Source organism: Myiozetetes cayanensis, unplaced genomic scaffold (assembly GCF_022539395.1).
Source record: "Myiozetetes cayanensis isolate MyiCay16 unplaced genomic scaffold, myiCay2020 scf21, whole genome shotgun sequence".
Classification (NCBI taxonomy): domain Eukaryota; kingdom Metazoa; phylum Chordata; class Aves; order Passeriformes; family Tyrannidae; genus Myiozetetes; species Myiozetetes cayanensis.
In genome coordinates, this window is record NW_026087423.1 from 9,721,449 (window position 1) to 10,298,164 (window position 576,716).

General features: G+C 43.4%; 6 protein-coding genes and 3 non-coding genes across 10 annotated transcripts; 3 read left to right on the forward strand and 6 right to left on the reverse strand.

Moving 5' to 3' along the window:
• Positions 1–44,658: 44,658 nt before the first annotated feature.
• Positions 44,659–64,323, reverse strand: SCARB1 (scavenger receptor class B member 1). Of its 2 annotated transcripts, none has more exons than XM_050318222.1 (12): positions 64,121–64,320; positions 59,916–60,073; positions 58,093–58,234; positions 57,426–57,629; positions 57,134–57,229; positions 56,400–56,512; positions 54,348–54,514; positions 53,638–53,756; positions 52,559–52,632; positions 52,027–52,078; positions 51,441–51,587; positions 44,659–45,782 (listed from the first exon to the last, which is right to left on the reverse strand). In XM_050318222.1, the coding sequence occupies exons 1-12, from the start codon at positions 64,238–64,240 to the stop codon at positions 45,660–45,662; spliced, it is 1,515 nt and encodes a 504-aa protein (XP_050174179.1). In that variant the 5' UTR covers positions 64,241–64,320; the 3' UTR covers positions 44,659–45,659. The 2 variants fall into 2 exon arrangements, with proteins under 2 accessions (XP_050174179.1, XP_050174180.1); XM_050318223.1 differs by lacking the exon at positions 44,659–45,782 and adding an exon at positions 45,801–49,114 and having other exon boundaries at positions 64,121–64,323.
• A 3,081-nt stretch (positions 64,324–67,404) lies between these two features.
• LOC126641477 (polyubiquitin-B-like) lies at positions 67,405–69,183 on the reverse strand. Its single transcript, XM_050318228.1, is given in 4 exon segments — positions 67,405–67,605; positions 67,608–68,174; positions 68,404–68,632; positions 69,059–69,183. Coding segments are annotated over 3 exon segments (915 nt in total). The 5' UTR covers positions 68,627–68,632; positions 69,059–69,183; the 3' UTR covers positions 67,405–67,480.
• A 2,951-nt stretch (positions 69,184–72,134) lies between these two features.
• On the reverse strand, positions 72,135–72,206 carry TRNAA-UGC (transfer RNA alanine (anticodon UGC)). Its single transcript has one exon. It is a non-coding gene; the product is annotated as a tRNA-Ala (tRNA).
• Positions 72,207–72,820: 614 nt separating this feature from the next.
• TRNAF-GAA (transfer RNA phenylalanine (anticodon GAA)) lies at positions 72,821–72,893 on the reverse strand. Its single transcript has one exon. It is a non-coding gene; the product is annotated as a tRNA-Phe (tRNA).
• A 619-nt stretch (positions 72,894–73,512) lies between these two features.
• On the forward strand, positions 73,513–73,584 carry TRNAA-UGC (transfer RNA alanine (anticodon UGC)). The gene has a single exon. It is a non-coding gene; the product is annotated as a tRNA-Ala (tRNA).
• A 1,043-nt stretch (positions 73,585–74,627) lies between these two features.
• DHX37 (DEAH-box helicase 37) lies at positions 74,628–90,486 on the reverse strand. Its single transcript, XM_050318217.1, has 27 exons — positions 90,352–90,486; positions 89,330–89,499; positions 88,326–88,438; positions 87,376–87,703; positions 86,896–87,044; positions 86,043–86,135; positions 85,823–85,919; positions 85,330–85,443; positions 84,855–84,956; positions 84,248–84,362; positions 83,778–83,873; positions 83,131–83,207; positions 82,307–82,445; positions 81,980–82,056; positions 81,179–81,411; positions 80,640–80,751; positions 79,942–80,048; positions 79,370–79,558; positions 79,121–79,245; positions 78,719–78,835; positions 78,427–78,599; positions 77,928–78,042; positions 77,370–77,507; positions 76,938–77,032; positions 76,414–76,487; positions 75,463–75,560; positions 74,628–75,016 (listed from the first exon to the last, which is right to left on the reverse strand). Exons 1-27 carry the CDS (start codon positions 90,452–90,454, stop codon positions 74,940–74,942), a joined length of 3,426 nt encoding a protein of 1,141 aa, XP_050174174.1. The 5' UTR covers positions 90,455–90,486; the 3' UTR covers positions 74,628–74,939.
• A 272-nt stretch (positions 90,487–90,758) lies between these two features.
• BRI3BP (BRI3 binding protein) lies at positions 90,759–97,065 on the reverse strand. Its single transcript, XM_050318230.1, has 3 exons — positions 96,856–97,065; positions 95,880–95,982; positions 90,759–95,240 (listed from the first exon to the last, which is right to left on the reverse strand). Exons 1-3 carry the CDS (start codon positions 97,048–97,050, stop codon positions 94,822–94,824), a joined length of 717 nt encoding a protein of 238 aa, XP_050174187.1. The 5' UTR covers positions 97,051–97,065; the 3' UTR covers positions 90,759–94,821.
• A 6,262-nt stretch (positions 97,066–103,327) lies between these two features.
• Positions 103,328–142,366, forward strand: AACS (acetoacetyl-CoA synthetase). Its single transcript, XM_050318221.1, has 18 exons — positions 103,328–103,534; positions 106,673–106,776; positions 110,192–110,312; positions 113,234–113,347; positions 119,441–119,538; positions 123,221–123,335; positions 123,843–123,924; positions 124,584–124,731; positions 128,786–128,866; positions 129,976–130,100; positions 132,824–132,888; positions 133,067–133,189; positions 134,493–134,606; positions 135,116–135,241; positions 136,814–136,883; positions 137,581–137,639; positions 138,487–138,689; positions 141,053–142,366. The coding sequence occupies exons 1-18, from the start codon at positions 103,417–103,419 to the stop codon at positions 141,188–141,190; spliced, it is 2,004 nt and encodes a 667-aa protein (XP_050174178.1). The 5' UTR covers positions 103,328–103,416; the 3' UTR covers positions 141,191–142,366.
• Positions 142,367–159,412: 17,046 nt separating this feature from the next.
• Positions 159,413–385,343, forward strand: TMEM132B (transmembrane protein 132B). The gene is made up of 9 exons (XM_050318218.1): positions 159,413–159,557; positions 221,638–222,517; positions 259,416–259,556; positions 317,998–318,184; positions 349,004–349,147; positions 370,345–370,550; positions 376,620–376,893; positions 378,171–378,362; positions 379,584–385,343. The coding sequence occupies exons 1-9, from the start codon at positions 159,473–159,475 to the stop codon at positions 380,736–380,738; spliced, it is 3,264 nt and encodes a 1,087-aa protein (XP_050174175.1). The 5' UTR covers positions 159,413–159,472; the 3' UTR covers positions 380,739–385,343.
• Positions 385,344–576,716: the final 191,373 nt, after the last annotated feature.

The window sequence follows — 576,716 nt, forward strand, 5'->3', positions numbered from 1 at the left end:
CTTGGCCTGTGTGCTTCCTTTCCACATTGTTTTATCATGAACAGAAAATAACAGCAGAGACAGAAAGGCAGAGCCTGCCAACAGTGTGATTTATGTTGGCTTTGGAGCCAAAACCCTTGATAAAGCGTCTTGGATGACTATGAGCAGGGGCTGCAGCAGAGTGGGTACCAGTCTGCCCTCTCACTGCCCGTGGAGCTTGCAGGGGAGGAGGAACTGAAGACAGAAACATCACAGATGAACTAGTTTTATACAGAAACCGATCAGAAATGCAGCAACTGTGACAGTGGGTTGGGGTCTCCCAACCTCACAGTCCCATTTTGTATCCACACCCTGCTCTGCTCAAGCCCCTGTGCCAACCCACCTGTCCCTGCCCTTGGGAAGGACATGATGAACTGCCTGACCCAAAAAACAGAAAAACAGATGAAGCACCACCCGCTCAGGCCATGAAGACGCAGCCTGATGTTGATAACAAATATCTCTCAATGTGAGATATGAACCCCCCAAAAACGGAGATGGAGATCACGTATCTGCCTCCCTAGAAGGATGTGTCCCTGCAAGGATATGTCCACAGAAGGATGGAGGCTTTGCAACTTCTCAGCCCAGTTTGCTGCAGAGATGCACAAATACCACGTTGGCAAATTTTTTTCACAGGACTGGGATAGAAATAAATGGGTTACCAGAGCCCAGTGTGTATTTGTTCATTCTCATCCCAGCAGCGAGATTTCTCCCTTATTTAAATAGCGTCTCCAAGGGCCTTACCCTTACTCATCTAATAAAGCAGCGTGTCAACACCAGTTCTGCATCACAAAATGAAGGGCACTCAGCGATTCCCCCATGGGACGATTAAATAAAGAGAGAGGAAAACAAAAGATCATTTCTGCACGAGGAAAGACCTCTCATTGCACAAGGCACCCGTGGGGCTGGGGGGGAGGGATTCACCCCATCTGCACAGGGCACAGCGGGCGAGTACTGCCCTGCCCAGCTTCGAGGAGAGCAGGGCCAGACAGGGGAATTAAGGGCTATAAACCCACTAAATAAAAGCTCAGGGCTAATCCTCCAGGTGGGGTGGGCAGGGAGCTCTGACAGCAGCACGGGGCTGCCCAGCACTGCTGTGAATCAGTGGTGCTTCAAGGCTGAAACGGGAATTTGCTGATTTGGAGCCAAAAGAAATAAAGCCAACCAAACCACTTCAGTTTAGGGTCTGGCTTAGAGACTCTCATCCTCACACACCCTGCCCTCAGCCCCACCACCTTTCCCCTTCCCTCCCCCAGACATCTGCAGACATTATCATCCTGAGGCATCCCTGGGATTACCATCGAATTTTTTAATTCTGCTTTTTTATGAAAACACTTAAGTGCTTTTTTAGCACATCTGCATCGAGTTGGTTGCCCCAAATAAAAGGACACTTGGAGGGCAGAGCTGTCCTGAAACATCTTTGCTGTTGGGAAATACGGTGCTCATATCCCCTTTGCAAAAAGGAAGGGAGGGAATGTCTCCTCTAAAGTGCCTCAAAATGAATTTAATTTAGAATGGATTTCACATTCGCATTTGATGAATTAAAACCAATGTGGTTTAACAACTATGTAATGGGGTATATATATGATCTGTTAAACAGGTGTTTGAGGTTTAGCAATTATCTAATAAGAGACTTATACATATTACAGTAGATAAACTTCAATAAATATGTTCTTAATCAGCCAGAGAGCACTCAACATACAATTACCATCCCTGCCACATCTTGTTGAAATGAGCAGCTGATTCAGTGCACGACGGGATTTTATGTGCTGCTTAAAAAAACCTCCCATGTCTCCTGTTTGTGCTGCTGGAGAGGGGTCTCCATGCTTTCCACCCAGGAAATGGGGCAGCTTCAAGAGCTGGGGAGGGACCTCAGTGGTCAAGTACCCCCATGGATATCTGTGATGGGGACCCACGTGAGCAGCACTAGCTCCTGCCCTCCTCTCCCCCTCTTGCTACACGTGCACATTCATTCACCGAGAGAAATGGAAAGGGATTCAGGATGGAGAGTTTCACCCTGACAGAGGGATTTGCATTAGGAGGTGTCAAAAGTGGAGCTACAGGCTTAATGTGCACGACACCACCTTGAGATTTTCCTGGTGGCAAGCTGTGCCAGTGATCCGTGCTGTGCTCCTGGCCTACTCTGGGGGGATGCAGAAACCCAGCCCCATTGTGGCATTAACACTGTGATGTTTTGGCTAATTTGCCACGTTCCTAGCTAGGGTGTTAAATCTAATTAACACGTTAGTGCTGGCTTTCCCAGTTGTAAAACAGTGGGAAAATCCCTACAAACACGAGAGACAAAGGAGTGAGTCGATTCTGTGGCTTCCCCCATCCTTGCACCCTGGAAAGCCGGGTTTCACCCCAGGCTGGAGGACAAAGATGACAGTGCCTCATCCCCTCACTGCTGGGGAAATAAACACTGGCTGTTGTGTTGGGTGGGAAAGTACCCAGAAAGCACCCTTGGGTTCACAGACCTTGTTTTATTTTACACAGACCTCAAGCAAAAGTTCACGGTGGGTTTGAATCGGTGCTGGGACAGGCAAAATTCAACCCAAGGGGATTTTTACTTCTAATCACGAGATCTTTGCATGAAGAGGCTTTTGAGCAATTTAATGGAGGAACAGCACATATCCCTGTGTCACTGGCCCAGGCCCTCTCTTTCCCAGCACCTAATCCCCACAAGAAGCCACAAAACCATCAAGAAATTGGGCAGCCCAAAGTGGCTCCTCTGGGTGTTGGAAACAACAATACAACTGCAACAACAAGCTGACCTCTGAAATCACATCCAGCACTCTGTATTCCACTGAGTCCTCCATCAGGCCCTCCTCACCCCACATTATAACCAGGTAAGCATCCCCTGTGCTGAATTAACACCCTCCCCTCTGTGGAACTGGAATACTTACTCTCTGTAGCCCCTGCTGCTGAAATCAGGGAGGTTTGGACCATGCACAGCCTGTGAGACCCCCCCATCCCCCTCCATCAGGACCCTGGGGACATGGTGCTGCCAGCAACAGGCACACCAAGGCAGGGAATATAGTGATCCCCCTTCCCAGAGAATTTTCCTCCCTCTCCCCTTGACTGCACCAGATGAGCACATTTTTAAATATAGCATTAGTGCTGTCTAATAGCTGGCTCGCTCCGGCTGGGAAATCTGAGTCGCTCTCATTGATTTCACAGCAGTAAATGCATGGACACCAGGCATGCCCGGGGGACACGCAGCTCCTTGGGCACAGCCTGCCCCGGCTTAATGATTTCTGCCAACACACAGCAGCTGTGGAGCCCTCCCTCGCTGTGCACAGCCCAACACAGCTTTGTCTTCTCCTGGTGCTACTTTTTTCCATCATTACCAGGGCAATTTTATCGATGACTGTGTTGCTGGCTATTTAATTATTCCCTTTTAATCCCTTCAAGCAGATGAGACATAAAAGCAAAGGCCATTAGTGACTCTGGATGTGATGTGCAGGGGCATTAGCCTGGCAGGCAGAGCAAATCTCAGCCTGGATCATGCCACCCACCTACCATCTCCGTGCTGGACAACCATGTGGGAAGAGGCATGCCAGAGGGAGCAGTGCTTTAAATAGAGGCAACAAAGTGGGAAAAGCAAGGAGGAATGTGCCAAGGGTGTCCCGGTGTCTGTTTGTACATCCCCCCAGAACACCCCAGCCCGCAGCCACAGGCACCCCTTGCAAGAAGCAGCTGAGGACTGAGCGTCCTTGGTGGGTTTTTCTGCTCAGCCCGTATTCACAGCACCCAAACCCCTGCTGTCATGAGGCTGTCACCGCCAGCACCCCTCAGGGATGCCTGCCATGTTCCCACTGAGTCTCAGCTGATGGGCTCAGGTGGAGGGAAAGCAAAAGACATTTGCTTCTTTTTTTAGACCTGAACGGAGAAGTTGTACAATTTCAGCGTATAAATAATTGAAGGGCTAATGCGATCTCAAACTGAGCACTTATTAAATGGAAACGTCCCTGTTGACAGATGAATTCCTGTAAATTTTCTTTGGTTGAGCTCAGACGCCCATTTTCTGCTTCGAAGCAGATGAGGTCACCCCGGCTGGACAGCACACGCTGTGCCTGGCAGGGACCTGGGCCTTTGGAAAGGAAGAAAGGATAATAACAATAATAGTTGTAATAAAGGACTGAGATTTTTAAGGCTGCAGGGTGGCGCATACAGCTCAGTGCACACATTTGCTTTCCCTCTTCTTCAAAGACCCAAAGAGGGTCTCCTGCGTTGTCCCCAGGCAGATGAAGATGTCCCTGGCCAAGCCCCTGTGCATCACTCCCAGGACCATGGTACCAGTGGTGTGGGAGGGATGGAGGGGAAGGTCAGGACCCCTTGCAGACGGGCAGCACGGAGCTGCCCCCAGCGTGCCACCACCTCCCCCCGCGCTGCCGCTGTGTTTACGTTCTGCCTTCCTTCAATTATAATTAATAGCGGCTCATTATCAGGAGGGGACCGTTTATAAGATTCAATTAGAAGCCATTTATTTTAATGCTTTTGAACACAAAATGAGTTTGATCTCAGGAAACATTTCATTAGCATAATCTTCCCATAACAAGATCATCTCCTGAGCTTGACATATTTACAAGCCGGTACCAAGGGGAGGGACCGTGTCCGAGGGGCTGTGGCCCTCGGATGCCAGTACTGGAGGTGGTGAACAGGGCACAGCCTGCACCCTTCAGCATCTCCCACTCTCCTTGGAAAAACATCCTCAGCCAAGGGCTTGGCTGTTTTGAGAGAGTTCGGCCCTCACCTCACACCCTCTCCCCAGCACAGGCACCAACGTGTGGCTCTCGGGGCTGGAGCCACAAACCCAGCACTGAGTCACCAACAACCCTTTGCCCTTGAACAAACACAACCTGGGGGCTGTTGGCAACGCTTCCCCTCTCCCCCCCCAGCTGGAACCCAGCCTGCTCCAGCTCTAGCAAACAGCTCCCAGCAAAGCTGTGCCATGGCACAGAGAGGGAGTGAGATCATTTTATTTGACTGTTCAGCTTAGGAAATTTAGTCATGAAGCAGGAATGAAAACTTGTGTCTATTCCAAGTCAAAATACTCAATACAGCATGGCCATTTTTTTTCCCTGGGGATAATCATCTCTGATTTGTTGCCCATATGGAAGATGTATTGGTTTTCCATACACCGGATGAGTTATACATTTCATAAGCTAAGCCGTCCATATATTAAAAGTAATATGATATCATTCACTTACAATTAAGCTGCACAGTGCACTGCCATGTATTTGGGTATAAAACTATGCCATGAACATATTTTTAAATGCTTTGTCTTTATCAGAGTCCTGTCTGGAGCTATTGCCTTCCAGAGAATGATGCTCATAGTGTTCTGCCACATCCACTGCAAAACAGACAAAAAAACCACCCCAATGCTCCTGCAGGCACCGAGCCCCGGCAGCGCCTGTCCCTGGCAGGGGCTGTTTTGGCTCCAGAACACATGGATACAGGACCACAGAATGGAGCAAAACTGTGCTTTCTTTGTTGAATGGAGAAGGAGCCCCCTTAGCCCAGGGTCCCCCCAAACCCCTTCTCCAGGCTAGGCTGACCCTGGGCTCAGTCGCACTTTCCCAGGCCTGGTGCTACCTCCCTGTTTAACCCAGGGACAGGCGAGTTGCAAACGGGCAGGGATTCAGGTCCCAGATCATTGCAAATGGACAAAGGATAAAAAAAGACTATAATTATTATTAGAACACTGGCATTAGGGAGTGGGCGTAGGCAGTGCCCACACTGCTGGCCCCTCTGCTGCCCAGCTCAGGCACAGGGCACGAAGCCAAACACTCCCTTCCCTGCTCTGCATTTCACAGGATCGTGTTTTAAAGCCACCTAAAACACAGGGAAATAAATTCTCCTCCAAGGAAATCTCCGGTGTCACAGCTCCAGATTATCTGCTAGTGCAGGAGGCAGTGCTCAAATATTTTAAATGTATGGGCCATACGTTCTGGGAAATATAACATACACAGCGAAAAGAAACATTGCTTCCCATATGGGCTTGGAGAAGCTGCGGATTACAACGCGTGGAGCCAGATGGCCGGTAACTCAATGCAGCTGAACAAAAATCTCTGGGCCAAATTCATCCCCACCACAACCACCCTGGGCCCAAAAGGCTTACGACATCGTTTCGCTTGGCTCCTCGCGTTTGACTCCTGCAATGTGTGAGTTATCTGCTCATGGAAGTCAGTTTGTGACAGATAGCTGGAGCCTTGTATCTGCAGTTGTTCTTCCCACTCCTGTGGGGGTCTGTCCCTCCTCCCTGAGGTGTGGGAACAGATGGAGCCCTCCCAGTTCTCTCACTCCAGGGTTGGGAATGGGGAACTTTGGGGGAAATTATACAACGGGTTCAGAAACACCTCGTTTCACAAAAGTGTTTCAAATCCACTCTATAAGTCTCTGCCTTCTTGGAGTGTTGGGTGTCCTTAATTTGGGGCTGATCATGCCATGCACCCACCTCCTCAGCACTGCACCTCTAGATCCATGTTGCTGGACACCCTCACCTGCACTCTGTCACTTTTCTCTGATGTTTTGGTCAGGATAAATGAACAGAAAGATCTATTTTTGTGCTTAATTTGCCGCAGAGCTCGGGTGGTGGACAATCCTTGAGTAGCCCTTGCAAATGCTCTCAACACCCACATCAAGCCAAACAGCCCCTGCCCACTGATGGCACAGAGCTGCACCAGGATCTGGGCAGCGCTGGCATGTCCAGGTTACCAAAATTGCTCCCAGAAAGTCACAGGAGTGCCCAAACCCTGGAGGGGCAGAGAGGTTCCTACAGCCATGGGAGCAACAGGCATCTCACACTGACAACACCCCCAATGGAATTAAGCAGCTGATTACACATAGGGATTGGAAATCAAGATGTTTCCTAAAAGGTGATTAAAATGCCCATCGCTACCACACAAGACGCGTTTCCAGCTGTTGCACTGTTAAATAACTGGCTCAGGAAGGAGAGGAGGCTGGAGCTGGAGCTCCCCAGCCTCCAAGAGATGCCAACACTCCCGGGACAGGCTAAACCTCCTGCTGCCTTCACGTCACCGGATTTTCCCTGGGAAGCCGGAGCGCCCAGCATGCCGTATCCTGCCTAGCGGTTTGCCGTGACTCACCCACGAGCCTCCCCGTGGAGGCACCAATCCTGCTCCTCTCCCTCTGCTCTCCCTGCCTTGCTGTCCTCATGAATCATTAGTCTGCAGTAAGGACACCATATGCGTGCAAAGATGAGTCATTTGAAGGAGGTGAAAGGAAAACCAGACCAGCCACATATTGAAACTCCCCGTAACAATAAAAGGACTGTGTACGTAAATCAGCTTATTTTGACTACGGCGATAACGCTTTGCTGAGAACATGTTGACTCTCAGAGAAAACACCAAGACTGAACATGATCCTGTTCCCCAGCCAAGGGCAGTCCCCCAAAGGCCATCAAACCTGGTGCCTTTGCTTAGCGTGGGGCTGAGGTGGGGTGCTGGGGGACACGGACCCCACACGGCCTCAGAGCAGACACCCCAGCACTGGGATGGTTCTGCTGTTTTGAGATGGATACAGAGCAGCTCTGTGTGCATTAGGCACAGCTTAGTGCAACCCAGTCACTCAGGCAATCATTCAATCAGAGAATCCCATAATGGTTTGGGTTGAAAAGGTCCTTAAAGATCATCCAGTTCCTACTCCCTTGCCAGAGGCAGGGACACCTTGAACTAGACCAGGCTGATTCAAGCCCCACCCAACCTAGCCTTCAACACTTCCAGGGATGGGTCAGCCACAACTTCTCTGGGAAACCTGTTTCTTCATTAACGCCTTTGGTTAATGAAGTTGAATTTAAACACAGCTCAGGGATGGAACAGGTTCCTTGATGCAGCACTGGGGCACTCAGGTCTCATCCCTGAGGTGCACAGGAGCCCAGGTGCTGCTGCAGAACCAGGTCCCTGGGTTTGGGGACCCCAACAAAAACCCAGCCGAAGTGAAACAGCCCATCAGCCCTGCAGGGAGCTGCTGCTCCAGCCACGCTTGCCCACCGAAGGGAAAGCAGGAGCTGCAGTCATGGGATTAAAGTCAATTTACTTTGTGACGTGGATTTAGATTATTGCCCTGGTACAGTGTGATTAGAGGGGCTCAGTGTCACCCCAGTGGGGAGGAGGGGAGGGAAAGGAGGTTCTGCAAAAGAGTCTGGCCACACATTTAGTGAAGAAAAAGCACAGCTCCCCTCATTATCTCAGCTCTCTGATGGAGCCAAGGGATTTTATGGGATTTTTTTTTTTTTTTTGAGTCTCATGCACATCTGCACCCCGGGACAGCCCTGCAGTCCTGGGGAAGGGAGGAGTGGCTGAGCACCTCAGCACCCTGTGCCCGGCTTTGTGCTGTGCCTGAGCAGGGCCCTGAGGATCCCAGCTGGAGAAGGGAGTCCTGGCCGTGCCAGGCAGCACCGTGGTTCTGCCGGCTCATCCCGAATTGTTCACATTCCTCCTGTAATCTCCAGGCTGCCCACACTGCTCCTCTCGGCGCCTCTGAGGAACCGAGAGATCTTTCTACCCTGCCCTCCCCAGCGCTGCCAAAGGAGCTTTTGCAGCAGTCCCAAGGGAAGCAGAGGATGGGATGGGGATGGATTTGGGGCTCCAAAGTGATGTGGACAAACATATCCTTGCTAAAAAGTAATATTCTTCCTCCAGCTAATGAAATCATTAAATGGGAGCGATCTGCCCTTCCCAGACCCTATGGCCGAGCAGGTGTGAGGGGCACGGCTGTTTGCACACTCAGCAAGGCAGTAAATACCCAAGTGCAGCCCTCCAACCCTTTGCCTGCCTCCTGCAAGGAAAACGCTGGGAACAGAGCCATTACCAGCCAGCAGGATGCCAGGATTTGTGTGTACCGAGTCTCTTACATGGTAAGACAGAAAGGAAGATGACTTTGAGCCGCAGAGAGAGGTACAGAGAGCTCTGCAATCCCTCTGGCTCAACTTAACCAAGGTCTATGTTTAACCAAGCCAGCTCCCTCCCTGCCAAATGCAAACATGATCCTTAGGGGAATAACAGAGTGAAGAATTTGGATGAAGAAGCTTTTTTTAAAAAAAAAAAAAAAAAAAAAAAAGGAAGACATACAACAATTATTTAAGGATACAACTGAAGAAGAGATTTTCAAAGATTCAGAAGCATAAGGGGTTTCTCTTAAGGGAAAACTAGTTCAAACATTCCCAGAAGCTGCCATTCCAGCACTGTGCTGATCCTCCTTGGGATGCCCCTGCCTGCCCTGGCAACCTCCCATGCCCTGCAAGGTTGGTTTTATTTCTGAGTATGCCCAGTGGTTACCTACTGAAAGAAACCACAGAAACCACCTCAGGACATATGCAGAAGCTTTAAAAAAAAAAAAAAACAAAAAATAACCCCAATTCATCTTGGAGAAACCCCGAGGTCCTTCACTGCACCGTCCTGCCCTGCAGGCTGAGCAAACCTCCATGGAACTCCACGCACTGCCTGCAGGGCAGATCGCAGTGCGGCCTCATGAGGAGCACAAGCCCCTGAGGATTGCGGATAAACCAGACTTAATTACCTCTCTATCTTCCTTTTTTAATTTTCTTTCCCTCTGGTCCTGTGTTTCTAGACCACAGCCACTGCTCATCCCCGTGGCAGCGGGATGTGGCCGTGCCCTCCCCTCTGGCTCCCATGGGTAGGATGCTCTGTCCACTGAGCTCACGAGGGGCTTTGAAACATCAACACCCACAGCCAAGGCTCATGCCCTGTCCACCCTGCTCCCACTGCTGACAGAGACAGATGGCCATGGGCCTGCAAGGTCTGAGCAAACAGGAGAGGGTGAGGGGAAAGGAGTCTACCCTTGCTTTGTTCCACCTGGCAGCAGGGTCACACCAGGGATTTGGTGCATTAACTCTGCACCCATCCTGACTCTGCTGACCCAGTGCCACCCTGGGTCCCCCAACCCCACAGCATCCTCCTGCTGCACATGCACCCACTGAATAGACATTAAAGACTGTTGAACACGTCCATTTAAGTAAATTATGTTGTTGTAAGATTGATTTAGCTGTGCGGTCCTCTGAGTGCTACATTAACATCCTATTAGAGGAAAGAGAAATCCTCTCCCCCAGCTGGGATGGAGGAGCTGTGGAGTATCCCAGTAGTATCATTCCTGTTCCCCATGGCAGGGCCAACAACAGCACTCAGGAAGATGGGAAGGGAAGTTCTTTTTCAAGACAGCTCTGTCCAGGTTTCTGGGTTTTCCAGATGGTTTGGCTGTCTGGGGATGTCTCTTGATGCCTTTCACAGAACTAGCCCTCCCTGAAATATGGGAAATGGGAACCAACACTAGAGTCCAAAAAACAGATTGCAGGAGACTGAAAATACAGATGTGTCAAGAAATCGAAGGGTGACTTTTCCCCTTCACCACTATGGCTGTGGGATTCCTTTTATAGCCAGAATATTGATGTAAAACAAGCCCTTCCTAAAATGTCTAAAGCTCAGAGCCTCTTTCTGCAGCGGAAATCACTATGTCAATATGGGGTAGACCTGCATCTGCAGGAAACAGGAGGCTGGAGGAAAACCAGGGAATTCCTGGGGAGAGCATCCCTGGATGAGGCACGGCCTCCAAAGGGATGTGTAATACTGCATATGGACTAGATGAGTGTTGTAGGTCCCTTCCAACTGAACTGTCCTGTCCTATCCTATCCAGTCCCTGTTGGTGACCATCTCTGAAGTAACAGGAGCCTCTCCAGATGCCTGTTCTGTGGATGGGACAGCACAGTATAGTCTCACTCCAATCACAACACCTCCAGCAGCTCCCTCCAAATGACTGAGGAACCACCCAAGCCACTGCCCTGTTTTATCTGTCACGCCTGGAGCCACGAGTCCTCACAGGGACCTTATTTTGCACCTACAGCTCTTGGAAAACCTCCATTTCCACTAGCTGTTTCCAGGGAGAGTCTCTGCTGCTCCAGCACAAGCCCAGCACAGAGGAGAAAGCACTCGCTGCCTGCTTTAAGCAAAAAAATCCATACATGGTAGGAAAGTTTGTAAAAGGCAGAATCATTTCGATCTCAGATAGAGCCAGCATGTGATGGAAAGAATTTCCCAATTGGCAGGGCAGGAGAATCAATTTAAGGTGTTTACACAATGCAAAGCTCCCAGTGTATAATTATCATTTTATAGTCAATCAATTGTAATTCTGATCCAGGAGCGCAGCACAGGAAAATTAGCATTCAGGAGCACCTTTGATAAATTAGCGAGGATTACTGAGTCTATGTTTGCAGAGATTCTGATCTGGCACTCCCAGATGGGGAGGATTTAAAAATGGCAGAGTTTTTGCCTCTGTGGCTCAATACACATGGGACTGAGGAATTTAAAGCTGTTTAGTTCTGGAAGAGAAGTAGGATTAAAGCTATGGAGAGGGCAGGGATCTAGTCTGTATTTGATTAGGAGTTTTATGATGCAAAGAAGCTTTAGGGAACGCTTCAACTCTCTGTGCATGGGATTATACACATCACTGTATTAATTATTAGTATTAGAATAACACCTAGAAACCCCAGCAGCGTGCAGAGCCCTCCTGTTCCAGGCACTGAATATTTTGGGTATGATCCAGACCCTGCTGAAGTGACCCAGGGATCCGAGCCCACCGCTCACTGAGGTTTGGATACTGTCCCTAGAAGGGATGGCTGCATCCAGTGAAGGTGCTCAGGAGCTTCCAGGCATCCCTCACTGCTGCTGCTCTGAATCAAGGAGACCCCAAACCAGGCACAACAAGAAGCAGTTTTCTGAGGAACAGCTGGATAACAACAAAATTACCCCAAATCATCCCAGTGAAGCCACAGTTGTTTCCCAAAGGAAATCCCAGGCAGAGGTTGAAGAGTGTTTCAAAAAAAAAAAAAAAAACCATCTTGCCTACAGACCTGATGTCTTCCTTTGCCCAGATTCCTGCAATAGGTCAATGTCCAGTGCAGCATTTCTCCCTGCCAAGGTGCCACTTTACAGGGCACTCCTGTGACTGTGGGGAGCAGTGCCGAGCCCAGGAGTGATGGGGTGTGTTCCCCACACAGGGTTTGTTTTATCTCAGGTACCCAGATCCCCCAAAAGGTGAAACTCAGCTCCTTGCAGCAATTCCCACAACCTGCCCCAAGTCCTTTTGGCAAACCTCAGTCACAGCTGGGCTTATTTTGAACATGGTGCTGAGCAGAAATGCAGCCTTTCCTTTGCAAAAAGCCAAAACACCCTCAGCAGGGGGGGGAAGCCAAACCCTCAAAAGCTTTGGTGGGCCAGGAATCAGTCAGTTCCTTGGTGTCAGGCAAGGCAAGATGGACCCAGTACAGACAGACAGAAGCTCTTGGGATGCCAGCATTGCCTGCCTGCCTCACCAGCTCTCGGGGCTGAAAGCACTCCCAGAAAACAGCAGAAAATCAATCCAGTAAAAAGAGATGTTTTTTTCTGCCAGGGGAGCGACTTTCCCAGCTCACAGACTGCATGTGAGAAAACAGCTTCCAAAAGCTGATGAACTGACAAGCTGAGGGCTGAGGTGGCTCCTGGTGGGAGTGGAGCTGGAAGGAGATGCCCAGGGATGGGCAACACCTTGCACACCCACTTGTCATCCACCTTCTCCTCCGAGCCTTTTCTTTGGGAAAAAGAGGAATTTGGAAAGCCCTGGTCCCAGAGGAGCCAGGCAGCCATGCCAGGCTTTCCTTCCCTGGCCTGTCCCATCACACTCCTTTCCTAAAAGGCCTGTTAGCAGCACAATTAATAGACAGAAGGGGATGGGGGGAGGAGGGGAAGAAGCAGCAAAAGGGCCCCAAGCAGCAGCTGGGTGCAAGGAGTGTGTGACCAACAGTCCCTCATCAGCTCCACCCTTGGGGAAGCCACCGGGCTCTGGATGCAGGGAAGGGAAGCTGCTCTGTATGCACAGCCCACCCCTCATCTGCGCCGGCTTTATCATGGTAATGCCGGGAGCCCAGTCTGGTGGCAATAATCTCCTCATTCTCTGCCATTTCCTCACGGGGGTAAAGATCATGGAGCATTAACACAACGGATGTGCACTTTGAACCAGAAGCTGTTCCCTGGGCTATAAATCAGCGCCTGCCACCGCAGCACAATGGCCCTGAAATTAATTACCCTGTCGCTTTGCCAAAGGGAAAGCGCCTTGTGCCGCGGCGGATGCAGGCACCGGCAGGCACACAGACCCCGGGGACAGCCCTGGGGATGTGCTGTGGGGTGGCTGGAGCCGTCACTGGTGCCTTTCTGCCAGCCAAGGGCAAACCCTCACTGCCAACCCAAGGGGTTTTTTGGATACACGTATCCCTTGAAACCTCTTTGGCCCTTTGACTGTGCCTGGGACGGTCTGCCCTGCTCCCTCCTCATCCCCACGATGCTGCTGGAGCTCGAGGAGAGCAGTAAAAATACCAAATGGGGCCAGGGAGCCCAGTCATTCATCTTGGGGTATATCCCCACGATTTTGGTCCCTGTGCAGACCCAACCAGCTCTCCCACAGACCAGAGAAATCTGCTTCCCACAGGCTTCAAGATGGGCTGCAGTATACATGCTGGGTTTATGGGGAGAGCAGACATAAAGAACAAGCTGAGAGCCAAAGAGGGCAGGGAAGGAATGTGGTTTTTTCATTAAATCCTGCAAAACACAAGACATTTCTAACCATTCTCGGATTAAGGAGTCATCCACTCTTTTTATGCCTTTTCCATTGTTTCTCAGAGGCAGAAAGGAAGGGAACAGGGAAACACACCAGGTCTGGAATCTGGATGATCTTTTCTGGGTGACTCACAGTTCCCAACAACAGGTCCCTGCTGGAGACTGCTGCCCAGTGGGGTCTGTTGCCTCAGTTTGTCCCTCCACATTCACCTGAAAGTCTCCCACCACCAAGGGATGCTGTTGCATCCCCACAAGTACATACTTTTTCCTCTAGCCTTTCTGGCTGAAGCTCTCTGACTGCAGACAGCCCTCAGGTGACACACTGACCCCCCTGAACAGCCGTCACTTGCCAAATTTCACACTCAGGAAGACAGTGGGTGTGCTGGCACTGCCAGGCAGGAGCGTTGCCCAGTGGGAATCCATGGCAGGACTGTGCAGAGCGGGGTTAGCCTTAGGCTGCTCTGGGGGATGCTCTCCCTCCACACCTCCTGCTGTCCTACGAGATGCTATTTCTGAGAAACACAAACCCGCCTTCCCTTCCCTTGCAGCCAAAAAGGTCACATCAAGCAAGTGGTGAGATTTCCAGCTCGAACAGACTGTTCGGGGGCTGTTTGCAGTAAATTTTTTGTATTTTTTTTTTTTTTTAACAGCTCGAGAACTGGCACAGCAGAGCCCTCACACAACACTTAGTCCTCGTCTCACATGAAACACAAGAAAGAAAAATGCGGTTGGTGCCCAGTCCATTCAGAGCATCCCCTGCCTGACTTCCAGATCCTCCTCCTACCCTCTTGACAGCTCACACCTCGGCCCTTCCTGCCTCACCCCCAGTGCCAGGGCTGGCAGTGCCATCCCTCCATCTGCACATCCCAGCAGGATGACTGCTCGTCCGAGACACGCCGACAGCAGCCGTGATGAGAAGCCGAGAGCGTCGCTGCCTTTGGGAGCCGGCTCAGCAGAATTTATGGAGAAATGAGACCTGAAAACACTGGTGCTAATGGAAGGGAGAGGTTGGACAGCGCAAATAAAAATACGATCTGAGGGACAGAGTAAAATGGCAGCATCCATCAGTTCTGAGATGTTTGCTTGCAAAGCAGAGGCTCTGGCTATTAGTTTCATGATGATTACAAAAAGGAAAGGGGAAATTACTGCGCTTTTTCAGCCTGGCTTCCCTCCTGCCTGGGCAACCCATCCCTCTCTGTACTAAAAGGTGCAAAAGGACAAAGATGAACCAAGCAAGCAAAACACAGACCACAAAGCAAGTCCATTTATTTAAGAGACATTTAAATTTTAGGCAAGAAAACTAAATGCATCCCAAATGAACAGCAGTTTTTGGCTGTTGGTCCTCTCTCCATCAGCGGTGCAGCCCAGCACCAACAGCTCAGCAAATAATACCCTGCACCCCTTTGCACCTGGGTGAAACCTAGTTAGGAAAGGCCTCTTGGGAACCTCCAGCTAGGCTCTGTTGCTCCATGGCACAGTGCTTGACAAAAGTTTGAACCAAAAAAAGTTTTCCTTGGAAAATTAAGATAGAAAAGATGGAAAAGCCTGCAAATTCACCGTGGCAAAACCTGCTGGGACGTGCCAGCACTAGCTGTTCTATGAAGGTGCTGTATCAAGAGGGCATTGTACTGGGATGTTAAGGAGCAGTGGTCAAAGTGTGGCCTTGGACTCCTCTCCCTGTGCCCTGGACCAGGGCAGCAACAAGAGGAAACCTTGCCCATCACCAACTGGGTACTCTCCTGGACCTGTTTGCTCTTGGCCAGAGTCCTATTCAATATCCAGGAGAAACCCTTTTTTAATTGCTTACTGTTCTTCAATTAAGAGCCACAATGCCCAGCTCAGAGAGGACCCAGCACTGCAACTGCACCCACCCTGCCACGTGCACACCAGGGGCATAAAACATGGCCATAGCTGTCTGTAACAGGAAAATGTTCCTCATCCCACAGGGGCTGAGGGCTCTGCACCCAGAAATACAAGGCGACCATCAAAGTACATTTTCAGGGCGATTCCCCCAGAAAAACCTCTTTCCCCAGCATTTGCAGCATGAATTCTTTCTATTCTGCTGCTCTATAACTGGGACAGAACCCAAAGTGTTTCATATGAGGACTCTTGCAGGAGAATCTCTGATAGCTGTTTATAGCTGATATGATGGAGCAAAATTAAGTCCGTGTGCTCAGCAAGGCGAGGAACACCTCGCCTCTATGTTGCCATTTTTAGCTACCTGAAGGTACTTGAGTACTCATCATCCATGGAGTATCTGTTATTGATGGAGAAGAGAGACACAAAGCCCTGCCTACCTGTGGGGATGCCATGAGTAATGGCAGAGAACCTCATAGGAAGAAAAATTAAAATTAAACCCTGTGTTCTGCTCACTCGTGGTCACACATCCACTGGCGACCTGAACTGGTGTGACCGCTTTAAGAATCACTTCCTCTGAGTGTAAAGTAGAACCAAAAGGAAAAATCCTTGCTCACTGCTGAGATGATGGTGATGATGGACACGATGATCCTCATAGGTCCCTTCCAACTCGAGATATCCCACAGTTCTATGACAGTTCATGCTTCTGGAGCCAATTTGGGGGTCCAGAGGAGCTATTTCTGCCCAGAGTTCCATCTCCCTACCAGCTGGCACACCCAGGCTTTGCCACCCTGTGGACACCCCCATTCTGCACCTCGGCACTGATGCGCCCCGAAACGACTCCCTGACGAGCAGAGCGGGAAAAGTACATTTTTAATTAAGTGATTTTGGCTGAAGTTTTTATAACCTAAAGGCCCCAGAACAAGAACAAAAGCTTCCTTTCAGGCAAAATAAACGTTTGATGAGGTATTTAATCAAAACCAGCACAACCTCTGAGGGAAGGGAAAAGGAATTGAGCCAAGATGGTGTGTTGCTGCATTTTGAAGGACACTACCGTCCCCCAGCTCAGTCCACCCAGGACAAGGCTTGGCTGTCCATCAGGACAGCATCCCTCAGCTGTCCTGTGACTCCCACCCCGCTCTTCTGATTTTACAAGGGACAAATGGCCACACCCTGGGCTCTACTCAGACATCCACAGGGGACCAGGGCTGATCCCTTCCAGGGGACCCAGTGCTGGTCCCAGGGAGGGCCCTGCTCTGCAGAGCTGCTGAGCCCCACCAAGCCCCTTGCCTCCCAAACCAAGGCTGCTGCTTCCAAGCCCCACTTCAGCAGATGAAAGTGGGGAGCTGATTCTGTGCTTGCAGGGACCTCACAGCTTTTCATCCACTGGAGAGGATGCTCCATGCCCCCTTACCCTCTACAGCAAGTGACCCATGCAGGCATCACCTCATCCTGCTCTAGAGAGCTGCCTTCCCAAAACCTTCTATCAAAGACCTGCCTTGAATATATATATTACTTTTTTTTTTTTCTTCTAATAATAAAACATTTAGTTCTAGGTCACTAAGCAGAGGAGATGGAAGAGGAGAGGGAGAGCTGCTCTGATCTCTTTTGCAGCTTTTTATAGAGAAATGTTCTGCTTAACTGCCTTTCTGGAAAAAAAAAAAAAAAACCAAACCTGTCCACAGTATAAATGGGGACTGGCCCTCAGCCAAGGCTGCCTGGCTTCAACCTGCTGGTATTATCAGCTCTGGGGGCTTGCTGGTAACCAAAGGTAAGTATTAATTTAAAGGAGTGGTGTAAAAACCCATTTTCTCTGGCTGGAAGAGCCAGATATTCACAGGAGAGCTGAACAGCAATAACCAGCCCCAAAAACATCCATCTGCAGCAGACCTTGTGCAAGGAGATGGTGAGGAAGGGACAAAAACCATCTCCAGCTGGGGGGAGCAGGGTATCACATGGGCCAGGATCATCTGCATCCAAGGCACCATGGAGGCACAAGACTCAGCTCTGCCCCTGTCCTTCCCCAGTGCCCCAGCTCCATCCCCATCCAGCAACACATCACAGCTTTACAGTGACACAACCTTCCCCCTTCCCACACGAGTTCTCAATCATTTATTAATCATTCCCCATCAGTCATGCTCTCCATCCCTTTCACTGGTTTTTATTCCCCTTGCCTAAATTTCCTCTAATTTGTTGCTGTGAAGGAATAGCTCATGGGTGGTTTCCCCATCACTGTGAGCTGCAGAACCTCGTGGGAGACTGGGCAGGGGGTAAGACATCAATAAAGCAGATTCAGAAGATAATGGGGCAGGGGTTTGGGTGATGTGAAGTGCTGGGCATACAGAGTCAGACCTGAAAACCCACCAGGGACCACCAGGACCATAACCATATGGCCATGGTTATCTGCAACACCCTACTGAATGACCTGCCTCCTCCTTAAGCACTAGATTGTGAAGGGTCTGGATTCAGCCTTTCACTAATGCTGGTGTGCAGGCAAATGCTGCAAGAAATCACAGGATAATTAAGATTGGAAAAGACCTCTGAGATCATCAAATCCACCACTAAACCCTGTCCCTAAGCACCCATCCACATATTTTTTGAATGATTCCAGCTATGGTCAGCTTGCTTTGCCCTAAATCACGGTGCTCATTGTTGGGAATAACGCTGGAGAAATAAAGGGAAGGGGAGTACAAAGATAGCATTGGTGTTTGGGTGGATTAAGCAGAGTGTGAATTTAAACTATTGGAAGTTCATACGCTCCTACAGCAATATGCTATAAAGCTTTTTGCACTTTGATTTAGATAAAAAGCAGTTTGCTTATTTTTTATTCTGCACTGTGAACCAATAAGAGAGCAAACCCCAAGTCATTACTGAAAAGCCGGCGCTCACGTAAGCCTTACAGAAAATGTCTGTCTCGTGGCTTGATAGCCATAACAAAAATGATTAATAATCTGCTGCAGACACTTATAATTGCGATAGCTTCCTCTTGTGAATTTAAATAGCTTTCTTGAATTACTGCCTTTGACATAATCAATAAAGCTGAGTTATTGCTTTATCAGGCGGTTCTGTATGGCAGGGGAGAAACAGAAACCAGGGGAGACAAAATCCCTCCAAAAATTCAAAGCCGGGGGCTTGTCCCCAGCAGGGCTGGGCCACTGCGGCCCCAGAGCCCCTCCAGGCTTATTTATATCCTTTTAAACAGACTTGACAGCGAGCTAGAGACAGAGTGGGAACCCATCGCAGCCCAGCAGCAAATATTTAATGACTACTTGTAAACCCAACAATATGTTTAACTTTTCTCATTCCCTATAAAAGGGCTCTTATTTAGCCTAAGCGGACTCTGAAGTTAAATATAGGGTCTTATGACGTGCCAGGGCTTCAGGGGGACACAAGGAGAGTTTCTAGACCAGGGTTTCCATCCTCTCCATGTGGAAAATGGTGTGAGTCTGTCCCAGGGTAATCCACGCCAGCAGTGCAGGGATGTGACTCTTCCCTGCCCCCAAATGAGACTTTTCACCACAACCAGAAGTTAGGAGAAGTAGTGTATCTTCAAGTTTCAGATTAAAACCAGAAATTTATAGATATTTTTTCCCCTCCTCTGAAGAAAATAATAATATTTCTTTCTAATAGGCAGAAAAAAGCAAGAACTCATTTTGAGCTTTCAGAAAAGTGCGCTGATTTGGCAAAACCCTGCTTTAATTTAATACCCTTCCACACAAACTTCAAAGACTAAAGAAAAACACTCCGGAGCCATCAATTAAATAACTTTACGACCAAAGCAGAAAAAGTCCCAAAGGGATGCTGTCCCATGCACCGTCCCTCTCAACTGACCAATGTGACCAACACAGCATCCCTTTCTCTGCTGTCTGTAACGATGGGTCTGGATGGGTTTGAGCAGCACCAAAGCTCCTCAGCAGTCCAGAAATGCTCTGGGGACAGATCCTGCTTTCTGGCCTCATCCCACTCTGGTGGGAAGAAGCCTAAAAATGAGATTGGCTAAAAATAACCTCCCTGAGGTCAGCAGCGTCTCGGGGAACAAGTGGTCTCACAGAAGAGAGATTTCCGTTTTTGAGGCCAAACTAAATGTTGACTTTTTATTAGATTGGGTGTTTTTTTAAAGCTACTTATCTCATTCCCTGACTGGGGATGGAAACAACCATCCTGGTGAGAGCCCAGTTTTACATTTGGCTCCCCATCACAGACAGATAATGCATTGACAAGATTTTCTGGTCAGATAAAGGGATTTTTCTTGTTTCCAAATTCATGCCTTTGATAGATTCTTTGAAGTGCAAAATATTTCCTTTTAATAAATGCTGCACCATATTAGCATTAAACTGTTTCTCTTCCATGAGAATCCTCTGCTAGATCTGCCCAGTGAGCAAAAACACCCCCAAAATTAGGAAAAAAAATCCCCCTGAGGTTAACAAGGACTTCCCATAACTCACTCTGAGTCTCTGCCCTAATGGAGATGGATGAGTCACAGGTGGGGCCACTCTGAGAAAATCACATTTTTCATTTTGATAGCACCTTTTAACAGGAGCTCTCAAAGTGCTTGAAAAACCTTTAGTGCTGCTTCCCAGGAGTGGGGCATGGATGGAAATTCCCCTTGAGCGGGAGGATCAAGACAGGTTTTTCGGTTTTTTTTCCCCCCCGCTCAATGTAGTCCAAACCCAGCCTGATGCAAGGACATCCTCATGGGTGCAGGACAGGAGCTCATTCCATGCTCTAACATCAGCATCCTGGACCAGTGCTGCCCTGCACATGGATACAGACATCCCCAAGCTTTCCTGGAAACAAACAAACAAAAAACTTCCAGCAAATCCACAACTAAACCTCACTACCATTTTCCTCCATCTGCACTCTCAGCACCGTGGGGGAGCCAGCACAACAAATATTTCCCACAGGATCTTTTTATTTTTTTTAAAAAAGATAAATGAGCAAAATCTTGTTAAACTGAAGACTAGAGACAAGTATAAAGTGGGATTTTCCTGTCTGGGAAGAAAGCGTTCCTTTTTCTCGACTAACCAAACCGTGCAGCATCTTTTCTTGTCACCTTAATTCCCCAGCTGATTCCACCTCATGTTGGGAAAAGCCTTGCACAGCAGGAGAGCACCCACCATGCTCCCTGTCACATCTCCTGTGGGGGGGGAAAAAGGGGATTAACACACGTAATCAAATCCCAGTTTTAGTGGAAGCCTTTCTTTAATTTAATCAGCATCACGGATATTACACCAGCGACGCGTTAAGCTAATGTACAGGAACGCCTTTGTAAAGAATTAAGATGATTGAAAGCCAGAGGTGATGCTGGGGCAGTGGGTTGGCTTGTGGAGAGGCTCAAAAGCTGCCTGTGTGTTTGCCCAGCCCCAAGTAGGCAGTGAGTCCCACAGTGCCCATGGAGCAGCACATAGATGGAAGATAAAGCTGAATTTAGGAGCATCATTTGGGGGAGAAGCTGGTTAATTCTCTTAGATGGGGGTTAAAGCAGTAACACAAAGCTGGGGCATGAAAAGAGTCATCAAATAGCAATTCACATGAGGTTTGGGTTCCCATCCAGAGGTGAATATCATGGAGTAGTAGAATAGTTTGGGTTGGAAGGCACCCTTAGGTTCACCTCGTTCCACCCCCCTGCCACAGTCAGGGATAACTTCCACTATCCCAGGTTGCTCCAAGCCCCGTCCAACCTGCCCCTGAACACTTCCAGAGATGGGAAACTGCTGCCAGTGCGTCACCACCCTGTGAATAAGGAATTTCTTCCTAACATCTGACATAAATCTTCCCTCTTGTAGTTTAAAACCCTTCCCCATTATCCACCCACGTAAAAAGTCATTCTCCACTTTTTATAAGCCCCTTTCAAGTACTGAGAGGAGATGACCAGACCTCAGAGCTGCCAAATGAACCATGCCAAACACAACCTTGGTTTGGTGAACACGATTTCCAGTGCCTCAGAGCAGCACCTGCATTCCCCAATGCAGCCTCAGAAAATCCCAGGACATTAAAAAAAAAAAAATAAAGAGCCTCTTGCAGCAGCGCCGGCTGCTGAGGAGGCTCTGCGGGAACGGCAAGTGCTGGCAAGCAGAAGGCGATGTTCCTGTGCTAATGCTGCAGCAATGACACCTTCTTCAAGGGCACAAACGAAGATAAAGTTCCCAGCCCCAGCCAAAGTGATTGATGGTGGCAAAGGAAGGCACAGATTCTGGGGAGAGGGAGAAAAGCAACCAGAAAATGCCTGGGAGTGGGAGGTGCTCACTCAGAACAGATCCTGCCCCATGTAGGGTCACCCTGGCTGGGAGCCTGTGCTGCTCCTTATCCCCCTTCATCCTGGCTCTCATCCTCCTGAGGGAGGCCTGCCCCTCTCGGTGGCCTCTTGGCACCGGCGCCAGCAGCCTCCCTCTCTTCCTCTCCCCACAGCGTACCTTGTGGGATTGTGAATTTTTAGGTCATTTCCACAGTAAAATGATTTAAAAAGCAGAGGGGCCAGCTCCTGATCTCGGCTGCACAGAGGAAATTCCTGTCTGTCTCTCAGGGGCTTTGCCTTATCCGTGCATCCGTGCTGGAGCTGCTCCCACCACCACCTTTTAATCGTTTTTGACTCCTACTTCCTCCGGCTCCTCATCCAGCTGCTCCAGTCACCAAATTTCACGATTTCCTGAGAGCAACAACAACAAACAATCCAAAAATCTATTAATGCTGAAAATAAACCTATTTAGAGGCTGCAAGTACGGGACTGGTGATGCAAAGCAAGGGCGGAACAGCCAGCAGAGCTCCTGCCTCAGGGAAAGCCCTCTGCGTCCTGGGCATGCTGGCCAAAAATTTTAACCACAGAACTCAGCAAGTGCCGAGGATTTCCATGACATGGCTGTGGAAGGCAGTGGGCAGGATTGGAGCAGGGATGATGTGCATCAGTCCTCATAGCCTGGATCTGGCTGTTGCTGCCCGGGGACAGAGACTGTAGCCATGCCAAATGCCCATGGAGCATGTTAAAATGACCAGGGCTGGTTGAAGTGCTCTCAGCCTGGCTTTGAGCAGTGTAGGGTAAATAAGGGCTCACTGGCTCTTTAGGGGAGTTTTTGCTCTGAGTTCCTAAGAAAAATCGCTGCCTTGGCATCCTGCACCAGGCAGGGGTGTAAATAACCCTCAACAGACACTGGAGCATCCCAGGGACCGCGAGGTACAGCCCCAGGGTTAAAAGCTTGCTTTGAATAAGAGAAAAGCTTTTTAGGCCTTTTTTTAGGCACAGGTCCAGCAAAGGTGCAGCAAGAGAAACTGAATCAGGAGCCTTCCAGCCTCCTCCTCTGCGTTTTCCAAATGCAGGGAAAAAAACAGTGGTAAAAAGAGCCAGCATGCTGGATTTAAGAGGATACCTCTGACCTTGTGCTTTCCCCTAATGAAGACATCAGCTGAGGATGAAGGAGGAAGGCAGGGGCTGAATCTAGGCCTTAGGGATGGTTAAGGAAACATCAGAGAGAGCTGGAAAAGCCCCAAGTATGGCTCCGGATGGAAAGTCTGGAGGTTGACACATTAGGTTTCCTCCCGCTGCTTCACGTGCCTTCTGCTGCATAGCCATCATCTCTGGAACATTCCCATCTCTCAGGCTGTAACACACATGTCTGCCAAGCAGGAATATTTTAAACAACCTTGGCACCCAGGTGCAATTGTATGTGGAATTATGGGTGGAGGAAACGTGCAGAAATGACGGTATGCAGAGCGCTCGGCAAACCCCGGTGCCAAAACATTGAAAGGATTTACAAGCTGTAGGGACTGGCTTTCTGTAGTGTAACAGTTATCCTCTAAGGGATCCTCAGGGATCTGGCAGGTCAGCACACGTGGATGGCCAGGCAGTGCTCCCTGGTCAGGCTGTCCCCAGGGCACAAGCCGTGCTTGGAAGAGCCGCCACGTAACGAGCCTGTCTCCATTTATTAACACATATAAACATTTTTGTGGTGAGGTTTTTATGATCACTTTAGTAGCAAAAATGTAAACAGGACCTGAAGATATGCAGGGCTTAACATTCTGCCTCATGAGGCGGCTGCAAGGCCCCGCTGTGGCCCCGTACTCCCAACGATGCTTCACGTCCCCCATACCCACACCAAGAGCTGGCACAGCTCCAGCAAGAGCAGCCAGTGGGCTCTCCACTCTCACAAACACATCTGAAACTTGCTGAAAAACCTGTCAATACCCAAACTTCAAGGACATTCGACTTTGGCTCACTGGGACCCAACAAGTTAGTGCACCTCTGGCTCAAGCCCAGGAGAGTTAAGGGGATACAAGGGGATACCTAAGGAAGCAGGGTTTGGAGGGTGTGGTTTATTTTTTTAAACCTCCAATGATCAAAATACCTTTTCCAAGCCTTGACCCTGTGACCAGACCCTGGGGACAAGGGAACAGCAAGATGGCATTTGCAGCCCATGGAGGAGCCACTGAAGAGCACATGAGGTGTCCCAGATCTCCTCTCACCTGGCCAGGTGTGTGAGAAAGGAGAAGCAGCATCTGCCTGGGGACTACCATTTCTCATGGACACATCTCCTGCAATGGAAGCAATTCCCCCAGCAAACACCCACAGAGCTCAGGCCACATATTTAAAGGAATCCATTTTAAGGCAGCATCTAGTAAAATTAAGTCTTTCTTGACAAGAAACAGTTTCTCTTTTCTTGGCTCTTGCCCTGAATTTGTGGGGAGGCTGAAGATATCACCTGCTATATTAAGCATGATATGCAGCCTAATGGCCAAAAAACACAGATCTGGCCTTCTGCCACCTCACCCACCCATGCTCCCAGCTCTTAAATAATTTGCTCCCTTTAATGTGTTTAAGTGAACAGGCTTTCAGGCATGGTAGAAATCTACTCTGAGTAGTCATGGAAAGAAAAGGAAAAGGAGACGCAGGCATGTTCTCTTACACCCAGAAAAAAACTTGTTTGCAATTCAAGATAAACAAGCACCATACAAGTACAGAGCCGGATGATGAATCCCTGGCTTCTCGCAGCTTTGGGACCTGCCCTGCTGCAAGGGCATGCTTGGGGCCAGCCCCTGACACCACAAACCCACGCCAGCGTTGAGGAGCACGTTAACCCTCAGATCTCTGCAGAAACACAGCCCCACTCGTGATGCATCAGAAATCAGGCACCCCAAAATAAAGGCACAAAAAGCTCTCTGATTCCCATGGAAAAAGGAGGATTCAGCAGAAGGACGAGCCTCCATGGCGCTCTCCCGCAGGCCACCCTGCCCCAGGAGGACAGGAAGCAGCCCTTGCCAGGGCTTACACCAATTAATGGGTAGTTGGAATACAAATTGTTTAACCAGCAGCTGAGGTGCCGAGGGACTGCCGGGAATGCCGTCCATCTCCCCCCCAACACCCCGGCGGCTTCAGGCTGACAAGAGCTTAATTGCAGCTGGGGGGGAGAGAGGAGCCCTTCCTGCTCGCAGCCAAGCTGTGCATCCCTGGGGGCATCCTCCCCAGTGAACAAGCTGGTTATTTAATAATCTGCCAGAATCAGGCATGTTCCCAGGCCTGTGAAACACCTCTCCATTAAGGGAAGGGGCAGCAAGAGCTTTCCCAGCTCCGGGCCAGCAGTGGGGCTCCCACCAGAGCCCATGCCCACGCCACGAAGAATGTTTTTCTCATCCAGGGCACCACAGCAACTCCTTCCATCCCTTCACCATGGTGTTTTTGTCAGGCAATGAGCCAAAAGCATCAGTGCCACATCCCATCAGGCATTTGGCTACGTTGGGTCATCGTCCAAGGTCCCTGGAAGTGTTCACGGAGAAGTTGGATGGGCCTTTGAGCACCCTGATCTAGTGGGTGGCATTCCTGTCCACAGCAGGGGGTTGGAACGAGGTGATCTTTAAGGTCCAACCCAAACCATTTGATGATTCCGTCATCCCAGCACAGCCCAGTCCCACTCCCACCAGCCATGGGCATCCCCCCCTCGCAGCTGCCATCACCTTCATAGACTGGGAAGGGAAGCTGAGGGAATTAAGCTGAGCAAGATGCATTAGCAATTTAACAGGGGGAAGGAAAGGACTGAAGATAAACCTTAATGATACAAACGTACCCTATAATTAACAGTTAACATGCAGGGAAGATAGCCCTCGGATGGAGTCATCGCTACCAAGGAGAAACGTGGTCATTTATATTCTGTGTGGGTCCAGGAGCAGGCAAGGAAGCTCCCACACACACTGCCAGCACTTGCATGTGTAAATAACGGCTCCTTCCAATGAGGGAAAGAATTTACAGCAAACAACATTCTGTGTGCTTGCTCAAGTATCTTATGTTTAAATAATAGGAGCTAAGTGATGCATTTCTGCTCAGGCACTAATCACTGCCAGGGGCCCACAGCTCCGTTAGGGAAATTGCCTTCTTCAATCATTTAGGACCATCTACGGCTTCTCTGGACCCAGAGCTGCTCATTATTAGCCTCAGTACTCCTACTCATGCACGGGTTTTTGGGGAAAAAATCAGAAATGGGGATTTAATAGCCCGTATGTGAGTTGCAACCAGCCTGACAGCTCCAGGCAGCTCTCAGCATCCCCTGCCACAATGCCAGGAGGGAGGAGATCTGGAGGAGATGCTGTCCCACACATTCTGTCCATCTGACATGTCTCATCCAAGTCTGCAACACAGCCCTGAGCCTCAACCACGGGGGGAAGCGCTGTGGTGACCTGTCAGTGTGGGCAGTGAGGGTTGCCCAGAGGAGAAATGAAGACCAGAGCGGCTGAAAGCAGTTTCTAGCAAGTGCAGCAAGTGTCTTTCCTCTGCAAGCACACTCAGGGCTCCCCTTGCCAACCTAAACATTATTCTAACTGCGAAGCCGAGACCGTAATCCCTGTCACGGCTGGAGACTAGCAGGTTTTCAAAACCAAAGCTGGAAAACAAAAGTCCCACACTTAATTTTAATACATCACAGCTTTTCCCAGGTAAGAGGAGGAAATCCTTCCCCCAGGGACCCGTGAACTTCTTGGAGATGGCAGATCCAGGATCTAGCAGCTGAGGGGTGGAGAGGACGTGCAACCCACACATGCTGTTAAGGCTGTTGTACTTTTCCAACCGCTAAAATTGCAAGTAGGCATTAAATATCTTATTGAGACTATCAGCACATACAATTTGTGGTCATTAAATGCATTTCCTTTATGTTTCCCCGAGGCTAGAACAAACCTTATTTTCAGCTCATTTGCAAGAAAACTCTCCGAAGACTATAATTTACCTGCTACCAACACCATAAATCTTTAAAATTAGTTACTTAACTGTTTGCTAATGACCATGGATGTGTTCGCTAATACAGCTACTTTTTAATTAGCTCACAAGCAGAAATTTGAGCAGCGAGGAATGCTTGGATTTTTTTTAATGCAAGTCAATGCTATCCCAAGATAACTGAGACAGCACTAGTTAAAGGGCCCATCCTCCTTGCCACTCCAAGCCCAGCACTTTGGGGGTAATAACCCCATCCAGGATCAGATAGCTGGATCCAGCCTCATTTCAGTATCCAGGGCTGGCAGCACACACAAATACGCTGCAGCAGCAAATAGCACAATGAATTATGGAAAAAGTGGGTTATTTTTACTGTCAGGAGAGAGCTGGGAATGCAAACAGCAGATTGGTCCAGTGCAGTGCCCAGGCACCAGCAGGACACAGCGAGAGGCAATGGGACCAACAGAATTCCCCAGAGCCATACAATCCTCTGCACCCCTGCAGCATCCCCACCTGAAGCATCCCCTTCCCACTTCCAGAGCTGGCTCCATCCAGTCATGCTCACCTTCCACACAGGGCAACAGTTCTGCCTGAATTCCCACATTTATTCTTAATTACCTCGTGAAGAAGTCAGATATATTGACTGCCACCTGTTCGATACATAATTCATGTGCCAGGAGAAGCAATTTCCAAAAGTTCACCTTGTTGGATCTTTCCAGGGGAAGGGGAAGCAGGCTTTTTTCTGGGCGTCAGCAATCACATGCCGTCAGCAGAGACGGATCCCTGCACGCGTTACAAGGGGCAGCGGATTTCCAATCGCCACTGCAAAACACGGCGGCTACAAATATTAACACTCGGAGGCATTTTGCAAGGCAGACATTTTAATTTAAATCGATGAGTTATTGATTCATCTTTCACGCAGGGAGGAGAGCGCAGTGTGTATTTCTGCCACTCTGTCTGTACTTCTGATGACCTCAGGCATACAGTATAAACCTGATGTAAAATATTTCCCTTCCTAATAGGGGAGCTTTTATGGCCTTGGACCTGAGTGAGCAGAAAGTCATCTGGGAAAGGATGCCTGACTGGGAAACCATGGCAAGGAAGGTAATTAATGTTCAGCGCATACTCTCAAATTAGCCTATCCCTGCATAGGAAGGAAATGAATCACGATCTGAACTTTTATATAGCCTCAGGGTCTTCTCAGACACTTACAAAATTTCCTGGTGTACAGGAGCTGATAAAGGGCTCAGATCCCCACGCCTACAGACCTGGGAAGGAGCAGCGGAATGAAGCCAGAAGGGAGAGACCTGATGGCTTTTAGGAAGCTGCCCTGTGCCCACAGTTTGCTTTTGGGGATTTTTTAGGGAGTATCTTCATTAGGAAGCTCAGGGACCACAGGGAAAGCTGGAATCTGAGCTGTGACTCTCACTGAGGTGTCTGACCACTTCTGGGATGCTTGGTTAGGAGGTACCTGCCCTGCATCTGCCCCTTCCCTGAGCTGGAACTGGGGCCTGTGTGCAATGTCCCAGAGGAACAGCCCCTATTCCCAGGGCCCTCATCAGAAGGCCCAAAGCCAGATGAAGAGAAAACATGGAGCAGAATAGAGAGCTAAGCCACAACTAACCACAGGTAAAACATCACTTATACAGTCATTTTGCACTTTGGTGAGGTGATTCTCCAGCAATGGTTCTTTTGCCTCCCATAAGTTCATACTCTCTGACCCTGAAGCCATCATCCAACATCGGCAACACCACAGTGACTTTCATGGCTGCTCCTGCCATGTCACGAGGACATCCAGGCCAAGGAACAATGACCACAGACACCAAAGACCTTGTCTGACTGCAATCTTTCTCAGAAATCAGCAATTTCAATGAAAATAGCAGGAGTAAAGCCTAGCTGCGGAACGGGCTCTGAAGGGAAGTGGTTTTCCACAGATTTCCATGAGATACCAGCAGGTCTTCGCCCAGTCTGCATAATCGCGTCCTTTGAAGTCTGGCTCATAAAGCAGCAACAACAAAAAATCACTTTCATGTCTCTCATAAAGCAGAACTATAAAACCACGAGCCAGCTTCCAAGGAAAGCTGCCCTGTGCTCGTCAGGACACCAGCTAGGGTTCGGATTGACTGCCTGGCTGCAGCTGAGGACACCCGGAGGAGACGGAGAGAGCAGTGGCCAAGACAAGCGTGAGTGGAGGGGCTGTGCCAGGACAACATGAACTGCTCCCCCAAGGGACATGGTATTACACACGTGCAGAGCATAATTTTTGCGATGCCCCTTTGATAAATACTGTGTTTTAGCCCCAAAAGCAGCTGCCACGTCCCACCTTTGGCTGTGAGTTGGAAAAAGCTGCGTGCAAGTCAGCCGCCTCCTCCTGTCTCGTACCGCAGCCCACATGGTGCTCCTGCGGCATCCTCATCCTGCTGAACACCAACAGGAGCTGGGGACCATCAGGATAAACCCTTTCCCCTGCACCACAGGGCTCTGAACCAGGACAGCAGCCCAGGTGCCTTCTTCCCCTTCTCTGGGGACAGGTTTTCTTCCCACAAGTGCCACACAACATCTCAGCATTCATCTGCAAGAGCAAGCTGTCACTGCTGTAATAAGAATGCAGAAGGTCTCTATTCCTGGGCTCACAGCACCCCAGAACCAGCCCCCTTGCATAATCCAGAGGTGTCCAGGCACCTCAGTGGCCTTTATTGACCCCTTTTTTCCATAGAGATGGATAGAGTCTGGGGAAGCATTTCCCCAGCTGCCTGACAAGAGATGCCAATGGTGCAATCCTGAAAATGTCCCTATTGCAAAACCTTGTGCAAAGGCAGGACTGTGGGAAGGTGCCGCATTTTGGGCAGCCTCAGCTGGGTGTTAATCAAGACTTTTCAGTGCAGGAGAAGCTGCATCAAGGGCGGTTTTTCTCCCCAGCACTACAGCAGAGCAGCAAACAGACACCCAGAGAGATCTTTGCAGGTGAAGGGAAGAGCTACCAAACGTTACCTGGATAATCATTTCAGGGGTGTTTGTAGAAGAAACCCTTCTGGTAATATTAAATGATGAATTATGTGCCAATAACTTCCCCGGCACCGATCAGAAGGCATTTCAGAGACGAGCAGGAGATGGGGCCAGTCCTGACAGTGACAAATTGGAAGTGCCGGCAGACACGCCGCCCTTCCCAACGAGACGGTGAGGAAATGCCATGTGTCAGCATTTACAAATTAAACCTGCGAGGCTGCCGCAGCCCCGCCAGACACCGCCGGGGCGCAGAATAAATTCCTCTGAGTCACTCGGGTTCAGAGGCGGCTCTCTCCGAAATTAGGCTGACTATGGGCTCATTTGCAGAGGGAAATGCAAAAGCCACATTTGTCATGCACCAGTGTCCCCAGCTGGCAGCAGGGCTCTGCTTTTAACCCACTGCTTTCCTCTCCACGGTGCTTCCCCAGGGAACAAGCTTTAGGCAATGCATTTTGACTGAGACCATGACTTTGAGGATTTTGTGCTAAAGGACATTAAGAGATTTAACGATAGAAAAGACATTAAGACTTCAAGCCTAAAGCTCAGAAAACTGCTCCCACGGAAAGATAGCCAAGGATCACCCCCAGGTCTGCTCCCTGCCAAAGAATAGGGGCACTTCCCAGTGCAGGCTCACTGTGGGAAACTTCAGGACTGTGATTAGACAAGGAAAAAAAAGAAAAGAAAATCCGAGCCGTGCCTCTCTCAGGGACAAAGGCTGCTCCAAAGACACCTGCACTTGCCAGCAGAGCAGAAGGACCCTTGGCAAAGCCGCAGAGTGCTCCAGAAGCAGAGCTACCTCGCCAGAATCCAGAGCAAACAATAGCTCTTTGTATGGCTAAAACGCACCAGATGGCCGGTGTTGTGAGGATCCAAGTTTAAGGATGCACTAAGGCACTGTAGAAGAGGAGCAGGGGAGAGGAACAGAGCAGAGCAACCCGGGCTCAGCCACCACTCCAGGTGTGGAGCCATCAGGAGAAAGGGCTGCAGAGATAACGAGGTGTAACTTCCATCCCTGCCTCACTGAGCAGCCTGGTAGGGCTCTGCCAAGACCTACAAATGTGTTCAAAGCCCTGAGCGTGGTCTACAAAGAGACCCAGGTAAGAAGCAGAGCCTCGAGGAGAGATGATTTACCAGGCTCTGCAGGGAAACACTCCTCTCATGTAGCACAAAAGCAGGATGTAGATGTAGGAGAAGTAAATAGGAGAAAAACTAGCAAAGTCTGATTCCTGGTGTGCTGCAAAGAAAGCCTTCTCCCAGAGAAGCGTCCTGTGTGTGCTACCCCCTACAGCACTCACAGCAAGAGGGCATTGTGCCAAAATCAGCAGACTGAAGGGAGGAAAGCACCCAGCAGTGAGTCAGAGGAAGAGATTTTGTCTATAGATGGTAGAAGTGCAGCAGAGAGAAGTGAAGGGGACATATGGGGAGTGGAAAAGGCCACCACCACCAGATGAGGCAGTGCAACAAGGCACAAAACACGAGCTGTGACCAGGACAAGCCTGGGAGCTGGGCTGGAGTCTCCGCATTATGCAAGGCAAGGCTGCAAAACTACAACAACCCAGCCAAACCCTGCATTCTGCAGCACTGCTGTCATCGTCCCAGCGGGCACTACGAGCTGCAGAACAGCAGGGGGGAAGGCACAGGAGGATACTTTGAGTAGTGGAAAACCAAGAATAATACAAGTTCTAACCAACTGAATTCATGGGTCAAATGAGCCCGAAGCAGAAACAAGTGGTTCCTACAAGGGAAAAAACCAAAATTTGTGTCCAGAGCTGGTAAAACGCAGGGAGATCTGCCCTCAGATTACCTGGGCATCACTGGAAGGCATGGAGTGTCTTCTGAATGCAAGAAAAGTTTGTGCTGGAAAGTGGGAAACTGCAGCATCAGCTATGAAGATGTGAGGGTTGTACCCTCTGGCATCAGGGATTGAAAGGGACGGAGGATGTACAGGAGGAGAGGACCATCCTCTCTGAGCACAGCCTCACAAGTCCAAACACAGCAACAGAACAGAAACACACCATTTCCAACCTAAAAATACTATGCAGAGCTGCACACAGGCAGGCACCCAGGTCAGGGAAAGGTACTGCTTGGGGTGGTGGGTAGAGGAGCTCTGTGTCCACTGCAAAGCATGGGAGCAACCCTGGCAGCAGGATTTGGAGGACAGCCAGTGTGAGGCTGTGTTTCCACTCTCTCATACCTGGCACTCAGCTGAGCTCACCCAAAGCAGCCTCCAAAGAGTTTAACGCTTCCCTTTGCAGCTGAAAACCACACACAGGTTTGCACAGTGTTCCAGTCCACCATCAGCCACCCAGCCCCCAGCACAGCTGTACCCCTATTCCTTATTAATAAATCCCAGGTTGTTCTAAGCACAAAAAATGTTGGATTCCCATGAATTTGTGCAATTTGTCCTGGCAGCCTGTCCCTGTTCTCTGCCCACGACACAGGCAGCAGAAGCACCAAGGGTGCCACACTGCTGGATGTTGCTGAGGTCATCACAGGGCAACTCAATAAATCTCCTGCAAACCTCTGATTCCCTCCTGTGCCTCACTTTCCACTCCCAAATCAGACATGTTGCAGCTTTTGCTAAGCTGAACTCTTAGGACAGAGGGGAAAAAACTTCTGGTGATTTATTTCTCAACCCAAAGCTATCCCTTTCAGAGAAGGCCTCTCATGCCAAGTCCTAACTGAAAAAAAAAATAAAATCACATTCATTAGTCAGCTCACTTGGCTGGATCTGTAATAAGAATGTAATAAACTTTCCATATGTCTCTGATAAACTAGACAGCTTAAGTTACGAGCAGAGAAAGGCATCAATTTTTAAAATGTCAAAATTTGCCATGTAACTTGGGCCAAGCACTTGTTCCTAACAAGACAGTGGAAAGAGTCAGATCCAAGTTTAGAGACAAAAGAGCTGGAGGAGGACACGCCAGCTCACCACTTGTGGCTCCTTTTAAAGCCCTTGTTTTCGCCAGCAACATCCACAGCAAGCACGTTCCCCCTGGTGCTGTCAGGTGGTTCTCCCTGCTTGCAGACCAGGACTCACCCTCATGGCACCCCAGACCAGAGGTACTGGTGACCCTTACAGGGCATCCCTCAGCAGCCCCAGGCACAGACACCCCTTTGCTGCAAGCACAGGGGTTTGATGAAGAGGCTTTGTATGTCCAGTGTGGGACTCCACCCTTTGCCCTCCAGCCCCAGGGGTTCGATGTATTCACATTCACAATCACCTCATTGCAAGAAGAAGCAAAACAACGACCTTTCAGGCTGACACATGCCCAGGGTCATTACCCTGAGCCCAGCTTTGATGAAACCCTGTATTTTAGCACACACAGAGTCAGCCACCTTCCTCTGGAAAAGGGTCTGAGAAGTTCTGATGCCCTTGGGCATGGCCCAGACTTACTCTAGTGGTCAGTCACACACAGCCATGGTGGGAGACTGTCACCTGCCACATTCCTGATGCTGAGCCCCGTGGATGAGCTGTTCGAGGGATGGGAGCAAACCCCTCAGCTTGTCCCCCTGAGCATCACAGTGGTGCCCATGGATGGTGGCACAAGGGATGCAGCAGAGCAGATTTGGACTGTGGGGTCTACCAAACAGTCAGACTGGGGTACAGGGATTGGTCCCCACTCCCTATTCAAGCCGTGGGACAGCAGGAGCACGATGAGAGCAGACTGAGACTGTGTCTATAGATATTTTACCACCTGTCCTCCCTGCAGCCAGGCAGGGAGCCGGCCCTCACCCGGGGGCGAATCTGAGCACCATCAACCTCAGAGAGTGATGGTCTTTCAGCACTTTAATTACAAAGCAGTAGGCGAGAACAGCCCGCCTGATGTTCAGCAGGAAATTGAACTGCACAAGCACAGCAGACATATTCTTGCACGGCTCCCCTAGCAACTCTGGGAAAGTTTCCAAATTCCTGCACCATTAACATTTAAGGAATCGTCTCTGAACTCTGGTAGTTAAACAGTGAGGAGAAACAAGACACTGTAAATGGATTTGTTCCGTGTAGGTCAGTTACTGAAGGGGCTGCTTAAATCAGGGCTCGCTGCTTCACACTGACAGCAAAGGTCTGCCTCAAAACACTTCATCATTTTAAGTTTTCCACCTATTTTTTTCCTCTTTGACCACTACCAGGCCACAGCAATATCTTATAGTCCTGCCCTGCCGCTGCACACAGCAAAGGTGAGGGGACACAGAGTCCCTTGGGGTGAGAACTCCTGTTCATATCCACCCTGAGACCTCGGTGATGGGCAGCCCACCAGGGTGAGCAGCCCCTCAGCAGTGAGCTGGTGGTCACATCCCAAACACCCAGGCAGATCAGGTCAGTGGCTTTAAGGAGCTGTGCCTGGCGTGGGTGGCACATCAGAACCCTCTCTCCCAGCACAGATCTCAAATCATCGCCTGCCTCTCCTCTACTCCCCCTTACGCTGCACCAGGAGACACCTTGATGCTCTGGGCAGGAAAATAATGCTGTGATTTATCTCCCCACACGCATCCACTTGACATCTTTATTGGTGTTTGCAGCAGGCAGAGCCCTCGGCGCGGGATCGGGACTGCACGTACCGACCCTGACAGGCGATTGCATTTCTCCAACGCCCAGCACAAGGTGCTCTGGGGTCTCAAGGCTGCCCTTGAGCATCCCTCACTTGGCATGAATCATTTCCTGGCTAAATCACCATATGGCTGTGCTGCCAGAGCGTGCAGGAGCTCATTATGCCCCAGGCTGGGTGGGCAGCTACAGGGCAAGGCTTTCCTCTGGGTTTGTTCTCCAGTGCCCACCCTCTGAGGCTGAGTAGATGGCAGTGATAATTGCTCCTTTTCAAACAAGTTTGATCTCTCTGGCCTCAGAGTTTAACACCAGCCCAGAAGACACACAGTTTCTTCCCTCCCCTCTTTTAGTTAACCTGCCTGATGCAACACAGAAGTGTAATTATAGTTATAAGCTCCTGATTCTGTGTCCTCAGTCTCAGCTGGAGAACCAATTCTGTCTCCACTATCCTCTTGTAAAGGCATCAATCCCATGGATTTGGGTTGCTAAATCTAGGATTCTATTTTTTTATTTTATTTTATTTTTTCCTAAGCCTGGGGCTGTCCTGATGCAGGCTGCTGGGCAGCACAACCCTGCCAAGCTCTGAGCCATTCCACAGCAGAAAGCCAAGGCCTCCTCTGAAATCTTTCCAGGGTGTTTTCTACAGCCCCTGCCCCTTCCTACAGACAGCAAGCAAGAGAAAAGAGAAAAACACTGTCCCAGACGTGCCCCTGCCCTGGCTGAGCTGCCCCCACCATGCACCCAGCTGGATGCACTCACCCTGCCCAACTCAGCTGGGGTGGTCAGACACACATCTGGGAGTTATATTGGGAAGAGAGCAGCTCCCCCACTCTGCAGGGAGACCAGGACCACCCAGAGCTTCAAAAGGCAGAGTGTGCACCCAAAAGTACACGTGCATCCCAGTACTTGTCCTGTGCCTAAGCTGCTGATGGCACCTCGATGCAATGTGCTGCAACAGAGGAGTAACAGCACAAGTTAATCGAGCAGATCCCTCCCTGGACACTGCCAGCCACCACGGGGCTTCAAGCCATTCAGGTTTCCTTGGATCAGTCAATGAGTCCATGATTTAAGAGTGTGTAATGAGTCAAGGGTATATAACTTTTAAGTTTAGAGTAAGTTTAAGAATACATAATAAGTCAAAGTCAGCCCCAGCTAGTTTTTCCAGGACCACCCTGTGTATGAAACACAGTTAGTTTTGCTCCTGCCTGACGACTCTGCCTCTCCTGTGAAAAGGCATGGAATTGTGGAGAGCACACTGGCAGAGGGGACTGTCCACCCTCAGGGTTTGGGGATCACAGGATAGAATGTGCTTCTGTCAACAGGCATCTCCTGTGCAGAAGGTACCAGCACTGCCTCAGAAAAAACAGGTTTGGCATTTGGAGACATACAAAGCACTTGTGTTCCTCTGCAGCCCAAATGCTTGCTGGATGTGTAATCCTCTCCACTAACAAATCCATGAGGAAAAAAATAAATAAATTCTGGAAGAGCTTGGGTACACCCTCCTGGGACTTTTTTTTCAAGTCTAATTGCCTCTTACACATCTTTAATTTCAAGTGTTGACCTCACAACTGCTCCCAGTGCAAACTGAGAATGGACATCAGAGGCTGCTCCTCTCCCCAGCCTGGAGGCAGCAGCGATTGTAGTGGGTGTTGTGGTAAACAGCAGCAGTTTTCCCAGCCTTTTGTGGTGCCAGGGATGGAGCTGAGGTTGCCCTGACCTCTGCTGAAGGACCTGGGATCTATGGATATTCACCATGGCTGTGCTGAGGGTATTTACACTGAGCAGTATTTTAAAGAATGCATGAAGCCAGTGAGCTGCTCAGCCCTGCACAAGCCTGGCCAGAGGGGCACAGCCAGCCGCAGTGTTCAGAGGGGACCTTAAAAAACCTCTAAAGCAGTGTGAAATTGGGCTGGGAGCTGGCTCTGAGACTAGCCCTGGATAGTTAGTGAACAAGCAACCCTCCCACACTGCAGCAGCAAGGCAAACACAGCCCCAAAAGGCACCCTGGCCAGACAGAGCCAGCCCACACACAGCACTGCTCACCTTTAGAAGTAAAAAAGCACAGTCACACGAACCAGCACCCCTTGATTCACTGTTGTGTATTTCCACAAGTCAAAATCCACCTGGTCAATACAGCTGGAAGGAGAGTCCATCGCTCAGCCGCCCCGCGGCTCTCAGGCACGATGATGCATTGGCATCAATCACCGGGCGCAGGAGAAATAAAAGCACTGGAATATTGTTGTTGCAGGATTAATGCCTCTTGCTGTGAAAACAAACGTCCCAGACTTGCCTCAACGTTCATTTTTGACAAATGATTTGACTTTGCCTTGACACTCCTGTAGCGGCGGGAGACCATTATCCTGAGACAATGTTTTATTCTATTGACATTATCTCTTAATTATAATGTGAGGGATATCAAAGAGAGCAAGAGCCCACCAATTCCTCAGGCAGAGTTTTTACAGTTTCTCCTGTCAGGGTATCTGGGAGAGGTTTATTGCAGCGGTTCAAAAAGGAACCTTCCCTGACCCACCTCTGTTGCAGCCAGGGGAGCTGTGCCCCTTCACACAACCTCAGGACTATATGTTTTTATCCAGCAGCAAGAGGTTTGCTTGGTATTTTTTCTTTTTTTTTTTTTTTTTTTTTTAGATTTCCAGAAGCAGGGAGCTTTTTAGAAAGACAGAAAGGTCGTTTGCATATTTTAAACTGAGATTTTTAGCAAGATTCAGAAGAGATTTGGCATTTACTGTATGTCAGTTAACATTCAGATTAAGTTTTTGGAAAGGATCGTAAACCTTATGCTTCAGGAATTATGCCAGTTGCCAACTTCTGGCAGGAGACTGAGGAGGCGAGTTACAGGCTCACCTGTGCTATTTTGGGGTTAATTAGCCCCCCAGAAGCTCCCTGGAGCAGGGAGAGCCCAGACACTGCCACGCACAGCTCAGCCCACACTCCAAGCAGCCGGGGTTGTCAGCAAGTCTGATTGGCATTGGACTGTTTGGAAGATTTTGTTTTGCCAAACTGCTTTGCGACACGCTGAATAAACAATAAGACAGGGAACCAAAACACTCCCTCGTCCTTGAATCCCTGAACCAGAGCAGGCATCCCCGCTCCTGTCCAAGAGCCCTGCAGAGCAGCACATCGCTGCTCTGGAAGGAGGAAAACACCAGCTAACGCCATTTTTAATATTTAAGCTGAGCCAACTTAATTAACTTGCAAGAAAAAAAGCGTTTTGCGGTGGGACGAGCTTTCTCCACACCAGAAGACACAAGGGCAGGTTTGGGTGCCAGCTCAGGCTCCCGTCAACGCCTCCAGCCCTGCGGGGCTGGCACACAGGGCGGAGGTGCCCGCACAGCGTGGCGGGAGGGCTGGGCCGGGAAAATCAGCTGTGACATGTTCAGCCGAGCAGGATCACAGGGAGATGATGGGGCTCATCATAACATCTTCATTCCTACCCTGCAGTCATAAGCCACGGCATCTTTGCCTCTGACAGACAGTACTGCAAGTCCCCACCGTGTGCTTGGGGGCAGAGCAATTAGCAGTGCCCTAACCACGCAGGCAGGGTCTGGCCTCCCACAGCCACACAGGCTGGCAGGTAAGGACATCCTTCAAATAACCAGGGGCTCCCTCAGTGACAGAGTGGTGGGGACCAAGTCCTGTCTCAGCTCCACAGCAGCACTCACTGCTCTCATACTCCAGCCGTGACCAGCTCTCCATCAGCGGTTTGAAACTGGAGCGTGAAGCTCTCCACAGGGAGCATGTGTTGATTTGTTTCACGATTTCCATTAATTACCAGGTAAATTAGATCCCTGCACACTCCTTGGGCACCTTGCCTCATCTGTTTGGGCTCTGACAGCTGCTGGAGCAGTAAGTATGTTTTCATCACATGATGCCTGGCAGTGCATCCTCTCCTCACTCTGACCTCCAGAATCATCCCATCTGTTTTATTTCAGCATCCTCCCCTGGAATTTGTTCTCAGCAGCTAAAATTCATCCCACTGCAGGCAGAGGAGCGCTGAGCCCTCGAGGCTTCAATTAGCAAGGGAAAAATATCTAGGAGCCTCGAGGCTGGCTGCAGTTTTGGGGCAAATGATACCCAGTGCCCTGAATTTGGGACCTGGCACAGGGCTCACATCAGACTGGGCTACCACACACAAGGAATCAAGCCGATTGATTGCTGATGTGTTCAACTTTCCCCATGAAACCTTTCCTGGAAAGCCAATTAATGGCACCTACTGACTGCTCTGGCTGCTCTTAATTTGTAATTAAAGTCAGGCCACAGCTGAGCAATAGTGACCTTTGCAGGGAGGCAGTGGGGAAGAGGGGAATAATCTTTGATTTATTTCGAGGGAGAGAGCCATACTCTGACTGCACTTGGGACCTGTGGAATCACACAGGCTCCCCGACTTGAAACCCTATGGCCCAGCAGGGGCCAGAAGGGAGGCAGGTCTCTTTCTCTGTCCCAGGAAGTTACAGGGATGGAAAGCAAACTGAGTAGGGCAGGAGGTGCAGAAGATGCCTCAGGGCAGCCCTGGTTGATGGGTAACTGAGGGAGGTACTGGGGGACTCAGGCAGGGGTGAGCTGGGGGCACCCAGACCAAAGCAGGCACCTGGAGGACACTGAACCCATCCCCAAACTGCATCCCTAGGGAACTGCCCCTCGAGGTGGGCTCTCTGTTCCAATCCCACATGGAAACACAGCTGGAGGGCTGGCCACACTCCCACCCCACCTCCTGTGGTGATCCCAGCTCTCTAAGCTGCAGTTCTGATGTAACAAGGACGGTTTTTCTGGGACAGAGGGACGTTTTGGATCAGATGAAGGGGTGGGACACGCTCATTTACAGCCTGTGACATGCCCCAGTGATTTACAGGCACGCAGAGGGCCTGCAGCCCACTGGGCTTTCAAGGATTACTTAACACAGGATGAAGTAGATCAAATGCAAATGGGTGGATGGTATGTGAACCACTCCAGCCAGCCAGGGCTGCTAAACCTTCTGGTTTCTTTCACAAGGCTTTGAAATGGGGAAATGTAGCTTCAGATAATTTATTTGCTAGGGGCACTAAGGAGGGCAGGGGAATATTTATGAGCCAAAGAAAATCCACAAGGTATGTCTCTGGAGATGCACCCGCCAGGACACTGAGTGCTATTCAGACACAGAAGGGGTGATGTGATCCCTGCCTTCAGCCCTGTGGCTGCTCGGGAAAGGGGTCACCTTCTCCAGAACCTGGCCAGAGCGCTCAAACTATCCCCATCAGGGCATGGAAATTAGTGCTGTGCACAGAGCATCTTCTGGAGTGGGGGTAAGTGCAAACGTGGGTTGCCTGGCAGCTCTCTGCAGGCAGGCAGGGACTGCCCCTTGGTCTCTGCCTCCCCATGGGGTCAGACAAGCTGTTTGGTTACCAGGGGTACAGGTGAGACCGATCTCACAGAGCATCTCCCCCATGCCCCTCCAGGATGCCCAACACATCTGGACCCAGAGCAGCCCTGCCACAGTCCTGTGGGGGAGGGGACTGAGCCACCAACACCAGGAACTGCTGTTTGCTGCAATAATGCTCAGAAAAATCCCAATCACCATTTGTTTTTATTGGCACTGAAGGTGCTTTCACTGCTCCTCCTGGCATCCAGAGCTCTGGAAACACAGTGCTCACAAGGGAGATAACTGAGAGAGGCTCAGTGTCAGAACTGGGAACACTCGGTGCAGAAAAGAGCCATGGGCTGTGAACCTGGACAACACCGACCTCCAGCCCCGGATGTTCCCATGGATCTGCTCTGCTCTAGTTACTGTGTGCATGGCCCCAAGCCAGAGACTTACTTGGAAAAGCAGAGGAAGTCTGCAGCGAGGGGGAAAGGGTAATTCCTTGAAATGCTGTCTTTGGGGACGGGATCTGCAGTCACTGGAAATTCCTTCCCTGGAAGCTCAGTTGCAAAGCTCAGCTCCCTCCCCTCAGTGTCTTCCAGGCCCTTGCAATGCCTCGTGCTCAGCCCTGTGAGCAGTGGGACACTAACCCACGGTCCCACGATTTGCAGGCACAAGGTGAAGCCTCCTGTCCCACGGCACGAGTTGCTCAGCAGGCAATTTCCTACAGGAACCGGGCCAGAAACCAGTTCAGATGGAAAAGACAGAAAGCAGCTGGGTCATGTAGGGAGGTGGGGTTATTAACAGAGTAGCACAGCTACAAACAGGGCTATTAAGCCCAGAAATGCAGCTGGATACACCCAGGAACAGTGCTGAGCAGGAACGTCCACAGTCACAGGGCAGACAGTCAGGATGGGAAGGATCATCTGGGATGGCTGCTGCCTGATGAGGATTGTCTCTACCTGAGGACAGCAACCATGTAGAGTTGGCAAACCCCCTGATCCAGTATCCAGGACCCATGAAGCAGCCAGAGAAGGGCTCATCTCAGACTCTCCTCATCCTGCACACACCACATGCATCCAAAGCAGCATCTTAAGCCATCAGCATCAAATTTGAAGCCAGTTTGTGTCTGAGAAAATCATGAACTTACAAAAGGGGGAAAATAATAAACTTTTTTTAAAAAGAAATTCCCTTAAAATAGCATTATGTGCCTATGTCCTAATCCCCAGGAGCCATGGGTTGAGAGATCAAACCTTGTTCCTCAAGGGACTGATAGCACCATTTGGTATCAATTTTCCATCTGACTGCTCCTTTTTAGGAATTGTTCCTCCTGCTCCAGAAAACCAGCACTCCCAGGGAGCCACCAAGCACAGGGAACACTGGCTCCAGGCCGGCTTCATGTCACCACTCTGAGCCCCAAGGACTCAGATTGCAGCAGGAACTCCCCAGTGGGCATCACCCCACGTGGATGCACATGGCAATGGGAAAGGGAAACAGGGACTCAATATAGGGCCCCTAGTCTGGTTTACCCCAACAGAGCCAAGATTTGGCATGTGAAGTGCCATGAGAAAATGATAGGGTGACTTGAGAAGTCACCCCATAACCACAGCAGCAAGGATGGAGCATCCCAAAGGGATGCTCTGTGCCATGGGCTCTCACTACCAGGGCACAGCAGCACCTCAGTAAAAGGAACAACTCAGAGCAAGGGCTACATTTCTTTTTCCTTCCCTTTTTGAAGGGCAGGAGAATTTCTGACAGCCCTGGGCAGAGGAGCTCATGCACACAGGCTTATTCCCAGAAATGGTCTGGCCCTGACTCTGGTGACTAGTGAGGCGATAAAATTAAACTCCTGTGTCCTCATGAGCAGGAGGTGGAAGGACATTTAGCCACCCTCTTCCAACGAGGCATTAAACACCATAAAGTTTAACACCACCATCCAGCACACGCTTGGGAGCAGAGGCTTCGCTGCCAAAGCCCAAGCAGCCCATATTTGCTTTCTGCCACAGTAACACGCCCGTCATGGGTCTCAGCTGCACGTGTGGAGGGTGCACCCACGGCACGGCTCACACTGGGGATGCCAGGGCCGCCCAGTGCTGCCCCTCGGGCTGTGCTGCAAGGGAAGGGATGTGGGCAGCGATCCCTGCGGCGTGGGGCACCCCTCTGGCAGGCTGGGCAGCAGCCAGGGTGGCAGATGGCTGTGCAGAACAGGGCTGGCCAAGCACACAGGGCAGCTCAGGGCCAGGCCCGCTGGGCACTGCTTGTGCCAGCACTGCGGTGCCGAGCACAAAAACACCGTCAGCTCAGTGTCAGACTGAGAGAGGGACTAAACCAGTGCAGGTCCCCACACACAGCACAGAGAGTGGGGTACAGGCTGAACTCCCAGCTCACACACAGGAGGGTTGGTGATTTAAGCTACGTGCACCCAATCCAGGACCTGAGTCCTGCACCGCAACAGCAGAAATCCCTGCACAAGAGAGGATTAAACCCAACCCACACAGGCAAACCCTGCAGTGCCCAGGCACAGACAGGCCGTCCAGGCTCTCCTCCAAAACCACATGAGCTGCTTGTCCTCCCTCCAGATATTTCCTCCCAGACAGAGAGGTTCATTGTAGCCAAGTGCAAGAGAAACCAGGTGCTGCAAGGCACTTTGTCTCCTCCAGGCACATCTTGCCTGGATATTGGGTCCTGCAGTCCCACACTGCAGACATCTGCATGCACATAAAGCTCAGTACCCTATAGCTGCCACAGAGAAACGCATTTCCCATCAAACACCACAAAACCACCTCTATAACTGCAACAGCATCAGCTACACACTGCTCTGCTTGTCTGCTTCTTGTGGGTTTTGTTGGGTTTTTTTTCAAGCAATGAAAGCTGCACCTCTGCCCCAGGAGACCCACCTGCCCATGACCACCACAGCAGCAACCTCACATACCTCCCAGCGTCACCGAAGGGTTTGGTCACCGCTGTCAGAGTCCTGTACACAGGGAGACCAGAGCCACAGCTCAGGAGCAGACCTGGATGTGATCAGGAAGGAGCAGAGCAGCTACACAGCAGAGCAAAGACTTGCTGAGTCTCAAACCAGAGCTTCTTCTGCCTGCTGGGATTTTAACCCAGCCTAACTAATGATGGGCACCTGGGAGCAATGGGACACAGGTGAAGAGGATAACACAGAGGCTGCTTCTGCTGTAGGAGGGTCTGAACCCTCTCCTGCAGCCCTGCAGCCCCAGAGGGTAGCTAAGCTGAGGATGCTTCAGGGAAGGTGGGATAGAAATAAGAAATGGGAAAAGCTCCTGTTCTATGTTTATAAAAGCACTCTACGCCCAGTGTAAATGAGGAGGGTTGTGTTATTCCTGGTCTGTCTTACAGAGGAGCTGGTGAAGGCTCCGTCACACAGCAGGGGGAAAGAAGACACCAAGTCCTGACAGTTCCCCCTTGATGATGAAGCACCTCGTGGATGGAGGTGACCCATTCAACTCCCATGGCTGTTCCAGGGTGGGTGAATTGAGGCTCCCAAGACTCTGCACAGTAAAACAAGATTGTTGTGATGATTACTGAGCCAATTAAAATTCTCGGGAGAAGGTAAATGACTTCAACCTGTCTTAGCACAGGGGAGGGGGGTTGTTGCACCAGGGGTGTTTGGCCTGTGACAGCCCCGAAACACGGCGTACAAAGGGAATTGGCAAGGGAGAGTGACTCAGGGCCAGGAAGGGACTCGGCGTTGCGAGAAGCATTTCAAAACGAATCGGACACCGCACGAGCAGCCAGCAAGGTGAACGAAGCGCAGGGAGGGGGGAAACAGCGGGGAGCGCTGCGAGCCGATGGAGAGACACATCGCAGCAACGACCCCGCGGGGCACTCGGGGCAGGGGGACCAGCGCCGGGCATCCCTGCCCGTGTCCCCCACCCAGGTTCGGCCCCGCCACCCCCACCCGGGACCACCCCGCGCCCGCGGAGCCACCGCGGCCCCACAGCGCCCTCGGGCGGCCGCGCCGCAGCGCTGCAGCGCCCGGCCCCGCCGAGCCCCCCGGGCACGCCCCCCGGGCCGGGGGAGAAAGTACGAGCCCCTGCGAAGGGCTCGCATGGCTCAAAACCACGGGGACCCACCAGCCAAACAGACCACCGAAGCTTGTGGTAGGAGCGGTATTCCCGTCTTTTTTATTCGTGTTCGCTCGTCCAACAGCAATTAGCACCGGTATGTCATTAAAGCCTCAAGGGAGCCCGAGGGGTGGTTATCGCTGCTCTGCCCTCAGCTTTGGGTCTCAGAGGCGTGAGCTGATGGGTCTGGTGTCCCAGAGAGCCTCTGCCCCACTCCTGTCTCCATCACCGCTGGCCAAGGCTGTAGCTGTGAGCTGCTGTTTGCAGCTGGGTACGTTTGGATTTAAGGCCAGAGAGAGTTTACAGCTGTAGTTTAAGCATCACCCTCAGTGAGGACTCATGCTACAGAGATAACCCGGCAGCAGTGGCCACAAGAAGGGACTTGGCTGTCCTGTCATACCTCTGACACACACTTCAAGCATCGAGGTGAGTTCAGCCCACAAGACCAAGTTCTGGGGAGCTGCCACCCTTCCCTGTCATGACCTAGGCTGTATCACAGCTGTTTCCATAGTAAGGCAGCCCACTGCAGGACTGGGAACATGGACAGTAAGGAATGCACTGGCACAGGAATGGTGATGTTGGTTTTAGCTCCTGTGCTCTTCCTGCCCAAAAAGATGGATGGATGGAGGTCTTAGGGAGAATTATTGCTTACCCTACTAGAAGGTCACAGGGTTGTCCTGGACAACACTTTCCAGACCCCAGCAGTATTCATGCCCTATACACAGTGCAACAATTCGTCTGGTCCAAGGAAGACCCAGCTCTGTTTTGTCCTCGCCAGACATTTCAACACTGGCCCCTTTAGTTTTCCCAAGGGCTACCGTGGCTCCTGGTTAGAAGTGAAGAAAGCAAGTGTGATAGACAACTACTGATTGCTAGTTAGATAAAAATATCTCTGTGCTTTGGGATTCTCTTCCACTGAAGTGTGATCCCAGCCCACCCACCCCCAGGTAACATGCAGGCCCAGGTCCCCCAAGACACCATTTCAGAAATCTGCAATAGTTTAATCAAACTGTACTAAGGCCATTGTTACTTTCATGATTGCACATATTCCTTGCTCTCAGAAGCACAAATATCTTCATTAACATTCAAAGACAGGGTTAAGCTTCCCCCTTCCCATGATCAGGCCAGAGTGACCAACAGCTTCCCAGCACTGACAGCCGCAGCCAGAGAAGCTGACCCTGCATGGCTGAGCAGGCAGCAGGGACAACTGCCAGGAGCTGACTGACAGCTCAGATGTACCACAGAGTTGTTGCCAAGGCTCATCTCACACAGTCACTTACAGCAAGGAGAGGCAAAGTACCAGGGCTGTGAGCTGGAATGACTGGAGCGCAAGGTCATGGCACAGAACTGGGGCTTTAAAAGTCACCACTGTACTTTCCAAAACATGCAAAGGCTGGAGTAACCCTGGGCAGGCTCCAAGGACCCTGGGAAGAGACATCACTGAGGTGACAGCACCCAGAATTGATTTGCAGTGCAGTCCAGTTACATCAAGTGGCAATAAAACCATAAGTGGCTCCAGCACAACTGCCCCATTCAGTGAGATAAACGGTGGCTTTTAAAAAGATCACTAAATCCCATCCCTGCTACCTACGCAAACCTCATTTGTTTTAAAGGCTCCCATTAAAGTGCCTTTTATCTCTAGCAATTGGCAGTTTTAAATTGCAAATAACTTCTCAGATCAGTCAGCAACCACCTTCGCTCCTGCTGGCCCAGCCCACTGGAGAGAGGGGCTGTGGCAAAGGCTCACCCTCGGGGTCAAGGGTTCTTGGACACTGTGTTGAGAGTCTGGATGAGGTCTCCCGTTCCTGGCGTGGGAGTGCTGTGCAGCAATACTGTCCTGTGGCTTTGCTGTGGTTGTGCAGGGTTCTCCACTGAGCTGTCCAGGACGACTTCAGCTTCCAGAGACCTCTGGAGACTCGAAGCAGGCCTTGCCTCCGGCATGGGCGCATCCCCGTGGGAAGCGTGCCGGGAGGGTGGTGGCTCAGGATTCGGCGTCATCCTGGCTCAGCGTGTCAGCGTCGTGTAGGAGCGGCGTGGTCTCGGAGGAGGGGGGTGGTTTGCTCTGCGTGGCGGGGGGGCGTGGGCTCTTCTCGGCGGCGGGTCCCTGCAGGGGAGGCACAGAGGTCACGGCGCGCACGCGGTGGTGGCACCGCAGTCACACCTGGCAGCGCGTGCCACCGCACCCCCACGTGGGCCACGCCCACCCCAAACCTCTGGAATCTTCCCCGGGGGCCAACGCCCCTTTCCTGAAGGCTTCTTAAACTGAAGGGGTTTGTACCTCCCCCCCCCAACAAAATGAAGTCATTTCCATTCCTGCCCACCAACATCTCTAACAACCCCCACCAAGCGCCCAGCCTGAAGAGCTGTGTGGAGCAGCTACGGGACAAAGTCAGTGTGCTGTGGGAGGAGGATGGAGAGATCTTCTCAGGGACAGAATGGCTTGAAGACCCCCAGACACCACCTGCAGTACACACAGACAGCGCTCGTTCCCAGTATCGTGGTAGGTGCAGCCTCTGCTGAGGGCGAAGGGTGGAAGCTGGAGCTTCCTGACACCAAGAGGAAGGCTCCTCCTCACCTAAAGGCTTACACCTACAAAGCAGGGTCACCACCCTGATAGCTGAAGAGGAGTCAGAAACACCTTCAAGCAGATCTCGTGGGCCCCTGACCATAAATCGTACAAGAACCCCAGTGGGAAGCAGGAATTGACAGAACTGGGTCACTCCCTGCTGGTGGGGACAGAGACACCAACCTGCCCACCCGACTCATCATCTAGAGACATTTGCTGCTCACTGGGGATTGGTGTGTTGTGGAGGGACTGTGAGGCTTATCTAACCCTTTGACTATTGCCCACTGCTGCTGCAGGGTGGGCACCACTGATACCACCAGTACCACCTGGAAACCATTTGGGTATGGTGGTATTTGACTGAAGATGGGACTTGATGATCTTGGAGGTCTTTTCAACCTTAACGAGTCTATGATTCTGTGATTCTAAAAGTGACTACAGACCTCGGGGTGGGGGATACAGGCAGGGTAAAAAAAGATGCTTAATATTCAAGGATCATCTCCTCCCAAGTCCAAGAATCCAACAAGCATCCAAAGCCAGGAAAAAATACCAGCAGGCCTACATGGATGAACCAAGAGCTCCTGGCCAAACACAAATGCAGAACAGAAGCATACAGAAGGTGGAAGCAGGGATAGGTAACCTGGTAGGAATATAGGGACACTCTCCCAGCATGCAGGGATGAAGATAGGAAATCCAAATCCCAAGTGGAATTGAATATGGCCGAGGATGTCAGAAACAAGAAAGGTTTTTATAAGTGCCCAGGTGACAAAAGAAAGAGCAGGGAACATGCAGGCCTTTTCCTGAATGAGGCAGGGGACCCCAGAAACCAAAGGAAAGTCTGGAGCAAGGAAGACGCACCCTTGATGGAAGAGGATGAGGTCAGAGAATACTTCAGTAACCTAGACATACACAAATCCATGGAGCCTGATGGGATTAGCAGGCTAATATCACAACAAGGCCATTCCCCATTATCCTGGCAATGGGGAGAGGGGCCCTAAGACTGAAGGAAAGCAAATGTCTCTTCTATCTTGAAGAAAATCAAGAAGGAAAACCTCAGGAGCTACAGGCCAGTCAGCCTCCCTTCAATCCTTGTGAAGGTGATGGAGCAGCTAATCCTGGGAACCATATCCAGGTATATGAAGGACAAAGAAAGTCACCAAGGGGAAATTGTGCTTGACCAACTTGATAAATGTCTGGGATGAAATGACTGGCTCGGTAGATGAGGAGAGAGCAGTGGTATCATCTACCTGACCTTCAGGCTTTTGACACTGTCTCACATAAAAGCCTTACAGGGAAGCTGACGAAGTATGGGCTGGATGAGCAGCGAGGTAGACTGAAAATTGGCTGACAGACAGGCCCAGAGGGTCATGAGGTCTAGCTGGAGGCCAGTAACCATCAGTGTACACCAGGGGTCAATACTGGGTCCAGTCCTGTGTAACATCTTTATTAATGATCTACAAAAACTGGGAGAGTGGCTGATACACCCAAAGGGATCTCAGTAGGCTCAGAAATGGACTGGAAGGACCCTCATGAGGTTTAACACTTGGGCAAGGACAACCCCACGCACCAGTACAAGAAAAGGGTACAGCTCTGAAGGGATTTGGCAGAAAAGGACCTGAGAGTCTCAGGGGACACCAAGCATGAACATGAACGAACAGTGTGCCTGTGTAGCAGAGGCAGCCAACTGTATCCTGGGCTGCAGTGGGAGTGGTGCCAGCAGGTCATGGAGGTGATCCTTCCCCTCTAGTCATCACTGGTGAGGACATACACGGACTACTGTGTTCAGTTCTGGGATTCCCAGGCTAAGAAAGAGGGAGCTACTGGAAGGAGTTCAGCAAAAGACCACTAAAGTGATTATAAGACTGGACTGTCTCTTATGTGAGCAAAGGTCAAGAGAACTGGGACTGTTCAGCCTCAAGAATAGAAGGCTCAGGGGGATTTTACCACTGTATACAAGGATCTGAAGTGAGTGTGCAAATACAGAGCCAGGCTCTTCTTGGTCATGTCCAGGAACAGGACAAGAGCCAAGTAGCATGTAAACACAGAGTATTCCATGTGAACAGTAAGAAATACTTTTTTCCTTTTTTTTTTTTTCTGTGAAACTGTAACAATGGGAATCTCCATCCCTGAAGATATTAAGAGACATCTGGACACGGTCCTGAGAAACCAGCTTTAGGTGACCCTGCTTGGTCGAGATGCTGAACTAGATGACCTCCAGAGGTCCCTTCCAACCTCAACGATTCAGTGATTTTGTGATCCTGTAATACAAACCCAGATATTTACACATGACAAATTCCCTCTTGAAAGCCTCACTGTTGAGGCTCCCTGCATGCAGGGGAAGGGTGACACCCACCAGTTGACTATCTCTGTTAGCCCCATGAGTTTTTACCGCATTCAAAAACTTACCTCTGGATCTCAGACACTTGGAAGTGGAGGGAAACAGGTAAAAAAAGATTGGTGGGAACACCAATCTTACTTTTCTCCCTGATCCCTGCCAGTGTTAGGGCCTCAGATCAGGTACACCAGGAGAAACAATAAAAGCATGTGCTTGCAATGTGGTTAAGTGTGAGTATTAACACATCTAAATTGCCCTGAATAAAGGCATGAGACAACATTGTTCCATCAAAGCTTGCCAGGAGGGCATGTGTGGTAGATGTGGACAGTAAACGTTTAATTTGATTGGCTTTAAGCAAAGTTTAATCAAATCAGGACGAGAGAAAAGCGTGTTACCTTGACTGGGTACCCACCTACAGTCTGGCTTCCCGCAACACCGTCCCCTTAACCGGAGGCAGCTTTTTGGCAGAGGTGGCCTGGTTGGCCTTATTACTGTCTGAGTTCTTTTTATTGCTACTCCAAAATAAAGAGCATTTTTCCTAGAAGACAATCAGTCTAGTTTATGGTGCACTTGGACACAAATTTCATGAGGGTTCCAATTTTCGGAGGAGATTTGAAAATCACTGTTGAACTAGAATCTAGTTATTAACGAAGATTTCAAAATTTAGATTAAGCCAAGTCAAACTATTTAAGATTTTGGTCAGTGTCAAGCCAGTTTTAAAATGGTCTGTTTGCCTTTTAAATGTGTCACCACACAGGCTTTAGGCCACGATGGCAAAGGAGAGACAGAACATCCGGGTGCGTTTTACACCTGTACGGATTTATGCACTTTTAGAGCTGTGCGTCCAACAGATGCATTTCAAACTGGCTCTGCTATGAACTAGACTAAGATTTAAGTGTTTCACAGTACCTCATCTGCACTGGGTTCAGAGCACACTGCTCCCTCCAGAAGCCAGAGGCACTCAGGACACTCCAGGGAGGAGCTGGGTTCAGGGAGACCTTCACGCTGGCAGACACGTGAAGGTGTGGACAATGTCCCTGCTCAGTGTCCCCTCTGGCATTGCCTGTGACTTCAGAGGCAGAACTGTGCACGATTAAGCAATCAGCGCCAGATCAGCAACACTTCAATCAAATGAGGAACACACCTTGGCTGCAAATCGCTGTCTTCCAGTTTACAAGCTCTTATCTACTCAATTAGGTGGAGACGTTCATGTGTTGTTGTACAGCTTTCTCAGGGATTTAAAAGGTCATTGGAGCTTTCTAAATCACTTTACAGGTAGTCAGGCACTTTCTGCAGCTGGTGTTCAGTTCTAACACTTCAGGACACTTTTGGCTGAGCAGAGGGAACACAGCTGGCTAACTCCTGGATTTGTGACACTGCACGAGCAGACATTCAGTTGGCTTGAACGAGTTTAAAGTCCAGCTTCTCTGCCTGATCCTTTCTGGCATAGTTAAATCTCTTTGATACCAGGAATTAAGACTTGCACAAAGCAGGGTGAGGAAATGCCAGCTCAGGGCTACATAAGATGTTAGAAACAGCTGCCCAGCCCTTTTTCAGACCCGCTGAAATGCAGCAGAGTTTCTGCCTGCCGGCGACCACTCGCATGTGCTGAAGTGGAGCCGTTCATCCCAGGACCATCCTGGGAGCACAATAAGGGCTTGGTGACGAGCACTGGGCTCCATGCTGGGCCCTAGTAACGCTCCCACCCTGCAGGGAAGTACGTGGAGGAACAAGGGGATTTGGGATCATGTGTTTAAGTCACTTAAGCAATTGTAGGCTTGGTTAAAATCCAATTACGTGATACTCCGAGAACTCTAGGGCTATTTAAGGTGGGTTTGCCTTAGAGTTTCAGTCAGGGCAGTAACAGGAGGCTGAGCAAAGGAAGCCCCTCACACATGCCTCCTCTTAGTCCGCTCTTATCCCAAGCATTGCCTTTTATCCCCACAAGTAGCCTCTTCACCTCTGTAGCTTTAGAGCCAGCCTAAGCCGTCTGACTGTAGCGCAAAACTAAACCAGCTTGCTTTGATACAGGTTAGGGTAGGGAGCTGGATCTCTACTTCAAGAGCTAAAGCTTGTAGAGAGCTTAGTGTTATCAGATCACTGCCATGGAGCCGGAGCCACAGATCTCCACTGAGTGTTTTAGCTCTTTTATATTCTGTCCTGACAGCTCCTCAGCCTCACCCCCACTGCCTGCCCCCATCACAGGCCAACTGCTGCCCAGCTGCCAGATCCTGGCAGGCTTCAAAGGTCTGCACTTCTCTGTAAGCCCAGATCCACAAAGGCTCTGAGGGTTTCACTTCCAGAGCTATTTGGAGGACTTTGTACAGAAACCAAGTGCATTGCAGTGGAAGACAGAATCTGAGCTGAGCTGACAAGCAGCCACAGTGGCTGCATCCCCTCTGCATGAACACAGCAACGGCATTTCATCTGTGAACAAGCTGTGCTCAAGTAGCTCCATCCTCTGGAGAAGCCTCTGCTCTAAATGGAAAGCTGTTGGGACCCTGCAGAGATGCAGATTTGTGCAGTGGCACAGACCTGCTGCTGCCTTCTACAGAGGCTGGGGTGATAAACTAGGCTTGTTTCTTCATTAGCTGGCTGAGCTGAGAAATACCTCCTCCTTCAGGAAGCCACTTTCATCACTACTGTGCATCAACAAAACCAGAAATGCTTTACGTTATCTATTTGCAGCCCAATTTCTGGATGGCTGAGGAAGTCCTGCTGCTATCTGCTGGCACCATTAGGAGATTGTTGTGGCATCAGCCAATGTTTCCTCAGGAACATTAGATTGTCAGCCCAATCTACATCATCTGATTAAGTCTGATTTGACTAACAGCATTTCCTACCAGACATCTGCAGATTCTTACCTTATTCATTACCATGAGCACAACTGCTGAGAAAATGAGTGGGACACTCAGTCCAAGGAAGATATACTGCAGGTATTCCAGCAGCAACGGGAGCAGCACCAGGTTGGTGTAAAACTGGTTTAGGACTGAGCCTTCGATGGATCCGCTCTGCTCAAGAAAGCAGAGTTGTCAGTGGCATCTCCCTCCCGTCCAGGGCTGACACAGACCAGCTGAACAATTCCTCTCCCACCCCCTCCTGGCATAAATTAGGGAATTTATGCAAGATTCAGTCAGGCTAGAAGCTTTCACTAAATAGCTGGAGTCAGCTGGACATGCACACAGCTGGGGGCTGCACTCCCTGGCCCACATTAATACAGGGATGCTGGCAGCTCTGTCCAAGGCCCTATTTAACCCCACATCTAGGGCAGAGCCAGAGATTTACCAAGTATAGTGCAGGTTTTGTTCAGCTCAGAGGGATTAATGACATAGCCAAGTATTGAAAAGCCTTCTGTTGGTGCTTAATTAGTCTGGCTGGCTTTAAGCTTTATCCAAAGTGGAGTTTCCCCAGGAAAGGCTCTCCAGAATCAGGTCGAGGAAGGTAGCTCACCTCTGCAAACCACAGCAGCGGCAGGACCACCGGCTTAATCTTCCCTGTTTGACTGGGGGCGGGGGGAGAGAATTAAAAACAGAAACACACGCTTAGGTTTATGGTTGATCAAGCCACAGTTAGCGCCGTAATTCTTCCTAGGGGGGTGGATCTGACAGACTGACAGGGGCCAGGAAACCATTGTAAGGAGGTGGCCTCTCCATGTTGGAGGTAACACCTGAGAGGCAGCACAGCACAGGTGAACAGCTCCTGCTTCACCAGGAGAAGCAGTCCATTCATGAGCTGCCTGGTCAGGAGCAGAAATACGGTCAGAGCTGAGCAAACAGGCAGCCACACCTGCACTGCTAAAGGATGGCAACTTGTGGTCACTGGAATGGCTGACATTTCAGCAGGAGCCAGCTGGCTCTGGCAGTCAGGACAACTGGTCTTGGTAAAGCTGCTTCATCTTTGGAGAGACTAAATTCTGCAGTGGCTCAGCAGCGCTCCCTGCTCAGGGAAGGGAGATGGACACTTCTGGAAGGTGACTACTTACAGTATATCAGACACCTGCTTTATGTACAAGTTCAGCTGGAGCTTGATGGAGCAATTCATGGGGATGCCCGTCACCTGCACAGGAAGACACCAACCAGTTCATCAATAACCTCTAAATGGCTTTCTAGGAACCAAGAGACCCTGTCCAGCAACACCCTGAGACTGTGAAAACATCACACTTCAAAGCTGGGTCTTGTTGGCACCCATTAAGGCATTGGTTTCTCATGACTCTGCAGTTTTGCAACATATTTTTACAAGCAAAGAATTTTTGTTGGACTGTCCCTGTTTTACTCAGCAGCCTGCAGCTAGATAAGAATATATTTAACTTTACCATTATCAGTAGATGTTTGATACTGTAATAAACTTAATTAGATTTTCATAACTGCGATAAGAAAAGCAGTTAGAACCCAGCATCCAGATAAGACACAAAGTTTACCTTGCCTCAGGAGGGAAATCGGTTTTCAGCTTGAGCAAACACACACAACAGAGGCCGTGGGTGGAAAATCCCGGAGTCCCCTCCCCTACAGCAGCCGGGCCACCACCACCTCAGGACAGCCCAACTCATCCCCTCTGGAGTGGTGACTTCACCCTGACGCTGCAGATGTGTGGGGAGTGTAACACAGGAGCAGACCAGGGCAAAAGCAGCCACTTCAATGGGCAGGTTGAGAGATTGGAAGAAGCCAGACCAAAAATTGGTGGTGCCAGGTTGAGCCACAGCCTTTGGCAGCCAGTTCTCATGGTAATACGTGTTTGCAGATTTGGGGCATAGCTGGGCTGCTGCCAGATACACCTCCTGGTGTCATGGACCTGAGTCAGTGGAAAGAACTTGACTGCACTTATCGAAACAATTACACTTATAATTAGTTCTGCAATTCCCCAGAATCCAGGCTGATTACTCAATTAGTTTATGGCTTTGACATTTTTATCTGCGCACGTCCTCGACAGTCTTTGCACTATGGAACCTGCTCAAATCAATGCCATGGGAGCAGAGTTGGGGCCACCACTCAGCTGATGGCAGGCTCCCTCCCCAGCCTGGGCTGACCCTTGGGGAGATGGGAGGACCCCAGCGGGTTCACTTACAGGGTGCACATCCAGGAAAAGCGCGTGCTGGTCCTTGTTGGGGTGCAGGCCCACGACGGCGCTCACCAGGGACGGGTCGGCGTTGTAGAAGTGAGGGTGGGAAATGAACATTGGTGCATCTAGGTGAGATCAAAGGCACCTTAAGATCCTCCACACCCACCTGGAACACCCTTTTGAGGTTTTTAAGCCTCTGCATTACCTGTTCTGAACAGGCTTTTATCCTTTCCTCCTACCGACCAGAAGGCTCCTTCCCTTCCCTCCCCACAGGTTATCCTGTTGCTCTGGGAGGATTAAAACCAGCCACCCTCTCCTGCCGCACACAGCTCAGTGCTGTGGTAACTCGCTGCTCCCAGACACAGGTCAGGACACCAGGTTTGGATTCTCCATCCTGCGTGACCCACACTTAGTGCCCAAAGTCAACATTTAATCTGGCTCTGCCTCACTCCCCTGCCTGCTCCCTCCCCAGCTCCCACCGTATCCTTGGGCATTCCCACAAATGCCAAGCTGTCGTAGGGCCAGGGACCCAAGGAACTCTGGGCACAAGGGTTTTCCTTCTTTCCCTCCTTGCTGAGGTGCCTGTGGAGTGCATGCAGAGCCCAACAGCACCTTTCAGCACTCCAGCAGACACCAGAGCTGGCGTTCCAGACAGCCCACCTTGCATTGTGTCTCAAATTTAATATTGGTACGACAGACGGGAGAAAAGGACTTACTGAGCCTACAGGTGCTGACGTTCTGGATGCCAGACTGCATGCAGGGGCAGAAGCCCTCGTTGGGAGGATAGTCTGTGCCATTGGCAAAGAGGGTTTTCGGCGCCACGAAGCGATAGGTGGGAACACCCTTGAACTTCCCGGACTGCTCGTACACCAGTGTCATGGATCTGGGTTTCAGTGGAGAAGGATCAGAATTAGCCAACACGTCCCCAGCCCAGAACTGGGTTCTTATCTTGGCTGGATAAGATGCAGTTGCAATGTAACTTAGACTTTGAGATCAAGATAAACCCTCAGAGCAGTGCTTGGGATGGGGAATGAGTATTTAAGGTTTTTGCTTTCCATGTTTCAAGCACAGATAAAGGGCTGGTCAGGACTAGCTAGGGAGAGAAACCACAGGCTTATAAATCTGTTTGCTGGATCCAGGTGAGATTTGTTTAAAAGGCATGTAGTAATCCCCAGGGCAGCTCTCCAAGAGATAATACCCACTTTGTGCAAGCCTTGGCTCCGAGGTGCTGTGTTACAGGGGATGGACACTGCATAAATCTCTTCTGAAGCCCAACTCCAGCAATTGTCAGGGGAGTGGAAAATTTTACCACATGACACAGTAAGATTTTTTTCTTGCTACAATGGGCTATTGATGTTACACTGAAATATTGCTAACAGCTGGCCAGGATCGATGCAAGTTTCCAGGATAAAAGTTTGCTCCCTTCACACTTGAGTGAGGCTTGCAGGGACCACAGAATGGGTAAGGGGTCACAGAAGGGACCCATGACAGCCTGGGCCTGCCAAGGGGATGCTCATTCCTACAGGTACCTTCTGACACCAGGACCAAGGATTCAGGGCATGTTGAGCAGTTACACTCGTGCCTCTTGGCTCTGCTCACCTTCCAGCAGGGAGGCAGAGGCTGCTGTGGCACATCACCAGGGTAAAACCTTGCCTACCTTGCAGGGATAACCAGGTGGTTGCACCTCAGCATCAGCTGCACTTAACGTGATACACTTTCAGTGTATAAACCAACATTTGCATCTCTGGGTGAGCACAGAGGCTGAGGCAGAAGTTTGGGGAGAAGACACAGCACTGCCTGGTGAAGAGGCTGAGCCATTTTCCCCACAGTTCTGCCTGGCAGGAGCCTTCTGTGCTAGCAGGAAACCAAGTTTGGTGTCCTGCACTTCACTGGAAGCATGCTCTGTTCTAGAGATTTCTATAGTTTTACAGAAACAGGTATGTGTGTTTAAACTTTGGTTACCGGTAAACTTCCCTCTATGTTCCTGGCTCCGGGTCATTTTGGTGTTTGCTGATGTCCCTTGCCTTGTGCGGAGGAATTCCTTTGCTATTGCTTGGCTGGGCTGCCTTTGTTTGTTCACTGAAGAGGTCATTGTTCCCTCTTCAACATGAGCACTTGCTTGTTTTGCAGCTCTATCTACAGAGCCTGAGTTCACATTAGCTTCCCCAAGCTGAGCACAGGGTTTTTGTGCCTGTTTGCCCTCCCTTCGTCCCTCAGGTATATGCACACAGTGTGGCTCTGCAGGGTACTTTAGTCCCTGTGTGATCAGCTAAGGTCAGGGTGTCTCATATAGGACAGACAAGCACAGCAGTGCATCACCCAGGCAGGAGAAAAAAAAACAAACACCAAACTTAGAAAGACTGGAAACAGTGGCACAAGCTCCCCTCTGACATAATTTCTACAAGGGTTTAGTCAGCTAAAAAAGTTCCGCAAACAGTTACAGCTACATTTCCTCCTGACAACCCCTACTTCTCCCTCTCGCTGCCCAAATCTTATCTAGGCTGGTTATTTTCTACTGATTCAACGTGGGCAAGTTGAACTCCTCTGGTGATCTGGAAGGTATTTATAGACACCACAAGATGCTGATAGTCAGACAACTGCGCTGTTTGCTAAGCTCAGATACCGCAACCTCCAAACCGCAGCTGAACTTTAACTACAGAGACGAGTCCCGAGGCCTCTGCGTCACTGCACAGGTACTCTGTGTGCACAGGATGAGTGCAGCGTGTCCTGACACCTGCACAGGGACAGGCTGGCAGCTGTGGCCTCACCTGCAGGCATCAGGGCTGTAGAACTCCAGCGAGGTCGGGGACATGAACGGTGGCCACATCTCCCCCGACGTCCCGTTGATCATGTTGCACCCAGTGCTCCGCCAGTAGTTCACCTGTGGGACAGGTGGAGAGAGAAGAGCTCAGAAGGATGAGCTTGCTGGAGTTGGCTTCCACCCCTGCATGGGACATCCACCACCCTGTGCCACTTCCACACCAGCTTCAGAGTGCAACACCAAAGAACGTCAAAGATCCTTCCCATCTTAAAGGTCTTTTCCAACCTCAGTGATTCAGTGAGTCAAACATCTGCCCAATTAACGGAGAAAAGATCCACCACCCGCAGTGGTTGATGTGTAGATTCAGCTGATTTTAGTTAGGACTGATATTCCACAAGGGAAGAATAAAGCATCCCTTTAACAAGGGTATTTAAAGTAACACCTTTAACACAGGCCACAGGAGCCCCAGACTTCAACCATTAGAGGCAACCAGCTCCAACAGCATTTCAAGGGAGCCCAAATGACACACATGAGAAACTGAATTTAATACTTCCTGACAAGCCCCTTGCCACATGGCTGCCTCCTGGCAACTTCTGTTCTAGGCAACTGCAGGAGTTTAAGTCCTGTAGAAACTTGTCTTCAAACCTATGACCCAGAGACAAGAGCACCCAGAATTTTCAGTTTATCTTGGTTTAGCTCAGGCACTGCCTCTGAATTAAAGGTTTGCTGCCTGGTACTTACCTCCTTTAGGCCATTCCATGAATCCACCATGTGAACTTGACTGATGTTCTTCATGCCCGTGTTCACTGTGAACAATCCTGAATTGGAGTTGTTAAACTGCAGAAAGAAGAAGACCCTTTAATCCACTACACACAGCAAGACCGCAACATGTTACTGACTCTGTGTGCTTCACCAGCTATAGGGGTGCTTCACAAATTGTCAACTAATTAACTTCTACTTAGTTAAGTTCCTGAGCTATCCTCAAGACCACCACTGCGGTGATTTTAGCATTCCCAACCAACACTTTACTCACCTGCATAAATAAGCCAAACTTCCCCTCGAAAGGAATCAGACCAGGAACAAGCATGTTTATTGTGTCTATGAGAGGGTCTTCGTACCCCCACATGATCTCCCCCACTGTCCGGTTCATGAACGCCTCCTGCTTCATGCCAGCCAGGGCTCCACTCAGTATAAGCTTCAAAACCCTCGGCAGTTTTTCCATCATTACAGCTGCTCCCTGGAAAAAGAAAACAAACCTCTGCAATGAGAGCCCTGTCTTTACCAGACAAGCATAATCTTCGGTGCTCAGCAAGATCCTTCTGCTGCTCCCACCTATAGCCCCAGAGAAATGCTCTGGACAGACTGAGGTTCTTCGTTTATTCCCAGTTTGGGAAGAAAGCAGTTGAGGGTTCACAGGCTTCATTTCCCCACAGGATGCTCAGGGGAGGTTGCACACTCAAGCCCAGCTGCTTTGCCAGCCCCTCTGGTTTTGGAACATGCACACACTGGTTCTGGAAGAGCAACAGCCCAACACAACAACTAACACCCAGAAAGAATAAAATTGCATTTTATAAGCTTAACACCTCATTGCCTGATTAGCCTTAAGCCCTACAAGAAAGTAAGCTTTGATTTAGCATTAGGTTTCACCACCCTTCCCACAAACTCAGGAGTTGGAACCCATCCAGGGAGCAAGCACTTACCAACATCAAAATGTTTGGCACAACGACATAGTCCTCTTCAGTGCCGTTGGACATGTCTGGCTGGAAGAAAAGGTTACGGTACTCCAGGAAGGAAACGGTATCATTGTCATGGAACGTGATGTTGGTTTTATACCTGTACTCCCTGCAAAGAGATGGAAGAAGTCATGGGAACCTTCCCCCAGGCAGAGCCCCCGCGAAGCAAGGATGGGCTGCACCAGCCTGGGCTTGTGGAGGAGATCAAACCTCAGGGAGAAGCCACAGGGCAGCTGGGGAGGCAGAGTGCCAGGGAAGAGGTATCAGCCTCACACCCCAATCAGGGTTAGGGTCTAGCAGGAGGGATGGAAGCCCAGGGGCAAGGCAACCCTGATAGGCTGGATTCACGCAGGCACAAAATGTTCTTTCCCAACTCAACACCCAGCCCACGAGAAGTTTGAGACAAAAGCGTAAATCTCCCCTGTCACTTTGCTGACAGCCATGGAAAAGCCCAGCCCCCTCAAAGAGGTGCCTAGATACGCAGAGCCACACCAAGCTACCCACTAAAAACAACCTGCAAACAGGAGACTACCAGCCAAGGTGCCACAGGACCCACCAGTAAGCCCACACTGATTTGCTCCCAAGCTCCCTGACGGCTCCCAGGTTCAGGGCAGCACAGCATCGTGGTCCTCCTGCTCCTCAGGGATTCAGGCCATCCAACTCCTGCACGCTGCCCCAGTGCTCTTGGACTTCACCCCACGCCACGGTGCAGTCCAGTCTCATGAAGGCTGCCATGCTTCGCCATAGCGTGAGGTTGTCCCCAACACCATGAGCCTGTTACAGTTCCTCAAGGAACTGAAGCTCAACCCACCAGCAAAAGCAAAGTCCTTTACTGGGGAGCCTCTATTTTACAGCCCACATTAGGGAAGGGCACTAATCTTGCTCAGCGGGAATACAAGGACACTAATAAGCTTCGCCCCTTTGTTTATTCTTACTTACAATAAGTGAAACCTTTTCCCCAAGCCAAGTGACTGATGGGATCACAACATACAGAACCCACATGGTGTGACCTGGCAAGCCCAGAGGAAACAAGGGCACACACGTACTGCCAGGTTTCCCCCCAACACTGCTCAAACAGCTTTGGATTAACCAGTAATCTCTCCACATGAGCTTGCTTAGTCTGCTGACTTAACCTTGCCACATTAGAGTAGGCACTAACGTGTTAAATGTGACTACAGACGGGTAAATTCACACTCTCAACTCAGCACCAACCATCATTTCACGTTTCAGGTGCAGAGAAGCATCTGGGGGCTTCAGCCACCATCCTCAGCCGTGGCAAACAGATCCAGTCCTGCAGTAGGTGGGTCTGACCAAGTTTTAGTGGTCCACACTGGTTCTCATGACCAGAACGCTCATGTTAAGCAGATTCTGGGTCTCATGTTAGATAAGGACCCATGCAGTTTGATAGCGAGGGGACTCCAGCTCCAGAGCTGGACTCTTAAATGCACAGTGAAGATGAAAACAAGTACACTCTGAAGATGAGGGTCACCCATCATCACACCAACATCCCTCACGCCTACGTTTGGACCTTATCAGCCCAGGTCTGGCTGAGCTCCACAATATAGTGAAGAAGAGATCAGTTTTACCACCCCAGTGCCCAGAGGTCCTACTGGCAGCTTCAGCAAGATCAGAGCAATTGGAGCACATTTGAGTCACTTTAAAACCCTGTGCCACTGGACTCACACCAAGTATGCAGTGCCGTGCCCTCCTGCCACAGGAATCAGCCAGCAGCCTGGCAGGCAGCACAGGGACTGGGCTGAAGCTGAGCTGGACCACAAGTGGTCCCTGACCTGTACACGTAGGGTCCACGCTGGGCCAGCACCGGCTTCGCTCCCTGGAGGACCTGCCTGGGGTTCAGCACTTCGAAGAAGTGCACAGACAAGTAGAAAGGAACGGGAATGACTTTCCACATGTTGAAAGAGATGCTGCTGGGGTCGATCCTGACATTCTGTAAGGGGAGAAAAAAAAAAAGAGAAATAAAGAAGTGAAAAAAGGAGTAAGGAGAGACAACTTGTGGGGTCTGTGGCTACAGATGAGCATATCCACTCTCAGTTCCATGTAAGGCCCAGTTGAAAGCCTCAGTTCCAACAGAGGCTCTCCAGAGGATCCAGGTGTGTTACACAGACTGAAACTGAGCTTGATCTAAACCAAGAACTTTTACATATGCAGAAACATCAAGTTTATGCCACAGGATGCCTGTTGGCTTATTTATTCAGGCTCCATTTTACAGATCCTACCCACAGGACTTTAGAGTTCTTTTGATGTGCTGGAGACTCGCTCTGCACTAGACAAACCAGCACTGAATTATTCACAGCTCTGCATGTTTCATTTGCTTGGCAAAACAATCCTGTCCCAAAGGCCTTCTCTTGTGGGTTTGGCAGCTCCAGACAGCCACAAGCAGGCAAGGGCTGGGAGAAGTGACACAACTATCCTCACAACTGCTTGGGTACCAGCAGGGAGAGCCCATTAGATTCCCAGCAGATGGAGAATTGGCATGGCAACCCAGCTGTGTCCCAACAGCATGGGACACCTGATTCCTCTCAGCTGCCATCCTGCATTGACTCAGAGTTGATCATGAAGCAGGTCAAAGACAACACACAGTTGTGTTTCCATACCATTGTCCTGTCTGCTGAGAAATGCCTGCAGCAGCTCAGACAACTTAAGCCCTCCTCAGTTCAGGAGCTGGCAACTTCCTACACCTGCCTCCACTCCCTCCTTGCCTCCGGGGGGCTGCATTAGGGGCAACAGCCTGTTCCTTCTTGAACATGTACTTTGGGTGTGTTCCACCATAATCTCTTCTTCTGCAGGCACAAATCCTTGCCCTGGTTAGGTAAGTCAATCATCTTATGGAAGCGGGGTTGATCCACCAACTGCTGAAGGCATGTGGGCCTTATCACGACACAGCTCAGCAGCCCCACAACAGCTCTCCTGCTCTGGAGCAAGTTGATCTGACTGGGCACATATCTGCTGACACAGAGGATTGAAACAGAAGGCTGCCAGAGGCCTCCCCACAACACCCCATCTTTCTTTAGTCATTTCATGGCAAGGCTGGGCTACCCACAAAGCAGCAGGGCTCTGCGAGCCCCTCATCTAAGCCCTACCCCCAAGCAGACACCTCCATGGCACAGTGTAATCCACCTTAACCCAGCAAACCCTTCCCACCTCCACTTCCATGCCCCATGCTGCTGGATGAGGGCCTCCACGCTGCTAGCCTGAAGGATTTCATGGCAAAGAAGCAGTGATAGGACAAATCTTTATTTACCCTACTTTACAATTCCGATTCCTAAGTGTCCAGCCAAGCATGATCAGGAACATCTGGTTTCCTTTACTTGTTTGTTCTGTCTTTCACTCCCTGAATCACCTGTTGCATATGCATTTATTTATGTAATATGCACCCAGTCAGCATCCAGTAGCCCTTGAGCATCGCAGCTCAAGGCTGCCTTTCCCAGCCCCCTCCCATGTGGGCACAGCACCCCAAGGTGCTCCATAGGTGCTGCTAAGTAATATCCACTGACAGGGTAGCCTTGGAATTAAGCTACTTGTAGGTCAAAACAAACATGGTCATATGCCTGAAACAAAAAATAGAGTATTTGTCAACTTAGGTGGGTTGTAAAGTGTCACTGAGATGTCTGACCCCTCCATGATCTTTGTTCCTGAGGAATTGAAAGAACTGGTTACTGCCGATTGGCTCCAGATGGGACCAGAAGAGCAGCAGCTCCACCCCAGTGCCCAAATCCTGCTTCTCCAGGAGGGAGGCTCCAGCCACCCTGATCAATAAAACCGAGAGTCGAGGTTTCCCCTGAAGACTGAGAGGAGCAATCACACTGGGCGTAGGTCAGACCTCACCCTCCACCTCCTCTCACCACCCTCGTCCTCACCCTGCTAGAACAGCGAGGACAGGGCTGTCAGCCCACTCCCAGCCTTCAACCAGCACAGCACCAGAGCTCCCAGGCACAGCAGCAACAGGTGGCAGAGGGATGAGCTGCTGCAGCCTCACTGTGTTCAAGCTCATACCTTATAGGCAAGACTGTGGCATTCCAGCTGCTTCCACAGAAGAAATATCCGCAGGGTTTGCACAGCCAACACTGCAGGCAGCCCAGTGCAGATCCAGTTTCTGCACCTGGGGCAGGAGATAGGCTCCAAGTTCCCTGTTTCTACTGTTTCTTCTCCTACAGGTTTTACTCAAAGATATCCTTGAAACTACCACCTCTTTGTAACCAAGTGCTTTTCCATCAGGAATCACCAACCCAACAGAGCTCAGGGAGCCAGGATGGGCAAACCAGCCTTCACCTGCCCAAGTCCAGCCGTTTAAGCTCCCCTCACCCAGACTACTCTGAAGACCAACCCAAGAGTTTCAGTAAGCCCCTGGATATTTCTCACCACTCATCACTCAGTTATAAGGCTTAATGTGTAATGGAAAAAGTAAGAGCTCAGGGCCATTTTGGGTCATGTTGAAGATGTGGAGACCAGTGCTTGAAGGGAGGAGAAACAAGGGTTGGTCTTTTCCTCATCTTCTGTTCTCATTGTAAGTTACTAGGATTTAGCTAGTTAGGTTGAAAGAATCAGGATTAGCTAAAAAGAGGGTAGAAAGGTCTGGAGGGGAAAAAAAAAAAAAAAAAAAAGAAGGTAATTTCTGTTCTGCAGGGGCCATCCAGCCTTTTATTTGCAGGAACCAGCTCCTGATGTCCACAAAACTGTACCAAGATTTTTCTGCTGTTTAATCCACAGGACTGTCTGTCTCTGCCCGGAGAGCAGCACTTCCAGGGGATATGTTTAAGTAGGTCATTTTCGGCAGAGACTTTGTGTCACATGCAATGACAGCCATTGGCTACGAAGTGTTTGTTCACCTCTTTCGTCAGAAGCCCATTTTCAGGAGCTGACCTGGGTGGGTGGAAGCTTGGAGAAAGGCCCAGGCAAGGATCACATCTGCTCTGGACAGGAAGAAAATGGTTTGGCTAAATGAGCTCCACATTGCAGCAGGATAACTGGGATCCTGGCAGCAGGGACAGGAGTGTTGATTCACAAGAAGTGCAGCAGTTACCGAACGGACCAACAACTCCATCCACAGACCCACACTGTGGGGGACAAACCCTCTTCAGCCCCAGGACCTCTCTCAGGGGATAAGACAGGTCTTCTGAAAAGCAACTCTTTAAGGTTTTAGTCTATGGGAGAGGACTCAGAGGCTGCTAAGATGCTGCCCGAGGCTCCTTCCGAGTGCCACTGCACATCATTTATCCTGTTTCCACTTGTGAAACCATCGCACCAGAGTACACTGAGTCTGATAGTCTGCTCATCTACTTATGAAAGGAACAACTGGTGCTGCAGGTAGAGACAGGAGGGATGGGAGGAAGGGCTGGTGCCCAGGGCGATGCTCAGCCCAGCACTGGGTGCCCAGCCAATTCCAGGGATGCAAAGAGCCCTCGTTAATCAGGGGTGGGAACGTGCTCATTCCGGGCACGTTTGCTGCCTCCACGGGTGAAATACCCCAGGGGTGGAATATCCCAAGCACGGATTTGCTTAGAGTAAGATCCTGAGGCTGCTCGGATCTGCAGCAGCGACACTCTCACCTCCAGTGCTCGGCTGCCTCACGCTCTCGGGACCGCACCGGCTCCAACACTCCCCGCTCCGCACCGCCACCGTCCCTGCCTCCCGCACCGCCACCGGAGCTGCTCGAGGCTCTTTCTGAGTGCTACTGCACATCATTTATCCCGTTTGCACTTGCGAAAGCATCACACCTGCATCCCGCACCGGCTCCAACACACCCTGCTCCGCACCGCCACCGCATCACCCCGCACCGCCACCGAGCCCCCGCACCGCGCACCGGTTCCAGCACACCCCGCTCGGCACCGCCACCGACCATGCATCCCGCACCGCTCACCGGATGCGGGCCAGCCCCACGCCGATGCCCTGCCCACGCAGCGGCCCCGACACACACAGCCCGCTCCGCACCCCCCCGCATCCCACCCCGCCTCCCCGCGCCCCCGGCCCTGCTAACCTTGATGACCTGCTGCCTGATGATGAGGGGCCCCACGAGCAGCAGGCAGCCCCCCGCGAGGGCGCAGGACACCCCGGCCAGCCCCAGCCCCAGCGACAGCCTGCGCCGGGCCACAGCCATGGTGCGGGGGAGGCGGGAGCGGAGCCAGGAGCGGGTCCCGCTCGCCACGGCCCCTTTATGGCCCCGCGGCCCGGCCCGGCCCGGCCCGGCGGACGGGGCGGGGCCATCCGGGAGGGGGCGTGGCATAGCGGGGAAGGGGCGGTGTCAGCCGCGCCAGGCCACGCCCCCTCGCTCCAGCGGCGGGACTGGGACAGAACCCGGGGATAGTGGGATGGTGGAACACGCGGAAAAACAGGAAAATGGGTAAAATAAAGGGGATGTACAGTATACACATGGATAAAATAGCGTTCAATCATAGGATCGTACAATGGTTTGGGTTGGAAGGGGCCTTGAAGATCATCTCCTTCCCAACCCCAAGCTCTCCCTGAAAACATCCATCACCTCTTAACCCACTCTATTTTCCCAAGGAATTGGGGTTTTTCCTCTATCTTTTACATATAAAGTGTTTCTGAATAAAAGGCTCGTTGAAACTCATCCCTAGAAGTGTCTAGAAGCCAGCAGAGACTAAAAAACTAAGAGTCCAGTTTGTGACAGCCTGTTTTAAAACAAGCCCATTGTCCCAGCTGTTCCTGGGCTGAAGGGACTGGAAACTGGAGTGCACCCACCTGCCACACACTGTCCTTCATACATCCCACAGCTCCCACCAGGCAGAGGCCAGCACAGCACAGCACCCGACTTTGCCATGGCCTTTGCCTCATTGCCTGCATTTATATCTTTACCTTAATTGTGTCTTTTTTGTTTTTACCTTCTGGACCTTTCACCCTGGTAGTTAGTTGCCTCTGATTAATTGCCAGATCAATTAACCGATGCCTCTGATCCTGGTTGGTATCTGCAGGTAGGGCAGCAACAGGCTGTGCCCCTTCTCCCCAGCGGCAACGCCTTCAGACCAGCTGTGTTTTCTTTTACTTTAAAACATTTTGCTACAAAGAAATTCCGCGAAAGGAATTTTTCTCCAAATCCCAATAAACCCCAGTAAAATCCAGGAGATGCCCAGAGGCGCTGCGGAACAATGTGAACGTGAGAAGGTCTCTCGGAACAGCATGTTCCCAGAGACTCTTTTTGGGAGCACCACGGTTAGAACAAAAGACATCCTGAATGCTTATTAAGTGCTTTGCTGTTCTCATCAAATTTAGCTGTTCTGTGGTTAATCCCACCCCAGCTGTGCTTTCTGAGCAGGGGTGCTGCCTCTGAAGTGTTGGTACTGCCACTGCGAACCTTGAAGTTCCTCAAACCAAGCAAGGCGACCTGCAGAGGTCACAGAATCGTGGAATGTCCTGAGCTGGAAGGGACCCACAAGGATCATTGAGTCCAGCTCCTGGGCCCGCACAGGACAGCCCCAAAATCCCACCATGTGCCTCAGAGCATTGTCCAAATGCTTCTTGAATTGTGGCAGCCTTGGGACCCTCACCACTGCCCTGGGGAGCCTGTTAAGTGCCCAACCACCCCCTGGGGGAAGAAATTTTCCCTAATATCCAACCTAACCCCCCCTGACACAGCTCCATGGCATCCCCTTTGCAAGAGGCAGCGGCTGACTCAGCTCAGAATAGTGCACGGGTTTCCTCTCCAAGCTTCCTGCTCTGCCTGGCTGCAGCACACTCCAGCCTGTCAGGGGTTTGTACAGCATTGGCGGTTTTAAACGTGGCATTGTAGAGGTTTTCTCACTGAGACTTTTAAAATAAAAGTTTCTTAAAACATAGCTCTGCAGTCATTTGTGCAGGCTTTTGATGTGTCCTCCTGCAGCTGTCCCCCACAGCAGCCAGGCTGCCTTCACATCAGAACCGCTTGCAGTTATTTTTTCCAGCCTTTGTTTTTTTCAATCACCAGACTTCCATGGCTAATCCTACCAAGCATGTAGAGAAAGGCGTTATGAACACACACCAAGCTGCACTTCTTCCCTGTTCTGTAAGAGCAGCTCCCTGCATTCCAGCAACACCCACCCTTTAGCTGACCAGACCCCTGTGTTTCAGGAGCCAGAGCCCCGCTGAAGGGCCGCTCAGTTTGTAACTGCTGCGTGAATTTGGGATGCCTCAAGAGGCCAGAAATCCCACAGGATGGTAAACTGTTGGTTGCAGTTGTTGTGTGTTCAGTTACTGGAACCAGGACAGGCGTGGGCAGAGCCCAGTGCCACCCTCACAGGAACAGGACAGGCACTCAGCGATGGCACAGCACCAGCCCTCACCCACATGGGATTAGCTCAGCAGTGCTCAGACGCTTCCGCCAGATCAGCACAGATCTCGCTGATCCAAACCCACTCCTTACAGGCCACGCAGCCCTAAAAGCATCTTCCACTTCTTCCTTAAGTAACAATGGGTGTTACTTGAGTTCAATCCCACTGTTAAGATCCCTTTGGGTCGCCCTGAAGTCAGTGACCAGCTCAGATCACTACTCAACTCCCACCACCATCCCCTTCCAAAGGCAATCACTCTTTTGAAGGGCACTTTTCTCCCTCAGCCTCTCCCTTTCCCACATCCCATGGCCAGCATAGCTGCAGTTAACTACTTGGCAGCTCCTAATTGCAACCTCCACCACAAACTCTTCAGTGGAAACTTCCCTTCGGCCAGGGCTTTACAGCACATGGGAACTGCTGTGGTAGTTTAGCACAATACTGCAGTATTTCCAGTTGGGGCACTGCTGGAATTAAGTTCATTCCAGATTTCCAATTAAGTATATATGAAATTAGTTTAATTGGTTTGCTTAACGTACTTACGCTGCCACACCACTTCCCAAGCCCAAGGGCTGCAGGACCAGCACTGACATCCCACTGTCCCACCCTTTGTCGGAGCTGCAGGAGCACCCTTCTGCTTGCTCCATTAATCCCGAAACAAAAGCAGAACCTGGCAGTTGCTAAGAAACAAAAGAGCTGGTATCAAATCCTCCCAGCTCAGCAACAACTGCAGTTTCCTATTACATGTCCAGGCTTACACAACATCCACAGCTGCGCAACATCCGCAGGTGGGCACCGAGCTGCAGCCGGGCAGGGAACACTTATACAACCCAGGAAAATCATGGCTGAGGGATTAGCTACGCCTGCCAGACACGTGGGAGCCCTGCTTAAGGCGGTTTTACAGTTCCTCTGTCTGCAGAAACTACATAATTATTGTTTATTAGAGAGCCGGAGTTGGGAAATGGCACAAACAGTTGTTCACGTAACTTGAGACACAAACTTTTGTGGATGCAACAGCTTTATTGGAATGAACAAGTGCAGAGAAACTTTTTATTTGGATGCAACAACCTGCTGGTTCAGTTACCACCCCTGAGGCGCAGGACAAGGTGCAGGGTGGATTCCTTCTGGATGTTGTAGTCGGACAGGGTACGACCATCCTCCAGCTGCTTGCCAGCAAAGATCAGCCTCTGCTGGTCAGGGGAATGCCCTCCTTGTCCTGGATCTTGGCCTTGACGTTCTCAATGGTGTCACTGGGCTCAACTTCCAGGGTGATGGTCTTGCCGGTCAGGGTCTTGACGAAGATCTGCATCCCACCTCTCAGGCGCAGCACGAGATGCAGGGTGGATTCCTTCTGGATGTTGTAGTCGGACAATGTGCGACCATCTTCCAGCTGCTTCCCGGCAAAGATCAGCCTCTGCTGGTCAGGGGGAATGCCTTCCTTGTCCTGGATCTTTGCCTTGACATTTTCAATGGTGTCGCTGGGCTCCACCTCAAGGGTGATGGTCTTGCCGGTCAGGGTCTTGACGAAGATCTGCATCCCTCCCCTGAGGCGCAGGACAAGGTGCAGGGTGGATTCTTTCTGGATGTTGTAGTCGGACAGGGTACGACCATCCTCCAGCTGCTTGCCAGCAAAGATCAGCCTCTGCTGGTCAGGAGGAATGCCTTCCTTGTCTTGGATCTTGGCCTTGACGTTCTCAATGGTGTCACTGGGCTCAACTTCCAGGGTGATGGTCTTGCCAGTCAGGGTCTTGACGAAGATCTGCATCCCACCTCTCGAGGCGCAGCACTAAGGTGCAGGTGGACTCTTTCTGGATGTTGTAGTCGGACAGGGTACGACCATCCTCCAGCTGCTTGCCAGCAAAGATCAGCCTCTGCTGGTCAGGAGGAATGCCTTCCTTGTCTTGGATCTTGGCCTTGACATTCTCAATGGTGTCACTGGGCTCAACTTCCAGGGTGATGGTCTTGCCGGTCAGGGTCTTGACGAAGATCTGCATCCCACCTCTCAGGCGCAGCACTAAGTGCAGAGTGGACTCCTTCTGGATGTTGTAGTCAGACAGAGTGCGACCATCCTCCAGCTGCTTCCCAGCAAAGATCAGCCTCTGCTGGTCAGGGGGAATGCCTTCCTTGTCCTGGATCTTTGCCTTGACATTTTCAATGGTGTCGCTGGGCTCCACCTCAAGGGTGATGGTCTTGCCGGTCAGGGTCTTGACGAAGATCTGCATTTTAACCTGGAAGAGGCAAACCCGCTGTGCTTTAGTGACGCTCCCGCTCCCCGGGGCCGCGCTCCCCGGCCGTGACGTCACAGCGACGGCCCCACCCCTTCCGGGATGTCAGGGTGGTCTCCGCCCCTTCCCTTTCCCGCCCGCGGCGCGCGCCCGCCACCATCTTGAGGGGGGCTGCGCCTGCGCCGCCGCCATTTCGCCGGCGGCCGCTCGCCCTCGCCCCTCCCGCCCTTCCCCTCCCCGCCCCCGGCTCGCAGTGCTGCCGTTAAGGGGAGGGCAACGCCCCGGCCCTCACCCCGCCATTGCCCCCAGCCATCGCCTATTCTCTCTCAGCGCACACACACACACTCTTGTGTGTCCCACCCGGACACCACGCACGCATCTAAGCCCTGTCGCCGCCAAGCCAAGCGGCTCCCTCGTCCAAGCACTCACCGCAGGCCTGGCAGGCTAAGTCGACAGAACAAGCCCCTCACGGCCTCACCTGGCTCCAACTGCGCCACACATCCCCCTCCCGCCCCTTATATGGTCTCGCGCGCCCCGCCCCCGGCCTGCGGATCACTCCGCCGCGCACTATTTTCTCGGTCCCGCGCGCCGCTGCTCTCCTGCGTGAGCTGAGGCGGGGCGCGGCAGCGCGGAGGGATCTGCGGCCCGCGCGCGGGTGCACTGCAGCCAGCGCGCGCAGGGGCGTGAGGGGCGCCGGCAAAACCCGGAGTGGAGCCCTAGCTGGAGCGGGGCCGCGGCTGTGGTGCGTCAGCGAGCCCAGCCCGCAGACATGCTCGTGTTTAAAGATTTATCTCACAGGCTTACGTTTTATTCAGGGCTTCAGGCCCTGCAGTTGTGTCACTGTTTGAAAAACACCTCTTTGACTTCCAGCCCTGGGGCAGGGTGAGGGGAGGCTCTGCCTGTGGCTGCACCCTGAGCGGGTTCCTGAAGGAGAGGGGCCCTTGCTTTATGCCAAGGGAAAGCCTCAAGCATTTATTTCTGTGTGAGAAGCCTCCTATGTGTTCCAGCGTGTTGAGGCTCAGCAGTGGCAGAGCAGTGAGGTGTCTGTGCCCCACCTGGGGATACAACCCTGCTCGGATGGACACGTCGTGCCAGACCCTCAGTGCCACCATGGCCATGGGACAGGGGCTGGGAGGAGACGGTGCTGGGACACCCACCGAGGCTGGACCACCCTAGGAAAGGGGGGCTACGGGAGTCTCCTGCTGGGGTGGAGAGGTGACACGAGGGACAAAAAAGGCCTGGTGGATGAAGAGTTCCAAGTCCTGCCAATGGTCTGCCTGAGATACGAGTGTTTATATACACACACAGAAAGTGGGCTGTGCATCTGAGCTATCATGGAGTGTATAATTCAGCACTAAGGCCTTGCCACTGGGGTAAAATCAGCCATAAACAGAAATCATAATAATGCCTATTTCTTACTCTGTTCTCGCAGAGCTCATTCTGGTAGATCTCTGCTGCACTCCGTCAGCTCCTGTGCCATGCCAGTCCAAGTGCACAGCAATTCCAGGGCATGGCTGAGAACAGAATGGGGCTTTGTCTGTAAGATTCAGGCGATGCCATTCGGTCCAATCCGCCTACAAAATCCTTCGTTTGCCAGCACCCAAGGAAAATGGAAGGGACACAGGGCTGCTCGTGAGCAGGAACAGAGCAGAGGCCCAGCAACAGCTTTGTGATTGGTTTGAGGGAAACCGCCTGTGTTTGGCTGACACATGGAGCTGTTACAGGAGGGGAACGCTCTGGGGAGCTCCTCGGCCTCTGCTGCCTCGTGTTTGTATCAACACTCACCACAGCAGTAGTGATAATAATCTCAAACACTCGGGTCATTTAGATGGGGGGAAAAAAAAAAATCCACAGAAGTCTTTTAGTTTCTCCTCAGTGCTCAGTGGCTGACGCTGTGTGCATTGGGAGTTGTATAAACATCAAAGATTGGAAAAGCCTTCCAGGTTTAGATCTTTCCTCAGCTGAATATTAATGTTAAGCTTGTTCTTTTAGTTACAGAGGGAGCACTCAGGACTGGTCTGAAAATAGTAAAAAATGTACATGGAAAGGTATTTCCTGACAAGATGGAGTTTTGTAACAGGAAGAAATAAGATGACACAGTGCTATTCTTCACCTAATTAGGGTAATCAGCCAAGCACTGAGCATCCTGAGTGAGTTTATACCTGATGTCTGAATCAAACACTGGAGGAGCACACAGTTAAAGGTTGAGATTGGCAAGGCAGATGTTCAGCCCTGATCCAATAGTCCTAAAACACATCTGTGTGGTTTGCAGGAGGACAGCGTTTCCTGAGCTGGGAGAGGATTTCTGTGAACAAAGCCCCTTCCGTGTTTATGCTACCCTGCCTCTCTGAGTACCCATCATTAGGATTTCAGTGCAGGCTTAGATGAATAGTGGGACGTTGGTCCTAACAGACCATGACCTGCTTTACTGACAAATACCAATTTCCTGTGCCAAAAAGTTACTTTGTGACTCTTGGAACAAACTATCTCTTATATTTACATGCAGGGCATATTCCAGAAGTACAGCTGCCCAGGGAGATCCAGGGAGTGATTTACAACAGGGATATTCACACTTTGCAGTGCTGTAGCCAAATACTGGCTCAAAATAACAACTGGAAGTAAGATGAGTAAATAAATAGCACAGGGAGCTTTTCAGCCGCTGTGGCAGGAAATGTCACTTTGCATTTGTCACCGATCAGCTCCCACTGCTTTTGGATTCACTGCTGGTAACTGAACACTGAGATGAAACAGCTGCCACTGAACTGTGTAGATAAAACCTGTTTCAGGCTCTACGTGGGCTTTGGTCTCTCTGGGCCCAAACTCTCAACTTTGCCATAACTCAGCCCTCCAGGCTCCAAAGGGTTTCCTGATGAGTCCAGCCAGCCTGAGGAGATCAAAGCAGGGAGATTGTTTTCCCAAGAGCTCTTCCCAAGCTGCCCTGGGTGAAGCTGCCCACACTGCTGAGGGGCTGAGCAGGACAGTGGAGGTGAGAGGGCACTGAAGAGCCAGCTTGGAGAAGGGGAGATGCTCCTGCATTGTCGCAGCCAGTGACTTCAGTCACTTGGGGTGTCCTGGCTATTTGTCGCTCCCCTTTGGCTTTGGGAATGTGGAGCAGAGACCCTGAGCCCTGTGTGGCTGCAGGTCTGAACGTCCCCAGCCCTGCCGGGCTGTGGGATGAGGAGGTGTCAGGTGGGGCTGGCCAGTGTCCCCTGTGTTTTGGGGTTTGATGCTTTGTCCCTCCTTTTGGGCTGCTCTTTATCTGCATGGCCTTGGCGCCGGGATGGAACTCCAGTGAAACACAAGAGCTGTGTGTGTTTGCACAGGCCTGAGGAGAAACAAGTAACAAAAAAAGAAAGCTGCCTTGTGCCACCAAGGGCCCACTTGAGGAGCAGGGTCACGGCGCGATTTGCTGCTTGTTTAACGCGATGTGGTGACTTTCCTGGATAAAAAGCATCACCTGGGGGGAGAGGAGGAAAAAGCCAAAACGAAAAGAGCAGTACTCTCATGGAGATGCCGGGGATTGAACCCGGGACCTCATACATGCAAAGCATGCGCTCTACCGCTGAGCTACATCCCCCTGCCCGGCCTGCCGCCTTTTCCCGCCGCCCAATTCCAGCCTGTCCCGCTCCGCAATCCCCGGTGCGGGGAAGGGCGGGCAGAGCGATGCGGGCACCGGGTCCCCGCCGGGCCCGGGCCGGGCCGAGAGCGCTGGCGGTGTACAGTGAAGACCCTCTGTGGTCTTCACGCAACGCTTAGAAACGCGGGAACGCGCCGGTTCAAACACACAAAACTGATTTATTTCTTTCTTCGTCCTCCCGGAAATTAGAAAAATCCGTGCGGGAAGGAAAAAAACGAATGTTGAAGGAAAAAAGCACATACAACCTCCCCGTCGGGGAATCGAACCCCGGTCTCCCGCGTGACAGGCGGGGATACTCACCACTATACTAACGAGGACGGTTTGGTGTTTGATTCCTGCGGGCCAGGTCATGCCCGAGAGGCCGACGCGGGACCTGCTCCACTGCTGAGGTCCTCCGGGAAGTGGCTCCTGCCACAAAATCTTCACCCACCTCGGCGCCTGCGGTGACACCGGGAGAGCCGCCCCTCGCCAGACGCAGGGACCGCAGCCCCGACCCCGCTCCGCCCGGCGGCAAAAGCAGGGGCCGTCACCCGCACGGGGAGCGAAAAAGCTTCTGCCGAAACCCGGGATCGAACCAGGGACCTTTAGATCTTCAGTCTAACGCTCTCCCAACTGAGCTATTTCGGCGGGCGAGAGCGCCCTCGCTGGCCGCGGATACGACCCCGCCCAGTTCCACCCCCACCCCCGGCGCGGGTCCCGTCCCCGCGGCACCAGCGCCCCGTTCCTGCCGTGTCCGGGGGGTCACACCCGCCCGGTACTGCTGTCCGCTCCACGGCCCTCAGGCACCCCTCCTGGCATAAAAGACGGCTGTCCCGCTTCCGCCCCGCCCCTCTGGCGGGGGGTGACCCGGCCCCGCGGTTCCATGGCCGCCTCACAGACAAAACCCCGCGCGGGGCCGCCCGCAAAAAACGGCGGCCGGGAACAAAATATATCGGCACCTCCCCGTCGGGGAATCGAACCCCGGTCTCCCGCGTGACAGGCGGGGATACTCACCACTATACTAACGAGGACGGACACATATGTACCGTTTTTCGCCTTGCGCTATAACCGTGCGGTCCCGCCCCAGAAGGAGCCGCCGCCGCTCCCGGGGGTGCTGCGGCTCCCGGGGCCCCACGCGGGGCTGTGCGGGGCAAGGGGGGCGGGACGGGCGCGGGAGGAGTGCGGGACGGGAGCAGTGTGACCGGCGGACCCGGCGGGCGGGCGGCAGTGTCTATTTACTGCCTATACAACAACCCAAAATCAGCGAGGGGATGTAGCTCAGTGGTAGAGCGCATGCTTTGCATGTATGAGGCCCCGGGTTCAATCCCCGGCATCTCCACTTTTTCCTTTTGCCCCCTCCTCAACATCCCCCCAAGCCCGTGGATTTTTGCTTTCTCTAGCCCCCTTTTCTAAATTAGGAGCCACGATTTCCAAGTAAGTTCCATAATCGCGGTTTTTTTTTACCTTCCCTCCCCTAAGCACCGAGCAGTTTGCAGACTTCTGCTGCAATTCTTGTTAGAGAAAGGTGCCCTGCCAAGAACCCCCCACACCCTCCTGCCAGGGGTTATCACAAAACACTGCACAGCTGCAGTGTTTGACTTACAAACAGTGTAAGGGGATGGACTCCTTCTTGCTCGAGAACAAAAGTTGCTGTTTCATCAGCTTTAGATATTTTTAATGCTTACCTGTGTCCCAGTCTCACCTCTGAAGTGCGTGGGAGAGGTGGGAACAATAGACACGCATCCAACCTCTTCTGCAGTTGGCCAGCACCAGTTTCCTGCAGGATGTGGGCAGCCGGAGGGTCCTTGCCCACACCTTCTACCACAATGTCATAAGCAATCAGATTTTCCTCTGCCACTAGCAAGACTTCTTGCTGCAAAATTAGCAAGTGGCTGAAATCTGCCCTCCTTCCCAAAACCTGCTGCATTCCCCAAAGTGCTCCAGCCTGTGAAAAGCAGGTGGCTCTCGAGTACCAGGACAAAACAACCCTGGCAAACCATGTGGCAAAGGGCCCAGGAGATCTGAGTGCCTGCATCACCATGCTGGGAATGAGGAGAGATTTGAACCAAAATTTTTGGAAGCAAGGTTAATGGATATTCTGGAGAAATGGCAAACTCCTCAAGAAGCAGGAAAAGAACGATTAGGACTGCAGTGGTTTGGCCGGGCTGGAGTGGATTTCTCCATTGCAGCCCCCTTGCTGCGGTTCCGGATTGGTGACTCAGTGCTGACACACACCAGTGTTTGTGTTTGGGTCAGGACCAACCCACCACCAGGCCCAAGGGTTCTGTCTGTGTTTGGATCTGCTGATCTGTGTGAGGAAGCACCTACACAGGGCTGAAATTCTGCTCATTGCAGCATCCCACAAAGAAACAATTCCTCCCGTCCAAACCAGGAACTTTACATATTTATTATAGTTCGTACGACTAATATAGTCCAAGGAGAAACTTCTGATTAAAAAAAAATTCTATAAAATACAATGGATAAAATTATCCACACATTAATATTACAAAATACCAGCCAAGCAGCTGGTAGGACTTCTGGGAACATGAAGGACTTCCCAGAAAAAGAGAGCAACACCTGGCTCTCTTACAAAAAGGTATCGCGACAGTTGGTGAGTCCATCTGTGTCAGATTTCCAGGGAAATCCTTGGAAGCTCTCGAAACACCTTGGAAAAAAGAAGTCCATCAAGAACAGTCACACTGGTGGCCACTTCTGGGCGAGGTCATCGTGCATGGCTTCAGGGATCCACTGACGGTAGGCTGAGAGCAAATCTGGAATGGAAGCAGAGCAGTCAGACGGCTCTGGGAGTCAGGGACTGGGGTGGTTTGGCTGGAAAAACAAGGTCCTGTGGGATCACCCCACTGGGAGCAAGAACCAGCCTTTCACCACTGGGATGGTGCTGGAGCTTGGACGCTTGCACGCAGATGTAACAGCAGCCAGTGGGGGAGAATTACTGTGAAAGTCATCACTGCATCGTTTTGCTGCTGCTTCTTTAAAGAACTCTTATAATCTGGTACCCAATATTGAACAAAAGCCATTTTACCTGGAAAAAATTTTTCTTCACAAGAACCAAAAGCAGGGCATTACTGTTTCTTGTATGAAAACAGGAAATATTTGGAGCTTATCAAGTGAAACAGTCCACTTTTTAAATTATAATTCAACAGTGCTCGGGGTACTCCACTGATATGACTGATAATTAAGAGAGCAGAACACTTACATTTAGGATTTTTCTTCCATGCAGCCAGTAAAGCATTAAGATTATCACAATTTTCTGCAACTAGAGCCTGCAGGAGGGATTCTGTCCTGGGCTGAAGTCTGAAACAACAAAATGGTGCAATGAAACAATGTTCATTAGCACAGTTTAGGTCAACTTTCTGAATCCACACTCGATATTTTTAAAAGGCTAAATATAGATGTATAAACACACAACCTCTGCATAGAGATGTGCCACTGGCTCAAGAAAGTTCACTGTAAGTAGATTTTTCTCCAACCACAACTTTTTGTGGTTAGAAGTAGCAGCAGGTTGCTCTTATGTCTGCTATGCAGCTGCAGAGCACAAGGCAGAGCAAAAAGGACCCGTGCTGAGCTCTGGATTGACTAAAACAGGGAAACAAGTGGTCACTGTAGGACCCTCAGATAACATCAGTTACTTTTAATGAAGTCTTCCAAAATCCTTCCACCCATCAACTCCATGAGAAGTCATAGAAGACTCAGAGAAAGTTTATTTTGGTAAGTGAGAGGAGGATGAGGGGAGAGAAAGGGAGTGACAGCCTTTTGGAGAGTCACAGGTCTCTAAATGTAATCAAACCCACGGTCTGTTGAAAACATGTTTTTGAAATGCAGAATAACTGGCCAAACTGCAAAGAAAAGCAAGGAAAGCAGCAGTGCACATGTGGCCATTCCTTACAGATGTGAGCTGTACCTGTGAGCAGCAGAGCAGAGCTCAGTGCCCAGCAGGCTGCGTGTCCTCCCACACTGCCCTCACAGTCACCCAACTCTCCTGAGACACAATTTTTCTTGGTAAGAAAACTAATTTTCCTCGCCCTGCAGCTACAGCCAAGATCACTACCTACAACACCCTTCCCAGCATTGAATTTTTTTAATTTAAAAAGGAAGTGAAAAGTGTTTGGTGGAGACAACAACCTGAAGTTTGTTTTTAACAACTTACTTGGACCATGTCTTCAGCATTATGAGGGGACTGGACAGCAGGCACTGGCTGTAAGAACCCAGCTTTTTAACGACCTGGAACATTTTTAAGAACAAGGTAAATTAATTGTTCTGTGGAGACAGCCATCCATCACCTTGCACTACGACAAATTTCCATCTCAAATTCTCTATTACCATCTCTTTCCTATCCATGTCTCCATACCAGTCTTGTCCTGACTGCCTTGTTAAAACAACTCTTGTGTCTCAAAGTGGACAAAGACATGAGATAAAACTTCTTTCCCTTTGCCTACCCCCTTTGCATTTGGGGTTTCTTTCATTCAAATACTGATTTTCATGCTTTTTAAAAAAAATTTTAAAGGTATCTTCCCCAACACACTAACCACAGCAAACTCCTCCATCCCCCAGCAAGTTATAAGCAATAGCACACACAAAGAGATTAACCACCAAAAAAATATCTCCCTCCAGAAGTGGGGCTAAAAGCTCATTGATAACATCAAGGAAGTGATGCAGCTGGAACACACTCACCTTTCCTTCCAGCAGGAACCTGGCAAAGTATTTGTAGCGATCAATACCTTCTGGATAATCAACTTCCACAGCAGGGAGCTGCCAGCTAACACGATCTGCAAACAAAGATCACACCAGGTCTCCTAAATGCTTGGAGAGAAGGGCACGTTTCCGTGGGGGTGTGACAACACAGGTGCTAAGAGAAGCGGGAAGGACACTGCCACCACCCAGCCCTCACAGGGGGAGCAGCAGGCTCCATAAAATGCCCATTTCAAGGGGAAGATGCCAATATTTAAATGCTATGAACCCCATGAAGCTGTTGAAACCACTGTTTGAACAGCCCAAGCTGAGCTTGGCCTTTCTGCTGTGCTGACAGCCCTGTTAAACCCCCATCACAGTGACAACAGGGCAGCTCTGGGACAAAACTGCTGAGAGACACTCTAAGACACTCACAAAAGACACTCGGTCTGTGACACCGAACTCGGCCTCTTTCGGGGCAGTAGAAGGGAGGAGGGTTTTCCAGAGGCTTCCCAAAGTGGCAGTATGGTGGCAACAGGGCAGGAATCCACTCGGGTTCGACTGCAGACACACCTTAGGAGGGAAAATACACACTGAATGCAGGTTTGCTGCCAAGGGCCACCACTCACTAGCGGCCCCACAGGTACATGATCTCATGTCATGATCTCATCTCCACAGATTTACTTGTCTCCTTTTTCAAGTCAACTTTTTTATGTTGTAAAAAAGCTGTTCAGAGACCAGCCCTGTCAGCTGGTGCACAGCAGCTATTTCAGAAGTTGAGCTTTGCTCCAGCCAATTCTACTACACAAAGAAAAAAAACCAGGCAAATTTATCCCCTGATCCAGATCTAGAAAGCATAAGGATCCAAATCCTAGGAGTGACAACTACTCTGTAAGGAGAGCATTTAGTCACCACAGCAGGGAAACACTCTGCCAAGGCATTTCTGAGTTTCTCCCCAGACCTTCAGCACAAGGTGGCCCACAGCAGTCTCACCTTTCATGTATAGCTTTGTAGTCTCGACAATTTCTTGATATACCACAAACTCTGGGAGTTCTTTGAAGAGGACTGAGCTGGGGTGGATGAACACTGGATCCTCCAGGAGAGCAGTCTGTAAGGAAGCACATGAGATTGAAGCAGAGTAAGATGAGTTACTGGCAATCTAATTTCTTGGTTGCATCTAATTTCTGTCTCAGATGTACATTTATTTGTTAAGTGATGGAGGTTTTTAATAGCCCCATCACTTTCTGCTTCACTTTCTCTGGAGACATCAAGAACTTCGCAAGATGGACTAATGCACCTTTTCTTAGCTCTTTTAAAACAGTTAATATGTGAGGACTGGGAAATTGCAACACTGCAAATTTGAATTCCAAGGAGAGAACTTGCAGAAAGTCAGCACAGGCAGTCCCAGCACTGCACCCAGCCAGAAGTTTTGCACAGGAGTGCCTTTCTGCTGTGCAGGGGAGGAGGAATTCTGCCCAATCCAGTTGCTTACCTTGTAGGCATTTTTCCACTTGTCATCCAGAAGCTCTTCTGCCTGAATTTTTCGGGCAACATGATCTCCCAGTCCTGCCAGCACAATCTGCCTCAAGTATGTTGCTTGAGCTTCTGTTGGGGGCTTCATCTTTGGATCTACATAGAGCCCAGCATCCGTGCAGACAGAGTTCACTGTGGGGAGAAAGAGGTGAGGTAAGAGTCAACAGGCAAAAAAAGAAAAAATCAGCTCAGTTGATGTGTCACCCCCAAAAAGAGAATAAACACAGCAACTGCTCTCCAAACCCACTTACCTGCTGTTGTCAGCTGCCCTCTCAAGCGCCTGATTTCCAGCATGGCTTTGTATCGGAGCCCGTTCTCTTCGCAGAACTTGCGGGTGCACCCAGCGAACTCACAGGCCCCCACTGCCCCTGGGAGCGAACAGACAGGGGGAGAAAACGGCTTAGCTGACCAGTTCTCCTAATGAAACCAACGGTGGGACAGCTCTGACACAGTTAACAAATGCACTTTGCTGTTCCCACCCGGGAGCAGCCCAGGACACTGGCAGGGTGCCCAGAGGAACAGTCTAGAAATTGCACTGCTCAACTCGGCCCTACAGCACGAGGACGCCTTTGGTTGTACAAAGCTGAGGGCTTAGGGTGATGGAGGAGAACAGAATGAAGTTAATGGTGAAGGGAAATCAGGATTTGCAGTACCTAACATCACCATGAGGTCCCCCAGCTTCTGCATTGGCCCCTGCCCAGCCCAGATCTTTTGCATCTGTAAAAACCTCGCTCTCTTCCCCTTCAGCTGGGCTGTCTCTTCCTCACTTACTGCTGGCCTGAAGGAAACACAGAACAGCAGCAGTGAGTGTTGTGTGTAAGTGCAGAGGGGCCCCAATATGAGAGGCATCAGCTGTGAGGGTGATGCCTCCTGCAAGGAGGGTGTCAGGCTCACCCACTGACCTGTCAAACTCTTCGAACAGCTCCCGGACGGTCATGGCAGACACGATGGTGATGGTGTAGGGCAGGCAGTCGTGCTGCCTGCTCAATGCCAGCATCTTGGCATAGCGGGGGGCTACAGGAAAAGTGGCCATTATTCTGCCCAGCGGACTAATGGGGCAGCTCAGCTTTGCTGCCAGCTGCTGCTTCAGCCTGGGGAAGGAAGAGGGAACTCATGTAATGAAGTAACATCTGATTAGAACAAGTCTGTGTTCCTGGGTTTGGCAGCCAAATTAAACCGATGTGTTTTCCTCGGGTTTTGTTACGTGCTGGTTGCAAAGGCTGCTGGAAAGACTCCTTTTCCTCATGCAGCTCCCACCTGCCCTGCATGGCACACTCCCAGCACAGTCCTTCACTGCCCAAACAGAACTGGGGCCAGTAAAACAAATTAAGGTGATTCAGAGACTGAAATTATGGCAGTTTCTGTACCAAAGCCCACCCCTGGATGTGAGGGCTGAGATGGAAAGGAAGTGGGAGGACAGCAGGGCCCACAGGCTTGACAGAGGAGGAAATATATGGGGGACCACAGACATTACCTTCCTGTCACAGGGGGTTCCTTCAAGGCACCCAGGGCTATCAGCAACTCCTCAGCTGCTGCAAGCGTTTCCGTGGGAGGTGGTGTTGGGAATGGGAAGTTGATTACCTACAGACATCATGACAAAAAGCCCATCAGTACATCACTGACACAACAGCCACTGAAAATAAGTCTGAATGCGTTAAGAAGCTTTGGAAGGGAGGGAAGTTCTCCCCTCTGGTTACATGTGCCAAAGTAAAACATTTAGGATGTTTGCCAGGAGTGAGAGGAAAGGACACATAATGGGAGGAAATGCTTAGAACAAGAACATTAGGAAACAGGAATACCAGAGTCACCCTTTGCTGCCACTGATTGCAGGCACCGCCTAGGTCAGGCTGCTCTAAGGTCTAAATTTAAGTATTGTGCTTTCTGCAAGTGCTCCAGTATCTCCAAAACACAAACCCCTTTTTGGACAGGGGTTTTCAAACCTCTAAGAACATAAGAAGTCACTTACTACCTGAATAAACAGGTCTGTTAAGGCCTATTGGAATTCAGAGCAGCTTCTGCAATTTGCAGAACCAAAATCAATTCCCAGGATCCTAATTTCTAATACAAGGCACAGACTCAAGCAATGGTGATAAAAGACATTTCTCTTTGTTTCTGACTCCTAGGGGTTACCACTTTAATGAGTGCTGTAGTACAAAGCCACTTCCACCTCACCTTTTCTATATTTAATGCCTTCATTTGCAGAATCAAGTCTTCTACCGGTCGCATTATTATTTCTGGAGCAGAAAATTTCTCAAAGTCCATGAAGACTGCAGAAGAGTATAACCTAGTGGACCAGAAGTGCTGTTTAGAGTCTTAAAAGACATCTTAACTCAGAAGATACACATGAAAAACTGGCAAGGGATTTAAAAAAAGGCCGCTTGTGGGTATTATTTACATAACTATGTCATTATTTATGACGCATATGTCTTATTCACAAGTTAGCTCAGCTTGGAGTTAAATCCATCCAGCCATGCTTAAATCTAACCTGGTCATGGAAATAAAGGTTTCTCAGCAAGAGAAAGGCCCTTGAGAAGCCAAACTGCCAAACCAACATCACCAGTAACAGTTCACGCTTGGCTTTACCTCTCCTTTTGAACCAAGGGCAGACAAACCCTAAGATCCCTGCGAAAGGGGCAGCAGGGCGGGGGAAGCTGGCAAATTTCCACTGACACTCCAGAGGGCTTGTTGTTTCTCCCCAGCAGGCAGCTGACCTGTAGCAGTGCCCCGGCTCGGTGCGGCCGGCCCGGCCCGCCCGCTGGTTTGCCGAGGCCTGGGATATCCAAGTGACTCTGAACGACGACACCCCCGTGATTTTGTCGTAGAAACGCTTCTTGACCTTCCCACAGTCCACCACGTACTTGATGCCCGGGATGGTAAGCGATGTTTCAGCCACGTTGGTGGCCACAACACACAGTCTGGTGCCAGGAGGAGGAGCCCTGAATACCTGCAAGAGACAGATGGGCCTGTGAGGTGCAGCGCCAACAGCGGAAAAGGGACAGGCAGTCGGCTTGGATGGGCTGCAAAGGGATGACGGTGCATATGGCACTGCAGGGGAAATCCAGGAGTCAGAGCTGAGACTTAACTCTTTGCCTCCAGCTCTGGAGCTCTCTGTCCAGCTCTGTGAATCCTCAGGAACACCCTCAGAGGCTCCAGGCAGGGCACACACCATCTTGTGCTCAGACACACTGTTGTCACCGCCAAAGCCAAGAAGGAACACAAAATTCTGTACAAACTGCCTCTTGGCAGCAGGACCCCAACGTGCCTGGGGCCAGGGCTGACTCTGACATGCTGCAGGACTGTCACTTATCATCACTCCCAACTTACTGAACTGGCACATTAGGGAGACACCAGCAAGGCCTGCCCCAATCCCATCCCAACCTGCCCACTGGGCCATTCAAGTCTGCTCATTGACAGATAGTCCAAGTTAGGAATTTTAACTCACTTGTGACTTTAGAGAATGATCACATATACCTATAAGGATCATTTACTCACTGTGGCAATAAATCCTTTACCTTTGCCTGTTTCTCTGGTGCCAGCAAGGAATAGAGTGGGAGCACATACAGTGGGAGGGATGAATCGGATTTCTCATCTGTGAAGAAACAAACCCACATTTCAGTACATGGTACATCAACTTCCAGGCTTAGTCCCAACATCATCTCCACAAACACCACTTCATCAAACCAGTAAAGTAATTGGTATAAAGCTGAAACTGGAAAACCTTAACAGCTTTTCCACAGGTCTGCTGTGGTATCACATCAGTTTAGCAAAGGACAACCAACTAATGTCACCCATTTCACAGGTACAGGAGATAAGAGTTTTTGATTTCATATGGGCCAAACCTTCTTCTGAGTCTCCATCTCCTAAATCCAGGTCAATATCAGACCCTGCAGCGTCATCATCAGTGTCAGCATCTCTGTCTTCATCTCCTTCATCCACTGGTACCACAGAGTAATTGTTCAGATCAATTTTGGGGAGCGTCTGAGAAAGACAGGAAAGACACCACGGAGCGTGAGGGAGGGGGGGACACAAACAGCACTTTGCATTGCTTTGAAAGCAAAGCTGAGCACTTACTCCAAACATCTGCTGACCTGAAGGTGACAGAGGGATTGTGAGATTTCATTGGTATTTTAAAATTCAGCATTTGGTAACCGTGACAGTCAGAGGGGAGAAACTCAAGCATTTTAAACAGTATTTTGTGCCAAGCCAAGCTTCTTGACTTGGAGGACAGCAGGAAAGGGTAAGATTTCTTTACTTCAGGCCCCTCCAGCTACCAGGATACAATGTCAGTGGACAGTATATCTATAGCACCAAGATCTCCCACTAATAAAGTGCATTCAGGATGTGGGCAGAAGCAAAACACTATCCTTGGTAAGAGACGCATCAGTCCCAATTCTGGGTAACAAACAGTGAGATGAGGAGCAGCCCTGGAGCCAGCAAGTCTGGAACTCCCTCCATTAAAGTTTTAGTGGTCAGTTCTCAACCTGAATCCATCTCCTACCCATAATATCCACAGTGTTAGTTTTCTGCTGCTCCTGACGCAGCATCAGCAGTGTGTGTGGGTACTACTGTTGGAACTCCTGAGGGGACACAGGTAGGCTACTGTTTGCAGGGAGAGACCTGCTCCTTCCTGTCTCTTGGAGGAATTCCACCCATCACACATTACCATAACTTTCCTCCGCTTCCTCGATTTCTTAAATTTTCTCATTTCTTCTACCGAGTCTTCTTTGTCATCCTCTCCCCCTGCAAAAAGAGACAGTGGAACAACTGTTAGCTGAGCATGCTTTCCTCTTGGAAAAGGTAGTAGGAGGAGTCTGGTCCCACTCCCACCTTTCTGGGATTGCGAAGTGTCACAGTGTGAAAGAAGCAAATAGTCACACTGAAGGCAGAGGGGACAGGGATGACACACAAGTTTAAGGTTATAATTCCATTTAGGCACTATACAGAGGATCATCATCAGCACACACAGCAACTCTGTGTCTGGAGGTTTAGGAGGCAACTAGCTGGGCTGTATGAGAATTTTTTTGGAAATTCCAGTATGTGAAAATAACAGTCATCAACAAGCAGCAGCATTTCCACTTTAATTCCCAACAGAGTAAGTGAAGAAATGCAATGGATCCTGGGGAACTGGAAGAGATAATACACAGGAACCTTTTCCCAAATTCAAACCAGCACAAATTTAACAATCAGTCATGAAAATCATCCAGAATCCCTCATTCCTTGTGTGTTTTTAAAATAGAAGCTTTTTAGGTGCAAAGAAAACTCACTTCTCAGCAGGATAAATTCAAATTTTAACAGTTTCTATAGCCTTACCTGCAGTGTTGTTTTTTTGGTATGGGAAGGCTTTCCTTAGCCTTCTACAGAGAGAGTGAACTTCTGCCTGGCCTGTTAAAAACACCAAAATCCCACCTGCAAGAGAAGCACACCTTAAACCTCAGCACAGGCATTTCACCTTGGAAAGCTTCAGATCTCACTTTTGATAAAAGACAGGTCAAATATACTGTGAAGTAACGAGAAGGGACAGGGTGTTTGACCACATCTGTCTCCCACCACTCTCTCAAGAAGTTAATATAACTGTGATTTAGTTGAAGGGTTGCTTTCACAAGAAAAGTAAAGTAAATAAATACTTCATTGAAGTCCCATGTTCAGCTTACAAATAACCTCACCCCAAAACAAAACAAAATATCCCAAATACCTCTCCCTTTCCCCCCAAAAAAACAACCCAAAAAATTATAGACATGGTAAGTCCAAAGAATTTAAGAGGTTCTCAGCAGTGACCTTACCTGAGGGCAACATTCGATGGATTTTACAGACCTTTCTGAAGCACTCCCCACTGTAATCATCCAGGGGGGTTTTCTTGTTAAAATGAACAGTTACAGGGAATTGCCTTGCATCTACCTGGAGAGGAAACACAAAGAAAGGGTTTGTTTGCTGTCCTAGCTCCAGCACAATCACTGCAGTGCTCATGGGACAACTTGGAAAGCTCATCCTCTATTTCTGTTCAGCTCTTGGGTTTGGTAGCTACAGAACACCAGACCCACAGAAATTATCGGTGTTGTCTACCCTGAAGACCATAAAGCCAAAAAAGAAACCAAAGCTTTTCTCCCTTTTAGATCATCAGCTCAGATTGAGGTTTTCTAGTTCTCCTGAACTTACAGGTTTTCAAGATAATAAGAGTCTGCCAGGGCGGTTTTCTGATAAAAGTGGAAAGAAATACACCCAGTCCCAAAAGAAACAATAGCCTAAACAAACTAACTATTTTTAAAGTGGTATCTGCAAGATTTCAGCACCAACTGGAAAGATAAGAGTGCCCCTATTTTGTTACTGGTTTTATAAAGGCTGTACTTGAGCCGGTACATCTGAGGCAGATCCCAGGGAGGAGAACAATACCTGAATGACGGGAGGTTTAACAGAAAACAGCCTGTTGTTGTCAGTGAAATCCTCCACACGAAGGGTGGCCGACATGATGATCAGCTTCAGGGGCAGCCCTTTCTGCAGGGACACAAATCTGTCACTCTGTGCCCCACACATCTCCTCCCAAGCTCAGCTGTTGGCAGCTCATGCCAGTGCAACAATAAGCATCTTGCTGTCTACCAGGCTGCTGGTATTCAATTATCTAAGCCTTGAGCTGGCTGTTGCCTCAAAAGTCATCTGTTGGTACTGATATGTACTATTTTCCCCCTTTTTGTAGGCTCTCTGCTTCTTTGATCATACAGAAAGACAAGCACATTATGTGAGTGTTATTTCATCGTTTCTGTCAGACTTCCATGAACTTCCACACCACAGAGTCCCTCCTCACACAGAGCCTCCTCATGTCTAACATCCCCCCAGCCTGGGTCTAATAAGAGAACACTGCTCCTCTCACCTTCTGACGAAGGGGCACGATGCGAGACAAGAGGCCTATCAAGATATCTGTGTACATACTCCTCTCGTGGGCTTCGTCAATGATAATGACTCTGTACTTGGAAAGCAGAAAGTCCTGGGAAGAGAGATCAGTTTCACCACAGGAAGCCTCAATCAAGGACGTCTTTCAGCTGGAACACCCTACAGCTGCACAAACACTGACTCCCCATCCTCACAGCTGAATCTCACACACCTGAGCACAGTTTCACGTGTTCACTGTACATGGAACAGCCTAGTTCCCAAGAGCCTCTTCCTCACTCTCATTTTACACAGCAAGATAAACTTAATGTTTAGGGACTCGGGCAGGAATATCAAGAGTTGAGATGAAATACACCTCCGGTGCTGAAAGAGATTTCGCTTTGAAAGTCTGGTGGCACATCCGTGCAAATCAACTGGCCTCTCTTCCAGCTTCACAAAACAACTCCCTTTTTATAACACTGAGGACAGCAACTTACCTTCTGGATCTCTTTCAGCAGCACACCATCCGTCATGAACTTGATCTGTGTTTCATCCGTAACATTCCCCTCGTAGCGGATCTGATACGAAACCACCCTGCGAGGGAAACACCAGGGCACCCACGGGAGAAAGCACAGGGAGAAACAGAGAAGTTCATGACATCCACAGAACACCTCAGTGCCATCTTCCAGCGAGGCCTCAGCTGTTTTTTCTGCTCACCTGTGTGACAGGTTCATTTCCTTAGCGACCCGCTGGGACATGGACACCGCAGCCACGCGCCGAGGCTCCGTGATCCCAATGGTCCCGCTGGAACTAACGGGGCAAAGGAAAGAAAAGGGCGGGTTGTCTTTATTAAAGAGGAAAGAACCTAGAAAGATGACAATGTGATTTCTGCACAGTGGCTCTAGATTTAGTAGCATCACTCACACAGTATCATTTACATAGTTAGAAGGAAAAGGACAGAAAGGAAGCTTTGGGTTTCCCAAATACATTACATGTGTATTGATCTGAAGATCCATTAGCATGGGCGTTTTTTTCCCACGTTATTCCTGCAATTCCAGCTTACTGAACTTCAGTCCCTTTGGGCATCCCTCTGGCACTGGGGTCCATTTCAGAAGAACTCAGGCTGAGGCAGCAGCACAGAAGCTGATGCAGCTCACAAGAAATATTTTATGAGGTGCCTGAGCTCATATATTTTACCAAGTGCCAGATGAATCCCAGCTATTTTCAAAGCAACTCTTTAGAAATACACACACTTCCTTGCAGAGGTAAAAACCAAACCTCTGTAAGAAGAGGTTAAACTCTGTGAGATGGGCAGATAGTAAGGCCCTTCTGCAGGAAACAGGCCAGGGGCTTTTAAGAGAATTTTTACCTTAGAGGTTTCAAAAGATTACTTGTGCTGAGAGACTTTTGCAGGTCAGTCTTATTCCCCTCAGATTTCCTAAAAGCCCACTCAGTATGGCCATGACCACTGCACAGCAAAGACCAGATTCAGTTCAGCCATACCAGAAGTGACTGAGCTGTGCTTGAATTTTCTTAATTCCATTTACTGGATATAAAAGCAGATTCCTACCTGGCATAACCAGCTTCATAGAGAAACTGAGGCACTTGTGTGGTTTTACCGCTTCCTGTCTCTCCGCATATGATGACAATGGGATTCTCATTAATGGCTTCCATGATGACTTGCTCTTCAGCAAGGATTGGAAGTTTTAGTCTTGCTTCCTATACAACAGTAAATCATATATTTTAGTTGCATTGTTTCTCACTGCCTTTTTGCTTTCCTCAGGATTGAAAACTGTTACCTTCCTCAGACCATAAGCCCACAAAAGAGAATTCTGCCAGCTCTGTGGCTCGAAAAGCTCTAAAGCAGCTAATAATAACACCAGCATGTCTGAGAACCAGAGTCATCAAAACAGCTTCCCAGAAAGCAGCTGGCAAGCCCTGCACAAGAGACCCAGGACAATGCTACAGTGTCTGCAGGGCCCCGATCTGATGGAAAATACCACCTTTCCCAACACCTCTGAGGAGCACTGCACTGCTCACAGAGCCTCACCTGAATCTCAGGAGACCTGTCCACTGGGATGAACACGGCAGGCTTGCAGGATGGTTTGTTGGAGGCTGTCTGGGAAGCTGGAGCACTGGGACCAGCTAGAGGCTGTTCAACTACTGCCTTCCTCACTCCTTGCTCTGGCTTTTCAGCAGCGCTCACATCACTGGCTGAGCACTTCTCAGTTTCTTGTTTCTGCTCTTCCTGCTCCTCCTCAGAGCTGCTGGGCTCTTCCTCAGGCTCCGATTCTGAACCTGAGCTGTGCCTTCTCTTGTTGGCACCACTGATGCTCCTGATCTTTTCAGGCACATCAGTCCTTGGCTCCTGTATCGCCCTAGAACGAAACATCAACACATGAACTAGGTTTTGGTCAGTATTCTCCAGCACCTCAAGCCAGACATGACTTCCACCCAAACCAGGATCTCCATTCCTGGAGGCTTCCACAACTCTGCCAGGTAAAGCCTCAGCTGACCTGATTGCTGGATTTTTATCTAAGCAGGTTCTATCCTGGTATTTATTAATTTCTTCAGAAGGCACCTTTGAAGTTTAATTATTTCAACTTCTGCCAAAATACAGCTCTTAATAAATCTAGTAACCATGGACCACATCAGTAAATGTTTTCCAATACAAGAAAAAAATGCTTAAGTAAATGTTTAAGTTAAATGTTTATCCACCATTTTTGTAGTTTAGCATCATTTGTAGGAGTCTGCAGATGTAACTGCCACCCACCTCATCCCCTATGAAAGACCAAGTTCTTTTAACTAACATCTTCTCAAACAAGAAAATATTACCCCCATAAAATATTACCAGATAAAAATAGAAAATGATTTCACTCCATCCATTCCAAAGAACATGTTTGCAGCAAGAAGAAAAAAAACAAATCAAGGAAAAGAAGCTCAAAATGTTGTTCAACTACAGCAATCAACCACAATGGTCCTTCCCCAAAAAAACCCTACCTTTTAGCCTGATACATGCGCTCCCCAGTGCCCAGTTTGGAAGTCGTGTACAGGAGCTTCATTTCTGCCTCAGAAGCCTGGACCTCGTTCAGCTTGCTCAGCCACTCAGCTCGCTTTTTGGGGAAAAAACAAACCAAAATCAGTGCTTATTGTCACCAGGAAATAATTTCATGTCGAGATTTGCACTTGAGCATTACAGGGCGTGCTCCGTGCTCTGGCAAATCCTGCTGAGAAGCTGTAAAGACCTTCCTGCTGCTACACGGTCAGCCCTCCCTGAGGAAGATTTCAGCTCTACACCAGAACAGAAACAGAAATGGGGACTTGACATCACTGCAATGAGCAGCTCAGCTGCACCCTTCAAGCACAGGGAAGAAAATGGATTTGAACTAATGCGCTGGAATGAGGGCTGGAGCAATGGGAGCCTCCCTTCAGCTCCCTCACGTGGGACATGGCACTAGCAGGGGGTCAGGCAGCCACAGTTGTAAAGTACCTCCAAAACCAGAGTTCCTTTGTCAAAGCATTATTCAGACACTAAGAAGTACAGGAATTTTGCCTGGAAAGGTTTTGTAAAGACAAGAATGCTCTATTTCCACACAGGAAAAATACAAAAGCTGGACATAAGTACTTCAGGGGCACCAGCAGAAGCAGAACTAGGGGTGCATCAAGCTTTGCGTTCTGCAGCAGGACAAAGCTGCTCATACAACCCACTCCATGGAAAACGCTTTTAAAACGCAATCATGTCATTGACTCTGCCAGCCACGCGCTTCCCAACACTTGTCTGCTCGGTCAGGAATGGGAACCTGGGCCCAGAAATGGTGTGTTCCTGCAGCGTCTTCAACACAATGCCCAGCAAAAGGGTGGCTGGTGCTGCTGTAACATAAACTTCAGCATCTGCAAGTCTGTGAGTTCTGCTTGTCACGGTCCACATTTTCCACACACCCATATTAAATTATCATTTTAAGAGAAGTGACGAGCCTGGAGTTGCCAGCAAAGCAACAACATACCTCTTTTTTCTTCTCCTTCTGCTCCAGGACTTTCTGAAGGTTTTTCTTCTGTTTCTTGCTCAGGGGTTTCTTCTGCTGTTGCACAACACAGGCAGCTTTTTTCTTCTTTGCTTTCTTTGCTGGCAGGACCAGGGCATTGCTTTCATCAATTCCCTTCAGCGTTGCTCCATCTGAAATCAAGTGTTTTGATTATTCACCGGTGCCAGGTGGACTATTTTCAGCACACTGCTTAACAGGCTTATCACACACCAGGACACATTTAGCTGTTCCAAACAAACACAACCCTCACGTCCAGCCAAAAAAACTCCTGCAACATCAGCAGGGGCAAAAGATCACAAAACTGTGGATTAAATAACCCTGAGCTTACTATAGCCCTGAGGGAAATTTTCCATGACTTATGTAACAACACTGTGCAATTTCTGTCTTTTTACTCAATTCCCCAGAGTCAGGGGCAGAGGGGCAGGACAAGGCACAGTGTGCCTTGGGGTGACCCTGCAGCCTTCTGCCTTGCCCAGGCACCAGTGAATTTTAGTGCTAAAAATCTGCATTATTAAATTCTAGAAAATTAAAAAGTATAATAAACGTGGTGTGTTTTTTTAGAGTAACATTGGAGAATGCAAACGTTAAGCATAAAAACACTTTAAATAATTGCTTTAATAAATAATGGAACCACTGAATGTCCTGAGTTGGAACGGACCCCACAAGGATCATCAAGTCCAATTCCTGAACTCCCTGAACGCAATAACGCACCCGCAGAGCTGTTAATGCAAAGCCTGCAAGTCACAGAACCACTGAGGCTGGAAAAGACGTCTGGGATCATCGAGTCCGACCTGTGGCCGAACACCATCCTGCCAACTGGACCGTGGCACCGAGCGCCACACCCAGCCTTTCCTGAACCACCTCCGGGGACAGCGACTCCGACACCTCCCTGGGCAACCTCTTAGCAACTCCGGGCCCCTTCAGCCCGGGATCTCAGCAGCGAACACAACGCGCGGGGGGAGCCGGGCCGGGTCGCGCCGCACCTCCCAGCTCCAGCGGCAGCTCCAGCGGCTCGGCGGGCGGCGGCGGCGCGGCGCCCTGCGGCAGCCGGGCCTTCCAGTTGTGCCGGCGGCGGGCACGGCCCATGGCGGCGGGCACAGGACCGCGACAGGTCACGACACACGACACGACCCGGCACGGCCCCACGTGCAGCTCCTGCGACCACTTCCGGGGGTCTCGCGAGAAGGGGGCGGGGCCGGGCGCGCGCAGGCGCGGGGCACACCCGAGACGCTCCGCCCCCCGGAGACGTTCCGCCCCCCGCCCCGCCCCCAAGCGCTAGGGGGTCCCAAAATCACCCCGGGACCCCCCAAACCCATCGCACCCCATCCCGGCACCTCCCACCCCATCCCGGCACCTCCCGCCCCGCGCAGCCTCGCCACGGACTCGCTGCTCGGTGCAAAGTCTCAGTAAACAGTTTATTCGAAGCTTTGCCACACAATACCATTAAGTTGATTTGTGAGATTTTTGTTCTAACAAATACTGAACTACGGAGTACACGGGTTTGGCTGGTCCGATAATGAATAAATAAAGGCGTGTTAAAGCTCGGTAAAAAAAAAAAAATGAGTCTGGTACATTTGTAGCTACTTAACAGTATTATCAGCAGAATCTCGTATGTCTCTAGGATTGTATGCCAGAAGTGAACACACAGCATCTCTTCAGACCAAATCGTTTTCACATGAACAACTGTACAAACTTAAACACTGTGAAAGCTGATGTACAAAACGGTGTGAAATCACTACCATCAGTGCCAACAATGAGTGCTACCACAGCAAATAGAACTTCTCATCAAAAGGAAAAGGTCGGCTTTTACACGTGCCGTCATCACAGGCCGATGGAATTATCCAAAAAGTTTAAAATACATGCGGATACAATAAAACCTTTTTATTTTCCAACCCAGACGAAGAGAACTCATGGTCACTTATGCCATTAGCTGCCAAATACGGATCAGTACATGAGGCAAACCACACTTAGAACACTTCTACACCACCGAAGAGCTAAGGTTGATACTGGTCTATTTACCACACTGACGATGCAACGAGCCTTGAAAAAGCAAACCACAATGTGGAGGACGGGCTATAAGTACAGCACTGAACTACACCAGGTTTGTACACAGCACTCTGACACCCAAAACCACGGTGAAAGCGCCACATTCCGTACGACACATCGGTTATCTACAGCCGGAGGAGCCGCTGCGGATGTCAGCTCTGCAAAGATGGGAGTGCATGGAGAAACGCTACAGGAGTTTCAAATATCAGGTCCTAAAGTACACAGGTTTAAACACTCCAGACCCTGTGGGATCTCCCATCCTGGACAGCCTGGAGCCCCTCCTCAGCCGGTTACATGGGGTGCTGTTCTTTGCGGGGGAAGGTCCATGAGCAGGATCTATTCCAGAGGAGCAGCCAGATGGGATACCCCCACAGCCAGCTGGTCCCAAGTCACCTGTGCCCCCTCAGCAGCAGGTCAGGGGGGCCAGGCTGTGGCAGCAGTGCCCAAACACCGCTCCCCCCTCTCTGTTTTGCTGGATCCCAGTGAAAAGCGGGAGCTGCGAGGTTTGGTCCAGTCCCATCTCTGCCCCCGGCCCAAGCGAGTCCATCAACTCCCAGTCTTGGTTTGTCCGTGGGTGACAAGGCAAGACCTGCCTGTCTCGGGGACGCTCCTACCAATGGCAATACAAAAGCAGTGCAACCACTGGCACGGGTTCTAAAAAACAGCAAAAACCTCCATGGATAAACTAGATGGCCCGGTATGGAAAATACTTGTAAAAGGTTATTTACAAAAGTCGAAAGAGATTAAATACAATACCACATTCATGTCCCAAAAGCGCTTTCACTACAGTGCATGTTTAAAAATACAGAGCATTTTTAAAGTATATATATATATATTTATATTGAAGATTAGATTGTGCTTTAAAAAATCATTACTTCTGAATTTGACTAATGTGAAAACTGAGTGCTGGGAAAAATACTGATTAAAAATACCCAATTTTATATATACCACTTTTGACATAACATTTTGCTATACATGGGATGCAAGTAAATATAAAAATACTTTTTTCAAGCAGCAGAGTGATCAAAATCAAGAGTATTAATATAGGAGGGCTGCTTTTACAAAACTAAGATAAATGATTAGAGCAAGACAGGGAGAAACTATAATCCAAATTAACTTTTATATAGTATTTTTAAAGAAATCTTTATCATAGACAACTCTTAATATATAAATGATTCAGTATTTTTAACTTCAACGTTAAATATGGATTACATAAAATACAATCTATGCAAACTGACTCATGCACATAGTCCTAAGAAGGCGATGGAGCCGGTGACACGAGCGAGGTTTGCAGACTTTGGTCCTCAGGCCTCAAATTTAACAAAACACATCAAGACCTGACAAGCTGTGCTAGTCAATTCCTAATTTCCAGGTTGGTGTTTTAGCCCAGTCTTCTGTGCACAATAGTAGGCAAAACTGAGTTTACAGGGAAGACTCTTAATACTATGGAGAATGAGCTGGAAAAAGGAATACATTGTATTTTATATTTTCAGCTTTACAAAGAGGACTATTTGTTGCCATAGTCCTTATCTTTAGTTGCGAAAACCAGTTATTTTACAACTCTAAATGTTGTATTTCTCAATAAATGGTGTGCAGGGGGATTTACAGGTGACATAAAAAATAAAATGGATTCCAACCGTGCCAAGTGCATATGAACTTCAACTGTGTTGAACTCAAGTGATCACCGTTCGGAGTAAAGGCCATTAACATGGATTTTAAAAAATAACCCCTCATGTAAATGTCACATATAGACCCAAAGACGTTAGGCAAGTAACACACATTCTAAGAAAAACATTAAACTTCGGCATAAAGAGAAAAATAAATCTGCCCAACAGTTACATTCAGTTAAGCATCACATCCAGCAAAAGCTCTGCCCGACGGAACAAGAGGACAAAGGCCAAGCTGTGCTCAGCTGCCCTGGCCTGTCCTACTGGCACTCACAGGCATGGAGAGGAGAACTCCCCCTACTTGTTCCCCTGCTTTGTAGCCAGGCCCTATCACAGACCAAGTTTTGTTGCGTTTTTTTTTAATGTAATTGTAAGTTTAGACCCTATGGAACACGAAGTGCTTCAGCTGTGGTCCATCCACCTCTCATGGTATCAGTACTGTGCTCATCACTGCGGGTCAATGCTTCCCCTCCCTCCCCACATCTCTATCCTTGAATGCTGTTGTTCCCAGGTCAAACCACATTCCTTCCCTGAGGTTACCTTTGTTTCACTGCATTTCAGCAAACCGTTCACACAGCCAGTGATACTCTACCAAGTCAGTCAGTTCTAAGTCACACAAATATAGAAATCCTGCAAAATAAAATTGCTTCAAAGCTCCACTGCTTTGAAATAGAACCGTTTCCTATGCCCTCCTCATAAGGTGACTCACTTTCCCCGAAACCTAATGAGGACACAGACTTCAAGCAAAAAGTTCCTATAAAACTATTACAATTTTAGAAAAAAATCCAGATCTTCCTGAAGATAATTTATTGCCGCTTATTGGTCCTGAGAAAGCTTTAAGCAACAATACATTTGCACGTGTTTTAACTGCTGCCTTTTCTGAGAAAGTACGTGGGTCCTGAGATTAAAAAACATGTTTTAGTCTATGCATTTATGCTTGGAAAATGCTTCACTGTGCAGATCAAATATGAATTACAATTTGTCACGCTATGTTTCTTCCCTCTGTGCCAATTCATTAAAGCAGATTTCCTTTCAGACACCAAATTAAAGGTCTCGAGATGAAATGCAATGAAAAAATGCCACACGTGTGTTTCTCAATTCCTCCCATTGGACTGGCATTTAAAGACTTCAGATTTTCCTTCTCCCTCCTTCCCCACCTCCTCTTAAAAGCTATGGTGTGAATTTTTTGGCCTGGATACCAGAAAATTCCTCATCTGATACTCTATGAAAGGCAACTTCAAGGCAATGAAATAAGCCAACAAAAACACAAAAACATTCACAACTTTGAAAAAAATAAAAATGTGGACCCACAGCAGATACTTCTCAATGGAAGTGCTTGGTAGCTTGAGTTTTTTTTTTTTTTTCTTTTTAACTTTTAAAGTGTCAAATTTGCATATGTTTAGCTCAATTTCAATATTTGAAAGACTACTCAATTTGCTTTTATAAAAACTTTACAAAAGATGTTTTTAAATGCTTGTAAAAGTAAGCGTTTATCTACTGAGAAAATTCTAGTACTGGATAAAACTCTGAATATACAGCTGAATTTTGTAAATGTTTTTCTTTCTCCTACAAGTTTAATGGCTGAGTGTATAATCTAGATAAATTAGTCTCACACATGATGAAAAGTTATAACTTTGCACACTTTTTACCATGTGACGTTTTTGTTGCTTTATAACTTCGAATGAGACAGTGCTTAGGGATTTTTCTGGAGCTGGTGTACAGTGGTCTGCAGGGGCTGGCTCATTGCTCGCTGCCCCTGTCCAGGTTCTCAATCACCCTGGAAAGGCGGATGTTCAGCAGTCTGATCTGACTATCCAGGTGGTCCATCTTCTCCTCCAGGCTGCTGTTGCTGTTTCTTCGCCAGTAAAATCCAACCGGCCCCGTCATGAAGTAAACGGCGACGACGAAGCAGAGCGGCAGGACGGCGTGTTCCGGGTCGCCCTCGTACTTCTGGAGGATGTACACGCACGACAGGGTGAACAGGGCAACCCTCGCAATCCAGAAAAACCGACCAAACAGCATGTGCAGGAGATAGAAGAAGAATCCAAGGAAGAGAGAGAGAAACCAATAGGCAAGTAAAATGGCACCGATCAGCAGGAGGGCACGGGTCGGGTTGTTGGCAATTGCTGCTGGGCTGAAATAATGAGTCAGGTTGGAGGCTGAAAAACAAAGGAAAATGTACAGAATGTTAATGAGGGCAGGCTGCAGTGGTACGGGCAGAAACACGAGCACAGCTCCAAAATGTCAGTCCCCCACAGCAGTGGGGTAATGGCTGTGTTTTCTAAAGTCACGGGTAAGGCTGGTCCATCTGTTTCTAGACGGACCTTCTTCAAATCACTGGCTCGGTTTCAGTGATGCAACTGAATTAATTCCTTTAAAGCAGAGGTGCTAAAGGTTCTTTAAAGACAAACCACTGCAGAGCCTAAGGTCCAAGTTCACACAGGGGCTACAGATCCTGCTTTGCAAAAGTTATATTCTAATGGCCCTCAACTGTGTCTTTCCTTCCTCTAGTCCTTGATTTCTCTGCACCATTCCTGGCTGTGTGAATCCATCTAATTATGATACCAAGAAATCAACCATGACTTGTAATTCACTTTAGAGACATCCTACAGATACACAGAGAAAAATGGAATGGTTGAGTTCAGTCTTCTTGTCTGAAGGTAAAATCAAAGCCACGTAAGCAGATAGAGACACTGCTGATGGATGTTTAATGCAGCATGATAAAATGATTTTCCTATTTGCTTGTAAACACTGACACAAGCTGAGACAGTTCAAGGGTGAACAGGCATTACACTTACCATCAATTCCAAGAACATCTAACAAATCAGTCCATATTCTCCAGAATGTGTCCATTAATACATCCACCCCATTCACAAACCTCTCTGTCAACCTTGAGAAAAACTGAGAAATAAAATTGAAAATTAAAAAAAATCCTCAATTCCTAAAAACATACTTTGAGACTTACTAGTCATGAATAGAATTATAATGCATTAAGCAAGAATTGCAGGTTATTTTGTAGTCCCCAAGGAAAAAAAGTAATTTTGTAATTTTTTTAAATCTGCAAATCTTAAATTTGCATATTACAATTACACTTAGTGTAGATATTTGGGCATGTAAATGTATTTGTTGGCAGCACTTAAAACTGCACTTTAAGGGCTTTACCACTCTGAAGTTTAGAGATAACACAATCACTAGCAATTGGTAAATCAAACCAGGGAATTAGTTTTATCGAGGAACTGAGAGATGTCCCCAGCACCACACACAAACGTCTCAAGTGTACTCATAGGTCAATCTAACAGTATTTATTATTTCTTCCTACTGCCTGAGGGAAGGAGAAACAGAGAATCAGGTCCTGCACGCCTGATTTCCTGCAAGTTCCTACGGCCCCACCAGCACAGGATGCTCTGCTGATGCAGAGAGACCGGATTTCAGCTGGAGGGCTCCCGACCGACAGCGGGCTGCCCTGGGCCGCCTCCCCCACCTAAAACAACCTTGATTTAGACATCTCCCCGATAATTTTCGCCGGACCGCCGCAAGCCTCGGCCGCGGTTTCTGTGCCCGAAGCGCCGTTCCAGCCGTTCCGCCGCCTCACCCGCACAACGACGAGGCCGCGGCGGCTCCCACCGCGCCGAGGGGCGACGGCGGAGCGCGGCCGTGCCCCGAGAGCCGCCGGCTCAGCCCGGGCAGCGCAGCGAGGAGGCGAAGGAAGCGCGGGAGGTGTGCGGGGTTGTGTGTGTGTGGAGGAGAGGGGGAGAGCAGCACCCGGCGCCTCACCTTCTGCAGGGCCCGCACGTTGTCCTCGCCGAAGAGGCCGCTGACGCCCTGGTAGAGGCCGCTGGCGGCGCGGCGGAGGCTGTTCTGGCGGTCGCCGCCGCGGCCCCGAGCGGCCTCGGCGCCGGGTCCCGCCGAGCCCCAGAGCAGCAGCAGCAGCAGCAGCAGCGAGAGCAGCGCCCGCCGCGCCGCCGCCATGGCCGCCCCGCTGAGGAGCCGCCGCCGCCGCAGCGCCGCCCGCGGGACCCGCCGGGCAACGGCAACCTGAGGGACGGCGGGCGAGGCGGGGCGGGAGGGGCCGGGCTCCCCTCGCGGAGAGCGGTGGCGAGCGAGGAACGGTCGCTCGCGTTGGGAGAGATCGCTGAGGGAACGGCGGAGAGCGGGGCCGGCGCGTAGAGGTGATCCCGCCCCTCTGCTCGGCCCTGCTGAGGCACTTCTGGAGGGCTTGTGCCCAGCGCTGGGCTCCTCTGGAGGAGGAGATAATGAGCTGCTGGAGAGAGGGGTCCATCAGGGGCCACAAAGGTGGTGAGGGAGCATCTCTCCCATGAGGAGAGACTGCGGGAGCTGGGTATGTTTAGTCTAGAAAAGAGAGAGGTGCCTGCCCCAGAAGGTCTGTTCAGGTCTCTTGCTGTGTCCAGCCTCCCACCAGCCTGCCCCGGGGTTTAACTTCTCCTCCATTATCAGTTCCCAGATTTAACCTCTTCCACCATCCCGTCTGTCACAATATTTATCCAGTTCCAGCCGAAATTTCACATGTAATAATCCACATGGCAATTTTTTCCCCCCTACTGTAAATCAAGGCTTACAGTGTCTCAATTTAGGGTCATTGCTACTTACTGACAGAGCCCTGGATGCTGTCAGGCTTCTTTGCCACAGGGCCCATTGCTGACTTGTGATCAACATTCTTGGCTCCCCGATCCTCTCCTGTGGAGCTTTTAAATTACTCAGCTGTTGGGGCTCTGGAGACTCGTCACAGTCTTTACAGAATACAGAGAGATGCCTTTCCTGCATGGGTAGGAGATCTCCTCTGAGGCAATTCTAAGACTCAGTCCTCAAATGACAAGGGGAATATAAGACTCTCATGTCAAAAAAAATGACATCTCTCTTTCCAGTATTCTTATCAACTTCACTTTCAGGGATTCTGAAGGATGCTCATGTCCTTCACCCTTGAGAAACTCTGACTCAGATGAAATGCCAAAATTCAGCACGTTTCGTGGTCTGACTCCCCCTTCTGACAGGTTTTGTGTTGATTTTTCCTGACTAACCAGGCTAATAAAAAAACAGCTGGGAAGTGTAAATTAGACAATGTTATCAGGTCCTTCTGGGTAGTAAAGCCTAAGCAGGATGTTGGCAGAGCGAAGTAAGAATCCCCAGGAGATAAAAGAGCACTTCATTGCCTTCAGAGCACATTCTGATGCATTGCTAATTGACAGGAACACAATGATTGCGATATAAAAATAGATCCACAGGTCTGTAGTGTAGATTCTGCACCGACTGGTGACGTGAGCTGGAGCAGCAAATGTTTGCTAAATTGCCCAACAGTAACTTCGAGGCATGAGGTATCCTGATGTCCTCCCCAGAGCTTCTCGGTGAGCTTGGGAAGGTGTTGGCGGTCCATGCTCCTGTCTCTTCTCTGAAAATTACAGGGCAGATCTCTGCTTTTACTGGCCCCTTCCTGGGGAGTTCTCACAGAGTCAGGGGTGCAGCTAATAGCTCTTCCAGTCTCTGGAATAATTTGAAGTATCTCTTTCCAAATTTATACCTCATGTTCTCAGTGTTTAAACCTCATGGCTTGGCCTAAGCCTGGTTGGTAGCTGAGTAGCTGAGTAGACATCTAGAATAGAGACATCTCTGCTATGGCCTTTTTCCCAGTTTTAGTCTGGCCAAAACACTTATTTTCACATTTAGCAGAATGGCCTAGACCTTTCAGCATTTATTTCTATTTGGCCCTGGAAGGGTTGGGCCCAGATCCAGGAAGGTACTTAGTATCTTACTTGATTTCAGCAGCATATAGATTCTTTATAGATTTATAAATGGTGCTTTCATTCTTTTTTAAGATGGCCCTGAATTTGCTGATTTGTTAATCCCTGTGTATATTCTGAAGTCTATCTCATGCTCTCCCAAAATGGGTTGGTAACTGATGACAGGCATTTCTGAAGTTTCTTACGAGGTTTCTGATTATCTGTCCCCAGTGTCACGCTGTGCTTATACTCTGAACACACAGTAAATGTCAGCTTCTGGGGCATTTCTTCCATGTAAAGAGCTCCACAGCACAAAAAACCTGAGGTAATTAACTGTCTGGGTCCCCTTGTGCTGTTTCTGGTCAATTGGGTCTTATATCAGGGAATTTGGGAATGTTCCTATTTCTCTACCTGAGTTTCCATCGTGAGATCCCTTCAAAATCACTTCTGCAGGTGCCTGTTTTTTCTTTCCATCTGCTCTTTACAGCGTTTCTGAGGCCTGTGGTAGGGTTGCCTTTGGAAGCCTGTGCTCAGGGTTGTCCTTCACACGAGGTCAGGATATTTTGGGAATCTTCCTGGTATTTAATTGCTTTCCTGATCTGTCTCAATGAGCCTATTTCAGGTACGTTCAACTCTCTAAATTCACAGCTCTTATGAAATTACGTGGTATTTCACTCTTCTTGTTTAAATAAATGAAATAGCGTCTGCTCAAAGAATACATTGCGTCATGGTATGAAATATTGATCTCAATCATTGTAATGCTGAAAAAAAAATGGTGTAGCCTTAAAGGAAGCCAACTGGTGTTACTGTGGATCAGTTCTTAACCTCTTTTTTTTTTTCTGTCTTTACTTCTCAGTCTCAACCTGCTATAGCTGATTGCTTTATGACCTCTTGTCATTTTAGGCCTTTTCATGTCCTCCCTGTGAGGCTTTTCTTGCAATGTGTCACTGTTTCTTTTGTTATTGTTTTTCCTTTCCCTTTTCCTTTTCTTTTCCCCTTTCCCCTTCCTTTTTCTTTTCCTTTTTATTTTCCCTTTTTATTTCTTTTTCCTTTTCTGCAAATGCCTTAGATTTTGATTCTAGTTACAGAGGTTGCAGAGATCATGGACACTGAATGAGCCAGAAGTTTCTTATTCTTATCCAGACTTATTAACCAGCTGGTGCATGCTCTGAATATAGGATCTTTTACAAAAACTTTCCAAAATCTTTATATTTCCTAATCCAGATGTTGGATCAATGGATCATGGTCAGGCCTCAGCATACTGCAGGTATTGCCACAAGTTATTATTACAAAACTTCTGCTTCACAGATCCCGGAATTTCAACACTCAATTTAAACTCCCAAGTGACTTCAGGTTACCTCAGAGACAATGTGGTAGTGCCATCACCAGTGTTATTGCTGTTCATCAGCTCTGAAGAATCTTTTGAAAGGCCCCTAATCTAATCTAAGGCAGAAAATGTGATCTCATTTTTAACCTTATTGCTATTAGCAGGCATAAAGCAAGGCTTAAAAAGATTTGAAAATGGTCAATTCCAGTTAATCTTATTCAGGCTATTTTCCTCCAGCTATCCTAATCTAGTCTCCAAACTAATTGCAGCAGTCAGTGCAGTCCTCCTAATGTCCATTGTCTCCTTAAAGATTTGTTTAATTTTCTTTCTTCACATTTTTCCAAAGTCGCTTTTGAAAGAGGGGAAAAACTTAAAAAACACCTTTTTCAGCTCAGCGTGATGATTTTTGGGTCCCTTCTCAGGTAATTTGTCTGCTCATTTTCTTTTTAGAAACCCGGGTTGCTCGAAGGGGGGGGGGGGAGTGTAGGGGCATAAAAGCGGCTGTTTTGCTGGTGCTTTTAGGAATAATTTCTTCCCGGAAAGGGTGATCAGACATTGGAATGTCTGATTGGAATGCCCAGGGAGGTGGTGGAGTCACCGTCCCTAGAGGTTTTCTAGGGAAGCCTGCACATGGCACTCAGTGCCGTGGTCTGGTTGACAGGGTGGTGTCGGGTCACAGGTTGGGCTCGATGATCTCAGAGGCCTTTCCCAATACAATCGATTCTGCGATTTTGTGCATTTTATCTCAAATCGGGCAATTTCGGCATCGCCTCAGCGCTGAGGGGACCCGCGGCGGGACCCCCGCCCCTCCCGCATGAGAGCCCTGCTCCCATTGGGCACACCTCCCCCGATCCGGCCGCTCATTGGCCGGCAGAGATAGGGGCTTGAGAGAGCCGTGCTCCGATTGGCTCCCCGTGGGGTCGGCTCTTCCCCCGTCAGCCCAGCCGCGAGGAGAGCGCGCTCTGGGCTGATGTGGGGCCAGGCGCGCCGCAGCCAATCAGAGGCGCCGACGTCGCGGCCGCCGCGCGCCGCGCGGGATCCGTCCGCGGGGCGGGGCCGCCCGGCCCTGAGGGGCGGTGGCGGGTCAGGGAGGCACCGGATCGGTGCGGCGATTAGGGCGGAAAAGACCCCGACAACGCCAAGTGCAACTTGCGACCCCACACCACCATGTCAACCAGACCGTGGCACTGAGTGCCACGTGCAGTCTTTCTTCCAAGAGCTCCAGGGATGGTGACTCCACCACCTCCTTGGTGGTTCCAATGACTACTCACTCATTCTGTGGAGAAATTATTCCTGATGTCCGAGCTAAACCTCCCCTGGCGCAGCTTGAGGCTATGTGCTCTCATTCTGGTCCCTTATTCTCTGGGAGAAGAGACCAACTGCGACCTGGCTACAAGCTCTTTCAGTTGCAGAGAGTGAGAAGGTTCCCCTGAAGCTTCCTCTTCTCCAGGCTGAGCCCCGCCAGCTGCTCCTCACAGGACTTGAGCTCCAGACCCTTCACTAGCTCTGTTCCCTTCTCTGGACCTGCTCCAGCACCTCAATGGCCTTCCTGAACTGAGGGGCCCAGAACTGGACACGTCCCTCGAGGAGTGGCCTCACCAGTGCCGAGCACAGGGGTCAGGGGGTGGCCTCGTGTCTGCCCTCCTGGGTTGTGACCCCCTCGGGGAAAGAGTGGTGAGGGCGCCTTGGTAAAAATGGGGAAACACAGCTTTGCTTCCAGTGCTGTCCAAAACCTGTCCCAAAGCTCAGCTGTACCCCAGAGCAGGGCAGGCTCTTTGTCAACTGGGGGTAAATGGTGCGGAGGGGCTGCATGAGGTCTGTGGCGGGGCAGGAGGCCCTGGCTGCTGCCCCCCATATCCTGTACCAGTGATGTACCCACACAGCTTAACACTCTGTCAGTGTCATAAACACCTTCACAACCCAAAGGGTTAAAAAATAAAAGTCATCTCTTCCGCAAGGCACAGAGAGATGGGTTCTCCAGGCAGTTTCCCTACCGCAGGCTGTGGATCCCAAGCCCACTCCCATCCTGCCTTCTCACTTATCTCTTGGCAGGTGTCTGGCCGTGGATTTCACACTTCCATTGACCTCTGAGTGCTGCCAAGGCGAGGTAGACAGACAGGCAGATAACATGTCCCCGTTCCACCCTAGCTTCCCCAAGGCCTGTAGCACTGGGGAGAGTTATTTAAAAATATGCCAGATGTAATGTCTGTCTCGAGGCAAACAAGCTGTGGATTGTTTAAATCATGTTTCTATGGTCTCCAGATTTAATAAAGTAGTTGTACTCTGGTAGCACAAAAATGTAAATTAAATTTAGAGGAAGTATGTGATCTACTACATGTATCTTACTTTCATATATAATATGCCTGTATATAACTTATCATCAAACTCCCATCTTTTAAAGCTTCTATGCATATCAGAAGAGAAATCATGACCTTGAAAATAAGTTACATAAGCAGCACAGATACCCCGTGGAATCGTTTAGGTTGGAAAAAGATCTTTAAGATCACTGAGTCCAGTAGTGAATTTCACATAGTTTAGTGCTTCACTAATGGCAATTCCTAGCTGAAATCACTGCGACAGTCACTAGCAGAGATCACACTCGGAAAGCAGAACAGCAACAATAGCTTTTAATCCAAGGTGCAAGCTGTGTAGGCAGGGAGCGTTACACAAGCGCAGCTGGGATGGCGAGGCCATGGAGAGACGCGTTCCTTGCCTCATTTTTGGGTCAAAGACACTTGTTGGGACTTCTTCAGGCGTCCCGGGGTGGGGGGATAAATTAATAGAGCGGCGGTGATTTTTCAGAGATCCGGTGAGAAGCGCGAAGCGACGGTTCCTCCCGGTGCCCACACGGCGTCTGGTGACCTTTAGAGGTGACAGGGACCGAGCGGCGGCTCCCGGGGGTCCGGCGCGGCCGTTCCCCCATTCATTCCGTGCCCGCGCTGGCGGGGCCGGCGGAGCGGGTGACCCCGCACTGCCCGGGCAGGCACCGACCCAGCACCGGCCCGGCCCCGCCGCCCCTCCCGGCCCCGGCTCCCCCCCGGTCCCCGCGGTCCCCGCCGCCCCTGGGCGGGCGGGGCGGAGCCCGCCGCCCCGCACTTTTTCCCTGCGGCGGAAGGTTACGGAGTGATGCGAGCCGAGGCTCCTTAAAGGGTGCGCGCGGAGGAGGGGCCGCAGTCGGCGCCGGGACGCGGCGGGCGTGCGGGTGTCTCGGGCTGCAGCGCCGTTACCGGAGCCCCCCGGGGCGGGCGGTGCTCGCCTCGCTCCTCTGCCGCCACCATGTCGCGTGAGCCCGAGATCATGGAGTCGCAGGTGATGTGGGAGCCGGACACCAAGCGCAACACCCACATGGACCGGTTCCGCGCCGCCGTGGCCAGCAGCTGCGGGATCCGCCTGGGTGAGCGCGGGGCGGGGGCGGGCGCTGCTCGGGCTGGGGGGGCCGCCGCGGCTCTGCCTCCCCCGGCCTGGCCTCACCGGGGAGCCGTGGTGGGGCTGGGGGTCATCCTCCTGCCCTTCAGGTCTCGCATCCCTCGGGTGCCTGGGCACCCCCCGGCGCAGGAGGGGCCCGGTGGTCCAGGCGGGATGCTCTGCTGGAGCCTCATCCAGAGGCCTCCGGGGCAGCGTCCGCTGAGTGTGAAGGTACGTGCTGATGCGAAAGGCAAACAGCCTTATCTGCGCCTGGTGCTGTGGCTGGATGTCAGCCCAGGCAGCGCCGGCATCGCTACCTGCGGTGGCTCCCGGTGTGCAGGGAGCTCCTGGGGCCGGGAGCAGCACTGGGGTGACTTGGTGTTTTAAAGGGACGTGGGAAGGCGGGGTCTCTGCTGCCATGGCTGGGAGGTTAGTGTAAGCCTTGGTATGATGCTTTAACGGCATAGGTGTGTGAGATTTAAGTTAAGCCCATGTGCATCTTTGATTAGGGAGAGTGTGTTTTTGTAATATTCAGGTATACTGGGAGGTGAAAGGTGACCACTAAGCTTGTTCAGTGGTGGAAGATAAGGGTTTTTTGCTGTGTATCTGCCAGAGCTTGTGAACTGCGAGCTCTGCTTTGTGCTCGTTCAGGAATACCTGCATGGCTGTGAATAGGTGTGCATGGTTCTTTGACTTGGAAACAATCTGTCATCTCTGAAATGAGCTGTACTTTGAGCAGGACTTCCAGGGGTGTTTCCAACCCAAAATGTTGGTTTTTCAATGCTTTCTGACTGTAGGTCACGTCTCCAGGGTATCAGCGGTTCTGGCTGTGTGGGCTCAGCCACATCATGGACCAGGTGAACTTCAGTGCATGTGTAGGTCAAACCCTCCAGTTCTGACTCGCTTGTTTTATACTGTCTGCTTTTCCTAAGTGTTTGAGGGCCAGGTTGCTTGTGTAGCTTTCCTGTGATCACTTGTCTGATGGGAGATGAAGGCAATAGTTTTGGTAAGTAGCCTGAAAGTTTCAGTCCAGTATAGATATCAGGGATATGAGCAGAGACGTTCTGGAGTGGTAACAGTGTATCTAGTGTTTTCTATAATTCATGTCCAGAAAACAGTTCCTCACCTGGATTGCTATGTAGGCAAGCCAGGCCATTATTTTGACTGCTGCTGACTTCCCTTGGGAAGGCAAATGTGTAGTGTCTAACTCTTTTGCTGGATAGGAAGAAACGGGTTTTAGCCAACTCCTCAGTGAAATGTGATGTAACTGGTACTCGTATGATCAAGAGTGAATGCAGTTTCAGATGGGCTGCCTGTGTTTATGGCTGAAACAACTAGAACTCTTTTCATCCCACTTTGAAGTGGCTTTCTCTGTTGGAAAGTGGATTCCTCTGCATATATAGAAACCTTTGTCAGCCTCCATTAGGTTTGCACTGGTGTTCACTGGCCTGAGTGCTATTCAACAGCAAAGAGTGGATGCTTTATATAACCTTAAGATGTGGACTCTCTGAGGAGAGCTAAGGGCAATATAGCCCTTTAAGCAGCATGGCTCTGCCTGGCCCTGAAAATGAAGTAACAAGATGCAATGTTGAACTGCTGAGTAACAGGCCTGTGCCCTGAAGGACTTGTGTGCTGATGCTTATTTGGAACAAACTGTATAGACAAAACAGAACAAACTATTTATACTGTGAGAAACCAAATTAGTAGTGGCTTGAACCTTTTTGCATTTATTAAGTTATTTGGAGCATGTGGTGCAGTTTGGTTTTGAAGGGGGAAAGGGCAACTTTAAGCTCTTCTTGGGTAAAGTCTTATCTCCACACAGCTGATGTGTGATATGCAGGATAGTAACTTGGGGGGAGTGTAAAAAGGGTATGTAGGAGTCTGGGATTGAGGCAATATGTAGGCAAAATCTGACTTATGGAGAAGTCTTTGCTTTTGTGTCTATGTCAGTAACACCTATGGAATAATCTCACTCTGATGGGAAGGGTTGGGGTGGAATAAAATGTTCAGGGGACAGACTGGGTGAGGATACTGCTGTAGTGGCCACATGTAACAGTGCAGAGGTAGTTTTCAGTGTTTTTCTCGTATCAAGCTGGAAGATGTCCTCTTTGTAGGAAGAGGATGCAAGCTGGCTTCTGAAGCAATTGGCTGGATAACAGGATGACAAACCAAAGCTAATTGGTGAAAATGCTTCTGAGTGGTTTAGCTGAAAGCATCAAATAGGGAACACAGTTGGCAGAGCAGGAAACTCACTGTCACTGATGGCAGATATTCATATTTAATTGGTTGTTGGCACAACTTCAGACAGCATGGACATGATGAGGGAATGTCACTTTCAAGCTGGTGATGAGGAATCAGCTTCAGTTATTCATACTTAGAACTGTTTTCCACGCTGAATTTTGGTATTTAGTTTGAGTTGTGGTTTTTTTTTATGCATTCCTCAGGTTACTTCATCTGTTTCACAATCATGTAAGACTTAAGCATGGAAATGAGGAGGTTATGCTTGAATATCTAGCTAGTAAACATCTTGTTTCACTTCATTCATGCTATTTCAGCATGAAAAGGTACTCTGCAGTCTGTCAGACCCCATATTTACTGAAAGTTAGGTGTGGTTCCTCTAACAGTCCTGTTGATACCAGAGTTGGATAACGAGTGTCACGTAACCTCCACATCGCTGAGCTCTCAGAGGTCTTTGGCCCCAGACTAGAACCATACAGCAAGTGTCCCTTCTCAGGAAGCCTTGTTTATCTTCTGCTGTGTGAACATAATCACGTTGATGTGATGGGGAGTGAAAGTGTCAGCAGACAGGACTCTGGCTGGCTGTTTGATCTGCAGCTGCACTGATGTAGGGGGAGACGCTGCACAGAGTTATTAGGAAAGGTTTCTGTGTCTATGGTGGCAGATACCTTGTAACAGTCAGGTGAAGGGATAGATACCCTGTGTTCATGTTCAAGTAGACTCTGCTATAGTCACTTGCCTTGAGCAGAAGTCATCTACTCTGCATGGTCAGATTTATCTTCCTGCTTGTTTAACCACAAATTTTCTTTATCCGGGACATCCCTAATTGTAGTTTGTCTAAATTCCTGTAATTATCTGCACAGTGCTAACACGTATCTATTACTTCCAGCCAACTATGATGACTTATACCAGTGGTCAGTGGAATCCTACTCAGACTTCTGGGCGGAATTCTGGAAGTACAGTAACATCGTATGCTCTCGCCTGTACGATGAGGTAAGTGGAGTGTTTATCTTACAGTAAGTGCAAGACAAAGAGGAAATAATCTGATTTTACAATCAATCTTTTGACCTCTTCTTTGAACTCTCACAAGTGATATGAGGAATCTCCCAAGTGTATACTCCTGAATTTCCTTGTGTGGCAGGTGGTGGCGTTCTGTTGCTGGTACGCTTTAGGACAGTGACATCCTCAAGTCTTATTGTCCAAAGCAGTTGTGCTGTAGTGTCCCTGTGTTCATGTGCTCTTGCATGCATTGTCATTCCTGGCTTCTTGTGAGGAGTCTGCCAATACCTGCCTTCTGCTTCAGGATCATGCTGGTAGAATATCCTCTTGGTTCTGTAAATGCTGGCGTGCTGTCAAGTTCATGTTTAACTTCCCTGAGTCAGCTTACCAGATAAGCACACCTGTTACTCCCTGGCTTTGTAGAACTGGTTTTGGAAGCTCTGCAATCGGGCTTGAAATATGTCTGAGGGAATGGTAGTGGTTGAACATGATCACAGGTGCAATACTACAGTGTGCCACGGAGTTGCTGTGGAATAAAAAGTGACTCTGAAGCTCTTGCAAATGGAGGGCAAAGCTGGAGCCCTTTTTCAGTCCTAATGTAGGATATCATCATCACTCTGTAGCTTTCCATCTGAGGAAGATGATGGATTGATTACTTCAAAAGATTGATGCAGTGGAACCTTCTTGGAACTTAGTGGGGAGGACTGGACTTGTTTCTTAATCCCTGGAGGCCATCTGTTCCAAGAACCCTCAGAGTACTGGCAGTCCTGCAGAGGGAACTGTTAAGTTCCTTTTGGATTCTCCTTCTGTTTTATGAATTTCTGTACTGATATGGTAGATCAAGTGGTTCTTCCTGCCATGAAACTGCTTTTTCAGGTGTCTTAATGTGACTCACACTATAGAAGAGTGAATTCATCAAGAATGTAAGATCTAACCTGCTTTGAAGTTTGTAGTCTGAAGATTGTAAACACCTAATCTTTACATTTTCTATAGCTGGTAACTCAAAATCTTACCAGGTTGGATTTGGGTACTATCTATTTTCTCTACGTATTCTGTGCTGCTAGCAAGTCTATTCTAAATTTCCACATGAATTCAAATTGTCTTGAGCAAGCTGGACAGTAACACTTGTTCTCTTGCCTTAGAGGACTGATACTCCTGGAGGTCAGTCCCTCCAGATGGCAACAATGGCTGAAGAACTGGAGGGAACCTGGAGCAGGAGAGGGTGCCCTAAAGACGGATGTTTCCTGGGGATGAGTAGCAAGAAGATAGGGGTGTCTAGAAAGGCTTTAATTAGATTTCTTGTGAGCTGCAGGCTGTGTGTTGTAGTGGTCTTGCTGTGATGTCAGATCTTGAGGCAGGAGGGGGATGTCAGCTGATAGACAAGGAGTGCAGAACATACTGAGTCACTTGGTAGGGATGCTGCTGTTTGACTTTCCCTCAGTGTCGGCTTCAAGGCTTAACTCCAGCTTTGCTGACTTGCTGTTAGTCCTTGCCATTGGTCCACTTCTGCTGTGTGTCAGGAGGCAAGGCAGGTCACAGTAACTGAGCTGGTCTGTGGGAGCTAAAGAGCTGAGAAGCTTGGTTTGAGGTACCTTACAGCTTGATCCTGGCTGTCTATTGGAAGTAAGCATTATCCTTTGAGGTAAATAGGGTTTTTCACGAACCGGATTTAACTCCTTTACTCCCAGCCAGTGGAACAGTTTATACTTTCACAGGTAATTCAAAGGAAAAAAACAACTGGTTTACATTTTACATTGTGTACATATAATATAAGCAGCCTGTGTTTTACTTAAGACCTTTACTGAGTTTAAATATTAGATGTAGACATGCTGATGTCACTCTGTAGCAGTTGATATCCGTGTCACTTGTGAAAAGAACATGGCAACTGGCAGTGTGCAAAGTCATAGGTGTTACATGGGGAGAAAATACTGGAGCATCAAGAATTATGTGCTTTCAGAACCTTGTGCTAGTGGACCTCGTTGAAGGATTTTTTTTTTTCCACTTCAGGAAAAAATAGTTATGTTGGATCTTGTCCTGGAAAATGTTGAATATGTTCTGCTCCCTTTTCTTGAAGCTAAGGAAGTCATAAATGAGTCAGATCTAAGAGCAGCTTCTAATTGCTGCAGTAATATATGTTGGTATGTAAAAAATATTTCTGCAGCCTGAGTTGTTAAGGTGTAAATGTTATAACTCAATTCTTATTTGTTAGGAGCAAAGAAATCTATGTGAGTTCTCATTTTTAGAAAATACATTTGAAATAAAGTAATGCAGTAGAGCACTTCCACATGAACTTTACCTTGGCTTATAAATTCATTTTAGGATTGCCTCCAGCAATACATATGCTGCCCATCTAAAAGCACAGAACCATTAGGTTTTCTGGAGTGGGAGGTATTTTGAGCTCTGCCTGGCTTTCAGAAGAGTCTTTCACTTGGTTTGAAGGAATGCTGTTTTTATAATGCATGTGCAGTCTGTGAGAGAACCTGAGGGTATAAACTGAAGCTTTCAAAAACACAGCTATAAAATAAAGTTTCTATTTAAAGATTTCAAAATATATGTGCTGCTGAGCAGTTGAATTGCTGAGCAGTGGTGCATTTTGGAAGGAGTTTAGACCTTTGGGGCTAATGCTTAGGGGCTCTTTACCTATCACTGTTTTTAAGGGTATAGTCTTAACTGTGACTGATCAAGGGCTAAATTAATACTTTGAGGCCTAATTAGTTCAAGATGAGGAAGTTATTTCAGCTGAATGTATTTTTGATGGCTTTTCATTGCATTTGCATGTCCTAGTCCTACAATGGGGAGTTACTTAATATGGATTTATGATGTTGTTGGACCCTCTTAATTCTAAAGCCTGGATAATTGGAATAAAAAGCTGGAACTGTTTGGGTACATTTGACTATACAGTTCATTATTTTGAATTACCATTGTCTGAGTTCCTGATGTTGATCTCTCTACCGTGTGACTCATGCTGGGGAAGAGTGGGTGCTCACACCTTCTTAAGAGGGAGGCTGTGAAAGTTTCCATATACTGCAGCTCAGCCCCTGCTCGGGGTGTTCCCAGAGGCTAAACCTCAGTGGTCACTGCGGTTTGCCTGTGCCTTGTGATCTGGATGTTGTCACAGTGGTTTGTTTTGCTTGTGTATTAAAGGCTGGTCCAAAGGTAGAACTGTCAGCAAGGAACTTCTTCAAGTTTTGTTGTAATGACGTATTTGCTTGTGACAGTTGACAAATAATTAATCTTTCCAGGCCAGTAATTACAGGATTCAGCGTCTGTCTGCCATCTGTAAGCTGGGAGAAATGCTTCTTGCCTAATACAGTCTAAAAAGATCTTGGAATTAATTAGCCGATTTCTCTGAAAAAGAAATTTATATATTACAGTTTTCCAGGAATGTATTATGTATTTTTTTTTCCAGGTGGTTGATACATCCAAAAGTATTGCAGATGTCCCGGAATGGTTTAAGGGCAGCCGTCTGAACTATGCAGAGAATCTCCTGAAGCACAAGGACAATGACAAGATTGCACTGTATGCAGCAAGTAAGAAAAAATTAATGGCTTATATTTATTTACAATTCACAGGACTAGGCCTTGTGAAACAGCTCTGATGAAAGCTTGAAATAAACTGGTTTGGGTGAGGAGAAAAGAGGGTAGGAAAGTCAGTAACTCTGCACAATCTGTGACACAGCTCTGCAAAAAAAAACCCCAGCAGAACATGCTTTTAACACCTACACAGTAGTTGTGCATGGTGTCCTCTGCTAAAGCTACAAGACTCCATTGTTCATTGTTAAGCTACTAAGAAGCATCACTGCTTGGTCAGTCTCATGATAAGGATTAGGTTCAGCAAAGGGGAAGCTCAGAATACAGCTCCCCAAGGAAGCACTCACACACCTGCACAGGACATAATCCCATCTAACAGATTAGAATTGGTTTTTAAAGTTAGCAGACAAAAGAAGTCCCTTCTCTGTATCTCAGCATTGCCATCCTCATGGCTATACATGCATTTTACTACAATTAAATCTTCAGCGTAACCAAAAAATTAGGACTGAGCTTTAGTTTTCCAGACAAGTGAAATTGCAAGTCCCCCTTGCACATAACTGTCCTTTCTGTATTGTCAAAAGCAGAGTTAATTCATACCTGCACCCCATGTAGTCCTTTGTATTCCTAAAATAAAAAGCACAGGAAGAGGGTGGGAGGGACAATATCAAGCAACAGTGCCAAAATACTTCCTGAAGGCAAGTGTTTGACAAATGTGAAATAATACCTCAAATACTGAGTGCTGCTAAACACAGCAGGACCTCGACTACCTTAATGGAGTTGAACACATTCTAAGGAAACTTTGTTTCATCTGCCAAGGACTTCCTTTAACTATCTGTATTCCCAGAGCATGTTTGATTGTGTAGGTGTTAAAAGTCTAAGTTTATGACTTCAGATACACAGGACTCAGTTTTACACACATGTTACTCTTCTGATAGCTGTTTAAAAACATTGCATCACATAAGAATTTAAGTAGGTTTACTGCTGAAGAAATACTTATCAGTTGCATTTTACTGCTTAGAGGTATTGAAAGAAACCTTTCTGGTCATATATGTATACATATCAGTTACCAGTTCAGAGGGAATGGCGAAGTCTGTGACCCAGTTTTGGTGTAATAAGAATTGATTTGGTGAAGTCTGATAGAAATGAGGCTTGTAACTGGAAGGTGGCTTCAAAGTGATGGACTTACTGCTTTCAGAGTTTGAGATCATTATAAAAGCTTCTTATGTATTTAATGGAGAAAAAAATCGATGTAGTTAAGTACATCTTATGGAGCACCTGAAAGCCAAACATTGATTAGTAAACTGACTCTAAATTGATGTAGAATTGATGTGATTGATTTGTTAATGTTAAAAGCTAAATGTTCAACTTGAGAAAAAGAGGAGTTGAATACTGTCACTTCAAATTATTGAAGGAATTATTATCAATTTAGTGAATTACTGCATTTGACATTTGGTTACATTGTCCATGTAGAACTTGCTTCTTGTCAGGAAGTCATAAGTTATACTGGAGACTCTGCTTTCTGTCACATCATCACAGGTGATAAAACCAAAAAGAGCAAAACTATTTTCTAATTGATTATTGAATCAGTTCTGGAGTGAACACACCAGCTCATCTGTGGTGAGCAGACTTGCACCTTTCTTTTGTGACCTTCTGCTTTGTTTAATCTTCTTAAGACCTCTTAAGTCAGAGTATTTTTTGTTATCCTCACACTGCTAGGTCAGAGTGGTGGTTTGGGAACCTGGTTTGTGTTCACTAGGGATGAGTCTGTGGGAGCAGTGTGGATATTCTAGAGCACAGGAATGCAACTGTATCTTTCCTAAATAATTTCACTTGTCACTGGCTCCCACAGTGAGTCCTTTTTGTGATTTTTCTTCTCCTGGGTCTTTAATCATGAAGCAAGATCAGAGTTCCATTTCCTGTTGTTCTGTGGGAACACAGGTTCTGTTGGCAGTCCCTGCTCAGTTTATGAACTACATGTTGTGTGGACTTCTGTTGTTTTGCATCATGACCTGCTCCCTTGCTCTGCAAGTCCAAATTTATTGGTATGAAATTCTAAGAAGGCAAAAGATGAAAAAAATGCTGTTCCCTGCTTAAGGCAGCTGTTCTGCAAGCACCAAGTAGCAGGGTATGCAGCTCACCTTTCTTGTGACATCCTTGGCATATGTGTTTCCATAAGAGGTCCTGAGTACTGGAAACAGGACAGGCCAAGTGGTTTGCAGGAGTCACATGGAGGAAGTACAGGAAGGGACCTTTAAGATGACAGATTTTCCCTTTCATAACATTTAGATTTGTTCATTTTGTTTCACGAGTGATTTATTAGCAGCTTATGTAACATCTGACATTCAGTACAACATTGAAAACACCCTGCAGATCCTTTCAGAGATGGGTAGAGTCCAGGTTAGTTTGTTTGCTCTTTGCTGTGTTGGCCAAGGCAGGTGTTTAAAAAGCATATTGAAAGTCAGGACTGCGTGTGCATGAGTTTCTAGTGACTTGCTGTAATATAACCTGAACTTGGCAGCTGGGTTCTGCTTCCTAGAGCTAATGACAGAACTGAGCAAGAAGGGAAAAATGATGTTATTTCTGTGTTAGAAATTAGCCTTGGTGAGTGCAATCTATTTAGCATGAATGCCCTTTGAGAACACACCTTTCTCCAGTGAATATTTTGTTTTTCACAGATGTATCTCTTTTTAGAAATGTCCTTGTGCCTTTTGAATGAATACCACTGATTAATACTTGATTCCCATTAAAAAGAAAAGGTTGGTTCAGCACAAGGAACTTAACAAGCAAAAAGCAGAAATATTAGTGGAAACTCTTATCTTAAAATTGCTTTGTTTTCTTCCAGAACTGGCTGTTTGCACTAGACTCTACTTACGTTGCAATGCCTAATTTCTGACTGGTTGTTTTTAATTTTCTTTCCTCAGGGGAAGGCAAAGAAGAAGTCTTGAAAGTTACTTTTGAAGAACTGAGACAAGCTGTAGCTTTGTATGCTGCAGCCATGAGGAAGATGGGAATAAAAGTAGGAGACAGAGTTGTTGGTGAGTAGTTTTTTGTTTGAGTGTGAAGATCAGTGGTTAGAACCTTGTGACTCTTTCAGTATCCCACCAGATACTCTGCAGTCATAAGACTGTGATGTAGATTTTTCTATATAAACAGTTTTTTGTCTTGTGAATGGCTTGTACAGTCCAGGCATAGAAAGGAGTTACTCAAGCTGGTCTCGGTTCATTTATTTCCAAGCTGCTGGTTTTGATCTTCCAGCTGAGCTGCTTCATCTCTGCTTCGTGTGCTCTGGAACTGTTTAGTTTTCTCAGCATAGTGCAAGTCAGAACTGCAATATCCTTGAGGCTCCTTGACTCCTACCTGGAAGTTCTGGTGTGCATATCCATTGTACTACTGGAATCACATGTTTTTGAGCAATACTTGGCCATTATCCTAAGTTTGTGTAAATTCTTATGTGATGCAAATCCCAAGTGATGAAACAGCTTGTTTTCTGCGTGTTACAAACTTGAACCCGTGTCTTGAAAACCAGAAGGGTGTGTTTTTAAAGCCACAAAGATGACCTGAAAATGTAAAGTAAACTCAGTAGAGCTCATTTCACGCATATGGCATAAGTCTTCTCTGGAACTGGTAACTGAACACTTGATTATCACAGCTAGTGACTTGGTTTTTAACACAGAATTAAAGCCAAATCCTTAATTGGGTATGAACCACCCAGTGAAGTTGAGAAGGCTTGTCTGGGTGAAAACTAAGTTAAGATGCACTAATTTTGTCTCCATTTTCAATCTCGACACTGTCATGTTCTTATCTGACCACTTGCTGAGAAGCAACAGAGAATGTACTCTGTAGCTGGAGAAAACATGCTCTTGGAAATGTAGCTGTAGTCTGTGCTGCTAATAATGCTATTATTATGACTTTAGTAACAGTTTGTTTCAGTTAATGACTGTCTTGTTTAGTACCACTGCCTGGCTGCTGCAGGGACCAGGGACATGTGTGGTGTGGGGCCCCTTGATCATTTCAACAGCTTAAGCACATCTTTATGAACAGCTGCACCTGGTTTGTGGAAGAAGTCTGGCATTGTACACTTGGAGTCCTTAACAAAGCCCTGTCCTTCTGATATCAAAAGGGATTAATGAATCTGGGCTGCCTCCTTGCCTTAAAATCACAGTGTGCTTTTGGGCTCAGGTAGAGCTTTTTACATTTGGAGTCTTCATGTGTGTGTTTTCTTCTGGGCAATTTTTTGCATTCAGCATTTTTCCACTCTGCCCTCTTACCCTGGCTGGGGAGACTCTTTTTCCTTCAGTCAGGGGAATCTGTATCAGTTGAGCTGTTGCGCAGTTCCTGTTCCTTCCCTTCCCCTGGTGCCCCTAGTCCCGTGCTCCTGACTGACAGATTGCTTTGCCTTGGGCAGGAGCCCACATCTAGGGAGGGCTTCCCTGGGAAAGAAATCCAATGGGATTTTTGACATATGTATTTCTTTATGTTGGGCCTCAACTTCTTTCCCATGTTTCTCTCCCATGCCAGAGGATACTGGCAATCCTGGGAAGAGCTCAACTGTAGCACTGCAGTGAGAGGCTGAGGCTTCCCAAAATGAGTTGGAGAAGACACGTGAAGTATTGAGTGGGAAAGTTTGAGTCCTATGCCCAGTTATGATATCAAAGGTCAGGCTCTCTGAAGCTTGCCAAAATCCACCAGGACTTAATTTGTTCCAAAATTTATAGCAGATGGCAGAGGGAAGGGTGATTCTTCATGTGGCTTGTAGGAGTAACACAGGGCATGCCTCTATTGCTTCTGAAAAATCAGCTTTTGAATAGAAGGGAGATGTTCTGTTAATTTTATTCCAGCTGCCTAACACCTAGCAAGCCTGTCAGGTTCTGATGCCTGTTTTTGACACTTTCTCTTAACATCTTGAGCTGTTAGAATCACACATGAGGCTTTTTTAATGTTGTTTTCCTGTGGACTTGATCCCCATGCTGTACTGCCTCTAAGACAAGACTACTTTAACTTTTCATTGCACTTAACATATCCCCTAGTTTGTTCAATACAGTTTGTGGTTGCATCATGACAGTAATAGTATGTTAAAGTTGGAGGTGGGTGAATGTGGGTGGACAGGCAGTGGTGTCAGCACTTTTTCAGCTTGATTTCATCCTAGTCTTCCCTTTCCATCACTAAGGAGATAGCACTTAATAGTAAACATAATTGAAGCAGGTGTGTGGTGAAACACTTCTTCCTCTGAAGATGTCTTGCAGTACTGTCAGTGATGCTTGAACAGCTGGAAGAGACATAAATGCAAGCTGCACAGATCCACATGTGAGGTACTCCTGGTCTCCCCCTGGCCATCTGTTTGGCGAGTAACAATGACTGAAATGGGAATAAAATAAAACTGGGAGTATGTTTCTCACCTCTGGATATGTTGCTTCTTTTATATCGCTGTAGCCAGCTTTGCTCTGTTACAGCTCAGCAGTTAAAAGCAATCTAATCTTCCCCATGTGTTCACACAAAAATATCCTCAACAAAATATGAACGAATTATATTGTTTAAAGCTGGTATTTTATCTATAGTAACTGTATTAGCCCTAGTTGCTTACGTGGGTTTTAAAGCTAGCTCTGTAAGGAGATTAGCATGTTACTAATAGTCTCAGGCCACAGTAATGTTAGGTAGGATGTCCAGCTTTAAAGTCCTAGAGGAGTATGAAATGCTGTGTTAACATTGAAAAGGGAAACTGGAAGTCTGGTCTTGGAATTCTCTTCTCTTTGAGAGCTGGTGTAGTTCAATAGTATAAGCCACTGAGATGTTCTAGCTGCAGCTCTGTTTCCTTCCTCCTGATGCATTATTTCAATGCTCAATCAAAGTCTCAGCAGGGTCTCAGTTCAATTGTTTTTGTTTGGTTTTTTTTTTTTGTGCAGGTGACTGCAAATGTGTAAGCAGAAGTATCCAAATATTTATTCTAAATTATAAAGGCATTAAATACTTGCACAGAATGTGTTCTCAGCACTCTGAGAAATAAGAAGACTTGTGACATAGTTTTCAGCATGATTATATAAAATTCTAAACTTCAGTTTCTACCTGTTCTGTTGGTGAAGTACTGCAGTGTAAGTGAACACATGTAAGTGTAATCTCAGTGTGTGCTAGATTAAGCAAATAGCAACTGACAGAAAATGCTGTCTTGAGCAGATCAGGCTGTAAGTGCCTCTTAACAAAAAAAATCCAGACAGTGTTTTTAAGTTACCACTTGTCCTGCCTAAAGGTTTTATGTCAAGTAAAGCTTTCATTTCTTTGTCCTTATGGAGATTGTATACATCCTTATAAGCCAGGAGGAGTGCTGCTAGGGCCCTTGGTATGTCATACTCTGATGTTCCCAGCTCCTGTGTTTTGAGACTTCTATTCAGTTGCTTTCTAGTTCACCCAAAGTATGAAGATCCTTCTCTTTCTAGTAACAGAAAGTAACTTCTACCTTCTGTGAGGGGTAATTTAAGCTACAGAGATAAATACCTTCTGCAGCCTTTAACTGTGTTTATAATTTCTAATTTTCTCAGCTGAAATATTGTATCAAGGAACATGGAGCCTCTAGTTAAATATATGAACAAACATATGATGAACATCTAAACTAGCAGTACCATTATTCTTCTGTAGTAGAGATCCTCTATACATAGGTCACTGCTCTGTGACTCCTGCCTGATGTTAATCCAGCTAAAGAAGTTGCCTTTTTCATCCTCTTTGTCAGCAACATTCCTGTTTCTCCCATTTTAGACACTTGGGACCTGTCAGCCCACTGAGTGCTCTGAGGAGCAAGTTGGTATCTCAAGAGGTGCAGTCAAATGCAGGGAGCTTTACACGTGGCAGTTACTGTGATTTGTTTGCAGAATCTCAGATGTGAGAGAGAGAAATAAATTTTTGTAATAACTTTCCTTATTTCTCAGAATCCTGTTTTAATCTGAAAGACTGGCAGGAGAAGTAGTTTGTGTCATTGAGGGTTGGGAGCTGCTGAGAGAAAAGTAATAGGAGCTCTTACATTGCTGTTTTTGGAGGATCTCTAGCCAGAATAGAAACATCTTTGTCCATAATACCTGGTGTTGGGACAGATGTGAAGTCTCAGTGATCAGGCAGGCTGGCTGCCTGCAGAAATTGGGTAAAGATACAGAAATGCAGAGTAAGTTGCTGTGCATGTTCTGTACCTTCGGGCAGTTTTGGCTGATATCCTCCAAAACTCAACCACCACCTCAAAGCCAACTGACAAATGAAAGTAATGATTTAATTGTCTGGCTCACTGTAATCAGCAGAGACTTGTGTTCTTGCCTTGAGGGCTTTTGTGTGGGAGTGGTGAAAAGGAGGATTGCTTAGTATAGAACTGAAGCTTGTAAGCTATGGTAAGGTATCAACTGCTCCAAAGCGTGGAGAGAGATCTTTCAGTTTTCATTGCACTCTGGCCCCCTGGTCATCCCATCCAAGAAATGCTCAGTGGAAACATTTGGCATCAATTAAAGAACTGCTTTTGTCACACAGAAAGGCACTTTAATCTGTTTGGGTTCATGTATTTCAAATTGTCACTTAGGGAGGAGGATTTGTCTTAAAAGAAAAATCACTAAGGTTTTGGGATGCTGTACCCTGTTCATAAACCATGACCCCAAGGGAAAAATAACATAAATAATGCCTTTATGGGAGTGAGGTTTTGCTGCACTTCATGTGCTTAAGAGCTTCACTGAACAAAACACCTCAAGCTACAGGCAATTCTAGGGAGTAATTTATATCTTAACATGGTAGGAGGTTTTTATTCACAGTTCTGTGTTTTCCAGAAGTTGTTGGGCATAAGTCATAATGCTGTTTTCAAAGTTCCTACCTCCAAAAGCAAAGCTGCTTACAGTAACTGAAATGGCCATGCTGTTTTAAGAAAGTGATTTCACTGATTTTTGACTTGAAGTTTACTTTTTACAAAGTTGGAAGAGGATGGATTTTTTTTCAACTCTTGTGGACAAACTGGGAAAAATCAAGCTCAGCATCCTCCTACTTCATAAAGTTAATGTAACAGAAATTTCTGTTCAGATCTTGATCATAGTTTCTGTCCTGAAAAGTACATCCATATGTTTCTTTGAGAGGTGCCTTGCACTAGTAAATGTTTGCTGTCTGATAGTATTTGTGGTGCACCTGCAGTCCAAGATCTGTCAGTGTTCACCACTGATGTTAAGCAGGTGGAAAGCATTTTTATTGCCACTTATTTAAGCTTGCTTTCAAATGCTGAATTCTAGTTAGTTGTTGGAGTACTGCATTCAGGCCCATTTTGTGCCTTTTTTTGTTTGCTTAAGAAGGATGATCTGAAACTACAGATCTTTGATCTACCTCTGTAGTTTGTGAATTGCAGTTGCATGTTTTCCTTTGGGTTGGATTCTGATCAGTGCAGAGTCAGTCTCAGCCACCCAGCACCTTCTGGAGCGTTGTTCAAGTTGAGCTTACCGAAAATTTAACTCTTTTGACATTAATTTATTCTGTATGTCTTAATAAATTGAATTTAAAACTTGAAGTCTTGCTGCAAGCTAATGAGATAAACCTGAAGAACCACATTTATGTGGGAACGTTCCAGGGCTTGTCCCACTGTATTATTCCCTTATCAGCTGAGACACTGGTTTTGCTTGTTTTGTGTTTAAGATTCTGGCAGTGTCTTCCAAACAACATTTAGCTTTGTAAAGCTGAATCTGCTTTTGAACTACTTATAACCTTTCCTTCCAGATACTCATTTCTTCTCTAATGGCTCTTCCTGCAGACCTGTTCTATTCCTTTGCTGTATTCTTAGACTCTATATACCCTAATCAATCCACAAACTTTCTCTCCCAGTTATTTTCAGTGTGCTGCCCTGTTATCCTGAAAGCCTCATTAATTAAGCAGAAACACTTGCAAATTGGGGGGCAACTTTGTAGATAAAAAACCTGATACAAATATTTTTATGAACAGGTTTATTTCCAGTGCCGTGTGTAACTGATCTGACTTCAAAGTAGGACATTATGGTTGTGTGGGGAACTTTAAATGATGATTCACTCTAGGATTTTGAATTTTTAATATCTGTCTACTGTATATTTTGTATTTACTGTAAGATTTGATGTTTTTGTGTTCCTCCATCTCTAACCATCCCATCTCTGCCCTAGGTTACTTACCAAACAGCATCCATGCTGTGGAAGCAATGCTGGCTGCTGCGAGCATCGGTGCAATCTGGAGCTCCACATCACCAGACTTTGGCATTAACGTGAGTGGCCTCAATGCACGTGCAGAAAAACTCTCACTGTGTTTCAGACAAATGTGAGGGTGATAAACATAAGTGGCAGATCGATTCTGTTTGCTTTAGTCTTGCTGCCACCTTCTGGCACAGCCAAGTACTCTGGATTTTTTTTTTCTAGCTACCACAAACTCAAACAAGTCCTTTCAGTTGTCAGTAATGATTTTCAGCTTAGTGATTCGAGTAACTTTATCTACTCACCGTTGGGATATTTTTCAGGTGGACTCCATAGTCTTGGTGAGTTTTTATGATATTAAATATGCAAATAAGCAGCAGTTCAACTGAGTTGTCTGAAGCTTGGTCCTTCATCCCAGGCTGCTTAGCCACATTCCAGGTTCTTTGCCTAAGCAGTCCCATCCTTTGCTTCTTGTGTGGGTAAACTCAGCAGCACCCCAGTTGGTCTTTTCCAGAAGGCTTTGTTTGCCAACAAGGTGGGGAATTTCAGGCTAATATCACTAACCTTATTTAATTCAGTGTAGAAATAAATGCTGTGTGTGAAATACAGTAAAAATTATCATGACATCCAAACAGATGTGCCCTGGAAGCTTTGGGAATATATTCTGCTTGCTTTGGGAAATTTTTACCATACATCAACAGATACAAATTACTTCTATAGTAGAGTGTTGAACCTTTCTTCTATCTAGAAGTTGGCACTATTTGGAGAATGGGCTGTTTGTGCTTTGCAGAGCACAGAACACCAAAGCTTTTAGGTAGTACCCTCAATTTCAGTGTTTACCCCACTGTCTGGTTAAATGTATGGAATGTGCTCCCTGGATTAGCACTAGAGGGCGGCAGCATTCCATGTTTTGGAAAAAAACACTATTAAAAAATCATTACAGCACGTAGCGATCAATCTGCTCTACAAATATTTTCTGCTTGCTCAGAAAATGACAATATGGAGTATCTTCTTTGCAATGTGATTTGATCTCTCATCTGGGGGAAGACTGTTCATTTTGCTTGCATTACAGAGGGCTGGTATGTTTTCTGTCTGTGTTGATGTGCTGTTATTTTCAGTGCCCAGCTTTAAGTTTTTGTGATAGTTTTTTTAATGAAATTTAGCCTTGGAGCAGCAGTGCCATCAGTATCATTTATTCTCCTTTGGCAGCATGTGTTGGCATGAATTCAAACCCTAAAATCTTGAGGGAGATCAGCAGAGATCCTCAGACATCAGCTTCCACCCTAAGGAAAACCTATTTCTCTTTCTGTGCAGTTGCATTAGGCTTGTTAATGTAAATGAAGATTTTTTTTTTTTGGTTGTGTTTAGGAAAATAGTGTAGCATTTTTAACATTTCAACTCCAATTGTGTATATATGTTTGAAGCTTAAAAATGTCACTTTTCAGAGCTGCCTACACACTGCAGTCTCCGAATGCCATACATCCAAAGGTTTCAAGCATTCAGGAAGTCTGCTGTCAGAGTACCAGTGAGCTCCCACCCACGCAGAATGCCACTCTTGGCAGCTTTTGCTTCATTTCTCTAGTCCCTGTTAATCCATTTCCATATATTAATAGGAAAGTGGCACTCTGCAGCCTATGCATGAGAAATTTTTGGATATATAAGTTTATAAAGGAGCTCTGCTCTTAGAACTAGGTGAGAAACCTTTGGTGAGCCCTGGCACAGCCAGTGCAGCTCCATTCCTGGGATCCTGCACAATTTTTAGTACTGGATTTGAGGCTCATAGGAGTTGAATGAGCCATATCTGCTGTACCTGAGCTTTTTGTGAAAGTGATTCCTTGCTGAGCCATCTGGTTGGATTAAAGTTCCAGTGTAGCAATTACACATTCCATCTGTTTGTGTTGCCTTTGTATCACGCCAGGCTGCCCTGTGGGATTTGATCCTGCCAGTGCTAATGAATCCAACGGGGTGTGTTAGCAGACTTGGTAGGACCCTGAGTACTGGAGTCATCTCTGTTTCTGATTCACTCCTCTTCAGATTTGATTCTTCTGTTCGAGTACCCTTAGTTCTTACTGGTCTTCACTTTTAAGCACCAGGCAGTGTGGAAATGGGGTATGTGGGCTCTGTGCTCAGCATGAGTACACACAGATATATAAATACAGCCAGCACATGTGTGTGGCTGCTTGGCCTGTTCTTGGGAAAAGGTACAAAGCAGGAGGCATGATAATATACCTAAGAAAGCAGGAAAGTGGCTGTAATGCATTAATTAAATCTGCATTTCTGAGTTTGTTAGCTAACACGTTAGGGGCCTCTTGAAAACCGCTTCTGTCACTGAAACAGATTCTGGTGAGTTTTATTTTAAACTAATTGATCTGAGTGTTGGTGCATTGTCACTGTATTTTTTTTTTTAATGATGCATCTTTGATATGAGAGAAAGCTGTTAAGTGACATACTCAGCAGGAACAGTTGAATATTTATATTTAGTTATAACCCTCTACCTTACCTGTGGTGTTCAGTGAGCTTTCCTGAAGAGAAAGAAAGTCCATGGGGAAGTTGTTAGGACAGGACTGCTGTGCTTTTGCAGGAGGCTTTCTTGCAACCCTGAGGAGCCCAGCTTGAAAAGAAGTTTACAGAGATTATTTGATTGTGATGTTTTTGCATTCATCTTCTAGTTTGGTAATTTGTTTCTCATTTTGGCTGTGAAGTAGAGAACAAAATAGAAAACAGAAGAATAAAGAATGCTGGGAGGAATAAGCTCATGACTCAAGTCTGACTTTTGCAGCATGATTTTGGAGATTGTTCTTGAACAGTTAGCTGACAATTTTACAATATTGAGTAATCTTGTAGTTCTTAATGCTTCAAGTAACGTAGCTAGAGAGGTTTGAACATCACTGTGTGCTGAGTGCTTTTAATAAAAGGATTTGCTTCTTGCTGTTGAATACAAAAAGATCTATTTCTGGCAGGCTGTGTACATGCAGTGTACATGGAAAAAGTGCCAGAAAGGTTTTAATCTCAAATAGGATGATAGCTGTGATAAATCCTGAAAACAGTGTAAGCTGGAGGAGACACCTGAAAAATTAGCATTTGAATGTGCTCTGCCCTAGAGGTTCTAAAGGAGCTGGGGTAGCTTTTGCTGGTAGTATGAGTGTTTATTCAACATGTAGGTATTTTGATAAAAACCAGTGGTATAGTTTCCTTTGTTAATCGTGGTAGAACAAAGCTACCAGTTCAGGTGAAGTGCCACCTCACCATTTGATTAATGCATCTCCCACAAGACTGGGGTGTTTGTTTCCCCCCATTCAGACCCCCAGAACTGGTGCTCTGTCAAACCAAGGGCACGTAGAGCACCTGCCTGCAAGTGCAGCCAGGAGTCCTGTGGACCTTTGTGTAAATTGAGGGCCCAGCTCCTGCTCACATGGGTATCCTCTTTGGATGAGTTTACATCTGACTCTCAAGGTGACTTTTTTAGCTGCTTAGAGAGCTTTGTGAGCTTGACCCTTCAGTGAATAATATTCTGTGGTCTGTGGGGATTTTATCTGTACTACTGGTTGATATATTTGAGGGTCATGAAATAGATTGCTACAAACCTGCTGTATTTTGGAGATCTTGTGTGAGTGAAGGCAGGCAGTCTTTTAACAACTCTCCTGTTAATTCCTGCCCTTACTCCTTGCTTGAATTGAAATTTGCATTTAGCATCCATTGAGATTTCCTAGCAGTTAATTTTGGTTTTTTTTAACTTATTTTTCTCTTTGTCCCTAGGGCGTGCTGGACAGATTTTCCCAAATTCAACCTAAGCTTATATTCTCTGTCGAAGCTGTAATATACAATGGCAAAGAGCACAACCACTTGGAAAAGCTGCTGAGGGTGGTAAAAGGTATTTCACTGCATTCTACCTGGTCTTAGTTATGCTGTAGTTCTGTGAGCACTCAAAGCCTGCACTGCTACTGTTTGTTGCTGTCCTTCCTTCTTTTACAGTATCACTATGGTCACTTAGATTTTTTCAGAACAGATTTGAGTAAAAACTGACTTGTCTCTTCTGTAATTTTAACAGTTTTCTACTCATTTAACTTAAATAGATCAGCAGATATTAGTCAGCAGTAGAAGTAGAGGAGCAGGAGCTGATGACAGTGTTTTTAAGCTCAAGCAAAGTGCTGCTGAAGACAAATAAAAGAGGTATTACAGCACTAGAGCTTGCAGATTTACACATAAAAGGCTGAAAATATTGAGGAAATTATATCTTAGCTAACAGTTTTTTGGGGTTTCAGTGCATCAGAATAATTTCTGTTGGTTTATGCATTACACCGTATGATTCAATCAGGCAAAAAAGACCATTGGGTATGTAAGTGAATGTAGGAAATAATTGCTTTCTTTTTTCTTCCAGGGCTTCCAGATTTAAAAAAAGTGGTAGTGATTCCATATGTCTCCTCAAGAGAAACCATAGATATTTCCAAGATTCCAAACAGGTAATGGGAACTTGTGAGCTGTGAGTGTCCAAACTAGGGATGAGATGGATATTGATAGCTATGGCAAGCTGCCTGACTGACCTCTTGAACTTGGAAAAAATGGGATTTAGTCAGATTTAATGTGGTCCATCTTCGTGCTGAAAACAGGAGTGCAGTGTAGGTTGCTGCAGGTGTTTTGCTTGTATAAAACTGCTGGTATTACTGGCTCTCAAATGAAGGCAAAATTTAGTAGGACATAGAAGGGAGAACAAAGCATCCAGAGCTGAATAATTAATAAGTGATACTTTTGGAGAGTTTCTTTTGCTTACTTACTGGTTTGGATTATGTATGTTAAACACTTTTTGGGAACAATTGAGTCCCAGAGTTACTGTTCCTGTCTGCTTTGAACTGTTAAGACTGGTAGCTGGTCACAGGGGCACATTTATAGGCTTGGTTTTGTTGTGTTCAGTCTAAATATTATACTAATGGTTTATTTAAAAACAGAAAAGGAAACAAAATAATTAGTAATTGAAAGAGTAGACTAGAAATAGAAAATATATACATAGTTTGGGTAGACAGCTTATTGTAAACGTACTGAATACAGAGGTAGTCTTATGTATGGGCTAGGGTAATGCTTGCAGAAGTTTCTGAAATGTTCCTTTGTTTCCCTTCATGTGCAGTGTCTTCTTGGAAGACTTCCTGGCTACTGGGAAAGGAGACCAAGCTCCCCAGCTGGAGTTTGAGCAGCTGCCTTTCAGTCATCCTCTCTTCATCATGTATTCATCGGGCACAACAGGGGCACCAAAATGCATGGTGCATTCAGCAGGGGTATGTGTTCCCTCCTGGAGCTGCACTGCCTGTTTTTAACTGCATGGGTTACATCTTCCCTTAAACAGCATCATACCATGGTGTGCTTTAAGGAAGAATTGATTGCTGACAGCGTTGCAGTAACTTGCAGTGAACCTTTTTGTTTACAAGTGGCTGTTTGAAAGCAAATATGGATTGATACAAAATGGTTTAGAGGTCAGTGTGGAGATCTTCCGGATTTCAGGTGTTTCCTGGCAGCAAGTGTCAGTCACAAAAGCATCACTAGAACTGCCCTGACTGATACTCGTAGAGGAAAGGCCAAAGAACTTGAACTGGGTGTTTGGAACTGATTTTTGGACACTGCCAAGCTAAGACGCATAGGGAGCTTGCAGTTCTTACTTTTAACTGTGTTCTGTGTTTATTAGTTCAGAGTATGTCATCCTCATCAATCCTTTTTTTAAGGAAGCCTGAAGGTTACCATCTCCTTTAGTGTAGGTTTTGCTTTGTATGGGAACTTTGCTTTAAGGCCATATCTTGTTGTGGCTAAACATATATATGATATTAGTGCCAACATGACCTGTGCTCACATTATTTCTATTTACTAGTGATGTTCTCAGGCTCTTAAAGTAGAGGAAGTGACTCCAGCAGTCAGGCATAGTGTAATCTTTAAAAGGCAGAGCTTTCTCCCCCTCAAGGCAGGGGTGTTGAGCAGTGCAATTGTACCAACACGTGTAAATGGAACTGCACAACTTTTAGCCAGAGCCCATCATTTTCTGCTGTTTGCTCTGAAAATCAGGATGAGCATCCTGCAAAGCAGGGTGGCCTGGGGGCAGGATCCTTTGATGCTGTGCCCATAGTGTGTGTGCTCTTGCCTCTCTTTGATGGCAAGGACCAGAGGTTTTGCCCACAGACAAATCCCCTGCTGCCTGTAAACACTCTGCTTTATATATTATCAATAGGAGTTCATGCCAGGCAGCATGTGATACACAAAATGGTCCCACTGGGACACATCCACTGTTTGTGAAGAAGGCATATTTTGCAGTTTGACAGCTGTTTTGAAGCTGTGCTGGCTTTAGACTGGTTAAGTACTTGCAGGGGTGGATTAGTAAAAACAGGACGGGTGTTTTGTTCAGTGATGGGTAATAAACAGTAGAGATGAAAACACAGATGTAGATCAGATAACAGAACTTTGCAACAAAGTTCTTTCTCTTCCCATGTTACCTGTGTTGCTGCTTAGCTTAATCATTACTCTGCTCTCCATCTTTTCAGTTCATATAGAGAGCTACCTTAGAGTTTAGGTCAAGATTACTCATCCTTGCTGGGGAGGAGAGCAGGTGATGGATGGATGATTAGGTTTGTAATGATTCTGTTCCCATTCAGCAGCTCTAGTTCTGTGTTGCAGGGTGATTTTTTTATTTTACCTCCCCCCTAAGTTCTGGAAATTGCCTAAAAGCAAATTGTTTCATCAGAGGCCTCAGGAGTTGTATGCTTTCTTTCAGTGTGAATAGGGCCTACAAAAAGTCCATGCAAATAAATTCTTAGATGTTTTCCACGCACTTGGTTGGATTACTCTGTTTGTTCTTGGCTTAATCTTGTTTCCACTGGAATTAATAGTAGGATTCTCCTTGATTTCAATGAAAGCAAAATTACTCCACCATCTTTTGTCTCATTTTCCAGCCTTACATTAACTCAAGTTTGGTTTTGCTAATTAAAACAGCAAGAAGAAATGACATTTCAATGAAGACATTTCAAGTATTGCTTATTTATAGCATGCTTTGATACTGTGTTGTTACTGTAGTGATTTTTAGATGCCAATAGGCAGCTTACTTTAAATTCACAACTCAGCTTATCTAATTCTGCAGTATGTTTCTGGTCTGTTTTCCCTGCACATATTCTGTTTTTTTGATACACAGTGAAATGACACATATAAATAAAGAAAATGCAGCCAGGTCATGGGAGATGTTTTAAAAACTGTTGCCTCAGAGGGAGTAGGCTTTTTCTGGTGTGTATGGTATTGAACAGTTGGGTGTGCTACAGAAAGACATTTGGAGGGTTCTTTTTAATACATGAAATACATTAGTGAGTCACTGTTATTCTTTAGTCCTAAAAACATTGGTTCTACTTCTTGCCTTGTTCATGCAGGCCCTTTTTTCAGTTATTCCACATTCCCAGCTATCTGAAGAGACAACTTTTTGATAAAATCCACATCAGTTCATTTCTTTCCATCTTCAAGACTTACAAGACTTGGGCTTAAGCATCTGCCCCTTGTGCAGCTGCAGGCAAGTCACTCAGAGGATTTTTCATGCTCGGGCTTGTCCTGAACAGCACGCAGAGAACACTGCTAGTTTGAGACCAGCCATAAGGAGCTGCTCATGGCAGGCTCTCAGCTGTGTAGCTGCTTAGCACGAGTCCCTCCTGAGCCACAGTGTGGCCCAGGAGCAGCAGTGCCTGCTGGTTTTTGACGCTGCAGATGCTCAGCACTTCACCAGACGTATGTTGAGCCCGGTGAAGACAAGCAGACTAGTTAAGTTTTATCAACTGCCAGATATCTGTCATGAAATGCTACATGCTTGGGATTTATTTTGAGGGTTGTAGAAGTCCTATAAATAAACAAGCCCTATAAATAAACTTGAGAGAGCATCTTGGGCCGTAGACTTGTTGCAATAGCACTGCCTTCTCCCACGGTACCTTTTGTTTCCAGGCTAAGTCTTAACAGGTTTTTGCAGGGGAATAGTTCATAGGCTCTACCTGAAGTCATTGTTTTAAAATCCCCTTTTGATCCCAAAACTGTGAAGCAGCAAAAACTGAATGAAGAAAAAAAGAAAACCAATACTTATTTTAATTGAATTTGACTCTTAATTTTGCTATTTCTTGTGGCTCTTTCAGAATCTCCTGCAGGGGCAATGTGCTTTCTTTTTGTAAACGCAGTAATTATGTTAACACCTGCAATTCTTTTGGCAACCCTAACAATTCAGTTAGACATGGTGTTTCTAAATCCTGAAGGTTTTGGTCATTTTGTGCTGTAGAAGGTGGTAGCTGTAGCTAGGTGGCAGCGTTGTGACAGCCGAGGGTGTTCAAACGGCAGCAGGTGAATTCAGACCTGATTCCTTTGAGCTGTGAAGCGAAAATAAGATTTACTCCTTTATTTAATGTTTTCTGCCTTTTCTCCCAAAGCGTGTGCCAGTTTTATGACTCTCCTTTTTCATTTCAAATGTTTATCTGTAATCTGTTTTCTTTCAGTGTAAATCTTGTTTCATGCTTATGAGGCTGTTAATAGTTTCACTGTAACTCCTTGCATAAATGCAAGAACCATTTTTTATTTTAACATCAGCCATGTTAATTTGTCACTGCAGTGAAGTGACTTAATGAAGTAGCCTGTAAATTTATTTATCCTAACAAGTTATGCTTTAATGATGATCAGGAAGGTACTTGAGCAGCATTTCCAACAAAAGAAAAGTAATATATTTAAGTACATTATTAATATTGATGCTCTGAGCAGTGAGACACGTCACATTGCTAGTCACTTCAGTGCTTACAAGAGATCTCCAGTGTTAGGTCTTCTGTCTCCTAGATGTTAATAGATAATTTGGATACATAGTGCTAATGCATAGCAGCTACTGCAGTTTATAGCAGCTCTCAGTCCTTCATTCCTCCCAGTTGCCCAAACACTGAAAATGAAACTCTGTCAAAGGGCTTATCTTGGAAAATCTGACTGGTAAAAGCCTGCTGTTTAAAGTTATGGTCTGCATGGAGTACTCTGCAACTCTGATGGCTGTGTAGAGTTGGAAGTGAGGGAAGTTATTTATTCCATGGATTAAAAGTGATGTGCAATGGGAATTGCTGAGGTCTAATGAGAGAGGCTGAAAAGTTATGTGAGAATGAGGAATGCAATTGCTGCTGCTGTAGATAGGCTCTGGGATTTACTCCAGTTGTAGTTAAAGGAAATACTTGCTTTAATCCTGCAGTACATCCTGCAAAGTATTGACTACATTAGTAATTTTTAAGTCTTAATGTGCTGTCTGAGTTCTGCTTTTCATTTATGTGATCTTATATTTTTCTTTCTCTGTCTTTCCAGGGCACACTAATACAGCACCTGAAGGAACACATTCTTCATGGCAACATGACCAGCAGTGATGTGATTATGTACTACACAACGGCAAGTGGGGCTTAAGGCATTTTTAAAACACTATAGTATGTGTTTCCTGTAAAGATGAGACAACTCTTCATGCAAATCTACAAGTACATTTTAAAGTATTTTAAGTCTTTGTTCTGCAAGGGATTGTCCTACCTGAGTTGAAAAAAAATTCAGGTAAAATAATAAAATGCAACAGAGACCTTTCTGATGAAAGGTCAAACCCATGTTAAATGTTCCTGACCTAACTGGTGAGGAAAGTGAATTGATTTTTACAGCCTCTTAGGTTTATTGATCAAACTGCCTCATCAGTATCACCTACAAATCAGATTCCAGTTTCCTCCATCATGCAGGGCTAGATCATACAGAAGATGAGAATTTCTATTATGTCTCTATTTTGATGGGGAGGAAAGAAGCTGCCCAGCTCTAAATGTTGTAAAGGAAAGGGAGTAAACCTATGATCTAGGTAGGAGTTCAGGTATGTGGTGGGGGTGCTTTTTCTAATGCTGTGATAAAAATGATTCCAAAGACTCCCACTGCTGCAGCTGTTTGAGAAGGCTCATGTCTTTCCTCATGAGTTCCTTTCTGAACTTTAACACAGCTAGTCAGTTTGCAGTATCTCTGTGGAGGGATCATTGTAATTGCCTTGTCTTGTCTGTTGACTCATGCCTTTAAAGCTCTGTGTGTAGGGAGGCATGGAATCCCCATCTCATTAGGTATTTGTAAGGATGAGTTAGATGAGCATCCATCAGGAACGTGTAGCTGATCAGTCTTGGGACAGGTGAGAGGATCAGCAGTGCTTCAGCCTTATTTGCTGATTCTTAAATAATATGGTTAGACATAATAATAAGTGGAGATGGGCATGAACTCAGGTATTTAAGAGTTTCTTACAGCAGGAAAACTTCAGGCAAAGGAAGTGGAAGGGGGGGTGGTACCTCTGGCATGAAGGCGGGGACCATGCCTTGGTCCAGCTTCTGCCAAGATCCAAACCTGTCCACCCTCTTATAGTTGCCTGTGGCTCCTCTACCAGCATGTGACAGCAGACAGCCCTCCTGATCCTGTGCTGGAGCTGCCAGAACAGCAGACAGGGAGCTGAGGAAGATAAACTGATGCAGGTATCTTCTCTTTTCCAGACTGGCTGGATGATGTGGAATTGGCTAGTGTCTGCACTTGCTACAGGAGCTTCAGTGGTCCTGTATGATGGATCTCCTCTAATTCCTTCACCAAATGTGCTCTGGGACTTGACTGACAGACTAGGGTATGTAAACAAGAATAAATAGAAGGATAATGGTATTTGCTTCTGTCACAATGACCACATCCAAGCAACCTCAATAAAGGTGTTGTTCCCTTGGTCAGGAACTCAAACACAGCATGACATGGTTTGTCTTTTGACTTAGCCTTTATTGGAACTACTTTTAAAATTTTGTGCTAAAACACTCTGAGAGAGCAGGAGAGACAAAGAGCTAACTGTTTCAGATTTGAGTCAAGTATTAGAATTCCAGGCAAACAAAGAGTTCTGGTTCAATAGTCAGTTTTCAAGAGCAGCCTTTTCAAAAGGCAGTAATTGGGAGCAATCTGACGAGTAATTTCTCAGAGCACTCAGAACTTAGTAAATAAGAATCCTTTTTTTTCAAGCAGCTCAACATAAGACTCAATAGAGAACTTTGGCTTAAAGACATAAATTGACTGGAAAGACTCAGCAGGGTTGCTTGTATTTTCATATTTTGCTTTTTAGTCTATAATACCTAATTCTTGCTGACAAGCTATTCTGTAATTGTTTTATACTGGTTTTTTTTCTGCCTGCAAATGCTCAGAATGCCCTTTCTTGAAGCCTAGAGAAATAGTAGGTATCACATAAAGAGCTGTAAAACACTGTGGTGGCATTTAACTTTGTACACTGTTTGAACTTTATTTTATTTATTTATTTTGTAACTTTCCTATTTTGCCAACTGGATGTAAACAGTAGATTTGAATGTTATTACTGGTAAAATGAGTGTAATTTTTAATTGATAATTAAAATTAACTTGGTGGTAGAAAGTGGATGAGTGGAAAAGTGGAAAAGATTCACTTTCCAACTCCTGATAATGAATAATTTAAACTGTCTCTTGTGACATGTAATATTTAAAGACTGGCATTTTGTCTCTGGCTGTTATAACTGAAAGTTAATGCCTATTCAAAATGCTTCCAGTAGAGAAACAGCACAAAACAAACCCACAAACTTAAGCCATGCCCCACCCCCTAAAAAAATCCTGGTGGAACAACAGGCAAAAAATCAAGAATCAAGAAATAACACAGCTTATTTTTAAGCATTGTTTCTCCATGCCAAATCTGAGTGAAGATAAATGTGTCTGCATGTCTCACTTTTGTAATCTGGCGCTAAAAGCGGTGACCATCTGGGTGGTACTTCATCATGCAGTCTGTTCCCAGCTCACTCATATGTTAAATATGTTAAAAAAAGGCTTCAACATGTGAAGATTACCTTGCTTCTCTGGAGATGCACCACACTTGCCTTCAGATACCCTGATACTGTAAGAATATGCCATCTCCTACTGTGTGGCAAGAACCAGTCAAGAGGACATCCACTAAATGATCTGTGGAAGTGAATTAGTGGATTGGTGACTAAATGCGGTTATGTAGCATTTGGAAGGGAATAATAGGAGACTTGGCTCTATGTGTGCTAGAGAGGAAGTGTCAAAGATTAAAAATAGAGAAGCATTTTGTATTCTAATGTAAAATAAGCACTGATTGGAAGGAAAGTAAGAGATTACATAAAGGTAAAAATGGTCCACGTGGTCGGGGTACACGGTAACTGAGGAGCAGTGTCCTGTGGGCTCTCGTGGTGGAAGGTTCCCTGCCCATGGCAGAGGGGTTGGAGCTAGGTGACCTTAAGGTTCCTTCCAACCCAAAGCATTCTGTGATTCTGCTGTGCTGTTCCCATGTGCCTGGTAAATTGCTCTATGCACTGATGCATTTGTGCAAGTAACCTGAGAGCTGAGAGTCATCCACCTGAATGGCAAAGGGAAAGCATCCCCTTTTGACAGTGTTGAAATATCTCCTTGCCTGGAAGTGTTCTACCTTCTATCTTGCCTTTAGGGTAAAAGCCAAGATGGCAGGATCTTATTTTTAAGCTCTGCTGATGTCTGTATTGCCCATGTTCTGTGCACTCAGACTGTAGCCCTTATCCTCATCCATCTCTACATTTTCTTGAGTGAGTTTATTCTTGAGTGAGTTTACTGCTGTAATATAAAATGAATTAGCAGAAGGCAGGGAAGAGGATTTCCTGAATGCTAGCAGAAACGTTAAAGTAGCACTTCTATTGATAGAGTAGGGAAGAGTCACAGCCTTTGTTTCAAGTTTTAATTCCATTGTATTGCAAAGCTCTAAATAGACTTTGTAAGGGCAGGATTGAGTTGTTCAGCTGGGGCAAATTTCCTGTTCATTTAGGCACTTGCAATTCAGGGTTTCATCAGTGGAAACTGAACAGGTATCTCTAGAAAATCACTGAGTGCTGTCTCAGAGTAAAGTATTTTTTATCCAACTGTGCCCTGAAATGACAAAGGTGTTTTTTTCTGTGTAAGAGTGTACCAAGGCAACAGCTTTGTGTTACACAGCTTTGTGGCAATTATGGCCCGTTAATGAAGTAAACATTATAACATTTTCTGATGTCCTTGGAGTGTTCTGCAGTTACAAATTCCTGTAAATGTGAGGGAATGATGTTTTCATGAGGTGGGAAAGCTTTGCTTAATATTTAAAGATAGAATGAAAAGTTTCGAAGCTGCAGAAGTGACATGTGATCTGACTAATTTTGATAGTTCAGAATGATGTGCCTCACACTTAGAAAGCTTTAAGAGACTGCATTGTTTGACTAATCCACGTACAGAATATCTAACAGCCCCTGCTTACTGCTGTGGGAATTGCAGGTCTTTGGAATCTTAGCATTTTTAAATATGCAAAATGTGTAAACTTTTTTTTCCCCTCTAGGATCACCATCCTTGGAACGGGTGCCAAGTGGCTGGCTGTGCTAGAACAGAAAAATTTAAAACCATGTAAGCTTCAAAAAGCTAGTGCATGCCTCCTGTCCTCCCTCTTACCTTTCCTCTCCTGCTTTTGGCCCAGTATCTTGTCACAGTCCTTCATGTAATTATTTTGTGTTGTAGTGACAAAGAGTTTGAAACCCTTGTAAAAATGATACCTTAACCTCTGTTGGTTTTTCTCCCTTTTAAGGTGAAACACACAATCTCCAAACGCTCCACACTATCTTGTCTACAGGATCACCCCTCAAATCTCAAAGCTATGAGTATGTCTACAAACACATAAAAAGCAGTGTCCTCCTGGGATCCATTTCAGGTGATGCTTTTATGCTGCAGCGTCTCAGTAATTCTCTTGATTGCCTGTGCATTTCCTTCTTGCTCATTTGTGCTGTATGTTTGGGAAGCTTAAGCCTTGGATCATTTGGGATTGGTTATAGTTAAACTGGAATGAACTGTCTTTTTAGTGCATAATTCACTGTGCCATAATGCAACTCATACACTCCAAAGGGTTTTTGGTGGATGTTTTGGATCTTAGCTCTTTTTAAGTATGATCATTTATTTTGACTGGCTGTCCTTAGGGGTGGCGGGGTTGAGATCAAGAAAAGAGTCTATTAACCTGCAGAACATTCTGTTCTGCAAATAGCTGACTTTAGCAGAAAATATCTCTTGGAGAGTTCCCATTTCAGTTCTTTTGTGCCAAGTAATTGGCACTGCAGACAGATTTTTTTTTGTAAATTATGTAATTAGAGAAATATCAAGCCCCCATGCTGTGCAGTTTGTTGTGAGGAGTGCTGAGGCAACTTCTAGTCACATAAGATCCACCACAGGACTCTTCACTTTGCTTTGTAACAAGGACTGACTTTTTCAAAGGGCTTTTTAAACTCAGTTTAGTTTGATTTTTCTTTTTTTTAAAGTATAACCGTTCTGCTGAAGTTCTCAGACTCTGAGCTCAGTAAGAGTAGTGCTGAATCTAGAACTTGCTACTACAGACATTAATAGACTCTAATGCAGAAGCCTATTTCTGAGTAAAGCTAACATGATTGATTCGTGTCTTAATTCTTCTTTCTTGAAGTCCTAGAAAGACTATAAATATTCCAGTTAAGTAAGCACTTTGACAGTATCTATTTTTCTTAAGATAACAGTTCATTCTATAGGCATGTCTCCCCTCCTGCTATGCTAATAGGATATAAAAGCTAAGTAAATGTTGAGTGGAATAGCTTGACTGGTTACTTTATTCAAAACAAACAAGAAAACATTTCTAAGTAATTCTCTAAATATCTTAAGTCTGTAAGCTAGGGCCTGTTTGTTTTCTCAGTCTCCTCTAAGTGGAAATTTCCTTAAACGAGATTAAAGAATATGTTGAAAGGAGAAAAGTTATGCCTGAAGGGGTAATTCTACATGAAAGGCATACACATATAAAGACATATAAAGTAAGGAAGGAAACCTTTTATGAGAAGTGACAACATCCTTGGATAACACTGTTTGCTTTATGGTGCTTAATGTGGATCAGAAACATTTGGCAAAGGTGGTAGTCTACTGTTCTACAGTTCATATGTAGTTTTCAAGTTTGCTTTTTCCAAAAAGTACTGTATATTCTAAATGGACTCCTTTTATTATAGGTGGGACAGATATCATTTCCTGTTTCATGGGTCACAATGTTACAGTTCCAGTTTACAAAGGAGAAATTCAGGCCAGAAATCTTGGAATGGCTGTAGAAGCATGGAATGATGAAGGTAACTAGTGTCCAAAATACTATGTGTGCTTATAAAATACAGTATTTGCAAGACCTTAATTTTCACGTGTCAGATGGGTGAACAGTCAGTTGTTAATGTGACTTCACTTTAGAAACATGTTACACAAAAGCTGCATGTGGATCCATCTGATCTGGGTTTTAAGGGACTCCAGTGAAGATTGTAGTACTTCCCTATCCATTACTCTGCTAAAGCACATCAAGGCCAAATTCCAGCTTTTGGGTGTGTGTGTTCACTAGCTGTGTTGCTGTGCATGCCAGCCTGGCTTCCACCCTGTGGTGTAACTCTCCTGAAGTTACAGAGGTTAAGATAAGGATGAGCTTAGTGATTGAACACCAGTTGAAACCAAGACCAGCAATCAGAACATGTCTCATACTTACACTAGCATCTGGCTGTAATAATAACTGAGAACTGTAGCTGCTCTTTGCTTTATGGTACCTTGTTATTTATAGAAGGGGAAATGCTGAAAATGCCTCTTTCTTTGTAAACAGGAAAACCAGTCTGGGGTGAAAGTGGAGAGCTGGTTTGTACCAAGCCTATTCCCTGTCAGCCCACACACTTCTGGAACGATGAGAATGGAAGCAAATACAGGAAGGCTTATTTTTCAAAATTCCCAGGTATGTCATGAAGCGCTTTGGATATTGTATTGCTGTTTCTAGCAAGGCACAAGTTTATTTGCTGTTGCCCAGTGACAGGCACGTGCAGCTTTGAATTTCGATTCCCAGGTTGAGAACCCCTCAGTGTGTTTCATAATATCTCACTCTGTTTTCTACTGCTTTTGTTTTGAATATGGATCCAAATCAAACTAGTGAGAACCTCTGCAAGGCTCTAATCCCATTTTGCTGCTTTCATTAGGCAGATCTGACTGTCACAGCCTCCCAGTCTGCAGTGCAGACACAGACTGCTTGGCATGAGTGTGAAATGGAAGTGCTGAATAGGTCAGGTAGCAATCAGCTATTAATGAGTGCTACTGCACCTCTGCCAGACTGCTCCTGCCTAGCTGGAGGAGTGAATCCCAAGGGATAAGTGCTGACCTGCTACCTCATTAGCATGAGGATTAAGTATATGCTGCCTCAAACATGCATATTCTGCATTCATAGTCTCCTACAGAGCAAAGGAACAGGCACTGTGGGCCAGAAGCTTTCTTGTTAATAATTGTGGAGGACTCTGCTCATCCAGGGCTTTTCCTGATGTGGCACAGTGATGCTGAAATCCCTGCTGCCTCCTGGGCAGAGATTTTATAGGAGCAGGATCTCCTGCTACTCTCTCTTGGAGATGGAAGCTTTTTTAAAAATAGCAGCAATACAGAGTGGATTCACAAGAGAAGTCAGATGCAGGAGAGAATCTTACAAGAAAACTGAGGGAATGTGGAAATTGCAGTCTGCATATAAGCCTAACAGCAGTAAATAGAAAAAATGTGACAGCTGTTAGACTGAAATCACTGTGGTCCAGAGGTTCTGTCTGAAACCTCTTCTGTCTTTCTTTGTAAATGGGCTTCAGGTTGTAACAATTAAGTTAAAAGGTGGTCTTAACTTGCACATGCATGTGCAGGTATTTGAGGTTGGAATTTTTCTCTGGAAAAGCTTGAGTAGAATTGGCTTGTACTTCTGGTTTTGGCAGGCTGTGTAGCAGAATCAATCTTTAAAAGTAATAGAGAAGTCATTCTAGCCCTGAAAAGTCAAATCTGATTTTACATTAACACGGATCAAGAGAATTAAGCACATAAGGTCCCTAGGGAATTGTTGAGACCTATTATGCAAGCCCAGAAAACTTCTTGCTCAGAATTGTGCATTAAAAAAGAAGTGGATCAAGAAAGACTGGTAGGAATATTGTTACCTTTGTGGAGGATTCTTCCAGTTTACTCAAAATGTGATGTTCCGAGGAGCTATTCATCTGCTTTGTAAAGGATGCTGTATAGTCATGCAAACAAAGAATCAGAAGATAATGTGGAGTTTGATCCTGATGTGTGAGCTGCTCCTAGGTGTGCTAGCTCTTTGTAGTAAATGCAGCGTGAATTGTTTGTGCAGTTAAGTACTCCTACACTTGCTGTGGGTACTTCTCAAACTGTGTCTTGTAAATTATACTTAGGTATGTATTTTATAAAGTTAATGTGAGTTGAGTTACACAAATGTCTGCTGTGACTGGATGTGTAAGAAATCAGCTGCTTAAGCTCTGCCATTCCCTAATAGGTGTCTGGGCCCATGGTGATTACTGCAAAATTAATCCCAAGACTGGAGGAATTGTCATGCTGGGTCGCAGGTAAAGCGTTTTGGTGGAAGTATTTTGAGTAAACAAGTTAGCAGTAAAATTTGCAGATCTTCACCTTGGAGTATAATGTACATGATTCTGTGTCACCTGATAGCTTTATATTTTATTTAATCCAGTATTTTGGATTTCAACCCCTAAATTAATCAGAGCAGCGGGATTAGAGGGAAGGGACTACATTTCAAAGTTCTACACCACTTTTTTTATATGTGAACATGAGACAGTGTTGGACTTTCTGCTTTCCATGGTTTATAATTATCACTTAGTTTCAACTGAGAGTGCAGCACATTGAAGGTGGTGAATTGGGAGATTGCCCTCTGGTCTTGCCTTTAACATCAACTTGTTTTACAGCAAAACTTAATTATAGAAGGTTAGGTATTAAGCTGTGCCTGTTTTAGTGATCATTAGACATTCAAGATCACAATTGGGGCTAAATTTTCTGCTTGCATTTCAAAGTTGCTGTTTGAAACAAAGTTGAGTGAATGAAAAATATTGAGGTTCTCTGTACAGCTTCATTTTAATGAGCAAAATGCCTTTTTGAATTACATCCTCTTACAATTCTGTTTCTAATGTGGCTGCACTTTCACTGCCTGAAATGTAGAGAGATTTGGTTAATTGCATCAATTTTTCCTCTTCATCAAACTGTAATCACATTTTAATGCTTCTTTGTTTTGTTTGTCTGATTTTTCAGTGATGGTACATTAAATCCAAATGGAGTAAGATTTGGAAGTTCTGAAATTTATAACATAGGTATGAAATCGACTTTCCACCTCTTTCAGCTATGCCATTGTTGCCTTAAATCTGAAAATCAAGCATTATAAAGTGCTTGAAAGGATTAAGTAATGAAAGACTTGCTGTCTTTCAGATGAAAGACAATACAGAGTGTAGTAGCATTAGCAAAATTTGTTTTGTGAACTTGAAGCTGGTTGCTTTCCTGAGGTTATCTGTAGGGTGAGAGATGACCAGCTGAGATACACAAAAGCAACACCTTAAGGAGCATATAGTAAGACCTTACAGACTGATAGTATTTTGCAGGTTTATAAGAGAACACTTAACTTGTCAGGCTTTTTTTCTCCCCAAGACAAGCTCTTGACACTGTTTTTATTGGACCTTACCTGGTAATTAAGAAGCAGTTCTTGAGCTTGTGCTTTGTGCTTCAAAGACTGTCGATGTTGTGACAGGTGGTGAAACTGTCCCTGCAAAGGTGCTAATCTGAGACTTAACGACCTGTTGCCTCTTTGTTCTTGTGTCATCAGGCACGTTATTCTCCTGTCTGTGCATCGGTGGGGGCTGTGAGGAAAGCCAAAGAAAATGGCTTAGTATAAAAGCTTATTATCTGTCCCAAAAGCGATAACAAATTTTTTTTGTGATGGACCTAAATGTATATGATCCTTAAACCTGGGTTTTCACCTGGGCAGGTGTTAAAATTTCAGAACACCCAGAGGGGAAGCCCAGTGTAGGATAATCTAGCCAGGGTGTTTGTTTGCCTTTGCAGCTCTAGGGGAGATGGTTTGTTTTGATACAACCACAAAAAAAATGTGCATCCAGAATGATACATAAATACAAATACTAATGAGGACTTCCCCTTTATTTTCAGTGGAAGCCTTTGAGGAGGTTTCTGATAGCCTCTGCGTCCCTCAGTACAACAAAGATGGGGAGGAGAGGGTGATCCTCTTCCTGAAGATGGCATCAAACCACACGTTCAGCAAGAGCCTGGTGAAGAGGATTCAGGATGCGATCCGGATCGCGCTCTCCGCCAGGCATGTTCCCAGCCTCATCCTGGAAACCAAAGGCATTCCGGTATGTCATGAAAAATGCTGCCTACTTTTTTCTTTGTCACCTTGAATAGTAATTAAGGAGCAGTTGTCACTGCTCTTCAAACCCACATACATGGAAATTTTAGCATCTCAAAAGTGTAGTCGAGCTTTATAAATAGTTTGTCTATGTTGCCTAGCAACATCTTTTCATCTCCTTTTCAGCTAAGCATGTTTTTTTGTTTTTTAAATGTGTTGCATTTTCTCGGTAATATATCCTTAGCCTTTTAAAGGAAAATATTAAAAAGGTAATTTAACATTAGTTTCTCTTGCTATCCACAAGCTTATTTTGTTTTTGTTTTCCTGTTACAAGTGACATCCTTAGGAAAGCTGAGAGCACTCAGCAAATTCAGAAAACCTTTTTGTAAACCATTTCACTTTTACATCTGTTTAGCTCCTTAAATGTAGCTCTATCACTGTCTTAACTGTAACAGTAATTAAAATTAAATTGTTGTGCTTGTGTGGGAGGAGAAATTTGTTATCTCAGGGTTCTGCATGCTCAGTCTTCTGAAGCTGTTCTGCTACAGTGCTCATTGTGTGAACTCTTTAGTTGGAATGTCTGTTTTTATAGTCTTCTCTGATGCTACAGTCTCCTCAACAGCTCTGAGCAGCAGAATGGGGGTGGAGAGTGTAGATTTCCCAAGTCCATTTGCACATAAACTTGGGTTCTCTATCATTTGATATTCTTGATACCCTTTTACTGCCAGTGTAGGTTTCCCTGTGAAAGTGCTTTAGGGTTCAACACTACCAACCTCTGTGTTCCACACAGTGACCTGGTTCTGATCTGTAGAGTTACTTCTGCTTCAGGCCACTGTTGGCAAATAGTACTTGGCTCAAAAGTGGAAGAGAAATCCTCTGAAGTTTAGGTTTTCTGGGCTGTAACTCACCTTCTGCACAAAGTGTTGAACTTGTGAACTGTGTAAATCACCTGAATGTACAGCACAAAGTTGAGGGTAGTGAGGTGTTTGTGATGGGCTACCCCTCAGGAAAGCCTCCTCAGATCATTAATTAGTTCACACATTGACTGAATTGAGAATTGAGTGAATTTTAATTACCTTTCAGATAAATGTGCCAGTGGTAAAGTGATCAAAGCTGTCTCCCATCTTCTAAAGTTTGCTTGGAAGGGAAACCTCCTATTTTTCTCCCAGTTTTAGAAATGTTTGCATCCTCATTTGCAGTTTCTGGTAGAAATAGTACAACTGTGGTGAGGTGATTTAGTAATAGAAAGAATGGCTTTAATGAAAGAAGAGTGGTTAATCAAGGTGGCTCACGAGGGTTGGATTACATGTGACTTCAGGAGATCTAATAGGGAAAAGTTTGGTTTAGCATCAGGATGAATATTGCAAGAGTGCATTGAGTTGAGGATTATTTAACTTGGCTCTGAATGATCTCTAGTGAAAAATGGCCATGCCTGGAGTTGAGTTTCAGTGGTTTTGGAGGCCAGGAACAACCTGAGTTCTTTGACCAGCAGATTCATTAGTAAAGCAAGTGGGGATCCTGTGCCCAGAGTAGACAGACAAATTTAAGGAGATATTTGACAGTCAGTTTTTCCAAGTTGACACCCCAAAATGTCTGTGGTATCAGCACAAGGAAAGGGCTAATAAAGCCTTGGTGGCTATAAAAGCAGAGATCATCCAAAATGGGCCTTGGCAGTTCCTGCTCACATTGAAGTAGTTCTTTCCTGTACTTCACTAGTCAGAAATTAGTGTTCTGACCCCAAAAACATAAGAACTAGGGTTTTTTTTCTGCAGTGTCCTTACTTAGAGTAACAGAATGTAATAGAATTTGAGTGATACATAAGTGGAGGTGAAGCCTCTGTTTGTTCTACTTCATTTTGTTTGTTATGGTTTGTTTTGAAACATTCAACTATAGAAGACCATTTAAGCTCAGAGTTTGACTTCTCCCTATTAGAAAAAGACTGTCCATTTAAGATAAGAAAATCATGGTTTCCTTCTCCCAAATCCCAGTGCAGTTGGCCTTTGTTTTTTTAACCCACCCATACAAAACTAAAAACTGTTCAAAAATTGTATGTGTCAGAACATAAACATTAAATGTTTTTAGTGTTTATACCATGATTCTGATCTGGTTTTGTTGTTTGATATTGGAGCTTGATTGTGTTCTCACAGTATTACCAATAGGAGTAATAAACTAAAATGACATATAAACTCTTTGAATTCCACCTACTCCTCAGTGATTTTTCAGAAGAAAGTACTTCAAATGTAAGAGAAGAGAAGGCATTATGCTAAATTTTGATAGAGTTCTGGGGTTGGTGGGGGTTTCATGAATATTTCCATAAAGCTGCTACATAAAAAAAAAAATAATTTTATCTTTGCTGGTTTTGTTTTTCAGTATACAATAAACGGGAAAAAAGTGGAAGTAGCTGTGAAGCAAATAATAGCAGGGAAAGAAGTTGAGCAGCGGGGAGCTTTCTCAAACCCAGAGGCTTTGGACCTGTACAAAAATATTCCTGAGCTTCAAGACTATTAAAGTCACTTGTTTGTTTTTTTTTGCATCTGTCTTTGTTTTGTGTTTGTTTTGTATATACCAATACTGTATGTAAAGAAAAAGCTCTATTTAATACCAGTGGTTCTTTTAAAAGAAAAATATATTTCATGAAGTGCATTATGAAAGGCTTGGGTAAAGCTTAGCTCCCTTTTATTGGTTAAATATGCCATATATTTTGGAGGTTTTTTTTCCAGCCCGGAAGGAGAAACCTGCCTGTTTTGATTTTTATATATATGAGTGCATCTTTTCTGGTTAGATTTACATCAACCCATCAAATGGGAGCACTAGTGGTTGCAGATAGAATATTTCTTTCATAAAATATTTGCTTTCTTTTTTTAAACTGGATTTTTAGCAACGTTTTTCAATCCATGTGTTTCAGTCACCTGTAAGGAATATACAGTGATTTTAACTCCTTGAACCCTGAAACATGCAAGTGGTTCTACATGTAGTGTGCACTTAAATGTTTTTATAAAGCCAAATCATAATGCACTAAACCCATTTGACTTGACTCAGAGTAATTTCAGTCTTGAAATAGCTCACGGTACCCTTGAAGGTAATTGCTGCTTCATTTTGTGATGTAGCCTTCCTATTGTTTTAAGCTTTTGGTTGGCAGACTTCTGGGGGCTCAGAAGGTGAGGGAGCAGTTGCCTCCTTGTTTCTGGGGTAACTCCAGGTTATTTCCATGGGTTTTGCAGTCACTTCTCTGGATTAACATAATTGCATTTGAAGAAGGCATTTTGCTTCCTTGGTTGAAGTCCTTTATTGGGTCTAGGGCAGAGATCCCATGTTAGGTTAACTGAGGAATTCCAGTGTGTGTGTTTATTAAAAGCTGATGGGTTTTGTAACTTTTTTTTTTATGAAATGTCACATTGAAAGTGAAAGACAAGTGTTTTCTAGCTCTGTATCCTTCCAGTTTATAAAGGGAAAAATAATGAGCATACTAAAACAGTAAAATGGAAGCACTACAGTGTTTTGTTTTTCATAAATACAGTTGAAGTAGTTGTATGACCCTCTGGCATCCAGTGTCTCCTGCACTATTTAAATTTTGTGGGTGAAATATTATTGTACTTACAACTGTGTTGAATGCATTCAGCATTGATAAAGAGTTAATAAAAATGAATTGATTCTTTATATAATTATATGTTACTTCTGTTTCAACTGTTGCTGTCTTATTTTTGTTTTCCTTTAGACTGGGTGTCATGGGATAACCTTTTTAGCCTAATTTGTTACTGATTTTAATGGTTTTAATTCAAGGCTGACTTACTACAAAACTTTCTGTTGGTTTTATCCTGTTTTCTTGTACAGAGCCCAAGACAGGTAAAACATTGCTGCTAGTTCTGTATGCACAGTTGGCTCATTGAGAAGGTCACAGGTGAACAGGAGTGGAAGAAAATGTGCTGAAAATGTGCTTTGTGTCAGTGCAATGAGAAGCTGTAGGTGGTGATATGTTAATTTTGCTAAAAGGGACTCACCTGAGCACTGGAAGGTGTGTTCTCCATTACTGAGGGCAAAATCTAAATGCTCATGTGCAGCAGCAGGTGAAAGCTTATTATGTATTTCCCTCACTGTGTGACTGATCTCAGCTCCCTGGCTGAAGGCTGTTGCAGAACATGTCAAATATTGCTCCCAGTAATTTGTTAAGAATGAAACTGCTTGTAAATGCAGCTGGGGATTGGCCCCTCTCAGGTGCTGTGACTGAATTAACACCATCACTGTGGACACCCCACACTCACTGTGGGGTGAAGAAATCCCTCATCAGCAAATGCAGCTTTAAATGTGCTGGTACTTTCTATACTGTACCAAGTCAGACCATGTTGGCATGACAAATGTGATAATACAAGTACCAAGCACTCATTAGAAAAGTGTAAAAAAATGAGCTACCCAGCTGCCAATAACCTATGATTAAAGGTAGTTTTAAATTCCTTCCCCCTCTGGCTTGCTATATATAAATTTTACATTAACTGTGACTTTGTATTCATTAAAACTTCATTATATTGTTCTTTAATTCATGCAAAATGTCTGGAGTTTACAAAGCCCACAGATCCTTATTAATAAGTAATTTTGGGATATTTAATTAATTAAAGATAGTTTAGAAGCACAGATACTTTAAGAACATATACAATGCCTAGAGGCTGCTTTTTTTTAATGCTTTATCCTGCTGGAAACAGTGGAGAAAGTGTCATTAATGGATATAATTTGATCTCTTGCAAGTGTCAGATGTTGCAAAGCTTTTCCCAGGCATTAGTTACAAACAAAAATAGAGATCTGCTTCTGTATTGCTCTGTGTACTGGAAGTGACTTTATATGGCCACAGAGCCCTGATGGGTCCTGCAAACTCTGCTGTGCCCCACCTTGTCAAGGGTCTGAGTTTCAGGGGTGCTGGATGCTGACAGCTCCTGGAAACCCAGAGATGAGGCTGTGGCAGAGCTGGAAACACGGTCCATACTTCCACAGTGCAGTTCCTCCTGTTCCAAATCCTGTCCTCCAAACACCCAACGTGTATTTGCCTTTGCTTGCCCATAGTGTAAGTGACCCATTTCTTTGGATGCTGCCATGAGGATGGCTGTGCTCCCTCCGCCTGGGGATAGGATGAAATATCCCTGGCACAAAAGCAGGGAGATAAAATCATCAACGATTTGCAAAAGGAAAAGGAGAGAGCATCGCTTTCCATCTGCTTCCCACCCAGGTGGGTTCTTTCTGGGGCTCAGGCAGAGAGTGACTGCAGTCCAGTGTGGTTCTAAGGCTGTCTTGGCAAACTGGTGGCACCCAAAAGCTTTGCTGCAGGGTCTGGCGTGGTCACTGAGCTTTGGCACCATGGTGTGAGCAGCAAAATTTCCTGCGAGCACCAGGCTCTGCTGTGTTCCCAAGGCATAAGCTGGGCAAACCCTGCAGAGTGTGGCCAAGTTGATGGATCACTGAGCTGCCTCAGGGGTTTTATCTGGGAAGACTTGATGCCTTAGGGCTGTCAGGATGTAACTGGTTGTACCTTGAGTGTGTAGCCCTCTTTTGGATTTTTTTTTGGTTTTTTTTGTTGCCTATTTATAATTTTAAGTTCACAGTGTTTTGCCTGGAAAGCTCCATGTGCAGATTTTAGTGGGATGTGTGGCATGCAAATAGGTCTGGCTCTGGAAATGGCTTTAAGCTCTGACTTAAATGTTGAACAGCAAAGCAATTAGAGCAGAGGAATTCCAGGCTAGGTGCTTTTCTTGCTCAGTCCTCAGCACATTTGAGAGTGACTCCTAAATTATGGGATGGAATCGGCCCATTTGCCCTTGAGAGATGTGGTTTTATCACTCCCCTCTTAGAAATGTGCTTTTGTCAGCTCCTGTTAGAGCAGGTACTTCCCCCTCCCACTACCTTATGATTTCAATTAATTTCCCTGGTTAGTAGTGGTTCTCAACAAAATAAAGTGAGCTGGTACATGGCAGCCCAAGCAGGGCATAGCTGATAAAATTGTTTATTGTTATGTGCAAGAGAAATCGGTTGCGTGAATTACTTATTCAGTGACTTTAAAAACACAGGTAATTGCCTGATGGAATGCAACTTCCCTGAGGCCATTATTGTCTTTCAGTTTAGTGCATACATATTTAAAAAGACTTCATTTATGAGGCAGAGCAGTCAGTCACACAGGTAAATGGGTGTTAAAATTACATTTAAAATGCATTAGGAAGGAGTACCAGGGTCCGAGTCTGTTCTTGAGACAGAACTTTTGGGGTTTTGGTTTGGGGATAAACTGGTGTCTATAGGGAATGGCAAAACCAATGTCTATAAGGGAATGCTCTGACCTGCCTTTGAGACCCTGATCAGAGGTGTTTCAGTACACAGGGAGGTTTTGGTCTTCCTACAGGAGACCCTCGGAGCTCTGCACTGAGCAAATTCTTCCACTGAAATGTTTGAGCTCGTTAGTGTTTTCCTGAGGTGTCAGTCTGCTGGCTGGATCTTGTCCTACAGAGCTGAGGATAAACCTGAAATTGCTTAGTGCATCTTCAGCCCTTCGTGAGGAGGATATTTTTAGCTCTTAAGTAACCAGCTCTTAGATAGCAACAAGATGCAACTTAACTTTCTTCTACATCTTTTGTAGAAAGAGGAAGCCACGTGTCCTAACCTGTGTTCTTCCAGAAATAAAGCAGGAGTAGGAATTGCTGTTAAGCATGACCATGGTCCGGCACAGGAGCCTCAGAGCTGATGAGAGCACACACATTTTCCTTGCTGGGAATTGGGGGCCCTTTTAGATTCCAATAATGAGATAATCAACCTCAATTTGAAGATTTAGCTCTACATGATCTGTGTGCAAAGCAGAGATGACTCTGTTAAGCAGAGGAGAGGGAAGCTGTCTTTGAGATGCTATTAGCGAGTCAGAGAGTGTCTCGGAACAATTCCAGTTGCAGAACAATAAGATGTCCCAAAGTATTAATGCAGCAGGGCTGCAGCTGTCCACAGGATTCCTCATCGCTGCCTCTGGCCAGAGAAATTCTTCCAAACCACCAGTTGGAGATGAACTCAAGCGATGAACTCTTTCTTGTTGGTGGGGTGGGAAAAACCTTGGCATGCCATTGTTTAACTGGGTTGTGTAGCACACTAGTGAGAGCTTAATTGGACCTTGTGCTTCTTAATTAGAAGACCATAACAAATTCTGGTCTTACTACTTTTGACAAGTGGGTTTGCAAAGTTCAAGAGGCTTATCAGCATTCCGCCTGGGATTCCAGCTGAAAAGGATCATACCCCTTGGAAAAAGACATCATCTCCAGGATCAGTAATTAGTTTACAATAGCATATTAGAGTACACGTGTAGAGTTTCACATCAATAATGAGTCTGCTCAAAAAAAAAAAAATCAGTTTTTCAGTTTTGTTCCTTCTTTTGTAGTGATTTAAAGGAAGTTAAGTTTTGGCTCCTACAGGGTAACATTCCTGCTGTTGGGCATAATCCTGGAATCATTGAATGGCTTGTGTTGGACGCAACCTTAAGATCACCTACTTGCACCTCCCCATTCTGTTTTAGTTTTACAAAGAGGTTATTTCTAACGTTTCCAGTCTATTGATCCACAGCCTGTGTTTTGACACGGATTGGGAGGGTATTTCTCACTGTGTGGCTCTGTGCCATTAGAAACATGGCTTGGCAGTATTGTTCCCCAAAGCCCTGGGGTGGGATTAAGGAATCATCTAGGTTAGAAAAGACCTCTAAGATTGAGTCCAACCATTAACCCAGCACAGTCAAGTCCATCACTAAACCATGTCCATAAGTGCCACCCCTTCTGGAATATGGCTCAATCAGTGGATTTTAAACTGATGGAATTTACCTGGCACAGCTGGTCCTGTGGGCACCTAGTGATGGGCCTGGGCGAGGCACAGACTGTGGCAGTTCAGCAAGTGGGGGGCTGCACCCTGAAAACTCAATTACAATTAAATTATCTGACAGCACATTTATTTCCCTTTGAAAAAGCTGTATTTCTCTTCAGCTTATATTAGCTATGAAGAGGTTAAGGATAAGTGGAAATAAATTGCATAGCAAATGAATAGAAGGAAACTATGAGAATTTGTGCTAGTTTAACTGACTGGGTTTAAAAGGTGAGCTGAGTTTAAACCAGTGTGACTTCAACCCTCTCCAGGGCTGAGGGAGGTGGCCTTGAGCGTACAAATGTGATACTCAGCTGAGAATTTTAATTTGCCTAGTTCTCATGTATAATAAAATATGCTAGATACATGACACTTCATGAATTAATGCAGGAGTAGAAAGCATGAAGAGAGATTCTTGTACGGGATTTGTTCTTATAATGCAAATGCCAAGCAAGGCTTTAAATGGCCCTGGCTATCTGGAATCATGGAGCCTATTTCACGCTTCACTTAAGGGTTTGTCCCCATTTCCTTAACCTTTTCATTATTAGAGGGTGTGTGCATGTAGGGGAGGGAGGCAAATTAGGAAGGAGATGCCCAAACAAGCAAAAGCTCAAATAAAGCCCTGCATGCATGTGTGAGCTTTTAGCACATCAGGGGCCCTTATGGAGGGGTCACCAAGTGATGAAGCAGTAAAAGAGCTCAGCCTGTCAGCCTCTGTCCTCAGAAAGGCATTATTGAACCCTGCTGGTGTGACTGGGATTCCTGGGGCTGTTGGAGTGGGGAATGAAAAGGCCTGATTGCTGTTGTTCAGATGCTCTGCCTCAGAGGGAAAGCACACAGAGGGATTTCTCTTTAACGTCGTGTAATGGAGAAAGCATACAGGTATTGCCAGTGTTGGTGCAATGCAAATAATCCATGTCTCTATTCCTCAGGGGTTACACGTGCTGCTGAGCTGTTGGGATTCAGAGGCAAAGCACTGCTGTTCTGCCTGGGATGAGGGAGGACACTCCCAGTGTCAGGGGGAGAGCTCAGCTCATCCCTTCTCTGGGTGACTCTGCTGGTCACTCCATCTCTGTGCCGTGGCTGTACACAGGGGCTGATGGTGTCTTTGCCTTTCCTCTGCCTGACCTGCTCTGGTAACACTTGCTCAGAGGCACTGGCTGGCTCTGGCCATGTGTCTGTGCGGTGCTGGGCCCCCTCCCAGGCCCCCCCAGGTGCCATGTGAGGAAGAGATGGCAAGTTTACAGGTGATGCAGCAGCAATGAACTCTGCAGGAGGGGTGGCTGGCCATGACACTCTGCATCCTCCTTGCCAAAACACTTTCCTGCCTACGCTGAAGAAAGATCAGACACTGCCCTGAGCAGCACAAGCCGAAGGCAGCCCTGACCACAGCGTGGCTGTGCCAGCAGTTCCAGATGACATGAAAAGACACCTGCAGAAAAAACACCAAACCAAGGCTGATTTAAAGGTGAGGGAACATGGGGAGCATTAAAGACAGCTACAAACCCCCACTGATACTGGGATATGATCACTCCCCATGTGAAACCTGTAATTAGACTGAGAAGAGGACAGCTGCTTCTGACAGCGTAAAAATATTGAGACATGACTGCAAAAGCAGAGATTTTCTCCTAATGCAGCTCAAATTAAAATGGGGGAGGGGGAATAGAGATTTTGATAGCTCATAAAAATATTTCTTTTTTTTTTCTTTTTTTTTTTTTCCCCTGAATCAGTTTATCTTAATCCTTGGGAAGTAAAGCAGCTCTGTGAATGGGAAGAAAAAAATTACCCTCACTGGGATTACGGTGGTTACAGGCAGTAAGTGTGATCAATGCTAAACTGCTTAATATCTCCAGTGATGATTCCCCTCCTCTCCCACCCTTTACTCTACCCAGGCCATCTGTACTTCGTCCCTGCCCTGTGCATAGGACACTTGGCACCATGGGCTCCTGCTGAAAACCAGAACTTGCTTTCAGACTTCAAGAAGCTCTGGAAACCTCCAGACATACAAGAGAAAAGGTTGAACGCGTTTCCTCCCTAGTTTAAATTTCTGCCTTTATTCCCTGATGCAAAACCTCAGTTCCCACCGAGTTCTAGATGAAATAATTACTTTCATGTACAAACAGGAGCAAAAGAAGTTCTTAAGCAGTGTGGAGTCTGATGTGAGAATTCTATTAGGTTTCAGTGGGTACCTGCTTGACCTTGTAAATTGAAACTCCGAAAGGTCACTCTGTGTCTTCTCGTGGTATTTAATTTTCTGTGCTTCAGCAGCAGGGGGTGAAAGGGAGCTGGAATGGGTTTATTCAAAGCTGTGTAGGAACTGAATGAGACAAAACTATTTTTAAAAAATGGCACTAATCAGGTGCAGAGCATTGCTCTTTCTGTTCTTCCCCACCTCTGCCTTTCTGGCTCCTGAACCAGGTTTGAGTGTTGACAGGACAGATCACCTTGTTGGGGTTTGTGAAATCCTCTGTCTGCTCCACATGCTTGTTTTCCTGTCTTTAGTGGAGACTTTGATTTGTATCGTAAAGATGGAGTTGGGAATAAAATGGCCACTCTGAACTGCCTCACTAACAGGCTAATTCCTGAATTTAGGATCACAGTAAATGCCATCTATGTACACTAAAGGCATTAATGTAATTCATAATAAAGAAAATGCCAGGTTGACATAATTTGGGAATAGGTAATAACCCAAGAACATCAGCTCCTGGGAAGAAGCATTTTGGTGGCAGAGAGTGGCATGACTTACTGCCACCTCCTATTGCCCCCCTCCCAAATCTCCTGCACATTCATTATGCCTTAAATATTCTCACACTGAGTTTTTTTCCAATGGTCTAATTATAAACTTCATTATAATTGTTCATTAGTTTTATTTTCTTCAATTAGCTTAACAAGTTGCCAGATGAAATACAAGACTGGTAATTAGCTTGCTCTAATTGTAATGAGCCACTCAAATGGGGTCACCAAATATGTTCATTTATAGCACTTTTTTTCCCCCCCATCCCAACTGGTTAGAAATAACAGAAATATTCAGAGCATCTCTGAAGTGGAAACTTCCCACTCATTTATTAGAATAGAAAAAAAAATAAATCAATTGTTCTGCTTGTGGTAGCTCAGCAAGGTGCAGCCCAGGTACCTGGGTCACCCTGGGTTACCCAGACATGCTCAGCAGCTGAATGGGGCCACTGCTACCTCTTTGAGCCCTTGTCCTGCTGAATAAAATGAGTCACTTGAGCTGCCAGGAGGGAGGTCAGCTCTGACCTAATGTCTATTTATCTTCTCAGATCCCAGAGAATTCCATGGCGCAGTGGTTTGTGGCAGAAGGGACCTTGAAAGATCATCTGGACTGCACCTGGCTGGTGCTCCAAGGGACAATGACAACAGTGCTGTGCCCTGACAACAGTGCTGTGCCCTGATGGAAGTTGAAAGGTAAAACTGTGCTGCCCAAAGAGGGGAAAGCCCAGTGTGAGCTGAGCTGCCCCTTTCGGTGAAGGGCCTTGGGAGGCTTTGGGCAGCGCAAGAACTTAAGTTTGAGCCACTCTGGTAGGATGGTTTTGGCCACGTTCAGCCCTGCCCAGCAGCTGGTTTTGCTGTGAGCTTTGGATAACCCTGAGCTTTTTTTTTTTTTTTTTTTCCCCAGACTTCCCTTTTACCATGCAATGCTCGGATCTGCTCCTGTTAAGTAGCTGCTTAGCAGCAGCTCCTGGCTTGTATAGTCCAGTGGATTTACAGCAACCTCTCTTGGAAGATAATTTGGGCAGGAGCGATTATTTGGTATGAATAATTCCTCCAGCCTGTTATGCATATGACATCTAAATCACAACTAAATCGCAGGGACAAGCAGCACAGTGGTGGCTCCTTAGCAAACTTGAGTGGTGGCATTTAGAGGACTCAGTCCCGGACTTGGATTTCTCTGGGATCTTGTCCTGCTTCTGACCCACGAAAACACAATAAAATATTAAACCAGCGCAGAGGATACAACTACCTGTAAGTAATTCATAAAACACTGCTGTGATGGCAAGAGCGAGGGCTGATGAAGCCGTGTGCCGGTCCAAACCCATACCTCTTACCCGGAAAATGTTGTCTACCGAGCCCACCCCTGACAGACGGATGAGTTTGGTGCTCTAGTAGCGCAACCTCTTAAAATTTCATCCAGGGGCTTTGTTCCATGCGGGAAGGGGGAGAGGAGGGACTCGTCCCGGGGGAAAGACAAATCCCCCACCTCAGCGCACCGACAGCCGCTCTTTGCTCCGCAAATCCCCTTTGATGCGGCGCTGTCTCTTGGCTCTGTCTCTAATTATCCGCGCTGCCAGCTGGGACGCGGCGGTGTCAGCGCTCCGCTCGCTGAGCGGGCTCAGATTAAAGACGCCGACGGCGCAGAACGGGAGAAAATTCACACCTCTGCCTTTCACGCCACAGACAGCTCCATCAGCTCTTCAAACACCATCCAAAGGCATTGTTTGGCTTAATGAACGCACCCGGAGGTAGCGCCTGCAACTGGGGCTGCTGCACAAACGCGCTCTCGCTTCCAGCGCGTCTTGACGGCGTTTTTCACTCCAGCTTCCATGCCCTGACCTGACCCTGTGCTGCACCGGGAAAGCCTGAGGGCTTTGCTGAATGGAGGGATGCAGGAGCATCCGCTATGCCATGGGATGTCCCCTGCCTGCATGGAACAGGTGACACCAGGCACAAGGGAACAGTTCCAGAAGCTGGGATGTGTCTGTGTGCCTCGCCCTGGTCCTTGCGGACTGTGACCCACCAAACACCAGCAGGGCCCATCTACCCAGTGCCAGGAGAGCGCTGCACTTGAATAAGTCCTGCTAAGAACATCTCTGCTCCTAATTCACTTTGCTCACTTTATATTAGTTTTATTCCTACTGGGCTTAAATCAAGCAGGGGCAGATGTGAACAGGCTTGTAATAAGCTGCTGAAATCGCGAAAGGGCTGTGTGACACATGGCTTTGCATTTGATTCAAGTAGTTACAGTCATAATATCCATTAATTTTTGTAGTGCTCCTGGGGGCAAAAGTCTCTCCTGTTCATTAGAGAGACCTGAATTTCTGAGGATCCCCGTGTTCGACACAGCCTGCTTGCCACTCGTGCTGTGAAAAAATCCCCTTGTTTACACAGCTGATGGCCTGGGGTGGGGATGGTCCTGGCACCAGGGCCACCTCCCCTGCGTTTTATTTAAGGCTCTGAAACGCTCCTGCTTCGAGATCTCAGAGCTCCGCTGAGAGGCGAAGGGTGGGCGGAATGCTTAAAAAAAAAAAAGAAAAAGGAAAAAGAAAAAAAAAAAAGCCACATATATTCCAGGCAAAAATTTTCTCAGTATAAATGTTGAAGCAAAGCGGCGTCACAGATGACAGGTCTTCAAAGCCGAAGCACGAGCTGCGCTCGGGGAGGGAGGAAACCAGGCAGATCCCTCTGCCTTGATTAGCGAGGCTTTCCAGGCGCCGGCTCGCTCCCTTTCTGTCTCCAGGCTGCCTTTGAAACAACCCCTTTGACGGCTTCAGGCATTTCTTAGTTTAGCTGAGAAGGAGCGAACATGAGAGAAGGAATCTGTAAGAATGACAGGGCCTGCGTGCGTCTTTTATGTGCATTTCTGGAGCACAAAGACTGTTTTAATGAGCCGGCACAGAGCTTTGTGTGACTCCTGTTTTTAGCAACTCGGCGGTGATGGAGCTACCTGAGAAGTTTCCCGGCTGTGGCCTTCATGGAAAATGCTCCATTTTTTTTTTTTTGGTTGGTTTTGTTTTCTGTGGAACACCAGGCCCTGATTGATTGAGGAGTGCAGGGGCAGGAGCATCTGCTGCTCCCAATGGCAGGAGGTGTTGGGGGCTGAGCTTTCCTTATCCTTCTCCAGAGCAGCTCCTCCAGGCACTGCTGTGTCCCTCCCATCCCCATGCCCACAGTGTTTGTCCTGTGCCCTGCAGTGGGTGCAACATTCCTCTGTTTTTGAGCATCACTCCTTTGCTTTGCAGGGAGAACTGGAAGCAGGTGTGAGCGCCCAGGCTGAGGCCGGAGGAGGACTGCATGGTACCAGCTTGACCATCTCCATTCAGGTTCATGTGGCCTTTTTGGGTGTGGATGGACCCAAAAGTATTAATTAAAAGCTCCTCTCTGTAATGTTCCAGGCAGCACAGCTCTGAGCAGGAGAGCTGAGACATCCCTGCAATCTGGCAGCTGCTGGGAGAAGAGTAGAAGGTTTCTCAGAAAGAGCAGAATCAGGGCTTGTCTTTGGAACCAAGTGGTAAATGAAGGACATACGATGGAGCAGCTACAGGCCCCAGGTTCACCAGAGGTACTGGGTATTTTTTTCATTCAAAGGCATCAGAATATGGTGCAACCAAAACATGGTATGAGATCGTTTCTCTTTATTTTGACAAAGCTAAGAGAGAAACTCAGGTTCCTTGTAATTATGCAAATAACAGCATCTACATGGCATGTGACTGATTTTCTTCATACACAATTATTTCCTTAAAGAATACTTTTTACGACTGGTTATTAGGAAAAATAAAGAATAATCAAAGAATGCTTTATGATATCAATTTCTGAGGGGCCTTGGGCTCCTGTTGTTTTCCTAAAGATATTAAATTGGCTTGTGAGAAGTAGATCACACGCTTAGAAATGTGTGCTGGCTGGAGAAGTGAGTTGCAGAGTGCTGCAGCATGTGCTGTGCCACTGGCTTTGTGTCCCACGATGGAGCCAGGGCCAGTACCTGTGTGTCAGGCCAGCACATGCAGCACTTTTTACAAAACTGACACATCTGCCCCCTGGTAATCTGTCTTGTAATCTGTGTCTTTGGGGTCTGGAGTACAGCGGTGGGTCCCACTCCAGCTTCTCCTGAGGTCAGTGGTGAAACTTCTGATAGAAAAGGGAACTGGATCAGACCTTTTTCCCAACCTGACCTTTCCTCTGACCTCTGCATCCAAACCCCAGGGCTGCCTTTCCTGGGAATGGTGTCTGTGCCTTGACAAACACCTTCCTAGTGGGCAGAGATCGGGGATGGAGCATCTGGTGTCGTCTGAGATGAATTCATTGCACCTAATTTTCCTCTTTCCCACCCTGCTGTGGCACACGAGCTTGCTCAGGCTCTTACTCCTGTGCTTGCAGCATCCAAATCCAGACTTGATCCTCTTGTGGAGAGAGTGGTGGAACTGAGGGTAGTGGGATGCCTGCCACCTCCCCACTGAGGCAGTCCCAGCGCAGCCTCAATAACCAGGCAAAATCCCTCAGGAGCAGCAGGGTCCTGCACAGCAGTGTCTCAGGGTACAAGGCTTAGGAATGGTTTGCAGCACTTTGGGAAGGATGGGGTGTGAGATGGATGGGTGCAGCCTGGCCAAGGGCAGCACTGAACCCCCTGCAGCTTCCAGAGCCTGGGAGAGCCCCAGGCTCCTGGGAGAAGCACAGCACAGGCACGCAGCACGTGTTCTCCTGTTCATTTTTCAGGGATTTTGTTCTGCTTTTGCTCAGGGCTGAGCAGCTCCCAGGCTCCAGTGAGCCCCAGTGACTGTGTGAGTTTGACCTAACGGAGGGAGGGGTTTAATTCTCTGATCTTTGAGCTTCTCTGAGTGGAGTCTGAGGGAGGGTGAACACACTGCCCCCAGCCCTTTTGTTCTTCCCATTACCTGGGGTATGTGGTCATCCACAGTCCAGTCCTCCTCAGCACCCTCCTGGTCCGTGGCACAGGTTCAGCCACGCTGGAAGCCCTCCTGCACTCCCTCCCAGCTTCTGAGCTCACAGAGCCACAGAGCAAACTCCATTCCTTGCCACAAATGTATAAGCCATTTCTCTGGGTCTGATCCTGCCTTGTCCCTCTCTGGTGCTTCCCAAGCAGAGGAAGACAGGAGATATTGCTGGGTGGGCTGCGGACCAGGTGCACAAGCCCCCTCTCCTTTGCAGGTGGCTCATGGTGGTGTCAGGGGTCACTGCCCTGGGCAGGGGGCTCGGCTGGATGCTCACAGTTGCAGGTGGTTGGCATACACTGAGCATTTCCAGCTGGCACAAGGACATGGGTTCTGCTCAGCATCCCCCACCTACCCCATACAGGTGTTTAAAATTACACAGGCAGAAATCAGTCAGTCTCCTGCTCAGGCCTGTCTTAAACCAATTTAATTAAACACAGGTAAAGGGGGGAGCAGAAATTATGGCAATTCATCACCTTTTAGTCTCTGCAGGTGCTTGGCTGCAGCGGGGCACCACAATTCCAGCCGCTCTGCACTTTTCCTCCTGGGAGTGATTAACCCGCTCCCTTCTGGCAAGCACAGCCCTCTACTCCTCTGGGAAGAGGCTTTAAGGATAATGAGTGAGAAGATGATTAAAAGGAAAAAAAAAAAAAAAAAAAAAAGCCAAACCACTCTGATTCAGTTCCTGCCTTGCTCACAGGTTGCCTGCCTGATGCTGAGTGAATCACTTACCTTGGTGATTCACGCTGGTCCCTCACTGCTGCCAGCCAGGGGAACAGCAGCTCCTCCCTGAGTGGTCCCTTTGGTTTCTCCCTCTGTGGATGATGCCAGGGACCAGAGAGGGGAAGATCCCCAGAGGACCTCACTTTGTGCATCAGGATGAGGTGGTGCAAGCTGTGGTGCAGTTCCTACAGAGGGGCAAGTGCAGCTCGTGGGGCTTGGGTAACCCTAAATAGTAGTGTTGATGTGCTGCCCCATCTGTAGAGGAGGGATTGCCATGATTTCTCTGCTCAGCTGCTCTGGGCAGAGTGTAACAACCCACAGAGCAGGTACAGGGCTCAACATCCCAAGGCCAGGCTGCCAGCAGTAACTTCCATCCCAGCCACCACCAGCGACACACCAGCCTCCATCCGACAGCCTGAGGATTCATTACCCCAGTGTTTTCCAACATTGCAAAATGCATGCAATTAATTTTTTGCAAAATCTGGGCTTTCTCTGACCTGGAGCTAACACTCTTTCTTGCAGCTTGCAAGCAAGCAGTCGGCAGCCACGGTCTGATGGGACAGAGTCTCTTAATGATGCTCTAGATGGAATGAGCTTCCTGAGGGGCCAGAGGGACCCACTGGCAGAGTGTGTGGCTACCCACTCTCCACACAGAGCAGAGTTAAATCTCAAGCTCCTCATGGGTTATAGTTCAAGGTGCCATCGTTTGTACACAAGTTCTGATGATTTAAAGGAGGAAATGCTAAAATAGGAGCAACTCCATCTTGGTCCTGCTGCAGTCCTCCTTCCCCTGCTCCCAAGTCCAGAGGTGGACAGGAGTGAAAACCCATGGGCTGTCTCTCCAGCCTGGCGTAGGTGTCCCCTGAGGGTTTCATCCCAGCAGGGTGGCAGAACTCGTGTGATGGGTGTTTGGATGAGACAGAGCAGGATGGAGAAGTCCTGCTGCCCAGCAGTGGCAGGGAGGGGAGGGAGAGAGGAACCCCCAGCATTCCAGTAAGGAGTTTGTTTTTCACTCTGCTTTGAGTATGTGATGACCTTGAGAGTCAAATTTAGCCCAAGCAACAACATTTCTGCTGTCCTGTGTGCCGTACAGTCTTGGAATTACTCAGGCTCCTTATTCCCTCCAGGAAATCCAGCTCAGGATCTGGCCTCCATCCTTACCTCCCCTTAACTCCCAGCTGGGTTTTTTGCCTCCTAATACCTAAAGACATCTTTAAAATCCCCATCCTTACTGTTTCCCTAGGAGCATTCTTGAAACCTTCCATCTCCTGACATTTGAGTGATCTAAAACCCAACAGCTTTCCATAATGCTGTGGAAGTCTTTCAAGTCTTTCATAGCACAGGTTGCCTCTGTGTGCAAAGTCACGCCGGCACAAAGAAAGTGTAGCAACATCCCACCGGAATAACTTAAAAGAAAATCTCCTCTGGGAAAAGAATTATTTTGAGGATCACATATGGGAGACACAGATTATGGCACCACGGGCGGCTCGGCTGTCTCGGTGGCATCTCCTCATGTACCTTCTGATGCTCCCGCACCAGAAGAAGACAGGGAAAGACAAGGCAGGCTTTAAACCAGCTAAGGAGCTTAGAAATGGCTCAGCAGCAATATGGAAACCAGAAGCTCCAATGAATTGTGCAAACTAGGTGGAGGAGCACTTGTTGCCCTGTTGCTTTGTTGAGGAAGCTGTGCTTCATCAGCTGTAGCTGTTTATTATTTTGTTGATTAATCTGCAATTCTTCCTCACATGTTTTGTATCTCCCAATAATCCCCTTCTGGTTTTTTTCACGCCTCCTCTTTTAACCTCAGTGAGGGAAATCAATCCTGGTTGCCCCTGTAGTTCGTGATCAGCTGGGTCTCCAAAGGGTCTCCCCAAAACACCTCAGCAACCCCTGTCATGGAGCAGCTTCTCCACCGTGGGCTCACCCTGCAAGGCATTTTCTGAGCTGGTAAATCCCTAATTCTGATGCTCTTTCTCTGTGACAACTTGTGTTTCACCTGTTAATTTGTACACAGCCCCTGGTGTTCAGCCCCAAAGCCTCAGAACTGTTTATTACTGTTTATATTTGATTTTGCTATGCTTTGTTTCTTGCAACACAAAGGAAGCTGTTGAAAGGAGCGAGGGCAATGTCAGAGCAACTATAGAGTCTGTAGGCACTACATAATACTTGTTTCCACTTCATTTTTACTGGAATATTACCTTTCATTAAAAGGCAGTAAAGGCATTAAAGCATTTTGTAGAGGAGGGAGAAGATTTTACTGCTTTATTGGGCTGAGAGGCAGATAATGGATCATTACAGCCTTACTATCCATCTTAAGCACAAGTTTGGGAAGGTGTTAACTAGGCTAGTCCTGTATGGAAAGAATGGGATAGGGGATGAGCACCTCTCAGCCGAAGCTGGATCTCTGAAAGTGGGATCACTTCCTTGTCAACACTTTGGTAGTCTGCAAAATTTATCACTTGGGATTTTCTTTCACATGTTGGCTATAAAATCCTACTTAAAAATGTTCAGCAATAGTGGAATAGAGTCTAAATTCTTCCCAAAGCTTCCACAAAGGAGAGGTGTGTGCAGGATTTGGGCTGATGAGGGGGACAGGACAAGGTGCTGCCCAAGAAAGAAATGGGATGTCTAAAGCAGCTAATTCCCTTATTTTGGATCACCAGATTTCCACTAGCAGCTAAATATTCTGGTTGTATTTTATTAGATCAGGTACCAAGAGCAGGCAGCAAGATGCTCTTCATTACTGCTTTTTATGCATTTTATATACTTGTTTATTAGTTTTACCTTCTTTGAGGAAACTAAATGTTTGGGTTCTCTTGGATTTTGTTTTTTTCTCCACCTGTGTGGGTCCAGTTCCTCCAGCCTGAGGTTGATTCCTGTGTGCTTTCATACCGATGTACATTTCCCTACATGGGAGATAAGCATTTATTCACATTCGTGTTTGTGTGGAGTGGTAAAATATTAGAGTTAAATTTTTTATGACATTCCTAGGAGTGGTTATGGAGCAAACAAGATTACAGCAAGTACTACAGAAACGTTTGTTTATGCAGGGAGGGAAAAAAATCAAACTCGGAGACGTGTTTGCAGAACTGCTGGAGTGCCCAGGGGATGGGTTTAGTTTTCCCTCTCTTTTTCTTTCTCTACCTCGCTGGTTTTACTGCAATCACAGTAACAACTCCCAGCAATTAGGGATGAGTGGATTTTGGGTGGATTTCTGGTTCTAACAGTGGGATGTGTTTACATTTCAGGGAGGGGACATGGGCAGCGCTTGTCTCTATTGGCAAAATGCCACCGAGGGTGATCCCGCTGGGAGGGGTGTGTGTGAGGGGCTCCCCTGGGCCTGCGGCTGGTGCTGCCAGCACTGCCCTGGGTTTGAGCTGCACAAAGGAGTTGTGCAGCACAAGTGAGAAGGCATCCCCTGGGATGCCTTCACACCCCTTGGGACTTTTGCACAGCCCTTGGGACACCCTTTGCACAGCCCCAGGGGGTGCTCTTTGCACACCCCCACACTCCTTGGGACACTCTCAGACGCCTTGGGATGCTCTTTGCACACCCCCTTGGGACACCCTCACATCCTCCGGGATGCCTTTCGCACAGTCCTCAGGACTCCCTTTGCACACCTCTTGGGACACTCTCACAGCCCCTGGGATACCCCTGCACACTCCTTGGGACTCCCTTTGCACACCCCTCGGATGCCATTTGTACACCCCCTGGGATACTCCCTTTGCACACTCCTTGGGACTCCCTTTGCACAGCTTCTTAGGATGCCCTCATATCCTTTGGGATGCCCTTTGCACACTCCTCGGGACGCTCTCACAACCCCTGAGACGCTCTCACACCCCCTCGGACATCCCTTGCAGACCCCTGGGACTCCCCGCGCTCCCCCCGCGCCCGTTCCCGCACCGGGCACCGCAGCGGCCCCGCGCAGTGACGGCGGCGGCCGCCAGGGGGGGCCCGCGCTCTTCCCGACGCCCGCGGCCCCCCCCAAACCCCGCACCTCCCCGCCACCGCCCCGGGGTGCGGACCGGCCGAGGCGCTCCCAGCCCACGCCGGGGAGAAACTCCCGCGGGGCCGCCGGCACCGGGAGGGGTGGGGAGGCGCGAAAAAGGCCACACGGGGCTCCCCTTCTCGCCGCTCCCGCGGGGCGCTGCAGGGCACCTGCGGGGCTGTCCCCGCACCCCGCCCCGATCCCGCTCAGGTGAGCCCGGCGGCGGCGCCGCCGCCCCCGCTACGCCGCAGCTCCAGGCACCGCGCCCGCTGCCCCGGGGGAGCCGCTGCTGGCGCTGCTGCTGCCGCGGGCGGGGGCGGTGCCGGTGCCCCCTCGGGGCGGGGATGCGGCGGGGGCGGCCGTGAGCGCGGGGCCGGCGGGGAGCGGGGACACCCCCCCCTCCCCACGCTCGGCGGGCGCCGGCCCCGCCGCCGGACGGAGCAGGAGCGGGCGGGAGCGGGGGAGTGGTTACGGGCTCCGCCGCGACACCCCGGCCCCCGCCCTGCTCAGCCGCCCCTCTCCAAATAAATCAGCACCATGACTACTTCTGGGCATGGAACAAAGAGGATGCTCTCCCGGGGCCCCGCGCTGCTCCTGGCGCCGCTGCTGCTCCTGTGCCGAGGTAACCCCTGGTCCCGCCGCCGCGACCCCGGCACCGCGGTTGTTTTTGTTTGTTGTTGTTTTTATTTGTTTTGGTTTTTTAAATTTCCCCCCGTGTTTATTTTTTGCTTATTTCTAAACTCTTTTTATTTCTTTTATTCCCCCCCACCCCGGGTTTTATTTATGGCTGTTTTCCCCATCCCTCCCCTCCGCGGGCTCCCTCCGCAGCGCTGCGGGTGGGACGCGCTCCGAGCCCCATCTCTGGGGCGCACAAAGTTGTCCCCATCCAGCTCCGCCGCCGCAGCCCCCCCGCTGCCTCCCTGCGTGTCCCCCCGCCGCTCCCCACGCGTGTCGCGGGCTCCCGGCCTCCTGCGCGGGGGCTACCCCGCGGCTTCAGTGGCTGCCAGCGGGTTGTTACCGACTTGGGGGTAAAAAAGGAAAAGTTTGGGCTTGCCAGAGCTCTTGGGGGACTGAGAAGGGTCATGGGGTTGGGGGTTTTCCACGGGGCGGCCGACCCCCGCTTCTACCTAACGCTCCGTCCTTTTTGGCTGAACACGGGCGCGGGTGGGGGGGAAGGATGCGCGGGAGTTAAATCCCTTCGGTAACAAAATACTTGTACCGCCTTTCTTGCGCTTAATTCCAAAGGGAACGGGATTCCGTGGGCTGGTGGGGAGCGGGGTCAGGCCCTTGGGTGGGCTCAGGTGGGATTCCCTTACAGCAGCTAGCTGCGAGGCAGGGAGCACGGCTGGGAACTGCTCTCCCTCTGTTCTTCTATTTCTCTCTTTTTTTTTTTTATTTCTCCCCCCAGCTGTACTCGGGAGCAGCCTTTCGGGTCCCACTTGTGGGTGTTTGCCGGGGAAGGGCTCACCCCCAGACTGGCAGAGCCAGAGCGGTGCCTCTGGGAAAGTCTTGAGCAGGACTTCTCTCTGGGGACGTTCTCCTCTGCTTGCTCCCGTGAGCTCCCCGGCAGATGTTGTTCCTAATAAATAGGGGTTGTTAAAAGCTAATTAATTAAGGTGCATCGGTGCTGAAGTTGCTCAGGAAATCGTTTGCTTTTACTGCTGCTCGGGACTGAGCACACGTTTGGACTTAGCGTGGAGCCTGGGCTGCTGGGGAAACTTCTCGGGGGTTTTAGAAGTATGCCTAAATGCAAGGATTTGGGGTGAAAAGGGAGTGATCTATGGGAGGGGTGATAGCAGCAGCTGTAGCTCCTGGGGAGGGCACAAGGAATGCGTTGTGGTAGGGAAAGTGCTTTAGGAAAGGTCTCTACAGGGGCAGTAGGAATAATTTATTAGGAAGGAAACATCAGCCTTGGGGACATAGAGATGAGGGTGCTCTGCTCACCCCAAAAGTGCTGCTTGCCCCTGCCCTCCAGCTCCCTCCTCTGCTGGGGTGTGCACAGCCACGGGGGCACTTGGAAATCCTGTTGAGCACGACGTGGCAACGGGGGTGCCGAGTGTGGGGTACAAGACTTTGGGGGGCAGGGCATGGAAAGTGGGGTGCAGGTTGTGGAGAATGCGGCACCGAGCACAGGACACAGGGCATGAGCACTGCCCTGCGGAATGGTGGCTTTCTGTTGCCAGTGTGATGCCCTGCACTCGTGCAGCTCTCCTTTTATTCGAGGGGAGAGTTAGGAGCAGCGAAGGAATAAGTTTTCTTTATTTCTTTTTATTTATTTATTTATTTATTTAAATATATTTTTAAAATTTATTGCTTAGCCACATTAATGATAATCTTTTCCCTGATATTCTCTCCTCCTGTGTGGGTAGCTACCATGGTGAGATTGGGCTGTGGGTGTAATTCTTCCAGCGCTCTGAGCGCTTAAACATATGGAAACCCACTTTGAAACAGTTTGTGGCTGCAAACCTACCGACGTACCCATCCCTCCCCGCCGCTCTGAATCCTCCCTGCACAACGTGCGCTTTAGGAACTCGCAGTGCGCTCTCAGATCAAGCTGTGAATAACGAATCCGCTCCCCGCCTGCGCCTCTCTCGGCTGTAGCATCCCTTTGCTTTCGTAGCGGAGCTCTGCCCCTGCCCTGTCCCACCCCTGGCGTGGACCACAGCAATGCCTGTGCGTGGAGAGGGCGTTTGGGATCCGGGGAAACCTCTTCCGAAAGAGGCGAGCGGTGTCAGAGCCCGGGAACGCCTCCCTCCGGGGCTGTGCTGGTCTTCCTGCGGCTCGCCGCGATCCAACCCCGCTTTCTCCTCTGGATTACAGGGGTTAACGAACCACATCTTGGTTTGGGTTGTTGCAGACGGGAGAGACACCTGCATGAGTCATGCCGCGGTGCTGCCATCCCTGCAAAGCTCCCGGCTCACACAGACGGTCGCGCTGGGCTCTTGCCATTTTTTCTCTATTTATTTGCCTTTGCTCCTTCCCTTCCCTTCCCCCCCTTGCCGGGGCATGCTCTGGGCAGGCTGCGTTTCGGGGGACCGGAGATGCACCAGGCTGAGTTTCTCCAGCCTCTCCAAAGCGGGTGGCATTTGTTCGCCTGTCAGGCGGGTCCCCTAAATAGCTTTGTGAAGGTCCAATTAAGAGATCACTCTCCTGCCCCGGGTCTCTGGCGGCCCGGCTGCTGGCGCGCACGGCTGCGAGCAGAGGGTGTGCGTGTGTGCTTGGCAGCCGAAGGTCGCTCACGCTGAGCTCGAGGATGTCTCTCGCTGGCAGCAGGCCCCCGTTTGTTGCTGGCATCTAGGCAGGATTTTGGCCGCCTTCCTCGCTGGCGGCGGCGGAGCTGCCTCCGAGGTTATGTGAATAGGTATCCTGCGAGCGGCACGGAAGAGTTACCTGAATATTTTGTTTTCCTGCCTGGTGCTGCTCTCCCCCGGCTCGCTGCCCTGCCTTGCACCCCGGAGCAGGTGTGGGAAGGCGGGAATGGGGCGTGCAGAGCTTATTGAACAGGCTCCTTCAGCCCCTGTAGGATGCGCCTGGGCTGCTGTCATCCGAGCGTGAGGAAGGACCTGCGAATTGCTTTTAGGCTCTGGCTCCAGGGAGGTGTGGGTGGAGAGACATTATGCTTATTTTATTATGTGTCCCTGTATCACTCTACATAATATGGAGGCACTTTTTATTCAGAGGCTCTGTAGGAAGAGAAATGAAAGACCTGTATTATCTACTGTACAACAGATTTGCAGGACTGTTGAAATGTGGGTTATTTTCCTCAGATTAGTGCAGATCTCAACATTCTATGCAACGGCTGTTCAAACTGATGTGATTTGGGGGATAGTGGGGTGGGGGCAGAAGTCTGAAATATACTGCCTCTTGCTCCAGCATCCATTAGAGCAATATATTTCAGATACCCTGATTTTACTTCCCATCAGTGTAAATCTAGATCAGCTCCTCTGAAGTCAGTGGAGCTACTCTGGATTTATGCATTGTTGCTGTGATCATCATTGGGCTCTCCGAGAATGCAGGAGGCAACTGTGTGACTTGCCCTGCACAACATTTTTCACTTCAACATCTCCTGCCACCGATGCTGCAGCCTCTTTTTCATATTTGAAGTGGGGAAGTCCACATCACTGACTGTTTTTGGGTTTTGACTGTTTTCGTGAATTTGTGGGGCTTTGTCACAGAACTCCATTCACTGACACCTGACTCTTTGGCTGATCAGTGGGGTCTCTTGAGGTTTGAATGTCAAAATAGCTACATTAAAAAAATCAATAAAGTGCAATTAATTCGGTGTATTTTATTGCTGGGAATGATTGGCACTCCCAGCCCTATTATCTCCATGTTTAAAGCAGCTTAGCGTGGCGAGGAAGGTACGAGCCTGGGAGCAGCTGTACGAGGTCACAGCAGAGGCTTTCTGAGACTGGGACAGGGTTTGTGCCTCGGGAAGGATTTTTGGATCAAGGATGCATTCCTGAGCCAGAGATGGCTCCATTTATTTAATTGCTGTGATGGGTTTGCAATCATGGATTTGGTTGCTCTTTGAGCCCAGGCAGATGTCTGGTGTGCACAGTCTCTGGGCAAGGACTCCCTTGTTTCAAGCCACCTGCGGAGAAGAGTCTGTGTGCCAGGACCATGGCAGAGGGGCTTGAGTTACACAGGGTTTTAGGGTATGTAGGGTTTTGCCATTTCCCACTGATGGGCTGGAGATTCCACCCTGCTGAGCCCATGCTGAGTGGGGGGGTCCTCCTTCCCTTCTCTGTAGCTCCTCAGAAATGTTCTTTGCAGCCAGGCTGCTCAGGTGACCTGTGCTGGCTCTGTCCCAGCAGGATGCCCGTGCTGAAGAGGGGGGAGAAGCGAAGGGTGTCGCTACTCAGAGCATTGGGTTATGGTGACTCAAGTGCTGCTTGTCCTGACCTCGGTGGTTGGTGCTGATATGAAGCAGGAGTTTTGCTGTGATGGAGAGGTGGCTTCACCAAGCCATGTCTCTTGCTCGTGCAGGTGGCTGCAAACCTGTGCTCTCTCAGAGCTGTGACCGGGGAGCAAAGTCTCCTACGTCCTGCATGAAGCGAGTGAAACTAAGGTCTTCTGGCCTTAATAAACCTCCCAGTGAGTGAGAAGCCATCCCACTGAAGTAAACACTGTCAGCTCAACAAGTTTGATTCACAGAACTTGGTTCCCCCTTCCCTCCCCGCCTAAATATAACTAATGTTTGTTAATGACGAGCGGTGACTGGGTTTGTTGGCACAGCATTAGCTCTTACCCCTGTCAGTGGCTCAGCTGATGTGCTGGCACGTGGTGCTTTCCCGACTACGGCTGTCAGATCCTCTCGCACTGAAGCGCCACGGAGGCTGGGGAGTGTGAGTTGCCATGTGGTGCTTTAGATGTCGTGGAAGATGCTTCGATTTCACGCTGTCGGGAGTTTCCCAGCTGGCGTTTCAGAGGAAGCTGTTCCCACGTGAGGATGGGCAGGCAGAAATTACCAGCAAAGAGGTCCCTGGAGATGGGGATTGCTCAGTGTCTGGCTTTCCCTGGGTGTTTCCATTCCCCTCTGTGACGTGGAGTGCTGCAATGGGATGTAAAGCAAGGGCTGCTTGGAGTTTGTGTGTTGGGTGAATTCAGTGTGGAAGGGACCTCACCGTTAGTGCAGTAGCCAGCATGATGTGACTTGAGTCTCAGGTGCAATGTAAATATTAGCGTTTCTTCCACACTATCCAAAAATTCTCTTGCAGCACACTTTGAGCTTTTTTTTTTGTTTACATAAATATGTTTGTTTCTGACAGCATTCAGAAAGCTTCATGAATTTATGATGTGATCCAGATTCAAGCACACTTTCTTTTTTCTTTTTCTCTCCCCCCGTTTTTTTTTTCCCACCAAAACCACTCTTTCATTCCAAATTTTGGTGATGAAATGGCAAGAGGTATGCACGTTTCAGCAGGCTAATGTAACTGCTCTGGGCAGCTTATGGCTTAAATCTGGAGTGTAACACTGTTGAGAGGCAATGTAAACATCATCTTTCATGGAAATCAGTTTGTTCAAGTTCAAAAGGAGCTCAACCTCCCCACTTGATCAATTTGCCTGTCACAGGAGATGATTTTGAAAAGTGACGATTACATCCTGTCTTGTCTCTTGCAACTTCAGGCAAAGGAGTGAAAATGAAGTGCAGCATTTGATTTTAACTCCATTTATTCTGATTTTCTTGGTGATGGTGGTAGTCAGGGGCGAAGCAAAGGGGTGCCCTGAGGGGTGAGGAATAGCCAGGGACAGAGAGGTTGCCCTCTGCTGAGCAAACTAATTGGAATCTGCATGTAAACCAGCTCTGCTCATCTCACTGTGCCTGCACCAGCTGGCCCTCAGGAGCTGCTCTGCCCCATCACTTCCCTGCAGTGGAGGAGGAGACCTGCAGTGGCAGGAGGATGGGCTTTTGGTGATAAAAGGGCTAAATCTTGAGGAGAGGGTGCTCGGGGCTCTGTGGCTGTGTATCCTCCTGCCTCGGGGAATGGTGCTGCCATCCAGCTAAAGGCTCTGCAGGAGCCAGATGGCTGGTTGTGAGGAAGGGGTGGTGTAAAACCCCATCCCTGTTAGGCAGCTCTAGCTTGACATCAGTGACAGTGCCACAGAGCTGCCCTGGATGGAAAGAAATGACGGAAAAAAATCCCACTGATGCAATTCAGACTGGGGCTAAAGGGAGAAGCAGGGATGAAAATTCTTTTTTCTGGCCAGGCCAAGGAGTTCAGGAAGCTTCAGAGATGGTGTTTCCACTGTGACCAGCCCACTGGATGGTGTGGGAAGTGGTGCCTGTGGCCAAGCAGCTGTCCCCATCGCCAGCCAATTATCCACACAGGGGTAACCGAGAGTTTGGTCATGGGCTGAGGGAGCCCTGGGGTGAATCAGCCTGGGAAAGAAAAACATTTCTGCTAGAGAGGGGGAAAATGTCAACCTCATTGCCCCAGAAATAAAATCCTTTAGAAGGTTAAATGAGAGGTGAAGTTATCTTTGTTTTTTTTTTTTTTTTTTTTTTTTTTGTTTTGCCTGTATGGAAACATTTCAAAAACAGATGGCATAGCAGAGATTTATTTCCCGTTAAGTGCAGAGGGCTGGTGCACAGGACCTTATCTGCTTGTGGGCCCTGCAATAAACCTGCCAGCAGGTGATTTAAATCCAGTTTTTCTGATTGGGAGAGCAGTGGAAGGAACAGGGTTTATGTTACTTAGGAATTTTATGGGCAATGTTAGATTTTTAAGATGCAGAAATGATCAGGGCATGGCTCTGTAGCACCAGAGATGTTCATTTCTTTCATAAAGGATCTTCCCTGAGTCAGAAAACGGAACCATTTTCCATTATTTGGCAGCTGAGCTACCAGAGCCAGCTGTTTGCATGAGTGACAGACGCAGCTACTTTATATCTCAGTTTAGGAGTTGTTGTCAATTAGCCACAGCTTTTGCTTAGCAGCAAGACCTTTGCCACAACGGGGAAGGAGGGCTGTTCTAATGGATGCTGCAGCTCTTGAAACAAACATTTATGCTGCAGCTCAAAAAAAAAAGGGATGAAACTCACACCGAGAAAAGACAGAGGCCATGCACCCTAAAGGGGAACCCTTGAGCAGATGGAGCAGGTTTCTATGCAACGAGCAGCAATTAGAAACTTGGCAAATAGTCAGTAGCTGCTGACTGGTTTTTGGTACCTGGATTTTTGATTGAAAAAGGAGCAGAGCAGAGATGAGTTTTGGAAGGAGCTGGTCTGGATGTCTACGTGGGGCAAGTCCCTGGCCCCAAGTGTGAGCACTTGGTCTGGTGAGAGACAACAGACACCCACCCACGGTGCCTCTGTCCCTGACTCCAAGGGGCTGCAGCAGTCTGGAATGTCACTGGTGGTCTTGGAAGGCACTTGGAGAGCTGGGGGTAGAGGGCACCAATAACACAAAGTCCAGATATCTTTCACTGAGTGCAAAAAGGACACAACACACGCCTGCACTGTGAATCAGGCTTTGAAAAGGTTGCAGCAGAGGTGCCAGAGAGGATGGTAAGAGCTCTCTGCAAGCAGTGGAGCTCTGTCAGGGCAAGCTCAAAGGCCAGTGTGCCTCAACCATCCCCAAATCACGGGAATTAGAGCTGGAAAAGTTGGTGAATGAGCTGCCTTTCCCATCTCCGATGGCTGTTGGGTACAAGCCTGTTCCTGAGCGTGGCTGATTTTCAGGGATGCAGCAGAACTTCTGCTGCTTCCTTCGGCAGAGCTCTTCACAGCCCATTAGACCTCTTCTGTATCCGCCTCCAGGTGTTTTTCTTTGCTTTATCCCATCATTTATTGGATGACCTGAATCCCCAACTTCCCATCCCTCTCACCCATCCATAGCCAAAGCCAGGCAAATCTGTTAAACATGGACAAATGGTTAAGCAGCAAGTGGAAAATGCTCTAAAGAAGGAACTGGGCCTGGCATATAAATGCCTGGCATGTAAATACATTTACAGCTGGAGGTTATTTGGAGAAGAAAGGGCAAGGACTTGAAATGCACGTGGTGATGAGCCATAGATTGTGCTCTGAAAACACTCAGAAGGCAGTTATAGTCCCACTATCTCATTCATCTCCCACTAAGACATTCTGCTCCAAGGTGTTTGGAAATAATGGAGTAGCTTAGTTACTAACATGATTAAATCCTCATCTCTGACAGCCATGAGAATTAATATACAAAGGTTTCCTCTTTTTTTCCCTTTCTTTTAATGCAGCTCAGTTATTCATTTCCTGTCTTTCATTTAGGACTAGTCCACTGAAAGTTATTAGCACGAGTATTGGTGCAAAAAAGGCTCAAATCCATTTAAGAGGAGAAACAAGGAAGAGAAAAACACAAGATTTTATTACAGTTGAGGCATTTGTTTTTTCTTTTCAAATATGAAAACTCCATCATTCTTTTACCTGTAGATCTCAGCTTTAGAGAAGAGAGTGGTCTGTCCTCTCCATCATCCCCCTGAGGGGCCCTGGTGCAGCAGCAGGGGGAACAGAGGTGTTGGGTGAAGCTGAGCTCTGGGGTTATTTTTTGATGACAGCTGACTTTTTATGCTGCTGCTCTCTGAGGAGTGAGGCTCCCTTTGGATGGGAGCCTACTGAGGTGGCCAGTTGGTTGGCTCTGGAGGAGCTGTTCTTCAGACATATGCCTTTAAACCCCAAATATCCATCTTGTGCACCTTATTTCACTTATTGTAGTGTCATAATGAGGTTGCTGGTGTCTGCTGTAAACCCTGGGGGATGCAGAGCTTTGAGAAGTATCATCTCCTGGATACATCTTCAGCTATATCTTACCAAAGCACTCTGCTCACCCAGACTTAAAGTGTCTTCTCCTCTTCCTCTTGAAAACATATTGCAGTCCAACACATCAAATGCATTAGAAGGCTTTATTGCATTTAACCAATTAAAAAAAAAAAGGGAAGGTCAAAGAGAAGTCATTGCTTTGGTTCCTGCACCAACCAGCAAACTTCTAGATGGTTTCCCAAACTGCCCTAGGCCCTCTTTCCCCGCAGTTTCAGCTGCTACATGGACTTCTGTCCGAGGTGATGATCGTGGTAGGACAGTGGCCAGCAAAGGGCTGAGAGCAGAAGCAGCCCCAGCTCTAATGTGTATCCATCCAAATGCTTCCCTGTTAGGTGTGTAGAGTCTGGGAAGTGCTGTATCAGGCTGCAGTCTGGGGGACTTCATCATCTGAGTTATTATCTCCAAAACACAGTTATCTTCCCTGAATGACAGGCTCCTATTGAAAACGATCTCTTTCAGCAGGGCACTTGCATTTATTTACTGCGCAGCTTCTCCCATTAGTATAATCATTACTCCTTGGACTGGGTTTGAATTCAGAGCATCCCACTGTGGCACTTAAAGAATTAATTAAAGTGATGAAAGAATTCCTCTAAAGACTTCTATGAATTGGTCTGGTTGAAGTGTTTTAGCTTTGCTTCAATTGGTGCAGCTCTTGTCAAAGGATTGTGAGAAAATGCATGGGTCAGTGATTTAGATGAGGCAAATTACGTTAGAAAAATTGATTTGATTTAGAAAGTGAGCTTTCAGATCACAGGGAATTGCCTGCTTCTTTCTCTGCCGTGTTGATGCTCCCTGAAGATGAGCAGAGGCAGATAATTCAGGGTTAAAGTAAGTGGTTGTTGTAAAAGGTTTGTCAGAGAGCGGAGGAGAGATGGGCTGACACATATCTTTAGATAAACGATTATTGACCCATATATTGCTATCTGCACATCAGCTGGAGTTACAGACAGATGAGGATGCTTACAGACACACTCAGAGGCAGTTCACAGGCTTGCTAAAGAACTGGGTCCTTGTTTTTAGGTTTAGGTTTGGTTTTTTCCCCCTCTTCTCAGAAATGGCTTTTCCATGCAGCACATCTTCAGAGCTGGCACAGATCTGGGAACGGGTGCTGTGTGGCTGCTTTAGCCAGCCCAGTGCCTGCCTTGCCTGGCTCCGTGCTTAGTCATTCCTGGGGCTGGCAGTTTGCTTTTCCTGGGGTTTTTCACTTCCTCAGATCAAACTGAGTGTTTCCTCCTTCTGTCCCTTGTCCTTGTCTTAAAGGGGCTGCGGTCCCTGGGCAGCAGTAGGAACGTGCCCAACAGTGGGCACGTCAGGCACTGTCCCCTCTGAGGATTGGTTCCTAAAAAGCGCCTTCTGAAAATGAGCAGTTCCCTTCCCTGAATGCTGAGAAGTTTCTTTTGAGTTCTTCTCCCAACCAGCTGTGTTTTGCCTGCGAGAATGGTGGGTTGCAAGTGCAGTGACTGCTGTCCAGAGACCGAAATTGTTCACAACTGTTTGTGAGCTGCTTTGAGCAGGCTCGATGTGTTTGTCAGGGAAGAAGGGATGAAGTTTGGCAGCGTTTCAGCTTTCACTTTGTAAAACTTCTCTTTTAAAGAATAGTTAAGAAGATGAATTTTGCCTAGCACGTGCTTTTTGTTTCTTTCTCACCTCTCAGAAGCCTTTAAATTCCAGATTGTTTGCTGGAATGCTGGAGAGACCTCATTTTTGATGTGGCTTGTGCTGGTGGCATTTCTCTCCATATCACCACCACCAGCTCCCTTGGCATGAAAATCCAGGTGTGGGGCTCTGGTGTGCCTCTGCTGTTCTCTCTCCCCCAGGGTGGGCACGAGAGAGGTGCAGGGCTCGTGTGGTACTGATGTGGTGGGGTCCAGCCTTCGGCTCAGAGGGTGTGTGCACATTCCTGTGCCGTGCAGAGAGCCCCTTCCATACCCCAGCCTCAGGCTGGGAAGCGAGATGACAAGTGCAAGGAGAGAAATGATGCTGGAGAGTGCTGGAACGGAGCCTCCCGCCAGCAACTGAATTCAGTGCTGCAAAAAGAAGTTGCAAAAGTAGCAATCCATCTGTCCACTTAGTGGGAGAAGCCTAAGATCATTTCACAGTAATCAGCCCCCTGGTGTTCAAAAAAAAAAACAAAAAACCAACCAAAAATACTGCAGGTTTTTGCTTTAATGTGCGTAACTGGCAAAATCTGAAGCACATTAATGTTCTCAGAGGCTGTGTCGGTTTTTTTCCCCCCCTCTTTTTGACAAGTAGGAACTGTATCAAGTTAAAAAATAATATAAGAAACAATAGGATGCCTTTCCTTTTTTAGATACCATGTTTCTGCCGTATGTTTCAGAGGACTTGTGTCCTGCCTGAAACTCTCTGGGTAATTACCAACAGAGTTATTGGCAGGTGGATGTTTTTCTGTAGGGACAGTCGGACAGCAATGAGCAATGTCTTCATCACGTACCTCACGGTAACACATCCTCAAGCTGATGCATTAGGCAGGTGCATTGCCCTGCTATGACTGCTTGGCTGTATCAGTGTCTCTGTTAAAAGGAGTGATTTTAATTTAGGGATTTTAATTTGTTTGTAAAAACTTGCTCTAGGCACTACAAAGTTTGGGAGATTTTTTTTTTTTTAAATCTCATTTTTGTTTTCCTTTCCCCTTAACTGAAAGAACAGAGAGGAAACAGGTTCCAAAGGCACCACTTGATTCTTGCTTATGTAAATTGACGAGCACTGAGTTGCAGGAAGAACGTGGAGATTTCTGCCCCCGCGTATGGAAATGTTCATTCAGATTAAAAGAGAGGTTACAAATGGTGGGATTTGAGCATGCCCAGCTCAGTGCCACAGGCTTGGCCTGGTGTTTGGGGGTGGTTGGGGCTGCAGTGAGCAGAGCTGGATGCTGAGCACACAGGTGAGACACAGTGGGACTCTGCTGTGGGACCAGAGTCGCTGAATTGCAGCAGATGCTTTGCTGCTACACAACAATTTGTAATTAAAACACAACTTACCATCCTGATTAGATTAAGCGGTTAAATTCATTTGCAACTTTTTTTTTTTCCTCCTGCATTGTGTAATTAACAACATATGACGCTTACATTAGCTCAGTTAAAAGTTATAATGATTAATTTGCACATCAAAGCCTCCCCATGAATCAACCAGTTCAGCGCACCGGAGCGAGCTCAGTTATGGTGTCGTTGTGTGAAGTGCCCACATGAACACGTCTGTGCCTGCTCCCAGGGCACGGTGGTAGTGGCGTGATGGATGCTCCAGTGCAGTGGTTCCTGGTGTTTCAGTCCTTCTGTGAGTCAGCAGTGTCCCTGTGCCTCGAGTTGCTCAATGAATGATAGTGTGACACTTGCCAGGACGTGGCTGTTCTTGTCTTGCAGCTGAGTCGGGGTGATGCACATCCCAAAGCACCCGACTGACTGTGCACCTGGAGCCCTAGAGGTCATGATGTCAAGATTCCTGGTGGTTCTTGCTGTTACCATATGAATATAAGCATCGTTCTAAAGTTGGCCAAACTCTATTTGTTTTTACCCAGGTTAAGCTTTGATTATCATGAGTTTGGCCTGAAGGCTTTGTAAGTCAGATTGGGGTTCTGACTAGTAAAGAGCCTTGTTCCAGCAAGCCAAAACCAACAGCAAAACTACTATAAGCTAATTATAACGAATGTCTTCTTTCTTTTTTATCTAGTCATAATATTGTCTTTCTTTCCACCTTCTACTGAGCTGTGAAAATATTCTGCAAAATGATATTTTTGAGTTGATGGAAAAGTACACCCCTGTCAACAATATTTTTCTACTGTTCATCAGAGACAGGCTTCATAACAGAAGAGATCTGTGCTGGAAAAGTACATCAGCTGCAAACACTTTATTCAAAGTCTTCTCAAATAGCAGGGAGGGTTTTTGAGTTCCTGCTCTCGCTGAAGATGAAATGCAGAATGTGGCTTCTAATATTTCAGAGACACGAACGGGGCAGGTCGTAATAATTTATTGCCATTTTCACAAGAAGTTGATTTTATATTAAAGGTTCTGGTGGAAAAAGGTCTGGAGGTGTTAAAATATTTATATATTGTTTAAGTTAGTCTATGAGGGTGCCATCTCCTTCCCTGGAGCGCTGTGGGGGTCATGGACATGTGAGTGAGTGGAAAATGAGCTCCCACCTTTTGTGGTCCACGTACGTGTCCGTGTGTGCACGCACACGCGCGCGCCGATGTTAAATTGGTGGGGTGTTAAATGTTTCACTTTTCCAACCATCAATTTCAATTGAATTTCATAAGCCATTAAAGTTCTCCGCTGCTTTCTTTGCTGTTCCAGTTATGTGAGCTCCAGCCATTCAGCTGCGGGTCCTGAGGCATGATTGCTCTGTGGAGCAGCAAAAGTAAATTGGTTCCTGATGTAAAATCTTTTTTATATATATATATATATATTTTTTTTTTGATCTCTCTAACTCACTCTGAGTGATGTTACAGTGTTGGGCTGATGATGTGAATCTTCAAGCTTGGCTTTTTCTGGTCCAATTCTGGATCCCCCCCCGACAGCATCTCTTTTAAAAAGCTTTTGTGCCTGGCTTGAATGGCAAGGCCTTATGTGTAGAGGAAGAGGATTTCTTTTGTTGTTCATATATTTATCTTTAGAATCATGGGGGAAAGATTGGACTGGGGTTTTGAGTTTTCTCCCTGTAGAAATGTTTATGAGAATGATAGTTATTTGGATCAAAGGAGATCTTCTGGCAGTCCTCTGACTTTGATTCAGTACTGGCAGTGCGACAAATAATGCAAAAGCAATCATTTCCCCTTCTCCCACTTTTATTCTCAGGACAGATGAATGGTTAAGATCTTTGTGCTCCAAAATAATTGCTCATGGCTCTCACAGAAAAAATAAAAATCCATAACATTCACCCTTTAAATAGATGATTTGATCTTCTCTGTTGGTTTGTGTTTTGCACAATTGATTGTCTTTGCTGCCAGTCTGAGGCTAAACTGGACAAAGCTGATATGGAGGCTTTGTAGGTTGGGTCTGTGCAGAGGAAAACTGGATAAGTAATTTTACTGCTTTGGAAAGCAGTTCCCGTGGTGGGAGCTGAGTAGCAGGGATGCAGCAGGGCCACTCTGCCATGGTCCACTGGTGGAACTGTCCTGCACAGCATAAAGCTAAAGCATTTGCCAAAACACAGAATGACTGGAAAAAGAGAGTAATTTTAATTTTCTATGTGATTTTAAAGTAGCTCAAGCATCTTCTACAGTGGGTGGGAGAGACTGCTGAGACCTGCTGGGCAGTTCACGGCTGCTTGTTCCTCCTCCAGCTGCCTGGGGGCTGATGAACAGAGGGAGGTGTCCACCAGTGCTTTGCCAGGATTTTTCTCTTTCCTTTGTTTCCTTGATTTTATGACAGCGGATGTGAGGATGGACCTGCCATATTTTACATCTTTCCTCCCCCAGCAGCCAAATGGTGCTGTGCAAACGGCCTTGGGGCTGCTCAGGGGCACTGAGCTGCCTGCCCATCCTAAGTACTGTGCACTCCACCTTCTTGGAGCATTAACCCACCAACGTTTCCAGCAAAGTCAGGCATGAAAGATTAGGGGTTGGGCCTGTACTCCTTATTTGGGGATAACTGCAGTGGTTTCATTCCTTTTTTTTTTAATCCTGCTAATTGGTGCTCTCAGCCTCAGCTCCAGTTTAATGAAGGCTGCTGCCTGAGAATCATTGCAAACAGTTATGGAAATGCATTTAAATGCTTAAATCTGTTGTATTTTTTTTCTTTATGGGCTTATTACTTCAGAAAGGATAAATATGCCCTGCGTCCCTGCCTACCCAGGATTGCTCTCCCAGCTGGGCTCTGGGCACCTCTGCAGGAGAGAGGGGAGAGAGGAGATTAGTGCAAATGTGATGAGGAATCCCAGTCCTGCTGCACCCCTTGTGCTGAGGGAGCACCATTTTCGGTCTGTTTGCTCTGTGCTCCAGATGGGGCCTTTGGATGCTGGGGATGAGGAAAGACAGAGCATCCAACCTCCCTCCTGCCCGGGGGAGGAGAGCATCCCTCCTCCTCTGACCTGCCCAGCACAAGCATCTCAAGCCACTGGCCCCATTAAATGACCAGAGCTGCTGTAACTGGGTGCCAGTGCCGTGGCTGCACCGCTCATGTCTGTCTGACAGTCAGTGGATGTCCCTCTGTTCCTCGTGGTGAGGACTCTGCATTTGCCCAGAGGCAGAGAAGGTTTAAGCAAAGGAAAAGGGTCACATAGTGGGTTTTCCCATCACGGTTCTTGGCTGTGGCCCTACATTCTCCAGGTCTGGAGATGCGTGAGCCATTCCTGGTGGGTCCCGGGAGGGATCTGGACATGGGCTCGTGGTTTTTCCTGAGGCAGAGAAACACCATTCAGTTGGATGTACACTCTCACAAGCCAGGCCAATTAATTGTGCTCCGGGCATTGAGCCAGTGATGGTAGGAAGCAGTGAGGAATAGGCCAGGCTGTCACTGACTTCTCTGAAGAGAGAATTTTGGGAGGTCAGGAGCTGCCACAGCTGGTGTGCTTCTGGAACGGTTTGCAGCTTATTTCTGTTGGTGAGACACGGCAAAGGTGCTGCTTCCGTGAAACATCCCCTGAGGATGATGTGTGAAGTTGGTTGGTTTGAAAAGCTTCTTTAAAGGCTGGAGTTCCACCAGATTTATTCTGCTGTTATTAAGTTGTGAGACCTCTGGGTGGTGATTCTGTGCCCTTGAGACGGTGTGGTTTGGGATTTTTTTTTTGTTTTGTTTTGTTTTGTTTTGAAAGCCTACTCTGGTGCTTGTTCAGGGGTCACTGATGGGAACCCTGAGCAAGCTGGTGGTGCCCAGAGGTTGTCACCCTGTGGTGGCCTTGCCTTGGCTCATCCAAAATGAGCTGCAGGTCCTTGAACATGTGTGTGGATCTCTGTTAGTTGTTGGCAGCTTTAATCAGAAAGGCAGGATCAAGCATCAGCTTATCCTTTTATCCCAGGAGGTGGCTGCGTCGGGCTGATGATGAGGGAGATGACCTATGCTGTCCCTCACTGTTTATCTGCAACCTTTCACTGGCAGTAAATGCAAAATCCTTTCTATGGTATTGGGAGGACCCCACGTTCCCCTGCTACTTGTTTCTAAGGCTGGACTATATCCTCCTTTGTGAGAGAATCCTTCCAGGTAGGAATTTCCATGGTTCTGTGTGGACGTTTTTCTGCCTTTTTATCTGCAGAAAAAAAAAAAAGTAATTCTGAGCACTGCTGGTGAGATGGGGCATCCAAGTAGAAATGCAAACCCCTCTGAAAAAAAGAATAAAACGCCCTGCTTTGTTTGTGTGGAGGTTTAATTGTCCAAGCTGTGTCAGTCGTTTCACATGACTCCAAGTACATGGCGCTTCAAGACCAAGAGAGTGCCCAGGGCCCCCAAAAATGACTGTGAAAGTAAAATAAGTGCTTGTGTTTAAAGAACAACATGGGCTTTTGTTTGTTTGTGCTCCTAATTAGAAGGAGATGTAAGTGTTCTGATTCCCATATTTTAAGAGCAGCATTCAGCCAGTGTGATGGACAGGGAAGATGAGAAGAGACTGCTACAAGCCAAAAGCAGCAAACTCATGAAGCAGAGCTGGAGACAGCTTTAAAGCTATGAACATAATTGCCTGAGGAGTCTGCCAAGGAACCAGATGCTGTAAAATGAAAGAAAAACTTCCATGGCTTGGCATCTGTCTGTGATCCAGGGAGAGGAGGAGGAGCAGGGGAACTACATGGCGGGATGGGGAACGGTTGCTCCAGCTGCAAAAAGGGGACCTTTGAAAAAATTTTTTTCATCCTGGTATTTTTCTGTGGAAGAGAGTGAACCCATTGTAAAGAGGAGAGGTGAGGGTCAATGTGCTTGTCTTGTGGGGTGTTTGACCCTATTCTGCATGTTTGATGTCAGGGTTAGAAGGTCGTTTGGCTGCTGGGAAGATCTGGGTGCTGTGGCAGCTTAAGCAGGTGGTGATAAATGAAGAAGATGTGACTGGGCTGAATTCTGAACCTTTTGGGACCCATTTGTGCCCAGAACCCTACAGAGTACTCAGTTTTCCATGCATGGACAAGCTCAGTTAATTTTTAAAATAAGTGGCTACATGTGACTTGTCTGAGGTCAGGTCACTCTTGGTAGTGCTCTAGTTTAGAAAGCCAAGCTGGAAAGTTTCTGTTATTTTTCTCCCCAATTTAGTTTTACAATTACTATTAAAATAATTGCAGTCCTAGCAAAGGTGAACAGCTGGTTTTGACATAATCAGTATATGAACAATATCCATCATTTACAGGGTATAAAACCTCTGCCACACAACATATTCCTGAGGCTGCATCATAAGGGAAAAACAAAAAGCCTTTATGGGAAGGGGAACAGAAAATCAGCTGGGGTCCTCATGCATTGAGTACATGGGGATAACAGCAGCAGTGATGCAATCTCCTTTCTGCTTGTGCTTGAACCAAACACCCCAGAAAGGTGACAATAATAGTGCTGCTCATGGGGCATCTTCAGAGCCATGCAAGTGGTGCTGCCCAGTGTGCATAAACATAAGGTGCTTCCCCAGCTGGGAAATAAAGGCAGGGAGCAGTGATTAGAGGGTTTAGGGGAAGTTCATGTGATTTCAGGCAAGGGTAGTGCTGTTTTTAAACCAGGGAGAGGAAGGGGATCTTTGTTCATGAATTAGACCTTTTTTTCCTATTTCAACAGCCTTATGTTTTCTACTTTTATTTGGGTTTAATCAGTGAATAAGACATTTAACTTGCTCCTTGGGTGCACAGGGATGAATGGGATGGAGGTGGGGTTGGGATGAAGGGCTTGGGACTTGGGGGGCATCACTGGCATCCCAAGGAGCCTGGCAGGGAGCAGGGTGGAAACTGGAAGTGAGTGGGGGTGAATTCAGCCCCAGCCTCTGCGTGCTTGTGGCAGCCTCCTGCACGTGTGTCCTTGTTTGTAAGCAGCTGTGGTTATTTTGCCTCAAAATAACAAAGCTTTTTTTTTTTTTTTACAAGCAGGAGTGGGGGAGAGGCCTCTGTATTGCTGCAGCTTGGGGAGACAGTCATGTGCAAGTCAGAGAGCCACATCATGTTGAGTTCTGAATGGCTCTGCTTATTAATATAATAAACCAGAGGAACACACTGTCATGACAGTCTCTGCAGCGAGAATCCAGGGGGTTATTTCAACCAAAGCACATTAAATCTTTCTGTCTCCTGAAAATTGCACCCTGGAGGTATGGGCTAGAGGGTAGGAACATTTAACAAGGCCTTGCAGGAGTTTTTATGCATATCGTGGTCTCCAGAGCAGTGCTTTGCTGTCTGAGGTTTTATATCTTTCCATCACTATAGTTGAGTTCCTCAGACATGATAAGAAGGAAAGCATTCTCTCTCTGTTTTATTTTTTTTCCCCTTCATTCCTGAGTTTCAAGATGAAGTTTTCTCTTCTATAGCACTGATACAAGACCTTTTCTTCAGATGCACTATATGAAAACATGCTGTCATCCTCTTTGAAAGCTGTGAAGTGTATGCATGTATATGCATATTCTATATATACACACACACTATAGAGAGATACATGTGTGTATATATAGATTTTTTTTCCTCTCTCTCAGATAAAATAGGCTTTTCTCATCTCTTTAACTAAAACAGAGTGTTTGTTAGGTGATGGAAGATAAAGTTCTCGCCAGGGACCCTTATGGGCTCACAGCTCTGTCTGCTGTGATGGCAAGGGCAATAACACTCCTTTCCCGCACCCCTGACGCCAGGATTTTGGTCACTGGGTGGCTGGAAGGGTTCACCAAACCCTTGTAGAAGACCTGAGGTGTGGTTAGTTAATGGCAACAGCCCACCTGCCTCCCTGAGAGCACAGGAATTCTCTGATCCCACAGAGAGAACTTTGTGGCTTCAAATGGCCCCACCATGGGGGCTGCCCGCTGTGGACAGGACTTTCCAGGAGTCTCCATCCCTGAAAAGGAGGGTGATGAAAACAAAAAAGGCAAATTTCTTGGAGATAGTGAGTTGAGGGGAGTCCCCACAGGTTCCCCTGAAGTATTTTGCATCATCCCTGTGCCAAACACTGAGTGTGTTGGGCTGGTCCGGGTTGCTTTGCTCTGAAGTGGAGGTGGAGCAACCCAGGGCAGGGGATGTGATGGTCCCCCCTTTGCCAACCTCTGGTAAAAAAAAGGGGCCCACATCTTCCTGTATTTCCTAGGTGTTGGCTTGACACACAGGCAGCTTTCTCTTGCCTTTTTCTAATCATGGAGAGGGTTCAACACATTGTCTGAAATACCCTTTTTGCCTCGACAGGGGAGTTCCTTGAGGCAGTAATTGACTCTTTCAAGCAGTGGTGTTTTACTTGGGAAAGCAGCCAGTCAGTATGTTCAGCACAGTAGAATTCTGCCTTGCATTAAAAGGAGGTGGTTCCAGATCCTCCTTCCCCCCCGCCCCTGCCACCCCTTATGATGATGTCATTTTACTTTGTGCCCTCTCTACCATTCTATCCATGGTCACTCCAGCTCCTTCTTGGAAAAACCTCCATTAGGTGGGCACTTATTTAGTTGCATAGAAACAGCACCTGCAGGATCAAGAGGTGAATAATCTGGAGTCCTCACCTGCACCATATCAGGCAGCTGAAATCTCCTTTAAGTGACCCCGAAATGAAGGCTGAATTACTGCTGATGTTTTTCCTCTTTTCAGTGAGGAATCATAGAATGAATGTATGATAACACTGAAGGTAAATTGAAAGTGGAGAAGATGCTGGGTACTGGCAAGCAATCTAAATAGACCAGGAGAGAAGGATTTCCAAAGCAGAAACAAACTGTTCTTCGTTCTTAGTTTTTCATGCCAATTTAACGTATTCATGAAAATTGCCTCAATTTAACTTCAGGGGAGAAGAGAAGCTACAGGGATGGTGTAGCTGAAAAGCTGCATCCTGTTTTAGTAAGTTTGCTGTACTTTAGATTTTCACCTAGAGGGTGGCTTTTTTTTTTTTTAATGGTACTTTCTACCAGCAGTTCTCCACACCTGCTTCTTTTTAGAAAGCACTCTGCAAGCTGCAGGAAAAAGATGCTAAGCACAGTTATCCCTGTTCCACGGGTAGAAGGAACTGGCAGGGATATGCAGTAACTTTGGACCCTGCCAGAGCCAGGAATAGAGATGAGCCTTTAGCTCCTGCATCCTGTACAGCACTGCACGACCCTGCCTGGGACTCATCCCATAGCATCCGACTGGAGCAGGAGGTGTAGATGTGGGGCTGAGCTGGTCATCCTGCTTGACTCAACCTCTTTTTGTGTTCCTGCCCTTGGGTACAGGGAATTACCCCTGTGTGACAGGCAATGAAAGCAGTGGTGAATATTTTTGGTTATGTATACACCTTGTATAGCTGAAGGCATGAAACCTTGACAAACTTGGCCACTTGTCCGGCCTCTCTTGCCAGTTAAGCAATCTGGGGTTGAATATCTCCCCCTGCTCTGGGCATTGGTTTTCCCCTCTAGCATTTTCTCTTTCCTCTTCCTTTCTCCGTTGTTAATGTGCCCACATTCAGGTGGGACTTAAGGAGCACTCGCTTGGCTTTGCATGAACTGGCAAGTTCTGCTCAGCCCATCGAGGTACAGAAGAATGCACTAGGAGAAACCACTGGTGTTACTGCTCCCTTTGCAAGGTTGTGCAGCCACCCAGCAAACCAGTGTGAGTCACTGCCCTCTCTCCAGGACAGGCTTGCTTGGGCCCACAGGGATGGGAGATCTCTGAGCACCTGGAGTGAGACACCTTGCTAATACAGCAGCACCACCTCTGCCTATCTACCTCCAGCAGCTGCACCAAGTGACCACACAGGCACAAGCTTGATTTCTTCTTTTTCCAGGAGGTTTTGAGGCTTGAAATGCAGTGACAGTGTTTCCCTCCTGGTACCTGGAAGAACATGATCCTCTGCAATAAATTATCAACGCTGCCTTGCCTTCTGCTTAGGAAAGGGCTTCAAGGTATTTTATTGTGCAATTTGTGCTGTGCCTCTTGTGTACAAGCAGGAGACTGTAGTTTCTGGGTCTACTATATCCTCCTCTACATTTAAAAAATAAAAGGCCTTAGGAGAAAGAATAATACAGTGTCAAATTTTCATAGCTTCCTTTGCACAGTGTGGCCTTGTTGAGGTGATCACAATACCAGCAGGCACAGATCCTGCAGCGTGCTTAGGCAGAGGCATCAAAGTTTGGAGGGTACAGGTTGTAGATTTTAAGGTCTTGCAGATAAAGGCATTTCTTTTCCATCTTTGCAAATGTTTCTGGTGCTGTATAAATACCATCTCCAAGGTTTACAAGCAGCGAACATTATCACATGCTCTCATTTAAAGCAAAATCACAGCGCCTCTTTTTTATATCTCTAAGAGAATTAAGGAAGTCTTTGCAGCATTGCAAACAAACAGAGATTGACAGTTATTAGCTGATGATCTAGCTGCTCTGACGGGGTTTGATGCAGAGGGATTTTCGGTGATTGACTCGGAGACATCCCTCGTGTGTGCTGCACAGGGATGCTGCATCCACCCTGCTATTGCTGGCCATTTACTTGGTCCCCACTGGGGATCTCTGGGTCCTGGGCAGTGAAGGTGCTGATACTGAGCAGAGTGGGCAAGTTGCTCACTAGAAACCTGCTGTTTGCACAGGTGCTCAAAAAAGGATCTGAGAAGGCCTTTTTTTGCTCCCTTGGCCTTGTTTGAGGCTATTTGGGAGCAATACAGAAACTGCAGGATTATGTTGCAGGTCGCTTTTGGCAATTATCAGAAGGAATTTAGCACCTAATATATGTCTAACAAATCTGAATTAAGTCTTTAATTGAAGGACTTAATGTGAAGAGTAACAAAAAAATTAAACAACCTGTTCCCTTGCTATTACTCAGGTGTGCAGTATCTCTCTTGTGTGAGGCAGACTGTATAGCTCATTTTATCTAAGTATAAACAGCCTCTGCTGGATCTGGCTTCAGGCAGCACGGGCCCCTCTGTCCCATCTGCATATCCCAGAGCACTGCTCCAGAACCCTGCCTGCCATGTCCAGCTACGGCATTGCAGCCCTTAAATATGATGGTTTTCATTTGTCATAGCTGTGACTGACACAGCTCTGTCAGTGACTCAAATCAATCTCTGGTGTCGTTAATCCATCCTGACTGGAGATCCCGGCAGAACGGTCTAGTAGTTGGGAAAAGTTTACACGCTGGTGATACTTTGCAACAGAAAGAGGGGCAAAACCACTGCGGTGGCTGTGCCCAAGCTCTCCAATTCCCAGGGCAGCTTTCTTTTTTTTGTTTCTTTCTGAGCACAATAAGCTTTGCACTGAAGTCACTGGGATGCCAGCAGGGGAAGCAAGACATTACCTAGATCAACCAGCACCTCCCTGCTTCCTGTGATGCTACGGAGAAATGGGAGTTAAATTTTCTTAAAATCACACAGAAAAGGCAGAGCACTTATTCTGCGTGCAGTTATTCCTCCTGCTTCTCCTTGCCAGTGTTTGGGTTGCTGTTGAAAATCTCTCTGCTCCCAGTGTGTAGGAGCAGCGGCAGGATGGGCAGGGACGGGTTACATCGCTAAGCAACCCTGCGGGAGCGCCGCTCACCCCGCGCCGTCCCTGCCACACACCCATTCCCGCTGTCCTCTGCCTCGGCGCTGTGCCTGCTGGATTTTGGTCTTGCAGACCCGTCGATATCATTGATCAGGGGAGATTGCAGTGATGGTGAAGTTGAGCAGGAAGCGGCACTGCCTGTTGCTGGTGGGAGGCTGTGGCACAGGAATGCTGTTCGCGGGGAAATGATGCTCATGGCTATTGATTGGCAAACACTTTGCATTGCATTGAATGTCAGTCTAGTTAGTTCATAAATTTATGGATGTCATTCTGCATTTGCCACAAACTTTCCTGCTCTCTGTGTCGTTTTTTTTTTTTTTTCAGGAGAGTTTGACTAAAATGGCAACGTGATCTACTGTGAACAAAATGGAGATATGGGAATAAAATCCTAGCTTTATCATTTGCATTTATTCTACATCTCAAAGAGCAGTGTTTAGCATACCTCTGCTTTCTAATTTTACTTTTTAACATGGTTCGAAGCCCAGGGAGACTCATTATATGTCAATATAATGATATTGGTAAAATATTGGTATTTGGAAACGGTTGTCAGACAACTTTCATTTTCCATGCACAAGCGCACAGTAAACACACACATTTATTTAATACTTTGGAGACAATTTTAGTCTTTCAAATATACGCTGGGTAATTGAAAACAAATGTTAGCTTCTCTTTAATAGTGCTTCACAGTAGTCACAGTGCAGTGTGACCGAGTTTTCATTTTAGTATTCTTCAGAGACATTTGAAGTATGCAGCTTCTCAAATCTGAGCTGACTTGGAGCATGGGGATCTCTCTCTCTAAAATGCATTATTGCAGCGGCTGGAGGAGAGTCTGCCGTGTTCACCCCTCCAGGTCATGCCTGACGTGTTCAAATTGGTTGCCCTTCCTTGCAGCTGACCGACTTTCTGAGCTGAAATTCGGTAAAAACTTCCGTAGTGTGGGGGCTCTCGTGTGGCACTTTGCAGCTGGGAGGCAGTTGTTCCCCAGGGCCTTGCGGTGTTGTGACCCACGGCACCACGGGGTCTGGCCATTCAGGGCTCTTCATGGTCCAGATCCAACCCCGTGGCTGCAGCATCCGTGTTTGTGTTGTGCCAGCAGCGAGGCTGGCAGAGAGGAGCTGACCTGCATTCGGGGCAGGGCTGGAGCTGCTGTGTCAGCAGTGATCCTGTACACCGTGTCCCCAGGGGCCACCAGGCTCCAGGTGGATGCTCAGCAGTTTTGCTGCGGGGACAGGACTCCAGAGGCAGCTTGGCTTGGCTCTGCAGGAGGATTCATCCCTGGGTCACTGCTGTGTGGCTTTTCACAGGTAACCAAAAGAGAGCAATGCCTTTTGATCCCCCCTGCATGTTGAGTTTGGGCTGGTGGTGCTGAGGAGGAGCGGGCCACATGTGGGATGTGTCTTGTCTAACAGTTAGTCATCCTAAAAAGGGTGGTTTGGTTCTCTGTTTGATTGCTGCAGAGGTGTGGGCCACCTCAGAAGTAATTTGTCCTGCTTTGACCTGGGTGTCTGCACACAGGGGAATGGGACCCTTGGTCCTGCTGGGTGGAGAGGGGCAGTGTGGGCACAGCCATGGGTTGATCTGGATGGGGTTTTCCACCCCAAATGTGTTGACAGCCCTTGAATCAGTAAGCATCCCCTTTCCCAGCCATATCTCTGTGGGGATGTGTCTGAGGTGGGAAGAGACCCTCAATCTCCCAGTGCCCTGCAACCACTGTGGGAAGAGGGGTCACCACACTCGTCTCCAAAGTACAGCGGGTTTGCTTTTAGCAGAATAAACCACTGCTGAAGAATGGAGCTAATGAAGAGGTTTGAAGTGCATTTATCCTTTGAAAAGTGAGTCTAAATATAGTTCTGTGGAGTTTCAATATCTATCTCTCCAAGACATTTAGATCAAATGTACCCATTTTGAGACTTTCATGGTTTTTCCTTTTTTTTTGTCTGTAAACCCTTCCCTGGGAATTTAAATTCCATTTGAGCTCCTTTGGACCCGTGACTCACTTCCAGACAGAAAGGCACTGTGGTGCATCTGGAACATGTGTAATTATGTTAGTGTTCAGCAGAGTAGAGCCCACCTCACCTCCCACTGATTGTATCACTTCTGGTGTTGTTTTGGGAATAGTAATAATAGTAGTAGTACTCATAATAATAACAATAATAATAATAATAATACAAGGGCTACCATGAAACCTGGGAGACCTGACTCAATGCACACAGATAAGAGAGGCTAGGGAAGCAGCAATCTTTCCCAAGTGCTTCCCTGGCAAGTCTTTACAGTCCTCAGGTTTTTTTGGGTGAGCTGGAAGTATGATCAAGCAGTGACTTCTTTTGTGAGACAGCTATATCCAGAAAGGCCGTTCTCATGCACTGAATGAAAATGGAAATTCTTCTCTAAACATCCACTTTCATTTGAAAAACAGTTAAGAAATGAAAACTGTCAAGACCTGAGACTGAGAGTCCATCTGGGCCCCTGAAAGAGCTCAATTTTCCCTTTGCTGATCTGGGCCAGGTATATAAATGTAATTGGCAAAACAGCAGCAGAGGTGCCTGGGCTCATTTCTGTTTGCATCCATCCACTAGAGACTTCTTTTTAAGGATTTGCTAGGCTCCTGAATTGTCATCTTATCATAAAAAGGGAAATAAATGCTCTTCTTTGCCCTATGCTGCCAATTCTCCCAAGATCTGTACCAGAATCAGAAAATTCTTTGCCTGCCCTGGTGAAGTCTGAAAACCAGTTTAACTTATGCCTTGCCATGCACACTTTTGAAGAGAAGTGCTGAAGATTTGTTCTGTTTGTTCATTAAGTAAAACTAGCAGAGAAAAGGTCTCATTCAAATGCGTTATTTTCTGAGAGTGACATATGCTGTTGACTCACACAAATATGTCTCCTCTGGAGAGTCCCTTGTGTGAGAAATCTCAGAGCACTTTGTCTTCAGTCCTTAATGAGATTTTTTTCCTTCAGCAGAGCTATTAAAAACTCTGATCTTAATTCTGAAAAAATGCAAAAGATGTCAAATGATACAAATCCAATATTTGATATGTTAATAACCAAAGAGGCTGTAAGACGGGGAGCAAAAACATAACCTGAGGTAATGCATTGTCTTCTTGGTGGTGTTTTTCCCCCTGGTTGCTGTTTATTACTATCCTTGTTACCTTGGTAGCAGTTTCTGATGTATCCCTAGATAATAACATGCACACAGTAATATGACAAATGTATGGTATATTGGAGCACGTAGAGTACATGCAGGTGAAATGAGGTGTATTTCTTTTTTTTTTTTCTTTTTCCTTCTGGTATTCTTGAGGCTATAAAGCCCTCAGAAATAATTTGCTGACTTTCCTTATGCTGTCACGAGGGTGGTGTTTCTGTGACACCCCCAGGGATTACCTTTGAGGGCTGTGTCCTGCTTTAGGGTGCAACACTCGTGGTCCTGGTTTTAGAAGCAGAAATGGCATTTTCCTTTTTATTTCAGCTGACAGCTAGCAGCTGTTGTGGCGTGTGGCAATTGTGTTTTTTAATTCCTTTATTCTCTATATCAAGAAAAAAATATCTCTAAGGTGATACGTGCTCAAGTCTTTACTTTGCAGGACGTGGTATGAAAGGGATGACTCGGAAATCTCAAGTTTTGTCCTGCTTTTGGTCAGTCTTTTGAAAGATGCTCTCAATTGCCAGCTCTGAGGGTTTTAATACTTTGTTTCAGCAAAAAGTGACTTAGTATTTCCTCCTTGGATCAGTGTGTGATGGAGGGATGGGGTGGGGGTTTGCTCAGTACTTACAACACGTGAGTGGCAAAGGGCATAACAAAAGCAAAAATCCATGGACAGTGTTAAGTAATGAAGTTGGTGCTTTTCCCACAGACAGGGTTTTACACATTGTGCCTCTGCCCTGACTTGGATTCCTCTGGTTCCCTGTGTCTCTGTTCTGCCACCTGTATATTTCTCATGTTGCCCAGCTTATTCCCATGACAGCGAGCGTGAGTTTGAGTCAAGGAAAAATGCAGAATTGTCTCTCCAGTGCAAGTGAGCATTGAGTAGATTGCCTTCTGGGACTGGTTAGGGATTAGTGGCTCTTTTGGGAGCCTTCAGAGCTAGCTTCCTTTAAAAAAATTTTGTATAAAAAATTGGGGTTTGTGGTGCAAAGTTTTATGGGAAGCAGAGAAAATGAATAATGTGACAGGCTCTGCCCAGGGATGTCTTCTTTCTCTGCACTCAGATATGGCAAAGTTTAGCTGCTGGCATCTTTTGGAACGAGTGCATAAGGACTAGATCTTCAGAAGCTTGTCTAACTCTTTGGGAGTCAAGCTCCATCCTGTAGGATGCTGCTTTTCTTTGCTTTGCTGCCAGAGGATCCTTGCAACGACTTCATGAATGCTCAAATGCTCAATGCCTGACTTTAACCAGAGCTTTTCAGCCTGATATTTTCCCCTATTGAAGTCTGCTCCCATCGTGGCTGCCTAGAGCTGAGAGGGAAAAGCAAAGTGTTCCCAGCTTCTGTTTTTTTTTCTGAACTGGAAGGCACGGCTATGCTGGGGTGGATATTTAAGTGAAACCCAGCTGTTTTCTGTGAGTTGCAGTGGATGGGAAGTCTTTGGGCATTTGATTTCAAGATGCTTTATGAAATACTGTGGAAATACTGACGAATTAATGACTTGGAAAACAAGCTCTCATAATGAAAATGTCAGAGTTTGGAGACCTGCTTGGTGGCTCGGGGGAGTCCAGTGTTCTTTTCCCCTGGTTATGAAGGTGCTGGAATGGCTAATTTTGAGCTTTCCTCTGCAATATTTTGTGACATGTAGTACACTTAGCAGAACAAAGCGGGTCACTGCCTTTACTATCTGCTTGTGCAACGTGTAACTTCTGGAACTGGAGGGCAATGTTTGAAATTTGCACAGAAATTGGAATTTAGCTGTGAGGATTTGAGGCACTTATTTTGCTTGGATTATGTTCCTGTTTATCAGCATCGGGAGGTATTTGAGAGACCTAAAAATTGAATTCTAGGTTTTGCATTAAAAAAAAATAAAATGTTAGAATGAGTTTCTCTTTCTGGAAGTTGGATATTGAGTATAGATCTGACTCTCCTGTGTCTGCAGAAAGAGGATAAAGGATAAACCAAGCTTGTTCTTAAAAGGCGCATAATAAAAAAAGAAATAAGACTTTAAAAAAAGAAGTCTATTGGACTGCTTTGAATCAACAACACTGAAGTGGGAACTTCAGAAACTTTTTAGAACAGATTGTGCTTGCTTGCTTTTATCTCTGTATAAACTAAAACTTAAAAAAAAAGGAAGAAGTAGCCACTAATGAAAACACTGAGGCAACTGTTAACTATCATTTTCGATTAAACCATCCAGTGAGGAGCCTGTGGGAGTTGGCTTGAAAAAGGATATTATTATTACATTGCTCTATAGCAATATGAGTTTTTAACCACAGAATCTGTTCTTTAGGCATTAAGTACTGGGGAGAGCAAAGAAAGTGAAGATTCTGAATTACATAAAGCTGATGAAAATACATTTATGGGATGATCTTTCTCTACTGGTAAGAGAGTAAATGCTAATTTACTCTTGCTGTCTAAACTGAGCTGGAGTAACAGGCACACCTATGGTGAATGTTATGACCTTTGTGTAGTGCTGCTGGGCTCCCTCCCAGAGCTGGTAGCGTTTTGTGGAACAACAAAGTACTTTCCATTTACAAAAAGACTTTTAAACTCCTCTCTTGAATATATGATTCACTTTGGAGATGTGCAGTTGTCTAACAGAGCAATGGCTGTTGCGGTTAGTAATGTGTTTTGAGATCTTTGAGATTGGACGATGCTATCAAACTCTATGATGTCTGTTATTTTAATTTTATGTTCTTCTCTATACAGTCCTGAAGCCTAATATATCTTCTATTCTGCTAGGGGGAACTGGCTTACTTTTAAGATTTTACAGGCTGTTTCTGTTGTGCAGTGGAATTCAAATTAGGAATTATTCTGTTCTGTTCAGAAGAGAAAATCTGATGTTGGGGTGGAAAACCAGGCAAGGTTCAGTGGCGATAAAACCGTGAGGGAACTGAGTCCATGGCAGTTAGACAGCTGCTGTAAGGTCCTTTGCACAGGGATCATAGCTGGGATTTTCATTCTGAGTCTTAAAGAACACAGCCCCCTTTCATGTAACGTGGTGTTCCTTCTAAAGAGAAAGGTTCCTCTTCAGTCCTCCTTCCACACCATTCTTGGGGAACCAAACAGTTTCGTCAAACCTCGTCTCAGCTTTGCAAAGAAAAGTAAGGGAGGGCTCCTGTTCTGTGCTCAGAGAGCTGGTGTTCGATCCCAGCCTTTAGGGATGATTGATATGTGCCTGACCAGGATGCTTTGATCCATATTGATCTCGGAAAACTGATGATGGGCCCAGGTTTGAGTGGCCCGTCTACGTGGAATCAGCTGCCGCCTTATCTCAGTTTAATTGATTATTGAAGGCTTTTCTGGCTTGCAAGACAGAATGAGCTCTTATTAGATTTGGCCTCTAATGGCAGCACAGTTACCTGAAGGCAGAGCTGCAGTGTTACAGCTCCTGAATGTTTACTGGCTCCTCCTTTCCCTCCTTAATGCTGCTCAAGGTGACTGCCAAATCCACAGGCTTTCCTAATGAAATGTAGAAACTGTGTGATTTTTTTTTTTTTTTTTTTTCCTGTCTGTTCTTTTTATCTTCTATAATTGTTCCCCTTAGGATTGGCTGCATGATATTAAAGAAGATTTTCTTGTGCAGTTAGTTTCGAAATGGCATGTTCTGCCTGTGCATCGATCTTGTGCTGTGGAGGCAGGCGGCTGTGGGCCAGGAAAGACCTTGGCACTGCTCCTGGAGGGTTTTTTTTTATTTTGAGGCCTTGGTGGTGAGGACATGTGCCATGTGCCAGGTCTGCCTCCCATCCCATGTGACTACAGGTGACTATTCACCTCCCATCTTCCCTGGGAAGTGCTGATGTATTCTCATAATTTTCATCAGCACAGAAAAAAAAAAAAATCCAATAAGATATTTAAGCACCTAAGTCCCATTTCAGACCTTCAGCAAACCTGTTTTGGTGAAGCCAAGCTTAAAATACTGGACCACCCCAAGGTTGGTTCCTCGGTGTTGCATCATCAGACGTGCAGCAAGGTGGGTTCTGGGTGTGAGATTTCCTGGTTGTTTTGCTGCTTAAAAATTGAAGTAAATCTGTGCAACCTGGACAGGCCTTTCTGGGCTTCTGACTTGTATAGATTTAGTCACAAATTCAATGTGAATGAACCAAATGCAGAAACAGCTGAATGAATTTAGCTGGATCAAATTTTCAAGGAGGCTGACAGCAAGAGGCATCTGCTTGAGTAAGGATAATAGGGCTGTTCTGCTGTTTTGAATAGGTTTCATATGCCTGCAAGCTCTGGACTTTTTTGATTTTGTTGAATATATCCTACCTGTTGTAAAGCAATCTGGCCTTGTCTAAATAAATGCTACAGAGCTCTGTACACAACAACATAAGAAAACTGGGAAAAAACATTCCTGGCTTTCAGCAATCCTGCAGAGAGACTGAGTTGCTGTGGGTTGTGTTCTTGCATGCGCCACTGTGAAATTTAAAATACCAAGAAGTAAAAAAAAACTATCAAACATCAGCCATTCCAGCCTTATTCCTGTCTTGTTCTGCTAAGTTACAGTAGCGATAACCAGAAAAGTTGTTTTTATTTGTCTTCCTGTGTTCCCTTTAGAAAAGCAAAGCTAATCACGTTGCTTTTTAAAGAGTTTTTTACACTGTGGGTATTCTCCTGCACTGATCTTAAGTTTGGACTGCCAACCATGGGAAAGAATATTTATTTAATAAGCCACCACCATCATGAAATCCCTTTGGACTTAAGGAAAAGATGTGTAGAATAGAAATTAAATGTAGCAGAGGTAAACAGAAATTTAATGAGGTTCTATAGGAATTCCTGTACAAACCTAAGGAGTTTAATAGAAAAGGGGTTATTTTAAGAGGTTATTTTTAATCATCCTCTGGAACTCAACAGCACGTTTTTAATTAAATTATATAGGATGGATAGGAAAAAAAACTGAGGAAAGATGACTAATTTTCTATTAACCTTTATTCAACTTTTTCATAAAATGAATTAAGATAATGACTCATTTCTACTTGTGTCGTCTTGGTGAAAGCTCATATTTACAAAGTTTAAACTGTCTCCAGTATTTCTGGTCAGTCCTGTCCTGCCACCCCTCCCAACGTGGTCACTCAATAGGAGGATGAACCTATAGAAGACATGAGACTATAGGATGCTAAACCCTGCTGACCTTTCGATTTTTGATTTGTGTGATTCTCCTGGGAAAGAGAAGAGTCCTGAATTTCATGCTCCTCCAGGCTGGTTTGAATTGGGTAACTCAAAGAACCACCTCAGTTCTGGCCATCAGCATGTGGGGCCATATGGACCCTCTGGCTTTTCTTTTTTTTTCCTTTTACGGCCTTGCTTTAATAACTGTGAAACAGTTATTAATTACAGCAGTAATTAAAGAAAACTTGAGAAAGTCGTCAACCTTTTGGACACTGGTAATTTTTTGCTAGGCCTGGTAATGATTGCACTCACATGGGCCATTGGTCTCTTAAATGAAATTTCATCCTATGCTTTGAAAAGGGCTTTACGTTTCCTTTAGCAGGAGAGAAACCAAGCCCACAGATACCCCTTTGAAAATGGCTTCATTAATTAATCCCACGAGGCTCATCAATGTTGCTGGTGTCTCCATTAGTTATGTGCAGAAATAAAGACAAGTGGCTCTTGTTAACAGTCCCAGGAATACATAAATCTTGCTTGTTTATGGAAGAAGGCAACACAAGGAGACATTATGTTACGAGGCTTTTTGTTTGATTTATGGCGCGTTGCCTTCCTCTACGCTCACGGATTTAGGGCAGAAATGTGTGGATGGGTGCAGTGCCCTACCAAACGCACCTCATTTGATCTCACACTGGTGACACTGTGGAAATATTGGTTGGAAGGATCTTCTGGAGGTTTCCAGCCTCCTGCTTGGAGGACAGTTGCCTACATGAGCAGTGGTTTTGCTGAGATGAGCCACAAAGCCCCTTCCCCTGGAATGGGGGTTCATCCTCTCCCTGGTGCCTGTTCCTGTACTCCCTCTGGGGGAATACCTTCCTGACTGTCAGACTAAGTCTTCCAAACTGTAACTTGTAACTGTTGCTGCGGTTTTCCTGACAGATCCCCTTTTGGGATCACTCCATCTGATCTATATTGCACTCAAATCGAGCTGGTTCTGCTCCCTCTGGTCCTTGCTGGCCCATTATCACCTTCCCTTCTGCCTGCCGAGGCTCCCCTAGTCCGACAGGGTGAACACTACATCATTTCCTGAAAATATCTTGGGTTTTGAGCTGTCACAGCTCTCTTTGCCCTTCCATTACAGCCCTGCTCATCTCTTATTGCTCGTCTTATGAGAGCACCATTCTTCTCCTTGGGGAGGAGCTGCCTGGGGGTGCTCACGATGGCTGTGCTCAACATCTTACCAGAAGGCTGGATTTTTTCTAAAAGGGTGCAGAAGGGTACCTTTGAAAGTCAGTTTGGGTGTTTGCCTGTCTTAGAAAATTTTGGCTTAATTTTTCTCTGTGACTGAGCAGTGCTTCATGGAATCAGAACTCCTGGAAATCAGTAGTGCAGCGGGAGGGGACTGTGGCTGCTCCAGCCATTGCTCGTTCCTCAAACAGTGCAGGAGGGAATTTCCTCTTAGTTTTGAAGTAGAGGAAAAACCACTCTGTGTAGCTTGTTTTAACAGTTCATGTAATTAATTCTGTTCTTTTAGCTGGGGTTGCTATTTTTGTCAGCCCTGGACTTGAGTACTGCTGTAGTTACAGCTCTGGGGCAGACCTCCTGTTCCTCCCAGTCCCGAGTGTGAGGTAGAGCTCTAATTATATTTACAGTTAATTCACAGTTCAGCGAGCGGAGCTTGGGGCCAGTTTCACAAGTGCTTTGCTTTGTTACCAAACTGCTAATAAATATGGGGAGCCTCTGTGAGTGAACATAGGCAACAAAATCTTAACAAGGGTGGGAACTCCATGCTACAGCAGCTGATGAGAAGCAGAGCCCTACAGAAGGAGCACACAGGACATCCATCACAAAGATGTTGTTTTAGTGAAACACGGTTTAATTGGTGTGTAGGCTTTGCTGCTCCCCTTTGAATGTTTAATGGTTACTGAGGTGTTTGGATGGAGGAGAGCAGGGGATAGTCTTGTGTTTTAAGTTATTAGGCTGTGATCAAGAGACGTGTGTTAAGTTCTGCACAGTGGCTGGGCTTTGAATTTCGGCGGACGCTTCATCTGTGCGTGTCTTAATTCTGCAGTCACAAAGCAGAGATAATGTTTGCGAAATTAGGCTGCCATCCTAAGTCCTGCCTGGCTGCCTCCAGGCCAGACGGAGGGGACTCCTGCAGCTGACAGCTCCGGCTGCCTTCTCTCCCCCTGCCTGGCCCAGGGCAGCCCAGCTGGCTGGGTCACCACGAGGCTTCTGCCTTCCCATGCCAGGCAGGCACCACACGGACAGTGCTGGCAATAGCTGGGGTGGGCAGCAGGGCTGGGGATTGCCACCAACCCTCCCTCCAAATTGTTCTGTTGGAGCACGTTAAGCCAGCTCCACAGCTGAAACATTCCTGCCAAGGTAAGCCCTGTGCTCTGTTCTCCGCTGGATCTGTGTTAGTTCCATCCCTGAGTTGTCCCTGAGTTTCCCTGCTGTGGGACAATGGCTCTGGTGGGGGAGGAATATCCCATAGCCTCTCCCTTCCTTCCCTCTTGCCATCCATACATGGGAGCTCCCCAGTTGGAATCTGATTCTGTGCGACCTTTTCCAAAGCAAACTGTAGGAACAAGGAATAATGGGAGAGGAAGTGGTTTGGATGATGGAAGACTTTAGTGCACATCTGTCTTACCTACTGACTTAGTCAGCTTTCACTCCAGCACCTCCATCTCTGAGGACTGAGTCTTCTTCCTTCTCATTTCTCCCCAGAGGTCTTGGTACATTTCTCCATTAGGTTTTCTCTTTTCAAAGAGCAGTTGGAGCTGATGGGATTTCAGACCGAGCAACACCAGCCTTGCCCATCAGTGGGAGCATCCTGAGGGTGTTGAAGATGGGGTTAACTGTGAATTTTTGTAGCAAACACCACAACTGAGGTCAGGGCACCAAACCAGTTCATTTTGTTATGGAAATATGCACCAGTGAGGAGGAGGAGGAGGAGGAGTATGGTACAGCCTGGCATTTAGAAAAATCGTGAATCTTTGATTTGTCCCACTGGGATAGTGGATATATAACAAGGCATTGTTATGCCTTGCTATCCTCCCAGGGATAGGCTGTGTATCGATTGGAAACTCATCTGTATTTTCAAATGTCTTAGCCAGGCTGTAGGTGTTGAGGAGTTTTTTGGTGAGTACAACAAAATGTCAAAGTTATTTTGTGCATTAAACCCTCTCCCTCCGCTAAAAATTCCCTCCTGCCTCAGCCCTGTGATATGGATATCGATGTTTATATTTTGACTTTATTTATAGGCTACTGAGCCAGATCAAAGAGAGAAATTGGACATAGGCAGCAGGCAAAAGCTGCCCATTAAGAGATATGGAAGTCCTGCAGCTTTTCTGCAGCAGAGTTATGCAGAAGGCTAAAGCCCTGTAGGAACTTACTTCTCCCAAATCTGCCTCTGACTGCTTAGAGTGAGCACGTAATTTAGGTCAGATTGTGCAAAAAGTGAAGAAGAGCCCTCTCTGTCCCTGCTTTTTACCTTCTCTGCTGAGTTTTGTTCTCCTGCACCTCCCGTGGCTGTTTGCCATTTCCTGGGAATCTGAAAGCAGTGTGTCCATGTGCAGGAGGTCTGTGTGTCCCTGCTCACGTGCCCTGTGGTGCTGGGGCTGGTGTTATCCTCTGTGCAGAACTGAACACTATGCAGTTTTTCCTGCATTTCAGAGTTATTCGTGTCCCTCACTAAAATACCAGCTTACTTTGCTTGATAAAATTCCAAGATCGAGTGGCAGGGAGGCACAAAAAATGAACTCACCTTATACAAAATCGTTGCTCTGTGTTTACATTTCCATGCTGTTTGCCAGCCACAGGTTCCCCTCTAGCTTTTATCCAGTTATTATCAGTTGTATTTATGTAGGGTCTGGATTTGAAGCAGGGTTGGAATGCCATTGCCATGTACGTGCTGACAGAGAAAGAGCAAATGCCTCAGGTGCACTGATGTCCCATTTCTGAAAGCACTGGGCATGGATGTGTCCACCTGTGAGTTACTGCAGAGGAGGAGAGGGCAGAGCCGAAGCTGGAGCAGCTGCTGTTGAAGCTCTCCATCTGCAGACAGCTGGTGGGGCTGGTCGACATGTGTTATGTCCCCGTGGACCAGCTCTGAGCAGCTGTCATGGGAAAGAGTGACCTTTTTTCCCTCTCTTTCCTTTTTTATTTTTACTTTTTCCTTTCTTTTCTTCCTCTGTCCTGCTCTAGAAGCAGATCATTGTAAGTCACCAAAAGGATGGGGCTGGTATCAAGCTGTACCTGCTGTATCACTAATTATAATTAGCTGTTACAGAGGGAATTATATCAGGAAGGCAAGCTCTGAGCCATTGTGTCCTCACTATTATTTAAACTCTTTAGGTGCCTATTTTGCTCTTGAGAGTCAGAGTTGAGCTCTTAAATCACTCAGAATCCTTTTGGACAAAACAGTTACTGGAGCCGGGGGCTTTTTTACAAGACCTTGTATTTGTGAGGTTTCCCTGTGATGCACAGAGGCATTTGTAGGGCTGTAGTTTATATGTTTTAATGGAAGGGACATGGCAGTGATTAATAACTTGGTCAGCCCACACTGGCCCTTCCACTTCTAAGGCAGGAGAGGATGGAAAATGCTGTGCAGAGAAACATATCCCCTCTTGGGATGCTGTGCTGGGAATGCCTGGTGAGGCTGGACAGAATACCACGTAAATAGTACAGCTATGCTGCTTAACTGAGGGGTTTATGTAACTACAAATAAAAGTTTGGGAGTTGCATAAGAGCCTTTATAAAACCTGGGACTGTGAGTTCTTCACAGACTTGAAAGGTTTAAGCACACAGTGTAAGTTCTTTAATAAGCTCAAGTCCTTGATTGTGAAGCGCCAGGACCGTCCTCACGTTGAGAGTGTGGAGCTGTGAGTTGTTGCAGGTCGTGTACAATGACAGTGACCAGGTGTTGAGAGCACTGGAGGTGCTTGAGACCATGTGCTCCTCAGCAAGGATTCAGTTTAGCATCCTCTGGTCTGAAAAGGTGCTGGACCAGACCTGCCCCCTGTGCAAATTAACATCGGCATTGTAGCAGAGGAGAGTTTTGCATCAGAGAACGTGGATAATATGAGGGATTATGGCCTCTATCAGTGGGTAGCAATTAAGGGGTGTCAAGATCATTAATGCATAATTAATCTTAATCTTTCTACTGCTGTATGTACTTAACAAACTAATACAGAGGCAGGGATCCGTGCCCTCGTTTTGACACTTCAGATAATAGAGGCCAGCAATAAACCTGTTCACTGCATACTCCTGTTTTCCCTTGTAAGTGAATTCTGAGCTCAAACAATTAAAAACTACCTTAAAATTTATTCCTGTTAGAAATCACACTGAGACTGATGAGACTACAAAAGGAAATGCAGTGCTGGCTCTCGGGCTCTGGCCTGCAATAATTGTTTGCCTCTGAGTTGCTGATTGAAGTGCAAGGTGGGTATTTGAAAGGGAATACTGAACTTTTAATTTTTTGCTCATGTTTTTGAGCATTCCTGAGTTAGCAAATCACCAGGAAACCGGCTAAAAAGAGGTGATTTCTTAGCAAATGAATTGTTAATTATTGAGCTCCTCTGTATTCCTGTAATTTTAAAACCATGTTGGCAATGGATCAAAAGAACATGTGGTGCCACAGTGTTAGAGTATTTTTATTTATATCTGATTCACAATTGTCTCCATGGCAATGTGAGAGATGAAGGCAGAGGAAAGAAATGAGTTATCACATTATTAAATGACCCAGTAGAAAAAAAATTAAGACATGTTAAGGATTAATTTTACATTATAGAGCTGCCTAGCAAGCCATTATCATTATAGTTAAGGATTTGTTAGCATTTCTATTATAAACATGTTTTTGAAGTGTTTATTACTGTTTCAATTTGCATTAGGCTGCAACCTTGCATACAGGTTCTCTGAAAAATGAAATCTAATTTTAAAATGCACCAAGTAGACCAGTTTATTAATTTTAGAATATTTCAGTGCTCTGTGTCTTGTAGAGAGAGATATTTCTCCATTCTAATGACTAAATAATGGCCTTTTTCCCTTCCGAAAAGGAACACCATCCTCTCAGTTAGAGAAGCAGCCTTTACTAGTGTTTTTTTAGTGGAATTTGGGGCAAATCAGTGGCTTTTGTAGAGGTGAACACAGCACAGCTTTTTGCAAATTGAGCTGTTTTCTGCTCTGCTTTTGCAAGAAGTATTGTCAGTAGATGTATGACTCAAATGGAACAAATAGCTGGTAAAATTCTCTTAGAGGACAGAGGTTTTGTTTGTTTTGTGTGGGTTGGGGTTTTTTTTTTGCCCCCTTGGCAGAGGGGGGAAACATGCTTTTCATTACAGCACAGAGTTTATGCAAAATCCCCCTGCTCTCGGTGGATTATTGCATAATGCACGATAGCATTTTCAAGCTTGGCTGGCTGTGATTAGGAAGCTAAATGGGAGGGAAAAAGCAACAATTTTTGTTCTAAAGCCAAAGCATATTTGTGTCCTCCACCAACCAGGGTGCTGGTCCTGTGTGCTGGGCAGGGAAAGGCCAGAGGTGCTGGAGGGCCAGGCTCTCTCAGGACTCTGTGAGTGACCCCACGTGTGCCTCTGATGGAGGGGACACCTCCCTGTCAGCTGCATTTTTGAGGTGTTTGCAGCAGGATCTCGGGAGCTTCAGGTGCCCCAGAGATCTGCCTGCAGCACCACTGTGTGAGCGAGGTGGGAGTTTCCTGGTAGAAATAGAATAGTAAAAGTGGTGCCAGTGCTTAAAACAGAGGGAAAAGAGGAGTCAGGGCTTTATGGATTTATCTTGAATTCCCAGAAAAATCTGCGAGGCTCTGCAGGGCTGGCTCCTGTCCATCTGAGTTCAATATTTTCATTATCTGAGGAATGGAATGGAGAGTACGTTTGTTAAGCTGACAGGTGATACAAAGTGGGGAGGGACTGCACATGCCTGGGGAAGAGAAACCAGAGTGCTTTCTTAAAATAATCTGGACAGATTGAAATGGTGATCTGGAAAAAGGGATGAAAGGGTCAAGTGATAGCTTAGGGCAAGAACTGCAGCAGAAAGGCAAATAGCAGGGTAGGCAGCACTGGAGGCAAAGGATCAGGGGTTACAGTAGGGTGTCAGCAGCACAAAAATCAGCATGATATGGAATGATGAAAAGGCACTCTGCAGGACTGTGTGCAGGGGGGACACATGAAGTGATGCTACTGCTCCAGCAGCCCTGAGGAGGGTTTGGCGGGATGTGGGGCCCAGTGTGACCACTGATGACCTGTCTGGGAGAGAGGGAACACCTTCCCATCACGTTTGAAATCTGAAAGCGGTTCAGGTAGGCTAGAGGGCTTGGTGTGAGAAGATGCTGGGAGGAGTGTGGCTTCTCCTAGGAGATGCACTGTGTAGTCTGGGAACACAGGACTACTAAAGCTTGCTTTATAATTCCTCCAGAAGCTGTGGTGTCCAGCTGGGTTGTTTATGCAGAAGAAAGGATCAGTGATACACAGGTTTTCTGCAGCTCACCCGTTTTCTTGCACATGTCTCTCTTCTGAGCACTGACCTAACTTGACTCTTCTTAGCTTTCATTCAACTTTAATTTTAGAAGAAGTTATTAGCAGGGTAACAGCACTGAGCAGGATGGAGCTAGCTGAATTTCTTCTCTGAAATGCTACTTTACTTGATTAAGTCCAATGACATCTTTGCATTCAGCTAACTAGCTCTCTGCAGGTGATAGAATAACTAATCAGAGTAAAAACATCAAATGAAATGATATATAGACTGTAAACACCATTCTAATTAGTAGCTTTATGGGACTATGTCAGTGAATGATCATGGGAGAGATTTCTTGTTTTCCATCTTGAGAATATTTGGGGTATTAGTCATGGCTGAACGCTTGCTTGTGTCTTCCTAGTTGGGATTTAGGGTATTTTAATCCTCATTCTCTGTGCAGTGCCTGCCTATTAGGAAGAGCTGAAAGCTGTCCTTGGCTTCACACTGACCTCTGTTTTTGCCTTTGTCAAATGAAGTTGAAGAAGGTGGGCCTGGGTTTGGTGGCCCTGCAGCCCCCGTTTAATGGGTTATATTTTGGGCAAAGTTGTTTCTTCCTCTCTCTCTGTGGAGCCAGCTCAGCCCTGCTCTGCTTCTGGAGCCAGCAACCTTTGTCTTGGAAGTTCATCAAAGGTGATTTTCAGTAAATAACTTTCCAGCCTGGAAAAACAACCAGAATTTCTTGACTGCAGAATTACTGACTGTTATGTAAGCAAAAATATTTTCATACAAAATACCCAAACACTTTACATCTCTCTCTCTCTCTCTGTATATGCATATAGACAGAGAACAGGTGGCTGTGGCTTCACCCTGCCTTTGATAGCTGATGGCTCCTGAGCCTGCTGAGGGTGTTGCACCCCTGAGAAAGAAAGTGGTGTGGCAAACCTGGCCATCACCTATGTGGTGTCCAAAAATGATTCCTCGTGTTGGTGCCCAGATATTTGGGTCGAGTCAGCCCACGTGGGGCAGTGGGAGGAGGGCACTGGGGGATTTTCACGTTGCTGTTGGGGCTGTGGAGTGCTCAGGGAGGAGCCGTGGTGGGGCTGATTGCTGGAGAGGTGGTAGAGCAGGGGGCTGGTTTTTTTAAAAGCCTTTCAGTAAGATGGAGAGGAGGAACGATTTCCATGACAACAATTCAATTAGGGAGAGAAATGATGGCTCTTGGAGAGGGAATCTGAAGGGAAGGTGTCACTGCTGTGAACCTGGAGGGGGGCTTGGGGGAGAGCAGGGAGCTAAGTACAATCAAAACATTAAAACACAAAAGCATGATTATTGCTTGAGAATCAGCACTTTCAAAAGGAAATAAATGATGGGAAGAGTGATGTGAAGTAAGCCCTTGGTGAGGAGGTGGAGGACTGGCAGGGAAGGAGGAGGAGGAGGTCAGACTCCTGCCAGCTGGTACCCGAGTGTGGGAGGGGAGCAGGTATGGGAGGTGACCACACATCCTGAGGAGCCTCTCAGCTTCATTCCAGTGCTTTGCTGATTTCTCCATACATGTAAGTGAAACCATCTTCTCTGTTTTAGTGGACATGGTAGGGCTGGAGTCCATGTCTGCGTGTGGGCTTTCTCCTCTTGCCTTGAAATCCTGTAGCTTTGTGTTTGTCTTGCAGGTCTCAGCAGTCTGAGTGCCCCTGCAAGCTGCTCCAAAGTCAGCCTCCAACTACTTTCTTTTCTTTTGTCACTCTTCATTAGCTGATTTTCTTCCCAAATCCTTGAAGCCCAGCTCCCTTTAATGCTAACTAGAAAAGGCTCAGCATCTTGAAATTGCTTGGACCTTGGTTATGATATTTCTTCTTTTCAGACACTATAATTTTGGGCAATAGGTGGACCAGGAGACTTGGTTCTGGCACTGACACTGTTGACTGTGAAAAGTCTGCTTGGCCTTAAGAAGCCCATCCTAAGACAATAATGATTAAAAAAAGAAACCCAAAGCAAAATGTGAATAATATCTAAACTAAACTTTGCAAAATGACATTCACTGAGCAATTTGAATTCTATGCAGCCAGAGCAAGCTTGAAAGACACTTGGATGTGTTTTCCAGCCATAAACCAAGCAGGTTGTCAACTTGAAAGGTACTTGGTTATTGCTGATAAAAGACGTGGCCAGTAAAAGGCAGGAAGATACGCTGGGAATAAATAACCGAGTCTATAAACAGTCGGTATTTGTTATATGTCTCTGTAATGCAGTGTTTTTGCAGACGAGTGTACTGAAATCTCAACTTATCAGATTAAAACAAAACAAAAAAGGGTAAATAAATTCTGCTTGGGATAGGTGAGGTAGATCACTCCCCTCCAAAAGCACTGTGGGTGTACGTGAGCATGAAGTATTGTGCTGGACCTGGCCAGGTGCCTGCAGTGCCTGCGGGGTTGAGAACTTCCCCAGAGCTCTCTGCCACTGGGGACACCACTACCAGCACTGGGACCAGGGCAGCAGCAAACGGGTTTGAGGTGGTGCTGGTGGGGTGTAGATTACACAGACCCACCTTCGCAGGGGTGTTGTGGCCGTGTGGCTGTGCCTGTGTGACCTGGTGATGGACAGTGTATCTCAGGCAGCACTAACGGAGGAGCAGAGTCCCCTGTGCTTCAGATAAGCCCAGACATCAGCACTGCTTATAATTAGCACTGCTCCCCCCCACGCTCCGCCTCAGGAGCCGGCTGTCAGCAGCTTTTATCTCTGACGGTCATTAATTGTTTGGGCTGGAACAATCCATGGGCGTAGAGACTGCCACTGAATTATGGATTATGAATCCTTCACTGCGGATTTCGTCTGTGGTGCCAAGGAAATAGGTGCAGCCCACGCTGCCTTGGTGATCTCTGCTTGCCTTTCCTTGTTCTCCAGGGTCCCACCTCGGCATTCCTGATTTGCAGGAGAGACAGAGGCACCCTTGGAAGTGAAATGCAGAACAGCTGTGATTTGAGCTCATGCTGTTGTGTAGTGGAAGTGAACAGTGGAGCTTGAGACACCCCAAATCGTGTGTCTGGGTCGGTGGATGAAGTTTCAGGCTTTTGCCTTGCCCCAGCCGTGGAGTTGACCCATCGTGGTGCTCCCATCCCCAGAGTGGTTGTACAGGGAACCACAGTTCTTGAATTTCTTGATTGCTGACTTATGTAACCATAAAGTTGTGGGGGTTTTTGGCACGTCTTTGGTTTTTAAATGTCACCTTGTGCGAAATAACTATGCTGCCTTAACTGAGGAGGAAACGCTCTGTGATAGAGCAAAACTGCCCTGGACTGATGCAGGTTTTTCAGTGCAGTGACTGCACACGACGGTGTCTGCCATTCATTTGCACTTTGGCATGATCCAGCAGCGTCTGAAATGAATGCCAGAAGGAGAAGTCAGCACATAGTTCTCTTTTTTTTTTATTTTTAACTGATATTTACATACAAGGAGGATTTCACAGACCCTTCTGTCGCAGCCTTGCAGAAAATAATCTGCTCTGTGGTGTGTTGTCTTTGGAGGGCTGCAGAGGAGCCATGGAGCCACATGTCCCACTGGAGGGGTTGGTGAGCAGAAAAACTGTGCAGGTTCTTGCATGTGGGACACGAGACAAGTGTCTTCCTCATTTGTAGTTCAAACTTCTTGGGGTAGAGCAGGAAGGGAGGAGAGGAGAACCAGATGACTCATGTTCAAAATTATCTTCAACATTGATAGGAAGAAAAGCAAGATCATGAGTTGGTGCACGAGGCATTGGGAATGACTGATGAAGCACTTGGGCCAATATATCCTGCTTTTCTTTTTTCAAGAGATGATTTAGCTTCTGTTTTCTGACCTCTTTGGGTATTAACAACCATCCATCTCACTGACTCCTGCTCTGTTGCTGTTCTGAGTTTAGTCCCAGGTCAAAAAGTCCCAATAACCCTGACAAGAGGGAAGGCAGAAGGGCAGAATTCACTCATGCACTCTCAGATTCCCAACATGCAGCTTAGCTGTGTTTTTCCAAGTGGGTTTGTTAAAAGGTGGATGTGCTTTAAAAACATGCAAAATACTGAAGCCCCAGTTTAATTGCTGGTTACAGATGCTGCTTTTGATCCAAGCTGAACTTCTGAGCCAAGCTGAAGTTCTTACAGAGAAGAGTTTGTGAAATTCTAAAGAGGAGGAAATCAGCATTAAAATAGCATTTGTAGAGAATCTTAAGCAAAATTTGCACTTTTCAGTAAAGGCCTTTGCATCATAAATTAGCAACATCTGTCCTCCTATTCTATATGTTATTTCCTCTCCAAATCCCCTCCAGAATCTGCCATTTTTCAGAAGTATTCTTGGATACATTGAACTGTGGCTGAAGATGCTTCATAAAATATGCATAAGCACTTGTCACTCGGATAACGCTTCTCAATACTTGCCACTTTGCAGTATTTTAACAAATTAACCCTCCAAACGTGACTGATTCCCATGGTGAATATGGGCCAGTATCAGGATGAGACTATATTGGACCCAGGAAATACTGTTTTAAAGTGTGTTCAGTTGTGAGAAGCTGCTACTCTTTTTGTACAATGCATTGTGGTGATTGGTAAGACCTGAGAAATTCAGAGTATGGCTTAGAGATAAGCTCCAAGGTAGCCAGATTTTAGAGAGATGACATAAAGTAGGATAACCTGTCATCTTCCCCACTGCTTAGATGCTGCTGATGTCTCAGAGGGCAGGTTAACTCTCTTGCTTGTTTCAGATGCAGAGTGTGCTTGACTGTTCGTAGAGAAATAGGATGGGAAGGGCACATGAAGGGTCATCTACTCCATGCCCCTGTCCCAAGGAAAGCTCACCTTTACCTGTGAAATTCTTGCAGATAGGCTGTTCTTTTGGACTCCCAGTGATTAATACCTTCTTGTGCTCCCAGGCAATGTGATCCTGTGTTTCACTGTTCAGTGGGTAATATTGAAGAATAAAGTCCAATCCTGGAAAGCTTCTAAGTGTGAATGAAAACATTTAAAAATCAATACTGTGCTTTACAAGGAGAAAATAGGTGTGTGATGACACTGGAGAGAGATACCAGGCAGATTTAATGCCTGATCCAGAAGCCCTTACTCAAGCAGAAGTTTCATTTTACTCCCAGATTCTTTTATTTCTGCTTTACTGACTTCATGGGCACGCGCATCTGTCAGTGGCACATCCCATGCTTTGGGCCATGCTGAGGCTGGCTTTGGGATGGGCTGACTGGCATTTGGGCTATTTGTTATGAAACCACCAGCGAGTGTCCCCTGCTGTGAGTATTTGAGCAGGATGGAAGTTGGCATCATCCTGAGGGTGAGCAGGACAGAGACCGCGCATCCTCAGTCCCTGCAGAGATGGTTTTCTCGGTGACCACTGAATCCCCGTGTTTCCCTGCACCCTCAGGTGTGCCCAGGCTTTGCTTGCTTCTGTTCTCCAGGTGGAAATAGCTTAGGGGTGTCTTTGTGCTTCCCTGATGGTTTGGCCATGCTGGACTAGGCAGATGTGATCAGGAATTACATGGCAGGAGGGAGAAGCCGGCTCTGAGCTTCACTGAAAAGCCGGGCTTTGCTTTTTGGAAAACGTGTTGCAACTACTGTAAATCAGAGAAAAGAAGGCAGAAAACGTGAAGTGTGTAATGGATGCAACACTAGTCACTGAAAGGTCAGCTGGCTTCATGCACATTAGTAACGTGCATAAAAAATTAATGAGGCTCACTAATTAGTTTGTTGTGGTGGAATTTTATTAACAAGACACAATCGATTTTTAGTTTATGCTAAAAACATAATGAAGTGCAGTGAAGGCTGGTCTTCACAAATTTCTGGTTCTCACTGATAAAATGACAAGATTTGAAGCTGGTGTGGGCTATGCTGTTGGAGACAGCACAGGCACAGTCCCAGCCCTGGGAATTGCATGGATTCAACCTTCCCTGCTCCTCTTCCTCACTGCTGCTCCCATTGCCCAAGCTCCCCCATGCCTGTACTGTACCCCAGTACTGCCAGGAGCCCAGGCTTCCTGGGTCTTCATTTCCTGCTATCGTGGGATATCTTTATATTTAGAAGGTGAAGATTGGCTTATTTGCTTTACAGGTTTCGTAACGCTTCTTGCTCTAGGAAAATTAACCAGCTTGGATCTTAGTTGCAAGCTGTGTATATGCTGGAAACATTGTGATTAAACACTGAGGAAAGAGTAAGATAAGGCTGTATTTTTTTCTTTTTTTACTCCTGCACTTAGAAGAAAGAGCAGACATTTTTGTTTTTATTGCAATTGTGCAATTAACTGCATGAATAAATAAATATACTGCATTTCTGAAAACTAATATTCTGGGGGGGGAAAAAAAAAGCAGACATGTTCTGTTTAAAAAATTATAATCTGTGATGAATCCTGCAGTTGATGATGTCCAGACAACAGGCCTCTAAGGCAGGAGGGTTACATGGAAAACAGGATGAGCTCTAGGTCTGTACTGGTGCAGATAAATTGGTTGAGACAAAACCTACTTGCAGTCCATGTCAGGGGTCCAACTAAACACCTACACTGCCCCTGGTGAGGAGACACAAACCCCAATAAATTCAGACATGAGCCAAGAAGAGAGAGAATGTTGCCTCTTCTGGGCTATCCTCCATTCCATTGCAGATACCCCTCTATCCCTTTATACTGCAGGTTTTCTTCTCCGTAACTTACTTGGAACTTGTTGAGAATTCCTTTGGATGCAGACTTTGAGAAGCCTTGAGGGCTGCCCAGCAGACAGATGCATTTTTCCTTGCTGAGTTCCAGGAAGACTTGTGCAGCATCCTTGCTTTTCAAAGCAGGTTGCTGACAAGCAGTCAAAGTGCCACACTGTGATGGGTGGTCACTGCTGAGGTTAAACCTGAATTTTGTTGTGGTCTTGCATTAGTAACTTTGATTGACAAGTTCCCCCTCTTGAACTAATTCACCCTCCATCTTCATGTTTCTGTCTGCTCAGCCTTGAACTGAAGGCTAGGAGGGTGATATCAAAAGGGAGGCTCATTTATAGTCCGGTGCCTAAAAATATCTGGCTTTAAATTTCATCTAAAATTCAGCAGAGATGATGAGTTCAAAGGGTGTGTTTGAAAGGTAAGGGCTAGGATTCTTTGCTTTTTATTAAGTAAGTCTTTATTTCTCTTCTCTTTGTTTGGTTTTTCGAAGCTTGCAGTGGGCTTTTATAAGAATTCTTGAAAGCAGTGGCTCTTGGAAGGGACTCTTGGCATGTGGGGTCTGGTGATGGAGTTTTTCCTGTCAGGCCACAAAGGATGCTGGTCTGAACCCCACTGCACAGAGCGGTGTTTTCTTGGGTTTTCAATTCTTACACATTTTCAGTATGAGTAAGAGTGGGCAGAGCATTCCTTGAAGATTAGCCAGGAATAGATCAGGAATAGGCTGCCTTTGGGAGGCAGTGCTTCCTGTTGATTAATTTGGCATCCCACCTCGGTGATCCAAAGGTACTTGGTGTGTATGAGATCATGGGTGAGTAAGGATGGCAAAATAAGCTCTTTTGCCAAGAAATGAATTTGCAGTAAGGGATGCATCCAGGGCTGTTGTTCCATATCCAGCATTTGTATGTAGAGGCAGAAGTGCCTGTGGCTTGGTTCGTCAGCCTTGTTCCCACACTCTCACGACAGGGCAACTGAGCCGTCCAACTCCTTACCCTGAATCAGGCAGTGCTTGTGCTTGAAGACTGAATACAGCCTGGTCCCTTTGTCCTGATGGGACAGGATGCCCTCTCCTCTTGTCTCATGCCTCATTTCTCACTCTGGATGAGTCCTGTGCTTGTTCCTCAAGTAGGAAGCAGGGGATACACTCAGGCTTCTTGCCGTGGGATCCAAGTCTACCGGAACAAGGGTGGTGAGGTTGGCAGAGGACAGTCTCCACCCAACTGGTATGACATTTGTCATCAGTCAGATGTGGATTTTTATGCTCAGGCAGATGTTGAGGGCAGCAGATAAATATGCTGCCTGAGAAGTTATCTAAATAAATTTTCCAGATCAAGGCACTGTGCAGGAGAGGAATCAAGAATAATTAATCTCAGAGTGCCTGGGAGAAGCAGCTGTTCTACCAAAGGAGAGGGAGAAGCAAAGGTGGAAAGGGAGGCGAGGATGGCCCCAGGTAAACTGGTACGAATTGTGCAGCTTCTGGGGGAGAAGCCTGTGCTGATGGGACCTTCAAAGCAGGAAAGTCTGACTCTAGTGTGTTGAGGGCAAGGCATCCTCTTCCCAAGGAGGACAGAAAGGTTTCAAAGGGGTTTTTAGCTTTCTGGACCAATGATTGATGGCTTGGATTTTTTTAAATGGGAATAGTGAGTTGTCAGTCTTTGTATAGTCAAGCTTCTTTCCTGCTCCTGCCACCTCCTCTTTGCTCACTGCTTTTCCTGTCTTACTCTCCTGGCCTGTTGCCTCCTGCTTTTCCTTTGGACTGTTTTTCCTGTCTACTGCTGTCTCTTTTTCTCTCTGTGCTGATTCACAGGGCCAAACCTGTCAGCCTTGAAGAGTGTATGAGCTCAGGCTCTGTGTTGTGCCTCTCCTGCTCCTGACAGGTTCCCCCATGACAAACATCCTGCTCATCTGAGCACTGTGGACTTGGCCTTCACCCGTGGGTGTCTAAAAGGAGTGGGCCCCTTCCTTGGCATCCGAGTCAAGCCCACCTCAATTAGCAGCTGCCCATTTGAACACAAACAACTTTTAAATGTGTGCGGAAGTGTTGGATTCAGCTTGGTTTTTGAGCACTGGCGTTTTAAATTTCTGATCTGGCTGGTGTGTTTGTCAGCAGAAATAAATATAGCTGGGAACTTGGATGGGACCAAGTTTCCAATGAGCTTGAAGGGTATCTGGCTCTATGGATCCCAGCCTTCCGGCACGGCCTGTGTCAGTCACTGAAGGCTTGTTAATTCTGAGAACCAATCTTGAGCAAAGTCCTAGGCTAATATTTGTCTGCTTCTCTTTAAAGATTCAACATTTAGTGTTGCATTAGTAGATTCCTGGCATTTGCTTCTGATATATATTTGAAATGCTGGTGTTACAAATGATCTCTGATCCAGAGTGCTCATCCTGTAGGTGAAAGTTTTACCTAATACATTCATTATTTGTCAGATCATTATAAAAATCAACTTTTTATTTTTACAGTTTTTTGAATATTTATATAACAGTTGATCCAGATTTGCATTTCTGATCTCTTGTGGGTGTTGTCCATATTTTGTGTTCACACGTTACAATGTGGTCCCTATCCAGCTCTGAAGGAAAATATAGAACCAATTTCAATGACAATCTGCAATTGTACCGACATGTCCCAAAGCCTGGGGAAACCTGTCCATTAAAAAATAATGGAGTAGGAAGTCCTGGCATAAAGTAAAGCCTTGAGTGAAATTCCACAGCTTCATGGACTGTTAATTCTTTATTAGGTTTTCCTAAGACTGAGATAAAAGGCATTTTATCTTTTTTAAGGTTTGCATTAACATGTCATTGAGTTTTATAGATACATTGATCTTCATTTGGCTAATCGAGAAAGGGTAATAGAAATGTGTGTTAAAATGCTAGAGTAAAGATAACTCCAGAACACTTCATTTTTAATTTTTTTTTTTTTAATTTTTATTTATTAAGTTTTCTTCAGATACAGAACTGTGGTCAGTGTCAAGTTGTGAAATTCAGCTCCCTGTATATTTTTGTTGGTTGTCTTGTCTAATTTTTTTTTTTAATTTTTTTTTAGCTGCTGTTGCTTTCTAGATAATTTGACAGTAAAGCTGATGTGTCTTCACTAAAAACTAGCAAAGAGAACTGACAGGATTTTTAAAAAATACTGTCTCTTATCTGATGGATTCTTGCCTCTCTTGGCTACCCAAGAGGCTTCTTTACAGTGTATTCCAGTCTGAGATGGAGCAATGAAGTGTGTCTTTGGATTCAGAGAATAGACCTGAATCTGACTGATGTCAGTTTTTTTTGCTGCTACTGCCCATGAGCAAAGATTAAGGTCTGCAAATTTCCAGAAAAATGTACCATGCTTAGGACATGGCTGGGACAACAGAGGTGGCACACAGGGTACCTGGGAAGATAAAGACAATTCTTTATCCTCTTACCCTATCTATGGATAAAACTTTATTAACAGCTGTCGTTATTAATGGAGATTGTGCAGTGGTTGGTGTATCAGCCCTGTGTGTGGAGGCATGTGAAAGGGAAACAAAATGAGAAATTATTTTTGGCTTCTCTGTGTTGAAACTATACATCCTTCATCAGTCCTGAGTGCTCATAAAGTGGGGCCAGTGGAAAGAAGAGGGTGACTGTGGTTCACTGGCCCGGGTTGGGTGTTTGTTCTCAGACTCATCAGATCTCAAGGCATCCTGACAAATAGGGAAGGAATGAAGCACTGGATTAAGTCCCCTGTGCAGCACTGTGTGACGATGACCTTCCCTGCCTGTTAGCTCTGAGCTGGGAAATCTTCCTCTCCTGCTGCTGAAAGGACTGCAAGGACTTCACTCACACTGAAAAGGGCACAGGTTGGTTGGTTTCAGAGATGGTCCCCTTCATATCATAGATTTATTCCATCCTTTCCTTGCCAACCAGTGTTGCCAAGCCAAAGCGTCAGAGCAGTTTAGATCTTACTCACATCTCATCTTCAGCTCCCACTCTTGCAGCCTCTAGCAAGTGCTTATTTTAGCACCAGCTGGCTCTGATCCCTTTGAACTCTCTGATATGAGATTAAATGTTAATTTATTACATATCATTATAGGATTATATGTTATCTCTAGGATAATGGAATCCAAATGTTAGAATAGCATGTTTGAGATTTAGTGCTTGCACACATTTTCCTCCACTCAGGAAACAAGAAGAGATGAAGGCGGAACACTGAACAAGAGGTGAATTAATCTGTCTGATCACAGCTAGCCAAGAGCTCAAGCCCTGGAAGAGTATAGCCAGAGATTCATAATCTTTTTGTAGAGTTCAGAAGAAGGAGAGAAGTTGACTGCATTTTCTAAAAAATAAATACGTATGAAGAAATTGTTATCTGCTTTTGGTGTTCCATGGGCTAAATCCCCTGGATAAATTATGCAGTGTGAATTATGTGCTTGGCTTTAGATATAAATGCCAGACAAAGCAGAGTGCTGAAGTGACCTGGATACTGAGTTTCTGCAGAATTTTATTCTCCAGGCTGTGGATAGGTGAGCAGTACTGGATGTAATAAGATATGACTTGAACTTGAATTGACTCAAACTTGAACCGCAACTGTGATGTTTCCACGAAAAGGTTTATAGGAGATGCCACTAAGCAGAAGGTAAACATGGCTCTTGTGCTGCTCCCTGTCACTGCCCAAGACAGCAGCTTTGAATGGGTGGATGCTGATACTGAGCTGTGGTGGAGCTGCATCCTCAGCTCCCAGGTGCTGTGTGCCCATGAACGTTGGGCTGAGATAGTGATGCCCTGTGACTCTTCCTCGGTTTTATAATTGACCTGTCATTGAGAAAAGAATTAGATGCAGCTTTCTGCCTTCTCAGGCAATCTCAAATGTGATCTAATTTACTCCTCTTGACTCTTTGAGAGTTTGAAAATGCTGTCAGCTAATGCTCGTTATCTTTTACTGCGTTAATAAGTTAACACAAGTGAACCACACAGCAAGTGTGACCTCATCCAAATTTGGTTTTTGCTCGAGAGTTTTTGGTCGTTGCCTGTAAGTTAATAATTGTCTGTGAGCAAGGTAACTCTATTTGGTGCCTCACAGCATGAAAGCCATAATAAGGTTTCCCTTCCTTTACACACAAATATTTTGACAAGATCTCCTTGAACTGCCTCTTCCAGAGCTATTGGGAATTTCCGTTGTTCTTAGAAAATCAGACTCTAAATTGCTAATTGCCAGCAGACAGAGAAACAAGCACCCAAGAAGTCCTGGATGAGGCTACAGGCTCCTTCTTCTCTCCAACAACTACCCAAGAGTAGTTGTTCTCCACATGTGAATGACAAGCCGCAGCCTTTGATCGCTGTAGTAAGAGAAAAGCGGCACCGAGGGATGGTTATTTCGTCCGTTCTGACAGCATCTGCCTTAAATTTGTAAAATATGTCAAATGTGTATTCATAAAGTAAAATAATGCATTCAAGTGTGGAAAAATTATGCTTTGTTCTGATACCGGGGATGTGCTTGAGCAGGACTGTTTCAATAAGCAAGGGAGCAGGGGAGGAGGTCAGCAGTCACCCTAGGAATGCAAAGTTCTCTTACTCTCTAACAAATTAATGGAGTTGCTCGAGGCTGTTGTCATTCCAAAAATAAAATGTTGAATTAAGTAAAGGAACCTGAGAGAAAACAGAAAGTTTTGTTCTGGGTATTTTGGGTGGGGGGAAAAAAAGAATGCTGTCATTAGAAAGGAAGGATTTGTGTTTTCATGTGCTGTTCCTTGGGAGGCAGATATGGATTGATAACTTAATGGTGTCTGAACTGCAGAATAAGGCCTGTGTGGTTGCTCCTGTGGGAGCCAGAGAACACATATTGTTCTGGGAGTCTGGTTAGTGTAATGTAATATTGGTTGCTGGTGAGAGCAATGCAAAGTGCAGATTGAAGACTGGGTTCAGAGAAAAAAGGCTCAGATACCTCTGAACTAATAGTGGTGAATCTGTAAAGCCATGGAGCTTTTTGTCAAGCAGCTAAAAGGCTACATGACCTCACAGGTCTCTGTCCTGGAACTTTGTAGCTTGTGCTTAAATTTTCCAGTGGGAAAACTCCCTGACTTAGTGAGACTGCACACACTGGAAATGATATCTGTGTGTGCGTGTTTGCAGGATGGGGACACAAATCTTGCTGGAGGCAACAGCCTGCACCTCTGGAGCTCTGAGGGGAGACCTAAGTGAAACCTGACTGGTTTCCACAGACGTAAACACTTCAAAGATTTGACTGTTTAACTGTCTACATTGCTAACAGTCCCCAAAATCAGCATGGGTAGTCAGAGTCACTACCCAGGTGAGAGATCCAGCAATAGTGGGGTTTGAAAGGTGAATTTCTCCCAGTGCTCAGGCAGAGCTGTGGGGCTGGTGCCCAACCCTGATTTTGCTTTGCGTGCCTCCCCACCCTGTTCTGCTTTATCGCGGTCCCCAGCAGGGCCATGCATGGCATATACTCTTCCTGGGATTACAGTCACAGTGGGATATGGATGTGTGCTGGTGAGAGAGGGGATTTTCTGTGCATTCAAGACATATCTGTGTTCTTAATAACTTTACAGGGGTTTTATTGTAAGCTGCTTTTGTGGTTTCATGCGGCTCTTCGGGCCCATCAGTTTGGAGCTCGTTTCCTCCAAGAGCATCAAAACAACGGGATGAACAACCCAGTGAAAACCCATTGCTCTGGAGTAAGGCTTTGGACCAACCTTCCTACAATTTTTGACAAAGCCTTTGGAGAATCTCCTGCCAGCATTTTAATGTCCTGTAATTTTTGGCTCATGCAAGGAATTTTTCAATATCTCCAAAGACAGATGCTTCCACGGGGAGAACCAGAAGTGCTATAAAATGATTTACCTGTGTAACCCGTGCATGAAGGACTGTAGGAAGTCTGCAGTATGTAGAACTTCAAGTTCCTTTGCTCCATTTTGTGCTTAGGTGTAATACTTGAGGCCACTGACTGCAGTCACAAGCTGGGCTTTGTAAAGAGAAACACAGCCAAGATCTCAGTCCTCCAGGAGTTGAGGGAGAACTGCCAGGGAGGGATCAACCCACACTGGGGCAGAAATTATTGCTTAGAGGAAAAATGGAAAATGCTGAAGCAGATTTAGGGAAGGATGAAATGGCTCCTTATTTTTTTTTGGATGAAATTTGCTCCTTAAAATGGGAGTGCAAGCAATGCAGTCAGCACTGTGTTTCTCTGTATTGCTTTAATGGTGAACTCAATCTGGGAGTAATGGCAACCTGCATTAGTGATTTGGGGAGCAAAATAGGCTTTCTAGTAATTTGGGAAGTGCAGTTGAGAGGGATTTTCTGGTTTCTGGAAGGGAGCTATGCTCTGGTGTCATGGGATGCCATTTATACCAGTGCCCCTTGTTCCATGCCTGCTTCCTTTTGAGGTTCCATTTGCTGGGGGTCTGAGGGCATTTACCCCAGCCCTTTACTGCTGTGCCACTGAGGAACTTTGTGAGAGATGGGGATGAACTTTGCTGTTCAACCTTAGCTGCTTAGATCAATATCTGCAGCAGGAGAGTGATTTTAATAAAAAGGACTCTCTCTCAGCTTTCCTATCTCTATGACAGATAGACCCCAGCTAACATAAATCCTGGCCTTTCTCCTGTCAGTCTCTTGGCTTTGTGTGACTTGTAGGTGTTTTGACACTGAATACAAATATTTCAGAGTTGGCTAATGGTTTGGAGCATATATTTAAAAGATTTACTTTTGCAATCACCTGGCGCCTTTAGTGAATGCGTTTGCCTTGTAAAGCCTCCCTGTTGTTTGGAGAATATATCCACACACTCCCATACATGTATTCATTTTCTGTTGTTTATGAAATATCACTGAGGGAAAATGAGTTTTGCTTTGGATAACGGCTTAGGGAGCCCTCTCCTAACCGCCTTTTTAGCAATGAGAATCTACACTGGCCGTGACAAACCTTATTTATCAGGTTCCAGAAGGGATGCGCAGGGGTTTGCAGTGCTGGCAGCTGGAAGCACCAACTCTCTGTCGGGGTAAGAACCAATGCCAGGACCAGTGCCATGCGATGGGGAGCTGGGTGAGAGGTCCAGCAGCTCTGCTGGAGCCCCTGGGGCTGTCACCCTGCTGAGCTTCACCTGGATTAGTTGTGCCTCTTGACTACTCCTGTAGCAAAGTTGTGCTGCCTGGGAGTGCGAATCTGCCTTCCTGCGTTGGTGCTGCCTTGGTTTTTCGGGGTTGATTTTGGCATCTCCACCTCCAGCCAAGAGGTGTCTGGAGGGCAGAAGAAGGATTTAGGAAACCTTAAAGCTGCTTGTGCTGAGGGGAGGCACCTTGTGGTGTTTGTGGTTTGTGTTCATGCGTTTCTGCCCACCGAGCAGAGGTTGTGCAAAACCTGTCTGTGTGAGCATTGCTTTGGCAACTGTTTCTCCCCTCCAGGTAACTGGAACAGAAACTTTCCATGGTTAATCAAGTATTTTTAAACTTCAGTTTAGCTTGCAATAGTAGCTCTGTCATTTGGTTCTTCCAGCTGATGAATTTGTGACCTTTAGCCACTGTACTAATACCTCTAATTGTAGGTGGCAGGACAATTTCCCTGTTGCTGTTGTATAAGAGATGCAGAGAAACTTGCCAAGAGCAGCCTGTGACTTTTAACCATGTTATCAGCACCCCTGATTGAAGCTAAAATTGCGAGTTAGGCCAGTGATCAGCCCAGCAGAGCAACCTGAGCAATTGCAACAGCCACATCAAATGAGAAACTCATTGGGGACTTCCTTTCTTGGGCACCCTCCCTGCTCTGAAGTGTGGGCTTTGTCAGTCTCTTCACCAAGGTGGCCTTGGCTATGCTGAGTATTATGTGCAGGAAATATCTCCCTTCTAGCACTCCAGGAAATAGTCTGGGCAGGAAAACCTTAGTTCTACAAATACCTGTATTGCCTGTGTGAGAGGAAGCAGGAGCTGGAGGCTCCAAGGAGAAACCCTGTGACTGTCTCGCCCCTTTTCTGCTTGGCCCTTGGAGAGGGAATGTTCAGTGTCCCCTGTGCTCTCTTTGTGCTCATGCTTTTCCTCTATAGATTCACCCTCAGTCTTTGTTCTGTGTCCTTCATCCATTGAAAAGGTCCTCTTCTCCTTAGTGGAAAGGATATTTTACACCTGAGAGATTTGGGCAGGAACTCCCTGGCCCTGTGAGGTTGTGAACACCTGGCTTGGGAATACCATTATCCTGTGATTTGTACAGTCTATGGATGGGACCTCACGGTGCCTCTGCATGACATTCAGGTAGTACTACAGGGGTATATATATATTATCTAACTTGTAGCTTTTCCTGTCAGACACTTTTGAATAAATGGTTTTAACAAGAAAGATTTTGGCCAAGAACACACTTGTGAGAGTGAGGAGGAGATGAGTCAATAGAATCTGTGATGACATAAAGATTTTACGGGGGATGGGGATGGGCACATTACTCACAGCTGGTGAAACCATCCCGCTATGTTTCAAGAAAAGCTATTGTAGGGATGTTTAGAGAGTTTTAAAATTTGTTTTATTGTGACTGTTTTTTCTATTACTCCAACCCATAAAATCAGGTGCCTTAGTTATCATGTTTACCACTGTACAGGGTTCAGAGGGAGCAATAAAAGCCTCTAAAACTTACCTGAAATAGCCTCCCTACACTTACAGATGCCACAGGTTTAATGTCTTGTATCTCAGATCCTTCCAGGCTTTGACACGATGGTAGCATTTGGAGGAAAGGGGATCTCTCCTCTCCCTGGTGGAATAAAATGTCCACTGTGTAACCTATTAAGGTGCTGGATCTTTGGATTAGAAGCTATGACAAGTTTAACTGTAACAGCCAATGTTCATGTTTCAGGAGGATTTTCATTCCTCAGGCTTGAACAGCATAATTTTGAGTAATTTCATATTTGGACAGAAATTGTTCTCAAAAAGAAATGACGGTGCTAGGGCAGCAGAAGGGTGTTCTGTCTAGAAAGCTGAACCCTCTTGAGAGGTGAATTTAAGTTGTTAGAGTGATGTGGTGCATTATAGACATACTTACATTTCATCCTAAAATTTTTTGTTTGTTTCAGGCTGTGTCACCTTTAAGGTGACTTCAGTCTTTGGAAATAAAGATACAACTTGGAGAACCATTCAGCTGTAATGATAATGGTTCAGCTGCAGCTTTGTACTTGATAAAATCTTCTATACAGGCTAATCCAATGCCTGCACGGGCCCTCATGGAATTCAGAGGAGGAGGCGGCTCAGTAGCTTTACTGCTTGGGTTGCATGCTGTTCCCTGGTTAGGATAAATATATGGTCTATTTTGATAAACAAGCTGGAACTCCTCCTTCCCAGTAATAACATTGTTAACAATCATCTTCCCAGAGAACAGCAAATAATGAGGTAGTAGCTTAGCCAGGCAGTTCCTCAGCCTTTTATAAGTAGAGCCTTGTTTCCTTGAAAAAGGATAAAGCTCTAATCTGCTGGTTACAGTGCTGCTATAAGGGTTTTAATTTTCAACTAGGTAAAAAATGAGGGTAAACTTTGTATATTTGTTTGATGCATTTACTTCACCCCGTTTTGTTTGCTTGCATGTCCTTGTGCAATGCTGTGGCACCCTGTTTTGCAGTGGCTTTAGGAATCACCTTGGATGTGTTGCCAGAGAGGGAGAGCAAACTAAGAATGACCTTACCAGGTCAGGGCACAGGCCCACCTGGCTCAGCAGCCTGTTTCTGATAGCACCCAAAAGTAGATATTCTGTAGGAAAGAGTAAGATCAGGCAATCACAGACAGTGCTTCCCCTAAACATGCTCTCAGCAGCCCGTGGCAGAGGTCCTGTCTCTGCCTAACGCTGATTCAGGGAGCACAGTGAGCAGTATTCTCTCTGGAGTCCAACACTTCTCATGCTTTCCTTGGCAGTTTTGAGCCTTTTTGTTTTTCTCCAGTTTTCCAAACTTTTGCTGATAGAGAACCCTGAATTAATCTTCAGGCCTTTTGGGTATTGGATTACACTCTGCCTCGGTCCTTTCTGTGACAGCAGTGCTGGAACTGGCATGGGATGCTAATCCTGCTGTACCTATTCACTCAGTCGTAGAGGAAAATGTATGAAAACAAATTGCTAGTCCAAGCTAAATTTAGATTTATTCAGTTGGAGTTAATTATAATCTTTATTTAGTCCCAAGTGATGCCTTCTTATCATACACTTATTATAGCTGAGAAAATTAATTTTTATTCTACCATAAAGGTGAATGTAATAATCTGGGTTCAGGGAAGGGATTACTTTAATAAGATTTATAAGCAGCCTTTCAGACAGTATGGTTTTATTACTATCTGTAGGTGGCCTTGCTGCACATATGTCTTTCAGTATGGGTGACTCTGCAAAATACATGCAAGCTAAAAACTGTAGTAAGCACCAGCTCAGAAACTTCCCCACCCAACTTAATCTTTTGGCAATGGTAAGCAGGCATAGCACTTGACTTGCTTTGGAACACAAAGGTATAATTTATTACTGAACTTGTGGCCTGATCGGGGATTTCATTCATATGCATGGCTTAATTTTGCACTTAAAAATGTATTTTAGCAGACAAAAGATTTATGAGGCCAGAGATGTTGCTTTAAAGCCTTTTGGAAGCAGCATGGTGGGCAAACGTAGGCATGTGGCGTGGGAGGAGAAGCTTTGGTGAAGAGTGAACCAACAGATCTGATGTGGCAGGACTGCTTTGCCCGTGGTCATCTAAACCTGCCACACGCAAGTCTCCACTGGCCACCTTCAGCAGTTGAGTTATTGGACAGAAACAGGCTCCTCCCAAGGGTGATTTATCACCCTACAGATGTAAGTGTCTAGGAGGGAATGAATGAATTCTGGAGATACCCTGATTTGCTGAAAGAGGAGGTTGGAGGGTGGCTGGGCTTAGATACCCATCTGAAATGAGATGGGCCGACCCCCACGGAGGGTGGCAAAAACGTGCAGCTGCAGTGAAGCCTAAGTAAGAGCAACTTGACTCAGATAAGTATGTGAGACCTTGTCCCAAGCCTACAAAAGTTAATTAACCTCTCTTCAGTTTGAGATGTTCGGATGAAGTAGACTTCTCTCTTTTTTTTTTAATTGCATCCTTTTTCTTGTCTTTCAAAACAAGCTGCTGGACCAGCAGTGTTTTGCAAAGTGAATCTCTGTCTCCACAAGTGTGTAATCAAGACTGAATGCAAGGGCTGTAAACTGGCTGCAAGTCCTACAACAAATTATATCTGTACATCAAATTGGGATAAGAGGAAGAGAGAATGAGAAAAACTTGAAAGAATCTTATCATCTTTTCTCACGCTACAGTTTTTTATATGTTGGCAGCTTCTGGGCTGACTTTAATGTTAAAAAATGTATTGGGAACTCTACTTAACTATTTCTTGGAGTATCATTTATGTCTTCAAATTATTCTGTTACAGTTGAAAGCATTGTTTGTTGTTATGGTTCTTTTTCTGTGCCAGTGTGGTTCACTGGATAACTGACCCAAGTACTAAAGGAATCAGGCTTGGTTTTGAATGGAAGGGGATGGAATTTTTCTTAGTTTAGTTAGATGATGGAAGTTTACCCCTCAAGGGCACTGTGGAGGGTTTTTCTCCTCCTTTTCCTCATGAATGCAAAACTGAGGAGATGAGTCACAGGATGGACTCTGAATGTGGGAAGTAAACAGTGACATCCTCCTTTCATGGTTGTTTCACTAAATTTTGAATGAGTCAGGGAGAGCACGAGGCGGGTGTTCATCTAGGCTCCTTAAATCCTCACACAACCCAAACTTAGCCTACTCATAGTGCTCAAATGATGGTAGACTTCCACACTGTAATCATCCTCCTCATTTTCCTGCTGCCAGGATTAGGAGTCAAAGTTTCCCCAGCTGTAGCCAGGTTTTTCACCTGGAAAAGGTCTCATGGCTGGGGTCCTGTACAGCATCAGGTCTTACCCGTTGCCTGTGTGAGAGAAAGTGACCTACACAGCTGGTCCATAATTAATTATTCTCTTATGGTTTTCTCAGTTCCAGAATAGCTTTCCTTGTGTAGACACCCTATTCTGGGATACAGTGTGTTTTTATTCAAGGCTAATGCCCGCAATTCCAGAACAAAATAATTATTATGAATAGAGCCATTTTTATAGGGGAATAATGTACATGTGTAGTTTGATCTTTATGGTCTTCAGTGAAGGCTGGTGGGAAGGGCTGGTGATTTTTCTCCTATACAGACAAGCCATTGATTGCCTCTATGAGTCATGGATAACATCATAGTACTTACTGGCACCACATTACTTGAAATTATTCCTCTTTTACAAAGAGGAGTGTCTGTATGATCTTGCTCTGCAATTCCAATGATGCTGCAGGAAAGATGAATTTTAACATTTTCACAGTTTTTCCACAGGTGCAGGATTGGCTTCTTGTTTGTTTTCAGAGAAAAAGGATATTGAAAAACTGGCAATTTTAAACACTTGTTCCTTGCACCTCCAGCTTCAGAATTACTGAGGGCTTATGGAAGACTTGGTTTCTGTTAAGTAGTTTGCTAAGCAGAGGGAAAATTTAAATGTGAAATTTGGATTTATGCTCTAACAGGAGCTACTATCCTTTTTAATAACAAAATGATGATTTTAAAAGACTTCCCTCTTACCACAGCTTAACATGTGCATTGTTTTTAATGCTCACCTGCCGCTGCCATCACTGTCTTCTAGCAGGATACTTGTTTTGCTTCTCATTAAAAAGTATGAAATCTAAGAAATGTAGCTTCAGTGAAATCTTGAGTTATGTGAATGGCAGATTTTTACTGCACAGTGTGCCCTGCAGCTGTGGCTTTGTGTCTGCCTTAGTCCTGTGCTGCTTTTTGTGGCAGAAGTCCAAGGTCAAGTGAGTCTAAAACCAAAAGCAATGGATGATTTTATGATTAAATAAAAAAAAATATCAGGACATCAAAGAAAAAGCCTTGGCTGAGGTCTGAGCTGGATAGGGTAAGGACCAGGAAGGAGCATCTCTTATGCACAGCATTATATGCTTGGTTTTGTGTGTGGTGTCTTCCTCTCTCTCTGCTCCTCGGAAACATCAGGAGGGTGTTTTCTTTCTGTCAGTACTCTCAAACTTTGCTGGATGAGCTGGGCTACAAGCATATTGCCCAACTGTGAACAGAAAACTTTTGGCATAAAATTGCAGATTTTCAAAGTTGACTTGTTGCACTAGGGGTCTGGGTATCTGGCTAATGTAAATGAATATCTTAACAGGGGCAAACCACCTGCTGAAAGCCTGTTACAAGATAAAAGTTATTTCAGAAATTCAAGGTAAATATCTCAAGTCATGTCCAACAGTGTGTTACTGCCACACATCTCCCCTCAACACCTCCAGTGTCCCAGTAGGCTGAGCAAAACGCTGTTCTGCTTCTGAGATAGCACTGGGCTCTGGGGATGCTCATTTGGGCTCCGTTTACTTTTCTTTGACTCTTGCTCTCTTTTAGCACATAATTAGGACTAACCCACATTCTGATTTAATGTTTTGCCCTCTTTGATCTTGCTGAAGTTCTGAGTAAAGGAGCAGGTGATTGATTCCTTGCATTGTTGCACACCAGAAAGCTGCAAACGTGTCCTGTTTCTGATTGTTGCTGTAAGGAGATTGATGCTGTGGTGCTGATGTGCTGAATTAAAAAGGTGGGGTGTTGGCCTGCCATGGTGTGAAGTATTTCTTTTTAGATGTTCCTACAGCATCATAAAATGCTGCTGAATTCAGATATCATATTTTGTTGCAGGCTGGTTGTGGGACAAAGCCCAGCCCTGTCTACTGGTGTTTATGGCTTCCCATACAAGCTTTCGGACAAAATTTGTATCTCATTTTGCTTGAGTTACAGTAGGATGATATCCTGGTCCTTGTACCAGTTCTGAAAAGAGGCAGTGAATGCTGCCACTGTAATGAAATGGAGGAAAGGGAAAAAACCATACCTTTTAAACTTCCTGTAAATCATTTCTTGAGAGAGATAAAGTATCTGCGTAAAGTGTGTGTGGGAGTCCTATAATGTAAACACAAATGTATTTAAGCCTTGTCTTGTTTTTGGCTCCTCTTTAGGCTCAGGAACTATGTCATTATTTAAGTCTCCTTTGCAACCTGGTGTGTCTTAAGAGAAGGCAGGTTTTAGCTCTTCCCCCAGAAATCAGAGAGTGCTCTTGCTCTGTGTCCTTTGCTCATCTGTACGGCTGCACAATTTTACTTTGAAATCTATTTCAATTTATTTACAATTAATCCAGGAAGGGGCTTGGTCTTCTCCTGACTATTCAGCAAAAAACCAATACCCTCCCTCCCCTCGCTGCCTCGGCTTTCCCAGCAGCAAAGTTCACTTTCAGCACCCGAGTTGTGCAATTGCACAAGGGCACAACAAGCCACACTGCGTCACGGTGCTCTGTAAACCACAGAGCAGTAATGGGGCTGCTAAAACATCCCCTGGGGACTTTTGTTCTAGAGTTTGTGTCGATCTTCTCTTTCCTCCTGCTATGAGCAGGATGAGGTTTGACCTGCACCGCGTTTCCAGGTACTTTTGTTACTCAGTGTAAAAGCATTGGGGGTCCCACAGAGCAGCACAGCAAGAGGTAGGGGGGCATTTCCTGATCCCTGCTGAACGGTGGTCACCAGGTACTGCTTTTTGCCTCTATCCCTGCTGCAGGTTGCTGTGGGTTCCTCGTCTTGTGCAGTCAGAGGAAGGTGTGGGCTGGCCTGGTGTGTTGGGAGAGATGGGCTGATGTTTATGCATCAGTGCAAGGCAGGGGATGCCCAGGTGGGGCGACTGCTTGGCAGCTGCTCTGCATCTGCATTTGCCTGTGGAGCTGAGGGGAAACCCTGATCTGATCCCCACATGCAGTAGTGAGAGAAGAGACTGTTTGATATTGTTTCCTGCTGCGAATTTTTTTTATGCTTTTGTATATTTTTGTGCATTTGCTCACTCCTGCAAAGAATATTCCAGTGGCTGAAGAAAAATCTTGGCACAAGTAAATATACAGCAAAAGTAAAGGCAAAAAAACAAAACATGAGAGGCATTTAAAGAAGTGTAGATAATATCAAACCATCGAAAAATAAATGACTAGAATTTCAACTGAGAACAAGAGTGGGGCAAAGTCAAATGGATGAGATTTGCCCTAGAATCCGTCTTTGATAAATGTGTAGGCTTTAAAAATACACAACCTGGAAAAAACCCAGCTTAAATATTAGAGCTTTTATCTCTGCTAAATTGTGGCTGCGAGTATCTGAGTCATCTGGCTGGAACAGGTGTAATTGTTTGTGTGGTTGTCGCGTTGTGTATCTGCTCTGCCCAGTGCTGACAAACGGTGGAATCGCAGCTGAGCTTCAGCGAGAGACAACGAGAGTTTTGACCTTAGGATCTGTCATTGTGCCTTTGTTATCTCTGCACATTATGGAACTGCTTCATTTTAATTCACTGGGTTTCTGTTTATTTCCTCTGTGGCACTCCCAGGAGCTTGGATTCACCGGCTTTTTGTCGGAGCATGTGCATTGTCAGTTTGAAAGACCCACTGTTTCTGGTAGAATCGCAGCCCAGGTTGAATATATCTCACTATTAATTAGAGATTGGCCCAAACCAAAGGCATCTATTTGATCCCTCCCTCCCTCTGGAATCTTTTCTTTCCTGGGAAAAATTGCTCAGTGCTGGCTGGAGGATTGAACATTGTGCTGCAGAGAAACTTTTGTGGTTTCCAAATGTGTCCCATTCTCCTCAGGAATTAAACCAAAAAAATCCTTCTAAGCATCTGCAAACCTTCTGTATGTAAAGGATTTCTCCTTCTCTCAGGTTCACTCTTGTCTATAAATCCATCCCACGGAGACCCCTATGAAACCCCATATATTTTACTGTGAAAAGTTTTGGTTTCAAGAACACAAGGCTTTTATCAGTTTCCCACTAACTTCCAAACTGCTGACCTGGCAGAATGAATTAGGAGGGATGCAGATTTCCTACCCCCCATTGCATTGTGTCTTAGTGACATTAGACCGAAGAAAATGTTCAGTTGTACTGCTTAAAATGTTGTTTTACTGCCTACTAATATTTAATATACCCTTTTTTTAGGCATGGGTGAGAAAAAGCTGAAAGTTTAATACAATAAAAGAAAACAATACAAACAAAAAAATAGTAACAACAAAACAATAACAATAGAACAATAAAAGAAAAAAAACCTAGAAGTAAAAAGTTTTGGAACTTAGATTGAGATCTGGCCAATCAATCCCCTCCTTGTTGTATCCAGTACTTGATTAATGGCTTTCAAACATATATCAGACTGGGGAAGGTGGAAGAGGAGCTGTACAGCTGATGCAATGGGATGTTTTCAGCATATGAGCTTTGAACCAAAAGTGTTACTCCGTGATACCTGTGTCAGATTGTTTTGTAATTGTGGTGAGCAGTATTGATCTCGGGTAATACATTGCTTTTGAGAAAAACTGAGGGGCATGCTAAGCAAACATTTGAGCTGTCTTTCTGTTTCCTTTTATCTTTGGCCTGCAGTGGTGGAGAGCCGAGGAGGGATCATGGACAGCATACAGAGATTCTCAAACCTGCCGACGTATCTCCCCGCGAGCTCCCACGTCTGCAATGCTGATGTTTTCTTCTTCCTCAAAGAAGCCAACCAGGATATCATGAGGAACTCCAGTTTGCAGTCTAGGGTGGATTCATTCTTTATATACAAAGCCAAACAGCCACCTGTCCTAAATGCCACATATGGACCCTTTTCTGTTGAACAGCCTGTTCCCTTGGACCTCATGCTGACTTCTGCATCTTTTGGTTTCACAAATAAATTCACTTTTAATTGGAAATTAAAATCTCACATAATCAACAGCTCAATCTATTCCAATAAACCCAAAATACAAACCTTGTTCTATATTGCGGGGAAGGACTGGGATGACTATAACTCTGAGGAGATGTTGCCTTGTGTGAAGATGTTTGCCTTCCTGGAGTCTAGAGAAGTTGTGGCCAGCTGTAGATTGACAGGCCATCTAGGATTATGTGTTGCAGAGCTGGAATTGTCTCCTAGCTGGTTCAGCTCCCCTCCACCCATGGTTTCAGAGGAAACAACCTCTCTGGAAGGGATTACTGTGGAGCTCTTCTATAAGATTTATACAGTGGATGGGGAATGTTCTCCAGAGGATGAAAAGTGGGAAAACAATATCCATGCAGGTGAAGATAATGAACACCAAGCTTTGTCAGCTATGGAGAGGATTGGTAGCATCGTTGTTTACCCAAATCAAGACCAATTAAAACAGTCTTCACTAAGGCTTGATGAAAATATCGTTATTCGCTTGCCACTCAACCCGGTCAGAGAAGGTGACATTGTGACCTTTCACGTTTGCCTGGCTGATGACTCACTAGCAGACCAGTTTGTGTTAAGGTAAGGGAATTTTTAAAGTGCTATGTGCTAAGCACTCTACAAATAGGGGCAAATCACTGTTGGGTGTAATTTCTTTGGTTATATTCAGTGTTTTCCTGAGAGAACTTTGGCATTTCCTCTCCAACAGGGGAAAACTATAAATAATCTTGAATTATCTGTGTGGATGATACTTTTTGGAACATGGGCATTGATTTTAAAGTATGAGCTATAAATGTTTGTTTGATTATTTCTTATTTTAATTCTGTTTGCTTCTAGTCATGCCTCTTGAGTTATGCCTCTGTAAGTCAGCCAGGGTGACTGCTGTGATCTGTTTTGCCAAACAGCTTGCAGGAGGGTTTTTGATTTCTTTGGTGAAACTTTCTCTGCTTTTATCAATTTTATTGCTCTCTTTCCAAAGTACATTGGATACATCTTGCACAGGTCATGTGTGGCAAGGAACTGTTTTGTTGCATTGTGCAGAGGGGAGCTGAGAGGTGAGAAAATGAGATGTGCCTCAGCTTGTCTAGGAATCCTCTGGCAGAGCCAGGACTTGGGGCCAAACTTTGCGAGTAGTCTTCAGTTTTCCTGTCAGACCAGCCTATCCTGCTTCCTCAAGCTTTTGACTGCTGGTTTTGTGGCCCATTTTTGTTTTAACTTTGGGGACTTTCTGTTGACCTTTATTTGTGAATCTGCCTGTAATAGGAAAATTCAGGCATTTCTAACCACCCTGAGGGTTACTGCTGAATATTTGTTTTGTCCTTAGCTGTCAGACTGTGGGTTCAGAGCTTCACAGAGACCAAATTCAGAGAGAAATGTGAGCCAGACTGAGGGAATAAGAGAGTCAAAAGGTAATTGAGAAGTGTCATCTGCTGTGAGAATGTGAGACACTTGGGAAAGAAGGAGTTGCAGCCCATGCAAGGAAACCTCAGAGCAGATTTGTGCCTTACTTCTAACTTTCTGATCCGGGAATGATGGGAGCAGAACATGACAGAAGTGCACTTTGGGGACAGATGTTGAGAAAACAGACAGCAAACCTTATGCAGCACTTTCACATCATTCAACATCTGTGAAATAGCACATGAATATTAATAAACTTACAGATTGCTGCGTGAATTGGGACAAGTGGTTCATAGTGCAGTGCTACTGGGTGGGCAGGGGAGAAGGGAAATGTGTGAGAAATACAATGGGGTTTAACCAGACTTTAAAAGGTTTGGGTCAGGAAGAGTCTTAATTTAAACACAACTTAGTCTTGCTTTTACCTTGATTTACTGGTTTTTCTTCTTTAAATATGGATTTGGCCAGCATGCAGTGTCAGAAGATGGACCAGCCTCATGGAGCAGTCAGGTTTCAGCAGTTGTGTATTGATCCTCTGTGCTATGGCAGAGGGATTATAAAATTTGCCTAAGGCTCTGCAAGGATTTAACATCAGCTCTTAATTCTCAGTTTTTTGTTCCTTTTGCCACACCACAGATAAAATTCCCAAGGTATTAGAGACAGCCTAAGATGGGGATGTTTTCTTTCCATCGGAATTTCTAAAATAGCATTTACCTTGTACTAAATGGCGCAAGGGTAGAGTTTTGATATTTCTGCTGGCCAGGAAATAATCAAAGACTTCTTGCAGAGACAGTTTTGAAACGTTGTCTTTCAAAAGCAAAATAGGTCCTGGAAGCTCTGAGCACAGTACCTAACCTGGGGTTTCAGGGAGGCAGAAAACGAGGGAATGGAGAGCTTCCAAACTGGGGAGCCCCAGGATGAGACACAAAGCCTGGCTACTGCCAAGAGCCTCATCTTCTCCCACAGCCCCCTGTGACTTGCATGGCTCCAGCTGTCAGGTGTTCTCCCAACACACAGAACGTGCATCCTGGTGCTCCCGAGCTGCTGGGAAGGCAGTCAGGTTTCCATGGGGATTTCCTTCTTTGAAAGTATGGAACCGGTTAAATCTCCAGGAAATGTTTCTGTTGCAATAAATCAGCATGTTTTACATGCCCAGAAATATTTCCTTGAAAAATTCACCGTCGGCCCTGTGTAGTCCAGCATGTCTGGGCTTTGATTTGGCTCTGCTTGCATTGTGCATTTTCATCAGAGAAATGGCAAGTTTTTTTATTTAACCTTCAGTTGAATAGTAAGTACCGTACGTAAGAGGCAAAAGGCAATTCTGCTGATGGTTCACCTGCCCTTCAGGATGGAAAAGGCACCAGCAACTGTTGCTATGATTGTTTCAAATGACGTATGTGGGGCCCATGGGGAGATTATCCAGCTGAAGTTTACATAGTGGGCAGGGAATTATTCTGAGGGAAATACAGGCACTATAGTGCCTGCATCTAATTTATGCGATTTCCCTCACCAGCTTTCCCTGGTTTCCAGCTCAGTGCTAATGTCCATAAAAAACCCAGAAGGTTTTTATATACATAGAATTTCTGCATGTTATAGCCAGAGAAAAATACATTGAAGTGAATGTTTACCTTGGGAAATATATTTTTGCCTAATATAAGTGATTGTTTTTAATCATATATTTTATAAGTGTAGCCGGGTGAATTGCAGTCTGGTTCATATGAGATGATAGATCAAAATCAAGTCATTCTCAGCGCAGCATTTGATGCCAGCCTTGAGCTCTGACAGTATGCAAAGGAACAGATATGCTCAATTTTATGCACTTCTTTACTATTTCATGCTGTGTTGTGTAGTATTTTATTTCGTGTTGGATTTTGTTCTAGCAAAACTGACTTTGGTTCTCATATGAGAGGTGATTCTTCATTGTTTTGGTAAAATTTGGGACTCTTAACCAAGCTTGGAAACGGAAAAGCAATTAGAAACACTTCCTCGATTCATCAAGGTGTTGTGTTGAAAGATACTTGTTCAACCCTTTTCCTCCCATTAGTGTTACTTATGGGGTGATGCTGCAGCTTATTTGTGAAGCTCCAGCTATCGCTTCCAGTCCCTTCCATCAGTCCAAACTGGTTTTGCTGTGCTCAAGCTAAGTCTCGGCTGTTTATTTTCACTCAATAACTAGAATTTCAGATGGAGTGGAGGTTTGGTGGTGCTCTGGTCTGGGGAATTTTTTTCTCTTCATACTGCAACCCAGCTGGTGTGGCTTGGTGTAAGTGAAGGACCCTGTCAAGGGGCAAGAGTTTGGAGACTAAGTGTGCATTCAGTGCTTTTGCTTTGCCTGACAGTCATGCTGCTCACTTTGTTGACAGATGATCTATACATGTGTGCAATGAAATTCTTATGACACTGGAGATTATTTTGTGGCCTTGCTGGTCTGATCTGTACTGTAAAATTTACCATCTGTGAAGATAAATTTTGCCCATTATGTTCGGTGGGTTGTCAATAAGCATAGTTTAGCTGTAAAGGTAGGTGAAACGGGCTATGTTGCCATGATTAAACTCTTTTATGGGGTACCTATTTAAAAAAAATATAGTAAAAAAATGAAGGACAGTTTTGAGATTCCAGCAGGACTCCTACATGCTTCAATGTCACAACGTGCTTCAGTGCCACAAATATTCAAGCACTTTTTGTTCTTTGATGTGCTGGAATATCTCTGTTACCTTCCTCACTGACAAACTTAGATGAAATGCAGTAAATGAGGGAAGATGGAAGTCATGATTGCAGAAGAGGTAACACAAATTTTTGTGCTAATTGCTAAACAGAAGAAGTCTCCTGATACACATGGAGGAGTTACAAAAGAGACAGGAGAAAGCAATTCCTGCTCAACTGGAAGAACAGAAATCTCATCTAATAGCATTGTGAATGGCTTCTATTTCTTCTATGGTGTTTGTTATTATTTAACTCCATCTTGAGACTCAAAGAGTGTATTTAAAAGAAAAATGGGAGTCAATTTGTACAGCAGGAAAACGTTTAACAGAATAAATGGACAATTGCCCCTTGGTTATGGGGAAGAAATGAGGACAGTCTTTAGAAATAAACCATGGATTTTTGTCCTGTTTTCCAAGTCTCCCCATTTAAACTGTCGGCGAGGATGTGCTGGTAATGAAGGCTGAGCACTAATAGCAAATAGTGGAGTCGCAGACAAAAAGTGGGTTTGTTGGCATTCCTTACACGTCCCTAACACGAATGACCCATCCTTCTTCTCTGCCGGATCAGAATAGAAGTGGAGATTGGAGATATTCCAGGAATAACAGCAAGGGGCTGAAACCAGGTAATGAATCCCACGGTAGGCAAATGAAAGCGGCCGCGGTCAGGATGTGGTCCTGTGTCTGGAGGGGAATGGCAGGGCCGTGCAAAGAAACCTCGCTGTCACTCGGTGCCTAGGCAACCTCAGGGAGAAGGATTATCTGCTCCTCCCTGCCATGGCTCCACACGGTGCAGGGCAAAGATTGCTCTTTGATTTTTGGGATGAACCAGTACAAGGTGTAATACATGCCGGCTGACTTCTACTGATTATTCTCGTTGGGAAAAATGATATTAAGGATTTATATTAATAAACATATATCCATATGGAGGGGGTTATGTCTCCTGCTAAGGAATAAAAATTGCACAGGCCATTAAAACTGACTTACAAGGCTTCTGCGTTAATAATGAAAGATCTGTAGAAGTCTGAGCAGTCGTCTAGAAGGCCAGAAAAAGATCATTAAGAGGATGTCTCCTGCCAATAGCTGCCAAGAGCAAACAAGGGAAAGAAAACAGAAGGTTTTGGATCTGGAAATGCATAGAAAATGAGAGCATACAGACTGTGGGGAATGCAGCCTGGCTGCCTGTGAGGAGGAGGCTCCGTGAGACCCTCGTCGCTTCTAAACCAAGCTGGTAGGAATGGGGGAGCACTGTTACTCTACATTATTACTGGGGATTATTACTGGCAAGAGAAATAAATGATTAACTGAATCCTCATTTTAGGGTGAAAATTCAGCAGAAGTCAAAGTGTTGAGAAAGGAAAAAAAAAAATACTTCTGGAATCAGAAATGCTGGCTCAGATTTAGAAATAATCACAGAATTAAAGCATTATTGGTGGCTTGGGTATATTTGGGTTTTACCTGAAGGTTTTAATAAACCCGAGGTGACTGTTGAAATTTGTTATTTCTCTTTTTTTTCTCTGAATATATATTGAACTAAATGTAGGTATGAAATAATGATATGTAATATTAAAAAAAAAAAAAGCCAAGCATTGCAAAGTCTGGAAAATATCAAAGCTGTCTGTGCAGCCTTATTTCAGTCCCCCAGTATATCTGCATTATAGCATATTCCTCCAAGACAAATTCACACTATTTTTTTTCCAGATCTACTGCTTCATTTGATGCATACATTGTCTTCCTCCCACTGTTTTCTTTTCTTTTTGTCACTGAATGGGAAAGGGAGTAACATCCTTTCAGGACACTCCTACGAAGCCTGGGGGAGCTGTCACCAGAATTTTTTTTAGCTTGAGTAAACCATTTCTATAAATTCCCTTTCAGAAAGGGCTGAACCATTCTTTTATTTTCCTTATTTCTGTTTGAGGCAGGCGCACGGCCCAGAAAAATTGGCTTTAGCTGATGAAAGCCTGGCATGATGGTATGGAGTCACACATTTCACAAGGATGCTGCATGAAGGAGTTAGACCTGAATGTCTGTTGACTGAAGGGAAGAAGGCATCCTCCCTGGGAGCTGCTGGCAGTGCATGGCTCTGCTGCACCCACGTGCACGAGCCAACCTGCCCTGGCGGTAGTCATGCCACGCTGGCAGGTTTTCTCTCCTTTTCATGTGCCATAAGATAACCTCCTCTGCCCTAATCACACTGGGGAGGGAGCAGAAAAGAAACCACCTCCTCGTACAACCTCAAACCATTTAAAAATTACAAAACCACAACTCCTTTCTAGAGCTTTGAGCACTCCTAAAAAGCTTAAAAACCAACGGATCTCCGACAGTGAATAAATGACCCAGTGAATCCTGAAAGACCCTGAAAGACTACAGTCAATAAAGCTTTTTAATGGAATTTTAGATAAAGGTCAACTATCTGCTACAATAATCAGCCGTCCGTGATCACTCTTCACAGGAATAAACCAGGCAGAGCAGCAGCCCCACGCGACAGTGAAAAACCCTGCTGGTTGTTGGATATTGGCTTTGGAGCACTTTCAGATGAGATTGCAGTGTCGTGGTGATAAAATACTGACTTTTTTTTTTTTTTTTAAACTGGGATGTTTCCTGATGGCAAATTTTGCTGCCCTACAGAAGGGTTCCTGAACATGACTCTTTGTTCAGAACCAGAGTTCCTGTGGTGTTACAAAGGTGGTGATGAGGTGAAGGAGGATGAGGCTGTGGTGCTGAGTCTGGGTGACTGTGGCAAGTGTCCCTGCTGTTTGCTCCTCCCCTTGTCCTCCACAGCCTTGGCTTAGGGATGCTCTCTTCTCTCATGGGAGTGGGGAAATGTTCCAGAGAGTTGGATAAGAGGGTTGTTCGAAATACAGAATCAGATTAATGAAAACTGTTTAGCCTGCGTTTCACCAGTGTTTTTCACTGAGAAGGTGAAGTGTTAGTTATGTTTAATCTTGACAGTTTGGGAATGTTTCATATGTATCATGGGGGAACACATTTAGTACAGCTGAAATGAAACAAGGATCCACTTCTCATTGGAAAAGGTGTTTGGTTTGCCTTGGAACCTTACTTTTTCTTCTATTCGAGTCCTGCCAGCACCTCAGCTTTCTCGTTCATCTACCCATCTGCACCTATGAGCACGAAGGATGTGGCAGTGTTATGTGGATTAATTTGCTGTGTCTCATATTCAGAACCATGAAGTGGAAAGAGGAGTTAGCTGTGCTGATTTGGGGTTGGTTGGTGCATGCGCAGGCGTCTCGTCTTTGCACTACAAGTGGGTACACGGTGCTGCGTGTAACTGGTGGCATCTTGACATATCAGATTGTTTTGCATGTGTGTGACAAATAAGGTTTGTAATAGGAGCCCTGACAACCTCTTGCCGTGTTAGCAGGCATTGCTGTGCTCTGCAAACAGAGATGATGTGAAAAGCGCTTCCCGTGGATGTGGAAGGTGCCAATACGCCATGCGACTTGACACAACCTCAGCCTTGTTGATGGTAATGGAATGAGATTTTACATTTTTAAATGGTTTGGGTTCTACAAGCTTGTTCCCAGGCTGATCCCCATCTCCGGGAGCATCGACATGACAGCTCCTGCTAATTAACTCCAGGCAGCTCCTGCAGAAGTCGGTGCTTGCTCCGGGGCCGGGTGCGGATCTGCAGAGCATTGTCTGCAGACGTGGCAGGGCTGCACTGAGAGCAGGGACTTAAAATATTTGTGATGCTGAGCGTGCCTGGGATGGGGATTTTGGAGGAAGCCGTCACTAAAAGGACACCCTTGGTTTGTTCCATCTATTCAGACTCCCTCTGTGCAATGTGGAGGTGTGCTGGGTGTGATCCCTCTTGGATGAGGAGCTGCGTCAAAGGGGCTGCCGAAGGTTCAGCATCTTCTCTTCTCCAGAACTTTCTTTTACTGGGGGGTTTCCTGTCTTATCCCTGCTGTGATTAACATTGGTGCAGATAAGAAAGGGGAAGGGAAAGCCACTGAAGGTGGAATTAGTAGTTTTTTGCCTGTGAGCACCCAGCTCTGAGTTCAGTTACCTCTGCTAATGAACACAAAACTGCCTTGAGCTGATAAAACTGCTTAAATACACAGTGTCACAAATGGCAATTTAAGGAAGACAGCTACAAGATAAACACTTTCTTCATCCATTTAATTTTATTTTTTACCTTGTACTCAGGTTGGCAGCACAGGTCAGAAAAGGTTCCTGATTTTGAGTGATCATTTCAAGTTTGGGGCATGCTGTGGCTCTTTGCAAACTGTGTCGCCTCATAAGCAAGTCCCTGGCAGGGAGCTTGGGGGGGAGTCTTTGTTTTGGACAATATGCTGAGTAGTTCCTGCTTTGTGCTGCCAGACAATGATGGCATTGATCAGTTCTTGTACAGCTCTTCATTAGCTGGCAGTGCAGTAAATCACAGTCTTGTTTAAACAAGTCAGACACAACAGTGATTCGGTCGTTGATGCAGTTACTTCTACTTCTATTCATTACATTCAGTGTAATGAATAGTATTAAAAGTAGAAAAATGTGTCTACTTTGAAATTTCTTTTTTTCCCAAGATGTTTTGAGCCGTGCCTTGCTGTTATTTTGTCCTGGTAAAAACCATATTACTATCCCATGAAGCTGATGAATTATTGCTTTGAGTGAGCACATTGATCTCAATTTCTTCATATTCCTGCTGATGTAACAGAGAGTTGCTTTTGTCCTTGTGTTTACCCACGAGTTTTTGCATGGTCTGATAGAAGAAGGCCAGTGTGATGGTTTGCTGACAGCTTTGGGGAGGAAAGACTTTCAGAAAGAGCAGGAGACAGAATATTGCAAGAAAATTGTCAACATATCTTCTTGTTTTGGGTGCTCTTCCTGCTCCCCACGCAATTTATGTCAATAAAGGACCTGTAAGGAATGGTTTGGGACAAGGCAGAGCAGGGAGCTGTGCTGTGTGTGAGGTATTTAATGCCTCCAATAGCTGCCACGTCCGCCTTGGACTCTTCACTCAGCCAGGCTATGAAAGAAATCATATTAACAAAGTTATTGGATCCCAGATGAATCAAAAGAGCTGCAGGAGAAGAAAACAGTGACAAATGAGTCTGCCATCCTGAGGCACAGCAAATGGTGCTTACAGTTAAAGCTATTTCACTTCTTGCACCGCTCGCTGCCAGCCCTCCAGCGCTGCGTGGGCAGCGGGGAGCGAGGCGGTGCCAGGACGGGGATGCCTCATGCTGGCAGAGCTGCCAGAAGCCCCCTGTGGTGGGACCAGTCTTGATTCAGCTCTCTGCTTGAGCTTTCCTGAACCCAGGGAGCTGATCCTGAGTGGTGGGGTTCGCCTCTCATCTCCCCCCAGCTTTCAGTCTGCCACCCAAAAGCCCCCTGGCCTAAGCAGTGCTGGGTGTCGATGCCCTGCATGCAGCAGTGTTTCTTCCTGTGTTGAGAGTTACATACAACTCAGCAACAGGAAAATGTCTCTAAAATATATTCTCCTTAGGATCCCTGTGGAGATGCTGTGGGTATTCCCAGAAGAGGAGGAATTGGTCTGAGCAGCAGTGTTTCCAAGGGTGTCCCAATGAGGAGGGTGCTCTTGGGAGGGCTGTATTCAAGCAACCCCATGTTTAGGGGGCAAATCTGTCACCTTTGTCAATCTGAACCATCAGGCATGGCTCCAGCAGATCTCCCTCTGCTCCTGTCATGCTTTCCTTTAAATTGCTTGCTAAGACCAAAAATACACTTTCCCCTCCCCACAACGTCCTTTCAACAATTTTCCTGCCAAGGGAACTTTCTCAGTTGCTTTTGTTCTCACTGTGTGGCCCAAGCTTTTGTGGCAATGATGAAGGAGTCCTCAAACGCATTTTCCCTAAATCCCCATCTCTAATTGTGCTGGTCCTAGAAGACAGCAAGAGGGAAAGGCAGAGAGCAGAGCTGTGGGACAGGCAATGCCTTGTTCATGGGCTTTCTAAGTATCTACTCAAGCTAATGAGGGTCTGGTCAAGAAATGTGCCAAGTGGCCACAGGAAGCACATGGGTGAACTCTTTGATGCAGATGGAAGATGGTGATAAAGTGCACTAAGTGATGCTTGGGGACAGTCTGAAAAGTTTGTCCTGTCCTGGGAAGTGGCAGAGGGTGAAGGAGAAGTGGTAGCAGACTGTGAGAATCTGGATCAGGATCCAAATGCATTGTGAGTTTTGGGTTGCTTTGCATCTGGGAGTTTGGCTCTGGCCCATCTCTAATTTAATTTGTCTGGCCAGAGTCTTCTCTCTGTTACACAGAAAAAAGGGGTGATTTAATTGACTTCCGTAGAGTTGCTTAGGATTTGTGCCAGTAAAACTATTTGAATTTGGTTGTGTGCAAGACAGGTGTGTGTGCCAGTGTTCTGGCTTCCTATTTCTCTGGGAACTTTTTTAGGGGCCGTAGTAACACTGAGTGGGTGGGTGAACAGGACCCAGATGGATAGGGGATGGTCATGTTTTGAGTACTGTTTTTAATGACGCACAGTAACACTAGTAGAACATTCTTAATTATTGCATTTCCTGCTGTTATCTCCATAATGTGGCATAAGTACCTATGCTCTTCAGCTAAGATGACTTTTGACTCATTTGCCAAAGCTAATAACCCTTTAAAAATAATTTAAACCTTTTCAGAAGTATTTCCCTGATGCTCTTGGGACCAGTAGTCCTTTATTTGCCATAGAGCAGTTACAGAATGAATAGCAGTACTGTGGACTCCCTGTAACAGCGACCTTATGTGAGATGTAGTGATTACAGCAATTAAATCCTCTTTTCCAAGGCAACCAGGGCTTTATTTCGCACTGAAGTTAGATTCCCCCCCAAATGAATCTCTTCTGCATGCATTATTCATTTTTCTTTGGAACATTTAGCCTGTATGAGTTCCACGAACTCAAATTCGGTATTATTATTTATTATTACATTGAGGTAACGTCTAGGACAACCTGCCTCCAGGGGTCAGAGAGCACAGGGTTCCCAAGCTGAGCAAGGCCATAACCTTTCTCTCAAGGTGAAGGTTGATGACTTTACTGCATTTGTGGAACAGCTTGTAAAGAGTTTGCATTCACTTTTTGCTTGAGCCTAAAACCCCTGCCAAGGAAGTTTGTGGCATTTTGATCCACTGAATGCTCAGTGGAGTACAGTTTTGACCATGCTCTTAAAACTATTTACTTAAGTGTTTGAAAAAAGTTGGTCGTGTCAGCTCAGGATTTTTAAGTCCAACTATATTTGGGTGAGTTGAACATGGAACTTCTTGTCACTGTGACTCTTTCTTGGACAAGGGAAGGTCAGTCAGCAGCAGCTATGGTTAAGATGCAACATTTTCTTTAACCGTTCCAGAAGTTCTAGCTTAGGATGGGTTTTGGATTCCTTTTTTTTTTTTTTTTCCCAGGAAAAAAGTATTTAAGAAGTGCCAATAACCCTTCCTTTGAATTTGCTACACCCTCACTTTAAGATTAAGTGAGTTCATTGTCTCTTTCTGCTGTTATATAAATAGCCTCTTGATTGACAAGAAAACCAAAATGATTCTGTTTAAATCTGCACTGCTCTCCTAAGAAATCTACATTCATTATTCCTGGGATGACTGAAAGATTTACAATAGTTTATAATCTGGTATCATTTCATTCTTCTTCTTGGTATTATTAATCACCTTGTCATAAAACGTCAGGAGAACTTTGTCCAGCTTGCATGATTTGGGCTGAGAAAAGCCATACTTCAATATTAATGTTTTGTAGGAAATTGGGTAGATATCTTTGCATTCTGGGAACCATAAAACGGATGAATGATGTCCTTTGACACTAGATATTAGATGCTTACAGGCTGCTGAAGCATGGTTGAAAGAAACCTGCAACTGTATCACTGTGGGAAGAAAAATGGCCATGCAGGGCAGATCTGGCTGAGGTCAATATTTGGTTGTAGGCATCTGCAGTCACAAGTACCAGGGAGGCTGGTGTTTGTGTTTGATCCTTCTCTGTGTTAGTGCTGGACTTCCATCCTGGTGTGGCCGTGTCGATGGTTGCGTCTCATTGGGCGACGTGAAACTCAGGTCCCAATTATTTGGTCATTTGAAGATTCTGGGTTGCATTTCATAAGCCTGGAGGCAGTCAACCAAGATCCTGGCTGGGTTTCAGCTTCAGTAATTACAACTTGCCAGCTCAGATTTTCTCTGCCTCTTAAATCACATCCGCTATTTTTCACTTCCTTTGCTAAACTGCTGTGTCCCCTGTGCTGTTGTTGATGATAATAGTTCTAATGCTTCTCCTATTTATGTAACGTTATTTTATCTGTAATGTCTCACAGTGTTGGTACAAGAAACGTCTGTCATTGCTTTCATTTTATAAATTACTATTTTTATTGCTGACGTTCCAGTGATATACCTCAAAGAGTAGGTGCTTTCCAAAGGGAGGAAGGTCAATGCCCCTTCTACTCCCAACCTGTTACGTTTCAGTGAGGACTTGAGGGCTGATGGGGTGCTCCTGCCTTGTCCTTTGAGCCTGTCACCAGGGCAGATGTATTTGGGATGGCCCAAAGAACACCTGACACAAGGGTGGTGAGTTGGTGGGCAGGGAAGTGCCATCGTGTGGGTGCACCCTGTGTGGTGATGCCCAGCCCACCTTCCCAGGGGCTCTGCCCCTCCACCTGTCCCTTAGGGGCCCTGGCTTTTCCCAGCTCACCTGTATCCCCTCCATCCCAGCATCCGCACAGGAATGCAGGGCAGTGCACAGGCTCGGATCTGTGTGCAGGCCAGGAGAGGGCAGAGTGGACTTGTGTCTGAGGCAGAAAACCCCGGCAGAAGTCAACAGCTGGTCGGGAGGGGAATAACTTTGGGCAGGAATGTGGCTTGGTGCTGGTTCTGCGGCCCTGGCTGGGATGGGAAGCTGCCTCAGGGGATGTGATCCCCTGGCATGGACCCAATACATCACCTCACCTCACCTCAAAAATGCCTCTGTGGGGGGAACATTTAGCAACTTGTTCCCCCATGTGCAACCCCCCTGCAAAGGGCAGAGACCTGGCAGCCTGCAGGGCTTCCCCAGGTATTATTTCTTACTGAGGAAGAGCAGGTCTCTTCTGGGGTGTCCTCCACACGTCCTGGGATTCACCCAGGCTGTGGGCTCATGTTGGGAATTTGCATGTAACATGGGTTTATGGGATTTTCTTCACCACCACCCCCCTGCCTTTCTGAAAACTGTTTTATTTTTTCTCTTAATGAATACACTCTGCCCCTCGTGTGTGCTGGATATTGCAAATGCACTTCATAAAGCAAATTTCCCTGCTGGTCTGAAGGTTAAGAAGCTGTAAGTGAGCTTGTCTCTTTGCAGAACAACTTTCTTTTTGGACTTGAAAAACAATGGAAATGTAGTTAATGTTCAGCCTGACAGAGTCTTAGCAAACATATTAAGGGCTTCATTTAATAAAATCATATTTCACTTTCAAAGACAAGAAGCAGAATAGAGTTGAGTCTTTTTTAATGAATAAAGTCCTTAGTAAGGCATTTACAATCTTTCTTTATGTGAAGCTCGTTCTTGATTTTTTTTTTATTTTATTATTTTTTTATTTTATTTTAGGAGCCAGGAAGATTTAGTGCAGCATTTTCTACACTTTGTCCTGCTTCCTTTGGAACAGAATGGAAAGGGAAATGTATCTTAATGTTAAACAGACATGAAACAAAAATGTGGTTTTTCCCCAAAGAGAAGTTAAACATTTGCAAGAAAAATGTTCTTCATGGCAATTTCAATTCTGTTAAAAACACATTTACTGTCAGAAAATAATGGTGCTGGAGGAGCTCTAATAATAAACCAATTTGTGTGTACCACGGGAGTGGACTTTTTTAGCCTTTTGTTGTAAGTCATGCTGGAAGGGCTGCCACTGGGCTACAAGAGCACAGATATTTTCACACTGGGATTTGTGTCTACTTGATTTATGTGAATAACTCCATTGAAGTACGACTGGGAAAAAATTCGTCATGTGACTTCTTATTAAAACATTGCTTTTTTTTACTCCGTTCAATGATGTTTGAGCAGCTCCATGTATTTTTCTCTCAGATTTCTCTTTTTATTTCTCTTTTCTTAAATGCTCTCTCTGCACAGTGCCTCGATTGTACCACACACAGAGCAAGCGACAGCAAACTCCTCATTTCTGGGTAACTGGCCTGCTCAGTTGCAGCTCACAAACACCATTAATGGGCTGGGTGGGAGAGGCATTCCTGGAGCACCGGGGTTGCACAGCGCTCCCCTTCCCTTCATTGATCGGATTTGTTGAGATCAGCAGGTGCACCAAACCATGCAAATTTAAAATTTGCTCTGAGGAAAATTGAGCGGCGTTTTTCCCCCTGAAACGAGCTGTTTCTCTGAACATCGCTGCCAGCTCGCTTGCTTGCGAGAATATTTGCAGAAATGGGATGCAAAAGCGGTGCAAATGCAGCCAAATTGAATACATTTACAGATGTAGAAGGCTGGGCTTTTTTTTTTAGGCTTGTGAATCTCTTTGGGGCAAGGACTGTCACTTTGTGTAGATTTGTAGCATCTTGTGTAATAGGTCCCTGAACACATTGGCCTCCAGGTGCCACTGCAGCCTGGTGGGTTCAACACTGGTGACAGTGACAAGGCTGGTCCCACCCAGCTCACAGACCTGCAGGTTTCTATGACAGTGCAGGTACCTTTTATCCTCTCTGGGCCGCAGTCAGTCATGCTCTACAGCAGTGTGAAAATTGGATTTGTCAACTAGTAATCCCTCAGTGATCGATAATTAGTTGTAATTATGCGCTGTTTAAGTGCTGCGGAGAGAAAATTGAAGTTTGTGGCCGGAGCAGGAAATGAAGAATGGCAGGAGCACCGAGCTGTTTGGCATGAGGGAAATTCAGGTAAAGAGCTGAACTCACATGAAGAATGGTGAGTCAAACTGCCTTCTACAGCCAGGCCAGGTCACACAGCTGGAGGGGCAATAGTGTTTAGGCTAAGCAGGCTAAAATAGTCCTTAGTGATCTTGCTGCCCGTACAACATCATGACTTGGACAACAAGGAGGTTTACTTTTTATTTGTGTCTCCCAAAGATGTGCCAAGTGTGAAATGCCATGAATAAGCTGTTATTTGTGAGAAAGTATCCTTTGAAACTTCTTTGTTTATAACCAAAGCTCCGTCTCCCACCCTGTTTTGAATGTTTGTCCAGTATATGTGCTAAGAGAGGCTGGAGGCCCTGCTTGACCGTTCACTCATGGGACTGTGCCATCCTTTGCACTCTCTCTGAAAAGGTGCAGCTTAGACATATGGTTTGGTTTCAGATGGAGGAGGAAAGGTCTTCCTTTGCTTCTTTTTGCTTTCTTCTCTGTTCCAAAGAGCCCAACAGACCAGCTTTCCAGATGGGCAGGAACGTTATTCCACCTGTTTCTGAAAATCTAGTTGTTTCTGTCCTGGGATTTCTGTACCAACTTTGCAGATAAATCTGTCACTGGTAATTCTTCTCAGTCAAAGAGCCAGAGAGGCTCTGTGTTTCTTTATAGTATACCCATGGGTGATTTCTACTGCCTTCTATGCCTGATTGTCATTCTCTAAATAGACATGCAAAATGAAACTGTTTAACTGCAGGAGGTGGGAGTGAACTAGCTGGAGTAGACCTATTACCCAGTGGTATGCGAGAAAGAGCCAGCAAAATTTATGGTTTCTGAAGGAGCAGTATATTTTTAAGCTTCTTGTATTCCTACACTTCACAGCCCAGATTAGCAGATTGTTGACAGCTCCATGATATATTTGCTGTCACCTGGCTGGAGTCCGAAGCAAGTGATAAATTTTTAGTTTGAATGAGCTTGTGTGACATGCAATGACAGATATATTTTTTGTTACTACAAGTATGTAGTGTGTCCTGTGGTTGGAGATTTTGGTGCTATTCTTGGTGTGGCCATGAGTGATTTGCTTGCTTTCCTTGTGCTTCTGTTTCACCATCCAAAAAAAGGTGGAGAAAATGACACTTTCCTCACTTGGTGTGATGGCTCATTCTTTTTTTGTGGTGATGTTGGAGCCTGACAGAGGCTCGTATCATCTTCTTTGGGTTCAGTAAAGCCCATCTGCTGGCAGGAGGGAGGAAGAAAAAGAAAAGAATCCAACATTTCCAGTGGCTGTTTCTGAATTCCGTGTATCTTGGGTATATGTCACATGGATTTACATTAAAAAACTTGCAGTGTTTTCAGAGTGATAATACTATATTCTGGGAAGATTCACCTCCCAAAATACACATTTAAGGTGGGAGAAGGGACAGTGTGAATCAGTTTTGCCTTCACATGACTGAACACCTAGAGGAAGTGAATTTACGGATTTTAATTGCCAGTAAAACCACAGTGCTGTATATTGGTGAGCTCTATTCAAATGAAGAAGGAAGACAAATGCTAGTTTATTGGATTCCCTCATCTTTAAAGTTTCTGGTGTCTAAATTTATCTCAACAAAGTCAAATCTGTCTCCCCAGGCTTTTGAAAAGGTCTCACATATATCAGCATTAATAGGATGTAGCTGTGTTGAAGCTGGTGTTCTGCTGCTTGAGAAACATCTGGGTGAGGTGAACTAGCCTTGCTTGCAGTGGGAGAAGGAGGAGAAGTGCAGTGCTACACCCCAAGTCTTCTGCTTGCTGGGGGAGCTGGAACTGGCCATGGACTGTGACAGAGACTTTGTCATCTGTGATCAATGAGGTGTCACACACAGTGTTCAAAACCACTGCCAAGTGTAGCTGAGCACTGGGAGATCTGTTTCAGCTAGAAATAGTCTATCATTTGTAAAATCAGCTTTTACTAGCTTGAGAAACAGGAAGTTTGAAAAGAAAATAATTATTATATTCCCTGGAATAGGAACATTGAATTTTCTCACTGAAGACTTTTCAGAAATACATGCCTGCTAACTGCTCTTCACCTGGAGGATGAAAGCACTGGTTTCCAAGCCAGGCAATGCACATCTGTCTGATGTGACTGCTGGGAAGAAGCAAACAGGGAAAAGAAATTCTCTGAGAAGGCAGCTCTGTCTGCTGGGGAGGGGAATGGACAGAAGTGCAACACTGCAGTGCAAGGGAATTTGCCAGGAATTCTGCTCGGGCATGGAGCATGGGGCTGTGGGGCACTGGGAAGTTGTCTGTTCCCTCCAGCTCCAGGGGGAGCAGGGACCTGCTCCTCAGGGCACACAGAGCATATGTGTGCAGATGGACTCATGCAGGGCCCCATTAGCTTGTGCTGTGTGCCCTGTGTGGCTGGCATGCCACGGGGAGCTTGGCAAAGGGTCATGTCAGTGGAAAGCAGTGCTCTGTCAGGGAATTTCACAGTACATGCACATGGAGCCTCCACGGGTCAGGCCTGATTAATGGATTTGGCCAGAAAACCAGAGGGAGTAGCCAGTTTGGGAAGTTTTTGGCACTGCTGTCTGTGTGCCCTCCAAACTGCCAGGGAGGGAGCAGCAGCAAACTTACCAAGAGGGTAAAATAAGGTTTGCATGTACAGGAGGCATATGTGTAAAGAAGCACCTCTACTGCACTGTGTATTCTGGAGAAAGGTTCAAACTGTACCTAGAAATAGGTCTTTCTGAATTTGAGAGCAGTTTCATGGTAGAACATAGCAAGCAAAACACCATGAATATACATCATTGAAATGCCTACTTTAAACTTCATGTTGTATGGATTTATATTTCCTGGACGTTTTTCTTGAGGTTTTAAACCCTGCATGATTCCTGAGAGCAAGAGATTTGGTGCCAATGGTCCATCATGTTACAGGACCTGTATCTTTCTACGTACCTTGGGCTGAAGGGTACCACAATTCATGGAGTACAGGAATTAATATGGTTTCTTTTATGTGTAAGTATGGAAGGCAAATATATTTAAAACAAAAGAAGTATCTAGGTCCATAAACCCAGTTTACTTTTGGTGGAGACAGAGGCATCAAGAGACAGGGAAGCAGGCTCTTTCTATATCAAGGAAATGTTTTGCTTTTGTGCAGGCAGAGCAAGGGATTAAGCCTGGGCAAAAAGGTTGTGTCTACTCAGCAATACTTTGAGAGGGGCCACATGTGGAGCTGGCATCCTCTGCTTGTTTTAGTGTAGCTGTGCTTCGTGTGTAGACAAGGGGAGATGTCCAGCCCAGAAGCACCTCTTGTTTGGATTTGATTCTGCCTCCATGGCAGTTCTCTGCTGCCTGCTTCTTGCTCAGCTGCCCACATGTCCTCCTCCAACAAGGGCAGAGACACTGTTCAAAGCACCTCCAAAACTCTGATGTGCTTAGACATCAAAAAGGGAGGTGCACCTCTCTTGCTATGGAGTCATGGTGATCGCTCGCCTTAGGGGGGAGAGCATATGTACAGCAAATGGACACTTACATAACCCTATTAGCTTATACTGCGTGATTTCAACTGTTGGTTTGCCACAGGGAGTTGCAGGAGAAGAATTAGGTAATATAAATAGAAAGATGACATCCTCCAAAAGAGCGCCATTCAGCACATATTGCTGGCTGGCCTCATGGTTCGGAGCCGATAAGCAAATTTGGCCTGGATCCTGTTGCAGCATTTTATGATGGCACCAGCATAGCAGAATTGGCAATATCAGCAGAGGTGGACGCTGTGGATGTGATTCCTGCCATCCGCTGCCCGCAGCGCTGACTGCAGGAGCCTGCCTCTCAGTGGCAGGAACCTGGGGCCAAATTAATTGTGATTAATTTTGATTACAGACCATTCCCTTTGAAGTGACTCTCAAGATGAATTTGTCCCGTGAGTGTTTTAAAGGGCAAGTTACTCAGAAGAGCTTCTACTAATGCATCCTCCAGGTTTATTTCAAATATCCTGGGTTTTTTTTATTCTTTCAACAATTGGTTCCTGATACAAATACAGACACTTTGCATTAATTCCCCATAGGTCTTCTATGCCATTTTTTTAGGTTTTTGAGTGGCATTGTGGAAAACATGAAAGCATTATGGTAATGATCAAGGCCAATTCTGGTGTTCTTTATTCCGATATCAGTTAGGAAATAAAAAAAGCTGTGATGCTTAATCATGCAAAAATCCTGCTAAAAGCTCATTTAAGGTTGGGTTTGAGTGGGGACCTCAAGATTTGGCCCCTAGTGCATGACAGATTTTAACAACAGTGAGGTAGTGATTAGGTGGAAGAATGTGAGTATAAGTGGTTGAAGTGCTGGAATGAAAAAAGAGTTAATAGTATTGTCCATTCAACACCACAAGGAGCTGTTGCATATTATTACATTTAAAGAAAAGAAAAGTACAATGAACATGCTTTTAAGCCAATTCCTCCCACTGTTCTTTTCATTTGTTTGGGAATATTCTGTGGGACTGACTGAAGGCTTTGTCTGGTGTAACAGGAGCCTCTCAGCTGCCTAATTGCAGTGGAGAAGGTATGGAACAGAACCTTTTCTTACTTATTTACTCATAAAAAGGAGCGTTTACAGAAAGCTGTGCTTTGACCCATGTTTTAAGAAAAGCCACCTGTGCTTCACTCCTTTCAGTCTTCTGAAAGCTCACGTGATGAGAAGCACTCCTCTCTACGAGCAAACTGCCAAGTGCATTTGAGATGGAAAATTTCTGATTGAAATGGGCATGTCAGAGCTTCCAGCTGCTGGCGACCGTGTGGCAAAACAATTGCAGCGTTTGCAATCGCTCTGCAGAAGCTGCTTATCCAACAATCAGGACAACTTTAAATATTTATTTGAGACTGGTTGATTTTAAGTATTGAAGAACACTGTTTTTTTGTCACACATGCTCTTTGTCTAATTAAAACAGGGTGAGGGCAGCCAGGGATCCTGTTTACCCACATCATGAGTGCTGAAGGTGGGTCATTTCAGGGCCTTGCAGGTCTCTGCAGAGAGGAAGAGGAATTTGGAAATACTTGGGTTCACTTGAAAACAGAATTCTGAAGACATTTCTAAACAAATGTGAAAATTTCAGATGAGGGATCAAGAGCAGAGGAAAACTCCACAGATTTTTTCCCATTCATAGGTAGAGATTGAGAGCAGTAGGAAGCTCTGAGGCTGGGACACTGGCCAAGGACTCAAACTTGAACTGAGTTGGTTTTCTGTGTCATCTTTCCCCATTTTCAGCTAAGGTAGATGCTGACTTCCAGCTATGCTGCCTCCTGTGTTCTCTGTTCACCTTTGGGGTCTGTGGTTGGGTAGTTTGTGCATGGGGGATCTCTTGGTGTGTGGAAGGGGTGAAGGAGAGCTTTGGTCTCCTTTGTGTGGTCTCTTGCTGCTCTTCCACAGCTTGCTCATGAGTTTACAGAAGAGCTTTTTCTGACTCTACAGCTGTGTGACTCAAGTGGAGGACACTGGTGTGGCTGCAGCCAGCTGCTGTGTCATGGGCTGATGGCAACTTGGAAGAGAGTGGCTGTCCATCTCTGTGTCCCAGAAAGTCCTGTACGTAGGTAGAGAGGCTCCTTGGTGCAGAAAGTCCTCTGACAACTAGCAAATGCAATTTTGAAATTTATCCTTACAAGTCCTTCTGACAGCTGTTCCTATTAGGAACTCAATCAGTACAGCATTGTGAATTCAGTCAAGTTTTCCCTTGACATGCTATGAATGTATTAAGTGATGAAATGTCATAGAATCAAAGCAAATTTGCACTTATTCCAGAAAGAAATCTGAATATGTAACTGTTGTAGTGGTGATGGGGTAAGCAGAGATTTGCATTCCTTTTGCTGCATAATGGAAGTTTTGAGTAGCTGGACTGACCTCCCAGCTAATACAGTGGTTATCTTGCCATAGCCAAGTTGCTTCTCATTTTTGGCCAAGTTTGAATCCCAGTGTTTCTGTCTGGTTGGTTCTTGTTTGCAATTGAATGATTTAAATGAATAAAGATTCTGACTCCCCTGTTATATTCCCATGTACTCTTTGCAGAATTTTTTCCTACGCTGTAGGAAGTGATCAGGGATGAAAAGGGGGACTTCTGGCACCCAGCAAATCTCTTTAGGCAAACTGCATCTTGTCTCAAGTCGCCTTGAAAAAAGAAGCTTTCCAGTAAATAAAGGAGAAAACCTGCTTAGTACATTTTTGGTTATAAAACTGTTACTTGTAGCAGGCTCTGCCACTAATCTACCTGATGGAGAAATGGGCACCTCTTAAGAAGCTGCAGCCCAAAATTAATTTCAGCAAATGTATTTGCTCTTTGAAGAAACCCTGCAAAGGGTCTGAAACCTGTTGGAAATCTTGTCCAGCCCAGGAGGAAGAGCTGAGATGTGGTGTGGGTTGGGTGTATTGGGGTGGATGTCGTGGCTGAGCTGACGCTGCTTGTCCTGCTGTGGGACCTGTGGGACCACACTCGGGGGTCACGGGGTGGGCACGGAGCTGAAACGCTGCCTCTCTTCAAGTCCTTCCTGGCTGGGAGATGACAAACCCATTATCCTTTCCAGGCACTGAGGTCTTCTGGCTGCTGAGCCATCAGTAATACATGCTGTCGTTTCCCAGACAAAGCTTTCCCGTTCCTTGGGTTTTATGACATGTCCGCATCCGTCGCTGCCACTCCACCGCACGTCGCCAGCTGTGTGAGCCTTTCACAACGCATCGCTCTGTGCTGGGTGTCAAAAAGCCACTCAGAGGCACTGAGGTCTCTCCTTGCTTTGTTTCAAGCCTGAAAACCTTGAGATTTTTTTTTCCACGTTTTTGTTCAAACCAAAGAAAACTTGCACTGGAAGGAAGAATCTCGGGATTTGACTTTATAACCTAAATGCAGCCAATTTTGCTACATCAGTGGTTTATCTGAGTGAGGGCTGCGGTGTTGTCTCCTTTCAGGAGCTCTTGTCTCCCTTGTTCTCCCTTCCCCTCTGCAGTGTGTAGTGCATTTGGAGCCTTCCGAGGCCATTTCCATAGTGTTGTGATTCATCAGTAATTACTCTGCTTTGAATCTATTGTTCCTTTACTTTTCATAAAAGTCCCCAGCTTTAAAACCTACTCTTCAACTTTTATTTCGTCCAAGTTTATACTGGTCTTGGAAAAAAAAAAATCCTGTGCACTTTTATTGTCTTTTAACATCTGCTTCATTATTCGTTATATCTCAATAGTTATTTATTCCAATGAAGGAGTATGAATGTTGGAACATTCTGCAGAAAGTCAAATGAAGTGCCAGCAGTAAATAGCATTTTTGATCAATTTATTCATTTTTCTTTCTGCTTGCAAATTGCTTGTAAATATGCCTCCATTTGTACAACTTTGGTTGCTATTTGAAATTATTCTGCAAAGAGAGATTACTTGTTTCATACTAGGCGGGCTTGCAGGATTTCATCTGATCAATTTTAAGCTAGGTGTTACTTATCTTTAAGAGTAACCCTTCTGCTTGTGCAGTGTGCTTTGGCTGGCAGCACGGGCTGTCCTGATGCATTGGCTTGCAAGCTTTCTCTCTACATCAGCTTTTAACTAATTTGTAGGAGTTAAATAAATATCAATGACTGTGCTGTTTTCTTCCTAACTTTGATACATTTCCAGCCCTTTGTCCTTGTGTTTGTTTTGATTCAAGTTCTTGGTCTGCATTCAGATTCCAATTAGTTTTTCCTAAAGTATTTTCTAGCAATTCTTAATGGGTATGTGACCTGCCCTGTTCATTTTTTAGTCTGCTCTTTATAAAAAGTCTTTAACATAGCACTCTTTGAAGCATCTGCGACCCATCAAAACCTAAAAACCCTTCTGCTATGAATTTCCCATCAAATTTCTTTGCTCCATAGAGCAGAACTGACTTCTCCACAAGTTCTTCAGGTCGACAAAACTGTTCCTTGTGAGACATTTAATGAAAACAAAATCTAAAATCAATGGTCATCTGCTGAAACAGCATCTTCCTAGAAATGTAAGGTTTGAGCTCACTGCTACTTCATGGCTGGCATCTTTGTCTGATGGTCGTGGGGAATTCAAGGAGTCACAGCATAATTTCTCCCCTTATGCAATGCTTTATGTGCCTATCTAGAAGTAATCTTACATCAGGTGTCATGTTCAGCGTAAATCAAGAATGTGGAGGAGGCTGCACTTTTAAACCTGTGGCAGGAAATCACATTAAATTCAGTGTAATTACATTGTTCTAGAAATGTGATTATGTGTTTCAACTACCAGCCTCCCACTAAATTACTTCAGATCAGTCTCAATCTGTGGAATGAAATCTGCCTGATTTAGATGTAAAAAAATGCAATAAATATGAGGAAGTGCATTTTGCATTTATATTTTATGCTCACCTGTGACTGTTTATTACATTCTCCAAATCTAGCCTTTCCCAATCTCACCTGCTGCATGCAGGGAAATTGAACCCTGACTTCCCTTAATATCATGATTTAGTCTTTGCAGCACCTCGTGTATGACATTGGCTACTTAATTTCACATAAAACTTCAGAGAGATCTTAACTGCAGGAATGTTCTGTGAAGAAAGGGTTTCCCCAAGTGAAAATAAGATAAAATGTTCTCAGGACTAAGTAAAAACTTGAATGTAATGGTACTGCTGAGGTTTCACTGTTCTAAAAGGTAAAAAAGAGGGATAATATTGGTATTTCTGATGAATGAGCTTTAGACTATAGTTTGCAGGTCCACTTTTTGAAGCCCACTGCTGTGCTGGCAGACAGAGTGTTGTACCTGAGAATAGTTGTGCCTGAAGTTAATTGAGGGTGATGGCTTGACAGTGAAGATTCAAGTCAGGAAGGCAACACTGCCAGGAAGGAAGAGAGCACTTTCTCAACGCCACTTAAAAAGACGTCATCCATATACTTAGCGATTTTTTGAATGGTGCCTTCGTAATTTGGGCTCTTCATCAGCAAATCAGATCATTTATAGCCTAACTATCAAATTAGAGAGCAATCTCAGCCCAGTAACATACTGTCTTGGTGTTCAATACCCACAAGCTATTGACGTGAGTAATTGAGAATGAGGTTTTGTATCAGCAATTACTGGCATGGAAGATATTGTCTCTTTAATGCCTCAATACTTGACTCTAGGATAAGGTCAGATATAGTGACAGTAATTGCTGGAGGAAATAATTACAACCACAATCACACAGGCATCGACAAACACCACCTTTGCAGGAGACTGATCTGAAAACTGAGCCCTAACTTGATGTTAATGTTGCAATTGGAAAACAATTGCAATTTGTAGGTGCAAAATTGTGTCCATAAAAATACAAGGCAGGTCGCTTTGCTTGTGCTTCTTCATCCCTTGGACCTTCTGTAGGAGTAAGCAGAGTTACCTGGTTGCTGGATCAGGATGCATTTCTCCACCTGTAGTCCCAACAGCATCTCCTGTGTGCAGAGCACCATGAGGATGAGTGACTCTTTGAAAGTGGAGAGTTTGGTTTATGAATAAATCTTCTCCAACAGCCTCTTTAATTTAAGTAGCAGATAACTTTAAGCCTCCCTTCCCCACCTCCTTTCCGTACTAAGTCTTGGTGAATGGGTCTTCCCCTTAGTTTTAATGGGTCTTTGAATATCTGAGCAGTACTGTCAAAAAGGACCGTGAAAATAAAGGTTTCACAGCTGTAGAAACTACTCAGATGTTCCATGAAGATGAAGTAGGGAGGGAAATAATTAATCTTTCTGTCTTTTTTCAAGATGTGTTAAGATCAGATCAGGTCATTTTCTCTGAAGTGCTGGGGAGGAGCTCAGGGGGAAAAGGGCTTGTCTCCAGAAATTAATCTCCTGGTCTTCAGGATTAGGCTCTTGAAATATGTCTGAAAGTGACTGCTGTAACAGAACAAGGAACATTTATTCCATCCTGGTGCATTTTATACACCATTTCAAGTATAATTAAGCTCTCCCTCCCCCAGTTGTTTCCAGATATTCATGGGCACAAGATGAGTGATACTGTTTCACGAAAATACTATCTTTTTGGTTTTCACTGCTTTGTCAGATTTTCCTTGAGCTGAGAGATATACTTTTCTGCTGGAGTGAACAAGAAGGCTGGGCTGATGTGGCTGCATGCAGGGCTTTCTCTAGCCCTGCTGTCAAGCCTGGAGAGCAGAGCTGTCCTGCCTGTCTCCATGTCCCCAGCTGTGGAGGAAATCTGCTCCTCTGGACACCCTGGGAGGAGAAGACTCCAGAGAGACAGTTCTTCCCTTCCAGGCACAGGGAGGAAGAGCCACGAAGACACTTGTTTTACTTGTCCCCTTGAAGCAAGAGAGGAGTGGCTGCTGTTTTCCTGCTCAAGCATAACTAGTCATAATTAGCTTAGCCCTGGGTTATTGGTCCTTTGCTGTACGAGAGCATGAGGGGGTGTGTGCGGGTGTGTATTTGTGTGTGTGTTTCTCATAGTTAAGAATTCTGGTGTAAACCATGCTGGCATCATCCTCTCTCCAGTCACAGCCACTTTTTGACCAGCCCCAGATTTCCCAGCAGATGTTAAATGTTCTTAACATGTGAGGATGATTTTGCCTCCAGATGCCAAGCTGTGAGACCATCACATGGCACCACGGAGCTGAGAGCACAGTGTGCTGCCCCTTGTTAATATGACTGAACAGCTGATTTCCTTTACTGAAGGTTTGGAATCCCCCTAAGCACAGCAGATTCCCTCGCTGAATTAGATCATCTTTCTGTCGTTTGAGCCTTTATATCAGAACAATTTCAGTATTCAATCCTCTAAACAAGGCTCATTAATCACAAATTCATGACTAACAGGGTTACAGACTAGTTACAATTGGAAAAGTGGAACAGGAATGGGAAGTGCTTAATGCTCAGTTGGATACAGTGTCTCACTGTGAGTGTTTTTCCCTGAAAACCATTGAATGCATTGTAATGGATTTTAGCTGATTTTATAGGTAGTTGATCCTGTGCTCCCCCCAACTCCTCCCAGTGGGAAAGCCTGATTTTGGAGTGTTTGTTATGGCAAACACAGTGTATGCTTTGAAATACTGAAAGTCATGAGAGATTTCTTAGTAGCCAGCACTTAGGCCTCTGTAGTCATCATAAAACATGAATTGTTTCTTCTCCTCCTTTTTTTGATCGTGACCTTTTGCAGAGAGGATTTTTCATCTGGTTTCTGAGGATGTGTGGGAGCTTGGATCATGAAGAGTGGTCGAGGAAACAGGCTAACCAAAATCAAAGCTGTTAGAGTGGCTCACTGGTATCCTCACAGTGCTGTGAGCTGTCCCTTGCTATTTGTCTTTCTGAAGTTCCCTGGGGCAGTGCTGGGTGTTGGAGTCTGTTGTGCTACTGCTTGTAAGAATCATCTCCTGGTGAAGGACCTTTTTTTCGGTCCTTCACTCTTGACATGCTCCTGAGTGAATGTTGTTTGCCTCAAACTATTGAAGCAGCTCATTTAGCAAGGATGTTGTGACTGAGCCATGGTGGAAGATCTGCTGTCCTTACAGGGGGAATGCTGGTGTTGCAGGTGAAACCAGAACAGAGACATCCTGGTGGCAAACAGACCAACTTTTTGTTACATGCATGGTACCAGGACCTAGCTCTTTCTTAGGGATTAACGATCTGGAAATGGGTTTGCTCCCCTGAAATCTGCAAGTGTTTTCAAAAAGAAATCAGAAGAGCAGTGTGCAGCTGCCTCTCATCCTGTTTATTGTTGTGCCAGACCTGTCTGCCCACGTGTTATATCACGTTGGAATCCATCGTGAAGCAGGCTGCTGTCTGTGACTGGTTTTCAGCCCTGCAAACACTAGAGTTTAATTTAAAAATTGCTGTAGGGATTAAAGAATCCTTCCCCAATCCTGCTGGCCCAGGGTGAGTAATTCCTTTCGACAGGCAAGTAAAATGCCATTAGTTTCTTGCGTTACAATCAATCACTGTGGTAAACGGCAAGTAATTTTTGTGGGGTGGCTGCTAAATTTTCCTGACAGCTTTGCAAGGCTGGATAAGCTTTCTAAGCTGCAGCAGCACTGTAAGCAACAGTCTTTGGAGGGCTGGATCCACCTGACCTCCTTGCCCATCTCAGGCTCTGGGGATGCTGGGGTCTTTCTGTGAGGCCTCAACTTGCAGGATGATATTTTGGCCAGATCTGAAGAGCAAAAGCTGGGACTTGGAGCTTCAGGGCATACAGAGGGGCAAAATTTTCTCCTCATCTTCACAGTTAGAAATATTGCAGGCAAATCCAGGCAGACAGTGCTTTGGCATCATCCAGTTGTGAGGCTTTCTCTGGACTTTATTGCTGTAGATTATGGACCCAGCCTGCCTCTGCTGCACAGCTGTGCTCGGGGGAGAGACAAAGCTTGGGACTTGCAAATCCTTTGCCAAATCTGCAGAGATCCAAAAGGGGCATTCAAAAAGTCATTGGTTGAAGTTCAACCTACCTGCAGAGAGTCTTCAAAAAGCTCCTGAGAAGCAGCACCTGAAGAAACAAAACTGGGCTGCCAAAGGTAAAAACCTGTTGGCACAGGGGTCAAAAGGGCTGACTGGGGCTACTTGAGCACCAGAGTGAAGAGCTGGCTCTTGAAGAGAATCTTGGAAAATTGTGGTCTGCAGCTAGGAAAGAAATCTTAGAGTAAAGAAAGCAGAATGAAGGGGAAAAAAAAAAGGGAAAAGTCTTTGATGTTTTATCCCAGCTGGAGGGCTGGTTCTCATCAGAATTTGTACATTATTAGCCTGCTTGGTGGCCATTGGTGCCTGGAGTACAAACCACGTAATCATAATGCTCACTAAAGTTTTCACTAGCAGCAGAAAAATGCTTTTTTTTTTGCTGTAATATATGATGCCACCTTTTCAAGAAAAGTACTGGTCTGAGCTGTGCTGGAAATTGAATTCTGTCTTGTGGAAAGGGAGATTATTTCCCGAGGTTTCCTTATTCACCGTCCTAGCACATTCTGCTCAAGGTAAAGGTGCACTCCAGGATGATTGATTGGCAAGCACGAGAGGACTGCTGTTCCATGTGACAGGGATATAAAGAACGATATTTTTATTTTTTGACAGTGAAGGGGAAATGGCATTACTAGCAATGTTCAGCAATGTACTCTGCAGCCCCAGTTAGCTCTGCATATTTTATGGCATCCATTTTCTTTCTTCGATTAAACAACATAGAACCCCATAAAATAATCCAATAAAAACAACAACTACTAGTTCAGGCAAAGTTCTTGTGGCCTTTTTAATTTTGGGAAGGATTTTCATTGCTGTGGTTTGTTTTTTTTTTACTCTTCCCTCTAACTCCATCCCTTGTGCTCAGGTTGGGATCTCCTTGCCACAGCCTGGGTGGGGAACCTGGTAACAACCTCTTTTGTGCTGCTTCTTTATGCAGAATGCTGAGCAAGCATGGAAAAATGTACTGTAGATCCTTTAAAGACCACAAACAGTCCAACAAATACAACAAACTCCAGGGCTGACTGTTAATACTCTGCAACAACCCAGGAAAGTTCTGATTCCAAGTTATTTCTATGATGTCTGGTAAAAGATAATTCATTATAATAGTGAAAATTGTATTTAATAAACTTTTTCCTTAGAGGAGATGTATGAGTCTCCAAGGTGGTGAGCAAATTCAGCCACATTGATGGACTATTTTAAAAGGTGTAAACCCCCATTCTGTGTTGACCAAGACAATGCCATGGAGCTCATTATCCGCTTTTGCAGGGAGAGAGGTGGAAAATTTTTGCTTTGTTGTTGTTTAGGTGCTTCCAGGAACCATGACCTCCAGGGCTTTTTTTACTTTTTATTTTATTTTATTTGTAGAGGTAGAGAAATGACCTCTTTACAACAATTCTTTGTCTCCCAGGAGGCCTGAACCCTGTTCAGGCTGCAAACATTTTTGCAGTGCTGATTTCTGAAAGGAACCTTTCATTAAAAGGAAATCTGTGAGCAGCTTTGTCTTAGCAGGAGGAAACCTCTGGCTTACTTTGATTTTTTTTTTTTTTATGGTTTCCAAAGCTGTGTTTCTGCGTGATTGCAAGAATTCCAAGCTCAAATTCTTTGGACACCTTCAGGCTTGGTAATGCATATTCTCCCATACTTCCAGGCTTTAAGGAAGAGTTTCATTTATCAGAGCATTGCATTGGTTTCAAGGCAAAGGGCACAGTCTGAGTGTTTTAGATCTTTCAGAGTAAGGTTGAAGAGACTGAAGGGGATTTGATTTTTGTTCTGTAGACACATGTTACAGAAAACCACTCCAGTGTTTTATTTCCTCTCTCTACAGAGGAGTTAAACCAGAGATTGTTGTGTTGGAGAAGAGGGCAGGCAGTTCAGTCCTTGGAGATGTCCAACAGCACGTGACAGCAGACACTCCTGAGCTCTTTGAATAATGATCAACAGCTCATAAACTCAGTTAACTCCATGGAGGCAGTGGAATAAAGGAAAATATCTCTGCTCTTTCAGGGGATGCAGAGGTGTGAGCTGCTCATGCATCCTAATGAGAAAGGGATGTTACGAGTTGTTTGGATGTTAGGAGTTGTAAAGATCATTTAGGCTTGGAAAAAGACCTGCTGTCTCCTCCTGATCAATAGTAATAATGGTTAGTTCATATTTATTGGATACTCTGAATGTGTAAAATGTCAAATGATTTTAAGAATTGTGTATTTATTTGCAGATTATGGGTGATGTTTGGCAAAGGACAGAGGACCTGTTCCTCTTCCGTGCTGGTGTATCAGGAGTCTCTGGAGCTATCAGGCCTTTTTTCCTGCTGTGAAGAGTTTGCTGGAGTTTAAGAGCTTTCATTACAATCTAGACCCACATTTGCTTATGCTGCAATTAAAGTAGTTTGTGTGTCAAAGGCACAACAATGTTTGCAGGTGGACTCCCATAAATTTTGGGGTTTAGCTTTATTAAGAAAATGCCGATTGCTACAGAACTCTTTGACCTGCAGTTTCAAGTACTACTGAGAAATTACAGAAATTTATTGAAATGCAGGATTTGTATAATTTTAAAGTCTACAAATACACAGTGTCTCCATAGAAATAGTAAGGGTTTTTTGACAAATTTCCATACAAAGTTGAGTAAATATCCTTGTTCCCATTTTGAAGTTGCCCAGACAGTTAAACTGTTAATAACATGTCTTTAGTCAATAGGTTTGGACCTGATGTCTCCTACCCCAGTGCCTGGCAACCATTTTTCTCCCAGAGGGACAAAATTCCACTCCTGGCATATTTCAAAGAAAACAGTGCTCACTGTGGGAGACGGCATTTTCATTTCATATTACATAAAGCCTTCAGAACCTCTCAGGTTTCCATAGCAGTGTTGGAAACCCATATAAACCAAGTCAGGTTTGTGACAGGAATAAATAAGAATAAAAATTAATAGCTTTAATTTCAAGCCAATTAGTATGTCTTTCTGCTGTTTTTCTAAGCTCTATTTGCTTACCTAAAAGAGAGAGAGCAGACTGAAAAATGAAGTTTCTGCTGAAATATGAAGATGAAATCTTAAAATGTCTTCTCTCTTTTAAAAAAAAAAGACAGAAATTGGGGATTTTCTATTGGATATGGAAGTATAACATGATGTTTGTCTGCTTTGAAGTCGAGCATGTCCTCTTTGCTGATTTTATAGTCTTATATCTTGAAAATGTTTTATTTCAAAAAAATTTCATAAGGGGGGACATCTCTTCTGACCTTCCTTCACAGATGTAAAATTTAACATTTCAGTGTTAAATAAGTGCTTTAAAATTCATCAATCTGGTGATCTAGACCAGCTGAGGAACTCTCCTAAAATGTTTATACAATCTTAGGAAAAGTGAGGGTCTCTTGAGGGAAGCTGCTGCACTTTTTTTTGGAGAAGTTTTATATACAGTTTGATGAAAAGAAGGAGGAAGAATTTTTGGTAAAATACTCCCCCCATCATCATCATCTCCTGTTTTTCATCCTGCCTTATTTTGATCATGCGTCTGTAAAAGCTTCCTCAAAATCATAAGCCATCATACTCAAGGGGAGGTTGTGTTAATTTGTCTTCCCTAATAGTTAATTTATCACATGGAAAGCGCTTTACTGTCAGAATCCAAATTAAAATCCTGTTTACTCTTTTCATTATTCAAAATCCAATATGCTAGTGAGCTTGATGCTTAGCATATTTTGAAACATCTGATGGGCTGCAGGAAAAAAAAAAAAGAGGTTGATAGCTTCACCTTTTGGGGTAGAAGAGTGGTAATTGTATCATTCTAAATCTTTAGCACTGTTCCCCTCCATGATTTCAAAGGGTTTTCTGTTCTCTGAGTTGTTGGGCTTTTTTTCACGTCAGCCACCCCATCTGTTGAGCAGCTTCCCTCCTGCTTTGCACCACACTGGCCACTGCACCTATTTTGTCTGCTTTGTCCTACCCAGTGCTTTGACATTGACTTTTTCTCCTTGGGCGTGTGTTGGACTGAGATATTCTGACGTGAGACGGTAATAGCTGCTTTCATACAAGCTGCATCCCCAAATGTTTGGCAAGGTTAAGTGAGACAGCTACAAAGGGTTATATAAAAATAACTGCTGCAGGGAGGGAGTGAGGTATGCCAGAGGGAGGGGAAGGCAAATCTCCTGGTGTGGTGCAAAGGTTGAGAGAGTGCCGAGGTGATGAGATGCAGAAAGGGCATTTCCACGAGGTGCAGGGTGGCTGGGAGAGCTTTGACCCTGCAGTGGGGAGGTGTTCTGGGGGAAATGGGATCAAGGCAGGCAGAGCACAGTATACCCACGTCTTGTTTTGGAAACACATTTGGGCCAATTATGCACTGAATGTGCAATGAAGGGTCAGTCACTGGGGTAGTTTTTAGCATGGACGAAGTTTTGAGGTCTAATAATTTGACTTTGGAAGTTGCTTCCTCTAAGTACTGAGTTGTCTTTATCCTCAAGGGCAAACATCCTTGTTTTTTTTTCCCCACCATGAGTTTCCACATTGTTTCCCTGGTAATACCAGTTACCACTGGCTTTATATAAAAGTCACATTAAGTCTCTATGTATTTTGATGTGTATTTTACACATTTACACTTGAAAAGATAGCTTTACTTATAGTGACCTTAATGTGGAATTGCAGAAGCAAACACAGCTGGACTAGTGCTGCTATTTTGAGGAGAATATGATGGGGAAGTAGTTTGAACATAAATATGTGACAGGTCTTTTAAAATATAAAAAACTCCAAAGAACTAAAGTTCTTGGAAAAATACCTTAGAAAATAAACACTTGCTTATGTGTGAAGATTTAGGGCCTGAGCCCCTGAGCTGTTGTAAATCTGACTTCCAGAAGAGGTGGGGCAGTGCAGGGTTCCTGTTTCACTCATCCTTGAATCCCACTGCAGCAGAATTTGTACATGGGCTGGTCTTTGATGACCACAGCAGGACATGCTGTCTGTTATTAGTGGGTCTGCAGCATGAGCAGGAGAGCTGGGTGGGTTTAGGGTGAAGACACCCAAATATTCCTTGGCAGTTCTGGTTGTAATTCCTGGTTCTGTCACATGTTTTCTGGGTGACTTTGCATCACCTCACTGCCCTTATATTTCTGGATTAACCATGAATAATTTTGGTCAGGAAGCTCAGGAAGGCCCCAAAGAGAGGGATGGTGCTTCTCCTGGGGGGAGCTCTGGTCCCACCTCAGCCCTCCATCTGCTCTAACTGTGTTTCCCAAAAGTTTTGCTTTCATATGCTCACAGTGATGAACTCCTGACTGTCTGTGCCTCCCTCCCAAATGTCATGGAGTGTGCTTGGATGTGGTGATTATGAGTCTCATACCCTCTTCTCCTTCTATGTCCCAGCAAACTCCCATTCCTCCCTCCACCTCTACAGGGATACTGATATTCCTTCCTGTAGAGAAACACTGCCCATCTCACCCACACCCCAGAAATCCCCAGATGTTAGGCCTGAATGCAGTGATTATTTTAATTTACAATGCTTGGTTTAATGTATCCTAAACCACATGTATTTTAACTAGAAACTCCCCAGGGTCCTTGTTCAGAACTAATTGCTTGCTGTTTGTGCAATTCTTCAAATACATAAAATGCTCTGTGAGGGCTTGGAATCACTCAGCTCTGCTCTGGTTTGGTCTTAAAGATGGCTAGGGGTGTCTAGCTGAAGTGCAAGCCTGGGAATCTGCCCTCCTCCTGGCTCTGCAGAGACAGTATAATTTTGGGCAAGTAGACTAAAGTGGCCTACAGCTTGGATTTCCTGTAGGGGAAGGATAATGGTTTTATTTTTAATTGGGCTAAAAATGCAGTTGGAGGGCTGACTACAGAAATGGTTGGAAATTACAAAAGAAATTTATCATGGCTGTTATTATTAGTACGTCATTGAGAGCGAATTTAGCTCAGATCATGTTTTCCCCCATAATAGAGTATGGGGGAATAAGAAGATTTCTAAAATAACTCTGAAAAAGTCTTTTTTCTCATATTTTTGAGCATTTCCCATCTGCTGTGAGCACATTCCTGTTTTATTTCCTAAATATCTTTTCCTTCTGTTTCTATTTTGAAAGTTCCTTTTGCCAAGATTTTACTTCCCAGTTACTGCTGCCAGGAGTGGGGAAGGGGTGTGTGGCAAGCAAGTATTTACCTTTCAGATTGTGCAGTTAATTGACTGGGAGGCCGTGGAAGTCCCTGCACCACTTCCACTGAGTGCTCGGTGCTTAAATCCCTCTCGCAGCCCTTCAGTTGCTTTCCAGCTCTGGTGATTACTTGTACCTTCTCCTTTCCTTCTGTTGTAATAACTGAGAGGAGAGGTTTGGAGTGGCTGGATTCATGGGGTCACATGCATTTCAGGCCGGGATTGCATTTAAAAATAGTTCCTGGCTGTTGCAAGTTGGCAGGCAGGGAATGCCTCTGCTTGCCCACTGCATTCAGTCTCTCATGTTTCTGTCTTTATATTCCACAGTAAATGGAGGACATACTGTTCAGGGGGAAAAGTCCAGCCAGGGCTACCAAATGTACAGTCTACACTGGAAGCAGCTCCCTGTGTTCTGCCTTTGGAGCTGGAGAAGGGGCTGCATTCCCTCCTGAAGCAGTTTCATTGATTCCCTGCTCTGGGCAGCTTTGGCACTCCCCAACTCTCCAAGCTCTCTCCTCTTGAGATCTTATGGGGAAAGTGCCATGAAAGGCATCGCTGGAGGGTGTCACATTTCTGTGGGACCTCCTTCACCCCTAAAGAAGGGATATTATGAATAAATAGGCCCTGTTGCAGGGTAACTTCTGCTGAGCTCACTCAGTAATCCTCTGTCTCACATCTCTGCTGATTGCTTTATCAAAATGCCATGTACCTTGTAATGTTTTAAAGGTGGGCAAGGGTTTTTTAACAGGACAATTTTCCGTCTGAAAATTCTGCTTTTCAGAAAGCAAGTATTTCATGGAAATGAAATGTCAGTTTTGCCAAATTTCCAATTGGCTGTCATGTTTTGTTCCTTTTTCCTTCCCCCCGACCCCATTTCACAAATACTTTTTATAAAAAGAAGGAATTGAGCCATCTTAGTGGTAACAGTTACTTCTTGGGTCATGCTTCTGTGAAATACTTCATTTCCATGTTTTCAAGCCCAGAGATGGTAGAATTTTTGTCAGCTGGCAAATTAAAGGACATCAGATTTTTCTCAAGCAATTCCATTTGTCCTTACAGCTCCCTTGGAGTTGGAAGGGCAACACTTCCAAGTATTTTATATGTGGGGAAGGGAGGTATAAGAAAACTAAATAATCCACCCAAGCTTATAATTGAAGCCTGGCATGGAGTGGTGCCCACACATGTGCCATTCACCATCCTTTATCCAAGTCATGTTAGCTCTGCTAGGAATTTCTTACTCTTTTGCAAAGCCTCAGTCCCCAAAACTTACAATGATTTCTGTGCCTGTGGAGTTTGGGGGCAGATTTAAAGATATGAATCACTTATCTGAGGAACAGTAGGCTCAAACCTCCCATATGTAGGATGGTTTAATTTGAATTTCTTGACTTTTCCTAAGTGAGAAACTGAATGTAGTTTCTTCCTTCTTTCAACCTTCCTGGCTCCGCTGATATCCAAAAATGCAAAATGACATCTTGTCTCAGCCCACCAGAGCAGATGCATTGCAAGGGACTAGACTGGAATTTTTCCTAAAATGCAGCATTCTGAGACGTTTTTGGAAAATGTAGCTGGAGAGCAGAGGATTCGATGTTCACTTGATGCTAACCCAGCGAGGCAGGAGATATGCAGCAAGTGAAAGCTGTAGGCACAGCCCACAACCAGCATGGCCAGAAACCAGAAGGCCTCCTGTTAAGGGGCAGAGCCCTGCAGGTGAAGCCAAGTGGTGGGTCAACAGGACAGGCACCAGCAGAGCCTCCTGCGATGTCCAGACAGGGATAAACCATCTCATCCAGACACGAGAGAACAAAGCTCCTGTCTGAAGGAGGTGGACACAGCTGAGGGGTTGAGCTAAGAGGGGAGTCATTGTTTTTGGGGTGTCTGGAAGAGGTTGGACCAACTGGATATGTGGATAGATGTGGATATTTGAGGCTCTTGCATCTTTACCCCCACTCTGTGTGTGAGGACCACTGGTGGAGGTAAAGAGGATCAGCAGCTTCATCTTCCACGAAAAAGGAGCTGCATAGGGGTCCTGAATGCTTATCCCTGCTCAGGTGTGCAGGGAACTGTGTCATGTTGCTCTTCATCCTCGTTGGGATACACCAACATGAGGTTTGGTTCAGAATAGATGTTAGTAAATGCTGCAGAGTGAAGATATCTGTAGTGCAAAAGCTGTGTAGGAGGACATAACAAGCTTCTGACAGATGGAAAAAGGCTGATGAATCCTGAAATCATGGGTGAGATCCAGCTGTCCTGGTGTGTGTGTATGTCCCTAGCATCTCCTACCCTTCAATTAACCTTAATTAAGCAAGATTTGACCTGGGTGGAAAGTCAGGTTAGAGGTTTCCAGACATGTTGTCAAGAAAAAATATGGGAACTTAAGGGGATGGGGAGGAAAATTTGTTAAAAAAAAAATACAATTTTGACTGAGAAAGAAAAATTTTTAAAAGTGTTTGGTGGGTTTTTAAATTATTATTATTATTTTTTCTATTTTGGCCTTAATGACTTTTTTCAAGAATGGTTGACTAGGTCTAATGAAAAAAAAATTATTGAATCCATTGCTGAGGGCCTAATTCTCTATCTCATGTAAATTACAAGTCAGTCTGAAATGAAGCCATGCAGGTGTCTTGCAGGAATTATTTGGTGCAGTGTAATTACTACAGCATAAATGAATGTTCCTCTGAAAAAAAAGAAGAGGAGATGATAGGAAAGGGGCCCATCAGCTTTGAGGTGTGTTGTGTGGAGATATGAATGCCTGTGGAAAAGCATCAAGGAGACAATTAGAAAAATATCAAGTAAAATTCTGTCTTTACAGGGAATATTTTTCATCAGACTGGTTATGCCAGGTACAGATTTGACCCATCAGGTCAGTAAAGCCTTACAGGCAGAAATAAGGGCATCATAAAAGCAGGATGAATTAATTCCTTCTCAGGGGAAAAGACCACCCATTGAGTCCTGAAGTTACTTTGATCCAAATCTATGAACTCAGCTAGAACTTAAAGGAAATTCTTAATAGTGTAACATGAGCACCAAGTGGCCACGAGGCATCAGGGCAAATCCATCACAATTCACTGTTAAGTAACGCTTCAGGTCTCAGCAGAGCTGTTTCATTCCACCATACAACTAAGAGGTCCCTGTTGGCTTTGCTTTTAATTAATTAAGTCACAGTAGTGGCAAACGTGGCTCTGCAGCAGTTGCTTTCTGCCTAATTGTTCTCTAGGCATATTTGCAGCACTCCTGTCGAAATCCCAGGCTTGTTTCAGGAGTCAAGCTGCACAAATGAAGTCCCTGCTATTAAAAGCAGTTTGTTTCCTATTCCTTGGCAATCTGTTCCTAGTGCTGAGCCCTGCTGGAGCATGGACTTTTTATTTTTTTTTTGGCAATTTTTTTCTTAAGCCAAAAAATGGTGACATTTAGCAGCTACCAAACTGATTTCAGACTCTCACCATGCTCAGGAAATCAAGGTTCTCCATGTCAGCATCAGATTATTTAAAGCAGCAAGAGTTTGATATGCCCAGTTTGATAGATCCTGATGCAATGGCATTAATATTTTCACCCCTCAGTTCTAGATCTGGAATAACTTATTCCCTTTCACTCCTTCCTGCATGATGGTTTTTGATCAGCGAAACACATTTTTTTCATGTAGACTGACCTAATATTTGAAGGCACCTTGCTCCCAAAGGTTTGCAGGCAGGAGGATGTATTTTATATCACAGTCCTTTTATTCTCCATCTTAAACTGCGGGACAGACACAGCAAATTAAATCAACTTATGCTTAGTCACATCTGCTTCATTTGTATCAGACTGGTGCCACTGGAGTAGAAATAGTTCTTAATGTCTCCACATTGCTCAAGCTGAAAGTTGACTGGCTTTGCACACAATGAAACTCATACTTCATCTCTTTAAAATGATTGGACCTGTTTTATCTTTTTAAAGCAGAGTGACTCGTGGCCTCAGCATGTCAGTGTGTTATTGACGGGGGAGGGAGTATTTCCCTTCAGCTCTCCCTTGTTTACCTCTCTGGGGTGATTTGGAGATCTGTAACTAAAGCAGTCCCTGTTGTTCCCCAACAGAATCAGGACAGCCCCAGGTGTGAAGATCACGGACATCAGAGTGAGTGATGCTGACCAGTGGGGGGTTCAGGAGGAGACGGACAGCGCGAGGACCACGGCCACCGTCACCTGCGTGCACAACGACCCAGGAGCAGAGGACAGGTGAGGCACCGCGGGCTTTCCTGCAATAACCCTTGCTGAAGTGCTGTGAGAGACCTACAGAAGCTTCTGTAGTGAGCCATACTGCTCTTATTGGCAGCATTTTTCCCTCCTCAGCCTCCTTGAAAAAGCCAGATGTGATCCGATGAGAGCTTTTTCCCTTTGTTTCACTTCTGAGCTTTGGCAGTAGATTATCTAATTAAATTGGAGGCAGCCCATTAGTCCTTAGCTCACATTCGCTGTTCAGGAACCTTCAGGGCAGCAGAATTCCTGCTGCCAAAGGGCCAACATGAAAAAAATGAACTAAAATGGAGAAATATGAAGAATAATTGAAATCAATATAGGACAATGCTGTCTTCTTTATTTGAAAATCCATGAAAGTAACAGCTACTCAGTTTTACTCATTATTGCTGCAAAACACCTGAGTGTCTATGAACTCTGCTGAGTGCTGTGTACTTTGTTATGGTAATGGGAGCTGTATCAAAGGTAAGGAGAAATTTACATTGTTAGTCAGAGTTATGTATTTTACAAAACGAGCAATTTCTCTCCATTTTCATGCAGTTAAAGTACACTGTGCATAAATTTAGCTAGAAATTGTATAATAATTAGGAAATCACAAAACTACATGTCAAAATTTTTATTTGCGGAGTCTTTTGCATCCATCCCTTTTTTTTCTGAAAACTCCTGTGAGGGAGAAAAAGTGGTTGCTAGCAACTGTTTGGATCTAGGAGGATTGTTGTCAGAGTTTTGCAGTGCAAAGAGAGTTTCTGCTCTGCTTGGTTTCTGCAGCTGTATTTGAGGAGCAAACAAATCCCATCCAGCCCTGGGTACCTGCCATGAAAGTGTTGAGGGGAAAGCTATTTAATGCAAGTTTACTTTTGAGCAACAGGCCCTGCAGCAGGCACTGCTGAGGTGAGAGTCCTCTTGGATGTGTGAAACAGGCCTGATGAATAGCAAGGAGAAGAGCCTGTTCCTCTCCAGTGCCGATGCAGAGTGGAGGCGACTGAGTGGGACGCAGACATTTGCCTTGCAAACCCGTGAAGTGAGGGGAGGTGACTCCCCACTCAGTGTCTCTGGTGAAGCGCTACAGAGCCTTCTGGCATGAATTCCGGGCAAGGCTTTCAGTTCATCAGCTCTTTCATGCACTTCTTCTCAATTAAAAAAACAAAACAAAAAAACCCCCACAATGGCTGGGCACATTTGTCCGTTGTAATTCTGAGGTTGTGATGCAGGAAATTCCAACCACCTTCCATCCTCATTTTCCTGGAGTTTCCTGGGCTACTGTGCTGATAGAGCTCTGGCAGCTGGATTTGGCACTGTATGCTTTGTTTCCAAATCCTCTGCCTTTTGGGAGGAAGTCCCAACTCCTCCAAAAGATACTGAAGGAACCAGTGAGCCCCCTTGGTGGAGTAAGAGCTCAACCACAAGGGAATGGCCTGGAGGGGGTCTCTGTGCTTGTCCTGGAGCTGCTCAGTGACACACAGAGGCTCCAGCAGTGAAGGCCAATCTGGGCAGGGTGTGTGGGCAGGGTCTGATCTCTGCTGAACTTTGCAGTGGGGATTTTTTTCTCAAACAACTGTGACCTCTGTTCTGTTTGGAGCAAGGTGGACAGCAATCAGTTTGAAAGTGAAATGCTGAGGTTAAAGGAAGACTTCAGATCGTTTGGTGTTACAGAAATTGAAACGAAACAACTGTTTTTAAAGCTAGACAAAAAAAAAATTGCGTGAAGGCTGAAGCTTATTGCCTTCTATGTGGTTTCACTAATCCATGAAATTATACCTGTCACAGTAACTTAGTTTTTATTAAAACTGAGTTTTGCTTTGTGTTGAACTGTTAAATTCACAAAAGCAATGAATCTCAAGTTAATTAATACTTTGACCCTTTCCTTTGTGAGATTAGTTTAATATTTTTGGATTAATTAAAGTACGCAAATAGAAACTGCTGAAAGATCATTTCTAGATTTGCAAATATTGTAGTACTTAGAGTAAATATTTAACTTTGATCTCTACTTTAATTTGCCTTTTTGGTCATAATGGTGGCCCTCCTGTTTCTTTTGAAGGATGTTAAGTGTGTGGAAATTCTTCTGTCTCATTTAAATGAGCAGAGACCTGAGCTTCCTTCTGTCAAGGTCAATGTGGCAAAACTGTCACTAGACCCGATTCATCTGTTCCTCCTTTTAGTAGTTCAAGGAGCTTCATTAAAGGCAGTTTATGTGTGAGAGAGCAGGATCAATCTCTTTGGTTGCAGAGCAGTGGCTATTAGTAAACAGAATCGTATCTGCCTCGGGGGAGATGGGTTTTTGTCTCTTGGAAGTAATTTCAGTTCTGCTGACTTGCCCAGCGTTATGCTGGCAGTAGAGCAGTGGGTAAGCCAGGACTGAGCCTGGCTTAGTTTTTTTCTGGAAGAGTTGGCCACGTTTGTTGTGGCTTTGAGCCTCCCTTGGGCTCTGGGAAGAGGGACAGCTCCAGGAGCTCCAGTGAAACTGAGAAACTCCAGCAAGTCACAGCTGTGTTTGCTGAAATCCCTGACCCTCCCTACTGCCCTACCCCCCTCTCCCAAGGTCTGTTTTCCCCTGCCTTGCACTTGGGTTGTACTTTCTTCCCCAGTGTGAGACTCTGATAAGAGCCACTGACAGACACTGCCTGCCAGGGGAACAGTGGCTCTGGGCTGTGACATGTTCCTCATCCAGTCTGCATTCCTTTTAGCCACTGTTATCAGCTGGAGCATTTTCAAATTTGCTTACTTTTCTAATCTTTCTCCTTCTCCCCTCTGCAGTTTTATCGCTATCCTGAGTTTTTCATCTCCATTTCTCACATTTCCCTACGCAAATTGAGTGTCCATTAAAATGCTTTAAATTAAGACCTTTTCTCCTTTCATGCAGAGTGCATCATGCCTATTCTGTGCATTACTTACAAAAAAATTCCTTATCACAATGTTTCAGGCAGTTTACATTATATTCTATTAAAAATCCATTTTGTCCAAGGTTGTCACAATTCATAGATTAAAGCTTTCCAGAGTGTGTTTTGTTAGGAATACATTCATAAATTCACCTCTTTAGTAGTCCCGTAAGCTTGTATTTAAAACCTCTTTTTGATAATGTAGTTGAACAAAGAGTATAAAAAGAAGAGATTTATTTTAAATATACACACACAAGTATGCCCACATCTATTCTGATTTGTGTGGAGCCTTGTTTTGCCCTTACTGCTGCTATCTCAAAGGACTTTTTGGGTAGCTTGTTGAGTGAGGAGATTGATTGTTGCCATCTGCATCTCTTCTCCCTCATGTTGTCTCCTTGGGGCAGAAGTCTGTGAATTTTGGTGGGGTTAGTTGAAGCAGCAGCGTGGTTTGTTTCAAGTTTCTGCTTCAAGCACAAATAGTCCTGCCTTATGTCTGCAGCACTTCCATTCCACAGGAAAGAATCTTTATGGATTTCTGCGTGGAGTTCAGATGCATCTTGCAAGGAGTGAGGCAGCCAGGGCTGGTGGGCTAAGCAGCAAATAGGGTGTTTTCAGCCCTCTGTGTGGAACAGCTGAGTCTGTGAATGGCTGGGATCTTACCCTGTGCTGTAGGTCTATGTATTGAATTATTGCAAAAAATGCTTTTGAACCACAAGGCCAAAATTTGGGAGTCTGCCAGACACAAACCCTTTGTGGTTTCAGGAAAACTGATCCTACTCTTGTAAAGAGCGTACAGGCTTTTCCCACTGTATTTGCCAAAAGATGGATGGAGCCTTGCAATTCTTGTGTCCTTTGCTCCTGGGAGTTCCCTGGAAGCGTCTCAGGAAATGCCAGAAATTAGCCTGCAGTGGGAGTAGGGCAAGAGGGCTCGAAAAGGTGCCCTGAGAGCCTGGTCCATCTTGGCAAGCTGCTGTACCCCATAACTCAGCACTGATGTCCTGAGGAATGGGATTTCAGGAGCTTTGCCAGAGTGATTTAGCATTTTATGGGATGAGGTTGTTTCAAGTCATTGCTGAGCAGGAGCTGAGTTTCCGTGGTCTCATTTGAAAGGCCCCACAATCCCACATATTTCATGGTCGTGGTGCTCGGTGTCTCCTTGATGGAAAGCTGAAGAAGAAAACTTAATGTGACCTGGCCTTTGGTTCAGGACAGTCCAGATGGCAAAAACACAAAAACTTAGGTCAGAGAGTTGCAGCTCAGCTCTGAAAGAGAGTATAGAAAGAAATAATTTTCCTTGCTCAGGAACACTGTCATTAAATTGTATTGGATTATTACCAGGTAAGGAGAGTCTGATCCTCTGACAAACTAGTATTTTAATCAGAAGGGTTATATTTATGCTAACTAGCAGAGTTAATAAAATTGATTTTACCTGCAGTGTTGAGTACAGTGTTATTGAGACCAAACTGGTTCTTCTCACCTAGGGATTATTTTATCTTCATGTCTATAATACAGCTTCCATCTCTCAGGATATCCATCACTGCATAAATTAAACTTGCATGAGGGGCATTCAGAATGCAGAATTAGGGAGAGTGAAATCTTCAGAAGGCTTTTTTCCCAGTGTCCTCAGAAGTATTTATTCTGTTACCTGGAAATTTATGTATTTTTTTAATTGATACAGACCAGCTCAGCTCTGGCATTTTACATCATCTGTCTTTAAACTTGAATGAAAATTTAAGATTCTATAACAATCATTCCATTTCTTTGATATTTTAAGAGGTTTTTACAGAGTTCAAATTATTTAAATTATTTTATGAAACTGTAATGGTAATCTGTATATATATCTCTAAAACAGGAAAAGCAGTTATTTTATGTATTTATAGGTATGTTTTAAAATAATTCACTTCTTTTTCTGTGCTTGCCCTACATATTCCAGTCCCCACTTTACGGAGGGCAATAAGCACTTACTCCACCTGGAAGCCCCAGGTGCTCTGAGGCTTCCTGGCAGTCCTCAGCACTATCTCTGCCAGACTGGAGCTCTCTCTCACAGCTTTTTGGAGGTGTTTCTGCACTGAATTCCCCACCACTCTGCTCCAGAATGACACACGTGGGTCCTGTGTTGCCTCCAACCTCACATGCCATCAAGCAGTGGTGGTGTGGTGCGTATTCCCACTGTCTCCAAAGCAGAGCCTGCTGTGGTCCACGGGGTTTGATGAGCAGGGAGACCTCATTGCAGTTACAGCTTCCTCAGGAGACAAAGAGGAGGACAGGCACTGAGCTCTTTTCTGTGGGGACCAGTGACAGGACCTGAGGGAATGGCCTGAAGTTGTTCCAGGGGAGGTTTAGGTTGGACATTAGAAAGAGGTTCTTCCCCCAGAGTGTGGTCGGGCACTGAACAGGCTCCCCAGGACAGTGTCACAGCCCCAAGGCTGCCAGAGCTCAGGGAACGTTTGGATGATACTCTGGGGCACATGGTGTGACTCTTGGGGATGGTCCTGTGCAGGGCTGAGGGTTGAACTCGATGATCCTTGTGGGTCCCTTTCCAGCTCAGCAGATTCTGTGATTCACTGCAGTGAGTTGGTCCTGTGGAGGATCTGATGTGGTTGTATCCAGAGTTCAGCACAGGACACGCTGTGCTGGAATGAGGAGTTTGGTTGCTTCTGTGAGATAAATAAACCTATAAAGATGGGTGGCTGCAGCCTGCTGTAGCACACAGCAGTGTGCTGTAACCACACAGGGGAAGGCATCAGGCCATGCACTGAAACACTCACTGATGTGTTTATTGCCAAAGGAACTCACTTGGCCCCAGGACACTGAGTGTGTAAAGTGCCATCAGCAACAGCAGTTGTCTGACAGAAGATCAATTGCATGTGTTGCTTTACACAAAAGAGCAGTAACTGGTAAAGACAGACAGCCTTGCTCTGTCTTATTTTAGGCCATGCAAAGGCTGTGGGCTGGATGCCATGAAGTTCACATAGTACTACAAAGTGAATGAGTAAGAGGAGCAGAGGGAGCAAAGAAACACAAGAAGATGTGTAAAGCAGACAGGAAAGAATGGAGAACAGCTGAGGGAAAAAAAATCTGGGGAAATGGGAAAGGAAAGCAAATGCTGTCATCCCCTACCAGACTAGTCTAATGCAGGTGAAGTGATCAGACTTCCTTAGGGCCTCTTTCCACCGTTAAAGCTGTATTTCTATGAAGGTAGCTAGTTTGAAAAGAAAGGTTTTGAATTAAAAAACAGAGGTGCTTAAGGTGTAGGAAGAAGCCATGGATTCTGTGGTGCAGTGCTTTTGGGTGTTTCCCTCCTATTCTTATGCACTTGCTGCTTTCCTTGGGTCAGAGGTGTTATGGGCAAAGAAATGTGCTTCGACTGTAGAGTGCCTGTGGCCTAAAGATCCTGCAGGAGTTCATTCCCTGGCCTTTGGCCAGCCCCCAAGACAGCACTATCTCTTGAGCCACTGATGAAGAGGATTTTATCTTTAATGTACCAGTTTTCAGGCTATGACCTCTATTATGAATGATGGAGTCTGTTCTGCTTTGTATAAAGAGTGTTCCAGCAAGAAGCATCCACACATATTTTCAAACATAAGTGACTCTATTCAGTGACAAAGAAAACTTGAGTTAGAAGAATTTTAACTAACCTTTATTCTTTACATCCACGCCTTTTTGTAAAAAGAACCCAGGCCTGCTTGGAAATGTTCCTCTTAGATAAAAGCACTGACACCTCACAGTAGCTTACAGAGGACAAAAAAATAATAGACAAATTGCAATGGTAGAAGGGACTACTTATTGTAGAAAGCTGTGGTGCAAGGATCAAATATAATTTCTGGAAGGTCTTTTATTCTTTTTTTTCTGTTTGGGGCCAAGAACAATGACATTGTCTGTCCATCTCCTGTTGGGAGCCTAATAGCCGGGAAACCCCATTAATTCTCTCCTGGCCAGCCAGCTCTTTTGGATGGCTGTTTCTGCCTCCTTCTTAGTTGGGTTCACTGCTGCTCTAGTACAAACTCCAGTAGAGAGGGGTCAGAGAGAGTACTGACTGGTAGACCAGATAATTGCTTCCTGGCCCCAGCTCACCAGTCAGAACCGGGAAGGTTCTGACTTACTCTTCTTGTTCCATCCTTGCTGGTGTGGTGCCTGTGTTATGGCACAAAGGTCCCTTTTTGAACGAATTCATCTTTGGTAGCTGGAAAAAACCCTGTTGTGCAATGCAGCAGGGATCCCCAGCAAAATCAGTATACTGTTGTCTGGAAAATTTGGAGAATGAGGAACATCTTGTTGGAAGAACTCAGCTGAGTGGAGGCAGATGATATAACACAGAGACATGAGTGTTACTTAGAAAATCAATGTTTGAGAAAGGTATTTTAACTTGCCAAACAGACAGAAAGCTTTATGTAAATCCAGAGAAATATGCAGGAAGTTCCTTCTGCATTTGTTTAATGGACACATGGTGAATTAGAAAAATATTTTTTTATTTTATAAAAATTGCATCTTGCTTAAAAGGTTTGGTTATGCCTCAGAAAATGTGTCTACCTACGCTGCTGGGTAGAATGGACTCTGATGGCAAACTGTCTTTGTATAGAACCTTCCATGAGAAGGTTCAAACTTGAGTTATGTGTAGCATATCCTGGTGAGTAAGGGCCTGAGGAATTAAAGACTCAAACTGAGGGAAAGAAAAAATTCTTTGAGAAAAAAATTCTTGAGGACATGCTGAGAGGCAGCAAGTCCCTTTTTGCATCCCACCAACAATGGTAGCAATGGAAAGAAAGCTATAACAAATAGATTTACTGTGAGAAAAGTGACATACAGGTCTGACCCCCTGGTGTTGTTCATTCACAGTTTTGATCTTTACCTCAAAAAAGCAAATTCTGATTTCTTGGTCACCGTGCTGATAGATAAGGCAGTTGCCAACTGTGTTTGTGGCTGAAGACTTTCTTCCAGAAGTCTGTTTCTAACTTCTAGGAGTGGTTATTCAGGCAATGTTTTGGTTTAGAATTTAAGCCTTTTAAAGTTTTGATCTCCTTTTTCTGTATTGGCAGTTCAGGTGGTATAAAGAAAATGAAAGGTAATATTTAATACCTGACTTTGCTTTTGTAGATAATGTGGAGTTAAAGAGCATATAAAAAAAAAAAAAAGAAAAAAAAATCAGTGGAACTCCTGATCCTTTGGTCTCTTCCTTGGTGCAACAATGAACATGCAAAGAAATGGCTTAAATAAACTCTTCACAAGGGTGGTCAATAGAACCTGATCCAAAGCCTATTCTGAGTGACATGTCTTTAGAAAGATGAGCCAAATAATCCTGAAATGAGTCTTGTTTTTTAATTTGACCTAATTACCTTCGTTTTGGGTATATCATTCCTAGATGTGAATCTTAATATTGATGTAACAGTTGGGAAAGTTTAATTTCAGGCTAGGGTAGTCTGCATAATTAGGACTGCAAGAACGTGGCAGGGAGGCTGGGAGCAAATTTCAAATGCATGCAGATGAGTGAGTGACTGTTCAAACCGTTATTCATCCACTGGAGCCTGCACGCTTTTTCCACGTTGGATGCCAAAGGGAATGATGACATATTCAGGAGTCAATGGGCTTCTCAAAGTCTCTGCTGGTTTCCTGTCTGCTGTTTCCCGTGCAGTGTGTTTGGATGGTCATGTGGATGGTTGCACGTGAGTTACCTCAGGAGGTCAGTGACAAAAATCTGTCAGTTCTGGAGGATTTCTAAAGCTTTCCAGACCTGTGTGTGCACATTGCAGCCGTGCTTAATTAACAGCTAAGTCTGAGTGATAAATCCAAGTAACCATGGCTGCTGAACTCATCACTCTTGTAACAGATGTCCTGACTCAAGGAACAAAACTGATGGTGTGCTGGATTTTAGGGATTTGTTTCTGTAGTTTAATCACCTTTTTCTTTCCCCTGATGACTCAAAGGAACCTTTTCTTTGGTCTGAGCAACCAGGAAACACAGTTCTTAGTGCAGTTCATCTTACAAATGCAGGATCTGCACGTGTTTAGATATCTGTGCAGCACCTTTAGGCATCTCACATCACCTCAGTGCTGGGAGAGCTTCAGTGAGCCTTATGGAGATCACAGAGGGAGGGAGGAGACATCATCGAAATTGTTATGCCACGAAAGCATTGCCTGATTCTTCTGTAAATATTGTACTTATTTATACAGCCCCAGATTAGAAACCTGTTCCTTTGGCAAACTGAAGTCTAGACTCAGAAGAGCACCTTTATGGAGGGTGCCACTTAAGTGCATACTTGGCTTTGAGTACCTGCCTTGTTTCTGTGGATGGCAGGTATAATGATAAAGGAGGTGCTCAGAGTCTGCAATTAGAGACACCAATATGTGGAAAATATAAGTCTTGATGGTGAGCCATGTTACATATAATGACAGGCATTAGTGTGTCACACCTGTAAATACCGTGGAAACCAGAAACTGGAATTTTCTGTAGCGCAGAAACCTTTCTGGGTATGTTGAAAGTGTTGCTAAGGAATTTATTTTTGGCAACTGTACACTGAGATTTAAGTACCATAATTGGATTGTGCTTTGATATAATAGGACTGGAAAAGATTATTGAATGAATGTGAAATTGGGGAGCTGATGTTTGAGGTTTGTTTAATTCCCTCTTTTACTAGTTTCTGAGCTTGACTTGTAGCAGAGCCTACTGCACACATTTGAATTCCATTCATGATGTGTTGACTTGCTTACTTAATAGCCAGTGCATTAAAGTACAAAAGCTAACAACTCGTTTATTAGGCATTTAGCCAAAATTTAAACTCGTTTTATTGTTAGGAGGTGCTGCTGCTAGACAGGCAAATATTAAGTTTGTTACTTTGATTTATTTGAATCATCTCTGCCAAATACATTATAAAACACCCCAGCATTAACTTTGCATAAATTATTTTTTGCTTTAGTTAGAATTTTTCACTCATTTTGCCATTGATATGCCTCACCTGTGTATATAACTTAAAAAGTTGTAAACTTTTTATGTTTACATTTTTATGCTTAACTTAGAAAGTTATAAACTCTTGTAAAATGAAAAAGTAAAAATTTGCTGATGCTTCTGCCAGTGTCAGCATGTGATTTTTATGTGGTGTTTGTTTTTTGGTTTTTTTTTAAACCACACTGTTTATTTGAGAGGAACATCAAGTTGGAGTTAAACTAAGAGCCTTTGCACATTCATTAGTGTGATGGATCTTTAAACTGGGACTTGGGGCACTTTTGCAAGATCCTGGTCCTTTGGGGTGTCCAAAGGATAACCTTGTAGAGGTTATACCATTCCAGAGGCCAGTACAGAAAGGCCAGAGAGAAAAAAACCTTCCAGAGAGCACTGGAAATGGGGAAAGCTCCACGGAAGAGGCAAAGTACTGGGGAGTACATTGGACCACTGCAGCTTCCCTGTTGGAGGGAACAGTTTGCATCAGGACTGTTAACCAGCTTGACTCACGAGGTCTGTGACAGGAGAAGAGTTATGTCCCCTCATCACTTGTCTGAAAAGGCAGGACACCATTTTATTATAAACTTGGACATAGTCTTTGGGAACTTGCACTCAGGCAATTGGAAGCTGGATGTGTTTGTTCTTTCTGTACAAGTTGGCCTGTGCAGATTTTTCCCAGGACACTTGTTAAGGGGTTTGCTGTGAAATATTGCAGTCATTAAGGCAAATTGCTAAAGCTTTAGCAAAAAAGCTTTCCTTAAAACCAACTGCCAATAACTTGATCTCACAAAAATGCCCTTTTTTTGGGGTATAATTAATGAACTGATTTGATTCTGCTGGAGTTTTTGGACTCACTGGGCTCCAGAGCTTGGCATGTACAGCTCTCATTAAGAGCTTTGTTTCTGGGGGTTGTCCTTCCTGCATGTGTTGTCTGGGTGCTGTATTTTTTGGTTCTTAGCCTGTGCATGGATTGTGAGCAGCCCTGAGCTGAGGATGGGCAAACACAGACCCTCCTGATGTCTGCTGGGGTTGTGTTAGGCTAGGGTGAGACAGAGACTTGGCTCCCCCAAGGAACTATCCCTGCTCCCTGGCAGCCAGGAAGGTGCTACCCTGCATCACCCACAGGCTTCACACATTTTAGCTCACAAGCCAGGGGACTGATCAGCATTGCACAAGCAAAAAGAATTATTTTGTCTTTTCCCTTGGGAGTTTTCAGTGCAGAGATTTAACCTTAGAGTTATTGACCTTGGCAGTGAGGTATTTGGATATATAGGGTCCTATTTTCACTCTCTCTTGCACAGTTTTTGTCCATGCTGATTTTCTAAATCTGTGGCTGGTGTATCTTTTTGTTAGATGAGTGCTTCTTCTTAATAGTGTACGTGTTAATTTCTCTAGTGACAAGAGGAAGAAATAAGTTATTCCTCTTTTAAAAAGAGTGATTTAAGTAGGGAATAATGAATGCAAAATGCTGTCATTAAAAATCAGCAGATAAGCTGATGGTTCATCTGTCATTGCCAAGCCTTGCCATAAAGTAAAAGTAGATACTTTTTAAAAAAACCACAAATGGTAATGATGAGTATGGAACCTGCTGACTGTGAATGCCTTAATAATGAAAACTGTTATTTAGTCAGTCAACAACACCTTGCAACTTGCTGTACAACAACACCTCGTAGGAGAAAATTACTTCTTTCATCCTGAACATTTTCATTTGATTACCCATTGTCATCCTATTATTGTTATGAACTGTTTAATAATCAACACCACTGGGTTCCACAAAGTCTTTTCCATCTCTGGCAAGTGCATTAGGAACTGAATGCATGTGCAGGACTCTCTCTTCAAGTCTCAGTAGACTGGTATTTGGTTCAGGGACAGGTTTTCTGGGAGCTCATTACAGAGCCTCAGCTGACATTCACAAAGCCAAATAGCAGCTGTCCTCTCTGTTTTGTATGCCTTTATTTGGGTTTTTCTTTAAATGGGAGGCTCTGCTCCTCTGCAATGTGTCCAGTAATCAAGATATCAGACTGAGACTTGTTTGGAGTTTGGTAACATTGAAAACTTGTCACTTATTTGCTTGCATGAAATAGGACCTGATTGTCCCAGCCCAGCATCTGATTTAGGCTGATTTAGTTCTCTGTTCCTCACTACACACCCCAGAACATTTATTTTTCTCATTCATTAGATGGAGACAGGGAAAGAGAAGTTCAAGCCCTCATCTCAGTATCTGCTCCATCCCACAACTGCATTTCTAATGAAATTTCCTGTGTCTGAAGTGTTGAGCTCCCTTTGAGAAACTGCTACACCACAATTAGCTCAACTTTTTCCAAAGGCTCATGTTTTGCATTCATTGTTGCCCCAAGCCAGGTGAGCATATGCACGTCCTAAAAAAGCTGTGGTGCAAAGGAAAAAAGTGTCAAATATGTTCTTAGAAGCTGAAAATAAGAGCAGATGTCTGTTGATTTGGAGATGCCCAGGCATTTGTATCTTTATTCTTTGCACAAGCGTTGAAAGCCACTGCAGGGCTCCTTTCTCTGTGTTTTACAGAACAAATTCTCTGATTTTTTTTTTTCTTTCATATATAATAACAACAAATACTCTAAAGAGAGGGAGAACTGGATGGGTGGGAACAGGAACTGAATGGAACCAGTTGAATGGAACAAGAAGTTGATCACCTGCAGTGGGACAATTTGTGGGTTCGCCTCTTGCGATTCCGTGAATTGGCGGAGCTCTTGGTTTGGCGTCAGCTCGTCCTTTAGTTTCACTTTTTTTTGATGAGGGGATGTCTGCTGGACTTCTTTCCCTCCACCTCTTCCTCCACCCCGAAGCTCCAGCAGAGATCAACAGAAGTGATGTGGTTATGTGAGCTGTAATTCTGTTTCAGCCATGATTATATGTCAGTTTGCTGCACACTGTAAGTGGTACTTCTGGATTCCTGCTGTGAGCAGTTGATTAGATTCTAGTACCTTTTTACGCTATATATAAGGATTTTTATTTTTTTTTTAACAAAGCACAGTAACAACACAAAAGCCCCAGTTTATATTTTATTCTTTTTTTCTCCTCCACTAGTAACTCATGCTTAAATACAAAACTAAAATGTTTTTTTGGCATGCCTGACCTTCCTTAACCCAATCTGTCCTCCCATTCCAAACAAAATTTAATTTAAAAGTTCACACTGACCCTAAATTGTAGGATAAGTCTTTAGCCTAGGTAGAAATTTTCAACAAAATGTGAATCTTAAGCTGAATTTTGAACTCACTCTGACAAAATGAATGCTAACTGCAAGTTTATTTGTAGTCCCACTTGTTACATTTTTCATTGTCAGCACAAGCTTTATTCCTCCAAATATATTATTGAATGAAAGAAAGAAGCTATTCTTTTATCTCTTACTGCTGATGCCTGTAATTCATCCTGTTCATTTTCTGCTGTTTTCTTTGTATGGTTCTTCTCTGGCTTATGTAGCACAGAAAAAACTTAATTGCTTAAGTCTGATGTACTTTTCTATTCCTGGCAACAGTGTAGGTTGCTGAACCATTATGTGGGAGATGCCTTCTGGAATATGAAGTGTGTGTTGCAGTTGGGATATGGCAGGGTTAGGGCCCAGTCCAGGAGGAGCCTTTTAATTGCTTTTTGGATATTTTCTGTAGTGCTGCCAATTATATTATTATTTCCTGAGCGGTTTTTGCAAATGGAAAGCTTTCTGAAGGTCTCATGCTACAAGGTTTCTTACTGTTTATGTAGCTGTTTGATTTTGAGAGATCAGAAGTGAACTCCCTGAATTTCTATACCAGCAGCTGATGTTTGACAAAAGCCAGGAAACAACTCTTCATCTGGAGATGTGAGGACAGACCCATTACCCTTCATAGCTAACCAAGTCTGATTTCTTGCTGTTCAAAGCTTTATTCAGCTGTTAATATTTGCAAATAATATGTTTGGTCCTGGAGTAGTGGATAACACTGGAGACAGATTGTGTCCCAAAAGGCCAGGGCAGCTTCCATTTACTCATCTGCACATACTGTATTGTATTTTGTTTACTTTATTTTTTAAAGAGAGCTTTAATTGAGTCTCTGGATGAACACTCACGTTCCCTTCTGTCAGAGTGCAAAGTAGTGCCTTGTGTAATGAAGGCTGTGGAGAAGCCCAGACTCTGGGGTTGCTCAGGATCAGCTTATTCCCTGGTCTGCACCTGGACAACCAGTTAAACTGCTTCGTAGGTTTTCAAAATGCTGTAGAGGAATGACCTGTGTAATACATAGGTTCTTTTTGCATGACATAAAAAAAAGTTAATTTCAGCTTTAGTTCTACCTTTTTACCATAAAATACTGGGACAATGCTGGTGCTCTTTATGTACAGAGGAGTTTTATTAAGAAGTGATGATGATGCATATTGACAAGTCACATTTTTTATCATTTCTTTTCAAATATTTACATGCTAAATCCCACACTTTGAAGAAGGATTGCTTCAAAGCATTCAAGGATTACACTTGAATGTAAAAGTAAGATTCTTCTTGTGACTGACGAAAAATCTTGAAAATTTCATGAGTCTCAAAAGATGGGAAAGCAAAGGAAAAACACGTTAAGAGCTTTAGGAATCCTTAGGATGCGTAGGATGTGAGAGGTGGTGTTTGTGTGTTGGGGATGCAGAATGGCTGCTCTTGGAGCTCTTGCATCAGGACCAGCTGGGTTGCACACCCTGGTGAAGAGGAGCTTCCACATTTCCAGGCATAAGTTATCTGTCTTGTGAAAGCGGTCACTGGATTTCCTGTCTTGGTGATTAATTAATGATGGAGCAGACAGTAATTTTAAGATTAGCATGGTCAGTCTACCTGTTTATACTCCATGCACACAACAGGGTGGGTTCTGAGAATCCTGCCCTTCTAATTAGAATTTCTGTGGTTTCACTAATCGCTTGAGCTGGGAACCAGGCCAAGACTAACAGAAGAGACTTCCAGTACAATAAATTGTTTTAATTTTGTGATCTGATCTTATGCATGGCTCAGTGTTTCTGAAGGCAAGGGTAGAACAAAATCTCATTTTGCATGATAACATATGCAAATCAGAACTTTTTGGTCCCAGATGAAGCTTCACTTCTATTGACATGGTGCTAGGAAAATGCTGCTAAGAATAAAAAGCCACTAAAACTTTATTTTGCTGATAATATTCCATTATTGCTTTGTAAGCTACTTTATCCATAGGGCAAAATCTGCCTGAGAGATAAGAGATCCCATAATTCCTGTTTGCTTGTATCATTCCCTTTATGATTTATAGAGTGCTATAGATGTTTGTGGCATTTTGCAGACATATAAAAGATTGACATGTTCTTGCCTCAAAGAACTTAAAAATTCAGCAGTTTAGCAGCACTCAGCAGTTCCTCCTGTTTGAATTTTGCTTTTAATGGCACTGTATAAAATCACTATTATACAGCCACCAAATGAAATGGCATTTTATTTTTAGTTACAAATGTGACGTTTTTAAAATGTTTGCTGTAGGTCCTAGACTGTCTAGGTATGGGCTGGAAGGCTCTGTTCACAGTCATCTCCTCAACTCTTAACCTAATTGTATATTAAACCTTTTCCCACCACTGGCTGGAAAAAATGAATGCCATTTCATTACCAGTATTGGAAACCTCGCTTTGCTACTTGACACATCTTTACCTTCTGCATTGTGTCCTTACAGTGAAATTTGAGTAAAGTTCCACCTTTATACATGCAATTTTAGGATTTCTAGGCACTTGTATAAAGTAAAATCCTTCTATATCCTGCCCAGGCAATTTAACAGAATTATATATATAAACATAGCATTAGAAGCAATTTTCTGAGCCTCATGATTACACTGATTTTGTTTGTCACACACCTGCATGTACTGACTTGCCGTGTTCTGTCACTCACAGTAAAACTCTGTCTCACAGTGTAATGTGACAGATGCTAATGAACATGAGACATCACCAGCTTTCATAGCAGAGATACTTGGAAAGGGCTTTCACCTTATTACATGCTTTGAAAACTAATTTTATTGAAAATAAAGTAAGATTCCGTGGGGTCTAAGGGGCTGTACGCTTGACCCTAAGCGTAAATGAAATTCACTTAAATTTTATGGCTTGCCTTGATGAATTCCAGCCTAAAAGACTTTTGAGCAGCAGACTGGTGGGAGGCTGGAATTATTCAGAGAGGTTTTGTTCCTAAGGAGGTGAGTGAAAAAGCTCCTGCTAATTTCAGTGGGAACTCGAGTAAACTGCAATGCTGTCGTCCAGTTACATTTTCTCACTGCAAGGCCACAGCAGGAGTGGTTTTGTCTGGATTCTTGGGTATAACACTCAGAGGACCGCAAGGTCAAAACTACGGCAAGTTGGTCAGACACCCTGCCTTTCCCTTTGAACAAAAGCTCAGCAGAGAGCACAATGGAACAGAATTTACAAAACAGTTTCAAAGACAGCAAACTTTCTTAAGGACTTTGGGCGAGGAGGACTGGGCTGATGGTTCTGCTGTCAGCCCTGAAGTGCAACCTTACACCCGTGCAAATATTCTCACATGGAAGCTTGGGGGTAGAGATTGGTATAACAACTGTCTTCTAATTCCCTGATACTTGCTTTTTTATTCCATGCTTGCTGTGGGAGACGAGTTGGTGTGCACCATGCTGGGTGAACAGAGGCTCAAATCTCTGTGCATCCAGAACTCTGTGTTTCCTTTGCTCAAGTTTCGTCAGTTCTTTGTCATCTCCAGTTGCCTGCAATGGGTAATCATGCTTTGGTATGAACTTCTTATGCTTTGCTGGGGAGCACCTTCCTTGTAGGCTGTTCTCTTTCTCAGTGCAGTGAGCTGATCTGGCTGTCACAGGCTTTTTCACCCCATCTCTGTGGTGGTGAAGCACCTTTTGACCCTGGTAGCAACTCAGGACTGCCCAGTTGTGTTTAGCTGAGGAAGAAACAGTTGTAATCGAGTTTAGTGAACTTTTTGCTACTTGCAACCTTCTTTAACCAGCAGCAGGGCAAGGGGAGGAGGGCAGGGTGCAACTGAAGGGAAGAGGTTGAAAATTCAGAGAACAGGAGGCCCTGCTCATACAGGCTCCTTAGAGCCTCCCATGGATGGCAGTCGTTCCTGGCTCTTGCCCCAGGGATTTGGGAAGAAGCACCAGGAAGCACAGAGGAGGTTTGTGAGGAGGGGCTCCTGCAGGGCACCGGGGTGGGCACTGCCACGCTCTCCTGTGTCGTCCTGGGGCATCTCACTCAAGGCCACCATGGAGAGAACCAGATCAGCGTCTGATCTCTGACATGCACGAATGTTTTATCAGCTATGCTTTAAACCACAGGGATTGTCGGCATTTCGGTCACACGCTCTACTGGGGTGAGTTAATATCCTTCCTGACTGAGTACATTGCCTAGAGGGACCATTTGGTGTGTAACACTCTGGTAGAGAGAGCGATACCCGGCGCCGAGCGGCGCGGGGTAAAAGACTAATGTGAGCCGTGTTAAATGGCGTCTTGGGCTTTTCTGGGTCCCTATTCATAAAACACAACAAAGTGGCGACAAGTATAAACCTTGTCAGCTAAAGGATCTGCTGGGAATACCAGAGAGTACTTAGTGACTAAAACAAATCAAATTTTGAAATCCTCCCTTCCAAGGGAAAGCACAGAGGGGATTTAACTACGGTGAACAAGTGTATTTGAAGTAAAATGGCAGCAGGAGTGGGGCGGGGGAGAGGAGGCTCCGGGTTTAGCTCTGCTGTGCCGGGGTAGGGTGTTCTCTCATGGGGTTGGTGTGTGGCTGCAGGAGGGCACTTAGTGGGCTTTGAGGGAAAGGGATAGAAGGGCTGCCTGGCAGGTGTGAGTGACCATCCTGAGCAGTGAAACCTGGGCTTGTGCTGTGGCAGTGCCAGCCAGAGCAGCAGCTGCTTTCCAAACCCCTTCTGGCTGGTAAGGCCCTGCCTGCTCAGTGTAGGGTCCTACTGTACAGGGTTAAATATACGTCACGCACTGCTACCCTATTTGAGTCTGGGAAGATTCCTTTTTAATTGTAATTAGGCTGCCCTTGTGTTCGTGGCGTGTTTCCATACGGGAATTGTTCCTGACAGAAGCTGTTCCAGGAGTTTGGCTGCTTGCCTGGTGCTGGGGAACTGGTCTTCAGCTCTCTGCTAAACCAGATGCTCCCTCTGTGACCCTGGCCAAGTTGCTTAGGCTCTCTGTGCCTCAGTTTCTAATCATAAAATGGGAATATTGACAACTGCTTCTCTCACAAGGGACTTAGAAACACAGTAATCAGAAAGAACTGAACACTCACAGAGCGTTGGGAGGAATGGTGCATGTTCCTCAGGCAATCAGAGAGCAGCACCCATGTGTTTTGCTTCAACCATGTCCTCAGATGAAGGAGACTAATGCACCAATTACAAGTGTTGTTTTCAGTTCCCCAGCAAAGCTTCAGCTGAACCCAAAGTCTTTGATAGGCATAGAAAGAGAAGCAATCAAGAGGACATTGTGACATAAACACTCTCCTCCACTGACTAAAAATGCAGATAAACTTCCTTGGGATTTCTAGCAGTATTTATACCTAAATCTTGTTGAAGTTTGCAGCAGTATGACAGAAAATTCTACTAGGCCCTTAGTGGTTATGTTTTCTAGTCACTTATTCATTTCACTCTTTAGTAAAGGGCTATTTATTCCCTTGCAGTGTTGCCTTATGAGCCTCAGTTGCACCACCATTAGTCACCCTTGGAATTTGACTGAAGAGCCTCTCAGCCCCCTCTGGCAGTGGCTGGTTTGCCCAGCATAGCCTGGTCATTGGTATCCTTGTGCTTTGGAGATGGAACATGTGCTATGCAGGTCGGGACACTGAAGTCCTGCCAGGAAAAGGCCCTTTCTTTGGATGGGCCATGATGGTGCATCCCTACTTGTATCACCAAGTAGCCCAGAATACTGAGCTGAAAGACAATTTGTGTCTTGCTTTGATTTATTTTTTTACTCTTTCATTTCTTCACTGAAGTACAGCATTGTATCCCCTAAGGACAGGACTGGGCCTTTGCTCTATTACATGGAAAGTTATTGAAAACTTGTAGGAAATTAGGTTCCCTTTCTCCATTCTCTACTATTGCATTAACTTGTTCAGAGAGCTCCAGCAGGTAACTGAGTTTTCTCCAGCAGAGACTCTGCTGCCTCAAGCCTATCATGTTAATCTCCCTTAATTAGATCCTTCATCCCATTCTCAGGAACAGATGGGAGGCTTAGGGCTGTGAAATTCTTGGGATCTCCTGAGACACCTGAGGAGCAGCCCTCCAAGGTCTTCTGGCCTTTCGCAATCCCAGTCATCCCCATCGAGGCTTTTCTGTGCAAGGGCAGTGTGGGTGTCCTCTCTGCTGCCTGTGGAGTGCTGCAGGCTCATGTTACCCTTACAGTGTTCCCCTCCCTCCTGCTGCCTTCATCCATCTCCCTGCACCTCAGCAGCCCTGTGGAAGTGGCAAGGTGAGCTGCCCCTCTTTCCTACAAGGATTTCTGACTTTATAATCAGAATATCTTATTCAATCTCCTGCTTTGTTACCAGGGTGGGCATCATCCTTCCACATGGCTTTGTGAAACTGTTTATGTCCATGTCCTTTCTCTCAAAAGTACAGTTGCACATCACAGCTTCAGAGGGTGATGTAAGATCTTTCTCATGCTAACACATAGAGTGCACTGATGCTCAGTGGTACTAGTTTTTTAATAATGCCCTAACATCTACTAAGACCGAGAGTAGAAATCATCTCTCTCATTGTTTTAGCACTTGCTCTAACAGTCAGTGGCTTACAGGACTGTACCTCTGTGCTATATGGGGTATTCACAAGTCTGTGAAAGGGTACCAGGCAAAAAGCAGCAAACCATGTCTCACTGGATGCACTATATGGCAATGCATAGCCCACATTATTGGTGAGAAATCTGAATACCACTGGATGTCCTGAGCTTTTCTATGTGTTACTCTGGGACAGTACTGGAGTATTCAGCCAGAAGTTCATAGCAAGGTCCGTCCATAATCTAAGCTAGATACAGCACAGCTGCTGAAAAGGGGATGCTGACAAGGGAAGGAAACTGAAACACAAGAACCTGACCCCTTTTCTCCTGGATATTGTATAAGATGATGTATTGCTGTGTGCTCGTGGTGACAGTTATTTTTTGTCATTACTGTAACTGGTTTACTTCCTTGGCTTGTCAGCCAAAGATGTGCTGGTCAGCAGTCAGCGCTGTCTTTGGATCGATACCTGGGAGGAGCTGTAGTCTCTCTGATAGAAAACCTGTAGTACAGGGGTTTTATTTGTTTATTCCCTTCATTCCTTCTTTCACTGGTCTAAGCCTTTGGTCTAGTTCTGCAGATGCCAAAGAGTTTTAAGTGAAACACCCGCATGTTTGGTGTTTCACTTCACAACCATCACTTGGAAATGGGAGATGGTGCAGTCAGTAAGCTCAGCCTATGAAGATTGTGTATGTGAAGGATGAGGAAGAAGCTGTGAGTGAAAACCCTTATGGAAGGTTTTTGATCTGTTTTGTTTGCTGGATCTTGGAATACAGACAAACCCATTAAAATGAGACCATAAAACAAGCCACAGGTTTTGGTATATGTACAGGTTTGTCAAGACCCAAAGCAGAGAGCTACAAGATTTAAAGCAAGTAACCTTCTGAAATTATAGTTTGGAACAGGGAGCTCCACGCCAATCGATGGGAGTCTGCTTTTGTTATGGTCCCAAAAACCATGAGGCTGACTCATGCTATTACAGTGATGCACAATGTTGTCAAGGTAATGGATTTGGGCACTTGGCAAATACAGGAAGGGTGTAAAAGGCAAGGAGGTGTTCTGCTGCCTTCCAGGAGCAAGCTTCATATTAAGGATTTTTTTTGTTTTGTTTTGTTTTTTGTTACGGCTGAGATAGAGAATACTCAATTTTGTTGTAGAAGTGAGAATTTTATCCCCTGGCCTATTGCTGTTGTTGTGCACATCACCCTTGGGAATGCTGTTCTTTCCTGTATATAGCAAGGTTTGTGAACTTTTCCTGCCTTGCCTCCTCCTGCTGGTGCCTAAGAAACCTCTATCCACAGGGCTTAGGTGGAAATTAGAAAGGGGGAGAAAAGGGGAGAGTGTAGAGATATCATGCATATTTTAGTTCCTTAGGGAAGAGCTTGGCTGGAAAGGAATTGTTGGGCTGAGTTCTGAGGAGACTGAGGTAAGGAGAGAGCCTCTAAGGACCATGTTTGCAATCTATCAAGGCCTTTTTTCCTTTTTTTCCCTTTTTTTTTTTTTTTTAAATAATAACAGCAACATTTTAAAGCACTGTTTAAAGACAAGTTTGAAAAGATCAACCAAAAAGGCAAGAGAACTGGGATTTCTCTTATAAAAACTTTGCTATCCAGTCATCCTGCTTAACTGAACTTTGATAAAAAGAAAAACTGAGAGGAGGAGGGGGAAAAAAAAAAGAAGAAAGTAGCTACCTGTTAAAAATTATCAAGATGAGGGATTGCTGTCTGTAAAGCTTCTTAAGACAAATCCTTCCTTATATAACTCCTTGTCTTTCTTTCACTAACTTTAATGAAATCAGAAGCTGACAGGAAAAGTGAAATGCCTGCACTAATGAGATAATCTGACTTATAAAGACCAATAAGGCAAAGGATGCATTAAGTGTTTGAATAATAGAGCTTAAGACTTGTCTGGAGCAGTGGCTGCTTTGTGGGAATGTGATGTGGGAGGTGGCAGGGGCTTGAGGAGCAGTGGTGAGTTTGTGTTCCTGTGTGTGCCAAAGGGTGTTCACCTCCAGCTGTCCAGATGACCAGGTTTGCCTACTCTGTAGCCTTCTTTTTATCTCCTAAAAGAGACAAAGATTGGCAAGGGGTAGGAAACCCAGAGAAAGGGGAAGAGAGCCCAGCCAGAAGTTTAGAAAAGGAATGTTGTGGGGTTCGGAGACTAATATATATATGAATTTATAAGAGTAAGTGCCTTGTTTATCCAAACTCGATGTGTGTCCCTCTTCTGAAGGTCCTAATCCAACCTCCAGCCAAGAGAGTGGGAAACCTTCCCTGATTTCTTGGGTTTTTTTGGATCAAGCCTTTGGTGGTAGAAATCTGGAACCACACTTTGATACAAGACAGGACTAGGTTGAAAGGAATTGTGAGGAGAGCATGTGCCCATGTTTAACTGCAAGCTTGCAGTTATCATGATACCTGTTTGTGAAGCTTATTGAACAAAATCCAAGGTAATTTTTTTTTGTTGTTGGTACCAGCAGCATGCACATAGTTTCTCTAATAGCCTCTGGTTTTGCCTGAGGTGAGAGATAGCTGGGCCTGGCATTTGTTGGAGATTTATCTTGTGAGAGGTGCACTTTCTGCAGCTCAAAGTGAAGGAATTAACTTACAGTTTGAAATGTCAACCTTTTTCAAGAAGGCTTAGAATTCACAAGCACTTTTATACTGTAAAACCATTTTGGGTTTAGTTGTGTTATTTTTTGGCAATGGAGATGCAGCCACTTCAGTCCAACAGCCATTGTGCCTGTTGGTGATGAGGCTCTGGAACTCTCACTGAGGAACAGCAAAACAACCACTGCTAAAACAGGACTTACAAATGGGATAGTGCAGCCTGGTAGCCTGTGGTAGTTTGTAAATGGCTTAGGTCACCTCCAGTCCCACTTTGTCCTTTCTGGTGTATTAGGAAACCTCAATTTAGAGTGTCCTAAACTGTGTTAGAAGTGACAATATTTTACTTTTCAAATGACAACACACAATGAAGTTGGATTTTACATGGAACAATTCACTGAGGCTAAATGAACTGCTACTTAAAAATAATATGGTGGTAGGCATTTAATCATCCAAATCTAATTGTAAGATATAACCACAATCCTTTTGTTTCAGTAAATTAAATGCCAACAGGAAGAGCAAAAGGGAGTGAGGCTCCATGAGAAACATGGCACAGAACATTAAAAATCAACTATGGAAAAATCAACTATGGTGATTCATTAAAGTAAATGCCAACCTTGAAAGAAAGACTCTAACAACCTATTACTGTAAAACAAATAATAGCTTAGATGTGGTCTTTTGCCATCCCATATTCTGTTATTTCTCTTTTGTTAAGGAATACAGAGATCTGACAGCAATGATGGAAAAGCTTGTGCGTGGAAAATTTGGATTGATTGGACAGTGGCAGCATTTGTCAGCTTAAGTAAAGATATTCAAAGTCAACACACTACCTGTAGAGGTAAAATTTTGATGTAGAGGAATCACTCTGAACTCAAAATTTAACCAGTGATGCCAAATTTTGGATAGGTTGCTAATTAGCTCTGCAGAGCTGCAGGAATCCACTAAGATTAATAGCAGTTGTAGGAAGCTATAGATTTTATATGATGTCTTTCCCTTGTCAATGTTACTTGTGCAGGAAGTCTATTTCTGTTTACTTTAAGATTCCAACTTTTAGGTGAAAATAGTTTCTCTGGACAAAAGATAAATAAATCCTTCAGCTCTTTACTAATGTTGGAGTATCAGTGTGTTTCCTCACAGAAATGATGGCACACCATAATATCTACACAGAAATATCTTACAGTTCAGTGTCTTTTATTTTGAAGGATCTCCAAATCCTTTACAAACTCGGATTCCTTCTCTGACCTGCAAAATGCCTTTTACTGTGTTCTCTACAGCATCCAGCATGTATTGATGTTGATTTACCATGAAGGCTGAAAGGGTTGAGCTGTATGTATAGGCTGGGTCTCTCACTTCCTCTGCATAACATATAGATATTTGCTATATAGATATTTGAACACATAATATATATTCATATGGATAGAGATATTTGAGCACATAATATGTATTTATAAAGCATCTCAGTTTCACCAGAACAGCACAGACGGTTGATAGTGCAGTCCTTTCATTCATCAAGTAGCAGAGTTTTAAAGGCAGGGGTTTTTTATATATCTGGATGTATCCATAACTCCCAGCTCTGAAGAGCTTTTCTTATGAATCTCTGTTGTGAGGGAGTGAAATGTAATCTCTTGTCCTGGGCAAGCAGATACAAAGTGCTGATTTGTCTACTAGCAAATATGAGGAGTCTCTCAGTGAAAACTAATATCCTGTGGAAGGATTTTTTTTTGTTTCTTTCCTGGGTCTGTTTTCCCTATCTTTGATGCCTTTATTGCATCACCTTTACTATTACTATATTTAACATATAATGTTAGGTTTTCCAAGGCAAGGGAATATTAATTCATGGTCATGTAAGAGAGCTTTTTCGTGTTCCATCCTGGGCATGTTGAGCATCATGAGGAGTCCTTCCTGGCTCTTGGCTAAAAGGGATTGTGGGAATGGTCAGTGAGAAGGGAAAAAAGGTCTGTGCTTTGTTGCCAGCAGACAGACCTTTCCTTTCTGCCACTGGGAGGAGCATGAAAACAAGAGAAACCACATCTTCCTCCTTGGAACCAGAACGCTGCAACTCCCAGACTGGAAGGACTGGACATCTGGATTAATTTTCCTGCTGATATGTGGGAATTAGTGGCCTCATCTTTTGGGATGTCAGGGAATACAGTTTTTTTGGCTTGAATGCTGAGATTATTGGGGCACTGTGCTTTTGGTTTCCCTTCCCAACCTTACAAACCCTATAAGGATGCTGGATCTTTGTGCCATTAAAAATGGACCAGTTACCACTTTGTGCAGTAGTCCCAGTTCTGTTACAGCTACTGGGCTGGGATGGAGCTGTAATCTGCTGTGCTAAAATTTAAGCTTCTGGACAACAAAAGAGTCAAACTGTAGTATGTGCATGAATCCAGACCCTTTTTGGTGCATAGGGGAAACATCACCTTTCCCACCCTGTGAAATAAACCCATGTAGGGTATTTAAGACCTGCCTGGAAGGTCTGCATTTTTGGTGGCTGCCTTGGATAAAGATGCACACATGTGTAATGCAGTACAGGGACTGGCATTCCCCACGTGGAACACATCAGAGTAAAATGTCAGTGCAGTCCCTCTGATGCTCAGAACAGTGACAGGGCAGCACTATGGGGATGCAGGCCCATAAAATGGAGGTTTAGGAGTGACAGCAAGGATTTCTGCCTGATGCTGCAAATTAACAACAAAGCTCAGGAGCATGGTGTAATTATTTACTTTGCTAAATAACACAGAGGAGCTATGGTTTAATTACAGTAGTTTAGCTATGCAATAGAATGCAGAGACTGAGGCTTCAGTGGATTGCATTAATGAGCCTTGCTATCGGTTACTTCTAATATTGGATAATGTTTCTTTTGTTTTAAATCATCCTTTTCAAATGAGTTCCATGCAGATGAGAAGGAACCTTTCCAAAGTATCACAATGGAATGTTTTTGTTTCTAAAAGACACAACCCAACAAGGCACTTGATACTACAATTATTCTCAGTAAAGCCAGATGCATTTGGCTCTTCTCTTTTGTCATTGACATCCCTTTTGTGCTAGCTTTTGATGAAATTTAAGCAAAAAGGATGTAGCTGGGCATCTTCAAGATGGCAAGAGTCTGTATTTCTCAATCCTATCATCAATCCAATCAACTTCCATTTAAAGAAGATTGGAGAAGCGAATAATGCACATTAAATAATAGCTTTTCCTGAACATTTAGGGCATACTAATTAATAAATAGCTCATTACAACTTCAAGGCCAAATTTTATTTTTATTGAAGTCAATGGCCCAGCTCCTTCAACTGAACAAGAATAGTGTTGGCCATTGCTGTGTAGTGTCCCAGAAAATAGATCCTTCCCCCTTTGTTACCAAAACCTCCTCTTTTCTAGCCTTTTCTCTATCTGGTCTTTCCTACCCGCTCTAAGATGATTTTTCTCCCCACAGTTCCAAGCCTAAATTTCTTGAATTCTGGATGTAAATGTATCTTCGGCCAGCCAGTTCTTCAAATAACTCTACAGTAAATTAAATCTGAACTATGTACAGATAAAATACTGTTGCTTGTAATATTAATTACATACCCCATGGTTTCCTTTGTGATGAGAGAAAGGAACCTTCCCTAGTGGAACGTTCCCTGCCCAAGGTAGAGGGGTTGGAATGAGGTGATCCTTGAGGTCCCTTCCAACCCAAACCATTCTGTGATTCTGTGAATCTCTTTTTTCATTTCGTTTTGGTGCTGTTTCTCAGTTTATGTAGTTGTGACCCATTCTCTCATTTTCATACCCTCACCAAACTTTGAAGCAATGACAGTGTGGAGCATGGATAGTGTGTGTTGAGAGCAGTTACCAGCTGGGCAGGACATGACAGTGAAGGATGTCTGCATTTCCTGATCAAGCTGGCTGCCTGGGAGATGTAGGGCCTGGGGGAATGACAAGGGAAGACTGTTCCTTGTTCTCATTTTTGCCGATTTTTGTATTTATTTTTGTAGGCTTTTCAATGGCTCTCAGAGGAACAGTATATATTTATTTCTCATAGATATACTGAGCTGGACTTGAAGAGCATTTGGAAGAGGAAAGGGAATATGGTCATTGCCTGCAATTCCCACCTGACAGGCCCTTCATTTTGTTTTACTTGTGGATGCTGATCTAAGTTGTGCATCTCAGCTATGCATAGTAAACTCATAGTTGGACAAAACATACTTTCATTTCCCTGCTTCATACCTCTGAAGAGATGGGATGCTTTTCACAGACAAACTGATAAAATACCTGAAGTGCTTTGTGTCGAGCAAGGTTTTATTATCATGGAAATTTAGGTTGTTCAGTGATACAGCTGTCCAGGCTTAGTTAAATTTCATGTATTAGAAGCTGGTATTCTTCAAACTGTCAATTTTGGGGGTGGATGAGTGACTAAAACAGATGTATTAATGTCTAGCAGTTGAAGTACTGTAGCCTGTGGTTATACAGACGAGAGGAGCATCTTGCCAAGATTCAGAAAATAAATGGAATAAGAGCTAAAAAGGGGAATGCTGTGAACACCAGGAAAAGCTTTGGCGTTTCCTCTCAGGAGGAAAATGAAATGAAAGATTGGTTTAGTGCTAATTTTTGCTATCAGAGGTAAAAGTAAGACTGTAATACTTAAAGATAAAAGGGAAGCTGTCACTTCCTTCTCAGGAATGTGGCTGTAAGTCCCCAGCTCGTGGCCCAATTGTGGTTTGGGGAATCACATTTTGTAGATCAAAATTTCCATTGCTGTTTCAGTTATGTGAAGCTATTGATTGTTAGAGGTTATGAAATTAATTTTCATTTAAAAATGCAAGTGAATGATGCTAAATAGCTACTTTATGTTTTTGCTATTGTGGTTGGGAAATTTGGCATGGAAAGAGCATGGCAGGCTCTTGGGAACTGCTCTGGTAGAGTGGGAACTAGAGAGAGGGCAGAAGTTCTCTAGTCTCATTTCTTTGCTTTTTTTGGTCTGTTTACTTTGTTTTAAAACAGTCTCATCCATTTTCCATTATCTGTAGTTATTTGTGGAACTGAACAAAAATTTATTTATTTACTGAAAAAAGTGAGTTATTATGTCAACCAAAACTTGTTATATGTTTATACCATTTGGGCTATAAATAAGGAGAAGCATTTGATCCATGTTTTTTCTAGACCTTGGAAAAATAGATGAGTTGTTGTTTGTTTTGTTTTGGTTTCCCTTTAATATCCTTGTTTGGAGAGGTTATTTTCTTTTAAAATATTCTTGCTGTGGCTTTCAAAAGGTGTATGCTCTGACCTTGCAAGAATGATATAAAATTTTTATTTTGCTTGGTCTGATCTGAAGAAATACTGCAACTTCTTTCTTTTCTCAGATTCAATCACATTAAAAAAATCAGTTCTTTGCATGTCTCTCTGTATTAGGGACATTTACGGGTCTGTCTTCAGAGAACTGAGCTTAGGAGCCACCTAGGTAAGAAAACAAGGGCACAACAGTAAATTGAGTGCTGGTATTTCTGTCAGGTTGGCCCGAAGAAATGCCAAGGGCTGTGTGCAAGGAAACCTTGTGCAGGCAGGAAGGACGTCTGAACTCACTCTGGCTCGGAAGCAAATACAAGCAACAGCAGGACTGGAAATGCAAATAGCTTCCAGACAAACCTAAAGAAAACTGCATCAGCAGCAGCAGTGAAACCATCCTGTTTGTCACCAGGACCCTGCTGTATTCCCCACGCATCTCCTGTTCCTGTGACCGGCACGCTGCACGTTCAGGGCTGCAGGAGTGGTGATCCAGAAAACTCATAAATATAATAAACTCAGACAGCAGCAGCAGAGTTAGAGAAGCCTCGTGCCACAATCTCCTGCCTCCCGCTGTTAAAGACGTGTAGCCAGAGCACTGTTGATCTGCCTGGTACAATCAAAGATGTTTGCATGCTGCACTGAACATATGCTCTAGGTACTCTCCACAGGGGCTGGCAGATTGCTTCCTCTGTGCAATCATTTGTGTTGCTGTGGCTGCTATTCTCCTGCCCAAACGCGGGGCTGGAACCAACACAGTAATTTTCAGTTCTGCTGTGAGTGTTCCTGATGCTGGGACTCTCAGAGGACTGTACAGGTACTATTTCTGGGACAGCCCTAAAAAAGCACCCAGAGAAATACCCAGAGATCCAGAGAACCCAGAAAGGTTTTTTTTTTTTTCGTTATTTTGGGCTAGAATTTCAAGAGTATGACTTAAAAATTCAGCATAGTTCTGGTTTGGCTTAAAACCTCAGTTCTTCCCTAAAACTGCTCTTGATGCTGAAGATAACCCTCTTTATTTAGCAGCTCTGTGTGTGATATATGAGCAGTTTATGAAGTGTGCTCTTTGATAACAACTAGATGAAAAATCCTGCCTTATATAAATAGTGTCATGAACCCGGGGTGCCATTTTGCCTTTATTAGATGTGTGTGGGCTGCTCAGATCTACAACATGCACTCTGTGATCCCAGCAGGGCTCAGAGGTCTCTCCCTGTAGGAGGCTGGGCCCAGAGAGGGGAAGGGCAGAAGAAGGAGCAAGGAGAAATTGTCTGTTCAGTCCCTCACCACTCTATTGTACAGCAGAATGACAGACTTTACGTTTACACTGCCGAGGTGTTAATCCACTTTCTGTATTGACAATCCCCCTTTCCTTCCAGCAGAAACAACTCAATATTTTAGTCTCCTTTTTCTTCCCACTTCTTTTTTTTTTTTTCCAGCGGCCATATGGACATTTTGGCTTTGAGTTGAAGCACAGGACACTACAGTGCAAATAAACAAACTTTGCATATGGGCTGCTGCTTTGTTTCGGCAGCTAATGTCTGTTCAACTGTGAGCAGAAATCTGTCTACAGAGGATATGAGAGAGAAAAATAGCTGGTTAGACAAAAGTTCCAACCTCAGGAAATTCTTGAGAAACTTCTTAAGAAGAGGAATGGAGTAGGTGCCAGAACAACAAAAGAAATGGAGTAGGTGATAAAAGAACAAGAGTGATCCTAACTGACATCGTGTTATTAGGAGAAAATCACTCTCTGGATCCATTCAGGTGACGATGGATGGGAAGTGCACACGACATTGATCGCTGCACATTGTGTTTCCCCAGCCTGTCTGTTCCCTACCAGGAGGGTGTACTACGGGATTCTTAAGCAGATTCTGCTTATCTGTGAGAGGCACAAATTTCACCTACCCTGAGACCCTTTCCCAGTCATTTGGCAGTGAGAAAGGATTCCTGTCTGGCTCAGAATCAGCCCCAAGATCTTTGTTAAGCTCCTTTTCCTTTCCTATCCAGCACTGAGCCAGAACCAGAATGTGTTCTTCTTTCCTTTGTCAAGTGTCAGTATCTGCTGCACCCCTGGGGTTGGTCTCCGATCACAGCTTACTGGAAATGGTAAGGGAGCTTCAAAGGCACGGAGCCCTTGAACAGCCAGGCATGTTAGGAATGCTTCGTCCTACCTGCATGAAACAGGCTGGCAGCAGGGGATGAAATCAGATGAAATGGCAAGAGGTCAAACTCTTGGTCTCCCTCTCAAACAAGCCTCTCATCTTATTCTGAATGTTGAAGTTTTTCTCAGGTAGGTTTTTGTGGTTTGGTTTTTTTTTTGTCTTTTGAAAAGTTATTGGTATTTTTCTGTTCCTTTTGGAGGCCCAACCAGTAATGATCCCAAAGATCACCAGGCATTGTTTCTTCTGGAGACAGGAACCAGATCTCCCAGTACATCATGTTTAGAGGTTGATTTTCTAGGTTGGGAGTCAGTTCCTTTCCAAACAGACACTGCTATGTCTTCTAGGAGTGGCTACAGGGGACTGAAGGATGTCTTTTAATTTGTATCATTGAGATTTACTGTAAATATTCTAGGAAGTTAGGGGCAAATTCTTGGGTACTGGGAGCTGAGCACCACAGAAAATGAATGTCTAACACATCCAGAATGTGCCAAATCTGGCTGCTTTGTTGGATTTCTGCTTTGGCCAACTCCAGGCGCAGCACTGCCACTTATCCCAGAAAACTGAAATAATCTGTTGAATTTTAAACAAATCCAGACCTTCAGATTGTGGCTCTCGTTCAAGTGAAAGGCACAATTATCTCCTCTATTAAATATGCTAATGAAGCCAAAATGGGGTTGGGTGGGGGCGAAGTCATTGTTTGATTTTAATGAAACGTATTTTCTTTTTGCATTTTATTTTAATGAGAGATGTCCCATTAAGCTTAATACAGTCAAACTTCTGATAAAGGCCCTTATCAAAAACCATGCCATAGGAAAATAAATTAATTGTGGCAGCCAAACAAAACGGGCCATTTTCTTGGGTTGGAAGCAAAAGGGAATATGATCTAATAACACCATACTTATTAGTATTTCTGATATGTAAATTAAAAGCATTAAGTGAATAGCAAGATGATCCATAGCTTCTCTAGATAGAGTAATAAATGTGAGCCATTTTTTTTTAACACAGAAAACTGATATAATTAGAAGACTGTTAACAATTTTTTTTAGCTGCGTGAAATGAACAAGCCACAGGAGACCAGTTTGTCATAATAATTAAAGTTCAGAAATAGTTTTATATTACCATAAGTAAGATTTGATAGATATCCTTTTAATTTGCTGTAAATAGCTGCTTCTTGTTTGTTTTGCGGATTTTTAAGAAACTCGGTTTTTTTTTTTAAATTTTAATAGAAATATGTCTCATCTTGGGGTGATGGTGAAATAAACAGAATTTCAGATGCTCCATAGTCTGTTATTTGCCAAGGGCATACATTAAATATCTTCCTAATGTGAGGAACATATGGGTTACCACTTCACAGCAGCAAACAGACACAACAATTTCTCTCCCATGTAGAGTACACACTGAGCATGATCATTGGATATTGCTGAATTTCAGAATTTCTTTAAATTCCCAATGCATTCTTTACAGTAAAAGTTTATGATGTTTTGAGGACAAATTCATGACAAGGAAATGATATCTGGGCTAGGCAGGCTTTGCGCTCTTTGGAATTCAATGCCGTGTCCCATTCCTGTTCTTTGGTGGGATGGCAGGACCTTCACAGTGCAGTGGGCAAATAGGGCCTGTGTGATCCTTCTGGCTGGTGTAAGGCCTGCCCTGAAAGTGGAAAGTAACTTTGTGCAGTGCCCATGGGAACACTGGAGGCAAGATTGTTCTTCAGTCCTAAAATATGTGGCTTTCTTCACCCCTGACTCTTAAACCTATCTTCACTCATGTTCTTTGGGCTTAGTCCATCCTGTCTTGCCATATTCAGTCCTAAATCCTCTCTTGATATATTTGCAGGCTCCCTTTAGTTGCTCCTGCATGGATGATTTGAGGCCAGCAAATAACTTTTTCACAGAGTATGCAAGTGTCTTCTCCAATAAATAAACACCACATCTCACACCAGTGGGCACCTTGGGACTTGTGTAACAATTCCACTCCTGTTTAGTTCAGATGGGATGGAAACAGAGTCCAATTGTGCTGTACATTTCAGAGGCCTGCTGTTTCAATGCGGGACTGATTTTCCACTTTATTTGTAATGGACAATAGGACATCACTGTGTTGGTAGGGAAAAAAACAAGAAGCCATTGTAATCTGCTTTAGCTTGTGGCTCTTCTGCTCTGTATAGATCTGCAGCAGAGTTTATGTAACTTAGTTACTTAGTGCAAGTAGTGCAAGAGGCCAAACCTGGAGTTAAAAGGATTCCTGCCCAGTCAATCAGAGCAGCTGGTGGGTGCTGTGAACCCATAGCTATTGCCTATTCCTAAACACTGACATTCCATTTACTTTGGCTTTCAATCTTCATTTAAAAAATAGGTATCTGTGGCAAGAATGCTGTTTTCTCAGTAATGCCCAGGGACACAGCTCTGGAACCGAGCGTTGCAGGCCACAGAAATGGAAGTGTTGAGCAATCCTTCTTTGTGACACTCACAACTCTTCACAGATGTGAGGTGGGGAACAGCCATTCTCGAGGAGCTGTGTCTCAGCAGTGTCTGTTTGCCCTGCTGTGGGAGGGAGAGCAGAGAACGGCAGGGTTGGACCATAAATGAGAGAGGCAAGTTCGTATCGATCAGGAAATGAGCATCTGGAGAAAAGGGTACATTCAGGAGTCAAAGAAAATATTACTGGCAATCAGAAACTTCATCTGAATGTATTGATTTATCTGTAGAACACAAATGAGCTGGCAGTTTTGATCTCATGAAGCACTTTAAATGTGTTATGCTTGCTTTTTCCTAATTCCCAGAAGCGGAGTTAAGAATTGGTCTGGGTTAAAGTTATAGGGAAAAGTTGAAGTGATCTGGATTAAATTCCTAGATCTGTTTTGGACTTGAATGCTGTGCTGAGTCCATCACTAAATTATTGCTTTTTGCCTCAGTTCTCCATCTTTACAATGAGGGTAACAGCCCTTCCCTGGTATGATAGGAACTGAAACTGTTCTTGCTAGCCTCATGCAAGAAAATTTACATAACCATTGAGAAAAATCCCACAGGTTGACTTAATAATCCTTGTCCTCACTGAGGCAAAGCCAGGAACTCAAGCAAATGCTTGAGTGGTGAAGTCCTCTCCACTCACTGCAATGACATTTGTGCTGTAAGTTTGGGACCTGTCAATGTTATAGCCCTTGCTATAAAAACAGCTTTACAGTAAAGAGCAACCTACTGTTTGGGAGGCAGGAGACCTTGTTTTCTGTTCTCAGCTTTGTGAAGAGACAAAGCAGGGAGATGGGGTGGCAGCCTTTGCTGTGTTACTCGATGGTTTCTAGGTGTGTGTAACCACTGTGCTTTAGAGTCATGAAATGTGGTGCTGCAGAGCTGCTGCTGATGCCTGACCCTGAACTTTTTCTGGAGGGGAAAAGGACCCCCACCCTCCCAGGTGTGGAGAAGGAGTGGGCTGTGTGGGGACGTGGGGACCGAATCTTTGAGAGAGCACAGGGGTTTCCATACGCTCCACAGGGCCAGGTTTTCCAAGAGGACTCAGCACAGCTGTGTTATAGGTTTAGATTTTTTCAAAGGAAATTCATGGCCACCACGTTGAGTGATTTTTTTTTTTTTTTGAAAGCCCAGCTCTGGTATTGAGTGCCAGGCTCAATTTCCTGGTAGACCTCCTGTTACTGGTAACGATGCTGCTACCTGGTTCAGAGGATGTTTGTGAGATTAAATTTCTTCTTTTCATAAAGATTTGGAAGTGTGGGGATGGCAGCTGTTCTGCAATCACAGTTGATGGGATTAAGAAGATACTTTATTGATAAGGATGAATTTGGAAGGGCAACAATTTACTTCTGAACTACAAACTGGACTTAATTTTCGTCTGCCATCTTGAGGCACACTAGGGAGGAGAGTAAATTCCCACAGTCAGACTGGAAAAAGCATTCCTATAATTCTTATTTAGTACCACTTCCTATTAGTCCCAGCCTCTCATCAGCTATACTCAGATGATAATTTATGTTTTAATGGGCAGAGCACTTTACTGCCCACAGGGTTCTAAACCAAGCCAGAATTTATGTCCTGTGCCTCTGAAATACCATATATTTATTTCCCTGGCACTCAGGGTTGGTGGAGTTGAATCTTTAAAGAGCACAGATCTGTCTCTGTGCTTTGTTAAGAGGGGACCTCAAATGATGTGAGATAGAGTTGTTTGGTCCTGTGGTGAGGATGGAGGAGCAACTATGGAGGGAAGGGTTGTCATAGAGTGGTTTTACCTGGGCTTAACTGTAAATTTATTCTTTCCTACAGGGACAGCCTTCTGATTTTCCTGACAGAGGGCAGGGAATTGCTACTGGTGGTCCTCCTGGGGGCTCTGGCTTGGGGCCAGCTGTGAGCTGAGCTGGGGCTCTGGCCCAAGCTTGCCTTTGCTGTTGCATCACAAAGAGTCCTGGGATCGTTTTTTTTCAGCAGAAAGTAGCAGAAGGGCTTTCCAATCAAATAGGAATATTATGTCTGTTTAAAGCTATTTATATTTGTGCAGGCCATAATCCTGTGAGAGGTAGTGGCAGTAGGAGGTAGCTCTGTGCAGCGCTGAAACAGTGTGAGAGTGAGGGAGGAAGGAGGACGTGGAGCCCACTCCATCTCCTGTTTTTTTTTTCAGGTCTGTAGCATTCCAGCCCTCTCCATCACGTTGATTTAGAGCAGCTAACCAACATTTGGGGCTGGGCAGGGAGTTGGTGCAATTCTCAGAGCACATTCAGACATGGATTTCTCTTTCCACCTGTTTCAGAGCTCAGCAAACCCTGATGGCAGAGGCTGGGGAAAGCTAGACATGTGCCTTTGACCTGCCAGTTTGCTTCTCTCTGTCCTGAGGGGAACAGAAAAGTTAATTTATTGACTATCCTAAAATCTGGAGAGGTTTTCCCTTTCCCTCCAGCAAAGAGGTGTTTGGGAGATTCTCATTTTTAATGCTGAAATCACCAGTTTTGCTTGGAGCACTGGGAAGGCGAAGCGTGTGCAGGCTGATGTTATCAGGGAGGAGTTTGACAGTGACTGCAGTGATTCCAGTCCTTGACAAGTTGTGACGTGTGCCAGTCAGAACTTAGAGCTCTGCAGTTAAAATTGTTTCTAAATCATCTGCAGGCCTCCATTTCCTGAATCTCCAATTCTATTAAGTCTCAATTAAAAGTTCCAACTCAGGCTGTCTGACCACTACTGCTTTCAGTAAATCTTCTTCTGGTGGTTTCCAGCTAGTAAGCTCCACTTGGCATTTAATTTAAATATGTGGCAGCTGAATTTCTTTGCTCTAGGTGTGAAATGGGATTCTTTTATTTAACTTTCAGAGATAAGTTATATAAAATCAACTGTGGCAAGTTTGTTCCATTTATTAGACACAGAAACTTCTCCCAGCATTAGAAATCCTGTCAGGCACTTGGTGACAAGAAATATATGTGTGTGTATTACATGAAATAATTACTGTTTGTAATGCAAAAGATTGGTTTAATCTAAAAGAGCATACAGATTTTTTTTCTTGAAAACATCCTAGAGCTAAAAAATAGATGAAATTCAAGAGGTTGGAAAGAAAAATTGAAAAAAACAAAACAGAAAAAGAAGTCACAAAGGAGAAGAACTATAATGGTAACAAAAAATAAGTCTATCATTGGAATTGGTATTTACAGCAGGTAGTGCTCCCAAACCCTTGGAGAGGTGAGGAATTGTAAATGGCAAGTGTTGTATAAACAAAAATATCATCCCTACTGCTAGGCTTTTGTGAACTTGGTGTGAGGCAGAATGCAAGGAGGGGACAAAGCAGGCAAATGGGAAGAGAAAAGGTGTAGGGTTGCTAGGAAAACAGAAATTACAGCTTGCCACTGACAAGTATCAGCAGGGGCTGAATTGCAGTCATCACAACTTGAACATTTCAAAAGCCTTGCAGAAAATATGGTGTTTTGTTGTTCTTCAAAACAAAGAAGTGCTGATGTTGAGAGGAGGAGGTGCTGGAAAGGCTGACTGAAGCGTCGACAGACTGGACTAGTTCTCCAAATCTGAATTTGGTGCCGTCTCTTGGTGGCATCATTTATGTGCTGTGATGTGTAGCAGGAAACACAAGTTACACCGTGTTAGACGCCCTTCTGGTACCCTGAGGGCTTCTTGGAGTATCCCCACTTCTCATGGCCTGCTACCAATTTGCAGTCGTGTGTAACGAGGTTTTGTTTTTATTCCTCTGCCTTGGGAGTGCCTGCTGGGGGCAGCCGGCCCTGCCGATGGGATTGGCAGGGCTCTGTCACAGTCACTCCTGTGCTGCAGAGGATGCTGACTGATCCTCTCTCACAGTCAGGGCGTCCTGAGAGATGCTTGAATTGGGTAGTGTGGTTATCATTATTTTGTTACAGGCATTTCAGCCACTGAATGTCTCGTTATTGTCAGCAGCTCCTGAGATTATCTATTTAAAACTCAGTAGTTTTGTAGATAATGTTTGTAACACATGCAAACATTTTTCTGGCTTTGCCCAGACTCACATCCCCAGTATTTGCTTTGTATTTCACCTTTCAGTGAAACCAGTAACAAGGTTTAAATGAGGAATATTGGTATTAATTGTGTTCAAACTGAAAAAGGGGAAAATTAGGTTAGATATATGGAAGAAGTTCTTTACTCTAAAAATAGTGAGGCACTGGAGCAGGCTGGCCAGAGAAGTTGTGGATGACCCAACCCAACAGTGTTCAAGGCCAGGTTGGATGGGGCTTGGAGCCACCCGGTCTAGTGGAAGGTGTCCCTGCCCATGGCAGGAGGTTTGGAACTAGATGGTCTTTAACCCTCTAACCCAAACCATTCTGTGATTCCATGAATTCTGGGAAGAATGTTTTGCATCCCAGCACAAAAACAGCTGCTTTGTATTTTACTGGCCCCAAGGCATAGATCAGTTGCCTTGACTTGGTGTGCAACTGTGTGACTTTCATACAGATAAGGGACGTAGGGAGTGAGTCAATTGAAAGCTTGTGGCTAGTTTGCTGTGGTTTTTCCTGCAGAGAAAATTTGGGAGATTGTTTGTGCATAAATGATTGCTAAACCACTCATTAACACTCAGACCTCCCCGGTTAAAGCACTGGAGTGCATGATTCATCCTTGGCTCTCCCTGCACCTGATGCTGCAGCTGAGCTCAGGCAGCCACTGGCTCTGGGGTGAAGGGAGGATGTGATCACCCTTCACCAAAGACACACTGTAATAGTGACTGACCAGCACAGGGATTTAATGAACTTGGCCTTTTTCTAAGAGCTCGTGTCCTTGTGCCCTCTTCTCAGCAAGTCCTGTCTACCTTAGGAGCTGTGCTGGCTTGACAGTAATCTCTCCATCCCTGAAGGGGCTCTGTTTTGATCCCATTATTGATGAAGTCTGGGTTGCTCCTCAGACTCCTCTTTGGGGCTGGATGCTGAGTCTGACCTGTCCTGTGTGTGTGTCGCTGTGCTCAACAGAGGTGCTTTGTAGCTGGAGTTAAAAGGGAGTCAAACCTTTCTTTCCTGAGACAGGATCATGTCCTTTTTAATATGAAAGCATTTTACATTTATTTAATCACTGCTGCCTGAAGGAATTTCTCTGAGCATTCAGTACACGTTATTGTTAAGAAGCTGTTAAAGTGGTTTCATTCATGTATATTCGTTTATGTTATATCACAACAGAACATCCACTTCTCTCCAAAATTACATTGTGCTGAGCACTGGAATTCCTTTCCTTTCCTTGGCTGAAGGCTTATTCAGTCACTGTGTGGTTACAGGTTTCATCATATTTGGCAGTCATTGTTCCTCCAGTTTTTTGCTGCTGCAGTATGAAACCGGAGATGCCAGTCTCTTTAAAAACATCAGCTTATTTTAGCAACAGGCATCTTCCCTTTTGGATCCTCCAGCTGTTTGCAAGACACATTGTTTGTTGTCCAGTCAGCACTGTGTTAACCCTGCGGTGTGTGCTGGTATTGCATCTGCACAACTGCAAAAATTAAAGCCTTTATTTAGATTTTGAACAGGTAGAAAACCTTTTTCTGCAGGAGATACTGGTGGCAGGACACAGGCCCTCACTGAGATCAGCTCAAATTTGGCTGTTTGGAGGGGTGGTTGGTGGACCCAGGTCTACACATGCTGATAGAGAGGGTTCTCGGTGAACCCATCCACTGGGATGGAGATGCCCATCTCAGTGAGAATGAGTCAGGTCTGGAGAAATTTTAACATTGTGACAGGTGAACAGGGAAATTACCGTCTTTTCCAAAAAAGGGTTGGTGACACCACTTGAAAGGGGCAGCTGGCAGGTCCAAAATGAAAGGGGGCACTGCTTCACCAGCTGCACGGCCTGGGGAAAGCCTTGCCAGAAGATGTTTTAGATTAGAGAAGTTCAAGTGGGTTTGGAAAGGGAAGGGGCATCTTCACAAAAGGAAAATCCATTCAGCAATAACAAAATTCCCTTTTTTCTTCTTCTTATTTTTATTTTTTTCCCCCAAGTCCCTGCACTGTTGGTTGCTGCTGGCTGGCCGATGGCTCGAGGAGTGTGTGCATGCTTTCCCTGACCTGACAATCCCCCTTAGACATCCTCCTCCAGGGATCTTTGGGATCATAGTAGGGCAGAGATGTGCCTGTGATCTGACTGGACTCATAACCAGAACAGTTACACCAGCACAAAGCCGGTGTTGAAGACAAGCCTGAGGTAAAAGGGATAATCCCTATTCCTTCCTCTGCACAGCACGGGCCGTTTCTTAATTTATTTTGAGATGGTGGAATGAGCTGGGTCTAGGCAGGGGTGTGACCTGCTGAACCCACAGTGTCTCTTGTTTTCAGAGCCTCCAGAAGGAAGGAGCAGCTCAGCAAATGTGAGAGTCTGCTCTGTGTGGGATGTTTTCTCCTCTTCCTTGCCTGGTTGAGTAATGGTTATTTATAGTGTGCAGGTCCCTGGCCTGCATGTGGCCATTTGGCTGCACATTCAGGCCTCATCCTTTAATATGTCCCTTAGCTAAAAGCCATCTGAGAAACTGCTGATACAGGATTTGAATTTTCCCGAGGCAAAGCTCCTGTCTGATTCTGAAGCAGAACTAGAGGTGGTGCCTTCCTAGAAGGAAAGTTTAAACCTTTCTAGTACATTGTTAAGGGAAGGTGTAGGCTGCGAGCATGGAAATGTAGAGCATCCAAACGATGTCTTGTTGTAAAGCACTCAGTGTGTGAAGCAGAGATGATGCACTTGAGAGCAGCTGCTCATCTCCATCCCCTGCATGGCAGGCTGCTGAGGAGAGGAGCAGGGGTCGGCTTGCCTTTATTTTTGGCTACAGCACATTGCAATCCCATCGTTCCTGTTTCCGACACACCTCTGTGGGGCCTTGCTCTTCCACCTGCCACCTGGGAAAACAGTCTGTCAGCTCACATGGCTGCCATGACTGTCACTTCAAGCTGATCCATTTTCCCTGTTAACCCTCTACATCACACCCTCTTCCACAGCCTCACTGCAATTCTCTGCTCTTTTCCCCGGGAGTTCCATCAGCAGACGTTGTGCCATCTACTGCAAATCTCCCTTTGCTTCCAGGATATCTTGGTCAGTTGAGATTAAGTTAAGTAGAAGTGAAGGACAGAGAAAGAGAAGGAAGAGGAGGAGGAAGAAATAGATGGTCACTGGTGTTGCTGAACACTTTTGTCCATGAAAATCTCGAAGTGGTAACCGTAAAGCTTGGTGGTGTCAGGCTGCAGATGTCCTAAGGTGGGCTTCAGGCTTTCCATTTACTGTGAAGCTGAGCTTCCAGCAGTCAAAGCTTAAACACTAACCCACAGAGACCATGTGCCTCAGCCTCAGCAGGGAGAGACTGGGCCAGAGCCAGTCTTCCTGCACCTCTGTCTACCAGTTCTTCTGGTAATTCTGTTCCCAAGTAAGTCCCTCCAGTAGTCAGCTTCTTTTTCAAGATTGTCTGGCTTTTACCACTGATATCCCCAGTAAAACATTCTCCCTATAGTCCTGCTTGAGTCAGGAAAGAGATTCTTACAGTCCTGCCCTGTCAAACACTTCCTATTTTTGGTGCAACCTTGGCAATCTACTGGAAAAATCATGTTTCATCCTTGGTGTTATCTAAATCTGATGATTTGGTTTGGGGCTGCTTTCCTAGAGAGATGAGATGGAGATGTGTATGTAGATATGTGTGTCCTGTTTTCAACAAAATTTGACAAAGTTTTCAAAGATACTGAATTCCTGTGCATTCCATGAAATACAGATGTTAGATAGAGAAGAGAGTCTATATTAGTAACCCCTCAGACAGAAAAGGCACAGCATCACCTCTGGGCCTGTTGGACAGCAGAGAACCCACCAAGGAGAGCACTGTTATGAAAAGCCAGGAAATGTCTCAGACTCTGTTAGATCCCAGTCTGAAGCTCAGTTTCATTAGTTCTGCTGCTCCCTGGACCTCTTGACTTTATTGTAGCATATTTGTAACACTTTATTTTTATTTTCCCACATAGATGGTTATTTAGTGCCTGTTTAGGTTATCTCTCTAGGTGCTTTTTTTCTGATTCTTTGCCCTGGCTAATGTTTGCTTTTCCTTTCAATTTAATACTGTACATTTAATATTAGACATTTTTACAGAGGGAAAGAAAGAACCGTGCTAAAATATGTTACTGATCTAACACCAGGCCTGTTTCATTTTTTTTCTCCCCAGAAATGGAACTGGTTTTTTAAATACTGAGTTTGTAAACTGAGCTTGATTATGCAGTTTATTAAGGGTCTTCTACTTAAATAGTTACATACTAAATGTCCTAACAGCTCATGTTTTCTCATAATTTCAATTTATTTCCCTTTAGAGTCTTCAGAAGGATCTTTATTTCAACTAAGTAACAAGCATGTGTCTACTTTTTCTATTACAAAAGCAAACAAAAAAGAAGTGGCAGTTTCCCAGGCAGTATCTGTTTTATGAGACTGTTTATATAGATCTATATTTCAAACAAAAGGGATCATGGTCTATATCTCACCTGTGACCTACACCTGCAAACCACATAAAATCCTTGCTGAATGGAACTCTAAATAAGTTACATTCATTCTTCAGCAAAGATTTTTGCTCTGTGCTGTATAAGAGGTGACAAACCAAAACATAACTGTGAGTTATTCAACCTAATTCCTTGAGCTGGATGTACAATTTGTGGCTAAAGCTTTGTTTTACTTCTGCTTGTTTTGTTCACAGGCTGTTTGGGATTTGACCGTGTTACTTGTTATTTGAAATTATTTGCCAAGTAACTTCCACAAATTACTCTGTAGATGTGTGTGCAAGTAAGGTACTTTGAGTTTTTTTACTGTACAGAATCATAGAATGGTTTGGGTTGAAAGGGACCTTAAAAATGTCATTTAGTCCAAACTCCCTGCCATGGACAGGGACACCTTCCACTAGACCAGGTTGCTCAGAGCTCTGTCAAACCTGACCTCGAATACTACAGCGTGGTATAAAGATACACATAGAAAACATGATGAATTCCAGAGAAAATGCCACGAGAATGTGTTATTTGTAATGTAGTCAGATAAATTTACTCTGGTAAAGCTGTCCTAAATTTTTAATTCATGAGTTCGTTAAAATAGTGAAAGAAAATTATCCTTTTAATTACAACAAAACAGTTTCCTGATTGCTACGGCAATAGTTAAGTGTATTTCCCATAAATTTATTATGGTGATTGTAATGACTGTTAGCTTTAAATTATTTTTTTCCTTTATTTTTAACTATAAAGCATATGATTTTTTCCCCCAAGGGTAAAGACCAGAAGTAAAGTTGCAGGGAGGAAATATGCTGTATGTGAGAGAAAAAGTGTCATTATGCTACTGATCGTAGTGCTGATGGTTTAGTTGATAGCAATTGCTCAGCTGCTTCAGAACTGGAACAATGATCCAGGTGGATCAAGGACAACTTCCACATAAATCAGAAAATGATGGCCCTCCTGACTGGTTCTCATCTCTGTAGGTCTCTAGTATTCCTCACAGAAACATTGCTATTAGTTCCCATGTCTGATTTGATTGAGTACACTCTGTCTCCCTAAACTTTTTTGTATGCTCTGTGGGATATGATCCACTTCATTCTGAATTTATGTAGAATATCATAGTGTGGCTGTTACAGGGCTGCTGCTTTCCATGGTAGGGAGTCCTCTCATGTTTCCAAGGCAAGTGGAGAATCAAGGTAACAGTGGTCCTCAAGGCAGAAGCCCAGAGCTCATGTACCTTAAAGTACAAAGCCAAGCCCGGCTGGAGGAACCACCTCAGTAACAGCCCTGTGGTAACTCGAGCTGCTCAACAAGTTGTTTGTAGACCGTTTCCTAACAGGAAATCCAGGATGTCTCAGCTTTTCTGCCAGTGTTTAGTGTTCAGGCAGGGAGATATTAATGCAGTTAATATTTCAGGTCAGTTTGCCCTGAATTGGAGTATTTCATTTTATCGGACTGGTCTGGAACGTGTCAATTGAAATCCATTCAGGGAAACCATTAAAAAGCTGGATCCCAGCAGGACACTGCCATTCTTGGTTTCTGTTTTCTTATCTGGGTCAATAATTCTAGATGGAGAAACCTTTCCCACCGGCTGTCTGGGTCACCTCAGAGACTGTGAGAGACTTGGCTGTAGCGAGTCCATCAGCTGGAGGGTGAGAGAGGTTTGGGGATCTGGCCAGGGGTCTCTGCAGAGAGGCTGATGTGCTCCATAGGGCAGAGCCCTCTCTTTCCTCTGGGGTCTGGGACGCTGATACTGGCAGGAGCTGACGTGTTCTTGTAGCACAAGGGCCACCACAAGTGTGTGTGGCTGCTGCCCAGCGGGAGCAGGATCCAACCTGCTTTGTCATGTGAGTGAGATCTCAGAGGGTATAACTGAGCAGGGACTTAACATAAAGGAAATAACATTATGCACACCTTCAAATATGGCAGTAGCATCAGGCCTTACCATATTACCCTGATTTATGGAAAACCTCTGTACCTGCAGGCCTTTGGAGCAGGTGGCCTTGGTTGTTTTTCTTGGCAGCGAGGGACGTGAGTGCATCCGTAGAGACCATGACCAAAGCACAGGAATCATTCTGAAGAGATTATTTATGCATTTGCCCTCATCAAAAGCAAAAACCACTTCATTAAGCACCCAGGGAATGCAAAAGTGAGGGGAAAAGTGGCTTTCTTGATGAGATAAACACAGTAGCAGTTACTCATTATGCATAAAATAATAGCACATACCACACGTTCCAGGGGTTTCAGGCTGGAAGATGTGTCACCATTGCCATGTTCCTCTCGTTTCCCATGTATTCATCTAAAAGGCACTGATTCAGCCACTGTAATTGGGTTGTTATACACTTAAAAAAAAAAAAAAAAAAAAAGATCCCCTAAAATCTGCAACAAAACCCTTCAAACTTTTACACGGAAAGCTGTACTGTGTGCTCGCATGTATTTCCATTTGAATATGAATTGGAAGAAGGGGAACTTGAATTTTCATTTCTCTGATGTGTAGATGAGTAGGTAAGTGAAAAGAGAAAGAAGAGTAAATAAAAAAACCTCTAGGTAAAATAAAAGGCATGCAATAAGCCTCAGTTTTGTGCACTGCTCTGGAAGCAGAACCATCTGTCCTTTTGCCTCAGACACCTTCCCTTTTATTTATGTAGTCCTCTCAATTTTAAATTAAAAAACCCAAAACAACAACAACAACAAGAAAACACCAAAAAAAAACCACAAAAAAAGAGAAGAGTTTTAAGGGATACCTCATTATCTGTATTTTGTTTATGGAAATAACTCCCAGTGCAACTTGATGTTTACTTTATTGCCTAGTATCTGTGCAGGGGCTGGATGGGGAGGAAAGCCCTTTGGATACATTTTGCAGTTTGCTGTTTTAATTAGAGCATTGTCATCTCTTGGCTGTTTGCAGATCTCCAAAGAAGTGTTGTGGCCTGCTGGGTTATTCACTAGACATTTGTATGATTGATCTTCTTGCAGCTTTTTCCTATAGTGATTCTTTCACTTCTGGAAGCGGGTTTGCTATTGGGCTTTGGGTGCTTGGTAAATAAGACTTGAAGTGGAGAGAGAGGAAGACACAGTGCTTTGCTCAAGTGGATGCTTTGTCTTTCCATGCTGCCCAGGCAGGACCTGGGCAGGGCTGTGGCCAGGAATTTCAGCTCTGTGTCTCTGCTCCATGCTGGGGACCTTGGCCTGGTGCTGCTGGAGGCTGACCTGGAGATGAAGCTCTTGTGTCCCATACAGGTTGTGTCACTTGTATGGACATGGACCCCTCTTTTCTTCTGAGAGGAGAGGGTGGAGGGGATTTGTTCTCAGAGAATTTGGAGTGATGCCACCAAATTCAGCACTGCAGCTCACAATGTGCTGCTTTCCACTCGCAGGAAATTGTTTAGGGGAAGGTGATAGAGAGGTGAAGTCTGGGAGACAAAGGAAGATAATAAGGAGAAGGAGCTCCAAGAAAATGAAACTTCAACCTTAGGCTGGTTCTACAAAGACCTTTGTGTTCTCATTCCCATGAGCCAAATGCAAACAGTCGTGCAGACCAGTATTGAAGGTAGTTTAAAACCAATGTCTCTGTGTAAGGGGAAAGGAGCCTTTATCTTGTTTGTTCTGCTTTGTAGGTCTCCTTGGAACACTTGTGTTTTATCTCTAGTATTGAAAATGGTTTTATTTTAAATTAATTTAAAGTAGCAGCTCCTGCATTCATTCACTCACAAATGGTAAAAATCCCCAGTATTAGGTCAGTTTGATGGAAACAGTTATTAGTAAAATGCTTTATAGACTGCCTTCAAACCTGCTTCCTGATTTTAAGGGTTTTTCTGCATTTTTTTGCAATGCCTCTGCTGAAAATCATATGCAGAAGTACAAGTCTTGCAGCTAAAGCTGATAATCTACACCTACCTCCCACAGTCTGCTTTGTTTATATGGTGCCCTGGTGAGAAGTATTTTTAAGGGTTGGGGTTCTGAAGGCAAAAGGTTTGAATAAAAAGGGATACTGGAAAGTACTGATTTTTTAAAGAAATAGATACCTAGTCTCTTTTCCCTCTGATTCATCACTTTAAAAAAAATTTCCCTAGATGTTTGAAATCTCACATTCTTTTCATAAATTCTTACCACTCTCCTCTGACGTTTCAGTTTATCAGAATTCCAGACTTTCTCGATTGTTCCACTCTCCTATGCTGATGTCATTGTTTCACCCCAAGATAAACAACATGGAATTACTTTATTCTTTAAGAGAAACAGACTTACACACGTGCAATGTTGGTGTCAGTGCCTCCAGTCGAACTGGATAAAGCTCGTTAACCTGGTGTTCCCTTGTTAAAAGCAATTTAAAACCAAATATGACTTGGAAACCTCAGAGTGCTGTTTAATACCACATTGTGAGAAACATGGTAGAGGTTGCTTTCCTCTTGTAACCCAGTTTCAATATTCAGCTTAGGAACACAGGAAAATTCCCTCAAGGTTTTTTTGTCTTTCAGAAGTAATTTTTGAAAAATGGACTTACTTTAAAAAAAAAATGCCTCCTGCTCTTCAGACCAAATCTATGTCAAAAGCTGAATTTGACCCATGGTACAAGATTCAGGTGCTGTGAGCAGCTTCACAAAGCAGGTAAAAACCCTGTGATTGTTTATATGTCTTATTACCCATGTTAATTGCTCTAATAATAATAATAAACAGAAAGTGAACTCATAAAGCTTGCCTTAAATTCTGATACAAATTAGGATTACTGTTGATCCTTGACCCTGTTCTGTTTATGCAGTTTCTTGTGCTGCTTGGTGGTGTTTCCCTGTGCAGTTGGATTCTGTGTGATGGTCACTAAGGGATCCAGAAAGCGGCAGTTTGGGAATGGTGATGATAAGTGAGACTGAAGGGGGCCAAGCCAAGGGGACCTGGTGATGCTGGAGCAGTGAAGAGGTGGCAGAGTGGGGACCACGAGATGGGTTTGGCCTCAGAGGGCTGCAAAATGGCAACAAAAAGGTGAACAGAGGAGAGAGGCCGGGGAAGCGGCATGGAGGGGGATGCTGCAGGGAACAGGGGGCATCTCAGGGGACAGAGCTGAGCTCCAAATGAGCAAGAGCTGAAGAAGCAACTTCTGTGTGTTTCTGAGGCCACGTGAGATCACAGAATCATAGAATAGCCTGGGCTGGAAGGGACTCTAAAGATGATCTAGTTCAAACCTCCCTGCAGTGGGCAGGAACACCTTCTGCTAGACCAGGTTGCTCAGATGGATGTTCCTGCCTTCTAGTATGGGTTTGAATCCCTATCAAAGCAGTTTATCAGCTGATCTCATTCTCAATTATAACCTTCAGAAGCATTCATATAATTAGATGTGCTGTTGTAATCCTCCTGAAAACAAAATGTGAGCATGGACCTGCTGATAAACTGAAGTAGTAGGGAACAGGTAACATATATTTTAATAAGCAATAAGTTTAAATTGTGTATCTAATGAATTGTAATGGTATCTTGTTTTTCTTAAATTTATCTTGCAAAGGCAGAAGTAAATTTCGAACTTGACATTGTAGCCAGAATTTTTTATAATTTGATTTTTTTTTTTTTTTAAATTTTTGGTCCTACTCAAGAAATGGGTTAAATTTACATGCAAATAGATCTTCGTCTTCTGCCCACTGAAAGGAAATAGAAAGCTCAATGGACTTCAGAGAGTTAAACTTCTTGTGTGGTCATACCCTGTGCATTGAGCATCTACTTGAAGGAGGAATATCCTGGTCAAGTCACTGGTAGATCTTAACTGTGGTCAGTGTTGTGACACCAAGAGGTTGTACAATGGTGCTGAACTGGGAGGCCAACATTACAATCTAATAGGGGGGGCTCAGAACAGTGATCTGACCGTGAGACTTGAATGTGCTCTGCAAGAAACCTCCCAGGGAAGGGAGGATGTGGCAGTAGAGGGGTCATGTTTTGGAGCTGGTCACCCGTGGCTGGTGCAGAGATGCAAAGGGAACAGACAGCCAGCTGGGGTGGGGGCATGGAGGGATGTGCCTGGGGACCACCAGGTGTGGGGCAGGGTTTGCTGCAGCTCAGGAAGCCTCTAGGTTAGCTGGGAACAAGTGTGGAGGACCTGCCTGCAGTGACACTGTGATCTGGGGGGAGAGCTGTGTATAGGCCTTTCTGTTTCTCTTCTGTTTGATCTATTTGCTTGGAGTTTTCCCTGTTTAATAAGTTACATATTTGAGGTTTATGATGATGAAATCTGGCTTTATTTGAGCTACAGAGGCTTTTGGTCTTCTTTAGGGAGCTCATTATGAAGAAGAATCATAGATAGTGGATGTCAAAGCTCTGGCTGACCCAGGAGCTTATTATACCTGGTTAAAAAAATAAAAAAAATAAAGAAAAGGTGGTCACAGTATGAACTCTCTCTCCTCGTTTTGCAAGGGTTGCACAGAAACTGGAATTTCCTTCCAGCACAGAGAATGGTCCTGCCTATTTGGGCATATGCATCCTGAGCTGTTCCTTCATGATGGCTTTATGTCCCCTCTCTCCAGAGGCACTGGGGCATTATGGTTTTCCTTCCAGTGGGAAGAGCTGAACAGAGCTCCTTCAAATATCCTGCAGTAAATCCTTTAGCAAATAAATCCTGAGCGAACCTCAACACCTAATTTTCCCTCTGTGGGTGGAATGTGAGAACAAGAGCAATGAAAGCTGAGAAACAAATGAATTTCATTCTTCAAACAGTATTATTTGCAGGGCTGTGGGGTGTTTTGCACTCTGTCTCCCTGCCTGGTGCAGATTAGCTGGGAAACACAAGCTGACCGGTTGAGGACTATGCAGGAGGATGCCAGGATCTACACAGCTACTTCTGTGGTGCAATCTCCCTGGCAATTAATTTACTATAGGGCTTACCCTTTGGGGTCTGCTAATTTGCATCATCCTTTCTTATCCAACATGAAGTGTTGGACTGTTCAGCCAGGACTCCAGGTTTGCTTCACAATGGGTTTGTTACTGAAGTGTTTTATGTCCCGTTCCACAATCAGGTTGCCCTTTGGATTGTTTTTTTTCCCCCCTCCTAATCTACATTCAATAAACATCTTCAAGTTGCTCTGTCCTGCTATTTAACAAAGATAAATGATTTTGGAATATGAATTCTCCCAGTTCAGCTGACTGTCCAGAATAAAATTATAAACACAGGAGATAAGATTAATAAAAGAACCAAACTGCTGGGTGGATATTCCCATTACTGCACACAAGCTAGACAACATCCTCCTCCACCAGTTTCCTAGTTTGATAAATGCCTTGAGCTGATTTAAAAATGTATAGGTTATTTTTAACCATGGTAGCAGAACCATCTGTATTGTATCTGATGAAGTTCTGTGATAGAGCAAATTGATTTATTCTATCTCCTTAGAAGTTATACTAAGCTTTATGTTATAAATAAACTGGTTTGAAAGTACATGATGTCACTGAGCTTGAAAGTCTCTAGATAAATTTGTACTTAAAGGGTTTGCGCCTTCTGTATGAATTTAAATTGGTGCAGATTGTTAAATCTCTTTTCTGTCTGTGTCTTGTGGACTGCAAGATCTCTGGGGTCATGACTGTCTTTATAGTTGTGTTTGTATGAAATACTCAGAGGGCCCAAAACAAGACTGGTGCTCTCATACATTACAGCGATAAAAATAAGAGCAATCCAAAAAACAGAAGCGTGCACTTGATGGCAGGATTTTCAGAAGCACTGCAAGGAACTCTGTACCTAAATCCTACCCTTTGTTGGCATAAAATACAGGGGATTAATGAGGAGCACAATTCACTTGAGGTAGAAACAGTCCTGGCTATAGCAGGGATGTGCTTTATGCCATGGCCAGTCTGGACTGAGGTCAGATTTGAGATCTCTGATTCAGTTCCAGGGCATGAGAGGGGCTTCTGTGGGCACAGACTGGCATTTCCCTTTGCCTTGCTCTGAGGTCACTGGGTCTGCTGTGCAAGTCCATGGGAAAGGTGCCTGTAGTGGCAAAAAGAGGGAATTAATCAAGTGCTGGGAAGAATACACTGATTGTTAAGTTGAGTGCTTACAGAACCAGCAAAAATCGTGGCTGAAATAAGGCAGAACTCCTGGAAGAGGTGGCCTGGAATGACTGTCCCTGTGTTTAAGGATAGGTGTTCCTGTTTAAGGACAGGTGTTGAGAGACCAGCATTGAAGACAGGATGATGCCTCATGAGTGCCATGTATGGTGCAGACTTTGGTGTAATTAAAAAGAAAATGAGCAATGCTTTAATTGAGATGTGGAGATTAAAAGTTAAAAGCTCAGTATCCTCTATTACTTACTGTCAGACAGGGATTTACGTTGCATATGTGTAACAAACCATTGCATTTTAAAAATGGAACCATAAAAAAGCTGCTGTAATTTAAAAGCAGCCAATTTACCAGGAGTACAGTTTGCAGCTATGTCACTTGCTAATCAGTCTGTTAAACATAATAGCCATTCTTGTCTGGAGGCAGTTAATCATGTTGTGAATGCACTTATCAGCGTGTATTAGAAATACAATACAAGACTTTCCAACAGAGGAATGGATGCAATTACTGCAATCAGTATACATTTAGCTACAGTCTTATACCGTGGTTTTTCTTTCCTTTTTTTTTTTCCCTTTTAAATAGTGCAGCAGTGAGAGATTTTTCTCTTAGAAAAATATAAAGGACGCACTTGACAGTGTTGTTAAACTCCACAGTCGTGCTCAAACACGACCTGTCCATCTCCAGGAGAGATGGCTGCTGGCTTCTGAATCCTTCCTGGACCCAGCAGTGTTGGAAGCTGCTGGCTCTGAGTGTTGTGGTGATGGTCTTCAAGGCCTTTGAGCATTTTCCCTGATGGGCTGGGAACGTGTCTGTGGTGGCATTTGTTATGTGATGGGGAGCTCAAGTTGCTGCATTTGAATTAAAGGAGCTCAGCATATGGATGAACTCTTTTTTTTTTTTTCTTTTTTTCTTTTTTTTTTTCCGTGCTTCTCTACATCTAAATCAATAGCGATGAGGGATCTCAAAGTTTTTGAAAGGCGATATTGAAAAAGCATGAAAGCTAATTGCTTCCAGCATGACTACCCACCAGCAATGGGTGTAAATACAGCTGTCCACAGAATGCCAGGACTCGACAAAATCTAAGGATTTCAGCTAAACAATTTTCCAGGGCTGAGCATATTCTTGTATGGGGAGGAAGGGAGCTGGGAGGGGGGACGGGAGAAGGGAATAGATTATGAAACCCTGAAAAGATTTGGGAAAGAGAGGAATAGGAATAGAAATATTTTTTCTTAATTCTGCTTTGTGTTAGGGATATTTTATGCATTTTAGCATGATTTGCAGTGCTTGCAGGAACCTGCCTTCTTTTTCTAGAAATCCTTTTATCTGTCTCTTCATTCTTTGTGACAGCTGGTATTATTGCTTAGGTATCATTTTTAATTGTAGCAAGGAAAATGAAAAAGCAAAACAATCCCCAAACTATGTGATTACTATGGTGGGTAATCAGGGAGTCAATATAACACCCTATCTGTCACACCAGTATTTTTGCTGCTCTTGTGTTTGGGTCGTACATTGCTCAGACTCACCAATTAAAATGTCCCTGGTGAGATGTCCTTGGTGGGATCCTTTCCATAGTGCAGTTGTCTGGACTGGCTCACACTGGTCAGCAGCTCAGCTTGGATGCTCAGCCCCACTCCATCACAGGTTGTTGCTGAGAAAATGCATTGAAATGAAGTTCCAAGGATCATGTTTTGTGTTTTATCATCTAAACAAGGGAGTGGGGCAGGTGGAGTGGAACACCACTTCTCCCCTCTCCATTTCTAATTATTCCTTTTCAGAGCCTAAAGGAGCTAACCTCATTTATTACTCACTTTGTGGCTGCAGTCATTTACTCGTGGTGTGACCTTGGCTCTGAGCAATATTCCAGCAGCCCCCCATTAGCTGTCACTGCATTGGAATTCATCACATGTTGGGTAATCATTGTCTCGCAAGTGTGACAAAGTCTCGATTGCCCTTTGGGAAGGTGACCCGGAGATGATACAGGGTGACTGTTGTGTTGACCTTACTTTCATGCCATTAAAAAGTAACCGTGGGGTGATTTTTAAAAAGAGAAATATTAAATCCACCCCCCTGTATTTTGTTATTTGGAGTTATCTTTGCGTGTCTAGGGATGTTTGGATTCATTTTTAGAACAGAACCAGACTTTTAATGGGATGAAAAGTTCTTGTTTTAGAACTGGTTGTTTCTCTCCTACTTTTTTGTTTTGATACGAAGATCAGGACTTCATGCTGATCTCAACTAGCAAAGAATGGAGGTACATAGAATTACTGCATATGGCTCTTTCTGCTCATACACTGAATGCAGACCCTGATCCACCCTGTGTTTGCTCAGCTGGATGAATTAATCTTGTTTATTAATTAAACCTTGGGAAACTGAATGTGTCTGCGCCAGCTTCACTTTCATGTTTTTACTGTCTGTTCAGTGGGTATCAACAGCGAGAGGAAAAGCTTAACTCTTTTTTAAAACACAATTATCAGCCTTTAAAATAAAACAATTTTATGCACACCATGTGTCTCTCAGGGAAGTGGGGAGAGAGGAGGTCCAGTTTGTGTTGATGTTAATGGGCTGCCCTGCTCCCTGCTTTGAGGATGTTGCCATGGCCATTTATTTCTTAGCACAAGTGTGAATTAGCCACAGGCACCCTGCACATTATCTCTCCATCTAAGAGAACATTAGATTCAAGGAAAGCTAGGTCTAGTTCATTAGATGCTTAATCTTGTTTAAATCTGAAGAGAAGGTAGGAGGAATAAAATAATTCTTGCCATGTCTCTATTTTGATCTTTATTTCATGCAGGTAGCATTACACTAGGTTCCACAGCAGATCTATGAGTTCTGTGCAGTCTTAGCAAGCTGTAGAAAGAAAAAAAACCTGACTGTTTTTAAATGTCCCATTGTCTTTGCTCTCTGCTTGGCATTCTGTTATTTACTTATTTACACGGTCTTCCCATTAAGGAAAGGATAAAGTTAAAAAGGTGTTGACTTAGCTTTTCAAATCCTCAAGAGGAGAGCACCATTTGTCACTGTTTTATGTATCCTCCAGCACATTAGGTATATTCATGTCACAGTCTGAAACTTGTCTGCCCTTTCCTTTCATTCATAAATTCAGTGCATGGGGAATTTGCATTTCTAGATCCCCTCTGGTTGATTTTTCTCCCCAAGGAGATCCAGCTGTCATCCTCAATTGTAACTCTGAAATCAAAACAGCAACTGGATTGCAAGGAACTTTCTCCTAGGTCTAGTTCTGTTTTCCTTTTCTCATGGACTTCTATACAGAAGAGTCTGATCACGTAATTCTAATGTCAGGCGCATAAAAAACCATGAAGTGTTTAAAATTACAAAGAAAAGTGTCATTGGAAATGTGTTTTGAGCCACTAGGGTTCCTCCAGGTCACCTACTCAAGCTCTTATCTAGGAAGATGAGGAAGCTGCATACGTGTTTGTAAATATAAAATTCAAAAATTACATAATTGTGTACGTTCAGGAGTCATTCTTCCTGACACAATAAATTTGGAAGGCATACAAGTAAGTTAAACTACTGCATGTCTTCCATTTAATAGTTGGCAGGAGAAGAGCTAGACTCTGAATGAAGCACCTTCAGCTATGCTGAGCTGGTGGCCAGTAACCCAGTGTGGGGATAGTGGAGGAGCTGAATTAAGAGTGGCCTTTTTCTTCTGCTTCATTACCTGCAGGAAACTGGTGTATGTGGCTGTTATGTGGTGACATTATAGACAGCCCAGAGTCTGTCCCATCCCACTGCAGTGTGTCACCAAGGATTTCCAGCAGTAGCTTTCAGGGTATGTTTTATGTCTCCACCATCGAGTTTCTGGATGCCCCTGAGCATCCTCTCTCTTTTCCCTGAGGTCAAGTGAAATGTTTCCTGAACTGACTTCACACCCAGATTAGCTGAAGTTACCTGTGCCTTGGGTTGCTCAGCTGCAGCAGAGGCTCTCAGAGTTGTGCTCTTGTTCTTTTAAAGGTCTCTTGTGAGTCTGTGGAACGAGGGTACTTTGTATGGGAGTTCCTGCACTGCAAAGAACTTCTTGTACCACTGAATTTATTATCTTGAATTTTCAGTCACTGGTCCTTTAAAAATCCATCTCTGCTTTAAAATGTGTTTCAGCTGCTTGCACAGCAATGTTGAAAATAGACCATGTGATTATGGTATGTAAATATGTTAGAATTTCTGAATAGTTAAAGAAAAATCATAAGCACCATTTGGGCTGTTGATACTTATTAACTGGATAGGCTTCAGCATGTCTTTCATCATAAAATCATTCTTATTTTTTAAACAACAATAACTCCCTCTATATTTGCATCCAACATCAGCTAAACTCTGGCCCCAGTTTCCTACTGGATGTGTTTGTTATATTCCCCAGCAAGATGCTTCCTCCCGGCAGAGAAGCTTTATTTTAAGAAATAAACAGCACAGCAATAAAGAAGTTCTAAATAGTAGTCAGAAAAATGTTCCAGTGCAATCAAAATGCTTTTTTAAACCCCAAAAGACTGCATGCTGTTTCAAAAGGGGAGAGTCAGGAGAAAGGTACAAATGGAGTCCCAGTGCCAGCAACAGATGTTACCAATGGAACTCACCAATTACACTTGGTTGGTCCTAAAAGTTGTTTTGTTAAAGGTTGACTAAAATAGTATCTAAGGATTCTTTTACCAGAAGCGTTTTTGTACACTGTCACAAGGGTGCAAGCAAATAAAAATAATTGAAGCAATTGTCTCAGTTGTCTCCAGGGCTGTCATGATGATGTTGATAAAATCAAATAAAGTGGAAGTTATTGCAAGTTGTTAGTGAGCAGCACAGTTGTGAATTGGCAGTGGAGGAAGCTGAAGAGCTTAAAAGGTTTGCTCATTATCTAGATTTATTGTTTTCAGTTGTGGGAAAATGTTGGCTAAGCAAAATAACATGAGTAATATCTGGTCTTGGTGGTGTGTTTTGAACAAAAAATATTTTCTTCTTGTTTTTATGGCTTTTACTGGATTATTAAAATGTGCTGTGTCAATCCATACATTCTTAACGGATTGAGCAGCTTGGGTTTATCCTCTGTAGCCATTTTCTTTGCCTGTGCATCTGTGAAAAACATGAATTTACAGCAGTGAAAGAAAAACAAGATCAGGCACCAAGAAATGTTTTGGAAAAAATCTCTAGTCGGTATAAAGTAAACTGGGCAACCACCCTGGATGAACAGTGTGAGCAGGCTCTTCCAGCCTCAAATACATCTTTGTGTCCTTCCAGCCTAACGAAAATGGTGCTGGGAGAACAGAATTTGGGTCTGATCATCCATTATCGAGTCAGACCTTGCATGTAAGACAAGGTGTAGCCGTTTCAACTGAGTAAGGTGCTGTGAGGATCTTTTGGGTGCTCAAAGATACCCTGGTTTTAAAGGTGTCAGCTGCTGCCAGTTCCTGTTACCCAGTGCCCTGTGCAGGAAAGCAGCTCTCAGCAGAAGGGCTCTCAGTATGCAAATCTTCATAATTCAGAAGCTGCATGCTGCCCTGTTAGTAGGTATTTGCTTTCATTTCCTTCATCTTAGGCTGCTGGGATCTTAATTTCCTTAGGGGGAAAAGGTCAGGACCTTTAATCTGGATCTTTTCCCCCAAGAGGTCCTGGCCATCTGTTGCTTCATTTGACTTCAGCAGGAAATTAGGGTCTTGAGCGTTTTCCAATCAGTTGTTGAAAAGCCTCCTTTTGTAAGTGTTTGCTCTTCAGTAAATCGCACTTATGAAATTAATCCTCTTGAGATCAAAGGAGTGAGACCTTTTTTACTGAAATATTTGATAAACTAATGTACATTGGTAATGTAAGGTCACTGAATTCTCATTGAATTTGGTGACAGTTTAATTCTTATTGCATTTGGTTACAATTTGTCAGAGACAGAATTGGCCATTATTAACCTTGAAAAGATTCTGAAGCAACGTGATACCACGCATTTGGTTGTTATCAATTACCCAGTGTCTGCTCCGTCTTTTAGAGTTTTGTTTACACTGCTCTGGGCCTCATAAACAAATTGCCATTTCTTGAAAACGTTATTTTATTAATGAATGAAACTCATGATTTCCTGTAATAGCCAACTGCACTAATAGAAGTGTCTGACTTTTATCACCTAAATTGTTGATGACCTGGCAGCGTGAGCCAAAACCCCTCCATGTGCCCGTGGCACTGCAGAGTGTCCTGCTCTGTCATCCTTCACTGTGGCATCTCTCATTCTCTCTCAAATACATAGGGCAGGCCCATCAAGTTGGTTAGCAATATAAATATTTTGTAATAGTGAATAATAGGCTGTTTAATGATAATAGTTTGTTGAAGTCAAATACTGACCATTTGGACTGTTATGCTGTCATAACATCCATCCCCGAGTATCTTTCCAGTGCTTAATTCAATAATTCCATGTTTGGTTTAGACAAAAATAAAATTAAATTCATTATTATTTCGATGTCAGGTAATTTTGTAGTACTTGTTAAAACCTCTCACATCAGAGCCATGTTCGAGACCTTCACAGTGATCTGTTATTTTGTGAAAAAAAAGCCTATGAATGTCAATAAAAATACTTACTGAGGTAATAAACTGTAGAATCCTAGAATGGTTTGGGTTGGAAGGGATCTTAGAAACAATCCAGTTCTACCCCCTGCCATGGCAGGGACACCTCCCACTATCCCAGGTTGCTCCAAGACCCATCCAACCTGGCCCTGAATACCTCCAGGGATGGAGCAACCACAACTTCTCTGGGCAACCTGTGCCAGGGCCTCACCACCCTCTCAGAGAAGATTTTCTTCCTTATATCTGATCTTAACCTACCCTCTTTCAACTTAAAGCCATTTCCCCCTGTTGTTGTTAAAAGTTCCTCTCCAGTTTTCCAGCTGCCCACCTGAATGTGTCCATTGGGAAAGTCCTGGGGCTTAGCAACACAGTCCTGTCCTGATAACTCTCTATTCTGGTGTAGGTTGGAACTGGGGTTGGCTTTTTTTGGCATGGATTTACCACTGTGTGCTAAAAGTCTCCTCCAGATGGGGTCACAACCGTGTCCACCGACTGCTGGGTATGGAATGAGAACTGGGGATGTTACAAAGCTTGACTGGGCTGTTGGAGACCTGCTTTGAATGCATCAGATAGTTATGAGGGCACACAATAAGAGATTGTGCAGAAATCTCAAGGTTTTGGAGATTCTTCTACCACCTAAGAGAGGCAGCATTGTGAGAGTAGGCAAACAGGATTATAAATCACAATTTGAAGAAGAGGACCTACTTACTGGAGTTTGTGAGAGGAAATAAATCCAAAAAGACCCATGGGGTTTTTTTTTCCCTCTTCTCACCAGAGAGAAAAATGTGTAATGAATGTCTCATGTCTGAAACACTGGGCTGGATTCATCAAAGGGAGTTAGTAATTACCAAATTGAGAGAATCATGAAGCGCTTTTCTAAATTTGAAAGGCTCATCAAGAATAGATCAGGAGCAGGCAAAATTAATAGTTATGAACTCATTTCCATAGAAATGGACTTATTAGCAAGCATGCCAGCTGCCTAAAATTATAAGGTCTTTTCCTTGTGCTTGCAGGAAATAATCTTTTTTTATAAAAGTAATTTTGACTTTTTATTTTTTATTGCTCCTCCAAACTAGGGTTTGGCAAAATCCGAAACCAGGAAAAAGCTTCACTGGACAATGGAAATACTTAACTATAAAGAAAAGAAAGATATGGAAAGGAGAAGTGATTTGTAGTCCTTAGATTCCAACGGTCTTCCCAAGAGCAGAAACTTATTTAAGAGAAAAATGAAATAGGTCTCCAGAAAAAGTTGAAAAATCTTGATAGGATAAAGTTTGGTTTAATGGGATTGAATGGCTGATAACAGCATGAGTTACAGTCCTTGTCTTCTCTGCTTGTGGATTTTCCCACTGGTAGCATTTTGTCTTCACCAGGCAGCTGCAGATTGACAGTGACTACAAACACCAACGTACTGACCACCAGCTACAAATCAGCCTAAAAGCTGAAGATTTGCCATGGCAGGGTGGAACAACTGCTTTTGAAAAGGGTTAGAGTGTAATGCTGCATAGCCAGGAGAGAAATTTAGATACAGGTGTTGGGATGTGAATTCATCAGCTAATGGAGCTGACATAAGTAAATGCTAACCTTTGAGGTCTTGATTATGGTTTAATTTATCTCTGGTTTTGCTTTAGAACCTCCATCAATTTCAGTGAAAGGCCAAAAACTATGAAGTTGAGTACTCCATCGTGGTACCCACAGTGGCTATGTTTTTTTAACAGAAATGGTTTAATTACATTCTTATTATCGTGTAATAAAATTTATCTTAAAAGGTTATTGCTGGTTGTCTGATTGGCCACCCAAAAGATGCCTTAATAGCTTTTAGTTCTGCCTGGAGGTGGATATTATCTTCTGTCAGCATGGAAAATATTTATCCTCGAGGCATTGAAACATATGTTTGCATTGTTTGTTGTCAGAAAGGAAACATGAAAATCAATAATTCCTGTTCAGGGTTTTTTTCTTTTCCTTTACAATGAGCCTTCAAAAACATATGGCAAACCCAGATTCTGCCTCTGTGCAGCTGAGAAGAGGAAAAGGATGTTTAAAGTCTCTGTTCTCCGTAGCAGCAGGAGAAAACTTCCTGTGAACACACAGCTCTTGGAGTCACTGCTTTAGGGAAAGGGCACATAGGAATTCTCCGTGGGACAGGACAGAGGGTGGAGGTGCAGAGGTGGGTGGTTACTGAGGGATTGCTGCAGGCACAGGGAACATCCCTGGGTGGGGAACAACCTCCTCCTGCTCACAGTAAGAGCACACTCAAGTTGTTACAGAATGGCCTAACACACAGCAAATTCACATTTTCACCTATTTTGTGAGCTCGTACCCCAAAACTTCAGCACTATTGATAACATCAGTTGTCTCTGCAAAGATCTGATGAAGCAGCTGGGGCTGTGCTCAAGTTCGCTGCCTTTCCACCCCCTCCCCATGTTCTGTGACCTCCAGCAGTCTCCACACTACAGGTGTCTTTCTGGGAAACTGGGGCTGGAACTTGCATGCTGATTTGTAGAATACCCAAAGTTTTGTGGAAGCAAAATGCTGGATGAGCAGAGGTCTGTCTTCTAAACAGATCCCTGCTGTGGATGTGCCAAGTGCTGTTGGTTAAATCTTGGTGTCTGTTTGCTCCTCTGTAACACGAAGATAAGATCTGTCTTTCTAATCTGAGTATTAATTATTAATATTTACATAGTGTTGGACCTGAGGAGAGTGCTAAGTGTTGTTGTTAAGAAAAAAGCAGAAGTATTTTTTAAATTCATTTCTCGATGCCATGCATTTACATCCACTTCTTTACTTTTAAACTTATATTTCCAGATGAGAAATATATAATGATTGCCATATAATTACAAGTCTGCACTGCTGACTAGTAGAATGTTGTCATGAATTGAAAATAAGGATAGTCTATGCCTCATTTATTGTCATGGATAATTTCTGCAAATGCATTTTTTTCACTGAGATAAGGACAAGTTTGGGTTTGAAAGACTTTTTCTCCCTCACAAGAGCTCATTTCTGGTACAATATGAAGAACTACCAAGCATTCTTGTTGTGCAGCATCAAAATTATAATAATGGTATATTAAATAATTTAGCAACATCTGTGCAATGCTTTTCCCAGGGTTTGTGGCTTATTCTGTAAGTTCATTGTGACTGTAAAGAATGAATGCCTGAATTTAATGGGAAAAATTCCCCCATTTCAGGAAACTAAAAGATACAGTGTCACCCTATCTACAGCAGTTGCTCAGGATGTAGTTTTATTTAGGTTTCTGTCAGTGTCTTCAAATCTATACATTGAATTTAGTGGTAAATCTGGTTTGCTATTAACACCCTACTAATACTGTGGGGAATTTTTCTTTTTTTTTTCCCCAGAGCAAACACGTCCTCCTACGAGATCCTGCAGATGGACTTTGAGATTGACAACACCAGCAGCCTGGCAGGGGCCCAGCAGATCACCTGGCAGGTGGAATACCCCCGGGATGACTCCGTGAGCGAGCTGATGGTCTCCGAGATCTTTGTCAGCCGAACGATGTTTGTGGGAATTGTTCCTCTTGCCACGGTAAGAACCTGCTGCTCCTCTTTTTTTTTTTAATTCCCCTACATGTTTCCGTTGATCCTCGTTAGTATTCCAGGGAATGCGAGCCTTTTTATTATGAGCCACTTCCTATGCACCTGCTGCAAGTGATTTAAATGCAAAAAATGCATTTCAATAATATTTTATTTACCTGATATGCCAGAATGGCTCCTTGGAAACCATTTGGGTCTTTTGTGAAAAGTCCTTTACTGTTTGTGGATTATTGGCCTGGTACATGGTAATGGCTCCTCTGGAGCCGTTGTCTTCTGGTGTATTAATGCAACTGCCATGCCTGTGCTCTGAGGGTAAATGTTGTAATTAGTTGGGACATTTTCAATGAAATAAATTAGCATGCATGTGTGGGGAAGTTCATTGCTAAACCAAACAACTGGACTGTTTTCTGCTGTGCTTTTCCCCAAAAGAGCCAAATAGTCTGGTGAGCTGCAAAGTGTCAATTTAATAAAAGGTCTGTTTTGAGTTACACAGAAAGGATCAAATACTTTCTGGAGATGTAGCTGTTGAACAAGTTTCCCAGGCAGGTTTAAGGTGTGCGTGTGCAGAAAGCTTGAGGCTGGTGATTTATTTAAAAAATGCAAATATATCCTGATAAAATCAAAGGCACCTCTTCTAGGAGGGACCTTTGACCTATGTTTGGGCCTGGTGGATTTTTCAGTACTAGAGCTTTACACGTGAACAGGGATGTCAGGGATGTCAGAGAAACAGCCAGAGAGTCAGGATGTTACACCAGTTAACTCAGAAACACTCTGGTATTTTTTTGCTTACTTTCTCATGAACATTTACCCTTCCTTTCTGAGTTGCTCTGTGCTACTTTTCTTTCTATTACACCATACAACCAACAAATATTGGCATTTTCCTCTGCATGACCACTGGCATGACCAGAAGAAAGGTAAGATGCTTGCAAAGAAAACAAGGCTCCAGATGTTTTTAATTTTCAGTTCCTACTGCCAAAGGCTGCACTTCCTGGCAGCCTGGTGATAGAGGAGAAATGACGTGCAGAAAAGTCAATACAGAATTTTCTTCTACTCCCCCTTTTTTTGAAGCATGTAGGAGCTGAAACGAAACTTCAATTGTGTGGATAGAATATTATCAAGCAGAAATAGTGAATCAGATATAATAATGAGAGAATGTGGTACAGGAACATCTTGCACTTAGCACTGGGGTTTCAGGTGGGTAGCATGGAGATTGTGCCATGCAGAGCACCATGGACATAAAAGAAAAGCAAATCCATCCCAGAAGCTCACTGTGAATGTTGGATCAGAGCTTTGCTGCTCTCTCTGCCAGGGATTTGCCAGGGTTTTACTTCATTTATTTGCAGTTATGGCAGCTGTTGGCCACTTCAGCTGTCTCTGATTGCTCTTGGACAAAATCTGGGGCTGCACCTGAATTCAGAGTGGAGTTGATCTAATCTGTTACTTTGGCATTGTAAACTAACTGTGGAGTAAAGGAAAAAGTGGGATTTTTTTTGGTGAATTTATGACCTTAATCCTTAAATGGAGGTCTCATGTAGGCTGTCACTTTGTGGTTGCACATGAGCATCCCTGACTGACTTGGCCCAGGACTGATTGGAGAATTGATCACTGCAATGGCAGGGACTACAGCTTTTATTTGCGTTTCTTTCCCCGTGTTTGCCAGTTTGCAGCTCTGCTTCATTTAACAGTCATCAGCTGTTAATGCAGGTTCTGGCACTGCATTGCCCTGTCAGGAGCAAAAAACAAATCACTCAGCACATCATCCTTTGTTGTTCAGACAAGAACATTCCTGAGAGTTCCTGACTGAACTAAAAGTATTTTAATGTTCGTTCCTCTTGAAGATTTGCCTGGCTCATTGGTAAGGCAGGTCCCTCTGAGTGCACTTGTGCTGTGAAGGAAAGTTTGGCAATCTCCTGGACCTTGGCCCCTCAAAATAGCACCACAGAAGGGTTCAAGAACAAGTGTTTCCATGCCTTTGCCATTACACTGAACACAATTGCTCGCTGTTCCTTGTCAGGGTATCCACTCTTTCATTGTAAACACTGAATATTTATGGATGAAAGCATAGAGTTCCTTTGAGAGTTTAGGGTTTGAGCAAAACATTTAGTGCCTGGTTTGCAGGAGTGAATGTTTTGATGGGATCACCAAACCCCTGTGATATCTCAGTGGTAATGGCACCAGCTCTTAAATGGAGAAGTGCAGCACAGTGTCATGAAGAAATAAAAATTCCAGTAGGAAGACAAATGTGGATTCAATAAGAACTTAGTGGGGAAATCAGCTGTGAAATCCTACTAAAGAAAAAAAAAACTTTAATTTTGTCTTTCTGTAGGCAACTTTGGTATTTTAATGAAAAAACTGGTTTATTTCTGCAGTTGATCATGACTTTATGTTTGCTTTTCATGCTACTTTCTTAAACAAAGAAGAGAAAATTGAAAGAGCACTCAGAGAATTTATCCCATCATTGTATTGTGGTGACTCTGGAGATAGTGATGGGGATATTCTTCTCATCCTTCTTTTTTTTTTTTTTTTTTCAGTAGATAAAAATATTGGAGACTGCATAGTAACCTTTGAATAATAGCCTGATGACAAGGGCTGATTTTTTGCCTTAGTGAGTTCATAGAAGCTTTTAACATCAAAGCTACATTTGGTACCAAGCTGGAAAAGCAATTTTTTGTTGGTTTTGCTTTTTTTTTCCTGTAAGTGAAAATGAAACTGATTTTTGCACATTACATAGCAAAAAATAGCTCCTTATTAGCCACCAGTCTTGCTTTAGTGAATTGATATTGCATATTAATTTTATCCGTTTGGCAGTGCATTAACAAGCGGAGTTTTGAGACTGAAGGAAAGGGAAGCAGGACAGAAGGAAATAGGGCCAGGAAGAGTCTAGAGCTGAAATCCTGGCCAGGGTAGGATTTTAGTGCTCTGTGCCTGCTCTTAGCCTGAAATGGGGTTATCCCACATAACTCGGTCAAAGAACATGATGGTAAACTGCAATGCCTGTAAGCTGTGACTGAAAAGGAACAGAGATTTTTAAACCTTGGTAGGGACACTAGGAACTAACTGGAATCTTGTTAACATGTGAGGAAAGCGGAAATACTCAGTGTAGCAAACCCAACTGTTCTTGATAATTGTAAAATGTTGTGGGTTTCTTGAAGCATTTTGCATTTTTTTTTGGAGAAGGACTAGAATAAAATCTTGGAATATTGGGAATTCCTCCCAAACTACCCATTTTAATTTGAATGATCCTCTATATAATAAATCTCACTGGCCAAATGTAATAAATCTTTATGGCCAAATTCAGTGCATTCAGAATATGTAAATAAATAAAACATTTGCACTAATGAGAGAAAATAAAACAACACATTGAAAGAGAACTTGCTTTCTGCATCATCTCACAGTTCTCCCCAAATCCTTGAGCTCCCTCTAATTGAAACATCCAGTTTCAGCAACTGCACAGGGCCAGTCAGTTGGGATTTCCTAGGAAACTACACCCAGATGGAAACAGCACACTCCAGTAATTGAGGATTTGCTTTCTGAAAGTCTTATCTCTACTCCTGGATGAGCAATATAGACTCTGCAAGTGGGAAGGTGCACAGGGAGGATGCCGTGGGAATGCAGACCATGCCTGGGGGACCTGGCAAAGGAAAAATATCAAGATAGAATCACAATTGCATTCAGCCTGAACCCCTCGGGAGCAGGTTTGGATGCCAGCTGGGCTGCCCCTACTGCTGCGGGAAGGGCGGGCTGGCTGTGTGGAGTTGTGCTGATGGCCCTGCTCTAAATCAGACACCAGCTGAGACACTTCAGTCCTATAGCACCTGTTATAGGGGGAGATAGTGGGGAATGCTCTCGTTAAGCTATGCTGTCATTTCCCTCATTCCCAGCTGCTGGGAAGAGTGTGGAGAAGGAAGTGACCCTGCCTGCCTACGGCCAGGGACGGCACGTTGGGTTTGCTTGGTTAATGTTTGGAGAAGGGAAAGGAATTATGAGGAGAGACTGTGTCTTTCAGGCCATGCCCCCTACGAAAAGCTCCAGTTTTTGTTCAGTCCAAGTGTGGCCTTGCTGCCCCCTCGCAGGTGAGCAGAGCACCAGCCCAGAATCAATTCCGAGCGCGAAGCGCCTCTTGTCTCCCTGGCACCGTTTCCAGCCTTTCCAGCCTCAGGTGTGATCTGATCCCAGATGGTGTTGCTGTGTGCGTTTTACACCATTTTGGAAACAGATTGTTTGTTTTGTCTGGTGTTCAGTGTGGCTTATGCTGAGATGATCAGACAAGATTCTGTGCCTTATGTACCTGTCCTACCTGGCCCTTGTTTTATAGCTGATCTCCTAGAATAGCCTGGAAGGGTTTTTTCTTTTTTTTCTGTAGATAAGCCTAGACTGGGAAATTCACCCCTTCTGAGCATGAAAGATGGATATATGCATAATTATCCTCTACTATAACTGTACAGGTATAAATATATATATATATGTATGTATGTATCGAGACAAGGTGTCATAAGATACCCAGGTGTAAGTACATAGGGATATGTATGATTCTTTTTTTTCAGACTGCTTTAGAAGTGGTCAGTGAAATTTTAAGTTCTTTGGACAACAGGCTGAGAAAACACAAAGCTCAAAACGTAAAAAACCTCTGAAATCCTTCGGAGTGCTGCTGTTTTAATCCCAAAAGCTGTGCAGCTGGGGCTGTGTTAGGAGGGACAGTGATTTTGAAAATATATGAAAACCATCTATGTGTGTGCATTCCTCTGTAAGTACAACTTTGCAAGTCATTCTAAATTCATTTTCTGTGAACTGTGACACATAGAATATGTGAAGATGCATCGTCCTGTAACCGGTAGAGCATTTTCTGATAGCTAAAAGGGACTGGATGGGCCTGCTTACATAGGGGAAACAAATAAATGCTAATTGCTAAAACTCCATGCAAATTAACAAATGAGTTTTTCCTTAAGTACTCTATTATTATTTAGTATTTATGTAATCTTTCATATTTTCAGAACACTTTACAGAAATTAATTAATCAGACCTGAATAAGCCAAGCTTGATGAAAATGGAAAATCAAATGGAAATTAAGTCAGTCTTAGTTGGTTTTACCTGTTTCTGAATGATTTGTAAGTCACTTTTCATACTCCTAAAGGTACATTTTAAAACACTTAAAAAAATCTTGCAGTGCTGTTGCTTATTATCCCTAAAAACTATTTTGGTTAGAAAAGAGGTAGGATTTACAGCACCAAGAACTAATGACAGCAGGGATGAGTGGCTTTGAAGAATGTAAATGCTGTTTTATCACCTAAGCTGTGCATAGCTGTTTAAGCCGATTTAATTCAGGTAAAAATGCATGGATGTGAGGATTACTCCCTTAGTTTGAAGCCTATTTAGAAGCTGGAATATTTGACTCCTGGAGGTTTCTTTGGAGGAGGCGGGAAGGAATAGTTTGTTATATCCAAGTTTTTGTCCTAACCTTTAAAGATAAGGAATTGTTGAGAAATTTTAGCTCTCGAAAACGAAAGAGTCTGATCAGCTGCTGAGCAGTTTGGAGATCCACACAGGTTTCTGCCCTGAGCATTTACTGCACCTTCCTCCTGTGAGGTACAAACGTGCCCCTGAGCACCTTTGGGGATCCAGACTTGGCTGTTCAGTTTAACATTCCATGATGTACCCTCAGGAGGAGGTGTCAGCTGCTTTGCTCCTGGGAGGCTTATCTTGTTTTCTTGTTGGCGATAAATGTCTCTGATAATTGATTGTTCCAACAGCTGGTGCAGAGACTAACGGGTGGAATTAATGTCCCCCAAAGTAGAAAGGTGATCCATTTTCATCAAATGGAGTAGGATAACAGATCAAGGTGAGGAAAACACACCTGAAGCTCTTTTTGGTTCCGTTATTTGTTGAGCTGCTGAACATCAGGAAAAGAATCTGCCTTCTGCTGTCACAACTACCAAATATAAACACTGCAGGTGATTATTTTAAAATAAGATTTGTGGCATTAAAATAGGACATGAGTTGTGAACCTGGTTGTTGTCTGATGCATCAGAAGGGGTGTTTTAGGCATCCAGCAGGTCCATCAGAACATTGTGAAGTTGGATCTAAACTAGACAACTTCATTTGTCTTAGTATAATAATTTTGCAATATAATAATCTTGAAAAGTAGAAGTGTATGTCCTGCAAATCACAGAAGCTGATAGCACAGATAAATCTGTTCTATCCAGTGGTGATACAATTCTCAGTTATCTGTCTTGATCTAAGCAGACATAATCTGCAATTTCCATAGTTATGGAAAGTTTCTGGTAGCAGGGTCAGCAGTGGAGTCTGACACTCCTGGGGTGCAAGAAACAAACTCTTTGAGCCTGTCATCCAGGTTTCTGTCACGAATAAATGTGATTTGATTAATCTGTTATCTAACTAACAGTTGGGGAAACATAAAAAGAAAAAAAAAAAAGAAAAAGGAAAAATCCAGGTCTTTTAGAGAGTTTCTAGGCAACCAGGAACTTAGTCAAAGTAAAGAACAAGACATTGAAGAGATGGATTTTAACTGGTTTTTATAAGAAGGCTCCAGCTGAGGCTGACGGCCTGTGGAACAATAGGTTTAATAATAGACGAATATCTGGTATTCTCTTCTTATCTAGGAAAATGATGGCTTGGTCTGTGACTGGCAGCACTGGTCTTTTAGATATACGTGCTGCAAATCCTTTCTTGTGTAGTAATGGAATTGTAATTCCCAGACTGTCATTATTCTAAAGTGTTTTTCAAATGCAACAATCAATATTTCACCAGGGCTCCGGGCCCCTCAGCCTGAAACATTTCTGTGTAGCCTACAAGTATTTAATCTATGTCCTCAGAAATCTCGTTTCTTCACCCAAAAAAATGTAAGCTATTGGTTGACTAATGGTTTACTAATGTTGTGAATCACTTACACAGATGGCTGTATATACTCTGATGAGGTTTCTTTTAAATGGGAGGCTGAATAATCTCTGGTTGCTGCTGGCAAACGTACGGACAAGAATACATGGAAAATTTGTCCTTAAAGGTGCCCATTTCTATAACTCAGGCTGAAAGGGGATTTCTGAGTGCAACACTTTACTGATTTGTTTTAGAAAGAGCAGGAACACAAGGTGAGTTTTTTTGTTGTTTTCTTTCCTTTTTTTTTTCTAGTGTACTGCTAGCTTTGGCTGCTGAGTATCCAGTGAGGAATAGGATGGTAAATGCAGTCCAGGATTAATGTCACCAAACCTCCATTTGCAGAGGAGATGGCACAGTGTCTTATTCATGGGAGCCCATGGCATGTCCTGATAGATCATTCCCAGTGTGGGCTGCGTGCTTCCGAGCCTAAAAGTTAAATTAAAAACATCAAATAGACTTGTGGGAAGATTTTCCAAAAATGATTGACTACATAAAAAAATAAAACCCTCTCTAAAATATTTGGTTTGGTCTTCTCTGAACAGAAGAGCCATGACTTGGGTGCCTGGACTGTGCTGGGGATGTTGCCACGTGCCACGGCGCAATCTGCAGGCAGATCTGGGTGCAGCCACGTCCAGCCATGGGCTGAGTGACACCTGTGTGACCTTCTGGTCAAACAGCCAGTCTAAAGTTTAGAAATCCTGTTTCCTGGTACTGCTTCTCTTGGTTTGTACCTCTGGTCTGTGAGTCTGCTGAGATTCCATCCCAGTCCCATTATTCGGATTTTGCCGTGGCTTTCCTTTGTGACGATCCTCGTGCCCGTCTTTGGGGAAAAGATTCCTTCTGTGCATTCATTTTAATTCAGCACAAGTTAAAAGATGTCTGAAGTACTGGCAATTCGAGTGTCCATGTTCCTACATAGAACATTGTTGATTTCAACTATCAGAAAGGGAGAGTTTAAAAGTAGAAAAAACCCCAAACCTTTAAAGAATTTAGCTTTTTCTAGAGAAATCGTGTTTTGCTAATGCAGATACAGCTTATATTCAGACAGCAATTAAAGGAGCATGTTCACTCCAAAGTGGAAGCTAACCCAGACTTAGAAAGCAGCTGATCTTCACCTTAAAGTAAAATAGAATATCAAGCTTTAGCAGCCTTTCTTCTTCACTCACTCTTGAGTCAGATAAAAAAAACAAACAAAACCACCTAATCCCGAAGTGTCGAGAATGTCAAGAATAGGATCAGTCATTTCTGGCAAATCCAGATGATTTAGATATTGTTCAGAAGTTGGTTAAATGCATTTATATGCAAAATTGTCCCCTACATATTTATCCATTGCACTTAATGCATATTTCTTATTTGAAATCACTTTGACCTTTGGCCTTCCAGTTCCCTTTAAGTTACACAGTGCCTCTCTGTTCTGCTTTACATGCAAAGGGACCTGCCCAGAACGTGATTTTGTCATTCACCATTTCACAGAAAAAATATTTAAACATAATCTGGTGTAGATCTTCATCCCAGAAATAGCAGGGATTATCCACATTGTTTTAAAATAAAACCAGAATTTATGGCTCTCAAATCACACATTTCAGTGTGAGTTTTAACACTGATTAATGGCAACAGGATGGAAGCCTTGAGCTTTCCTAAAACCCCACACTGGAAGGATTGATTTTAAACTCAAAGCAAATTAAAGACTGTGGAGAGAGTACAGAATAAGAAAAGAGAGATTCTTCTGTTGTATTACTATATTTCCCATGCCCATAGTGAATGTTTTATGTCTTTCTAGCAGCGATATTATCTTGTGCAATTATTACCATCTTCAAATTAATTGTCATAGAGAATTAAATGGTTTTGTTTTGTAAGGCTCTTCTGACAACCACAGGGTGAATTTTATGGAGAAAGATGAAATTTTAAGGGATTTCTTGAAATGCATCAGCCACAACACAAAGCACTGAGGATTTTATCAAGTTTGATCCAGGGGAAGATTCCTGACTCTGAAACATGCTGGAAGAGAAATGTGTGGGGAGCTCATGTCATGAGGAATGGTTACATGTCTGACTGAACAAAGCCCAGGGATTTCAACACATTGTGAACAGACATTCTGAAAAGGGACTTTGGAGTGATCAAAACAGTTTAACAGCAGAAAAACAGGTTTCCTTGTAGAATTGAGGTGTTTGATTAATAATAGGATCCTATAATGGTTTGGGTTGGAAGGGATCTTAGAAACCATCCAGTTCTACCCCTGCCATGGGCAGGGACACCTCCCACTATCCCAGGTTGCTCCAAGCCCTGTCCAGCCTGGTCTTGGACACTTCCAGGGATGGGACAGCCCCAGTTTCTCTGGGCAACCTGTGCCAGGGCCTCCCCACCCTCACAGGGAAAAATTTCCTCCTAATTTCTAACCCTGCCCTCTGGCAGTTTGAAGCCATTCCCCCTTGTCCTGTCACTCCAGGTCCTTGACCAAAGCCCCTCTCCAGCTCTCTTGGAGCCCCTTTAGGCAGTGGAAGGGGCTTTCAGGTCTCCCCAGAGCCTTCTCTTCTCCAGGTGAACACCCCCAGCTCTCCCAGCCTGCTTTTTTTTAAAGTGTCCCATTCTGAATATGGCAGAGTAGGATCATTTTAATGATGTCAGCATTCTTTCTCAGTGTTCTTCCAAAAATGAAATTCCAGACAATTTCATGAAGTGTTTCATTTTTAATCGGACTGTGTTTTCCAAAGGATATCACATTTTTTCCCTTTCAGTCTAATTCTGGGCATGTGAAGTAGGTTCTGGAATGGCTCAATGTGAACCATTATCCCTTTTTTCCTCTGCTCAGTTAAACATCCTCTACCATTTAATTTTGAGAGTGAAAAAGAAAGAAAGAAACTAAAGGAAAATTCGCTATTGGTGGGACAAAAATAATGGCATTTTGAATGTTTCCATGAAAGCAATGTGACATGACAAATTTTAAGGAGCTCTGTGAATACTATTAATATTTATGATGCACTCAAGAAAACAGCTATTGTGTGCCACATCCATCAAAGATAAGAATTGTATTCAACTGTGTTGGATGATAAACATTGAATGACAATAGCTGGAGATTATATGAGGGTTTTCATACTCATGTTTTATGCCTGCTTGAGTAAAGCACCGTGTTATTCCACTGTGAACCAATAATTTTCTTTCATGAAATTAGATACACTTGCTGATACTCGTTACAACCAGGGTCCAAAATATTAATGAATATGCAGGAGTGCTGGTGCCAAGTGCTTCAGAGATCCTGTTGCAAGCTACTCAGGATCAAGTCCTAAAGGCAGCATTTTCCACTAATCCTCCTCTTGGAAGTCACTCCAAAACTTACCAAATTGCAGCGATTTGACCACATATTGCTGCTTGGTTGCAGTTTGGATGAGTGCAAGAGATTACCCCATGGAATGAAGGCCCTTCCAGCATAGCAAGCTGGCTTGGTATATCCTGCATTTCTCCTTGAGAAAATTCCCCAGCACCAGGAAGGAGGCGGGATTTCCTGTGTTGTGGGAATGCCTGCACTGATCCCACACAGCATCTGCCTTTAGATAACGTGCCCCAGAGTGTCTCAAGTGTGCCATTGGTTTTATTCTTTGTCATCGCTGCAAAATGCAGTTTTGGAACTAATTGATGATCATCCAGGCAAGCAACTGCTGGGGAGAGATAAAGGGGACTTCTCTGCTCCCTCCTGCTCTCCAGCAGTGCACGTCCCCTCCCTGTGCCATGTGGCCATTCCTGGCAGGATCCATGGTCTCCTCCTCCTGCTCCATGCTGTGCTTGCTCAGTGATTTTGACAACAGGCTCTGTGCAGTGCCACTTCCATGTTCTTCCTGCCCTGCCTTGTTAAAAGTGCAGTGCTCTGGAGATAGTTCTCTCTGAAGATCAGACTGATTATGCCTGAATTCTGCACCTCACAGCCCTGTTTTTGGAAAGAAACTACAATTCAGAATTGATTGATGAATTGCTGGGCCATTTCTGGTCAGGTGTTTCTAAATAAAGCTGTATTTGGAAGAGGTAACATGCTGACCGCATATCAAGGGTAGGGGGACATCCAGGTATTCCTGCAGCCAGGGTGAGCTCAGGTCTCTCTGATCCATGTGGAGAGTTACTATTCTTAGAAAGCCCTCTCCAAGGATGCACAGGCACTAAATTCTTGTTAGAAGCAAGTGGTTCCAATAATAAATGTGCAGAGGGAACTGCTCAGAGGTGCTCTTGCCCTGAGCTGTACGGCTGGGCAGCCTCTGGAGGGCTGTTGGGAGGCCTCTGCTCTGTTAGGTTGGCTGCTTCTTGTGGAAAATTTCCCGGTGGGAGTTCAGTGCAAGCTGATGGAGGGGATCCCTTGACAGACAATCAAGAGTGGTGGGACCTCCTGCAGGCCGGGAGTAACGGCACAGGGAACCTCCTGACAGGGGGGTTGCCAGAGGGATAAGCTGAGCCTACCTGAAGTGATTTTGTGAGCAGTACAGCCCGTTAGCAGGACCCAGACCAAGGCAACAGTGTGCTGGAGGGAGATACAAACCTTCTACTTTGTCTACCTAAAATAAGACTCGTCTTATTCCTTAACAATTACCCAATAATTTGGCTCATCTGTAATTTTTTCCAGCGTGCTCATTCTGGTTTTATTGCCAATTAACTTAGCATTCTAGTCTTGGTCTACAGCTGATTGGCCAGTAATTTGAACCAAAGCCCTCATCAAAAGGGCATCATTTGTAAAACAGAGAAGAAATCTCCGAGATACTGAAATTGCTGTTAATTAAATCAGCACATGAATATAATGGGCTCACATGAACAAAATTATGTTTGTTTTTGAGCTGTTCTGCTAGCTGGAGACGAAGTCTTATTAGGAGTATTTAGTAGTCAGCCTGTATTTATAAGATGTACAGCAAGCTGAGTCCTTTCTGCATTAATTAACTTTGTATTTTGTATATATATATATATATACACACACTATATTACTTATGTGCATGCTGCAGTGAAAGCTTTGTTTTTTTAAACAGTCATTTGTGCTTTACACAACTCATGTTCAAAGGTGTCACTGACCTTAATGTAGTTACTTCTGATTTACATGGCCCCAATATCAGTTAGGCTTAGGAATTATTTTACATGTAATTTCTATTTTTTTAATTAAATTGAAATGGCATCATAAGGATGGAGCAGAGCAGCAATCAGAGAGCTTTAGAAGTTGTAATGTAGCATATAAGCAGCTACTGTGTAGGAAGAAATTTCTTCCAAAGGTGCCTTAGCTTTACTGAAAAGCTAAGCTGCAGCTTTATTAATATAATCCAGATACTCTAACGTGGTGCTTTGGGACAGCCGTGTAATATTCTGTGGTGCTCAGTTCTGAAGTTTGTGAATTAGCAGCTTCTCAGGTCTGCCTCCTGTGGAGCTGAAAGGCCAAGCTGCATTTTGTGCTGGTTGGCACTTTTTTGGGAGATCCTTCATGGTCAGTCCAAGGCAGAAGAGAGCACTCCTTCGTGGGCATGGCAGGAAGGAGATATCAGCACTGGTGAGGGCAGGGAGAAGAAGGAATTGCAAATTCCTGGTTTTTCAGAGGGAATAAATACATTCCCTGCTGTGGCTGGGGAAGAAATGGGTCCAGTGAATTTCCTGGGGTGAAATGTTGGCGTCATGCTGAAGTGTGTGAACAAGAACAGGGAGACACTAATTGAGTTGTGGATAATCTTTGGGACCTTCAAATTCTGGCTTGGTACATGCATTGAAATGGCAATGGCTCTCATCATTCCAGCATGCTTTCCACAGCTCCTGGGAATGCCACTGTCCAAAAGCTCAGGGCCATGAGACCAGTGCTGGGCTGGTGCTTGGGAGAGAGCCCCAACCTGCTCTTTTCAAACCCTGCAGAGAAAGCACCTTGCCCTCACCTATACACACCCATCACAGCCAGTGTTTGCAACTGCTGCTTGTGCAGTGTCCCCGTGGGGTTGTCATAAAGAGTGGGAGGAAAAAGGGCAGAGAATACAATCCCCAAATCACACTTCATTCATCCCCATTCCTGCACACGTCCTTTCTCCTCCCGCTGTCTCCTTGTGGTCAAGAACAAGCGAATTCCTGTGGTGTTGGCTTGGCCCTGTGGAAGAGGAGGAGCCACAAGAATTCAGTTTGATAGTAAGAAAATGCAGGGCCATTTGGACACTGCAGCACCCTGGTGTGCCAAGCATGGGTTAACAGCCACGATGGACTTCATGTTGCTGGAGATTTAAGTGACAAACAGAGCATTTGATCTCTGTCTCTCATTAGTGTGTCATTTCTTCTTTAAAGAGTATGGATATCACAGTGTATTTGATCTGCTGCAGAGTTAAAACCCCTCATTGTTTCAGGCTCCATTTTGAAGCTCACCTAATGAAGAGCAAATTTCAAAGGGAAAACCGAGCTATTAAACTCTGTGTCAGAGTAGGGAGCTGTGATGGTGGTTTAGTTTCTTGCCTCCAGGTTTGCCAGCTCAAATCTAACTCTGCCAGAGATCAGAAGAAATGTTTACAATGTAATATTATCTGGTTTCCAGGGACCAGCAATTTACATTAAAAGCAAAACTCCAGCCCTCTGATGTGTGATAGCCCCATGACTGTGAAATACTGGGAGTCATTTCTAGAATTCGAGCCTTGTGGTTGGATTTCTGGAAGTTACCAAGACATCCAGGAGCTCCAGACAGTGACTTCCTGGGATTTTTAGATGTACCTAGCTGTTTAACTCTGTTAACCAGGATCTCTTACAGAGAAAGGAAGGTATTTTCAGTGAGTTTCCAGTGAGCTGTGTGTATCTAAGTCAGTCCAGTTACGCTGACAAGAGGATGGGGCACAGTGGCCTGGAAACGTGCCCAGATCAAATAACAGCATTCACACATTCACAAAGATTCATATTTACCAGTTTTCAGTCGTAAATTTGTCATTTAGCATTTAGAATTAGTTATTGCTTATGAGTTGCATAAGTTTTCCTAATTATGTAACTTATATAACAAAATGAGCATTGAACTGTTTGGTTTTTTGGTTGGGTTGTTTTTTTTTTTTTTTTTGGTAAGAGCACTTTAGCATTTTTGCTTGTTCCATGATGATCTGCTCAAGAAAAGAGGAACAGCAATCCCAGTGGCCTCCAGAGCTAATATCCTATAATATGAATTTCAGTCCACAAGTAAGAATGGTTTGTTTGGTGGAAAAATGTTCGGGCTAGGAATTATTCACAGAAAATAATTCTGATAAATGAGCACATTTTCAGGTTTTCCATGGTCATGATCAATTCACAAAGAGGAAAAGGAATGCAAAATTAATCAAATAAATTATTCATTATATTCACTCAACTATAGCTAACAGTGAATTGTCTAGACAGTAATTACTAATTTTTAACCTATGCATGTTCACATAGCACTGTTGTGTGAATAGGGTTCAGTATACAGTGGCTTGAGATAATAGTAATGGATGTAAGTCAACTAGCAGGTGATTTTAATTGGGAAATTATATTGGATTTTTCTATTGAACTTCCATAAAACATTACATAAATATTGAATCTTCTCAATGTTTTTTTCTCCAGTTGAAAATATAGGCACACAGAGTTCTGTGCTAATTTGATCAGTGCATAAGCAAATATATATATTTTTTTTTAAGTTCTGTTCTAAAATTCTCCAGAAAACCATTAGATTCAGAATACAACAAGATTCTACAAGGAGTCTAATGCAGTAACAGCGTTTTCTATTCCAGTGATGATTTTCCACTAACAAGTTTGAATGGCTCCTTAAGGAGGGTTTGTGTCTGTGAGCTGTTTCAGACTCCTGGCAGTGCAGGGAACAAACCTTAGCCCTTCCCCTTTATTTCTATGGCAAAAAATCAAGACTTTGGTGGGAATTCTCTTTGTTTCCCAGGCGATGCAAAACTGCAGTGAGTGATCTCAGCTCCTGCTCAGCCACCAGCTGTCTGGGGGATGTGGTTGGTGAGATTTGCTGGGTGAAGCCGGTGCTTGAAGAAGGACCTCAGAGCAGTCCTAAGAAGTTACCTGGCCACAGGTGTTGGCCAGCTGAGGGTCCTGCAGGTCTGTGCTACTGAAGGTCACTTTTGTGGGTTTGACAGGGAAGAAAACAAGTTTTCTTTTTTTTTTCTCTTTTTTTTTTTTTTTTTTCAGAAATCTCTAATGCCATCAATTAGAAAAGAGTTAGATTGAAAATAAAGCGGAAAAATCATAATCTCAAATGGATGTGTTATTGAAGCTTGTGCCCTGTGGACTAATTGCAAGTTGGTACTTTTGTGGTGCTCACAAGTGCTCTGAAGTGATCAGAAACTGTCATTTGTAAAGCTCTTCCATCTCACTTCAGGTAACTTGGGAGACAAATAGCAGGAAGCCCACACAAACAATTGGAAATGGTGCAAAAACTAGGACACTGTAAAAGAATATTTGCATCAAGTGTTGGGTTTGTGCATGTCAGCTACATCCTTTGGGATACAGCTTATAGACAGGTGCATTAAAAACCAACCACGTATAACTTCCATTAACCCTAATGCAAGCTCTGATTCTGACTTCCTGTGTGCTTAATGTTATCTTAATGCATTTTGATTTGATATTTAATTGCAGTAATTTAATTAATGGTTCTGTAAATAAAAAGGCTAAGTTGTGCCCTCCTACATGCACAGATATGCACAGCAAGCAGCTCTAGTGGCTCCTGTGAGACTTGAATTTATGTGTCTTAGAGCAGAATTTAACCCTAAGGGTGTATGATAAAGTGCCCAAATCCCAAAATAACACCGTAATGGTGTTTGCATTGGAAATGTTACAGCATTAGTTCAAACTTGCAGGAGGAGAGTGGCATTTAGAAACCTAGCCTACAGATTTCTCCCTAATACTTGTCGATGGGATAGGTCACCGAATTGCTTCCTTGTACAGCTGGATTACATTTAAAATACTTTACAAAGACTTAGTTATTAATAAAACTGTTACTAATCGGATAACTTGATATTAAAATTGTTACAGAATCCTATTTACCCAATGGGTTATTTGAAAGTCAGGGCTTATAGGTGTTTATGACCCTGCTATTGATGTGCCTATAACTGTCTCAAACACATGCTACTCGTGTCTGTTGTACACCTAAAATGTCTATTAAATATTGATTAATCTCCCTTATAAACCATTTATAAATAGAAGCATGTAGTATAAATGTAACCTAAAATCATTAAGGCTACATGGTGTGCAAGTTAATAGTACCAATGTTGAAAAGTTAGGGAGTGCATGATTTAAGGGAATTGGATCCATAAACTCTTTTCTCAGTACAGGATAGTGGAGGATTTCCCATAGCATTTATTGAAGAATTTCCTCTTTTTACAAATCTGTTTATAAACAAGAGATGGCATAATGCAACTTCACACCTCTCAGATAAGCTCAATTCTTTTTTTCAGAGTAGGCTCATGCAAACTGCAGCTCCAAATACTTACATAAAGAAGGAAGATCATGCATTCACATATGGAAAAGAGGTCCACATTCCTGGGTGTTACTGCTGTGAAATGCATAGGTGCTCTGCTGATGTTAATGGCATTCTGTTGTATTCTCTATACAGTAAATCACAGACAGCTGCTTCTAAATCAACCCCTAAACTGAACTGAATTCAGTATAAGCAGCATCCCACTTCAGCACAATTGCCTGCTGTTAAGTTTGGAGGTAAATCACATTTATGTCCCTTCTAATCCATACCTGGTAAAAGTGAGATCTGAGTAAGACCCTTTGCCTGAGTTTGCCTGAGTCTGCATTGCCATGTAACTTAGTGCACATACCCCTGACGTGTACTTGACAAGTGGGGTTTATTTTGGAATGACCCTTGACCCCTAAGGATAGACCAGATTCTGTTGCCATTAACAGGATATTTAGATAGGCAAGAGCCAACTCTGGTCCAAAGTCTGATGCAGCCTGAAAACCTACAAAGCAGTGTGGGAGTGACAAGTCCAACCTCCCCGACAGTAAGTAGACAATCAGCAGGCCTTTCGTATGCAAAGGGAAAAATCAGATAGATGGAAACAACAATAAACCGACAATGGTTCAAAGTGCTTTCTTTCAAAACATCTCTTGCAATTTCCAGCTGCCTCCCTTCTTTGTCACATCTCACTTTCTCAGATAAACAGCAGGATTAGTCAGACACACGCTCTGCAGTTTTCACTCATCACTCAGTGTCTGTACCTGACCCCCGGCTCTTAAAAGCCCAACAATTAAGCGAATTCCAAAGAGGATTACAATTGAGAATCAGAGGGTATAAATGTGATTTACCACGGAGTGCTGAGCATGACAAATCATTTCTGTGCCTAGACCCTACTTGTTCTGAAATGAGTTTCATTTAGAAGCACAGAAATGGATTCAGCTGTGGTCCAGTGCCAAGTATCAGGTGCAGTCACGCAGTTTCTGCAGATCAGCTCTTGCCAGGCTGGCCAAGGCTGTAGGACCTTTCCTGAAGACAAAGTGCCATCATTTCTATCAACTTCTTAGTCTTGGGAGGGAATACAGAGGCATGCATGTGCAAACCAAGCTCCCAGGTCATCTCCTTCTCTTTGGAAGCTTGACTGAGAGCAGTGCACAGTAGAAGGAAAGCACAAGGACATTGCAAAGTGAATTTAGGGTTCTTTGTTTGTGTGGCTGGAGGAGACAGAGATCCCGATGCAAAAAGTTTCCGAAATGCGGGATCAAAGTGTACAATGTAAGGGAATAATTTCTTGAATGTTTTCCTGCTGGGAATTTCTCTGTGAGAAGTTTGTCTCAGGCTTTCACTCCTACAGAAGCTGTGGAGTGTTTCATTGATAAATGAAGACGTTTCTCACATCCTAAAGGAATATTAATAGCATGCACGTGTGTGTTTGCGTGTGTCTGTGTATGGAGTTGCCTTGGAAACAAGGAGAGAGAGCGCCATGAACCAGGACATGCTTTTCATTTAAGGAACACTTGTGCTATTGTAAAAGCACATACAAAAATAATCAAATTCATTCATCCATTCTGTGAGGATCTTGCTACAGAGAGCAGCGTGCAGCCTGAGTGTGAGGATGCTGCGTAAAGACGACACAAAGCCACTTGACTTTGGTTCTGAACATGTTGTTGATAACAAATGAGTTGACATTGGTGAAGTTGCTAATAAGGTGGGGAAAAAAATGTATGCAAGCTATACAAACCCTTGGCAATGCTCCAGGTGTACATTAATGTCACTAAGATATGAAACAGGCCCAGAGTGTTCACATTGCAAAACAAAGCGGGCAATTTTACCTTATGTATAAGAACAGCTGTTTCAGCATATTGGCCTCAAAGACAGTGTGTTGAAACAGCTGTCCAAGTGTTTTGGAGGTTAATCTTCTCAATTAATCACTGTGTATTTTCTCCAAATTGTAATAATGTTTGTACCGGTCCTTGTGGGCACATGAACAAAATAGTAAATATAAAGTTTTAGTCATCAGTGAAATGCCTGTCAGAACACCTTGTGTGAAAAGAAACTCTGACTGCAAAGTGACACTGGGCCTTGGAGGGATGAACATGTTGTCAGTATAGATGCAGATCTCAGCAGCCAAATTCTGGTGGTGTTTTAAACATAAATTTCAGAGTAGAATCGCTGGCAAGATTGGTCTGTGAGGCACAAACCCCCTGGACTTTGGTATGAAGTTCTGTGAAGTAATTGAGTTAGGACACTGCTTTTTGGCTGGTGGTTCCAAGTCATCTGTGAGCTTCCACCCTGAGTAACCTGCCAGCTGCAGTTTCCTGAGGTCCAGCCAAAACTCTTGAGGCTGCAGCCTGGGGTGCAGAACAGCTCAACCATTTTGGTCTCTGGTAAATGGCCGAGGGCTGTCAGGGTGGAGCTTCCTGGCAGCCTGAGTGTCTTGCTCTGGTGCCTTTGGACATGGAATGCCCAGGATGGGGTGCAGAGTGGCCTGTGCTTCCCTTGGAGCAGCTGGAAGTTGCATGTCAAGCCCTTCCTCTGGTGCTGCAGAGGCAAGGACAAGATGCCCTACAATTAACACAGTGTGGTTGTTGTAATATTCAAAAACAACCTTCAGTGAGACTTTGCCCTGGAGAGAGGTGTGTTCTCAGGTGTGTTGTGCTCTCAAAATCACACACATATAAAAAGGCTACTTGTCCACCTCAGCTGAATTAGCTTTGCAGTGTTTTATGAATGAAATCCCAGAACCTCACACGTTTTCTGCATATTCACTGCCACCAAGTTGCAGACAGCCACTGGCAGAAAAATCATCTGGCAATCCATTTGACCATAAATAAATAAAAATCTAAACATAATTTCCAACCTTTCTAAATATCACTGCACATGTAAAAATAGCAAAATCTTTATATATCCTATCCCAGTCCACCTTTCACGTCAGTGTTTTTTTCGGTCAAATGTAGATTTTCTGGCTTTGTTTATCCCAAGAGACTATGCAGAATAAGAGGGAAGAGTTATCACAAAAGTTGATGAAGTACAGACTACAGCAGCTAGGCACAGCTATGGTTAATGGAGTCTGAAGTCTTTTCCTCTGCACTAATTTTCCCAGATTCTGGGTTTATTCCCCTCTGGACTGAATAGCAGTGCATGTCAGGATGAGGCTTTTTAGATTGAAACATCTGGTTTTGAGATGCTTGTCCAAGAAAGGAGGAAAACCAAACCAAATCATGAATAGTGCGGCAGAGAAGGGAGCTTCTGCAAGCCATGGCTGCCTCATGAGATGCTCCTGCTTAACAACAACAACAAATGAAAAATATATAGAAAGGTGTATTTAATGTAGTTGCTCTGGTCTTGTGACTTCAGAAGCTGAGTCCCGGTTGACCACTTTGTATCATATTGGCCATGAAAAAAAAAACATCTGTCCTTCAAAACTAATTTGCAGGAACATGAGTAAGCTTTTGACCACATTTTTTTTGTTTGTTTGTTTGTTTGTTTTTGTTAGAATGGCCTTCTGGCAATAATTTTGGAAAATTCTTGCATCACAGCAAAAGAACAAAGATGTACAGAAACACGGTTGTTGTTTCAAGATCCAGTTTATGCATTGTCAGATCATTCCTGTTGCCTAGAAAAAGTTTGAAATGCTGTAGTTTAAATTAGATACTTTGCTCACCACGTTCTCACTGATTTCTTCATGTGGATTTTCTTAATCCCAGACCCAGGTTCAGCTTTTGTAGGTGGATGTGCTCACCCAGGGTTTTGCATTTATACCTTCCTGTTGTGGATTTAAACATAAACATGCTACAACTGGGACATGGACGTTGATTTTATTCTAGAAGTGTTCTCCATCAAAGAGAAGAGCTTGAGATGAGGCTGTGCTGGGAGGGGACAATCCACTTTCTGGGTCCTCAACTCATCGCCAGGTCACAGCACATGCAGAGCTGACCTTCCTTTGCTGTGTTGCTGTTTGTATTCTTATAAAGTAGGTGTGAAGTGTTAGTGGTATTTGAATAAAAGAGATTGCCATTTGATTTAGGTAAGACCCTCCCTTTTTGGAGGAACACTTTGAAAACAAAGTGAGTATTGGCCCACATCTGTGCCAATGGGCATTTCAGCACCGAGGAGGTGAGGTGTCACTGGGAGGGGAGAATGTGGCTGAATACTTCAAGGTGTAAGAAAAGAAGGGAAAAAAAGCCAAAATTATGATGGGGGAGGTGAGGAGAGCTTGCTCTTTTCTGTGTGGTAATTGTGCAGGGCTGCTTTCAACTGAAAGCACTTTGGACCTGGAATTTTGTGTCATGTTTATGAAGGCCTTTAAGTGCAATGCTTTTCCCGTCTTTGTCAATTCCTTGCTAAAATGATGTGTCAAAATGCCAGAGAACCGTACCTTTTCTTCTGTAAAAAGCATCTTCCCTTGTATTCATCTGTCCATTTAGCAGGAGCAATGGCTGTGCACTGAGGGGGCCCCATCAGCTGCAGGACAAGAAAGGAAATGGCATTAGAGCTGGCCTTCCTGCCACCTTCCAGCAGTAAACAATTTGAAATTGGTACTGCAAAAGAAGAAATAAATATATTACCATTTGAAAATCTACCCATTTTTAGAGGAAAAGTAAAGAATGAAAGGTTAACACAGCCAATTTTAAGGCAGATAAGTTTCCCTAACGGAGTTCAACAGCAAATATTCATTTCATTTGAACAGTCCAGTTGTGGTGATCTGATTTTTCTTTGCAACTGAGTGAGGCTGTGTAATTTTGTGTATCACATTAGGTAAAATGGCAGCAAATGGGAGACTTTTTTTTCTCCAATTAGATCTTGAAGATGAGTCCTTCAGCACAAATTGGGTAATTCTCTTTTCCCTCTGTTGCTGTTCCTAGTTTATCTTTCTGGAAAATCAGTATTTTCCCCATTTCTCATAATGTAAAGGGTTCTAAAGAAAGAGATTGTAAAGTTTGAATTTGAATAACGACTTAATGACTTCTAAAGGCTAATTATGAAGACAATACTTTGGAAGCAAAGACAGAAGTTTTTTTTCACTTTCCTTCTTTCCTTCAATGTCTTTTGTTGAGATGGAAAACCAAATCAGCCACTACTTCATATAGTTTCAAACAGTTTAAACCAAAAAATTTTAAAACTACCTTGGAGACCCTGCCTGGGCTGAGTTTGGTGGAGAGGGGTAAGAACAAGGGACCACTGTTGAAATTCTTTATCAAGGAGTGCTGTGATTTTGTTATATGCTTGCATTCATAGAATAATAAGTGGAAGACTTTTTCTGTTTACAGAATACTTTACTGAAAACCAATAACACTGTCACTTTATGTTCCTGAGAAACATTAATGTCATCCCCCTTGGCTGCTACTGTCTTGCCCCATTTCCAACCACGTGTGAGATGACAGTGGGAGCCCCCTCCACGTGGAACATTTTGTAATAGTTTCACATTAAGAGATATTCTGTGATTTTTCTCTTCAGTGCAGTTGGCTGTTGGTGGGATTACAGTATATGCTGATGTGCCATTATCATTTTCCACCTAAGAAGGGTGACAAGTGATACTGTATTTCTTCCTTTCCTTTTATCTGTTCCTGGTTGCTGCATTTGTAGCCCTCTATATTTCTTTGCAGCCACTGATACTTGTTTTACTGCACAGCTGAATTTCAGGGAACAAGCCAATAAAATCACCATTTGAGAAGTTGCAGGCTCAGCATTTACTTGTTATGCAAAAAGGCCATTTAGTAGGAAAGATGTGGAAATTAGTATTTAAACTGTAGAGAACCAACAGCCTGAAGACAGCAAGTTTTGAGTGTAACCACAGAAAAAACACGGACACAGGACATGGGGAATATGGATTTAGCTTGTTGATCTGTCACTGACCTGGTGGGATTTCTTCTGCCTCAGTTATTTTAGCTGTATAATGAAGCTAAAATAACTGTCCTGTTGTCTTTGGCAGAGCTGAGAACTGGTTTTGAAGTATTGTGTAAAGACTAGATGCTATAAGGAGTAATTTAAATAAATCATTCAATATGTAATTTTTAGAACAGATGAAAGAGAGGGGAAAAGATGAAAAATTAAATAATTTGATGCTGATTTCACAGGACTTTTACATTAGTGTGACTACATGGTCTTTATTATAATTACTACCTCCAGTCAGTCTTTTTTTTTTTTTTTTCTTTCCCTCTCACAGATTCTTAAAACATTCTTTAGTTTGAGAGACTATGTCTCCTAAAAGCTGATGGACTCTGGAAAAATATTGATGTTCTGACAGCAGTGGCTCAGCTTTTGAAACACAGATGATATTGTCCTAGTCTGCAGGAAATAAATACACTGCACAAGAGTTCACTGAGAAATTCAATCATGGAAACAAAAAAGGGATTTCATTCTGAACTTGAATAAAACGGAGGTCGTTCTTTATAACAGCTGAGCAGAAAAAGAAATAATCAGACAAAGGGGCATGTCAGAACAAGGCAGCACGTCACACAAGGTGAACAGGCTGACAAAATAAAATGAAGAACAAAATTCAAGCCAAGAAGAAGCAGAGGGAGGAAGTAAAAACCTCCAGTAGTTCTTAGATCAGTTAGAAAACTCTCAAAAACTCACTTCAAATAAACCAATGTTCTGATTTGAAAAAGATCACAATTTTAATTTTTTTTTTTTTTCACAAGAAAATATTTTCAATTATACTTTTTTTATACACACAGACAGGAAACATCTTCTCTAGTGTTTAAGTAGAAATTAAGTGTTGAAGACTTGAAAGGCAGCACTTCATTCCAGTGGGGTGTCAGTGCAAATATGAGCAATGTTCAGTTGATGGATGCTCCCAAAATTAGTGAATAAGCCACCAGAAAGCTCTGAAAGCTCTGAGTGTGCAAGAGGAGTAAAGGATGATGCATGGACTGGCTACAGATGTGTCCTCCTTTTTATTTTCCCTGCATTAAATACACCAATAGGCAACTTTATGAAGTGGAGTGGATAAAAGGCACAGGTGCATCAGCTGCAAGTCTGTGTCACTGTGGGGAACATGCAGGGGGGTAAAAATTGTTGGGAGTGCTGCTACCTCCTAGGCGTAAAGGAGCCAACAGCAGTGTACAGGTGCTGGTTGTTTATAATTTTGAAGCAGGAGGGGATAGAGATTCTGTCCCCTAATTCTAGAAATCAAGTATATAAAGAGACAACTGAGCCCTTTAGTAGGCAATGGAGAGAGAGAAATCTTCCAAAATGTGACTTGCCCTGTCCTAAGACATGAACTGTCAGGGAATGAATCACTCACTGCAGGTACTTTTAGGGGGAGATGAGCCTGTCTGAGGAGAGCACACGGTGGGAAAACTTTGCTTCCACAGCTGCCTGAAAATCCAGTCCTGCAACCACGTGTGTGCCAATGCAAGCCCGTGAAATTACTTAAATTAGGTAAAATAAGTAAGTACAGCAGTCTGGTCCTGACAGATAAGACAGCCTGTCTTCAGAAAAAAGAAAAAAACAGTAAATCTTTGGGTAAGGGATGGGTCTTCCCTGTCAGATTCATGTTCTTCAGAAAATGAAATCCTCCTTTTGCAGGACAATGAATGTGAGCATCTCATAGATCTCTATTTCACTTTAAGCTCCGTAATGCACTTCTGAGGTTTAGTTAATATGTATCTTGCTCTGTCCAGCACTTTCACCCGAGTCTGAACTGTGCTGAGGGAGGAGATATAAAATCTAGTTCTTCTGAACCCCCTGTGCAGTGAATGCCAGACAGCTGCCCTCCATCAGGGGATCTCAGAGGACTTCTCTGCATGTTATGGTCACTTTCCCATGGATCTTTTTCTGCTCACAGATAGGTTTTCTTAAGCCATAGCCACTCTGAATGGCTTAACAAAGCAAGTCACCGTGTCTGAAGCAGAGAGTGAACCCACACTCCCCTCGTGTTGATGCTCCTGCAGCATGTTGGGAAGTGGTGTAGACACGCTGTAATTAATTTGTGCATTCTTCTATAGCATTAAACAGCTGTTCTTACAGAAGGACATGGATTTCTGCCCAGGTAGTGCTCATGGTAGAAGATGAGCACACAGATTGTGGCTGTAAACTCACGTGATATGCAACCTTATGTTTCGGTGTCTGTAGTTTTGCACTTGTGAAACTGAAGCCTTTTCAAGCCAGTGAGATGCCAGCTCTCCCTGTGCACCAGTGGCACAGAACTTGCTCCAGAAAACCTTCCCTTCCCTCCAGCTCACTCTGAAAAAAATTGCCATGATTAGTAAAAGAATTAGAGAAGTGCCTGAAAGAAACTTTTCAAAGTGGCCATCCCCAGTGCTGTTAAATATTATTAAACCTATGGGGCTAAGATATAGAGCCAGAAAATGATATATTTAATGACTGTTGGTACTCAGGTGGATCTGATTATTATGTTCCATAAATTAGGCAAAGCATTGGCCTCCCCAGATTTGTCTGTGGAAAAAAAAGCACCTTTGAGGGGTGTTTATATTAATTATTTCATTCCCATTTGAAAACAACCATCAGTGTATCAGTTTGAACTGAAGCTCAGTGCTCTTGAGCAGACAACTCTACCCGTTTTGTGTTCACTTGCATACAGGGGGATATTGTTTGATTTCACTTGGAGGTGACCCACAGTTTTGTGAAGTCAGAACGTGATTATGTTTTTCTGGAATAAGAAAGGAAAAAACCCCAGTATCTTGAAATGAACTGTGGCATTCTAAATATGTTTTAAAATGGCTACCAATCATTCAGCGTCAAGAAGAACTGGCTGAAGTCTGTCAGATACTGCACAGATTTCTAAATATAGTGTAAATTCCAGCGGGAATCACTGGCAGAGTTCACCAAACTTTTAGGCTGACTTTTGGTCCTGTGATTCTTGGTGTACTAAAAAGTCCTGAAACACGACTCAGGAGCTCTTGGTGTCTGTTCTCTGTGCAGGCAACTAAAATCAGATGCGTGACAGTCGCTCTCCAGCTCCTTCTACCTCAGGTATGCACGTCAGAGCAATGGTGTCACAGTGTCTAATGCAGCAGGTTTGGTGAATAAACTCTACTGGGATATGATGTGCTGAAGTGAAATAGAAAGAGCCCAGTCTCAGGAAAGGTCTTTTGCTCATGCAGAAGGCACTGGTACTTAGCTGAGACAGTAGAGACTGCCTGGCAGGTTGCAATTACTTCTGCCAAGTGCACCAGGCTGCGTTCTGAACCTTTGCTTAATGGGGGCAGATCTGTTCTGAGTTATCCAAAATAAAATAAAACTGCCTCAGGTCACAGATATGACAGTATCTGTGAGTCTAATCAGGTTTCACCTTCAGCAGCAGGTTTTGCTTATTCATCCTACATAAATCTCAAAATGAGCTGAATTTCCGTCATAAAAAAACACAAAATGGAATAAATCTCAGCTTTAGTTTCCATGAACTCCAAGACAGAGTTACCACTCCAGCTGACTGCGTGTGCCAGATATACTCTGTTAAGGTAAGAGCTTCCTTCAGTGCATCTGTGGCAAAAAGACAAGTTATGAAATAAGATTCCACTTTGGAGTCTATGGATTGTGCTTTTTTGTGCTACAGCAAATTGGTTTTGCAGCACACACTGATACACATCTAGAATAATATTCAATTAGGCTAATGGGTGCTGCTTACATTGTTGGGTAAGAACCAGTGATTAGGAACCTCTGTGTATGGTTCAATCTGCATTAATTAATTTCTCCTGCAGAATATACACACCTGCCTGTTCTTCCTTGGGGATCCCTATATGAAATAAAGCTATTATGCAGGTAAACAAAGGAGATAAAGGATGACCTTTAACTTTGACACAATAGCCTGAAGTATTTGTGATTTGCCATCTGTCATAACCGATCCCTTCTAAGAGTGATATGCTGGGCAAGAGGCTGAAAGGAGAAAGCAGCCAGAGGCAGAGGAATGTTGGAGGGGAGTGGGAATGACCTTCTGCTCTTGTCAGGGCAGCCATGCCCTGACACTTGAAAACTTGATAAAGAGTTGATTCCACAAGTGGCTCCTCTGAAATGATGATGCAGTGAAGTAGCCCTCTATTAAGAGAGAGGAAGGAAAGAGGGTCAAAGAATAGCATCAGCTCTTTGCAAGTTTGTTTATGTTTTCTAATGTTCTGCAAACACATAATCTCAGTTGTTTGTTCTCACCACTGTGTGACAAAATGGTATATCTTACCTGCTGTAATGGAAAATACAGATAGCTTTCTCATGCCCATGCTTCATTAATATGTATGGGAAACCTAATATGGTATTCAGCCATGAGGTGGGGAAAGTGCAGAATTGCTTTGGGTTACAATAATTTCAGCAAAGCATCTAATTTATATATTAAGCTTACTTAATGGATTTATATTGCCTTGCTCTTTGATCTGAAGAAAAAGGTGGTGAATAATTTATCAAATAAAAAAACCTCCCCTAGCCCAGCCCACACGTCACAATCTGCCCCGTAATTTAAATTTTTTTAAGAGATGCCGTTTCCAGGCAGAAGAACTGGTTCCTAAAGTTTCCTTCTAATATTACAAATGTATTTTCGTGAGGTACACTCTGGGGAAAGAAATAATAATGAAGGAATGCAATTCTACAGACAAATGTTCCAGCTCTCTGCCTTCTTCTCTAAAGACAGTCATTTCAGCTAAATGCCAAAAGGCATTTAGCTGTAGCATTTGTCAGTGGAATAGGGCTGGCTTTAGATTTCCCTCCTGTTTCATAATTGAGTGTTTATTGGGTTTACTGTACTGTAGCAGGTTTTGTTAACCTCTAAAAAAACACGACCGGCTCGTGCATTAATCACAAGGATGATACAGCAAACTGGGCTGGTGTGGGGACCTCTGTGCCTCGCCAGACTTTGTGGGATGGGTGCTGGCTGTTCCCAGAGGGGCAGGGATCATGCACTGGTGGCTTTGGGCTGGGCTCAAAAGAGGGGGAAAAAGCTGTATCATGTTGGCTGTATCATGGTGGGTGAACGTAGAGTCACCTGCCTAAAGAGGATTTAGGTCACTGGGGATGTTTGTTTAAAGCATAATTATTGGGAACTTCATGCCTGGAGTTCCTCCGTTGATTTGTACCTGCCTATTGGAGTCATTCCTCAGCAATCCCTGCCTCTGGTCACATCCACAGGTAACAGCAGTGTTTGCAGTCACAGCTCTATCAAGACTTTTGACACATCTCCCATTCACGTTTCCCCGCCCCCCTTTGTCCGAAGCAACCAGTTGTCAAACATTTACTATGGCTGTGTGCAGCCTTTATTCATATTTAAATAAAGCCATTATCCTGGCCTAGAGTTGCAGTAGTTTTCAGCTCTTCCTCTTGAGTATTTCTCTCAGTAGTGCCATCTAATCAGCTTTAGGTTTTAATTAAACAGCTGTCATTTGCTTCCTAGTTCTGTTGCGACCTGATGTTGTATTAAATTTTAATTTAGCCTAGCCTGCATAAGAAGTAGATTCCTTCAGACAACAAAGAAATGCTATTAGCAGGTTACAGTTGTAATTAAGAAGAGCTCTGCTGAAGTGCTAATGCATTCAGGTACCAAGAAAGAGCTGGAGATAAACACTCACATTATTATTATTCACGGATAGAGCCTGTGATATGAACGTGGAGCTTCCACCCAGGCTGCTGAGTTGAAGGTTTTGGTCAAGATCTGGCAGCTGAAACCTTCAACAATAGAAAGGGGGAAGGATTCCCAGTTTTCCACTCAGGGCCTTGAAGTGTCCACAGTCGGAGGTTTGTGCTGGTGGTGCCTGGTTGTTGTTCCTGATGTTTTGCTTATGCTGTGCCACGTGGGAGGACAGACCTGTGTACATCTCCTCCCTACACTTGAGATGCTGTTAGTAATAACCAGCACAAGTATCTAAAGTTCAGCAACTTTTTTTTCCTGCAGTAAACCCTACCATGGAAATACAGACCAAGCCTAACAGAATTTAGATGAAATGCCATTACTTGTTGGAGATGCACTGAAAAGTCTGTTTATAAATCTAATGGACAGTCAATTAGTTCATATTTCTTCCTCAGAGGAAATTTTTTTTTCAGTCTATAAATAGCCAGCTCTTAAAAAGATCTTTACAGCCTATTATATTTGTGTAACACTCACTCCAGGCATCAGGCATCTGAAATATTGATTTCTATAGTGGAATTGCCTACAGTGAAGTGCAGTTTTTGTGAGGCAGCACCAGCTAATTAGCACGGTGGGTTCCTGTATGCACTGGGAAGCAGAGAAGGTTCAGGACAGTTCTTGTGCTTGTACTTGTCTCATGCTCATCTTCACAGGGGCTTATGAAAGGAATGCAAATGTCTTTATAAACTTTGCATTATCCTTCAGGCACATCAAAGTCAGACTTTAGTTTCGGTAGCTAAACAGCACTTAGAGTTCAGAGACAGAGGTTTTTTATCCTTTGTCACACATGCTGGTCAACATGTGGGTGATAGAGCGAACAGCACAAAAAACAAAGGAGAAATTGGTTCAGGCCTGTTGAGAACCTGGTTATGAGTCCACTGAAGTCCAAAGAAGCCTTTAATCTATGACTTGGTAGGGCTTTGGACCAGACTGTAATTGCATACAAGTGCTGCCTGTCTGACCTGGAGGAGCTGCTGTGCTAACAGGGTGTGTTTGGAAGTGGAATTAGTCACGTGTTCATTGTTTGTGACCTTGTTTGTTTCCCCAGATGCACTGAAAAAGACTGTCTGTTGTGGGAGAATGGCTTAGAAATAACATCATGCCAAACTAGTCCTTGGGACCCTTTTGACAGAGGACCCCAGGTCTTCATCAAATATCTGGCATGTGTATTTTGGATTGATGGCTTAGGATATATGGGATATTTGCTGAATTACCCTCAGTTTCTCTTTCTCTTTCTCTGTCTTATATAAACTTTTTCCACCTGAGGTGCATCTAAGTGTTTTCTTTCACCTGGCAATGCATATTCTCCTCAGCCTTGTTCAGATCTGTCTTCATAAAGGTTTTACAGTTGTTCTTTCACACTTCCACTTCTGTCACATGCTTCTCTCTTTCCCAGTGTCCCCCTCTCATGGATGGCAGCTGGTTATAAATGAGCCCATTCAGCATAAACAAAAACTAGGCAGCCATTTACTGTGTGGAACATCTGGTTTGTGCCTCGCAGAGAACAGAACAAAGAGGGTGTATTTATTTCATGAGGTATTATTCAGAAAAGCATCTCTTTTTTCAGGATGACTCTTAAATCACATTGAAGTCTAAGTGTCAAGTTGAGCACGTCCTCTTAGCGCTGTTCTGCTCAGAAATGGACTCGAGTGTGTGCTTCAATGCTTTTCTGGAACATGGCTGCCCACAAACCTCTGGTAGACTCTATTAGTTAGCTGGCACTGGTGTTATTAGTCCTTCAGCTCATTTAATTCAGGGCGCTTTTTGTAGAAGTTTCCGAATATTGATTAATAATACATCTTAGTTGCAAGTATTTATTGGTCTTCTCCAGCTGTCCTTAGCTTGTGGTCAATGCCCATTATTCTCCATCAATCTAGCAGCGGAGCAAATGATAGTGAATATATCTCCCTATGCAAGCTGCCATCAAATTTTTCACTAAAATCCATTTCTTCTTCCACCAATTCTAATAATGGAATTTAAAGTTAGATTAGTTTGAAGCAACTTTTTTTTTTTTTTTTCCCCCCGCCCTCCCCCAGCTGGCAAGCAATTAGTTTTATGGAAGTTGAAAAATGAAAAGCGGATTGATTCAAAGCAGTATTTCCTATTGCAGGATTTTCGAGACGGCCAGAATGAATCTCTGTGAAATCCCAGATCATTCCTTGCCCCAGCATGTGTGTCAAGTTTTGGGCTGTCAGTAAGCACTGCTTATGCAGACACAAGCTGCTCCCCTCCAGTCTGCATACCTGCTTACACGAGGCAGGGACCTCTGAAGCAACTCATTTGGAGTAATTAATCAAACTGCAGCCATACTGAGACACGGAGGAAGGCTGTGTTAATGGAGTCATTAGAATGCCAGCACTGTGAATTCATCAGGACTAGAGATAAATGTGGTAAAACAACTCTAGGTGGGATTTTGATGGGGAAAGATTAAAAAAAAACCCTAGGTATGGATGCATAGTTTTTCTCCTCATGTGTATTTTATGTTTCAAAAAGGGAAAACGGTCAACTCACAACGCTGTTAGCTGGAACAGTGAGGAAGAAATGATGTTATTGTAATTATTGATTATCTCCTCCCAAATCACTTGTATGATTTGGGGCAGAGGGGTGGGAGGAGTCGCTGACACCCTGGAGATCCTGCCTGAGTAGTGCTGTGATTCTCCCGAGCTGCAGACAGGCCTTTGTGCCTCATTGCATCACAGATTTCATTGCCACAGCAGCCAAACCTGAAAATGAGCTCAAAAAGAGGAAATCCATGTTTGTCAAAACCCAAACTTAACTGTCCAGATGCAACTTTTAGCTTAGAAATTTGCTAAACCACTGACTGCAGAGAGATCAAGGGGTGCATGCAAGGGACGGTCCCACCTCTGCGCCCGTCCCCATCAGAGGCAGGGTTGGTTCATTCTCGTGGTTTTGTGCTTCTCTAACCCTCATCCTCCCTTTGTCTGTGCATGCAGGACACAGAGGTCCTTAACACAGCCATTCTGACGGGCAAAATGGTGTCAATTCCAGTCAAGGTTGTTGCCGTGCAGGAGGACGGGTCCGTGGTGGACGTCTCAGACTCCATCGAGTGCAAATCAGCAGATGAAGATGTCATAAAGGTAAGGCACCACCAGAGCTGGAGGACGGAGTTCTCACCCTTTTCTCCTCCACCACCATCATACTGGGATCTGGCCCACATTTGGGATTTTCCATCAAGCAGGGAAGGTTGTTTCTGTGGTGTATGATGGAATCCACTGCGCATTGAGGGGGGGTCTCCAGAGGTTACACAGGGTTAGCACATTTCAGCAGATGATGCAGAGTTGTTTGAGCTGGTCTGTTCCATGTGGAAGAAAGGGCCAGGGATACTAAAAGAGCTGTCCCAGACTTTCTTTGTTGGCCAGCCAGTGCTGATGAGAAGGAGCATGTTGCTGATACATTGCATTCAGGAAAGATCAACTCTTTCCAAAGGGGGTCTTTGTTCTTGTGTGGATTTGCTGCATCCATTATTTCCCAGCAATAATTCAGCATTTTGTAACAGCATACAGGGTGATTTCCTCCATCCTTCTGGCTGTATCACCTGTTTCCAGTCAGGAGTTTCTTATAATTAAAGACACTGAACGATACCAAAATCTGGAGAAGCATGACAGAGAATAGAAAATAACAACCACATTGCAAAAGTTCTTAAAAGGAGAGCTGGGAGGTTTTAAACAATCTTGTGGTTTGTTTGTTTGGGTTTTTGTAAATGTTATTTTCAACTGGTTCTGCCTCCCTGACACTGAGATGAAAATAGCATTAATGGACTTTATGAAGACACGGACTGCCTGACTTCTGACACCATTGCACAGCTTTCAGCTTTTAGCTCATTATTATTTCTAGGCGTAAAAGAGGTACTTTTGAATATCTTTTAAAGGTTAACTTGTTTTATTAATGTGGTTTGGGAGTGTTCTTGTTTTAAATGAACCTAAGAATTGACTACAGTGAGTTCTGTATGGGATGGTGCTTTTTTTGGTGTTGTTTGTGAGTTCTGTATTTTCCCTTCTGTATCAGATAGGGAAAGAAAAAAATCCCATTTTCTTTTCTTGGAAATCAAATTTCTTTGAAGATCTTTACCAGAGAAACATGGATGAATATCTTTATGTATGACTAACATAATTAGTTGTCAAATATAAACAAACTGACTTGATGAATGTTGTTATTCTTTTTATTTTTTTCTTTGCTGGGTAGTACATATCTATTATCTGATTAGTGGCTATTTTTTATCAGTTGATAAATATGAACAATGACTCGTTCATATTATAAACTCAAGCAACAAGTTACATATCATCAACATATTGCTGAGACCATCTTCTCTTTGCACTTCAGAGAAACAGATCCAGATCTAAAAGATGGTGTATGGAGACCTTTGTTTCTATTCATTGAATTTCTAGTATTTCTAGGACTTGATGTAGTTAGAGAATAATGGACTGAACCAGATAGGAAAAGGTCAGGAGAAAGACTCCCATTCCTCTTAGAATTAGTCTCTGCAGACTGTGGAGAGGTGCTGCATTTCAGAGCACTGCCTCTTTAAAGCCCCTTTTGTTCAGTCAGCAGTTGTCCTCATGGGTATCCTGTCAAGGCTGGACGTAAAGTTGTTCTGGTTCCCAAATTTAACAGGTCCACTACAGCTGGCGACTAAATAAGTCTTGACATGACCTCTGTGAGCAGAGACAAGATTTCCAGTTGCACTTGTGGATTTATACACTTCAATACAGCAAAGCTCTTGTCCTTTGACCATCTTTCTTTTCCTCTTTTTCAAACCATTGTCCATCTCTGTGGAATTAGATCTGCTCCAAAGCACCCTGGGGCTGATGAGTGTCTTCCCATTCCTGGAGAGGGCAGACCAAAGTACAGGCCAAGATTCAGCACAGGTTTCATAAGATTTGCACTATAATTTGCCAGGTTTTTCTGGTAGTGACTAAGTTGCTATAAATCAGGTCTTTATTTGACTGCTTTGTGAAATTATATGGGCATCAAATCCCTGACATTAGAGAATGGCTCTGGGACCCTTTTCCCAACCTGGTACCTGTCTTTCTGATATTTTGACTTAATGAACAAAAACAGAGGTCTGAATGTGGTCTTCATTGACTAGAGATTGCCTCATCCTGGTGATATAAAATGGGAGTAATGTTATTTTTCTGAAAATTGCAGCATACTTTTAATGGATTTCAATCACAAATTACTGAGAGGTGCTCTCAGTTCTGAATGCTGTTCAGGCATAATTTTTTAACTGCAAATATATGTATTGGTTGCAAGATTGAATCCATAACAATTAATTAGCTGAGTTAAAATTTAGTACAGGGTTTATGTGCCTGTGTTTTTTTTCAGAAAAATGCATATTCCTTTTACAAGCCCCTTTGGTAAAGTCAATATTGACTTTGCTTCTGAATTTGTGTTGCCTTTTCTATAGAGGTTGTACTGCTACACCCTCTAATCAGAGTTGTCAGGCATTTTGGATCTAATTGCCTAATCTTAAGCTTCTTTTCACTGTTAATTCTGCTTTTATTGTTTCTTTGTAATTGGAGAGATATTCGTATTCTTTTGGGCAGAATAGAGTGTTGCATTCTTAACCTTTTATTCCTGTTTAATAGCTAATGATTTAATAGGCAATTAATGAGACAATTCTTTGATCACTGCTCTAACATCATTATTTTCAATTAAGACAAAATGAATTGAAGCTAGTTTAAATAAAAACAGACTTTGGCCCAGGCTATTAGGGATTTATACAACACGTGCTTCCCTTAGCAGCTACCTTGGTACCACATTGATACTGCTCAGAGATGGTCGAAGAGATATGTGATGTACAAGTGATTTATTTGTAGGCAAGAGACGTGAATCTTTCCTATTCTAAGCCATATATTCCCTCAGCCTAACAGTTTAACAGCTTCCCAACAAGACAATATTTCAGTCCACTTTTTTCAAAACCCACCCAATTAGTGGTAAATATAATAAAACACACAGAGTTCTTTTTGACCTTACATTTTCCACCCTTCACCTCTCTCAGGTGAATTTGCTTAAGTTCATCTATAATCCCTACAACTGCTGATTCCTGCATCTGGACATAGGTCATAATACTGACCAACCATTCCACTGGAACCAGCTTCCCTCTAAAATATTTTGATGGAAACATCACTGTAAGTCGATGAAACTCTTACGTTTATTCCATTACTGAAATTTAATGGTGTTGGCATTTGAGGGAAAAGATTGGCTTTATGATTAAGGCACTGAAACGCTTCTCAGCATTAATTTCCATATCTCTTGCTGATTTGCTGTGTGACTATGGGTAAATCACTCATTCCTCTTGGAATCTCGCTTCCTTATCTGCTAACAAGGCAGAGAAATACATCCTTTTCCCAGCTTCCACCTGCACTATACCATTTCTGAAACTTCTATTGACTCTGAATGGACAAAAACCTTATCTCCACTAGAGTCTCATTAACTTCAGTGGTCTTCTGCCTCAGACTCACTGGAAGAACTTCTCTCCCAGTGTCCTGCTTTTCCTGCAAACCATAAACAAAAAAATTGGGTTGCAAACCTGAAGAGAAAGAAGAGGTGGAAAATTGACTGATGTCGACTTCCAAAGGTTTATTACAGAAGGAATTTTTACCTGAGGGGCTTTGGCATGGTTAGTCTTTAGTTAGAAGCTCCAAGAAAGATTGATGCACTCTTTTTTCCTCCCCGTAAAAGTGCCTTTAAAAGCCTGAACTGCAGTAATTTCACATGCAGAAAAAATTCTGAAAACATCGTAGTTCCATGGTAGTCGTAAACATCATCATCAACATCAAGTGAAGAAGTTCTAATGAGGACAACTTCTTAGTCCAAATGTTTATCTCAGTAGTGTTCAAATGAAAGTGAGACAGCTGTCCAATTAATTCATTCTTAGATTACTCATATTTTCATGTCCTTTGCAAGTTACTCAGAAAGTGACTGATCGTTCCAATTAATGTCTGCAGTCATTCAAGCGGCTTCCATGGAGTTACACCGTGAACTAATTTAGCCTAATTTTTTTTTGGTAGCAGAAAGAGCCCTCAGTTGAACAGAAGGGAGTCACAGGGCCTCATCCTGCCCATTTTTGCCCACACATGAAGTGCAACAGAAACAGCTTTGCTGTGCCCAGGCAGAGCCAAACACTGAGAGCCACGGTGTTCGATAATATCCCCTGAACTCCCTCTGTGCCAGAATGCATTTTTCTTGTTACCTTGCTAGGGGAAAGCTCTTCAATGAATTATTTTTCACCTTTTCATAATTTCCTGTCTAATTATAATGAAAGTAAAATTCAGACCATTCCTGCCCCCTACCTTTCTGACACAAACCTTATCTTGAACTCTCTATAATTAATGGTAAAACAACAGAAGACCTAATTTTCCTTGAGCAGTAGCCAGCCAGGCTTTATCTAATGTGCAGTAAAAACAGTTTAACAAAGGCAGGAAAGGTAATAGCTGAGATAGATTGAATCTGTGGAGGGCTCTTCCCTCTTCCAGACAAAAAGCAGATGAGCACTGAGGACCTCATTCAACAGCCCTGGGCACAGTGATCTCCAACCCCAGCACAATAACTGCTACAAGAAACCATGGGGAAACACAAATAGGGAAATGGAGGGATAATGCACTTCAGTTTAGATGATACTTAATTTTTGGGAACAATTCCTTGCTGCAGACTTGCAGCACATTCTTAGGAAAATTTACAGAAAGAAGTGCCTGCCTGGAGTTGTTAAATACAACTATTTATGCAGCAGCTCTGAAAAAACAAGCTAGAGCTTGTAATTTGCAAGTTCTGCAGCTGCTTTACCATCAAAGTATGTGATCAAGAATGTAATGGACTTGTACATAAAGTAGAGCTAATCTTGTTTCTCCATCTATCATATTTTTGAGTACCTATCACTGTATTACCTAAGAACTTTATTTTGTGGTCACTCACACAGAAATTAGCTCACACCAGGAGTTCAAACTCTTTCTGGAAGCAGTGAAAATCCTCTCTGCTTGTTTATATGATGGATTTACTTTGGTGCCACTTGGTTTGCTGCACAATTTATTTTGAACTAGATCTTATTTTTTAAGTGATTTTTTTCTTCAGTGCTGGTGAATGGTTCAAGGTTGACAGCCCTGGAGGCTTAACCTCTCCATCTTGCCCCAGAGCAGGGGAGGGGTTTGGGCTGTGGCATCAGCTGTGCAGACAGAAAGTTTTTGAAGTGCAAGTGTTTAATTTGGTGAGTCCATCTCCCTGTTCATGCCGTCCTTCTAATCTCACCTGATTAGTGCCAGTGAGTCAGTGTCATCAGCTCCATGAAATCAGCAGTTAACAACCACCAGTCCCTGTCAGCTTCATCCCCATCTGTCTTTGGGAGCTGGGAGGTAATGGGCTCTGCAGTCCATTACAAAGCCCCTGAAATAATGACTCCCCTGATGCCTGGCAGAGGCAAGAGGTTTATGGCAGTGAAGCGTTCCTCTGAAGGGAAGGAGTACTCAGGAGGTGAGGGGCTTGCTTGGGACTGAAAAGTTCTGGTTTGCCTCTCTGCTTTACTCCAGACCTCCTCCAAGAAGCTGCTGTCTCTGTCTCAGTAGTGATGACAGGGATACTTCTGTCCCAGTAGGATTTATTGGCAAGAAACAGTTCTCTTGTCTTAACATCTTGTCTTTTGTATCTGTAGACAGATAGGCCTAAGTTAGAGCAATAATGAATTATAATTGAGCTGCTTGCCATCCATCAAACTTATAAATTAGAGTTTCTTACATTTTCTAGTTATTTTGGCAAAAAATCACTCTCTTTGTCCCCATACAAAGTTCATCTTTATGAGTCATAAGAGGTGGTCAGGAGAGTACATCAGATCCCTCCACAATATGTCGAGTGTTGAATTAAGGATTTTGCTTTTTGTTGAAGTATCAGAGGTTCTGACATGCAGGTCACCAGATTCTGCTAATGAGTTTTCTAGCTTGACAAAGTATGATCAGAACAAAGTACCGTAGCCACTTACTGCATATTAAAGATTTGGCTTGAAAAGCACTCCAGTTCCTCAGCAACAGGTTGAAATCTATATTGTTTTAGGATGGTGCCAAGCTAAAACTTCGGGTCTAGAATCATATTTGCACACAAACCAGCTCCGTGTGTAGCAATAATGATGCCAGCGAGGCAGTCTCACAAAATCACATATTGGAGAATTAATATTCTGTATACAGTACACATTGTACACAGTTTATAGCAAAATATATGTGTGTGCCTTCCTGAAGCTATTTTTAAACACGTACAGTCTTCAAAGCCAGCTTGAGAAAAACAGTGTTTTGTCTGGGAGAAGGATCCGTTAAGAACAGACCAAGCCGACATGTGCAATTACACAGATTTCGGCAGAGATGCTTATGGTGTCTTCCAAGGCACCAGCTGCTACTTCAGAGGAAGAAAACAATTCTATGGCTTAGCATTTGGCTGCTCTGAGAGCAGAAATGCAAAGGGCATGGATCCCAGTCCTGGGAAACAATCATTAGCTGAACCACAGTGTTGCTCAGGATAAACTCTGAATATTTTATGTTAAGAAATGAACAGAGTAAACAACTCATTCCAGGCTCAACAAAAGCAAATGCAGCAATAAGTAGCTGTTGTTTAGAGAAAATGACAAACTTTTGGAGGGCTTTTTCTCCAAATTTTGTAGGAAATAAACTCTGCTTTATAAACTTTAATGCAGCTGGCCATTTAAATATTCTAATTGTGGCTGCTTGGACCTCATGGATTCTGAGGCTTTTATATCTCTTGAACTATCATTCTGGCTGGGCAAATTAATTCAGGTTCCCATTGTCATCAAAACCCCTGGGGCCAAAATGTGCCCTCAGCTAAAGTCATGAGAGTGTGTGACAGGCAGTGGAGTGACAGAGGTGTTACAGAGGGCAAAATTTGCTCCATGTGCAAGTTAAAACAGCCATTAACTGTCAGCTACAGGATGAGAGAAAAGTCTTTACCTGCCACCCTCCTCCCTGATGTGGTGGAGGAGAGAGCTGGGAGCGGGCAGCAAATGCTGCATTCTGGATGGCAGAGCATCACATTTTAACCCAGCAATAGTGGTTTGGGCACAAAAAACGTGTGCTAAAATGCACATACAGCGTTAAATATTTCAAGCCACAGGTGGCTCCAGTTCCAGAGGACTTTGTTTGAGGCCGCTCGGCAGCGATGGGCACACGGAGCAACCCAACCCTCGTGTTCCCCTCGCTCTGTGGGTCATGGTTGGGTTTTGAATGCAGCTTGAGTGTATGTTTTTGTGGTCTAACCTATCCACACCTGTGTTTTAGTAATTTGTTCTGAGATGCATTCCCTTGAGATGCATAATTGGAGTCGAGGATGGAGACGATGAGGCTGACACGCCATCATCATTTTGAAGCACAGTTAATTTATTTGACAGAAGCACCTACTGTTGACAGTAACCAGCTCTCTTTATCCTCTGTGGGAGAAGGAAGGATTTTTCTTGCTGTGTTTTTAATTATTAATATTTTTGCATTCTCATTATATGGAATAGGAAATCAGAATGAAAACTGGCTTGGTGTTCTTCGTAGGAACAGCAACAAGAGGAGAAGTGACATGCAGCTTGGCAGATCTGTACCTTTGTACTTCAGGATTGGGGTGTATCTGGGAGTTTGAGGAGAATGGGAAAATCAAGCCTTGAAGAATAGTAGCTAAATGCTGGATTATTGAATCAGACAGCTCATTAAATAAGGATGAAAGAACAAAGTGAAGTTATAAATGGATTTCTTTTTCCATTTGCATGAAGTATGGAAGAATCACACTGGGATGTGGTTTTTCTTCTTCCAATTCATGATGCACTCTAGTGAGAGGGTCCCTCAGATTCAGTGGGAACAGTGACTTCAGGGTTAAATAAATGGCCAGATTTAGCACTTTGTTTTGTGTTGTCAGTTCTTAAGGTCTGATTTATACCAATGTCACTGTGCCATGACATTCACTCCCACACCAAAGGCTTCCTTGAATTGCTAGAGTTGTTTTTGTGAGTTGAGTCAGGCTATTGAAATGAAACACGGTCCAGGTATGTATTTAAAAATATAAAAAGTGTCAAGCAGGGATTAAAACTTTCAAGTTTGCATTTGTTCAACAGGAAGTGAAAACTAATTCCATCACCTCCACATTTTAGAGCTCCTCAGTGGGGCAGGTTTGGAACTCTGTCAAAGTCAGACAGACCTATGCTGTAGAGAGGTGTCCCTGGCTATAAAGCTCATGTGATGCTCATGACAGACATTGGAATGCTCACTCCTGTTGTTTCTGCTCCCATAATAATTGTGCCAATAGCCCCATTTACTGAGAGTGAAGAGTAGTCTGTGAGAAGCATTGCAGGGTATGGCCTCCCAAAAATGTAAAATACATTTTAGCAGCTTTCTAACAGCAGATAATGAGCCCTGCAACTCTTTCAGGGGAAATTTCAGCCTGTTCCTGCTCAGGAGCACTGGTGATGTCCTGTGTGCTGAGTAACACAGTCCTGCCCTGGGCTGGAGGATCAAACCTCCCTCAAACACGAGCCTGGATCCAAAATCTATGAGCCAGAGGAAAGGATGTATTGTAATAAAGAGGGGGATAATGAGCAGAGAGGCATGAACTCTTGCAAGGGTCAGGAAGAGGCTGTAAAATGGTTGTGTACCTTATTGGAAAAGATTTGGGCGCCTATTCGAGTTGCATGCATTGATTATTTGCGGAGTGCTGACAGGGTGCTCAACCCCTGTAAAGAAGAGGTGTGGACACAGTGCCCACCCTGCAGCTCTCGCAGCTGAGCAAGAGTTACACGGGTCTTGCTACAATATAGACATTCTGGGAGGTAATCCTTTATTGAGTTACTTGTACAAACATCCAGTGCAGGCCCAGCAGGGCGGAGGGGAACGGCATCACCCGGGGAGCTGAGACAGAGATTGCCCGGCAGGAGTGCCAGCAAGGGGACTTCTTTGTTTGAGAGGCATTGTCTGAAAAGATAAGTTGCTGGCAGGAAATGCTATCTCCTATTTATATACTTTATTTATTTGCTCTTTTCCAATTGCTGCTTCTGAGATTACTGTTTGGATTTAATTTGCAGTCCCCCTCCAGTGGCTCTCAGGTTTTCTTCTGAAAGCATACAATCCTTAAGACACACAGTTCTTCCTCAGATCTCTTACATTCAAAATTATCCACTGCAGAGCAAAATTAATGTATGCCCTTCCTTATTGTTTTCCTTCTTAATTCATTTCTTTCCATAAAGGCTCAGCAAGTGCCAATTTTCCAAGTGAGTTTTTAATCGCTTGAGCTCAGCATGATTACTGTCTTCCAATCTAGTTGCCATTTGATGCAATCAGTATTTCAGAATACAATCATTTAAGTTTTTTTTTTTTCCCCAAAACTGAACGTTATATGGCCAGTTGATAACACTTGGCTGCAAGGAAACATAAAATACTTACAGTTCTGTGTGAAAATATAACCTATGATTGCTAGGTCCTCCCCAGCCAGGTGCATGAAGGTGATGTGGAACACTTTTGTAAGATGGGGCACAAAGAAATTTATTATTCCAATGCTAAGAGCACAGGCTGGGGAGGGGGTGAGGGAAGGAGAATGGGAACGTGGCATGCTGAAGTATTTCTTACTGCTGGAATATTTGCTTTGAAAGGGCCTTTCAAGAGTACACGTTGCCAGGGGAGATTTTCTCTCCACATCTTTTATTGCCACCCCACAAATAAAAGATTTCAGTACACCCATACTGGAAATCTGCAGACTTAAATAGTCCCTGCCACACAGGAGCTGGAGACTTTTAGATTTCCCCAACCTGCAGTGAGTTTAGCATGAGAGATTATCAATGCAAAATGAGAAAATCCTTCCTTGGAGTAAATGCTTCATTGCTGTGTTTTTAAGCACATTTTGTGCACTATAAATGCCAGGAAAACGTTTTCAAAATTACTGAGTGAAGAACTCAGGATCTGAGTACAAAAAACGAGGGCAAAGTAACACTGAAGCAAATAAAGGGTAGAAGGGAAATGGCAGCTGCAAATACGGGGCTGCATTCTTAGAGCAAACTGCCAGGGTTGTGTCTCCTCCACACCTCCTTACAACCCATCCTGCAGCAGCCCCAGAGTTAACCTTCTCCTGCAGAGCACCAGGGATGGCTTTTTGTCTCTTTGTGAGAGGTAACCACAGGGGTGCAGCTGGATCATAAATAATTGCACTTAACCACAGTGAGATGGGGAAGATCCTGCCACTACTTTTACAGTGGAGAGCTGAGATACTATGAGGCTTCTCTTGTGTGCTTTTTATTGAATAAAGCAAATGCCCAAGGTGTATGGGAGTGTCCCAGTATTTGCTGTGGATACTATGCCACTGGAACTACTTAAGTTACAGCTTGTTTGTTTTTTATGATGTTGGTGGTGAGTGTGGTTTTCTAAAGTCTGGTAGACAGCCGTTTGCTAAGACCTTCTGTTCTTCACAAACTTGACAATGTGGCTTGTTTAATGGCCTTATGCTATTATTGATATCTTCATACTGTGTAACTAATTTTGCTGAGGAAAAACATATTATTGCCAACTTTGATCTCCTTAATTCTTGTAAGAAGATGGCTCCAGCTTTGGCCCATTTGAAGAATGCAAAGATGGTTTTGTGCTAGGAGTGTCACTCCTTAGAGAAGGTTGATGACCTTGTGTGAGTCCGTGGGTCAGGGTGAGAAAGGATGCTGTTTAGTGAGGCTGCTGCTGCCTGTCTTTCGAATTATTTTTCTGCCTGTCACACGGAGTTCAGCAAGCTCAGGGAAAAGCCTGAGGTACCTGAAAATGAAGGTGATTCTAAATAAAGAAGGCTAGGATGAGACTGACAGGCAAGAAGAGAACTAAGGAAAAGAAACATAAGGTATCCTGAAAAGCAGAAATCTGACTGGAGCAGCTCATCCCTTCCCAATTCCCCAGTTCAGTGCAGGATGTGGGTGCAATCTTTCCTAACCCCTTGGCTGTAGCTACAGCCACTGTGTGTGTGCTGCTCTCCAGGAAGGCAGAGGAGATGCCCAGGAGTGCAATTTGTTGTAACTGGGGTGGCTTTTTTTACCTCATGAGAAGTGAACCCTTTGTACCAAACCTTTTCCATGTCTTCTGAAGGCTCTGGTGCAACAGCAAAGTACAGGTGTGTTTTCTAGACAGCAGCCTGTCAAGCAGCACAGGAACCCAGAAGTGAGTTTTTGATTATTCTGGTTTGAATAAAATATTTGCTGCATAATCCCCTTGAAGCTGAGTGCATAGCTAGAGATGAAGTGGACTATGGATTGGCAAAGCAGAACACATCTGCATGAGAATGGCCCTTAATGTTGAATCAATAAGTGCAGGTGCCCTGCACTGAACATGAATTCCCTGAGAACTGGTGACCTTCACCAGCTGCAGGGGCTGTCGTGTTGGGCAACAGGGAAGGCAGCAAAGTGGTGAAAAACAAACATCTCACTGCTACAAAGAAGGGTGCTCTCTCAAGTTCAGTCAATAGGGCTGCATCTATGACCTGCATAAAACATGAGACTTAATAGAGTTGTTTCAGTGAACAGAAGCTGATAGCTTTGGTAGCTACAAAGTGACTTCAGAGACGCCTGCTGGAGGGGATGTCACGCTATAGAGATGAGATTATTGGCAGGCAGAAATTATTTCCTTGAAACTCATGAGCTTTTCGCTCCTTGAAATTCTGGAGGTATTTACAGTTAAGAACTCTGTCAGTGGTGAGAACCTTTGTCTCCTTTTTCTTGTTATCCTTTAGCAAACAGAGAATAAAGTGGACATGTGGTGCTCCCTGGTGCCTGCCACACTGGCCAAAGTGATTTTGATGGAAGGACTCTTTTGGCTTTGTCAAATATTGGTGAATGTGCAAGAATGTGTTCCATGGGGATGTGGGGATCCCCCTCTCCTAAACCCCTTTTGAAAGTCTTTCTGTATGGAGAATAGAACAGATAGGGGAAGCCACATAGCTATGAACTGTAAGAATATACACAGCAGAATAAGGTGAATGGAGAGAAAAAATTCTGTGGTTATTGGCAGCAAGTGTGGTTAAAATCCCAAATAAAACTTCACTAAACCCTCCTCTGCCACAGAAGTGGGAGATCAAGGCAAGAAACTATTTGAAGATTTCAGGATGAAATAGGAAATGAAGCTGCAGAGAAGGAGATGACAGCTGTCCTATCACAGCCTCCAAAGTGCACCTGCAGCACAAACATTGTAAAAAAAAAAAAATTCATGTGATGTCAGCCGAGAAACCAGTATTAAGAAAACTCCAAGATCAGTGGAGAAGAGAAGAAACATGAGTTTCTTAAAGAAAATGAAGGCAAAATCTGGTCAGCCTTCAGTGCTGATTGCATGGAGAGTATAAAACCACAGTGCAGCACCTGGTACCCTGTGGCAGGGATGCCTGGGATGCAATTGGAGTGGCACAGGACTTGTGTTCTGCCTGGCCAGAAATGTGATGGTCACAGCATTGGTTTAAATTGTCTCTGTATGACTTGTATGAATGGGGGAGGGAGTGTCTCCAGAGAACAATTGTACAAAAGAATAATCATGCATTAATTAAGAAATGAAATCTGTGCTTCACATTAACTTGTTTTTCATGGCTGTAGCAAACTAGGAGAAGAAAGTAAGAGCAGAACCTAAGATTTAATGGGAGAATGGTTTCTGTATCTGTGCATGGAACACTTCACATCTACATTGCACCTGGGTTGTTCTCTCATCATGTCCCTCTGAGTAAGCCTGCTTGGGACTGACAATGTGACTAAATATATTATCACTCATATTATATATAATTCATATAAAATCTCTGCTAACTTTAAGTATTTTGGAATGCAGCCATGGCAAAGAATTCATCTTGGGTTAATGGGCTTGAGCCTGCAGTACATGTAAAATTGTAAGATATTTTTACCAAAATCCAGGCTAATTAATGTACAGCTCAATCAGGTACATATGCTGGTGCTCTCAACCTGCTTCATATTCTGGTTACCTGGCTACTTTATTTCCATTTTGCTTTCCTTGGCTCTTCTTCTAGTTGTTTTTACCATAGGCTTTTCCTATCCCTACTTTTTTTCGGGAATTTTTAACAAAGTGCCATTTTTAATGACACCATTTCCTTTTCAGATACAATCTGGAAGTATTTTTTTTTTCCCCACTGTCTACACCTCCATGCACTCAGTATCTCTGTGTGTGTAACAGCGGTATTAAACACAACAAATTTACTGCCTAAGGAGCTTTTTTACTCAGTGTTCAAGTGGTGTGTCACCACGGCATCATTTGACCCTCTGAATGGGGAGTAGCAGCATCTCTCCCCTGCAGACAGACACCAGGATATGCTCTGGTGAAGCTGCCAGGCCCCTTCCATGCTGTATCAGTGGCAAATGCATTTCCTGAGGCCCCTTACCAGAGGCTTTTAGGGAAGATGTCTGAGTGATTAGGCAGATGTGGCATCATTAAAGAAGTAATGATCCAGACAAGCAACCTGTCCTGGTTTGCTCACCCTTTGTTACACTGCTGGTTGAATTCCTGTTAAGGTCATATAACACCTGTAGGCTTTGTGGTTAGGAAAGAGAGCTCGTAACTTCTGGTAAAAAAGCCAGATTCATATGTTTTCTGTGATTCCAGGGATATGTTTTTATTTTGTCCATAGCTTTTACATATACTTCTCTTGTGATGAAGTGAACTGGTCTAATTTTAAGAGAAGATAGAAACCTTTTTCCACTGCTCCCCTGTTTTTTATGTTCTCTCACTCTGGCATGTTTTTTCTGTATCTACACAGCCCTAAGGGAAGATGTCAAAAAACAAACCAAAAGAGAAAAATCCTAAATTACAACAGAAGACTTATGGCAGCAGTCTGCAGTTTGTCACTTATCTTTCATGCATGACTTGGAACGGTTGTTTTTGCCCAGATTCGATGGGGAAACTGAAGAACTGTACAGATCTGTCTTGGCATTCAGACAGAGTTCATACAAGTCCATGGACTGGGGCTGTAGATGGGAGAAAGACTGATGGATAGGAAGAACAACTCATTTGTAGCTGGATTTTAACAGGCTCTTACTTGGTGAGAAAGAAGCCACCCTTATCTTTTGGGCTTTGAAGCAAAGATAATGCACAGTGAAGGAGTCAGGTAGCTCTACACTGAGTTTTCTGGTAATTCAATCTTTGCCTTTACGTGAAAGCCAATAGCAAAGTATTGATTTTCATAGGTCATGGTTTCTGAAGAGCTCTGTGAAAAAAAGGTAAATTTTGTGTCATCCAAAATGTAGGCATTTTGACATTTGTTTTCACCGCGACTCGCAGGTTTTAAAAAGTTCTCCAAATAATTCTCTCCAAATAATTCTCTCCAAATAATGTTATTGAAGCACTTGGGTGAATGGATGCAGTTTGAGGGCTGCTATTGTTGGCTGTGTTGGCTGTCTGAATGTCCCTTTTTTCCTGTTTTACCAATTAATGAATTATTTGTTGCTCAGACACTGAAAACTAGCTGGGAAAACTTATGAATGTTGATGCATTAGTGTTTAGGCATGGGACCAGAGTTTTCTTTACAAAATAAAAGCATATGACTGTGCATTTAGGAGCTCTTTCTGGATTCTTTTTTTTTCTGCTTTTCTGTTGATCCTTTAGGATAAGGATTGTGTATCCTTGTGTTATTGGGACAAGATTAAAGGCTAGATTAGTGTGGCAAATATTCATGACTTAAGACATTACCCTTAATACTGTTAAGCTCACAAGCTTTACTGCTTGTCTGTCTGGTCTTTTTCTGGGCTTTACAGGGCTGGTGCAGTTGCCATATATTCACACTGCATTCACAGGGAAGGGGGGCAGCACACAGAGCTCCTTTCCTCTCTGGAGTAGCCCAGGAGCAGCACAGGGACTCCACTGGCACTGACCCTGTCGTGAGCATCCTCCTCTTTGCTCCCCAGCATTTCTGTGCAGCCGGGAAGGGCTGAGTTGCCCAGTGTCCTCCACGGGTTCTGTACACACTTAGTGTCCTTGAGCTTTTTGCATACTGTGTCGTAGCAAATATGAAATATTTGTGGAGATGAGGAAACGTGGAGTTGACTTGCACTCTCCAGGAAGGTCGGGAAGCCAACAGGAGCAGAAGAGCGTGTTAGCCTCAGCGCTTAGAACTGATCCACTGGGGTTTTTTTTTCAAGTCTTTAGAAACTTCTATTTCCCCTGTTAAAATTTCATTGGAAAAAAAATTGAAGGATATGGAACACATGAAATTGAATGAATATGCATGTAATTGTTCCTTTTTCTTTAATTTCATGGAGCCTTAGATCTTAAATTTCAGTCACAGGGATTAGAGCCATGAATCATGAGCACTAAGTTTACTTAGTACATAGCAAATTACTTTTAAAGCCCATTATTTTACAAAAACCGTTACATCTGATGTTACATCTGCCTGAATATTGTCCCTTCTCACTTTTCTTACCAATGTACAAATTATTCTGTCAGCCTGTAACCCCATTTGTGCGAGCAATTCAAGTGGGGGGAAAAGCAGAGCAGGGGGGGAAAAAACCACCTTAGTTTATAGTTCAAACATATGTGTTGTTTTCACCTAATTAACAGTTTTTACTGAGCGGGTTCAGTGTTTGTAATTAGAGTCAGTGCAAGAAAGAGCTGGTACCATATGCTGGGGTCTCACCAGATAAACAACTCTTAAGCCCTTCTGGGATACCAGCTGATGAATGTGAAGAGTGTGGATGTTTATTTAAACTAACAAGTGTTGGTAATGCCTCATCTGCAGAAGTGTAAGGATCAAATACTTAAGCAAAAGCCACCTCAGACAAGAATGTGCTTAGAATTTGAGCTGGTGAGAGATCCTTTATCTCAGCACAGAGTATGAAGATGTCTGTCTAGAGATAAGCGTGCCTGTCTGGGAAGGATGTTGGCCCAGGAGAGGCACTGCATCATGGTGACAAGGCAAACAGAAGCCATGCTGACTTGCATACTAGATTGCTTAAAAGAAACAGAAACTCATGGAGCAAGAATGGGACTGGCACGATTTTGATCACAAACGGACAAGGAAGTAGGAGATCCTGCTCTGAGCTCCTCTCCATGTCTTCTTATTATCAACAAAAGTAGGAGATGAATGCCAAACAAACTGTGCTGATTGAAATCCGCTTGAACCACATGAAATAAGTTTCATGTGCACCTGCTCTTCTGCATCCTGGCAGTGGAACTGTTGCTCCATCAAGGGATAATTGCAGTTTGTCCAAACAACTTGAAATATGACATACCTCTTAAAAAACACTGCCTAAAATCTCCGTTCCAAGCTTGTGTCACAGTTTGCTGTCATGGCATTACAATAGACAGTTAAGTCCTCACATCCTTGAAAACTCCTGGTCTGAGGCCAGTAAATCAGTAGAAAGTCTCTCATTTACTTCAACAAGGGTTGGATCAAGCTTAAAAAGACACGCTCTATCCCCTACCAGTTCCATCCCATTTTTCTTTCACACATCAGAGTCCCATCTGGTTTCCCAACCAGCTGTAGAAATGCCTGTGCTAAGACCAACAGCAACACAGCCACCACCATAATTTAGTTATTGGTATCAAGCATCATTTCTTCTTGTGCAGGGGAGCTGACATTCCTGGTGGACCAACCACTGAACCAGGTACTGTGAGCAAAGACATTCTCTTATCTTCCAAAGACCAGGATCCATATGGCCGTGGATCTGACCTAATGAAGATGATCTCTCTTTCTCAATCTGGACATGGTGATGATAAAGCCGTGGGGAGAGCAGGCACAGTAACTTTTAATTCTGACAGAGTTCCTCAGCTTGCATTTTTTGTAGAGAAAGTGCAATTAAAAGCACAGCTGATGGGTAAAGGATCTTGTTACACGGAGCAGGGAACATTTTGGCAGCCCCCATTTACTGCTATTAGCTGCCCCCCAATTGCTTCCAGTATTCTCTCTCCATAATCAATAAGAACGAGATGCCAGAGTGGCTTCCCTTGTGAGCAGCTGTTCCACCACTGTGGGTGCTCAGCACTTCCCACTGAGCCTGAACTCAGGCTGAGCAGTGGGCTGGAGTCTGAAAGCACACCCACCTTCTTTGGTCTTCCCCTTTCAACCTGTGTGTCCACCAAACTTATCATCTCCAGCAGGAACGCCCCTGCTCGGCACGTGGGAAAGCAAATGAGAGCAGCTGCTCTGCACCTGGGACTGAAATCCTGGCAGATCTCATGTGTTGCTTAATAATTTTGCATAGATCAACAGTTTTTGAATAGTGCACACTTCATTCTGTACAGCAGGTTTTTAAACTCTCATTGTACATTCATGGATCATTGCACCTTTTCTAAGCCACAGCAATTGTCTACATTGTTAAACCAAACTGTTAATGTCTTCCATGCTGTCCTTCCCTCTAGTTCACTGCATTTCAATGGGGGTTAAATGGTAAAAACTCTCTAAAACTTCAAATACCCATTCTCATCATTACAAGCTATACCTAGTCTCATCTCCCTCCTCCCTCCATTTCCTGCTTCTCTTCATCAGTAGTGTTAAATCTGCAGAGAAAATGAGCAGGGGCTTCTTCAATAAAACAATAGGGTATCACTAATTCTGTGATGTTGATTGCTGCCGAGCTGCTATTGAAATGGTCTCATGTTGTCCACGTGGAGCTCTGTACATCTGTGTAAATGGTAATCCCCTTCACGAGCCTATGGATCAGACCCTCACAGTTTTCTGGTCTCTTGAGCACACAGCCCTTCAGTATATTATCTGTTTTTCCAAGTCTGTGCTTTCCTGGGCAAAGGGGTTTCCTTTCAATCTTGCTTCTAGCTCCTCGTCATGACATGTCAGACCTGAGTATAAATTACAGTTTGTATTTTGTACACAAGGACTGTGACTGCCTCCTGTCACATCCCTCTCATTCGGCCTCCTTACAAAGCTGAAGATGAGGTATGAGCTTTGGAATTGAACCTGCATGCAAAGATGAACCACAAGCAGGCATTTAGTTGTCTCCTTGTCAGTTCTCTGTTCTACCTGTTGACCCAAAGGGTACATAAACCTTTGCTGACCTGAACAACCAGTAGTTTCCCACTTACTCTTTCGGTCTGGTAGCTACTTCTGTTCTGGATTGGTCTAAAATGAGGAGGCTGTGACAGACTGTACAGGGCAAATTGTGCTTTTTACAATCACTTGTGGGGATTGAAGCCAACCACCTGCTTCAAAGCCCGGAGAGGTTAATTGCAGCTCTCTTTCCCTTGACCTGCAATACGGGTACACATCACGGCCAGCCTGCCCTCCTGCTTGCAGACTGTCTCAAACTGCACTTTCTGGTACAGTCAGGCAGTTGACAATAGATGGTGACAGACTGTTTTAAAAAGGCTTGTTCTGTGCATTTTAGATGAGAGGGTGGCATTCTGATTCTACTCACTGTGTAATGTTTGCAGGAGAGATTTAACAGCCGCTTTCCTCTTTGTTCCCTCAGAATCAGCAGCTCAAAAGAATTCTCTGTGTTAAGTCACCTGCTAATGCAGCTCTGCCCATGTTTCCCTGCTGTGGCAGAACTTGCCCCGTGGCAAATCTGTGCATTTTCTGATGTAAACAGGGATGCCCTCCCCAAACCCCAGCAGCAGGTCGTACAAGTTCCCCTTCCGGCAGCATCATGAGCCACTTCTGGCAGTCAGAGTGTGGCTAGAAAAGTATGGAGGGGACTTTAAAGGAGAGAAAGTGAAGGGCAACATTTGCTGTAGGCCATTGGCCAGAGAATAGAGCAGGCACTGAGTCCCCAAAGCTCAATGTGTGTGTCTCCATCCCTCTTCACTTTGGAGGAGCACCAGAGTGCTGTTAGCATGAAATCAGAGTTCCCATGTGAGACCTGGATGAAATCAGTGTTCTTTCCTCAGTGTGCAGCAGGTCCCAAGTGAAATAGGAGTACTAGACATTTTCTATACATGCTCAAGGTTCTCATTTCCTTCAGCTGAACCAAATTTACTTTCAAGTAACAGTGGCTGTAAGGTTAGGGAATGAAACATGGCAGTAGTTAAACATGTGTGAGTGCAGTTGAGGCTTCCTCTTTGAGCTTTAGTCTAGCCTGCCTTATCATGGGATTCAAGTGGATTCAGCTGGCTGCAGTTGTTTTCATCCTTACTTGTACAAACTTAATTTTCCTTTAAATTATCTGGTTGGCTTGTACCTAATAGAGTAAACCCAAATTCCAGATAGAGAACTGAAACAATAATGTCTCTCTTCAAGTTTTCCAGCCTGGGTTGGATTATTTTCTGGGCTATTCACTTAATATACACTTAAGTGAATCAAGAGCTCTGAATGCTACACAAGACCACTGGGTGAACTATAGCATAGTTATGCATACTGATTTGTACTTACCTCTTGGTCAGTATATAAATGACTAAATATCTCTGTTTAGACATATACTCTGAAATGTACTCTGACATATACTGTGAAATTTGTAAGCCTAGACATATATTTTTATAGCTACAATTAATGCCCATCTTTCAGTTCCCTAATTTAGCACCTTTCTCGCCTGCTGTAAAGAAGACAAGAACATTTGAAGCAGCAAGAAGAGAATCTGAAATATTAGCTGCTGTCTTGTCAGATATTAGTTATTCCCCTGATCCAGTCTTGATGTTTATCCCTCCCTCTTTGAGTTTTCTTAATTATTTCTGTCTTGTATTAATTCTCACAAAACTCCCTAGATGTAGGCTTTATGGTTTAGAATCTCAACTGCTCATTCAATTAATGGGCTTGCTTAATGTGCTTAAACTTTCCAGAGACACTTGTGACACATTACAAGGGGGGGGGAAGAAAGATTCTGAATATGCTCCATCTCGTTTGTGGTACTCCTGAGCCTGGAGTCCATTTTAAGCTCTTTATCAGATTATCTAGATTTATTTTTTTTTTATATTCTTGTACTCATTAAGCATTTACATGGAAGGAGTATTGTTTCCAGAAGAGTGACTTAATTTCTTTTGCCCTTCCCTCACCACCTGACTTAGCCCTTTGTAAAGAAGCAATTGGTTGGAGTTTCAGTACACTGAGTAGGATCTGAGAAGCTGACTTGAAAATAGCTAATGTGGAAGTGCACTTCTTTTCTTTTACATATGAGTATTGGATATTTTGTGAGCAAAACAAAATCTCTACAGAGATTTTCTGTAATTTTTCTAGGCTCAATAGCCCCCAATTCCTGTTAATATCTGAAAAAAATTGAGGTAGGTGTGCAGAGGAAAGCCAACCTGTATTTCAGCACTGAAGTCTACATGAGTTAATCTCAGTAACTCCAGGAAACCAGAATTTAACCGCTGGCTTAGCCAAGATCCCTGCGGATCCAAGTCCCAGTGCATTGTACAACATGACACAGAACAGTCCTGACAAGAGAACAAAGTCCATTTCAGTAGCACAGCTACATCTCATGAGCTGTGGGGTTTAAAAGATTAAAACCACAGTACATGGATTCCATTAGAAACTATCCCCCCTCTCTCTCTCTCTCCCCAGCAGAATGTAAACCTGTATATGGATACAAGTTCATGTTACATGTGCATGTATACACATATATATGAGCATGTTATACATGAGTCTAAATGTGTGTATGGGTATATAATCTGAAAATATATACACAGTCATAAATATATTAGAAAACTCATGGAGAAGGAGTCCTGTCTTTCCAGGGTGCAGGTTAAATGTGTTGCTACCTCGTGTTCTTCATATAAATAGGTTCTGTGCTCAGGACCTTCATTTTGTGCCAGAGGATCCCTGAAACCAAGAGGGCAGATGAGTTGTAGTATAGAGCCCACATGCTCGTTTTGGCAGTGATTTCATAGAAAGACACAAAAAGCAACTATGAATACATTTTGTTAAAACAATTACTGAGAAGTTCTAAAAGTTAATACTTCTGCTGCACTTCTGCTCATCAGCCATACGGGGATCTTTGTCTTTCAGCATTACAGTGCTCAAGGAAAAGGGAAAGGATTCTGGTTTATGGTTCTGAGTCAGTCTTTTTCTTACTAACATATGGCCCCATTTTTTTTCCTGGTTCTTTAAGCAAGTTGTAAACATAAACGTTGATGCACATGGAGTTTGATTCATGAAGAGTTTAATTTGCCTAGTATAAAAGATTCACACAGGTTATATAACATCATTAAATTATTTTTGTGGTTTGAGTAGTATTCTTTGAGGAGAGCAGAACTCTTTCCCTGGGGTCCATTTATCACTGTTTGCTCCTAATTAGAAAACTGAAAATGCAATATGCATGACTTACATTTTCAGTGTTGTCTTTGGTCTGATGTATCACTCCTTGTGCTTCCTCAGGAACTTTTATTCATTTCCTAATTTTTTTTTATTATTTTTTTTTAAGGTTTCTGACAGCTGCGACTCCATCTTCGTTAATGGCAAGGAAATGAAAAGCAAAGTGGATACTATTGTTAACTTCACTTATCAACATTTTACCACCCAATTAGAAGTGACGGTCTGGGTTCCGAGGCTCCCTCTGCAGATAGAGATCTCTGATACAGAGCTTAGCCAGATCAAAGGCTGGAGAATACCTGTCACCTCCAATAAAAGGTATGCTTACAGTATTAACTCAGTCCAGACACGTGCCCAGGGCCTCTGATTTTAGAACACAATGATTTTTAGAGTATTTCTCAGAATCTAAAATCTGTTTGCCATTAGCTTTGCATTCTGTCTTTAGCCTTCATTAAAACATCCAACAACGATATCAGTAGGCTGCATTTTATCCTAATCTATATAGTTTAAAAGTCCGTGGCTTTGCCTGGAGCGTTAATCAATTCCACACAATCTCAGGAAATCGTATCACACACTCTGATGTGCAAAGCTGGGCAAAAGGACCTGGAACTCTCCCATTGGTATGTAACATCACTTGTGTGAGTGTGTGTGATGTTCAGCACTGCCAGAGCTCAAGTTTCTGTCTGTGGTGATGAATAACAGGGCCAAGGAGGGAGTCAGGCCACGGGGCTTGGACAAGATGATCACTAAAGGGCTCTTTCAACCCAAACCATTCTGTGATTCTTTGGGTGGTTATTCAGTCTCTGTGCAGATGCACTGTACACCAGACCTGTCTGAAGCATTATTTACCAGATTTAAATTAAGTAAAAAACAATTTACTCTCCTACTGAGGACCATGTTCTGATGAACGGATTCTACCAGGAAAAAGTGGACAGGGAAAAAGAAGGGAGAGGGGGCAAGGATTTGAGTTCTGTGCCCATCATTCCCTACTGAAAATACCCACTCTAGAATAACCATCATTTGGAAAATTTGCAAGATTAAGAACTTCCAAGAACACTGCTATACTGGTGGATTTCAGGCGAAGTTGAAAAATATTACTGGAGAACAAGGTGTGACACCAGCTCAGATTTATAAAGCAGTGAAAAAGCCTTTCTGGCAGCAGTTACTGTAGTGCTAAACACTGTGGCAGTTCTAGCTAAAGTACTCGATTGCCCAGGAGAACATCTCAGCTACTGAAGAGCCTTAAAGAGACCAAACAGACAGCAGGGGAATAGAATTGCCCAACACTTTATGTGGGCATAAAACTAAGGGCAATAGGACACAGTTTGCAGGATATTCAGATAATGAGCTCCAGAGAATGGGACTGACTTACCTCTTGATATGTGGATGGGTTTTTTTGGCTATGACAGAAGAGGTGAGGAAGATCTGGCACAAGAGAAATTAGTGTGTTTGCTTCAGTGACAAAGGCAGTGTTGCCATCTCTGGCAGGCAGAGCTGTGCTAGGCGAGGAACAAAGGGATGCCAACTGCTTTAGGTTTCACTGAGCTTACCTGTTTCTGCCTGTAACGTGCCTGGTGCTGCACCATTCCCTTAGGCACAGGTCCTGCTAAAATCAGCGGGGATTTTGCTGAGTAAACTGCTGCAGGATTAGGTTGTTGGTGTTTATTATGGCAGTAAATGTAGAGCAGCAGGCTCGGTGAGTGAGACATTCAGCTGTGGCTGACAGTCATGGACATTCTGAAGTTAAACCCATTACACACCGTGCTGGAAATTTACCCCCTGGTTCTGATTTATTTGGCCAGCTGAAATAAAGATAATGGTCTGAGAGTCTGCTCTGTTTGCAACCTGGCAAGCTCTGCAAAGTTTTGATGCAAAGGCTTTGCTGCTGCTCGGAGTGCATCTGAACTGCTGGCACATCTTCTGCAGGCATTTTCCACGGAGGGTGGGAGGGAAACCATGGACACCACGTCATTCCCCAGAACTGCAGCTGGTAGGTCATAGCATTGTGTGTCAGCAGTCCACACCCATGTGAACAGAAAAGGTTTCAACTGGAAATAAATTATCTCTTGTTTTATTGACCATCCATGTGTTTTTTTTTTTTAACTTTGCAGGGTATTCTAAATCAATAGTCAGTCTAGGACTAGCATTAGTTGTGCTCAGTCTGACATTTACTTTGTATATAAGGTTTTTACATTTCCTTTATTTTTAGATTTGGATGGCTTTTTACCTGAGATTTAGTGGCATTTCAGTTTGGTTCTTTTTTATTATTACTATTTCCGTCTTTATTTTTTAATCTGCTTATGCCACCATCTCCTACATGTTTCCCAATATCCTAAATATGGGGGAGGTTTTGATGAGTGTTTAAGTGGTAACCTGAAGCATACAAGACATTTGGACTACAGTCAGGAGCTGCAGTTGTTTTTCTGAACCCTCATTCAGAGACATAGCCAGAAGATCACATTCACTTATTCTGAGCAATGGTGCAGTCTGGAATTCTTCACAGTGCCTGCCTGGTCTGCCTAATGCAGTGTTAGTGCTGTAAAGATGATGCCTTCTGTGATTGATACTTGAGTAGGTTTGAAAGAGAGCAAGTAGAGTGCTTTTGTCTTTGGAAAAAAAACCCAAATCCAAGCATTTCCCAGCAGGTGGAAGCCATAGCACCATGTTGCTTCAAACTTCTTTTTCATGTCAGAGCCAGTATTTGCTATTTGCGTGAGGTTTTGGATATCTATCCTTGAAGGAAACCCATGGATTCTTTCAAAAGACCCTGCCAACAGGCTTAGGCAATTTTAAACTTAGGTTCAGTCAGGCAGAGCCCAAAGGTCGACTGAAACTGTATCAGAGTCCTCAGGTCTGGTCATGGAAGGATTGCAGGGTGGCTTCTTTGTTCCCCAACTCACATAGGCAAAACTATTCTTCTGTTCTCCTCCTGTTCACTAGGGTTGGTGTCCTCACAGCACTCCTTGTCTTCTCAGCAAGAACTAAACATTGCTATAAAGTCATTCACCAATATACAGAGGTAAAATTTGGGAGCATTTCTTTTAGGGATTGTGCAGAGGCACTTCACCAACCTCCAAACTTCCCTTTATCTCCTCTGGCTCCCCAAGGCCTCGTTCCCACACACACAAGTGTGGCTGTGCTGGTTCAGCTGTCTGAGGGGCTGAGCCAGATGGCAAAATAGAATTGGGTTTACAATAATCTTTTAAACGCTTTTATTGGTGCTGTTGACAAAAGAAATGCTTGTGAAACTCCTGCCTCAGCATGGCTGTTCTTCATCTGAATATAGCTGCTTCTGTTTCAGACCTGAGAAAGTCTTTATATGCCCCAAATCACATCTGTTCTTTCCAGTCATGTTTGTTGATCCAATAAAATGTGTTGCTTCTCCCTATAAACCCTGTCATGTTTGTAATTGTAAAATACCTGTGATTAAAGGTATTGCTGTGATTAAAGCATGTTTGCTTATCTAACTTCTTGAACAATTTCCACAAAGCAATGAATAATACAGGGTCTTCACAAAAATTTTACAAGTGCCCCATGCACAGTTCAGTTTTAACTGTGTTGGTTTTCAGCTGGTCTGAACTGATGTAACAGCAGGAACTTGCTAGAGAAACAGAAAGTTAAAAACAGGCTGCTTTAATGCCAGAAACTGGAAAAAACCCTTGTCTCCCCTATGTAAGAGCAGTAATACAATTTATCAGATCAGTCTGCAAATATATGGCAAATCTTTATTATTATCAAGAGGAGAACTTGATCTGTGGTGAGTGCTACTGCAGATATGAAGAGCCTCCCTTGGCAGATGAAAGTTGGCTCCACAGATCATCTCATGACTAATGCATGGTGCTCGAACCAGCATGGGCTGACAGGACTACTGCAATGGGCTGCAAAAACCCACAGTCTCAGCAAACAATAGGTGTATATTTAAATTAAAGTCAAATATTAGAGTGTAGAAGAGGTCCAGGCAGACTCTGCTAGTCTAACAAGAACATTTATTTTGATTCCTCATGCATCTGCAAAATAATTACCTTCGTCTTGAAGTTCCTGCACTAGCTCCGTGCACACACATTTACATGGGATGAGTGGCTCCAGCTTGCATTAATAGGAATAGCATGGCTAAAGTCTCCCAGAACAAGCTGGAAATTTAATTTCAGTAAATATTTGCAACTGGGATAGCACATTGTTTTCGGGAGGGTCCCAGGGAGGCCGATATCACACAGTGTGACTTCAGATGTGCTTCACTATCGGGCACAGAGTTCACTGGGCTGTGACCAGCTCTTCTTTGGTCCTGTCTGGTACTCAAGACAAAAGCAAGAAAGTTAGCCTGAGTTAAAAGCAGGATAAAATGAACTGCTTTAGTTAAACCCCTGTTGAGTGCTGCCCCTCAGAAGAAAAGCCATACTCTAAAGTGAATTAAGTGAAACTGGATCCAAACCATTCCATTTGTGAGTAACAGCATCGGCACAAAGCTTGAACACGCTGTAAATTCACTCCTTTAGTTAATTGACTTTAATGTCCTATGGAGATAAGGCCTCAGAGATTTTTGTTAATAGGTAGGCTGTATTTTCAAGACCTGTAAAAATACCAAATTGCATTTCTTCTTGAACTGTGAGTGGAGTTATGTGCAGCTTATTTCTGTAGCTTCCACTAAATCAACTTCTAGTGGTTTGCATTTTGTGTCCTAAAGAGATTTTTTTTTTCATTTAGGGGTGTTGCAAATGTTTTTTAAATACATGACCCTTTTTAATGAGTATTTCAAATTCAAAACCAGCAAAACTGATTTCTTTAGAGTTTTTTTTTAACAGAAAATTAGCATCTGGTCCAAGAATGTGATGCCTGGTTGAAGAGTGGTGCAGATTAAGAGAGACATACTTAAACTGCTCACAGACAGTGTCTATAATGTCGAGTTGACAGATCAGTGCTTAGATCAGTGCTACCAGGCACCCTTGTAACAGGGCTGCTGGTTTAACTCAGCTCTCTGGCAAAGCCTTTCTCTGTGTGAAATGTAAATTAAATATAATTCTGGCAACCTTGGTTCACTCCAGAAAAGCCAACACTTTTCCAAGCAGGTTTCCCAAGCAGCAAGAAATAGGGTAAAAAGAATTCTGAGAGATATTCCTAATGCTGGACACTATTGTTTTACACACACAAAACCAAATAGGCTGTTCCAAAGACCATTTACTTGAGGCTGAATATATATACTCAGCTAAAAAGTGATGCATTGAAAATGTATTCCCAGTGTATTAGATTCTGTAATACTGGGACTTTCTGTCATTTTTGAAGAGCACAAGGGCTTTTCTTTGAGACGTTTTCAGTTTACTGTTTGCCAGCTTTGTCATAAAACAATTTATAACAAAAGCAATTCTCTTTTATAATAGTTTTTCATAGCTGTTATTTCAAAGGAGAAGATAAAGGAACACAGTAAACACAAAACTACCTCCCAAAATACTTTGAAAAATAGGAGACTTACCCTGTATTTCCCACCCTTGCTGTAGATGTGGTTTCAGGCTCAATAGGTAAAGGAGGAAGGAAAATTATTTCTGAGCATGAATCCGCAGCTTGGGGGCACAGTGAGTAAAGGTGTGACCACCTACTGCTTAACACCTGACTTGGGAGAGAGAAGAGAATTTATGTATTTGTCCAAAGAATGAACAATAGTAGGAAAAAAAAATAAAAATATATATATATATATTTTAAATTTTATGGTAAACTGTGTCCTAAAGCAGACAAAATTCTGTGGAAAGCTGTTATATTGTCACAGGTTATATTTTGTAAGGGGGATAGATAGAAAATGCTAAAAGAAGTGTGTCTAATGCTGCAGTTGTTTCTGTGGAGTGAGTGCTGGTCTCAGCCACTCTGGCATGGTGTTATCTGAGTAACCACTGTCCTGAGAGGGAGCCCAAGTGCCCAGTTTGGTTTTCTGGAAGCCCCATGTGGTCATTACATGACTAAATATAACAGACATTTGCATGAACTGTATGAGATTTAAGGTAAAATCATAGTATATTTCTCAAATGCAGAGGGTTTAATGACCCTGTAAGGCAGAGATGTGGGATGAGTTGGGGTGGCATTGCCTCAGAAGGGAACCCCAGAGGTGTTACAGGAGATTTGGAGAGATGAGCAGACATATTTTCAAATTGCTGGGAGGTCCCACTCAAAAAAAAAAACAATTACTAGAAGAAGTGACAGTAACTTTTAAATTGTACAGCACAAAAAAAGCTGTATGAACATCTCACCAAGATTTAGTAACCGACACATCCAAAACCTGGTTTCCTGTTTCCCACGCAGCAGCAGATGATGACATTAATCTAATTGAAAACAGCCTGCAGCTGAAGCTCTGCAGTGTTGTGGGGAGATCATGGCAGTGCAGGTAATGCCTGGATCTATTTGCAGGCCCACCCGTGACAGTGAGGAAGAAGAAGACGATGAGAAGAAAGGCAAAGGTTGTACCCTGCAGTATCAACACGCCATGGTGCGAGTTCTGACGCAGTTTGTAGCTGAGTCCTCGGAGTTTGGAGGCCACCTCACCTACATGCTGGGCTCTGAGTGGCAGTTTGACATCACTGACCTTGTGGCTGATTTCATGAAGGTGGAAGAGCCCAAGATTGCTAAACTTCAAGACGGTCGAGTTCTGGTTGGTCGTGAGCAAGGCATCACCACGGTCCAGGTACAGCCTGAGGTGTATCTGCAGCTTCTGTATTGAGAGTTCTGGGGGCTCACTCACAATGCCTGCTTAGCTCATAAAAGCAATTGATCTCAGGGGAAAAAAAAAAAAAAAAAAGCACATGCTAAACATAAAAGGAAGTTTGAATGGGTTTTCATTGTGGTTATTTGTCCATAAAATACCTTTAGGTGAAGCTTTTGAAGAGACTTATCCATATTAGTGTGACTGGTAACACAGTGAGATTTTCTGACCAGTGAAACAGGTTACATGATGCACACAACTACCTGCTTTTAACTTGACTGGGGCCACGTAAACATAACTGTTAGGAAATTGTGCCAAATACCTACATGCATCTTTATATACTTCAAAAAAATTACTCCCCATATATTTGAAAAATGGATCACAAAACGTGGACACAAAAATAATCTTCAGACACCTTTCAGATCGTTCATGCTCACCACCTGTCTCTCTTTCTAACTTCACTCACATTTCTTAATCAAAAGAAAGGAATACAAGATTTGGGCTCTTCTTAGTAACAGCAAACATCTGTAATGTCCTGTTCCCACTGTTTCCTCTGCAGTCAACACAAAGAAACAGGTACTTTTAGGGCTTAGCTCCTTTCAGCCTAAAACAAAAGTCACAAGGAGGTCAAGGGACTTCTTCTCTTAAGTATTTTGGGTTGGAACCAGCTGATTCTGGCATCACTATAAAGGTATCTGTCTCTTTCTGAGCACGTTAGAAACAAATTCTTAGAGCAACTGGCAGGAGTGTTTTGGCATTGAAAAATGCAGGCAGACACCCAGTGGGATTTTCAAAGTTCTTTTGCAAATCTCACTTTCATTTCATTCAGGTTCTCTGTCCCTAGAAAGGCAACAGGCCAAGTTCCTATCAGCTAGGCTTTTTACACTTATTTATCCTCCTGTTGAGTTTCAGTGTTAATCAGTGTCTTACACTCTGTCCTGCACTCACAGGGAGTTTTATAGACCACACAAAAATGACTTTTTTTTTTTGAAGAACAAGTCCATTTAATTTATTCTGTACTCCATTGTTGAGACAAAGCTGCAATTTGGAAGTGATTTGTTGCTTTATTAAATTATTTTTTAGATAAAGTAATTTAGCAGCAAATGACTGCAACGTCTTGGGGGAAACATCAGTTCTGGCTTACACACGGATGTGACAAACCCAAGATTAATCTGAAGTGTTGTGCTGATTAGAGGCTAATCTTGCTCTACAACAGTTAGTTGCTATTTCATGCAAGGTGTTTTGCTTTCTCTTTCAAGGTTCTGTCCCCTCTTTCGGATTCCATCTTGGCAGAGAAGACAGTGATAGTTTTAGATGACCGGGTAACCATTACAGACCTGGGAGTACAACTGGTTTCAGGCTTGTCTGTCTCCTTACAAATCAGCAAAGGAAATAAGAGGGCAATCGTTTCTACCACCTCTGCCTATGATATCCTTCACACTCCAAAACAGGTAGGGTCCAAAATCGTATATGGAATTAATTAATGTGTTTACTGTGCTTTGTCAGAAGAGAGGGAGAAGTTACTTGCTGTAAATTTTAGAGAGCAGATATAATGTATGGCTGTGAAAAGCAGTCACTTCACATAGTAAAGGCTGTTTGTCTTCCTGACCAGCTCCTATGGTGCAAACATCTGTACAGAATGACCATTAAACTCTTCAGAACTAGTTTGGAGACCTGCACAGCACAGATAAAGTGATGAATGTGTCTGGGCATGCAAAATAAAGCGTGTATGTGTCACTCAAGAAACTTTTTCTATGGGAAAATACAGTCTAGTTATGCAAACAGAGGTGGAAATCCCATTCCTTAATAGTCTCACAAAGTCAGCTCAGCCAAAAGGACCTTTGGCTTCAGGTACAGAAGCTTTCATGACCTGCCTTGCTGAAATCTGATCAGTTTGTGAGGAATTCAATAGGTTTTAATGAAAGCACTTTTTTAATAGAATTTTTATAGAATTGAGGTTTTACATCAGTAGCAAAAGTGTAACTATATTTTTTGCACTAGCAATTTGTAATGGGAAGACAAATTGCTTTGATCAAAATGTCCTTGAAAATGGTGGTTTTGTGAGTTTCTGTTGTTCCCAGAAAAGACTACAGCCACTTTTGCATAGTTCACATCTTGTATATTTGAAAGCATGACAAAAAGTATAAAGTACTGTATTGAGATGTGTTCTTAACCTCATTTGTTTGATGGGCTAGATGGGATCACTGGTCTCACATAACAGCTCTGCATGTTGTGTTCCACATGGTACTGGAACTGCAGCATTAGAGAAATTCCCCATTATAGGTCCTTTATAAAATTAATTAACCGGGACATTGGAAATATGATTATTTTCATCATGAGGTCCTGGCATTCAAAAGAGGCTTCTTACTTCAGACTGAAAAAAAGAATTGTCAATTGTCTTTGTCAGCACCTTATATTAAATTTAGATGACTGTTTCTTTGGTAGTTCCTGAAGATGAGATAAATGCCTCAGTGGTCTAGAGAGTACAAATCTGAAAAAAAAATGAGAGGCACTGTAGATATTTTCATTTTCTTTTAAAAAAAAATGACATAACAACAAAAAAAAAAAACCCCCAAAGTTTATTTTGCCAGTGCCAAACAGACTTCAATAACTGAGAGTTTGATACGTTCTCTCTCTCACTTTTTTTTTTTCCTCATTCTCTTTCCCCCCAGGAAGCCATAGTCAGTGCTTGGATTTTGTTCAGTGATGGGTCAGTGACACCGTTAGATATCTATGACTCCAAGGACTTCTCCATCACCATCACTTCTCTGGATGAGATGGTAGTGTCTTCACACCAAAACCTTCAGTCCAACTGGCCTGTTGTGGTGGCAGAAGGGGACGGGCAAGGACCCCTGATTAAAATTGAAATGGTCATCAGCGAGCCCTGCCAGAAGACTAAGAGGAAGAGCATTCTGGCTGTTGGGAAAGGAAGTGTCAAAGTGAAATTTGGCCAAAAAGATTCTGACCAAAAAGGAGGCACTAATGACATTGAAGATGTGGAGAGGGATTTTAAAAGCCATGCAAGCAATTCCATAGAGAAAGCTGCAGAACAAGACAGGACAGCACAAGAATGGTCCAAAAACCAGGAGGACGTGTTCAGTCATGAGGACAATGCAAACAAAAGCACAACTTTCATGTCTCCCATTGATCAGGAGTCCCTGGAGGATGGCCAGCTCCAAAATAACCCGACTGCCTTCACAGGTTTCCCTACACAAGTAGAAATACCAGGAGAAAACAATCCCAGTGATCTCTCATTGACTTCAAGAGGATTAACAGATTTGGAGATTGGCATGTACGCGCTGCTGTGTGTTTTCTGCTTAGCAATCTTGGTCTTTTTGATTAACTGTGTGGCATTTGCTTGGAAGTACAGGCATAAAAGGTTTGCTGTGAGTGAACAAGGCAACATCCCCCATTCCCATGACTGGGTCTGGCTCGGAAATGAGGTTGAACTGCTGGAAAACCCAGTGGACATTTCACTCCCATCAGAGGAGTGCACTACCATGATTGACAGAGGAATGCAGTTTGAAGAAAGCAACTTCCTCCTTAATGGGAGTTCTCAGAAGACTCTTCATAATCATATCCTCAGATCTTCTGAGTACCTTTGTGAAAAAGAAGTTAAAAGTGAACCTATAAATCCTTCTGGGCCAAAGCAGAAGCGAGTAAAGTTCACTTCATATACAACAATACTGCCAGAGGATGGAGGCCCCTACACCAACTCAATTCTATTTGACAGTGATGATAATATTAAATGGGTATGCCAAGATATGAATCTTGGTGATTCCAAGGAACTTAGGGACTATATGGAAAGACTGCAAGACAATATGTAAAACTACTTTCTTATGTTTGTAATCACCTTTATGCCTTCTGTTTATGGATGGTGGAGCAGTCAGACCAGTCAGCAATAGAAACAAGACAGTCCAACCTTGGAGTTACTGAGATGATAACCTGATATCAGTGAGCAGGTGCAAGAGGCTGGCTGAGTTAATCCTGTTTCACCACAAACCAGGATGTGCCCCTAAAACAGCTACCTGTAGGTGTTGGAGGTGTCCCACACGATGGCTGTTTTTGTATACTGCCTGGTACTAGCAACACGCTAATACAACTACGCTCAGACTCAGAGGAGACTTCATTTGTTTGTCATCTCTCATGATAAATGGTAAATCGGAAAAGAAAGGGATATTTGTTGGCATTGATTTTTTCTAGTCGTCGTCCTTTGTAAAGCACAGTGGACATTTCTTGCTTACAGCCCGAAACGAGGCTCACAGAAAAAGGGATTGGAATGAATCTAATTTTATTGCCTATGTGCAATGCAGCCAAGAAGTCTTATTATTTTTTACAGATATAAACCCCCCCATGTGGTTAATTTCATCTGCTATTGTTTATGAATTTCATTTGACTTAGGGAACATTAAATATTTTCTTTGAAGGGGTTTGTTTTCTTTTTTTGTTGTACCAAAGTGTAGTACAGTAATATTTATAATGATTTGAGTTTTCTGTTCATCTGCATCAGCCCCTAGAGATACCTCCTTCATCACTGATTATCTTCCTCCTTTCCATATGGGTATATGGGTCGTTAGTATTTGAAACGTAGAAAGGAATTAGAACTCTTACTGGGAAAGGGTTGTGTCTTCTTACAGGGAACTGTAAATATAATAATAAACCCTGGAAAATAAAAATCAAGGAGTAGCCCTGGGTTCACTTTTGTCATTGCTAACATGAAAAAGTAACCTGCAACCAAACAGCACATACTTCAAAGGGAAATGCTTTGCTGAAACAGCAGCTTGGTTGACAATACACGTTATTATCTGAATGAGAAAGTCAAATGTGGTATTGAAATGCATAGAATAGGAAGGAAACTTCCTAGGAATTAAGCAAAGCTTGGATCCACTGTTACTCTGTACTAGTTAATACCTTGGTGGTAGAGATTAGCAGGACAGAGACGTTCATGCTCAACAGCTGATGCCCCAGACCTTGTCTAAAACATCTCTGGCCATAAAGCCATTAAAGAACAAAACTTTACACCAGGTTTCATTAAAAGCAGAGAAAGAAAGAAGGAAAGAAAGAAAGAAAAGGCACACTGGGCACGTTGGGACTGTAGTCACACAAGTGACTTAGCAATTTTAACAAGGGAAACATGCCAGAGATTCAAAGCTGCCATTTCATAGGCATTATATGTATTTTTTTTTTTTACTGAAAAGGTGACTGACATATGTTGAAAATTACAGTTAGGAAAAAAAAAAATGAATCCACAGAATAATTAAAAAAAACCCCAAAAATAAAGCACATGTTCTAGTGGTGGGTCATGTGCAATAAACATAAGATTCAAATTACAACTGCCTTACCTACTATAGTTCCCACCTTTTAGGTAGATCAAAGCAGGATTTGAATTTATAATTCACTCATGATATTAGAACAAACCAGACAACTTAACTGTGGGAAACTCTGCACTTGGATCTTAAACTGGAAACATGTTTAAGGTAACTACTGGAAAATACAAGAATTTTAACGTTGAGACTAGAGAGTGAGGACAACAGGCTTATATAAGTGATTAGAGACTTATGTTTGCTGGCACTGAACTGCATAGGGAGGGGATGGCATCTGTTATAATCTAATTTTAAGGAAAGAAAATAATAGAGCACATATACGCTTCTTGTTTCATAAGGAATGCGTCAAATGAAGTCTTGGGTTGTTTAACAAATGTTCTCTTCCCTTTAAATCCTCCAGACCTCATAAGGAAATATGAATTCCTACAAAGACCCTTATGACTAACAACATAAAAATTCCCCTTTTAGAAGTTAACTTCTCTTCCCAACATTTTAATTTTGTATTTGGCCCAACCGTGAGGCAGGACCAAAAAAAATCATTTACTATTGTTTGCACAATATACTATAAATTGACCACAACTAAATTTAGTCTGAAAATCAGAGGAACCAGCTTGCTGATGGTCACTGCAGAGGGCAAACAGCACAGCTATTTCCTCACTGCATAGCCCTCAGTTTAGCAGTGATCTCACAGCAGTTTCTGCCCTGTGATCCCAGTTCTGCTGAGGGCACCGGCAGCTGCTGAACTCGGTCCCTGCTCGGTGCCACAGGAGTTCACTGAGTGCCAAGGGACTCACAGGTGTCCTTGGCTGCTCCTCTGACTCAGCCACAGGTAACAGAAGTCAACAACTTTACTTGTTCAGAAAATTTCCCTTCCAGAGCTATGGCTCGAAAGACAGAGGATCCTTAAAATCTGAGTTTTCTCTGCTGTCATATTGGGGTGTCCCTGGGCTTGTACCTGAGGTCTAACCCCTGGTGGTCCATTGTCCCTGCACGTGGCTGTGCATTCAGGCTGCACACTGGCAGAAAGACAAAGGCCAGACCCACGTGCAGTGTGGGCATTGCTGGAAGCCACCAAAGGACACCTCAGGCCTTTGCAGCCTTGCCCAGGCTGACAAACCCTCGTGCTGCCGGTGACTGACTGAGCACGTTCCTAAAACACACTCAGGGGCAGATCATGGGTCTGTGTTGTGTTTGCATTGAGTGGTGAAATCCTAGTTCAGCACATCATCAGTCAGCAGGGCTGTGAACTTCTTCAGTGAAGTTCTTTGGTGGCTCAGTGGCTGAATTTGAGGGCATTTTTGGAGTCACAACTTTGGCAGATGGAGGTATCGTACTATCCCAAAGTCAAATGACAATTACAGCCCATCAGAAAGGAGTACAGCCACTACTGGTGATCAGTTAAACAATGGAATTGGATACAGCTGTCCAGAAAAAGACCCATCCCCAAATCTTAAAAAAAAAAAATCTGCAGGTTCATAAACCTTTCTTTTTCTTTTTATATCACATCGTTACATGAAAGTTCTTACACGGAAAAATGGCAACACTAAAAAAGAAAAGAAGTGGGAAGAGAGAATTCTATTCTCAGTAAAACTGGGATAACATCAATAAAGTGGAGTTATTTTGGATTTATTCTGGCTTGAGCGCTCATGCTACATCTCAAGAAATCAAAAGCAAAAGAATTTATATGAATATATTTGATGCAAAATAGTTCTGAGTCAATCACTTTTTAAATCAAATATCTCAAATTTTAATTTCAAAATGATGGCATACTTTTAGCAAATTAAGTTTACAATTCTTTTAAAACCCCCACAATTTTCCCATTCACCTAAATATTTTTCAATTACACTGTTAAATAAAATATTTTATTCATGGAGTATCTAATATTCCACTTTGCTGTTAAATGAACAGCATTTACACATTGATAAAAGAGTCTCTGCTTTTGAGAGAACAAAGCAATGGTAGCCAAATGATCAAAAGGCACAAAAATGTATGCATGTAAGTAAGTATGCAGGAAAGTAGAATTGTCTAAAAAATAGAAACTATACTGTCAGATTCACTAGAATTGTGCTTCAGTAGGTGCCTAGGGAAGCAATACTTGTAATTTAATACCAAACAAACGTCATATCTTACTTATGGCACATATAGAGAAGACTCTGTGAGTGACTTTCCTTGCCTGCTCTCAAGGAAAGACTGTGCAGTATGAATATGTACACCAGGAGACACCCAGGAACAGTCCTGGAAGCAATGGATTAGTGGAATATGGGGAGTTTGCAAACGTTAAAAATAAAGCTGATGCCAGACCCTCAACTCCTGCAGTCAGAGCTGAGTGACATGTGGCAGCTGAACCCTGGCATGCAGAGAACAGAGAAGCAAGAGCTGGCAGTTCTCATTTGTGCAGAACTTCTTTCCTTTGACCATCACCCCCAGCCCAGCTCAGCTCCTTGGGGCCTGTCTGCACCTTCCTTCTCATTGAAGTAAGAACTTAGGAACCACTGCCCTGCTCTCCTCTGGCTGTAGAACACACAGATTAATGTTTTGAGCTGCTGTTTCTTATTTCATACTGGGGAATGTACAAGAAGATCTTACAGCCATATGACACAGTACAAAGAGTCCATTATACAATGGAAAAAAAAAAAAACCCTTGTATTTCAAGGTAGAAAACCCTATGAATGAAATACCAATTTTTCATAGCGGATATGCTCTTTTATGAAATATAAACCATGTGCACTACATTGAAATACACTATAGTGTATTGTGAAATGCATACATTAATTGCTGAATCTATAACACTGAATATGTATATACATCACACCCGAGATATTTATACAATATAATAAGTCTTAGATGTATAACATAATGAATTCTGTACAAAATAAACAGTAAGTTAAGACAATGAAAGAGAACTTTTATATCTGTGTAATTTGTATGCTGTTTAAGTTATTCAAGCTTCAGTTTTCATCTTTAAATGTGCCCTTTAAAAAAAAATACTTATTTTCTATAGGCAGATGTCTGAAATAAAGACTTCAGTCTTCAGAGGAGAAGCAAATGAAAGACTGAAAGAAATGGATTTTGCTGGAGAAATAAACATAATCTTCATGTGTTTTTTTTTTTTTAAACTGACTAAACCATTTTGTGTTTATACTGGTCAGGGTTGGGTTTAGGGTGATGTGTCCCTGCCAGGTGAACAGTAAATCAGCAGAATCACCAGTGCATGGATTGCTCCTGTGACTCCTTGCTCAAAGCAATGCAAATGACTGGATTGTACAGTCTAAGGGTCTGACACAAAATTCCCTACAAAGGGTGCTCCAGCCCTGTTACTGAGGTGAGTGATCCTTTCCCAGCACCAAATGTGAAGAGCAGATGAAGACAACAGTAGAACTCATTTGGATTTACAGGAAAGGGTAACAAACTAATTCTGTCCCTTTAGCTCTCCAGTGTGAATCGTCACAGGTCAGATATTTGATTCAGTCTTCTGAATTCTCTCATGTTCCCATTAGAATCAAAGCGACTCAAAATTATTAAGTGACCACTGACCTCATCGTAAGAGCTGCAGAAAAGTAGCTTGCAAATGCTAAAAAAGGAAATTTGAGCCTCAGTTTTCAGCTTTTGCTCAGGGTCTTGGAGATGGTGGCAGAGCCAGAAACACAGACCCCACCCTGAAACCTCACAGGGTTATTGGGACTCCTGCAGTCAGTACATCACTGGACATCAGCACTCAGGAGGTACCTCCATCATCCTTTTGCTGGTTTCAACCGGCCCACCTTTGAGATGTGGCTGTAGAAACTCTCTGCAGAGGTAGGGGCTTCCTTTGTACTAATGGGAAAAATTCAACATCACCTGAATGATTTAGTGATGGCTATTGTAATTTCTAATTTATTTAAATGTGTTTTTATACAAAGTCAACTGGATGAATGGATTGAAAAATGTGATTTAGGAAGTTACCCAGAGAACCTAAACTTGAACGTGCTTCAGGCACAAATTCCAGTTGGTCACCACTGAGTATTCTCAAGAGTAAAATAAGAAATGCTTTTAGTAAATTACACTCCTTTTTTCTTTTGTGCTGGCAGTTCTGGTTGGTCCCTGTTTGACCATTACTGTGACATCCTCCCCCTTAGCAGCATCTTACTAAAGAGATGCCAGTGGCTCTGTTCACACTACAGTGCTCTACTCAGTATAACTAAAGGTATCAGACTATGGGATTTTACAGAAAAATAGTCTTCATTGTTATATTTTACACACACACACACAGACACTGAACTGTTAAAAAACCTGCCATGGGGTAAATTTTAACTGCCAGTGTACACTGTGAAACCAAAAATAATTACCTGCATTCATTTCCAAAAGAAATGGACCAATAAATACAACAGGGTTTTTTTCTTCCAAAAAAAAGGGAGCCCTCAGGATTTGGCATAGTGGTATTTGTCACAAATTAAATAGGCCAAATCCTGAAGGCTGTCTCAGTTGAAACTCCCATTGGTCTTGTTAGGCAAAGACCAGAGACAAACAATTACAGGCAGGTCTAGTGCCTGAGAGGTTGGATGTGTCTTCGTGTTACACCAGACTGGACCCTGCTGCTTCCAATCAGCAGCGCCTCCAGCTGGTACCAAACAGCCCGTGATGGAGTTCAGAGCTTGTGTAACTGGTGGCACATTTCATTCTGTAGGATTCATGAGGCTGAAGAGATTCTAGGCAGTGAAGAGGGGAGCCAGTGTGCAAAATTAGTGATTCTGAGCCCTCCCAGCACTGTCCTTACAGTACAACTTTGTATTCCTTTTTATTTTTTTTTCCTATTCCAGTGATCCATGTGGCCAATTTCTGCAAAAGTTTGGTTGCTGAGGGAATAAAATTAATCTGTCTTATTGAAAGAGGCAGCTGGTATAAGAAATTAAAGCAAAGTGGATGATGTTTTGAGACCTGTTCTGAGACTCTTAAGATGTATCATAGTGTTGTTTGCTTCCAAAAACATATGTATCAACGTAAGGATTTATAAACCAATGCAGATAAAGGCTTGTATCATTCTTTCTGATAATCTTGGGTTAGTCCATTTAAAAAACAATGGGATCTGATGATATAAAAAAACAAATAAGGAGCTTAGGATTTAGTGGAAATGAAGAATGGATGTCTTTAATCCTCCAATTTAAATCGGTGGTAGGCAAAGAGAATACACTCTTTATGCCACAGTATTATCTGTAGGATTTTTTTTTCTTTAATCAGTAGGATTTAAAAACCAAAAATCATCAGCCTTTTGAACAAAGCCTGATGCTACTGAGTGCCCCATGTGATGGTACCACAGAAGACAAAACACAGCACACACACACACCTGAATGGTGGGCCTCTTTGTTTCTTGGTCTTTGCCTCTTCATTTCTTGGTCTTTGGTCTTTGCCTAAGGGCCTAAACTGATGTTATTGCAGCATCCTGAAGGTCCCTGTGTGTAACACAAAAATGTCAATGACCAGTGCAGAATAGTCAGACTTCAGAGAAAAAAATCCAACCTGAGAACTGCTACACCGGTTCACAGCAATGGCCACTGAACACTGACACCCTGCTGGAGTCCACAACCACAATGAGATCATTCAGCAGCTGTCAAGAAAACCTACAGCACAGGTGTGTGTGCAATGACACCTCTGTCAGACCAACATGCAAAACCAGTTTTCAGCCAGTGCTGGATAAATACAGGCTGTGGTTCAATGCAGCAAATGCAATCACTTCTCTAGAACTGCACCATTATATAAAAGCATAGAGGTATATTCACTTTTTGGTTTAGATACACAGTTTTAGGTGTTTAGTTATGTGGTTACTGGAAATAAATGCATAAAATGAGCTCCTTTGTCTGGCATATCCATAAATACAGTGTGTGGTGCCTGTGTTGACTCTTGGTTAGACCTGGCCCTCACAGAAGAGCGTTGGTTGCTCAAGTCCTTTTCTGGCTTTGAGCCATCTCTAATGCATTGTTCTAACTTAGCAAGTGGTTTAAAAGCACCACAGCACTCATCACAACACCAAGACGTAGACTAGCAAGAGATTTCAGGCTTTTAGGGTTTGTGCCAGAAGCAGCTGAGCACATAACTAAAGCCATTTAATTTGCTGCCCCACAGAAGCTGCTTTCCCCTAGACAAGGTTTCTAAAAACCAAAGTTTCTCAGGGCACTCCCTGATTTGAAAAGAGTTCCTCTTACCTTGCTGCACTTCCTTCCATTGACACCACCAGCAGAAAGTATATTGAAAATGGAAAGCTGGCAGGATCCCTGATCCCAGTAGGGATGTAATGAGCCATTTTGGGATTCCCAATTACTTTTCTAATAGGCAGGTGCTGCTGCCACCACACCTGTGGCTCCTTTGCCTCCTGGGCCCTGACTGAAGCTGCACAGATTTGGGCATCCTTAGGGGGACTTACCTGCCCACAGGTGCAGCAGGAACTGGTCAGTGGCAGTGCAGGAGGAGAAAAAAAGCTTCATCATAAACACAGAAGCCTCACGTGCTGGTGAGGCACATCAGTAACAACACACAAATCAGCCAGCCCTTTTCTGAACAAGTTTATTATACACCCAGGAGCCACCAAGGCATTCCTGAGGCACTGCTTCCACTTTAAACTAAGCTTCATTTAAATAAGGACACTTGACTTAGTATTTCTGAAGGCAAACAAGGATCAAAGCAAGGATTTTTGCTGTATGTTCAGCTGTTATTTGACTGTGCTGCCTTTTTCTACTGTGTCTTACCTTGTTATTCTCTTGGTAACTGTAACTCATGAGGATGTAGAGTATTTTAAAAGGAAATGCAAGTGGTCTGAGTCAGCACTGCACGTACCAGCAATCCGAAAAATGGGAGCATGCTTTTGTCAATACAGTATGGTTTGTAAGTCAGCTAGTTCCCTTTACTTGCCAGAAGCTGACAGAGTGTCCCTACCCAGAGCTCTGCTTTCTGCCTTCATTTTCTGCCATTTTTTAATATGAAAATTTTGAAATTGCTTCATACAAGCCCTTGGAGCCATTCAATATGGCCACTAATTTGGATTCATTCTTAAAATTAATCACCTGCTGCTTATGTTCACAGGCTGTTGTTTTAGCAAGGATACTTCTATAACAAGGAATCTTCTGTAGCAGAAGTCCCCTCTCCCTAGGACCTGAATTAGCCTCTAGCAAACAACATCCCTCATATTAAAAACTCAAACCAGAGGACAGGTCATGTTGACAAGAAGGCTGGTATGACTCACATTTAAATGTCTTGTATCTGCATTTATGTACATATTAGGTGTTTCTGCAATTAAAGAACTGGCAATTTTCATGGATTTAAAAAAAATAAAAATTATTTCCACCCTCTTTTTCCTTTCATGAAAGGTAATAACATGTAGCACTAGGCAAGCATTTTTTTTTTTTTTCCTGCCAAGGAATCAAAACCAGAAGCTAGAAACACTGAGGTAGCCACATCTGTACAGAAGGTGGGAATAGTTGGCATTTTTGGAACAACAGCATCATACTCTGTAAATGACAAAACATTCAATTATCTGCATGTTGTAAAAAAAGAAAACAGAAGAATAGATTCACAGTTTGGGGCTTTTTTTTTGGAATGGATCAAATGTGTCAGAAGTGTGCCAGATCTTCTCATTACTTAGAACTATATGCTTTTTACAGAATCTATTTCTGCCTGGTTTAATGCCTTTTATACATATATATACATATATATATATATATATATACATACTACACCTGGCTTGTCTTTACATTGAGGATTGTTTGGCTTTGTAGTCATGAAAAAAGTAACTTCACAAACAAAAAATGTCACAGTTGCCTTCCTACACTGCAGTATCCCGAGAGGAAGGCATCAGTGATGGACCTTCCTGCTGTTGAAGGAGGAAGAAGAGTGCACAGTTATGGAGAAATACAGAGGATGCCAGAGCCTTGCATCATTAACAACTGGCTCCAGTCTGGGCTGAGAATGGAACACCAGGAACAGTATCCAAACACCTTTAACAAATCCTTTAAATGGGGGAGAAGGCTAAATCTTCCTGAAAGCTAACAGGACTTGTGTTCCCAAGTGCCACTGGGTAACAGTCTCCAAAGCTTCATAAATGATTTCTGACCTTGACCTGCCCATCAGTCACGACTTGGTCACATTTGCAGGTTTTTGGTTAAGCATTATAGCAAAAAAAACCCTTATCAGAGCCACGGGGACAGATATCTGTCACATACTTTGCCACCTATACTGAGAAGCATTTGGTTCAACTATTTTGATATTGAGCAATACAAGCGTTGTTCTCTTTCCAGCAAAAGAGGCCACTTGTCAATACACCTAAATTAGAAAACACATGCTCTTTCATTTCTACTGTAGTTATAACTTAGTGATCCATTAAATATGAACCAGTTCACTGAACAGAGAAACTAAAATGATAAACTCCCAAATTAGTAAAAAAAGAAAAATATAAAAAAAATAATGCCTTGGGCAACAGCCTTTTATTTTTAACACCCATCTCAGTGAGTACATCCAATTAGCTTCAAAACCAATTAGCTTCCTTCTCCTCTTTTCTTTTTCCTTTGGAATGAAGGCATCTTTCCAAAGCCTGGAAAAGCTACTCAGCACTAGTGAGACCACATCTGGAGACCTGTTGCCAGTTCTGGATGCCCCACTATAAGACAAGGACACAGAGGTCCAGTGAATGGCCACCAAGGTGATTAAGGGATTGCAGCACCAGACACGTGCAGTGAGGCTGAAAGAGCTGCCCCTGTTGAGCCTTGAGAAGTCTCAGTCTCTCAGGAGAAATCTTAACAATGTTTCTAAGTGTTGGATTGGAAGGAATAAAGAAAATGCAGCCAGATTATTCTCCGTGTCTCTCAGTGAAAGGACAAAAGACAAAGGGCACAAATTGAAACACAGAAATAAATGAGGTAGTAAACGCTTGACCCTTGAGGATATTGCAGACGGGGTAGAACTGTGCTTCGTTGTGTCCCTAATGAACAAAATGCTCTGCAGGGAACGAAGAACTAGGAGTGACCCAAATTACAGAAGGGAAAACATCATTACATGAGCCTTGGCCAACACCAGCTGCTATACATCTTGGTAGCTATTAACGTGTAGCTGTGCAACAAGTGCTTAGCTGCAGAGGGTGTTTGTACACTGCAGTCTGGGCAAGGAACATAACACAGTACAAGATTTGTTTCCTCAATTACCATCTAGTAGTAACAGGCAATGCACACACATGTATGGAGACAAGAAACCTCATGGGAGCTGGGGACTAAATGCAACGCTGAGCATCCTACACTGGGTCAGGTTTGCCTGCAGGTAAAGGGGTTTTTAGATTAGCTGCACAGTGGTCCTGGTTAGGTCAAGGCTATGTAAGCATTCAGGTGGAAATCTTGTCCACACAAGTGCCAGGTAAGTCTAAATGCCTTTAAAGATGTGCATTATGACCCGTGTTGTAGTGTGTTTGAAAACTGCCTGGGTCACAGAGGCGATGTACAGCATCCAGTGGGGTGGCAAGAGGAAGACAGTAAAACCTCATGGCTCAGTGCTGGCCAAGTAGCCCAACCATTTCTAGAGTGCAATGCTAGTTCATCATCCATTGAGATATCTGTGTCTGAGGAGAGCTCTGAAAAAGCACAGTATTTTGGAAGCCAGAGAAACTTGGAATCACGATGGTCTGAATGTGACAGCTCTAAATAAAGCTGGTAGGACTTGTTTCTGCTTCCACCACTGCTCATAGTGAAGGTACAATCAATAGCATCCCACACCATCTGTCCCCTGGGGAATGCTGCATGCAGAGCTCTCAAACTGACACGGCCTACTTTTGACAGTGGTTTCCATGAAGTGGTTTCTCTCCTTCTTCTTCAGACATGAACCACTGCCCCAGGCAGCAGAGCCCTGGCTGGCCACAAACCATGGGTGTTCTCTTGGCTACAGATTTCCCAGCAGCGGCAGAGCAGGACCTGGATCAGCCCGTGCTGCTTGGTTGGTTCCTCGTGGCATGTTCTAACCCACTGTCTGATTTAAGGCGTCTCAGAAGGGGTTATCTGTAGTGACACACTTGGCACATTTGCCTCCTACAGAGCCTGCCCACATTTTAGCTTCCATTGACCCTGTTCTAATGTTGGAAAGCACCTTGGATGTCCCCCTCTCCTTTGGGGTAACTTCAGGATAAACCAGAGGAGATGATGCATAGTGAGTTTTTGGCATCCCTTTGCCAAATCCATGTCACCTGAGCCTGGAGCTGCAATGTGCCACTGACAGGGCATCTTCTGTGTGGTTCCTGCTTTCCTGAACCCCACACAGAGCTGTTAGCACATCCCTTGCATCTTGGAAAAGCTAAGCAGCACCTTTTGCCATCTTCTTTTTGCACTGTTTTTGCTGAGATAAAGCTCCCTTTCACTTTTCTTCTTCGGTTACTGTAAAAGGCATAGCAACTTTACTAATTTATTTGCAGAAACCATCGAAGATTACATCTACTGTGATCAAATCCCCTTAAGTAAAATATAAACCGCTACTCCTCTGAATGTAAAGCCTAAATCAATAATGGACATGAAATCATCAAGTTTAATCTCAAACACAGTGAACCCAAGTAATCACTCTTCTTGATATAAAACTAATTCTGTTTGACAATAAAATACTACTAGTCTGTGCCATAAACCAATGGAACAAATAACTTTCTTAACCCTGACAGTTGCTGTCCAAAGTCATTACATCTCCTCTCCTCAGTGATCAAGCATGTCACTGTGGTACTATTTCAGCTCAATTTCTTTCTCTAAGCTGCATCATATGCACCAGAACTTTTAAAGAATTTCCTTTTGAGTGAAGTGTTATGGTATTTCCTCTTCTTCCAGTTTGCCAAAAATGCACAGGCTGTACCAGGAACGTGCAAACAACACTTAAGATATGCCTTGGCATACAGCTAGATTGTCTCTTAGGTTTAAGTGTCAGTGATGGATGAAGCTGAGCCCCAAATGCAGGGATCACAAAATCCATGATGAATAGCAGTGAGGCTGAGGTTTCTTACAAATGAGCATTGATGTAATTTTTCCAGGAGCTGCACGTTTCCCTCCTGTGCTGGCAAACAAAGACTCGGAATTCAGAGGGCTTTGCCAAGGGGTCCACCCACATGGGCTGCTTTGTAGGTCAGTGCCTAAATTGCTGCAGAATTTGTTAGTACAGAGGAGACTGAAATTCATGCCAACACCCAGCCCCACACATACAGATGTCTGCAGACACGTGCCATGAGTACCTTGGCCACATTCTTATCATGTTTCTTATAACTAGAGCTCACTGTGTAGTCTTGACATCATGCCCATAAATTGCTGATGTTATTGATAACTAATACACATCCAAGACACAGAAGCCAGCTCTGCAATTACAGGAAGCTGAACCCCGTTGATCTTTAGGGTGATGGCCAACTAAACCCTAAAACACTGCTGCTCTGGAGGACAGGAGTGTTCTCTAAGTAAGAATTTGGCCTTGCAATAAAATGGAAGGCAGGGCAGAAGAGTGGGCACAAGGAATGACTGAGCTGACACCTCCAGCCAAGGCTACAGACAGACAAGGATGCTCTGCAGGTGGGAGAGTATGGAATGACCCTCCCAGCTGTTTTCTGTGGGAAGGTTGTTTGCCAGAACACATGGAACAGGCAGCAATAGAAAACCTCAGAGGACACAGTCAGTTCTGTTCCTTGAATTTCCTTACTCAAGAGTCACTGAACAGAGAGATTACAACAATATTGATTAATTTAGCATGACTAAAGTGCTGCTGCATTGAGGAAGCTTTTTAAAAATGGAAATTTTTGCTTTAAGATGAAAATATGCACCAGTGTCTGAATTATTTAAAACAATAAGAGGTACCCAACACTTTTTGACTGTTATCATTTAACCACTCAATTGTCTACACATTATTGTTTCTGGGAGTCAGAAATCACATCAGGAAAAAAACTGAAAGAAGATATGCAGGCCTTCTCTCCACTGCATTTTGGCTCCTAGTTGCAGCTGGTATAAATTATATGAAAATCATTTTCTGGACTCTCAAGTTTTGATAACATCTTCCATGCCTGTAATACTATTTTAAAGCATGAAACCACAACATGCTCTCTGGAGTAGGAGCAAGGTCTGATTCCTTTTTTCCCCTTCTGGTAGAGTATTTCCTGTTGAGATCAGCACTAGATAGACCCTTCAGTCCCCCAAGCTTTCAAAGCTCTGGATTTTCAAGAGCTCTGCTTACATTCAGACATCACATGAGTGCAGAGCTAATTCAAGGACCTGTGATTTACCTGTCTGACACACAGACTTTGCTCTTGAAAACCTCACTCGGGGGTTATTTTTGTCAAAACTCTTCCAGCAAATAACTCCACATAATAACAGCCAGGCCAAAGAGCAGAGTCTGATCCACGTCAGATCCATTTCCATACAAGTCAGTGAAAACCTGATTATCTCACTGCTGAAATTTTGGGTTAGAAGGCAGTGAACAAGAGCCAATGGCTGTTATCATCTTGTTAATGTCAAAGCTTGATATTTTTTTTCCCCTCTTCCTTCAATTTTTCTGAAAAATTATATCCCCTCACAGTCCTTGATAGCCGTTTGGCATCTCTGAAGCTGAGAAGTTTTATATTCTTTAGGTTTCTTCCCCAGCACTTCTTTATTTTAGTGAAAAAAACACTATTTGATATGGTCCTGGTGAGAGGAGGAGCAGGAACATTTGCTATTGTGTGAGCAAAAGACGTTTTAAATAAGCGTTGTGATTTCATAATTATAACTTTTTTTGGTAAATGTAACAGGAATGAATACCTTTGAAACAGAATGTGTTCTACTTTCTGTGCAGGTAGGATTTTTTAATTTCATTTTTAACCCAGGCCTTGATATTTAAATTTGGGAATATCTTAAAAATGGAACAACCAATAGCCTGATCCCTTGCCAGAAAAAAAAGAATGTCTGTTTCTTTACACTTCCAAATGTATTCAGAGTGATAGTTTAGATGTATATTTATAAAGACTCTGAAAGATAATGAATTTAGTATTTTAAACATCAAGCCAGATTTTAAATTACAACTACGGCTTTCTGTGGTTCAAGAATCAACATGCTGTTTTTCTTTTGTTGGAGAAATATTCATCAGCACCACGATGCCATTCTGGCAGCAATTATTTAGAGTTCTGTCAGAAACAGATTTCCAGTATTACCTATGACAAATGCTGCAGAAACCTGCCCAGCACTGAGGTACAAAGTTTAAATCCTCTGCCTGAAATATATATATATATTTATATATATATATATATATATTTTCCCTTCACTAGACTATTTCTCACCAGGCTGGATCCATTTTCAGTTTGGACAGGTGGAATTATGCAGTCCTGGCACTGGTACTCCCTGTGTCCAGGAGAGCTTTTGCCCTATCAGGCAGTTTGGGGAAGGGTAGGGATGAGAAGTGGGAATTGCTTTGCCCATAGGCTCACTGAGTCCCCAGCTGAACTGGGAGCATGTTTTCCAGCTTTCCAACATGTTCTTATTCTATAACAGGACAAAATCAAAGCTGACAGACATCCATGGGACATTATTTGAATCCCTTGATGATGAAAACACTCATGTCTGCAGTGGAAGTCCTGCATTCAAGGGCTGTTTATGAACTGAACTCCTGACCTCTTCCTAATTCTCCTGACACTCTGACTGTTCTGTTCTACTTGCCCCAGACAGTGATTCTTCTCTGCTGTGCCATTCTCTGCTTGAGAAAACTTTCACAACAGAAGGTTAATCAAAAGTGGTGCATCCCTGTAAATCCCAGTGTGTGCTCACAGAGCGTTCTAAAGAAAATGACCAAGACAAGTGGCAATGGTTTCCAGGCCATTTTTCCACAAGTGCAGCAGGAAGCTCCAATTAGCACTCTTCTATGTACCAACAAGCTCTTTGACTATATTCTTTTCCCAAATTGCTAAACTGTCACAGCACACTGTGCAACGTTGTCTTACACCGTCCCCAGTCAGAAAATTTGACGATTCTTTGGTGCCTCTAATTACTGGTGTTGATAAAAGCAATTATTTGCAGTGGGTGGAAATTACATGCAGATCTGTAAACAAATGGTAGGGGGTTATTCTGCACAGTCTATCACTGTCAGCTGCAACTTACTCTCTTGAGAGCAGAGGAAACTTAAAGTACTCTCTCCTTAGCAATGGTGTATATTTGCTCATTGATATGGATTAGTAACCCAACTCTATCTGTGTCAAATAGAGGAAGTAAATAAAGGAAATAATCTCCACAATTCACAGCTAATGTTTCTACACCTGAAAAATGCTGGTTTGTTTACGCAAAATGTTCCGTTTAACATCATCATCATGACGAAATTTCGCTGAGAAATGCTTGAAAGGAAATGTTTTAATTAGGTTTCCTTTAGCTACAGGAAGAAAACATACGCTTGAAAGTCTTTCAGAAATTAAGGTTTTGGGTTAATTTCTGAGTGTCAACTGGAGGTCTCCTATTCTCCTCCTTCTTCACTCCAGTAAAATTCTTGGTGAGGGGGGATATTTTGGAAAGAAATTTCTAAAGCACATGGCTCTTTCCACTTCTGAGTGTAAATCAACATGGAATTACCTGAATTTTCTGCAGAGCCCAAATTCTGAGTTTCAGCTAATGTTAATTAGCCCTTTTAATTACCGAGCCAGATTCAAAGCCTGGTGTAACCCTGCCATGGTAACTGAGCTGCTAAGAGTGGGCTGGACTCTATTCCCTCACCAAGTGAAAGAAACCAGATGAAAAATTGTCAATTTTACATCCTAGACTCGAATGTTTTTGCTGTTCTAGGCAAAGTGTGTGACCCACTACGACTGGAATTGGAAGTAGATCATGACAGAAGATCCCTGCATGAAAGAATTTCCAGGACCTTCACTCCAGTTTTAGCCACGACAAAGAGAGGCTGTGCAGGTTACCCACCTGTGATTAAGTGATTCCAGCACCTGCTGAAAGCCTTGCTCAAAACAGGATAAATTTTTAATCCCTCCAAATTGCCTCTGCAGCTGCACAAGGTTTCTCTTTCTTTTCTAAAATATTGATAAGGTGGGAGCAAGGTTGTGCAGGGAGAAAAGATCAGTATTACAAATAAATTCTCCGCCTACCTAGGAGCAGCTACCATTTTATGGAGCTGTTCATGGATTATCTTAAAATATCTGTCTGGCCATTTTTCCTGAGGACTATCCTGGCTTTCCGTGGTGATGACATGTGCATCTTTTTGTGGCCTTTGAAAAGCCATGAGAATGTGGGCAAAACATCTCATGACAATCTTGTAACATGGATCTTAAAGACTACCTGTGCTCTCACTGAGGATAAATCCAGTATAATAATTTCAAATCTCTCCTAAAGAGTAACTTTTACCCCCTGGATTGCATTTTCTGCTAATTCCCTGATTTTCTAGGGTCTGCATGGCCACGACACAGATATAACAAAGAAAAATTTAACCACTGTTTTCCAGTGTTCCAGGGAAGTTTAATCAAGGTTTTTATTCTAATCAGAACCTGCAGAGATTTTTTTAAATCCTCTCCTCATAATTATTGTTTACAGTTAATATCACAGTAGTACCCAGAATGAAGCTGGTTGAGTATTTTCCAACAAAATACATTTTCAGGGACAAAAGGTTGGATTTGATGAGTTTTCTGGGAAGACTGCCTAAGAGTGAGATGGAATTTCTGGTCTAAACACAGAGCAAAAGCTCACCTGACTGGAGCTGGAGCTGAAGGAACTGGAACACACGAGCAAGGACTTGAACTTTGCTCTCCCACACTCAGGAGAGACACTCACAGTGAGATACCAGGGATTCTGGTGGAATTTCTGCATGTCAAATATTCAGATGTATTTGGTTCCTTCTGAAACTGACTCCCAATTTCTATGGGTCTGAAATATCAAAGCCATCTCTGGCACATCAGAACAACTTGCCCACCAATGCAACCCTACAAGACCCAGTAAATGCTGGGAGCAGTGGTGGGACTGTGCAAAGTGCTGCTGAGACACACCCAGAAATCATTCCCTGCCCCAAAATATTGTCATCCTTGGGTTGAATTCTGAACTCCCAGAATTCAGGCCCCTGTTCAGTGCCTTTCACACGAAATCATCATTGATTTGCCTTCCAGCTGACCAGGCTGGGTAGTGTAAGGTCATACCATAAACACCCCTATGGATGGAACCACTGATCTCTAATCTCTGGTTTTGCTCTCTGTTTCACCCTCTTTTAGAGTCAGATTTCTTCTGCTTTATTAGTTTGTCAAACAACGTGCTTTTTCTTTCCTCAAAAACAAGCTGCTTTTTTTTTTTTTTTTCTCACTATTGGTGTAACATTTTCAATTATTGGTATTTGAAGAGATCACAGATGGGTGAACAGTCTTGGAGAAACCAAAAAATTATCTTTACCAAAATGTCCAAAATGTGTGAAGCAGCCCTGTCTTTATTTTGATGTTACATATAAATATGAGTACTCCCTCTCTAGCAAGCTCATGTCAAATAGAGCTTGCTAGAACTCTTTTAATTAAAAACATCGGAAAAACTTTTTTTAAACTTTCTGCACAAGTGTTAAAAATTTTTAAATGTCATCTTAGAATTATCCTCAAAACTTAATTTTAATCCATTCCAATGGCTTTTATATTGCCATGATGTAAAATTCCTTGCAATGGCAACTGTACCTCTCATTTATATTTACAGATTGAGCCATTGAGCCTCACCATGTGGTGCTAAAGCAGGTAAGAACTGAAGTTCTCTTTAAGAAATGCAGAGAAGGACCAAGCATAGATCCACCAGAAATTTGTCCCTCAGGCCTGGATTTCCAATGGAAATTTCAGTTTCAGGCAACCTTTTTTTTCAGGAAATGCTGTTTTCCCACTGAAAAGCTGAACCATCAAAATGCAGGATATTTTAATTCTGAAATACTGCAATTATGTCTTTGAGAACTGTGGTTCATTTGCTTTTTTTTTCCTGTTCTCCTTTAGGACTGGAGCTCTCCTGGCCTACATCTTCCAGGACATGGCACAGACACTTGGCAGACACGATTCATTACCCAGCTCTGGTCATGAGCAGAGAGGTCTCATGGGATGTACAACCTGACCCTGGAACAAACACTGCAGAGAACAGCAAATTAAGACAGGATGGCAATGCCTATGGGGAACCAACACTGCAATAAAAGGCATAAAGAAAGCTATATATAAAAATAAAATTAAAATCTAAATAATATAGATAAAATGCATGATTTCAACCTTTCACTGAAAATTCCACGCTTGCAAATGAAGATAAATTCCACTTCCTCACTGTATCCAGGTAAAGATTCCATTTATAATACCTCATTAACTTAGGAAAAAGTTCAGGACTAGAATTCTGCAAGGGGATATGGGGTTGTTCTGGATGCATTTCCACTGTTTGTTCATGCCTTGCATTCTTAATCTGCTTCCTGCTTTCAAACTATTGAAAATTAAACTCTGATTTCGAGGATCCCACATTCTGAACTCTGCCCTCAAGGCTCAGCACATCTAACTCCGACACACATGGCTGTTCGAGTGCCCTTGAGTAACCTCATCTAATGTTGTAACTTCCCTCCCTCTCCTGCTGTCGTAGGTGCATGTGGAACTTTCTCTAATCCCCAGCTGCTGTCACCCACGTTTATAACTCAGCAAAAGAATTTCTCACTCCCATCCCTACTCTGTTTCCACCTCACAGCTTCTCAGATTTAAGCGGTGAGAAAATACCTTGAAAATCAGAAAAGCTCTTGAGATCTTTGCTAATTGCTGTCAGGTAGCTGAAAATGAGCATGGCAATGGCCATGCCACAAAACGAGAATTAACATTCCACCAAGTATTGGAAAAGACTGATAGTATAAAAGACAGAGTTATTGCTAAAAACATCCACTATGTCACACAATCCAGTACAATTCCAAGTCTCTTTCACTACCTCTTTTGATTAATTCTGGGCACAATGCTGTGATTGCTTGAGCTAATCTAAAAGTGGATGGGAAGCCATACCAACAAAAACTGATTTTTTTTTTTTTGTTAGGTTAGTTTTCAGCTGGATCAGCTCCCTGCACCTTCTCACTTGGCAGCTGCTCCCATAAGGGAAGGTGTGGGATTGCACAACCAGGGGCAGGAAGACAGGATTCATGTCATCATCACTCAGTTTTAGCTGCTAGGTAACCACCACTTGGAATTTACTAGTTCCCTTCCCTTCTTCTTCTGGTTGCATAACAGACCTTTTGAAGCAGGGCTATAGTTTGAGAAGTATTAAAGCTGTTACCACTAAATTGGCCTGTCTGCTGGCAGAAGCATCTAGGGTAGCAGGAATGCTGCCAGAACATCATGATGTTGCAGCAAAACACTAACAACATTTATTCAAGACTTGCAAATCACGTTGCAAAGATCATAGTAGGTTTTCTAAATGCTAAGCTTCTTGTTAGAGCTGCACTAGCAGCTCTATTTCAGATGGAAAATACTAGCAAGAGACTCCTACTCAGCAGAATACTGGGGGAAAATGGCAAGTAAATGAACAGCTGTCACTTATGAAAAGGAACATTTCATTTTACCTTAGACCAGGTGAGTGTATTTGTCAGTAGGCTCCAGGAATTGGCTCTGATATTAAAGTAGTCCCCAGTTTGGAATAGCTGAGGTACAGAAGTACTTTATTCTTCTGCAACACCTGATGCTTTGGCTTCTCCACTGTTTGAGCCCAAAGCTTTATTTAATCTACTGTGTGGGCCAAAGGAGAACAATTTCTCTTAGCTCTAGGTCTCTATTATAGCACTGCTGCTCATCCACTTCCCTCAGCTGAGCTTGGGCCAAATGGGTCTGTAATTGGAATCAGAAAAAGGAACATTCAGCTACAGTTAGCAGTGTGTTAATTATTAAAGGCTAAAGGCCCCCACAGTTATTAATATTACAGTGTGAATTTCTCTTCCTCATTTGGGGAGGAGAGGGGACTCTGCAGTGCTGTTTAAGAACTGACAGAGGTAGTAACACAATTTGGTTCCTTCTCCACTGTTGACACAGTCACCAAAGTAACTGTGTCAAACAAAACCAAAAAATGATGTGCTTGTCTTTATTGCTAAGCTTGCTCAAAGAGTTCACTGTAGCACTTACAAGAACAAAAGCCCAGCCACGTACCCCTGGAGGGAACCTAGGAATTGTGGTCTTCCTCTGGGATATCTAGAGGTCCTTCTGTATGCCCTGATCTAAAAAAAAACAATTATGTACATACTTACTTTGAATATCCCTGTGGAATTTGTCTTGACCTAATTAGGTATCTTGATTTCAGTGAGGTGACTGCATACATTTCAGCAATCTTTGTGTGGAGCTGCAGTGGTTGTGCCATGCAGTCCAGAGGGACAGGGGCTGCTCCTAATATCTTATAGAGCCATTATTCACTTCCAATTAGGAAACAAGTCTATTTACAGATCCTGACTCCAGATCCTCCAGCCAACATCCCTGTCACCGGGTTTATTTCCACAGGGCCCCTGTGTATGTCACTCCAAATCCTGCTGCTCTGCACAGGGGAGCTGTGGCAACGTTAACTTGACATGAAGTGGGCAGGATCTGAGAAGTCTGTAATAACTGTGGTAAGTTTTGCACATGGTAGCACCGAGAATTTGGGCTTCCTCCAGCAAGACTGGATGAGAAGTCACTATAAATAACTTACCCTGTCTATGCAGAGCAAACCCATGTTTTGCACATTTGCCACAACAAACAAGCCAAGCCACACAGGGATGACTATGTGGGGTTTTAATTTTGGAAGGCAGGAAAGGGAAGGTGTTCCCTCTCCAATTCAGCGAGTTCTCTTTCCCTGTGCCTCCCAGCTTCTGCCCTGCCTGCAGCTGTTCTGTAAACACCCATCACTCCACAGTGACAGAGACACCGAGCTGTTCCTAGTTGAACCTCAGCAACTGGATAGTTTTAAAAAGCAACAACTACCTGAAATTGCAGCCTCGTGTTGGAACCATTTCCTGCCCTGGACAGCTTATAGAGACAGCAGAGTGGCGCACAGCTGTCCCCAGCAGGATGGAGATGTCCCTCTATAGCACACGTTCTGCTGGGCAGCACTGGCACTCACATGGCACCTCAAAGCTCATTCCTTTGTCAAGGAGAACCACTCAGAGCAGATCAAAACACAGATCACTCAGCCCATACGAAATTAAGGTCTTCAGAAACATATTTTTTATCTCACATTGAGAGTCAAACATGATGTTTTTTCTTTGGGACAACATTTGAAAAGCTTTTTAAAGTTGTTATTATTCATTTTTTAAAAAAAATATCAAAATGTCTTTCCCCCCACCAATATAAAACCATTTAATTTTTGAGAGTTTAACTCACTAGGATAAAAAAATCACTATAAAATTAAGAATTATATTGAAATTGCGTATCCATATAAACTATTAAACTGATTCAATAAGGGAAAACAAGCTATATTGCAATTATAAAGTCAAACTGAGTAATTTACATTTTTCTCCATTAAAAATTCATGGAGAAGTGACATGTGCCATGAAACGTTTCAATTTCAGTAAAACTGCTGTTTTCAATGGAAAACTTCCATCCAAACAGTTCCGAAGTGTTAAATGGCTTTTTTTTTTTTTTTTTTAAGGTTCCTTGCAACAACAGTGCCACCCGCTGGCTGCTGAGTGCTGGCTGTCACAGGTCCTGCACGCAACTCCCGGTGCCAACTCTTTGCTTCTCTTGGGAAATAAAAAGGTCCAGGTCGTGTCGTGCATCACCACTGACCAAAACTGAGGAGCTGCCTCTTCTCTTCCAGAGCCCAGAGACAACGGGAGTGTGTTAACCAGCTTGTTACAGCAACCACAGCACTGCAGAGGAGGCTGTCTTGCTCATTTTCATCATCATTACTTCACCAGAGGACTGCTACCTTGTCCCCACCTCCATAACAGAACGTGAAAGGCAGCTGGAGTGCCACGTGCCAAAAATCAATAGGATATTTTATCCTAATCTCTGCTGACCAGTTACTGACCAAACCCTTAAATTCTGGAAGAAAATCATAGAATCATTTAGGTTGGAGAAGACCTTTAAGATCATTGAGTCCAACTTCAACCCAGCACTGCAAAGCTCACCATGAAACCATGTCCCCAAGAGCCACAACTACACAAACAGCCCAAGGACAAAAATATGGCATCAGCTCAAAGCTCAGTGTCCTCCTGTGACAGCGGATAAGAGAGATGCCCAGACAAAATATGTAGAAAATCAGATAAGTGATCCTATCCCTTTTAAGAGCTCTGAGCTTCCTCTGGCAGTCAGTGGTTCGATGCCTTCCTCAGCTGGAAACCACCACCAGCCCATTTTCTTTAAAAGCCACTTATATCTGGCCAAATCTCTAATCTCTCATGAATTTTCTTGACACTGTTTATACTTTTGGCTTCTAGACCATTCTATGGTACCAAGATCTACAGTTTAATTACAGATTGTAAAAAAAAAAAAAAAAAAAAAAGAAGAAAAATTCCTCTTCTATATTCTGAACCAGCAGTTTGACAATGTCCCTGGGATCCTGTGTCTTGTGCTACAAAAAGCAATAAAGTAAAGAATAACTATCCTCTGTGTGCCTTCTCCATCTCCTTCATGACTTTATACCTCTCACCTACTCCAGCTCCAGATGGTAAGTTCTGCCCTGTCTAATTTCTCCCCCTTTGTAAGCCAAGCTCTGCCTTTGAGCATCTCTATGCCTTGCATATTTTTGGCAGGTATGGGGGCACCACACATTATAGGGCAGCACAAGTACTTTTCCTCTGTTTTTTCTATTAATTCCTACAATTTTATTTGCCTACAGCTAGCACTGAGCTGCATTTTCAAAGAGCCACCTTCACAATCACATCAGTGTTGTGTTTTGTCCTTTTCTATGCTTTGTGCCAGTGGTGTCAAGCAACCAGCCAGAGCCTGGATTAGGTTCAGGACACTAAAACCTTGATTGGAAAGATGGCCATGAGCTGCAGGCTGCCTACTGTTCCTGAATGAGCCCACTATCATTATCACCTTAATATACTCAAGAAGCAAATATAACCAAGAGCTATTGAATAAGCAGCAGGTCATACTGAGGGCCCAATTCTGCAATCATTTCTAAGCATAGCATTTCCCTGAATTCAGTTTTAAATGATTGGTTCTAAATTGTCACACTATCAGAGATACCTTTTATAGTTGTATGGTGATGATTGTTTCTCCAAATCAATCAACTGCATGGGGCAGAGTGCAAGAACTGCCGTGGCTTTAAATGGGCTCAGTGTGTTGATGGAGGCTTTGTCAATATTTTGTTAACTGACCAAGAAGAACATGCAGAGTCTCAGATCTGACAGTGGTTTTCCAAATATTTTCACTAACAGATATTGCTTTGCTCCATTCTCCTGCACTTCAGCAGCCTATGGGATGCTTGCAGCCAGGACATTACAGTCCAGCTTCCTTCCAGTGAAAATGCACTGGACAAACATTTTGGGCCAGAGGCTCAGTCTGAGGCCACATTCACCCCAGGTGTAAATCTACTGCAATGGACTTATGTCAGAATGAAATAGGCCACTTCATTTTATTCATGTACCTGTTAATATTGTTATTTGCAGGTTTCCTTATTTCTGCTCTGATGCTGGGTCAGCTCTTTTCCTTTTTACTCATTTATATTTTTCCTTGTTTACATATAGTTCTGTTAATACCATGCTAAAGAAAACTTATACCCAAATCTAAATCCAAATTCTGAAGCAGTTACCAATGACTGTAAGGAGATCTACAACAATGTGCAGATTCCTCTTTTTCTTCCTCATCGTGTCGTGTGTCCTCTCTCTTCTCCTATTTCAGAATCTGTGTCAAACTACAGACACTAATCTGCATTTTGTCTCCCTCCTATAGCTTCCCATATGTGCTATAGCCATTTCTGTGCAGCAGGTCTGCCCTCCACCTGCTCGTGCCAACAGCTCCACAGTCAGACTCAGAATGGCTGACTCTGGAGGAACTCTTCAAAGTTACAACCTCAAGAGTTGCCTCCTCCCACTCCCTCAATCGTATTTAAAATCACCTTGAGCGGTGATTTCCCATCTCACGTCAAGTCACAGAGCAAATGTGAGCAAATGTGAAGTGATAGGCACAGAAACAGGCCTCATAAAATATGAAGCCCCTTTTTCTGCCTTCCCTCTGTACTACTCCTGTGGCAACTCTGCCCTAGAATCCCTCAGCTCTGTCACTTCCAGCACAGTTTACACACCTGTAAAATACAGCCTGTAAATCTCATCTGTGTCAGTTATCGGATAAGATCCTGTGAGTTGACTCTCCAACATTACCATTAATACATAATTCATGATTAATAGCAGCCACCTGAGATTCAGACTCTATTATGAAAAGCACAGCAAACATTATGAGAACCAATCCTTGCCCTGCAGAGCCTGGCAATCCAGGCAGGCAAGTACTGGAAGACAGAAAATAGAAACTCAGAGTGGGAAAGGATTGTCCGAGAATTTACAGCACGTCAGCATTACAACCCACCCTTTACCACCACAGTAATCACTGCCTTAGTTCTAACTGTGACTCAGGGCCTGCTTTTGTTTTCACAGAAAGTCACTTCACATTTTGCTGCCGTTTCTGAAAGCAGCAGGACCGAGCTGGGAAGAGGCAACGCTGAATGTCTATCTGCCAGTTAATGGAGCTCCACACTTAATAGGAAGTGTTTGGCTCTTAAAAAATCAAACCTTCAGCTACTGAGTTTATCACACACTTCCCATAACACAGAGGGTGGTTCTGATGTCTCTGCAGAAACTCTGTGTGCCTCTCCTGTGACGTTTTCTCAGAACACAAACATAAAAGAGAGGTAAGATTTCCCACTGCGGATGGTTTGGCGTGAAGCCTTCACATGTGGGTATTTTTCCTGCCCTATTAATGAGACTCCACTGTCAGGTTTAGGCAGTTCTTTAGATTCATCACATGAAGAAAGGGGACATTTTTGCTGACAGCCCAGATTCTAGCCCGTCTCTTCAAAACTGAAGGCATTAATATTAGATATAAACAGATAGCTCTAACACGCTGTCTGTCACAGGAGCCAACTCCAGTGACATCTTTAGGAGGCCCATTACTATAAGATTCCTCTGAAGCTTCCTATGTCACCCTGAAACATGGAGGCAAATTGCTTGGTAGCATCCACTCAGAGGAAGGGGCCTCTAAAGAAAACCCTTGGGGCATCAGTTTGGCCTATTCTCTCCATAAATCAGAAAAAGTAGTAGCCTTTTCACTCAGCAGTGTTAGAAGAGCACATTCCTCTCACAAAAAATAAATCATTCAGAAAGAGGCAGATACAAAAGAATCGATCATTGCCAGTAGATAAAACTAAATAATGCTTCAGAGTTCTCCAGTAACAGCATCATCACCTGTCAGTTCCTTGGCTCATCCATCAGCCTGTTTGCATACTGGCTCATGTAAATCCTGTCTTTCCCCCTCCTTTTCCTCCCCTCACCCTAACAAAAGTGCAACCTACAATTAATTCACGGTATGAAGTAGCTTTGTCCATAGTGGAAGTGGTCCTTGACTACTCCAAACCTGGCTGGAGAAGGACAAAATGACACTGGCATCAACAGTGGATGGTCAGGGTGGTCAAGCACCAGGTGGGACCTGTGCCCATGCCTGTTTGATCTATTCCTGCAGATGCAGAAATGGATTCCCAGGCAAGAGATGGGAGCGTGGTTCTCCCTCACTATTAATACCAGAGACAGGTAATTATCTCACTATCTGCAGACTGGAAAACAACAGATCAGATTCTGAAATGTGTTCAGCGCTTACAGCTGGGGTCAGGTTTCTCAAAAGAGCTCTTCATCTTTTCAGGTGCTAAAATAAGTGACCAGCTTCTCATAAAGGAATCCCAGAAGATTATTTCCAATTAGAGATCAGGAGCAACATGCAAAAAAACCTGCCCCAAAATCTTCAGAAAAGAACTGCTTTTCAGACATAGCTATACCTATAAAAAACATGTACCAAAATGCAACCGTTCCTCCAGGATCACAGCAGTCTAAGTCAGGAAGTGGATTTAGTATGTCAAAGACAGAAAGATTTTGCAGGAAATAAATTAAAGTAAATCATTATTTTTGAATAAAAATCTGAAAAGAAGAAAAAAAATAGTTTTAATGTTAGGTGAGCCAGACAGGAAGAACTGGCTGTATAAATATATAAAAGCAGATATAGTGTAACTTTCAGGAATCCAAGAGCCATTTGTCCTCACCAAGTTTAACGGTCACCTTCAACCAGAAAAAAGCTTCTAATTTTGATCCAATAAAAATCTGTATTTAATTGGAAGCACTCCTCTGCCAGCTCTGTCACAGGAAGCTCAACCAGATTTTGAAGCCATTACAGAGAGAATAAATGGTGATGCTTAGGTACTGCCTTTGAATTGAGGTCCTTCAATTTGGTTTTATTTCCCTCTGTAAAATTAATGATATATTCCACATGTCTGTGGAATAATGGGAACAGAAGTTAAGTAAAGAATATAGCTATTTCTAACTATTCACTTGCTCTAGAGATTCAAACCATCCATCTTCCCATAACTGCTATGATGGTAAATAGTTATTTAAAAATACTGTGTTGACTTTCACTACTATCAGCTTGCATGACTATATTTATTTCAGGTACTTAAGGATGTTGAGTGTATTATAAGTACAGGACAGCCCTGCTCTGGGTCCAGAAAGAAAAGGCTGCTGCTGGTTGGCAGGCAGGCAGGATCAGGCCTGGGACATTTCCAGGCTGACCATGCCAAGAAAAAAAATAAAATAAAAAAGAAAGACAAGAAAGACTCCTTGCCATTGTACCTGCTTGAGAAAAGCTCTGTCTGGCTCTGGTAGGGAGGACAATTCTGAATAATCATGTTGAAAATGGAGCCTTATATAATCATCACATCCACTTAACTGATCAGCCACAGGACCTGTTCGTGCTCTCTCCCATTAGTGCAACAGAGAATGAAACCTGCCCTAAATTAGACACCAACAGCATTTGCTTAACAGTTCCTTAGGAGTAATAAGGGAGGAACAGAGTTTAAAACTGTGGTAAAATCATACATTCCTGAAAAATATTGAGCGGAAAAAAAGGAAAACGCTATCTTGTTATGGTAACAAGAAAAATTAACTCCTTTCTGACAAATTATATGCTGCTGTTCAGCTTGGCACTAACCAAGGCTTTGAAAGCACATAATATAATTACTCTAACACAATGATTAGCCAGTAATTAGCACTGGCCTATCTTACATTAGAATCCCAGCTTTTTGTAATACGTTTTTATCTTTACCTACATTCATTTAGGACAAAAGCTGAGACACGCACATCATGGCAAATAATTAGGGCATGGATTTCAGCTTAGTACTGTGCAACAGGGCACTGCAGTGCAATAGCTGGAATAGAATTTAATGTATAACATAAGGGCTAATTCACATTATCTATATGCTAATTATTCATTTGTTTCTTTACCATTTAATTAAGAAGCTAACTGTTACATACTGCCATCGGTGGGCAAACTGAGGTTCCCCTTATTCCATGGAACAATGCTTCAGGTCGTGTATGCCAGACACCACTCCATAAGTGTGGAAGACTGTTTGCTCCTGCAGGAGATTCAAATGTGATTCAGTCTGGTGGAATCAGCCAGAGCTGCAAAAGCACATGGAAGCTCATTGCACCAGGGCAACTCCACCTCTGACACTGAAGCACCTCAGGGTTGAAAAAATACTTGTGATGCTAAGGGGTGAAGATAACCTCAGCCACTTCCATGTTTTGAAGGGACAGAATGGAATGGAGGACAGTAGAGAATCTGTACCCTCTCACAGCAGCAGTTTCATTATCACTAAGAGAAAATCTCACATCTTAACAGAATAAATCTTTGACTTGGACAAACCATGCTGGTTCCATCAAATTTACAAAATGAACTTTCTTCTTATTAATCATAAATAGCACAAAGCACTTGGACCAATACGTGGGTGGGACTAGGCTGTGACCGTACACACAGGGCCAGACTGAAAGCTGTTTGCTGAGAGCTCACATGAATTTCTGTTTGTTGAAGTGGGAGAAGACAACGTTGGAGCGTGGCACTGCCCAAATCTCCCCACCACACAAACGTGCAGTTTGCTGTGAGGGTGGCACGTGGCATCTGAGATAATCCCCTCATTCCTCACCATGCTTTACTACTGCAGTCCTTCCCAATTGATTTGCAGAGCATTGCATAAACATTTTTGCTAAACCAATCAAGCTCCTGGCTCAAACATTCTGTCCTTATTCGGCTGTTCTTCCCTTCTCTTCTTCGGTATGTGGGTCACAGATGCTCAACTCTTCGTGGTTCTGTTACCCATGTGACTGACTGCAAGCAATGAAACTCGGGATAAAACCTTGGCAGCTCCTATTAATACACAAGGTGACAAGAATTCGTGACCTAGAAGAGGATCTATCATTTGCTGGCAAACTCTTCAAAACGACTCATCCTCCTAATGTAGCTCCTCTCTAAGAATAGAGCAGTGCTGAAAACAAGATCTGTCAATTTGCTTCTCCTGCATTCCTGGTATAAGTCTGAAATCCAGAAGCGTGGCTCCCAAAGCACCACTCCATTGCAGCCACCAGGATGGTCACCTCCTTGTGGCAGGAACTGAGCATCCACAGGAAAAAACTAATGTAAGACATGCTAATAGTGACAATAATGAGCTCAGCTAGCAAAGAACATTTTTGTTCCACACGCTAAGAGCCATCAAATCACATATAACTGCAGGAAAGTGATTGGAATTTATTTCTGAGGAAGTGTTTTAATATTTGACATTAGGAGTTTCTATTATGGTGCTGAAGAAAACATTTTCACTCTCGTAAAAAATGACACTTCTGATGAGAGTCTTTAATTTCCATTCTGTCTGTTTTGTGTTTATCTCCACAAACAGCAGGCACATTGTTCATTCATCCCATGTTACACTTTTTCTGAAACATTTTTTCTTGAACAATAAAATGTCTGATAAGGGGGAGAAAAAAATTACACTATGGTTTCACTATAGCATATTGTTGCCCTTGAAGAACAAGAATAAACCTTCCTCCCAGAACTCTGCCATCAAGAGACTCAAGTTGTTATAGGAAAAAACATGCTGTCCTTATGCAGAAAAAAATATGCTAATTGGATCACTAAGAATGTTGCTCCTTTTATTACTTTGCAAATACCACCAGACAAAATCAAGTTGTTATCTTTTGTGTATGGCTGGCTCAATTTTTTTTGGAAATTACTAGTGGAAAACGTTCAAGATTTCAGCCACTTCATAAGGACAAACAACAATGACATTCCAGACAATTATACTGCCTCCAAATCAATTTGAGGTGCTCCTGTCCAAATGGTTTCTAGGATTCTACTCATTGTTGCAGAAACCCAAGCTCCTACAATGACTGCCAATTAAACACATGGTGAACCAACAGCCTGTCCATCCTCCCTGCACACAGTGTGTCCTGATCACACAGGAGCTGAGGCTGGAGCATCACCAAGCACTTGTGGTCTGCATTAACCTTGCACTGACTTCAACAGGTGAGTTGCAGCTCAGAATTTGGCTCCTGGACCCTATATGGGGTAAAGCATCTTCATTATTAATCACCTTCTGTCAGTGCTCTAACCCTGCAACTGCCTACTTCTACTCTCCACCATTTCTGCATTAATTTTGACCAACAGAGTGAAACTGGTGTGAAGAAAAGATACATTATATATATATACACACACACACACTTTGCTAGGTAAGTGCTAAATAATACAGTAATATAGTGATTACATGACTACTGACTTTGGAGACACTTCCTCTGGGTAAATTGAGATACCAACAGTGGAGCTTCACTGTTAGAAGGCAGATATTCTGTCCATCCAAAATACCAGGTGCCTTTGCAAGTGGCTGTCAGAGAACAAAAGGGAACTGCATTCCCCCAGACTCCTTTTTAAAGCCTTGGTTTGTGCTTTACTGGTCACTGTCAAGAAGATCAGCCTGAAAAGTTCTCACTCTCAGATTTCAGCAGTGGGAAGTGTTCTGCTCACTCTGCAAGGAGGTGGTGAGAAATAGCAGCAGCTCCCAAAAAACACATTTGCAAATTATGGTCTGGCTCTAGTACAGCTCAGGCACAGCAACATTTTCTTGTTGCAGTCCATTTAGCATGACACTGCAAGCTGGAGGAAAACAGGCCTTGAAAGTTCATTATCATCAGGATCCAGCTAAAAAATATTTGGAACAGATCCTGAAATAATTACAGGAGAATGTGAAAAATATTACAATTAACAGGAACAGGTTGGTGAAGGGTTTCTTTCGTGCTCACCTCTAGAAGAAGAGATATGAGCCTTTTCTGAAAAATAACATCAGCCTTCAAAATCTGCCAAATGATATTATGAAAAATTAAATCTGAGATTCTCATTCAGACATTATTAAAGCAAATATATACATCCCTCTCTCTACATGGGAGTCACTGTCTCATTCCCAGTGGTGACACTTCTCTGGTACATCGTTTTTCATCTATCTTGACATTGCTCATTGCTTTAAAGATGACTGGCATCTAAAATACAGCCCAGTTAATCTCACTAAATTTTACCCTATCCATTTATCCCACAGCATTGTTTAATGAAATCTGTACTTTTTTTAGCAGCACTGCAAAACCATGACTGATGAAGTCTTATTGGAGTCTTAGCACTGCAACACGTGGTGGTGAATGCTAAACAGTGAATAGGTGAGGAGGAGAATGGGATTTTGCTTTTCAGGGGCCACACTCCTGCTTTATTTCCATGTGAGAATGCAGTCACTTGAAGAAACTGCAGGAGTTTTTCTTTCAGTACAAGCTGGAAGGACCCAGCTTCTGGCTGTGTGAAGCAAACCATACTGGCACAGTGTCAAATGCTGCAGAGAGCCTGATGCCCTTCTGCAACCTCCTATATAAGCTCATAAAATAAAGGCAGAGGACCCCAGAGCCAGAACTCCCCTTTCTGTTTAGTACTGGAGCAGAGAAAGCAACCTTGAGGAGTGGTGGAGGGAGACAATTTCCTTTGCTTTGCTGATACTGTATTTTAACATTGCAATGCTGACTTAGGATGGATTTTTTTTAAGCTTCATGATGAGCTACTGCTCTGGGTGGTGACAGCATCTGGGGATCATGGCAGCAGGTAAAACCTCTTTCTTTCTCTCCCCTCATCGTGCTCTAACCAGAAATGCACCAGTATGGTTCTTGTTCTCAGGCCTGTTCCTATCATTTGATGATCTGAGAGATAACGAATCAATGTTTGTGATCAGGAATTAATCACTGAAAACACAAACAGCATTTGACAAATTGGGAAATTACGCAGGCTATTTCCAAACACACAGAAACTCAGAGTTCAATGGATTAAGACGCTTGAGTCCTTTAGCTCAGTTGGAAACCTCTGATTTTGGTCACAATCTTTTCCATCTACCCACAGCCACTGCGTCAGAAACACAGACCTTTGTCCTGTGCAGTCACAGCCAGCACAGAATACCAGTGGACAGACAGATAAATGCTGCTGATGGCAAATATTCAACACAACTTTAACCACAGGAATCGAGGCAAACTACTACCTGTCTCATGATATAGCCATTGATTTATGTCATTCTTAAACCTGGCACATGTAGCTATTTATAAACAGCAATTTACTTACTCATTCTAAGAGTCAAGACCTATTTGGTTTATTATGGAGTGCTCTTCCTGACTTAAGGTCTGAAATCTATGCATAGGCTCAAATTTATACTGTATTTGTAGGTATATTATATTTGCATATGTTATTTACTTCCACTACCATTTTCTATTAAAAAAAAAAAAAGGAAAAGGAAATTCAGAAAGTATTCCTGCCAGTGCAGTCAAAGACTCAGAAGAATTATAGAAAAGTAAATCTAAGGGAAAAATACAACTAAAGGACACTGGTCTAAAGATTCGAATAAGTATAAGCCAGGTTGCTTTGCTGTGGTTCAGATGATAAACCAACTTTCAGTGGAGCAGGAAGGAAGTGATGATGGATGCTGTGTCTGCAGTGGGGTCCAGCAGCACTGAGGCTGTTTGGCCTTCACAAAGCCTCCCAGTGTCCAAATCAGAGGATGGATGGTTCAATGCTCGATCCACATGGGGCATTTCACATGCAGAGCCAGTGAGAGCCCACAGGCTGACAGAACTGAACCCTGCCAGGTAGCCAGTGAAAGGTTCTTTTGGACAACACTTTGGAGAGTGACAGCTGGTGTAATCCAGTGGGGTGAGAATGATTTATATCAACTAAAGACCTGGCTCATCATCTTCATAATTTTTGAAAGCATTTACAAAAGCTATCAAACAGTATGGCAGGCCACTGAGCAGGGCTTTGGCCTTCCAAATTCTCTTTCCAGAAGGAAGCAGTAACAGAACAGAGAGTGTGATGCATTCACTCCTCAGTAAATATTAACAATTAAAGGCACACTGTGAAGTTTTACTAATATTTAAAAAAATGTATCGGTTCACAACACAATCCATCACTTAAGATCTAAATCCCCTGGCAAGAAATCAATGCAGCATGAGTCATGACCTTGAACACATCAATCTCTTATAAGGCACACAAGAAATTGTGGTAATACTTGCTTAAATAATTCCAGTGCTGTGGTGCACTTTTAAAGATGAATCCCATAATTAAAGAACAGGCATCTTTTCTTTGTCTGGACTTAACTACACACAAAACAGACCCCTGTGTACACTGCAGCCTGGGACTCTGCTCTGCTGATCACTGCAGCCATGGAGCACTGTTCCCTACACACCCAGCATGAAGGGTAAACAGTGGGGAGGGACTCCCACTCCACCAACACACCTGGCAAAACACACCAGTCTCAGTTACCAAAAATGCCTCCAAAAGGCAAGGTATGGCATATCAGGGAACATATAAACAGGTAATGCCTCGTTTTCTTAGTTGTTTCAGCTCAGGGACACAGGTTTTTCCACTCAACATGAAAGAGATACCATGATTTTCCACCCACTTTATCTGTTTGAGGCATTCAAAAAAAACCACCCCACCTTGTTGAAATCAATTGCTAACTCACATCTCCTCATTTTCCTGTATCCCTATGGCCTTTATACCTGCACAGGCACTGGTAGGTGCCTTCAAAAGACTGGAGAATAATTCCCACGCCAGGCTGAGAGCTGGGGAGTGGTCAGACATTGTGCCCTTAACTTCAGCAGCAGCACAGACATACTGGCTGAACAAGAAGGGTCAGGCTTGGGTGTTTTAGTTTCCTATGCTGAACTACTTGTTGCCAAGGTATTGTATATCTTCATTCCATGTCCAGCCTTAGGTATCGACAGCTACCTCCACACATTCTGAATGCTTAAGTTGCCCCATGGCTACAGTAAATGCCAAGGAGGCCCTGCAAGGGCAGCCAAGTGCCACCATCCAGCTGGCTGAAATACTTTTATTTTAAATAAATTAACTGGCTGCCTTCCACAGAGGCAGGGGAGGGTGGCCACTCGAATGCTCTCTGCCCTCAATCTTTCTCTGTGTGTGTGTGTGTTCAGTTTTGGATGGCTGTTCTGTGAGGCTTCTGGCTCGATGACAGCTATACAATAACACAGCTAAATGGATATGGGTATGGATGAAGGATGCCAGGGAATTAGATTTGTATTTCAGAGGTGGAACTTCTAAGGCCAGATTTGTAAGCTTGTAACTGTGAACATTACTGGAAAAAAAAAAAGGAAGGTCTTTTTCCAGTAACACTGGGAGAAGGCAAGAAAACACTGCTTGAGGAAAGAACTGGGAACTGGACTTCTGAGGATCTGCAGCTGATTAGTCTGGCAATCCTGAGCACATTACTGGACCTCTGTCTCACACTTCTCTCTAAGTGTTCACACTACTTGACAAGCGTTACCCTTTGCAGGAAGTTTTGAGTTTCTTAAGTAATGGAGTTTTCATTAGTGCAAAGTAACTCCAACAACTTTATTACATTTTTTTTTCCCCATCTCTGCCAATTGTTGGCTGCCTCTAGTGTAGATTCCTTGAATGTCTTGAAGAGCTGTTAAAGAGAATCTGGCCATTTGCTGCTGTTGTTATGGTTGTGCATCAGTGATAAACATTCAAAGAGTATTTTATAAATTGTGGCAGTGGAGGGTAATTTTCTACAGTATGGCTGAGATAAAAGGCAATGATGACTATAATGCATTTCTCTAAGTAAATATAAATCAGAGCAGCTGTTTTGGTGTTTGGCTTAACTGTTTCCCAGTTTCTGTTTGCTAACTCCTGCAGTAAAGTTCTGTGTCTCTACTTGGATTAAAGCTATATGGGAGGTCTCACCAGAGTGAGTTAATTCTCTCATACATTTTGTACATCATAGTGGATTTTTGGGTTCCTGGATATTTTTTCATTTCTTATTATTTAACACAACAGTATAAGACCTGTCCTAGTGAATAAAAAGAAAACTAAGTTACCCCAGATAAAAACTGGGACAGCTTCCAACATTCTTTTTTTTTTTCTTTTTAAATTATTTATGAATTTAAATTGAACCCTTTAATATATGCTATTGCCAAGATGAAAAGTTATGCCAGGGGAGATGTCCAGAGATCTTCACTTTCCTTTCTTCCCTCTTCTCATAGCACCAGATATATTTCTTTTTCCCTCAAAGACAGAAATTAATATCACACACATATAATAATGGAAACAAGAACTAGGATATGAACTAGAGACATTTTAGGCCTCCAAACAATAACTTCTCTGGACGAGCTAAATGCCTTTGACTCAGGCAATAGAACATTTCTATCTGTAGAGGATAATCATGCCCTCCAGCACAAACGATAACAGATGTTATGTTTGAGCTGGGAAAGAAGACACCAGGAAGGTGGACCCATCAAATTACATTACTTCAATACACTGGTTAGCTGTTAGGTTGGGGAAAAAAAAAGGGGCCAAACTCTACACATGATTTGAACTACATATTTCTGAAAGTCACAACTCTTGAAGAAGAGGTAGGATTAGTGTTTTATTGTAGAGGCACTGGCATACACTACTAATTTCCTCCATCAGGCTCCCATCCCTACTCTCAGGGACCCAGCACTGCAACAAATAATGCCTGAAATACTGTTTTTCTAATAGACCTAAAACCTAAATGCCAGTTGGACTGAACTTGAATACAAGATGAATTTCAACTTAAGTTGCCTAATGTAATGAAGTATATTCACTTTTTGTTTGTTTGTTTCTTTGTTTGTTTTTTTGTCAGGACAGCTAGAAAATAAAGACCTAAACAAATGAATTCAGTTTTGAAAGGCTTTTCAAAAATAAGCTTTACTATTCCTACACTTTCTCATTTTCTTACATCAGGTATCCTCCTGTCACAGCAAAGAATCATCTGAAACTGGACACCAGACTTGAACAGCAATCAGAGCTCAAGCAAGGTCTCAGGCACAGAGGTAACTATGGAATCAGGAGGTTGTTAAATGGAGAGCTAAAAGTTTCAGTTATGGGCTGGAGATCAAGGGAGAAAAGATGTAACAGGAGTGGGAAGGAAGTGATGACCCAAGCCAGTGGTTGTGGCAGGCAAGAGAAAGAACAGGAGATGGAGGAGATGGATTGAAGACAACAGGAGAATACCAAGGAAAACAGGTGCTTGATGGAAGAGCACCACATTCCAGAGAAAGAACAAAGATCAGAGGAGAACCTGCTGGGGGGAAAAATATGGGACTAACCCTATACAGACTATGAGCTGCTAGAAGAAAGAACATTTACAGCTTGGTTTTATACAGACACAGATTCCAAATCCTAGCACCAAAACCTTAATAATGGGGATGAACTTTACTTCTGCTTGAAATAGTTTGAAAGGGACTGTTCTGGTTATAGAGTCCTTTCCAAATTTCATTTAAAAAAAAATAAATTTCACGTGGTCTTACAAAAATACACAGCCCCATCCAATGGAATGACAGCAGCTGTTTTGTACTTCAGAGAATGGTTGATATTCAAATACAGCATTTTACAGGTTCAAGGATCAAAATTCCCTTCACAGAAGAAATTTTCCTGGACAACACAGAAAATATTGTGGCAACATTTTCAAATTTTGGGGCACATTTTTGCCCTCAGTTATGCATGTCTGAAACTCACATGGGCCTATGGCTTACAGTGTTCCTTTAAAAATCCACTAAAGAAATCCCTTTATGAATATCTACAACAAATACACTGGTACTGTCAGACCTTTGTGGGAAGGTCTTCATAAATTGTTACACTTAAAGGTCTAGATGTCACCAGATCAGTTAACTTTTTATGAACTCATGAGTTTATAGGCACCCCCAGGGAAATAAAAGTCTTTCCTTTCTATTTGCTAACAGGAGCAGAGAAAGAGGAAAGGAAGACCATTTAAGAAAAAAATCCACATTTTTTAAGTAAAATGAAAAATCAATTATTTCAATTGAAATTCTTATTTTTAAAGTCCTCATTTGTTTTCCTCCTCCTCTCTTTGCTCTTCTGAGCCTCTTAAGTAAATCTGGAGGCAGTGCTGAAATGCCATTAAGGACAGGGCAACAGTATGTTCATTATGAAAGATGAAACAAAAGCAATAAGGCTGAAAAAACGTAGCAGAGAAGCTCCAGGGCAGAGAATTGGAAGAGCTTTCAAATGTAAGGTTATTTCAGCACTGCAACAAATTGGCTGGAGAGTGTGTGGACTCTTCACCTTTGCAGAGCCTTAAGAACAGGAAAGAAAAGCACTTCTCTCAATGGGTGCAAGGTACTTTATTCTGCCACAAGGATTGTCTAAAAAAGACCTTTTGACACCTACAAAGCTTTCAGGGCCAGAATATGGTCAAGATGACATTTGAACCCTTTCCATGAAAATGAATGTCAGCAGTAGTGTCATTTACACCTGAATTTAACAACCGAAAGTAACAGAAAGGAGGCAAAGATAATTTCTTCTGGTGTGAATAATGACTGAGTGATTCTGAATTGAAACATTGACAGCTCTAGGGAATACAGAAGAGCAAAAAAAAAAAAGTATAATTTCATTCTCTCTGGCCCCCCCAGCACCCCACAGAAAGCAGGTGAGTTTGTCCAGAGGAGTATGTGCAAAGTACTTAGACACAGAACATTTTTGTTTAAATATCAAGGAAAACAAAGCTTGCCAGTCCCTTTAACTTATTCAGATTTTGACATGCTATTTTTTGAAACACTTTCCCTCATCCAAAACAATGCAATTGGATAGGAAAACATGAGAAATTGTATATTAGCCAAGTGAGAATGCTCTTTCTTTTTTTCCCCACTTAAAAATAACTTTCCAGAATGGGATGTATTCCATTTTCTATTAAAACATCTACTACTTGAAAAGGTTAGGCTCAAAACAAAATTCCTCAATATAACTGAAATGTTAAGCTTTTTTTTTTTTAATCAGAATGCTGTATAGTGGCACCAAAAATAAACTTTTTTTTTTTCCCAGAAACTAAGAAAGCTCCTAGGAAGTAGAAAAGCCACTTTATATACAATTCTGCTTTAAGAGGGACAGAATTAAAATCTTATTTTCCCCAAGAGTCTTCAAATTCTATTTCTGATGTTGCAAATCTAGCAGTTCTCCAATTTTCATCTTTTTTTTTTTTTTTTTTTTCTAAAATAGATAGGAGAGGATCAGACCTCGATTTCTATCATACAAAACAAGCCTTAAAGAATGCAATACTATTTACAGGGTAGATATCAGAAACCTTCTGTTTGCATTTGTAATTCTGTACCAGTAGCACTATTTTCACAAACAATGGGATGGAATACATTGTTCAGAACAGAACTCTGGGCTGTTGCCTCAGTGCTAGGAGGAATCTCCTCTGGACAAGCCTTACTGATCACTCTGACAAGAATTACAACTCCTAACACTTCCAGGGAAGTTGTGACCTTCTAATACCTCAGAAGTGGTTCCCATCCCCTATTAACTTGAATCAAGAATTGTATCTTGACTGACAAACCTTTCACTGACGTGGGATCAAAAAGTTGTGGCAGCAGCAAGCCCTGGCCACGCACCTCGGCTTGAAACAGGATTTAATGAGCAGGAACTGCAGAAGAACAAGGTGAAGACACCAAGTTCTGGAGCTGGAGGTTGTAGCAACCTCTGCTTCCTCAGGATGGAGCACTAGGGTCCTACCAGTTTAACACCATTCAGCTCCTGAGTAGTGAGAAGAATGCAGGTATTTTACCATCTTTGTCAGGTGACTCCCCTGGGATGCTACTGGGAGATTATTTTGTGGAGAAAATGATACAGCTCCCCTGACGTCCTGCAACTTTGGCAATTTATGGCAATAGCATATTTTATCCACAGTTTCTTGCACGTGTTCCTCAAAATGATGAGCTGTGCATTTTTCCAGCTTAAAATAAAATTTATTTGGTTGGATTGTAGAGGCAAGATACCCAGTTGTACACAGGGCCTTTCAAATGGGTTTTGCTTGAGTGAGATGTGTGAGGGCCAGTCTCGCTGCATTTCATTCACTTAGAATGCATTTGTTGATCATAATAGATAATTGTGATGCCAGGATTACATCAGTTGTCGCAATTTGGATGGAGTCCACCTCTCCTTTCATGGGCTGAAATGTGTGAAATTCAATTGCTCTGGTGAAGTCTTAATTTTATACCAATTTACTTACAAACACTGAAAGGAAAATAAAATTTAAAATGTGCAAAAGATTAAAGCACTCTTGTGCTAATGAGAGCCATCTGTTTATTTCTTTCCTTTTTAAAGCGTTTTCAATAGGTGGAAATGAAAGACTTCAGACACATTTTCATGTCTTGAGTCTCAGCAACAAAAAAAAAAAATAATATAAAAACACAGACTCATCATCTTCAGTCAGAAACTTGTACTAAGAAAATAAGCCTCATCCCAGCTTGCCAATTGCTTCAGGGCCAACTTGTGGATGTGCAAGTGCTGTTGCCCCACACCAGGATTGTTCTCCCTGTCCAGAATGCCCTTGTTTTGACTGTGTCCCCATGACTGAATGGCCTGCTGTCATCACAGACTGGCTATTGTGTGTTGCTCAGTATTTAGAGGGTGGCCAGTGTCAGCTGAAGCACAGCAGCCAGTCCATCTCTCAGCTCCTGGCAAGCTGAGGCTCTGCTGCTGCAGCCTTGTGGCACCAGTCTCTGGTATTTCATCATCAGTGTGTTCCAGTGCCAGAAGGTTTGTCCAGAGCAGTCCATCTACAGCTTTAATATACAATAACCACAGCACACACACAGATATACAGAATATAACCCCCCACAACACAGTCCAGAGAACAACAGCCACATCAGGCTGTGTTTAAGTGGAACAGAATGAATCCTCTGAGTACAAAGTCTGGCAGAGGAAAGAAATTGCACATCAGTGGACCACTGGAGCTCCAGCTCTGGCTTGCAGAGCAAACCAATATATTAATTGGCAATTCACCACTTCAAACTGTTTTCAAATGCCAACCATATATTAGACATCCATATAGGGAGAATTTCAGCACTGCCTGGAGTTGCATCACAGTAGATAAGTGCTTAACATTCAGCCAAAGGTGTCTCTAATCAGATACATGCTGCAAAATGACATAAGTCTTAGCAATCAACTGATCAAGTGAAAAATTACTAATCTTTTGAGGAGGGTTTGTTTTACAGTGAGATCAGTCACCTCTTCCTGGTATCATTTAATGAGCAGTGAAAACAGGAGTGATGAGCTGGTGACAACCACCTGGAGAGCTGCAAAAGCAGTACCATCACTGTGTGAGTTCACTAGTTAAATACTCAGATAACCAACATTCAGGGAAAAATAAAGACAATTTGAATTGTTATCTTATATATACAGGACCTTTTCTAACCCTACAGGATTTTTGTTTTTTTTTGAATTTTGAAAAACACTGAAGATGGATAGATTAATGAAGATTAGGGGTCTCCTAAGAATCCTTATGTTTTATAACAAATGATACCTATGTCTAACTGGAGTTTAAGACTGTTGACACAAAGTTCCCAATGTATCATAATTAGAGCAGCATCTGTGCCAAATGCCCATATGCTGATATTCAGGGAGAATCACTGGAATGTTTCCTGGCCTTTAAAGGCCCATTTCCTACATTTGGACAGTATCACGATGCTCTCTAAGGACTGACAACACAGTGACATTTTCTAAGGGCTGCATAGCAATGTTGGAAAGAGAGAGGGATCCAGGATTCTTGGACAATGCTTGTCACATGTTATTCACTTGGCTGCAGTCACTGGCTCTTGCCATGTTTGTTAGTATCTACAAAAACCCCCATGTATGTAAGTATATATATATATATAGATATCTATATCTATATCTATAGAGATATATATATATAAGTCAAGAACCCAGCCCAGGCTGAAATCCACCTTCCCCCAGTGCTGACCCAACAGTTCAACCATTGGACTCTGCTGCTGTTTTGCAAACCACAGATATGAAAAATCAGAGGAGCCGAAGGAAGTATTTTGAAACATATCTTTTGACAGGAACTAAACTAGGCAGAGTGTGAAAGACTTGTATTTTTGCTGAAGCAGAACCCACATTTGGCCAAACTAAGATTTCACTCCACTGACACTACAGGATTTAACCAACTAATAATGATGGATGGATTTTCAGCCGTGGCCCACTGTGTGAGGTGTGAGTGACAAGTGAACAAGCACCTCGGGCAGAAGTCAGATGAATAAAATTACTGTAGTCCTAAAGTATGCAGATTATGAAAATCCCCTCAAATACTTAATACTTTCAGTAACTTTTCACCTTATATTTTTTTTTCCTTCCTTTTATTCAACTTGGCACGAATGGCTGCCTAATAAATTAACACACCCTTGATTTGACAAGCTTTTCCCCAGTTGCATTACAATGTCAAGTACCAGGGCCAGTGCCTTCAGCACAGCCTTGACCATTTGTCATTTTCTTATAATTAATTACAGCTGTCTCAACCAAGGCTGTACAGAAATGATAAGACTATTATGCAGCTTTCAACGTCCGTTGTCTATGGGATTTTCACTCTGTTCATTGTTCTCCAGGGGGCCACTGTCCAACGTTTTGCATAGGAAATTAATTTTATCTTTAATAGGAATCCAAAGCCCATTTTCTTGCATAACTTAAACTTCTTTTTTTTTAATTCATATTTTGCTAATGGCTCAGATGGTAAAGAATGCAACATATTCTGGCCTCAGAACATGCAGTACTTACCCCTGCTGTTCTGGATCACCACTGACTTGAGTCACACTCCAGAATTTTACGCTTGCAGAACACGTTGGTATTTCAAAACTTGCTTCTTATCTGAACCAGAATCCTTTTCTCCTTTAGGGTTCCCATGTAAGGGACATCTAGGGAAAAAAAAAAGTAATCTAATGTTTTCTTATGGATTTCACTTTACAGGTTGCAGTTGGCCATGTCTATTACTTTTATATCATCTCATGAGACAGATATCTAAACTTCTGCCAATTATGGAGTTAAAGAATGTCAAACAGGACATTCCCTTTCTACTTTAGCAAGACCCTTTCATTTCCTTCTCAAAACTCTATCACATTCCTTGAAAAACTTTTATTCTTCTTTATCCAATATTGTTTTGATATTTGGACAGATTTGTCAGGGTAATTTTTACCATATAATTATCTTGGATTTTTTAATTATGAGATACTGTTTGTATTACAGGAACCTTTGCCAGCCCCAGCCAAGACTGAAGTCACAGCCACCTGAATCAAACCCTCCCCTAAAGATCCTGAGATTTACACAAGGCAGACAAACAGTAAAAATGAAAGAACTTCACACAGAGGGAAAAAGACAAGCAGACCTGGGAAGAGAAACCAAGTCTCTCTGAGTTTGTTTCAGTATTCAGCCTACCAATCCAAACCCTCAGTCATGACCTTCACCAAAAGAACACCCACCAGCCAAGTTTCCAGCAACACCATCCAGGGCACCATCACCTTTCCTTCTCTCAAACTGTGCCGTGCTTTGAGCACTTTGTGCGTGAACTTTTGGTGCACTGCTTCAAGAAATAAGATTTCTTTTACTTTTATTGCACAATTAGGTAAATTAGGCAGATGTTCTACTTTATTTTCCCACTCTTTACTGCTGGCATCTATCTGTGTTGTTCCTCACTAGCCTGCTCCTTTCAGCTTCCCACGTTGCTCACTGGTGTCACTAATTGTTCCATTTTTGCTTCAATGGCCACAGTTATTGATCGGGCACGGTGGGAATTTCTGATCGACTCCTGCAGCAACACAAACACCAGACCTGTCAGGGAAGGTGTTTCTCCCTCCCTCTGGATTGTGTCCTGACCTACATAAGTCAGGGCAAATGGGTTCAAGGTCCACACCTATTTTTACTCCAGCTCAACTTGCCCTTGTCTCTACTTTGCAAGGGCAGATGATAAATTCCTGATACTTTCACAACAGGGTGTGGATGCATCTGCTTCATTATTAGGTACCCTAAATAAATCAAAATCTGGCTATTTTCAGTACAATATTATTTCCAGATGCATTTATAAGACTATAAATATACTTGTATGTGTATTATAAATAGAATTTTAAAGATAACACATTTAAGACATCTCTTCCTATTTCTGGAAAGCTTCATTCTAAAAAAAAAAATAAAGGGTAAACATTTAACTGAAACTTAACCACTAACCTCAGGAAAATATTATAGCTATTCAACAAAAGTATGAAGATATCAGCATTTATAATTCTATCCCTGAACAAGTTATCTTAATTGCATTATAAGACTTCTGGCCAAGTAACACATACAATTTTCCATGAGAGCTTGTAAACACTTTTGGCTTTGTCCCTAAAGCTTCCAATGAAAGTCTTTCCATTTGTGGATGAAAACACAAAACAAAATGATGCCAAATATTCCGTTTTCAATGAGAAAAATCTAGCTTTTATCTGAAAAATTATATTCTCAACTTTTCAGAGAGGAAGTTGGGTATTAAAAAAAAAAAAAGACAGAAATCTTCATTGTGAGTTCTTATTCTGACTTGAAAGCTGTCTTCTGACTTGAGTTCTTATTCTTTAAAAAAAATATTTCCCAGTAGAAGTTAAGGAGGTGAGAGACCTCTATTAAGAAAGAACAGATATAGCAATAGACACTGTTGGGACCTGAAATCTGACGTGATCCATGGTGGCAAAGAATTTTTTATTAAGTTCATTAAGTTGATCTCCTTGCCCAATTGCTTTTTACAAGTGTTTTTTGGTTTTTTTTGCTACATGAAAGTAAAAGAGGCAACTCAAGAAATCGGCAGTGCCAAACCTCCTTGACCTGCAGCCCAGGTTTGTTCCAGGCACTCTCCCATCAGGACTTCATTCCACACAGGGGAGATTCCCGTTTTTCTGAAGTCCTGCTTCCACCAGCTATTACACTTGATGGTTTATTCTTTGGGTAGAAGCATTGCCCTGTATTATAAAGGCAAAAAATTCTGCTACCATTTAATTTATTGGCAAAACTTCACTGGCTTCCTTTGCAAGAAACCAACCCTTTTATATGTGACTTTGCACAATTCGCCTGCCAACAGAGTCACTTTTCTTCTGTGTGTCATTGGATATTTGCCTTTTGTCTTAAATCCCCATTCCACCTATTCTCACTATATCTCTCTCTCATGAGACTCCCTGTGAGACTTCAGGCAGTTTGCATATACTTAATAAAACCTTCCTCACTAATTAATCCATTGTTCTGTCAATATCTTGGAAAACTGACTGAAGGATCAAAGTAAAAAGTGTTTATATTTTTATCTAAGATTGTCTCTCCTGCTGCACATTTTCTGTGTGCATACTATTTACCATGTCAAAGAATGCCTCTGCCTTTTAAAGAAGCACAATATCAAGATAGACAGGCATGGTTTACTCCCAGAGACACCTGCTATTATTCAGCATCTCCAAGGACAAGTAATTTCAGTTTTAAGGAACAGTTAAGGCTGACACCAAATCAGAGTTGCTAGTGGTTACAGAAGCATTTTCACAATAAAGTGCTGTTCTCCTTCAGTTGTCAAATTGTTACTAATTCAACCATTGAATAATGCAAGTTTTTATCTTATATACTGTGTGAAAATGACCCGCTAAAAAGAGCTACTCTTGAAAGGTATGGCCTGTCCATCTTACAAACACACAAAACCATCATATACAAATCACATGGAACAGTTTTGGTAACAAAAACACGCCCAGCAGGACATTCAGGGCTTTCTCTGATTCTGTATCTGGCTAATGGATGGCTCAATAAAGACAAGCACCATGTCAAGAGGACTAAACCCTCCACAGAAACTGGACAAAGTGCAAATTATGCTGATCTCAGTTAAAGGTCAACTCCCTGAGCCTTGGAATGATCTCTGCAGTTCAAAAGCTACTAAGAAGGTACTTCAGGTGGTTGCTTTCATCTCCATCTTCAAGGCAAATCCTTTAATGCAGGTGCTCTTTTGCATATCTAACTCTCCTCCTCTATTGTGGGGTTCAGTGGTGCTCTGCACCATGACAGGATAAAGAATTATGTAAGAGTCTTTTGGTTCTTTACCACCAAAATAGCTTTCTTTGGAACTACTGGTGGTACAGACTCCACAATTAAAGTGTTTTTTTTTTTTTTTTTTTTTCAACACTAAGCAATGAGTGACATCCAGACAATTCACCTTGTCAGAAAAGAAAAGTGAAAAGTTCCTCTGGTGCCACCTCTTGTCTGGTACTTCAGGGCTGCTCACACCCCAGTATTCCAGAGCTGAGGGCTCTCTCTAGATTTTCCTCACCCATTACTCCTGGAAAAATCCCTTTTAGCATTCCAAATTCCACTGCCTCTCTGGTGCTTCGATCCTTCAAACATTTGTGTGCTGTTATGTCTCTCTGTAGCCACTGCTCAGCCAAACTAAATGTATTTTGCTCCTTTAATGTTCCCTTTTCTACGAGTCCCCACAGCTCACTCTTCCCTCTGAACTACCTCCAGCATTCAATACCTCTTTCAGGTTTCTCCAGAAATCTGTTGGATTCTGTTTCCTGCAGTCAGGAACATTCTGTACTGAGTTTTTCTTGGGATTTAAACTATTTCTATGAATCTACTTGGAAAGTTTTATCTCCCATACGCCTTTTTTGGTGCCAAATTACAGCTGCGGGTGAGAGGGAAGCAGTGATCTGGAATTACTTTAAATATCTAGTCTAGATGGGTTAGAGAGGCATGGAATTCTCAGAGGGCAATGGGACTGGGTGGACAACATAGAAGTAGGTGCAGTTCTGATCTGGGCCAGTGCATCTCAAACACACCCCTCTGGTCCTGAAGTCAACGAACAATTTTATTTGCACTACTGCAAGTGAAGACATTGGGTTCCAATGGTTAGTTCCCTTTTTTTCCCAGCTCTAGGGATGTCATGATTTTGTCAAGAATCTCCATCTCTTCATATTCTTATCGAATCACGTCTGGTCAGTCATAATTTTTAATAAGATGCATCCAGAAGACTAACGTGCTGATTCCACATCATATCAGTGATGTGAAATTTCAAGAACAGCCTGTTCTGCCAAATTTCACATTGAAGTTATATTTGAAAACTCCAAAATGCTTCTTCCAGAAGTCTTCTAGTAAAATTTTCACATCTTTTTTTGAAATTATTTTGGCTCTAGCTTTCATTTACTCCTTTTTCATTTTTTTTTTTTTTAAAGTAAGAAAACATGAAAGAAGGAAAATTTGTTCAAACAAAACCTCAGCTCAGAAAACATTTACATTTCCTCAATGCAGCTTTAGAGAAAAGTTTTAAATCAGTCATTGCCACTCTAAAAAAAAATAAATCCCGTTTTCATTCTGCTTCGCATAGCATTTCTATGGACAATCCCATAAACAGCACGTATGCCTAACCTATAATTTTTTTCCTCCACTAGCATCTGCCAATTTGGTAAATTATAACAGAGCAAACAAACGTCTTTGTCACACCTGTAATAAGAAGTATCCATGGTACCTGCATTGTTTGATTGTAATTAAAGAGTGAGTAATTTTAATGCTGGATTAACACTTCTCTTGTCTGATTGAACAATCTACATCACATTTATTTCTGCTAACTCTGATTGAAAGTATAATGAGAGCTTTGAGAATTATTCTGCTTGTCGTTCTCCTGCCGCTCCCAGTAACCTGTGCAGTCAATAAATCAGCTGATGTACTAAAGCACTTTGACTCTGTTCATACACAATGGCAGTGATTTCAGTAGGGCTTAAAAAAAATCAGAGATATTTAATGACAGATATAATCATAGCCAATGCTTTGTAAGCTTTCCTTGAAATAATGTTAAGCTCAAAAAAAACCAAAGCAAACAAACAAAAACAGAGAACAAAATGCTTGAATACAGTGAAAGAAAAACACCACAAAAAACCTTCCAGACATAAAACAAGAATATAAACAACGAAAAAGAAAAATTTATTCTCCTACTCACCAAACCTGCCTAGGACAGAGTCATGTATTTGAGTCATGGCACAGATATTATTCCTTCAGAAACTAAACCTGAAATGTATTTTCTCCTTCCTTCCCAAATTCCAGTGAGATCAGGTTTAGAAAATAAAAGTTCATTAAACTCTCATGAATGAACTGAAAGAAGAACAAACCCCTTTTCCTCTGGAGAAGCCATTGGATTTTGGGAATTTTTAGTCTTAGGAAAGGTGTGCTAGAGAGGAATAAAATGACAACCAGATTTTCGAGGGCTCAAGTTCTCTTTACCCCTTTGCTCCCAGTGAGATCTTCCAGCTGTGTAGCCATGAAACAAATGTGTCTTTGCTTCAGTTAGGTGTGGGAGATGAAACAGCAGAAAAAAATGTTATATTTGATAAACTAGTAAGAGTGAATTGGCCTCAAACATTTCATGTGTAGCCTATTCTGGTTAAATTTTTATGGACTGGTGCCTTGCCCTTCAAACTGATGTTTGAAGACAATAAGAGAGTTGTATTTGTTTTCAGTGACAGTAAGAGCGAAGTTATACATGTAAGGTCATACACACATAAATGCATCTGTGGAAATATTTTTGTGAAGAAAGTAGGAGATGAGGAAATCAGTCTGAGCATCACAAATTACCTTAACTTCGTCATCTAACGACACAAAATACCCATGAACTTTGAAGACAAGCACGACTGGGCATGAAGTTAACCCAAATAAACTACTTTTACAGCACGAGCAGAATTCCAAAGGCAGTAGTCTATTAATATCCAATGAATTAGCTGTTATTTTTGCAAAAGCATACAGAATATTTAAAAAAAATAAAAATCCAACAAATATCTATTTCAGTCGCTACTAACGCACTCTTTCTGACCCAGGAAAGCTAACGTCAAATTTTGGAAGCCTCAAATATACGCTGTCAAGTTGCTTATTTTGGAATTATGCAGAGAAAGTGTCTGCTAAAATAATAATTAAAAAAAGAAGCGCGAGTGCACAGTTTCACCAAGAATAGATCTCAACATGCTCCATTCACAACTCTCCGTAGGAAGACAGAAGAGGAAGGAAGGAAGGAAGGAAAGTAATTGCTATTTAATTATATCATGAAAACATCAGCTGACACTGCCAGCAGACGAGCCATCCCCTGTACAGTTTCCAGCAGGGGCACCTCTGGAGCTCACGGAAGCCTGGACCACAAACAGAGGAGTCCAGTTCAGGATGCACTCCCCATTCTCACACCCCAGAGCCCAACATCCCAACCCACACTTCCAGCTCGGCACATCCTGTGATTCTGAGAGACCCACTGGGTTTGTGTTCCATGTAAAGGCTCCTGTGCTGCCCCTCAGCGAGCCTCAGTTTGCAGATTCTGTGTGCTCTCCTCACGCACCGAACCTGCAGGTGTTTGAGGGGGCCCGGCCCGTGCCCAGGGTGTCATCCCCCATGCCCAGGGTGTCACCCCCCGGCTCTGCTGCAGAGCTGGAGCTGTGTTTGCCTGCTGGAGGCTCCCTGTGCCTGGGAGAGCTGCGTGAAGGTGACTGTGCTGGCTGGTGGCCATCGGCCCCCTCTGATGTCCTGCAGCATCTTCTGCTTGGCACAGTGCTCGTCTCATTCCTCCTGCATCCACTGTCTATATAATAAAAGTTCCCCCCCCTTTTTTATTTTTAAATCCAGAAGCATGGAGGTGTTTTTTACTACATCTCTGAGTGCATCTTAATACAGAAGTGAAATTAATTTCCATTCAGCTGTGTCAGGATACGTTTCCTGTAGATTTGGGGCTGTGGAATGCAGATGGAGTTCTGCATGAAGCTCAGGCTCCATATCTGAGCCTCGGCAGTGCCTTAAGTGATCCACTAAATAAGCAGAGCAGTGAGCTTCAAACAGCAGGTCTGCAGCACCAACAGTTTCTACACTGCTGGGCTTCCACCAAGAGCTCACCAGCATTGCACTGAGTATTCTGACAGGCACATGTTATCTTCCCTCATTTCCAACAGTTAAACCCTATTAGAATAAATCAGAAAAGCATCAAATATTTTTCTAAAGTCACTGGCCTGTGGAGCAACTGCTTTAGCTCCTGTGGGGAAGCCATTCCTTTTCCTGTGTCAGGGGAAACCACAGACACGAAAAAGGAGAGATCAGGTTATCATACACACCTCAAGGATTCCCAGACACACCCTGACCTGTTCCAGCTTTTGTTTGGGGATTGCTGCAGGCACATCAGATGGCAACTCAATCTATTTGTTTGTGGCAGATGTGCAGTTTTCTCCTCTATTCCCTTCATTCAGCTTGAGAGGGTTGTAAAAAAAGAAAAGCTAGGCTGTCTTCCTTACTGCAGATTCTTTCCTTGCAAGACCTAGTCCAGATCCTTGGATCACTGATCTGCTTTTCTGAATGGCAGAGGTATGAGAAAAATTGTCTCAGACTCTGCTGAGATGTGTGGGATGAAACAGCACTTGCTCCTCATCCTACTGCTGTGGGGAAACAGGATGAAGACACTGGCAAATGAACAAAACAAAGGAATTAATTAGACTTCAGGAGTGCTGTGGGTTTCCACTTTTGAGAATGCTGCTAATGTTGCTTATTTTGATTACAGCTTTGAGATTTGTGTCAGGGTCTCCTAGAAGAGGATTTGAGTTTGAAGCTTCAGGTCAGGCACAACCCACAGAGAGCTCTGTACCTGAGGCGAACACTCCTCCTGCCTCTGCACCATTTTTCATCACACAACTTCACAGCCCAGGACTGTGGTGTTGGTTCTGATTCAGCTCACACAAGCACATTCAGACCAGAACATTCCAAATCACCAGCTTTCAAGTGGAGCCAAATGGAAAATGCAATGTAAGCAATGAAAAGCAGCTCAGGCTTTTTTATACTCCAACTTATGCAAATGGTTTGATAAACTTCTTGTGAATTCACCCATTTTGTGGTTTGTTTTGGAAGTTCTGCATTCCTCTCAGAAAAAAGCTATCAGTAATGGATAATGCCACCATTTCCCCTTTAAAATATGCCTCCATAATGAAAGAACTTGGATCCTCCAATCAAAAACATTATCTTTATAGGCCTCTTCCTATCCAGGCTTCACCATGTGAGAAGATAAGGATGTGGGATTGAACTCCTTTTCATTTTGTATAATAGTCAATAATGGCTAATCACATATTGCATTTTTACTTGGGGGAAATGATCTCATTATATCAGTTTTTGATCCCCCATGATTCCTCAGACTCAGTAAATGGGAAGGTTTCCAAGTGAGTAACTGCATTCTTGATGAAACTGATTTCTTTTTATATAATCCCATAAAAGACATCTCTCCTCATATTAGTTGGTGAGCACTGTGTAATATACAGTGTTTCATCATTAGCCAGCCTAAATGGACATTCATTGGATTAACATTAGAATGTTTAAATTTCTCCTGCAAAATAATACATTAGAGATTATTGCTGTAGTTTTTGCTCCAAGGCACTACTGCTGGTAATCAAAATCTCATTAAAAGGAATTCATATATTCTGTAGCCCAAAGGATCTCAGTTTCATTCCTTCCCCTGTCCCCGTGCCTCCCATGCACTGATTTATGTGGGTGTTTTACCTGAGGAAAAACTGTCCAATCTGGCTCTTTTAAGAGCAGGTGTCGAAGGTACAAACAGAATTAGACACCAAGTTGTTTACCTACCTTTGGAAAAAAACCCCTCACTTCTCTTTTTGCCAGTTAAAGTCAAACATTTAAAGTAATGAGAACTTTTTTAATGCACACTGCTCTGATGTATGGTCAGATAACAAAATCCTTTGACATTATAATCCATTTGACTAGAAGGAAACATAACTATACATGGATATCTGGCCTTGTAACTAACTACCTTATCTTCTGGTTTTGCCTCTCCTCTTTGACTACATTTACTTCAAATAATTGATTACTTTTAAACTGAACACAGTGGTTACTGGAACCAAATTCCATTGAAATGAGAGGTGAAGCCTTCTGCATTTTATAGAGAGTGGCATTTGCCTGTCACCAAGAAGAAAAAATAGAGAATGTTTTGCAGTATTTTTTTTAAAATTGAACATCAAGATTATAATGAGAATATCGGTATTGTTTACTTTTTAGGAAAATCAACCTGGTACAAAGACACCAAAGTGCTGGGTTCTTCAGCTACAATTCTTCCACCTTTCTCTACATCACCAAGGTGAGAGGGTTCTCCCAGGGCAGCCTGAATTATTTGGTAGCACTTTAAGGAAGATTAAATGATGAGCTAGTTTCACTGGGGACATGATTTATACTGTCAATCTAAACACCTCAAAAGTGCTAAAAGCTGTAATTGCCTTGGTATGATCCTTGAAAAATGAAGTTCCTGAACCTCCTCACGCTGACAGTGATGTCACAGGTGGAGTCTGAGGGAAGACAAAACCCAAATGAGTCCAGAACTCAAGCCATGTTCTCAAGCCTTGCTTTAACCATAACTGTCCTCTTTACTCAGAATAGTACCTTAATATTTTAGTCCACATTGCTAATTCACAGCCCACCTTAGAGAACGTGTTGGTTCTGCATCTGACAGATCTTGTGTCCAGACAGTGTTGCTTCCTTCAGTCAATCCCAGGGTACAGCCCAGTTTGAACATGATGCACACAAACAAACAAACAAGCCTAACCAGCTCTTTGCTTCAATTTTGAATTCTGTCAATTCTATATTAGTATCCAAACCCAGCAGACACAAGGTGCTGAGGTTCCCTAGGAACCCCTCTTAGGTCATTTTACAAACTGATTACCTCAAATACAATTTCAACAGCAGATTTATTATACTTATTTCTTACACTTGGGCCCCTCATTTTTCTCCTCTCTGGCTTAACGGTGGCAAGGTGGTGACGAAATAGTTTGATGGAGCAGCATTCAGAAAGAGTGCAAATGGGTGAGTCTTTGAACTGCTAGAGTGGCACAAAAATATTGACCTCAATTTTCGGTCAATTTGGAATCCTGAAATATTTTTAAGATGAATGTGATGCTCGGGAGCTGTGGGAGGATTTGAAAAGCTTTGCTGTTTTATGTACCTTTTGGCTCCTTTGAACTTCTGTGCTATATGTACCAAATGCAGGAATGCTCTTTGTTTCCTGAACTCAAGCTGACAACTTGTGCAATTTGTGTTGCTCGGTTTGTTTCCTTGGCTGGAAAAAACTTCATAGATTTCCATCCCCACCTTTAAGATGAGAATTTTCTTCGTACTTGCTAATGGAGGGAACGCAGTTTAATGACCTTCCCAAGTGCTAAGAGTAATTAATCACTAATTGTTTTTAGAAATAGGTTTTCCAAGGTACCGGTTTAAACTAAGCTTGTTTACTGATGCTCACTCATCCATATAATTCACATCTTGCAACTAAAATCACTTTTTCTTCAATATAATGAGATCTTAGAAAGTCCTTTACAGGTTTCCCAAATGTTCTGAGAAAATACCAGAGTGGCACATTGGCATGTTAATAAACATTTTATTTACTTCACTTTTGGTAGAGAAACTTGTAGCTAGAAAAGAATATAACCCATAATTTAGGGAAAGCTGCTCAAAGGCAATCTTGTTCATGATCCATCAGAGCAAAGAGTTCTAAGTTATTTAACCTCATGCAAAATCTCTGATACTCACTGCCTCTCACCTAGTTTAAATTAAGCTTTATTACACAATATTTTAAGGGCTGTATAAAGTTCTGGAATGAAAAATGCTGGAGGTTTATCTCGTTGACTTTGTCCAGTGTGAGATTTTCTATTGAACTTCGTGTTCATCCACAGTGAAGCAATAATGGGCTCACAGGGGATGGTCTTCCTTAAACTTAGGGAGGAATTGCTGTGCTTGTGCCTTTCAGCACCACAATTTATGACACCAGTGTGCACAGAACTGCAGCACATGCTAAACGAAAGCAGATGATTAGCACCAACAATTTGAGTAAATTACTAATGCTTAAACATAAGCATCTCAGCATTAGTGAGTTCCTTAAGGATATCTTACACTTCCAGTTAAGATTTTTTTAAAAGCCCTTCTTTGTGTAAGAAGATGTTTAAGCTGCAGATAAGCAGCAGGGCCCTTAAAAAATTGATTCAGGTGAAATCTTTTCCCTCCCTTGCTTTGCAGCTAATTGGAGGCTTTTTCCTCTGATGCTTCTGGGGACAAAATTTCACATACAGGGAGTTTTCTTACATTTATCTACCCAGATGCTGCCATCACCATGATATATGGGTGCTGCTGCTTATCTGTAATACTTATATCCATGTACAGACATCTAAAGGGAAAACATTTTCCATGTAATCCACTGACCCTTCTTTTGGGGAAGAAGGCAAATGTTCTCATTATGACTTTTCTTTCTCTCTTTTTTTTTTTTTTTTTTTTTAATCACATCCCAAATCGGCTTCATTTGATCTCAACTACCTTTGTCCTGAAGCTATCACTTTTGTCTTCTTTTTATGAAAACCAGAGTATGTGATTTTAGGAAAAAAGAAATAAGCCTTTTTTCTCAAGTTTTATTTCATTGCTCTGTGCTTCACTTGGAAGATTAGCTTGAGGACAGAAAGTTACATTTATGTGGGAAGAGGATGGAGCTAGTCGATGGGAATTCACATTTTATAAGCAAATTTTAACTCTGCTTCGATTTCAGTCACTGACAGAATTCACTTGCCAGAGTTTGTGATCATGACAACTATTCTGAAATTCAGAATCACTCCGAAATCTCTCTCATCTCATTTTTCCTTATGAGTTTCATTAGAAATTGGTGATTATTGAGCATTAGTCAAGCTGCCTTCCCCCTAAATGCCAGCAATTCAGTATTTTATATTTGGTTTCATGGTCCAGATGCTATTTAGAGCTATGTTTGTGCTCACAACTGGAATTGTAAACCCTCCTCTAGCCTCTGGCTGAGCGACATATGTGCTTAGCCAGATGTTTTGTGGATACAGAGGAAACCATCTCTTAAATACATGACCTGCTTAGCAAAGGATCCTGTTTCCCGAAATGTCGGGAGATGATAACAACTGATAAGAAATCCTCTCTGAAGCATCAGCCTGTTCTTTGCAGCTCACAGACAGTGATTACATGGGCTATGAGCTCATGCTACTCAGGCTGGAGTTCTCAGAGCAGCTTTGACACTGGGCTTTCTTGAATTCTGTTCTGAGAACGCTCACCCCTGTGTCTGTGTAAGTGCTGAGCCATTCACACTCCACCTTGGTAAGATTTATCCAGTTAGGTTCAGATAACCTTTGTCTGCCAAGACAGTCCTGGAATACAGCCTTATCCCAATATTCCAATCAGGAGACAGGCTGTATCTTACCACTTTCTTAACATGTGCCCTAACGCTTGGGAAACAGTGCCTCTCACATGACCTGCCTTCAGATGGGTTTATGGCCCATGTCCTGTTTTGCTTTTCATACACTCCTTGATTAGAAAACACTGTTACCATCCTAGATTTGAAGCCAGTCTTTGGATAGATCATATCACTCCATAATGATTAAGGCACTGACTGAAGATAGAAACCCAGAAAATCAAGGAGCCCATTAATATAGCAGAGATGCAACTTCCACTGTTGTTCTCTTTGATACCCAGGCCCATGACAGCACATAATTCTGCTTTAAGCTGTTAGTCAAAATGCTTCCCATTCTTAATACCAGAGGAAAACTAGATTCTGGTGAATTTATTGCCAGTGCCTAAATGCCCATATAATTATTATGGCATCGGTTTGAGTCATAGGTACCATGATGAAACCATTCCTCTCCCAACTCCACAACACCTGAGCATTAATCTCCTTGAACAAAAATAGAGCTATACAGCAATATTACAAACTTTTTAGTGGAGGTAGAGGGAAGTTATTAATTATTTGAGTTGAAAAGGGGAAGGAGATGATAAACAAGGAATGAGGTAGATCAAATAACATACCTTAGGATGATCACAAGGTCAACAGCAGAACAAGGTAAATGTGATTTGTTCATTTCTCCCAGTAACTAAACCTCACTTTCTATCATACAGTGTAAAGTTCAGGCCAAAACCAATACTGCAGGAAGACCTAATCTCACACCTACAAATCCAAGAAGCAAAAACTACAGTGGGAAGAATCCAGTCTGCACATTATCATCTGCTCTTCACTTCTGTATTCCCTATGTCACAATGGTAGATACATGGATGATACACCATCTTCATTTGGTACACGTGTCACCCTTATCCTCAATTGTTTCTTCACAACTGAGCACAGGGTCAGAAATATGATTAACTGTGATATCTAATATATGTCAATTCACTTGCTGTTTGCTGTCTGTAGCATATTCTGAATTTTTAAAAAATGTAGACTTCCTCATTTTTTCTTAGCCTTCACTCATGTCAGAAATGCCAGATTCCTGAGCTGTACAGTCAGAGGGAAAATAACTGAAATGTCCTTTCCCGAATCAATCCTGTCTCTGCTGACATGGCAAGATGTCACAAAACCTGAAGATGAAAAATTGCTTACTGAACATAACAGCAAATTAATAACAGCACAAACACTGCAGCCAAATCCTACAGGTGTTACTCAAATATGATGCCCGTCAGCTCCAACAGAACCTAATCCACTAATACCACAGGCTGTATTCTTCACATGCTGCTGTCTATAATCATGCAGTATCCATAAAGGATTTGCAGTCCCAGAGCACAGTGAAATTCCCCTCTGGGCACAGTGTTTGCACGTGTTAACAAAACCAGGAGAGTCCAGTTTGGTACCTCAGAAAAAGGCTTATGTGGTACCTCATTACTGGGGTTCTGAATGTGTTTCAAGCTGGCCTAATTTGCCTCCCATTAAAGTCATTTGTATCCCATTAAAGTCACTGGTAAAATTCACTCATTAGGTTTGAACAGACCCCCAGTTGAAAGCAATGCACTGCTGAGGGTCCCTTGCCACGCTAATGGTCACCACTGACACAACCATGACAAGACAGGGTTTTCTTTGTGCAGTCACAGCATGCTGAGGCCCTAACCAGGATCCAAGTCCCACTGTCCACCAGGAAAATAACAGACACTTGTATGCTCATGAGTTTTCTATCTAAACATCCAGAAACGGGAGAAAAGGAATTAATATCCAGTTTTTCAGATGGCAGCTGAGGGTTGCATCTTGTCCAAAGTACCCATTCCTGTAGCTTGGAAACAAAACATATTTTCCCTTCCAGGATTGTTCTCTCAAGATATCTGAGAGACTTGCAAATATCTCAAGGCTCATTATTGCTTCCATTAAAGACACTGGAATCCAGGGAGGGAGCTTGAAATAGAAAAAATAACAGAGGGTTGCAGGAAAGGGATGCAAAACCCCAAGTGAGCAATAGCATAGGTGCAACTGCCTGCTCCATCCAGCAACTTGTCAGCCATTATTCCTATTTTTTAAGTTCTTTGGTTTTCAATTCCTTTTGATTTGCCCAGTACCACAAAGTTTGGCTAGTGAAGGACAACACACAAGGAAAGCTGTGTACCTAAAAATCAGCAATGAATTTAATCACTTCTTCTCTGCTCATTCAGCCAAGGAATAATCAAATCCAGAAGCACAGCTGAATTCATTCAGTAGATTTTGATTTATATTAATGAAAGAGAAAGGCTCTAAAGCTTCACTGCATTAGAATTGCCTTAGCATGGAGTCAGCACTTGTGTCTGCCTATCACATCTCATCCCTACCTTCCCTCAACTTTTCTGACTCAGAAGTTATTAAAAGGCAAAGTTCCCCAAAGAAGATTACGGCACTTGTCGATAAAGCGTTTCTCACCACTACAACTGCTGAAAAGTTGGCAAAATCAATTGTTTATGTTATCATGCAGAACATTTTCACTTTTAATCTGTAGAATGATGTCTGACTTTTCAAAAAAGTTAAAAAAAAAAAAAAAAGAGCTTTTCTGTCACTTATTAAAACTACAGAGCCTCCGTCTGGTGTCTTTCTGCTGGGCCTCCCTCTCAAATCCTTGTGAGTTCTGCCTGGAGAATGGCAGCCAGCCCAAACCTACATGAAGCTCCCATTTAAATATGACACTCAAAGCGAGTCTGAAATGTGACAGGTATACAAAACAAGGCCTCAAAACAAGAGCTTTAGTCCAAGAATCAGAAGTAAACATTTTTCCTGAATTTGAAACAGGTTTGGTAATTCAGTTTTGAAGGTCTGTTCAAAGGCTGTTGGAATAAGAAGCACATTTCCTGAATCTCCCTGGGGAATTTTGAAATGCCTGTTTCTGAATGTACCCTGTGCTGGCTTGGAGGGTTGTGAAGATCAACAGGTGAAATGGTTTGTCCATCTGTGTAGAAGACTCTCCATGAGAAACCTTGCTGTAAGAGGCCAGCAACCTGTAGGCAATAGAAGCCTAACCCAAAATTCGGCCAGTTAAACTGGAACCTCTCTGCAACTCCTGATGGACACAGACCTGGCTGTCACTCTTAGCCTAGCAGTGAATTCTAACTCAATCATAGGACTTCAAAGAAACCAGCACAGACAAATATTTTTTTGCTAATTCAACCAGTCTTTAGTGAATGAAGGCTGACTCTAGGGCCCTGTCCCTACTTACTTCCAAAATTCCTGGAAATTACTAGGAGAATTAAATTCATCACTGTCACCAACTTGATCAGGAAACAAATATGGCTTACAAACAAGTGATGTTGCACCTTTACGGAAGTTGCACCTTTCTTTCTCCAACCTTTTCTTCCTGCTAAGTGAAGTAGCACCCATTTTGACATAAAAATAATATTTAATGTGTTATAAATAATATTTAGAAATATAATATATTAAATTGTAAAGGTTCTGTATTTGTTTGTTTAGAAAGACACGGTTTGTCATTATGTTTCACTACAACAGAAATATATAGCCTCATATCATCATAGGACTGGAATGATCCTTGGCCAAGGCAAGGCATTTTCATAACTGGCAGCTGAGTAAGAATAGGGTTTTAAAGTTCTGCATTTTTGTGGTAATTCTCAGCATGGGTTAAAAGTTGATTTAAGCACTAGATAATATAAGCCTTTACTAAGGGAGCATGTAAGGTCATTGCCAGGCATTTCCATATCAAATTCAAGCAGGAAAACCCAGTCATCACCTCAAAGCTCTTGCAGAATTCCTCAGGATCCCAGCAAGCACTCCATGCTCTCAGAGTGGGTCTGGGAACTAACTGATGGTGCCAACTTTGACCCTAGCCAAATCTTCCCTCATTTACCTGGGAGAAGAAAAGAACTTGGTGGAAAAAAAGCTAGAAAGTGGCTGATGACGTGCTCATGATGCATTTATTATGCAGAATGTTTAGCTGCAATAGCAGAACATTTCTTGCATAAAACAGATTAAGAAATAAAGCTGTATATCCTCCATACAGTTTCAGATCTAGGATTGAAAGACACAGTGAATGCTTTTCTGTCATGGGTTTAGACCGACCTTGAACACAGGAAAAAAAAAAAAAAGAAAAACGCAGTGATGTGCCAGAGATGATTTATGGGAAAGAGAAGAGAGCTCTTTCCAAACAGCATTAGTGATCAGGTAGGGGAAAACTGTGAAAAAACACATCAGTGCCTAAGCCAAGAGAGCACACAAGAGGTCCATCCCCTCTAAAGCTACCTGCTCATTTCCTCTGCAATTCATCCATCAGCCCTTCCAAAAGACCTCCACAGAGAGTCTTTTCCGGGCTGTGATCGAATAAGTGAAGCCAAATAGGATAACGAGGTAAGGAAACCTCACCATACTCCCATTTCAGATGGAGGAGCTGCAGAGAGGAAAACGGATACATTCTGCTTTCAAAAGAGACCAGAAAGAAGTGAGAAAATGTAATATGGATTCTCTTATTTCTGTGCTGATGGGTGCTATTGGCTGCCACCTCATAAAATGATCAAAGAGCTCATAGAACCATTCCCCATTTCCCCATCAAAGGCTTTTTCCATGCCCAGGACAATGTGAAATCAAGTCACAGGTGGGTTGGTTCAAAACTACCTTTTCAGGTGTTGAATAGTATAGCAGAACAAGATAAGAGAAGGAATGCTGATCATTGAAGATAAGGAGAACCAGAGCACAGCTGATTTGAACTTCATATCTGATATTTCTCAGCAAGTACCCATCTCTGGATGGGAATAAAATCATTCTTAATTTTTTTGTTCCCAACCTGATAGATGAGAAAATGACTGTGAAGCAGAACAAGGCAGCAAAATGTAGCAGGGCAATTATGGCTCCCAGTTTGGGGTTTTGTTTTGTTTTGTTTTTTTTCCCCCCCCACCTGCTGCATTTCTGCTTTTCTTTGATTTCTTTTCATTGTTTTTATTTCAGTTTTGAGCTCAGTAAAAACACCAGCAGTTTGACTGTGGGGACTCCCACGGAGTGACTACTCCATCATGTTCTCTAACTTGTGGGGAGACTTGCCTTGCTTCCTAGACCAAATTCTGCTCTCTGTTGTATAGCAGCTCAGATGTGGTAATTAATTTTCTGAACATTCTTGATAAGCAGACAACTCAGCCTTTGCTCAAGTTTTGTGATAAGCCCAGAAGTGGACATTTAGATTTCTGTCAACTTTTGTGACTGTGCCCTTTGATAAACAGTTTCTTTACACAGGATTGCTGCTTGCTCCCTTTATTTAATCTTCCCCGAGCCAGTGGAGAGATATGCAGCAAATTTCTACAGACTGTTCTCCTGCACCTAGCACAATTAAATGAATTTATCAGAAAGACTGCTTTGGAATTCCCTGCACCAGTCAGAACTATGGAGCTTGTAGCTTGGCTTGATAAGGTGTAACTACGGATGGACCAAGAGAGATCGATTTCAGCTGAAGGTGGGATTGCTATCTGGCATTTCAGAATGGCACCAAGTGACTCTCAAATTCCTTAGTGCAGCTCTGGTGGGTGACACTCATATCAGAGGGAGTTTCCACAAGCAGCAGGATCCGCTGCCCCATCTTCTAGACTTGGATGTTGTAAATTATTAACTCCGGAAAAAAAGGTCCAAGTCAGCAGATGTTCAATCATTTTCTGAGGCTAAACCAGGTCTCTGTGTGTTGCTTTTACGTTCTGTTTCTGTTCCCATTCCACACTCCTGTACAACACACAGCTGAAGACCATATTCCATCTGTTTAGGTGATTTGCTTCCCACCTTGTACCCACCACCCATTTACAGGCAAGATTGAAGTTGTTCCCATCCCGGCTGTAACCTTGAGACATCCTCCACGCTCATGCTGAACCTTCAGGATTGTTTCAAAAGATCATGCTTTGCAATAATCAGGGTATTTTCAGAGGCCTTCTGGTTTTTTGGCTTCCTTGGAAAGTGGCACCCTCAGGTTCCCCACATAGATGGAATGTTTCCAATTAATGGTCTTATCTGTACAACAAACCTCCTCCTGCCTCAAGCTCATATCTTTGCCAATACAAAAATGTTATAGTTAGCTGTAAATATCTGAAAAATCCAATATTCAAGACATAAGAGAACTGAAACAAATATTTTTGTCTGCATTAAGAAACCTGAATTCCCCCTGCAGCTCCCTGAACCACTGACAATCATTATCCTTGTTCCTTCAAGCATTGTTTTTGCCAATGTGTGTTATTAATCCTGTTCTTGCTGCTAGATGGATTTCAAACCATGCTATGGTTTGAAAAGTAAATTGAAATTAGCATTATCTGAACTTGTAATTAAAGCAGTATTAATTTTTCTTCACTGAAAAATTAAAGGGAAAAATCCCATACTTGACAAAAAAACCCCCGAACCAACCACTTCCACATTTTAAAGTCAAAGTTAATTATGAATTATGGATCATTTGAAATAAAGCAATACAAAAGTACCCATCAGGCCTGTATCCAAAGTAAAAATGAATTTATGACAAAGCTGATATTGACCCATCATTTATAAGGTCTGTTAAATTCATCTTAGGCTGGGTTTCTGTGGAAGATGATTTATTAAACAAAGTAATATAAAATGTAATGAAATAGATTAAGTCTCTTTCTGAAATATTGTTATCCATTAGATCTGGTAAATTTAAGTCTGTTTAAACATGAAATATCACTTTAGCAGACACTCCAGCTCCTACCTATATGTGGGGTTGCTAATGCTCAGTTTCCCATGTTGAAAAATCTTCGTCAGGAGAAGAGATGGCAGTAATGATTTTATTTATTTGGGAGGTTTAAATTAATCATCTTTAGGATATTTCAACAAAGCAAATCTTCTCTGCCTCCACAAAGAATACAGATTTCATCTAATTTAGATGCAGAAGTGTTGTGCCCTGGTTATCAGGGAAGCAGAATTGATGGAGTTACTCAGAGTTAAGCTTCTAAAGAGCCTTGCATGTCCCACACAGGAGTGGGAGTGGGAGTGGCAGCACAGGAGATGCTTCAGGAGCAGCAGGACATTGAGTCAGCCCTCCCTGGGCTGGTGATGGCCTGAGCCAGGAGGACCATGTGTTGAAGGGCAACGTGGTGGCTGTCAGGCAGGTGACAGGTTGTGCCCAGGGGAGGTTGTGGTGCCTGGGCAGGGCTGGCACTGGGCTGCTGAGTTGCCTCAGTGGAGCAAAACTGCCTCTAGATCTGACCTGATGTGTGGTTACCTCTCTGAAGGGTTTATGGGCTCCCCCACCACACAAAGCATTTTCCTGACACAGTTTGTGTTTCCACAGCACGTCCCTGAGGCTGTGGAGTATTCCAGTGCATTTTGGTTTTGGATAAATCAATCCACATTGCAGTAGGAGTAGATGTAACTTTTCTTGCCCGTGTTGCACAGACCTTGGCTCTGGGTACATCCTGGAGGGAAAGGAGGCTGAAGGCAGCCAACGGTCCCACTCAGCAGATAAATGTTTGGGAAAACTAGTGACATCTGTTAACTTTAGAGGAAGATAAACATTCAGGGACAGAGCCAGGCACACACATTAGAGCCTGGGAATGAACTGAAGTATGTGAGTAACCTCAGTGAAATCAGAGTATCCTTCACAGCACTCAGGATATCTATTGCTGCCAAACAGAAAGACGTTCCCCACTGCTGAGCTGGGTGAGAGCTGTGTGGTGTAAGATCCTGTGCATCTCCTGCACACCCTTGGCTGGATCTCTGGTTACTAATCTGCTGCTATAAGTGCTAGGATTCATTTCCTTAAATAATTCTCTGGTGTACGGGCTTGAATGGTTTATAACCTTGCTTCTCTCTGTGTTCCAACAACATTAATTCTGTTGTAATGACTCCTGTAAAGATATCATTGGAATAGTAATGTTCTATCAGTTTTACTTTCGCCTATTTTCCAGAATAATCCATTCTCTTATCTCCCTTTTACTTTTCAGCCTTTGAACATTTCTAAGCTTTAGTGTTTGTGCATAATGTAAAATTGCACTGCCACAGGAAAAGCAGTTTCTCTTTTTTAATTTATTCATAATTAAAAGTCTCGTGTTAGTGACAGTTCTCAAATCTGACATGACATTTTTATAATCTAGTTAATATCTCGAAAGGTTTCTCTGCACTGCAGACTGGGAATTATGCAAATTAAAAAAAGAAAAAAATCATTGCCTCAATGTTTAATCATAAAGCTATGACTGAAGAATTATTATTGTTTTTATTATTGGAAAACTACATTACAGGGTTTTGCCAAAAGCAGGTGATAGCTCAGTACATTCTGCACTGCAAGAATTCCCCTTTTCCTACAGCTTGCTTTTTCAGGGAGATATAATCATGGATTCACTGCCACTGCAAATATACCTGGCCTTAGTCCAAAGCTGGTGCTGAAGTTAATAGAAAGATTCTGTAATGGCCTTGGGATCAGGCCCTTTATAAATATAATTGACTGTCATGCTTTCCTCCCATTTATTTCTGTGCCTCTTGACATTTTACACTGCAAGATCTCCCACATCCAGACATGTTTGAACCCCGTGTGTTCAGCCCTGGCTGGAGGAGCCCCAAAGGTGCTAAATGGGCAGCTGGTTCTTTATGATGACTCTAAACTTTTAATTTTATGTCTCTGCAGTTAATTACTGAATTCTTATCCTTATATTGGGTTGGGATTCGTGATTCCCTCAGTGCCAGGGCAGCTATGAAATGCATCACCGAGGTAATCCACACATCTCAGTTATCCCTTAGCGGAGATTTGCTTTGGCAGAGGCAGCACAGGCAGTTCAGGATCTCCACAGAGCTCTACTTAGAGTAAAATAAAATGGGTTGGTGGCATGAAGGGCTGGTGACTCAAAGCTCCATGCTGCTCTGTCACACTGTTGCATCAGGGGAGGAGGGAAATACTGAGGTTTGGCCTTATTTTTTATGGTGGAGAGGAGGCAGAAGAGTTTTTGGCCTATATTTGGAAGTCCCAGAACTGTCAGTGGAAAAGGATGGACAAAGATTGAGGATAGGGAATAGCCCAAAGGTACAGAGTATTTCAAACAGAGGATTATGCATTCCTTATGCAATCAGTGCTCCACTAGAGCTTTCCTGTGAGTGAAAGCAAACAGTGGAACAGTGATGTGAGTGCCTGAGCTGAGCACCATGCCTCAAACCCAAACCTGCAGCCAGATGATTAATGGTATAGTTGCTTTTCCTGGCCATCCAGTCAGCAGTAGCCTTTAAGCTGCCATCATTACTGTGTCACTGGAGAGTCTATTGCTCCAATCTCTTACTCATTTTCACTCTGCTCTTTGTGATAATCAAGGGCCAGGCAGGATTCATTACACCGAGACTTTGACTGCCACGGAGTCCCTACAATGTCAGACACTACCAGGTGGCTTTGGCCTTGTAAATAATTTCTCTATACATGCCCAAGTGGCCCAAAATGTATTAAGTTCAGTTACCTGGTGCCTGTATTTGCTGAGTGTCTTATGCAACATCTAGAACTGCACAATTCATCACATCAGGAATCTTTCCCAGACTTGTGCAGAAGAGCTCCTGCCACTGCAAGCCTCAGGACAGCCATAAAAAACTGTCCTGTTTCTCTGGCTTAGAGCACATGGGATTTTATTCTGGGGATGTCTGTTGCCAGCTGATCAGCCGTGTCTTCAGACACAAAAGCTGACCTGGGGCTCTTTCTTTCCTGTCATTTCCCTTCATCAGAAATGAGTCGTTGAGAGCGAAAGATGAAAAGTAAAATCAGTGCAAGGCAGCAGCAAAGTGCACAGTTTGTGTGTGTGTACCTGTGCTCCCAGCTGTAAAGGACTGCAGCTGAGTGCCATGAATTTTAAAGAGATGGCACACAGAAACAGAGCTCTCATTCCAACCCCACAGGGATGGAGCTAAGGATTATCCAAGGGGAATGACTGACCACTGGTCTCAAGCCTGGACTCTGGCTAACAATTCCTGCTCAAGCTAAATAGGTTGTCTACCTTTTTTAGGTCCTGCCTTGTAAAATGTACTTCCATAACACGGGCCAGGCTACCCCAAAATCAAAGGGAAGCTGTACAAGTAATTTCCCTGCAGTGATGGGTTCTGTCTCAGGGCTTCACCAGCGAGCACAGCAGTTCTCTGGAGTTCAAAAGCATCCGTGTTTAGTTGTTGCAATATCGAGCTTGTTGCTGCCTTGTGAGCTCTGTGCACTCAGTTCTCAGAGGAAAGCATGTTTATTATGTATCTGGGAAACCTCTTTTCTCCAACTGTACAATATTTGAGTTATAAACCTTCCCAATTTCTTATACAGTTGCAATTTGTGCCAGGTAACAGCTACACTAATGGCAAGGCCAGTTCTGATTGTGTGCTGCAGAGAATATATATATTTTTATAAATATAAATATATGTATGTGTTCATGTACTGTAAACTGGAATGACTCTTGAATATATAACTTTAAATGCCATAAATTCACTAGCTTCATGATTAGTTTACAAATATCTGATGGCAGATATTAATTTCCATTCCAGAATAATTCTTATATAACTGAGAAATACCTTTAGCATAATTTTTTTATGAGGGTTGCTTAGCTGATATTTACAACAGCTGCAGTAAATCCAAGATTCAGCTTCAAACACAACTCACAGTATCTCCCTAAGATGTAACCTAATACTGTCAGGAAGCGTCAGCTTTAAACAAATAACTCAACACAACGCTGTACTAAATAAAGATTATGACAATCTAATGCTGATCTTCAAACTTGAGATGTTTAGACACAACTGAATTGATTATTTTTCTTTTTTAAAAGAAGAAGGTCATCCAGAATAACAGTATTTCAGAGGTCAATCAGTTCACAGCCCTCAAACATATTTCGCCATATCTTAAAATTTCACTACAGGAAGAACATTGTGACCATTTATCTTGCACACCAAGAGGGCAACAGGAAAGATGAGGCAGCATATAAATTTTGGTGAAATAAATACCAGTATTTTCACTGTTTGTAGAAAATATTCCCCAAAACTACAAAGTTACACAGGGTTAGTTTAATGATAAACCCCAAACAGTTACTGCACTCTCTTTTAGCTGCATTTAACAAGACCATGCACCTTATTTTTCCTGCATAACCACCTTCTAGGCTTTATTTTCACATACTATTAGTGTTATAGTGACAACCACAACCCCAAACAACCTTAATCCCACCTCATTCCACCACAATTTGTTTCTCAATGGCCAAAAAGAGTTAAGGCCAAACCAGGCAGAGAAGGGAAGTGATAAGGCCCATGTCACACAGCAGCTTAGTACCAGAATCAGGAAGATAACCCAGAGCCTTATCTCTTAGATAACACTGTCATCAGAAATAAACACCAGCTGTAGGTTAACTGGTTGATGAGCACACACTGGTTTGCAGCAGGGACAAGTGACAGGTCTGAGCTTTCTCATCTTGTCATAACTGCTCCTTGTCAAGGGGAGAGATGTGTTGAGGGAGGAGATGCTTTGCCTTTGGAGATCCATCTTTAAGAATGAGGGAAAGGGGTCACCGTGGAGAAAGTGGATTTGGGGAAGAATGAGACAATTCCTAATAAGAGGACGTGAGAAATATTTTCTATTTGGGAAAAAAATCCCAACAAAACAAATTCAACCTGAAAATGGACCAAATTTAATACTTTGATAACAATCAAATTTTAGTTCACTAATAAATACAGCATTGCTTTTCAAAGCAAGGTCTTCCTCCTTTCTCCCACTCCCTCGTTTTTAATTTGCTTAATCAATTTTGCCACTGTAAAGTCTGGAGGGAGGCGTTTTTGCCATTTTAAATGCCTTTATCTGGAAAGTCAAAATATGCTTTGTAGTGTTCCCCAAAAGCACTTCCAGAGGTAGTAGAAGGGAAGGTAACAGGTGAACTACACTGTGAAACTGGGACAGTTTCACAGGAATAACAACTGCAGTTGCACACTCACTCATCCATCTTCACTAAAATATCAGCCAAGATCAAGTGAATAAAAAACCTCAGTGGTATCCCTGGCTCCACAAGTGCCAAGTTACCAGACCTAGAACATCAGGAGGTGAGCGCTAAAATTTAATTTTGTGCGCTCCAATTACGTTAATAGAGACAATGCCTTCACCAAGATACACATCAGGATCTTGGAGGTGAAACCCATATAAACCACAAAATATGGGAGGTTTTCTCATGCAGAACAGCTGTTCTGCTTTACCTGTGCCTCCAGGAATAGGGCCATTTTATAAATAGTTTTCATTTCAGCAATTAAGCAAGATGTCTCACCAGCAAGCTAATGTTTCAACAGCCTGTATGATTGCCTTAATAGAGTTCAAACTCTCTTTATCCCACTGCTTTGATCTGCCAATCTGCAATTCTATCCCTATTTCTTAATGCTAAATGCAAATTTAGTTTTCAGCTTTGTCCCATCTTCACTTTGAGATCAGATGGCTCCCCTTTTGTCCCTGCTGTACTGAGGTTGTGATAATGACTCACGATTAACCACATCTTTATACACCACTTTAAACGCTGGCCTTGGGAAGATGGTATTTTAGAGAGGAAGAAGTACAATAAATTGTGGAGTATATTATTATGAGACAAGGAACAGCTTAGGTAAATAATTAGTGCCTTACCTTATGCCATGACAAGGTATGAATCAGAGGTAACTTGTCATGCTACAGCCCAAAAAAAGTGCTCAAGCATAACTTTAGATGCCCATGGGGGAGAAACAAATTACAGCCCGTCCTGCTGTTTATTTTTTATTCTCCTGGCTCTGCAGAAAAGAAAATATGATATTACAGCTGACTAGAATTTCTGATGGAATGCAGTGGGTCGTAACAACTTTATCAGTTGAGCCAGAATCTGCCACCACTGGAAAAAAATAAAAGGCCTGCTTGTGCAAAAACGATCATTTCAGCAATCTGAGTCATTACATTTCCCTCTTCAGGGAGCTGAGCATGTACCCAGTGTCTGGGTTCAAATGGCTGTGCAGTGGTTGGTTGCCTCCCACTCCCCAGGCTGGTTGGTGTTCTGATGATGATGATGTTACCAGCTCGGCAATTGGGAAGTGATCTCGTGCAGAGAGTGTTAGCCTAACGCTTAGCGAGATTAGTGATATAATTAATTGTATCTATTCAAGACATGACTGGCTGGGGTAGAGGGGAAATTGCTTTTCCTTCAGAGTAGGGAGAGCATATCACTGAGAAACATTAAATGCACCACAGATTAGGCAAGGATATAACAGTTTTTCCTACTGCACATCGAAGGTGAATGAAGACGCTTGTAGGAGAAGGAACAGATGACAGTGTTGAAGAAGTGACCATCTCCTGAAGACCAGAGCTCTCTGGGGCCTCACCCTCCAGCAGTGGCAGCTGTCACTGCACCTTTAGCAAACATGGAGATGCAACTTTTTCCTCAGAATTATGAACGATGCCTGCAGTGAATACACCTACACCTGCATGCTTATGTATAAAGCACGTTCATGACCACAATAGCAACATCCAGAGAGTTTTAAAGCAGTGTTCAAACCCCAGATCACTGCACTGTTTTAGAAATATTTTATTTGGGTGACTAAATTGGCAGAACTCTGGTCTCGACCTTGTACGTGTCTACTCACTATACATGACTTCCACTGTACTCAGACTTTCACCATACAGTGTCAGCAGGCCCCTTTTCCAGCCCCTGAAAATAAGTCTAAACCACTGAATGTCTCAGGCAGAGATACCACTTTCTTTCAAAATAATACTTGTTAGTTTTATAACCTAAATTTTATGTCTTCTATTAAAAAAAAAAAAAAAGAAGAAAAAGCAGATGTTGCAGAGGTCTCAGTCCTTTTTAACTGGCAGGAACATTGTCAGAGGAAAAGAAGGAAAGTGCAAAACTTTTAAACTACAGCGCTCTGGAAATAAAAAGGCTAGACTTGTGACTATTTATAATTATTTAATTGGGACTCTTCAGTTAATGCTGCATTAACACTTTGCATAATCTAATCTCTGCCTTACAGAAGTGCTATTTTAAGCTTTAAAATTTCATGTCGCAATTTTCAGGATAAAGAATTTTGATTGTAATGATAGAGCAGAGGCTGGCTGAGAAAAGTGACACGAGACAAGAATGCAAAGCTGTGATTTCTCTGCCTGGCCACAGCTTTCCTTTTGCACTACACTCCATAGAATAAGGAGCAAAGAGCGAACCTGCAATTAGATTAATCCTACAATTGATTCCAAAAGGTTCAATGGTTAAAACCAACTGTACAGAGCCAACATTTAGAAAAAGAACCAAACACTATTTATGCACCAGTAACTTTGTTAAAAAGAGAGGGAAAAAACCCCCACCTTAAGCAAAGGAACAAGTCCAAAGTTTAATTTATATAAATTGTAGCCACCTGCTCATTCAATTTCCAAAAGAAAGATTTTCCTGCATGCTATAAATCAATTTCTCTAGCTAAAGGAATCTCTAGGAGTCTCACTCATTTAATCTTCCATCTGAGGCTGGCAACCTCTTCCCTTAAACTTTATGTGTTATTAGTAAATTAGGAAGTGATTGCCTTTAACCAAGCGACCACCACCTGTCTCTAGACAACCAGATTCATACACAGATTAAATGCAACAACACATTAAAAAAAAAAAAAGTACAAAGGCTGGGGAATCTCACTGCTCTAATAAAATATTGATTGTTAATGTAGGGAACTGTATCAATGCCTGTGGAATGAAATTGTGACACAGAGTCTGAGGAGCTGTACCTGCAGCCTTTTCTGATCTCTCACTTGACACTAAAGCATTTCCACAAGGTGGTTTCCAGCTGATTGTCACCAGCACAAAATCAGTGAGTGTCACTTCAAAGACAGAGAAGTTAGTGGAAATAATATAAAGAATAGCTCAATGTTGCTAGTTCATAAAACCACTTAAATAAGGGCTTGCTTTGCTGTACTTGAAAAGAATAAGCTCCTCCACTGGGAGCTGGTTTTCTAAATCCAGTCACAAGGGACTCACATGATTCAAAGTGCTGCCCAAAGAACCAGACAAATATTTTTTTCCTCCAGTAGGTCATCTGTTGCCTCAAGGAAGCCAGTTTTTCTTTGCTTGTCTAGAACTGCTTGCAGGTCACTAGAACATTTGGTACTTAATTACTGGGCCAAATTCATCCCTTGTGTAATGCCAGAGACACGTAGGGAAAATGAACACTGTTGACTTTTAAAAAGTCCTTGTAAGTACTTTTAAAATATTTCCTCAAAAATACTTTTAATATGCTGTCTTGGAGGGACTGGTTGTAGTAGGATATATTTATGAACTGAAGGATGCTGGACTAGGACTGACAAATTTGGACATCTTACTGTCACTTCCAATCATAATTCATTGTAAGGGAAGAGCGAGGGAGGGGAAGGGTTGGATTTACGAGCCATTGTTATTTTATGTCAACTGATATTCTCCATGGCTGCTGCTCATGACTCAGATTTCTTTACTGTTTAGATATTTTATCCCTTAAAAGTATGCAAAAAGTGACTTGTTGCCAAGAGCTTTTACAACTTAAAACACGCTTGTGGCAGAATTGGCAGCACGAACGTGGTTATTTCCCTCTGAGCTCTAATATGTGTTATCAGCGTTGGAATATTTAAAGAAAGGATTAAGGAAAACATGTCCTTCTCTCAATTTGATGCACTGCAATATGCCATGAATGCCTGCTACAGATGTCAACTTTAAGACATTTAAAAGTAACCCCCAAACCCAGATGCACAGAAATCTTGACACCCTTTAAACAATAACCATTCCCTGGCTGGAAGGAACTCTCAGATCCTCTCCCTCAGCTTGGCTTTACCCACCCCATGACATTACAGCCCGTATCAGGATGAAAAAGGAGGGATTCCAGTTATCAGAGATACTCTGGAACTTAAGGTATTTTTTCCCCTTTGTTCAACAGCACTTTTGCAGATGGTAGAACGTGTGGGAGATGAGAGCTGCTGCCTGCTGTTGTCGTCCCATTTCACACTGACTCAAAATTCTGCTGTTTGATCAATGACAAGTGATCAATTCCACTTTTAATACTTTTTTTTTTTTAAATGTCTCTTGAAGGTAGCGCCTCTAACCTTTCGTTTGCATTTTAATTAAACCTGATTGCTAAAAATTAAAAAGCTATTTGCTAAGATTAGCATCATTTAAATAAAAATTATCAAAACAAATTCAAATTAAATACTTTTTTGTCATGATTTACCAGTGAATGAGTACCTGAGGTCACATTCCTCCCTGCTGCAGATGGGGTTCACTCCTTCAGTCCTGTGGAGTTCAGTGTGATTCTGCCTACATATCACCCTAAGTGGCCTCATGAAAACACTGAAAAATGCATTTTAGTATCTGATAAGTGGCACTTTACATTCTGACCTGTATACTCTTCAAGATTCTCATTTATATTGCATATTTGTTGTTTGTGGCTGATTAATCTGATTTATTAACTAATGCTAATGTATGCTATTTAGCTGCATAGACTCAGATTTTGTGCTGCATTGTCTAACAGTAATTGGGTGTGGGAACCTCTCTGGTTCTGCCTAAGAAGTGAGTAAGAAATCTAAGTTCAGGACTTGGAGAAGAGGGAATTTTTATTGGAATCAATGATGCACACACTGAAATTAGTAGTGGCCTTGCTAATGGCTGGCTCAGCAGTGGGATTTATGATGATGCCTGGATGTACCTTTCAATCAAAATAAGACCATTAGCTTAAAGTTAAAAACATTTCTTTTCGGAAGAAAATTATCCTCATTTAGAGTTATGAGCTAACACATCCCTCTTATTACTCTTCCTCCAAATATTTTTACAAACAATTTTGTGATCATTTCTCCCTTTTTTTTTTTTTTTTCCCCCTCAAATTTTCACAGTACTGGGATCAAATCTTAATAGGAATTTTACTGAATTGTTTCTAATTTCTCAAACAGTCCTTTATGGTGTGATTTTCTCCTTTATATAAATTCTTTAGCATTTCCAGCTCCTACAAAACCAGACAGAAATTTTGAGGGCTAGGCTGTAAATATGCAAGTCGAATTCCCTCAAGCACAAGCCAGTGTAACTTGGATACTGTTGTTCCACTCCAGTGATCATCTCATTTGCAGCCCTGGCCATGACTTTAGATGATTTTTTAAAGAGCAAAATGACAAATAATTGCAGGTAATGCTATGCAACTTACCATGAAATCAATACAGCAGAATGAAGAAGGAATATTAAAAGCAAGAGTGTTTTCCTGTTCACATTGGAATCTAGCACACATCAGATACGTGTATGTGTTAAAGGAATAAAAACATTTGACTGGATTATGAGATACTTGCTTTCTGTCTTAAAGATGTTATGCTATAGCAATAGCTATAGCTCCATCAGGAGGCATTATATCCTCATGTTCCATCTCTATTCTCTCAGGGCTTTCATATTTAGCTGTTGAATTGGAAGAGACTTGGCCATAATCTCTCATAACTATAAATACCAGTACAATGCAGAAGGCAGAAAGAAAAAGGACACAGAGTAAAAGAAAGAAAACCATGTTGAGAATCACACAGCAGTTAGAAAGGGTAAATCCCAGCTAGTATAGAAATGAATATGCTTCATTTTTCTCAGGATTTGCTGTAATTATCTTCATGATTACTAAGCCTCCATTTGGTTTTTGGTGACTTTTGAACCTAGAGCACCCAAATATTACAGTCAAAATATTTATTACTGAAGATACTAATTCCACTGCCAGATAGAGAAGAACCTAATCCTTTTGAGTGCCAACAGCAGTGAACACTGTTTGTAACCCCAACAAACCTGTTCCACTGGAAAAGTCAGGACTGATTGTGAATGTCCTGATAGAGGACTGATAAAATTTTGGGATTTTGGGAGCACCCAGTTGTAAGAGCACATAGTGGATACCTCCTTTATTCTATTTCTTTTCATAACTTAAGTCAACTTCATGAGTATGGGTGTGATCTCACTGGTAGTTTTATAGTCAAGGGATAGCATCATAGAAGCTTACAAATGTACATCAGTGTAAAATTATGATTTATTAGATCCAGCATCAGATCTGCTATTTGTTGCTCTCCAGTATGAACATTCAGAAGGGGAAAAGGCTTACTGACCAATTGTAAAAGTCTTACTTGAAGGTCAAGGTTTCTTTAAAAAAAAATTCAATTATAAAAGTATTATAAAATATCCACTTTCAACTTTTATGCCACTCGCACAGTAGGTCAAAATGCAGATGGAGAAAATACTACAATCACCTAATCCCAGACCAAGTGTTTCTTACCTAAGGATTTTAAAATCAAAGAAAAGAACTCTCTGCCCTTCAACATTCCGTAAGATTGTTTTGGAGGCAGAGAACAGGTCCCTAAGGGGAACCTTCACATCCAGAGACATGTTTGTATGTCACTGCCTATAGGAGACGACACACACCATTAAAAAAGCTGTGATGTTCTGATTTGTTCCTGTGAGAAGGAAGGTTGAGGCAGACTTGAAAGAGCTGCAGCTGTGAGAGGGAATGGACATGACCTCAATGCAGATTTGGGATACAAGTTTACCCTGTTTTCAGAAGCAAGAATGATTAATGGAGTACAAGCATAGGAGACATGAGTGAACTTTAACAAACTCTGTAGCACGCTGAGAGATATGATTTGTGAGCTGTATTCTCTCTGTGGGCCTTTCCCATCTATGCATCATAAATATGCACACTGGCTACAAAATGAGACAGAGAATTCTGTCGTGGCCTTAAAATCTCTGATCCTTCTCCCTCTTCATCTTGCCTGTCTGCACTTCTCACCCTCTTCTTTGGATAATTTATGGGTGTATCATCTTTATAAGCTAAGCTTGAGGATGGAACTTAAGAACTAATAGCTGGACACTGTGAATGCCAATGAACTCCAGAACCCAGCTGCCACTCAAACCTCTCCTATTCTTACCAGGTGTGATGTAGGTAGGGCAGATGGCAATTTGAACATGTACCCTGAGGAAGGAGCAGTTCGTAGCTGCCCTGAGAGGCACAGCAGAGATTCAGCAACTCCTCAACCTCTTGTTCCTCTGAGAAGCTGACTTCTCCTGCATGCAGCTTCTTGAGCAGACTGCAGCACAGACTGGGAAGCAAGGCTCTGATCCCATCCATCTCTCCTGCTTGCCCACCCAGAGCAGCTTAGCACTCTCTGTTCTCTGCTAAGGAGCTGTAACCACTGAACGAGGCACAACAGAGACACGGAGTGTGTCTGTGCTCTCCTCAAGGTCCCTAAATAAGTCTGGGACAATAATGTTTACAGGAGTATTTCCTGCTCACAGGTTTGTAAATCTAGTTGGTTTTTGAAGCTCCCCTTTCTATCCTTGTTGGGTTTTGGCTGTAGGCAGAGCTTGTTGTGAAGATCAGCCCCTGCACACTGTGGGCATTTTTCATCCAGAGATTGTGTAAGAAAAAATATAAAATCTTATCCCCAAAGAGGTGCTGAGATCCAGGCTCCTGGCAGATGGTCATCTCCAGAGAAAGCCAACTGTGCTACCAGCAACGTGGAAACAGTTCTGGCATCCTGCCCCTTCTTTTCTGGGTGAACTGTGAAATCCAGGGAAGAGCTGACAGGAAGAAAATGTTTGCAGTGCAGGTCAGCAAGAGCTGCCACAGTCACACTGCAGTGTCTGGTACCAAGGTCCCTCAGCACCTCTCACTCCCTAACTAAAACCAGGGAATAATGCTTCTCAAACAATGGGAGGGGTGGGGGTTTGGTACTAAAAACTGCCCTTGACGGACTTAATTGCTGTATGATTGTTCTAGAAAATATGCTTAAATATATCCTAAAGAAGTTTATCCCTGTTTGTTCATTCTAACCTAAGTCAGAACCGAGTCTCATTGACTTCCAGCTGCAAATTTAGAGCCTGATCTATTACTGTTTAGCAGAGCTGGAGTGAAGAAATTTCTAAATGAAAAAAGGCTCTTAAGTCATTAAGTGAAAACAGAAATTACAACATAAAGCTTTTTTTTTTCCCCTAAAAGAAATAATCAGGAAAATATTATCTTCCTTCAAATATAATTGTCATTTTTAATCCAGCTATGCAGAGAATACGATCTATTCAGATGGAAGGCCTTTTTGTCAACACATTGTAAACTAATTTAAAAAAAAAAGAAAAGAATCCTTTGATTTTAAACTGTAGATAAAAGTTAAACCCACAAAGCAGCTGAGAGGGAGCAGAACAATCAATCATTCCCCTACTTCCAAATGCAGCTAATTACCTCCAGCAGCATCTTAACACTACGGAACAAATCAGAAATCAAAAGCTATTTAATGTCAACACATCTAAACTATAGCATTGGTTTTCACCAAATTATTAGAAAGCAATTTTCTTTAATTCAGAAATAGGAACCTGCGTCAAATTTCAGCCTTACCTAAGCTTTGGCAATGCACCAGGAGAGTAAATGCCAACTCTGGTTCCACTGAGAATGTTTTCTGTCTTGGATTTCAGAGATAGCTCAGTGTCCTCCATCCACAGGATGAGAATAAAACTCACTTACATGTACTTCCAAAGCCGTGGAATATTTTGGCCACGGGAAAACCCCTTCCCATCCATAACTTGCATGCAGTATGCTATACATTGTAGGCTAGCGAGATTTTTCTCATTAATTATTTTTCCACAGGGACATATTTATTAGTGATCAACTTTTGGCAAGTTGGGTTGGGAAAGGGAGCCAAATAAAAAGAACTATGGTGCAGAAGATTTCCACCATGCTGGAAGTTTCCTATTCTGTTTGGTCTTGAAGTACATGAGGAAGTTTTGAACTCTAAGGAAATGTAAAGGTCTTCAGCTCTCCTTTATGAAAAGGGTATACATTTTTTTGTTTTTGAAGATGGAAAAAATGTTTTTGAATTATAGAAAAATCAGCTTCTGCTTGTTTCCATCAGATCCACACTGAGGAGCTCCAAATTTCTTCCAGCAGAGGGCTGTGGGATGCACACCACAGTTCTTAGGCAGTTCATTCCAATGTTCTCGTAACCAACTGTGACTTTCACCCCCGGGGACACACGTGGCTGCACTATGAAATGGAATGATTAGCCAGGAATATGTTGAACCAGGAATTTTGCACTGTACATAATAGCTCATTGGCCATTTTATTTCTCTGACTTTAGTGCTCTCCTTCCAGACATGTACACTGTGCAGGCACCTGCAGCTGTGTTTAAAGCGGTTCTGTTTCACACAGGCAGTCTTTGTTCTCAGCTTTGTTTCAAGTATAAAAGTGAGTTCTGGGTTGGTAAAACATACCCAATATATCAAAAGATGGCAATTATTTAAAAGCAGTAGTTTCCAAATAACATTTTTACAGCACAGAATTAACTCCTTGACTATTTCTGACATGAGATCATGTTTTGGAGACGTTGCAGCGATTGTCTTTTGAACCCAGAATGATTCTACCTCACTGTGTCCAAAGCCTAGAGTAGGACAGCCTGTGTGTGAGGCAGAGGGCAGGAGTTACAACCTGCTCTCCTGTGGTTCCCAGTGTACTGCATTCTACTACCAGCGTGATGGCCTTTGTATCTGCAGTGTACCAGAGTGCACCATTTCATTAAAGGGATACTAAAGGGACTCTGCTGCCTTTCTCCCCTTTAAAACACATCTAAATTACTTCAAAAGCCAGAGAGCAAGCAAAATCTCTCCCAATAGCAGTGAAATATGTGCCAGAAAAGAAATAGATATGAGTTTCAAGTTCTGGAGAAGTCATTAAACAACAGAGAAAAAGGGAGTCATGTCCAACAAAAAATTCAACTGAAAGTCCTCATTACATTAAACACTTAGGTTTTTGGAGTGGGCTCCTAAACATTCTCTCCTGGAGCACCTTTAATATCATCCCTTCTCTCCTGGAGTACCTTAAATATCACCCCTCTCCCCAAACAGCTCCCTGTTCCTGCATTGCCACAATCACACCTTCTCTTTGTCTCTTCCATTGGTTTGTGGTCATCAGTCCTGGAACCCCCAGCCAGTGACCTAATTCTGTGCCAAGGCAAATGCAGATGGAAAGGGCAATGATTACCATTGCCTACACTGGCCATGGTCTAGGCCTGGGTTTAGAGAGCACTTTTGAGGTGTACAAGGCTCTGTGCATGTGAACACAGCCTAGAACAACAGCGAGGCTCGGTGGGTAAAATGAGGACAGAGCTGTGGAAAGCAAAGGTGCATCCACACACCACAGGAGATGACAGAAGTATTATTGCAGCACTTTGAGGAGTGCCTGGACAGTGTCCCAGGCAGGCTGTGAACCTGCCACTTAAAACCCTCCTTCCTGGGCACACAGACACCCAGGTTTGAGGGCACATCCAGGGACATGGGAGAGCAACAGCAACAGCTCCAGAGGAGCCAGTCCCACGGCACAGCCTAAGACAGGCAGCATAAACAACCCTCAGAAATTGGATCTTTTTCTCTCTGGGCTTTATTTGAAGGCCCTGTGAAATGTTTAGAATAGTGCCTAACTTCTGGAAGGTCAAAGATGGGTAAAATATGTATCATGAGCTTCCTTCAACACCTTCAGCTACATGGGTGCCCTGGGAAATGCTTCTTAAGATAATTAATTAATCGACATCAACAATTAATTCAAATTTTTATCTTTTCAAGACAGAGATCCTTCACAGATTTTGTGGGGAACAAAAAAAAGTAGATTTCTTTTTATCTTTGTATGAGTGTGTGTGCGCCACAGGTTTTGCAGAATTTGGCAGCTTGAGAAGGCTGACATGATTGCAGTGATTTCTTTCTAAGTTTTGCACTTCAAATTCCATCCTTTTTTGCTAAAAAAAAAAAAAAATCTTGTCATTAATTTTCTCACATTTTCCCAAAAATGTGAGGGCTTTTTAGCACTCCTCTTTTGTTGTCATATTACAAGTCTAATTGACGCTTCTGTCAGGCCTGGGGGGCATGACCAGCATAGAGCGTTCTCAGTCTCAGCACACAGTGTCAGTTCACAGGGACTGAAGACAAGATATTAAAAATTGAAGTTAACAGAAGAAAAGCTCTTAAAATTTGCTTCATTATCCTCTGAGAACAGTGAGCATCTTTTGATTGGATTCAGCAGACTTCAGGTCAAGCCTGTAGAGCATCGTCCGACAGATGCTTGGTGTCTCCTCCCCTTAACCAACACATTACCACGGGAGACAAAACCTCTTTTTTTGGTACAGGTTAGTCAGCTACTGCTGTATCTTTTTACTATCATGTACTTTGGTGCCTGGAGACTGCCACATCATTCACCTTCCCTGAGTAACTCATTCATTCAATGGGAAAATCAAACTAGTATCCCTGACTATGTCTCAGCTCCCTCCCCTTTCCCTCACCCTGATTCTGTTCTTAATCCCATAGCATTAACAGAAGTGCTATCACTCACTGGGTCCCACTAATGCAGCAAATGAAAAGTGCATCTCAGAGGAAACAAACACACACCTTCAGCAGTTTAAAATGCCATTCATATTTATGCTGCAAGACAAGATGAACTACATTCATCTGAGATGAGGAGCTAATATAAGGTAGGTCAAATATCTTGGGCTCTGAGATCTGTGAATCCATAAAATATGGATGCTTTTGCTTTGCTTAGCTAAATTAGGGTTCACTTCCCCTCCAGCACCTTCATGTGTTTGTTGGAATTCCCTTGACATGCCTCCCAACGTGCTAAGGTAAATATATTCATAAAGATAGGATTGTTTGTAGAATAAAGGAAAGCTTCTATTCTGGACAGATGTTTCTCTATTTGGTGTTTGTATATCATTTACTTTAGTTGGAACATGAATTGACAGCAGACAGTGGTGCTAAACAATAAGTCAGATTGTCATGGTGATAAACTTGACACATATAAAGCTCCAGCTGGTTTTTAGGGTTTTACTCTTAAACTATTTGAGTCAGTGGGAAAACTGCCATTGACTTCAGTGGGCTTCTGGATCAGGGCTCTCCAGAGAAATAATTTCCTGAAATAAAACCCAGCAGATTTCAGCACAAACATCCCTCTGGAACTGAACTTAATTATTGCTTTGACAAGCCTGTACTTCTTCCATTTCATCACGGATTTAGTGAGAAATTCTATGATGCTTCCTTTCTTCTGCAAATATTTAAATACATGCACTATTTCATTATTACTTTTCTCTCTCTTTCTCTTTTTTTAAAATCCCCTGCACAGGATATATACCCCAAAGGGACCAAAACAGAACAAGGATAAATGATGGCTTATTAAAAGAGGAAAGGGAAATATTTTTTTGATTACTTCTTTACCTCTCTGTCCACTGTTAAACCCTGCTTTAATGGCCCTTAATGATCAACTTTGTCATGAACTCTGAGGCACTCACATGACATTGTTGACCTAATTTTTGGTCAGCAATACTTTGCTGCATAGGTTTACAAGATAACAACCTTTTCCAGTCGATATGAGCTGGATGTATAATAGCTTGAACATCAGCCAGCCTAAATGGGGAGTCTGTCAGCAGACAAAGCACTGCACTGGAGACTGAATGGACAAGAAGGAACAGAGTGAAGTGAAGCATAATTAAATATGCTGGAGCTATTTTTGAACCTATTGAAATAAAAGACAATTGAATGGAAAAGAGCCAGGAGAGATTAAGTTACGTTGTAGATGGACAAGAGAAGCTGCACATCAAGGGTATGGACCCAATCATTGTATGGTTGAATTCTGGTAAAGGTGCTGCTTGCAGCACCACAGATTGGGGTAATCAAAGAGGAAATGGGGTTAGCAAAGATGATGGCAGCTGTAAATGGACCACACAGCCATGAGACCTTCAGAAAGAATAAGAGTGAATAAAGAAATAGGCATGAGTTCCTAGGGCAAAAAAAAAAATCACCCCCCCCCCCCAAAAAAAAAAAATCACAATATGGGTCTGCTTTCTGCAGACTTTAGGCCTTTAATGCCATGGTACAGAGAAAGCAGCTGTGATCTGTACCTGGGAAACACTACACCAGCACAATAGTTGTTACCAGCCTGTGTGACATTGATCTGTGATTTTTGCTGAGATTACCTCTGGTTTCAGGTGTCAGCAGCAGAGGATTAATCCAATTGTGACAGACAAAATGACACTGTTACACACCGAAACTGGCTGCCTGGTCTGAGAATTGCATTTTGATGTGAATTTTCAGTTTGTTCATCAGTGCACAGCTGTACTCACATTGCTGGATAAATGCTCAGTTCAGTGCTATTCTCTGCTGAGCTACTTCCAACAGCTTGAAACCAAACTGGCTGTACGTGCCCTTGTGCTTTGCCTTAATCTTTGAGAAGACACAACACGACTCTAAGAAGTTCTTTTGATCTCAGTCCAGTCCAGCAGGCAGCTTTTAAGCTGTAGCACGTTATCTCCAAGCCTAAGTGAGGCTCACACTACACAGAGCAGGCAACTGCAAATTAGAAAGTGTAAATTGTGCTGAGGAAAGGGGATGCTGAAGCCAACACCCCTTCTTTTCAGTACAGTTCCACACACTGTAAACAGCTGTAACACAGAACTGTCCAGCACAGCTTCCTGTGGATCTGGGATTGAAGTCCATCCCAAACTGGCTGCTCGGTTTGGAACCCAGCTTAAGCCAATATTGCCCATCTCCACTGTCAAGAGAGAGGGAGGAAGGTACTTCCAAAAGGTTACTCCCGTGTTTTGGGAACCTTCCACTGGGTCTGGAAGGAAGCTGGGTGATGTGCTTGGACAGCATTTTTAGGTGGTGAAGTTAAAGAAGTCATCCTCACAAATTTTCTGGAAAGTTCTCTTCCCTGGGCTTATGCTCCTGTTCACAGAAGGGCTTGCTTGGGGATCACTGCAGACAGTGCAGAATGAATGTTGAGCTAAGCAAGAGGACAAATTTCTACCAAGAACCAAAACCAGTGTACAGTGTTCCAAATGAACCCTTAAAAATTGCTTCCTATGATTTAGTCTTTTTGTACTTTGTGAATTGAATTACTTTTTTCCAATTTCCCAGCCATAATTTGATTATTACAGGTAATCTCTATGATTACAATTTGTAAAAGCAAAGAATTACAGGCTAAAGCAGTTGAACCTAATTTTCTGGAGTTTTTAGTTTGGCATAATCATTGAACTAAACACAGAAAATTAGGAACATGCTATTTAGCTATTTCTTGTTCAAATGGGATCTTCATCAATTAAACCTCTTGTAAGTATTTGGATGAACTACGAAGTTTGTAGAGTTTATTCCAGATCATAAAAATAGATAAAGGAAGAAAACCTATAAGGTCAGCCTTCCTAGAGAGAATAAGTAAAAATGGCAAGCACTTAAATTTTCTTTTAATAAACTATACAGTAATATTTATTTAATGATTGCCCAATTCAGCTACTGTAACATTCTTTAATAACTCATAAAGCATATTTTATGCCAGCCATGAGATTTAATGTCATCACAGTGGAAGGAAAATCTATCTTGACATGAAGTTTCTGAAAGCAAGGGGGAAAAATGAAGCTGAGGTTTTTGGAAGGGATTTTTTTTTTTTTTTTAATTGAGTTAAATGCTTTCTATCACCTTCTTTGTCTGTGTGCTGTAGCCAGGCAGCCATTATATGCAATTCGAGTCTGCCAGTTGAGGAGCGTGATGCATATTAGAGCGGGTAAAAGTAGTTGTGAGCAAGTTAAATTTAGCCCTTATTACCTGCATTATGTTAATGCCTCTAGGTGCTAACAGATTGAAACCGTTGTGATAGACACTGAAATACAAACACCATTATAGCCCTTATTACCTGCATTATGTTAATGCCTCTAGGTGCTAACAGATTGAAACCTGTTGTGATAGACACTGTACAAGCACATAGCAAGACAGGAACCATTCAGGGCATGGACTGAATCAAAATAGACAAGACAGAAAAAGGTAGGAGGCTTGGAGATGAAAGCAGAGAAAAATAAAGAACTGGCAGAGCCAAGGGAAAAAATCGGCTTATGATTCTTGTGTTTTTTAATTTTTTTTTTTTTTTTGGTAAAAATATATTTCATCTATAAGTGAACATTTGTCAAAGCCATAAAAGGTTTTCATGAGCGATATTCTTCCCTGGGCACGTAAAAATACACACACCAGTCAGTGCAGACCACGTACAAATCTGATCTTCACGGATTAAAAGAACTGGATCTTTGGTCTCCTAAAGAGTGACCTCATGACCAAGCTGCTGCAGTTCCTTCAAGATGTTTTTGTGAAGACAAAATAGTGAGGCTTTTCGAAGCTTCACAGAGTTTCATGGTGCAGGAAATGGATTTTCAAGACATCTCCCACCAGGAACATCAACCTGCACTCCCAGAGGCTTCCTCCTCCCCAGACCCAGCCCTGAGCTCTCCCTGATGGACTGTGTCCTCTTACACTTTAGGAGCCCTCTTAATTTTCTTTTCTGACCTTATCAGGCAAATAGCTGCAAGTTTGTAAACTTTCCTGAGCACAGGCCCAGGGACTCCTGTTAGAATTGGAACCCCTGGTGAAACATCTCCCTGACAGCTGTAACCTCAGTTTAACTCAATATGTCCAGTACAACATGCAAACCAAAATTACTTGGTAGATCATACTAATAACAATCACTGAGCTGTGAAGTGGCACAATGACAACTTGAAGCTGTGATAATGGAAGCAGGGAAGAGAAAACTGTTGCTGGTCTACTGATTACGGTCATACTTTGTTTTATTTAACAGCTAAATACTTGCACAGAATGATTTAATACAAGGAGACACAGAACATGCATGTGTGTAGATATCAAATTAGTAGCTGACAAGCTCTATCACATTGTGGCTTTATTTCTTTGGCTGTTCTAAAATTTCCATTTTAATGTCCTTGCAGGTGACTGTTGCACGGTGACAGCCAAGAAGAGCATTCCCATGTCTGAGAATTTGGAATGGATGTCATCACGCAATGGTTTGAGGCTCCTCTCTAGCCTTGCATTGTAAGGATGTTAAAACATTCTCCCCCAGGAACAGCCTAATTCCCCACAGCAGCAGCAAACAAAGTGCTGTCATTTTGGTGAGTTTTGTTTTGAAGCTTATACAACAGCTGATGGCGTGCCTGGAGGAAGGCAAATATCTCTGAACCGTCTATGTTTCCCCAGAACTCCCACATTTCAGCAGAAGAAAAATGGAAACTTCTTTCCCCGTCCCCTTTCCAGTCGTGTTTGTGCTCCCTGGGTGCCTGTGAGCCTGTCTGATGTCACCACAGGGGACGTTATAAAAACGGATGCTTCAGAACCATTTTCCTCTGGCAACTTAATTTTAACAGTGTTTGCAACTTCACTGAGCTTAGTAATGGCAATGGGAAAGCCTAATGAATACAACTCTGGGCTGTGCCTTGGAGCCATGGATGGGAATATACTTTCTGCAGTGCTGGAGTACAAGGGTGGATGGAGAAGTGATGTGTAACATTTAAGTATTAACACGTAAGCTTTGATATCTTGTCACGTTTCTCCATCTTGTCCAACTTGGTTGAAAAGCATCAATAGAAAAATCAGCTTCACTGGATTTATACAATCAACTCTGTCCCTTCCTCTGTCTGACAAAACTGCATCTTGTCACAGCCACATGCTGGCATCCTGTTAATGTATAGAAATGTGCCATCAAGAAAATCTAATTGCAGTCTAGTCCCAAGAGAACAATAAGGTATGAAACTGTGAATGTTTTTTTAATAAGCTCCTTTTTTTTTCTACAGCTGCCAGGAAGATGTTTATGGTGAAAAAATCTGAACTTAGAGCTGCCCTCACTCTGCTGAGGTTGACTTTGCATCCCCAGCCCTGCGGAACCCAAACAGTCCTTACACAGCTCTAACGGCATTTACTCATCCAACCACCCAGCTTGTTCTTGGTGACAACCTTGGGTGTCTGGGGACAGCACAGGGAGAACTCAGGACAAGACATAATTCCAGAGCACTGCCAGTTCTGTGCAGCAAATAATTTTTCTGTAATTAAGTACTGATAACAAAAAAGACGCCTTGGCCTGGCCAGTAGTTTTCCTCCATTTTCAATTCACCTTCCTAACTCATTCTTAATATTATAAGCCATTTATAAATTTTTAAAGAACTGAATTACCAAAGGTAAAGGGGTCTAATATGGACACTGAAATCAAAACACCCCTGTAAAGCAAAGCATCTGAAACTGTCTCAGTTTGGAGCTGAATATGTGCCAGCACCAAACAAGTTACAAAGCCAAGGTGAGCACCAAGAACATTGCTTTGCAAATTTCTGTAGCGGGTTATGTGGCACCTACTCATATAAAGGCCTCCAAGACTTTAATTTATTTGTCCTCACAACATATTACACTTGGGAAAGTGAAGAAATATTTCTCCATTCATTAGTCTGAGAGAGACTGAGAGACCAGACCAACACAGAATATATGTAGCTGCTCACTTCCCATTGAAATGGCATTAAGGGAGAACTAGAAAAAGTAACGTGTTTACATAATTTATTTACCTATATTGCTATTACCAACAAGACTCAACAAAAACACACTAGGGAAAAACAGTATGAGCATCTGCAATACGAGAGCTCAGCAAAAATGCATCAGAGTAGGTACCAAACACACTCCTTCACTTGGCGTGCCCTGACCCTTCGTGTTTCTTAGTGACTGATTAATATTTATGCAAACCACCACTTCAATTAGAAACCTGGTGGGATTAATTGGATGGAAAAATACTTGCAAAGCAGCACATAAAGGAAAAAAAAAATAATCAAAGAGAGCTTTTTTCTCTTTGTCTATTGCCACCAAAATAATGCAGGCAGTCACAGGTTCGGTACAGGGCTGTACCCCCTAAAGTGTTTCAAACTAATAACCTTTGCAAGGGATTCACAGCCTTGGAGAGGCAGCAGGGATTCACAAGGGAATAAGATTTGATTTAAGATGAAGCCTGGCTCACGTGCTCATTAAAGCAGCCTGCTCACCAGCAAAATGTCACACGATCACAGCCATGCTGGATACTCAGAAAAACCTCAGTTGTGATTATTTTACCCCCTCAGCCCCATGGGCTGCATGAAGTTGCATGAAGTGAAGGTGGTGCCTTAATCCTGGAATTCCAGACCATTAGGAGTGGGAGCAAAGAGCCACACTGCTGCCTACCCTGTGGCTGTGTGGCCACGTGCAAAGATTGTGTGCACAGCTACAGCGAGAGGCTTCTCATCTCAGCTCTGCTTTTTTTCCCATCCAACTTCTAAAGAATATCCCACAGAGGGTTCCGTTAACACTTGGTGTGTGTGTGCATTCAACAGGCTGGTTCATGTTTAAAATGGTGTATGGAGAGGAAAAAGAGAGAGCTTCAAGTGACTTCAGGGTAGATTAAAGCCCTTGCTGCAGACTCCATGCCATGGAATTCCTTCTGCTTCCTGACTACATTCCAGTGAGTTCATGTAACACCTCTCCTACAGATCACAAACTTTCCCAGTAGCAGGAAACTCAAGATCACAGGCAGAAGACTTCACTTTTCCAAAAAGCAATTATCCACTAAAGGCACCCTAACTCTACCTAGCTTTGTCTGGTAGTCCTGTTCTCTCCAGAATGCCACTGCTGGCACACTTAGGGCAGAATTTTGCCCACAACCACCAAGTGTTGCACAGAAAAAAGGAAGAAATTGCTTGCTGTGCTTTTTAATGTTACCACTATATTTAGACAAGGGCTTAACAATACTCCAACTGCAAGACAGTTGTGAAGAAACTACTTTCATGAGGTACAAACTCACTAGCAGTTATTCTTACCTAGAAATTAAATTCTCCATAGGCTCATATCCATGAAAATAAAGATGCAATAAGACATTAGATCTCTGAAATTAAAGTGAACATTTTAAACATATCTTTCTTTTTTTCTTTTTAAGTTTTTCATTTGTATCTCCAGCAATCCATCACATAAGCTAAAAACTGAGCCATGAAGTATAATATTTACCACTGAGCCCTGCAATACTTTGTGCTCTTATTTACACCCAGGAGGCCTCAGGTCACAATCTGATGTGGAACCAATGCCAATAGCTGTGGGATGGATATACAGAGTCATCAGTTTAAGGAGAGGCAGAGCCAAGAAATAATACATGTTGTTAATCATTGTGACTCATCCTATCTGGGTGACCAAAGACAATCCTCAGCCTGTCAGCAGGGATAATGTCACACAAAGGGGACAGTCCACATGCTCTGGGGTGCAGTTCAAGAAAGCATGTTTAAGCAAGTGAACAGAGTGAAGGAGGATCAAATACAGATCAAAACAGGAGGGTTTGTATTGTTTCCCATTAGAACTCTCTTTACCTACATCATCTGTCAGTGTAAAACACGGTCATTTTTCCATAATACTTTAGATAATTGTCTCCATCCCTCATTTTCTTTTTGGGCATGGGGCTTTACCTGCCCAGAGCAGTGCCCACTGATCATGTTTTGTCTCTCATTTTCCAAGTGTAACCCTCTTCAGAAACAATGAACCTGGATCTTCCATCAGCTTTCCTAAGTGTTTAATTCTATCATCTCAGAGAAACTTTCTGACCACCTGCATCTGAGTGAGAAGCAGGAGGCTAATGCTCTTGCACATCCATGAACTTCCCAGTCAGACTCCCATATAAATATATAAAAATCAAAGAGATTTCTTGTAAGAAGTCAAGTCCCTTTCTTCTCCTCATTGCTAAAACAGTGGGCCAGTTGCTTGAAAAATAAATACCACCTCCCTCCTCTGTTCTTTTTCTTGCCAATGGATCATGTTTTTCCTCAAATCCTGGCTTCAAATACTGCCACGCTAAAACACTGCACACACAGTGTGAATAAATCAGGACTTTAAATAAAAAAAAAAAAAAGTTTCACACTGGTAAATGGAAAACTCAGCTTCATTCTGCTGTCCTTAAAAATGGTTATTGTGGATGATAGAAATAACTGTTTGTCAATGGAAAAAAATTTTATGGGGTAAAATGTTTCAACCTAAATTATTCAGCTAATGTTTATTACCCCTGCAAAATGGAATAAAGAGCCATGCGATGCTGCTCTGGCTAAAGCAATTTTGCTGCTGTACCTACAGAATGGGTGTGAAATGTCTCCCTCAAGACAGCACTCAGAACTTCGGATTCTTGGAGAAAGAGCCACTGCAGAGGCACTTGCATAGTAGATTTGAAGAGCTTGATTACGCTCCGGTGTACGCTGCTTTTTCACTTTTGGCAGGGAGTTTGGAGCTGTCTGCACGAGCTCAGAATTTTATTTGCACGGCTCTGCTGCTGGTTTTAAACAGCTTCTTGCAGCGCTGGTTCGTTCTTGCTGCCGTTTGGAGGTGTTTTCTGCTTTGATGGACAAGATGCTGGGTATGTGCTTCCTCTCAGCAGCACAATTCACAGATTCCTCAGCCTTCTTGGCACATCAAGCGGGAAATGGCTTATTGTGCACTCTGTGTACGTGTGCTAATTTTGGCAACCTTCGCACTCAGCATAAGGAATGTAGGATGCCTTTGGCTATGTGCCCTCCTCAACCCCTAAAAAAAGGCACCTTGTCAGTGGTTAGCAGAGCTGTCAGGGTAGGAATTTTGCCTCTCGGCTTCTGCTGAAATGGCTTCAATTGGAGTGGGTTTATGGAGGGGTTTTCTACCTGAGTGCCGCTCCCACGTGAGCTGGTTCAGCTCCAAGAAGGTCAGGGGAAATCCTGTTCCTTGCAAAATCCAGGATTCACCCAGGCTGGCTCTTTGCATTTCTTCTCCTCCTCTGCACTTCCTGCTGCTCCTTTCCCGCTGTGTGACACACAGGTGTCCCTCCCCTGCTGTCACACCGGCTCTCTCTAACCAGCTCAGGACAGCAGCTTTCCCTAGGTGCAGAACTTCCTTTCCCACCTACACGACTACTTTCTGCTTAAACAGCAGATGGAACAGGGCTCTGCAGGGAAGGAGGGCTCTGACACAGCTTTAAATCCCACACAGACAATACTGTTTTCTCTCCAGGTTGCCCACCCCCAGGAGCTGCCTCTGTGCTCTCACAGGCACCCTCCTCCCTCTGTCCTCATTAGGAGTGTGTGGGTGCCGCTCTCCAAGCTTCCCTGGGCCCATTCTGGCAGTTCCACATCGTTAGTGGTGCCAACAGGTCTCACAGCACCCTTCTGGCTGTCCCTCTGCCACCACCATGCACAGTGGAGCTCAGGGAGAGAACAAAAAGATGCTGATTGAAACACATGGATACGATGCCTCAAAAGCTCAGATATCCCTGCAGCTCACACAGCTCCCCTCCAAAGCTCCCTCACACACACATATATACACGTACATGTGTATATATGGATTAGTTCTTGGATGGATCAGTCATCTATAGAGCTAAAATGCATTTGACTACCTGATAAAGATGAGGATTTAACATCCCAAGTGTGTGTTAGAGATCCACAGGGCAGGACTCATCTGGAAAATCTTTATCTAAGCTGATCTAAACTCAGAAGTGAAAAATCTGCTGTTGGCAAAAGACATCATTTTTTTGGGAATGCTAAGTGTCTGTCATCCATCTGTATTTCTTTGTCACCAGGCATTCCTAAAAATCTTAAGCCAAAATGTATTTAATATGCTTCTGTAGACCAGTCATGGGCCATTTGCCATAGTTTTAGAGCACAGCAATGAGCTATAGATCATATTTTCTGATCCATTAGAAGGGATTTAGCTGTTCAGTCATTATGAACTTTGAAGGGGACAGGTATGGTCAAGTACATTCTGCTCTTTCCAAACCCCTGCTCAACATTACTAATCAAAGTGCTTAAAATCAGAAAATGTTAATATTGGGAACACATATATCACCACAGAACCACTCTCTTTAGTGGCTGATCACATACCATGACACTGTCACAATCTGTTTAAAAGTGATGCCATTTTTGAACCATGACAGAAATCAGAACTTGTACCAAAAATTGTTTAATTTTAAAAACAAAGCCACATCAATGAAGGCAGTTTTCTTTAGGCTTTCCCATGTGGATGATGCAGCTTTTCCCCATTGTAACCACAAAATCTACACACATACTGACAAGGTGATAACCTGCAGGATCATAATAAAGATGTTTGAAAACCTGGATCCACTAAATGGGAGATTTTCTACAGTCTCCAACAGCACTAGGATTCACATCATTGTTAGCCTAAATCCTCTCAGGCAAAACAAGTGGGTTTGTCACATCAAAAATATGAGCCAAACTTAATATTTGCTACCTGAAATACTGGATTTTTTTTTTGTTTTCCTAAAGCAAAAGTTTGATAAGCCACATGGGAAACACCAATAGTAGTTTAGCTCCAAGCCATGTGACACACCAAGTCATTCTCTACTCTCCTCTGACTGCATCGAGCTTTGGAAACTACACTTCAGGTAAAAAGTTGACTCATTCCTGCAGTGAGAAAGATCAAAGCACTAAACTTAGGAGGTGAGGTTGAAAGATCTGGGGCTGTGCAGATGGGAGAAGAGATGGCTAAAAGAAGGGATAGCAGCCTTCAAAGTACATAAAAGGCTGCTGCAAAGAGAAAGGGAATAAGCAGTTTTTCTGTGCTTATTTTAGGGAGGAGAAATAGTAATGGGCCTCATCTGCAACAGGGGAAAATTAACTTAAACATAAGGAACACTCTGTAAAACTAAACCCTGAAATAGACTGTGTGGGGAGATGGGGAATCTCTGTCTTTGAAGTTTTTAAGGAAGGTGTCAGGCAAACATCTGACACAAATTATACAGGTATATTTTCTGTGGATTATCTATGCCACAGAGTGAAGTTGGGAAGCCTGGAAATACTGTACAGACATAGCAGACCACCCCAAGGTCCTGCCAGGCTTGGGGGATCATTTCACCATCACCATGGGCCTGGAAAACACCCACAGCAGTCCAGCCTTGGGAAAGCCTGCTGATGGTGCCCCATGAAGAGGAGGTTGATCAGCAAAACCTTAATGCCTGTCCAGCCTCGTCTTCTGTGACTTGGGCACTGACATGACCAGTGAAAGAAATACATCCATCCTCAGGTTGGGTCTACCAAATGGAATTGTTGTGGGCAAAGCCAGGAAACAAATTATTCATGGAGGGGTTGCTGCTGATGTGAAAATGGGCTGCAGAAGAGCTTGGGAGAAAGCAGCTTCTTTGCTTAAGGGGGTTAATGCTCCAAGCTTGTCCCAGTGACAGACATCCTGGTTACATTCCTTCTGGAAAAGATATCACTGAAAACATTTGTAGAGTCACCCCCAAGAAAGAGCAAGACCTGTGATGTTAATGTCTACAACACCATTTCTATGATGGTGCTTCCTTCCTCCACCATGCCCTGACTGTGAATTTGAATAATTTATACAAGATGACTTGACAAGGGAACATTAATGGGACAATTTACCACCTGAGAAGTGCATTAACAGGTCATTAATATGTACCCTGCAGTGTTCTGCTCTTAGGACTCACTAGATATTTCAAATTTTTAAAGAGATTATTCCTTTTTTTTTTTAAAGCAACCAAAATTTTTTACTTCCATTTTCCCCCTTCCTCTGCAGAACTCTTTAGCTTGTAGGGGAATAAGAATTCATGAAAAGAGAATGAAAAAAAAGGGTTAAATAAGAGCAGCAGCTTTTTGTTATTCTGTGGACTATGATTCTCCCTGATGAACATACAAAGGAGGAATATGCCAATTCTGTGACCTCATCTCTTCTCATAGGAATATGACACAATTTCACATAAACTTCAGTTAAGATATCAATGCCCTTAATTCAGAGGCTGACCAGAAGGAAAGTGGAAATCAGTGAAGCTGAGGGTTCTCCCAGCCCCTCGTTATCACACGGAGAACTGAGGATGCTCTGCACTTCAAACAAGTTGGATTGGATGGGATAAAAGCAACTCAGAGCATGAATTTGTGCCAGGATTAGTCTTTGTGTTGAGGAGAAACTGGACAGACAGGTTTCCACAGCCCTGATCTCAGTGCAAATGTTGCTTTTTGAACGCATGAGGCACTGTCGGGTCGTTGAGTGCTGAGAGGAACAAGAAGAATCAAGAGTTGACAAAAAGCCCTTATTGCAATATCAGAGATGACATAATTTTCCTTTTTTTCTTCTCTCTTGTCTATACAAGTTTGGGGAGGAAAAAATAAGGCTTTAATACCATCGGAGAATTTGCTGTTCTATCAGAAATGTGTCTTTTGCCAAATGAATGCAGATGTTCATGCCAGGACAGGAGTACTTTGTAATTGGAAAATAGCTGAAAATAGAAAAGAGGAAGTGCATTCCTACCATGCCTCAAACTGCCTGTAATCCTTGAAACATAATCAATTGTATTCAGCTACACTGAAGTCTGTTGCTTGATTACTTCTCAGCCTGACAGCAATAGCTGGGAACTTCTACAAAGGGAGCAAGAGCTTTTTTAAAGACAATTAGTCCACTTTGATGTGCATTGAGACTTTTTGGAAGAGGACAGTACCTGTCTAGTTTTCATGCATTCACTGAGAACAAAGAGCAGTAAAAGATACCAAAAACTTTTAAAGTACCTTGTGAGTGCTCTCCTCCAGAAAGTGCACTTGACACCGAGATCTGCCCAGCAAAAGAGGTGCCCTGAGACTGGAAATCAGGCAGTATTATCCCCCTTGGGATTCTTTCTTTGTGATCACTGGTGAGCTTTATTTCTTATAAATAAATGGAAATGTTGTAAATCACAGGTAAAGAGTCTGAAAGTCGGATTTTTCAGCTCTTGAAAACAGTGCAATGGACCCTGATCACCACAGCAAAAGGTTGGTGTGCATGAAAGGAGGTTCTGAAGCACTAGGTCATAAAGCAAACCAAGGACAGGAAGAGTGATGTAACTTGAATTTCAACAAGTTTCAATTTCATCTCTTATTTGCAGCAGCTTGAGGCCCAGAAAGCAACCCCTCGATGCCAGCAGTAACGAACTGAGCACTGTGAGCACGACGTGAGGTCAAAGAACAGGGCGAGTGCTTACGACATATTCCCACACCACCAGGATGGATGAAAAAAATGGGTCAGGTTCTTGCTTTCCAAGAATTTTTGTGGCTCTGTGTTCAGGTAGTTCCGGACAGAGGGAGCCAGACTCTCATGAAAATTGAAGTAAGGTCTTCTTAAGATCTTATCTAAATTTAATAACCCAAATGAAACATGCTTCTCCATCCCACTCCATCTGTAAGGCATTATTATTGAGTTTGCAGTGAATAACTGTTTATTAGTTTCTTAATTTTCAGCCACAGCACGGTCTATTTTAACACAGCAACCTTCCAATGCGTCTGGGCTGCAGAATATGTGACTGTCTTTAAAAATAAAAAGCAAACTAGGAATACAACGAGAGGATTAAGCCAGCCTGCAGGCTATGGACTTCCAAGAGAAAATGTTGATTGAACTGACCATGCTTGGAACAGCTTTTAGTTTGAGCTGAAGGAAATGGATGTGGCAATAATCCCGTGTTACCTATTGAATGATAATTTCAGAGGCATTCTTTGCTGAGTGTTTGAAAGGACAAAATTTAAATTCTAATTTCCAGAGAAAGAAAAGGCATTTATAGCAATTGCCTTTGTGTAATTGCTAGAGTACAAACTGTATGCAGGGGCACAGGACAATGCATCTCATAAGGAGTCAAAGATAAATGCCTTAATCTGAGATCTACAACTCTAATTATACACATCTCTCTATCCTAAAGGGGTTTATTTTGCTATAGTTGCTTTTAGAGCCATTAATAAAATGTTGCATTATATCTCTGTTAATGTGGGGGCATGAGCAAAGACTGCATATATGCCTAAAGCCTATTTCTGTATTGAATGAGCCCTAAAATGGAATTCAAAATCAGTTTGTTTCTATTACAGTGCTCTGTTCATTACAAGTTACTATTTTTAAAAAATATCGATAATCACATTTATGCATTGAAATGGTGTATAAGAAAGGAACAGGATTCATATTAAAAAGGTGAATTAGGAAATATTTACAAAGGAGCAAGCAAAGAATGAATCTGGCTAAAAATGCATTATCCCCTTAGCAACACAAATCTCAGCCTAAGCTTTCTCCTCAAGCTCAAGTTCTGCCAGCTACAAAAACAAGATTTCCTCTGCTCCCACACTGCAATTGGAACTCTGACTTCTCCATCCTGGTGGAAATGTGTAAAGGTTTTCTTGCAAGTATGGGAAATTACAGTTCAGCTGAGAGGCACAGATCATCATTCCAGGAGGATCCACATTACCAAACACATCTGTTGATGTAAGAAATTATGGGAAAATATTATCGCTATTCTGAAATCAGAGTAGCCAAGGATGGCTCAGAGGCATTCAGAGAAGTGCCAATCAACTATGCAAAGTTTGGTATTAAAGTGATATCTTCTGCTTCTGCTGACAAAGGTCACAAAATGCACAGAATCAGGTTCTGCCTCTATAAAGCGCTCCCTCTATCAAATCTCCTACGGTTGCATCCAAGTGGAACTCCTGGACATGTGATTCTTTTGAGGACAAGTTTTTTTAACAGTATAGCAGTATAGAGAGAAAGAAATACCTGTGTTATTTCTTACTTGCTGGGTAGATGCATTGTTTATGAAAAAAAAAAAAAAAGGGCTGTATATCTTCAAAACAAAAATGAAAAAAAAGGAAAATACAGGCTAAAAGCAGAAGAAGAACACGCAAACTGGACCTGAAGTCATTTACTCAACAAGTTTTCACTGCAAATCAGGGATGCAGGGCGAGTTACAAACAAGGTTGATTCTACCAAAGATGTTCTGGCTACTTAAGAGATCAATTGTCCATACCATGTCTTTGATCAAGAAATCCAAAAGCACAGACCAGCTGCACAACCTCAGCATAAACAACATTTACCGTAGATAACCCTGGGGCTCTCAGAATAGGTTATAAGCATCAAGGCAGAAGAGAATTACCAAGAACAACAATCAACATATATTCTTTGTTCTGTTAATCCTCATGGTCTAACTTTGAGTTCCCCAAGCTGCTTGGCCCTTCAAAGCAGATGAGGTAATTGAATTTCAGTCGTGTCATGGTCTGATTCAAAATAACCCATAATGGCACCCATTCCAATACTGCACAGTGGCTGATTTTTATTCTGGGTGTAGTGTCTGTTCTTTGCTGTAGGAATTTCCATATGCTCCTTGCCCTGAATTTTAAAGAATAATTTTGTCTAATGAAGCTGAATATTGAGATTCCCCCCCCCCCCCAATGACTTATGGGTGCAATTTGAAAGGGGGGGCAAAAAAGTAACACGTAAATGAAAAGCACATACAACACTATGTGATGACAAACAGCCCTTGCAATTTGCTTTGCTAGAGCTTGTTCTTCATTCCCACAGGCACCAGTCACTTTTATCATGAGATGACAGCTGAGTTTTACTCTCAAGATTGTGCAGATTTCTCACCTGACTCGCTCACCACTGTGTATTTCAGGTCAGAGAGCAACACAAGCTGGGCTCTGTTTTAATTCTCATGGCTGTTCTCCCTGGCATACTTTATGTTGATTTCCATTTCTCAGTCCCACCAATAAGCTCCATTTCCTCAAATTATTTATTTATATCTTTAAAGGAGATTTTAGAACAATCCCCATGCCTTCTTTCACAGGGCATCTCATGCATGGCTCACCCTCCATACCCTAAACACAGTCCAGCTCTGCTGTGAGCTGACTGGTGTGGATCACAAATGCCTGCTTTCTTCTTTCATCACTATATTCATCTTCACATCGTGAGCACTTGGAAGTCACATTTTCTGTGCTACTGTGAGCAGACAATTTGCTGTAGTGTGAGAGTTAATGGACATGGGAGACCATTAGTGGCATTTATCAGTAACAATTTATGTAACTTAAAGGGTAGAGCACTGACTGCAGTTCAGAAGTTCAATTATCAGCTCTGCTGCTGGTCTGCAGAGTTACCTTGGGCTAGTTGCTGCCATCTGGTATTTTAGTTTTCCACTGCAAATGGGCAAATTATGCTACTCTGTGAAATCCTTAAATCACATGTATCTCGTATATGAAAGACTGGCTGCCTAGAAAACAGTGTCTACTATTTTTAAACATGCTTATCAACATCTGGCAGGGAGATATTCTCTATATCAGTTCTATAGAATAGTATCCATTCCTGAGTCCCTGGCTTTGAGGCAGATTGGTAGCATCATCTCTACCACACTGCTGAGCAATTTTTAATTGGTTGTTGCAGGACTGGAATGATGGTAAGAACAGACTTGAAATTTTTTTCTGCCAACCTCCTCTCCCAGGGCTGTCAAACCAGCATTGCTCCCTTTCACTGCTTGTGCTTAATAAAATAAGTAATAATTAAGTACACAATCCACATCTGCACTGACAGGTCAACAAAATCAGAAAATTTGGATAAACACCAGCCAAGCCAGATGGAACATTTAGTTAGTAGAGACTACATTGAAAAGCCGTATTAAAACTTAAATCAGGATGGCTGTTTTTCAGGGTTGGTAAGATCATCCTCAGCCACTGGTAGAGATGGGCTTAGAAAATTCAAGGTCCCAAAAGGGATGGGTAGATTGAATCCTTTCAAGAAATTTGGCTTCACTGATTAAAATCTCTGCAAGCTTCACACACAGCTCAGGCTCTGCTCAGCAGCTCCCAATATTGAGAGTCATCTATGCCTTTGAAATCATCTTCATCTAGGAATGTACACCGTTCAGGGAATTATAGCAATAAAATCCAGACTCTGTGTTCCACTTGCAATGCCATTTGGTAAGACTTAAGACCATCTCTCCACACTACAGGTTCAGGATCTAGTTTAAGAATGAAAAACGTCTAAAATCTGAACATTTTCAGGCATATCTTGTAAGACAAGAACATGGTTTTCACACTACCCATGGCACTAGAAGTTATTAATTTATTCCTCAAAATTTTCCTCTGGTAACCTTACCACGTGTAAATTTCATTATTTTCCCTTCTCAAGTTTATCCTCAGGAAACAAAGAAACAATTTTATAGAACAATGGAACAGTTTCCAAAATCTGCTACAATTGGATTGGAATGGCAGGTCAAGCCCCTGAGGACCCTCCCACGGTTTTGACCATTAAAGGGATGAAGGATGAAGTGAAGCATCCTGGAGAAAAGGGTTTTGATATTCTAAGTCATCAACTGGGCAAGTAAAAGCTCAGCAGATTTTCTCATAGATTCTTACTTGCACTCGTGTGATGAATTCATGGATGCACAATGATTTTAATGGAATATCTTAAACTTCCCATAATTTCTTTGATTTTCCCTACAAAGAAATGACACTCAAGCGAGAGCCACTTAACAGAAAATTCCTGGCCAGTTTTGTATCATGTACTGGTGGGGTATTGGATGGAGACAAAGCTGAGTTTTCTCAACACCTTTCTAGATTTTTACAAACCCACATACACAGTTAATCACACATAGAAACTGGACACTTCACCTCTGACAAAATGAAACTTGAAGTCTGTAGGTGTTTGGTTGGGATTAGATTGTTAGTATTTCCTCTCTCAGTTTCCCTCTTTCTATATTTTTCCCTGAAAAAAAAAAAAAAGAAATAAACCCAGGGCTCCTTTAATCCATTTGAAACGCATGTTGGCCAAGGAGCAGCATTTACACTCATCTGTGGAGGCAGCTGCTCGCCCACCCTTCTGTCTGGAGAAGAGATAAATACAGAGGCTCAACAGAATTTTTCTTTTTTTCCAGTGTTTCTTGCCTACTTAATCAAAATCCAGCACTGCTGCCAACTGTCAGCAGACTCACGGTTTATAAATGTTGTAGTTCAACAGGCGCTAACGCTGTGTGTTATCTTAAAATAATTACAACTTTCATCTTGAGCAAAATCGAGATTTTGTGTGTGTGTGTGAGTGAGAAGGAGCACACTTGCTAATGTTCAGCTTTAGTTTAGTTTTATAACAGTCTGGCAGTTTCAGATGGGGGCTGAGCACTTGGGTTTTGTGTGAAGGTGCCAGAGGATAAAGCTACTGAGTTTTCCTTGATGTTATGGTAAGATTCAGAAAACTTGAGCAGCATTTCACATTCTGGAGCCCTGATCTTTTACTAAGGTGGGGAGGCACAACCTAATAGATTTACAGCAATGTAATAGAAAAGATAGAAATGCAGTATTCTCAGGGATTGTCAGAAAGGTTTTTACTGGAAAAGATCCACTTAAGCCAAGTCCATCCTCCCTGAGATCAGAAAATTGCCACATGCAAACAACTTAAACTATTGTATTTAACTTGATGCAGCATAAAAAGGTAAAAAAAGAGAAAAAATAATCAGAAAGAGATCTTCTAAACAATTGAAACAGGGAAACATTTGGGAGCGTTTGACCCTCCCATGGCTGCACAGACATCCTGCAAACAGAAGTAGCCAAGTCACCTTTAAGACACAAATTGAAATGATACTTGACAACAGGTGGTCAAACCTGTACCTTCTGCATGAGTCAACATAAACAAAGAACTCTGGGAAAAGCAGGAATATTGGGAGTAGATTACACAGTTGCTCTCTCTTTGAATCTCCCACCTGCTTTACCAACTTAGCAGCACCAGTACCTGAGCAGAGACTTGACTGTGGCCTTGAGGGGGGTTATTTCATTATCTTCTCAGAAAACAACATCTGGCTGCATAATTGGCTGGGGCTGCTGCTCATGGGATTGCAGTGACTTGGATGAGCAGGACTGGAGAAGGAGTCAGAATCAGTTTTGATCAGGAAGACAGAGACTGATCCCTTCCAAACAAAGCCAGCTTAAAGGGGAAGACCCGACCACAAGGTTAAGACAGAAATTCCTTTGGGATTGGGTTTAATACTATCACACAGAGATTAAAAGTGCTTTACTTTGAGCATGCAATTGAGAAGAGCTCTTTTCTAGCAATCCCTGCCTGAGCTGTGAGACTTGGTTCCCTCTCAGGAAAACTGAACCCCAGGTTTGTCTGCAAAACTTTCAAATACTTACTGTAAGTATCTTCATAGAGAATTAATGTGGTATTTTAAAGTGAAGTTCAACATTAAGACATTAGAATAGGCAAGAAAGGATCAGATTGTCCCTTAACTAATGGAAGTAACTCTCCCATCTCAAACTGAAAGGATGTGGAAAAACATCTTGTTTGTTTTTATGATGAATTCTGCCACTTATGTAAATTATTAGAGCAGAGTTCAAGAAACGTGGTGTGTCTAAGAGTGAGGAACAGCTGGGGAAAACTGCACAGCAGCTGCCAATATCAATAATTTATTATTAATTGGCTCCACAGCCATTTCTGAAACAGTCATGCCAAGAAGCTGTGCAGCAGGGTAACAGTATTATAGGGCAGGGTAAAGCCATGCATTTCTGTATTGCTGTCCTAGAATTTCCCCAAATATTTGTGTGTTACTGCGTATGCAGCTGTTTCTTCTTTGAGATACAAATGTTATTTACAAAACTCAACCAAACAACAACAAAAGTGGCAAAAAGACAAAACAAATCCATGAATTTGTGTTCACCACAAGCAGAGGACGACAGAAATGGAGGTGGAATACATGCTAACCATAAGTCCTGTGCAGCAATTGCACAGATAGATGTGGTTTCTCATCAGAACGAGACGGGGCTTTGGAAACCTCTCCTTGAATTTTGTGGGGGCTGGATCCAATTCTGTTTTGATATTGTATGTTATCAATTAATTTGACTGAACTTCCTGGGCAAGTTATTAAGTCCCCATGCTACTTTCTCATTATCTGTAAAATAGGGGCTAACAGTATCAGCCCTAGTACTTTACAAAGGAGATCAAGGATTATACAGAACTACGAATAATTCACAAATCCTGGTTGAAAATTGCATGCCAACTTTTTCCTCTTATCTGGAAACCTCCAACCTCCCTCCAGTGTCATTAAAACAAGACTTATTCCAACATATTATTTTATAAAAACAAAATAGGCAGTAAGTATTTAAGATGATTATTTGCCTACAGTCATAGCTTGACTGCCACTCTCCTTGTTTTCTAAAAGGAATCTATTTTTGAAGGTGACCTGCATTACTGCAGTGTTAATAAAAATGCACTGTGTGTAATCAGTTATTATTTTATCTCTAAGCATATTCAGTCGTTCCAAATGTGTAAGCATTCTCAAGGGGAGCATCACACCAGTAAGAGAAGACTCTTTTTCAGGAAAAAAGGGGGTCAAATCCTTCCCCACAGTACTGAGCCCCTAATGATACTGATCTATTTAAACACTGCACGATTTATTTCATATTTAGACTGTTAAAATGTGTCAGACTTTGTCACATATTTTATGTTTTCCACAGGAATAACTTATTGCAAATGAAGGTGCTTCTGAGATCCCACTGGCCACAATTCAGGTAAAAATCTTCTCATGAAAAAGAATTTCTTAAAAATAATGCTGAGCTGCTGAAAAACAATTTAATTTTCATGAGAAACTGCCCAACCATGTGCATCCTTCTTTTTTTTTTTTTTTTTTTTCTTTCAGTCATGCTCTCTTGATTCCCAGAACTTGAGATTTCTAAAGAAAAAAGCATCTCCTTTTTTTTATGCTTAGTCTTAGGAGCACAATATATGTACAGGATTCCAGGGTTACATGGAGGACAAACCCTCTGATTTCCAGTAATTCCCAGGAGCAATTTCATGATGGAATCTAAGTAGCTATGGAAACAATCCCTTTTGTTTCCTGTACAATAGTCAACGTTTCTAAAAGCTTCCACTCACGGAGAAGGACAGCACTTCCTCACAATGACAATACCCTTTTCCACTGAGGCACAACACGATGAGTTCAGCTGCTTCACTCCAGAACAGGAACAGTGAGTTTCTCACCCTGGAGGAGTATATTGGATCCGTGGGGAAAGGCAGGGAGAGGAGGTGTCCAACTAACAGAGCTCTCAGCCTGAGCTGTGCAAAAGGGGTAAGTCCTATTTAGAAGAAATATTACGCTATATAACACCTTGAATTACCTTCTGATTATCTATAAATAGTAATTACACATGGTAGCTGTGGTCCTAGCAAATTGAAGTGTGAAGTCCTCTAAGGTAGGAAATTGGATGTGGAATGGACCAAGAATGAAAAGAGGTAGGTGAAATTCCTTGGTTAAATTTAGATACTCTGTGTAAACTTGGGCAAATCATTTCATCGTTCCTCCTTTCCAATTTTCACAGAGAAATGGGAATCACACATTACAGGAGCTGTACAAGGACGTGCACAGCTTGGCTCATACTTTCGAGCCACCCAATGGTAGAAAGGTCTACAGCTCATTTCTCAACAATTATCTCTTCCCCCACGATCACCCAGGATGTCCCCAATCCTCTAGGTCATTTTTTTGCCTTATTAGGGACTAGAGAGGCTACAAGGAGAAGCCACTGTCTGACACCTTCTCCCTGCACAGCACCCCAAATGTGGCAACTACCCAGGAGATTCAAATACAGCTCTCAAACCAAAATTAATTCAGATAGTATCCTCTACTGGCATTATTTAGTAGATGCCATTTATTAGAGTAGCAATAGGAGGTAGCTATGTCTTTTCAGCTTTTATTCCTTAGTTAGGATTAATTTTTAGTCCTAGTTATGAGTTTTGTTATATCTGTGCAGTGCATGATCGTGTCTTTAACAAGCCTCTACTGTAAATGGAATCTGCTCTACTGTAAATAGAAAACATCCAGCCAACCATGGTTAATAAAGCAACAGAGAGTACAAAGCATTTGAGTTCAACTGTCTTTCACACAAGTTTTCCTATCTATAAGGGAAGAGAAAATGAGAAAAATTGTTTAAAAAATGCAAATATACATATATAGGTATGTGTTTGAAAATTTCCTTGCCCATCATGTAGCTTTGCCCAGGATGTGATGGACATTCCAGAGTTGACAGCATCAAGGAAAAATGATATTTGTTCCCCATTCGCATTGTGACCAGTCTGAACTTTATAAAATACGTGAATTCAGTAAAAAAGAAGCCCTGAGTAACTGAGACACTATCTTGGAGTGTCCAGTCCACTGTGGGAATCCCCTCTGAAGGGACAGCAGTACAGACCAAACACAGCTGCACCCATCCCAGTTAACCACTACCTACTGCCCCAAAGATAAACCAAATGGGATCTGTTCCACACACAAACAGGCATCACAGCTTGCAGGCAGACACTCAGGTACTTTAAAGTGCCTTCTCTCCATGAATTCCTGGGCACATACAGACTTTTATATCAATTTAAATCTGGCTTCCAACACCTAAAGGCCAGACCAGTAGTAGATTAAGGTCTGATGTGGATCTGGGAAAATCAGGATTCCCTTCAGCCTCTACAGTGATTTCCAGTGTGGCTGTGGTAAAATTAATTCTGTCTCCTTCTGCCTCAGTTTCCTTTTCTACAAGAACAGGACAATGACACCCATCTCCCAGAAGTGCTTTAGAGTCTTCTGATGGAAAACTGCAAAATGAGAGTGGCAAATATATTTATCAGTGGAGACAAAAATAATCCTCCTACTCCCTGTTGAAGAATGGGGCAATAGATTTTCTTCATCTGATTTGTTCCCTCCCCAGCAGATTTAATTCTTATCTAAAACTTACTCTTGAAAATCCCATTTAGTTTTATAACATGCTTGGGAATCCTTTGGAACTGTATCTACTTCATAAATGCGAGATAATACCCAGTGTTTCCAGGCTTCTGCCTCTAACTAACATTCATCCAAAAATGTAAACAGGCTGAAAATTTTGTCATAAATGCTCCATTTCTTTCCCCAGCGTTCCATAACATTTGAGTGGGGGAGCAAAAGAACTGATCTGACTACATTTGCTTTTTGGTAGGTTACACAGAGCTCATTAAATCATGTACATGAGCTGGATGCCAAACACATCTATTGCAAAATTAACTCAGAAATGAGGGAATATCCTTATGCATTCAGGGCTTTGGGCACCAGGAAGTTTGGCTGGGATACATGAACACTGCCCAGTCTGGAAGAATCAGTAACAGAAAACCAAAATTCTCAAATAATATTTGGAATCTCAGGAGAGCCAGAATATCTTCTGGTACTTTCTTGGTTGAAGTCACTCGATGACAGCTTCATTTCTAGCTCATCAGATGCCACACAGAATGTGATTTACCTTACTGTAATGGTCTTTCAAGGATAGGGTCAATTTTTCTCATTTCTTTAGTGTATTAACATTTAGAGAATGAATTCAGCTCCTTTCCTCCATGGATGAACACTACATAAGGTTACTAGATGAAAAAGGCTGCTTTAAAATGAACCCAATGACACTTTCAAAGACCCCTGAGCCATTCCAATCCTTGCAAATAGAATTTCTCCTTCCTTTGGAGAGGAATTCTGTTTTTTTATGAAGGCTCTGATGTACATATGGGCCTGGAATGTGCCTAAAAAACCTACAACTGCAAAAATGAAATAGGCATTTCAAATTTCAGCCATAGGAATGGAAGCTCCCCGCAAATGCACTCCTTTACTAAGCTGACATTCACAGACTTCTGGGAAGGGAATATTCTAACACACCCATTGAACTGAAACTGGGATCCAGCTCTGCCCAACACTATTTTGGGGCAATGCATATCTTGCTGTCCCAGGGCAGTTTGAGAAATGGAGGTAAAAATCCCTCTTTTAACAATACCTCTGTGGCACATCTTTCAGTATTGTACCTTTTAAGGACCCTTATCAAATACATACTGACCAGAGGCCTCAGATTTCTCTTGATGAGCTGTCTGCCTGCTTTTTACTGCCCATGACTGTTAAAGACAATTTTTATTGGAAGAGGTTGAATAGTTAGTAGCCATTTCTGTAGCTCACTCACCTGTTTTCTGAGTACTGGTACATATTTAAAGCTACATTTTTCATTGACTGGCTTTTCCATCATCCAGTATTCCCAGGGCTGGAATACTAGCAGTTCCCAGCCCTACTTTCAGGTGTGCAATCCTGAGATATCAGTGTCTTAGGGAGTAAACTAAACCTTTTGCAATATTTTAGCTGCCACCATGCACTGCGCCATTCAAGCTGCCATAGAAACTCTACTTGTGCCACGTTGTATTTTTAAACCCACAGGCAATCTGGACTTTCATTTCAGTCGAGGGCTGGTGTTCATCCCCAAACAAGACAGGTAATTAAACATGTTAATTGTGTTCACATGCTTCTGTTCCACCATCAGCACCACCACATTTGAACCACAAATGACAGAAACAAAGCCAGAGAATGGAATGCATTGAATAACTGGAAGTGATTTCCCTGCATGGAAAACCCCCCCCAAACTAGAGAGCACCACTCCTGGGGTCTCACAGGTTCTGTGAGCCACTCCACATTAAACCAGGACTATTTTCCTTGATTCCAGGGAACATGAGGCTGTTTGTAAATACATTCAAATTATGAATCTTATCAGCAGACCTGCATTCCCAGAAGTAGCTTGTCATGGAAATAAGTAGTCTGAAATTAGCCACCAGAACTTCCCAGTTCAATTATTTCAATTTGTTACAAAGAATGAGAAAAAACCCCACATATATAGCTGTTCTTTGTCTGTGGTGCTTCTTCCCTCTATGCAGAAAACATCTCAGTAAAGCAGCAGTGGTATGAAGTCATGTTTGCTGCTGCTTTAGAAGGGGCTTTTGAAAACAGAAAGACAGTTCTCTGCAAGCCTCTAAAATCCTCCTGCAGAAAAGGAACTTGTCACTTTAGGCAATACTTCAGAAAGATTAAGGTATTATTGCTCAGATAGAAAAATAAGAATTACATACAACTATTAAAAAAACCCAACCAAACTAATAGCCAAGAAGGTAATGAAACAACCTAAGTGATCCAACATTTAAGCAAGTAACTTTTCTTGAAAGATGAAGACAACTTTAAGCAAATCTTTAAACTAGTTTCAAAATTACAGATTTATCTTGCTAAGAATAGAAAACCTGATAGAACATAAAGCATGAGATCAGTGAACTGATCTGATGCCATTTTCTCTGTTCATAAATTGTTCAGCTGAAGATGTAAGTTCAGATACCTTCTTCCTGTTTCTGATTAAAAAAAAACCCAAACCAGCACCAAATAATCAAAGCCCAAACATGTTATCTGAAGGCCTAAATTTCTGAACTAGCTGTGGAATTCAGGGGTTAGTTTGAGCTGTCTGGAAGGGATTGCACCTTTCCTTTATGGAGCCTGGCAGACATGCTTAAAATAGCCTAGAGTGAGATTTTTGTCTGTGCCAAGTTTCCCAGCACTGCAGTAAATTGAGGGCTGTCAGCTGTGAGTTTCTGGAAGGGGAGGGTTAGAAGTCTGTGCACTTGTAGATAAAATGAAAAAAGTCCTGATCCCTGAAACCTTCTGAAAGTCATTGGGAACTCCATCCTGAGAAGTTCCAAGAGCAGAGAGGAGCCACCTCCTCCTGAGAGCTGGCCTGGCTTGGAAGATCTAACAAAACCTTGGCCATGCTGCTTGTGTCAGATACACCCCAAACATATTGAAATATTTGAATCACAGACTTACATGAAGAGATGCACTAATGATTCTTTTCCAGTTAAACATGAAGAGGCTGGAATATTCCATATTCCTTATGCAATAACTGTGAGGAGGTGACACAGGTGAGGGTGTGGTGCTGGATACCAACAAGAGAAGCAGATGAACACATTTGACAGCTGCCACAGGATATGAAGGGCTGGATTCACAATCCATGCAAATAAAAGCTGTGCTCTAAAGGGTATCTATGCCATGGTTTATTTTAACCTAGATATATTAGATGGTGAAGCTTTCTGTACCTGAAAGCAGCTGTGTTTATTTCCTTGACACATACCCAGCTGAGATCCTTAGTCAAATTTGAGGAGATTTTTTAACCATTGTTTTTCAAGTCATGCTCTTCAGGCACATAATGGCACAGAAATTTTGGAACAAGAACCCCTTCTGGATTCACTTGACTGAGCACTGGTTTTGCAAAGCACTTCTAGGCCACATTACATGAAATTTTGCTATTTCACAAGTATTAAGTCCTTGGCAACACCTGACATCCTGGCTTTTGCACACAGTATCTGGAAGAGCTACTTGTTAGAACACATCATCAAATTGTCCTAACACACAAAGATGTTATTTCAGACTCCAATGGAATGACTCTTGTTTTGTTATCAGGAAAAAAATTGCTTCCTCAAATCATACCACAGAGCCAGGTCTCAGTTTAAATTCTCCAGCTTATTTTTCTTACTTTGAATGTTTGATCTCACTATTTCATCACTTTCAGGATTGCTTTCCTCTCCTAGTGACATTCCCTAGATGAAAATCAGGGGGAAGAACCACCCCTCAGAATTTTTATTAGTTTTTCTGATTTGGGACATTTACTTGCAAGAAAGGTTGCAGGTTTATCAACAGTGACCAAGGAAATGATCTCAGGAAACGTGCAGAAGGTCAGAATTCAGCCCCTCCATGTCTTCATATCTCATTGGAATTTTACTCCTGTGCTTCTTTTGAATTCTCTGGCAGAGAATTTCATATCCTTGGAAATGGTTCAGCCACATTGAGAGAGCATTTTTCAATCTGCCTCTTCCTCATAGTTTTATCTATAAGCTGACTTTGACCATTACCATTTTCTTTCAAGCTGTCCTTTCATCACTGTCTGCACTGCAGTCTGACAGCTATTTTGCTTCAGTGCCCTGAAGAATCTTACCCTGTACTGACCCTGAACTTAAATTCAGTTCCTGCTTTTACTTTCACTCATGAATATTTAACTGCTGTAGTTTACACCTGCTGGATCTCATTTTCTGTCATTAAGATCATTCAAGTTTACTGTGGGGGAAAGAAAATAAAGTGCTTTGTGATGTCAAATAATTCTCAGAAATGATTCTCCTCTCAGATCTAGTCCCATCATACTCCTTTTAACCTCTCTTTGCACCGTCAGGTCTCACTCTGAGGATCCTTTTAGTCAGCTGCCACCTTTCCCCACAGCACAGGCCCTTGGAAAAACCTTTTCTGAGTGTTCCCATCCAAATTAAAATAAAGAGAAAACTCCCTTAGAGAGTCACCTTTATCATCTGAATGGGGGTTAAATTCAAATCCCATGAACTTGCTTCAAAATTTATGATCATTTCGTTCCTTTCACCGGCATGAAGACGAGATTGGAGGGATCAGCAGCACTTCCCAGTATCCACCTGTGACATTCACTTCTGAGGCTGAACACCAATTCCTTCCCTTCGAAAGCTTTTCCAGCCTGCAGCCCACTTAGTTATTCCAGACATCGACAGGCTTCAAAAGGACTGTGCAGTTAAGGAAAACCTGATGCATTTATATATATATATTTATATATATAGTGTATATACATATATTCTTTAAGTTTGAATCAGAAGAAGCACTTTATTCTTAATAAGTGATGATAGGCTGGTGTCCCAAGTCATCCTTTGGTACCAGTGATGCAATCCTGCCCAGCTCTGCTTCCCTTTGCACAGCTTCCTTAACCCCACAATCTTAGTGTCACCTGGGAGAAATCCAAGGATGTTTCCTGCTCCAACCCTGCCCAAAGCATGGATATGACACTAAAACAGGATCAGAGATTAAAAAGAACCCTTTTTTCCTTATTTCTTACAGCAGTTAGTCCACAGAAAGTGCCTTCCCCTTAGCCCATGACAGCTCAGCTGCTTTCAGAAGTTTTGATGATGAATCTTACTTTGAAGTTTTTTGGAAATCCATCTAACGCAGCACAAACCAGATCACCCTTCACATATTTATTGATTCCATCAAAAAACTCTAATGGATTTGTGAAATATGACTTTCCTCTACAAAAACAATGTTGTCTTTTCTCCAGTGTATTTATCTAGGTGTCTATCAACTCTCTTTACTACACTTTTCCACCACTGTGTCCAGGACAAAAGTCAGACTTGCTGGTCTGTAGTTTCTCAAGTTTCTCCCTCACTTTGTAAAACAAAAAAATCCTTGTTTTGGTTTTATATGCCCTACCTTCCACTCCTTACAACCACTGCAGAGTTCATTTTGGTTCTCTGGAAGCCCTTAGTGCAGAATTTTGGTTGCTTTGATAGGGTAATGCTTCAGTTCTTTGACACAGGAGAAGAAATAATACAGCATTTCATGCACTGTCACCACTGTTTATGACAAGTCTGGCACAAACAGAATGGGTTTTTTAATGTTACTAATATGACAACTGGATTTTTGGCTAAAAACTCATTTTTTTCTGCCATGGTACTGCAGAGGAGGTTATTTTCCTGCTGGTTTCTGCAAGCCAATGCCAGAAAAAAGAAATGGAAGATGGCATCGCATTTTCACCGACAGAGGAAATGAAAAGAAAGAGCAAGTTTGATTCTTTACTACTGATTGAACAGAGTATCTTGTGGTTGAACTCCTGCTATGATAAAAGTGACTTATTTACCCAGTAAAATTATACCAATTTTGCACTGAAAGGTAGAAGTGATGAGAAAATGGGAATTTGAAAGTCTTCTAACTATTATAATTGTAAAACACATCACCTATTCTGACTACATGTAGGTCCTTTGTGCCAGGAAGTTTTTCCTTCAGCCTGCAACAAGTGGAGACTTGTTCTGTTATTTGCTGATATTTAGACACAGGAATAAAGCAAATGAGCTGTAAAGCAGAATCTTCCATGTTATAGTTCTGCAGATTAGGAATGTTATGTGTTCCCAAGTTGAATTACAGTCTATTAATAAAGCAATAAACAGTTTGAAACTACTTAAATTTTTAAATGGTATAAAATGTTTAAAATTAGCACTTTCTTTCCATAAAATAAATCTGATCATGTGCTCTATATTTAGATTCAGAGAGATAAAAACAGATTATGCAGGTTCTAAATAATCTACTTTGCTGCTGAAACTTGATTCTTATTTTCTTGTTCACGCTTGAACCAGCATAATCCTAACACATTCTTTTTTGCAGCATGTACCTCACTAAATCAAACCATAAAGTATAACTGTGGTGTCCATTTTAGCCAGTGATCAAACCTGCTGATATTTTTACTGTCCTTGTCTGGAAAAAGGGCAGGGTTCATTTACAGGAGGTAGGAAACCTGGATGGTGCAGCTGAGCACTCAAACACTTGCAGAGTTAAGTATACAGTGTTTTAATGGAAGAGTCGGTTGCCAAGCATATTATACAGGCTGCAGTAATAAACATCAGTACAGAGAGAGAGGTCTTGGGGAAATAGGGACATATTTCCAGATTAAATTCACTGGATGCAGCGTGATTCCACAACAGAAGCATTAGACAGAAGCAGTGGGGTTACCTTAATAGACCATATGGTCACCACTGAATGTCCCCATAAACCTTGGAATACAAAACTGACCTATGGAGCACAGAGGCTTGAAATAATGTCCACTGTTTTCCTGTTCTTATTTAATCTAGATCACTTCTTCTTACTTCTGTGACTGTACTATTGACTTCAGTGAAATTACTTGCATCAATAACCAGAAGGACAATGGAAAACCCCAGGAACTCGTGTTCTTTGCTCTCTCTGCCTCCTACAGACACATACACTGTCTTGCCCAACCAAACCACTCAGAACTGCACAATAATTTTAAATATATGTCAAGGTCAGTCTGAACACAGAGAAAAGAGGTGGCATTTTAGCCTCAGTCTCCACATCACATCACAGCACATAAAGGACAGGTGCCAGTGGAATTATCTCCCATCACCAAATGCTGATTAGAAGTAAAATAACTGCTATGAAATATGTTGAGGAAAATGGAAGCAGTTCTCCTAATCCCAGTTCTACCTTCAATTTTTCCATTACTGGAAAGTAAAAATTCCTGGGTTCCAGAACTGTTTTGAGACCTGTTCACTGATACCTTTTTATAAAGTAAGGATTTACAGCATCTTTACAGCACCTTGCACAGCAGAGCCACTTCCAAAACCAGAGTTCTTAAAACACTAAAACAAAAATTAGAAGTTATTGTCTGAGCCCTTTGCTGGTACCCAAACCCACAGCCCCACTCCACTATCACCAGCAGAGACAATCCCACTCACAGACTTCTTTCTTTCTTTCTTTCTTTCTTTGTCTAAGCAAGATGTTCAAATTATCTCCCGAAGGTCACAGAGAAAGTCACCAGCAAGGAATGGAGCTGGATCAAATGCTTCACATTAAAAAAACAAAAAAAAAATAAAAAAAAGAAGAAAGTCACGACTTCTTGCCTGTTTGAGAGATTGAGGACCAGTGAATACTGATACATTTTAGGACATAATGACAGAGTGCGAGCCAAGGCACATGAGCTCTGCTATGCTGCAAAGTGTTTGAGTGCTCTAAAATATTTTCATACTCCAGAGGTTGGAATAGGCTGTGAATTTATGCTTTTTGTTGTTATGGTAATTTGTATTGTCAAAGTTTTAATAACCTCATCAAAAACAGGCATTCAGGAGCAATGTGGCACCTCTACGTAATTTAACACCAATCCATTCATAGCTTGTGGTACCGTTTGAAACACTGCACAAGGAAATTAAAAACAAATAGAAATAAATCACCACAATAGGGAAACCAATAAATATTTAGGCTGAAAAGGTGAGCAGTCAGTGGAAAGAAAAAGACATTTTCAGAGAAATGATGGAAGCCTCTGAGACAATTATTCTCCTACCAACAGCAGCAGCAAGGTTAGCCAACATCAGCGGTAATTAGCCAAGAACTATGGGTTTGTTTGCTTGTGTGTGTACGAAAAGCCATTTTAAGCACCAGCTTTTCAAAATTCAGATTTGTTAGGCTCAAAGGACGAAGTACACATGCTGCTAATACTTAATTAAGGCAGGTTAAAAATTACATGGCTAAAATCTACATAATATTAGGAATATACACATGACAAACTCTCTTTGAGTTCAGCTTCAGTGATGTCAGTGATATTTCATCCGGGTGTAATTTGGTGCTGTGTCTAAATTTCCTCAGTGTCCTAATACACTATCAAATTACTCGTATCATTTGTTTGGTAGCTTTACATTCTGCCTGTGCATCATTTGCAGGAAGAGATAATTATGTTTCAGCTCTTCAGTTTATTTTTCTGCTTGAACTTTATTGCATTTTAATAGTTTTTCTAGCTCTCTCCAGTGCCTAAATAAGGGAAGGAAAAGGGGCTTTAATAAATAATTATTTTTTCATCACTGTTACGGCTCAATATGTGAAAATGGCAACATCTTTGACTTCCTTGAGTTGTGAAGTTGTACTGAGAGAGCTTGAGTTATGTGGGGCCAAATACTAAACAATGTTGTATTAACTGAAGCCAAAAATCTTCTGCCAAACAAGACTCCAGTATAGGGTGAACTTGAATTAACTTCAAGGTCTGACAGATGCACAAAGGGCACAACCCACAGTTCCTCTCTGAATGCCTGGTTTTCCCCTGGACAGTTTTATTTTCCTCTGGACCAGTTCTCTGCACCTCCTCCCAACTTGTGTTCTCGCCTTTTTGCAGCCACAGTTACATCAGAGCAGCTATTTCAGTATATCAACTTGGTTTAGTCTTACTGAAAACAAGACAACAAATGTTTATTTATTGCTCTACCTCCCACTTGCAGCGAGTGCATATAAAAAGTGGTGCTGATCCTCCTGGCTTCATATTGCTACTGGATAAGAGAGGAGAACAACTGCAAAGCCAAGTGCTTCAAGGCACAAATAGAAATTGGAATTTTCATGGAATGGACAACACTTTCAGTGGATTTGCAGCAATCCCTGCAAACCCAGAGCTCCAAAGAGAGACCGGCAAAAAAACCCTGCGGGAAATCAAATTTCTTTTAACACTGTGATGACAGGGTTCAAAGTGAACCCAAACCCCATAAATTACAGCACAGGTAAAAGCTCCTGCATCACCAAAAGTGTCTGAACAAAACCAGCCCCTGCCCTGCTGCTGCAGCTGCTCTGATGGCCAAATTGTTTCTTTCTCACGGGAGGGAAGAGTTCACAACCTGAAATGCCTCATAAAGGAACTCCTTGATTTTGGGTCTGTCTCCCTGCCCTCCCAAGTAAGCCAGGTGTGTGCCATGGCAGCAGAGTGAGCACTCTTACTGCCTTCCAGCCCTCGAGGAGCTGAAGTTCTCCCTCGGTGCAAGAGGCACGTTCACCGTGAATATTTTAATGGCCTCGAATACCGCAGGCAGTAATCAGAGGTTCCCCAGGTGCACAATTCTAAATGAATCTCACATTGGGCTTTTATTTTTAGAGAAATATAATGATCAGAATTCAGAATGGCGCAGTTACGGTTGTCACTTCATTTCAGGGCACTTCAAAAATAGTCAGACTTAAAACGTTTAAGGTTAATTAAGGAAAACAAAAAGGATTTATACTGTATAGAGAAGCCCTGCGTAAAAAGGTGTGAATTATGAGTGATCTAACTTCTTTGATGGCCTTGTGATGTGAGTGGGGGTGGGAAAGCAGAAATACACAGAATAAATAAGACAAGGTTTACTGTAGGTGGAATTTGGCAAGAAAGTCCCATTTATGTCAACAGTGTCATCACCTATGGAAGAATAAGAAGGATTTGAACATCATGAGATGATACAAAAAGAATTAAAGGTCATTCCATCAGCTCTTCTTTACTGTCATAGCAGGATCTTCTGAACATTGCACCACTGCTTCTTGAACACCATGAACTACTGAGATATCCTTGAAAGTCATAAACAATTCTTTCCCAGCTGTTTGGTCAAGCCTACCAGTGTTAAAATAACACTTCTGTTGCAGTCACAAAATTACTCTCTTCTTCCATGTTTTCAATTTTCAGGCATTTATCAGCACTAGATTCTCCATATTGAATACTATTAACAATATCTACTAATTTTCTCTGCTCTCTTTTCAGCTACTGTAGCCTTCAGCAGAGACAAAGGCTCTTTCTGCACCTCTCCAGAGCAGATAATCTCTTCCTGATGGCACAGAGTGCAGTTGCTTAGGAGACTGTAAGGTCCTGGAAGAATTTTAGTAGCTGTAATGTGGGATGCTATTGTATCAAAGCAAGTCTTAGCATCAATAGAATAATCACAACTCAATTCTTCTTTAAAACACTGGGTTGTTTCTTTGCTCCACCTCATAATTAGAGCTTATGTCAGAGCCTAAGGAAGAAGGCTTTTCAGATACCTGTCTAGAAATAATGAGAACTTGACTCTGTGCATGCTGTTTGAGAGGCAGGCTGTCAACTCAAGTCCCCAGCCTGGGACCAGGCTGCATCTTCTCTGGTAAAATCAGTACAAAAGCACTTGAAAGCAGAAGTTGGTCAGAAAACACATTTATTTCTCCTATTTCTCTACTTTAAATGTTTCCTGCCCAAACAGAAAAGCTGTGCAGTGTTGTAAACTGCATCCCAGATACCAGTGACTAGACCAGTCAATGTAACGTTTAGACAAATTACAGTGCTGGTGATATTGCAGTAAATTGTGTTCCTGTCACCTACCTATGCACTTCTTTGGCTCCTTTCATAGAGGTTCTGGGCAGAAGACACTAATCAAGCAAAGTACTGACTTAGGAAAGATGTAATCAAATTATTTCCATAGATGCCTTATTTTCACAGTCTCCCATGAGCAGTTCAGGATTCAGATAATAGACTTCATGTCCATCTCTGCTTGCTCTTGATTAAAATCCAGCATAATTTCTACAAGTACTAGAGATCCAGACACTTTGGAGGTTTGTTGTCACCCTCTGTTTCACAAATATTTTAAGACCAGGCTGTGTGGTAAATACTCCCTAATCCAAACTGGAAAAGAACCACTGCCTGGTGTGCAGAAGCACAGCTGTCAGTCTCAGATGGCATTTGCACAATTGACTTCTTGCCTTTGAAAGACAAAAATCTTATGTTTCATCTGGGAGAGGAACCCAGCCCTGTATTTATATGGTATTTTACAGTCCTCTACCATTTAGCAGATATGTCCCCATTCCTCTGCCATTTCTTCCTGTACTGGGGCCAGATTTTGGATCACTGATCTCCTGGTGCTGGAAGGCAGGGGCTGGGAACTGATGGAGTAATGATCATTGGTGTCCCACTGCCACCCCTTTGCCCTGGCAATGACCTGCCTTGTTCAGGAGGTACAGCAGGAGTGGTGAGTTGTGCCAGACCCCTGCAGGGAGGGGAGGCAGCCCTGGCAGAGGCAAAGGTGGGACCAGTTGCCTCTGGCATGGTCTCTGTGTGGGTTGAGGGATGTGCTGCCCTTCACCACAGGGAACTGCAGCACCTCAAACCCACCCTTCAGTTTTCTCACAGTGAGAGAGGCAGGACGTGTCTGCAACCCAGAGGCTCTGTTGTTCATTTTTTCCAAGCCACATTCCAGCCATGAACGAAGCCAGAGTTCTCTGAAGAGAATGAAGTCCTGTGAACAGCTCTGTCCAACTATTACAAAAAATTCTTTGAAAATTTTGCTTACGGACATGAAAGGGAAATCTGACTTTGCCAACACCACGTCTGGGGGGAACAATGAATTCCTTTTTCAAAGTGAAATGTCACCAAGGCTTTCAACAGAGGCTATCACAGCAAGTACAGCAATTTATTCAATATTCTAAAAACTGCCAAGGCAGAATTGGTGATAACATGACCAAGTTTGCAGTTCAATTTGGTTCTGTTCTTTTCATTTTTTAATTAAATCTTGATAGTTGTGGGATAGGACCACTTTTCTGTAACACAAGTGAACAAACTAAATTCAGATGCTCCTTTACCCTTTTTCTCCTCCTGGTTGCTCTCAGGACTTATTACAGAAGAGCCACATATGCTGCATTTGAAGAGAAAAGGAAATATCCACTACAAAGTGTCTCCTGTGAAATGGTGGGAACTGATAATATTCCCTTTATCATCTGGCATTTAGCCAATTAGCAGCAAGAGATTGAAGGAGCTGATCATCTAGGTCCCATAACCTGCTTAAAGTTAAATGCAATTTTAACAAAGAATGTGAAGAGGAATGCTGATTTTCTCTACAGCAATGAAGTGATCACGCCATCAGCTATGGTAACTGAGGAACATTTTCTCTACAGCTGGTCAAAAATAAGTTGAAGAAGTTTTGACAGGAAAAAAAAAACCTCCTATCTTTCAGCAAAAGCTCATACTTGAAAAACTTTAATTTGAAATCTTCAACTTTCTCTAAGTGAATTTGGAAACAAAAATATTTCAACAAGCAACAGAAGTTTTGTTGCTTGTTTAAATACTGCATTGTGTTCTAGAAGCATCTTTCCAACGGCTCGATATTTTAAGTCTGTGAAAAATCTTCAAAATTGCCTGCCACAAATTTATCACTTTGTCCATTGGAATACTCACCAGAAAAAAACAAGCCTCAAGAAGGCTGTTGAAAGGTGTCATAGGCTCATTAAATCGCCTTTTTTTTTTTTTTTTTTGCAAAAGTGAAGCTTGTAAGTATAATAATTAAATGACTGCAGACTTTTAATGCACCGACTATGTCGGGTTGCATCCAAGTTAATCTTTGCACTGACACCTGACTTGCTGCAATGTCTGTAGAACTAAAATTATAAAAGAATGAAGACCATAATGTGCTCCTAATTGCCGTGCTAAGCCTTAATATAAGATGGGGTCAGAGAGACAAGGAGCTTAATTGATTTTATTGCAGGAAACAAAGACAGCATGCAAACAAATCAGCTGCTCTGATATCAGTGGGAACAGTCATTAAAAGCTTATTAGTGGGAGAGGTCCATGCAATAAGACACAAACACAGAATATTAAAGGAAATAAAGTTTGCCCAACAAGAGCAGTATGGTTTTATTTCCCTCACTGAAGTTTCTGCTATACTATAATATGATCAAGATAATTACCACACTGTAAATGTGAAACTTAAGAGCCCATTCAGCAGGCAAAGATAGGAGTTCAGTGACTGCAATGAAGTAGCAACATCTAAGGCTTAAGATAGACCTGGGACACAGCTGAGCTCTTGGAAAGTTTGGTTCCATAGTCTGTAGAGTTCTTCCTCAATCCTGCCTGCACAGGCATTCCCAACCTGATGGGAACTGCAGCAGAAACCCACCAAGAGCTCAGACTGTGCCTCCTGCCCAGGAGCACAAAGGAGGGGTGACATTCCTGCTGTCACAGTGGCAGAAAATGCAATTCCAGGCTGCAGAGGAACAGGGAACCTTGAGCCAGCAACAGCCCTACAGCAGGAAGGAAGCCTCGGATATCCCAACAGAGAGGAAATTCATAAACACATTGGATGCCTAATGGTATATTTATCAACACACCAAAGGAAGGAAATCATTTACCTTCCATCTAATGGGTAAAATAAAGACATAAAAATATAGCAGGTAGGATTATAACTTTCAGTGTGGCACAGCTGTAGGAATTTTTTGTAGTTAGCACATAGACTCAGGAGAGGGCCTTGGTCTTCCCCAAATCTTCCTCAAATCCAGAATAACTAAAAGTGCTCTGAAATACAGCCTGTTTTCTTGAGACCCATTCATTATGTTTGTAATTTATATTTTAAATAATGACTTTTTTATGTCTTATAGGAACATCAGTGTTATGATCCAGAAGACCTTTTGGAAAGGCAGTAGTTTAGCATGGTCTCAAATGATGAATATTTACTGCCTTTGGACAACAAATATAAACAAAAGTCTAAACAGACACAGCAGTTTTCTGTAAGAGTCTGAGGTAAGTTTAAGACTCAGTAGCTTATCTGCATGTTTAGTGTGAAAAAGGAAAGATATATATTTGTTTACCAGAAATGTGACTCTTGATACTTAATAATTTTTAATTTTAGATAATATTTATTCTTCTCATGATCTGTGGGCTTTAAGGAGAGAGATTGTTCCCTGTGCTGAATGTTGGGCTACTGTCACTTAGGGAAATCTGAGTTTATACTCCTTCAACAGTCAGATAAGAAAGGACCATATCTGCAAGAGGTAATATCTTTCTGATGACCAAGTATTAAGACCAGATAAGTGGTGTTTCAGTCAGATAATTTGAAGTGAGTGCCTAAAATTAATAATAGATCAGCAGAGTCAGTGCCTGTGGTGAGGTTACCGGAGCTCTTTGTTTAAAAAGTGCTCATTGTTTAATATATCCTTCAGGGCAGAGCAGTGTGCTGGGAATTCACAAGCCATGTTGCTGCTTCTCTCCCTTTTCAAGTGGCTTCCTTTCAAGACTGGCTGCAGCACCAGAGGCAGAGGGGGAACAATGATAGACTGCAGGATCCCTGGGGAATTTGGGTTTCGGAGAACAAGCAGATGAGAAGGGGTTTGCACGCTCCCAGCTCTGAGAGGCCTGATATCAAGAGAATTGGGGTTTTTCATTAAAATAAAAAAGCAGTGAATTACTAGGACCCCATCAGATAGTGAAGTCATTCACTGAAGGAAGACTAGACAGCAGAATAAAAACCCTTGCTGAATGATTGGCAGAGTGGAAGGGAGAGCACAAAAGATCAAGGGAAACCAAAACGTGAGCACAGTGAGCGACTTGTGCCTGCACTGCTGTGCCTTTGCCAGTCCCTGCCCTTGCTGAGCTCTTAAGGGGTAAGGAAGTGCTGGCATGGGGAAGATCACAGCATGAAGATGTACTCAAATGAGGAACTCATTGAAAATCAAATACATTTCAAGGCAAAAATAAACAGAAGTGGAGAAGGGAGAGGCCACAGTCTGGTTAATGCACTAAGATTCCAGACACTGGGTTGCAGTTTGGTGTTTTGCTGTGGATTTTTCCTGTGCTAATAAAAAACTGAAGGTCCTTGAGATGTAGCAAGAGGGGAGACTTCCCTGATTTCCGCTGGCAGGGAGGAATAAATCTCCAACTCAGCTGGAAGGACTTAAGACCTTTTAAAACCAGCAACAGGCTCTATGTGGGCATTTCCTAATGGCACTTCAGCAAATGTCCAAGAACGGCAATAAATAACATTGTTTGTTATTGAAAAGTAAATTGAGGCACAAAGCTGTCAACAAACTTATCCAAAGTCATACACAGAGTCATATACAAAGTCATGAACAGATCCAAAAATTCAAAATGACATTCAGTGGAATTTGGTGGAATTCGTAGAGGAGGTGAAACTGCAAGTAAATTGATGTGAGGAAAAAAAAATTGATTTTCCTCTTCTAGTGCAGGAGTGAAGGACAGGTAAATGGGTGGGCAGAGGAGCTCAGCTGCCCGAGATCCAAAAGCACAAGGTTTTTATTGTTTGATAAAGAGCCCTGCAATTGTAGGGGAGAAGGTGGGACAAAAAAAGAAAAGAGAGACCAAAGAAAAGACCTCAGAACAAGATTCCCTTTGAAGAGAAAACCACTGTCCAGACACAGATCACATTGGTATTCCTACTGTGTTGTATCTGCTTATGTAGCAGTGTCATCTCTGACCCCAACAAATCACCAAAGTGATTATTCTCCCACCAATCTTACGTGGGAAGAAAGAATCAGGCACATAACAAAGGCAGGAAACAGATGTCAACCCTGTCCATGCTGAATCACATCAGATCTTTCAGGGAGTCCACTGAAGAATTAAATTCAAGTGTAACATGCTGGACTTACTAAAATCAAAAGGAAAACTTCAGTATCCTCAGTGAATTCAGGTTTTATCTAGTCCTCATGCTACCCTTCCCACACCTTGACATATTTTCCTACCTAGAATATTTTATCTCTCCTGTATAGTGAGAAAACCTTAATCTGGCAAGATCTTAACTCTTCTATTTTCAGTCTGAACTTAAATCTGGTATCAGATTGATATCTGCCTGATATAAAACAGGAACAGAAAAGGCAAATGTCCCCCATTTTGACTTGAGATTTGATCTTGTTCAACTGCTGTTGCCACTGGTAAGTCAAGGAGACCAAAGGATGATACTCTTGCTCCTATGCAAATTAATTTATCCAAGAGCAGCTCCATGGAGCTGAGGTGCTGTAAGAGTCAGAGTCCAAATCAGTGTAAGGAGAGAGATATAAAAGTTGTTCTCACCTAAAATAAAATAGCCTTTGACCTCAGTGAGGTCTGCTTTGGGACTTCACACATTTCAGTTTATTAGGTAGACACAGAATAAGGATTCTATGTCTCTTTCTGCATATATACACTTACATGCCCAGACACTTTTTCAGATATAAAGAAAACTAGCAGACAGATACAGTGGATGAAATGTTTTCAGAGAGAAAAAAAATTTAAAAATAAAACTGCAGGAACCGCCCCCCACCTTTGCGAATGGTATCACAATAAAATTACTGTGATCTCTGTGGCTGAGATGCTGATGTCTCCATCTATAATGTAAATAACTGAGGATTTTTAACTTCTTCAAAACAAACAAACAAACAAAAAAAACCAACAAAAAAACCCCAAACCAAACAACAGCCAAACGAAATTTATTTTTAATAACTGGTATTGAGCAAAATTTGGCCCAGTGTGTAAGAAAATTAAGAGATCTGACGCTCTCTGCTCATTAAAGAAACCTACTGCGGCAAATTTTTGTATGTTTTTCATTTCAAAAGCTTCCAAAGTATTTCACTCACGAAAATGATACCACACTTTTGAAATATGGTTACCTTGAAAACAGAAGCTGCCAGTGGAAACAGAAGAGATACTACAAAACTGTGATCAAATGAAAAACGTGTTGCTCCTCAAACATTCCACATAGGCCACACAACTCTTCCCACACAAAACACTGTCAAAAATCTCTTATCAGTAAAAACAAGTGCCTATTGATATTAAAAACCCCACTCAAAATAAAACACATTTTTAATCTTACAAATAGTCAGAAAGGAAAGAATGAAATGAACACGGGACCTCAAAGAAGAAATTCCTAAACTCTCACCCTGGTATTGAGACCGACTTTTTACATGGCCATAAACACAGCCCTTCACACTCCCCCCCAAGCCCTGGATGTCTATTTAGTCAGATTCTGATGGAGTGTAAGTAATATTTTACTCAACTAATTTTATTGACTTATGAAACAAAGTGAATCATCTGGTAAGAAACAGCATCAAGATCTGACAGAACCATTCTGAACCAAAACCTACTGTGGAAACACACTGATTTGAAATCACTATGTATTGGAGCTGATGTTAAACTGACTTTTTGCAGATATATCTCTCCATATAAACTCTAAACAGGGCTATTTTATTTAGTGTGTCTTTATTTTTCGCAGATAAAAAATCCAGAGACAAATAGCTGCAGTTCCAAACAAATGCAAACCAGACGTGGATCACAGTGCTGAAGTACAAAGCAAATCTAGGTAAGGGGATCTACAGAACCTGCAGATGGCTGAGTGCACGACTTACACTGGCAAGTTAATTGGACAGGTAAGCCACCTTCCACGGGACAGAGACTAAGCCATAAATTCAAGCATCATCAATCTAAAATTATGCACTTAAAATTGCTTCTTCTCTTGTTTCTGCATTGCACTGTGTTGGATCGTTAGTTTTTATTAATATATGGCAATGCTGTTGAGTAGGCCACTAACTAGCTTTTACCAGGGAAAGCAACAGAGACAAAAGACCATAAACTTACCCTGCTGAATGTGATCTGGTCATAAATACAATTATATGGCCTGACTTGCCTCTCTACACTATGCAGCTGGAGAAGGAGTAAGGAATTACATCCAAACCACCCCAGAAAAATTTGAAACTATTATCTAGATGCAGCAAGAAGGCAACTGAAAAGGCAAGTGTAGGAAATCCCCTGATTTGGGAGAGAGGAGGGCTGAGCAAGAGGATATTTTTGATACTGCACTGGATTTTATGCATCATAAGGATAGGTTCAGTTTCAATTAGAGTGCTTGATTCAGGAAAATACTTATGTCATCAACAAATAGCTCTTCCATTTTGTTGGTGTTCGGAACTTTAACAGGTGGTTAACTAACTCATTATTTCATGCAGGCTTTTTACCTGCCTTTGTTTCTGAAGGCAGAAAAAAAAAATTCTTTATTGTTACGTGTTTTCTGGTAATACAGCAGCTGCTGTTTATGCTAATTCCTGCTTACTTGCAAATAGACCTGTGTTTATTTTGTGCCACGCCAGCTGTCAACAAAGACATTTGAAGAATAATTTCCATACTCAAAGGAGAGGCTCTGCTCCCTCTTCCTATTGCTCATTTCTTTCTTCTGCATTTCAGATCCAGCGGGTGTTCAGCTGGAGAAGCTTCTAATGGTAAATTATGAGGTGAACTGAACCCAAAATGCCTGATGGTCCCCTGGGTATCCATCCATTACCTGGAATACATGCACGGGCTCCTCTGATCTCTTTGTCTTTATCAGCACTTTGAACCTGCTCCCCAGAACATGGTGCTCTCCAGCACGCTGCTGAGGATGCTGTGACAGTCACATTCCCAAATGGGAATGTTTCAAGAAAACTGACTTGTAGGCTTTGGTTTCTTACCTGTCTTTGAGATGAGTTGCTCTATAAAGCCAGATTATCAAAAACATCAAGTGCAGACTCCCTACACAGAGCATGTCACTGGATTTGGACGAGGTTTAGAGAACCACAGCAGACTTGGGGCCCAGCTCTGATTTCATCATCAACAACCTGCCCCTATAAACAAATGCCTTTATCAATCATCTGTATTTTCTTAATAAATTCATCTTGGTGGAACTGAAAGTCTGAATTGTGACTTTGTCTAGCATCTAAATCTTAGACCTTTAACAAGCTCAGTTTTCCCTGGGCTGAGGATGCACCACTGGTTTTTCCAAAGCATCTGGAATTTCTTCTGAGATGTGAAGTTGACAGTACCTCACTCCTTAGGACAGCACATTACTACCCATTAGCATTTAATGTTAAGATCAGAGAACCCCTGAGGACAAAGCAACTCTCAAATCAATCACTCAGGGACTCTCAGTCCCGATCAGCAGAGCTTCCTTATTCCCTAAAGTTTCTATAGAGAAAAAGAAAATCCATACAGTGCTCCTACAGGAACATGGAATGGCTGTTTAGTGAGCAAAATGACAGAGTATTGATTTATTGCTCATAATCTCACCAACAGAGGCTCGTGGAGCAGGATCAGTGCCAGCTCCTGCTCAGGGCACTCCTGTCCTGGGTGTCCACACCCAGATGATGGGGGCTGTGGAGCCTCTGTGAGGAGCTGGTCCAGGTTGTTCCCAGTGGCCCCAGCAGAGACATCCCAGGCTGGGGTGGAAGGACAGGGAAGGACATTTCAGAAAGGGCAAAACCTGCTTGGAGTGAGGAGAAAGGTCTGAGAAATGACCCTGTGAGCACCCAGGTCCAAGCTGGGGGAGGAGGAGGAGGAGTCTCCTGCATCGTGAGGTAGAGGCTGTGGGGAGCAGGGAAGGCTGTGAGGAGGATGAAGCCCTTAGGGATTGACCACAGCCCACCATTCCACATGATTTTCAAGTCATTTCCCTGTCTGTATATTGAGCCACATGACTTTTCCTCTTTCTCCTTTGTCCTGTTGAGGAAGCGGAGTGAGAATGGCTGGGTGGGCATCTGGCAGCTGCCAACATCAACCCCCCCAAAATTCAGACGCACATTTTTTGGTTTATGATCGTGGCATGAACCTGCCATCACACAAGAAAACTGTTTCCTTCCTTTTCTGCAACGACTTTGTAAGCACACCTTGCCACAGCTTTCACACACAGGCTGCAGCTCTTCCCACAGTGTGGGTAAATGTTCTCCTCCGATTGGGAAACTCCACCTGGTGAAATATCTGCCAGTTCCAAGCTGCCACTGTCGTGCTATTTTATACATTATCCATGGCCATGGTATCCATGTGCCTCCTGCAGACCTACCAATGCATCCTCACAACACTCCTGTCCGGCACAGGGAGACTGAACAGTTTATTCTCAGTCAGACTGAAAGTCTGACCAGCAAACCAGGAACTCAGCTGAGAGCACTTCAGACCAAGTTTACTACAGTAATCACCAAAACATCTTAAATTGCTTAATTATGTGCCATAGTAGGCCAGAAAACTTCTGGGGACAACAGCTATTTCATTGTTTTGGAATAGATTCATAGCAACTCTTTGCAGCCAAATTACACAAGAGTATGTTGTCACCACCACATCTCATTCAGGAATAGCTGCCTGAAGTCAGCATTCACTTATTGCCAAGTCTTTGCTGGCCATGGGTACTTACATTTATAAATCTAAGCAGGCAGAAGAACATGCCAGTACAAGTTGGTGGTTTCTTCTTTTTCTGCTGCAATTACTTCCCAGCCAGCAGACACGAAGAGCATCACTGAATCTATTCTCACTCAGTGCACTCCATATGTTCCTGAGGACTCAGTCTCGGATGATGCCAACAGGAATAGAGAGTTACACCACTATGATATATTTTATACATGTTAACTGTCTAAAAGTCACTTATCCAGGTTCAATTAGAGCAAACATTCCCCTAAAAGGCAAATAATCCTGTTACAAGCAGTTAATTAACCACGAGTTTGATTCATCCTCCAGTTCTATTTGTATTCGAAGAGGTAGCAAAGGTTTTCCGGTCCTTCCTTGCAAGAGTAATCATGTTTATGATATCATTTTACGAGTGCATACAGACCTCTGCTTGAAAAAAAAGTGTTTTATAAATGAATAAATTGCTACAGAAATCAAAAGCGTAGGATTTGAGTATAAAGGGTGTTAATCAGTTGAAGGAACGGGTCCCAACCAGTTATTTTCTTAAAAACTGCTATTAGCTAAAACATTTACCTGAGGATTGTTTTCCTCAGTGAAACAGAGGTTCCAAAAGGAACAGGATCTGTGCACATTCCACGTATCCCCACTGCACCCAGGAGTATGCTGGGCAAAAGTACAGGGACACACCTTTCTAACCACAGCTTTTTATGTTGGTTTTCCCTTGAACTGCCTAACCAGAAAGGAAAGCAGACAGGAAAAGGGAATGTGCCACAGTAAAAACAAACCTGGCACATAGGAATTTCCATACAGACTCCCTCCTGTCTTTCACTCAACTAGGGTTTATTCCTAAAGCTGAGTCCTGAGTAGGGAGAAGTGCAGGTAAATCACTGCAAAAGTGAACTACCAGAGTGGGAAAGGGAGCAAGATACGATCCCAGCTGGACAGACTTATGTTAAATCACCATTTCAGAGCTCTGCAGTGCCTTGGACTTGAATGGCTTTCACCAGGCAGGAGGCTCCACAGGATGGTGCTTCTCAGATCCTGCAGCTCTGAGCTGGTCTGGTTGCTTCCAGGCCAGCAGTTGGCAGGTGCTCTTTGAAGCCACCAAAAGTATGTCAAGAATTCCAAGCTACCAGCACACACACACCCAGCCTTCAGATCTGAACTCTATTTTTGGGGAACTGTTCTGAATTTCCATGTGGTAAGTGTGAGAGAGAGGGAAGCAGGTGGAGGAGGGAGAATGATTGCAGAAAAGCAGAGAGGCTCCAGAAAAATTACCTCATCCTGTCTCTGGGAGCAGCTGAAATGTTGTTAAGGGGTAAATGGGAATACCAGCTTTCTGTTTAAATGTCTTCAAGTGTTTTTCTTTAATAACTTGTCATTTCCTGGTGAAAAGAGCTTCCACAGCAGTGATTTGTGGTGGTAATTCTACACAGTAAAATACACTGTTGGAATTAAGAAAAATAAAATCCTGCTGTGCTACTGGGTCACAGAATCTGTGTCAGCCCAGAGAAAAAAACAAGACAACTGGGCAAGAAACAACTTCTGTCTGTCTGTGAGCTGTCTGCCATGAAGCAGCTCTCCAATGGGCTCTGAAGTAAGATCTAAGTGTGTCCATGTGTACTGTAAGCAGACCCTGTCTAGGACCCCTTATTTAGGGATCCAGTCAGCACTAGGGAGGCTAAGCATGTATCTTTAATCTTTCCAAGCTCAAGTGCTCAGCATCCTAACTTGCAATTAGAGCTGACAAAGCTGCCACTGAAATCTGAGTTTGTGCTGTTAAGCCCCTCACTCTTTGCCCTCAGTAAAGGTGAATATTAAAAGGTCTGCAGGTGAAGGAGCCCAGATTTTGGTCAGAGCACATGTAATACCTGGCCACATGTGCACCTGCAGTGATGGGTGGACAAGTTAGGTCTGTGCTGCTCGTGTACTTCTGCACATCCATTTGGCTCTGATGAAAATGAAGAGCATCGTTTCTGAAAGATACCTGATGAATCTTCAACATTTCTCTGGTAAAACAGTAAATAACTTCTCAGAAAACATTTCATGAAAGAGGCATTGGTTTCTGGCCATCTCTCTTTCCCTGAGAAACTTTGCAAACCAATTCTGTGAGAATAAAGGCTCTGGCTTAGAAAACAGGGATGGTTCAGTCCTGAAGGGTACTTTCATTTAACAGGTCCAAATTTTTTGGAAGGAGTTCCTATATGCTATCAACTACATGCGCTATCTGCAAATGAAGTAATGAATAAATTATCATGAATAAATACAAACATCCAAAGTCAAGTCACAGAAGAAAGTAATAGCAATGAAACTCCAAAAGAAACACTGTGTTTTTTTGAAGAGCTATTCCTATCGCACTGGGTGTCAGGGTGGGAATCAATCCATCAGGACAGAAAAGGTTAGATATTTTTGCTAAAAAAGTTGTCTATTAAAAATTGCTCTAATGGTGAGTGAACTTCAAATTCCTCAGCACAAGCTGTTTACATGGATTCTGCATGCACCACATTTGTACAGATTGGCAGAATATAGGCAGGCAGATAAGTGTGGAGGCATTCACATAGATTCAGTATCCTGAGAAAAATCTTGACAGGGCCCACAGATACCGATCGACAGTATTGGAAATACAGAAGCCAAGCTGTGCATTCCTGAATTATGCAACTGGCATTTCTTTCTCCTACAACCATGAAACTCAATAAAATTTTAAAGTCCTGTAAATCCCCCCTATAAGTGCTCCATCTAGTCACTGTTTTCAGCCAGGAATAAATGTATTGGAAAAAATATAATCTATGTATCTCGGTGATTTGATTCTCTTATGAAGAATTCAGACATAGACATTGCTGGACAGAGACATACTGAGTTCTGCCCCACCAGGCATCCCTTAAAGGATTTGGAGCTGGGTGATTCCAGCAAAGGTGGTGAGGCATAACAAAAACAATTAAGCCAAAAGAGATCTTTGTTACAGAATTCTTCGCATCAAAGCATGGGGGCTGATGAGAAACTGGCAGAGAAACACATGGACATTTAGAAAATTTAGCCTCCATTTGGAATCAGTGGAAACCACCTGAACTGGATTTAGGTCTCTAAATGCTCCAGAAGGCTGGGTCCCATTCCCTCCCTCCAGCACAGAGCCTGCCCTGCAGTACACTCCGAGTCTGGCTGGACAAGGTGCCAAGCGATGTGTGCAGGGAGCAGCAGTCAGGATCTGGTCCCGAGAATCTGTCTGCTGCTTCCAATTAGTGTTCATACAACAGGACAAGAAAAAGGGAACACTGTGGAGCTGTGAATTCTTTCTGCTGTTGTTGTCTAGAGATGGGATCAGAAATAAAGCTTCAGGCAGAACACCTGTAATGCGGACAGGCAGATGTTTGCACTTGCAGTTCTGTGCTTTGGCTTGTTTTCCCAGATATTAACATATATTCGTGGAGTTTCTTTTCCCCTCATGGTAAAAAACATGAGTTAATCCCCCCTTAAAGCAGTTGTATCTTCTGCTTTACTGTAAATGGGGAGGTGGGCGAGATTTATTTGTTAAACATTGCCATAAATATTTAGCAGAGCAGGGCTCAGTTGAGAAGAGGACATCTAAACAGATTGCTGGTGAGCTAACCCTTGGAGATTTTCCAGATTCCTCTCTCTTCCTCCCCATTTTTTTTTTCTTTACAGAGAAACTAAACAAACATTTGAAAGGAAGTGCACGACTGGAACAAAAACCCCCATAAATAATTCAAAAGAAAAGAAAATTAATAGGATTCAAGATACACTTTCTGATTATTAGCATGGCTGCTACTTTTTAGTTTATGTTTTTACAGTAGCAACCAGCTGGTACAGTGCATCATGCTAATCAGTTAGTGTCTTTCACATTTTTGAAACTCCTTGGAAACACATCTCCATCAAACCGCTTTTGAAGTTCAATTTTAATTTAGATGCAAACTATCCCAAAAGTACTGATAGCCTAAAAAGCGCCTCTGGCAGCCTATAATTATAAGGCAATAGAGCTGTCAGGTTTGATTAGGATGCTGTTTCAGTCACTCAGTCCGTGCAGCACCGTTTAGCCTCACATGATCATTTAAACATTCCTCCCCACCACTCAATACCCAGCACTTGGGGATGTAATAGATGGGGCTTTATTTACTTGCTGCTTTTCAATCACCCAGACCCTCCAGACCATTGCAGTGATAAAGCTCTGAAGGAAAGCATCCTCAAATCTCCTTATCACGCCAGATATCCCTGCTGCAGCGTTTCATCTGCAAGAGATTCACGGCATGAGGCTTAAAACAATCTACCAGTATTATGGCTTAATAAAAGTGCAATATTGTATCACAATGCTGGGGTTTGAAGAATATCACTGTAGCTGAACAGACCAATTCCGACCCAAATAAATAATATTTGGAGGATAAGAATAATTCTTCCAAGAAGACTTTCTGTGTCTTTGGATCTGTCATGTGTCCCACTCTGCAAGTGCAGCACATTCAGCTGACTTCAGAGGGGTTACCTGAGCCAGGTACCTGCACCATAACTCATATTTGCAGTTCCTGCTGCTTTAAATACACGCCATGAACAGTGAAAAGAGAGAATGTGAATCCCAGAAAACACAGGCAGCTTAAACAGCACATCTGACTTCAGATATTCAAAATGAAAGCCCAAAGAACCCCTCCTGGCCTAAAGCTCCAGCACGACACCCTGACAGTGTCTCCAGGAAGGGCACTGGGGAGATGTTTCACTGTCATGTTTGAGAATGATATTAGGAATAGCAAAAAAACCCCCATATCTCCCTCGAGCAGAAAGGCAACACCAAATGCAAAGAATACCAGTTTCTGTCTGTCTGTGGGGTTTATTCTGAGTGCTCTTTCTCTGCTTCAGGCCCAGGGCCAGCACGCTGCCTCTCTACTCTCCCTGTGTATTCATTCTTATCCCTTATTCTTGGAATTCTCTATCTGAAACAGACACTGCATGCAGCGCTTGAAAAGAAGGAGGCTTTTAAAATCTTGGGACATGCATTTCCTTCAGCTCCATTGTCTCAGTTGTTTAAGGAGGTGAAGAGAAACTGGCAATGCCTGGGATTTGGCAATGTTGGCTAACGTCACCCTTCATGATTCTGTCTCTTCTAGATGCTTTTAGGAAGTGAAGACAGAAAAAAAAAAATCATAATTCTGAAAGTTCGTCCTTCAGACAGCTCAAGTGCTCTGAACCCCACAGACCACCAAGGTTCTCCCTATACAAGCTTTTCCTCCTGCCCACACATTAAATAAGATCTCATTCTAGTCTAAAGCTCTTATTCCCAGCCAGATCTAAAGGTCACAGCAGCAGCCCTGCTGATTCTAGTACCCAGAAAAAGTGTAGCTCTCCATCCCTTTTACTGCCGTGCCTCAAACACATCCATACTCTTTTGGGGCTCTTCAGGGTCACGCCGAAAAATAAGCCTATTAATACAGCAGGGTTTCAAAATATTTGAAGAGCTAATTCAGCAGAGTTTATATCTCTTGTGTCGGCTTCACTGGAGCCAGCATTCTTCACTCTGCATTCAGTCACTCTGAATATCAGTCAGGGCACTTTACTCAGCCATAAAAGAACTGCAAGCAGAGATGAATCTCATCCTTTCTTCTCTCAGATAGTTAAGGAAGCCACCAGCCTCCCATTTGAAACCTAACTACAGAAGACAGCTTAATGAGGCTCAGGGAAGATCACCTTGAATGTTAGCCAACAGCCCATTGTCACAGGAAGAGTTTCTTGCGTCAAAAACTGTATAACCCTTGAATAAATCTCTTTGATTCTGCTTACACTGGGGCTGTGCTCATTCTTGCTCCTTCAGCTGTCACAGTGGGAGGTGTGAATGTGTGTGGGATGCTTACGGTGAGAAAGACAAGGGGATCATATTAAAATCTTGGTTGTGATCATTAATTTAAGAACAGATATGGCAAGCAGTGAAGAACGAAGGGTTCAGAGACAGACCCTTTCATTCATTTATAAGTCTGTAACAGAGACAGACAACACAAATAAAAAGCCCTGCACATGTGCATGGACACTCAGCCCTCAGCTGCTGCTAGTTTGGGAAAACTTTTCCATGTTTTCTTGCATGCACAAGTACCTTCTCATCATAATGCCAGTGTGAGAAACAGCCCGTTACATGAAGAAATTAAGAGTAAATAAAAATCGTATCATTGTAAGAAAGTATGTTTCCACACAAGCAGGGAATATATTAACATTCCTGTTCCCTCAATAACAGATGAATATACCAGAAAATGAATTCTTGAAAAACTACTGCTAATGCTGACCTTAATATGGCCCAGAAATAATTTCAAAGGTTTGAGCCTGATTGTTTAAATATACCTTCAGCATTTTCTGCCTGCTAATCAGACATTTATTACTAATAACTTCTTATCTCTCAAACATTCACCTATAAACCAATCATTATAATTAGGCAGCGGGGTTGTTCTGACCACTGCTTAATTTATGGAGCACAGGAGTCTCATCTCCACCTTGGATCCTCTCATCTGGTTGTTACAGTGCCTGCTGTCCTTTCATGTGTAGAAGCTATTTCAGGCAGAGGGAAACTTTTCTTGTTGAGTTCTTGCAGAGCACCTTCCACACCAGGGCTCAGAACAAACCTCCTGGTCTTGTTATATTGCCTGGTTTTGATATGAAAATCACGGCAACAAAGGAACATGGGACTGTGAAGCAGTTTGGATCAGGAACAAAATGGGCTTTTTCTTAACAAATCATGCAAGTTTTCTCATTTCTCTCATGGATTAAGAATGTACTTAGTCAAGAGAAAACATCTGTCCAAGCAGTGAGGAAGGAGAGAGAGCCATATGCCTGAATGAACCGCTGCTCAGGAATAAATAAAGGAAATCCAGAGGGCTGGTTTGGGATTTAGTTTTCTGGAGGGGAAAAAAGGAAAAATTCACTGCAATCTGTTCATGCACGAGAGAGGGACAGAGGCAAAGGTGGGAGGGCAGAGTGATAGGAACATCTGCAGAAATAATGTTTCTGAATAACAAGCAGCACACAGTGGTTTAGGACAAACATCTGTGCAATAAAAACATCCACACCGGTGTAAGAAGCTCCCCCTCCTCCCAGTCCTGGCACAGGAAAAAGGTGGGAAGGACAGGATGGACTGAAAACAGATGAGGGACAGATAGTGCATTAAATGGCACAACAGCCATTTCCTTCCATGTGCTCAGTCTAAAGGCAGTGTTAATAGAGGAAGCTGTAGGCAGGCAAATTACCTGTCAGATGCCAGAGGCTGCTAATGAAGAAAGATTCAAAGAGCATGGGTAAATGCAGCCAATAAAACATCTCTGAATGCAAAATGAATGAGAAAGCTTGGCAGAGGTGCAGTTTTTCTTTCAGAGTGGAAACAGAGGGCTTGGAGGAGCAGATGGAACACATATACCCTGATTTGGTAAATACCCCACCTAATTCAGTTACTCTGCTCCGAGGGTTACAGGATATGAGACTCTCAGAGAAGTGGTGACTGTGATTAGTTGCCATAGGTGTGTGCTGGAATGCAAGAGGATAATGAGAGAATCATGGAATCGTTTAGGTTGGAAAGGACCTTCAAGATCATGGAGTACAACAGTTAACCCAGCGCTGACACTTCAACAGTCCCTGCTCCCCAGGGCTGATCAGGTATCACAGGAGGGGAAAGGAAAATTTAAACAAGTAGCAACATTTAACCACTTCATTATGGTATTTATAGCTTCATCACTGGACTATAGCCCTGGAGACCTCGTTTTAATTGTGCAGATTCCTTTGATTCCCAGATCAACCTCTGAATGCTGGGTGTTTGTGTGAGTTGTCTTCGGCTGCCTCCAGAAGACAAATGATACCTCTTGAAATAAGCGGAATAAATCACCCGCTAAAAGTCCCTTTCTCTTTACTGAATGTAGAGGGAGTCTAGTTTATTTAGACCAGAAATCTATTTTTCATATGTCTAAAGTTATGTGAGATAAGCCTCCCCATTTTTCTACCTTTTTTTCTGAATATCTGTCAGCAAACTGGGAATAACATTTCCAGTTGCACTGCTGCACAATGAAGACATCATCCATTACTGTTTCAGAGGCAGTCAGATGCAATTGTACTAACAACAGCTCTGTAAGAATATAAACAGATTAAAAAGAGACAGAGAGGGTTTTTTAAATCATTATTATTATTATTATTTATTTGTGGTCTAGCTTTCAACACCAGTTTTATTTCTCCTATCTATCAGGAATTAAAGGTTCATGTGAACTGCAGCTCTAAAGGGAGTGCTATAAAATATCAAAGGCAATCCTATAAAGCAACTTTTTTATTTGGATGTTTTTGGAAAAAAAAAAACCAAAAAACAAAGGGAGAGGATTTTGATCTATAGTCTAATAGTCTCAATTCTGTGAAGTCTGACAGGAGTAGTACTGAAACACTCTTGTCAGTCATGGTCCATTTCTATTCTGGGCAGATGAAAAAGTTTCCAGCAGCCAAGAGACCACTGTGCTTCTAAATGGAAGATTCTTATGTCTGAAAACATAGATTTGATAGAATTGAAGCTCTTCACAAACACATATTGATCCCTTGAATACTGCAGATAAAAATCAGTTGAATAAGGCTGAAACATCTGTTTGTCTTGAAGCATGAACTAAATGTTTCAGGTAGCTATGATTTTTAGATTACATGTTGAATGACACCTGTCAAAAAGATACAACTGTAGTAAGTCAGAAACACCGAGATTAAATATTTCACAAAGTGAATTATAAGATCTCTGAGAATTCAAAGAAATTTCAGTTTTGTGTTTTTTTTTTCCTGTTTTGAGCAAACTCAAAGTAAGAGATGACACGTCCTCAAGGAGCTCAAATCCCATTTCAGAGCCAGCTTCCATTCAGGATATCAATATGACCACATACCCTGCTGTTACCTGTTAGCTGTACCAGGGTCATGTCTTGAAGGAATATCAGAGTGAAGACACAACACATTTCAGGGGATCATTTCCTGTGTTATTCATCTAAATTGACATTCAGTTGTATTGTATGAGCAAGACCCAGTACAACAGAGCCATTTAACCACAGTGCTGATTTGAAGGTGTCTAAGCTTTTGAGCTACTCAGATTTCTAGGGAATTTTTTGTTATTTCACTACTGAAAATTATTATAATATTATGCAAGCAATTCTTAATGCTACTCTTCCATATTAAATCCACCACTTCTCAGGAGGGCTTGGCCACCAGGTGCTGTTTTGATTTGGAAATGAACACAGGAGAGATTAAAATGAGTGGAGTATATTATCTCTGCACGCATTTGTTGCTGACAAATTATTAATTGCACATGGAAATCAATGCAAAGCAGTGTAGCTTTCAACTGAGCTACAGAATCAAATGCAAGGCCTATCAAAACTGATAATCCCTTATTGAATCAAACACATTGCCAAGGTCACCAAAAATAAGCAGTGTGTGAACTGTATCAGAGAATAGTAAATCACATGCACAACTGTGTTGGTGGATATGTACTATATATAGAGTATAGCACTTGCCATTAAACACATCCACAACTTTGATATTATCATAAATAAGAAACATTTTCCATTAGAAATGGGCAGTGTTGAGGAAGGAGAAAATGCTCCTGTGGGACTCAAGGAATTTAAGCTCCGTTCTTGGCTTAGTCTTAGAATTTATGCAAATTACCTCATCTTTGTCTGCCTTGGCACTGTAATTGGAACTAACCCTCAATCACAATATTGGCCTTCCCCATGGAGCTATTCAACTTTCACTGAATTTCAGGAACTGAATGACACGTGTCACCAAAGGGGGCTTGTTCAGTAATGCAGCTGTCACATGAGAATGTCGACACTTAACACTGAGTAAAGATTTTGAACACAGAATTTTGGTGATTGCCCATTCAAGAAAATAGCAGGTTGCTCAAACTGAGCATCACTTTTACATTTCAATACAATGTGCAGCAGTTTGGACAGGCACTGATGGACACTGATGGGGTCATCTGGTTGCTCCCTACACCTCTTCTGACTTACTGTTCTCTCCTCTTTCTGTTTGGCTTTTTACTGCAGCATCCTCCCTCTCCTCTGGTCTCTCTGGGTAGCTATCACCTCCCTAACTTGAATCTACTGGCAAGACTGAAATTAGACAACTGCACACATCACAGAGTGAAAAGGGTGTTTGCAGACATCGTATTGTGTGCTCATCAGGACCTGCTGTTCCTTTTCCTCACCCTTTATTCATCCTGTCTCTTTGGATTTGTAAGGTCTTTGGGTCTGGGATTGATTTTTGCTCTCTAACAGAAGAGGGGTTGGGAGAAATGAGCGGTTCTTTGTTAGTCCTTAGTCATCCCCACAGGAATGTGATATTAGGGCTCACAGGTAGCTGATTTCTAAGTCCCCACCAGACTTAAAACAATGCACAGATTTATTTCTTTTAAAACAATGCACAGCTATTCCTTTGGTAATTCTGACTGTTGCATTCTCAAGCGTTCCTTTGATTTATTAGCCCAGTGTGTTATTAAAATAATGAATTATGTGTTGGTACATTGCATTTAACGCAGTATACACAGGGGCAAGTACATCTGCTACCTATTAATCAAATATTCACTAACAAAGGTTGATTAACCGCATTTTACATATTTACAGCAAGAATGAAAAGCATAATAGAGCTGCACCGAAGATAAATGACAATAAATTATTAAAATGCATTTATCTGTGCACTTAGTGCGTGGGGTAGACAGAACTGCAGGTACAGTTTTGTGCATCATACAATGCCAGTTGTCTGTTGAAGCAGACATTTATTTAATGCATTATTTTCAGCTTTTTGGGGAAGGAAAAAAAGCCCCCAAAAGCTGTGTAGAGCTGTGCACGTTTCAAGTCAAATTTGAAGCAAGTTCCCTCACGTGGAATTTCCATGTCTGCCAAACTACTGCTTGAAGCTTTCAAATCACCTGTGCTGTTGATGTGTAGTGTAGACCCTGACACTTGCACACCCCAATGCCAAAGTTTGCTGTGGCTCTGGGTAACTCCCTCCCAGCTGTCAAGCCTGCAGGATGTACTAGAAGTGGAGATTTGCCAAGTAAGCACCAAAAAAATCTGAGGCCTTTTAAATGGATATTTTAGAGCTCCTTTCTGTTAGGAACTGGAATTACAAAATCATATTCTTATATTTCGTATCTGGAGGAGAAGGCCAGGAGCATTTTCGTTTTTACTGGAGCTGAACTGATTTGCACAGAGCTAAGCCTAATTTTCTTGCACAGGCCCAGCTCCCAGCTATGACAAAGGATTAATGGTCTGGAGTCCATGGACCCCACTAAATCCTACTGAAGTCAGTAAGAAATCTGAGGGCTTCCAGGCAGCAGGGTTGGTCTCCCTTGTTAATTATTGGCAGCTTCTTTAACTAGACTTCAGAGAAAATCATATTTTTTTTCCTAAATTGCCTTTTTATTGATTTTCAACATAACAGTATCACAGAAAGCAAATATGGACTATAAATGAGAGCTTAAACATGCAGTGCACATACTGTTGAACAGGGGAGAAAAATACAGTATGTTAATAAACCCAGCTAAAAGAATACAAACCAGAAAGTAAATAAACAGATGTAGGAATTATGGGAGTTCAGAATTTGAGTTCAGGGAGAAGAAATTAGGGTTTGCATTAGAGAAAATTACAGTACAAGGAACAATATTATGGGAAAAATATTTGCAGCTGGTGTAAATCAATATTGACTCTGTTAACTTACTCCAGCTGAGAATCCGGTCCCTGCATCCTTATGTCAGTATTTAGAAAAACAACCCATTTTTCCTCTGTGGAAACTAATTCCATATGAAAAAAACTCTTTTTCTGATCACTTATCTAAGAGCTCATTTCTAAACCATTCTACTGAGAGTAAATCACTTATCAATCTCTCCCATAAAACAAAGGCAGAGATAGAGTCTCAGGTTTAATCTGCCGTGAGTGGCACTGTGTGGCCAAGAAAGCCATTTACAAATAAGAGTGCAATTAAAATGACCTTCAAAGTTTCACAGTAGAGCCTAAAGAACCACAAACTCGAGAAATTTAAACAATGAAGAGTATATAAGAACATAAACTGCATGTCTCTTGCAGACATTTCTCTTTCAGAGTCTTAACTCGCTTCCAAGGACACAGCTGGGGAGAAGGCGTTCGAGGTGTATGACGCTGTGTTTTGTCCCAGTGGTTAAGTATTTCTTTGCCTGTAGTTACCTGGGGATATTGTGCTGGATGTGGGACAAAGTCCTTAGGAAAGCAGGCTTGATCAGCTTAACCCCTCAAGAACAACTTGATTAACTTTTTTATGACAAATCAGGCTCCCTTATCAGATACAGAGATTGGGGGTTGGGGTCTGCTCCGCCTCACGGGAGATCAGAACCCAAAGTGATCTGGACAGCCAGAGAAATGGACCAAGATCAGTGGGATGAAAGTCAACAGATAAGTGCAAAACACTACATTTAGTAGGAAGGAATCAACTGCCCAAGTACGAAACAGGGAATTAATGGGTAGGCAAGAATGTTGTAGCAGAGGAGCTGTTATACCATGAACTGTGAATGAACCAACACGTCACTGACACCAAAATAGGCAAATCCCAGTCTGGGGTAAATTAGATGGAGCTTTACTCAAGATACAAGAAGGAAAAAAAGCAGCATCTCAGGCATTTTGTAAACAGGTGAAAGCAACATATTTTGGTAAGTGTGATCCTACCTCAGCGTGGGCAGGCAAACAGCAGATCTCATGAGGTGCTTTACAGCCTTAATTACTGTGATCTTATGCTCCCAGATGAAACTTAAAAGAATGAAGCCAGAAAAAAAAACCCCAAACATAGAATGATAGAATGGTTTGGGTTGGAAGGGACACCAAAAATCTTGATTTCCTGTTTGCCCTGCTAACTTCCCCCAGACAGTGATTCAGCAGTCAAGGGAAACTACATATTGTATTCTGGGCTGAACTCCTCAAGTTCATGAACCTTTCAAGACAATCCAGATTCATCTGAAGTGCTACAAGCTATTTGTAATTTTCTTTAGTTTTGATGAGTAGTAGGTTTTTCTGAGTTTATCTGAAGTTAGATTTCGAAAGATAAAACTCTGTAGAAACCCAAACTAGTTTTGCAACCAAAGCCACTGTATGTTGTGTAGTCATTCTGAGAAGCGAAAATTATCAGGCCTCTTCTTTTTCCCCATCCACAAGAAACTTGGAAAACGTTAGAAATCTGTCAGATGGCCAAGCAAAGAGATGCTGTAATCACGCTGGGGGATACTAATTGCAGCTCCTGATTGAGCTCTGGAGCTGCAATCAAACTAATGCCAACCCTACGAGGAGTCAGAAGTGAGATCCTGTGCCTACCTCAGCAAGCAGGAGGTTACAAATATACAATAATTGGAAGGAAAGGTTAATTGACTGACACTTCTCATTAACAACCGTATTTCTCATTTTTAATAATTGTGCCACTTTTCTGCTTCCAATTTCTACAAAGTTTCTACAAAATAGAAGTAATTGTTTTTGATAAAGACAAATTTTAAGCATTATTTTATTTTTTTAAGTTGTAAAAAAGAAGCATCTCCCATAGTTTCCCTCCCAGTTCTAAATCATCAGAGTCCATGTAATAATCTGTCCAAGTCTCATCATAAAGTGAAAGAAAAGTTCTAGGGTGCTCTGTCAATCAACCAAGATCAGAACAAAGTTTATTAACTAGCTCTCAGAGCTCCCTTCCTCCTGTTCTGGCAATCAGAGAGGTGGAGCAATAGGATCACACGGAGCACATCTGGCTTGGGTACAACCAGAACCCAACAGAGACATCACTGTCTCTGTGGTGCCTCTGGAAAAGGAATGAAGCAACAAGAAGGGGCTCTAACACTTCTGTTCAGGTGTGGGCAGCCTTTTGCTATCACAGCAACTGAAAAACCTGGCTGTGGTGGGAGCAGGAGGGTTGTGGTGGAGCACAGCAACACGGAACCCACAGGCAGCTCTGCCCCTGGCATGACCAGAGGAGGTGGCAATGAGGGGCCCTGGTCCCCTTCATCTGGATGGTTCCCCTCAGCCAGACCATCCCACCCTGGCACAGCACTACCCACTGGAATAACACCAGGGCTTCTGCACAGTGACCTGGATTGGGAGTAGCAGCAGCAGCTGACAAAGAGCCTGCCAGAGACACAGAGAGTTGCTGCAGAGCGTTTTGAAATGAGCCGCAGGGATCAGCAATTATGGAAATCGGTGCTGCCACTGAAAAAATACTTCCAAGTATGGCCTTGGCAAAGCTCAGTGAACTGGGGAGCTCAGTGCAGATGCTGATCTCCATCTCTAAATCTGTTTCCTCGGCATCTACATCCTCTCCTGTGCACACACATGACAAGGTGTGCTGGTGTGTTGTAGAGACATGAGGACAAGCAAGAACATCTCAGAAAGTGGGCTGTAATAAAAATGCTTAACGCTACACCAAAGAAATTAAGAAATAAGCAGAGACATCACAGTTGCTGCTAGCAGTTCCTTACAGCACAATCCCATAAGTTCTGTAGCCTGCTGACTCTTTACAAAGCACGATCTGCAGTCAAGGGTCTCAGTTCCTAGATATGATCACAGTAATCAGTTTTTCCTACCATACATTACACTCTATCATCACCATCATTATTTTTCCTCCATCTGAAACTTTATCACAAAGGTAAGGTGCAGTAAAGTTGCTGAAAACCTCTGGAACTAGTGAGCAGAGCTCCTGAGAGCAGCAAAATTAATTAAGATACTGACTAAGGAAATGTTGACGTCAGATGAAAAGGGGGCGAGTTAAAAAACAAACACCTCAAATCCCAGTGGAACCCAACAGCATGCTGGAGATCTGGTGGGTCTGAAAGAGCAATGTAAATCACACACAGTTCCCAAACTGCCACCACTGTGCCATCTTTCAGGACCTGTGGCAATCCAGGTGACTCCAGGAGAGAGACATCCTCCTCCTTCACCCCCTCCTTCTCCTCTGTCTCAGGCTGAGACCAGGGACTCCCTCACCTGCTCCCAGCTCCCAGACAGAGCTCTGGCTGCTGGACTCGTGGTTTCTTCTTGAAGCAGTGGCTCTCCAGCTTTGAAGGGCCATTAATCAGATGAGAAATGGATACAAGGGGTGGCACAGCAGCACAAACAATGGATGCTGTGGTGTGATTGCTCCACGATGGAGTTCAGCTGCAGCTCTGTGCATTTGCAGCCTGTAGACTATTCACTCAAACTAATGTTTTAACTAGAACAAGTGGAGCAAATAATTTATGCAGCATATTCAGTCTCTGTTTCTGAATTGATAAGAATGATTATTAAATGTCATTTACTTAGAACATCTTCTACTTCAGTCTTTCTTGATTAAATTTGAGATTCCCTGGTTATGAGTTAGCTAAGCTCTCCATGCTTCTGAATATGCCTTTTGTTTTTAAACAATACATTTAATCTTAGCAAATACCCACTTTCAGACTATATTGATTGGTGCTCATTGCAAGCCATCACTGAAGATGTATGAGAGTTTACATGGGACACTAAACACATATGTGTTATTCTAGGATATATTTTCTGATTATTTTATTATTAGAAATAAGCACCAAACTGTGCTGATGATGACAGATTTTTTTTTAATTTAAACTAAAATTGGATTATTGTATCTGCTAGAAGCTTTTCTGTAACATGAACTGCTCTTTTTCTGTACTTTTGACACAGAATTCTCCTTGTCAGATTTATCTTAAACTTACAAAAAAATAAGAGCAAGTCTGATTCTGGAAATATACAGCTGCCAGTGGCTGAGAGAGTATTCTTGATCAAGCACCTGCTCTCTAAGCTGAAGAACTCATTCTTGCTCTGATGGTTTTTCCCTACCTCCAACATACAAATATTTCATTATATGGCATGACTAGAAAAATACAGGCACCAACCCCTAAGCATTACATTAACCATGTAAGCAACTGTTTTGTTAGATACAGATCTTGCTCTGCTCCTCATTAGTACCCAGTCACAGGTGGGAATGAAAGCTTTTCAAACCAGGTTTCAAAGACCTTCTTCACTGACATCTTCTGTGTCTGTGGCTGAGAATCAGTCAAAGACCTGGTGTTAATCTGCCTCAGAGCTGTCAGTACCAGAGTGTGCCTGGCTGAGGCTGGAGAACCCTGGGAAAGAAATGCCAGAGGAGGTGTGATGGGGGTGTGTTTTCAGCTGTAATGAACACATTGTGTGATAATGGTCTGAAGGATGTCATGAGTTCCTAAGCTCTTGCAACTCTACTGCCTTAAAGTTACTGATGTAATGGAAGTTATATGACTATGCCCATTAGTTGCATAAGCTGCATGCTTAATAGTAAACCTTGGTGTTGTGAAACATAAATCACATTCTTGGCTCTAAATGGCTCCAAGTTCCAATTTAATGATGATCCCACTATGGAAAAGAGCTTCTATTAAGAAAGGCTTTCTGTGACAAAGGTACTACTTTATCATTTAAAAATCTCAGTAGCAGGGAGACATTTTAGTGCTAATGAAATACATATTTTCCCTCTGTCGCAGCTCCCAGCCCAGGAGCTCAGTGCAGCTTCAGGCTACGAATGAATCTCCCTGCAGGTGATGTGTTAGCATTGCTACTCTGCCTGCAGGGCAACTCACACCCAGAATCATGGAACTCTTGCCCAAGCCAGCACAGAGAATGCACTGCTGGTGCATCTCCTGTCTTCCACCAGCTCCTCTTTACCACAGCCCTGTACAGTGAGGATGTGCAGTCTCATTTTACGGATACAGAACTGATGTGGTTGCCAAAAGGGTTGAGGTTACTGAACTGCAGCTCGAAGCTGAGTGCCAGCTTGGAGCCCAGACACTCCTTATGGTCAGTGGAGTAGAACAGGTTCTTCCTGAGGATGGCTGAGAGTCCTGCAACCGAGTGCTTGCACCTGCAGCAGAATTTCCTTTCCTTTCCCTTTCCTTTCCCTCCTTAGCAATGCACTGGCAGTTCAGGCATCTCAGCTACAGGAGGAGAATGCAGGCATAAGCAACGTGCCCAGGGCCATGCTGGAGGGCTGTAGAGAACCTGAACACGAGCTGCTGAAATGCAAGGCGGGTGTCTACTGAACATCACCCATCCTCCAGCTCCCAGATGGAGTCTGTGGAAGGAGGGGAACAAGAGGAGCCATTTGCAGGGCAGCAGTGCCCAGGTACTGCAGACTCTACGTGCAAAGCTGCTGATTTTTGAGCACCATCTACTGGCATGTGACCCACCTCCCCTCCCATGCACAGAGCAGCCTTTCAGAGTACCTTGGGGTGTATGGCAGTGCCAGGGAGGGAAATGAAGGCTCCTCACACACAGTCTTGAGCCTTAATAAAACCACCCATCCTCTTTGTCAGATTGGATTTACCATTTCGTTTTGTCATGTCTTGCACTAACATTTTTTCAACATATTCAGTTCAGCTGAGTGACTGCAGCACAGCAACCCCTTCGGAGAGACTGTCAAGCTCTTAAAGCTACCACCTGTGATTTGCACACAAAATTACTGTGTATCATCTCTTCAAACCATAAACACAGGTAACTCAGACTTGCCAAGAACCCTGCAGCAAATTCAGCCTCAGTGAAACTCGGTAGGAATCCAATGAAGTTTGTGTTAGAGATGGATTTTGTCCGCTGTCTCTCGACTCTTGATACACTGGGATCAAAGCCTTGCCAGGGACCCCACTGTGGATGAAATGGTTGCATTTGTCACTGCTCAGGCATCCAGAGACTAACTCCCAAGTGTTTCCTCCATTCCAGAGTCACAAAACATATTCAATAATGGAAACCTAAACCAAAGAGGAGCAACTGCAAACGCAGAAAACGTGACTTGACCATCACCAGAAATGAATCAAAATCTGACAGAACATTTCTGAATGGATTGCTTTGCTGATAATAGTTTTCTACCACATTTTCCTTGCATTTAGCTAGACTGGGATACTCTAAACCCACATCATGATATTTTTTAGCTTTTTAAATGAAATATAAAAATGATCAGTATTATACAGGAAATACAGGAAATAGAGGGTTATGCTGCCTCGACAGTAATTAATTTTCCAAGATCAAGTTCCATGTCCTGTGAGTAACACAGGAGCCATCAGTATCATTGTTTCCTGAGTACCTGCCACCTACCCGAGCCTTTTGTGCTCAAAAGTAAATTGCAACACTCTCCCTGAATTTCAGTTATGCCAATGCCTTTTATTTAATGCTGGCAAAGGTTACATGGTTCTCTTTCTGTAACAGTCTTCTCAAAGCGAGCAAAAAACCCACAGAAGGTCAACAGAACACACTTCTGTTTCCTTGCATGCATCAACAAAACCTTCTAATAAACCTGTCTGAACATCCATCCCCCTGCTGCAGTGCACTGTGAGCACTCAGAGCTTCATAAACCATCACAACAACAACAGTGGCAAACACATATCCAGCAGATACGTAGGTTAAAATTAGACCTAGAAGTATGTTTTGGTTTGGCCTTTTGTTATTTTCAAGAGCAGTGAGTTCAACACATCTGGTATAGGGTGTCTTTGTTCCTTACTCTCAACATATGTAGCAGAACACATGTAAAAGTATAATTTCTCTTTTTAAAAGAGAGTTTTCTTTCTGGATTTCTTCGAAGAAAAAGAACTTTTTTTTTTAACCATATGTCTTCTCTGTGTATGTATTGGAGTTGGAACTGCGTGGCAGCTCACACAAGAGAGAGACATATGTTAAAAGCTGTTCTCTTTTCTCTGTTCAAGAAAATAAAAAGAAATAAATGGCAGTTGCTCCGACAGACACTAAAGTCAAACTAATACCTCACATTGATTACAGTAGTAATCAAGTCAGAGCCAGGCTATTCCTTAGAGTGATTATTTGCTTCCTTTTCTAAAATTAAGTGGAGTGGTTGACAGTGTGCTGTGTTCTGGCTCTGCACAGCTGTAACACAAAGGGAGCATCAGCGAGACAAGTTAAAGGGATTCAGCAGAAGCGAAGCGTGACGAATTAGGAGAAACAATCAATGTCGGCATCATTATAAAAGTCATATCAATGATTTAGGCAACTTAAAAACATCCATAAAAACCCGCAGTGCTGTGAATTAAACAAAAATTACAGATTGCAAAAAAAAAAATCGTCATGAAAGGCTGTTTTGAGTGAACCTGTCATCCTCGGTGACACGACTGTAATTTCTCACACTCTTAATGTTTGCTCTTCTCTTCCACAGCACCTACAATGCAGCACAGCACTGCTATTTCACTGAATTAGTACCTGAAAGATTATTTAAAGGACTCCACCTATCTGAATGCAGGGTATAGTCAGTATAATTAAACAGCTATTGAAAGGATTAGAAATCCTTAATTACTTGTACTTTCCTCTCATGTTTGTTTGTAATGAAGGACAGACCTGTCCAGTCCCATCCCTGCTGTGTTTGACCATTCCAAGTATGGTATTGGCCACATTGTCTTTCTTTCCTTTCCAAAAATGCTGCTGAATCATAGGGCAATTGTTTTTCACTGGTTTATGGCCACTGAAAACCATCATTTAAAAAAAATTAAAGTAACCAATAATCTCTGTTTGCTTTCAGATAAAGCCTTATCATTGTTGCATGCTAACCTTCCTGTGAAACATTCAGATTCTTCAGGAAAACACACATCAGAACAGAAAGAATTTCAATTTGTCACATGGCTCTGAAAGATAATCACTATCTTATTACCTTTTTTCTTTTATTAAAAAATTAAATAATGGACAGAAATACAGAAGAAACATTAAAAAATCAAAAGGCATATTTTGCAAATTCCCATAGAAAACTGATTGTCTGCATTACTGGATTCTGTGGTCAACCACCTCTGAACAAATGCATTCATCTTGCTTTTACTTGAAACTCTACATTTGTCCAAGTCCAAGGCACGTTTTGACCAAAGAAATAACCCCCCATCACTCCTGTTTGGCAATACTCAACTGGCAAGTCCTGCAAGTAATTTTTTTTAATTTTCCAGCTCCTGAAATACCTAATTTAAGGTATAACTTTTCCATTAATGAAATCAAAGGGGCTTGGTGGAAATATTCTGGAGGCTTTTTACCATTAGGCCATTTAAAGCAAAGAGAGAGAGGAAAATTAAAACTGTGATGTCTAGAGGGGAAAAGTAAGTGAGGAATAATTCAGAGAGCAGAGGAAACAAAGGGAAGGGAAAATAAAGGCGACAATGTAAATTTTATTCTGGTTTGCTTTTAGAGCTCATAAGCAATTTCTCCCACTTGTGCTCCAAATTATATTGTCTCTGCCTTTAAAAAGCAAATTATCATTTACAGACTTCTTTTCTCTGGATGTAATAATTTATAGCCCTTTCATAACTGGCTCTGTCACTTAAACAACACAAAACAGTAACAAATTGTATCATCTATTATCTTCCCCTGTCACTTCCCACTGCCCATTCTTAGTCCCCATCATCCATGGTGAAAAGAAGCTTCTGACCCCAGGGTGTATCAAAACAACTGCAAAGGGCTGGGAAATGGAAGTCAGAATGAGGGTTTTTTCTAACATTTATTATTAAAAAATAAAAACGTTTAATACGAAACACCCCCCCAAAGCTTTTCTGGTATAAAGAGGACAGTTCTGCATATCTGTCACCTGAGGATGGGGAGGAGAGTGAACCTCACACTCTCACAAGTGGGGGACACAGAGGACTCCAAGCACCCAGCCAAGTGCTGAATGAAGACCCTCTGTACTGCATAAGGAATGTAGACTGATAATGGTTCAATTCCTTGTAAAAAAAACAACAAGTGAGGGCCTAGTAGTTAACTCTAATTTTTCATCTGGGTCCTAAGTTGCTTTTGCTGTTGATGTTTTGCAGAATCACAATAAACAGCCACATTTAGAGAGTTGTTCCCAGGCTGCCCTGCTCAAAGCCTAGCAAAAGCTGTTGAGTCCTCTCTAGGCTGGAAGAAAAAACAGTTTACCAGAAAAAGAACTTCAGCAGTGAGAAATGAGAGAACATAGAGGATGATTCACCTGAAGATTTTCTTAATTAATTAGTTGGTTGTTACTTTCCTACGAGGTGACTTCTTTTCATTTACTTTGACTTGTCAGAAGTCTATTTTATTGCACTGGTTGGGTTCCTAACACTGCTCTGATTCACTGGGTTTATTAAAGCCAACAACAAAGAGCCATGTCCTAATATAGGCTTAATAACCCTTATTTACACCAAATGGGCACTGAAAGACTCAAATCGTTCATGTTTGTATAGGGTTTCAATATCATCAAATGAAGCAGAGTAAAGAATGCAATAATCAAAGAAATTATTGTCTGCTACCATTCCAGTATAGGTTGCAATAACAATTCACAGAGGGGTCTTCACAGAGGCTAATTTTGGGCACAGAAGACTGCTCTCTGTAAGCACTTTCTGTAATCAATAGAAAGAGACAGGCACCTTCAGAGGGCAATTCAGAGCAGGAGCTAATTTAAGTGCTCTGAATTGCACTCCTGAAATCCCCATCTCTCAGTGTTTTATATATTGGAACCCAGGGAGGTATACCTCGAATTCTGACACAGAAAGAGCAGAAGAGAAGTAAATCTTCTGTGTTTTGTAAAAGAGTCGTGACACTTGTAAACTGAGGGCATGTCAGCGTGTCAAAATAAGACAAAGTGCAGGGAGGCCAAATTTCACCCTAACGTGTGCTGGTGAGTCCACAAAGCAAGGTGACAAGCCCTGCTGGAAAGGTTTCTCATCTCTCCTCAGCCCAGGACAGAGCAGCTCTGCAGTTTCAGGCTGCAGGCTGATGCAGGCAGATCCCCAGCCCGTGGGCAGCCCATCCACACCTGCCCCACAGGCACTCAGCCTTTCCTGCCTCTGACTCCCAGGGGACCTGGTCCTGCTTGGCTTTTTCCTCCCTGTTAGAGAACAGTGACCCCTGGGCTTCACCAGAACCAGAGCAAAGCATGAGAGAAACAAAATTGCTGGGATTCCTCCTGAAATGAAACAACACTGATTTTGGGACAGATAAATAAAAGTAGGACACGTCAAACGCACCCATTACGAGAGATGATACCTATTCATGTTTACTTTTAAACAGAAGGCTTACTGACAACTTTGAACAAACTTTTGTTATTGTTGATGCACAAAACAGAATAAATACATATTCCAAACCAGTAATGAACTTATGGGCAAACTCTATTCTTTAAGAGACATCTATTATTTTTGAGTTGTGACAGTAGTGGGGCTACTGCGTCTGGTCTGCAAAGGAGGTATTTTCTGAGCATCATTCCTGCAGAAACATCACAGCCTGTGAGTCAGCAGGTCAAATTCATCGACCATGTAAATCAGTTGGAATAATGGGATTTCCAGCTTTGAACTCAGAGAATGCCACCTTACAGGTTCTCTCATTTATTCATGTTTGTTATTGGTGAGTGAAGTACAGAAAATACCTGCACTGTCTCCAAAGCCCCCCAGGGAAGGGACTCAAAGAGCTGCCTTATTCCTGGACACACACCTCCCTACTATGGGAAGCAAGTTATTTCATAGCCATTACTACCACAGGAGGGGAACTGAGGGGTTAAATTGAACTCAGTGACCTTAAAGGTCTTTTCCAATTGGAGGGATTCTATGAAAAGAAAGGAACAGGAGCTTTTCCCTGTCTTCTGCCACTGCCTGTCTCTGGCTTGCAACAATGGGAGTCTACAAGGCACTGTTAATACCTAGCATACAAGGGTTACTTGGACCATCTTCTTCCTACAAACTCTTCTGAAGATAGTTATTATTTACCTGAGGCTAGAACCAGCAGCAGGAAAGAGAAACAGAAGCTGAATCAGTTATAGCACTCTCAGAAAAAAACCTGGAAACAGATAGGAAGGAAAGGAAATCAATATGTGTGATTGCTCTTCTCCATCCACTGTAAACATGTTGGTGAGGGACATGATTCATCTCTGCTGGTGAAAATTGGATTATAAGTGTTGTTGAAGCAGAAAGGGAATTTTGAAAGGAAAATACGTTCCTGCATTTTATGGCTAAGCATTCTGCAGCAAGACTTTTAATTGGATATATGACAAATCCTGTAAAAGAAGAGTAGAGTCCTGGTTAGAACCCTGAGGAGCAGAAGTCAGCAGTTGTCCTACCTCCCTGGTGTTATACCCTCAGCCTCCTTTATAGACAACTTTACAGTCCTTGGGCTTTCTGTCACACCCTTCAGCGGGAAAGGCACCCAGTCAGACTACAGGGGAAGCTTTCACATGCCAGTGCTCCTCTTAAGCCTCCCATCAGAAAGGAGGCAGGTATTAATAGAAATATTTTTCATTTACCTAACTAGTTTCATTCAACAGCATTAACAGCTTTGTAAATACTTTGAAACAAAGACAGTGTGTCTGAGAAGTAAGATAAAGTAGCAAGGACATGAAAAATGAGGAGAGTTCCTTAAATGACCACAGTGATTTTAGCTCTCAGTGATTTTAGATCCCTTTCTCAGGGGCACCTCAATATAAATGAACCCACACTCTGCTGAAGGATGGAAGTGACAGATTCAGCTGCATTGCTCGACCTCTATTCTTCTTAGTTAATGGTGAGAAAAGATGAGGCAGGTTTTATTCAGCTAATTAAGCTCCAGTGTAGGAAAGAAATATCAGAAAATCTATTTCGTGCTGCATTCAGAGAAGACAATGACTGGTTAGACAATTAAGCAACCTCATCACACGCAACGTGAGCAGTTCACTGTTTTGTTTGTCAAATCTGCCACTGACTGACTGTATGATCTTGAGCAAATAGCTGCTAGTCCAGGTCACCTTTCCCTGGAACCGAGTCAGACTTGGCTCATCCACAGGAACCTGCACTGATGGCAGTTCCACTTCCACCCGTCACCAAGGAGCCCTTAAAAGTCTCCCTAAACGACTCTTTTTCGAGGCTCCTAAAGAACTGCTGGTTTTGCAATCCAGTGCAAACTAAGCAAAACTCAAACCCATTAAAAATTATTCTCAGCTTGCAGTTAGCAGGGCACAGGCTCCAGAGGGCAGGCAGGAGCCCCTGGGACACCAGGGCTGCAAGGAGAAGAATCCAGGCTGTTCTTTCCAAGGAGAAAGCAGCAGCCACACTGCCACTGTTGTCATGGAAGTTTTTCCCATTCTGAACGAGTCTAGACAAAAATAAATTTTCAGCAGCTCTACATAGTCTTAATAATCAATATTTAAAGGGTTGTGGAACATTATAACAAAGGGGGTTGATTTTAGTCCCTGACAACTAGAGAGGTAACCTGATTTAATAAGGGAATGCAGCAGCAACCACGCTTCTGAGCCATTATGGCTAATTCTAAAGACCCCATAGTGATAAAAGAACAATAATGACTGAGGACTAATAAAAACAAAATCAGTGAGGGTTTAATCATCAGCAGAAGGACATGAATTGAGTGTTAGAAAACATCTTCTGTTTAGAGAGTTAAGCTGTTATGCACACACTGAAGCATAATTTGCTGTCACTGTTTTATTGTCATGCAATATATATTGTAGAGTAATCATTTTAATCTGCATGCAGATTATTAATTAGGGAAATAATAATTTAGCCCAGAGTGAAAGTACAGGCAGGATGAGGAAGCAGCTGGTTATTTCTCCGACCTTTTTCTATTTCAAAAGCTACTCTATAATGACCCAGCTGCTGTTTGGGGACAATTTTTATGTTAACTTTGCTGTAAAAAATCTGTATTATGTGTAAGGTTGCATTATGAATATGTCCTTTCAAAGATTTAGATGCACATCTATTATTTGGGCCAGGCTAATAAAATACTCTTCACCATTAATATCAGTGGACATCTACTGCTGAAAAGTGTCTTTCACTCACCAAACTTCCTTGCAGGTTGGTCCACAGTGGAAGTGGCTATGCCAGAGCCTGCCAAACCAGTAATAGTAAAAAAATCCAGGACAAATGGAACACAGGGGGATGAAGGATTCAGGGCCTCAGCCTCCAGTAAAGAGCTGGCCATTGTAGTGGCTCATTCCTGCCAATAAAAGCTGTCACCCTGGTGTCCCAGGGCTGAGACCTGCAAAGCTGCATTGTTCATATAAAAATGAAATTCCTATTAGACTTAATGAATGTCTGAAACACCTTGCACAAATGATAGAACTTTTTAATTACTTACCAGGTTACTCTGAGCAACCTGGTCTAGTGGAAGGTGTCCCTGCCCACGGCAGGGGAGTGGAACAAGCTGATCTTTAAGATCCCTTCCAACCCAAACTAGTCTGTAATTCTATGAAATGGGAGAAGATATTTAGGGAACCCTTTCCCTAAGGACTCTGGGGAACTCTCATTTTGGTCTCCCTGCTCTTTGCATTAGCAAAGCTTATCCTTCCCCTTTCCTTTCTCACTCCCTGTAAAGGAAACCTTTAAGTGTTTCTCTCTCCCAAGAAAGATGTTCACAAAACTGATAATGAAATATTAATGAAACCTAATGTATCTCCTTCTGCTTTAGTTCAAATCTAAACCAGAGTACCCCAAAACGAAACCCATGACCAGTTGCTCCTCTCTTTCTTTGATTTTCCATAGGGAATCTGTGGCTCATTGTGGCATTCAGAAGAGGGCATGAAAAACCCATTTAATGCAGAGCCCCAGATGCAAGTGGCTGAGAGCAAGGCAATTTTTTTCTGGCAACTCCTTTCCCAGAAGCTCGTGAGCAAACACAGCGTGCCCAGTGAGACGTGCAGCGTAACTGAAGTTTTCTTATTCGACCACACCTACGTGAATTTGCGTGTTCAGCTTCAAAGGTGACACTGCCCAGCCAAATCTACCCTTTGCCCATTGCGTTTTTGAGATTGGCAGCAAACCTGCAGCCTCCTTGGACTCAAGACAGGCAGCTGTGGGCAGCTATAAGCAGCGAGGTAATTAAGGGATTTGCTGACTTGAGTGAAAGCAAAACGAAATGAAAACGAAATATAAATGTATGTGGGAAAAATCAATGCAAGATATGCAGTGGGGTTTAAAAAGGCTTAAAGAGAGGATTCCCAAAGCTTGTGGTGTCTTAGAAAGCTTTCATGTTCACCTGATTCAATACTATAAATTATTTTGATAGGGAGGAGAAAAGTGATCTGAGAGATTGTTGCTGTATCTCAATCTGGGATTTCTGAGGAATGTGTTTTGAATTCCAAGCAGCCAGTCTGTTCCACTGCTGAGAACTGGGCCTGGCTGGTACTTAGCAATAAGATTCCTTTTAATCTGAATGTTCCAAAGGAGACAAGATTTGTAGAAGGCTTAGGTGAAAAAAATATCCAGTTTCTTGAGACCTCCTCTATTGTACATTTTGTGAAGATGCCTTCCCTCAAAGGCTTTTTTCTTCAGCCAAGTAGGCTGAGATTATGAGGGCTCTAGATATCTTTAAAAACTGCAGAGCACACCCACGCTCAGCCAGCACTTTTCTAATTATATCAGCAGGCCTTTGAATTATTGCTGGTTAAACTCTATATAAACACCTCTGAATAGAGGTGATCGGGGATTGTACTCCACCTTCATTAGGCAACCTGCACAAAGCAGCCAATTTTTGATGGTCTAAAAATAAAAGCCTTACTTTCCTTAGTAAGGGAGACTTATTAACTGACTACAGAGAAGCTTTCTTGCTTCAGGGCAGCGCAGCAGCAATTGAGGGGGAGAGGGATTGAAAGTTGTTAACATCAGAAGTTTGTTTTTAATCTGTATGGAAAAATAAGATGGTCTCACACCACTGCCTGGAGTGTTAAGTGTCCAGCTAAACAAGACACCTTGGAAGTTGCTCTCTTTTTTTTTTTTTTTTCAGAGCAAAGCAATGATTTTCATAATCAAGTCCCAAAAATCCTGTTCACAGGACTGTCTCATTAATTCAAAGCAGAGTCTTTTCTATAGTCAAAGAGATCATCTAAAAATAAAAGCAAAACCATGACAGAGTATGTCTTATTGTTTTCAAGTTTCTCCAGTATATTAAAGTTTAATAAGCCTTTGGCTTTCCCCATGCTCATATAGATGTGGGAATTAACCCTGTATTGTCAGAGAATGCCACTCAACACATTTGTCTTTGAAAACAGTCATCAGCAGCTCACTTTTTTAAGAAAAGCATATATTACAAAGCTGAGTTCTGCCCAGAAGAATACCCTAGGATAACATCAGAAATCCGTGAGTCAGTGCCTCGCTGTTTCTGTGTGCGGGCTGTCGATGAATGTGGATCACACGAGGTGGATGCTCGCTCTGATCCAATACAGTCAGGACTGTCTTGCTGCCAGCCTTCCCTCCAACATACAAACACATTCATCACTTGGATTTATGCCTTTTCAGCTGGTTGCCCAACCTTCACAGTAAGCTTATACCACGTCATGAGTTCAGTGATATTCAGTTTTATGATTCATTTCTCCCGCAGGGGATGCTGCCTGAGCCTTCATCACCTGCCTCAGGTGGGCCCCCAGCACAGGCATTTACTACAACACCCCCAGTAACTGCAGGGGCTTTGAGAGCACCCACAGAAACCCTGTTTTAAATTGGAGCCTGTTTCCCTTCCCTGCAGGCTCCCACTCCTCTGGGAGAGCTCTGTCAGCTCCGTGCCCTCCCCATTGATTCCCTGCTGGAAAGCCAGGAAGAGATGACCATGGCTGGGAGTGTGCTGATGAGGAATGGCATTTATACACATCAGAACATTACACAGGGTACTGGATCTTCTGCTATGACACCAGCACAGTGGAGCTGCTCAGACTCAAGCTCTTTAGAAGAGCATAAGTTACTCTAAACCTACATATTTGAAATTTATAGACAAAACAGTTCATGTAACTGTCATACTTAAAAATTAGCAGAACTCCATTAATGCTCCACTAACTTATCAGGAAAGTAGACAGGATATTTGAACACATCTGAGGATCTGACAGCTAAGTGCTATAGATCAGGAATGCACCTTGCTAAGACATACATAAATTCCCCTAGTGTTTCAAACAAGAAGATAAATAAGCTATGCCATCAGATTTCTTTTGGCAATTCTCCTTGCTTGGGATGATATGTAGACAGACTTTCTTCATCTACAGAATTTTAAGAAGGGTTTCAAGCAAAAGACCACATCAGCCAAATACTCTTTATGCAGAGCTTCCAGTGGCTTCTTTCTGAGTTTGAGCACATTGTTGCTGCTGCACTGTGATGTTTAAATACAATTTGGGGACATCATTGACCAGCATCTTCAATGAGGTTAGGATTTAGTTGTCTGGATAGGTTTAGAAATGTCATTCACTGCTGAAATATATCCACACATAAAAAGGAACATCAAAATACACCTACAATTAAGGTCAAGTAAGACCATACTTTCCAAAACCATGCTCAGTCATGCATATTTGTCTTTACTTTCAGGCCATGGGGACATTCTTCAGGCCCCTACTATGAATTCATACGTGCAAACAGCAGCAGTGCTGGGGAAAGGCATTTGAGCAAGTACAACACCCATGGAGCTTTGTACCCTGCAACATGGAGTATCTGAAATAAGCTGCAGTTTCCATTCACTAAGGACACACTGAAAACAGCTGCAGAAAGTAGATGAATGATCTGAAGAGAATATATCATGGAAGAGGAATGTTAACTGTGCAAAAACACGATTAAAAGAAAAATAAAAATAGAATGGTTTACTGATCCAGAAAAGGATGTTGGCCACCAGGTGAACTAATGCAAGTCTCTCATTTAGACACACATTCATATACCTGAACCTATAGAAAATCCTCTCAGCTGTCTGCAATTCACATCCATGTGCCCTTTAGAGAGACCCAGAGCCAAAAATCTGCGTTACCTTATATTCCTGTGAAACAAAAGAAACCCACCTAGTTATGATTTGCCAGGAGCCGGATTAAACTAGAACACAGGCAGCTGACATGGAGTCAGGGAAGAAAAGAACAATCAGCCATGGCAAGTTTCTGACTGGTTTTAAATTGTCAGCCCACATCCCATCCCTCTGCTGACCCCCAGCTGCTGAGCTCTGCCAGGGGACAAAGCGACCTCAGTGGTGCAAACCAGCCCCACAGACTGCAAACCAAATCCTCCTGAAACACCAAGGACTGGAAACGCCCTGGAAAGGAAGAAGTTGATATTTTCCTGTTTGTTTGTTGTTGTTTTTTCCCCTCTCTCTGCACTTTTTATGCCTTCAGCAAAAATTATTCTTTGTCTCTTCATTTCACAGAGCAGGAGCATACAAGAGCACGCTGCCAGAGCTGCCCTCCCAGGCAACTGCATTGTTGGAAACCACTAAGTTTTCCTCAAAATAACTACATGGACAGCTGTTCTGAAAGCTGCAGGAAAAGAATTCTACTTGGGAAGCTGAAAAGGTTTAAGCTGCTGAGAAAATGAGGACCCAAGCTGATACAGAGATTTAGGGGCTATTGTTTTTAATCTCTCTCTCTCATGAATGCTTCTTCCTACACAGAGTTGCCATAGTTTCAGATTTCTGTGGCTCCCTGGCTCCTGGTTACTAGGACATTTTTATAAACCCTGATGATTTTATGATGTGTACAGTGTTGATTTGTTTTAGCACTGGATGTGGCATCACACCTTACATACTAAACCATTACATATTAAATTATTCTTTACTCTTAAAATAATCTCTTTTCAGCGTTCCTTTTCTACTTGAATCATTAAAAAAGAAGGACTTCAAATTCCTTTTTTTAGTTCAAAATGAAGCTTTCAAAAATATCTTTGAAAACTACAGCTTAAAGGAAGAAGTAATTAAGTTTATATTATCAGAGTCTTCTCCTATGTTGCATACTAGAGGGAGCCAGTAGTTAATATTAATAAAGACAGTCCTGTGCTGCCAGTGGGGAAAATGTTACTGGGAGCTCCAGAGTAAAACTTATTGGTTTCTTTTCCTTTTCACAGATAACCTATAACCTGTATATTATCAGCATGACACTAATGACAGGTATTTATGGTTTGTATGATTTTTAGCAATTCAACTTCCACTCTTGGAGGTGTTAAAACATAGGATTTGAAAACTCTCTCTCACCTCATTACTTTTCAGCCTTGTCCTCATTTCGATTGACACAGTGAACTGGGTTCTGTTACAGAACATTTGCTTCTGTCTCTCTTTTCCCCAGCCCTACAGTGTCTCTATACAACAATCTTTGCCTCTTCATTGTATCCCAAAGAAATTATTCTTTCCAAGTCCCTTTTTCCAGGTCACCAGTCCTGCTTTCTTTGTGTCTGGTCTTGGCAAGATCTCCTTGCACTTCTTTCCCCAGTAAGGCCAGGTTTTAGCTTTATCTCTGCCTCATTTATTTTGCAGCTGCTTTGTTCTCATGCCCAGGCTATTTAGCAACATGTCCTGTGGAAATGTAGAAAATCCCCCCCCCAAACAACCAAACATCTCGTCCCTGTAATGTGTTTGAATCAAATGCCAATGCTGCTGCTTCGAATCTGATTTCCAGGCATCTCCACTAATTTATTCCATCCCCCTAAGAAAAAAATACAAAACAAATCTGAAAGACATGGCCAGTTTGGACTGGAAGCACTTGGCTTCAGAGAGCCAAGCACCATTACTGGGATTCAGGAATGCTGCAGTAAGCAGCCACTGGTCTGCCTGGAAGCAGGATGTGATCCACTGCAAAACGTTTATTCCTAATCTTTCTTTTCCTGCTCGATTTTTTTCTTACCGTGGGTTCATGTTATCCACCAGCCACTCTCTCTGGATGCAGAGCTATGCTACACCTTGATAAAAGATCTCCAGACAACCCTCTGACAGAGAGAGTCCTGCTGTTTTAATGGATTGTTTCTGTACCCATCGGTCCCCAACTCTTCATGCCACGATCTCAAGCGACCCAGCTGAGAGATGGGGAACTCTATCATATTGGACTGCAGGAGAATGTTCCTTTCTCTTGGCTTTGCTGCTTGTGATTGCAGCGTGAGAGTGGAATACTCAAACACCCAGAGGGACATTCAAAGCTCCAGGGCAGAAGCCTTTTTGCCTCACTGATCCAGGAAAAGTGAGCAGCTGCTGAATTGGTGTTATTTACCTATCCTTTTGTGGGTTTGGGTATATTTTTTAAATTGGCTGCCTACAGGAACGCTGATCCCTTCCCATGATACCACAGTCAGGAGCTGCTGTTCTCCTTGGAAAGAGATAACTGGTTGGCCATTACTGTATGCACAATTTCATCTTTTTATACACAGGATTGGTCGCTAATAGAAAATTCTTTAAGGGCCACTAACCAGTTGTATGAAGATAAATTACCTCTGCTTAGCATCAGTGTGAATGCCACTCTTTCTACACCCTGATGTCACAAGTTTACCCCTGAATTGTGTGATTGAGATGCGTGGAGTGAAGGATACCACAGGATGGTAAAGGAAGGCATTGTATGTTTATAAAGACTGATTTTACTCCAGAGATAAATCTGCAGTGCATCACTGTCTTATTATATCCTTTCCTTACATATGGAAATTATTGAATTTCTTTTGCCTCATTTAATTCTTTTTAATCTCTTTTCTTTCCTTGCCTTCTGGTGATAGCTTCTGCTTACTAATTGTCCGAGGCTGACACCCAACGGGAAGCATTATGCTCCAGTGCTCACAAAGCTACATCCACTTCCCAATGGCTGCTACTGAAGGAAAGCTCAATTATGGCAAAATATTTTTCTCTTCTCCTTCTGTGCTGCTGTCAGGCCTAAGGCATTAGCTTGTCTTATTTTATGGCAAGTGAAACCGGATTAAGATTTGCTCGCTTTCAGCTATTTTGTAGAATTTTGAGACGGGCAGGTTTACGCTCCAGTCGCACACAAAGTAACTCAACAGCTGTTAAACAATGTGAGTCAGGGTAAATCTGTATTCCTGTGAATTTGAATACTGTATTCCTGTGAATTTATGTTCACCCAGCTACAGCAGCTCCATATAAGAATACTTGTATCAATAATCATCCACTGGAACAAGCATTTCCACCACTGTCCCCAGGCAATTTTGATCTCGCTGGGATCTCAGCTCAGGCTTTTGTCCATCGTGTATTAACCTGCTACACAGTGAGCACAAAGCACAGCCCCAGCGAGTGCATTGCTTCTGTTCCATCCCCTGCTTCAGCCCATCCAAGCAATACATTCAGATGAATCATGCTGAGAACTCAGTTTTATTGTGAATTTGATCATGAACTACAAAAACTAAATATGCATTACAGGCACAGGCAGAATAGGGAAGCCCGCTTACAAAATACGTGGATTATTATCATCTTAAAATCCTAGCAGTGCATTATGCAGCAGACTTGATGGCAAAGGCTGAGTGTGAGATAAAGTACAGGTACCTAAAAAATGTTATTAATGCAATTAATTAGTTTTTGTTTCTTTGTGCAGCGTTAAAAAAAAAGTAAAAAAGAAGACAGAACTTTAATATAAAAGAGATCCTCCAGGAGACAAATTAATCAGCATTATGATACCCCAAGTGATTAAGATAAAACACAGGGAGGCATAATGAGAATGTCAGCATTAGTGAAGTCAAAATTTCTCACCCTAACACAAAATGTTATTAAAAATGCATCAGTGTATTTTATTTCAAGGGCTTACAGTTGAGATCTATATATATCTTTAAAATTTTTCTTTTCTTCTCCTAATTGTATTGTTTACTTCAAAATATTTTCCTGTGTTCAAAAATTAAGAGTTTCCTCCTGATAAACAGCAGAAAACGAAGGTCTGATAGACGCCCTTTGAAGTCAAGAGGCAGCTTATCTTTGGCTTCTGAGAGCTGCTTTATCAGATGTTAAAAGCTGAATTCAGAAACCCCACAGTTTCATTAAAAAAAAACAACCCAAGAGAGATTCAAATACATCACTACTTCACAGACTAAAAACTGTGTGTTAAGTCAGGGACTAAAACTTTCAGCAGACAAAATGTTAGCCAAATTCTGCCCTAAACCTGAAAACAGAGGTGCAGATGCAGTCTGGGTTCGGGATCTCTGGCCAGGCTGAGCAGAGTATAAAATCAGTGAGACACAGGGAGAAGTGGCTGTAGAATGTACTACAGGGTCTCTTATATTTATGCAAGCAAGGCCAGAGGGACAAATCTAATCCTGCCTCTGCATCTAGAACAAACAATGCACTGAAATATCTTTCTTCATTATGGTAAAGTACACACATAGTAAGTTTTTGGAACCCCAGAGAGAAAGCTAAATATAATAAGATAGCTAAGTATCAAAGCAGATATATTATCTTAATAGAGAGCAAGAGGAGGAAAAAATAAAAAAAGGCTGATCTCCATGCTTAGGCTGAGCCTTGCAGATGTTGACTTTCATTAAACTACTTTGATGTTATTGATGGTCTCCCCCAAACAATACCAAATATTTGGCTTCTGTAGAAATGGCAGAAACTGCAGAAATGGCAGAAACTGCAGTAAATTAAGCACCAGGCTATCCCCTGCCTTTGGAAAATTGCCATGTAATAGCAAAGGAGCAAAGCACTCTGCAGCAGCCTTTAAGAGTCTGATAACAGAGGAGGACTTCTCATAAAACATCTTTTTAACCTGAACATCCAGGTGGGAGAACTGCTATGTGATCCCATTCTGACCTTTACTACCAGATGTGAATGATCTCCACAGAGTACTGATCTGTTCACTACAGTTATTGCTTTTTTTCCCCTCAACAAATCACTTAGTAGTTTTTTTAAGTTATTAGTTCTTTATTCTGTCATCTGTTGCCTCTGAAAGTCTGTTTTGCAGGGGTTTTCCTCTAAAATGGAAAAGCAAAGATGTTTCAAATGTACTAACAAGTATCAGTCAAACTCTAAAAGATATAATGCTGGATCCTACTCTGTATAAATCAATTTTTTCCTGGGTATCATTGGAGTTACAGAGATTTATGATAGGAGAGCATTTTGCTCTATAAATAAAGAAAAACTATCAAAGATTTGCTGCCACCCACTCTAACTGAGCCACTACTGACTATCAAAATGGTTCTCACATAACTTATGGTAGGTTTTAATGAAGCTGCTGAATCAGAAAGGCTGAAGGCAGCCCAAGATTTAACCCAAGATGTAATTCTGGTTGTGAGGCAGAGCAGAAAGGGGGGTCGTGTTTTCAGTGCACCTCCACCAAACCCAGCAGGTTTGCTCTCTGAACATGACCTGCTTTGTTTGGTGTAGGTATTTGGGATGAACTGTATCATTTCTCCCTGATGTTCAGCCCTTTTGAGTTCCTACAGGTTTTGTCTGCAGCAGCTGGACAAATTTAGCCCAGTCCAACAACCACTAAAAAGCCAGCCATCTCCTTCCACCATGGCAAGTGGAAGGACATTTTAAAAGAATTATTTTCTTATTCTTTCCTGTATTTGTGTACCTGCCCACACAATAAATGAAAGCAGGGGCTCACTGGCTGAGGGGACAGAGATGAAAGTGAAAAGACTGAGGGTAGGAGAAAGGACTGGCTGACACGTTGCAAGCATTTCCCACCTTCCCCTCATCTGTCTTTCCAGCACCAGCATTGTTGTGGTGGAAGTTTTATTTGCATGTGATAGACGGGTAATGGCACGAAGAAATTCTGTAGCTTCGCTGGGTACAGTACATTGTAACTGCACCTATCAATTAGTGAGGATATGCTGCAATTACTGCTGCCTTTTGTTAATGCTGCTTCGTGATTTTGTCAAGCGCAAGATTTACGTGGAGGACCAAACTCTACTTTGAGTTACACAAGTTTAAAACGAGAGTTAAAAAAAAAAACACAAGCATCAGCATGGTACTAAGGAACAGTCCAGAAAAAAATACTGTTTTAAGGGACAACAATCCTATGTAAAGCTGACTGATACACCAGAGGAAGAATGTGCTGTTTTGTCAAACACTGTGACAAAGTCAAATAGTCCCAAATTGCTGAAGATCATGTGGGTTTGGTTGTTTTCAAGGCTAGTGCTTTTGACTGGCCAGGTCAGTTAAACCCTCTCACTCACTCACCCCCTCAACCCCAGCTACCTTGGGAGGGTCAGACCAAGACAATCACATCCAGGAGGTAAAACACAGCTTTTACCATCCTGCTAGGCATTATCTGCCTTTGCATGCAGAGCAAAATCCTCAGTGCTGTTTGCTTTCCAACCAGCAGATAACATTTCTAGAGGCCAAGGAAAACAGCCCTACAAGCCAAATCCAACCCTTCCATTATTAGGACATCCTTGAACAAAGTCATGACCTTGCCATATACCTTGCTGAACTGCAGGGTTTGACTACACTCACTCCTTCCAGCAGGATTATTTCCATGCTTGAAAAAAGCACACATGTGAGTGCAGACTTGGTGACTGAGACCCCCATGTGCACATTATGAAAAATATATGAAACTGTTTGATGAATTCTTAGAAGGAGAACAAACTGACTCCCAAGCTAAAGAGGAATTGATGGCTATTTTGATGATCTTGTACATCTCTCACCCCTCAGCACTGACAATCAGTCTCCGGCAGAGTTAAAATACTGGGCTAAATTAAGCTCTTTCTCACTTCTGGGTGAATCATATTTACTACTAAACTGATTCCATGCATATTGACCCTACTTATAAAGAAATCTAAACATAGACAGCCACACTGTATCAGGTCTCTTATAGAAAGACAGTGTCTCTTGAAGAAACAAATCCAACCAAAACACAAGAGCATTTTTTTTCTTCTCTTGGTGGTTGTGGCTGTATTTCCATGGGCAGGACTGGTTTACCTCCTACACGAATCACCAAGGTTGCTTCTACACCACATTCTACATGGTTCAGATGATGTGTAATTTAATTTGACTTGCCAGTACCTGACTCTCATCCACAGCAGAGGAGGGAGCTTTACTGGGCAGTCAGCTCCCAGCACCTCTCCATGGGAGACCAGAGCAGTGCTGTTTCCCACACACTAAGGCTCCAGTTTCAGATGAAAATGGTAATCTCACCACTTCTTACCCTTTCTAATTAAATTCTTGACTCAGGAGGTGCAGATGGTAGGAGACTAGTTCAAACCAGCTCCAGCTCCGTGCCTCTCTAATTGCCTGAGTCCTTTTCTCACTGCAGAGCTGGAGGTTTTGCTGCAACAGATACGACCACATCCATCCATACTTTTAGTATGGATTACAGAGAAGTCTCTGGGTGTTGGGCAAAAATCTGCTCTTTGGTACTGGGTGCTCTGGTGTGCAGGAAACTGGGCTGTGTTCAGCCTTCTCTGTTAAGTTGTGGAGTCTCAGCAACAAAACTCCTCTTGTCCCACTGAGCCAGTTCTACAAGAGTTAAACCAGGTACGAGTTCCAGCACGGCATCGCCTTAAAGTTCTGGTGATGGATGTGAATAGGCACTGAACAAACAAAGTAGTGTTTTTTTGTGCCCCAAAAGACCACACAAATCATCTTTTATTGGAGCACTTTCATTAAAAAAAGAACGTGTATAAGATGCAGGAGCACTAAACATGCATCATAGATGGTGATTCAAAGGTTCAAAGCTAAGTTGAACCTTGTCTTGAACACTGCTTACTGTTGCAGGCTGCACTTCACCAACATGCCTGATTAATTGCTTTCCTGCTATGTTTATTGTTTGCAGCAAAATTATATTAATATAAGAGTGGAAACAGCAAGAACAGTACTATAAGAGTGCCTGGCTGCGAGAACAGAAAAAATAACTCAAGCACTTGTGATCACTGATTATTACATTTTCAGTGCTGCTGAAGAGAATTTTTTTGAAGTATGTTTACAATCATCTCCAAGTTCTATAAATATTGCTTTATTATTGACTTTGTGCCATGAATCCAGTACCAAGGAAAATACTCACCCTTCCCACTGCCAATGGCAAATCAACGCTCTCGCTTTGCTTGGCCTTTGTGCAGGTTTAGAATTTGTAGGAATGGGAGTTCAATGGCTTAAAAATAATGAAAAGAGTGTGAAGAAAACAAGTTCTGCCAGAATGAAAGAATGGTACAAGTTTTAAGTGCTAGGTTGTATTTACATAAAAGCACAGTAATAATACAGCTGGCAGAACTGCAGCTGTTTGAAAGGTGCCACTTGTAAGGAGAAAGCCTTGTTAAATATGGCCATGCAGGAGAAAAAAGTTATTTACCTGTCCATTATATTAACAAAAAATTGAAATGCTCAGTTAATATTACTTTTAAAGGAAGAATACAAATTCTAAAATATAATGTTTCTATAAACAGAGGGCAGGAATTTGTTTGCCATATCTGTGTTTCCCCTCAACCAGTGGAATGCCATTAAACCCCCTTGGATAGGAACTGATGATATTCCAAATAGCTCCACAGGGGTGAGCACTGTTGGCAGGGCTGAACACCAGCATCACAGGAGCTCAGGGGTTTGAATGGGGCATTCCTATGGACCCCTTTACAGGAAGCTGAAAACTGACTGCACTTACAAGTTAACTTCTTTTGCCCTAAATTCTGATCTCTGACAGATCAGATTTGCATTCTGAGACAGTTACAGATCAAATACATTGAAAATGCTACAAATTAGAGAAGTCATGAATAGCCAAAGTCTTTAAAACCATTTAAGTCAGTCCTTCATAGAATTGAGTAGAGATGAAACTACAAAAAACTTCCAATTCCCTCTCCAGTTCTGTACTTTGATCTGAAAAGTAACATTTCTTCTGCAATGACAGGACTACACTGTAGATGCAAAGGGCAGTTATTAGAATTACTGAGTTCTGATGATAAAAATTGATGTATCTTTTGCTTATAGGTGGTTTGCCAGACTTCAAGGCACACAGCCCATGGAATGAGGGAATTCCACCTTTTTTCAATAACCAGCAAAGTTTCTCGGAAAGAGCTTAGGCCAGCAGTTGTGTCCAAGGTGATGGGAAGGCAGGGCATGGTGCCAGTGGCCTCCTTTCCCATCTTATGGAAGCTGATGTAGAGGTGGGAGCAGCTGGAATAAGAACCATAAGGTGAATTTTAGGAGAAAGTTGGAGCTGAACGTTCTGTTATAATCTCATTCATTACTTCATTAACAAAACCAAGCCCAGCAAAGAGGATGTGTTTATAATGCTGTGCTGAGTGTGAACTTCATGAGTTACCTGAGAAAGGCATTTATTATTGCTACTGTGATTTGAATTTTATTGACTGGCTTCTAAGGGCCTTATTTCCCTTGCCAGAGTGACTGTGCTATTAGGACAGAATCCTACCCCTGAGAATTTTCAGTCTCAGTACAATATTAAACACAGCAAACAGGACACAGGAGGCACAAGGAAGGAGCTGACTGTGCTATTTCTATCTTCACTGCAGGTGACTGTGGTTCTCCAGGGATATCAGTGGGGGTAAGAAGGATCTAAAGTAGGAAAAGCCCAACGTGCTTTACAGCACCTGTGTCTTCCTCCCTTCCACCCTATGGATTTCAAACATGCACTCAGTTTTAAATGCTACCTAGATATTAGAAACAAAGGCTTCCAACTAGTTTAGTGCCAGCAAAAGGCACACAGAGGTGAGAGCAGAGCCAGAAAACTTTGGGCATGGCTCACAGGCTATTTAATGCACGAAGCCAAGACTGGACTGAGCTTGGAATAAATGTGAGAGGCAGTTCAAGGACAAAAAGGCTGTGTGCAATGGCCTGTCTCCACAGTTAACCCCCTCCCTCCAGAAAAGGAGTTCTGGATATTTGACTATTGCAGGAGATATGCAGTGGACAGCAGGTTTCTCACTGTGGACTTAATGAAAATACAACCAAGTTGTATTTGGAGACTTTCAGGCAGAGAGGGCTTTTTAATTTTTAAAGAATTTTTTTTTTTCCTTGGGAAGGTTTCTGGAGGTCACTCTGAATGTCTCATTTCTTCCCCAGCAGCAGAGTAAAGCACAGGTAGTTTAAAGAAGAGTTTTGGTGAAGCTGGGAAGTTAATGTTCATCTGATGCTAAGCTTGAGTTTACCAGGAATTTTCACAGTTTTCTGTCTTTGCATAGAGCTGTGTCATCACACACATCACATTGTGAAGGAGAAAGAAAACAAAGATTATCCTCAGTCACTCATCTCTCCTTACACTCCACTCCACTGGATCCACCAAGCAAAATTTATGCCATAACAAAACCAACCAGAGGCATGAGGAAATGGCACAAGTGCCCTTTGAGACAGAATTGGATTTTAGTAACTGGTTTTTTCTAGTTGCAGTATCTGTTTTGACCAACACTGCTGCCTCTCACACTGCTGGGTAAAGTTCTACCACATTCTCACAAGAATCCTCTTTTCCCAAACCCTCTTCTCACAACTCCCCAGCCCATGAATCCCCCTTGTTCATGTCTTTAACACGTATCTTGTCTACTTTTTGTTACATCTATTGGCATTTGGTTCAAGACTGCATGTTTCCCAAAAGATTTCCTGTTTCTGTGGCAATACATCTTAATCAGGGGTGGTTCTGCCTTTGACCTCACTCCCTTCTGTTACAAAAGTCTGTCATGCAGTAGCAGTGCCCTGGGTCTTCTATCACACCACACTCTTACAATCACCTTCCACTGTATTTTTGTAGGTGATTCACTTCTGTCATCTTGAAATGTTATTTTAACCTTCACTCAGTAACTACAAAAGGAAGTTAAAAGAGCAGAAATGGCTCAGCCGCCTCAGATCCCAGTAAATTGGCTCAGCTTCATGATTTAACTTTATGCAATTATATCAAAATTAAGGTTTCCAATCGTTGCTTTTAAAGAAGAATATTACAAAATATTATTAAGAGTTAATAAAATATAGTAAATTTCAACAACCACCAGTGAAAATCAAACTGAGTTAAGCAAGCAGCATACTCTAAAATGAGGGAATGATATTAGGAACAAAACCAGTACATATGAAAACCACGGTTGTGTAAGTGGTTTGTCATATTCCCCCGTGGGTCACATCACAGGGCTTGTACTAAAGACAGATGAACCTCTGAACTCTGGGGAACCTGAGCCAGCTCTTTAAAGCTGACTCCTCACTAATTGCAGCACAGCCACAGCAAGGAAAAAAAAGTCCCAGCAGACAGGTATGAGATTTCATGGAAGAATACAAGAAGAGCATCATTCTGTGAGAACAAAAAAAAAAAATAGCAATCTGTGACTGGACTGAGTGAGTAAGAGAAACAGAGGGAAGCTGCTGACAGATCAGACTGATATTTCCAGGATCCACAGCCCAGTTTGATGGCAGATGGGAAAGTGGAAAGTTAATGACAGGCAAGATGGATGCAGCTCTTGGTTGGCTAGCTGCTGTTTACATCATGTGAGAGACTGAAGTTGCCAGCCAAAGATAAGCAGGAAAAAATACTTGATAGGGGAAAAAAGAAAAAAATGCTCAATACAAGAGAAAATTACTTTCATAGATTTCTGTGATTGCTCTCTGCTCATTCAAAGTGGATAATCTGAGTTTTTCCCTGGAAGAGCATTTTGCCAGAGGTCTAACACAACTCCCTATTCCTCTCCCTATAAAACATTGCTCCTGGTGATCATTGTAATCAACTAAGCAACAGGAAAATGAATGGCACAAGCCTTCTAAGTAGTCCAGGATGGGCGATTGCTGACTGATGTAAAGCCATCTCATGCTCCTCAGGAGTCCCACTGAGGAACATGCAAACTATACATGATGTTAAGAATTAAAACTTGCCTTTTTTTCCTTTTTTTTTTCTTTTAAGATTTCAAACAGTTGTGCAATTTCCTGGCATTTTTAACACTCGTTTTCTAAAGTGACCCAATGGGGCAAGTTTAATGTGCATCATGCTGATAGACACAGCACTGTCTGACATGCTTTGACTTGCTTGACATCAGGGTCTCTGGAAAAGCAGTAGTAACGTGATGCATAACATATTCCTGAGTTGTTTTCATAAGGCATTTTGGTCACTGCACTGTAAGAACATCCTTTTAAGAGAGTGCAACATTACAGCTCAGGGCAAGCCCTTTGAGGTGTTTTGTTAGAGAAATGCATTACCTGGCTGTTGCCTAAAATAGCTCAGAGACAAGTGGAAAGGGAAAGGCACCCTGGTAAGCAGCAGCATTGCTCTAGGGTGTAAGGAAGATGGGAAGGCTTGAATATCACAATGACACTTCTAAATACTTCTCCATAAAATGTTATTGCTGAGCTTTGGAGAGGAACAAAGCAGGTCAAGGTTTGCAGCAGGTTTCTACAGTCAGTACACAGTTCAGAAATGGGTTCAAACATTAATTAGAAAATACTCGTGCAGAAAATATGAAAACTATTTGCTATACATACCAAAAAATGAAATGTTTTTATGGAAAAAATGTGCCCTACACAAAGAATTCGGGACAGCGTGTTTTGTTTCCCTTCCTCCCCTCATTGTCCAAATTAGTATGTGGCTGTGCTCTTGGGTTTGACTTAGTTACTATGAAAAATAAGAAAGAAATCTGCTCTGAATATACTTGTCCAAATAATTGTATTTTTTAAAAAATATTCAAAGTGGTTTGTAGAGACTGTGCACACTCTCCCTTGTGTTCCTGCATCCATTCAAGGCCCTGAAATGGGAATTTTGTAGAGAAATAGTTTTATGTATAATAAATACAGAATTCTCTAACACAGGCTGTCTACACAATGCTGACAGATCATGAATGTGAAATAGCACTCAAGAGATCACTCAGAAATCAATAAACTCAATCAGCTAGAATCCTAGCACTGTCTACAACGATAATATGGGGAAAGTGATGAACACTGCAAGGTTATTTGGCGATTTTAAAGTGAAAACAGAAAAGATCCCCAAAATGCTTTCCTTACGCTGAGGAGTGGAGGGGAAGGTAAAAAACCCCAAAACAGCCAAAACCAAAACCAAACCAAAACCCTAAAACAACTCAATCCAAACTATGTGCCCCTTAGAAGTGTGGAGAGACAGAAGATGGGACTTCTCATCATAGACTGGCTCAAATGGTCTCTCACTGTCAGTGGCCACTCCCAAGGGGTTCAGGAAAAGATAAACTGACATAGGAAGATTTTCTTTTTTTTCTGGCTCAGACCATTTATAACCTTCTAAATCAGGATGGAACAATGGAAATGAGATTCAGCTCTGCCAGTTTCAGTCAGTTGGATTTGCCTTATAGAAAAATAAACAGACTCGGGCATTTTACCCAAGGTACCAATCTTTGAGAAAACAGAGATGAAATCTGTGGGTTGATGGTATGTGCTAATTTGAGCAAATTACAATGACTCAAAATGTAGAAGTAGGATTTGTTAATAAAAATACTGAGCTTCCTTTGAATCACTAATCACCATCACACTAATTTCAATGGGAGCAGCGTCTGACCAAAACTATCCTAAAGAATTCCCCAAACCATTAGCTCTTCTGTACAGAATGACTGAGTAATATCAACAAAAGTTACAATCTCCCAAAGGAAGCTCCCTCAGACCATGTTTCTGCCAAATGTTCTGAAGGGTTGTGCCACAGTCCAGTCAGGAACTCGGGATCTTTGTATTTCAAAAGGATTAACAGAAGCAGCACTGGGCAGGCAGCAGTGCTTGAGCTGAGTCAATGGCACTTCAGATACCCAAAGATACAGCACAACAAGAGAGGGAATGAGGCAGCTGACAACTGCTCCTGGGAGGGATGACAGGTAGGAGACAAATCTGTCCCCTTGGACCTTCAGGAACACCAGGCCTGTCGATTTATGGCGAGGGATTTGAAGGACTGCTCAAAGCACATCTTCATGCCACGCGCATCAGCCCGGCTGTCTATGATTCCACTTCATTCAGTCCCTTCATCAGCTTTGGGTCCTCCATCAGGACATTATCCAAGCATCACATGACACCTATCAGTGCCTCCCTCTCCATTTGACATTAAAATAAGCAGCAACAAAGGAATAAGGAAGTTGCTACTACAGAACACCTGAAAGAACAGAGGCTTGAAAGCAGCCTCGCCAGTCTCCCAACAGTGCCGCCCACTCTCCCACCCCTGCTCTTTTCCATCATCACACACTGCTGTATATAAAGTTTTCCCCAATGCTGGTTACTTAAAGACAGCCACATCATTTACCAAATGAATAATCTTATAGAATAAGCCATAAGGAGCTTCTTGAGCTGGTAAAGTTACCGAGTGTCTCAGTTTCAATTCTGAATGCTTTCAGTTCCATATGTTCTTAATAACTGCAATTCCACACCAGCTGATATTTGGCTGCTGCAATTCATTTGCAAACATGATTAAAAATTCAGTCAAGATTAATCTTTATTTTTCACTCAACTACCTTCAAACAAAATCACCTACAGCAATGTGTATGGTAATCAACCTACACTAAAAAGCTCAGAAATGGGGGAAAAAAACATGAGTAAAAGGTAAGGTTATTAAAATTTGAATTATATCTTTTCTACAAAGTTTTAAGATAGTGCTCTTTAACTTTGGATATGGCAATTCCTCTACATCAGCTTCACTTGATGTGAATAAATAACTGACAGTTATTTGACAGCCCTTTAGAATCAGCACAGGAAAAACATAAATAAGATGTTACAGAATAATAGCAAGCCTCCACACCACAGACATGAAAGAGAATTTGCTTGCAATCTGTATTGTAGAGACTTGACTGCATTTGAAATCACTTCAGAAAAATATTGGGACAGCCAAGCTACACAGAGGAATACAAATACCCTGAGGGAGAAGATGATCCAGCAGCACACACAGCAGTGGTGTGCTGATGTGCCTCCCAGTGCAGCCTTGCTCCAGAGAGCCCCTGCTGACCAGGTCTGACAGGAATGCACCGAGTCAGGAACAAGACCAGTGTCTCTGGTGATATATGGGAGTTCCCAGAGTTATAAAAGGCTGTGGTTTGCATTATAAACCAGTTTTGCATTGTGAGTTGTCTTATCACGCCAAAGTGGGGATTGAACTCCTCTCAATATCCACCTCACCAATCACAAATTGCTTCTTGGGCAAACCACAGCCCAAAAGAAAGCAATGGGGAGAGTGGGGATCTTCTCCTTTGCTCCTCCATACAGATGGTTGGTACAAAGCACCAGGAGCAGTGCTGTTGGACTGCACTTGTTGATTCCCATGGCTTAGGCAGGTAAGCTACTGCACTGCAGCATTTGTGTGGCCTAAGCACTGATGAAACAGGCACAGAAATCATGCCATGGTATTGATGCTGGGTGATGGCTCTGGCCTGAGAAGTGCTTTGAGCATCCCAGACAAAATAAAATACTTTGGAAGGATACTTTCTGTTCTGATGATTGTATTTCTTTTTTTAGCATGGCATACCCAGATACATAGAAAAGGCAAAGGTGAAGATGCAGGTTTCCATTCTCTCCAGTTTGGGAGCTTTTCTGGGTTCAGGAAAGTTTATTTATGTGGTTCTTAAGGCCAGTCCTAGTCCTGACCAAGATTTCAGTTGCTCCCAATCAGTTCCAATTTACATCATCAGTCTGTGACCCTACAAGGGTAGGGAGAAACCCCGAGAAACATTTTTCCAATTGTGGGAGTGACAGGGAATCAAACCTTTCTGGAGTTTTTCTCTTCTGTTTCCAGGGACATGCAAGCTGACTGAAGGGATAAAGTGGCTCAGATAAAAAGACAGTGAAAATTAGAAGGCACAAGCACATTCACTGCAGGCAGAATCAGAGCTGCTTTTCCAAACCAGAATACAATCAAGGAGACTGCTCGGTAACACAATAACAAGAGTGGATTTGAAGCTACAGAACTAAACACTTTCTTCCTAAAGCTATCTGAAGAGGATGAGGGTGCCCTTTTAAATATGAGAGAGTGAAGACTGTCTACAGAACCTCAGTGGAAGATCAGAGCTCGGCCTTGACTTCAGCACAGCACAGGTCACCTGGCAGAACAGATGGGAAACCCCTGGAGCAGGAATGCCCCACGGCTGGGGGACTTGAAACCTGTGCAGTGACATCACAGGGCCCTTCCCAGCAGAGGAACTGTTGGCCCTGAGTATTTATGATGAGACAAACCAAACCACACACACATTTTGTTCCCCTCTGAACCAGCTTCCAGGTGAGCTCTCCTGGCCAGATCCCACCCCTTCACAGCTGCCCCGCTGTACGAGGATGACTTTTTGCTTTCAGCCTCTCAGAATTATAATGAATTTGGATTTGACAATTCTGTGCTTTTCTTCCTCTCCCCTAACAGCAAACTCAGATGCTGATGAACACATAATATGCAGGGAACTAACATGCAAAGTGACAGCTATTCCAGTAATGTCTGCAGTAACACTTGGAAGGCACTTAGACAGCAGCACAGGATGACCCCTGCTAAGAAGGTGGACTGGGAAAATATGTTTCTTTTCTTTAGGATATGAACTGAGCATAATGTTATTTCAGAAGTGATAAAGATCAGAGAGGTGCACCATCAGGAAGATGAAATCTGACTCACTGACTTATTCAGGCTGGAATCTCCTATTGATTGCCTCTTTCATCACAGACAGCCCATCTGTGTTCAATTGAGTTTGGGTCAAAGCATCTGCAAGTATTTCATTATTTAGACAAGTTAACCTACTTAAACAAAAACATTATCAGCTACCCCAGGATGATTTGAAATGACATAAATCCTCCCAACACTAAACAAACAATGACAAAAAGCAGACACTGATGGTAATAAGTGTGCAGCATCAAAAGACTTCCAACTGCAACCACCATCTACTTATAACTTATTTGTTCCACCATCTACTAATGTGTATAGGAACATATCATCAGAAATTGTTGCCTTGGGAGCTTGAAAACTACGATGTTTTCCAACCTGCAAGCCTCAGAGTTCTGCAGCTGAGGAACAGATAATGAATTTCAGGCTGGCAGTGATGGCCCAGTTTTTATGAGTTGTCTCACACAGACCCTTCAGAGGAAATCATACACCCCACTGGGACCTGCAGAGCAAAGGTGGAAACCTGCCAGCTTAGTGGGTTTGACTAAAGTTGAGAAGGAAAAGGAATTTCTATTTCCAGGGGGAAAAAAAAAAAATCATTTCCAAGTTTGTTCTATAGACCTGTTCCAAAGAAGAGCACAAGAAAAATTTTGAATTTTCTTGAAGGGAGAAGTTTCCCAACATTTTTTTTTCATTTAAATCAAAATGGTTTATGTCAAGTTTGATTTTTTTTTTTCCAATGCAGAATACTTTCCCATTGGAAGGTAATTTCAAAATGAAAATTTATAATGTTTTCCGATATATCTAAACCACTCTCTTTGATCTGGTCAACAAATCTGAGCAATCACAACAAAATAAAATAAAAAATAAAATAGGTTCTGGAAAAAGGTAAGGTCTGACAGATACTAGAAAAAGATCTTTAATAAGCTCTACTGGGTAAAAATTATCTTTTCACAGCCAACTAAGCCCACAATTGTAAAGAGGATGAATTTGTAGAAATTTGAAAGCTTCCAAAAAGAACTGAAGCAGAACACCTAGAAAATGTACATAAATCCTACTTAAGAATCCCATTTTGGAATCACAGAGCAAACATACATGGACAAGATCCTGAGATTTGGGGTTTTATGAAAGAAACAGGCATTCAGACAGAAACCAATTAAGGTTTACAGAGTTGAGATAAAAGTTTTGTCATTATTGAACCTCAGATATAAAATGCAGAAAGTGATAATGGCTTACTTTAATGTAATAAAGAGCATAAAGTTCCTAATAATTGAGTAAGAAGAGCAATTAACCTTGTGGTGCATCAATATGTCAGGTCTGAAATATTTGTAAATTAGGTAATTAGGATGTTTTCAGCTTCCTACACCAGTCAAGTAAGCCTGGGTTTCCCAGGAGTCTTGCAAAGCCAAGGTATAATCTTGAGGAACTTTTCAAGTTCAGTATTATGTAAGTATGAGGCACATGTGATGTTAGCCAGCAAAATAACACACACAACCAATCAGCCCAGTTTACAAATGGACACTGATGGTTTAAAGACCAAACCCATTCTGTGTGAGTGCTGTTTGCTCAGAACAAAAGCTGAGCTGCACTTCTCTTTTGCATCTACCAGATTCCAGAGGCAGGTGATGATCTGGATTTGAAGAGATTTTCTTGTTAAAGGTGCACCTTCTTTAATGCCTTTTTTTTTTTTTATATATATACACTGTAATAAAAAGTAAGTTCTATCCAGTAGAAGGAAAAATCAAAGTACAGAAAATCTATTTAACAAGCCCAATTATAGTTTTACCTCATTCTACCTGGGAAAAAATGGGCAGGTACAAACAAATTTGAACCTCTCCCTTTAAGAGACCACTGTCCTGTAAGCCAGGTGTGGTCCAGCAGTCACAGATTTACCTGGCAGCCCCTCTGCCAAGCCCTCCTTCGCGTGGTAAATAAGAAGGATCACGAGGAAAAATTGCACCGATATTTTCCGATAGTTTAAGAGGACTTTGCACAAGTTATGTGCCTCGGAATAGCTCAGTGGATGCAAGAAAATGATTTAAAGGCTGTAGATTTAAAGGCCACAGGGGAAGGGTTTTATCTGAATACCAGTCTTGATATTTCACTTAAACATAATCACTTAGTGCTCCACTCTGATAGCTAAGGTGACTTTTTTTCCTCCCTCACTCAACTCAATGAAAGGGTCCCTTGGGTATTTTTATATTCCCAGGTGCCTTCATTAATTGGGTAATTCATGTGCTATTGTTTCTCCAGCATCATTGCTGGCACTTATGCTTATGCAAAAGCATTTAAAAATTGTTTGCAGGGACTGGTTCTGCAAGTTGCTACGAACAACACCCACAAAGCCACGGGAAGGAGCGAACTTCACCACTCGGGATTTTGCGGAGATTACCAATACAGAAGGATAAACAGAGAATAAGAGAATTCTTTTAAAATTGGGCAAAATGATTTACAGTCCCCTGTCCAGCTCTCTGCATAGTGACCTTGTGTTGTCCAAGTTAATGGGTCTTTGGAAAAAATCATGAAAATTAATAAGCCAGTGTATTGTTCCAGCCATGAGCATTGGTCAATATATGTCCTTTTCTGTGATATATATGCAGGTTTTGGTACATGATTGATTCTTGCTTATCATCATTGACTGGAAAACAGTCCTTCCACTTCACAGCATATTCCCCTTGAGGTGTAATGCACATGAATCACCCCAGCAGAGTTATCTGTGGCCATTAGTGTGAGGGATGAAAGGGCTGGGAAGACTGAGGACCCAGGGAAGAGTAAACAGGAAGGCCAGTGTGGGCAGGGATTTGAACGAGAAATATTGACTGCAGGGGACTTCTTCAAACACTGACATGGGTAGGATGGTGGCCTGCAGCAGACAACCCTGTCTCATCCTTTGTTATATAAATATGAATCAGCAAGTGCTCCAGATTTGCTACCAACTGGCAGCCACTCTTGCCTGCTGTTTTGTTCAGCCTGCTCTGCCTAGTGGAAATCAAGCATTTTTATAACACTTCAAAAATGTGAATCTTCTCTGCAGGTTTCAATAACACCAGCTAGTTCAAACAGCACATTTGTAAATATTTCAACTCCTCTTATCCAGTGAAGAATGGGAAATTAAATAATTTCTCCTCATGCCCTTTCACTACTTAAGTTTGTTCAGCTTCTTGGACTTGTGCTAAATGAGCACAAGTTTGTTTCTTCCTTTTGCCTTCCATTTAATTATTTAAAGCCCACTTCAATAGAATCAGTTCCCCATCTGCTGAGGGAAAGGCCAAGCAAACAGTACATCCGTCCTTAATAAGCAAATCCTCATGGTAGCTTAGGGTAAGAATTCAGCCACGACATACCCATTGAGCAAAAAGAAATTCAGGGGTATTTTTGAAGTTTCCACGCTTCAGTTGCAGTACAGACCAAGTGTTTTAAATATATGGGGTGTCTGTAGCATCTCTTTTTTCCTGGTAATCTTCTATCAGCATCTGCCTACATAGAAGCCCACGTGATACTGCGCTGCTTCCCCACATCCAGATATTCCCTTGGATCGGGGGACTGGGCAGCCTCAGCCACGCAATGCCTGATGAAACAGCTCCACCTGCCCCGTGACCAGCTCTGGTTCCTGCAGCAAAGCCACACAGCTCCTCTTCCTGCAGCGCACAGGCAGCAGGAGCCCAGCTGGGCTGTTGGCTCCCACCACCAAACCAGAGGGGAGCCCACGCGCAGCCTCCGCACCCGCTCCCAGCACTCTGGGAAAGGAGTTTTGGCACAGGCACCTCCACCCACCCTTGCACTCCAGCACTGGGGGACCCCAGGAGGAAGACACCTCACTGGGGCTGCTGAAGTCAGACTAAGCTGGTGAGCTAATGCTGAAAGGGAACCGATCAACCCCGCTGGGCTGGAGCTGCTCCCCGCAGGAGCCGGGCAATGTTCCTGTGCCACGCTCAGCAGAGCGTCCTTTATCATCTTATCGGTGTCCAGATTTCCTTCAGCAGCCCCCAGATAGCAGATCTGAATGCAAAATAAAATATCAGATCATTGCTTTCCTGACAAATGGAACAGCAGATAACTTTCTAAATATAGAAGAGGCATCGGTGTAGCACAGACCATCCTGCTACATATGCCTTAAAAAATTTCCGTGGTGCAGAGATGACGTGCAGGAAAAATTGTGACCAGCACTGTGCTGAATTTGTTGGCCCAGTACTCTTTGCATGGTCAACCAAGGGAACTGACAAAATTTTAGCTCACCATCATCAACCCCAGTAGGTCCTTGGCCCTTTGAATCCAAGAAAATTCCATGAGATTGGGCAACCGTTTTCCCAGCTTTTGAACTGGCAGTGCTCCCGAGGCAGGGCGAGAGAAGAGAAAAATGGGTTTAGTTCAGAGAAGTTTCTCAGAAGGAATGGACAAAAAAGGAAATGTCACTGCCATGAGCTGGCAGAGTAGGTTTAACACAGTGCCTAATCCCGGGGGTCAGGGAAGTGTGCTGTTCTATCAGAAAGCCTATTAGCAGAAAGGAGACATCCCCTCAATCTAGCCACAGAGAGGGTTAATGGGGTTCCTTAATTAGGTACAATGGAGAGGGGATTTTGGAATTTCATATTTTAGCTCTGCAGTCAGACAAGACCTCAATACCCCCAGGGCATTGTCTTTAACAAGACCCAGCAGTGTGAATAAATCTACAGCTACAGAATCTAACAGGGAGAAACCAGATCCAGCCGGTTTGGAAACCACTGTCACAGAGACCATTTACAATCTGCAACCCGAGTTTTGCCAGACTCAATCTTCTTCACATCACTGTCAGCGCTGAATTTTACTTATTGGGCTCCGTACGCCACAGCCTGGCACCAGCTCTGCGTCCAGGTGCCAGCAGGAAACTGCAGGATGCAGGAAACCTTCCACTGGAGGGAGTTTGATGGCTGAGAGAGAGAAGCCATCCCACTCTCCTGGCCAGAGGACTCTCACTGCAGCTGAACTGAACAGAAAGACGGGAATACTTGGATACTTCAATGAATCAAAGCCAAGCTCTCGTACCGTGGGACCTGCAACCTTCTGCAGGACGAAGGTACAAGAGCTCACTGCCATAAACCTTCTGTTTTATCTTTCAGTGCTTCACCTCCCATTAGGGACAACAAAACTCTTACTCACATAGTTCAGAGCACTGGTTTGAAAGAGCATTTTCAACAGTTCACATTCTCTGCTGTCCTAAAAATCACTGGAGTTTCTAATCGCCTTTGACCTAGATCCTACCTGGATGTTTCTCAACCCACTTTCAAAAGAATGAGATCAAAGAGGGGTCAGCACCTCTGAAAATTAGGGTGAATTCTTAACTGTTGCCTTGATCAGGGCCTAGGTTTCATCCTGCTTCTGAAGAAGGTAGATGGAGACATTCTCTTTTATAATATGAAGGTAAAAGGACTTCCTTTTGACCAGACTATGCAACAAATAAAATAAAGGAAGGGCAAAGTACGATTTAGAAAAAAGCCTGTGGCTTTTACAACAGTTTTTGGAAGCTGATTCAAAGCCTTTATTCTTCAGAAGAGGCTAGAAAGCCTCTAAGCAAGAAAATGATGCTATGAGGTGTTGAGGAACCAGGTCTTAATCTCTGTATTACTGGGGTAGGTCAGGAAGAATCTCAAACATGGTAAACCTTGAAAAACTAAAACCAGCCAGGTACCTCAAATGTCCTCACAGGCAAAGCCTGTTCCTACTTGAACTATGACTCCACTGAAGTAAATGAAGTTATAGTGAAAGGGCAGTATAGACTAAACACTATTTTTCTCTCCTGTTCCTTAAGCAGACGGAGATCTAAATGCAGCAAGTACTACTAGATAATCCCAGTTTTATGCTACTGCCTGATGCTACTAGAAGAGATACACCAAATCCAGAGACCATGATGGGAATGCTTTCAGAAGCCAAGGCAGGTTCCCTCCTGTGGTGTGGAGTCCAGCACTCATGTACAGTTAGATGCTGCTTCATGGCTCACACAGGAAAGTAACAGTTCCAAAGAGATCTCCAGAACACGACACACAAGGTTTTAGACCCTTTCAAATCAGGATGCAGGCTGAAATCCATGTACTGTCCAGCCCTTTTCCAACTTCAGCTCCTTGTCAGGAGAATTCCTCTGCATGAATGTTCAAGTCACCCCTCCAAATATTTCCCATGCAGCCACAACATGCCTTTTCCTTCCATCCCTGTCAAGAGGATTTGGGATGGAGTAGAAAACTTTTTCACTGACTCAATCTAAACTGCTGTGTGGGTAAAAGAGTTTTTCCTACAACTTCTGGGTGTTAGGCAGCTCTGTCTCCTGACCATGCAGGCCTATCCTTGAGCTCAATCTTAAGGAGGGGGAAAAAAGGGGTTAAAATAACTAATAACCATCTCATCTGTTAGCATAAAGATGCACATCAAAGCATGTGGTTGTTCTGCATGTTAATCACTTCAAGAGCCTTCCTTTAAAAAAGTAACTAATGCAAAGAGTCTCAGAGTTCCATACTTGGCTCACATGAGAAAATGAACGAAAAGGGTAAATTAAATGAAGCTTTCTATCCCCTGGCACCGATGCAACAGGAGCAATATTAAAGAAGGTAATGCATTTCCAAGGTGTAGGAAGAGGAAGAAACCAGCATTTCAAAGAAGCTTAATAACAAGACTGTAAATGAGGTGAACACAGAGATGTTCACCATCTCCAGACTTGCATCTGAAGGTTGGTACTAAAAGGGGAAGAAAGGTACAGGGAAATGTTTGTTCCAGAGAGGGTGAAACACCCTAGAAAGTTATAAAATAGCAACTTTTTCTTACTGATCATCCTGGTTATGTATCCCAGTGCAGTCTAACTACAATTGTAAAATTAATAGTGGATCTACAAAACACAGATTTCCAGTGTACTGCATTTATTGCAAATAATTGAAATTTTCACTGGCCTGTGGAGTCTTTCATTAGACAATTCAAATTCTAGAGACGAGTTTGCATAACCTTCTCTGACTGCAAGTTGAATTTGCTTCTGCCTCATTTTGCATTATCCACTGGACAAAAATTTGAAAGCTTTATACTAATGGCATGTTAACAAGCATGTATTAGCTGTGGCATGAAATGCTTTTTCATTCTCCTTGTTAATGGGGAAAAAAGACCCCAAAGTTTGACCTAAAATACAACATTCTGAGCAACCACGTTCTGCAATTAGGGTTGTAAAAGGAAAAACTACAACTTACAATAAAATTCTATTATACCTATTGTAAGGGGGGGAAAGGCATAATTCAACATTAGCTTTCATTAGTTAAAATGAGTTTTCCCTTTATATATATATATAGGATATATATTCATTTATATATACCTGTTATTTCTTTAATTGAAGTTTAGTGCAACTTTTGGTACAATAGAGAGGGCAGAAGGTTTGGATGTTTCACAACAGACATTCCCCTGTTCCAAAATGAGGTTCAGAATTCTTTTTCTGTTTCAGAAGAATGTCACAGTCCATCTTTACTTTCAGCCACTTCAAGTTTTGTACAGGAGTACAAGTGTGCACTGGCAATGCCCACTTTAATAATTCAAAATAAGCCTCACACAAGCAAAAATCTGCAATCATATCCTGCTGGAAGATGGAGTTGTAAGTAGAGAAGATCAGGAAAAAATGTTTAGTATTAACTCATGTTCTGTTAATACCAGGAGCAACCTTGTGGAACAAAAACAAAAACCAAGAGATATGTGATATAAACTCGATTTGTAAACAAACCTCCTATCAACCTGTTCTTTGCTCCCATTTGGGTTAACATTTCAGCTTCTGCTTGAACTTCACATTTCTTCCTAACCAGTGAACAGAGGAGGGAATGCAAAGTCAGCCTGACCACCAAACTGCCAGCATGGGAATAAAGATAAGTTTGAGTCCTCTAGTACTTTGCAGTGCTTAAATGATGATAAATGTTATGCCATAATGCAGCAGCTAGTTGAATGTAATTGCTTTGACTAAGTCTAGAAAGAAATTCATTTACTCCAAATCAAATTATGCTGAGGACTTTAGGGTAGGAATTTTTAAGTATTGTTGAATTCAAATGCTTAAATACTGTAGTGCCTCTATTAGTCTGGAGGGAGAGTACACTAACATTTAGCATATTGAATGACTCAGCCCTGTAACTCCTTTATTAATAGCTTTCACCAAGGCAGCAGGAATTACTAGCCACATGAAACATGCAGCATTCATTTCAGAAACTACTGCAGTTACATGCATAGAAGAAGAAGTTTCTGCACAACTCATCCCAACAGATTAGCGGGATACAAGATTTTTAGTAACTGAGTAAACTGTGTTTCGTGAGCTACTCACAAAGAGAATAATTTTTCTGGTTGACTGCAGATTCAGAGAATTTCACAGATAAATTTCCTATCAGGTCTATTAGTTAAAACTTCCTGTTCCAGGTATGTGTCACAGATCCCTGTTCCTGAGGCAATACATTATCTCACCTCAGGATGGGACCAGGGTTCATGTTTCTGGATACACGACAATGTCACCATGTGAAAGCACCTTCCTCTTGTATAAATATGTTCCTCCTAATCTTGCCAGGAAGTTAGAAGCTTTACTGTCTCATATTGTTACTTAGTAATTACTTGTATTTATTGCTTGAGTGGACAACTATTAACCTGAAGATCTTTCCTTTGACCAACAACCAGAGTCTTGGTACTCTGAACCAAAAATGTGAAACTGGATTCCAAAAGCTTTCATAAATAACAAGACAAAAAAAAAATCACCACAGTTAAAAAACCAAAACCCAAACACAATACCAGCACCTCCTTGAGAACCAGCTATGCAAAAATCTAAATGAAAGTCAGTTATTTATGTAGGAAATTTAATTCCCTATATGCCTCCTTGATATATATATAATATATATGTACACACACACAGGGTACATATAAATTAGTCCCCTATTAGGAACTATTAGCAGACTTCTGGAAGAAAAGAATCCAAAGGTCTGACACAAAAATAAATTCTTAGTAGTTTCCAAAAATGTCATGCCCTAATGAGAAAAAAAACACCCAATTCAACTTTGAAATGAGATGGCATCCACAAAGCTGTCTCTAAAGCATCAATAATGTGATAAAACACAAGCAGAGTATGGACAGTGATTCTCTCTGCTCCTGTAAATGGATATCTGATAGCCTTGAGGGGTTTCCTAGTACAGTTCATCAATTCTTATCATATTTAATTCAGTTACTCGAGAGAGAACTGCAGGGAAAAGTGGTGATAGCTCAGCAGATAATTCCCCAAAGAAACCAACATCTCTCCCGTGTTAATCACACGGCACATCAACACTCGATGTTGAAGGAGAATATCCTGAGCTTTGGGCAAAGCCATCGTTCAGATGAACACACACAAGAGGTGCAAAGATCTTGGGCTTTGTGCTGAGTTTTGGATTGTGAGGATCTCATGGCATGGGGTAACAAGTTACTTCTGATCCTGTTCTTCCAGGAGCCTGCAGCTGGCTGACACATCCACAAGACACAGAGAGCAGGTCTGAGATGACCTCAGACTGCTCCTCAGAAAATGATGACAAGGATACCTCTGGAAGAATGAAAGCATGGTAGGGAATCATGAGAAATACCCTAATACAACATAGATACAGATCAGAAGGAATAAAAAAATACCCTAAATCTTCAGGGGGTTCTTGTAAACCAGATCAATCAGAGCTTTTGTCCAGTTCTGACCAGCTTGGCTTAACTTCACCTTTGCTTCATCTCTAAGGAACCTGACTGCTTTCTCTTCATCTTGCAGGATGTCATGGTGGAGTCTGGCACAAGCACCAAGCACAGGTGAATTCAAACAGGGAGCTACAATAAATGAAAAGCTCCTCACAGTGATGGCTGAGCGGAGAAACTGCCAGAACTCACACTGAAATCAAGAGGATCACAGAGTGAAATGAATTCTAGCAAGGTCAAAAAGCATTAGCAAACTTCAGAGGAGCTTCTGTGCTTCCAGCTGCTAGCATCCATTCCTTCATCCCTGCTCCTTGATGTGCCCATCACCCTTGGACAGGCTGCTCCTGGCTCTGAGCCCGTTTGAAGTTTGCCTCTCACAAATACTAACATGGCAAAGGTGAATAATAGGGCTGTTGTATTGGCTGCTTCACTGTACAAATGGGCTTTGAAAAACATTTATAGCTACTCTCTAGCCCCTAGCACCTCCTTCTTCTTCAATAACTCTCTGAAATATAACTCTGTTTTAATTAAGGTCTCAGCCTCTGCTTCTTGCTTTCATCATGTCTCAGCCTGGTATTTAAAACTAAATCCTGTTCTTGTCCTACAAAGATCCATAGGCCCTAAAGGAAAGTCTGTAATGACGAACAAAAAGTACTTAATACTGTATTTTCAATTAGATTAAAACTCAGAAAAACTTTCCAGAAGCATCCGTTAACAGTCTGTTCCTGTAAATTAATCTTTTAGACAGGCACGAACTAAAAGCACGGCAGTTCCTTGAACTGGAAGTTTATTCCTTACAGGTTACAGTTCTACTGACTGCTACCCTTGTAGGATTAAGCACCGTAATTCGAGGGATATAAATATTTAGATTATTGGAAGAGCCTTAAGGTAGCCTGAACTCCTGCATTCCCTTGTGATGCCGCGATTCCTTTTCCAAGGAAGAGGATCCCTCTCCGGCCAGGATGCGCCGCTGCAGTGCCAAGGTCAGAACCCTCCCGCTCGCAGTCACTTGGGCAGTGCTCGGAGCAGCGCTTTGTAAGCACTGCAAACACAAACACGGCGACAAACACAGCCCGAGCTGGGGGGCCCGGACTCTCAGAATTCCCCGCCTCTGATCCGCGGGAAGTTCATCAAACCTGAAACGTTTCAAAGCGAACATCTGCCGCCAGGGAGGATTTGCTGACAAATCTGTTTCCTCGGAAAGTTTCCGCACTAATCTCGGAGCAAGCGTGTCAGAATCCCAAATTCCACCCACATCCTACCCGAGCATTTACAAACATTCTCATTACTGTTTCAAAGAGCCATCCCTTAATTGCTACGAGTTTGAAATGTGAAGGTGAAAAAGAGGCGTGTTGCCACAAAGCTGTCTGATAGTTTTAACAGATGCTTCTTGCCTCCTTATGAAGTAATTGGCATAATGAGTGTGAGCTGGCATTGTTTTCTGTGGTCCACGTCAAAGAGATTACACTTTATGTGGGCTTTCTCCCTCAGGATCTGCTTGTCTGCTGACTGACAGCCAAAAGAAGCATATTAAGGGTTTTTAAATTCCAACAATTGTGTAACAAGCTTTGGAGATTGCAGAAAGATAACTTTTTTGCTAAACAGTTTTTATTTCAGACTGACATTTATTGAGAGGGTGTTTTTTTTTTCTGAATGCATATTTCCCTTTGCTCTCTTGAGAACTTGCCACCTCAAAAAAAATGAACCAAAAGGGAAAATGATGCATATCTTTTGGAAATGGCAAGCTAAGGTCATTAGAGATTAAAAGGCTATCCCTGAATATTCAGATATCCAAAGTTCATAAGTACTTCTACCCAACGTTGTGGGCTGACTCATGGGCAGGAACAGGACCTCAATTTGATACCTGAATGGTGGAAAACAACTGCAGTCCAGCGAGACTTGATTAAAATATATCACAGTGGAATGCCCTTCAACTGCGAGTGAAAGGAGATCAGAAGTCAGCACAGACTGAGAAAAGTATTCAGAAAATACAAAATAATCAGCAGGTTGCTGATGAGGCGGTAAAACAACTGGCTCCTGGGAAGAGGAGGGGGAGCAAAGACAGTGACCTTGTAAAATGGGTGAGGTTTAAAGCAACACCAACTGTCTAATAGAGTTGTCTCTGGTGATATATTACCTTCAGGTTATGTTAGGACATAACTGAGATTCATGTAGCAGGAGGGGAGGGCTCCATTCTGCTGGAGGGATTTGATTTTCAGGGAGAGAGTAATGGGAGTGAATCGCTCACTTGGGCAGGTGTAACCAACCTGCCACATCCCAGCAGGCAAGTTAGGCCTGCGGATTAATTGGGTCCATTAAACTTCATCTCTGAGCCCAGACTACTCAAACCTCAAAGAAACCTTATAAATCCCTGGATTTTCTTATGGGCAAACAGTGAGCCTGCACTAAAAACTTTCAGTTCAACTTTGGGCCTCAGAAAGTGAGGACAGGACCAGCCAGAGAGCACTGCACACCAGTTTTTCGCTGATGCTCAAGTTGGAGTGCAAAATTTTCAAGCCTGCTATAACTGCAGAAAAGAGCAGGTAGGCAACCTTTGCTCCTTCCTATCTCCCACTCCTCATATAAACCTCAGCAGCTGGGAATCCAATTAATTCTCACTTTACCCAATAAAAAGAGAACTTTTTGCACTTGGCAATGATGGTGAAATATTTATGTCAGTCTGTAAACATCGTTTCTACCAAAAAAAAGTGAGAGGTACATGAACTTAATGGATGAATAGACTCAATAACCATGATGATGCATTTTCTTTGATACCTGGGTAAGTGACCCAGTCCTGACTGTATTTGAATTTTTAATGTGCTAACGATATTAAAACCCTACAGAGACTTCTGTAAATCTATTTAGAAGCATAATGAAACAAAATTCAAGTTAGAATAGAGAATGCATTGATTTTCTATGTCAGAAATGAAGCAATTTAGTATTTCTTTTACTCAAGGTGCTACTGTTCTGTGCCAGCACTAATTAAATTCTAATGTGTTCTGAGCACAGAAATTATGTTGCCTCATAGTAAAGCAACTATATCAAATTGAGGGGTAGAGACATTATTGGCCTGATCAGTTGCATTAACATAAACCAACAGTCCTTGTCATTGCACGAGTACATTTTTCATTAGAATTTACTTTTCTTGATGTTTGTAAAAATAGGCTGCTAAACTGAGGGGGTAGGAGGAGGAGTTATTAAGTATTTTGCAACTCTAGGTGGTAGAATTAGGGACTGCAGAAAATAAAGTGTTGAATTTAAACACAATTATTTTACTATCTATTCTCTTACTTCATTTATTAAAAACACAAATCCAGAGAGGAAGGGATTAGGATTTGTATTCATTACTTCTCTTCTTGATTGAGGGTAAGAAAAATAATGAAATGTGAGAAATTTCCACAAGACAAAAAAAAAAAAAATCCCAGTAGGCTCTTATAAATAGCCTGCACTAACTCCCTTATGATGTGATCAAAAGGATTAGATCACTTTCAATTAGTTATGAGTTGGTCTGTGGGTAAGAAATGTTCCTGTCTTGCCTTAGGTTAAGCCTCTCCTTGGTGAGTGAAACCTGTGTGGCCCCTCTTTGCCTTTCATTAATTTGACTCCCAAAGGCCAAAGTGAGATAGGAAGGAGAGATGGAGGTAAATCACTCTTTGGGGAAAATCACCTTGCTGATGCTGGTTTCCCTGCTGAGTTCAGACACAGGTAACACACCTGAACAGCCAGCAGCAGGCTCATTTCAGAGTGTGCCTTCCACCTACCCCACAGAGTGGTTTTGTACAGAATTCAGAAAATGTACATGCAGGCATAATTTTCATCCCCTTCTCATCAACTGAGTCAGCTTTGTCCCTGCTACAACAAAAATGCAGTGGCCATAATTTCTGATAAGAGCCTAAACTGCCCTATCAGGGGTCCAATGTAATGCCCACTCAAGGGCTGCCAGGAGTTCAAGGCACTCTGTTCTCTGTCCACAAGGTGATCAGACCTAGGCCAGGTAACAGAACAGATTCTGACCCTTCAAAATCTTTCAAAAGCAGTTTTTCAACTCCTGCTTTCAGTGGGAAACAGAGGTTAAGTAAAGAACTTAACCAACATTCCTCATTTCAAAGGCCCAGTTTGCTTTAACAGTTAATTTTGCACATCCTGAGCCTGTGCCTCAGTTTACCTTTCTTTAAACCTTGAGGAATGAATACCTGACTCACAGGACTCTGCCAACTCTTAAAATTAATGCACTGCTTTAGCACTGTTCCTTGACCAAAGTTTGCCCTAGATGTGCACGTGGCAGCAGCTCGTTAGGAAATCTGGTGGAGATTGATGGGAACAGCCAAGCCCAGAGCCTGGGGCTGGTGTGCAAACCAACGCTCACGTCACACCAGCGAGGCTAATCAGACAGATGGGCTCTGCCAGCAGCAATGTGTCTTGGCTGTCAAACAGCCTGAACACTCCAGCCACCTACACAACACACAGCCACACATGTGAGCACCCAGAGAAATTAATATGGATATTGGGCTTCACCATTCATTATCCTGTCATCGTTTTAAAGCCCCATTTTGAGGTGAGAGGACACATGGCAGCTTTTTAATTACCACTTGCCCCAGCTACTGCAATCGCAGAACCATAAAGGAATAGTGGCATAAATTGTTTTTGGCTAATAAATATCAGTCAGGGATAAATAATGGACCAGAGCTCTTTCACCTTTTTATTAATCTATGATATTTGCTGTAAAAGTCTTGATGAAAGGAGCTCTGCCCTTGCAAGCAATGAGGTGCAAAGGAATGCAGCAAGTTCTTTGGATCTGCTGGGACTAAGGCTTCCAGCAATGCCTGATGGGGTATCCTAAATGTGCAAGTGGGAGATGTGAGATAAGGAATGTCCCCCTGACAACGTGTGCAGTATTCACAAACGTTTCCTTATTGTAATTTTTGCAAGGTTCACTTCAAATCCCAGGAGTTATTTATCTTAGTAAGAAACAGGGACTACTCCAGGGTTGGTGGGAGGAGGAGAGGAGCATGACAATGACTCCAGCACACGGTACTGGACTTTCAGAGCGGGGTAGTCATTTTGTATTGGCACATTTGTGTGCATGAGAGATTAAACATTAACCATGTGATATTAAGAACATTAAAAAAAAAGAAAAAAGAGCTGTTTGCTCAGCTGGTGTCAGTCTGAGCAAATGGATAATTCACCTCCTGACCAAGATGAAGATACAGGCATGTAGTAAGTGGTGGTGTTTGGGGGAACAGAAGACAGGCTGCAGCTAAAAGCTCTGTAGCAAAAGGGTGGTGAGACACTGGGCACAGGTTGCCCAGAGGATCTGTGGCTCCCCCATTCCTGGAAGTGCTCAAGGCCAGGTTGGACAGGGCTTGGAGCAACCTGATCTAGTGTGAGGTGTCCCTGCCCATGGGATGGGCCTTACAATCCCTTCCAACACAAACTACGTCTATGTAAAACCCCCATGCCCATCAGTTAACAATGGGCAAATCTCTAAGAGCAAGGCACTTCCAGGTTTTGAAGTGTGCCAGTATACCATCTTAATTTCTGTATTTAAAATCCTCATATACTCTCCATCACTTTTTATAGTCCATTGCCTTGTCCCACTCTCTTGCTGAAGGAATCAGATCAAGATCAAGGAGGTTTTGGCTAAAAGCTGGAGTTTGATGTCAACAGACAGGGCATCCCAGGACACCGACTCTGCACAGGGCCTGATTTTACAGAAGTGTTTCTTTCCCATGTTCAGAACAACACTGGGATCCTCCCAACCAAAGAGAGCTGAAAGGAAGCATGGAAAGACACAGTGCACATGGAACCACTCCATCCCAGAGTTCATAATGGCTCCCTTCTCTGGCACGAGGATGTGACAGGGTAAAGCCTCAGCTATGAACTAGGGCTAAAAGACTTTTGAGTGAGTTTGTCAGAACAACAGAAAAAAAAATTGAGGAAAGAAATAGTAAATCAGTACCTGGTTTTATACAGGTATTCCATAAAACAGTTTATGGGAATGGTTTGTACTTCCCTTTAATCCTTAAAACTTCCAGAATATGATATATCCCCACTGCTCATATTTCATTATGACGTCTGCATCTCACCCACATCCCACAAGGAAGGACAAGCTTTCCTTTTTAAACTTCTAAGTTTTTACCTTTTCTCAACACCCGTCAAATCTGCACAGAGAACACCTTCCTAAGGTGCTAAAGTAACTGAGGCTTAAACTTTTTGGAATCCTTCACCTCTTCCTTTTACTTTTGGTTTTCTTCACTTCTTTAAATGAAAAAAAAAATCCTTGAAAGTTCTCTGTCTTGCTGAAGATATAATTATGTCTCTGTCTAGAGGCAGTCACAGCTCATGGCATTTTCTGACTCGCAGTAGAGGACTTTGGTCCTCCAAGCAGCACTTTCTCCTCCTGTCTCCTCCTAGGAACAACCTTGAAATTTTTAACTCCAAAATTAGAATTCTGAACTTACTCTAGAGTGCCTCAAAAGAAGCTGTATGTGAAATAGCTGTTTCTTGTCAGGCTCCTAAAATCCCTGGCGGTTAAACATAATTTTTTAAAGGCTTTATTTGCTATCAAGCACCTGAATCCTGTATATTTTACAAGCTAATGAGTGAGGTTTTGAGGAGAAAATGTAGCTGTTAGGAATATTAACTGAAGTTATGCTTACTGCCGGAGTGTGTGTAGGGTGTGTGTGTAAAAATCCTGCTTTAATGTCTAATCTTGGAGTAAGTCCCAGAAGAGATTGATTCAATTTCCATTCATTATGAGAGCAAAACTTAGAATTACTCTGATGTACAGACACTCACTATTCCCAGCATCTTCCAGGCAGCAGAGATTAGGGATGTGTGGCAGGGCCCACGATGGCTCATAATAAAGAATCCTAAAATTATGGTGCAGGGGTGTACTGGTGGAAAAGCTGAAGGATTGGGTTTGTGTTCCAGTATGGGCTCTATAACTGACAGCTTTCATTTCCAGGTCTCCAAGCCACAAATCGGAAATCTCCAACTGCTCATCCCTTCCATATCAAAGGGTACTTAGGAGAAGCTCTAAATTATAATTCCTGGTTTGTGTTGCCTTGGGAACTAAAGCACAAGTTTTGAATTAAAAAAATATTATAACTTAAAATACATTTTTTTTTATACAATACTTAAGGGAAGCTAGAACATTGACACATCACCTACTTTCATATTTGCCTTCCAGGTCTTTCTGTATCCCTGACCCATGTGCTCTAAGTAGTCTTGCTGAGGTAATTTCTATAAACAAAAAGAATCATAGAAGCAACCAGGTTGGAAAAGACCTTCGAGATCATTGAGTCCAACCCTTGATCCAACCCCACTGTGGTGGTGATTTCCAAATAAGAAACTTCCTCTGTCTCGTTAGGTCACGTAATTGAACATGAATGTTTGACTCTGAAAGGTTTATTACTCTAAACAGTATTGATTAATAGTAAAACACTGCATTTCTTAATTTACAATCAAGTAAATCAGTTCCTAACCCATTATGCAGCCTGGCAGATGAAACAGGCCCCTGGGATATCTGCACAGGGGAGGAGGTTGGCCACTGTCAGCTAAGTGTGTACTTTTCCTGATTCCCAAGACCTCTCTGACTGATGGAAATCCTTGGTTAAACACTATCTGATATTTCAACCACTTGAACTGCTCTCATAGTTTTGGGAGGTTTTCAACCCATTTCTCAGATTAGTTGTTCAGATTCCACATACACACCCTCTAGTTTCAACTGGTCGAATCAGGAAAGAGAAATATTCCTGTTTCTAGGTGTGTCTTCTTTGTTATTGACGCCTTGAGAACATCTAGGGCCAGTTCTTTAACAAATCCATCCTGTCAAACTGCATGTCAAAAGTCTAATTAACAGGTTTTTTATTTTTCTTTTCTTTTTTTCAGGGGAGAAGAAAAATCTGTGCTCCCTATACAGTCCTAACAATATATTTGCAATTTATAAAACAAATTAGATTTTTAGGGTTGCTTTGTCAGAGGATTTTTGCTGATTATCATCAAGTCCTACCATGCAATGACTCAAGTGGAAATATTATCAATCCTACTATTGACAAGATTGTAAAACAAGACTGGAGACACAAGATCCAATGAAGTAAATGAGAGAGAATCTCTTAATTGCAACACTATTAGGTCCAATCAAAGCTAAAGGATTCAAAGCAAAGATACAGGATTAAGCATTTAATGCCAGGAGGTCATTTTCCCTGTGCCTTATTTACTTTCTTCAGCCCCAGAGGGAGCAATTTGTGTCAGGAGGGTATGGTACATCTTCAGATCTCATCTGGGAAAGAGATTTTAAACACAACTGCCCCAGTTGTAATCCTAGTGTTAGTAAGGTGCCCCAGTTTGTAATCATAATGTTAGTAAATCTACAAACAACTCAAAGACTTGTTTGCAGATTTACTAACACTACTATTGCAAAAATAAAAACGTATTGTCTGCAAGAGCAAGGCTAACTAAGCAGTATGAGGATGGTGATGGACAACTGAATTAAGTGTTCATCTTTTAGTTATCCCACGCATTGTTCATAAGGAGATTATTTTTCCAGCACAGTCTAATGCAATTACTCCACATAATCATCATTACAATTTGCCTACCATATAAAAATTTAATGCCATGCTCTAAAAACCATCATCTTGCAAGAGAATCTGCAATCAGTCTGAACGAGGCTTCACACGAAAACGTATTTCCTCCAGCTTTGGTGCATTTTTGAGCAACTAGAAACCTGCATTTTTTAATCAAATGTAAAGAGTTTATCTCGAGTTAAGGGAGAGTCTTGCAGAGCTACTGCCTGCGGTTGTGCGTGATGGAACGGCTCGAGCAAGGTTTGATGAGCTTCCTGCTTATGCTGAAAAGATGGGGGGTTTTAAGACCCATAATTCTATTCCACTTTTGGTAGGCCAGAGACTTCGAGGTGGAAGTCAGCCTAAATGAGAGTCAGTGACTTATCAAGCCACTTTGTGCCCCGTGTAAAACTATGACTTGCTCCACTGAGCGTGACTGAACACAGCTCTAGTTAACGGGTTTTTTAATAACCAGGAAGACCAAAGAGGTCATTATCAAACCTAGAAAGCAAAGATATTTATCTGAGATCCAGAGGTGAAATGCCAAGTTCACGAAGTTAACGCTTTTACAATCTTTTCTTGGAAATTGCTAAACGCTTCGGTGTAACACATGATTGCAGCGATTTTTTAAGGTTAAAAAGAAGTCTTACTGATTTATTACTTAAAACAAGTAAATTTCTAGAGAATATCTAAACCTGAATTAATTCTTAATTAAAATTCTACGGTGCCAAATCAAGCATCCAGACTCTAGGAAATTTCAGACCTTGAGTTCCCTTCAGTTTCATTAATTCAGCTACAATGAACTCTGCATTTATCCATGCTCTAAACATTTAGTATCAGGCAATTTGAATGTCTCTCTCATATAGAAAATAGAGGATGAGCTGCTTTATTATCTAACACTACCTAAGTTCTGAGGACCTCCTTCCCAAGACCTCTGCAATCACAATCTATACCACATGCAGGTCCTTAACTACCCTCACTTCATGTGTGTCTCTCCTTTGCCATGGACTGGGGCAGCAGGGGAATTATAAAATATAATGTATCAGCCTGTTTAATGCAGGAAGCATTTGTTAAAGAAAACAAACAAAACCACAAACACAAGCTGACAGGCTTCCCACACAGCTTGAGCTACAGATTTGTCTTGGGTTTTTTTGTTTTATTTTTTTTAATCTAGAATTTCCGGAGAGCCCACAGAGACATCTTGTGCCTGGATAATATATAGCAAGGGTTCAGTGTAGAAGAGGGGTCGTGGTCCTTCTTCCTCTTGGGACACCAGAAGCACCAGACAGCTGGCTCTTACCAGCATCATGGTTTGTGAGTGCAAAGTCGTTTCCTCCCTTGTCTGTAGGTGGATCAAGAGAAAATGGTGGAAGCTCCTGCTACAGTGAACTGAGATTGGCCATGGCAGCATTCAGCCTTTTTTCATTAGGTAGCATCTTTCAGGATTTTTGAGTAATGCTGCCTTATTCAATAGAGTATCTTATCTAATAGTTGCTGGTAGATATCAATTCTTGAATCAAACACCTCTGTGTTACATGCTGGTAACTGCATTGCAGCAAGGAAACTTTCAAACACTGTTACTGAGCTTTGAAACCCAAACAGCAGATTCCTATCTGAGTACTCTTTTTTTCCCAGTGGAATCCTTGGGTTTAGTTACAAAACAGGAGCTAAACAGCATTCCAGAGTTTAAACATTTCAGGTAGTGACAGTGAGATGAAGTACAAGTGTTGTGAGGTGATGAACACCCTGAGAGTGGTTTAGCCATAGGCAGCAAGAGGGGCTGAGGCAACCTCAGAGAGGGCAGAGCCAGACTGAGATTGATTCCTGTTAGACTAATTCCTCAGAGCATCAAAAGTTTCCCATTTCCCCCTGGTAAACACCTGTCTCTCACTCAAAACTACATACCACTCTACAGAACTGATATTTATATGAAGTTGGGCATCCAGCATCAAATTACGCTGCAATTTATTTTTCACCAAACCTTTCAGAGGACGTCCTGATTCCACCTGAATAATTAAAGCATTCTCTGTTTTACTGCAGGATACCCCACACAGCTGCAGCATTGCTGTGGCTGCCTTTGCCTAAGGATGGGAGGACAGGAAGGTCTGCAGGGAGAGGTGCAGGGAGTGACACAGCTCCGCACCGAGGGGCACCCTGTCTGCAATCCTACAGAAAGCAACGGGGGGAATCAGCCCCAAGGACAAAACTGCTGCCCGCTGGCATTCCCTGCCTGGGAGAGCAAGCTCAGAGTGGTACAACAGCAGCTGGTTTCTCACAGGACTCACATAACTGAGTGTGCTGCTTTTAGAGGACCTTTTGAAGTGCACCTCCTGTTGGGGCAGGCAGCAGCACCCTGTGCAGCCTCTGACTACTCTATTTGCATTAGGATTTTTAATGTCAGGCAAAAAGAGAGGCTTTTGGTTTCCTTCTTTGTTTGTTTTGCTTTGTTGTTTTGTTTGTTTTTGTGGTTTTTTTTTTTGTTTGGTTTTTTTTAAAGACCCAACATCACCTGGTACAGGATAAAGACAAATCCTTGGACAACAGGTAACCTGGGCCAGTTCAGGCTCTCCAGGAGAAAGAGAACACCAGGATTCTGGCTGCCCTCCTACCAAGGGTCCCTCAGAGCTGTCTCTCTTGGTGCAGTTGATTGAACAACCACTATGACTTACAAACTTCTATGAAGTACAGTTTTCTCCCTGCTCATGATTTACTCCATATCTACACTAGCAGCAGGTTATCAATCATACCCTCTCTCCAGCTGTGCTTTACTCACTCACTGCTCCTTCAGTCCTTGGCTACACACTTGGTGGAAACATTGGGTCCTACAGTCCAAGTCTAGAGAACTCTTGTGAGGTGCCCCATTTCCTCACATAACCATCAGACCACACTGCACCCCAAAGCACCCCCAGTCTGAGCAGTTAACTCATGATCCAGTGGAGATGGACAGGGAGGTTCATGAACACTCCCCAGGAGAGCTCTCCTGATGCCATTTGTAAAGGTGATCAGTAAAGTTTTGCTGGTCTTAACCACCAGATGAGAACCCAAAATCACCTGTACAGAAGTGGCTCACACAGAACATCACACAACAGCTGCCATCACCCAACTGCCCTTATTTCATGGCAATCCTGTGCCAAGCCTTAGAAAAGCTATTTTTGTGCTGTTACTGCTACACAGGGTGATAATTCAGAGAAGCATGCACTAGACTGGAAGGGAATGTGTAAGAAGCTCTGGAAAAGTAGCCCTGAAGCTATATTGGCAAAGAAAATGAAGTTCTGTTACTCAGAGCCAAGAGTGAGGTCAGAGAAGGCGAAGTTGGCACAGAATTTACTTATCCTCACTCTCAGAGGAGGCTCCTTGAGTTTATCACTGGCTCAAAGGTACATTAATCTTTCAGAGATGAGAGGAATGAGAGTAACTGATTTTTAAAGGTAGGCACATGAAGTAATTGCAAGTTTGCCTGAACAAGAAAATGCCCCACGTGCTCTCCCTCTCTCCTCTGATGTTAAAAGAAAAATACCAGGCTCTTGACTGAGTGTGGCATGTGAACATTTCAGAATGGCTCTTGGCCTGTCTGCTCAAAGGAGATGATTTGCCAGAGCAAAAAAGGTAAGAGAGATGATGGATAACAAACCAAAAAACCCCATACACATAAAAACCTCCCACATATTGGAGAATGCTTGGATAGCTGACATTTTGGATGGACATAGAACACAATAGGTTTAATTCCTATCTGTGTAATGACCTCCTTTGCAAACCTACAGGCAAATAGATCAATTTATTCCCAAGCCCCTGGAATAAGCACTGTGATGTTTACCTTTCTGTGATCTAACCAAAAGCTCTTTAGAAAGGCAACTGTGTCCCACTACCAGTCAAGGGAGTAGACAAAAAACCTCTGCCAACTTGTTTGGTTTATGCCTTGCTTTCAGAGTGTCATGTGTTGAGCTGACCATCCATTTCCTTTTCAGAAAGAAGACAGTCAAATTCTTTTGGTATTTATGTCTTTATCCAGACTTCTCACTCTGCATGATTTCAGTGGTCAGGCACCTACTTTGGATGATGGTTTATTCTACCTTTAATGGATATTCACAGTAGAAAATTATGCCTTCCTGTCACTAGATAAATAGGTTGCTCAGGTGGATTGTCAGGCAGGTTGAGCACTTTATAACACCTTCCTTTCCAGCAAAATGTATTCATTACTAGGCATAAAAAAAGGATCTCAGTAATAGCCAAACAGGCACAAAAGGAAAATTATTTAGCTTTAAATTTAATTATTTCCACACTTGCACGATATTTACACAAGCCCAATTTTATTAGACTTGATTTCCTCTCAGGATATTTCTCTCTGCTATAGTGATTTCAACAAAGGGAATTTGGAGAGACATTAAAGTGTTATTCTGGTTCATTCACATTTTACACAGGAGGAAATTGCTATCCAGAATGCAATGCTGTGGACTTTACCTAACATTGAAGTTATTCCTGATGTACAGAAACCCACTGAGATTACTCTGATGTTAAGTTTGCATAAGGTCAGACTCAGGCTTTTTGTTGCTGGAGAAATTTAGATATCTTTGCTTCTTAAAAAGTGTCGATAATAACAACAATGCACTCATTATTTCCAGCTGCATTTCACCTTTAAAATGTCAAATTTAAACCTCAAGCAGCATGGGGCAATTCATCTTTGGACTCACACAGAGCTCTGCTTTCTTGATACAAATTATCTGTATGGAGCCAAAGCTTCACTGAAAAAAAAAAAAAACAAAAAAAACACAACAAACCAAACCATTTTTTTTAAATATTTTTTTCCATATTTTTTAAAGGACGAGGTACTTTTTGCAGTATGAAGGACAGAGATGTTGAAGGCAACTTTTTTTTTTTAAATGAGAACCCTAATAAAATTATTGCCTGGATCAAACAATCGCATTTGGTTTGTTATATCAATGTGTCTGATCTCTCTTCACTGATCTATGTCATTCCCATCTTGCAAGCCATAATCATACAATCTTGACAGGAGTACTGAGGAGCTGAGAATGACAAGAACATGGTTTACAGTGCAAATCTCTTCCTGGCTTTCACAGGTGCTCTAGGGCTGGCTCAAGAATCCAAATACACACCAATCAGTTGAAATTTGTGACAGATTAATGGAACAAATTATATCTGAGCACTGAAAAGCACAGAGTACATAATCACATCAAAGTCAGCAGGACATTCAGAAAAGGACAGGAACTAAAACATGCCTTTATTGCAGGCAATGTGAGATATTGGAAGTTCATTGCTGAGTACAGTGGTGTACCATGAAAACCATCTGACATCTCATCTAATAAGCCACAGGAGTATAAAGCAACTACAGAAAACATTCCTGTACCTTTTAAGCAATTTATTTCTAGAGTGGACCAAGTCACCTGTTTCTCTCTGATCAGGTAAATCTCATCCTTACAGAAAAAGATCACTGGTATGAGCCTGCAGAACTCTGGGTATTTGGGGAACCACACTGATTTGCCAGTTATCTTTTCAATGCTGTTCTGATGGCGATGCAGAAGGGAAGGATCCAAAAATCTGACAGTTTGCCTCTGAAGATCATTCTGTTCTTGAGCTGCTGAAAACCTACTCTGCACCCAACAATAAACAACTCTGGGCCAGCCCCAGGTATTCTCCTTTCAGCACTTTACATCTACCAAGTGTTCTGGCTTTAGGAGATAACATGCCTGGCCAACAACCTGCCTGAGTAGTCCCTGTACAGTCACTGTGTGTCTGCAGCTCTGGATGGCTCATCAGCCTCGAGGTGCTGGGCAGTGGATGAGCTCAGTCACAGCTGCAGAGGCTGAGAGCAGTCCCATCCAGCTCTGCACTGTGAGGAGACACTTCTTGCCTTACAAAAAACAGTGTCTAACTTCTCTCTGGGAAACAGTTCCCACACCATTTGCTGCAAGTAGGGCAGTCTTGAAATATCTCAGAAGCTACAACAGACAAGGTGGGAAACTTGTAACATGATCCAAAACTGCTCTGAAATGAGGTACGTGAACATTTTAGGCAAGTAGCTAAGGGGAGAGCCAAGTAAGAACCCAACAGCCTGCTGTTGTCAAGAGCAACCCCACTTCCCCCACATGCAACCATGTCTGAGGTCTCCCAGTTTCCTTCATCCCTCCTGTGTAGATACCACACTTGCTGTTTTCTGGCATGTTACAGCTTATAGAATGTGCTGACATACATAAGAAGATTTTTTCCAACAAAAAATTCCAAAATTTACAAATCCAAGGGTGAAAGAGATGGAAAACAATTTCTCCTGTAAGATCCTAGCTCTCTTTAAACTCCAGATTTAAGAGGTTTGGTGTATTCAAGTTCCAGCCCTTTGCCTTTCCAACAGCAGTGGTATTCGTGTGTCTCTGCTGCATTAGTGAAGAGTTTGCAACCAAAAATCTCATCCATCTCATAGAGTATTGCAAGACACTAATGCAGATCAAAACAGCATTTGGGTCAGCTGGTAATTTACTGTGGCATGAGAAGATTAAAAGCAGTTCTCATCTCTTTTGTCTCCTTTTGTATATTAATCTATGTTGTAGCTCTCATGCCATCCTGTTTCCACTTCCAGGGGAGATCTGCCAAACAACATAAACTTTCATGAGGAAAAATTATTGCACTGACAACATGAGACAGCTGGATAAAAGCTGGTTCCCCAGCAGCCTCTCATGGTCCTTGTTCCAGGTGCAGGATTTCTAAAAGGCTGTGGCACTGGAAGTATTCGGAAGGCACAGAGCCCTGCACAGCCAAAGCAGGCACAGCCCCCTGACACAGAGCACCCCCCTGGCTCAGCTACCTCTGTCCCATCACACCAAAGCTGCTTTTTATCAACATCATACATAATTCTGCTAGAAATTTTGTTTCAATAAACACATCATATTGAACACCACTGTTCCTTAATTTAAATCCAGACTTCCTCATCCCAGAATAGATGCTGTGTGGCTTTAGTGCACTGGTGTGCAGCTCTCACCACCTCACTCCTCACCTACTCCCAACGGGTCTTTCACCCTCCTGCCTTACAGGATCTCTCCCAGCATCACACTTCATCCTAAGCAGCAAACTCCAGCAGGTGTGTTGCATTTGGAAGGACACAAGTGAGCCAGTGTAGCTGGATAGAGCTGAACTGACTCTAATTCAACTGGATAACACGGCCTGTCTGGCAGGGCAGGAGCCTTTATTCACTGTTGTTAACAGCCATGGACTCCCATACACCATTCAATAATGATGAGAGACTTTATCATATCATCCCTAAGAAACTACCCCATAGAATTCAGTGGAATTGGCAGATATTGAATTAGCTGACACTTGTTTATTCCTTGAACCATGTGTTTGAAGCCATAGCTGACTGCAATATTTGGGTGGTCGATGCACGATTCTCTATTACTTTCCATCTATTACACACAGAACAAAAGATCAGAAAGTGCAGACATCGAGGGGAAAAATTCTAGTTCCACTACATTAGCTAGAGCTGTCTACTATTGGAAGCAGTGATAGGTAATCTATAAAATAATTTCAGCAACCCCACCATAAAAGAATCCCACTATCAGTGCAACCCAGCAGTACTACTGGCTGGAAGAGAATTTATTCCATAGTAGAAGTTAGTTCACAAGAAAAAAAAAAAAAGATGTTTTTACAATATAAACCACATGTGTTTATGATGTGTAGAGCAGCATCTTTAGAAATCACTGTGCATGAATTAAGGAAGTTTCAAACCAAGCCCAAATTTGGGTGACATCACAAGGCTAGACATGATGGACAAAACTGCCTGTCAACAAAAGGAACACTGTAGAAATCAAGTCTAAACACAGTTTGACAAACACTCTGGACAAGGAGCCCAAGTCCCCATATAGTTTCCAGAAAAGACCATACAGAGTAGTAAATAATTATGTTATCTGGTAGGGAATCACAGCAAAGAGAAAAATAAGTTCGAAAGTGTCCTTTTGTCTTTTGAAGGACTCATTTATTGGTCTATCAGAGTGTTACTCAGCATCATTAACCGAGAATGTAACTATGAGCACTGCCACTGCAGCTGCCAGAAACTGGCTGCATCATTCCTGGGAAAATGGGGATAGATTCAACCACAGGCAGTGAATGAAGGAGCAGTTCTAGCACATCTGTTTAGTTCTAGGAGACCCATGAGAGCGGAAGGGTTGAAGCTGTGGGTGGAGCACCATCTTCTAACACGAATTTTTCCACAGCTCTATCTTCCACAAGACCCTGAATCAAGGCATTTTCAGGAGGTGGCACAGAATTGGGCTGGAGTTTTCTTCTGCAAATATTTTCAGAACCACACACTCCCCGTGTGTCTGCTCCAGCACACACGTGGGCAGCTGACAATGCTTGTGGCTGCAGGCACCTGGCCAAGAGTTTGCAGAGACCCTGAGGGATACTCAGGGCTGGCTCCAAATGAGACACAAAGGGAGCACAGCCGGAGCCAACAGGACACAGCCGATGGATTCAGCTGCCTGGAGAGCTCTCCAGAGGGCTGGGCTGCACTGCAGAAAGTCCCAACACACAGTTAGAGACCTCCAAGAAAAAGAATCACAGAGATTACCACAACTTATTCATTTTAACTTCGCTTATTTTAGGAAGCTTTCTTTTTTTTTTTTTTTTCCTTTTTCCTCCTTAAACTGCAAAGAACATTTCTCTGCTGCTCTAAATTGGGAACTAATGCTAAGTGGAATGAGTGAAGTGAGAAAGCTTGGTGTCAGATATTTTAGCTATGGCTTCCTAGAAAGTCAGAAACATTTTTCTGTGATTTAGTGCAATTAATTCAATCGATATACTCAGAGAATTTCACATGGTAGGTAAAAATGAGGTAGTCTTGTTCATCTAGACTGATATGAAATTGCCCCTTAAATAGTATTAAAATTCTTTTAAATCATTTTTCTTACAGCTGTATTTCCATTCTTTCGTTAAACAGGCTGGCAAAGTATTAGGGAAAAAAATACCTTCTATTTTAATAATCATAATGATGTCTTTTTTATCATTTGAATCAAGATAGTTTCTACAGGGGTTTATAAATGATTTTGCTCCAATTCCAAATAAATGCCCAGATTTTGATATTACAATGGAGTGACTCATCATGCTAAGTGAAAACCACTTTTTACTTCACTAACCCAGGACAAAGAAGAGACCTGCAAGAGAGGATCAAGTTCAAAAAGGGACAGAATCCACACTGTAATAGCATGGAATATTTTAATCATTGTCAGAGCCCAGGTAACAAACCACACAGGCAAAGGCAGTGGCAGCACAAAACTTCCCAGGAACTTTGCTTTATTGTCTTGAATGCCCGTGGTGTCTGTCACCAGCACAGCCCCACCCAAAACAGCAGCAGGAGGGTTTGACTCTGTTCCCCACCACACAGAACCAACCACCCTGGGAAAGAACACGTTTCAGACATGCAGGTGGATGTTGCCACCTTGTTCCTGGTTCTCCTGATCTACTCCAAAGCCCCAAGCAGGCAGACTCGGGGCAGACAAAACCTGATAAGAGCTGATAAGGAGGTGTAGCTGAACCTCCCATCCTGCACTTTTCCCATGTTCTGCCCCCTCCCATCGACTTCCTTGTATGTCCTTCCTGCACCACTCCGGACAGCCCAGATGTGGTGGGACTTGGGAGAAAAGCAACGATAAGCACACCTCAACTAACAGAAATGTGCAGCTTTTGGAGATGTTTTCTGGCCAAATACATTCCATTTATAGCAGAACAGCCAATTCAACAGCCGGTTCAATTTAGCAGACAGAGGAATCCAGCCCTTTGATTCCTCGTCTGAATCTCTGCAGAGTCAAACATTAAAAATGATTCAAGGCAGAGATAATGCAGTTCCAGTCCTGGCAAAACCTCTTCAGCTGCTCATCATTCAGATATATTTTCAAATTCCTGAGCAGTGTAGGAAGCAGCAGTAAAGCTTGTAGTTTATGCCTGGCCCAGTTACAAATGGAGACAAGCTATTTCTTTCTCTTTCCAAGAACTCATTCAATTGAATCCAATTTTGAAAGCTTTGGAGAATAATTTGAAATATAAGGAATTTGAGGTTCCTTCTGAGCCTTCACAGTGCCTTGACACTGGCATTATTCATCCACATCTTGTCAGTGGCTTGGAGGCTACAAATTCATGCAGAACTAATAGCAAAACAGCTTCTTTGATTACATTGTGAAGGTGTAGCTTGTGTAAACAAATATCTGGCAAACATTCCCACTTCTGTGAAGCTCTTGCACATACTTACTTCAAGTGGAAGTATTTTTAGTATAATTGCCATTAAATGAATTATAGGCAGCCAATATAATTTTATAACTGGTGAAAAATATTGCTACTTTACATCATTAAAATGATTTTTAGAACTGCTGCAATAGCATTTTGCCTATATATTGTCTGTCAATATATCTGAGATTCATAAAAATAGGCCAGTTTCACAGAACACTTGAAATGCAGTTTATGTGCAGCCAGAGACATTTTATATTCTGCAATATGTGCTTTCCATTCTTCAGCGTGTGCTCATCGTACCACATACAACACATATTGGGAATACAGAACTTTTCCCTCTGCATTTACTGCGATGTCATTTACCAGTGACACTGTGTCAGCTATTCAGACACCTTTCAGCATGCCTTTCAGCCAAGACATGGTATCTGTGGAGCTACAGCAAAATTTTTGGAAGGCCAGCACAAAGTTATAGATGGAGATGTTGTCTCCACCAGCCCTTTATCTGGCACGGATCATTTTTTCCCATCACAAACATCGATTCACGTTTTCAGGGCAGGCAGAGCAGAAATTCCATACACAGCCTGTCCCTGCCTTCCCACTCGCCACCTGCTCTCTTGATGGGGGACAGAGCAGCCAGGAGGAACTCACCATCACCAGCCCCTTATCACAAGGCTAATCAGGGCAGGGGTGCTGGAGTGACTTTCCTCTCCTGCCTCCTTTCCCCGCAGAAACACCAAACGCAAGTTACCCTCGCACCCAACACGATTAATTAGCGAAACCAGCGAGTCTGAAAAATCTGTGGAGGATGACAGATGGTGGGGGCTCTCAGGGATCAAGCAAACAGGACTTTGCTTCCTGTTTGTTTATTGCTGGAAACACCGTGTCCAACCCGGCTCTCCCACCCCCCCAGCAGACGCTGCCCTGCAGTTAAAAGGCCCGTGCGGCGATGGAGCCGCGCGGGGTCTGTGCGGCGCAGCTCTGCTCCCACCCGCGCAGATGTCACCTGCCTTCTGCAAATCACGGCTCTGCAGCACGTGGGGACAGCAACAGAAGGCAGCCTGGGAGGGTGAGGAGCTCAAGCAAGGGTAGACCCCTCTGAATAATCAGAGGAAAGAGGTGGCGGCAAAACCCCCCTAATCTAATAATGTCTGCTGCTCTCTGCCATCCGACGTGACCCGTAACTCTGTTTATAAGCCATGCAGAACTTATTTTCCTCAGTATTTTTAGAGTGGTCATGAACTGTTGGTTCAATAATTTGACAGTTTAATTCACAGGAGAAAAGGGAGGGGGAGGAACCACCCCAGAACACTAATGAGTGCTGGGAGACAGGATTTTGATGAGAGGCCCATCGCTGGTACTGCCATGCTGGCAAAGGGCAGTCCCAACAAACAAGCACAAACTGATTCCAGAACTAAACACAACAAGAAAAAAAATCAATCTGTCAGTGTTATTTTGCAGAAGAAAATACTTAAAACAAACAAAACTTTAATATCTAAGATCAGCAGCGATGGCTTACTCTGCATTTGTACTCTTACAGGGGGGAGAAATTTCATCTTGCTCGAGCAGTCAATAGAAGAGAAATGATTGACTACTGTCACTGCTGGTGCAAATGACCAGCAAAGACTATAAAGATGCAAGGATGAGGGACATCAGCAGGCAAAGGAATGCCCAAGTCATGTCCATAGAATCAACAGCCAAAAACCCCAAATAAACGAGCAACAAGAATACCCAACATCCCCCTCAAAAAAAAACGAGTCCCTGAGAAGGAACATAATGCACGTTTTTAAA

Bases quoted from the DNA above. Each gene is read 5' to 3' on its own strand.
- SCARB1 (XM_050318223.1), bottom strand. From the start codon at position 64,240: ATGGCTGTGGCCCGGCGCAGGCTGTCGCTGGGGCTGGGGCTGGCCGGG. The intron at 58,235-59,915 runs GTCAGGGACCAC...ATCTCTTTGCAG, and splicing joins CGTGGACCCTACGTGTACAG to GGAGTACAGGTATAAAACCA. The intron at 51,588-52,026 runs GTGAGCTACCTT...TTTCTTGAGCAG, and splicing joins CGCTGCTGTGGTTTGCAGAG to AGCGGATCCATCGAAGGCTC.
- DHX37 (XM_050318217.1), bottom strand. From the start codon at position 90,454: ATGGGCCGTGCCCGCCGCCGGCACAACTGGAAGGCCCGGCTGCCGCAG. The intron at 87,704-88,325 runs GTAGGGTTTTTT...GTTTCGTTCTAG, and splicing joins CGCATGTATCAGGCTAAAAG to GGCGATACAGGAGCCAAGGA. The intron at 86,136-86,895 runs GTAGGAATCTGC...TTGCCCCGTTAG, and splicing joins TATGAAGCTGGTTATGCCAG to TTCCAGCGGGACCATTGGGA.
- BRI3BP (XM_050318230.1), bottom strand. From the start codon at position 97,050: ATGGCGGCGGCGCGGCGGGCGCTGCTCTCGCTGCTGCTGCTGCTGCTG. The intron at 95,983-96,855 runs GTGAGGCGCCGG...TTTATTTCTCAG, and splicing joins ACGTGCGGGCCCTGCAGAAG to TTTTTCTCAAGGTTGACAGA. The intron at 95,241-95,879 runs GTAAGTGTAATG...TTTGTTTTTCAG, and splicing joins AGATGTTCTTGGAATTGATG to CCTCCAACCTGACTCATTAT.
- AACS (XM_050318221.1), top strand. From the start codon at position 103,417: ATGTCGCGTGAGCCCGAGATCATGGAGTCGCAGGTGATGTGGGAGCCG. The intron at 123,336-123,842 runs GTATTTCACTGC...TTTTTCTTCCAG, and splicing joins GCTGCTGAGGGTGGTAAAAG to GGCTTCCAGATTTAAAAAAA. The intron at 135,242-136,813 runs GTATGTCATGAA...ATTCCCTAATAG, and splicing joins TTATTTTTCAAAATTCCCAG to GTGTCTGGGCCCATGGTGAT.
- TMEM132B (XM_050318218.1), top strand. From the start codon at position 159,473: ATGACTACTTCTGGGCATGGAACAAAGAGGATGCTCTCCCGGGGCCCC. The intron at 349,148-370,344 runs GTAAGGCACCAC...TTTTTTTTTAAG, and splicing joins CAGATGAAGATGTCATAAAG to GTTTCTGACAGCTGCGACTC. The intron at 370,551-376,619 runs GTATGCTTACAG...ATCTATTTGCAG, and splicing joins CCTGTCACCTCCAATAAAAG to GCCCACCCGTGACAGTGAGG.